The sequence below is a fragment of the Drosophila hydei genome, unplaced genomic scaffold, assembly GCF_003285905.1.
Source record: "Drosophila hydei strain 15085-1641.00,03,60 unplaced genomic scaffold, DhydRS2 tig00000237-arrow-arrow-pilon, whole genome shotgun sequence".
Lineage (NCBI taxonomy): Eukaryota > Metazoa > Arthropoda > Insecta > Diptera > Drosophilidae > Drosophila > Drosophila hydei.
The window spans coordinates 1,567,917-2,048,243 of NW_022045691.1; the positions used below are offsets into that span (position 1 = coordinate 1,567,917).

Sequence of the window (480,327 nt, forward strand, 5' to 3'; positions counted from 1 at the left end):
ATTTAATCTTCGACATTCCTGCCCTCTCTCTCTCGCCCTTTATATTTGTGTCTTTTATTTCACTTTCAATGCGGACGGCAGACGCTTTTCCCGCTTTCATTCAGCTTTTGGTGCTCTTGTTGTCGTTGTTGTTGTTGTTATTTCTATCTGCTATTTTCTTTATGTTGCCATTTTAACAAAAATCACCCTCCGCCCGCCTCTACACTTTCCACTTTCCACTTTCCACTTTTCCAACTGCTGCACCGTCGTCTGTTGCCCCACGTCCCTCGCCCTCGTCATTGTCGTCATCATTTTATTTTATAAACTCCTGCACTTTCTGGTCAACTTGACTGACTTTTAGTTGTGCCTCGAGTGGAGCTCGCCAGCGTTAGATACACTGCAAGAAAAGCTGCTGCTGCTGCTGTTGCTGCAGGTAGCTGTACAATGGCTATGGCTTAGGCAAGTCTCAGCGTTCAATCATCAGTCAGCCGCACAGACAGCAGTCGATCAATCAGTCGTGTTGTATTAGTCCATCAGTCAGTCAGCCAATCAATCAATCAGTTCATCTGAAGCCTCTCATTTCATCAATCAAGCAGTCAAGTTGAAGTTAGTCAGGCCGTCAATCAGTCAATCAATCACACTGAATCAACCAGGCAAACTCAGCTCGTCTCAGTAGTCGTTCAATCAAGTAATCAGGCGATCAATCGCTTAGTTCGTCCATTCAGCACTCAATCAGTCAATAGTCACTCAGTCCATCAGGCAGTCAGTCACGCCATCAATCAGGCAGTCAGTCAGTCAATGTACTACGGAGCAGTCAATCAATCAATGGCTTCTAGATATCATTTCGAATACAAAATCTTAAGCAGCCAAAATGAAACCAATCTTTGTAACAGTGTAAGGCTGGCAAGCACACACACACACACACCTTGTCTTTTCTGTGTGTGTGTGCTAGGTGTGCCTGTTTGTGGTTAGCTGCTGCTGTTGCTACTGCGGCTGCTGCTGCTGCTGCTGCTGTTGCTGGTGTTGGTGTTGGTGTTGCTGCCGTGCACGTCAAGTGTCCTTAAACGGATTAAGGGTGAATGATAGCGGCTTATGTCTTAGGTGTGTCTGGCGTCCTTTTGTGAAATACGCCCCATGCTCGTTCGCCGCTCGCCACTTCCCGCCCCTCCCCACCTGCCTCGTTTAGTTCACCTAATGCCCTCTACTGCTGCTGCTGCTGCTGCTGCTGTTGTTAGTTGGTGCTTTAATGTTTTCACATTTTATTGCGGCTTTGCTGTCCTGTTTTGCTAGCCAGCTCCTGGCGACGGCATTTTGCTGCCTCTTGACTTTTGACTCCTTACAACCGATGGGCGGGAGAGAAAGAGCGAGAAGGAGACATATGAAAATGAGACAGGGAGAGTTAGCGAGAAGTAGGCAAAGATGTTTTAGAACTATACAGATACTACTAGTTCCATTTGTGAGCTACTGGTTCAGAGGTAGAAGAGAGAACATTGCAGTCAGCTCTACTAATATACAGGCAAACTCATAACTGGTTCCTCATTGAACTAGTTCCTTACTTATAAATAGATTGAGTGACTTAACTCGTGAACAAACACGAAACTGATACCAATGAACTAGTTCCATGACGTTGCTAAATAGCTAAGCATTTATTAAGGTTGATGCATCAAATGAAGCTTTTACTATAAACTTGAACTTTATAGTGAACAAAAGAACTAGTTCCGTTTGTATGAAACGGGAAATTCTTAAATTTTAAGCACAAATTTGAACACAAGTCGAAAAGCAAGCAAAGTGTGTGCGTGGTATGTGTAGACAGACAACATGTGGCATAGTCCGCAAGTCGGAAAGCTTCTTCTCCTTTGCTTTCTAACCCGGCGCTGTCTAACCGAAAGACAATTAAAAAGTTGGCGCCCGAAAATTGCCGCAAAATTGGCGGCTTTTCGCGGCGCCAAAAACTCAACTTGTGGCACGTACGGCAACTGCCACTGCAACTGCAACTGCAACAAGAACAACATCTGCTGCTGCTGCCTATGGACAATGACACAAATCAGAAAGTTGAAGGCAATGCAAAGTTTATGCGAGAAGCTCAAGCAAAATGTCGTACAACTTGGCAACGCCCAACCAGCCCCCTCGACAGCTGCTTAATTTTCATGTCTAATTGCGCGGCACAACAACAAATTGAAGTCTGCGCAAGTGGCAGACAGGCAAGCAGTCAGACTTCACTGGCCCGACTGAACAATGCGGCGTATACGTGATTTATTTGTAGCACAAGCACATCAGCTGCCGATGGGGCGCTTGTATAGCTAAGCATAGGCGTGCAACTTGTTGTTGCTCGTGTTGGCTCAGTGTCAATATTTATAAAATATTTGTAAAATACGTGCCAATCCCTCGAAAGTTAAAAATCAATTGCCAAACACGAGATGCGTTACATGAAATTGAACAACCAACCAGAGAGAGAAGGAGGTGGATGATGGGAGGCAGGGGTGCAGGGGCAGAGGCGGACGACGCTTGCGAGTGGACAGCATTTGAAAGCCAATCCGTTTACTTTCATTGACAGTTGTGCGACACATGCCTCACACACACACACCAGCACGGAGTGAGAGCAACACTGCGACCTCCTCCCACTCCAACGGCTAGCGCAGTGGGGCCAGCGCACAGTCAATAAAAACAAGTTGTTGTTGTTGCCCGGAAAATATGTCACCAGCGGGTGAAAAGCACTCAAATTAATAAACTCCATAAAATGTGAGCGCAGACAGTTATGAAACAAGTCCATAGAAAGCGCGCCAATTGCTCGACTAAAAGATACCCAGCTGAAGAAAAAAGTGTGCTAAGAACGGAGCATATAGAGTGGAGCGCTTCAAGCATGGACATGGTCAATTTTAAGAGAGCATCTTTGACCAATCTCATTGTTTAGACGAACGGACGTAAGGACGTATGAAAGGACGGACAGAAATGAGAGCTCATATGCCTCAGATATCATCAGCATTACAGCTGGAAGAGCTCGAGATATTGTAGGGACCTGATTGAGGCTTGACCATAGCTCTCTTCAAGTTCTACAGGGTATCAAAAGCAGTAGCGCAAAACAAAGCCAAAAAATACGAAGCAGGGGAAGAGCGCCAAAAATAAAAGAAAAAAAAAAAAACAAAGTAAAGAAAACAAAAACCGAAAACGAACTTCGAACAAGAGACGTGTCTGTGTGTGTGTGTGTAGCATTAAGTGGCTGGCACCCAACCGCACCGTTCACACATGCCTCGACCCCGCCAGTCGGAACAGCCCCGCCCCCACGGATTACCCCTGTAAATCAATGCGGTAGCTGAAGGCAACACAAAGGGGACTGGGCAGCAGTCAGGAGTCGGCAGGCGACAGTCGACGGTCGGCAGATGGGAAATGGCCGTGACAGCTGCCGGGCGGGCTGCTCTTGGCCTTTCGCACATCAGACACTCTGTCAAACTTTTGTTAGCAACGGTCAAGGGAGACGAGTAGCAAGCACAGGGGTTGGCGGCTCTAGGCCACTTCAAACTCGTAGAGACAAGTGACTCGTGAGGTGTGTGAAACGAATGCCGCATGCACTCAACAGGAGTGGGCAAGGCAGGTGGGAGGGGGGCAATGGTGATGCTCAAGCTGAAGCTGTCAATTGTTTTTACCGTCTGCACTGGACATGGGGCAGCCCTTGTCTCGCATTTAACCAAGTGCCAGTCGAGGCACTGAACGAGGGGCCCATTGACACCCAGACACGGAGAGAGGCGTGAAGCGTCTGCTTTTGTTTGTCAATTTTAACACTCATAAAGAATCGAACAACAATTGGTACTCGGCGCACAGCTTAAGCACCTTCAACAGACTCGTAAAAAGTTGACATTGGGTTAGAGCGTCAAACGCCGCCAAGCTGCAGCTGCGGGCAATGCAACAAGTTGCAACTGCTCGCAATAATTATATAGCAAATTAGCAGAGCTACGTAAATGAACTAAAGCAAAGCAGAAGCAGCTGAGCTTAGCTAAACCAAGAAGAGTGAAGCTGAGCCACAGTCTCTAGAGCCTCACTTGAAGGTGTGAAGGTTTCTAATTTCTCCAGGCCATTGTGCAAAGCCCATATACTCTCTTCTGAAAATGCTGACCCTTCGAGCTGCTCCAAAGTGCTTTACTTCCAACTAAAATAAATTTATCGAACTAAGTTCAATTTCCCTGTTTCCCTGTGCTCATCTCTAGCTTGATTTCCGCCGTAAATTTTATTATGATTTTATTTTTAATTTCTTTACTAATTTTATATAAAATTTGTAGCTCATTTCTTTATTGGCTTTTCATGCTTCTAATTGATTTTCATATATGTTGAGTGCATTAAAGCTAAAAGCCAGTGTTGTGGGCGGGGCAAGTAGTAGCTAAAGAAAAAGTAGCAGCAGCAGCAGCAGCAGCAGACGAAGCTGTGGTTAAGAGCAAAGGAAAAAGCCCAAGCGAAAGCCAAAGCAAAGCGACAAAACTTTTGCCACAGCCAAGAAAATGCAGACAACTTTTGTCATCTGATTCTCAGTTTTGCACTTTTCTGTTTTGGTTCAGCTTTGCTTTGCTTGCTTTTTTCACATTCAGAGGATACCCTGTAAAGGCGCGAAATGGGTCTTCCAGACTTGAAATGAAAATTATAAAATTGTAAATTTGAAATTTGCTTTCGATACGCCGAGACATTACAGGGTATCTCTCGGCAGACACAAATTGTGCTTTAATCTAGGCCAGCTGTTGTTTTGCTTAGTCAAAATAATAAAAATAAAAATTTTCATATTTACCAACTTATGCAGAAAGTGGCAGCCGCTGACTGCCGCCTGCCTGCCGCTTAGGTTGGCTAATGAAATGCAGCTCCTCTCACACCTTGGCACACCTGTCCCCGGGCCAAGGGCCTCGGGCCGCGCCAGCCAAACGTTTAGCATTTGCGAGCCAAAGCCAGCTGCCAAAAGTGGAGACACTTTTTTTTCTCAGTCAAAACTTGGCCCTAAGTAAATGCAAGCCAGACGTGTGCATTACCTGCTGCAACAACAACAACAGCTGTTGATAGACCCGCACAGCTGGCAAATTGTTCGCCTTCTCCCCAGCGCACAGCGAAAACAATTTGTCGCCGACAAACAAATTGAAATGCCAGCCGCTGATTATTTCCCAGTCGCCTACAGAAACTAATCTCTAACTCCCGCCCCGCCGCTCCTCCTCCTGCTGCAGCTCTTGCTAAAGGTCAGCTCAGTAAGGTTCGTTTCTACTTTTGTTAATGAATCGGGCAGGAGTTCGAAATGAAAATTCGAACCTGATTCGAACCCTCAAACTATTTGAAAGTTTAATACAAAACTAACTATGTGGCAACGCTGTTAGCTCTAGATATAACTGCAGCAATCAAAACCAGTGATCAAATATGCTGTACTTTAACTGTCATAAACATAATAAAACATGTTTCTAAGTAACCAGGTGGCAACGCCACTGAGCAACATTTGCTTGCCATCATCAGTGCAGCCATAAATCATAGCCATACAGTTATTTTGATGAGCAAGGAATAGAGAAGTTAGCATTGCAGTGTTGTAGAATTATTTAAATTGCGCAATTGTGCCCAGGTGGCAACACCATTGAGTAAACTCTCAAACCTAACAACTGTGTTTAAAGCTAATATACTTTTATAGACTAGATATTGAGCTAGAAGATTTGAATTTGCTATTTTAGTGTTGTAAAATTTTATAAATTGCCCAACACTAACCAAGTGGCAACACTCACACAGTGTAGTAGCTGATAGAAAAGATTAATAACTGCATTTAAACATATTCATTTCATTTCATTTTCAGTGTTGCTGAACTCCTTTTGTTAAGCTCTAAAACAATATTGAATATTTTTATACTAAGCTGTGATCTACTTACAAAAGCATAATCAATCAATGAGAAACACAAGAAGAAAGCCAATACAAAGTAAAGCTGCTTAGGCGCTTAAAACAATGTGCCAGTGTTGAGAAAGGAGGCAAGGAATAATAACGTATTGTAAAAATATATTTTTTAAATCTATTTATTGTTCAGCTTAAAGGCTTAATAACTTGGACTGTGTGTGTGTGAGTGTGTGTGTGTCCAGTGCTGGTTGTCGTTATTGAAGGTAGCTGACATTGGCATACGGGCGCCACTTAAGCACACGAATTGTTGCACAAAGTGCAAATACAAATAGGCATAGCCAGAGTCTGTCTGAGCGAGAGAGAGAGAGAGAGAAGGAGAAAGGGACAAATGTAAGGCGATGTGTAGCGTTGTGGCAAAAGTTGTTTTCGGTGTGTGCCGCATTTTTGGGGCAACTTGCGAGCAACTTTGCACCAATTAAACTTGTTAAAACGCTCGTTTTCGGTTATCCAAAAGCTGACAACTTCACTACACAAAACTCTAATTACATTTTGTGAATGCACACACACACACACACACACGCATGCCTGGCTGCATGTGTGAGGCAAGCAGCCCTTGGTTGTGCATAATTAAAAGTTATTTTATTGTTGTGCAGCGCAACAACAAGTTTTGTCGCCTCGAAACCAGATGCTGGCGTTGGGCTGGCGAGGGGAGATGCCGGGACGTGAGTGGCGAGCAGGGGCCAGACTCTCATGTGTGGCTACCTAATAAGCCATGACAATGTTATATAACTAGCCACAGATCAAAGTTTGCAAAGTGTTGGATAGAGAACGGAGAAAGTGTTTAACAACTGGATGAACAGAGAAAAGAGGCTAAGAACAGCTTGGGAAAGAGTGAGAGAGAGAGAGAGAATGAAGGAAAGAGGCAATAAGGGAGAGAGAAAGAGAGCAAATGAAAGGGACGAGGCAACAAGAGAGGGGGAGAGAGAGAGAGAGAGAGAGAGAGAAAGAGAGAGAGAAAAAGAAATACACAAAGGGATATATATATAGAGAAAGAGCTTACTCCATGAAACAAAGAGGATAGAGAAAGATAGCGAGAATAGTTAATGAAGAAAGAGATGAGTTATAAACAGTAAGAGAGATAAAGAGAAGTGAGTTAGAAAAAGTGAGGGAGAGAACTATAGATGGGCAAAAATGAGAGAGAGAGAGAGAGAGAGCGATAAAAAAGGGAGAGATAAAAGAGAAAGAGAGCTGAGAGAATTGTAAATTTTTTTTTGATATAAAATTGATTGAATAACGATCGCTTAGACAATTGCCAGACTATCAATATAGATTGCAGTACGTAGTAAATCAATCATAATTGCAAGATTGATCAATCGATGCCTAAAAAGTGAATACTCCAAATAGACGCGCACATTTGATGGGCATTAAGTTATATCGTGACAAGATTATTGGAATGGCAATTGCACGGGCATAAAAAGGCTTTTAGGACTCGGCATGAAGGACCTAAGACCTAATTCCATTTGCTATTTGCCCTTCGAGTTGAGTGAAGCGCTAAAGGCACTTCGATTGGCTTTCATAAAGCTTTTGATTTGCGTTTCGCCGTGTTTTTTCAGCTTTTTCTTCTTCTTCGTCTTCTTTTTTCGGTCTTTAATCTTTAATCTTGGCGCAACTTTTAATTGCCAAAGTTGGCTTGCGGCGAGGCTAATGGCTAATAAACATAAAAAGATGGCCTAAAAGCGATGTACATAAAACGGAAACCAAATTAATATATCCTTGGAGACCAGAGCGACCCACGCAACGCCGAATGGAATGGAATGGAATGGAATGGAGCCATGGATAGAATTTGTTGTTGTGGAAGACAAGTCGAGGCGTGGCTGTTGCTGCGCAATTTTGCGGCAGCAGCTGCTAATTCTGTCAAAATCACACAAAGCAATACATCACACATGCTTCAGCACTCCCACTACTCCACAGTCCCATCAGTCGACTGGACAAATTCATGGCACCACTCGACGATAGATTGCAATGGGCCCAGCTCCCAGCTCCCAGCTCCCAGCTCCCAGTTTCCACTTTCGAATTGCGAGTTGCGTTTTCCCAGTTCCCATTGCAATTGTGTTGTGCATTCACGCATTCATTGTGTGTGTGTGCGTGTGTGTGTGTGTGTGTCTGCCCTCTTAACCCTCCGTGCCGAGTGCCACAGCTGAGATTGTCTCTCCCTCTACCCCTCCCTCTCCCTATACCTCTCTCTCTTTTTCTCTTTCAGTCTGCTTTTGGGCCAAAAATTGCACCGGCATTTGACAGCCACCGCATCCATTCAACGACATTTGCTTTAGCTTCCCTCTATCTCCCTCCCTCTCTCTCCTCCCACTCCCTCTCTCTTTGTTGTTTATTTCTCTTATTTTTTCCTTCTGACAGATAGCGCTGTATTTTGCTGCATAGCCTGACATTGAGATAATGCAAATATGCTTTAAAGCTGCTTCATCCAAAGAATATTTAAGCTATCTGGCAACTATATTCAGCTAAAGAGTTGCCATATCTTTTATATGCAATATAACACACATAGTTAATTTACAAGCTTTAGCTTCCCTAAGGGCATTATACAGACTATAGTCTTATACTAGGCTGACCAAGCCACAGTGAGACGATTTCCGATAACAATAAGTCAGCAGCTGCTTAAGTTATCGATAACATAAAGCTAGTTAAATATCTGTTCAAAGTTGCCATTTGAGCACGTCTTGCGTGTGTCGAAGATGCGAAAACAATTCAAATTTTTAATTAAATCTCATACATGTGCCATGCCATAGAGCTTCAATAAAAAAGCAGAAATAATAGAATATCCCCCCATTGTCTTAGTCCCCCAAGTCCACTCCAGTCCCAAGTCCCACTTACACTCAATTAGTTAACTAAAATTCGCATTCAGAAATGGATCCATTTGACTTTTGTAATGCCTCGCATGCCTGAGAAACTTGAGCTAGCTCGAGTCTGCCTCAAAGTGCTTCAAATACAAACAACAAAACAAACTCGACTACAGTTTGAGTCGCAGTCTGAGGGTTGGGGGCACTCAACTATTTGCTCTGTCATTCAATTAGGAATAGATAATTCCCACAAAAATGCTACAGCTACATGCAATCACAATTAAACAGAGCCAAATGAAATTGTAACGAACGGATGCTCGACTAAAAGCTACCCTGTACGGGGAAATTCACAGCATAAAGATGTAGCTAAGTTCAAAAAACTTTTATTCAATGGCATAAGCCAGTCGCTGCTCTGATGTATATCGAAGAGCTCTTATACAGCTCGCTGTATTGGCTTTTACATCATGATGTAAGTGGTATGACTAGAGCTTAAAGCTGCCTATAAGCCGTGAATACCAATCTCTATTCTAGCAGACGTCTACATTGACTTTCATTCTAGGCATTCATACATTCATACATCATGATGTATAAGCATGATAATGAGTATTTAATGATGCAGCCCATTGAATCAAATGTGAGTTACACATATTGCATTTGCAGTCCGACATGCATACATACATCATGATGTACGCATATTTCAAGCACATGTACATCATGATGTATGCATATTTTAAGAATAAGTACATCATGCTCTACATAGAAATAGAAAAACTCGTGGCGTCTGACCTTTCATGATGGACAAAAGTTGCATTGAGGACTCATTGGCTACCGCTAATATACCTCAATCTGTCAACAATGGTATACAGGGTATCTGCACAGAAAATATGCATAACATTTGTTGCAGTAGCCAAGGAATAACCGAAAGCAGCACATTTTTTGCTGACTTATCGCTTCAACGAGCAGTGTCCAAAAATATAATGAAAAATAAAAAAAAAAAGTCAGAGCATTGCAGTCGGGTGCAACCGACTGCATAATACTCGCTCATGGTGCAGCAACCTTAAACTGTCGAAGGATAGCTAAACAGGCATTGCAGAAAACCAATATACTCTCTTACTGAACTCGTGAGCGAGCATCTAAAGAATGTGAGAGAGCTGACAGAATAGTTGCAACATTGTTGTGGCAAATAAAATAAATCTAGAGTAAATAAAGCTCTTTAGTTAGACGTACGAAATATATGGAAAATTAAGTGAGTAAAAGTTTTAATTGAGAAGTGGACAAAAGGAGGCGGAGCCAAGGATGAGCACGAAATTGGCATTAAACAAGTAGAAGATGCCCTGAACCCAGTCCTATCTACGTTTTTTAATAGTTGCCATAGCTTCTTCTAACAAGCATTAACAAAAAAAAAAAAAATTAAAAATCGACATTATAGCACCAAGATTCGAACCAACATTGCCAACACGCATCAACTCTACCAGATAAATAAATAAATTCTTGATCAGGGCAATTAAATATGTATTCTATATATATATATATATATATATATATATATATATATATATATATATATATATATAAATATATATTCTATAGTAAATATAGGTATAAATATTAATGTATTAATTGTTTCAATTTTTTTTACTTTGTTATCTTTTTCTCTTACTTTTACTGTTATTTTTATTTCTTTTAGACATATTTTTATTTTCATAAATATTTTTTTTGTCATGCAAAAATAAATTATTTGGTAAACATTTGTCGATGTTATTGTTATTGTTATTCAATATTGTATTTAATATATTATTATATAAAATACATTAAAGTATTAAATTTATTTTTATATATTAAATATATTTATATACGTAATACATTTATATATTATTGTTTTTGAAGTACTTTTTAAATATAAATAATTTATATATGCGCATTATTAAAATGTTTTAAAAATGAAAATTAAGAGAAGAGATTCTCTGCCTATGACTATATTACAATAAGGAGGTACATAAAATATACAATAAAATGCAATATCATTAAATATTAAATATAAATATTATTTCTCTTATCAAATATATAATAAAAGTAAGTTTAGTAATTAACAATTTGCAAGGGAACGAGGGAAGAACAAGTATTTGACTCTTAACTTAATGATCATGAAAAAACACATTGCTAATGATCATTACCGCCAATGAACATTATGACGAACTTCATTATTATAAAGACAATTAGTGCTTATTAATAATAATTACAAGTAACTAAAATACTAAATATTATACATTTTTAGCATTTAAACAATTAAATATTTATTAAACATATAGAATACAAGAAAACTTAAATATATATTTATTAAACAAATACAAATTATTTAACTTAACAAATTAACAAAAAGAACTTAAATTTATTCACCACTTGTACTGAACTGCACTGCGACCTGAACTAGTCGAGGTCATAACTCCGCATCCGGCACTTTCCAGCCTGCTGGAAGCGCGCCGTGATTGTGATGATTCCTAAGCCTGGCAAACCCGTGGGAGAAATTGAGTCGTACAGACCAATTAGCCTGTTGCCAGTACTCTCCAAAATATTCGAAAGAATATTTCTGGAACGAGTACTGACACATCTGGGACGCCAGGAGGCCATTCCAAACCATCAGTTTGGCTTCAGGAGACAGCATGGAACACCGGAACAGGTTCACAGAGTTGTGCACCATATCCTTGGAGCCTTTGAAGAAAAGATGTACTGCTCTGCCGTCTTTTTAGACATCAAACAGGCGTTTGATCGAGTTTGGCACCTGGGACTGCTGCAGAAAGTGAGGACCACCCTTCCAGCCCCATTTTTCGCGTTGCTATCCTCATACCTTATTGGAAGAACCTTCCAAGTGTCAAGGGGGCAAGCAGTATCCTTGACTAGACCAATTATGGCTGGAGTACCACAGGGTAGTGTTCTAGGCCCAACACTTTATACTTTATTCACAGGAGATATGCCAACTCCCGAGCCAAATATAGGAAGTACAGATGCAGTACTCATAGCGACCTATGCAGATGACACCGCCATCTTATCACGTCACGTATCTGCGCAAGAAGCTTCAGACTCACTACAAAAATATCTGGACTCTTTCGGACGCTGGGCAAAACGGTGGTGTATCACCATTAATGCACAAAAGTCTGTACATACTACCTTCGCCACTAGAAGAGGAGATTGCCCAAGCGTTGCATTGGGGCCCACTATTCCCAAAGCCTCAAAAGTAAAGTACCTTGGTATCACTCTTGACAGAAGGCTGACTTTTAAAGCGCACATAAGTCAAGTAACCTCAAAATGCAAAAGCAAGCTAAAAACCCTCGACTGGATGCTGAGAGCTTCAAGCAAGTTGTCTTACAGCAGCAAGGCCGCCATCTACAAGGCAATAGTTGTCCCAACCTTCGTATATGGTATCTCTCTATGGGGCTCCTCGGCGAAGACTACAAGGAACAAAATTCAGACCCTGCAGAATAAAGCACTACGCAGATGGACTGGAGCCAGCTGGTTTGTAAGAAACTCAGTCTTACATAGGGATTTAGCAATTCCCACAGTTGCTGAACTCATTGGGCGACACAGTTCAAGATACGCGGACAGACTTGCAGCGCATCCTAACCATCTCGCAAGCAACCTGGCTATAAACAACAATAGGCGAAGACTGAAGAGATTGCATCCTCTAGACAATATAAGAACTAATTAAGATAGTAGCTACAAGTGCAGAATAATTGGCATATCTGCCCTCCCATTAGTTAAGGTTTAGAGCTAAATGCGCTATAGAGTCTAAGACAATAAGCTGCAACAAAATAAAGAAAAAAAAAAAAAAAAAAAAAAAAAAAAAATCCAATTTTAAAGTAAAAAATCAAAAAAAAAAAAAAAAAAAAAAAAAAAGTCGAGGTCATAAACTTGACTGATCGGCCACAGCCGCTGCTGCGCCCTTTTATACCCAAAAGTCACTCGAACTCCGCTCAGCAACTCGAGCAGAGCTGCTGAGCGCTTTCTGAGTGAGTGTTTTCACGCAGTTAGAATTGAGTTAGAATCAGAAGCAGTGACGAACAGGCAGAGCTAGCTCTACACACACAACTTGTCAGTCCGATCGGTAATATATATGCTATATATATATACTTCATTTATATGTGAATCGAATGCATTTTTTCTCTCTGCTGTTGAGCAGATGAATTAGTTTTTTACTCATTTGACATGATATAAAAGACAGAGAAATATATGCAACTATATAGATAGCTACTGATCATGCTGGTCATGCTGATCATGATCATCATGATTCTCTATTTTCAATGGGTTTCTCATCATGATTCTGTCTCAAAATTACCATGCAAAGGTTTTTCAAAGGCGGCTTAGAGCTCTCTCTTCTCTTGTTAAGCTATGCCAAATGGGCAGCTTCTTAAGGGCTGTAAGAACTTGCTAGATCAGCAAAGCAGCTATCGTTAAGAACACAAAATGTTATCGATAAGCAGCAATAATAATTAATTTGATTCAATTAACATGACTTCTGAAGCTTCCAACTTAATGCAATGCTGTTGGGATTATCAAGCATCATATATAATTGTATGTGTCTAGATCTGTAGTTAACTTATCGATATTTATCGATAAGCATGCAAAGTTAATTGAATAAATACACAAATTATATTCAACTGCAACTAAGTTCAGGTTTGGCAACAACATTTCGACTCTGCCGCTGGGACGCTGTGAGTGGGTGTGGCTGTGGGCTGTGGGCCGTCCACTGCCGTCTGCCGGCTGTAGGGGGTGGGGGTGTGGGGCGTTGCGGCCAAGAGAGCTATTAAAAACTAAACGAAACGCAAGTTGTGCCACAAACTGAAGCATGCTGAATGGTCGAGGGGAGCGCTAAAATGTTTCAATTTAAATTAATTATTGTTTGCGCCACAAGTGTCGACGGCTTGTGGAAAGCTGGGGAGGGGGGCAGAGCGGCAGGGGGCGTGGCAACAAAAGCAGCCCAACTTTTAATTATGGTTACAAAGATTTTTAGTCCTTGTCGATGGCGGCGTCGGCAACTGGTTCTCTGTCTCTCAGACTGTGTCGGAGTCTGTGTCTGAGTCCGTGTCCTCTACTTCCTGTTAGCCGACGCCTTATCCCCCGCGCTGCTCTTGCCACGTTACCCCTTCTGGCAAGTTTGACCAACATCGATTAAAACGATGAAAACGCGGAAAATTGCGCCAACTAGGAAAAACTGCAGCGACTGCAAATGAAAATTGCGCGAAAAAACGAAGCGAGAAGTTGCAAAGCAAAAAAAATAGAATTGAAATTAAAGAAAGAGAGAGTGAGAAAGGGAGAGAGAGGCAAAAGTTGAACGTTTTTATAACGTCAGAAAAAGTTGTGGGAAAACGCGATTGCCGCTTAAGATGGGATTGGGATTGTGAAATGAAACAAACAGAGAAGAGCGAGAAAGAGAGAGAGAGAGACAGAGAGGGGGCGAGAAGGGGTAGGTAGTGGAGTGGAAGCAACGTCATGCCGTGGTTTGATTTAGTTTTTCTGTTTGTTTTGTAATATTTCAAGTGTTGTTAAGTCCAGTTTCTCTCTCGCTCTCGCTCTCTCCCTATCTCTGTTTCGCTTGCAACCACACAACACTTGATTTTAAAAAGCTGGCAGCACACGATGAGCAGTGAAAAGGGCGCTGCCATAGCAACCAGCAAACGCACGGGTTGTTGACCAACAAAAGCTGCTTGCAACAGTGCATAAACGCGGTGTCCACAGAAGCAAGTTTGTCAGCGAGCCAGCTGGCTGTATGAATAGTGAGATTATAAGCGAAGTGATGCGAGGTCAGATGAAACTAGTTGAGTTTGTTACCTGCATGAATGGCACAGCTTAAGTTTTCCCCTAACAAGCAATGACTGAATGAGACACGATTAGGCAACAGCCCACATGCCTGTCTCCCTCTTCCCCTCTCTCCATCTCCCCATCTCTCTAAGCTACTCTTTGTTATTCACTCTCTCTCTCTCTCTTTCTTGACTGCCTTCTTTCTCTCATCCTGTTTCCCAGCATCCCACACACTTCCTCTATTTATCCATCTCTCTCTCTCTCTCTCTCTCTCTCTCTCTCTCTCTCTCTCTCTCTCTCTCTCTCTCTCTCTCTCTCTCTCTCTCTCTCTCTCTTCTCTCTCTCTCTCTCTCTCTCTCTCTCTCTCTCTCTCTTACACTCTCTTCTTTCTCTTATCCTACTTCTCAGCTTTCCACACACTTCCTCTATTTATCCCTCTCTCTCCCTATCACTCTCGCTTTTCTCTTTCTTTCACTCTCTGACTCTCACATTACTCTCTCGATTTTCCTCTCTCTCTCTCGCTTAGCATGTCTCACTTTCACTGTTTCTCTTTGCCTCTCTCACACTCGCTCCATCTCTTGCTCCCACCTGTTCTGCTACCTTTCAATACGTTTCTCTCCCATTTCACTCCCATTCTCTCTATATTATTCTCCCTCTCTCTATCGTCTAATTCTCACTCTCGCTTATCATTAACACTCTAATTGAATTTCATTCACTTAGCTCAACTCATTGCTGCCCATTGGGCTGGGACTGACCGCAGCTACTTGATTTACGTGCTGCCTCCTTGTTGCCGTTGCCGTTGCTGTTGCTTTTGCCTTTTATTCGTTAACTGCATTTTTTGTTTTTGTGTGGCAGCCACACCCACATTTGATGATGCCCTGCCCGCATAACGCAAACGCTGCGAAAATTTGTTGGAAATTCAATTTGAGGAAAACTTGAAAATGCCAGCAGCAACGCCTCGCCATCGCACAGTGCGCGCCACAAATCTAAAGTCACCTTGAAGGGAGCCAGCCCAGCCCTCTGTGCCTCTGCTCCTACGCCTTTGCTGCACTCAACTGCTGCTGCTGCTGCTGCTGCTGCTTGAAGCTCATGTTTATCCATGATATTTAATTGGCTGCGCCGCACAGCAAAAGCCACAGCTTGAGCTAGGTGGGAGAGAGAGAGAGCCAGAGAGTGCTAAAGAGAGAGAGGGTAGATGAAAGTTGTGTTTGCCACTTGTTATACTGTAAATTGGCGCTAATTTATCAGCGCAATGACGCCACCTGGCGTCTTAATTAGCGCGCGACTTTAAAGCCAATTGTTGTTGCCTAACGCTTTAATGTGTGTGTGGCAGCTCTGGCATTAGCTCTGCACCTCCGCTTACCAGACGTGACGTGACAATAATACCTAAAAAAAAGTATACACACACACACACACCCGCACACACACACATAAATAGAGAAATTCTGTGCACCGCGGGGCATAACATGTCGCTGCATAAATTTTACGCTCATCACCTGCTGCCAGAGTCGAGTGTGTGGAGAGTGAGTGTGTGACCTTGTTGTTGTTGACATACCCTGTAATTATGAAAGCCTACAAAAGCACATTCATTGGCCAAAATACCAAGCAAGCTAAGCTAATTAAAAGTGTTCGAGGCTCGTCATGTGAGCTGTAAATTATAAGCAAGTGAATATGATCGATATAACTATCGATAACAGCTGCTGCAGCAAAGTTATCGCAAATGGTATCACTCGAGTTTCAGTCTAGATGAGATGTAAAAGTCTCATATATGTTACTACAGTGTGTGCTCTCTATGCAGCTATAGTTACAGGGTATTTGCTAGTCGAGCGATTACAACAAACGCCCTTCAACTTGCTGTTGAGTTACTTATTTAGCATACTTTTCCTTTATTTTTCCTTTTTCTCCTTTTTTTCACATGCATCTATATGGATATGGTGTCACATACTTTTGTGCGGCATGACACGGTCGCTGCCAAAAGCAAGAGTGAGAGAGAGAGAGGGGGCGAGAGCAGGGCAGGGAGAGAGAGAGACGGGTCTGCCTAGTGCCGAGTGCTGAGCCCGTGGCTCGTAAACAAATTGAATTGAAGTCATAAAAGTCGTCGCCAAGACGCGAATGATGCGCATTGCCTACCTTACACACACACACACACACAGAGAGAGACTCTGTGCTGCGTATGCTGCGTGTCAGTGATTGCGACATTTGCACGCTTTGCAAGCAGCCCCAACTCCAGCTTCAGCTTCAGCTTCTGTTCCACAGCTCCTGCTGCTTGTCAGCGCCATTATGTCGCACTTGTTAAATCCGTGCGAGCGAGTGTGCACACACACACACACCCACACACACACACAGTCATGTGAGGCAGCTTCCCTTTTTTTTATGGCTCAATAAAAATACAATACGTTACAATTGAATTGAACTCAATTGAATTTGATTGAAGTTGTAAAGCTCAGACAGCCGCTGTGTAGGTGTAGGTGTGTGTGTGTGTGTGTGTGTGACAGCAACAACAAAATGCAATAATGTATCGCCCAAAGAGGTGTCACCGAATAGCATGGGGCACGTTGCTGCGTATGATAATCATAATGACGTTCGATAATGATCATCTGTAATCATCTTTATCAACTTGATTATGATTGTTGCAACGTTATTGATGACGATGCTGATAAAGTGCTTGCCATAAATACACTTTGAAGACAAAGTGTCGAAGCACCTTTTGAACCGCAAACTTCCTCTACCACAGAACTGATTATCTGCCCATATAATATGTATATATATATATATATCTTTGCCTGTGTAGAAGTAATTGAAGTGCCATGAAAGGCCATATGGATTCACACGTATTCCCACGTATTCATTTCATATTCATATTCGGATTCAATATCAATCAGTGGCATTTATTGCTTCCTCGTTCTCGTTCGTCTTTTTTCCGCGCTTTACAACACTGGCGAAGCGTTTGATGTGTCAGGTTATTTATAAATGAAATTCTATTATGGTACTTAAAGATTAGTGGCTTTATTGGAGCATGCTAAGCTCTAGTGTTGAGTATTATAAATAGTTTAGAGACTGAATACGCAGAGCTTATAGCTGAGATTGGAATAGTACATAGTATAGCGTGCAGTGTAGTAGGCAGAGTAAGAGAAAAATAGTAGTAGTAATTTAGTAGCGTGAAAGGAGCGGTAGTTGAGCAGTACAATAAGATTGAGGTAGCGATTCGTGGTGGAAAAAAATTAGTAGTTACAAAAAATAGTAGTGTAAAGCATTAGTAGTAGTAGCAAAATGGGATTGATAGCAATAAAGTAGTAGCATTTACAAAGTTGTAGTGAACTAGTAGTGCTAGTTAAATAGTTGCAAATATGTAGTATTAAAATAATAGTAGTAATGTAGAAGTAGTTGAGTAGTGGTGGAATAGTAGTAGTAGAATAGTAGTAGCAAAATAGTAGTGGAATTGTAGTAGTAAATTAGTTGTGGAAACGTAGTAGTAAAATAGTAGGGGAAAAGTAGTAGCAAAGTAGTAGTAGAATAGTAGATGTTAAATAGTAGTAGAATAGTAGGTGATAAATAGTAGTAGAAGAGTAGATGATAAATAGTAGTAGAATATTAGGTGATAAATAGTAGTAGATTAGTAGATGTTAAATAGTAGTAGAATAGTAGTAGCAAAATAGTATTGGAATAGTAGTAGTAAATTAGTTGTGGAAATGTAGTAGTAAAATAGTAGGGGAATAGTAGTAGGAAAGTAGTAGTAGAATAGTAGATGTTAAATAGTAGTAGAATAGTAGATGTTAAATAGTAGTAGATTAGTAGATGTTAAATAGTAGTAGAATAGTAGGTGATAAATAGTAGTAGAATATTAGATGTTAAATAGTAGTAGAATAGTAGGTGATAAATAGTAGTAGAATAGTAGGCGATAAATAGTAGTAGAAGAGTAGATTTTAAATAGTAGTAGATTAGTAGATGTTAAATAGTAGTAGAATAGTAGATGTTAAATAGTAGTAGAATAGTAGATGATAAATAGTAGTAGAATAGTATGAGCATAGTCTTCGTTGAATAGAATTAATAAAGTAGTTGTAGAATTATAATACCAAAGTAGTAGTGAAATAGTAGTAGTAAAGTAGTAGTAGTAGAAGTAAAGTCGTACAAGCAAGAAGTAGAAAATTAGTAATGAAAAAGTAGCAAATTATAGTAACAAGGAAGGAACTAAGATAGTAATAGAGAAGTTGCAGTATCTAAACAGTAGCCGAGTGGTGGTGGCAGGAGTAGTAATAAAGTTGTAGTGGCAAGAAAAGTAGTAGACAAGAAGTGGAGGATGAGTACTAGCAGTAAAGTAGTAGTTGGCAGTTAGCAGAAGAAAAGGAACAGTGGAAAGTAGTACTCGCAGCAAAGTACTATTTAAAGTAGTATTAATATAAGTTCTCGAGGCAGTAGGAAGCTAGAGATGAAGTTCGGAGGGAGTAGGAATAAAGAAAGCTATGCAAAAAGAGTTCTACAAGAAAAGTAGTTAAAAACAGTAGTAACAAGAGTAGCAGATTCTAATGCTTGAAATCCAGGCACTAACCAAATGCACGCTCACAGGCATATAGAATATTCAAGAGGAATCTGAATAATAAACAAAGATTCTATAAATATATGAATCGGTGCGTTCGCAATTGTCGTCCCATCGATATCTATTGGCCGCAATTGAGAGGCTTCGCTTAACACCGATTTAGGCCCACAAAAAATCCACTGCTGGCTGCATTTGATTTACGGGACGTGCGACAGAGGCCAACGGGAAAGCCTGTTAATCCCTGAATGCGCCCCCAAGGGGAGCACTGGGGCTGGGCATTTGACCCTTTCATTGCTCGCTCGGTCGCTGGGGGCTTTTCAGTTGCTGTTGTTGTTGCTGTTGCTGGTTGCGTTGACATTTTTTAATTTCCGTTGTAAATGAAAACCACTTCCGGAGTGGTGCGAATTTCACTTGAAATGCAGCCAGCGGCTCAAAGCTTTTAACGGCTTAAACCCAATGATTAGGCGCAAGCGATTGTCGAATCCCACACACAGCTACGTCACGTGACTGCGAACACTGCTGTAATACGGGACTTATCTAAATCTGCATGCAAATTTATATACATATATCCAAATATATATAAGCTGTCAATCAACTAATTGGTTTTCTTTTTGTTTCATATATTTGTAATCTAAAACTAAATCCAAGTAATATTTATATTTGTTATATTATCTTGATGACTTTATGTTGAGAGGGCTAAATTTAGATATGATTGACTAGCTGCGTGATTGAGTGAGTGATTGGCTGACTGGCTGCCTGATTGATTGAGAAACTGTTGTGAATGATTGAAAGACTGATTAACTGACTTACTGAATGACTGCCTGATTGACTGATGAGTGATTGATTAGTTTATTGACTGACTGATTAACCAACTGCTTGACTGACTGATTTAGTGACTGATTAGTTGATTGACTGTTTAACCAACTGATTGATTAATTGATAGACTAACTGATTGATTGATTGATGGCCAGACTCATCTAACTGATTGATAATCTAACTTACTGAATGATTGACTGACTGACTGATTGACTGCCAGACTCAACTGACTGATTGATAATCTAACTTACTGAATGATTGACTGACTGACTGATTGACGGCCAGACTCATCTAACTGTTTGATAACCAAACTTACTGAATGATTGACTGACTGACTGATTGACTGCCAGACGGATCTGACTGATTGATTGATGGTTTAACTGATCTGAATAATTAATTGAGTGACTTACTAACTGATTGAACGACTAGTGGATTGACTGATTGAAATTTGCTGACTTATGTGAAAAATCGACAGACTGACCTTGTGATTGAATGACAGATTGACCGTATGATTGACTGCTAGATGTGTTGATTAACAAACTAATCATATGATTGACTGATTGATTGAAAGACGTCGGTTAACTTCAACGCTAACAGTAGGTTAACAGAAAGTTAAGCTTATTCAAACGAATCTAATCAAAAAGTAATTTTCAGTTATGTAACATGAATTATTATGCAATGCTTATGGGAACTTAAAGATAAGAGAAGAAGAGGTTCCTGATGACGATGTAGGAGAATGTTGATAAGGCTGTTGCTGCTGTTGTTGCTGTTGACTGGCAAATACGCACATCTGTATGTGCATTTGTCTTGGCCCACGCACACAGCTAACATGTCAATTGCAGAGTCACACACACCCACACACACGCACACTCTGGTACGCACTCTTGAGCACGTAGAACGTAGCTGCCGCTGTTCCCTGAAGCTGCGCCACAATATCCAACAGCAACAGCAACAGCAACAGCAAATGTGCTGCGTGCTGGCAGTTGGCTGTTGACAATGCATTTGGGCCCTTACATGTTTAATGATGTATTTACCTATGCCAACTAAACTTGCGCCCAGCAGCAGCGACAGCAGCAAGTACTACTCCGAGATATCCTAGGGGAAAAAACCAAAATAAACTCAATTTGGCAACTTCTAGATGAAATGTGCGAGCCCTGCTTGAGGTCCCAGAGACACGAACATTGCTGCGCCAACTTCATTCATTTGATCTTCTATGCACTAGCTCTATTTGGCCATTCCTTGAGTTTACAGGGTATCATTGTAGTCTTATAGAAAAGTCAGCCATTGACCACTTGGCCCTGGATTCGAATCGGACTCGAGCTGGAACGAATTAAAGCCGGAGTCTGATTGCAAGCGTGCAACTGCCAACACCTTGCGCAAAAGCAGCAAGTGCTTGCCCCCATAAACACCCAACTCCCTGCCACATGCATATACGTACCCTCAAACCAGCCCCGCCCATCAAAACACACGCCCTCTTTTAATCCACTCAATCGCCTTAACCCTTGGCAATCGGCAATTGCAAAACCGAATTCGACTGCATTTGACGTGAATTGTTCGAGGCTTGAAATCTATGATTGCAGCTATAACTGAGCACACACAACACACGCACACACGCACACGCACGCACACACACTCTATATATATACTCTCTGTATAAGCAATTGGCAGATGCATAAATTTTGCAAGCTTCTGCCATGTCCTGTCTCTGGAAAAGCATTATAAAATGCACAGTTCCATGTTCCATTCCCAGCGTTCCGGCTTCAGGTTTGCCAGGTGGCAAGAGCTGCAGCCGCAGCCAAGTGGTGCACATGGCATTTTTGATTGTTTATTGTGTTTATTGTTTATTGAAATTGATTACCATAAAATTAATGTGTGTGGGTGAGAGGGTAGCTGTGTGGGTGTATGATAGTAGAGAGATATAACTAGAGATAGAGATAAGTAGAGATAGATGAATAGAGAGTTTAAAAGAAGGAGCTATTGATAGAGAGATAGAAAGATTTCGAAATGGGAGATAGAAAAATAAAGAGAGAAAGTGAGAGAAAGAAATAGAGGAATTCGAGAGTTAGAGAGATAGAGGAAAAGGAGAAATAGACAGATGGAGTGATAGAGAGATGAAGATAAGGAGCGCGAGAAAGATGGAGATATTGAGAGTTAGAGAGGCAGCGAGATATTGAGAGCTAGAGAGGTGGAAAGAGAATATCTATATTGAGAGACAGGGAGCTTCAGATTTCACTTGATATAGCTCAACATTTCAAGTGCTCACTGTACTTAACCCCAAACAACTTGAAATTGTTTCCCGTTGATTATTGATTTGTTGGTAGACTTTGCGGTGGCGCCTAATGGGCTTGCTTAGCTTTTAAGTCGGAAGATTGGGCAGGTTTTTGTAGCCACAGCTGCTTAACTAGCCCCACTCCAGCCCTTCGTCCAGTCGAGATTCGATTTCTGTGCCTAACTCACGTGCTGACCACAAAATTGATGAGGCAGGCAGTCGCTGGGCCTGGCTGGGCTTCAAGGACTGCAATAAACATTGAAGAGCGTCAAGACATGACAAAGGATATTGGCCAAGGGAGGGTAAGGAGAAGTATGGAAAAATTAGGAGTGAGTCAGAGAGGGTGAGAGGAGCCGGCGGGGGGAGTGAGCCACAGGGAACAGGGGCGAAGCCAATGAGCCATGATGAGAGCAAATCGATTGCTCAACTGCAAAACCACAAAACGAGTTTAAGTTCCAATTCAAACACGGAAAAAAAGACGATACGACATGGAAAGACTACGAAATACCCTGTACTTCACTTCGGAAAGTAACCGACCAAGAGATGCTCCGTGGCGAGTTACGATTATCAATATTTCAGATTGCTTTTAGTTGCGAGTTGCTCTAGTGCATGACTACGAGATACCCTGTAGTCAGCATTAAAAAAAAGCAACCCAAAGTGCAGGCAAATCTTTGCTCCACCTGTTACTCGAAACCATCATACCCACTCGCATTCAATTACAGGATATTCAAGAACTGTAGCTAACTAATGCGAGCAAGTGAATAGCTTTAAATCAAGAGCTGCGACACAGCAAATCAATTTCATAAAAATGCACGATGTCTAGGTACGTAATCTAGTCTAGTTCAGGCTGTATGAGCCGAGGGGGCGGAGCGGGGCGGGGCAGAGCTGCGAAGTCAGCGAGCAAGAAGACATCTCCGGCAGCCATCCATCAAAAGCGTTTTGGCGCCCCAAGCGTTAATCGTTGTCAAAACCTGATAAAGACTGATTGAGTGCTTAATGGCAAAAGCGAAATACAGCACAGCATAGCACACGCACACACACACACACACACACACACACACAAACACAAAGTGAAGCGACTTTATGGTAATCAAATGAAAATGAAAAAAAAACCCAATTTCTGGCCAAAAATGTTTTGACGCAAACGTGGCCCATCGATATATTTAGCATCGATACCAAGCGATACTTACACACACACACACATACACACCTCAACAGCAGTCATTGATGAAGATTGAGCATTTGGCTAAACATTTGAAGTTCTGATTTACTTAGAGCCAAGAAGACTTTGCCTTTAAAGCCAAATATTTTTATTGTCTATAGCCAATGGCTAGCTGGAAAGTGGAAAGAGAGAGAGAGAGAGAGAGGGATGGAGAGAGAGCTGGAGAGTGTGTGTGTGGGTGGGTTTAAGAGGCATACCCTAGAGTTTGCTTTGTTTTTGGCTTTTCAATTGCAGCAGCTGAAATTATTTGCATATGGCTCATGCTCATGTGTGTGTGTGTGTGTGTGTGTGTGTCTGCTGACTGCCTTAAGCGGCTGCAAGTGAAGCGCACAAGCACTTGGCACATGGCACAAGCAAAATTTTTACTTGAAAAGATGCAAAAAATAAAAAGAAGAAAAATTGTGCGAGCGCAAATAAAACGCGCACACACTCCACACACTCTACACACACACACACAGCAACACACAGAAGCTAAAAGAAGAGGCAGCTATGCGCGCTTTAAGCAGCATAAAAATATGTTTTTGCTGCTTGTGTCGCACGGGGCGTATGCGTAACGTGCGCTTAAATATGAAGTGGAACATGTTAGACAAGAATTTCAAGAATTTTTATGTTACTTCTCTCAGTTATAGATACGAATGTTTATAGATATGTGGAGTAGAAAGTGTAGAGTATAACCAAGACTAAAACCCGTGTAGCTAGGGCTTAAACATGCGTCCACTGCACAGGGTATAACAACTCTCATAGAAATTTCTATAACATGCAAGAGTTTATATACCAAATTTCATCTGCTTAGCTGTGCTCGAGGCTGAGTTCACATGGACTCCATAGCTCTCTCTCGCTCTCTCTCCACGCATTTGCCATATTTACAGGGTATATATTATACTAATTATTCAAAACAGTCAGCTTTTGCCTAAAACTGTGCCCAGCTCAGCTCATCTTATTAACACCTGGAATCGTATAAATATGCAGCTCAAGCTGTGGATTCCACTTATGAAACGCTAATCAGCTGATGATATCTATATAGTTATGGGGTCTCCAGCCAATCTTAAGTTAGTTTTCGTTTCACAAATTCCAAACGAGCTTAATGTCTATATTTATGGATTTAACCTTAGGGTGCCCATGCCTAGGGGTACGTCATGCTCGCTATATATATATATATATATATATATATATTGAGATATATACATTTCTCTTATCGTAGTTAAAGGATTCGATTGGCTTTTGCTTTTTAGCTGTGATTTGCGGGGCGGAACTAGTTGCGTGCCACTGGCCCATTAACAAGGCCACAAATTAATTAATTAAAGCGCTTTAAGTGGCCAAAAGGGAAAGGAAAACAAACAGCGAAACGCCGGGCAGCCATAGACAGGCAGCTGGCGGGGCGGCACGGGAAGATCCACTAAGAAATTACGAGAGAGTTCAATGCGTTTCCAATTGAAAGTCATGAAACGAAGCAGAGGGCAGGCACGACTAGCAAATGCCCAGTGAAACGAGCTAAAGAGTCAAGGCTTACTACAGGGTATCTGTAATAGCTGACAACAATTTCTACGCTACAGGGTATTCCATTGCCTCAACTTGACTGGATTCGTTTGAGATATTCGCACATTTGCAGGGTATCTGGCGTTGCAACAACATTTGCCCACTGCTTTATATTAAATGTGGATTGGGCATATCGGAAGAAATGACTCTCTCCCAGTCAGCCTGCCCCCCTGGCTCTTTCTAGCTATATTTTAATTATCAGAAAAGTTTCATATTATTTTTTTATGTCTTTGCCTTTTCGTCTTTCATTTGCTTAAGCCTTTTTTGGCGGCAGCCGCACGCAGGCAGCAACTTTAATCCGAGCCGCAACCCCCTTTGGCAACATTTTGTGCCTTGTCATGTTTTAATGGGCGCTTCAGCAGCGGCGGCCAAAGGGGGCTAACAATAACAACGGCAATAAAATGCTATGAGTCCTGCCATTTATGAGCCCATTACAAACATTTCTTGCTTCTTCTACAACGGCCTCTTCTTTCTCTCCTACTTCATCATCGTCTTCTTCAGCTGCTGCTGCTTCTTCTGCGGCACTCAGGACATTTGCTGCCACTCGCATAAGTCATTAACATTCTAAAAGGTTTTCCTAGTATATGAAATATCATCATCATCGTCATCATCATCATCATCCCATTCATCAGTCTTTGTCTTTAAGGTGCGTTCCACACACATTAGCATAAAATATATTTATCTATATTGGAATCATTTGAGATAGCAACACAAATCTCTGATATCATTTCATTAGTTTCATAAATATTTATTCAATTTATTGTTGCTGTCGTTGTCGTTGTCGTTGTCGCTTTCATCCATAATTTATCAATATTTGTGTTGTGCTTCTCTCGTCTGGCTTCTTCGTCACGCTTCTCTCTGCTGCTGTCGTCCGAAACATTTGCGCTGACAAATTTTCTAATCCAATTGATTTGTGCTGCGGGCCATGTACCTACAGAGCGACCCTCTCAAAGACCCGCCGGCCCCACCTCCCTCGCCCAAAATCCCACCTCCATTTCGTAGTGCCCGCCCGCTCTGCCATAGCTTGTGCGACCGCAATGTGCGTTGTTTATCTTCATGAATTTATCAACCAAGCGCAAGAAAAAACACATCTTCTATACCGTATAGACTGAGCGACTAGCAGATACCCTGTAATTGCATAGTTCAGCAAGAGAGAGTGAGAGAGAGAGTATGCTGCTACTCTTCATACATATTCTGTTAATTTTATACAATATCTTCTGCCACAAGACCTACCTAGGGTATTTGCCCAGCTATGTGAACATTTTTATTTATCTCTGATATATATCTATCTCCATGCAAAATTTGCTTCGCCTAGCTCTGCTAGTTCCTGAGTTACATGAGGTCACATATTAAATTTGATAGAACGACTTATCAACTAACCCTGGCACTAGTGCGATAGACCTTAAGCAGCCCTCGAGAGCAAAGCGCTGAGTTAGCAAATAGTTCAACTCAACGCCCGGGCTACAACAGTCAGCAGCGGTAACCGGATACTCGCAATATGTTGCAAGAGCAGCATTATGCCTGACGCTAGGTCGGCCTGCCGAATAAGACTTTGTAGCTGCATGCCCAAAAATTGTTTATGTTAAGCTTACTCAGAATATTTCATGTTCGCTATATATAGCTCTGATTTGAATAAAGACAGCACAAGACGGATCAACTCGACTTATTATTTCATATATTATCACTGAGCCCAAGGCCAGTGATTGGAATTCATTTGCCAAAGTAATTTTCACTGAAGTGAAACGCAAATGACGCAGCATCTTCAGGAATGAACTATTAATTTATATATAAAAAAACCAGGACCTTTTTTAGCTATCATTTATAACACTCTCCTGTGTCTGACATACCCCATGCTTTCTTTTACAGGGCATACTGAAAGCTCTCAAAAAAAAAGCAGATATAATAATAATAATATTTGTGTTTGCTCTGCTGCTGGATTTTATTTATGTGTGCTGTACGTAGATACATGTATCAATGGATGTTTTGGCTTGTCGCATTAGTAATGCAAAATTTTGTCATGCAGACAGCCCCAGTCTCTCCCTCTCCCTACCCACTCTCTCTCTCTCTCTCTGCTTCTCGCCCCCTTGTGCATTGCATATTTATTGAAGCTGTGTCAGCAGCTCGCATCTCCTGGCTATGTATATCCCATATGCGTATCATTAGCATTAGCCAGACGGACAAAAAGCTGATTGCCATGCGTGCAGTGCATAGTCAGAGCTCAGGGCTACATAGCAATGACTCAGTGAGCTCTAGCAAAAGCTGATTGCTATGCCAACTCTGTGCGATAAACTTGATTATAGAACTCGACATAATCTTCCTGTTTACAAGTGAATTCTAAAAAAAACCTAATTGATAATAGCCTAATTTTAGAATAATGGCAAAAGCATTCAGAAATTAGGGAAACTATCTGGCTATGCGATCAAATACGAGCGCATTAGGCGCATAAATAACATGAAAGTCATTAAAATCACATTTAATAATGTAATCAAATGTGCACCTCGAACCGAGCCGGAGGGGGCGCTGGGCGGTTAGCTAATGCGATAAGGGAGCAGGTTGAGTAAGTTAAAGTTTGAGCTTGGACACATGTGAAATATTCATATGGCAATAGAGAGAGGGAGAGGGAGAGAGAGAGAGAAGTTAGATAGAGTGAGTAATAGGAAAAACTTTAGTTAAAGCCAGACACAAATTACACTGAGCTACACTGAGCGCATTAGGGCATAGCCAGCAATCAAAATGATTAAGCAGCGACAGGCCAATGCCACGCCCCTCAACAGACAGGCCTGCCAAAGAGGTGTAAGCTCAAGTCAATATACGCTAACCCAGCTGATTCTTGCCTACAAAATATTCACAGTGTAGTCCGAGAGTCACTGAAAAGGAACTCAAAGTACTTCAGCCTATGCTTCATATATAGTTAATAGAGCACTCAGCTCTCTCTCTCTCTACCACTCATCCCCTCTCTCTCTCTCTCAGTAATTTGTTGTACTAATTGCATTTGTGTTCAGTTGTCGTTGGCTCTGATTTGATTTGAATTGAATACGAAAATTGGGAAAATTATTATTTATGTTTCAATTAAGTGTGCATGTGTGTGTGTGTGTGTGTGTGTGTGCATGTGTGTGTAATTTGTTAACGTGCACAGGTTTCGTGAACAGCATTATTCAGTTTTAATCTATTAATTAAGCATTCGATTTGAACAACTCCCAACGTGCACCGCAGCTATTCAAACAATTCATTGAGCAAATATTGCGGTGAATTCATTGGGTTAATTTGTTGATTGAAAATCACATGATTTGTCCATAATTCTAGTAAATTATTGTTAATATAGCTGCGATGGAAGTCGATAGCAGAAATTGCTCCATTTGTTCAGCCCAATCAATAAACGCAAACGCAAACACAAACACGAAAACCAATCTACAATTGTTTACAGCTGGATAATAATATATGTACGCTTATTTATGTTGGTTTAAGACACATATTATCTGTAGTCATTTGGTACTGTATGATGTGCTAGAGGACACTCTGTAGGTGCCTCTTCTTAGCTGAGTTGCTGCAGCTACTGAAGTGAGCCAGGCAAAGGGCGGCTCATCTATGACTTTGCAGGGCTCTGGCCTAAATGCTTCAGCTTTAAAGCTCATTTTCTTGATCAATTGAGCCGGCTTAATGATCATTTGAGACTTGACATCAATGCATCAATCTGGCTAAGGCTAAAGAGCTTACAGCTTAATTGACTCTCTCTCTCCCTCTCTCTCTCTTTATAATTATATATATCTATAGAGAGAGAGAGACAGAGGGAGAGAGAGACTTATATACTTCCTCTTCACTTCCTCTCTCACTCTATCGTTGCCTCTTCCTCTCTTACTCAATCTCTCTCTCGTTCTCCTTACCGACCTTACTTCCTTTTCGGCTTAAATATAAATAGCTTTTGTTGGTATAACCCAAGGGAATATTAAGTTTATTTTTAATCAAACAGCACAGTCCCTGAAGCCATGTCCGTTAGGCCTTCCGCTCGTTCTTCCGACTGCCCAGCCCTCGGAATATATGTTCGTTCGCTTGTCCATTCAACATCTGGCAGTCAGTCTGTCGTACATCTGTGCGTCCCTAGGACTGTTGGTCTGTCTCAGCAGACGTCTTGTAGCAATTGGAGTTCAGGGTATCTCCTAGTCGAGCACTCGCACTTGCTTTGTCGCCATGCCGACACTAATAAGTCTTGGAACATTTGCACTCAACTCAAGCTGTTCACCAAGAGTAATTCTTTAACAATTGCTTTAAATTTTCAATTTACCTTACGAGTTATATGCACTCCGGCCGGCTTTTGTACTGCTGTATGCGTAATATCTACAAGCTGCTTAGATCGCTCTTAAATAATGCAATGGCGTTGCCTGGTAACCAGTAATCGGTCTAGCGTAATCATGGGCCAATTGTTCTGGGCATTAAATCGAGCCTTCAATTCGATGTCTGCTAGCAGCCTGGCAGCGTGGCAGCCTGGCAGACAAACAATGTTGTCTCTACTCTAACCCAGCTCTCTCTGTCCCACTCCCGCTCACACACTCTCCGTCTCTTTCAGCAGCAAGTTCATTATTTGCGTTACGTGACCTGCAAGTGCAAGTGCAACTGCAACTGCAACTACAGCTGCAACCTCATAATTGCCGTGTGTGCGCCGCATAAACACTCGCATACTCTGCCACGCCCACAGTTCTTTTGTGGGCTTAACAGAACAAACTTGCCACTGAGCTTAAGTAAATTATAATTGCATTCATTTTAATTCCTTTTCTCTTGCCCATTGATTATTTATCAAATATGGAAAGCTTAGGCCACGTGCTTCACAGACAGAAGCCCATGAACGCGTCATATAGAGCTGCTTGTTATGAAACTGCATACACACACACACACATACACGTAGTGTGGTTAGTATGTTACTAAGCCTGCCAGACGGACAGAAGCTTTAAGATAACGGTGATCTGTCTGCGTGTCTACACAAAAGCTGTTCGATTTGAGAATAATTGAAAGTTGCCAAATAGCTTTGCGGACGCTGATCATACACAAAAGCTGATTGCTATGATGGCAACTGATTGGCAATAAAGAGCACATGTCAGACAAAAGTTAATTGATATGATATATAGTCTTTAAATATTACTTATATCTTTTCAATAGTTGCCAAGTTAAGTACTTGTTCTTAACTATATTCTCTATCCACATTTTAACTCTAGTTACTTGAAGTACTGTTCGTGTCTCGCTTAACTATAAGGGTCCCGACTTGGGGGCTACTTTTGGCATTTGATGTGTTAATCATGCGTAAAATTAATTCGTTCCACAATGTCTCATTAGTCTGCATTAAGTGAAGCGGCCAAGCACGGCCGAGCTGGTCAGGGCCATGGACATCGACACGAACGTGCAGCAGGAAGGAGCGGGGATAAGGAAGTTGGGGTTGGACATTACCCTGGTCACAGATCATATATTATTAACTTAATCCCATGGATGTTCATTTGCCATTGGTCTGCAGCTCATTGGCGGCTCTCGACGCGCTCAAGTGCTTAAAATTAAATAATTAATTAAACTTCCAGGCGGGCCAAGCAGCTACAAAGATACAGAAGCGTAGGGAGACACCGAAACAGAAACAGAGAGGGAGCGAGGGAGGAAGAGTGGGTAGACAGATACAATGTATCTGCATGCAGTAACTGGCTGAATGGCTGGCTGGCTGACTGGCTCTGGGGGCATCACAATGCGAGTCACATCTGCGCTTAGCAGTTCATGAATAACCTATTAACTTTTACTCTTGCCAAGCAGCGGCGGCAGCTAGCTATGGAGGCTACGCAGGCTACGTGTTTCGTATATAGTTCTGGCCTACATCTGCGGTGAGGCAGGAGCACGGGAGCACGGACTAGGGGTGCGTGGTCGACTGGTTTGCCAAAGCAGCTGCTGCGGTTGTTCAATCAAAGTTCAGTCGTGGCTTTATGCTTAACTGTGCGAAATCTGGCAAAGTCTTATGTGCGTATGAGTGTTATAACAGGTAGCCTTGTGTAGATTATCATATTAGCAGGTAGAGAGGAAGGCGTGAAGAGAGTTTGGTATCATAGAGCATCCAAGTAGGAGACGCATACCTATGAGAGACATAGACTCATGCATAGAGTGTCATAGCAGACAGTCTGTAATCACTAAGATGATTTCCTAGGAAAACATATGTATTTGAATGCCAGAGGGAAAGAAAGAGAAACATGCCAGCCTGCAGTATCATAACTGAGTGTCCGAGGACTTAGCTTATGATAGAGAGCGAGAGCAATGAGTGCCATAGCATGTAACCTCTCTTATGAAATAGGTCATATGAGTGCTATAACAATCAGCTTTTTATGTCTCTATTAAATAGATACAGAGATCTGAGTGCCAGATCAGAGAGCTTCTATTTTATAATGTAGTCTTGATTAGGTCTCTGTGCAGAGTGTCATATCAAGTAACCTAGAGTATATCATATATATACGCATACGAATGTCATAGCAGGCACCCTACAGTAAATTGCATAGAGTATCATAGCCACTAGCTTGTGTTCTAAACATGAGTCTTAAATAATTCATGGCGAGCCACATTGATGTGTGTCACGAAGAAGGCAGCTCAGCAGTTGAGATATTCGATTACTCAAGTATCGTTTGTCAGATAAAAGTCCACTCGATAAATGTATTTCTAAGGAATTTATCAAATTATTTCGATACCACGGAAATATCGATTCGTTTCCTGCAGAATTTGTTTTGACACATCATCGATGCTTGAACAGTTTCGGAAAGTGCTATGAGTGCGTTACACACTTATACGCCTACACACACACACATGCGCACACCAATGCTCACTCGCACTTGGCACTTGGCACTTGGCACTTGTCCTTGCCGAAGCTTTTCAACGCACAAAAGTGTGTGAAGTAGCGCACTTTTTACTCGCCGCCTTTTTGGTTGCTGTTCTCAGTGTTGTTGTTGCCGCTGTTGTTGTTGTTGTTGTTGTCACATTAACCCAGTTCTATGAGAGATGATAACACGGAAGTGTCGGCGCTTTCGTCTGCGAGTGCAACGCTGCAAAAACATTTTTGTTGGCCACATAAAAACATGAAAATATATGTAACCAAAATCTCTGCTAAACACACACACACACTCACACTCTAAGCTAGCTATGGGCGAGTAGTGTTTTTATAATGCGCTACCCTAAAGCGGGCCTCAACTTATTTTCATCAAGAAACGCTCGAGGCCTGTTCCAAGCAACCAAAACTGCAAGCGAGTAGCGAGCTCAGTTAACAAGGAGCTTACATCAGAGCTTTAGAGCTTGCATTTGTAGAGTACAACTTCACAGAGCTCAAACCCGAACTGCCTTTAACGAGTAGCGAGTGCTTCACTGATGTTAACTAGATAAAAGCTTCAAGACAACGAGTAACGAGCTTTATGCAAACTTAAACCATCTGAAGCTCCTTTAAAGTAACGAGTATATAACTGAACCTAAAGCTAAAGTAACGAGTGCGCCGCTTCCAAGCTGCTTAAATGTAACGAGTGCTGACAACTAACGAGTACATGCAACTTGATTCAAAGTTAAAGCAACGAGAGCGTCTCTCACATGCTGCTGGAATAGTCTACGTCTATGTCAATGAAAAGTAACGAGTACGTTTGCTCATCGCAAGCTATTCAAGCTCTCGCTCAAAGTAACGAGTACTGTACGGAAATTCTCACTGTGGCCTTCTTGACTAATTGAACGCAACGAGCGCAGCACTTTATAAGCCTCAGATGTACCGAGTAACGAGCTCGACTTGTCAAGGCATATTAATGGGCTACTTCAAAGTAACGAGTGGCACACTTAACAGCGAGTTTGCCACGGCTGCTTACTTGCGGAGAAACTCAGCTAAACAGCATATAACGATTCAATGCAGCGCATTTGAAAGTTTTTGCAACAGTTTAACGAGTGGCAACGGGCACGAGCGAGAAGTTCTGTGTTAGACAGAGAAGTTGCTGTCGAGGAACTATGCAACATTCGGCTGGGCATGACAATTTGCGAGTCTTGCACGTATGCAGCGCATTCCATAGTTCAGTAATCTCGAGTACATTGCATTCCAACTTGTTTAACTTTGCACTTTGGCCTCGCCTGGAGTGGCGAGGCATGGCGCAAAGGTCGTCGTCAACAGCGTGGCCAGTAGCTGCGTTGGTGGGTGGCTGGTGGTGCCTAGCGCTGGCTGCCAGATGAAAGCCGTGCCATATGATGGCACACATAAAGGCCGACGAACAAATCCGGAACAAGTCACAGACCGTTATGGCTAGCTGCGAAAGTGTGGGGCGGGATTAGGACCTTATTTAATTATGTAAGTAGCTGTGCTCCGACGAGTGCTTGTGGCCTTTTAAATTAGCATACGAGTCAAGGATTAAAGCACCAACTGGCCTGGTTCCATAGATAGTAGGATTAGCTATGTAGCTCCTGCTCCCTCTACCTCTCTCTCTCTCTCTCTCTCTCTCTCTGCCCATCTATTTATGTATGTGTGGTAAGGCCGTAAGGCCAAAGGCCACGTTAATAAGAAATCAAATAGCCAATGCCAAATATTCAATAAATTTCACTTTAGCAGTCACGTGCCAGCCAAGTGCGAACACGTACACAGCTCAGTGCAACTGATGCCAAGGCCTGCCGAAACTTGCCTCCACCTCCAGTTGGCAGTTGCGCAGCTGGCAATGGAGACGTTCGACTCGGCGTGTCTACGTGGTGCTCCAGGTGCAAAGGTTCTGAAAAGTGTGCGCCACATCAATTCCTGTCCAGTCCAACTGGGCAACAGACAACATTTCTAGGCACTGGCAGGGCCAACAGCTGAGGGGCACGTAGCACGTGCAACGTCGACGACGAATTCTCGTGGACGATTGAAATTGCTCGTGGCAAGTGGATAAGTGGACATTAATCAAAATAAATATGAGAAACGTGTTGAAATACGAGATACACCCAAACACACACACACACACACACACACGCACAACACTAAGCACAACAGCGCCAAGTGAAAACGATACGAAATGTATTCAAATATGTGGAAACATTAGCTAATGCTATTGATAGCGCAATTAGCTGTTACGGGATATGCTTTGGATGCTTTTTTTGCAGTCTATCTGATCACATTTTCCTTTTGATGGTTCCCTTTAAACTCCTAGGGAAAACATATCTGCTATTAGGGGTCTGAGTTGCTTGTGCCTTGAGGCACCTGGGACACTAGTTACCTATCAACAAATACTATTTTTTGTGCCACATTACATTAGGTAGCTTCAGGTTGTAGCTGCTGCTCCAGTTGCATAGTTCGCGCTCCTTCTTCCTTGGCCTTTCCTCCTTGACTTTTCTTCCTTGGCGCCTCAGTTAGTATCAGATGTGACTTGCCTGCATTGAGAAATAATTGTGCCTCTTCTAGCAGCTTTAGACTTCGGAACAATCCTGCTAATTCCTTACCCCATAGTTCAGTAGGTCTCTATACTAGGTCTCTACTAGATATAACATATGAAAAATTTATTTTTTTTTTCTTTTTCTTGAGAAGCAATTGCTTAGGTTACCTGCCTCTTTTCTTTCATTTGCCTTCAAGACATTCTTAATTCTTTTTTGTCCTTTTCAGCCCATGTAATTTCTTCATTTCTCTTCGATTTATATCTATTGACAGCTAGTTGTTTAGTTATATTTATTCCTTTGTCCAGCCCAATTAGACTTTGCTATAAACTAACCAACTGAAGTAACTTTTTGAGTTTGCTGCAGAGCTGCGTGTCCCTAATAATATGGGCACAAGTCAATGATTCCCATTATACTGCTAATGAAAGCCTGCTGCGGTTAGTTCTTTGAGATATTCCCAGCAATGATACACACTTTCCGTGTCTCCATAGAACTTTCTTAATATCAGGTTCAATAGCTTAGCCAAACTTAGTTCTCCCCTAATGTCTTGTCCAATTAGCTGCTTGCTTCTTGCTTGACAAAACCGGAACCAGTTCGTATTTTTGTTTTTATTTTCGGTTCTCCTCTACTTTGTGGAAAGTTACCTTAAGACGTGTTAAGCAGTTTTTCCAGGTATTTCTCATTGTCTTTCGCCCGCTCCCATTTGCGATTCGATTACGCACGCATCATTTGGTGGCCGCATTAAAATTCAAAGCACATTTCTATAAACTTGCGTAAAACCCAGCCAAAGCGAGCCAAAAAAAATGGGGAATACATGAAATACATCAAAGTTCAGAGCGGTCCAGGGACTTGTCTGGCTTCGTCTTCCCCTGCTGCCCCTCTTTTTTTGTTTTTGTTGCTTGTTGTAAAACTTCTAAACAAATTATGCATGAGAAATTCAATTTGCATTTATTTTGCAATAATTTCATATCGGCTCAAAATATCAACAACAACAACAACAACAACAAACCTCAAACAACAACAACAACAACTTGACATGCAAAAGAAAAACACGCATTCAAAATGTAAATAACCGGAGCTACGACAAAGGTCGCCTCCGGCTAGAGCATTGCAGAGAAGCGAACAGACTGAGCGCAGATGTGGGTGAGATGTGGGTGAGGGTGGGTGAGGCTGGTTGAGAGTGGGGGAAGCTCTGCTCCAATTGTGGCATTGGGTCAGGGCCGCTGCCAGCTGCGCTTCATGCCAACATTCGGGCCAGGCGCACAGCTGGCAACATTTTATTACAAAAAGATTTGCTCTGAGTCTAGTTGGCTCGTGGAGTAAGCTTTCACCTCAGTTGCTCACGCTCCGTCAGCCTTCAGCTTTCTTAGTTCTAAGCGCATTAAGAGAGAGTTAATCAAAGTGCTTAAGCAAAGGCAAAGCTCTGTTAAAAATAGCTTCATTTGATTAAAGCTTTCGAAGAGCTTTTAAGCTATGATTTGCCTACTTCCAGACTTAGATTCTCGTCGGCTTGGCTCCATAAGCTTTAAAGCTTCCTATCTGTAAATCAAACTCTCTTGCTAGTTTTAAGTATGCCTATATATAGAACTTATACTGAGCCTAATGATCGATTAGATTCATCCGCTCAGCCTAAGCTGACCACTTGTCAAAATGAGCCCAATTTCAGGTATACCCCAGGTAAGTAGCGCATTAAGAAAACCCATCTTCCATGGAAACAGCCGATGCCGAAAAGATCTTCGCACAACAACAGCAGCAGCCGCAATGGGAGGCCAAAAAAAAAAAAAAGAAGAAAAAAAACTTTTTCAATATTTTACGAATCAGGTGTTTCCTGTCGAAGTTTCCGCTTAAGGACACGCACACCGAGCTAAGGTATGGGGCCGAGCGTTGAGGACGCCAGGGAAGACACGTTACAATGCCTCGAGGCAGACAGACAGCACGTAAAAATAAAATTTAATGAAATGTAACTGGATATGCCACACACACAGAGAGAGCGGGAGGGAGGGAGGGAGGTAGGTAAGGAAAGCTGCGGAGGCAGCGGTTGGACAGTCAGACAGGTAGAATGTCAAAAAGCCTATTTAGCATATATTTACTGCCAGAAACCAAGACACAAAGGCAGCCCAAGCTGAAGAAGAAACAACTTTTGCCGAAAGTTAAAAAATAGCTGAAAATCCCTTTCGATGCAAACTGTGGCAGCAGAAGGAGCATGGGCGGCGGGCGGACGGGCAGACGGGCGGACGTTCGCTGTCATTGAAAATATTATAAATCATGTGCTACATTAGCCAAGCGACGCTCTGTTGGCTTCTGCAAATTGCCATAAAATTTATAGCACAAACACAAACAGACCAAAGAGACTGAGGCCAACTTCTGACCTGCAGATTAAAAGATATTTTTTTTCCGTTTCAAGAAATTCCCGAATCCTTTTTAAAATTTAAAGTGAAGTAAGACATGAAAGGATGAGCAAAAGCTTGCAGAGGATTTGATAGAGTTCCATAATTTGACTAAGATAACTAGCCACGTTAGATTAACCATCCACGTGATCAGATAACGTCTTAACTGCTCCAGAGAAACAAGAGATCGAGGCTTACGTTCCTCCTTGATAAAATCCCTAATATAGCCGCTTAACACATTCATGTATTTATGTCTTCTACAAATAAACTCTTTTATTGCTATACAATAGGTCTGCTATTTACAGCATGTTTATGAAACTGTCAAACGGATCTTACTCCAAGTGCTTCATGTTAAAGATCTTCAACTCTTATACGAGCATTTGAAAAAACATTTCTTTCAGCTACTTATACCACTCTTATACACTCTTATTGATGATCAACTCTTATGGTCTTATACATCTACTTATACCACTCTTATACACAATAATGAATCGAATGAAGTGACACTTCTTGACTCTTATACTCTTATACATTTCCAGTGAACAGCTTATACAGCTACCAATATCACTCTTATACGTAATAATGAAACAAATCAAGTGACCCTTCTTGACTCTTATACTCTTATACACTTCTAGTGAGCAGCTTCTACAGCTACTTATACCACTCTTATACACAATAATGAAACGAATCAAGTGACACTTCTTGATGATCAACTCTTATACTCTTATACACTGCAACAGCTTCTATAGCTACTATACCACTCTTATACACAATAATGAAACGAATGAAAGTGACACTTCTTGACTCTTATACTCTTATACACTTCTAGTGAACAGCTTATACAGCTACTTATATCACTCTTATACGTAATAATGAAACAATTCAAGTGATCTAGACTCTTATAATCTAATACACTTCTAGTGAGCAGCTTCTACAGCTACTTATACCACTCTTATACACAATAATACAACGAATCAAGTAACACTTCTTGACTCTTATACTCTTTTACTCTTCCAGTGAACAGCTTATACAGCTACTTATATCACTCTTATACGTAATAACGATTTTTAACGATTCTTAACTAAAACATTCTTATACATCGGGTTATAAAGCCACTTAAGACACTCTTATACCATATTGTTAAAATAAGTTTCTTTCTTAACAATCCTCAACTCTTATACTCACTCTACTAATAGGAAACATTCACTTAAACTAACTCTATACTATATAAATGTAATTCTTAAGATATTCCTGTGTTATATTACTCGTATATGTGCATATATATATCTCATAAACTCTTATACTCTCTCAAAATATTCTTTCAACTATAATATTTACAAATACTTCAGAGGGATATATTATATATACTATTATTCAGCGCATATTTTGATAGTTTACCTTTTGGCCTCCCGTGGCTCAGTCTTATATTCAGCTTATACAACACTTATACACGCATATAATTGAATTGCTGCCTGGCTTGGCATTTGGTTCGCTTTTGTGCAGCTGTTGCCGTTGCCGTTGCCGTTTAAGGCCTTGGAGCGAGGCATTTGACGCCGTTTCGTCTACCGCTAGCCCAAAAAATACAAAAAATAGATGAAAGCATGTGACGGTGACCTAGCCGTGGCTGACTGACTACGAGATACCCTGCACTCTGAGCAGCGCTGAATGAAGCTCAGAGAAGGACGAATGGGCGAACGGACGGACATCGTTTAATCGACTGAGCTTGTCATCCTATCCAGGTATATAACCAATATGCCCTTCATGAGCCGGTGCGTCCTCTTCCTCCATTTCCGACTCTCCACTGCCTCACTCCAGCTACAGCTGGTGGCACTTCTTGGGCTCTTGTCACGCCAGGCACGGCACGAAAGCAACTGCAATTCAATTGTTGTTTCCACTAAGCCCTGGCTACCGCCCCTGGCCCTTCTCCTGGCTCCCGCCTGTCCACAGAAAGAAAATGTTTGAACTTCTTTTCCCCGACAGCAATTTGCGGCGGAAAATTGTGATTTGTTGTAGAGCGCGCGCGATTTCCATCAGCTGTCGTCGACATCGTCCTGCTAGTCGTCATCGTCATCGTCATCGTCATCGTCTTCCCCATCCTCATCCTCAGCCTCAACCTCGTCCTTTGGCAGCTTTGCATTTTGTTCAGATACTTATCACACAGTTTGGCAAATGCTGCACAAAGTTTTGCTTAATAGCCTGGAAGTTTTTAATGAAATGGTTTTGCTTTTGCTTCAGCTATTGCCATTCCCTTTGCTAAGTTCAAGCCTTAAAGCATAGCTCAACTAAAACCAAACGAAGCCAAAGCCAGCGCCAACAATGACCCTCATCAAATGGCGACCAACAAATTCCTCACCCATCACACTGCAATCTGCAAAATTCATAAAAAAAGGGAGCGAAAGCAATGAAAAGAAACGCCGAAAAGAAAGGCAAAGAAAAGGTGAAATGTCACACTCGAATTTTTGGTTTATTAAAATAATACAAGTACTTTCCATAATCACAAATGGCACTGCCACAAAAGGTAAGCAGCTGGACATGCCTCACCTGTGCTGCAGCCTGTCCTTTGTCTCACTGACAGCTGTCCTCGTACTCGAACAGAGGCGGGCAACGCGACGTGGCTAGCACGACTGCTTCATACTCGTTCATAGTTCCAGCATATATATATATATATATATATATATATTGAAGCCATAGCTAGAGCAGTCTATAAACAAGTTGTAGAGCTTTGATTCGATTTGCCCGAGATTCTTAGAAGCGAAGCTATCCAAAGGGCTGGCTCTGTCTGCATGCATACAGCATCTGAGCTCTTATCCGACTCGCCACGCCCTCAAAGGAAGGTGAGTTGTTATATGGACACTATATATATTTATCTGCTTTGCTGATAGACTCTCTTTGCAGACTGTAAACGGGCATGGGAAACACAGGAGAAGAGACCCTAAAAAGCAGATTAAATGTTTACTTGGTCAGGGGAAATTAATTTGCTTGCGTATTAAGTTTGATTTTAATAAAGTGTCTCCGGCATTTGGGTGCGGGCGACAGTTACGGTGCGGTCCAGTTCGGTTCGTAAACTTAATAAACTGCCAGCTGTGTGGCTACAGGCTACAGACTCTTCTACTTAATATGTGTAAGTGAGTGTCCAGCATTTGTCATTTGCGCCAAGTACGCAGCATTCTTTTGTTTTGTTGCTGTTTGTGCGAGGCAAACATGACAGGACACATTAATTTACTGTGCTCTCGGCGCTCGGTAATTAAAAGCGAAAGTGTTTGACGCCGCGAAAGCATGCCACGACACAAAAAAGTAGCAGCCAGAGGAGCAAAGGGCCACCCATGCTCATTACTACGCCAAAGCCGACACTGACCCTTTTGAGGCGTCCGGGACATTCAAGTGGCAGCCGCTTATCGTCCATCTGACAACTGAATGCTCTAACTTTACAATGACTTAAGCTAACTTACTGTAATGACAATCATAGATGACTATCTGAGCTGCTCAGGACAGATCGGCGTTGCTCTTAGCTAAGGAGAAGCCCACGAGGACTAGCGCCTGAACAGGAAGTTTCTCAAAAGACTCATAGAACTTCGATCATAGAACTTCTTGTGCCAAACTAAACTCTTTGTATTCTAAGCCTGAGAGATGGAAGCTTCTGGCATTAACCAAACTGGATCTTCCGCAGACCCAGAATAAACTTACATTTGTCTATTTAGATTGCGCTCAACTGGGTAGAGTAGATATCTTAGCTAGGGCCTTCTTAAGAATTTCTCGAGGCGACACAGCAAAGCCAAGCTAAGACTCTTAGCTGATTTCTTTGACAACTTTTTATTTGAGATCATTGAAATTGCTATGAGGCGTAGAAGGCAGCTAATCAAAGAGCTTCAGAAGCATTCGAGCAAAAAGTTTTACGAATAACCAATCAAGAGTCTAGGCAAAGCGATCATATTCAGACACCTTTCACTGGAGTGAAGCAAGCATCACTTGGTCAGAGTCTTTGCATTCCTAACAGAAAGTTGTACTGAATGCCAATTGCCACTAAAGTTAGCATTAAATTGAGGTTGCAAACTGACTTCGACTAGGGGATATGCCCGAGTGGCCGCAATGTGTGAACTAAATAAGAACTAAAGCTTAACAAGGAGCTCGCTTGCTGTTAGATTTATGATGGGCTCATTAATTATGGTCCAGCCCAAATAAAAGATGGCCCTTGTCGCACTCCAAAACATGCAATTAAAATGGGGAAGCTGCCAAGTCGCGACACGCAAATCAACATAAATTGCAAACGCAATGCACGGAGTGAGAGAGCGAGGGAGTGGGAGGTCTTAAGAGCCACTTGCAGCAGCAGCAGCAGCAGCAAAGATATCGCATATGGAGGGCCATAAAACGGTCGAAATGCTGGAAATGGATTGTGGCATTTGGCACGCGCGACAGTCAATGCGCATATAAATTGCAAAAAATCGTTGCCAATTTGCTGGTCGGGCGCATTTTTATGTGGGCCTGGAGAGGCTAAGTGTGAGGATTTTGCCAGTTGGTTGGGAATGAGACTTGGGCTGGAGCTGGGGCGACAAATTCATTAATTCCGGCAGCTCGCAACTCGCAAACGGCAAGTTTTCTAATTAAAACAACAAACAAATGGCCAGAGCCAAGGCACTGACAATAACAATACATATGGAAATCGAGCCGAGGCAGAGACTGCTGCTCTGCCCCCATTTCCAGCTGCTCGGCACATATCTGTGGAGCGGAAACTGTCTGGCAAGATGCTAATTCGGTTAAAAACTTTTGTCGTCAAGTTTCTAGCAACTGGCAACTGGCAACTGGCAACTGGTAACTGGCAACTGGCTTGCTCCCAGTCACTCAACCAGTCAACCATTTCAAATTCTCAGTCTCTGTCTGACACAAACTTCGTTTAGCGTTTGTCCTTGGTCCAGAATCAGCAGCAGCAGCAGCAGCAGCAACAGCTTCTGCTTCTGTTTCTGCATTGTAATGCGTCGCATGCAAATTGAAGCGGCAGCTTCATCATCAACTTCATGTGATATGCATCAGTTTTTGGCCAAAAATTGTTTCTTAAATATGCAATCCGAACTCCTTCACAGCATCATCATTCCTGACCCTGGCCCCATTTAGCCAAAGCCAAATCTTACTGCAGTTTACATGCCACTCAAATGAAAATATTTTACCGTCAATTGTTTCCACCTCTCTCTCCCTCTCTGTCTATCTCTCTCCTTGGCCCTGATTCAAGCTTCTTTAAAATGTTGGTCTCAAGTGCGCTTAGGCCATTGTGTAATGAGATAGACTAAGTCAATTTTCCGAGTGATTGAACAGTTAAGCCTTGTGTCCAAGACTATCTCAAATATGAATTAGTTGTAAGGCCGATTCAATGGAATGTGTCTAAGATAGGCTAAAATACTAATTGAGTTACAATTAGTTATTCGCATGCAGGCTAAGGCTTGAGCTCTTTGAGTTGGATCAGCATTCCGACAGAGACTTGAATGTTAAGATTGGCATTTCTGTAAGTGATGACTTCACTAAGAAATGGATCCTTAAATCCAGTAGGAACTTATCTAAAAATCTGAGCTACACAGTCAGTTGTTACTCACATGAAGCCAGGCTCTAAAAAAGATAACCAAATATAAGATGTGTTTCTCGATTGCCGAACGATAATAGAACGGCGCAATTATCAAGCATCAGAGACTTTTCAATTGCTCTTCTAGAAATTGTTGACAATGTCTAAAAAGATGCTTAGACTTGGCTCTTATACCACAGTCTTATACTTATACTACATAAAAGTAGTTATGACATGGCCTTTGATCACGCCTTTCCATTGACTAACTGCTCCGTACTCTTACACCACACTCTGGTCTAACTCTTATACTCTCACTTATACTACGTTCCTTGAGTCGTCATCTCTAATTTGCCAGATTGTAGTTGATTGCGAATCGTGTCTACACTTAACTCTTATATAACACTGAACTCTTATACTGCAGTCTATTTGCAACATATATTTAATTAATCACGTCAATCAGTTGAATAGGTCTCAAAAACTCAGACGCTTGACTCTTATACTTCGTCTTATACCAAGCTCTTAGACCAATCTCTATAGATTTGCAGATTGCCATTGATTGCAGCTTGTAGTTGCCTAAGAAATTGTATACACCTAACTCTTATAACACACCTAACTCTTATACATCCCCGTATACCAAGCCTTCCGACCTGGCTCTTTGGATTTTCAAATTGCCATTGATTGCTAATCATACACAGCTTGTAGTTGCCTAAGAAATTGTACACATCTAACTCTTATACCACAGCTAACTCTTATACATTCCCGTATACCATGTCCTCGGGCCAACCTCTTTCGATTTGCCAGATTGTGCCTGATTGCTAATGTTAATCAGTTGAATGTAGCTCAATCTATTCTAGGCACCTCTATGCTTGTCACTTTGCCCACTAGATGGCGCTGCACTGGGCGTTTCATACGCGCCTCCAGCTCCAGCTCCAGCTCCATCTCCATCTCCCTCTCCAGCCATTAGCTAAACGACTAAACATTTATTTTGCTAATAATTTATTTATATGCCTGTCAATATACATGTAGAACTGTAAATAGCAGCGCTGCCCCCTCGAGGCGCACAATTTGCTGAAATAAGCAGAAAAAAGCAGCAGACGAAGAAAGCACGAAATCTATATGAGATGCAGAGCATTGAATGAACTAGAAGAAGAGACTGTTTAACGCGACCACAGAGCGAATTGATTTGGTTTATGGACGTCAACGCCGACCGAGACGACGCACGCGATTATTATTATGCACCCTCGTCGCTGGAGCCTTGGAGTCAGTGACTCATATCATTATGGCGCATGTCCTGCGGCGCCACGCGCCTCGCAGGACAGCCAGGCAGCTAGACAGCTAGACAGTTATATGACTATACAACTACCCGACTTCCCATTGAAGCAGCTTCTCAATAACGCTTTGATGCCACTTGGCTCATCTGGCGATGGCGGCTGCTGCTGCTGCTGCTGCTGCTGGTCCTGTCGCGTTCTGGTCCATGTTTGCGCTTGTTTTTTATGTCTAGTGCCACAAACCGCACTCGATTTCCACATGAATGAGCCAAGGTAAAGATATCCTAGCGGAAGACGACAACAAGGCTGGGCTACCTGTTTGCCAGACTCTCCCCACTCCCACTCCCACTCCCACTCCCAGCCCATTCTCATCCTCTCATCATTCAATGCTATCCATTCGCATTCGTTATATATCTTCGATTCTTTTTTTCCAAATATTCCTTGTTGCTGTTGTTGTGTTTGCCTCATTGATTAATGCGTAAATATGCGTTCCATCGCAGCATTCTGTTTGTTGTCCTGCCGCACATCCTTGTTACGTCTGAGCGTGGCCTTAAATATTTTTCAGCTTTACGCTCTCTGGCCTTAAAAATAAACGAAAATGTTTGTTTGTCATCAATAAGTCTTTAATAAACGGCAAGCAGCCAGCAGATTACGACCTTTTGACTTGCAATTGGCAAATAGCTTGAACTGGTTAAGAGCTCAGCCTCAAGTAATGAACTCCAGTTGGGCGTATCAATGACATATGGTAGCTGCCTTCGAGATGACTTAAGCGCCACTAGAGACTAAGACTTGCAGGTGGAACATAAAAGATTCAAGATATTAAGCACAGAGTCTGATCTACCCTTTGACTTATATTTATATGAATGCTTACCTTTACGCTCAAGGCTTTCATGATTCTCACACAGTTCTATTGAGGTCTATCTATCGAGGTCTCTTTAAACTTCTTCTTAATTCTTCCTTTCTCTCTCATTTCACTTCATCCTTCGCTTACTTACCATAATATTTCTCCATCCTCGCTGCTCTTACTCTCCCCTTCTCTCTCTGCTGATTTCTAGATGGCTCTTTCCCTCTCTCTCTCCCTCTTTCATTTCTTCTCGTTGTCCCTCTCTCTGTCTCTCTCCATCTCTGTTAATCTTATTCTTTTCCTCTCTTTCATCCTCTCTTACATTCTCTCTCTCAATCGAATTCCCTTAAAGTACTGCCAAACCTAACCTAGCCTTTGAGAAGCGCATAGCAGAGCTCATATTTGTGTGTTGACAGCTTATTTACTTACATGCGGCCTAACGTAGCGACTCCAGGAGTTGGCAAGCCGCCGTCAGCTTTTGATAATGTCATACAAAATATGTTGATAATTATCTAAATCACGTAACATGTCTGCCTGAGCCCCGCACTCCGCAGCCTGCCCATTGCCAGAGCCCTCCAGCCCTTAACAAAGTTGCCTGTCGTGCTCTACATGCAACGTGTCAGGCAACAAAGTGTTAATACACTCGACACACCTGTAAAAATGTTAACTGTGAAGCAAAGGGGAAAGCAGAGCGTAGAGGCGGGAGCTGGTAAAGGAAAACAGACTGAGAGAGGGGGTGGGAGACGTCAGGTGACGGGGTCATAAGCATGTGCACATGGCAGCGATTACGTAACGCGACAGGTGCCATCAATCATATTTAGGGTAGAGCAGAGCAAACACCCGCATCCTGCGTGCGACCCAAAATGAATTGCACAGATTTGTAAAATGTTACACATTTTGCAGCAAGTGATTAGCTAGTCGCATGAGATAAGAGCAGAGCTAGAGCTAGTAATTATTAAGACATCAGTCCATTGGCATCAAAGCGGATGCAATGGCCCTAGAACGCCAGATAAGTTGAAAAACAATTTCTTATGTGGGATTTGGACATGGCCTGAAATTGAAACGAGCCAGCCCAGGGTGGATGGCTTGAGGAGTGGGTTTAGAGTAGCTGCTGATTGCGCACAGCACGCGCAATCCAGAAACTGCTCCGGTTCCAGTTTCATTCTATCTTGATAGTGCCGCCGGATTAAGCAGCAAAACGCATGAGCTGACTCCCACACAGTATAAGTGGGGGTGTGTGTGTGTGTGTGTGTGTGTGTGTTTGGGTGGGTGCTTCAGTTGTTGGTCGATGCTTAAGGGCAAAGTAACGAAAATAACGCAAAGCTGCAGCTGAAGTACAAGGATTACGAAAGGATTCGTTTCTAACGAGATTGACAACAAACCGCAATGCCAACTCCACAGCCCCACACACACACACACACACACACACACACATTGAGTGTATCTGTGTGTGTCGCTGGGTGTTGCGTTTTTATTTGTATGTTATATGCTTTTGCCCATATTCTAGCCCAAGCGAGTCACATGACTTGCCAATGAGACGGGCAACATGCTGAAAAACCCACTGCAATTCACATGAATATTCATGTGTCGCAAGAGGAAATTGCAATTCTATGAATCCCATTGATGCAACTTAATATCTCGACTTGACTAAGTGAACTTACTCGCTGCTGAGTCTTTTATTTATGGACTTACACTAAGGCTTTAATTGAGTAGCTCACTCATTGAACTAGTTCTGTCCTTGCTAGTCAATTTTGTAGTTTAGTTCATATTAGAACTATTTATTTGAATCAATTGTTGATTTGGTTGCTCAAAACCCCAATTGTGAACTGTTCATTTAGTGGTTCGCTTAGTAGTTCACGACTGGTTCATTTTGTAGTTGTACTCCCAGAGCTCAGTTACTTAACTGACTCATTTTGTGAATTACCAACTATGAAGCTGGTTCATTTAGTAGTTCACTATTGGTTCATTTTGTAGTTCACTATTGATTCATTTTGTAGTTCACTTAATGAATGGACTATCAACTCTATATGTTGCTTTGGTTCACTTACTAGTTCACAACTGGTTCATTTTGTTGTTCATCTAGTGATTCATTTCTTGCATAGCCCTTGTTTAACCTGTCATTTAGTAGTTCCCTTGGTAGTACACTAAGTAGTTCATGCTGAACTAGTTCCGTTTCTATTTCTTAAATATTTGTAAGAGTATTTCCTCATTGTTCAGCTCGCATAACAAATTCCTTTGGTCCATCCAGTGCTCTCCAGCTGCCTGATATGGCTTATGTATGTGTGCACTCACACATGTACTAGACACTCCATATATATGTATATATATATATATATATTTATATATGTATGTAGTGTGTGGTAGTATATTATTTTGCAAACAAAGCAAATTTCACCCCATAAAACTAAAACGTTGGATTTAATTTTGCAAAATAAACATAAAAATCGCCTTTTCCTCTTCTTTGGCCATCTCTATTTCCTCCTGCTCCCGCTCCTGCTTCTACTCCTCCCTTTCTCTCTGTGTTTCTGTGTCTCTTGTGTGCATATTTATCTTAAGCGAATCTTTGGCAAAGCCAAAGCTCTTAACTATATACTCTATATATGTATATATATATAAATCCTTTTTTTTGGGCTTTTACGAGCAGCAGCTGCCCTCACTCCGGCTCACTGTCTCTCTCTGAGATAATGCAAACTAAATGGAAATAAAAAATTGAGTATTTCAAAGCAAATGCGAAATGAACGTAAATTCGAAATTCATTATTCATTTGCCTAAAAGAAAACAGCAACAGCAACAACAGCAAGAGGAAGAGGAAGAGCAGCAAACATATAAACAACAAAATCAAATAGAAAATGCAAATAATACAAATACAACAAAATGCAGGCGACCTACAAGTGGCAAGGGCCGAGGGGCGTGGCAGTCAGAACTTTTGTAGCGTTCAAAACCGTTTTTGAGTTTTCTCATTTGTTGTTGTTTGGGAAAAAAGTTTTCTAATTAACACAACAACTGACAAACGCAAATTGTCAACGTATTCGCACACAGAGTGAAGGAGAGAGAGCGAGCGGGTGGGCGAGAGGGGCAGGGGAGGGGGAGAGAGAGAGAAATATTTGCCAGCTGCAAAATGCTTTGTTAGGCAAAGCGAACAGCAGCAGATGGGAGCCTAGAGTAGTCATGGGTGGAGCGTGGAGCGTGAAGCGGGTTGGAGGGGCAAAGCTCGCGCTGCCCTGCGGCCATTTTTTTGGGGCGTTCGCCATGGGCAAGGCAGTAGTAAAGAGAATGGGGAGAGTGCCAGAAAGGGCCAGAGGGTCAGGGGGTGCTGGCGAGCAGCTCTTGTTGTTAGCAGTTGTTAGATTAGTTTGACTCTTTTCTCTGCTTGTTTTTTTTTTTCTGCTGTTTGCCTGTTGTCAAAATGTAAATGCGCAGCCAAAGCGGGAATGGGCGTGGGCAGCGCGGCGGAGTGTGAGCGCTGAAGTAGAGCTTGCTCGTAAAATTGTCAGTTGATGATGCCCGCCATGGCAGTGGCCGAAAACACACACAAAAAAACCAGAAATAGAGAAAGGATCAAGCAATTGTTTGCATGGAAATTAACTAAAAAATAAAACAAAAAAAATGGGAAAAGCAGAACAATAAGTGATGAAGTAAGTCAAAGTGCATGACGTATAGATACCCTAGAAAGCGAGTGAAAGATAATTTAATTTAAATCTTAATTTATATGATTATGCATAGAGAGAGGAAGGGAGGAGGGAACGAAAGACAGTTAGAGATATGGAGAGATGGAAGATGAGAGGAGAAAGATACAGATAGACTGCGAGAGGGAGAAATGAGGGAGTCTTTGAAAGCGTCACTGCACACCTGCTTACACTCATCAAACAATGATTTAAACACGAGTCTACAAATTAGATAAACATGCGTCAACATAACAGGGTATCAGAGCAACATTCAAACAACCGACAGAGAAGCGAGTGGAGCGCAAAGCACAATATTTCGGTTGTACTAACAAATTACAAGAGCTCTCAATGTGTTTATTTATTTAAGCTTTACCAAATGAAAAGAGAGTATATTGGTTTTGTGCAATTAACAAGCGTGTGTCCTTTCGTCCGCTTGTACGAAGCTAGACTCTTAAAATGTGTACTAAATATATTCATAAAAACAAAACATATTCATATTCGTATTCATATATTCACTACAGAGCTAGACCTATAAGCCATATTGGCAGATCGGCGAATATAGAAAGCCAACAGCGAGCGATTGGAGCTTGTGAGAATCGCATAGAAGAGTCGCATGAAATATGAATGAAATTAATAAAGCGAACAAATTGTATAATGATTGATTGACTGATTGATGGATTCATTTGCACTGAATTGTATTTTTAGAGTCGAGGAGTCGAGGGTCGGCCACGTCCATAAATTGATTGAAGAGTTGTGCTTCACTCAGCTGGAACTTTTGCGCTTTAGCCAATTCAATTTTCAATTTGATAAAATATATCAAAAGTATTCAAGCCGAAAATAATTATTTGCTTAAAGTTTGCAACTGAAAAGCGGAAAAACTGAGAAACATGAAAAACTGAAAAGTTTCTGTTTGATTTTTGCTATGCTCCGCTCTTCGCTGTGGTTCAATCAAATTAATTTGTGCATTTATGCCAAATGGCCAATCAGTAGCCTCAGCTGTGTCTATATCTACCTATCCCTTGCTCAAACCCCAACCCTCCCTCTCTCTCTCTCTCTCTCAGTGCTCTATGTGTATCTGCGTATGAATCATACTTTTGATTATTACGTATACGCCACGTTCGTCGTCGTCGTCGTCGACTTTGTTTTCATCATTCCAAGCGCAAATTGCTGTTGTTATTGTGGCAATTGTGCTCTGACACACACACAGAGAAGTTATTATTATTTTAACAACAATTTTCAACTGTGTTTCGCCGGCGCCAAACGTCGAAGGTCGCGTAATTCAAAAGCAATTTGTCGAAATTAAATTTGATTACATTTATCGCGCCAGCCGCTGGCCCACTCAGCCACCCCATCCCCCACCCTCTCTCGCCCCATTTCGCTTTGCATTTCTGTCTGCGGCGCCAGCAAAAGTTTCGCTTGCGCTCAACTCTTTAATCGCTGGTAATTGCCATAAATTGCCGACTGAGCGCAGGACCAGTCCGTCTGCCTGGCATAGCCAGCCTCTGGCCCCCACACGCCCCAATTCCAATTTCAATTCCAACTGCGTGCCTGATCAATATGAGACGCATTCAACTTTCAAAGTATGCAGCACAAAGCTCGTAGATACCCTGTAAAAATTACACAGGCAGAGCTTCTGACTCCTAGAAAGGACTTCCAAGCAAGTTAGTTGTTGCACCCTCAAGCCCAGCACGCCTCTGCTTTCAATTTCTAGCTCTATTCTGACAGTACAGGGTATCAAAAGTCCTCATCCAAATTGATATCTCCCGCATTGCTGACATTTAAATGATGGAATAATTAAGCGTTTGTATAGATGGCCGAAAAGAAAGCAGCGAGACGAAATTAAACTTCAGCTTTGACACATGCCTGCAACAACAACAACTAAGATTATAAAATTAATGATCTAAGCTGAATATCTAGCTAGGAATCTAGATACTTTTAGCCAGAGGATAGGCAACAATTCCATTTGCAAAGTCAAATTAATTTATATTAAACTATTAAACTTCGCCTTAGTTGCGAATGCTCGACTGGCAGATACCCTGCACGCTGTGTTGTGAGCTATGCAGAAAAGCACAGCCTGACAGACTGACAGACGATCAGACGGACGAGCAGTCAGGCGAACGAACAGTTAGATGGAGGGACGGTCAGATGGAGGAACGATCAGACGAACTAACGGTCTGACGGACAAGCGGTCAGAAGAAGGAACGATCAGATGGACGAACGTTAAGATATAGAAACGGTCGAACGGACGAACGGTCAGATAGGGACGGTTAGACGGACAAAAGGTCAGACGGAGGAACGATCAGATGGAGGAACGATCAGTCGGACGAACGGTCAGATAGGGACGGTTAGTCGGACGAAATGTCAGATGGACGAACGGTCAGACGGACAAACGGTCAGATGAAGGAACAATCAGACGGAGGAACGATCAGACGGACGAACGTTCAGATATAGAAACGGTCGAATGGACGAACGTTCAGATAGGGACGGTTAGACGGACGAAAGGTCAGGAACGGTCAGACAAACGAACGGTCTGACGACCGGTCTGACGAACGAGATCACTGAGATCGGCTTCTCGCCTTGAACAAGAAATATATAGAGATTTTAATGGTGTCCTTTATGCTGTTCATATGGACAAATTGCCAGACAGTTGGAAGGACGGAAAAGACAGAGGAAATTGGCTAGATGAGCTCAGACTCCGCGTCTTGAGCAGGAACATAAATATATGCAGATATTCACAGACAGACAAAGAAAGTGACGGGCGGACGAACGAAAATGGCAAGGCCAGTGACTCAGCTCTGCATTCTCGTCTAAGCATACACCCCTCATAGTCAATGAAGCTAGGGTATTTGCATTTGAATTTGCAAAAAAAAACCAAAGGAATCAAACTTTTATTCATAGCAAATATATATCTACAGCCATGCATAAAGTGCCTATTCGAACTGCAAAGAACTCGAACGAGTTCAGCTAGAGGCTAAGCTAAATATAGGGATTTGCCTCGTCGCTGGCAAATTCTCGCCTGAAGTCCAAGCCGGGCCCAGTCTCAATGCGATTCGGCTGTCGCTCAGCTGTGTGGGGAATGAAATTCAACCTATGGGCGTAACAATTGCCATGGGCGTGGCACTTACCAACTACGTTGTCATCGAACTTCATCAGTTGCCGGATGGCCTGCTTGAGCCCGCGATCGGACTTCGTTGGCTTTGCCTCCTCATCGTCCACATTGATTGTCTTGATGTCGATCTTATGGATGTTGTCTGCATTCCCATCAGAGTCTGTGTAATCACTAACATCGCAATCGCTTCTATATTTATGCCCATCCTCATCCTCATCGTCGTCGTAGTCGTCGTCCTCATTTCCGACAGCGTCTAGCCGCTTGCCATGGCCTGACTTCACGACTGCAAAGGACACTCTATGAAGTAGAACCGATTATTGTAGAGCTCTTGACATACCTCGCAGCTGACTCTGCGCTCGAGTGAAATCTGTCGACTGCTTCGCAGCAGCATTGCCCTGTGCCTTGTCCGCGATTTGAGCTGTTCGTTTGAATTAGAAATAATCGCAGAAGGAACAACAATTCCCAGCTTACCCCGCACGCTAGGCAACAGCATAAACATCGCGCAGATCAACAGCAGGCGGGATAACTTCGGTGCTAAGCCCATTTCTCTTTTATATCGGGTTTATGTGCTTAGCTGAATAAAGAGCTCTGACATGGATTTTGTCAATTCGTAATTTAACAGAAACAGCGAAAGGTAACTAGATTTTTGAAGACGTAACTTGCCTGACAGCCTTACATAGCCCAAATGGCTAGTTAAGTAGGAGCAGGCCAAGTTTCATGGGACATTTGCTTGACTCAAGCTGTTTCCTGAAGCTTTAAGCACTTGCTTAGTTCAATGTATCTAGGCACAACACTTAAAGCCTTTTAACTTTCTGTTAGCAATTTGTTATACCCATATCATTTCAGAAATGTTATTTTAATATTTCTTCAGAATTTTCCTTTGCCCCTTCGATGTGCCTGCGCTTAGCGCGTAGTTGTTATCATTTTGAAGCGTTTGCGCTCTTTGAGCTTTTGGCTTGCCACAATTTTGCCTTATGCGGCTTCCCCATAACCTCAAAGCCACCCAATCTACCCCGCCCTTATCAATGTATGCAAAAGGCATTACGAGTGGGGGGTTTGAGCGGGGCGTAAACGTTCAAATGGACGAAACAAGCTGCTAAAAGTTAAAGTTTTTGTGGCTGCGGTAACAGCAGCAGCAGCAGCTCTTGTTGCAACATAAAGAGCCACACACTACACTCCACACACACACACACACTCACATGCGTAAACGTTTTGGTAGCACGAGTCGAACCTCAAGAGCCAACTAAACAAGCCCCAACCAAATGGCGACTGCCGAGGGGTTGTATAGATGACAGAGATAGGGGCATAGTATGTGTGTGTGTGTGTGTGGGTGTGTAGTGTGTGTGTGTGTGTGTGTGTGTGCCAGTGGCAACAACTTTTGATGCTCAATATTTTTGAAAACCCAACGAAATTGTTGCAACAAATTCACATAACAGTCAATGCACTGAACACGAAATAGCTGAAGCTGAGGCAAGGAGTGCTCGACTTAAAAATACCCTGTAAGCAGCTCAAATGCATTTCCACACATTGTGCTTAGAGTGGAAGCGGGCGAGAGGGCAATCTATCCGTGGAAGAGCTCAACAATGAACTTAAGCTCTTGAAATGAGGAAGAGTTAAGTTGCTTCCGACTTATCATGCTCCCAATAGGCGCGAGTCTGCCTAAACAATTGAATCATTAACTAAATATTAGCTACTAAAAAGGAATCAAATATATATATAGAGAGAGTGAGAGAGAGATAAAAGCAGAGCGAGAGGGAGAGAGACAGAGATCGATTAATAAAGAAATCAGCAACAAGAACGATATAGAGAGGGTTAGGGGGGAGACAAATGAAGAAAGATACAAATAACTAAATATATTAAATTATAAAAAAAGGGTATCTAGCAACGAATATGCCTGCTTAACAATATGCCCTGTTCTATTCTAAACATTTTCAATGGGTAAAGCGCATAAAAATGCCAAAATGAAATGTTTTAAGGTTTGCCAAAAATATTTTCTAACAATTTGCCGAGTGTAATGTGCGAGTGTGCGTGTGTGTGTGTGTGTGTGTGTGTGTGTGTGTATGTGTTAACGGGCATAGGCAAATACCAACTAAATGCCCAGCAGAGCCGCTACTAAAAAAAAAAACCTTCGCCAACAAGCCCCACGCATCTTTATTAAAATGTCAAGCCATAAACGAGGTTGGAGAAGGGGCCGAGGCGAGGGGGCGGGGAGTGGCAATAAAATCCCATCAAACACATTTGTCAGTTGTTATTGTTGTTGTTGTTGCCATTAAATGCAGCACAAAATGGAAACAAAAGCAAAACTGGCAAATGGCAACAGCAGAGCACAGCGTAGAATCCTATGGAGTGGAAGCAGACAGCTAGTGAAAGGAGGTACAGGGTGTGTGTGTGTGTGTGTGTGTGTGTGTGTGTGTGTGTGTGTGTGTGTGTGTGTGTGTGTGTGTGTAATGTGTGTGTAAAATGCTTTTCACCATTTGCCAGTTAAAAACATCTTAAAAGCTACTTTTAACCACAATTATGTAAATATTAACACAAACGTAGCATAAGACAAAAGCACAACACAGAGACGACTCTGCAGGTGTGTGTGTGTGTGTATGTGTGTGTGTGTGGCAAAAACAACAACAAGTTGTGTGTCTCTGACTGTCGACAACACAACCATTTACCATTAGCATGTGTCTAGCGGGTAGCTCTTAGGGGTTCGCCCTGCGGCTAGGGGGTAGTTAGACCAAGTTCGAGGATTCCCATAGAGTTTTCTGCATGTGACAGAATAGAAAAGACGCGGCGGGGCGGGGCGGAGCGCGGCGGAGTTTGAGGCTGATGGCGACAGGTGTTAAAGTTAACGCTGAGACGAGGCGGAAAAGTCGTGAGACGAGACTCACAACGATGCGCAGGTGTCGAAGGCAGGCAGGGGGCCAGGCTGCCGAGACATAATCCCCAAGACGCACACACACGCATACATTGAAGAGAGCAATGTTAATAAGCAGCAGCAGCAGCAGCAGCAGCAGCAGTAGGAGCTGTAGCTGGGGCAGGCTCTGTCTCTCTCCCTCTCGTTCTGTTCCATTATTATTGAAAGCTTTTAGACATGGCAGCAGGTCACGTTCCCGACGTACGTCCGGCTGTCCGACAGTCTGTCCATCAGACAGTCATTCAGTCAGCACCCAAGTCAAATGAGCAAACGAAATGCAAAATGCACAGACAGTTGGCAAGACAGAGGACAGGCAGGATACAGACAGTGGAATACAGACGACAATCCGTTTTCATGGCTGATTTAACAAAGTTGGGAAGATACTGAATGGCATGACGGCAATACAACAGACAGCAGGCGGGCGAGGGGGCGGGGCGAGCGCGGGCAACAGATTCAGGGAAAAGAGCGTTATAGTAAGCTGCCAGCAGATATAGAAAACGAGCGTCAAATGCACTCTCCTCAACAAGGCAAAGCCAGCTTTAGTCAGCCTACAGCTGTAGCCAATGGACTCGAGCTCATGTGCAGTGTAGCCTTAAACTGATAAAATGTGAAATTGACAAAGCTTTCAATGATTTGCTGGTTGCTGGTAAGCCACCGGCTGTGCTGAGTGAAGCTGGAGAGTGAGTCGGGGAGTGGGCGGGGGGACTTAGGCCAGGCTAGTTCATTGATAAAAGGCGAGGCAGGTGTAGAGCGAGGCACGGGCCAGAGCGCACTTGTTGCCAAAAATGAAAATTATTTCCATGCACAAAACTACGAAATAACAAGAAATCACGAAAAATCAGGCAAACTGAAAATGTAACGCGACATTAACATGGGAATCGCGCAGGACGTGGCACATGCAAGGCTGAGTGGAGTGGCACTGGCAGTGGGCGTGGGCGTACACGCTGAGCGTAAACCAAAATCACATTAAGTTCGACGACGTTGCCAATGCGAATATGTGGAACAAACAAGGGAATGCGGATAATGTGGGAGGAGCACATAGAGCAGTGGAAAGCAGAAGGAGACGAAGGTGGAGGTGGCGCAGGTCAATGCAGTCACGGGTCTAAAAATCAAAAATTTGAATTTCGATCACGTCTTCAATTACGTCGAATCGACGTGCATATAAATCAACAGCGAACAGCAGTCCACACACAGGACTGCACAGGAAGGAGGCAACTCGCCTCGGTAGGGGCAGGCACTCAGCCAGCCAGCCAGCCAGCCAGCTAGTCACTCAGTCAGTCAGTCAAATGTGGTTTTCTTATTGTTGTTGCGTTGAGTTTTGTAAATCAAGTGGAAATGCCACAAAAAAAGAAGCGAAAAAAATAAGAAAGAGGAAACCAAATAGAAGCCTCGAACGTCGAGGGATGATACACATATAGGGGGGGGGGCAAACTGGGGGATAGGCGAAATGTCAGCTCGATTTTAGGCAGGGCCATACAGGGGAAAGTGGGCTTGGGACGCACTCATGCAAAGTGCAGTTGACATGCGGAAATTGTAGGTGCGCTGCGAGCTGAACTGAACTGAATTGAATTGAAGTCTTCTTCAATGGGGCGTGGCCACTTGAGGGGCAGAGCGTTAGATGCTGGATGCTGTCGGTCGGGCGAATTGTAAGCACTCGACACCAAATCGTGCGAAAAGCGTAATATGCACGCACACAAATACACACAAACACACACGCACACACATTGACACACGCATGGAAAGTGTGAGCCTCGAGGCGGGTCTCGAGTGCCGCCAGAAGATGCTGCACTCGAGCAATGCGCATTTCGCGTCAACTTTTTAGCTGCAAGTGCGTCGCTAATTGCTGCCACTGTCAAAAGGATAAGCAGTAAATTAGAATCAGAGCCTTTGCTTTAAAGGCAACTACAGCCAAGGTCAAACTTCAGAGGAGTTCTGTGAAGAGAAAGGGTCTTAGGTTGAGTCCGATGGCATAAGCAACAAATAAGAAGAGCTTTAGCTTTAAGGCTACTTCGATTTTCCATTAGTGTATAAGGAGAAAGTCTCCTAGTCTGTGCTCAAGCTCTGCTTAGTCTAGAAGGAGTCCTTGCTTTAAAGTCAACTGCAGCCAAAGTCTGACTTCAGAGGAAGTCTGGGAAGAGAAAGGGTCTTACGTTGAGCTAGCAGCAAATAAGAAAAGCTTTAGCTTTAAAACTAGTTCGATTTTCCTTTAGTGGATAAGGAGAAAGTCTCCTAGTCTGAGCTGCATCGCCAAGCTCTTCTTAGTCTATAAGAGTCCTTGCTTTAAAGTCAACTGCAGCCAAAGTCTGACTTCAAAGGAAGTCTCAGCAGGCAAAGTAAAACCAACTGGGAAACATTTGAACAGACTTAACTTCGATTTTCCGTCAGCAGATAAAGAGAAAGTCTCCTAGTCTAGGCTGTAGTCTGCAACAAGTAACAGCTTTAAGAGCAACTGCAAGCAAGGTCATGCTCAAACTGTAATTTGCAATAAGAGCAACTGTAAGGCTAAGCCATATGCTTGACTCGCAAGTATTCCTGCAGCTGGTCAAGCTTGGACTAACATCCAAGGTTACGCTCAATACCTGCCAAATCTTGAATTTCCCTTTGGGAAAGCTGTGAAAAAGAAAGGAATAAAGACTGCACGCTCGACTAGCCGTTGTTGTTGTTGCTGATGTTTGTCGGGAATTTGATTTGATTTGAAGCAGCTCTCGTCAACGGAGTTGCCACTCCATCTGCCATGTTGTGCATGCATGTCCTGCAACTGTTGTGCCCAGCCCACACTCTCTCTCTCTCTCCATGTTGCCCTTCAGTTGGAATTACGTCTGGCAACTGCTTGAGCTGCTGCTGCGTTGAATTTGCATTGCCCTGCAGCGGGAAACGTGTCTCCCCAAAGCTTCACTCTCTCTCTCTCTCCCTCTTATGTGTGTGCGGAAGATGTCAGTCATTGGCACAAGTGCGCTTTATATGGCCCTGTCATTGTCAATGTGTTTGTACATTTGACATTAGGGCGACTCACGCCTGTTTTGGCACTTGAGCCCAGGGACTGAAATTTCAGCTCAAGCGCTGAAATGCCCTGAGGTTACGGTTTCGACGGTTAATCATTTAGTGGCTGACTAAGAAGAGTTGCTTGATATTAACCCATATCAGTTATCTACTCAAATATTGGCAGTTGATATAAGAGAAATCTGTGCGGAAGTTTTAGTATCTAAAGACCTTGAGAGTTAGTTTGGAACCTAAGGCGAGAGACCTAAAGCCCTCGACTAGATGTCTACAAGACGCACAGTTCTAGTCGAATGTTTTAAGCTTAACTTAGCCATCTGCTTATGCAGCAGAGTCTGAGCTATGAGCAGACAGCAACTACACATAGCTGCGATGCTACTCAGCCTGATTAACCTAATATAAGAGAAATCTGTGCGGAAGTTTTAGTATCTAAAGACCTTGAGAGTTAGTTTGGAACCTAAGGCGAGAGATCTAAAGCCCCCGACTCTTGTCTACAAGACGCACAGTTCTAGTCGAATGTTTTAAGCTTAACTTAGCCATCTGCTTATGCAGCAGAGTCTGAGCTATGAGCAGACAGCAACTACACATAGCTGCGATGCTACTCAGCCTGATTAACCTAATCATAAGACATATTCAAATTGTTGCCCACTTGACTTAAATTTCTCAGGGATTCCACATCACTTTTAGCTCGAGTCACCCTGTTGCAAAAAATAAAAAGAGAAGAAGAAACGGAAGCCCTTGAGCCTCCTACATATGCATTTGGCCTGGCATCCTCCGCCAGTTGCCGCCGCATTGCCTGTATCGCCTTTGACGTCAGCTGACGTCAGTGTGACAGCTTTCTTGTGATGCACTTCACGTGCATTTGACTGCTTAAATAAATTTTGCTCATGGTAATAAATTCACTTAGACTCAAACTACCCGAAAATTGTGAATACAAACGCCCCACAGGCCAGACATGCGAGCGAGCTTCAGTGTGTGTGTGTGTGTGTGTGTGTGTGTGCACAACGAGGACAATGCGAAGATGAAGGCTTTATAGAAGTTTTTGTTTAGACATTCATAAACATAATTGACGTCATAAAAGCAGACAACAACAATGACAACAATGACATAATGTCATGTAAATCTGTGCAGGGCATGTGTGAGCCAGAAGATGCTGCCAGCCACTAGTCTAGCCCCACTCCTCTCCCTCTCCCCTTTCTATCTCTCTCTCTCTCAGTCTGTCTATGGTAAGTGAAAATCATTAGTTGTAAGTTTATACAAAAGCCTGGGCATTTGTTTGAGCTACTTTAAAATAAAATGCCACTCATGTTTTATATGGTATACGCCTGCCGTGCCCACACTCAAAGCCCGTGCCCAGCTCACCCCTACTCAGCTAGCCTGGGCAAGCCATGCAAACGCAAAAAAACCATCATTCGTGGCCCAAAGCGGGCTGCGTTTTTGTATAAATTCTAACAAATTGTCTACACTTCCGAGCAACCACCGCACCAACCTAACCGAGCCCCAGCCCCAGCCGCAGCTACAGCCCCATTCTCACACCCAAACTACATAAATCAAAAAGTGCTTGGCTACAGTTTTCAGTTTTGTGCACTTGCTTTGTGTGTGCTATCTATGTGAAGTCCGGGACCCCGATTCACTTTGCTGCTGCTTCTTCTGCACTTTTTTCTATTTTATGAACTCTCATAGCTCTCTCGCATGGGCTGGAGTGGTGGGGCGGAGAATTCCGGATTCCACATGCCTAGCATGCCGCACTTTTGTGCGCTGTCGAGTCCACAGTTTAACATATTAAAAGTAAAGTAAGCGCCAGGACAAAAGCAGCTCAGCTCAGTCTGGGCATAGCACACGTCTATGCTAGTTCTTATTGTACACAATATTATTGTTGTTGTTGGCCTTGCTGCTGTTGTTGTCCATTCATCACTTGCGCGTTTCTGGAATGTCCTTTATGGCAACAAAAAACGTTCCTAGTCCCAAATATCCTGTTGCATTCCTCAGCGTCACTTCATAATTAGCAAACAGTGAAAATTGATGTAGCAAAGCCTTACGCCTGATAGCCTCATATCCTTTATCGCTCAAGCGTCCTTTTTTAACGATAATGCAGCTGTTTGCACAACACTTCAAAATAAGCGCATTTTTTATAGACGATGTGCGACGGCTGCAGTTAGGGCTGAGTGCCAGCTCGTGACACGAACTCCAGCGATATATTCTAGAAATCTTTTGTTTCAACTCAGCTGCCAATGAGTCTCATATAACTGCTCGCTCAAGTTGTGAATTTGGACCGCTCTTGTCGGTCCAGAGAGAGTCTTAAGTTGAGTTTGAATCTTCTATCGGCTGCAGTCCTTCCTTTTCTTTTTGCTACATGCTAAAGTCCTAGTTCGCTTAGCTTAAGTTTCTGCCAGCTAATTAGAAAAGATTAAGTTTCAGCACACATTTAACAACTGCTTGCATTAGAAGCACATGTTAGACACGCGCTCATCTCTGGCAGCGAGCGCAGCAGCCTTTCGGTCTTATCTCTTAGCCAGCTCGTCGCGTTTATCGTCGCTGTTGTCCTTGCACAAATTATTGAACAGCATTGAAAACATTTGAAGCGTTTCAGCTGAAAGCCAAGTGGCCGGCCCTAAAGACGTGCAGCCAGCGTCAAGGACTAAAAGGCATCGAACGGAACCGGGCACATGGGAACTGAGCAGCGCGCACAGTGCCTTCTTCCTTCGCCTGCTCTTGGCCAAGTGGCAAGGCGAATGCTTTTATGCTTATTAATGGCACTACATGCAATTTATGTGCGGTAGTTAAAATGCAGGCGCAAATTAATGGCAGCTGGCAGAGCAATGCACTCGCCGGCCAGACTGCAGCACCAAGGACTACTTCGACTACCTTTTGTTGTAAGCCCTTTGAGGCTGCATTGCATCGATTTCATTGGCATTGAGAGATGATCGTATCAGTTTCTAGTCGGCGTGTGCATAGCATAGCTCAAACTTCTGAATTTTAAAATAATTAAATATATTTTCCAAAAATTCCAGTTGAGTACTCTGAATACTGGCCATAGTCACACGCTACTTTTCCTTTTTTAAGCCTATTAACTCTGGTTTCTTAACCGATTCGGTTTATTCATTACTTTTCACTGGTTATCTCATAGTCTATGTTTACTCTCTACTCGCTACGTTCAACTATTTACTCTCTTCTCGTTACTCGTCAGTATCTACACGTTACTCTCTACTACTTAACATCAAATCGATACTATCTACTTGTTACTCTAGACTCGTTACTCTCTACTCGCTACTATCAACTATTTATTCTTTACTCGTTACTCGTCACTATTTACTCTTTACTCGCTACTCGTCACTATCTACTCGTTACTCTTGACTCGTTACTCCCTACTCGTTACTATCTATCGCTATTATCTCTTTCTTACTATGTCGTTTCTCTCTACTCGTTACTATCTGCTCGTTCCTCTTGACTCGCTAATACTCTACTCGATACTATCGACTTGTTACTCTTAACAACTTTATCTTTACTCACTACTCATTACTCTCCACTCGCTACTATGTACTCGTTACTCTCTACTCGTTACTATCTACTTGTCACTATCTAGTCGCTACCCTCTACTGCTTCAACTCGGCTCCTTACTAAGTATTCCTTACTCTCTACTCGTTATTATCTACTCGTTACTATCCTCTTGACTTTTTACTCTCTACTCGTTTGTCTCTTCTCCTTACTCTCTACTCGTTACCCTCTACTCGTTACTATCTACTCGTTACTCCCTACTCGTTACTATCTATTCATTCCTCTTGACTCGCTATTATCTACTCGTTACTATCTACTCGTTACTCTCAACGACTTTATTTTTACTCGTTACTCGCTACTATCTACTCGTTACTCTCTACTACTTAATCTCCACTCGTTACTTACTCTCTACACCTTACTCCCCTCTCGTCATCCTCTAGCCATGACCTTCTGTTCGTTACTCTTTACAATATTCAAAGCTATACTTAATTCCATAGATAATATTGATATTTCCTAATTGCAACCTAGGCATTTCTAGTGATATTTTGACCTAACTCTAAAGCTTGCTAAGTGTGCAACGAAAAAGATCTCAGAGTCTGACATGGAAGCGCTTCATTAGCCTTAGCTTAGCTAAATATAATCCTCTTTATACGCACCTGGCAACTGTTTAGACTAAGACTAAAGAGAGTACTTTTCCATATAATGAAAGAGACACTGAAACAGAGAGAGAGCGAGAGAGACTGACTCAGTGGTAGCTAAACTTTTGCACAAAGGCCCAAGTGCAGAAGGCGTCCTTAATACCCCATTGCCCCCGCCTCTGCAGCGCTCTGTATGTGGCCCAAGTGACTGCAACTTTTGACTTTGCGTGATACGTTTGGGGTTTTCTAAGGGTTGGTTCGACGAGACCGGCGTTGGGCGGAGGTTTACTGTTTCGCTCTGCGGCTGTTGCTAGCTACGAGAAAATTTATGGCCAATTCAATAAACGATTTTATTACATGCGCACGTTGTGTTAACAATGTTATTATTATTGGCGCTCAGTTCCGCAAAGCTGTATAGCAAACCTCTGCGCCCAGCCCCCATCCGGCATGGGGGGCCATAGCTACGGGCAATGCGGCAAAGGGTTGATGGGACTTGCTGGCTGGGCCAATTATTATTATGAAAATTAATTTATTTTCTATCGATAATGCAGGCGCCAAAAAGGCAAAGCTCGCACGGCTGCAAGTCCTTATCAACAGCTGCCCAGCTAGCCCACTCCCCCATTCGCCCCATCACGCTCTAACCCCCACTGTCTGCCTGCATTCAGACTTTGGCGTGCATTTCCAAATGCTTTTACTTTGTTTGGAAGCCAAACTGCTGCCATACCCTAGGCTTTATGAGAGGGTGCTAAAGGGTAGGCTAACTGCTGTCTGGCGCGCTAGCTACAAGAACTGCGGACCTGAAAGTTAATATATAGCTTTACTTCTTATATCATATGTTGATCGATATCTTATCGAACGTCGATAACTCGAAGTTTGTTATATGGTTGCACGCGTTGCATCCAATGCAGAACTCATGTGAAGAGGTCCTAAGATAAGGTAGAAATTGTTAATTTTGTTGGGTATTTTCTAGCTTGGCATGCCCGATTCAGGCTCTCTTATTTGTGCTTTTGTTGTTGTTGGCGGAGCCACTGGATGTCAACGCTTTGCGCTTTTGTTTGCCCAACACAACAAAAGGCCAGTAGCGCGCGCACACACACACACACACACACACACACACACACACACACACACACATACACACATGAGTGGGGGCTTAGCTTATTTTCTACGAATGCATTGTGTGTGTGTGCGTGTGTGTGTATGTGTGTGTGCAAATATAAAGCTTAACAGGCGCACTCATGTGCAACGCAACAAGGCAACAAAAGTCTCATTACTTTTACTTGGCAAATAATAAAGCTAACGAAACAACAGCAACAACAGCAACAAGAACAACAACAGCAACAACAACAACAATAACCGTACAATTGTCAATTGACTTTAGCTATGCAACAACGACAACATACACACACATACACACAGCCACACATCTGCACACAGACACAGTCGTCCATACTCAGGTACATAATTGTTCTACCCACTTAGAAACAAGTTGCCTGACTAGCAATATACCCTATCAGAGCAACTGTAGCGGAATTAAAAACGGATAGATAGACGTATGGACGAATGGATGGAAAGACGGACAGACGGACGGACGGACGGATGGATAGATAGATAGATAGATAGATAGATAGATAGATAGATAGATAGATAGATGGATGGATGGATGTATGGATGGATGGATAGATGGATGGATAGATGGATGGATAGATGGATGGATGGATGGATGGATGGATGGATGGACGAATGGACAGATGGACCGATGGATGGACGGATGGATGGACGGATGGACGAACGGATGGACGAACTGATGGATGGATGGATAGATGAATGGATGGACGAATGAATGGATGGACGGACGGATGGACGAATGGACGAACTGATGGATGGATGGATGGTTAGATGGATGGTTAGACGGATGGACAGATAGACGGATGAATGGGTGGATGGATGGATGGATGGATGGATGGATGGATGGATGGATGGACGGATGGAAGGAAGGATAGACGGATGGATTCGTGGATGAATGGATGAATGAATGAATGAATGAATGAATGAATGAATGAATGAATGAATGAATGAATGAATGAATGAATGAATGAATGAATGAATGAATGAATGAATGAATGAATGAATGAATGAATGAATGAATGAATGAATGAATGAATGAATGAATGAATGAATGAATGAATGAATGAATGAATGAATGAATGAATGAATGAATGAATGAATGAATGAATGAATGAATGAATGAATGAATGAATGAATGAATGAATGGATGTACGGATGAATGGAAAGACGGACGAAGTTAGATAAGACGGACGAACTGCCCCGGTCTCTGCTCAATCATTCTCTTTAGCTCATTGGCCAAAGATAAAGGGTAGCTCCTAGTCAATCAATTAGCAGCAGGAGTACCCACTCGCTTTTGCATTGAGATATTGATTGGGGCAACTGAATTTGATGGAGTTGCACAAGCCACTTTCATTTAGAAGCCAGCTTATCTTTTTGCTCAATGTGAAACCAAATAAAACAAAATTTATTAATACTAAGCTCACACAACTACTGCGAATCAATGTTGTAGAAGGACTGAGGAAATTGTACATCCTGCTCCTCAAGCTGCAGAGCCTCTTCTCTCGTCTGGGCGTAGAGCTCCACGACCTGGAATTTGCCCGTGGACCAGCCAATGATTAGGCTTCGCCTTACATTCTCACCGCTGCGCCTCACATTGCCAAAGGCCAAGCAGCTGGGCCAGGCATACAGAGCTTCGGTGCAGCCTATGATCTGCACGGGCTTCAGCTTGATGCTGCAGCCGAGGGGTATGTGCAACAGACAGAGCAGTACGAAGGACTGCCGCGTAAATATGAATGCGACATAGATGTTCAGAGGATCCATGAAGATGGACTGCACTCGGCCACCTTTGCACTCATGCCAATTGCAAAAGAAGCTGGCTAGATCAATGACCTCTTTGCTGCTCCATATCAGAAACTCTTGCTTTAGGGGTCCGATCACCATGGTCGAGGTGGAGCCGAACACCTTGCTAGAGCCCTTAATCACATAGAGCAAGTGATTGCCTTGCGCAGTCCACACGGCCGTCTGCAGAGGCCAGCGCTCGACCAGTTGACTGCTCAACATTTTCATAGAGTTCCGATAGGAGAACAGTATAGACTGTGTCCTCAGAAAATCTAACAGCTGGATCATATCCGATGGATAGCGCATCGCCCAGTAATTGGTGCCCATCACGGGCATACTCAGCTCCTGCAGCACTTGCTTCAGTTCCGGATGCCAGATCTGTATGCGTTGATTGCCCAGCGAGGCGGTGACCAAGAGAATGCCCGTATGCTGCCATTGCAGATCGACAATGATGTCGCCCTCGCGATAGCCCAGCCAGGTCATCGTCTTATAGCCCCCATTCGAGAACTTCCACAGGCAAATGCCGCCTTCGCCTCCGACCGCCGTCTGCCGCCATGTCCAAGGTCGAAAGGCGCCGCAGCTCAAGTGCTGCTGTTTCGGCGATGACAGACAAAGCGGCTTCTCTAGCATATTTTCGTAGATCAACGCCGTATCCATGCTGGTTAGCAACATGCGCTGCATGCTCGACGGATGACAGGTAATAAAACGTATTTTGGCAGTATTCCAGCCGCAAGTCTCGGAAGTTTTCGCCAATTCGTCGATGCTAGGCCGACTTCCTACATAGGGAAAGCGATCCCAGTTGAACAGCCTGTGGAATATCCGATCACACACCGACTTCAGCTTCAGATAACACAAGGTAAAGGACTTCCACCGACTTGACACCCCACACTTAAGACGGACCCATACAGAAATCCTCTCGCGTTCGGCTATCGGCTCAGACGAGGAGTGCAGACATATATTCCTATCACGTGGCATAAATCCTCTGGCATTCCGATACATATTGTTCTCTGCTTTAACTTCAACTTCAACTGAATACCTATAGCAATAAATTATTTTTTTGAAAATTTTCTAGCTCTGCTTTGCAGTACGGAAAGAGCGACACTGAGCACATTTCAGTAGCTACCCAAAATAAAGCCTATCCACGCCTACTTTGTTCAAAATGTTTTTGGCCTAAACAGTAAAAAGCTTGCCATCTTTTACTGGGGGTTTGAGACAACTTCCTTAAGCCAAACGCCTAAACGCCTTAGAGTCTAGCGCAAACCCTTTAAATATCAGAGATATATCTTTACTGGTTCTACCTGGAAATTACTTTATAACTTACACAATTCCAAATTCAATTCACCTATATTAAAAGAGAAAGACATAGATCTATAAATATGTAAAAGCAAGCTATAGACTCTTATAAGGCAAACGAGTCGTGTGGGCAAAGCTTGAATTTGTGCATAGCTACTTATTCAGGTTGCACAATCATTTTGCGCAATCATGCTGGCACTCAATTTAATTGATTTTAAAGCCGCTGTCCGACCAGACAAAATGACAAGAAAAAAATAGGTTGCAAGAGGCTTAGGTTAAGGGGGACTAGTTGGGGTGGGTAAGGTCTTGTCCATAAAACAATTGAGGGGCATATGCAGCCGCAGTCGAAAGAATGCGTAACAGGTTAGAAGCCCAGCAAAGTGAAACCCAAAAAGTCAGCTCTCGAAACTTATGTACAGCAGTTGGGTTTCGGGCTGCCCGTGGTGGGTAGAGGAATAGTGGGGCAGGAGACTTTTGGTTTCTGGCTTTTGGACTGGGTTCGGTTTCAGCTCTGTGAACGGTTCGGTCAGGCGGCTTTTGAGTGTTTTCCACCTGAGCTCAAACTTAAGTGGCGAAACTTGATTAAACTACACCCATTCACCCACACACCCACACACATACAGACACGAAAACTTTGCACAGAGTGTGCGAGAGAGAGCAAGAGAGACGCAGGGAAAGTGAGCTCGGAAGTCCAAGAACTGCGTACAGGGATTTATTTGCGGTTGTGCAGCGAACGACAAAGAGTTGACTTCTCTCAACGTTTTTATGTGATGCACAATAGCCACAGTAGCACAGTTGCAGCTACAATATATTATAAAAAAAACCCTGTAAATATTGCAACTTACTCTAAAAGGTATATAAGCTTAAGCTGCTGTGTAGTAGCTATACCCAGTGCGCTCAGATGCTGATTGAGTCCGACTTGGCTACACCGGTATACCCTACAGATACTTATAAAAAACCGACTTCACATGCTTAAAAGTTGATTTCAAACAGTTCTCCGCATCAATCGCTTTATTTATACAAAATTCATAAGCAGCTTTGTTCGGCTTCACATGAGTTTCGACTGCCAGGGAGAACTGAAAGAAAAATAAAACGGGCTTCAGCTTATTACAGGGTATCTATAGGTCGACTAGCTTACTCAGTAGAACTCCAGTGGCAAGTCCAGCGCGTATTCCTGCTGTTGCTCCACGTGGGGCATGACCGCAGCTGAAGCTGCAGCTGTCACATGCGGCGGCACAGCTGGTGGCAAGTAGGCATTGCCTGGTGGCAGCAGAGCTGCCCAAGCGAACCCGCAGAGAAACAACAATTGTAGCAACATCTTGAGCATCATTTGAGAGCCGAACTAGTTCCCCTTGTGAACTGTGAACTCGTTCCGCTCAGGCAGCTGCTTTTATACCACAAGCGAGCCAACGAAGCCAAGGCTAAATCAAAAGCTCAACTAATTGAAATTGCAAATGAAGCACCAAATATACCCTGTACTTAAATTAATTGCAAACGGTATGCCATGACATGATTTACTAAAATAAGTTCCGATCTTTCGGTACTTAATATTTCTTTATCTTTTCAAAAACTCTTAAACAAATCGATAAATATCGTTCTTGATTAGCTTTAACTTTTTAGAGAGTATCTCCTGATAATAATCAAGAGAATTTTTAAAAAGTCTATTAGGTAGAGTCTTATAAATATATGAAGCATAGCTGCATTTTTAAGCGCACTCATATTTCATTCATTATCGATAAATATCGTTTAGACGAGGTATCTACTAGTGGAGCACTCACGAGTGCACTGACGTTGCTGTGCTCCATTCTAATAATAATTGTATATATTAAGATTCTTGCATATAACAATGATACCCTATAATTTATTAGAGGGTAATACCCGGCTATTGTTTTCTTTGTATTTTTTCATATTTTTCGAATTATATTCTTCGTCTGTTATGTTTTTACAGAGTATGTGCTCAGTCAAGCAACTCTTAAAGCATTTTTTTTGATATGGACTCACTTGATCCAAATGTTGTATTATAGGGTATAGGCTAGTCAGGCACTTACTGCCACTGTCACTAGCTGCTTCTTCGCTTTGATTATTCCCCCACTCACATTTGGCGATCTTATCAAGCCTGCCTAACGATCCCTCAACAGACAGCGCACTTAATTCTTATTCTTGTAAATTTCCCAGTTTTATTTACAGCTTCAGCTCGCTGTGCAGCTCTTATACGACTCAGTGGCTGTTGAGCTGGAGGACAGGACTCGGCCGCTGCGTACGATTCGGATGCTCGGCTGGCGCATGCGCTTGGCTGTCTGCGGCAACCGACGAATTGCAGCGTTTCCCGCCAAAGCCCCGCTGAGTGGCCAGCGGGCGGGCCGGACGGGGGCGAGTTTTGTTTACCTTTGTTATCAGCGCTTATCAGACTCTGCGCTGACATCCTGACGAGCTTCAAGTGTGTGCCCATTGGTGGGAATCTCTGGGAATGCGATGGGTGTGGCTGCCGGGCTGCCAGGCTGCCAGGCCTTCAAGCTAAAGTCAATGTCCCAAACACATCAATTACACGCGCCGAAGTCATTTGAATGACGCGAAATGTTGGCAAACTGCATTCACATCATTCATCATTCAAATGCTGCGCATTCCATTCCATTCCATTCCATCTAATGGCTTACATTAATTTCAGAGACCCGAATGAGTTACAGCCAGCCAACGAATAACGCATTCCGCAGCAGCGCCACACATTGGCTTAGTACTCTGAATCCTAATATAGTTTTCACACAACTATAGCTATGACAAGCTGCATAATACAAGGAAAACCTCTATGAACGTTCTAGTTTTGGCATTCTGGCATCAATAAGTATTTCCTAACTCATTGCTAGCTAGCAAAACATGAAGAGTATAATGTTTTGCAGTAGGCACGGACGAATAGATGCGTCGATCAAGCCCTGCTCGTCTTCTGTTTGTCTGTCCTTCCGTTCAGCCCTCAGTCAGTTTCTCCGTTCTTCCTTGCTTCCATCCATTCGTCCGTCCGACCAACCGTCCATATGAAAAGCTAGAGACTTTAGATTTCAAATATATATATTTAGCTTATGGCTAAGCTGATTAAGACAGGAGAGCTGTGCACACTGCTCAAAATTAGAGTACTCCTATGTATTTTGGTAGGGTCTATCATAGACATGTCTAGAAATCAGTGATTAGCCGCTGCTCGTTAGCCTTGTGCTGGACTCGAAGTAAAAACACATATCGTACATTGTGTGCAACATGATGACAACATTTGTTGCTTGCAACCATGTGAGTGGGGACTTGCCACGTTCCACTTTCTACTTACCACTTGCCAGTTGGCAGTTGCTCGTCATCGACTGCCTGAATCCTTGCCAACTGGTGCCCTGGCACTCGTCTCCCTTTGCTACACTTCCGGCATTTAAGCAAACAAAATATGTAGCAAGCAGTTGCAACAAGCTGCATGCGGCTTCAGCGTTTCGGCTGCGACTAGCATTTGTGTGCCACATGCGCCATGTTGCATGCCGCATGCCCCACATGTGTAGGCGGAAAATGCGGCCATGTAGGCTAATGAGTTCGCTTTATGTCCGACCCGAGCTGTTATTGTTGTTGTTTCTACGCTCACTTCCCCTCATCCTGCTGTTGTTTTGCTCGCCTTCAGCTTCTGCTTCTGCTTCAGCTTGCTCTCCTTGGCTGTTGCGGCTGTTGTTTTGCTGCTGTTGTTGGCTAACGAGGCCGCCACATTCTGTGGCACGACTACCCGCCGCCCTCCAGCACCCATCCGCATGAAAACAAATGCTTGTGGCGGTGTCATAATGGAAATGTAAATGAAAATAAGGCAACGGTATTTGGTATTTGGTGCACAACCCTAGCGTAGGGTTGTCGCTGCCTGACAGCCGGCAGGCAGGCACACACAGACACGCCGAGTCGGAAACGGCACAGGACTTGGCTGAACATTCAATGGGTAAAGTTGTGACATCTTTATTTTAATGAGTTTAGCCAAATGGATCAATTAAACTCGTCTGCGGGCAGCAAATGCTACTGAAAATATTTGAGAATCACATAGAAGGGAGCGACCAGGTATATTTCTGACGGACGGACGGACGGACGGATGAGTTCCTCCAAGACCTAACCAGCCTTTAAGAATGGGCTTTATTCAGAGTAAACCTCATACCTCATACAGCATATACATAAGTATCCATATAGCTAAAGGTAGTTTAAAGCTAGTCAAAGTAGCGCCTTAGCCAGACCACGCGCAGACTGAGCAGCTCCAGCAGAAAGACACTCAGAGCTGTTAGCAGCATAATATAGCAGATAAAGTTGAGGCCGCAGAACATCTCGAGCCTAAGAGCCGACGCTTCGTGCGAGACGTAGGGGGCATGGAACAGGCGCCGCTCGAAATGCCGATTGATGTGCCCGACGATGCCAGCTGATTGCAGTTGCTTGAGCTTGCGATCGAAGGCAAACTTCAGAATCGAATGGCGATGCAGACACATGACCAGCTGATACAAGTAGATGTGCTCCTTGACATGGGTCAAGCGACTGCTCTGCCAATTCTCATAATTGTAGTGGGCCAGGTTGCCCAGCAGAGCGCTGGTCGTCAGACGGGCGCCATCCTCAGCCGCTTGCAGTTCCTCGAAACGTTGCGCGAGGTTCGTCTTGCGCAGCAAGGAGCGCTGTGTCGGAAAATAGTCCACGTAGTCGTGAGTGAGGAACTGATAGCGCTGCTCGAGCAGCTCGCCAATTCGCTCCGGCACAGGCGGATAGTAGGGCAGTCGAAAGGCATCGTAGAGCTTGCCCTGGTAGGCGGCGCGCTGCACCAGCGCCAAGAGCAGCCAGGCGCCCAGATAGCAGCGCACTATGCCCGCACGCGGCAGGGCAGCTGCGTCCAGTGGATTGCCCAGCAGAGTGGTGTGGACACGCAAGCCACTGGCCACCACATCGAAGCGAACGCTTCGCCGACGCCACAACCACTGCAGCAGCAACAGGGCCAAGCAGGAGACGCTCAATGCCAGCCAGACCGTGGCACAGAATGGCTGCACCAGCTGGTTCACTGCGCCCATATGCTGATCCACGCGCACCACAAACACCAGAGCGCTCTGATGGTAGGCGCTGGTCGTCGAGAAGTTTTCGCGTAATACATGTGAGCCGCTCATGGCGCCAATGATCACTGAGGAGTTGTGAGCCGCCAGCTGGTGTAGGCAGTCCTCGGTGCTGCTGTTCAGCGGCAATGCAACTGACTTCTTCTCACACGGCGGCAGGAGGTGCAAACGAAAGTGAAAGATTTTCGCCAGCATCTTGATCAGCTCTCCATCGACACCCGTCAGGCGCCAGGTTTCCATGCGCTGCTTCGGGTCATGCTGATCGCCAACGAACATCACATACGGCGGCAATAGATACCAGCTGATGTTCAATGGACAGCCAAAGAAGGTGCCCAGCTGACGGCCAAAGAGCGGCTCCTGCCTCAGCAGCTTGCCGCGCTCATAGCGATCGAGCAGCATCGGCGTGAAGGAGACATTGCAGCCGGGCGCATACAAGTGAAAGCCATAGAGATGCACCACATCCGCGGCTAGCCAGGCGGGCTGCACCAGCACCACAGCATTCAGCACATGGAAGCTGAGGCAGGTCTTGAAGATGCTGTAGAGAGCCGAGAGTAATGACTTCTCTGTCTCGGCGCGCCAGCTGAGCACGATCAGAAAATTGAACTCGCGATCGAAGAGCGACTTGGCGAAGCTAAAACGCAGCTCGCGAAACGAGTGCGGAGTGTCCACCAGGAACAGAATATGATCGCGCGGCTCCTCGATGGGCTTGGCATGCAGCAGCTGCACAGCCATCTGTTCGCCCAGCTGCTGCAGCAAATAGCCCAAGGCCAAGTTCAGTTCGAGATGCGGCCGCTCCAAACGCGCCATCTTCATAATCCCCATCGAATTATAGCTCGGATTAACGTAATGCCTCAGCACATGCACTGCAGCTCGATCCACTTCCCTGGGCTGATAGCTCTCCGCTGGCTGCAGTGCAGCCAAACAGCAAGGCACCAAAGGCAGACACAGCCACAGCCACAGCCTTAGAGAGTGCAACATTTTTGTGGCACAAGCGAACAACCTCGAGCTGTTGTCCAATCCAAACTGTGCCACGTCGCCGCCAGTTGAATTAATTCCATTAATTGCAATGGAAAAGTAAACCCATTCATTAATTTCAACTAAATGCATTAATTTCAGCGATAAGCCACATCGAAGATAGTGCAAATGCTAAGCGATGTTATAGAAAGGCCAAATATAGAGAGCATAGAGTATAAAAGAAAATATAGAAATTTAAAAAAAGCATCGAAAACATAGAATAACATAGAATATAATATAGAAATATTATAACATAGAATATGAATACATAGAATACACAGAATACATAGAATACATAGAATACATAGAATACATAGAATACATAGAATACATAGAATACATAGAATACATAGAATACATAGAATACATAGAATACATAGAATACATTACATAGAATACATAGAATACATAGAATACATAGAATACATAGAATACATAGAATACATAGAATACATAGAATACATAGAATACATAGAATACATAGAATACATAGAATACATAGAATACATAGAATACATAGAATACATAGAATACATAGAATACATAGAATACATAGCATACATAGAATACATAGCATACATAGAATACATAGAATACATAGAATACATAGAATAGATAGAATAACAGCATAGAATCCAGTTCAGTCATACCAACTGACTAGGTATGGCAACACCACATTGTCACGCAGTCAGGCAACTCTTTTTTATGAGGTAATTGCGCACAGCCGACTTATGACATTTGACTTGGGACTTTCGAGTTCGAGTTTTAAGTTTTGCAAGCTGCTTGCATTTATTTCCATTCCATTTCAGCTCAGTTGCCAGCCGAAGACTCATAATTACCAGCGCAAGTTTCAGACACACACACGCACACCCACACATGTGTGTGTTTTGTATTTGCGGATTTTTCGTCGAGGAGGCCCAAAAAAAAAAAGGGAAAAAAAACTTTTTTGTGACTTTATTTTTTGGCGGCAGCAAAAAACTTTTAATTTAGCAAGTTTTTTGACTTGCGACGACTCTGGCTTTTTCTTTTCTTAGTTTATATATATATACATATATATATATACATTTGTAGTGTATGTGCGTGACAGTTTGGCATCTTATTAAGCAAATAATTGCCCGTGCGGTGCATGTGAGCCGCAGCAGAAGCCTCGTCACTTCAAATATTAGGCAAACGATTGCAATATCCGGTTTCAACTATACTTCCATTGAGAGCGCCAGGATTGTGTTATTGCTTATAGTATATATTATATAGTATGCTAAGTTATTTTTTGGGGCTCGCATATTCAAGTATTGACTGGAGTCAACTACTCGATTATACCAAAGTAGCTCAAAATATTGATTGATTGAGTATTTGCAGCTCCAAGCAGAAGTATCAGCTGCAGACGTGAGTGCAGGAATTAGGTCAATATATATATTATATATCTATGATAATCTTTGGAATATATTCAACTAATTTATAGTAGTCAATCAAGTTGATATAGAAGGCGAGAAGAAGTTTCTCTTCCGCTTCTGCATTGTAGTCTCTGGATTGCAAAGGCTAATCACAAAGCATATCTACCAGATCGTAACACTAACTATTCTTAGATACCTTTCTATAGAGAATATCTTACATAATTCATATAAATGTATCTATATTATATCCTTACCTATATATATATATACATATATTTATATATATTCAGTCATATATATACATATCTATTTATCTTTAGTATAAGTATCTATATGTCTTTAGATCTAGATATGGCTATATTAAAATATATATAATATACATAACGTTTATTAAGACTCTATTTGTATTATATCCTCACTATATCCACACTTTATCTATACCATATATTTGGAAGAACTACATTTTCTGTTGGTTTTATCTGTCTATATCAAATGATATAAAATGAGAAATATTAGAGTGGATCATAGGACATAATACATAAGTCTACATAGACGACTAATTACAACTTTTACAGAGTATTGCCAGTGCGACTTGATGGCATTATTTATTTGAACAATTTCATGTTAACAAAATAAATGTTGCTGTCTGCGCTTTTTGCTCGCCTTTTGTTTATCAAATGCGCACATTAATTACGCAACCACAAACACACACACACACATGGACACACATGTGTGTGCATTCATGCATGTCCAACCAGCAACCGGCCCTCTCGACCCGCCCCCGCCAACCCGCCGACCCGCCAACCCGCCGACCCGCTTCGATAGCTGCAAACATATCGTTTTTGGCTGAGCGCCGCATTTGCATTTATATGCGCATATCCTTTGTGCCCAAAGGATATTACATTTTTCCACTTGAAGCATTTTTCGTGCATTTAATGAAATTTTTAATTTTTATGCAGCTGCAAAATGGGGCGTGGCAGCGCAGCGGGCGCCAGATTGCACTAGCAGCGCAAACGGAGGCAGGCAGAGAGATACAGCAAATGCTCGCTACAATTGCCGCTGTCCAAAGCTCGAGCCAATCCCAAAGCGCAAAGATAAATTTTTATATAAATATATATATAGCATATATATATATATATATATATATATATGAAAAGCATTTCGGCTCTTTGGCTCTGCATGTCCCCTGGCCAAGACCCCTCTTGGTTTTTTTGTTCCCAAGATGCAACTGCAACCGCAACATGGGCAAAGCACAATTAGGGTATACCTTGTAAAACCTCGATTTACAGCTGTTACATTACATTGAGTGACAGCGGCGGACAGAATTAGAACTGCTTCAGAAAAATCCTTAACAGCTGTTAAGTTTAATAGAAGAACTGATGCTTAGCAACTGTTAAATTACATAGAGATACATCTACTTAACAGCTGTCAAGTTTTACATTTACTCAGGCTGTTAGCCACATTATTTATTTAACAGTTACTCAAAAAAAATTTACTAACAGCTACTTAACAGCTGTTAAATTCAACGAATGTATTTAACATTTACTTAACATAACTTGGTTTACATTTACATAAAAATGCTTTAAACAGCCCCTTAACAGCTGTTCAACTGCAGTTAACAGTTACCTAACGGCCGTTAATTCTAGCAACAACCACCCAACATTTGGTTAAAGATTCCACCAAACTGTTGCCAACAGCTACTTAAGGACTGCCAAGAGACAACATTTAGTTAAAATTTTCCACTTTGCTTGGCTCTTCAATGCCGCTTTGGCTACTCGACTGCTAGAGGGTATCATGAGTAGATTGGCCCTCAGGGCTGAGACAGCCTTGTTAAATTTATTTAGCCTCAGCTGAGCTGCATTTGCCTCTTTGAGCTGTGTGCGGCTGGACACCAAGCCCCACAAGGCGAGACAAGGCATTCAACCGAATGTTGCGCTTGCCATGGCTGTTGCTGCGGTCACAGAAGCCGACTTGGATCCTTGACTTGGATGTAAATGAAAGAGAAATTGATCTAAGAGCTGAGTGGAACGAAACGGCAAGCCTATCGATAATCAAAATATATCGATAACACAGCAAAAAAGGACAGGGAGAGAGAGAGGAAGAGCTGATAAACAAATTCCGGTCATAACTTAATCTGAAGAGCATATGCTGATGGGGCTGGAAAACCCAATTAAATTGTATGCCACATGCTTGAGCAGCTGCTAAAGGAAAACAAAAAGATAAAGCATGCCGTACGGGGCAGGCGGTAACGTGGGAACAGGAGGGACCGGAGGAGAGAGAGATATGATATGGCCATAAGTCAACTATCTGGCGCCAACTCCGCTTACCCAAGTTCTGGCCAAAGTTCAAGTTTGTTGGCTGTGCCTTAGTGAAGGAGTGGGCCACGGAAGGTGCGATTCGGCTTCATTTCTGTGCATAAATTAAAAATGACAAGGATATGCGGGCAGGACACGCGGCAGCAATGTGTAACCCAAAGCGCTCGCAACAAGTTGCAAGTTTCTGCCAGCACACACTCGACGCTCTCAGTGTGTGTGTGTGAGCTGAAAGTCAAAACCCCAACCCCAAGCCCAAGCCCGACTCCAGTTGCCAATCCTTTTTGCCTGCAACTTGCCTGAATCCTTTAGGCATTCACCTGGCAGCGTGTTCAGAAAATTTCTACAAATTCAGCGAAAAGTATTTTTCCACCTTGAAAAAAAGTGCCTAACAGAAATGGGGCATGGGCGCTACAGTTTTGGACTTTATGAAGAAGAATGGTGAGGCGGGAGCGGAGGACGTTGCATATTTGGTGGAGAACGAGAGCAAGAAATGATTTATGAATGCAAAAAGTTGTTGGGCCACAACTTTTGCGGAACCAGCGACGCCGCCTACGCCAGCCACGTCTCCTTGTTATACCCTGCAGCCAACGGGAAGGAGGGTATATTTGCGTGTAGCATGAAGAGTCATCATAAACATACAGATATTACCAGTTGAGTCAGATAAAAACTATTGTATATCGATAGATATTTGTATATCGATAAATATCGATAACACGTTGTTGATATCTTCCTAATCGAAATTACATTGAGAAGCTAACCGAGTGTAGCTAGTGACTCTCAACTGCTGGCTTGAAGTTAGATATTAGAGATTGTCATAGATGTCTATCGACATCAAATATCGATAAATATCGATAACACGTTGTTGACATCTTCGTAATCTAAATGAACAAGAAAAGCTACCCGAGTGTATCTACTGCTGGCTTAAAGTTATATATTGGAGATTGTGAAATATCGATAAATATCGATAACACGTTGTTGTCATCTTCGTAATCTAAATAAAATAGAAAAGCTACCCGAGTGTATCTACTGCTGGCTTCAAGTTAGATATTAGAGATTGTCAAGGCTGTCTGTAGGCATCAAATATCGATAAATATCGATAACTCGTTGTTGACATCTTCTTAATCTAAATGAAGTAGAAAAGCCAACCGAGAGTTAGATAATACAGATTGTCATAAGTGTCTATCAGCATAAATTATCGACAAATATCGATAACTTTTGATGCCATCGAAGTGATTTATAGACGAGCTGAGTATAGTTTATCGAACGCTAACATCAGGCTTAAAGGCATAAAGACACAAAAGCATAAAGTCAGATTAGACAGTCTACATTTCGTAACTCTACGATAGGGCATCTTGGAGTCGTGCATACTCGTGTTGAGCTCGCTGCCTTGTTGTTATTATTGTTGTTGTCAGTTGCGACATGGGCAGCTCGTGTTACGCACACACACACACGCACCTATACACACGCGCACACACAGAGAGAGAGGGAGAGAGAAAGAGAGAGAGAGAAGAGCACACACACGAGTAGACGCTTAATGGAATTATAAAAATGTTAACTTCAGCACAAATTCAAACAGTGCCGCACTTCGAGTATGTCTGTGTGTGTGTGCATGGCTGTGTGTGTGTGTATTGGTAACTAACCTTTTTATACGAATTCAGTTATAATTTTGTTTAACATTCAAAGTGGCTTTGTTTGCGGTAGCGAATGGACAGCGTGAGAGAGAGAGAGCGAGAGAGGGCGGTTGCGAGGGACGCAACACTTTTAACTATTCCCATCAACTGTCTAACAACAAAAATATTTGCAGGACTTTTTGCACTGAGTGGGCAAAATAAAAATATAGAAAATTTCAAGAGGCACTAAAAAAGTTAGAGCTTAAGCAAATGAAAATATTCAAAATTAAAATTTAAATAATTAAATTGTTAAAATTTGTGAAGCTTGATTTGATTCGAAGCGAAGAGCTGAGGCTGGCTAAAAGCTAAAAGCCAAATCATACAAAAAAAGCCAATTGTTCAGAACTAGTATTGACATCGTAATTCTCCAGCTCTTTATTATTATTAATTTCATTATCATTATCATTGCCTTTCTGGCTATCATTGACTAGGAGATCCACGCTCTTTCGACAGAGTAACCGAAGAAGCAAAGGCGCTGCACAAGGGTCGATCCTAGGAGCAGATCCCTGTAATACCAAGAACGACGATATACCAAGGCTGTAAATTACTGAAAATACCTGCCCAACTGGATACGCAGATGGCAATCCATCTGCCATCATCATCAATAGAAACATCGCAGAGAGTTTAGCCAGACTTACCCAAGACATGATCTGCTATCGGTGCCTTCTCCTCTCCAGTAAGTGTTCATAGAGATGCAAGTAAATGAGAAGTAAAGTGAACTATGTTTTCAATGAACTAGATAGAGCGACAATAACAGGGTCTACTAATAAACTGAGTCACACAGAGAGGACGAAGACTTCAAATGGTAAAGCACAGTTTCAATCCCACTCTGAGATAGCGAAGCTAATGCAGAGCACGAAGCACGCTCAGTTGGAGCACATAGAAGGGCTCCAGGCGGCAGGCAGCACAAGAGTTGAAAGGATTCCTACTCAGTGGGCAGTCCGACAGACCCGTCGGAGGGACGACCTGATTAGGTAAGTAGTAATAATCAGCATCATTATTAACACTATATTCCTTATCCCCATGAATGCTGTTGCCATTATTGCACCTTAAACTTTGACCCAATGCGCCATTAATCCCTTCGTAATGCTCTCGTCCTTTAGCGACCCGTCCAACTGTTTCTCCTGGGGCAACTTCTCTGTGCATGCTGCAAATAGAAGTCCCTTTAGTATATTATCTCAAAATCCATCAAGTCGAAAGCAATTACATTTGTCAAGCCAGCAGCCAGTCCTTCTAACCCGCTCGCGCTGTCTCTTTCGCTCCTTTGCTTCGCATTTCTGATTGTTTTTTACTCGTATCGCTTGAAAAATTAAAACAAAGCTCAGGCCCAAAATGTCGGCCTCAGTTCGATGCCTGCCGCCGCTGGCTGCAACTGCAGCCAGGGTAGAGAAGGCAGCAGAGCTGCTGCCGAGCCAGCCAATCCAATATACTTTCCAAAGCAAACACAAAACTTGAAGCGCGGCTCCAAATCGCAAGCAGAGCAGCAGCCAATCTAGTGCCAAAGAGCCGCCAAAATGAAAAATGGGCAGTGCAATAAGAATGCGCCGCAACGAGCGTACACAACTCGCTGATACCCTGTAACCTGTGTAACCTCATGCCCTGACTTCCTCTATTTGGTATATAAAGAGTGTGCGCCTTAGTCTAGCAACATGATTCGATGACAAAGCCTATTCAATATTTCCATAACAGAAAGTAATCGATAGCTTGCACAATGTTTGCAAGCAGTGTTATCGGGAATCGTTTATCCTTATCTCACCTCTAATACCAGCCAGCCTGGCCAGCCTATAAAGCTGTCTTCTCATTTACAGGGTATCTAAAATCAGTAATAGAAATGGACCAGAGGCTGCTTCAGCTGCTGCTGCTGCTGATGTGTCTTATCTTGTCTGCATTGGCTGCGACGCTAGCGTCGAGCGGCGAGCGTCGCCGTCGACGTCGACGTCAACGTCAGCGCATCCTGAAGGTTTTTATCTTGGCGTCATGTTGATGTTTGTCGGAAACTTGATTATTTTCGCTGCTTTTTTGCGATGTTTTTTTCCGACGTTATTTTTTTGCCTGCAATTTTGTATACCCTGTACGCAGCGTGCACCAGCAGAGTAACTTAGTTACTTTGTAACTTGGCACAATATTATCGATAACTTGCATAGCTTCTGGACTATTTAGATTTTTTGCAGACTTCGATTTGCACTACTTTGAAGATAGGGCTAAGCATATATATGTATATATAATATGATATATACATATGATATATAAGAATATATTTATCATATGCACACTTAACATTCTTAATCGATAACTGCTTTAGCTCAATTATCGATGAGCACAACAATTAGATTAGACCAAGCTGAAGCCAAGACACTTGCTATGCGCTGGCTCCTCTAGAGAGGCCAGACTGTATCACATGCAGCACGTGTGTGTGGTGTAGGCAGCAGCTCAGCTTAACTGGACATACTTTACAGGGTATATGCTAGTCTGGCACATGACTACTGCTTGTATTTTATATATATAAATTTTTTTGTTAGCTCACATGTGTGTGCGTGTGTAGGTGTGTGTGGCTGTGTGGGTGTGTGTGTGTGGATTGAAGATGTTTGTGCTGCGCCCGCAGCGTACAAGCAGCGGAAGCAGCTAAACAGTAAGAGAGTGAGAGCGAGAGAGAGAGAGGAAGGGAAGACGATGCAAGGGAGCAAAGGGAGCAAAGAGCTGGATTAGCCCACAAATGTGTGTGTGTGTGTGTGTGTGTGTGTGTGTGTGGAAAGGAGTTTTTGCTGCTACAGTGGGCGAGTGTGTGCGGAACTTCAATGTAAATGCAACTTAAAGGCACGGCATTTGCCACAAAACAAAAGGCCTTGTGGCAAGTTGTGCTGCTTGTTCTTAATGCTGTTGCTGCTGCTGCTGCTGCTGCTACTGTTGTTGCTGTTTGACAAACAAGCGCAGAGCGCATAAGTAAAATAAGTTGTAATAAGAGCAGTTAACAACATGAACTAAGCCCGAATAAGCGTACAACACACACACACAAGCAGAGAGGGAGAGCGAAACAAGAGCAAGATGAAATCTTCTAGCACCTGGCCACACACGCACACAGCCACACACACACACACACATAAGTCAAAAGGCATGACAAGCACATGACTTTCGTTAAGGCAATGGGCAAGAGCAAAAGCATAAGCAGGACGCGACAAGGGGAAACAACTAAGAGCAGCCCAGTCGAGTGCAACTGACTGCTTAATACTCGCTCACAGTCCAAAAATATATTTCATAAGCCGCATTTTTCGATGTGCCAAGGCTCAAAAGCTCCAAAGGTATATTTGTAGAGCTAAAACTAAGATATACATGATATTGCTGCAGGCGATTCATAGTAGCTTCCCTACATGAGTATATACTCTAAATATCTAGTCTTCACATTTACAGACTCAGAAGCCAATATACTCGCTTCACCTTAACGAGCGGGCGACGGGGGTAGAGCGGCAGGGGCATCAGCGTTTGCACGTAACTCAACGTAACGTTACGTCGCACAAGGCACTGACAACTCCTTTAAAATGTAGTTACTGTTGTTATTATTCAACCTTAATGAACTTAACAAGCGCCCGCATGGCGCAAGGCGGACATGGAGAGCGACAGTGGAACACCGAAGACATGCCAGCCAGCTGAGCCAGAGCAAGGAGTAAAAGAAACAGAAAACAGAAGCAGCACCTACTGCCAGGACACATGCCAGGCACATGCCAGGCAGGCAGGCAGGCAGGCAGCCAGCTAGTAGTAGGAGCTGCACTTGGACAAGCACAGTCGAAAACAGAGACGGAACGGAAGGACAGGCGGACGGACGGACAGAAAGAAAGACACATACGTTATGCAGTTAAAAAGCTGAGCAGGGCAAGGGTTACGGAGGTAGTCGGTGTGTGCGTGTGTGTGTGTGTGTGGCATGGAGTTACATGTTCATGTCGCAAGAAAATTTTGCGCTCAATGGCGCAGGGTCACGTATATCAAATAAAGCGCCAAAACGTAGCCAAACCGCCAACAAAAATATATAAAAAAAAAGAAACAAACTAAAACAAAATTTACTAAAAGTCAGTTAAAGTGCTCAAGTCAAGCTTAACTGACTGCATCATACTCGCTCACGTTCCAGCTTATCAATAATGCCCCAATCAATAATGAATCAGCTGCTAAATTTGCCTACAACTGTGAAAGATTTGGAATGCTAGAGGCACTTACAGACGGTCGGACGGACAAACGTCTAACAAACGGAATTACGGACAGTCGAGCAGGCTACAGGACGACTACTGAAATTTATTTTTTTTTTTAATTGCTGTTTTTACCTGCAATCTGTCTTATACTTTACAATAAACAAATTTGTTGACAATAATATTACGTAACCGGATGGCCTGGGCTCCAATGAGTTCAATTCATATATTTACCTACTTTACACATTTATCTATTTCTGTGGCGTAGGTCTAGGTCATGTAATCTTTTGAGTCGCCCCTGGTTGCTGGAGTCATCCAGTAGTCTTAGTGCTAGAGCATTGAAATAAACAACAAAAAGGGAAATACGCACCTTTCTCTAAAATACTCGCTGATCACTTTGTGAACGGGTATAAGCTGTAAGATATTATAGCTCAAGATCAATTGAGGATCCTTTCATGTGACGTGTAAATGTTCTTCGAACAACGAACTGTGTTCTAAGGACCAAGCTTTCAGTATTAGTTTAAAGATGCAGCATATCAAATGTCGCATGCTTCTCAAGCTCCCATTCTGTATATCTAGAATCAATTATTCTAGGCGCCATAAAAACATTTAAAGTCATAGCTCGAAGAGAGGCTTAAGAACAGACTGAAAGATAAAGCAGATATAATTCGCTTGCTTTTTCTTTAATATATTATATAGCATATAGTAAGAAGAAGAAGTTACCCCTTAATTCTTAGGCTCGACTAGACCCATAAGAAATTGTTTAAAGACAAAAACATATGCCCAGCTGTCGTCTTTAACTGCTATATAGAATCATATAAAGACTTGGCCAGCTGTGTCTGTGTCTTAAGTCTAGCAAAGTCCCACATTTGTGCCCATCAGCCACAATCTGTTCCCAGTATTTTGCTGAGCGTATAAGAGCTGAGTTGATTGCCGCGCAGAGCGTTGTCCTTCCGCTGCTCGTGCCCATAAAAGGCCGCTACAATCGCACAAATGTCGACAGTCGGCGTTTGGCTGCCGACAAAGTCGGCTAAGCGCTGCTGCTGCCACTTTTTTCACAGCTTCTGGCCTAAACGAAAGCTATAGACTTTCATATAGAAATGAAGCTGATGATACAAATTTGTCTGCAGCTTAAAGCGCGATTGCAGGCAAAGTGGCGCCAGAGGCAAACGGCTATTTATAGCAATCAATCAGTCAATCAATCAGTCAATCAAGCACTTAATTAAGCCATTTGCCAGCAGAAACGTTTTCAATTTATTGATAGTTTTATGTTTGGCTAATTTTAGCTAATTGTAATTCATTAAAATTAGGTTAAGCCGACAACGCGATACAATTATTCGTTAATAGCCATTGAAATATTATTTTGCCATTGTTTTTAGACTTAATTATGAACGTGTTTCAATCAACAGAAACCGAATTGCCCCAATTGATGAACGAAATAAAGTTTTGATTAACATATTGCGGGTGTTCGAGTGCCAATTGCAGCCAAGCTAAACTAAACCAGTTCAAGTGCTCGAGTCGGGAGTGCCCGACTTAGTTGTACCCTGAGCGGCTAGCACAATACTTCAATTCGACACGGCTCTCCTCAACCGACCAGAGACTCGACCAAAAACTAGGAAAAGGGCTAATTCTTATTTCAGTTCTATTTATAGACTGCCCAGAGAAAGACAATGCTTAAAGACTAAGCCACGTCATTCTGCCAGCTCTTATAACATCGACGTTACTCTGAGGATTTCCATAAAACTTTTAGCAAGTAATCTCCATATTCCATTCAATATAAAAAACATTTCCATAATTGCAAAGTATTTTAAATATTGACTGAAATCGAATTTGATATGCCCAAAAAACTGAAGCTTGAACGGAAAGAACGAACATAAGCAAGGACGTCTAGACGGACAGATGGATTCAGCTGTTGCTGCTGATCAAGAATATATATATAATATATATATAAATATATATAATATACTTATGTTTGTTTTTAGAGTCGACCACGCCTTTTGCTGACTGTTACACACATTCGCATCAATCCAATATACCCTGAATTCGCATTTTCAATGGCTTCTGGGTATAAATGGATATATATAAATATATTTCAACAAAAATAGAGAAATATTTCCATGCATCAACTCAAAACGCGAGCAACGTGAAGTTGGCCGCAAGCGATTTTACTGTTATTAAATTTATTTATTGAAAGCGTAAGGGCAAACGCGAGAGCGTGCGGCATGGGGCATGGGGCATGGGGCGTGGGGCAATTGCTGCGTTTTATGTTTAGGTCATCGATATGCAAATTGATTGACAGGCCCACAGCGTATTGGAACAACCGGCAATAGCGCCTTTAGCCCCACTATTCCCAACGTTGTTGCTGCTGCTGCTACTGCAGCAGCTGCGAATGCGAATTCAATCCAAATCAATTCGTTTCAATTCTCGCAGCAGCTGCTGCTGCTGCTGCTGCTGGCGCATTGTATTTTTATGCAGTTTGTTGGCTATTGAATTTGATTTCTATATTCTCTACACACGCACACTCACCTGCACACACGCTCACCTGTGTGGCTCTAAGCTGAACTGTATTTGTGTGAAGCTGAAGCAGTCGCTTTTCCCTGCTGGCTACCCTTTGACTCCTGCTGCTGCTGCTGCCCATTTGACATAATTAATTGTAACACGGAACAATTACGATGCCCCGAATACCCTCTCGCCCTTAGCCTCTCGCACATCCGCTGTAACGTGGGCAGGACAATAAGGATATACATTTTAATTAAAGCACCTCGAGCCAACTAATTACATTCCCAGAACCAAATGTGATGCAGACGCTAACGTCGTGACCCCTCTCCGTCTCTATCTCTGTCTGTGTCTGTGTCTGCGTCTGTGTGTGTGCCACAAAGGATAGCAAAAGCGAACGAGTGACCCATTTGCCTCTATGCGAATGTAGTTTTGTTGTTGTCGCATGCCCTTGAGCAACTTCTTTCATCGGCTACGTATGCGCTCATGTGTGTGGGTGACACGTATGAGTGCAATAAAATTAAATGCCAGAGCTTTGCGTATTTTTAAGCAGCATAGACCAAGAGAGTGGCAAAGCAAAACAATATAAAACTATCGATAGTAATCGATAAATGCTTAAAATACCTAATAACCAACTCATAAGGCATACAGTTGGAAAAGAAACAAGAAGTTATATATTTAATACATGCAAATGGTTATCGAAAGCTCCTTATAATCGATAAATCTGATTTCTTTTATGCAAACATCTTTTTGCATGAATGGCAAGTTTATGAGAGTTTCTAACACGAAACTTTAAATCTCAATTATTTTTTACAATAAAGAAGCTTTAATTTACGTTTATCGATATCGATAACGATTATAGGAATACCCAACCAAGGTGTTCTTGGGTACAGTAGTCTATTTTATTTCATTTAATATAGCGTGAAACATAAAGTGTGACGATGTTCATCATTCACAAGCATGTTTCATTCCAAACGTTTCATAATGAAAGATAATTGCATTTGCATTGAAGTCAATGAATGGGTAACCAATTAATTACTTATATCATTATTGCAAAGAAACAAATTTTGAGGGAAGTTATAAAGTTTCATTCCATGCATTCCACGGCTTGGCATAGCTTGCATTGTATTGTAAAAATAATCGATTACTATTAATATTGTAGATAGTTGTCTAATTTTGTTGCAAACATTAAGGCTAACGTTTGTTTCATTTCACATCGTTCCAAACTAATTTTTATTGCTATTGTTTTCGTTGCGGTTTAGGTGGTCGAAATCGATTTTAGCGTTTATCAATGATGTCAACATCCTTCTAATGTTTCATTCCACATGTTCCACAATCAATCATTATTGCATTTGCATTGTAATCTATAGTAAGATCAAAAACTTAAGTAGGTGTCATAAGTACATGTTAGGGCTTGTTTCATTCCATCTCATTCCATACTTTAGCATTGCAGTCCCCGAGTCGTAATTGAGGGACAACATTGATGTTGTTATTTAAAGTCTACTACGTAAATGGTAAAGTTTCACTTTTGTTTCATTCCACATGTTCCATAAACTGCCATTTCAGCTGGCTGTTAAATATTTAACCCATTAGCCCCCGCAGACATTGCCCACGTTCCATTTTCCAGCTATTTGCTGCCCATTCACAACCAAAGACAAAGACCCAAAATAATTGTCTTTTGTGTGCATTATGTTTATGATAATTGTTGTTGTTCTTCGCGCTGCTGTTGTTGCTATTTGCTTAGCTGTTTTCATTACTAATTGCCGAATGATGGGCGAGAAGCAGAAGACGCGGAAGTAGACGTTGAGGGGAAAGAGGCTGATTCAAGCTTAAGGACAAGCCGCATTCGGTAAATGGAAACCCTTTTTGTTCTCTGGCTGCGGCTCATTTTCAATGTACATTTAATGCCGTTAACATGACACTTGAGGGCACGACCCCTAACGCCTTTAACCCCCTTAAGCCCCAGTTCCCAATCCACAAGCCCCACCGAGCAGGCCTTTGTTGAAAGGCTGCTGTTAAAATGTGTTAAAGCGATTAAATGAAATTGAAATTCTTGGCAGGAAGTTTACTTGATTATCCTGTCGCCAATAATTAAATGTTGTCGCAACAAGTTGCCGCAGCACAAGGACAACAAGCAAGACGCCTCTAGCCGAAAGTGCCCAACTAGTAGATACCCTGAACCGACCAGTCCAACTGCTTTTCCAGCTTGTAACTAAGCACTTTGCCATATAGCAAATTTAACTGAACACTCACTAGACTAGAGAAACCAGAGACTTTCTCTACAACTTGACTTATCCAACTTCTTTCCAGAATCAAATATTAAGTTGGCCTTTCGCCTCCGCCAAGACTCGAAGCCTGACTAAGGAAAACATTTAAAACTGGCAAATTATTTGGATATTTATATATTTTTAACTAAACTAAACTTTTGAATAATTTTCTAAAATTTTGTGCCAATGTTAAATAAACCAAAATTATTTAAGTTATACGAGAAACTAAATGCAAATTTAAGTAACTCTAGCGCGCTCGATATGAGCTGTGTGATGCAGATGGATAAAATTGATAAGCCTTAGCTTAAGCAGATGACACGATGAAGACGTACGAAGATATTTACGGATATAAGTCCGCACGGAGCTACAGACAGACGGGCAGAACTAGCTCAACACAGCTGCTCGCTTATGAGCTCAGCCACGCCCTCGTCTGCCTATTACATACATATGCAGAAAACCAATATGCCCCATTTGCAATGGGCTCTGGATGCCAGAGAGAGAGAGAGAAAGAGTTGCGGCTAGAGCGCGCCTCATAGGCCGCTGCCGTCGCAGCGTTATAAATTGTTCTCATTAAAATATTTTAATTTACTTGCAAGACGCCTACAGCCAGAGGCACGGCGCAGAGGCTCGGGCTTAGACGCTTAAATTAATGCTCAACACATTTTTCGGCAGCAAAGCGAAAGTTTGTTACGTTCTGTCAAGGATTTGACAAAATAATTGGTTCTATCAACAGTAACCGCAAAATGCGGCTGCTCTCTCCCGTTCTCGCTCTCGCCCACGCGCTCTTTGTGAATGTGTACAAATTACCCTGAAAATGTCATCAAGTCAATTTGCAAAATGAGAAAAGTAATCAACCCCGCGCGCCCCAGTGCCAAGTGCCAAGTTGCAAGCGCCAATCCCATTCCCAATCCCAATCCCAACTAAAACGAAGACAAACAAACAAAACGCAGAAAAGTGCTTAAAATTTAAATCACTTCAGAGCGAAAAGCGTCACAATACAAATTCACACACACACACACAATCACAATATATAAATTATATTTTGAGGGTAAATAAAACACTTAACGCCCTTTTAGCGGTTGACACCCTGCCACGCCTCCCCCGCCACACCATTCCCATCCCACGCGCCCCCTTTGCAGCCATCAAGTTGTCCTGAAAAGCAAACTCCGGACACGCTCTGTTAACGGCGCGTCCTCGCGCAAGGATTCGCAGTCAAAATAAAAAAAAACAAGCATTATACAAGCATGCTATGGTCGGCTTGCACGACTTGCACATACCCTGTAGTCAGTGTGCATTTGCAATCAAAGATTACGGTATTTCAGAAAGTAAAAGCTAAAAGCTCTGATTGTTTCTCTACACGTTTCGATAATATTTATTATCGAACTGTTATCGATATGTGGCAATGTCTGTGAACATACTAAACATCAATTTTTCAATATTTCTACAGATATTCAGGGCATCTTAAAGACTTGTTCAGAGCGTAATATACGCAAAGTTCGATAAATTCTGTTATCGAACTACTATCGAAATGCTATCGAATATCAAATATTTCTAAATATATATAAAAGGCTATTACAGAAATTAAATATGTTCCGTTTGGTCACCTTTGTTACTGAACGGTTATGGAACTGTTATCGAACTGATATCGAACCGTTATCGAATTGCTATCGTATTGTTATTATTCTATGGATATTGCATTGGAACATAAAAAGCTATTCAAAAGGGAAACATATGTACTTCTTACTAACTTTTTCTATCGATATGTTATCGAATATCAAATGTTAATAGAAATATTAAATGAATCTTAAAAAGATATTTGGGGAGTAAGTCCTGCTTACTTGACTTACAGCCAATTTGTTAGTGTAGTGCTCGAGTAATACTCTGTAGCAGCTGTAATCGATATTTATCGATTTTATGCAACACAACCAAACCTATCGAAGAACAAACAGAAAAAGAGTATAGGTCTATAAAGTACCTTATGCTGCTAGTGAGTCACGCATTGAGCTGCATATACCCACTTGCGGCGCCAAAAAAGCAAATGAGTAAATGATGAAAACACATTGTCGCAGCGGGCGTCCTTTAAGCCATCATTACCCAAATGGCAAGCGGGTCGCCGTGCCAGGGAAGCGAGATGTGCGAAGTGGGCGAGGTGGCGGGTGCCTGGTGCCTGGTGCCTGGTGCCAGACTAAGACTAAACAAATTTTGTGGCCCTGCCAGCCCAGGCTGATGTCTTCGTCAGCTTTACTTTTTCTCATAACTGTCAGTTGACAGCGCCAGAGTTGCCACGCCGCGCAAAGAAAGTAAAAAAAGCGACGGCGTTGAACAACTTTGTAGCGTTGTTGACGTTTCATCATACCCTGTACAGGGAGGGTAGCTCCACGGCTTTGTAGCTACCAAAAATATATAAATTGTATGCAGGATATCTCTCTGAGAACCAATATTCGTACATAACTGTGCATATACCCTGTAAAATGTGCATTAACAGAGTTCGAGTTATATACTTAACTTTCTTAATATCATATAGACGCTATGAATATTCAAATAATAGCTCTACGCAGCTAGCTACTTCAATACAGGGTATCTGTTAGTCACGCTTGCTTTTTCTCTCTGTCTCCTCTATGCGTTGTCTCCCATTTCGTTGGCTTTTCGGGCTTTTTTTTTTTTTGGCTGCACGATTTGACATTAACCTGTCAGCGTCTGCCTCGCATTATGTTTTATATTTTGTGTTTAGGGGCGTGGCAGCAGCTCCTCCGCCTTCCACTGGCTGGCTGGCTGGCAGCTTGCGTTGATTAAGCGACAGTCTGTGTGGGCTAAGTGCTTAAGCTTAACTCAACATTACCCGAATAAAGCTCACAACTGTACGTATTGCTAGAGATCTATGGGTGGAAGACAGCATTAAGCAAAGGATAATGAAAGTCCATAGCATTTTCATAAAGTTTGGCAGAAAAGAATCAGACTTGGATCTTACACTTTTGCAGTTTCTTCGTCCAATCGGACATCCGTCCGTCCGTTCGCATGGCCTTCCGTCTGTCCATATCCTTTCATCTAGGCGTTCGTTTGTACGTCCCTCCGTTCGTCTGTCCCTTTGTCCATTTGTCCGTCCGTTCGTATGGCTTGTCCATTCTATCATGCAGCCGTTCCTTTGTCCGTCCGTCCGTTCGTATGGCCTTCCGTCTGTCCATGTCCTTTCATCTAGGCATTCGTTTGTCCGTCCCTCCGTTCGTCTGTCCTTTTGTCCATTTGTCCGTTCGTCTGTCCCTTTGTCCGTCCGTTCGTATGGCCTGTTCATTCTATCAAGCAACCGTTCCTTTGTCCGTCCATCCGACCGTCCGTCGGTCCGTCCGTCCGTCTGTCCTTATGTCTATCTATCCGCTCGTTCCGTCCATTTGTCTATGCATCTGTCCATTCAATTATCTCTCAACCCGTAACAAGGCCGATAAAGTTATATCTGTCTCAATTTAAGAGCTAAAATCGCCCAGTTTTGCATGGCGATCAGGGCTAACCTCCTTCACAGATAAACCTATAAACTAAATAATGAGCTCATTGAAGGAAAAATATTGCATTTTTAATAGATGTTACAGTTTTTCAGACCGTGAATGAAACACAATTGAAATGCAGAGAAAACTAATCTAAGGCCAAAGTCTGAGCTCTGTTAAGTTTTCCGGAAAGTAATTTAGTCGAAAGTTTTCTTAGCAGCAGCCAATACATATTTATCGACTAACCGAGCGTATTATAGACAATATATTTGCCAACTGAATTTCTAACTGATATTCGAATTGAATGCCCGACTGAGTTGAGCACTTGATCTAATCCGTTTACATATCCTTTTGTCAGTCGTTGGCTGTTTTTCAGCACAGGCAGCAGCTTTGCCTTGCGGCACTTTTTAGATTTTCCGCTTTTCCGCTTTGACGCCTATTCATGCTGGCATATGAAAATTCAATTGAAGCCGCGTGATTCGATTTGCTCGCTGCATAAAAAAATATATATAAAAAAACAAAAAAAAGCAAAAAAGTGAAACTAAATATAAAATAACATTTAGCCTGCAGAGCTTTTTGAAGCGAAGCGCCAACTGCGCTGATTAGATAAGCAGCAGCCAGCAGGGAGAAGCGAGCAGCGAGTGCAAACAAATAAAAGGAGGAAACACAAAACGTAACTAGTTCAAAAATCGCCTGCAGGGCACAAAATAGAAACATCTAAAAATCAAGGAGGCAAAGGCAAAACAGTGCGAGTAAATAGTCGGGCGTGCTCGACTGGCGGATGCCCTGGTTAAGCTGAGTTGTGTCAAACTAAAGCAAGCTTGAACATCTAAGTCTCCAGCTCCAATGGGTTGCATGCGTATATGCGAACAGACAGACGAACGGACGGTCGGACGGACAGATGTACAGACGGACGGACGGCTAGGCGCACAAGACTAGATCCACGCACTTCATCGGCATGGACTCTGTCACGCCTCCTTCCGCCCGTTACATGCACCTAAGCAATATACCCCGAAATTTCATATGCAATGAGTTCGGGGTATGCAAATCCAATGCAAATGCTGCAGCTAGCGACTGCAACACGACTAAATGCTACCCTGTAAACGCAACAAAATGACTCCTTACGCTAATACCATGCAATATATTATAAGAAATGCCAGAAACACATACCTGTGGGCATATCAAAAACAGATATTGCCCAAGTTGATCGACTAGCAGATACTCTCTAGTCAAGCAAATTGTAATCTATTGCAAACTACATCAAGTTGCCTACAACATGGCAATCAGAGTGATATAGCCTTAATGACTGACTAAATGATATCCTGCTTTTATGCAAAAGTATTGCATACCCTATAATTATGATCAAATATTTTCTTGGATTCACAGCGCATCTGAACAACTGCGAATGCTGCTTCATATTTATAGGGTATGCAGCCAATGCAGTGCGTGGGCGTCAAATGTTATTTGTTCAGAACACAGCTGCCGCCTTGCCCCTACCACGCCCACTACTCCCTTGTTGACTGGTGCAACTTTTGGCTTACAAATTGTTTTTTAGTTGGCAGAACTTTTAATTTGGTTATAGTGTGAAAATGTTTGTTCACCCGCTCGACTCTTCTCACCTCTCGCTCGCTCTCTCTCTCTCTCTCTTTCTTTCCCTGCACCTCCCTGTCTCCTGGGCTTTCTCCAGTTATAACCATATACATCTCCTATTTTTTTCTATTTACAAAAAGTTTGTGGCGCAAATTAATTTGCATTTCACACAGCGAAAGAGATTGAGCAGAGAGAAAGAGAGAGAGAGAGAGAGCGTGAGGCAGGGGAGTAAGGGAAAGGGAGAGAGAGCAAGAGTGAGTCCTGTGCGTGTTGCTCGCTTTTTCAATTAAAACAAGTAAGAACATTACAATCGGGCGTGATCGACTGCTCGATACTCTTTGAAGGCCTAAGTGAAGAAAGAGTTAATCCCAATTTATATAACCCACTCTTAAGCTGAGAAGTAAATGCTTTTTCACTGCTGTGTCATGTCTTCCAGAAGCGCGAATAGAAGCAAATACTATGCCACGCCCTAAATGGTCAGTGATACATGTACTTCAAATTGGCTGTCGAGGCTCATCTGCACGAGTTTCGTTTCGAGGACTCTGACTACGCAGTCACAGCTAGTCAACCAATATACTCCTCTTCAGCTCTTGAGCGAGCATAAAAAAGAGATAGACTCGAGGGTAAAAAAAAGCGGTTTGCGTGCTCAGCCGCAATTAGATGGCAATTAATAAACAACGGCTAGAAAGGGACAGCTTGACCGCTGACTGGGACCAGCAGGAGCGAGGGAGCGCGAGGCTGGCAGAGATAAGGACACGCGCTGTGTGTGTCCTTTGTGCATTAATCAAACAAATCAATTTTCATATTGTGCTCGGCCCGATGAAATCGTAGACCACAAACCACTCGCTTGGCCAATCCAAGCGATTCCCAACGAAACCATAATGGCCCATTCCACGTGCTCCACATCATTCCCGGCCGCATAAATGTAATAAAAAACCATAAAAGCTCACACGTCAAACGCAATTGAATTGTTCTATGCGTACACTGAAAGAAAAACAAGACAGTCTAGGCTGGTCAAATAAGGAATATGGCAAAAGAAATTGCAATAAAGCCAAAATGACTTACTTTGAAGCTCTATCTATGCTCTATGGCAAGACACATGATCGACTCAGCGTGGCTGGCACAGCTGCTAGCCTTAGGCTCAATATGTTCAGTGTTAAGTCAGACTGTAGCGAGTCGAATATTCTGAAACTTCGTCTTCAGACCAATTTGCATCTGAATGTTGTCCACACAAGCCACAGAGCTTACTCAACTCAAGCTCTACAACTGTGCATCGATGTTGGTCAGATTATTTCTATGTAAGCTCGAAAGGTCTTAAGCGCAAGTGGAATATTTCAACAGCTACATGTTATCGATAACTTATGCAATTGCTGACTTAGTGCTATCGAATATAGTATCAACTTGTCAGATTTCATAATAATGTCTGAGCTACAATTGGGCACAGTAAAGCCATACAACTATTCTCCAAGTGTAACCCTTACCTAGGCATGTTGCCCCTCCCCCCTCCCTCTCCTCTCTTCTGCCCACACTTTGGTTATGCTTTTAGTCTAGTGACAGTTTTTCGGCTGGCCAATTATCAGCGCTATTACCAAAACTCGAGCCTCAATTCAATTTGTTTGACGTTTCAAATGGCTTTTATGCAATCGCTCCCTTAGCCCACACCCCCTGCGCCCACTCCACAGCTAAGCCACATGATATGTGAGAACTCACACACATACGCATTCGCTCAAGTTTCTGGTTACTTTGTTTTTGTGTTCTAACCGAAAAAAGAAGAAAACTTTCGCATTGATAAGAGCCACAAAAGGGGGCTAAGCAGAGGGCACACGCTGCGTATGAGTAATGTGCCATTCGAAGCATGTGTGTGAGCGCGTGTGTGTGTGCTCGTTCGACTCGTAATGAAAAGTTTGGCGTAATGAAATAAGCCAAAGTTTTTGCAGCTTTCAATAATAACTGTAAAAGTAACTAGCAAAAGTTTCTCGCTCTGTCTCTCTCTCTCTCTCTCTCTCACTCTCTCTCGCTCTGCTTGTTTCACTTCACAGCTTTTTCTGCTTCTTTACTGTCAATGTGATTATGAAGTGCCCACTGATGTATCCATTTGAGTGCGCTGCGATGTGCCCTTTTTATGGCCTAGACAACAGTAAGTGCTATAAATATACGCACACGCGTTTGCTTGTGTGTGTGTGTGTGTGTGTGTCAAGCAAATTGGCTGTTAAACGTGTCCTTTAAGCTAGTTAACAGCTAGCTACATTTGTTTAGGCATCAACATATTTGGCTAAGATTATATTTAGTATTATTAAACGATATATTAATAATAATAATAATAATAATAATAATAATAATAATAATAATAATAATAATAATAATAATAATAATAATAATAATAATAATAATTATAATAACAATAATAATAATAATAATAATAATAATAATAATAATAATAATAATACATTTCTTAGTATCAGCATATTTTCTAAATTTTCTAAAATTTATATCTATTGCTGCTGTTTCATGCCCACTCATTCCATCCCCTTCTTCAAGTGTTTCTTTGCCATATTCCAAATGGCATTTTGCATTTTGACTCATTGAATTTTTAGCTCTCGCATATGTCTCTATATGTCACTGGCTACTTCTGCATTATTCCACAAGTGTTTCATATTCATATTCATATTCATATTCATATTCCATTTGTTCCAACATTCTCATATATACTTAGAGCCTAATTTGCTGAACATCCCTATTTCCCTTTCCTCTCTCTCTCTCTCTCTCTCTCTCCCTCTCTTTCTCTCTCTCAATCTATCTCTCTATATCTCTTACTTCTTCTCCCTTAGTCCTCTCCAGCTCGCTCTCCCTTTCTCTCCCAGTGTCTACCTCACTCTCTCCCCTTTCTCCCTCTCTCCTCTCTCTCGCTCTCTTCTCTCTGTCTCTATATACCCTCTCTCTTCTCTCTTACCATCGACATATACCTTACTTATGTTTCATATTCCACCCATTCCTAATTTGCCATCTCTCTTCCGCTCTTTACATTTCTATATTTCCTTAAGTCTCTTTGTCATCGCAACTTTCTACGTCTCTGATTGTCTCTACATCTCATCCTCTTTCTTGTTCCACTACAACTTTCCACTTATGTTCCACATCCCATGCATTCCCGCACACGCATCACATTTCACATGATTAATCCTTAAGCACCTTGGCGTCTAAACAATGTCTCACCGCAACATCTCGGCATCCATTGCCGCCCCAACCGCTCGCCCCGTGCCGATTCCGCTGTCTCCAGGGATTCCGTTGGACATGGAACCTGTTTATTTTCGCACGATTTATGCGCAGTTCATTGAGCCGACATCGAAGTACAAACAGGGCCCAAATAACAATTAATCATAATTAAGCCACAAAATGCACACATAATCATTTATTATGATACGCAGAGGGTGAGAGAGAGAGAGAGGGAGTAGGATAAACAGAGAGAGAGAAAGCGACTGACTGGATAATAAATTAAGTCAAGTAGCTGGTGTTAAGCTGCTCCGCTTGGCCAATTGACTATTTGGCCAGAAGCCACGAGCGCACAGACCGCAGGCCAAAAGCCAAACGAGCCCCACAAACTGGCCGCAGGTAGTTACGTTAATCAGGCGTTAAATTAACGCACTCATTAGCACAAATTACAAATTACAAATTACAAATTGAGCTGCGAGCCGAGCCACGGTTCACAGTTCAGAGTTCACAGTTCGCAGTTCGCTCCGCACCTAAGTCAGGTGCTTAACATAAATCACTTAATACTCAAGTGAAGCAATTTAATTGGCTGACCACTGGCCGCTCAGTCCCAATCCGACCCACACCCACACCCCTACCCGTTCCCATTCCCATTCCCATTCCATTCCATTCTCTTACACGGCTTCTAAAAGGTTCGTCGCCTTTGAGTAATTAATTATTTCATTAGGTGAAGCTGTTTGCAGACATTGGCACATTAGCATAATTGAAACTCAAGTACAGGGTATCTAGCAGTCAGGATCTTTTCACTCTACCGTTTTCCACTGAAGCTTTATCATAAAAACTGCAGACTTTTTGAAGAAATTATCTGAAGCATTGACATTAATGCGTCCTAGATTATAGTTTAACTAATTACAGGGTATCTGGAAGTCGTCAACTTTCCAATATAAGATATTTTTGCTTACTTCCTCTATAAAAATCAGCTGAGCAAATGTACTCCAGCATTATAAGATATGCATCTTTTATTATGATAAGTCTACTAATTACAGGGTATCTAGTAGCCGTCAACTTTCCAAAAATAAGAGACTTTCCTTCAGTTTCACTATAAAAATCAACTGAAGCAAATGTACTCCAACATAAACAAATATGCATCTCATATTACTATATAAATCTACTAATTACAGGGTATTTAGTAGTCGTCAACTCTCCAATAAAAGATATTTTTCTTTACTTCCTCTATAAAAATCAGCTGAAGCAAACGTACTCCAGCATAAACAGATATGCATTCGTTATTATGATAAGTCTACTAATTACAGGGTATCTGGAAGTCGTCAACTTTGCAAAAATAAGAGACTTTCCTTCAGTTTCACTATAAAAATCAGCTGAAGCAAATATACGCCAGCATAAACATATATGCATCTCATATTACTATATAAATCTACTGATTACAGGGTATCTAGAAGTCAGGCCTAACTCTCTATAACAAGACATCAACTCTATGCTCTGTAATAAGATAACATAGCGTTTCTATCGTATTTGAAGTCAAAAAATATGCTCTCGTTCGTACTATAGGGTATCCTGAAGTCCAGCATACACTTCAATCCACGGCCTGCTGCTTGTTGTTTCATCTTTTCACAGCTCGTGCGGTGACATTTAATTTAAGTTTTGCAATTTGCATGCGAATTACGAGAACGAATCAGCGAGCCGGGCAAGCGCTGGCCCCCTTAGCAAATCAAATCTATTGCCACGACGAAATATAATAAAAAACAAGTAAGAAGGATGCAGTCGGGCGTGATCGACTGCCTAATACTTGATCACGATCAAAAAACGCACTTCAACTTATGTTTCTAAATGGGAGCTGTGTGTAAGAGTCTATTGATTCCCAACTCCAAGACTCCTTAATAGACAAACGAACAGGCAGACGGACGAAGGGCCTTTGCTCAGAAACCCGATATACTCGCGTGCCATTGTGAGCGAGCATGAAAATAAAGTAAATAAATAAATAAAAGGCAGCGTCGAAAATTTGCCAAGTTTTTAATTGCCAGCAACCGCTGCCAGTGACAACCGGCAGCAGAAAACAAAGTTTTCTGTGTTGGCCTGTGTAATTATTTAGTGAAGCGCAACATTTGCATGTGCCGCATGTTTTGGCCACAACTGTACTAAGCTAAATCGCATCGACATTCGCACTATCGGCATCGTATATATACATATATAAATAAATCGAAGCTGGCCATAAAAAAGCTAGAGCAAGTGTTTCAAGGTCTTGGCTTTAATCGAACTAACCGTAGGACATGGCTGACTTCGACTTCGAACTCAACTTGAATGTCGTGTGGGATCTGAAATACAATGGAGATGAGCGCGTGTCAGCATAGAAAACACGAAATGGGAAGCCAATTGACTGAGACCCTATATCCAGCTGAAATGGGAGTTACCTACTGGTATCAACTATCTATTATTTGGCAAGGTATATGAAAAGTTGCGCAGGCAGCTGACCCTTGAGTACAGGGTGCTTTAAAGTCTGGCAAAATTTTGGTTCAACTATTTGCAGACGCCACGACGATGTGACTCGATCTAGCCATGTTCATACGTTCATCTGTTCGTCTGTCTCTGCGTCCGATCTCTGCTCTTCCGGGTATCTCCTAGTCGAGCACTCTCGTTTGTCTCTTTAGCCAATCGTCACGCGCTCAGCTCAGACGCGCACGCATAGACCAGACCAATTTCTGTGGCAATTCCTAGCCCAATTCCTATGGCTATGCCCCTCCCCTTCCCTCCTCACTGTTGCGGAATAGCCATATTACGAATATCCTTGAAGCGATTGCAATCCCTTTGGCCAATCTCTCAAAGTGCCAGACATGCCGAAAAAAAGGACTAAACAATTTTCTGCGCTGGCAATTTTTATGGCCAAACGATAAGTAAAACGATATTGAATGTGTGTAAGTGTGTGTGCGTGTGTGTGTGTGTGTGTGTGGGTCTCTCTGTCTCTGTCTCTGTCTCAGCGTTTGTTGCGTGGCAGCTCCATTAAATGCTGATAAGCATCGCATTGTCCACGCAGCCAAAAGCAAAAGGCATTTCCTCAACCCCAACTGTCCAGCTGGCACCCCCTGCTTTAAAGGCCATTGCCTGGCTTATTAGCACTTTGTTTTCCATGCCAAAAACTTTGCAGTTTTGGGGGGGCGTGGCGTGGCAGCTTTAAAGGTCAAAATTAGCTGCAGCTGGACGAAAAGTGCGAATTGTGGAAATTTGCCTTTGCCCAAATAAAATGTTGCAAAGCAGCCGCGCGCCCATGTCCTGCTTGAGCATAGGAAATGCTGCGTTAAAAATTATGCTTCACCCCCTCTATATATATGTACCCCCCCCCCCTTAGCCCCAGCAAAGCGTCCTGTTTGGCTCCACAAAAAATATATTCATAGCATTTATAAAAGCCATTTCGAGCAGTCGCGAAGGAGAGGGGAAATTGAAGTCAGGGCCATGCAAAATGCGACCATTAAGCGCTGAGCAATGCGCTACAATCTGTGGCAAAGTGTGGGCCACTTTGATTCATAGACTCATAACATTCTCAGAGTTATAGTAGACCTCGCTGCATTGGTCGATCTACCTTCTATAGCTCTGAGAACCTATAGACTCGCCTTACACTTGCTGAACGTGTAGCGAGTATTATCAATTATTCGGTCTACAGCTATCAGTTTATCTATCTCTCTCTCTCTCTCTCTCTCTCTCTCTGTCTCTATCTCTCTCTCTCTCTCTCTTTCTTTCTCTCTCTTTCTCTGTTTTCTTTTCTGTTTCTGTTTTCTCTGATGAATCTGATTCTTCCTCCTTTCCTTCTTTTATTGCCTCCCTAACTTCTTTATCGTCTCTCTCTAGCTCTCTCTCTCTCTCTCTTTCTCTGCCAGTCCTAAGAGAGAGAGAGAGAGAGAGAGCTATCTCTATTCTGTCTCGCGTTCTTCCTCTTATTTTCTATCTTTCAATTTAACTCACTCTTTAAATCTCTCTCTTTATCTTTCTCTCTTTCTATATCTCTCTCTCTCTCACTCTTCTTCATTGTTCACTCTGCCTCCCGCTCTGCAACTCCATTTTACTCTTCGACTTCGAGTTCATCTGTTATCTCTCACTTTCTCTTCATCTGTCACTTTCTCTCTCCTTTACCTTCCACTTTTTGGTTTAAGCATGGCTTCAGCTCTCAACTGTTCCACTTTGGGGTTAGCCATATACCCTAGAGCACTAGGTGTACGGTGCAGTGGGCAAATTACTTTGACTTTCGCTGCGCTTTTCGACGCTTTTCGACGCTTTTCGCGCTGTCGTTGCGGCCATTTTGTAGCCATTTCGGCCAATTCGACTGCCAAGTGCAAGCGCAAAATGTTTATAATTAAACTTTAATGCGTATTTAATGAGCCCCGAGCTGGGGCCTTGAAAAAATAATGCAACTTTTAAATGTGAATTCACATTCACGCGAATGCGAATGGGAATATGAATATGAAAGCTTTCACAGAGAATTTGCCGCTGTTATGCAATGTTGACAAGGCCAAAACTTTGCGCACCTACAGCGCGACAAGGACATGCATAGAGTGAAAGAGAGAGCGAGAGAGGTAGACTCTGAACTGAAACTCAATCCCCTGATAATATAAATTTAATCGCTCGCTTAATTGTCTTCATGTGAAGCCAAGTAAATGGTGTTAAAAACTTTTGCAAACAAATTGCAACTAGTTGCAAGCAGAACGAACAAAGATGCTGACGCAAGGAGCTCGCTGGGTATCTGAATGTGAATGTGAATCAGAATGGGCATGGGCATGAGCTTGACTATGACGACAAGGAGCTGTGAACAAATTTGTGAACGCAACTCGAGCAGTCGAGCTTTGAGCCACTTCAGAATGCAAGTTGCTGCCACTGATACTACGCAAAAGTTAAGCAGTCCAAAAAGTTTACACACACAGCAAGAGAGAGAGAGAGAGAGAGAGAGAGAGAGAGAGTGAGGTTTCTGGTTATTCAAGTAAAAGTTCCGCTCAAATGAAAATGCTCTTCAAATATTTATGAAAACCCATTTTGAGCAGCAACAAAAAATAAGGAACGTGCGTCATATTAAATGCAACAGTCTGTAATTGCTGGACGCGCTGTGGTTCACACTGGTTCCAATTCCAAGCAAACATTGTTTTAGGTATATTTATTTAGCATAAAATTTGAAGTTTGAGTTAGTTCGCTGGAACTAGTTCACTAGTTCACTAGTTCAAATGTTCAATTGAACTAGTTCGCAAATGAAAGCAAGTTTGTAAGTAAATATTTTGCAGTTTCAATGGATCTGAAAGAAATAATGCAACACTCTGGCTCTGCCATATTATATTACACTGTTCACATGAACTAGTTCCAATAGAATAACTAACAGAAATTCATTTTATTTTTAGTTAATCTAATGATAATGAAAATATATTTATGAATTAAGAACGTTGTTCAATTGAACTAGTTCACTATCGAATATCATATAATATAAAAAAAAATCAATCAACAGCTGTCATATATAATTTTTAGAATATATGTGAACTAGTTCATCCAGTTTGCTTCACTAGTTCTACTACTATGAGCAATTTAAGCCAAATACCTCAACTCAGATAACTGATTTATGCTGATTTTTAATATTGATTGCTGAGCACTTAATGTTTCGCTTGCGAACTAGTTCCTTGTTCTAATTGGAAACAAAGTTCTTTATATAAATTGTTCTACGAACTATATATTTAGAGCTGTAAAAAGCATATACAGCTCAAACTTGGGCGAAAAGTTCGTTTGTGTATTATGGTTCATTTGAGCCTAGTTCCGACGATAAGCGATAAAACGATAAGTTTTAATCTGATTGAGCTATTAGCTGTCTTTGCTCGCCTTGACTCTGTCTATGCAGTGCTAGCCGGCTGCACTAGTTCCGCCTGGAATTGCACTGGGTCTGGGGCTATGGGCACCCTTGCCAGTTGGTGTAAATGTCCAAAGTTTGATTATGCTGCCTCAAAGTAAAGTGAACAAAAAAGGAAGCCCCAAAAACTCAACTGTTAAAAGTTTCTTTTATAGAATATCATTTGTTTTATTGCCAAAAAGCGAGCGAACGAACTTTGCAAATTGCCAGCACACGTGCACACATTGCCACCCTCCACCCCCCCCCCCCTCTCCCGCCTGTGCCTGCTTTTCTCTAGGCGCTTAGCACATTTAAGGACATTATCCAGTTGGTATTTTTTAGTATTTTTTTTTTTTGCATTGTATGCAGCACAGTGGAAATTTTCGTATAAATCAATAAAGTTATTCAACACTCGACTGACACTTGCGACACTTTATGGCGACAATCATTATGGCAGCGCCATGTCGCATCCCCTCCCCTACGCCCAGTCGCTGCCTCTTCCGGCCCCTCTTTAATGCTGGCTCTGTCTGTACACTTGGGCAGGTCATTAAACGCATAATCGATACTAATGAAGCATCGGATTTACTAGCTGTTGGCAATTATTGTGAGAGTGCAGTATCCTAGCCCCTTAGCAGCCACCCCTCACCAGTTCTCACTCCCTCGCCCACTCACTTTAGCTTAGCTTGTTCTCATCGCCATCTAGTCTCCAGCTCCAACTCCATCTCCAGTTCCGTTCTTGCATCCGCTTCATGACATAATAAATTGCCCCTCGGCATTCTAAATATCTGCTCTCATCAATAGAGGGCGTTGGGCTGGGGGCTGGGGAGGGGGCGGCAGGGTGCGCCCATAAACGTTTTATGTGCTATTTTTTTACACTCTCTTAACTCCAAGTTATTTTCGTTGAGCTGCAACTTGCTTAATGAGCCTGGCAACATTTTGCCAGCGCTCTGTTCACTGGAACTAGTTCCAGCTCTATTAGCACATTGTCAGTACATTAACTAGAATATACACATAGCAAAAAAAATACTGCTAAACAACAACCAATTAGAAAACCAAAAGCGGCGCGACTCTTTCTGCTAGCCTTAGCTACCCAACGGCAGAAAAGTACAGGGTATGGCAGCCAGGCTGTTTTCTTTTCATATAGTTAGGTAATTATTTTTTTAGCTTTTATTGAGCTCAAATTTAGTTTGTCAAGCTTCAGCTTCAGCTATTTCAAGTGGAGTCGAAGCACCTGCTTAATTGTCTGGCAACGCTGGCATACAGTTATCCAGATTATCGAGCATTTCTTATATATGTATAATTTAAGCCAGAGTTGTTGTCAACGTGGCTTAGCTCAGTTCACTTAACCCTTAACATAACTGTCTGGCAACGCTGGCACCCAGTTTCCTAGATCATCTAACATTTCCCTACAGAACTTCAGGTTTAGCTTGCCTCAAGCCTCAGCTTGAGTTGTCAAGTCTTGGCTTCAGCTAAGTCGACTACAGTCACAGCCGCTGATTAACTGTCTGGCAACGCTGGCACACAACTTAAGCTTACTTATATATTTTGTGATAAAAAAAAAACAATTTCGCTCGTTATTTTTTTTCTTTTGACAATCGCTTGGCTCAGGCCTCAGTTCGACTAGCTGAAGTACAGTCAGCCGACGACTGTCTGGCAACGCTGTGGCTTACAGTTATTTTATGCATTGCAGCAAATTTGTTTTGGCTGGCGCCATTTATCAGCCGCAAAGGCAAATGCAGCAAGAAGCAGAAGCAGCGCCAGAGAAATTGCAATTCAATTGAGTGGAATAAACTGGCGACTTGCGACGAGTTACGAGCAGCTCACTGATTTCTTCGCCAAAGTTGAATTTATGCTACGGCGGGGTTAGAACTCCGGCCGCCAGCGGCAACACCAACGGCAGCTCCAGCGGCAATCGCTGTGTCTTGCCCAGCAATAAAATAAATGCGCCTTAATCAGATTGCAATTGCAATTGCAATCGCTTGCGATTCCAACTCTCGCTTCATAACACATTGCGAATTATAAGTACCGTAAGATGACACTTCGACACGCCCAACATTTGGCATGTGGGCGTGGCGACGTTCCGAAGTGTCGCATAAAATAAACATTTTCTAAATTGACACTTGCGATTCAAAGCCAAACACTCAATTGCAGTTGAGTTGGCAGAGTTGCCACAGTTTCCAAATTGTTGCCAGCTTAAGCGGCACGTGAGCATGGACGACTGGCTGTTACCCTGTGATCAGTTGCCAACAATTTAATTAAAATATTAAGCATAAATAAGCTGTAGCTGAAAATCGATATTTATCGAAATTAATAGTTATCGAAAGACAGCAGTGCATAGATCTAACTACGAACATTTTGCTAATATTCATGACTATTAAATACTTAAAATCGATATATATCGACATTGTATCGATACACCAACAATATATATGAGAAGCCAACTTTAAGCTTTCTGCTCAAAAATCAATTTGGTCTCTTTATATTCAAGCAAAATCAAAACAAACAATCGATACTTATCGACAGTATTTCATATTATCGAAAGATAAAACAGTTTATTTAAAAAAAGAAAACAGCATTTAAAGTCCGTTTAGAACTTAAAAGATATCAAAGCTGAAAATCGATAATTATCGATTTCGTTAACAGTGCCACATTCATCAAAAAAACTGCACTACCAAAAAACCTTCTTGATCCAATAGTTTTTGCTAACTTCAAATATGTTCTAAGAAAACATGAACTGGAAAACGATACTTATCGATCTGTTTCACAGTGCAATCTGTCCACGAGTAATTGCGTGCTTGCTGTACATACCCGCTTTACAGGCGCACACAGGGTATAACAAGGACAGCGACACCATCATCAACGACAATAACAACAACAACAGCAATGAGGACAACGCTTGCTGTGGTACTGCATTTGCTGTTATCAACTAAAATTCCAAGCATCGACGCACTCACACACACACACACACACACACAGACAGACAGGCAGACAGACAGTCGTTCACACATACTTATTCGATTCGAGCGTTAGCTGCAGCCTGCGTTTTGCTGTCTCTGCTGCTGTCTGCTGTCTGCTCTTCGCCTGCAAATGCTGCTATCGCACACACACACACACACACACAATGACACTAGTCACATACCATTCGGTATCGGGCAGTTCTCAAACTCCGTTCTTAGCCAACTCCATCGACATTTATAAACTGCACACAAAACACTGTCCACTCACAGCTGGGCCGCATGAGTGTGTGGTTCGTTCGATTGGGTGTTGGCCTGTACAGGTCACACAGAATGTCAATTCATTGACAGTGCCACAAGCTTAATTGCTATTCATTTTAGCTCAATAGTTTTCCAGGTTTTCAGTCGGCGCAATTCATTAAATTTAATTTGATAATCCAAATAAATGTAAAATTAACAGTCGTTTAACATAGCAGCCCACTGTTAGGTGCGATGTTAACACGGCAAGCCCTAACATATAGTGTTGGTAAAGCCGCAAATTGTTTACTGCAATGATTCAATTTTTGAGTGTTGAGAAATTAGACAATTTAACTATGTCCAGCGAAAACATTGCTAAATTTTAAAAATGAGATAAAAATCATATTTTAAGTGTTGTATAGGGCAGACACATATAAGAAAAAAGTGCTGTATAGTGTTGAATAACGTTCAGTAGTAATTTGGGGCTTTATTTTAAGTTAAAAGGGGTCGATGAAACAATTTATAGTGTTGTAAAACGAGCGTGCGATATGAGCAGTGCTATTAAATGATAAGCTGACAGTGTTGAAAAACGCAAAAAAATAGGAAACGGCTAGACTGACCTGCCTGCACTTAAATCTAGCTGGCAACTTGATCAATTTATTGCGTTTTACAACACTGATAACTCTTATATATTAAGTTTTCAATCAAATTTACTTGAAACTTAACTAAAGTTGACAACTTTGTGGGTGGTCAGCAAATCCAGATGATGACGCTGATGATGATGATGACAAAATCGTGAGTGCGGCGCAGGCGATAATGAAGCCATGCGAAGAATGGAAGAAGCAGGAGAGCAAGAGCTGCAGTTGCAGCCGCAGCTGCAGCTGGAGACGAAGCGGTAGCTATGGCAGTTGCCGAGGCAGGCATTGCCATGGCCACAATGATGGCCACAGCACACGACCAAATGTTCGCATGTCCGCATGTCCGCATGTCCGGGCCGGGACCGGCCCGGGTCCGGGCGGATCTAAAAGGTCCTGTCTGCCGTTGCCCCATGTCCAGCAGCCTCTGAGTCGCCAGCTACGGACTGTGCCTCATTTTTTGCTGAATTGAAAATGCATTACAAATGGGGCATATTGGTTATCTAGAAACTTTTTTCCTATAATCGATATATATATCGAAAACTGAAGAAACATGAATTGTAATTGTACTAACATGTTCTTATTTCCATACGTTCTCTCAGAAAAGCTGGCGCAACAAATTTCCAACTAACTGAGAGGTGTGAGCTATTTTGCAATAATCGATATATATCGAACACTAGAGAACATAGTCTACATGTAAATTCGCATTATTTTCAGCAGTTCTTATACGAAACTTAGTCTGAAGTAGAAAAGCTTCACCTAGCTCATGGACTAAATAGATTTGCTTGATCACCAGCATACAATCGATATAAATCGAAAGCAAAACGACCTCGTTTTCGTCTATATTCATATTCTTTTAAGAAGTTCTTATAAGAAACTAACTCTGAGGTGGGACAAACTCACCTAGCTTTATCGCTACTATTAGCTGAGCTGATATAATCGATATATATCGAAAACAGGAGATATCGCAATCAACATTTTTCTGATGATAAATATCGATTTAGAAACTCAGCTTAAGTCAAAGAGGTGATCCTTTGATAGATATAAAAAGTTGGTAGTGTCCGCTACAGGGTATCTCCAAGTCGAGCACTTTGAACCAGACTTTTGTTTTTATTGTTGTTGGACTGACTTTGTAAAGTTTTATGTTTTGCTTTTTTTTTCGTTTAGTTATCGTGACACACACAGAGAGAGAGACCGAGAGAGGGAGATGCTTAGACGGGCGAGCTTTGAGAGTGTAAAGCGAAATTCCTAAATGAACGATATAAATTGTTGGCAGCCACAAATAATGAAAACACTTTGCGGTCATTTAGCGCTATTTGAGGCACACACACACACACTGGCACACACACGCATGCTGTTGACAGCTTTATCTGTGTGTGTGTGTGTGTGTGTGCGTGTGTGCTTGTGCCTCGTCTGTGGGTGACATTTTTTCTTGCCCTCAGACGACCCGCTCAAAGTCTATTGCAATTTGAAAATGACATACGAAGTCCATTAAGCGCACTGGATGCAGCAGCAACAACAAAAACTGCAACAACTATAACTGGGCGTGGCAATCACTTCTAATCCCGCCTGATGAGCATTCGCCTCGTTACATCGTTGCGCCGCAATCCCAGAGCTGCGCTTCGACTCGTGACACGAATACGGTTTTTGATTGACTGATTGATTGAACGAGCTAGCCGATATGACTGAGCAGCAATTGAGTAACTAATAGGCTGATTAACTGATTGACTTGCTGCCAAACGATTGACCAATTGAATAGTTGACTTAGTGATTGATTGATGAGAAGATTGATTATCATAATGACTGATTGAAACAACGGTGACTGGTTGACTGACTTGCTGATACTCATATTTGTCTTTAACTTGACTGACTGAATTATTGATTCATTGACAAATTGATTGATCGAATGTCCAGCTTATATTGACTGACTGACTGACTGATTGATTGATTGACTGATTGCCATTAACTGTTTGAATGATTAGCTGATTAGTTCATTAACTGATTGATGTTGAAAAACTGATTGATTGATACAATATGTAATTAGCATTGCCTGACTGACAGACTAACTGAATGATTGATTGACTGTTTTCTCACTGTCTAGCTAGCAATGATTGACTACTGATTGACTGATTGATTGACTTATTGGCTAAATGTCTGGTTTAATTGATTGACTGATTAATTCAGTGATTGATTGACTGATAGACTCTTGTCAGATTGATTGAATGTGCAAGTGATAGTTACTGGCTAGCTGATTGATTGACTGATTGATAGATTTAATTAACATTCCCTGCTTAAATTTCTCCCTAGTTACACGCTTCCATCTCTAAAGCAGTCAGCACCAAAAATTATCTTCATCAACACTCCCACACCCACACACACACACACACATTTGAAATTCCGTTCACATTTGAGACGTTTGTGTTCCATTGGTAATGAACATTGACAACTTTGAAATGCAGAGACAATTGAATCTTAATTTTTCATCACACCACGTTAAAGTCACTGAACAAAAGGCAGAGCTTGGCGAGCCGGGGCAGATGGATGGCCAGATAGATGGCCAAATCCAGCTGGACAGGCGATTGGAGTCCATGAATCAATCGCAAAGACAATAAACATTTATTTATGAAGCAGCTTCACGTCAGAGCGTTGCCACTTCTGCGAGAGGTATATCGATTGGATTGTGCTTACAGCTTTCTTCTATTTATTGTGTCACTGACAACCATTTTGATGTGTCTGTTAATGTTGACAAGCACTTTGGCATGCACTTAAAGTTGATGTCGTCTTTAAGATTGTAAATCAGTTTTTTTCTTTTTAATTTAAGCTGTTGTCATTGCATATCATGTTTGACAGACACATTGACAATCACTTTGACATGCAGCTCATTTTATATATCTATTGTACAATCTAAATTTTGCAAATCAGTTCTTCTTTTTTTATTGAAGTGCGCTTTTACGTGTCTCTTTAAATTGACAAGCACTTTGACATTAACTTAGACCTGCAGTCTGTTCAGCCAAAACTAAAATTTTCAAAGCTGTTTTCAACTTAGTTGTCAAATTTCACTGTTTGTCAAATTTTACTCTTTAAATATGCTCAAATTTTCAAGTCTTCTATTTTACAGGGTATCTCATAGTCGCGCATGTGTTTCTGTCATAAATTGCAGCATTTTTAATTGGCTTTTTCTATACGTAATAACACTCACAAGTCGATCCTGCTACGATTGAGCTCTTTTTCAGAGCAAACTAATAGATATTTCAGAATTGGACAAGCGCACGACTTTAAGATACCCTGCATTCACTTTGAATTGGCGTGGGGCTGGCAGCAACTTAAGGTATTTTCATTAATCTATCGATTTTTATGCCGTATATATAAGAGTTCTCAGGCATCTACTTTACAGTTGCTTAGTTCTGTTGCCAAACTACCCCATTCGTACGCATTGCAATTTTCTACAGGGTATTGTGCACTCAAGTCTAGCATTTGGACTATATATTTCTCGTACAGCTTATAATTTTTACGTTAGCTCTGTGATTCACTTTGATTTATACGCCTTAACTGTGCTGACTTCTATGAACTACTCCTCTTGCTGCTGCTGCTGCTGTTGTTGTTGTTGTTGTTGTTGTTGTTGTAGCTTATACCCTATATCATAATTGTATTTGTCCGTTTTTCTGTCCGTCTGCCTGTCAGTTCGCTTGTTCCATTGTCTTTTGTTTTTGGTTTAGGCTTGGCAGCCTCTTCATCATGTCCAGCAACACGCAAAATAATCATAAATTTCCCCAAAATTTCAGTCAAACAATGGCCGCCAGGTGGCGCCACAGCCCTAATTGGAAGGCAAAGGCCAAAAGTCAAGTCGCCACTTGAATACCCTAACACAAGGTATATCAAATGTTTATAAAAGATTATATATATGCATATATAAAGATATGATATATCGAGTATTTGATTTTGGATAAAATATTTATCTCGCTCAAATTCCCCTTCATATATATATGCATCTTATATATCTTATAAGTCTTTTATAACTTAAATATCTTATAAGTCTAATAAATCAAATCCTCCTTAATATATGTGTATCTTATATATCTTATAAATCTTATATATCATAAATATCTTATATATTATATTATCTTATATATCTTATTTATCTTATATATGTACATATATAACAGCTAGGGCATTTGATGTTCGCCTAGACACCTGCTCAACGCTGTATGCTCTGTCGTAATCCTTGTTGCTGGCGCTTGCCTCTCATCATTGTCTGCCTTGTCGCATTTTACGCCTCGGCGAGGATGCGTGACACAAACAGCAGACGGCTGCTGCTACTTGCCCCATCACTCTATCTCTCTCTCTTTGACTCGCTCTTTCTCCATCTCTCTCTCCTTCTGGCGTTGACAAATAGGCAGTTAGTGCGTCGCAATCTCCGGCTTACATTCATAATGCATTAATTTTTGGCCAAGGCAAAGCGCATGCAAGCGCCAGGCTCAAGTGCAGATCCTTGCACAGCGATTTCCAATGCCTCCATCCCCCTAAGCTCTCCAGCTCTCTCTTTCCCTCAGTGTGTGTGTGTTTTTTTTTCCATTAAATTACACGCAGTCGGAGTCGCAGTTGGACAAGACGTTTGCTGATGCTGCCATAATTGCAATGAGTGTGGGGGCGAGGGGCTGTTTTGAGTAGTGGATCGGGAGTTGGTGGGGGACAGCAGCAGAGTGCTAAAGTGGTAAATATGTCAGCGGCAGTAAGACGATAAATTCTCGTTAAGTAGACGCGCACACGCAGCCTAGAGCTAGGCGTTAGGAAGCACGGGGGGACTGTGGAGCTGAGGGGCCGTTGCGGTTGGATAAGGCAATCGGTTGGCCTAATCTGCTGCGCTTGAATGATGATGTGCCACGCCCATGTACAGCCCTTAATTACAGCGTGTGGCATGAAAGAAGAGGCAGATGTGGGGGCAGGGAGCGGCTGCGACTGGGTGTGCGAAGGTTTGACAAGGAATTGGGCATTGGTAGAAAACACGTGCGCACATGTGCAACTTCCGTTAAAAATCTATTGCTAACTTTCAACAATGCCAGGTCGGGAGTAAACGAGGCGAAGAGTGTTGGTTAGAAGACAAGCGAAGACACGTAGGTGTGTATGTGTGTGTGTGTGTGTAAGTGAGTTAGAGCTTCCTGCAGCTGTCGTAGCAACTTCCGGCTGTTGCAGCGTCAACGCCCGACGTCTGCAACGTCTGCTAAAACACTTATTTGGCTTAAGGCTAAAAACTCAAAGCCAAAAATAGCACCAACAACAACAGAGCAGCAGCAGCAGCAATAATAACGGACAGCGACAGCCATTTTTGACGCACCATCACATTAATACACTTGTAAAACGGTAAACTGCCATGCAAATGGCTGCACACAGCTGTAAACAGGGCGCAGGGATCGTGATTGGTGGAGAAAAAATATTTAGAGCAGATCAACTTCATTGCAGCCAGCCAATGGAAGACGAATGGCAGCCATGCAAAAGCTAACTGTTTTGCAACCGATCTTAATAATCTGGCATAAAAAAGTTTTGCATGTTAGAGTAGCACAAAGAAATAGCCAAATCAGGCAAATTGTTGTTGCTAGAGCAGAGAAGATATATTGAAGCGAACCATTTTATAATTTAGCTTCTTATTCAGTGCTGGCAAATTTGCAAACTTATAGCTAGTTAGTGATCGAATAGCTAAAAAGCGGAACATCACGCTGACGGTGCAAACCTTGTGCGATCTTCGTTAGTGTCAGCCAATGTGGTAAGAGTATTTATGCTGCATACTTTTTGAAGAGTGTGGGTCTATGGGTCTGGCGGTTGCCGTGTATCTGGCTGGCTTCGTGCCGTGGCTGCATTTGGTTCGCCTTTGCTGCTGCTGCTTCAATATTTTTTTTACGTGCATGTGTAATCAACAGACAGATAGTAAGTAAGTATTTATAAGTATGTACGTAAGTAATACGCATACAGAAACGTGAGTGTGAGTGTGTGTGTGAGTGTGAGTGTGTGCTTAAAAAATTGCACAAAGTTTAAGCCAACGCTGGCGTAAGTGTATGTGTGTGTGTCAGTCTCGGCGCTGTTTAACTCAGTCATAGAACTGTTGCTGAAGTCACGTAATTCAAATAACTAAAGTTGGCGTAAATATGCCAAGCATACAACAGCAGCGAACGCACACACACACACACACAGACACATACAAAGGAAGACTAACGCCCTTTCTGCCAAACACAATTGCATAGCTGTTGGTTCCCATTGCTCTTGTTGTTGCTGTCAGTGCTGATGTGAAGGAGTGAACGGGAGGGGTATAGAGCTTAGTGCGCTGTTGGCTTGCTTTAAGCGTGTTAATTTTGTAATTTGTATTAAGCGCTCGTTTTAATTGGCCAATCAGTGACGAGCATAAAGCACTGTAAATGCGCTCAAGTAGTAGCAACGGTAAATCGCAAGCGGCTTAAGCACGCCAGCCAATTAGCCGCTAGGGCAATTAATGTTCTTCAGCATTCAACTGCACTGTACCCACATACACATGCACACACAGCACACAAGATGGCCGCAAACTTAAATCTCGCTCACTCGCTCACACACACATTCAGAATACTATATAAACATGTACTTAAGCAAACTAACATAACTGCCAACTATTTCCCCTTTTCTTTTTATTTATAAAACTGACTGCTTTCGTTTGATTTAATACAATTTGCACTTGTCAAACGTTTTAGTTGTTTGCGCAATCGCTCTTGCTCTCCTACTAGACTCCTTGTTGTTGCTGTTCTTGTCGCACTGTGACATTTACCCAGCTGTCATCACCTTACGGACCGGCGTTGCCACACTCTGCAGACACTTAACATGCTTGACACATTGACAGTTGCTTCTGGTCTCGTTGTTGTAGTTGTTGTTTGCTGCTGCTGATTATGATCTTAGCAACAGCTGCAACTGACTTCCGCTGCTGTCTACTCTCCACCGCCATTTGCCTTATGCATGGTGTGTATTGATTTTGATTTATGTTTTTGTGTATGTTAACTGATATTTATCATGTCAACAGCATTTAATTAATTAGTTAAAAGCGTTTGCTAATTCGCCAATATACACGCTGCCCCATCCCCACTTCACCCACTGCCTGTGACAGCTTAGTGGCAGCTTAACAGTTTCATAGCTTCTTTAGCTAGCTTATGGCTATTTCTAGCTATTTTAAAAGGCAAATAGCTGGAAGCACTTATGCAAATAGCTTTTCATCGCCAAATCGAGCTATGTTAACATACAAATCTGTTTTGATACTCGCTCTTTAGAATTTCTAACGGTATAGCAATTATTGGAGTATGTTTGCCAACTTCTGTGAAGCAGCATCTCACTTAGATTTGCTTAGACAATTTTAATATTTTTTTCATTTTTAATATTATATTAATATTATATTTAATATTACATACACACACATATATATATATTTACATATATATATACTTATACATATATTATTTATGTAATTCTTCATTAATATCATTTAATATAGTTTATAAGTTTAATTTGTCAATTTAAGATGATAGTCCTTATATATCATATTTAGCTATTTAATGGCTAAGTTAAAGTTTTAGTTGTGGCAGCACTTGCAGCACTGCTGCCGGCCAGATTTATATAATCTAATGCATTACCGCCCACTTGAAGGCATGGCACGATGCGCTGCGCGTACTAATGACTTATCTGGCAACGCTGGAGGAAATGATTTTAAAGCTATCTGAGCACAGTTTGGCGGGCACTTAAGCTGCCTCTGCCGCAGGCGCTGCTGTCGCTGGCAGCGCTCTTGATGGCTGCCACAGACGCCATTTTGTAATTAGCCGCATTACAAGCGGCACTTGCTGAGATTTTAGCGGCTACTTTATATGTTAATGAGTTTTCTTGCCTTTGTCTTATCGCCGCTTTAGTTGGACATGAGCCCTGCGCGTGCAATTGAATTTTTACAGCAGCTTAAGCTGCAACCCCCCTCCTCTTTCTCTCTCTCTCTCGCTCTTGGTTTCAGTGCAGAGCCACCATCTTTACTTTAAGTTGCTTAATATGCAATATGAAAGCAAGCGGCCGCATTTTTATTTTGTTTTCCATTTTTTTCGTTTTTATTTTGGCAAAGTTCAAATTGCATTTGGGCAAAAATGTAAAAGCAAAAGAATAACACAGCAACGTAAAGGAAAATGAAAAAACCCATTGACAGACAGGCACAAGCAGCTATAAGGGTAGCAGTGAGGAGGAGAGGGGGCAAAGCAAACAGCAAACAGCAAAGCGCAAACGGCAGCTCGTATGTTCGCCATCTCCCTCTCTCTCACCCTCTCTCTCTCTCACTCTTACATACTCTGCGTTTCTTTCTGTGCATATGCATTTGTATACGTCCATGTGTTTTTGTATGCATGTGGGTGTGTATGCGCGAGCAACATTTTCTTATCTAAACAATATTTGGCGGGCCAACGACAACAACGTTTTTCTCTAGCTGATTGAACAAAGTTTGTTGCCACTCATTGTCGTTGTAGTTTTTGATGTTGTTGTTGCAGTTGTTATTGCTATTGTTTGCTTTTCGACTAGTGCAAAAATTTTGTTTCTGATAAAACTCAGCGGCCAGCAGGAAGGATGCCGGTCTTATTTTTTATTATTATATTTGTATGTGTGTGAGTGTGCTTGTGCACTTTCTGTAGCTGTCCAGTGCTGTAAGCGACATCTGCCGGCATAAATAAGCACTAAAATGATTATAATGCTGTCTAAAAACGATTTTGCATGTGACATACACACACACACACACACACACATACATACACATGCGTATGCTTATGCATCGAATGCATGCAAGCGCAAGCGGCTTACATTTTGAGCAGCACAGTTATCAACAGACAGCGAACGAAATAGGCAAATTTATTCAAATTTGTCCTTTCGAATGATGTTGCTGTTAGACTAATTGCTGCAAAGCCTGTGAGCAGGACTTAAGAAACACAATATAATTTATTAATTTGCAATCGAACAAGAGAAACGGCAAGTTTTTTTGTCAACAAAATTTTAATATTTTATTATTTTGTACCTTTTCTGTTAAACCGAGTTTTAAAGCTAAGCTCCCTTTGTTTACAGTCTTAGCAGCACTGCATGCAACGAACGCCATTAGTCAAAACAGCAGCGCCTCATGTGCATAAGCGACAGAGATAGCAACAGCAATAATACAGCTTGAACGCAAAACTAATTTGCTGACTAGCTGACGCGCAGTTCGCGCGAAAGAGAGAGGGAATAGTAAAAATGCCTGCACTCAATTTAATTTAATTATATATTTACTAAGAACTATTTGTTTATAGGTTGTTTTTCTTTGTTTGCTTGCTTTAAAATAATTTTCATATTTAACATAGTTTTTGCGGCTGTTTTTGGTTTTTTTCCCACAACTGAAAATATTTAATTAAAATAGTTTAATATTTCCTTTTTTTTACAATTTTAACGAAAAATATTAGATGTCAACCGCACTAAAAACTAATTTATAATTTATCAATTATAAACTTAAAGCAGTTTGTATTTAGTTCTTTTTTAAGTATTTATCAAAATATTGTTAAAGCAAATTTTTCTTTAATTTTTTTATTTAACAAAATATTATTTATTTAATTGTTGTTCAATTGGGAAACATTTCTTCATCTTTTCTTTTGTTAAATGCGGCTTTTGGGTAAAAAGTACGAAAGTTGGCATTGGAATTGTATGTGTGTGTGTGTGTGTGTGCATAGGGGGCGTGGCAGCTCATATAATAGCACTCATATGTATATGTATATGTTTATATATATATATATATATATATATATATATATATATATATATATATATATAGATGTGTGTGTGCGAGTGTGTGTTTATGTTTATAATGTATCTTACAACAAAAAGCATTGCTTGTTTACCATTTCTTTCTTTTTTGGTTTTTTTTTTCTTGTTTTATTATAGTTATTTATAATATATATGTTATTATTATTGTGTAGAGACTAATACCAAATACAGCTGATTGTGTGTATTTTACATTTTACATTTAACAACGCCTGCGCCCCTCGCATTTTCTTCTCCCTTTCGCTTTTGCCTTGTTTTTGTTTTTGTTTATATAACAACATTTAATGTTAAAAAAGAATTTGCTTGCTGATTTGTTTGCTATTATTGCCTGCTGCCTTCTTGTTGCATCTTGCATGTTGCATGTAAGTTGTTGTTTTTGTTGTGGCGTTTGTTTGCTTTGGAATTTTGTTACGTTTGCAATTTCACTTGAAAGTCAAATTATCAAAAATGATTACAGAAATTAAAACAAATTGAACAAATCGATATATATATATATATAAATATATATATATATATAAAAATTTACAGTTGCACATATATATATATATATATACACGTATATATATATACATGTACTAATATATGCTTGCTGCAGTTGTATGTGCATGTGTGTGTGTGGGTAGGTGGGTGTGTGTGTGTGTACTTGAATGATGAAAGACTACAATTATGATTTTGTTGATATTTCCGCGTCCGCCTTTTATGTTTTCCGTTTTCTGTCCATAAATTTCTGTTCTCCAAATTGTAGTTGTTTGTTGCCGGTGTTGCTGTTGCTGTTGCTGTAGTTGTTGTTATTGTTGTTGCTGGAGGTGTGTGTGTGTGTATCTAAGTGGGTATGTTTGTTTCTTTGCTGCTTAACCAATTATCAGACCACAGCCGAGCTTAAAGTTATTCTTTACATGATTCATGCGTCCACTGAGCGCAAACGAAAATGGCAAAGGCTGCAGACGCTTCTCTAAAAAGCCCGAAATATGCCAATTTGAATCAATTGAGCCTGCAAACATAAGAGAAGACATATATATATATATAGATTTACAGATATATGGAAATGCCATGATTTTGTGTCTGTCTTCACTTCAAAGTCCGCTTATTAATCTCGTTTGATGGCTACATTAGTCATCAGCCAGGCAGTCAATCGATCAGTCAATCAACCTAGGCAAACGCTACATTGCAGAACAGATAAGCCAACAGATTGGTCTATTGGACAGTAAAAAGTTTGATTTCTATTACAGATTTCACTAAAGCTTGCTTAAATATAACAGTCAGTCAGGCAACTAATGAATTTACTACTAAATACAGTATAAACAGTTTGATTATCAATCAGTCAGCTAATCAGTAATACATTAGTGATCAATCAAACAAACAGTAAGTCAATCAAGCTAGGTTAACAATTCAACAGTCGCGTAATCGACCCGACAGTCAAGTATTAATCAAACAGTCAGTAAATCAATCAGTCTCATCTAATCTGCCAATCATCCAATCACTTGGTCAGTAAATAGCAACTAAGAAAAGTTGGACATCAATCAGCTAGTCAATTAGTCAATGATCTATAGAAGTATAGTCTTATATAGTTAAAGAATTGCGCAAACCTCTGAACACCAAATCCGCCTTGGGCAGATCAATTTGATAAGCTATGGTCGCAACAGACTCCTGCATACGGAGACTGGTTTCCACCTCGACTCCGATTTGAAGCTGTTCGCTAGCCTTCTGATAGTAGCACAAGTGGAGACCACTCGGTCCCAAGGTGCCAGACCAAATTGAGTCACCATTGGAGTAGCGACCCAATGCCGAAACAATGGCTATCTGACGTCCAGGTACATTGGGCCCATATTGATAGGCGACCTCGGCACCAAGGGCCATGCGCTGCGTGACCGATTGTAAATATTGGCCAACAACGACACCCGAATTGGTAAATATGCTAGGATTGCCAAGTGTTATAGAAGCTGTAAAATCATTGCCCCTATAATCTGTGCTCAGCTGTGTGGCCATCATCTTAGACTCTTGAATCTGTAAGCAAGGTATAGCTTAAGCATGAGATTGTTCTATTTACTACATTGAACTTACCTGGGAGGCGAATTTGCAGCGCAAACGCGATGAGAACTGATGTATGACATTAGCATTCAGATTGCCGGATGGATCGATGTCGCCGAGTAGCACGGGGAATGCCTCGGTGGGGCTGTATTGCTTAGTGCCCACATAGGTGGCACCAAAGCGATAGCCACTTGGAACTGTGGTGCTCATGTTGATCGTGTGCGATACCTGAAAGTGATTGCTCAGGCCCTTATTCAGCATGATCTTGGCGCCCTCAAAAGTGATTGCTTGTACATCTGCAATGCAATTGTGGATAAGGTTACTTCGAAAAGTTGCTTCTATTGCAATTCCCAACCATATTGATAGAAGTTACATACACACACACATACATATATATATATATATATAATACATATTTATAATATACATATATGTACATGCACTGATAATACATAATCAGCAGGCATACGCACACATACGCATGCACGCACAAGCACACATACACACATGGACGTTCGACCGACCCCCCCTTTCACATGCTTGTAGGTTATGTCATCAGTGAAACCAATTTCTTTTCTTTTTTTTGTATCAATTTTTGAATGACATTTGCCTACCTTTGCACTTTTTATGCAATTCCTCAACGGTGCCCGGATTCTCCAATTGATTGTCCTTGCCAAAAGCATCGTTCGCGTCGGAAATCGATGGCGCTGATTGCTCTGTGGATGCAATTGCCGATGGTTCCGGCAAACCCAAACTGGCTGCCACACTGTTACTGCGCGCCGTTGCTGCATCGACGCCGGATGAGGCCGCAAGCACGTTACCCATTTTGTATGTTGTCAGTTAAGTTGTTTTTCTGTGTGTGTGTATTATTTTTATTTTTTTGTTTTGTGTGTGGCCGTCGAAATTAAAAGTGGCACGCGCTAATCTGGAGTATCTGTGTGTTAGACACACTACAAAAAAAAAGACTGTTTTTTTTGACAGCAAATTCGATAGGCATGTGTGTATCGATAGCTAAACTGACAGCGATTTGAATACTAAATAAATACATGCTATTCACAGGCATCGTTGTTTAACTTTGAATTGTACACTGGTTACAAGCAGTGTTTTATGAAACATATCGTTTTTATTTATCAAATATATATTCTTATATAAAATACAATGCACAAGTATCGCTCAAGTATCGCCAAATATAAAGTACTCCATGTTGTGCGTTAACAGCTGTGCTGCCACTCTCTGCAGCTGGTCTGTGCAAAATATTGCCAGATTGCGCACATTTAGGCGCCAGTTTTTTTAATTCGAGCAAATTATGAAGAAAATTGCAAATTTTACATTTAATCAATAAAAACGTTTATATTTTCAATTTCAATTTGTATAAGTTAATTAGTAGAGCACAAAACTCTGCTACGTATAAAGCTGAAAAAGTTCTTTGTTTTGTTTGTAATCAGAGAGGAGTTTTGTGGGCGACAATTGGCTGTTTTTTCTTCCATTCGATTTAGTTTTTGGGCTAAAAGGCAAAAACATAATTTTTCTTAAACCATGAATTATCTAATTGGCCGAATTGACGATTATAAAACTATTTGAATTAACTTAAAAACATAACTAAAAAGTAGATGCAATACATATACAGTGTAAAATATGTCTGCATTTTCATATTTTGATTACTGTTTAACTTTTTTTCCTTTTTTTTTTTTTGGTGCGCTATTAAAAACAAGTTAACAAAAATGTTACAGATCGCCATATGACAAAGATAGTTGACATAATACGCGTTCCATTAAAAATTCAAATATAAATGTAAATTAAAAAAAATGTATATATAGTCTATGTGTATGTAAATATATACGTATATGAGTGGAAACTCGAAACAAAAACAAAACAAATTAAGAGTTTAAAGTTGAATCAACAGCAGGACGATTTCTCTGGCTCAGCCATAACTAGATTGAAGTCTAGACTGTTTGGCCGCGCAAAGCCGGATTTGATGCCATCCCAGCCATCTTCGGCCTTGTATTCGCCAGATCGTATGCGGGCATAGACCTCCTGTGTGACCATGCGAAATGCCTCCTCGACATTGGCACCGGTGCGCGCCGACGTCTCCACAAAATGCAACCCATGCTGTTTGGCAAACGTTTGCGCCTCCTCGGTGGTTACTTCGCGATGCCCGCCCGCATTCACCAGATCCAGTTTGCAGCCGACGAGCGCAAAGACGGGACGATGCGGCTCGATGTGACGCTGCGCCTCCATCATCCAGAGCGGTATGTGCTCGAAGCTGGCATGATTCGAGATATCGTAAACGAGCAGCACGCCAACCGAGTTGCGATAATAGGATTTGGTTATGGAACGGAAGCGCTCCTGTCCAGCTGTATCCCACAGCTGCAGTTTGATCTGTGTGCCGTCCTTCATCTCGATGAGGCGTGCAAAGAAGTCAACGCCCACTGTGGGATCCGACAGCTGCGCAAAAGAATTCAAAACAAAAGATTAATGTGGGACAGGCTTCAAGTATGAATTAAAAAAAGAGTCAAATATAATGCGCACAGTCCAAGGTTGCCACACTTTGTTTTTTTTTTTCCTTATTTTTTGCATGCATTATCAGTTACTCACACACACATACACACGTGTAGACAGCGGCTGCGACATAGCATCGTAGTCTTTGTCTTTATTATATTTTTTTTGTTACTAAATTAGCCATTTAATTATGTAATTATTATTTTTGCACACAAACTTGACACACATATGGAACTTAAGATTTAGTCACTTACCTCGGCAAATTTTCCATCTGTAAAGAATTTTAACAGTGAACTTTTGCCCACTGTGCTGTCGCCAATGAGAATTAAACGGAATTGATAATCAAAGATAGGCTCCACCATTGTGTTGATCCACACCCCACTCCTCTACAGTAGTTGAGTGCGTTACAGTTATTTGTTGCTGTTGCTGTTGCTGTTGTTGTCCCCGTTTACCCCTCTCGTTTGTTGATATTTTGCGTTTTAAACGCAAATTCGTTTCACGTCCTTTTTCAGTTAGAGACGCTGTTTCCAAATGCGCCCACAATTGCAGCCGACTAATTACAGTTGTTTTCCTTACGATTTGAACGAGCAATATTCTTTAAATAAACAGCAATTATATTGTTTATTGAATTTAAGTAACTCAGCTGCTCAGTTTTGTTTGTTTTTTTTTCTAACGCACATCAATTGCATGTGTATGTGTGTGTGCGTGGGCTGGTTTCAGGGCTGGCAAACGAGTACAATGCGCAAAGAAGTACTCATATGCAAAGTGGCAGCGCCAAAGAAAATTTAAATCTAGCACCAATTTAAGTTTGGTTCAAATTAGCTTTCGATTCTGTACAATCATGTTAAATGAATATATATGAATTAAAGAACTTAATTTTAAGCCACTGAAACTCACCGCAAGTCAAATTGCTTCTTAACACTGAAAATGAAGTAATAACTAAATGTTTATGATCTATCGATATATGCTCAGTTGTTATAGCTGTCATCACTAACTGTCATATTTGACATTAGTCCGTTTTATTTCGGCTTTATTTTTATATTGTTTTCTTTGGCATTGCACAAATGTACAATAACAGACGGGAACCAATACCGAGCCACATTCGCGCCAATACATTTGACAAAGAACGCGCAACGGCGCATGAAAATTAGGAGCAGCTGTTAACTGTTAACTGTTCCATACGCCCGATCAACGTGTGCGCCTAAGGTTATCGAACAAACTAATATATATATATATATATATATAAATATATATATAACACATAGATGTTAAAATTTGTGGTGCACGACGCCGTTGGCTATGTGCGCAGCAATGTGCGTGAATTCAGTCTCAATGCGCTACGGCTGCTGCCACAGTTGCCACAATTAAGCCCCTACGATGTAAGTATCGATCTGTGGAGTTATCGATCAATATTTTGCCAATTGTTGCTGTTTCGCTTTTAGGTAAATATTACTTTAAAAGAGCACGAGTTCGTTTACAACTTCCCGCTGGACGGCGTCATACGCAGCTATGAAACAAATCAGCTCGGCTCCAATTCTCCCTGCGAAGATTCTCGAACCGAGGCAAGTCTCATGTATCGAAACGGCTTCATCTGCGGGATCTTTGACGGACATGCGGGCGCTGCCTGCGGACAGGTTGTATCGAAGAGGCTCCTGCGTTACATATCTGCTGCCACACTGCCGCGCCAAGTGCTGCGCGAGCAAATGAAACAAAATTGCACCAGCCAATCCTTTCTCAAGTGTCACAACGACAAAGTGGATTTTGTTAGTGAGATTCGGCCCATGTATGAGCAGAGCTTTCAGCGTTATATTAAGCGACTGAGCAGCGAGCCGCCGCGGGATGTGGCTAAAGAGCTGGAACAGGCGTTCGTCCAGCTGGATACCGACTTGTCTGAGGAGGCGCTGAGCACCAACGATGTGCGCACAATGGGCGTTGCGCTGTCTGGTAAGTGACAGACATTGTAAGTGATGTAAGGAAAAGCTGACATTTCGTTGCAGGTGCCGTTGCCTGTTTGGTTCACTTGGAGGGTCTGCAGCTGCATGTGGCTAGCACTGGCGACTGCGGCGCCGTGCTGGGCGTGCTCGATCCAGAGACTAATCAGTGGCATCCCAAGAAGCTCAACATTGAGCACAATGTGGAGAACATGCAGGAGGTGAGCCGGATTCTGGGCGAGCATCCGCGTGAGGAACGTGAAACGGTGATACGCAACGGACGACTGCTCAGCCAGCTGGCGCCATTGCGCGCCTTTGGCGATTTTCGCTACAAATGGCCATTGGAGACGCTGCAGGAGAAGGTGGTGCCCATGTTTGGCGAACAGGTGTTGCCGCCTAATTATTATACGCCACCGTACCTGACCGCCCGGCCCGATGTGCAACAGCACGAGCTGTCCTCGAACGACAAGTTTCTAGTCATTGCCAGCGATGGCCTATGGGACTTTTTAACGCCCAGCGAAGTGGTCAGCCTTGTGGGCGAGCACATCAACTCGAAGAAGATATTGGAGCCGATGCGACTACCGCCTGGCGATGTCAAGCTGCAGCAAATCTCCGAGCAATTGGCGGAGCGCAAGTAAATAATATAGTCATCTTATCTCCACCATTTAAATTTCTCTAATTTCAATTCCTCTTTCCTGTAGAGCGGGTCTGACTCGGAAGCCCATTGATCAGAATGCTGCGACGCATTTGATACGCCATGCGCTGGGCGCCACGGACTATGGCATTGAGCACTCGAAGATCTCGTATTATTTGTCGCTGCCACAGGATGTGGTGCGTCTGTATAGGGACGATATAACCATAACCGTTATCTTCTTCAACTCGGAGCACATTGCCAAGCTCAAGGGCGAGTCGCTAACAACCACTAAACAGCCGCCAGCGGCGTGAGCTACTAATCAGCCAGTCGAAGCTTTAGCTTTAGCTTTACCTTTAGCTGCGCCCCATCCCATTGAGTCATTGGCTTCTATGAATACTGTTAATGTCTCTATTTATATGGCCAGCAGTCGTTATTCTTGTAGCCCTTTAAGTTTGTTTCTCGTTTAAGTTTGGTTTTTTGCCAGCATATATTTTTCAATTCTCTCGCCCAACTAAACATATTGTTGTTGTTGTTGTTGTTATTTGCGCATATGTGCCAGGACCTTCGCCAAGTGCCGGCCTAATGCCAATAAAAATTGCAGAGCTAATAACCCTTAAACGAAATAGTCTTCAATTGCAAAAACTTTTTCTAGTTCAAATATGTAATTTAAATAAATTGTATTGCATAAGTGAATGTGACTGTAGTTATGTTGTAAGAGTGAAAAGTAGTTCGATTCCACAGGTATACAGGGATAATGTGATACGCACACTATACAACTGGAGCTATTTACCCATAGCAGCGTAAGAAACTGTTAAACTGGTTGGCAATCCGACTGATGCGCATAGCAATATCAATTCCGGTATTCATATAGATCATGAATATATGTAGCTTATGCCCTCTAAAATCTTTCCCAATGGCAGTAAAAACCGATTTTCCGCATGTAACTCCTTCGCCGCTTTCGCATATTGAGCTTATGTTAAGTTACAGTGGCGCGTGAGTTATTAACAGTAGCGAGCGCTGTTAAGTCGTGCGTGGGAAATGGAAGTTAGCTTTGAGCGTGAAAGAGATGGAAGGAGAGAGAGACAGAGATGGGGCTGCAATTTGATCGAAAAGGCAGAGGTAAATGAATATCGCGTTGTTTGTTTATATGTTTATAATTTGAATTGTTTTTCTTTTCTTTTTTTGTATTTTTTTTTTCGAGAATCGATTAGTTTATTTTACAATTATATTCATTACACTTGAAGGTCGTACAGGCTAAGTTGTTTATATTTAAATTGTTTTTGGGAAATTTACGTTAAAACACACGATTATACAGATATACATATATGCATATATGCATATATATGTGTATATAGTATGTGGAAGTTAAAGCGAGGCTAAAGCTATAGACAAACACTTACAAAAGAACAAAATAGAAGTTCAACTGGGCTGGGGGCAGGCGAATTTTTGTTTTCATTATTTTTTTTTTTTTGATTTCGCTTTTGTTTTTTGTTTGGCTAGAGAAACTACTAAAAAATTCTAAAACATGCATATATATATTTATATATATATAAAGGTTTGTTTATATATATGAATGTATATGCAGCTAATCCTTGGCATCCTGCTCGGCCACCTCCTGCCTGCTGACGCAGTTGAGGAATTCCATTTGAATGTGCGTAATTTGCGTTTTGCTAAAGTATTGCATTTTCTTTTTGAGAAAATCGAAAAACAAATCGAGCTCGTCGCGCTTGATCAGCGCCTGCGCAAACTGCTGCTGCTCCTCGTCCTTGATCAGCGTACTGCTCGAGGCGGCCACGCTGATGGACGAGGAGCCGCCAACGACGTTATTCTGATTGCCAGCACAGCTGAGAGTCGGCAGCTGCAGTATGGTCGTTGCTCCAGTGTATGGCGTATTTGTTGATGTATTGCACAGTGTGGCAGCTGCTGCTGCCGCCGCGGCTGCTGCAGCAGCTGTAGCTGTTCCTGGTTGTGGCTGCACCGCTGCTGCTCCTCCCGCGGCAGCCGGCAGCGTGGTGCTCACCGTGGTGGCATTCAGCGCCACAGCAGGCGTACTGGATATGGTGACACTGGTGCTCGTCGCCTCGGTAACGTCGACCAGAGCTATTTGCTGGGTGCTGCCTGCTTCGTGGCAGCGTTGGCTGCCCGCTGCTGATGCTGATGTCGATGCCGCTGCCGCCGTGGTCGTCACTAGTGTGAGATTCTTGAGCTTGGTATCGGCTGTGATGACGCTGCCGTTGCCAGCCAGAACGCTATTCGTAGCCGTGGCGCTGCTGACCAAATGATGAGAATGTTGCTGATGTGTATGTGTGTGGGTGTGGGCGTGAGCGTGATGTGTTGTGGCACGCAGTGGCACGGTAACAGTGGTGCGTGTCTCTGGCTCCGTTTCGATATCCTCTATGCAAAACTCATCGGCATCAATGTAATGAAAGCCCTTGCTATCGACCACATCGCTGCTACCATCGACGCCCAATTCGCAATGTGTGCCGCTGGCCTCCTCATACAGGCAGACCTCCTCATAATCGACCTCAGCAGCTGTGGCGCCATCCTCGTCTAGCTCATGCTTAACAATGTCTACCACCTGTCCGTCATGATCGACCACATCGTCATCATCGTCCAGCTCATCATCGACGACGTCTTCGTCGTCGTGGGTGATTTGTGATAATTCAATGCTGGAAATGCTGCCATCGTGCTGCTGCTGGTGATGATGATGATGGTGATGCTGATGATGCTGCTGATGATGATGCTGCTGCTGGTGCTGCTGCTGTTGGTGATGGTGATGCTGATGATGCTGCTGCTGCTGCTGATGATGGTGCTGCTGTGTCATGGCCATCCTGTGCGCATGATGATGATGATGCACCGTATCATCGGCCACGCTCTCCTCATAGGCGGTCATTATGAACGCCTCGGTCTCGTCGCTGACGAGCGTTATCTGTGAGGAGGACAGGGCCGTTGTATCCGAATGCCCATCTTCATCGATAATATCATGCTCAACATCATGGTCATGCTCGACGCCACCAACACCACCATCAACAACACCATCCTCATCTTCGTCGTCATCCTCATCGTCAGGCTGCTTTTTTATTTGCACCAGAGCGGCCAGCGCATCGCGATGCGCCTTCAACTTTGGCTGGTAAACCTTCGATAGGAAATCCAGCTGCTTAGCGTAGCGCCATTTGGATAAACGTCCCTCGATGCATTTGGGCGAACGTCGACGATATTGATGATACGTATCCCTTAGGTTTTTCCACTTGCGCCGCACCTCCTGCACGCTATACTTGTCTGCAAAATTTGTTCAATTAGATATCTGTATACATATATAGTATATGCATATATATATATATATTATATATATAGTTATATATATTTGTGTGTATGTGATCGCAGCCAACTACTACTCACTGCCCATTTGCTGGGATACCTCCTGCCAGCCACTTAATATGTCCGGGCGTCGTCTTTGATTCGGCTGCAGCTTATAATTGTATAGCGCTGGATTCTGTCGCACCAGATTGATAAGTGTGATAATATCATCCGTGGGCGCATTGTCCTTGTGATAACGCTTGCGCTCCGACATGCTGCCTGTGTGTATGTGTGCGCGTACGTGTGCCAACGAGTATGTGTGGGTGTGTGTCACTGTATATGTGTATATGTATATATATATATATATATATATATATATATGTATTAGCTTGTTGCTGCTGTTCCTGTACGATTTAGCCGACAGCTGTGCGCAGGGAAGTCACAGGCAATTGTTATTGTTTACACCTTTTGTGTGTTATTGCGTTTATTATTAAATTTCGGTGTCAGTTTCCTCTCTCTCTGTGTGTTCAATTGCTAAATGGTCTGGCTTGCCAAGACAGTTGGCGTGCTCGTACGTGTGCTCCAGGCCAGCCAAAAAGCACACACAATTTAACATTTAATGCACACACGTCTATGACACGCACTGTTTTGGTAGCCACGAATTGGCCATGTTTAATTACGCAGAAAAAAACAAAAATTTTGGATAGAAATTTTTTTGGGCTACTCAACAGCGTTGCCGTACAGTGTTTGTGTATGCTGGGACCAATAAAAGCGGTTAGCGTTGCCAGAGTGCTTAGCGGAATATTACCAGCACTCATCCCGAAATACTATCGTGAGTATAGCACTTATCGCATCATGAATCTTACGGAACAAATATCGTTGCAGCGGTAATCGATGCATTTCTGTGCCAACTAGTCACCAGCTATGGGCCATCGATAATATATTGTAGCAGCGCTAATCGCTTTGCATTTATGTGCAAGCTCAATTTGTCATCACTAACTAGCTCTTATGCAGTAGCTAGTGACTGCAAGCAGCGTATTATCGCCCGCCTTGAGTAAGAAACATCGCTGCAACGCTAATCGATGCATTTGTGTGCAAACTCAATTTACCACCACTAATTTTATCTCTGCATTTTGCTTTGCCATTTTGGGTGCATACAGTTTTTTCCACAATTTTCATAATTGTTGAGTGAAAATGAGTACGCCCACCAAAAACAATGGCACTGGCTTGGAGGATGTTAATATACCCGGTCAAGCGTTCCTGCGCGAGGCGCTCACTTCTTGCACCGATCCTCTTAAGGCCATCGAAAGTTTTCAGGTTTGTTTACCTCAGATAAAAAAAAGGGCGCGAACTTATATTTTATTGAATATCTATTATTATTGGCAGTTGGAGAATGGCGTACTGTTACCGTCATTGCGTCCTATGCTGCCGCTATTAGATTTGCATGGCGTGCGGCGCTTAGACTTTCACACCTCGCTCATGGAGGAGCTGCGCGATAAGCTGATCGCTCATATTAACGATCTTGGCCAGAAAGAGCCACGCGAACGTGACAAGAAGCTCAAGGAGCTGCTCGTCAAGAGCTTTCCCGTTGTGCGTGTCAAATCGCTGCGACCGGTCGTCATGGCCATCTTGCGCAACACCCAACACATCGATGACAAGTATTTACGAATCTTGGTGCGGGATCGAGAGCTTTATGCAGATACAGACACCGAGGTGAAGCGTCAAATTTGGCGCGACAACCAGTCGTTGTTTGGCGACGAAGTGTCACCGCTGTTGTCGCAGTATATACGCGAGAAGGAGCATATTCTCTTTGATCATACAAATCTCAACAATTTGTTCTTTCAACCCACACCAAAGGTGCGACGGCAGGGCGAGGTGGTCCAGAAGCTGGCCAACATGATCGGCACCAGTGTCAAGCTCTACGATATGGTATTACAGTTTCTGCGCACTCTCTTCTTGCGCACACGCAACGTGCACTATTGTACGCTGCGCGCAGAGCTGCTAATGGCGCTGCACGATCTGGAGGTGCAGGAGATTATCTCGATAGATCCCTGCCACAAGTTCACCTGGTGTCTAGATGCCTGCATCAGAGAGAAGAATGTGGATATTAAACGTTCGCGTGAACTGCAGGGCTTCCTCGACAACATCAAGCGTGGCCAGGAGCAGGTGCTGGGCGATCTATCCATGACTCTGTGCGATCCGTATGCCATTAACTTTTTGGCCACTTCGGTGATTAAGATACTTCAGCATCTGATCAACAACGAGGGCATGCCCAGGGATAATCCGATATTGATTCTATTGCTGCGCATGCTGGCACTCGGTCTCAGTGCTTGGGTGATGATCGATTCGCAGGACTTTAAGGAGCCCAAACTTGACTGCCAGGTGGTGACCAAGTTCCTGCCTGCTCTCATGTCACTCATGGTCGATGATCAGTGTCGCAATCTGCACGGCAAGTTGCCGCCCGATGAGCGCGAATCCGCTTTGACCACCATCGAGCATTCGGGACCGGCCCCAGACGCTGTCGAGGCCTACATTCAGGAGAGCTCGGTCTCAAGCATTCTGGCTATGTATTATACACTTCACTCGGCTCGGATCAAGGACCGAGTGGGCGTGCTTCGCGTGCTGGCCATACTCTCTGTGTGCAAGGACGATCGCGCCTATGAGGATCCCTTTTTGCATTCATTGATCGCGCTGCTAATACCCATGAGCGACGAGTTCGGCACCGAAGACTTTTGCACCACGCTCTTCGATGAATTCATCTTCGCCGGCCTAAACCGCGAGAATGTGACGTCGCGGCACATGTTGAAGCTGCTGTGGTATGTCCACAACAAGCTGCCAGCTGGCCGCTTAGCGACGCTAATGAAGGCCATGCAGCCGACCACGGCGCACAACGAGCACATTCACAAGCTCTACGAATCGCTGCAGGAGCGCATTGGCTCAGTGCTCACAGCGCCGCTGCAGCCGCCGGAGGCAGCTGCCGCTGCAGACGGAGCAGCTGCAGCTGCAACTGCAGTTGGCACTGGCGCTGCTGCAGCAACAACAGCAGCAGCAACTGGCGTAGTCCCAACAGCACAGCCAGGAGTAATAGGTGCAGCAGGAGCTGCTGCTGCAGCAGCAACTGAATTCGATTCGCCCTTGAAGAATATGTCCACTCCTGGGCCGCACTACAGTCCCCAATAGCAGGAGGCATTAGCAGCAGCAGCTGCTGCTGCTGCTGCCTCACCAGCTGCTTCCACTTCATCGTTTGGCTAAATCGATTGGCCTAGTCAGCACTATAAACGTATATCTTAACTCAATCTAACCCAAAACCAAGCAAGATTTTTTTTTATGTGTCTATATACGATAGAAGCTTGTTAGCCAAAGCTCCGTTTTAGTTATATGTGTCTATATAGAAGCTACCATAGAAGTATCTAAACCTTCAGATATTGCTCGCCATATAGCATATACCATATTCATATATATATATATCTTAAGCTCTGTAAATAGCTATAAGCCAACGATTCTGTTTTCATATTTATATAACTATATATATATATATATATATCGATATCTGTATGGATATCAATATATGCAATACTTAACAACTTTTCAATGTCTATAAGATAACCCACCAAATGTCTATTTATATTTAATCAAAAACTGTCCATTTGAAACATATTTGTATCCCTTTACATAATCAACTAATTGTCTATGAAGATAACCCTAACAGTGTCTATATATAGCCGATTTGAAATGTCTAAAAGCTACTGAATGTCTATATATGCCACAAGCTCTACATGTATTTGAATAATCAACTAAATGTCCATAAATACACAGCCAATATACATATTTTTAGCTCTGGACTTGCCAGGAATATATATAAATATGTATTCTATACTAACCATAAGATATAAGAATTCAGTTTATCATTCCTCCTCAATTAACTTATTCAAATCTGTTTGAGATCATAAATGATCTCATCAAATGGTTCCAAAACTCTGCCTGGAAATGTTCATATTTAGTAAGTATACTAAATATACTATATACTAAATATGTGCTAACAACTCTTAAGCATCTAAGTCATTTAAGCTCAAATAAACTTAACTTAAATTAAATTAAATTGATAAACTATAACATATCCTATAATAAATACAAACATAACCTCAAACATAAATATACATATATATATAAATATATATATTATACATATATATACACATATACATTCTGATACTATTTTAATCATACAGCGACAACTTTTAGACATAAAATACTCGACCATAAGATCTCCTATATATGGAACATAACATAACCTCAAATATATTAGAGTGAAACCACTCAAGTTTTTAGATGTTTTACACAATTTTTATGTATCTGATGTCTATATAAGAAACTCTACCTTAACATAAGCTTGAAACACATACTTATATACACACTCTTATATATATATATACGTCTATATATCCGGATATATAGTATATATATGCATTTTGACTACATCTACTTCAATACAATTGAAATTTTTATAAGTGTCTATAAATATATGAATAAATGTACGTGTTGGTGTCTATCTAGCCATATATAGAGCGAATTTTATTTACTGATTGATTGATTGATTGACTGATTGATGATCAACCTGGCAGAAGCACCTTTAGGAATAGCTTTATTGCTGTAAGACTCGCTTGTGCATCATTCTTCATATTCTTTTGATTGATTGATTGACTTACTGATTGATGCAACACTGACTGATGGATGCCGCACAGCTGAAGTTTCAAGCCAACGATGCAAGACAAGGCCTTGGCTAATACTTTGCAGCTTCTTATTGATGGCTTGATTGATTGATTGACTGATTGATGATTAGTATACAGCCCAAGTCGTTAGAGCTAGCAAGCCACTGCTTTGTGATTAGTTGGTTCGACATGAGACGGAATCATATCCCCTTGTTAATGATTGATTGATTGATGACCAGCGTAGAGTCTGAACTATTCCAACTAAAGCTAGCTTTGGGGCTCCAAGAATGAGGCCTAGATTTCTAGGTTCGGTTTCGGCCCACAATCTTGATTGAGAATTTGAGGCAACTCCAGGAACCAGTCTGAAACTGGATCTAGGGAGAATAGAAAGATCAAGTTCAAATGCTTATTAAAATAGAGACTATTATATTCAAGACTTTCGCAAAGAACGCTTACAACTAGTTGACAGTATCTGTGTATGGAATATCAGCGGGCGACCAAAACAAAAATAAAAAAACAATAAAATTGATGTATAAAAAAGAGAACGGTACATCGTAGATGGGATGTTCGCATTGACATCTCAGTTCTTGTCCGTTTCAAGATCGACGATCGTCGGCTCTGGCGTTGAGGACGATGCCGGTTGCGAGGACGATGATGATTCCGTGTCACAGCCATCCGGCTCGACGCTCTTGCGATCCGAGCCAGGACGCACAGGCGGCGTCGGTGGCGGTGGCGGTGACGATGGCTCCGCTGTGAGCAGCTTTTCGATGGCAGCCGCCGCAGCGGCTGCGCCACGGGTGCGTGTACACGGCGACGAGGGTAGCGGATAGGTGAGCGTTGAGGAAGATTGCGGCGCCGGCGCATCGATCACAAAATTCTCCTCGTTCAGCTTGTAAACCTCCAGGTATTCGTTGTAGATGTGCTCCCATTGGGTGTGCGGCTTCAGTGATTCCAGCACGCACTGCATCAGCTCGTGCTTGGGCGCACACTGCGGGCAGAGAAATTGACAGCGAATTAGATTGAATCGATTGAGATGTTTCGAGAGCCTGGCAAGAATTCTCTAAGACAAAAAGATTGAGAAGCTTCGAGTGAGCTAAGCTGCAAGAAAAGGCAGCTTAAGGCCTGGCAAGAGCTAAAAAGCTTAGCTTAAAAGCTCATTAATTAAAGCAACTTTCATCCAAAAGTTAACCAAGTAAAAGCAACATTTGCAAAGCCTAGTCTCGGCTTGATATAAGCAGCTTACTTTAACTTAACTTAAAGCAGCTTTTGTCTTCAAGATCTGCCTAAGCTGCATAAAGCCCGAAGCAGCTTTAAGAACTCAATTAAGTCAAATGCAGAAAAACAATTAGCTTTTACACAACTTGTTTCAGACGAGCGCCAAGGCTTACAAGAGCTTAACCTCTTCTGCAAAACCTTCCCACGACTTAATTTAATCAACTTGTACAGAAACTCAGCTCAGCAAACGATTCTACAAATGTCAACAGCTCGCCTTAAGCTGAGTTTAAAAAGCGTTATCAAAAGCTGCTTTAAGCTGTGCTTTTACTTAATTCAAAAGAAGAATCCGAAATGCTTTGCTCAACTCTATTCAAGCAGCTCAACTCAAGTCAGCTCTTGAAGCAACCATTCCTTATAAAGCTATATACCTGCGTTGCCTCCTGCTCCGTATTGAGCAGGCCATCCAAGAAGAGTCGCAAACGCTTCTCGGTGCCGTAGGTGGCCAGCTGGAAGGTGAGCATGGCGTGCCAATGCTTCAGTTCCTCGATCGCCTCCATGGCCTCGCAGAGCTTTATTTGATTCTCAAGGAACAGCACCTTGGCCGTTTGCTGCCAGCTCTCCGGATCACTAAAGTGTAATTGTGATTAGTTATGGAACAGTTATTAATTCACAAAGCTCACATTTCGACGGGTCCGCGCAGGCTGAGATAGTTCTGTGTGCTGGCCTGCATGCTGAGCAGCGGGAACTTGCGATTCACGTGCTCCAGATCGCGCGGCAGTGAGCCACGGATGCCGTTGAACATGATGGCATCGCCAGTGGCCAACACCAGCCAGGACTTCAGATTCGTGGAATACGAGTAGGAGTTGCCGCTGGGAAACCCAATCAGCGGCATGCCCTGATCCGTAATGGCGAACTGCAGCGCCATGCCATGCTTGGCCAGCAGCTCCAGGCAGTTGGTGGCTAGTCGAATGCGTCGCTTGGGAATGTGCCAGATCCGCAGCAGGCCACACTCGGTGAGCACACCGACCATCTGATTGTCCGGACTGAAGGCGCAGTGCACGGCCGGGCTATTCAATGAGATGGCTGGAAAGATGGGGCAGCCGGTTGGCATGGCCAACAGCCGCATGCTGCCATCGAGCGAGCAGAGCATCACATATTTGCTACACAGATTCACATTGATCACGGGCGAGCCGACATACATCTCCCAGAGCTGTTCACGGCTGAGCTGCGCCGTCACCTTAGCGACCATGCCATAGCCCGTCTTCAGATGCCCGTTCTGCACATGGACGCGATAGTCTTGCGCGGATTTGGTGAATTCACACTTGCTATTCGCTGTAATTTGCATCTTCGGTCCGTGCGTGTTGCTGCTATTCAAATCGCAGAGCAACTGCATCGAATTTCGGCGCGGTGCAATCGCTGCTGTCGCCGCTGGCGCCGGCGGCAACATCAGGCGTCCCACCGGTTCCGGCCGCGTGAACAACGGCTCTGGCATCAGTGGCTCCACGCCGTTGCTGTTCTGATTGGTGCTATTGTTGTTGCTGCAAGTAGAGGACAGAGGACAGAGCCTAGATTAGTTGATAAGCATAAAGCGCTTGATAGAGTGTGCAGAGAATTGGGCTATTGATCGATGGAGTAGCTAGGCTCGTTCGAGTTCTGCACTCTATGCAGAGACTCCTATGCAGTGGCCACGTGTCTCACTCTGTCTACAGGTCAGCCCAATCGCCTGATCCTTGTCAGCTACTCTCATCAGCAATCCCCTCTAGCCGCACTATAATACTAGACGCTGCCCACCTATTGCTATGGTAGACGTTGCTGCTGTTGCCGCCGCTGGAGATGCTGCTGCTGCCCATGCTTGAAATTGGCTCCGAGAGATCGTTGAGCGGTATAAACATGGGCGTAATGCGTCGCTTGCCATCTTTGGTGCGCGTCTCTGTCTGTTTGCTGATGGCACGCGCTGGCGACGCTGCACCCGCTTGGCCCGCCTGCTGGACAGGCAGGCGCCGCTCCATGGCTGCATTGGGCAGGTCATAGGAGGTGAGCTCGGGCAGGCAGCGTGCCTGCTGCTTGATGGCATAGTTGTCCTCGATGCAGCCGCCGTATTTGCGCTTGAAGATGGCCTTCTTTTCCACCTCGGAGACGCGTGTGCCCAACTCCTCCTCGTTGAACTGTAGGCAGGCGATGGTGCCGTCGCCGCTGCAGGCCATCAGCAGACACTGCTGTGGACCCCAGGACATGTCCAGCACGCTGTCATTGAACAGTTCGTGGATGACAATCATGGGACGCTGCAACGCCGTCATCCACACGGACAGTGAGCGATCCCTGGAGCCCACGGCTAGGACGCAGTACTGCATCGCTTTACTGGGACTATCGCCGGCCATGTAGCGCGTGAGTATGGAATTGTGGAAGCGTACGCAGGTCACCGCCTTGCGATGACCCACAAAATCTTTGTCGCATTTCCAGCCTTCGCGTTCGACTATTTGCGCGGTTGGTCCACCCCCGTTCATAGCATGCGCGGAGACCAGATACTGGCCGTCGGGTGACCAGGAGAGGCGCAAGATGTGTGTGGTGCCGCCGCATTCCTGAAACGGCTCCGTAATCGTTGTCCCGCACGACCAGTCCATGGTGCGCCAAATCTTGATGCTGCGATCGTCTGACTGCGAGGCCAAAAAATTGCCCACCGGATCCCAGGCCACGCCCTTAACCAAACCCGTATGCCCTTTCAGTGTTTGCAACATGTTGGGCAGCGCTCGAGCATCCCAGACAATGATGGTGTTGTCTATGCTGCAACTAGCCAAAAAGTAATCATTAGGCGACCAGGCCAAGTCGAGAACGTCGCCATCATGACCGCGCAATGTGTGTATGCACTTCCAAGACTCGTGATTCTGTTGCATGCCACCGGTGCCAAAGACACCACTCGCTCCTTGAGCCTTGCGCCAAATCATGATCAACTTATCATCGGATCCGGAGGCAAGAAGCTGTCCATTTTGCGACCAGCGCACACAATTGACGCATGCCAAGTGCTGATCCATTTGGCAGAGCATGCGGGGCACTGAGGCGTCATTCTCATCCTTTTCGGAGAGCACCGGCTTCAGATTCCAAATGACAACGCGTCCCGAATCATTGCCCTGGCCGCCGGTCGCAAATTTCGTACAATCCTGGTGCACATCCACTGAGAAGATGGGTTTATCTACAAGTAAATAAAAATGTAATTACGTGACTGGCTGCATGAACTGTTCCTTACCATCGTGATGCACCCAACCAGGCTTCACGAGCCTCATTAATGCGGCTGCTGTCACTTGTTTGCAAATAACCGCGGTTCCAATTGCCGCTCGGTATTGTGTTTGCCGGCAAATAGGGATGTGAATAACATAACGACGTATATCGAGTAGATTAATTCAGTGTACAAGCTATTGTTAAATCGATATAGCTGACACGTCAAACATTGATATATTTCTAAAAAGAACTTTCTTTATTTAATTAAAAACTACACACAAAAAAATAATTGCATGCAAAAGGGAACCAAATTTATTTTTCAAGTGCTGATATTAAAAATTTCAAAGTAGGCATATAGATAAACATTTAGTGCCTCTTCGAAATTAAGACGTTTGCGAATTGATCTGGCAATAGTTTACATCGAGTACTTGCATCTGGCGTCTTGCCGCCAAATGTACTTGCTATCGATATTATCGGGTAGTGGTTGGCTATCGATAGAAATATAGTGTGAAATTTTGCGGTGTCCAAGGCAGCGGTATTGTGCTTAAACAAGACATCAATTAGCAAGTGCAAACTGAATGAGTGCAGTGCATAAAATATTCAAAGAACACTTTAACGAAATCAACAATATATTGGCAGCGTTTAAAGCTGTCAATAATAGTGCAAAACGAACACCACGGTAAGGAACAAGCAAACAATGAGTAATTAAGGTACATTTATTCTTATATGAGTGCACGTGTATGCGTGTGTGTGTGTGAGCGTATGGTACGTCTGCAACCCAAACATTCAAAATAAAGCAAACGAAAATGCATTACAGCGAAGGTTAAACATAAAGCGCAAAGATAGAACATATGTACACTTCCATACAAATGCGTGTAAGCATGAATGTTCGTTAGTGTTTGTGTGTGTCTGTTCCAAATGCGTAGATAAAGCTTATACCAATTAGTTGTTGACCTTCGATTTGCTAATCAAACGAAACGGCGGCCGCAAACCCAACAATGAACTCTTTCAATGGCAGCGGCAACTTAACCTCGTTCACAACAATCCACAAATGTGCGGAAATACATACGTATGTAACTGCCTGTGTGTGAACTACGAAAAAGCTGAGCAAAATTTATACATTAACTACCGCTGTCATATCATTTAATACTTGGTTTTTTTTAAATTAGTAAATCTTTTTGCGCGCGCTTTCTCTGTATGCACACACACATATATGTTTAGTGGTTGCCACTTACATACAGACACACGCGCACTTTACGCATACATACATGAACAGAATTCGGTCTATTACTTAACAGGCAATGTGTTGAAGCAAGCAGACTGCTGTTGCTCACTCACTCACTGTGCCAAAATGAGCACACAGCACACAGGTAAGCGAGAGAGCACGCAACCTACTTCCATTTTTGGTGCGCTCTCCTCTCGCAGGCTACGGCAAGCTAATGAATCTTTGCTTGTATGTATATATTTGTGTTTGTCAAGAAACAGTTATTCAAGTCAAAACCGAAATGCCCAAAGTTGCATTTTTTTTAAAGATTTTTACTTTCTATTTTAGTTGTGGTTGTTTTGTTGTTGTTGTTGGGTATTACGCTGGCATTTTATTTATACTGAATGAACACTGACTGTGCGTGTGTTTGTAGTACCGTTATTTCGAATATAGCTCGTAGTTTTTTTTGTCGAAAAGCTTAGCGGCAACCTGTTTCACGCATTACTCTCTGTTACGCTCCTTCTGTTGTTGTTATTGGTATCGTTGCTGTTTTCACATTCTTACGAGAATTCCAATAAGACAGGCTTGTCTTTCACTTTCGGTCGGACGCAATATATATATATATATATATATATATATATGTACGCGTATTTGTAGGAAAGTTGATTTTTTCATGCGTGCCATAGTAAAAACAAGGTCATCGTTAATTATGTGCTATATGTGAGTGTGTATTTGCGACAATAAACTAACAACTGACTTACTATTATGCATATTTCTATTAATAAATTGCGATTTTAGCACTCACCCACGCAATTTTTTTGCAATTTTTGCTCATAATTACTCCCTCCCTCCCCGCTCTATTTCACTATGCACAATCCATTCACTACAAGTACAGTTAATGTTTTATTTTGTTTTGCAATAAAATTTGATTGAAGAGACGGCTAAAATCAACTGACACACATGCATATGCATGTGTATGTACATAAGCAAATTGCCGTTGTCTTAATATGAAAACGTACTAAATTTTGACAAACGCCGTTGCATGCGTATTTGACATTCTTGCATTTGCAAGTAGTTTGCCACTTGCTGCGCAGCATCATTGGCATCTTTGTAAACAAAAAGAAGAAGAAAGAGAAACAAACAAAAACAACAGCAAATCGAGCAAGCGCCATAGCAACCAATAACGGGTGCAGTTGACCTAGATTGTGGCCTTTTTGGAGGCGAATTGTGTTTGTGGCTGGCGTTGCCACTGGCACGTAGCACACAGCAAGGAAACATATACACCTACCTTTTTATTTATTTTTCGATATGTATTTTCGGCTGCGGTTACAGACACTTTCGCCGCAGCATAACAAAACCAGCCTGCCAACAATTTGTTGCACTTTGTTTGGTGATAGTGTTGTAAAGTTTATAAGCAGCAGCTGACGGAGTTGCCACTTCTAAGTACATGGTCACATTAGACGCGCAAAGAAAACTCCAATTAGATGAGCTCAAGGCAGCCATAAAATTTTAAATAACTATATATAACTATATAAAAATGATGTTACCGTTTATTTTCAAACAAATATAATCTCAAAAATATAATTATGTATGCATTTAGTAATCATTTATATTGTACCATTAGATGCTGTACCATCTTTGGTACATTTGTTCTACATGTGCAACTGTGCTTACATCTAGTTTGTCACGTATTACACTCTTGTGGAGGGGGGTTTATAAATATACTAGTAAGCATAAGGTTGCGTGCGTGTGTGTGTGGCGCTTGATTTGAATTGCGCCTTAAAATTATGCATGTATGTATGTACTAATGTAGCAAGAACCGCAAGTACAGCAGCAACAACCAATCAGCGGCGCTTATCAGTTTTTTCTCGCACACGTTTTTGCCTTTTTATCAGTCATTATTGTTGTCGTTCTCATTTGCGTTATTTGTGTTTTACTTGCCACGCAAACAATAACAAACTATATGCAACCACAACATGGAACAACTACAGTAATAAATACACATTCATATATAAATTTCAAAATGTTTTGCCTCTTGTTCTGTGCAGTGTGGCAACGCCGTCTTGTTATGCAAATTGTTGCTCTCACTCGCTCGCACTGTATCTCAATATCTACCGTGTGTGTACTAACATGTATAGAAATATACATGTATATATGTATATATATACTATGTATATATGTACTTTTTCACAACCGGAATTTTTTGCTGTTGCTTTTGCTGCGCGCATTCTCACGTACACAAGCGCGTTTGTTTTGCACTCAGCTGCTGGGACTGCCGCTGTTACTGTTTTGTTATCACTCCATTTGCTTTGTGCTACATATTCTCAGCGCTGTTTCAGTTTCGTACATTTTGCGCTGCACTCGCACACATAGAAGCGCGCGTACGCACACAGATACGCACAGATACAGCGACGAATGTGTACGAAAAAGTGACGACTGAAAAGCGGCGTCGTCGTCAGCGTCAACGTCGGCGTCGACAGCAGCAACATGAACGCAACGCAACGCAGCGCAGCGGTTTTATTTTATTTTATTCATTTTTTTTGTATTTTTGGTTTGTCAGTTTGTCTTTGAGTTTCTTGCGTGCAGACGCGTTTCGTTATTCTCCGTGAATTCAATTTGCACTTTATGCATAAAATATATTCAAAATCATTTGAATATTAACTGAAAGTTAATGTTTCAGTAAGTTGTGAAATAAATAACAATAAAAAAGAAAAATCCAGGAACCAAGTGAATATATGTGAAGCTGAGGTAAATTAAGATTTAACGACTTAATATGGCTTTTTTACGCGACTAAATAGAAAATTTTGCCAAGATCAAAACATGGTTTTTTTTTGACAAACATATGAGTGTATGCGTGTGTGTGTGTGTGAGCGTATGTATGCATGTGCGTATGTGCCTACTTCTGTGTTTGTGTGTGCGCGCGTGGCGTGGGCAGCTGCTGCAGCCGCCACAACAACAATCTAGTCGGCGTCCGGCACTAAATAAAAGATATCTAAGAGAGAAACAAAATTTGTAAACCTGTTTACGCAGTAGGCGCATTTTCACCAAACCAACACGAATAATACACATGTATATACACACACTAACTAGAAGAGAAGGTGGTCAAGTCTACCCTCTCCTTCTATCTCTCGCAGGCTCCATACTCCTCCATATACAACGACAATTGCACTAATTTTTAAACGTTTAAACTTCGCAACGTTTACCAACACATACACAATATACCAACAACAAGCTCGCATTAAACACGATCGCACTCACACATAAGCATACGCATATCTACATATGTGTAAATGTATGCGTAGCACACGCGCCGGTATATACATACATATGTCTGTATATACATGTATCTGTATGTATGTATGTGTGTACGCACTTTCAACTTGAACGCCAATGCTCGAAAATCAGTGTCCCCAAAAATAAAATAAAAAGCATTAAAACGCACGCACACACTCATATACACACAGCCACAATAACAACGCGCACCTGGGATCAAAACGAGCAGCGCTGCTCAAAAGTCACGTCACAAGCGTCGGGGTAAATTTTGTATGTATGTACGTTGTTGCTGTTTTTGTGCGAGAGTGCAACGAGCGCGCGCGCCAATGCAATACGATGTATGTGCGTGTGTATGTATGTATTTAATTTTTGCGCGACGCTTTGTTTACGCGTCCCCAAAGTGCACACATACATGCACAAACGTGCGTACACCTTATGCGATGTTTTGTGCGTGTGTGTGAGCACCTTTGCAAAATATATATCCATATATGTGTGTGTGTGTTTTCAGTCAGCTGCTTTTGTGGCTTGCATTTGCCTGTACACAATTTAGCATTTAATTAGCATTATTATTATATATACATATGTACGTATGAATGTATAATATACCACCTGGTAAATGTTGATAAGATTGACAAAAGTTGAGCGATGTTTTTTCTTGTTTTAAATATTTTTTCTTTTTTACCTTTTGTGCTGTCGCTGAATTAGGAAAGAGGGGGAAAACACAAGTATGGCAACACTGTTGCCAGCTGTTACATTTTCACATATTCTTTTCATTTATATTTACTTGAATGGGTCAGTGCTTATGCGCACGTATTGCTACAATAAAATTGAGTAAAAATAATATATTTATTTTATCTATATTTTCCTTTTCTTTGCATCGAGTTGCTTTTTTACAGCGTTGCCACTTGACGCAATAGACAATAGAAACGGCACGTTTTACAACACTGTCATGCACAGCTGTTCTTTTTCCTTTCTTTCGCCGTTTCTAATTTGAAATTCATTTGTTAATAGTTTCGTTTCTATTGTTTCCATTGCAGCAAACAAACAGCACAAATGCAGCGCAAAACATCGCAACGAAGACGATGGATGATGCCCGAGCTCAAATCAATAAAAACAACAATAAGGGCTGTGCACAAATAGCAATTGAACATATTAAAACCAGTGAAAACCAATAACAAATAACGCACAAACATTTAAGCAACTAAGCAAATAGAACTCGTAGTTTAAAACTGTACAATTAACAATAGTTTACTTTGTGACAAAAAAAAAAGAGCATCCCATCACAAAAAGAAAATCAATTTCTTTAACAACAGCCATCAAGCAACCCAATCTTCACCATGTTCAATTTCCATAAACCACGCGTCTATCGCTCAACGGACGGCTGCTGCATTTGCCGTGCCAAATCGAGCAGCTCCCGCTTTACGGCATCGCGCAAATACGAAAAGGAATCGATGCAATGCTTTAATCTGCATGAACCTCGTAACGGTGAAATCTGCAATGCATGCGTCCTGCTGGTCAAACGCTATAAGAGGCTGCCTGTTGGCAGCAAGCGCCATTGGGGACATGTAAGTGTGACAAGAGAGAGAAATTGTCGTCAAGCCAAAACTTATTCTCTTCCTCTATTTTTCTTCCTTAACAGGTGGTCGATGCTCGCGCCGGTCCCGGCACTAAATCTCTCGCCAAGCAAAAGAAACGAGAGAACGAATGTGAGGCTAAGTCAGGTGGCAGTGGCTCTTTTATACCCGAGAAATTCGCCAAGATATTCAAAAAGAATCGCAAGGGTAAAATAACAGCAGCAGTAGCGCCATCTGCAGCCAGTCAACAGCAGCGCAATGGCAACAGCCATGAAAGTTCACCCCATTCCGAGGAACAGCCGAGCGATTCCAATGAAAGCTATGACGAACATGAGCAGCATCTCCAACAACAACAACAGCTGATCGTCTGCACAGCCGCAACTCCATATCAGACGCGTAAACGCACCGCTGCAGCAGCGCAGCTGGCTACAGCTTCGGTCCTGAAAAAGAGTGTTGCACAACGTCTGCGGCTAACAGGCAGTAAGCGCCGGCGTATGCTGGAACCAAAAAAAAATCGACGCGCCGTCGATAATGTGCCGTTCTTCGAGGAGCACGACCTGCTTCGGCTAGACGTATGCTGCGGCACCGTCTTTCAGAGTCTCAGTCTGGGCGGCGCCTGTTACATAATCGATCCGGAGCTGTACAAGCCCTGCGAGAAACATCGCAGACGCAGGCAACAACAGGATCAAAGGGAACTAGAACAAGTTTCGATGGTGCAGGCGGAACTGGAGTCAAAGCCAGTGAGTCAGAGCATCAGCACTCCGGCATTAAAAAAGCATCATTTGTATTTTAAGCGGCAATCGGAATCATTTCCACAGGGCGAAATACATAGAATAAGTCCAATTCCATTGAATAAGACTGAGCCAGCAACAATAACTGTACAACAACAGCAACATTCCACAGCCAATGTTACGTCATCAGCATTGCACTCGAACATCTTAACTACCGCTGTGGGTGCTGCCTCGCCCTCATCGTTGTCTTCCTCATCCAATTGCTCTACTTCCTCCTCGGTGGCCACCAAATTCAATGACAACTCCTCGGACTCAGGCTTCGATGAACATGTGCTCGACCGCAAATCTGTGAGTCCGCCAACGGTAAGTGCAAAAATAATTCCAAATTATGTTACTAGGAGTGAACGGCATACTTGCCTTAAAACAGACGCAGTAGTAGAATCATTTGCCTGATCATCAATTAAGCTTATATTGTTATCTCGCTTTGATGCAAGCTTAATTTATGTTGTTTGCATTGATATGTGTCCTGCTATTGTCATCTCGCTCCATTACATTGCAGTGATTGGCACAAAAACGTTGAAACTCTGTTACATATAGAACAATTCAAGTTCTTATTTGTGATATTAGTGGGCATAATTAAATTAAAGCTTTAGCTAAGTGTACTTATAGCTGAAAGCAGCTAAACGTCAACGCTGCACTGCAATTAGACTGCATACATGATTGCTGCTTGCTTCTGTGACTGGCACAAGTATTGATAATGCCGTCCTGTTCTAATGCATATGAGCTTGACTTCTGCTTAAGCCAACGTTTGTTTACAATGGCGTTAAAACTGTAGACCTTATATTTATTAAATTCGTTTTTACTTTTGCAGCAGGATGAACAGCAGCTGGAGAAAAAGCCACGCAGCACCAGCAGCAGCGTGCAACGCTTAATACTGGCCAGTGGTCTGCCTATTAGCGGACAGACACAAAACCTGGTGCTGACGGGCAACGAGTTTACCGCTCGCTTCGTTCAACGGCAGCAGGCGCACAAAATAAATGTGCTGACGGCAGCAGCAGTAGCAGCACCAGCAGCAGGAGCAGGAGCAGCACCAGCAACAACAACAACAGGATCTCAAAGTAATGGCAATAAAATGCGTGCAATATATAACAATGCAAACACAATTCAGCATGAAAATGGAGTGACCACAATTTTGCCAGCTTCCTCGCTGGCGGCCACAAACCAAACGGCAGCCATGAATGCTATAGCGCCCAGCACGGTAACCATAACGCCAGCCAAGAAACCAAATGCAACAGCTGCAGTAGCCTTAGCAGCCGCGGCCAATCCCAAGTTTATACTGCTAAAGCCAGCGATTGGCAAATTTGGCGGCAGTAACAGTCAGGCGAATCCGCCGGCAGCTGAGATCAAAATAGCTTAAAGAAGAGCGAGCACTCGTTGGGGCAAGCCGCACGCTAAATGCCCTTGCAGAGAGAGCTATTGCTACAATTTAAAACAATTTGATGCATTCGAAGACAAAATAAGTTTCTGAGAGACTAAAATGCATAGAAATTGATAGAATTAGACATACAGTTGCCACTAGTTATAAAGTGCCGCTGCAAGGGCATCAAAAAGGCTGCCATTATGTTAAATGTATACACAAAAAGAAATGAAATGAAAAGCAAAAACCAATTACATAGCCATGTTAACTGGCTGTTAAAAACAAACCTTGTTGATTTACATGCATATTGTAGCGAGTATTTACTGTAAGTGGTAAGAAAAAGAAACTGGCGCAAACCGTTGTATATACATTATATATACATATTTAGATATAGGACACAATCAATTCGTTTCATACAACATACATTTTACTTTAGCATTTAATCAATTTTTTTTTATCTTAAATATTTTGAACAATTACGTTGTAAGCCCTCTTACTCAATACCAGCAGCTGTTGCTTACACTTACACATATTTAAAAAACAAAACAATTACCTTAATATTTACACTTACATTTAACTTTTACGTTTACATAGCATTTACATTTAGTTTATGTACATGTATACATTTTGCTAGTTTTACATGCACTTGGTTGTGCTCTCTTCATTAAGTTTAACAGGCTTTTGCCTAGCATAGCCATCTCGCTCGCTAGCTCTGCTCAATTTAACAGCGTGCTGTTAGGCGAGCAGCCGCTATGTTAAGTCCGCGTCTGCTGTTCAAAGTTTATATTAAGAAATCAAGCCCGCTCTTAAGTACTTTGAAGTACAATCAACTTATTAAGCAATATAAATAAATATAAAAAATAAAATTAATTTAAGAAACACATGCCACATGCCCAAACGCATGCCACAAATTGTAGCCTTAGTAAATGCGCCTAGAAAACAAAAACAAAAGAAAAAAAAAACATTTTATTGCAACGTTTTGTGTGTTGAGATCCTCTGTGACAAAAGGAAAAGAAAGGAAAAGCAATGTTTTTTTAAGATAAAATTAAAATTAAATAAACATAAAAACCGCAAAAATCGAATAATAATCAAACGTTTGTTTTATTTAATTTATAGCTAAAGCTTGGAAAGTTAAACTAAATTGCTGAAAATCCTATAAATATATGAATTATAATAAAAACATTACAAATAAAAAGCAATTTCACAAAGATATATTTAAAAAAAAAGCTCTGCCGAAACCCGGGATTGAACCGGGGACCTTTAGATCTTCAGTCTAACGCTCTCCCAACTGAGCTATTTCGGCAATGGGCGTTCGGCGCGCCAAACGTAACAACTTGCTTAGTGAGTCATGCGCGGTGAATGACAATGCGGAGTAGTTCAATGACGTAGCTAATTAAAGTGTGTGAGAGAGAAGGATATAATAATAACAACAACAAGAACAAATTCCGTTTGATGAACTGTGAAATAAAGTGAACAAATTTCTGTGGTTTTATTTGTTGTTTTTGTTTTTGCTTAATTTCATTATTATTTTTACGCTTTAGTCATTTATTAGCGCATTTTGGGGATTATACCCGCTAAAAATTCCTTCAGCTAATTGAATTGGTATTAAGCAACGCCTTAAAGGAAAGGATTTTGCATCAAAATATTTCATGTAATCGATGCTTCAATCGATACCGCCATCGATTCGAGCCATTTCATCTGCTGCACCTTCAACAAGGAAGCGATAATTGGCAAACTCTTCAAGGAGCATAAAATATGTGTGTATATAGCTGTGCTGTTATGATAGAATCGTCATCCAGAGTTATGTATGTTATCCGTAGGCAATTATATATGCATGCTTTTTCACATTCATGACTCATGCCTAAATGCAGGTGTTTAAGGCGTTCAACTTAGTGCAGCTGATCAGGAGATAGCCAGAAAGAGAGAGAAAGAGTGGGAGAGCAACTGATTAATTGTGTCAAACAGATATAGAGAGAATAGAATATGAAGATGGAAAAGTTTGAGGTTGATTTGAATCTTTCATCTTCTATCTTCTCTTTTCCATCATCTATCTTCTATCTTCTGTATTCTATTTTCTATCTTCTATCTCTGAATAGACTGAACTTTGGATAGGGTATTCCATATGAAGGTATTTCAGTATAGAAACAGCTCGAGTTTTGCCTTGAAAATCGCTCAACCAAAACATACAACAGCCAAAAGCCACCCACAGCGTCAACGCCCCACCTAGAACCAAACTGGTTCCGATCTTGACGTCACGTAGCGCAACTAAAACTATATATATAAATATATTTGTTTGCTATAAACACGTATATACGTATATATATATATAAATTAGCCTAAGATCAGCTCAAGAAAAACACTCAAAAACCGTCCAACACCTGCAAAAAAAAAAACAATAATAAAAAGAAGTTGAGAAAAGAGAACTTCGATTCGCCTATTCGGAACCAGTTTTCTGTCTTCTGTCTGCGATCTTGAGAGTTCTGTGTGAGTCAGACTCAGAGTTGGAGTTGGAGCTGGAGCTGCAGTAGGGGCTATCAGTGCTGCAATTTAAAATAAGCTCCATCCACTCTAAAACGATGAAGAAGCAGAAGAAAACAATTGTCTGAAAAAACTGGATTTGATTTGCCCTTGCGCTGGGTATTACCAGGACCTAGGCGCTACAGTCGACAGAGTCCATGCGACTCTATGTCTATGTTCTTTTTTTATAATTTAAAGTTACAGTTGTCTCTCCGCCTTAGCGAGAGCTGTGTAAGATGTGTAAAACAATAATATACTAAAATGGAATGTGATTATTTTGTCATAATATCTACAAAAAGCTTTGCTCAAAATTGGATGCAGACATAGTTGCTTAGAAAACTTGAATTGAATAATAACTAAACGTATAAATATAGCTTAGTACAGCAGATACTAAGCTCATGTATCTATTAGCTTATTTATGTTAATTTTTAAATGAATTACATACAAAATATGTAAAAGCAAATTAGCAAAAAATATTAATGGCTGCCGAAACCCGGGATTGAACCGGGGACCTTTAGATCTTCAGTCTAACGCTCTCCCAACTGAGCTATTTCGGCGATGTTGTCAAGAACGAATTAAGCGGTTTGCAGCTGAGCAAATCACTGCATGCGTGTGTGTGTGCATGCAGCAGTTATATTTTTGCAAGCTTATATGTATGCATGCATGTATGAAGCATAATATATGTATGTATGAAGCAAATGTGTATGTATGAGTGGCCACTTCAGCGATAAGGAAAGCAACGTTGTCTAAGAAATATAAGCAATCATTTGTAAGAAATAGAAATATATATATTATATACATATATATTTATATTTATATTTACATATATTAATGACTATACACACATATATTTAGACAATACCTCAAGAGTATGATGTAGATTGCAAGCAGAGCGGCTCACAGCTTAGAGCCATACTTGAGCAAGGGTATTCACAATTCGCCGCATTGTCTTCGCTTGATTCCTTTTTTGGTTCATCTTCTTCTTTTTTTGCCGCTTGTTATTTTTAACGATTTCTACGAAAGTCGAGCAAAGAACTAACTGTGCAGAGAAGGGAGTGGGGGTGGGCGTGGTAGCACGAGATCAGAAACTATACGGAAACCTCAAAAATCACAGCGACATGATAATAATGAACATGCTAATGATCATGATGACGACGCCGATGATGATGATTCAGCAGGAGTTGTTGTTGTTTATCTAAAGCTAAGATGGGGGAATTACGACGAGCAGGTGACGACAATGGCGCGTGGTTTTTACACAATCTACGATACTGAACTGGTTTTTGCCTTTTTCTGTTTAAAGTGTTTTTTGTTTTATTTTGTTTTTAATAAATTTGCAATTTGTTTGCGTTATGAGCAATTGACAAACAGCTAACAAAATGCAGTCCGAACAAAAACAAACAAATTGAGGTGAATTTTAAATATTTTTGTATTAATTTCGCTTGAGAATTAATGTTTTGACGATTTGCACAATTTTGTTGTTAGGTGTTGTTTAAACTTATCTTTGCGATCTTTCGGCTATTAAGAAAATATTGTTATTGATCCTAACACGAGCGTCGCGTCCCGTCAGCTACGGCCACCTGCGCGCATTTGTCACCAGCAAGAATTCATTTTTTTTTTGTTTGTTTTTTCTCTCTTTTCTTGCAGGCGAATGCACGGCAACAATGTTTTTTAACAATGTTTTGGATATTTCGCTGCATAACGACGAAATGGAAGGCAGCCAGGCTAGAGTATAAGAAAGTGCGAAAAGAACAACAATACCAGCAACAGGCGCCAAGCAAAGAGAGAGACACACACTTGCTCTCTTTCGCCGCGCGCTCTTCGCTTCGTAGCGTTTTGTTGCTGCCGCTGAGGCGGCGTTGGCTTGCAAATTTTAAGTTAGCTTTTGTTGTTGTGCTTTTGTTGTATTGTTAGCGACAGCGTCTGCGTCAACGTCAACGTTAACGTCGACGCAAGCGTCAAAGTCAACGTCAACGCTTGGGCTTGGGCGCAATTTTCCTTTTAAAAAACCGATGCCAAACGAAGCCGCGTTTTAGTTCTGTTTGCAAAACGCAGCCAATTGGACGTGGCCAAAGAGCAGGCAACCAGCAGGCAGCAGCAGGCAACAGGCAGCAAGAACGCGGCTACTAAATAAACGGTTCCCTCGTACTTTGAATAATTTCCGTTTTCATCTTTCGCGTGTTCTCTTTTATTTACAAATAAAAAAGAAACTAACTGTATTTGTTAGTTTTTTTGTGCTGTTGTTTTTGCTCTCGTTATCTGCGCGCGACATTGAAGAAAACTTGTGAAAGAATCTGTAAGAAAATTAAAAACAATAATTTCGATTGCGTGTTTCGTTTGTGTTTCAATTGAAAATAATTTAAAAACAATTTATAAACATTTTTTTTGTGTGTCAGTGCCAAGAACTGCAACAACAACTACAACTGCAACATAAACTAGAGCCACATATAAAATGTAAGAATTTATTTATTTATGCAAAATATATAAAAAAAATCATGTTAAAAAATATCTTTAATCGCGCAAAAACACAACATGAATTGAGGTTAGGCACACATTGAAAAGCAAAAAAAAAATAAATAAATAAATAAAAAAGCTCAGCTAGTGAACCGTTAAAAGCTAATTGAAGATCAAACTGCACATCTGCCTAACTAGGCGTAGCTCGAAATTCGAGATGAGAATTGCGCGCTGCTAGACACGAAGATTCCAATTAGAAAATATATTTGCGGCAAATAAAAAACGTTTATAAAAATATATAAATATATTTTTTATTTTGAAAATAATTTCTTTTAGTTGAAAATTGAAAAAAAATAAAATAATTGATCACAGTCAAGTAAAATAAGTAAAATAAAATGAAACATAAAATATAATAAAATTGCTAAATTTATCGAGAACAAGGAAAACATTCAAATGGAGAGAAAAACTAAAAAGCCTAAAAAATGTTTGACTAAAAAAATTATTTACGAAAAACATTCGAATTGAGCAAGTGGAAAATGTGAATTGGAATGAATTAATCCTATTAGATTCCCAATTGGAACAGCGCCAAGTCAATAAGAAAAAGCACTTTATGAACAAACTCAATTTGTTCAATTTGCTTTACAATATTTGCAAAGAAGCAACAAAAGCAAAATTGAATATCAACAAATGAAAAAAAATAGTAAGTGGAGACAAAGATCGAAAGTCAATCAGATGGAAACAAGGCGTTACTAAATAGTTGACAAATTTCAACTAAAATTGACAAGGGTTTGCCTTATCAGCGGAAGCTGCAAAAGACAAGTAGGAAAACAAAGAACAACAAGAAATAATGGAAAGGGTGAAAAATTATTAGAAAAACAAGTTCGATTTTTGCAGGCCTGCGTGATCGACTTGATAATACTCGTTCAGGGAAGCTATAGTGAAACCTGGCAATCGAGGAGCTAGAACTTTTTTTCCATTTGCTACGTCTATGGAGCTTGTCTATACGAGCCTTTTTAAGCCAAATACAAAGTCAAAAGCTTTAATGGCAATATTGTATTGCAATAGGTAGAGTATTGCCCAATTTGAAATGCTCCCAGAAGCCAAAAACTTTATGTCAAAGAAGTATCTACACCAAATTTCCAGTTCGAGTAGCAACGACAAGCGACAGAGATTGCTAAGCAACCAATATACCCCTCATAGTCGCTTCGTGCACGAGCATAAAAAACTTGTCTCAAAAGAATTCAGATAATGTAACTGGGAATCAGCTCAAGTTGCTGCTCTTTCGCCCACACACACACTCTGGAGAGAAATCCTATATGAAGAAAAAAAGCAAATGTAGTGGGCAACAAAGTTGGCTCGTCACGAATTTATCGATACCTCGACACGTGTAGATTTTACAAGCTCGTTGCATAACTGTGACTGCATTTGATTAACAGTCGATTCATAATTTATATATTTAGATATTTGTGTGTGAAATCGCAAGCGAAAGTCAAATTTAATTTTTAAATTGCTAATGAAAAAAGTAGGAAATCGGGCGATAATTGATTCATCGATAACAACAATCGATTGTATAATCTGATTGACTTGAAATATTTTACATAATCAAATGCGTTTGAATAGAATTAATTGCAATAAGACTTAAATTATTTTGCAATCGATATACATAAGAGTCAATCGATATATATAAATTGATATCAAATATTACTGATTACTCACTTAACTATATATATGGCAAACTTTAAGAATTTATCAATAATAAACTTATCAAAAACACAAATACATCGAAATTGTGCATAAATCGATAAATCGATAAATCGATGTTAATGCTACTTAGTGAACTGCTAAATGTGCAAAATGAAATGACAGTCTATCGAATTGTTATCGATAAAGAACAGAAACTATTAACAGATGGAATGTGAATATAATTTAAAAAAAAGAGAGCTGGCAAAATGCATCGATTATATTGAGTTCAATCGTTGAACTGATGATTCAGACTACCATTCAGACTTTATAATTATATACATAATTACGGCAGAAAGGCGTTCTCTATTTAAATGATTGCGATGATTTATTAGAAAGGCAAAGACAATTAGATTAGTTAGATGTAATATCTGGATTATGTGCACTAATTGACCTGACAAATTGTTATGAATAAAAAAGTGACAACAACTGCATTCCACGCGTCTCAGCACAACTCAGCTCGGTTCAGCTCAGTAATTGCGATCCGAGAGATATCAAGTGACATTCGATTAGTCGAACCTTTTACTTTTCCCAGTAGTTAAATATAATGATCCAGCTCATTAGAAAATTGGATGCCTAATTGTTGGTTCGACTCACCCACCAGGTGCTACGATCCGGTTCGGAATTCCTAATTACAATAGCTAACTATAAGTATATAACTATATATATATATACTCTATATATCTCTGCAATTCCTACTTGGCACTTAACGATAATTTATTAAGCCGTTCGCGCAGCTGTTCAGTCTCGATAGGATCTGCACTCTCGGCTCTAAGCTCTAAGCAATCATATCATAATTAAGTGTAATTAATGTCTCTATCGCTTGCCAACTCGCTCCACTTCTCTGTCAATATAATCTATGCGAACTATGCGAACGGGAAACTTGGCTTAGATATTGATTGCCTAATAGACTAGCTATGTTTCCCAGACTTAAGAGTGTTTCTAGTATTTGCATAGTTTTTTTCCACTTCTAATTGAAATAATATTTTGTCTAAGAGCTGAGACTTACAGTTTCTATTTTACAGGGCTTGTCTAGAAATTTGGAAATGCAAATTTAAGATATTTTAAAATTCTTAATTTCCTAATTTCAAGAAAAAAATATTGCAAAAAGAATTCTATAAAAATTTTGTATCTCTGCCGAAACCCGGGATTGAACCGGGGACCTTTAGATCTTCAGTCTAACGCTCTCCCAACTGAGCTATTTCGGCACATGAACGTTGCATTGGGATTATATGTATCTATGACTATACTTATATCTATATATAAATATATGTTTCAGATTTAGGGTATGTAGAAGAAGAGCTCTAATTTGCTTTATGCTTATCACTTAGCTCTATATATATTTATATATTTATATATTTATATATATATGTTTTGACTAAAAACGTACTATTATACAGTATATATGTGTATGCTATATAAGCTATATAAAGCTCCATCAATTGGCATAATGCAAACATGAAAAGAAACTCTCTTTAAACTCGTTCTTTGCAGCACTTCAAGAGCATTCTATATAGAATATATTAATGTATACATATACATATATATATATTTATATAAACTTCTTTGCTTTGCTAGCTCATTAACCGATCTTGCCTTTAGACACACTTTTTTCATAAAATTTGTACAGCTAAGTTATTATAAGCTCTGCTAGCTGTACATTTTTTATATAGATCTTTTTTAAATATTTTATTTCCTCATTTAAATTGCGTTTAAAGATCAGCTCATGATCAAATCGCGATCAGCTTCTATAGATCATTAACTGAACTACATTTAGAGATCTGTGTAAGCTTTGTGATCGCCCTCTATCTCTCTCTCTCTCTCTTGAGTTCAACTGAAAATCAAGTTTAGTGAACTCAGATCATTAACTGATCTTCATTCTGCTCAATACTCATTTATAGAGCATTCAAATGTCCGCTAAATGCAAATTGATCATTTTTCTTGTCTGCCGTTCGCCTTGATTTGCATTTGTGGAACATGCGCAGACGTCGTAATTACCCCGTAATTCGGGTTATATACACATACGAGAGATCGACTCAGTCGCCATCTCGACTCGGTCGACTTGAGATGCGATTAGAACTCAGCAAAATATGCGAATATTATGTATTCAATGATGGGAATGACTAGCGTTTCTTGATTCCAATGTATCATCATTATATTCTTCATATTCCCTGCCCACCTCCCTCTCCCTCTCCCTCTGCCTCTCCCGCCCTTTGTTCTTTTGCCATTTGGCTGGCTTTTCTAACTCAATTCTTAACTAGAAATTTATGCAAATCTCGAGCATTTAAACAATTAAACGCCCTTTAAATAAAATAACCCGTTTATATACATATGCAGCGCTGTCAGTTTGTGTTGCCAACATATTCCACGTGCTCACGACTTCAGCTCTTCAGTTTGGTTCACTCTAAAGTTAGTTAATCTTCAGATCTACAAACTCAGATCTCTCTCTCCCTCCTCTCTTATATATATGTAAAAACTGGAAGCTATTTATCTAGCACTTGCATCTTTTTAAGGCACTTTGATGCCATAATACTCGCTCAGGGTAAGAGCAAACGAGTTGTTCTGGCGTTAGCAGAGCTGGGAGCTGGCAACTGGCAGAGGAATCCCAGTCTTACGGGTCTAACATGTACTTGGAAGACTTCTTGCTCTGAGAAGTAGAGTTATAAAACTTAAGTCCATTTGCCACGCCCCCAAAGTGGCCTATATATTGTCTTAGATATATTAACTGAGAATGTCTAAATCGTCAAGCTCAGCTCTCAAATGCTACGTTTCTAGCTGTAGCCCATTTCATCTTGCCTTCAAGAGGTATTCACCACATTTTACCTCCAATCAATATATTCTTTTTCATAAGAACGTTGAAGATCTTGCGTAGTGCTCGTCGAGTTCCATAATGGGAAATACAAATGGAAATTTGTCATCTGTGAAAACTAGTTTTTAGCTAGCTATATTATAGCTGAGTGGTCAAGACTTGTTTCCAGTTTTATGAATTTGTTTAGCTGAGATTCCTGAAGATTACTAAAGATTCATTTGAAGATCACTTTGAATTGTCGATCACTTTGGACTCAGATCTTTGCACTCTTTCTTCAGTTTATACAACTTAATAGTACACCTATTAATTATATAATTTAACACCTGTACAGATGGGGAGTTGGGATATGCAAATGAATAATGCAAATGTCGTCATATGCCTGTAGCTCTGTGTCTCGATCAGGTACCAGATCGAGTTATGGTTCAAGTGCGGACTTAGCTAAATGCATGCGGCCATGACACATTTGTTTTTTTTCCCTTGGCATCTGTATTTTTTCCGGTTTTATTATTTCGTTACGCAAGAGCCGCGCTTGTCACCAGCTGTTACTGACCATGCACAATACTTAACAGGAGATCAAGTCGCGATCATCTGGTTCTGATCAGATCTGGCTCCAGTTGTCGACGTTCAAAGCACAGCAATAAAATCAGTATGTTATCGATTAGCTAGCGATCAACCAGCTGTCATTGTTGATAGTCGCGCCAAATGATGATCAATTTACGAACTACAAGCGATCAGTTTGTGATCAGCCCTCTGACATGTGATCTAGTCGACTTAAGTCAATTTTCGTTTAAGTTCTACCAGCGATTAGGTAATGCTTAACTCGCTATCTACGTTCAAGTTCTGATCAATTTGTGAAGAAGTGTAGCTCAAGTCTCGATCAATTTGCGATTCTTTCTTACTTTCGCTCAAGTCGCGATCAGCTGTGGATCGGTAGATCGCATTCCGATCAAGTGAAGAACGTATTAACGATCTACTTGCAGTTTGCTTGCGAGCAATTAGCGATCTAGTCTTTATCTAATATCGATCCACTTGCGATCAATTTGTAAGCAGGTCCCACCCTAGACTCGATCAATTTGCAATCTGCTAGCAACGCCCGAGCACACTTATGATTGTTATAGCTACTGTTATAGTTTCTGAGCTGCTTTGCATAAGTCTGTAATTGGCAGTCGATAGCTGGCAGCTGCCAGTTGCCAGTTGCCAGTTGCCAGTTGATAGTTGGATAAAGTGCTCAACCATCAGGTTAGATCGCAGGTGATCAAGGCGATTGCCGCACGCGAAGCTAATTATTGACCGTTGTTTAGCGACTGTTAATTGGAGCTGGGACACCTGCTCATCGTTTTGGTCTGTCGCGCTGATTTAATAAAGATTTATGCGCAGCTGATCAAGACTGGACAAAGCGCCATCTGGCGTGCAAAAAGCCAGCAGTAAATTTCAAAACGTAACGAAATAAATATGAATTTACAATTGTAATTTGTTGCTGCTGCTGTTGCTGCTGCATTTGCATTTGCATGCAACGTTGCCGCATTACTTAAGCATGCCACGCCCCCCTTCACACTACAGTGTAGCCGCCCACCTCTTGATACAATGGCTAAGTAGCCGACGCCGGTTAACCTTGACTGCGGTTACAATCCGAGCAGGGGTTACGTAGGAGCTCCAAAAAGGGGGGCACCAGCTGCAGGGGAAGCTTTGCTCAGAATCAATGTTAAGCTACATTTTTGTAGCCAAGTCAATAAAGCAATGCGCTAAGCTAATCGCCCCGTCTGAGTGACAGTCGTGACAGGCAACAGAAAAAAAAAAAACAAGTAAGACAAGTCTAGTCGGGGTGCCCGACTAGGAGATACCCTGATCCCAGCCGTTTTTTAATATTTAAAAAAAAAAAATAAATAAATAAAAATTAAAATTGACATTACGATACCAAGATTCGAACCCAAACTGTTTACGCAACGTGCATCAACTCTATAACACCGCTGAGCTCCAACCCAGAGATTATTTCTTAACAAGCAGCGCCTCTACCAGCACCGCCACTGCACTGCTTCCCATTTCAATGGGATCAGGGTATACTAAAGGCCTCAATTAACGTCTGAATGGGGCGTGTGCTAGAGGAACTGCTAGACGTTGACCAGATGCGAGAGTGACTCAGCGAAATGTGTGAGATTAATATGAATAATAAATATAGCAAGCGTGATTTCTTATGGGGAAAACCCACTCACAGCCAGTTCCAAATGAAACTAAGAAATTTCGAGCTTGGAAGATCGAGAAAAATGTCATTGATATTAATATATAATTAAGAAGAAGAGGCAGAAAATAAAGAAACAAATGTCTAGACAAAGGAACAAAATAGAGAATATTTTGATAAAAGGAAGAAAATAGAAGAGAACTGAACTAAAAATGTGAGATCTTCAAATACAGAAATCTAGGAGACTTGAAGTTAGCATTTGAGGTAATTAGAGAGAATGTAAAACGTAGCGATTGACAAAATTTAAGAGCAGTGCTCCCGGCACTTCTATCCAGATATATAAACTGAATACTAGAGACGAACATACCGGGAAAATGAGATACAGGAAGCTAGATCCAGAAAGAGTAATCTGAAAAAGATGAGAAGGAAGAGAGAGAGAGTGAGAGAGAAAGTCATAGGGAGACAGAAAGATAGGGGAAGACAGGGAGAAAGAGGAAGACTGAGGAAGATACAGAGAGTTGCATAGAGAAACAGAAAGAGAGAGAGAGACAGAGAGACACAGAGAGATAATGAAAGATAGAAATATAAACAAACAGAGAAAGAGAGAGAGAGAGAGAGAGAGAGAGAGAGAGAGAGAGAGAGAGACAGAGAGATAATGAAAGATAGAAATATAAACAAACAGAGAAAGAGAGAGAGAGAGAGAGAGAGAGAGAGAGAGAGAGGGCGACAGATACACAGAGAGACAAAGAAAGATAGAAATATAAACAGAGAAAGAGAGAGGGAGAGAGAGAGAGAGAGAGAGATTAAGAGTAGTATATATTTATATATTTATTTGAATGCTTTAAGATAGTATTTAAATAAAATGATATATGAAATTATATAGATACGATTTAGATTTCAAGTCAATCCCAGTGAATATGCCATACAGTATTCATAAATTTGTAAGCAACTTATACACTTTCTATGCAAATTGATCACATTTAAGGCTTTGGCTTCATTCAATAACTAAAGCAACTCGCTAGCAACATTTTACAGGGTATTTACCTAAAGTGAAAGTGAATGTTTTGTGCGTTTGCTTTCGCCTTCAGCTTGACTATATGTATGTCTATATCCCTGAGCAGGTTTGGGCTTTCAGAATAGAATGTATTGGGCTCTGATCTATGTCCGTATCGTATCCGTGCACTTGGTCCAATCTTGTCACGAATAGACATTAATCTAAATTTGCCCAGACTCGCAATTTGCGCGCATGACTTGACTTGACTTGAAGCTGTTGTATGTGGCATTGCGTGTGCCTCAACTGTGGGCGAATGTTGACCGGATATACCAGATAGTCGACAGCGAGAACAGCAAAATATCAGACTGCGATATGGCTAAGCTTCGAATAGTCAACAGTTGGAAATATCAAGAACAGCTGTGCTGAGTCCTAGTTTAATCACATTCATGAGTCAAGATGGATGCCAAAATACCTAGACTCTAACTTCTAAGCTATGAAAAGGTACTCAAAATGAAAGTAGTCCATATTAAATGTTGCATTTTGAGCTTAAAAATGCATGTATCGATAATTATCGATTGCATTTTAGTTAACTTTCAATAGCTTTTCAAAATAAAGTAAAGCCTTGAAGCTCGAATTAAAGCTGCCAATGTCAATTTATCGATAAATGCATGCAGTTATCGATCTACAAACAACTTTGATTTATTTTAAGGGCATTTATTGAATAGCACAATGAGTTATCGATCAGTAGTTCCGCTTATTCTTTCATATTCATTTTGTAGTCTTATAAACAGATATTGCTTTTGATTAAACGACAACCACATGCTAGAAATACATATTTATCGATAACCTTTATGACTTATAGAGAAGTAGTTGTGTTGGATCAACTGCCATCGTCATAGACTTACTATAGTTAGTTTACTTTAAAGCAATAAAAAATAATCGATAAATAAAAGAAGAACTTATCAAAGTTAATAATGGGTTGGAATACAGCTTAAACATATTCTGATTACGGTATCTGATCAATCTGCATGAATATGAAGCTGTAGCTCTGTAGGCTTTATTTCGCTCTCACAAAGTGCTTTGAGAACTCTTTCTGCTAGCTATAAACTGCTAAAGCCAAACGATCTCTAAGCTGTTAACGCCTTCTAAAAACTGAAGCTAATAAATTTTGATTAATAATAAATTTGTTATGGCTCGTTATTAGGATTTTTATGCTTGGAGTGTGCTGAACAACAATTACATAGAATATAAAAATAAAACACAAAACAAAACAAAACAAATAATAATATGGTATAAAAACTTACATAAAAATTGCAACATTAATTGAAGTGGAAGCTCATTAAATGCAAATGATATGCCAAGTGGAATATTAAAGTCTAGTTAAGCTAGAGTTAAGCCAAAGCAATTCTAATTACAATTCCAATTGCAAATGGCAATTATTTGCATAGTGCGAAGACACCTCAGATCGATCCACAAGTCAGACTGCTACAGTCGATCAATCTAGGCTATAATAGGCGACATGGGAGGTATATAGAGAGTAATATGCTAAATTTAATAACTCTCTGTTACGTCTTCAAGTTACACCAAAGTCAAAATATCGATTGCTAGCGATAGTAAGGGAATTGAAGAAGTTATCGAAATGAAGAAGAATTTATATTTAGAGTTTCGAGTTTACAGTTTTTGTGCCTTATTGAAGTAGACCAACAATTATGGCTTGATTGGTGAAGTTTATCTACGATATATAAACTTCGGCCAGTTACATACATTTGCTCTTAAACAATATACCCTTGCAGTCCACTTTCAATGGATGCAGGGTATCAACATTGAGCGTTTCTGTGCGGAACAAACTTCCCTTAGCCGCTGTACTAAATCAATATACCCCATTGAAGCGAAGTCTCGTTCAGAAGAATAAATTTAACACTAGCATTTAACATGAACATTAACATTTAACGCTCGAATGCATTTGAAAAGCAAGTTCGCTGCGGCGCATGCACAACTGCACACGTTATGTCTGCTGGGCCGACCTTGGCAAAGAAAGCCAAAGGCGGCGAGTCACGCATGCGCATGCGCAACACACTTATGGCCAGATCTGGAGCTGTGTGGATTGGTGTCGTTCCGTTTTGTGCCTTGACATTGAAAACTAAAAATACACGTAAATTATCAGCGTGTAATGCCACACGCTTTGCCATACCATTTGCATATGCCATCGGGTAATTCAACTTTGTGGCGTCATTTGTCATTAATTGAAATTAGAAACGTCTTGGCTGTCAAAACTCGTGTTAGCTAACAAGCTAAGCCTTATCTAAGTGTCAGTGTAAATTGAAGCCGAAAAGTTATACAAGTAACATCATCAACACCCTAAACTGCACGTCAGCGTAAATTAAAGCCCAAAAGTTATACAAGTAACATCATCAACACCCTAAACTGCATGTTAAAGTAGTTGCTTAATAGATGGAGAAAACTTAAAAGTGAAATGGAAGCACGCACTGAACCAAAAGTATAGACTACTAGCTAAAGTTGTTGTCAACTCTGGCATTATGTACATGTTAAACTTGCAATGAACTTAAGCAAATTGTAAACTAAAATGTTAGTCAGAAAAAAACTTGACAACAACTCAAATGCCTTTCAAAGTAGCTGTTAAATTAACAATGAGGATAAACAGAAAACTTTAAAGGAGGCAAATTTAAGTGCATGCCAAAGTACATGTTAAATTTATACTGAACATGGTGGATGAGTAATCTAAAACTGTAAACTGAAATGTTCGTCAAGAGGCAATAATTAACAACTTAAACTACATGTCAAATTAGCTATTAAATTTACAATGCAAAATATTGAAAACTTAAAATGCTGAAAGCGCAGCAATCTTTTGATTTTAACACTAGGTAATACCCACATGGCATTCGTTAGGGTATACAAACCGCGTTAGGGCTTCTACTCTACAGGCGTTTGTCATGTGACTGAATGAGCGCGCGCGTGGTCGAAGTTAAAAAGAGCTTAGCGTATTTATGAGCTAATCGAAACGGGTATTTCGATATCCAGTTATGTACGAAAGATAGTTAAGGTTTTTGCTTTAAGGTAAAGCCCATTAAAGAGACAAAATGTCAATGGCAATTGCGCTATAGCTGAGCTAACTAGATGCTCGTTACGCGGCGAGGTTACTCAAAATTATGCTCAAAATCTTGGCCAATCGGCTCCGTTGCTCTGCACAGCATCCGCATTCTTAACGCCTTTGTGGAGCTGTATCTGTGTAGCTTTGTCTTAGCATCCGATAGATACACTTAGCATAACTGAGCAGCGCTGATCGTGTCGATGCTCAGATACACTTTGCGATTAGCCTTCGTTTCGTTCTTTTTACCCTTTGTCGACCTTGGCAGCTGTCAAACGGCGGCAGCTAAATGTAAAAGATACTTTTTTCTCGCCTTCTACTTCTTCTTCTTCTACATTTTGTATACGAAAACATGGCAAGCAAATTAGCCAAACGACTTGATTGATTGAAGTCCACAACAAAAGAAAGAGCCGAAAAAGGAGCCGAGAAATGAGCTAGAGTCGGGCGCGTACGACTTGATAATGCTCGCTCATGATGCGATACGATACGAACTTACAGACTTATATAGAAAAGTAATATATTTTGATCGAAAAATTATAGGTCTAGAGGTATCTAAAGCACAGACTTTAAGTGAGACTCTGTAGAGAGGCAAGCAGCAAGACGCATATTAAGCAAAACCAATATACCCCTTTTACTTTGCGAACGAGTAAATTCTTTAGACGTAAATTGTGTGTGTGTGTATGTGTGTGTAGTTGTCCAAGTGTCCAAAACGAGAATTGATTTGGTCAGCATTTGGCAGAGTGCGAAATACTTGAAGGGGCGTTTTGTTTTATTGATGGACTTTACCTTGACATTGAACTATGCGGAGTTTACAAACGATACCCCGTAAAAACATGTAAGCAAGGGGTGTAATAAGGCAAGAGCGGGTTAGTTGCAAACAGTGAATGTGCGCCATGCGAACTTGTATACCCTACACATGCGTATACCCTGTAAAAAAAACAACAAGGAGAAACCATAAAGTTGATAAATGATTTAAGACAGTTGAAAGGAAACTCAAACAACTTCCTAGATTTACAGGGTATTTTTAAGTTGGCATTGGCATGCAAGCCACTTGACATGAAATCTGTTACGTAATTGCTTGTCTTTTGGCTAACAGGGTATCGGCTAGACGAGCACTGCTTCACATTCCTATTAGGTCTTTGTCTAGAGATTAACAAACTTCCGACTCATAAATCATAAACGTCGTAATGCCTTGAAGTAGCAGCCAATCCGAATGCCTCACACGCCTTTCACAATTCTAATCAAACATATGAATATGTATATATATATATAGTATATAGTATATATACAGACCAAGTGCTTTGTGCAGTCAAAAAAAAAAAATGTTCAAAACAGGAAACTTGGCTTTTAATAGAAATTTCTTGGTCTAACTCAAAATGTTTTCGCTGGTTTAGCAAACGTTGACGCCGTAGTTCGTAGTGTCAAAAAGGTGTGCAGATAGGGGCGTGGCAAAAGGATTACATATATATATATATAGTCTTAGTGAGGACAACGAGCTGCGTTAACTTAGCCCTGGTGGCAACTGTTGACACAGACGCAAGTCTCTCGTTCAGCCGTGTCCGGCAGTCCGTCCGTCTTCCCCAACCGTCAAACTTCTTCCGTCTGCCTATCCATTCATCCATCTTGATGAATAGAGACTTGAAATTGAGAATATCCACTCGTTTGAGTATATATAATGCCCACTTGATAACTCAGTATAAACTGCTTTCGGATAAAATATCCAGCTAGTATCGGAAAAATGTCATAAGTACATATCCAGAGGAATATCCTTCTCGACCACTCGCCTTTCTACATAATGTTCACACGGCTAAATGAGAGCCAGTTGGCAGTCGAGCACAGATCTGCTCTACAAATAGAATCTATACACAAAAACTAAGATATTAGTACGCCAAGATCTGTAGCTATAAATATTTCTGGTAATAATAATAAGAACTACTAAATAGTTCATAGCTCTAGCACTTAGCTCTAGGCGAGCTTACAAAGCTAGCCGAAAAAGCTCAAAACAAAGTCTTTGTAAAAGCTTTAAGCTCGCCAAGCTCTGTAAGCTTGAAAGCTTCCGCGCATGCCTATGTCTTAGCTTACTTGCCCCGAAACGCTTGAGTATACGAGCTACATATGGGTCAAACACAGCTCACGTCCTCAGGCCGTCACTTTCACTTCCATTCGAGTATTATTCAAGTCACGCACGATCTGTTTAGCAACATTTTGGGATCAATAAATATCTCGAAACGATCGTTTATCAAGCAGAATATCAAGTCGCAAGGCTTTAATTATAATTTGTTCTGCACGCTTGTCACCGAGACAGATAGACAGACTGTAATTAATTCCACTCGCTTATCATTCGATTGATATGATGTCAAGAACTTAACATGATAAACAAGGGGTATTCAAATTCATTACCTATGCCGCTTATCAAACGCGGGGCTAACGGCACAACTGTGGGAAAATTCAGAAGCTGCCTAGGCCAAGCTGCTGTTCAGATAAGAGAGCGTTAGCAGGCAAACGTTTATTACGGGCGCTGAAGGCTCTACTTGCTGTCAGAGGGATCGATCGATACAGAAACTGAGTCTGAGTGTTATCCCAGTTTATATATTGAAATATTATAGATGAAGTTTGGGTTTCGTTACTGGGTTACTGAAGTCTCTAGATCCTAGAGTGCTTAAGTTTCTGTACTCAACGTTCCTTAAGTCTGTAGGTCTTAGGGTGCTTCAGCACTGAAGGGTTCATCTGCTCTTAGGTCATTTAATTCCTGCTTGCTTAGCTTGTGAGGCGGTTTGGTTTCAAAATCTGAACATTCTCAAGTCCCAAAGTGATATCGACCTTCAGCTCTCATTGCTGAAGTAGGTTTTAGGTTCTCATGTTCTCCAGCGCTCAAATATATATGTCCTTATGTCGTTGGATCCTTGAGTTCCTAAGTCCTTCAAACATTGTCGAAAATGAGAAACCAAATTAATATCTCTTACATCTGCTTTGCTCTGTCCGCAGTTAAAACAGCCAAAGGATGATACCAATTTTGGATAAGCTGAGCGGCTTCTACAGCAGCTATGTGCTGGGCATACTCACTATCGGCTATATCCTAGGCGAACTGGGTCACTATCTGATCGGCGTTACGTCCAAGCAGACGGCCATTGAGCTGGACTATGGAGATCATGCCTGCCAGCAGAATAACAGCATGTTCACCAGACACGAACTGATGACCCAGTGCTCGGACGTTAAGAACGAGAGCAGCTGCTATACACTGGATGTAAATGGAACCGGCTACTGCGAGTGGAACTACAATGGACTGGGCATCGATTACCAGATACTGGCTGGACCCACATTCATATTGATCTTTACCATTGCTGGCGTATTTATGGGCTTTGCGGCTGATAAATACAATCGGGTGAAGATGCTCACAGTTTGCACCGTGATCTTTGGCGTTGCGATTCTGCTGCAGGGCACCGTCAAGGAGTATTGGCATCTGGTGCTGCTTCGCATGGTAATGGCTGCCGGTGAATCTGGCTGTAATCCGTTAGCTACGGGCATTATGTCCGATATCTTTCCGGAGAACAAGCGTGCCTTGGTCATGGCCATTTTCAATTGGGGCATCTATGGCGGCTATGGCATCGCGTTCCCCGTCGGTCGTTACATCACCAAGCTGAACTTCTTTGATATGGGCTGGCGTGTGTGCTATTTGGGTGCCGGAGTGCTGACGATTATCGTGGCCGGACTGACGGGCACAACTCTGCGGGAACCGGAACGCAAATCGATTGGCGAGGGCGATCGGACGACAGCGAGCGGCAAGCCCGTAACCCTCTGGCAGGTCATCAAGAGTCCCGCCATGATTATGCTGATGATAGCCGCCTCCATACGTCACAGCGGTGGCATGACCTTTGCCTATAATGCCGATCTGTATTATAATACCTATTTTCCGGACGTCGATCTCGGCTGGTGGCTCTTCGCCGTCACCATTGGCATTGGCAGCGTGGGCGTTGTTGTTGGTGGCGTCGTCTCCGACAAGATAGTCGCCAAAATGGGCATACGTTCGCGTGCCTTTGTCCTGGCTATTAGCCAATTGATAGCCACGTTGCCCGCCTTTGGTTCGGTCTACTTCGATCCCCTGTGGGCGATGATTACACTCGGTCTGAGCTATTTCTTTGCCGAAATGTGGTTTGGCATCGTGTTCGCAATTGTCGTTGAGATAGTGCCGCTGCGTGTTCGCTCCTCAACCATTGGCGTCTTCCTCTTCGTGATGAACAACATTGGCGGCAATTTGCCCATTCTGGTGGATCCAGTGGCCAAGGTCATCGGCTATCGTGGCTCCATCATGATCTTCTATGCTGGTTTCTATGGCATCAGTAAGTATCTGTTCATCGACTTCATATTCAATTCAAATTTTATCGAATTTCTTTGGCTCATTGGCTACTTTCCTAACATTTCCTTTCTTCCTTTCCCTCCTTCTTACTGTCAACCCCTTTTTGTTCGTTCCTTTATTCACTCATTTCCTGATTTGCTTAAGCATTTTCTATGTCCTTTCTATTTCATCATTATTTTTTTTGTACCTTACATAATTTGCTTTTGCTTTACTTTCCCTTTTCTCTTCTTTTTTATCATCAACTTCCTCTCCTGTTCTCATTATCAAGTGCATTTCCTTTCGCTGTCATCTTTCTTCCTTCTTTTCTTCTGGCCAACAACTTTTCCATCCTTTGCTCTTTTTATTGTACTTCCTTCCTGCCTCAACTCTACCAATTGTATTCCGACTGTCAAAGCTAGCAAGCACTTGAGCAGCGTTGCCACCTAGCATCTCATAGCATATCTGGCAGCACTAAAAACTATACAAAATCAAGTAGACCGAAGATAATCCATGATGGCGTACGTTACTTAAGGGGAAAGCTAACAGCTCAATAAGATCTTAAAAGCTTACAAAGTAAATGTAAACATGAAATTAACTAATTGACAAGAATTGAGAAAAGTAAGACCCATTAAAATAAAAACAGTTTTTCAGCTCTTTCAGTCTAAGATCGATAGTTGTGCAGCTCAATATAGTATAGTTAGATAAGCAGGATGATAAGAAGAGGCCTTCGAGACATAATCACCTAACTCACATGAGTCAAGTGTTATGTCAGCTTTATGGGAAACGCATAACTGAATCAGTCAATACAACGTTTGCCAGACACTGCAGACAGTCGGAAATTAGCGATTTCCTTTGAGTAAATGCCTAACTGATATTATTTGTTCAACTCCCATTAGGTTCGATACTTTTCCTGATCACCTGCTTCCTGCTGGAGGGCAAGGCAAAGCCGAGTCCCATCGAACAGGAGTCACAGAAGACACATCCGGATGCCATCCTGAATGTACGCCATATGCACGGCCATGATAACTCCGTGTTCAGCGTGGATGAGACCCTGCCCTCAAATGGACGTCCCGTCCAGCTGCCGCAGCATCTGCAATTGTCCAATGGCAATGGCTACGAGAAGTCACAATCGACTCAGCCAAGTCGCAATAGCGCCGAGAGCAGCAGACTGTAGTATTATGGAGATTATACCTCCATCTCCTCCTCCTTCTCCGAGACATCAGATTGCAAATCTGAGCAACATTTCAAATGAAACAGAACGAGAAAGAAAACATCTATTTGTGCAAGTGCTTCTTATATATTTTTTTATTATTAATATTATCATTATTATTATTTTAATTATAAAAATTTTTTTTTTTGACGCCTGTAATATAATTGATTTTATAATTTTTGTAAAAAATTAACTTAGTCTTAAGCGAGAGATATATGGTAGAGCCTCTTTATACCTACCTACCTTAATTCATGTGTCTTACCATACGTTCTGCTCTTCCCATTTGTACTTAATTCGATAAGTGAGATTCATATATATGTATTAAACACACTTGTATACATATATATATATATATACATATATATATATATATATTTATGTATATATAAATCACGAATAAACTGTTTTGTTAGTTCTAAAAAGAACTTAATGATGCGATATATGTATATACATATATCAATATATATATATGGGAGGCTCAGTGTTGACCGTTTGTTCTTATTGGATATGATTATATAAGCTTTAAATTTTATTATTTTATACAAAAGCCCATAGAGTTGTAGATAATGTCATATGATCCGCCTATATGTTGTCAGCATAGTAATATATATTTCTTGAAGCACCATAAGGTCAATAATAAAAATTATATGTATAGCAATTCGATCCGTGCATTCCGACTCACATATTATCTGGAAAAGAGTAGCTCAGAAAGACAACCCCGGATCGAGTCTTCTTATTGATCAGCAATTTACATACATATATACATGCTATATGGCTTCGCGCTGTAATATACTTCTTCACAGTTGAAAATAGCCAGACCCAGTAGTGACGGCCGCACACAGACCCACTTGACATCCTCACCCTTCTAGAAGCTGTCGGCAGCGCCTATATTGTCGCACACATTCGCCTACATACATATGTATATCTATGTGCATGGAAAGCATATGTAAAGACACACAAATAGTGCGCACAGACGTGCGTCGTGCGCCGCTTGACAACAGCAAATGAATAGGTTTCACGAACACGCCGAAAACAAAACGAAAAAAAAAACAAAACGCTGACAGTGTTCGGCGACGACGAGTGGTTTCGTTGAGACCATAGCAAAGGAGTAACAAATGGGGAGCGATAACGAACAGCAAGCTCTACTTGCGGCGTATTCGGGACAGAATCGCGGCGAATTGTCCAGTACACAGTACACAAATGAGTTTGTGTGTGTGCAAACCTATTGAATTTGTGTGTGTTAAGTGTATGAAGGTATCGCAACAAGGCAATGTTGCCACGTAGGCATATATTTCTAATACTAATTGATTAATTTTATAAGAAAAAATGAGCCTAGGCCTCTCCACTCTTATGTAGTTAAAATAATTCAACAAGTATATAACTGTGTCTGCTAGACAATATCAATCATTTGACGAACATTCGCCGTGCAACCTTTTCGCTGTTGGCAGCCATGCTCGGTGCGGCGAATCGACTTTTGCCAGTCGAATTTTCGTCACTCGAGCAACGACACTCGAAGTGTAAACCGCAGAAGTATTGAATGCGGCTAAAAAAAAAAAGGAACAAAACAGCTACAATTTTATATCTAAATGTCAACTGGTATTTGAATGTCTACACAAATACGGTGAGTTTATTAGACTTAAGAACAATCATCTCAAAGTATTATTTAAATTAAGCGCACAACGTTCGCTGAGCGAATTTTGTTAACTTGCTTAAAATTTTTAGTAGCGTTCGGTACTACTTTTCTTTCTTTTTCTTTCTGTTCCGCGCACCCATATAACGCGTCTGAATATAAAAGTGTGTTCGTGTATTCGCGTATGTGCGTGCGTTTGTGTATACACATACATGTGTATAGGTATATGTGCTGTACGTGTATATCTGTGTATGTGTGTTATTGTGTAATTATTCTTTGATTATTATTCTTAATTTTGCGTGAATTCAGTGTTCAGTGTTGATCAGTTCATAAATTGTTGAAGATGTTGAAAAAGGAAATCAGTAAAATAAAATTAAGTATAATTTGAAAACTGGTTTACTGATGAAATCCTCAATGAAATGCAGTATTTTTAAGAGATCAGTGTTTGCCTTCTCCTTTGTGCATTGTAAGAACAAAAAAATATACTTCATTTTAATTCCATTCTTCCCCTATTCATCCATTCTATACATAATACTAAACCAAACATTTGGTATTTTTGTATAAAAAGAAAACTAAAGTCACATTGCGATCATTTTACATAATTGCTTTCTTTGTTACTCTGCCAAAAATACTGTAAAAATACCGATATTTGGTATTTCTGTTAGTAGAACTACAGCCACATTATGATCACTCCTTTCCAATTTACTGGGCTGACCCCTACGATCCGAGCTGAAGGTTGCATTGGAACTGGCAAGAATTACCTTCCAGTTCATCCAGTGATCACTCAAAAGCTTTACCTTATCCAAGCCCAATTGCATCGCATATTATCTTGTGGATGCTACTGATGCAGAATAGGTTTCAAATAGGTTTAATACTGAGGAATTGGTTTATCAACTAACTTCCATTACAAATCTATGACACTAAATGCTATATTGGATTACCTAAAAGGAAGATATATATACAGCAAAATGGAGGAAGCATTGAAAGTACACAGAAACTATCAATAAGTTGGAAACTTACAAATCTTGACAAAAATTTGACTTCAAAATGGAAAAACAAACCGGAATTAAAAGATCCCACAAAGACGAAGAGCATATGGTGATATAGAATAAATTGAACTTGTCCATGAAGACTAATCCTACTTTTAAATTCCTATTGAAATCAACTAAAAGTCTAAACAAATAGATCGGATGCTAAAAGAGAGCATACGAAATTCATATAAACAATAAAAAAAAAACGGAAGTTGACTTTGATTAAATAGGTACTATATAGACGTGCGCATTTTGCTTTCGCTGTGTTGCTTACGTAAAGCTCAATTCTTATCAATTCTGAGAATGGAATGATATTTACTTATATATATGAAGCAAGTAAATGAGCTTTACATACAACTTGTACTTTGCTTATACTAAAGAGCAGAAATATTATTCTTCAAATACAAATCCGACATCTAGTAAATTCTATATATATATATATATATATATATATATATATATATATAGGGCATGTAAATACGACTGTTTATATTATAGCTTATCAACTCTCAGCTCTAAATTTATGCTATATAAGCCTGACTCAAGTTTATTTGCTATATGGATAGAAATTTCGGACTAACTCACATCGAGATAAAAAAGAAAAAATGAACGCTGAACAATATTCAAAACTCTTGTTTATACTATATAGCCGAGTAATCGAGTGAGTATTACTGGAGCTACAAAATGGGTATGTATACTAGAGGGTCTTTCAGATTTCGTTAAGACCTCTAGCACATTGTAAGGATAGAATTAATGAAGGTTATTCCAAAATTATTTGATTAACCGGTAAAACGTTTGGGCCTCTCGTTTCTCCGAGGCTATTGATCCTACTTTTATAAATGAGAGCCTAGCTCACAATATTAAGAGCATATATATGACATCTGAATGATTGTGTGACCTAAAGCCTAAGGCTTTAATATTTGAAATGAGCTCATGTATAACATAATGATTTTTATGCAATGTAGACCATGTCCTGTCCGTCCGTACGTTCGTCTCTCCGTCCGTCTCCATCCAACTGTCTATTCCTTTTTTTAAGTGGCTAACTGGTGACTCCTTTTAATTGACAATAATTTATTCACTCCTACTGAGGGGGGTTGAAAATTGGAAGAAAAATAACCATATATTACTGAGCTTTCAAACGTAGTCCCGATTGCGTAACTCAACGCTGCCGACCACTTCCATAATCAGACCGCCAAATTATATGGTTCAAATTATATGGCGTCGAAGCTGCGCAAATATTGATTTTTGAAAACGTATAACGGCAAGTATTGAACAGTGGGACGTGTCCGACTTTCATGTTTATATATCGAAAATGGAGGAGGATTTCTTCAGAAAACTTACATATCACAATTGGTGACACTTCCGTTTTTGGTATTTCCAGTAATTCCTTAAAAAGCATTTCGGAAAATCGATTATTATCGGCATTAAAGAAAATGATTGAAAACAGATATGGCGAAATCGACTCAGTTTCCTTATCTTGATCAAGAATATGATAGGTTTTTAATACCCTGAACTCATTGAGAATGGGAATGGTTAGAAGTCATGGCAGAGCTTATAAATCATATACATACATACATACATATATATATATATATATATATATATATATATATATATATATATATATATATGTATGTATAAACTACAAAAGCAAGATGCTTAAAACTTAAGATGTACATTCCTTATGTCATACACAGTACGAATTTATCATTTTATGTATCGATAGCTAATCCAGTTTCCTCATCGACGAAAATCGATAACTTGATTGGATTTAATAAGCGTAACTTGAATGCCGTATGCCAGTTTACTGTTTTGGATTTTAAATACCGTCACTTCTCCTACGTAAAGTTCGTACATATTTCAAATAATTGAAACATGTGCCTCGACTAATACACACTTTTAAATATCATTGATATTTAAATAAAAAAGAGCTCGTGTCTGTGCGTGTGTGGTGTACACACAATAGCAGATCCACATACGGCTCCGGGTATCTTTTGGTCGGACACTCCCAACTAGAGCAGTCTTAATGACAGCATATTTTATTAAAAACATTTTTTTGTAAGTTAAATATTACTATATTATGGATAAAACCTACATGGTGTGGCACTCGCTAAGACAGAACTTAAATATGTATGCTACTACAAATGCTGAAACACGAACACACACAGACGTGCATATGTACACACATACGTTTACGTTTCTGCATGCGTTATGTGTTCCGGCTAACTGCCCTGCCTAGTTTTAAGCCGAAGCAGTAACAAGATAGAATGCAAAGACAAAGCAAAAGAACGAAAAAAAAAATGGTTTCGCGCATCGAAAATTGAAAAAGATCTTTCTGGTAAGTGGACAAAAATTTTCTACCCTGAGAATTCTAAGCACACACTTACGCAAGCGCATACAGATGCAATCAAATATACAATCAAACAAAGAAAGCGAGACGGGGCCAGAACAGGGTTAGGCAGCGATAAAAGCAATAAGGCAAAAACTAAAATCGAAAAAAAATGCGGCGAATTCAGCTGTCAGCTGCTGTCAACAGGAATAGCGTTGCCAGACGGGCGCAATGCAAAAACAAAAACCATGTAAAATACTTAACTATTTTTATACGTGACCAAAAAAAATTTTTTGTAATAATAAGGCAAGTTTTAATTGAATTATAATTGTTAAATTTACGTTGAGTTATCGTAGATGTAATTGTGTCGTAAATATTTGTTGTTCAACTGGGTGGCAACGCTGAGAAACATAATTGTGCTTACTTCATTTGTGAATCGCATTCACGCGAAGAAGGAGCAACGCATGAAACGCTTAAACAGAGCCGTATGCTATTTTTTATTTCGTTTTGTTATTGGTTTAAATGGTAAAGTTTTGTTTTGAATTTGTGCATTTGTTCTGTTATGTCTCGGTTATGTGTACAGCTTAATAGCTTTGTTTAATTGTTGAAATAGAATACGAGTGTATTAGTTCTCTGTCTAAAAATGTGTGGCGTTACCGCTGAATATGCAAACGCAACTGTAAATTTGTTTTGTTATTGTTGTCTCGTTGACAATGCCGACCACGCTTGTTGTTGGCGTCTGCAGTCTGCAGCCGCATACCGTGCCGTTCTGTGTATTAAAAATAGAATAAAACCGTTTTTTGTTTAAATCGCGCGGCAGATTTGCCGGCTTGACCTGCGCTTGCATCTGTGGGCGCGCATTTGCGAATGTGAAGTGTGTCCATGAGTCTTGCTTGCTTGCTTGTATGTATGTATGTATGTGTGCACATACATCCCTCGTGCTTTACGGCTATCCCCATTGCAGTTGCAATTCCTAGCCCACCCATTGGGATGAAAGCTTTTTGGAAAGCTTCAAATGCAGCTTCTCCATTGCTCTAATTAGATTCTAGACTCCACAGGCAACAGGCAGTAGGCGGCTGGGTTCAACAAGCTTTGCCAATGCGCTTATCCATATATGTATTTATGTATTTGTAATGTACATATGTATACATGTATGTATGACAAATCAAAATCAGTGCTCAGTCATAGTTCAGGTGTCGCGTCTTGTACAACCTTGCTCAACAATAGATCGTCATATCCAGAGCAAAATTTTTGTTATTTTCTTTTTTTTTTTTCAATAAACAATTTTCTAAAAATAAATTGCGCAACACAAAGTTGTGGCTAAGGACCCAATACGATAATCAATTGTGTCGTCTATGCTCGCTCAATTAAAGTGAAACGAGTATATTAGTTTGGTAAAATGTATTTATATCAAGAATTGTTGTAATTGTTGTAATTGTTGTTACTTAATATATAAATTAAAGAGTGTTTCAAATTTGGCTGTGTTTAAATGAAACTAAGCAACTGTTAAAAAAAAACAAACGAAAATGTTTGCCATTTAAAGCTGTGAACAAGTATTGGGCATGTCTGCTAAAACCGTTTGGAAAGAGATGTCTGAAACAAAGTCTGTATACTAAAACTTCATGATTCCAAAAATTATAATAATAATCGATGCTGCGAATTTGAAATTTGAAACCGTTTTCTCTATAGTGAGTTTATTAGATGCTATACACATGATTTATATGATGCTGCGCTATATGTATAAATCCTTTAAATTAAAATTAAATTAATTTTAATTTTATTTAAAATTAAATTAAATTTAATGTTAATTAAAATTAAATTGACTTAAAATTTAATTCATTCTAAATTTAAATTAAATTAAATTCATTTTAAATTAAATTTAATTTAATTTAAATTAAAATTAATGCTAAATAAAAATTAAATTAGAATTAAATATAAAATTTAATTTAATTTAGTTTTAGTTTTAATTTTAAATACATTTTTTGTTTAAACTTTAATTTAACAAATTTTGTGGAATTTTTTGGCTTATTTCTCTTAGATAAATGGCCGAAACAGACGAAGTTGAGGGGGTGGAAAGGGCAAAGGAGGAAACGAGCCTAGCAGCTAATATAGCAAAGGTCGAAAAACTGCGCGGCTGTTCGCGCTTCATCCGGAATGTGGTCAACACCTATGGACGGCAGCTGGCCCAGGAAAAATATCTCAAGCTCAACATGCTCATAGAGCTGCTAGAAAACGAGTAAGTTAAGATTTTCGACCAGGCTACCAGGAAAATTAATCCTAAACCTGTTGAGAATCGTAGGGCACATATTGCAAGCATTTTAAATTATAAATATCTTATAGCTGGCTAATGAAAGTTCCTTGTTTTTTTAGAATACCTGCTGAGGAGTTCTATCATCGTTATCCGTTAAGCAAAATTGAGAGCGTTATTGATAAGCTAAAGGCCAACTTTGGACCCGTACGTACCAATAATCGAACTAAACATTGACATGGAAATCATAGTTGTAAATCAAAAAATTGTTCATTCACAGCTGCTCAGTAACGAAATAATTGTCATTGCTGATTCTTCCGAGACTCCGAGTGAATCGGAGCCAAGCACCTCGAAACTAGCCGAAGAATCTGCCGCCAAGTCCAAATCAGCAAAAGTCGCAGCCGAATCGAATGGTTGCTCGACGCCCAAGTCCAGGACTTTGCGCAAATCGGCTCCAGCTGCGGCAGCCAAGAGCTCAACGAACTTAGAACGTCGCTTTAATCCGTCCCGACCCAGCACACCAGAGCAAACGAGCTCACCGCCGCAGCCGTTGCGCTCGCCAACGACCACAACGTCCTCGGCGAACTTCGAACGTCGGACACGGCCGGCGAGTGTAACAGTTGATCTAACCTTGCAAATTGGCAGCAGGCGGTCAGATTTTATGCGCCGCAGTAATCCGCCAGCGACAGCTTCAACAAAGTCACCCGTTTCCAACGTTTGCAGTCCGAAGTCAGTCGGCTCACCACAAATGGTGTTTGAGCGACGCTCCAAGCCGCCGGTGCCAACGGCCGCGGATACGAGCCACGAGGATAAATCGCTCGAAGAGGCACGCAAAAAGCTGGCCGCCCTACGCGGTGAGCCGCATGCCAATGTGAATACGAATTTGAGTGCTCTGCAGTTGTCCTCCAACTCTAATGACCCGCGCGGACGCAATGCCAGCTATGTAAACAGTCTGGGCAGTCAACATGCTCTTTCCAAATCACCAACGCCAGTGGCGTCCGGCAAACCCAATTGGCCGGCGGCTATCGCTCAGCAGAACATTCCAACCGCAACGCCATTGCTACGCACGCGTGCGCCACTCAATCTAAATACATCGGCTGCAATTGCTGCTGCTGCAACTGCTGCTGCTGCTGCTGCAGCGGCGACCGGCTGCAGCGATGCACTGCATCCGACCGTGCTGGATTACAATGAGACGCGACGCTACAATGCAGCAGAGTTGCGTGACACGCACAATCCGCGTCCCAACAACTGGTGCAACAACAGCAACATTTTGCCATTGTCTAGCCAACAAATTGGATTTCAGCAGCTGGGACCAGTAGCGTCCAATCAACAGTATCCAGGCGCAGTGCGTCACTCTTTGCCTGCATATCCCACAGGCTACGAGGGCACATCGCCACCCATCAACTGGCAGCCGTCTAACATCTATAAAAACAATAGCAATAGCACTAGCAATAACAACTTTAGCTATAACAATAACTGGTCGAAAAATCAGGCTTATAACAAGCCGCCCAACTTTATGTATCGCGGCGCCTATAATCGGGGTCAACGGTTTCCGGCACCTGCGACTCAGGCGAACAACGGCGAGCCGCGCACCTATCGTGAGTATCGAGAGGCGAAGGCAGCAGCCGCTGCCAAAATGCAGGCTGACAAGCAACGCCGCCTGGAAGCGGCCGAGAAGCCACTGGAGCCAGACACGCCGCCAGCGACAGTCGAGAGTGAACGCGTCCGGCTGGACACTTCGTATCGCAATTTGAGCGCAGCTGCCTCCACTAAGATGAGCGATTTTAAGATACCGAAGAAAGTGAGTACGGAGAAGTCAAGCGAATCGAGAGGCCAGAAGCCTGATAGAACTGATAAGTCGGATGAGCGAGATGAGATCCAGGCGACAATTTGTGATGATGAGGAGAACTGGGATGATATTGATGTTGAGCAGGAGCTGAGTACCTCGATAATGCCCAGTGATAGCGGCGAATTGGGTACGAAAGAAAAGTTAAAGAACCCGGATAAGGGTCATAAGTCAGATACGCTGAATAAATCGGAAAAGACAACACAAATGGACGTAACGGATAAGACAAAAAAAAGTGATAAGAGCGAAAATTCTGATAATTCAGCTAAAAATGCTGAAACCGCTAATAATGATAAGTCGGATAAGTCAAAAAGATGTGAAACAATCGATAAAAGCAAAGAAAAGTCGAACAAGCCGGATAAGGCGGATAAAAAGTCGCACAAGGATCATCATGCTAAACGTGACAAGTCCAAAAATCGAGAAAAAAAAACCATAAAGGATAAGACTAAACATGCGAACAAAAATGAGAAAACAGATGCGGATAAGCCGCCAAGCAAAGAAGATAATGAGCCAAAAACAACGGATAGTACGGATAATGTGGAGAATGAACCGCCGACGCAAGAGGAGACAACGGAGAAGGCCAATCACAAAAGTAAAGTGCAAGAAGAGGAGGATGATGAGGATGCGATTATTGATGTGGAAGAGCTGTCCGACATAACGAAACCAAAAATCGAAGAACTTTTGCTGGCAATCGAGGACGAGCGGCCCAAAACGCCGCCCAAGTTGCCCAAGATAAAGGTGGTGCTGAAACCTAATGCACATACCATAACGGTAATACCTGACTGCGATGATGGCGACGACACGATCGAAATGAAATCGAGGCCAGATGCCGAGCCGGAGCTAAAGCGTATCATGAAGCGCCGGAAATCCATGATGCCGTTAGCTAGCAAACCTTTAGTGGATAAATCAAAGCTATTCACGGGCAACAGCTTCGTCTACGAGGACGTCGTGGACCATCAGCGACAGCAGCAGGTGGAGGACATGGATCAAACGGATACAAATGCCACGCTCGGTCGGCGCACCACCAAAAGTCTGGCCAACATGTTCGAGAAGTCAAACGACAATTGCAGCATATCCACGCAAAATATAGTCGCCGGCAAGCGAAGGTCGCGCTTCAATGAGCTAACTTTGAATGAGACGCAGCTAAGTCGAAATGTCTTCAAGATGGGGTCTAGCCAGAATAGCAAATCGAGGGCGAAGCCCAAAGAGAAGGAGCAGGCTTCTGCCATATCCAGCAAAAGGAAAAACTCAAGCACTAACACCACCAAGACCAGCACCAGCACCACCACTGACGCCTCTACCTCCATCTGCACCCCCAATCCTGCCCCAACTCCTACCCCTACCCCTACCCCTACCGCTACCCCTACCAAACGCAAACGTGGCCGTCCGCCTAAGCTAGCGGCTGGTGAGCATGCAAGCGAAGTCTTGAAGCAGGACCAGGAGCAGCTGCAGGAACAGGATCTGGAATTGCCAGCTGCGAAGCGCATCTGCTTGGATGCACTGCCGCCGCCAACACCCATCAAACGCAAAACCAAGCGCAGCGAGTTGGAGAAACTGAACGATGACATTGCGCACATGTATTACGCCGCAGATGTGATCCGTGCAACGGGCAGACGTGCCTGTACGGCACAACAGAAGCAGTCGCTGCTGGAGCGCAGCTCCTCCACTGTGTCCAGCCGACGCAGCAGCTGCAGCCGCAGCAGCTCCAGCTTAGTCAGCCATGCCGAGCTGGCGCCCTACATACGCAATGTGGCACGACGCGGACGTCGCCTTGTGCGCCTCAGCAACGGCGTCGATCGGGCCAGCTTCAAGGCCAAGCAGCAGCAAGCCGAGCAGCTCCCAAAGCAAGCGAAGCTTCGCTGCAAAGTGCGCTTGCCACGCTGTGCCAGGCTGGAGCGCATGCTGGCCGAACAGGCGGCCGCAGTCAGTCCGGCTGCCATCAAAAATACGAATTCGTCCTGGCATGCGATGTCCGCTGCGTTGCAGCGCTGCGTCGTGTGTGGCAAGACAATGCGGTCTCCCCTGCTCCATTACGTGCACCAACACGGCGAGCACTTCGCTGCCCGGCTCCCGCCCGGCGCACTGCAGCAGCTGCGCGCCGGCCTGCACACTAAGCCCACCTATGCTGTCCAACTGTCCGCCCTGCAGTACATGCACAAATGCCTCTTCTGCAACAAACAGCTGCAGATCACCACCAGCAGCTGGGTCGAGCATTACGCCCGGCATACGGGCGAGTACAACTTCAAGTGCTCGCGCTGCAAATTGCCAAAGGAGCGTCTGAATCAAATGGAGTGCCACGTGGCCAAGTGTGGCCTTGGGGCACGGGTTGTGCACAACAATGGCTTTGTCCGCAGGACTCCGGTGACGCTTTTTGTATGCCATCTGTGCGAGTTTGTGCAGATAAATCGACTGAATCTGGAGAAACACTGGCAGCAACATCACGGCCTGACGCAGCAATCGCTGGCGGGGCTGGGCCACGAGCTGGTACTGTATGAGACGACGGGTGTGCCGGTGCACAAGAATAAGGTGCCGGTACGACGGCTGAGCAAGCAGCCCAAGGCGCTGGCCGACAAGCAAAAGAACAAAGCGCTCAAGAGCCAGAAGCGAAAGCCGAACCCGAACCCTAAGCCAAAGTTGAAGCTGAAGCAGCGGAAGCAGAAAGCGCACATTTTGGGCATGCCGCCGCCGACGCTGCCCGAGGAGGATCAACTGCTGGTGATCAATGCCTGCAAGCTGGAGGAGGAGGAAGAGCGACAGCTGCAGGCGGAGCAATTGGCAGCAGAACAGGCAGAGCAGGAAAAGCCACAGCCAAGCCAAGCCAAGCCGCTGGCACAGCTAGAGGAACAGTTGGATATTTTGTCCGTGGCCGGCATGGGCAGCGAGACGTCCGACAATGAAAAGCAGCGCATTGAACAGACGGAGCAGCAGCAGCAGCAGCAGCAGCATCATCATGAAGAGCCAAACGAGGAATGGGTCGATGTCGACTCCAGCAGCAGTGTCGCCAGCAACAGCAGCACGCAGAAGTCTCTCTTTAAGAAATTCCAAAAGTTCTACCACAAATTGAGCCCGGCCAGCAGATCGAGCAGCAAGTCCAACAAGTCGGCGGCCAGCAGCTGCACCGATGGCGACTGTGCTGACATCGATTCCCTAGCGAAGTCGACACGAGCAGCAACCCCACCAGCTACGCAGCCAGTGGTGCCCACAGTGCCCTCGTTGTACAGCGTGGAGAATGTGGCGTATCGTCTCCGTGCGACTCCTACACAGGAGCCGGCTTACTATTGCATGCGTGCGGGCTGTAAATTCCTATTCTCCGACGAGGTGGAGGGTCTGGAGAATCACTTTGCACGCGAGCATCCGCAGGTGCGCTGGAGTGGCAAATGCGCCAGCTGCCCGGAGCAGGCGATGGGGCAGACACAGGAGCTTACGATCAGAGCTGAGCTACAGCATCTGATCAGCTGTCACATGGAGGTGGCCGGAGACAGAACTACGCCACTCGCAGAGCTAGCCATGCCCAAGCTGCGAGTGCGTCGCTTTACGGGCGATCGGCTGGCCGTTGAGCCGGAAGCTGCTTTAGTACCTGCGGAGCTACAGCCGGATGTGGGGCTGCAACCAGAGCTGGAGTTGAGTCGGCAAGCGGAATTGAAGCTTGATCCTTGCTTAGAGTTGCGACTGCAGCCAGAGCCCCAGCCACAGCCCCAGCCACAGCCGCAGTCCCAGTCGCAGTCGGCGACGGAGCCGGACAACATCAATGGCATGCCGAACGCCATGCTGCTCAACTTGGCAGGCGATGAGCCACATGCGCTCAATCAGCTTCAGCGTGTGGAGCCAAGTGAAAGCCTTGCCGCAGCTGTGGTCAATCATCCCTCAGAGCTGGGTCTGGCCATCAATCAGGTGTTCAGCCTGGCCGTCAATGCGCCGGCACAGATCGTCGGTGAGCCGGCCCTGGTCAATGGCAACTTTGTGCTCACCCAGCAGCCAGCGGGCGAGTCGCCCGCCCAGATAAACATATCCATTGATCCGCCACAGCCAGCGACTGTGCAGCGTGGCACACGCCTCGCCATGGATCGGTTCCGTTGCATGGCGGCCAACTGCAATTTCTGCGCGCACACAGTGCTACGCATACAGGAGCACATGCGATTCCATTGCTATAGCTTCAGCAGCAAGGACTATTTGCAGTGCGCCTACTGTGCGCACAATGCCAAGGATGTCAACGACTTTGTCCGCCACGGCGTCATCGAGCATGGCCTCGCCTCACGCTCCGAGCTGAACGAGTCGGATGCCATGTCCGCCGCTACAGGCGCAACGTCAACAGCTCAACGCATTCGCGATTTGTTCAATCAGCGCAAGAATGCAAATGCCACAGTCACAGCCACAGCCACAGCCGCAACCACAGCCACAGCCGCAACCACAGCCACGCCTACGACAACGACTTCACTCGTTTCCGCTGCAACTGTTGCAGCTGCAGCAGCTCAGTCGCCAGCAACATTCTGCTTTACCCGAACAAACGGCAGGCCCACTAACAACATCCTCGACTTCTTCCTTACGACGACCGGCTTTGATGGTAAGTTCAATGAATTTCCTTAGCTTAAGGAACGCTTCCTTTCAATGTCACTTTGTATAGAGACTGCTTGAACAGCTCAAGAGGCAATGCAGCTAAGGTCTAAACGTTAGAGCAGTTAGCTACATCCTCGGACTTCCATATTCAAGCGATTTCTTAGCTAACCTGAGTTGGGGGAGTTCGCTGAACCGGGTACTAAGACCATATCTATTGTGATACAATTGCAGATACCAAGCTCTACGCTTGCCCCTACAAAACGTGCAGCTGCTCGTTGACTGAAGACACGTTTGTCAATCATGTCATCTACCATATGACAAGTGATCCGAATATTGGGCCACTCGTCTGTAAGTTTTGCCGTCAGACTTTCGAGCGTGCGGTCGTCCTGCGTTCCCATTTGCAGCTGGTGCACGCGTGCCACAAATACATTTGCAGCATTTGCCTGGAGACGACGGTGAATCATAGACTGATGCATCAGCATATGCTGAGCCGACACGGCGACAAGTATCGCCTGGTCAATTGCCAGCAACAGCTTTTGGAGCTTCAGGTGCAGCAGCTTCAGGTGCAGCTGCAGCCAGATGCGGCACGATTCCAATGCTGGGTTAGCGTTATAGAGCGGCCCTTTAACAGGTTGCAACTGGATGAGTTCTTGAAGCAGGTGCTTCTCGAGTGTATCCAGCGACATGAGGGCACCAAGATCAGCTTTCGGCCATCGGAGCTGCGGCTGCTGCCACGTCAGGCAACATTCAAACAGATGTTGCAATGTGCCGACTGTCAGTTCCAGTCACGGGAATACAAACAGCTGCACAGCCATCTGTTGGCGCACAAGGAGCAGGCGTTGGGTGTCGCCTGCCTGGAGGAGCAGCCGTTAACAAAGGCAGCGGGCCCAACGGAGGCGGCGGTGGCGACATCGACGGCCACGGCCACGGACACGTCGGAAACGGTCAATGCTGCTGTGACACGCTCTCATAAGGCGCACACACCCCGATGGCAATATGTGCCCAAGGGGAAACGCTTCATCTGCGGCATACCCAACTGCAAAGCCCAGCTGCCGTCGGAGCTGGCGTTGCGTCAACATTTCAGCACAGCGCACAACTACGGCGAGCTCGTCCGCTGTGTCCACTGCCTCAGCGAGGACACGCTCAGCAGCATCGACAAGTTCTTCGAGCATTTATCGTACCACAAGCGTTACATCTTCCAGTGCGGCCTCTGCTCCTCGTTCCATCCCAGGCGCAGCTTCATCGAGCGTCACATACACGAGCGCCACAGCAGCAATGGTGTCGATGTGGTCATACACAGGCGCAGCGAGAACGCCAGCAGCGACGAGACCCGTTGGCTCCAGTCCTGTAAGTATGAAAGCTGTGCCTGCAGCTGCTGTAGCCTTTGGCTTTGCCTTTGCCTTTGTCTGACGCGCATCTCCCACCTATTTCAGCTTTTTGTTTGCGCTCCAATTCGGATGACTTTGTGTGCAATCTGTGCAGCACTGTGCTGGAGAGCCAATCGGCGATGCGGACTCATGTGGAGCGGCAGCACGGACGCAAGCATCAGTATAGCTGTGGCTTTTGCAACATGGGCGCTAAGGACATAACGCCACTGATCATACATCTGCGACGCGATCATCCCAACCAGCGAGTGCAGCCGATTATGAACTATCAGCGCTCCAAGGGCAAGAACAGGCAAACGTTGGGCTTCTATTGCAACATATGCGACAGTGCAGCCAAAAGCTATCAGCGCATCCGCAAGCACTGTGCAACACAGCATCAGATTGGCTTTCAGTTCAGGTGTCCGCACTGCGAGTTCGGCGACACCTTCGAGCGGACGGTGGTCCTGCACATGCGAGAGAAGCATTTGGGTGCAACGGGCCTTGTCACACAGCAGTTCGAGCGGGTGGCCAATGAGTTGCTCGACAGCGACTACTGGAAGATGGCCAATGCACTCGACGCAGCGGACAACACTGCCAGCAGCAGCAGCAACAGCAGCAACAACAACAGCAGCAGCAACAACAACAACAACGATACCCCTTTGACTGAGCCCATGGTCATCGATGAGATTGAATTGTTGTCGTCCGATGAGGAGGAGATCGATGAACCTGTAAGTTGCATCGATAAACCTTGCGCGATCGATAACAACTTTTGTTCTTTGCAGAAAAATTACGAATTCGCGTGCTCGCACTGCACCGAGACATCGAGCAATGTCGTCGAGCTGCGCACCAAGCACTGGGCCAACAAGCACATCCATAAGCATCCGTTCTACTTCAGCGTACAGCCGCAGTTGCGCTGTCCGGTTTGCCGGATCTTTGTGGGCAATGCCAAGTCGCTGCTGGACAATCATCTGCCCAATGAGCACTCGGTGCGGCATCTGGTCGCGTGCGATGTGAATAAGCCGGACGAGTGCGCCTTCTGCCCGCATCGATATACCGAATATTCGAGTCTCGTTCAGCATATGGCGACCGAGGCGCATTTGTCCAACGACCTGAAGTTCCTCGACGACCACGAGCTGGAGCGTCTGCTAAAGCTGGGCGCCACCGATCACGAGCAGCCGGCGATCGAGTATTATCAGTGCAACATTTGCCGCGTGATAATGCCAACGAATGCGGCGATGGCGCAGCACGGACGGGTCGAGCACAGCGATTCGCCGGAGTTATTTTGCTTCCGCTTGCTCACGGAGAAGATCATCTACCACTGTTCGTTCTGCATGTTCGCCTCGACGCGGCAAATGGAAACGCTGCGCCACATGATCGATCACTATAAGAAGTTCAGGTACTGCCACTTCTGTCAGGCCATACAGAACGATGGCTTCGACGAGTACATACAGCACTGCTATACATTCCATCGGGATGTACTGCATCGCTTTCAAGAGGCTCACACGTATACGGATCTCAAGAAGTACCTCATGCAGGTGCTCTATCAGTTCCAGAATGGTCTAATCATTAGCAAGAGCAGCTTGCGGCACACGCGCTTTAGCGGCGACCAGGTCATGTTGAAGCTGTATGCGGAACTCATGCTCAAATCTCAACAGCCGCCCATACCACGACTGGTCATTAGTCAGCTGCACAATCGCAATTCTGCTGTGCTTACGCAGCAGCAGCAGCAGCAGCAGGAGCAGGAGGCGGCAAGAATAACAAAGCGACGCAAAACTTTGAATCCGGATGATCTCAATGCACGTTTGAATGCCAACACCAGCTTCCTGCAGCAGCAGCAACAACAACAGCAACTGCAGCATCTGCAGCATCAATTGCAGCAGCAGCAGCATCAACTGCAGCAGCAGCAGCAGCAGGCGGCGGCAGCGGCAGCGAGAATAACAAAGCGACGCAAAACTCTGAATCCGGATGAGCTAAATGCACGTTTGAATGCCACCACCAGCTTCCTGCAACAGCAACAGCAGCCTATGCAGCAGCCGCAGCTGCTTCATAATCAACATGAACGCGCCTTGCTCATCAATTGGCATACATCGTTTATGGGCGATAGCCTAGCCATGGCCACGCCGCAGCCACAGCCGCAGCCACAGCCGCAGATGCCGTCAGCGAAGCAGCGGATTGCGAAACGTCGCAGCACCTTTGTGGACATCGGGCAGCTGAGCAACAAGCGGAGCTGCCCCACCGATCAGATTTCCTGATCGCAGCGAATCCGGAACCATATCCGAGCTCATCTGCAGTATTTTTCCCAAGCGCAACATGATAATAATTTTTTTTATCCATAATACGTAACTAAACTGTAACTGTAATAAATGTGAAATTGCAATCGCGAGCAACTGTGCCGCCGCAAGCGGCTGACAAACAGTTCAATCATTATGAAACACAATTCGCGAATTACTTTATTTGTCCTGTAACTGGAGGGACCTCTGTGGGTGGCATATACTAAACGAGAGGGAGCCATTAGCTGTCCATAGAGCAGAAGACAGCGCATAATGCGAGAGTTGTTTAACACTCTATGATTGATCTAATGGGCATAGGATGGACTTAAGTATGAGAGGAAGAGAGAGAGAGAGAGAGACAGAGAGAGAGAGAGAGAGTTAGAGAGGTAGAGAGAGAGGTGCTATAAGTGGAATGTTGAATCTAAGGAAATGAAGGATTCATCAATCATACTTAAGAATCTCGCAGTCAGTCACTCAATCAGTCAATCATAGAAAACAACAAAAGCTAAAGCTAAATTCAACTGTCAATCATATGCAACGTTCATCAATCATCAAGTCAATCAATCAATCAGTCAATCAATCACTAGTCATCAATCAATCATCAATCAGACTACAATAAAAAACATATTGAAAACATAGGCAAATATTTCGTATTGAAGCTATGACTTAATCATCAATCAATCAGTCAATCAGTAGGTGAATCCGTCAATCAATCAGTCAGTCACACATAATATATTATAAACATAAGCAAATATGCCTTACTCGTGATACTGTGATTGACGCTAATCAAATGATGGAAGTCAATCAAGCCATCAGTCATCAATCTGTCATGCAGCATTATGCAACAAACAGACCAAAGCAAATATTCTTCATGTTTGAGCTAGCTCTATGCTGTTCATCAATCAAACAGTCAGTCAATCAATCAATCAATCAATCAATCAAGCACATAATATATTCAAAATATAGAACAATTATCTCTTAAAACTAATTCCATGCTTGCTTTCAATCAGTCAATCAATCAATCAATCAATCAATCAATCACTCAATCAACTAATCAATCAATCATATAATCAGCGTCTGATATCTTTGCAGGCGCTTTGATAGCAAATATTCTTCATGTTTGAGCTGGATCTATGCTGTTCATCAATCAAACAGTCAGTCAGTCAATCAATCAATCAATCAATCAAGCACATAATATATTCAAAATATAGAACAATTATCTCTTAAAACTAATTCCATGCTTGCTTTCAATCAGTCAATCAATCAATCAATCAATCAATCAATCAATCAATCAATCACTCAATCAACTAATCAATCAATCATATAATCAGCGTCTGCTATCTTTGCAGGCGCTTTGATAGCAAATATTCTTCATGTTTGAGCTGGATCTATGCTGTTCATCAATCAAACAGTCAGTCAGTCAATCAATCAATCAATCAATCAAGCACATAATATATTCAAAATATAGAACAATTATCTCTTAAAACTAATTCCATGCTTGCTTTCAATCAGTCAATCAATCAATCAATCACTCAATCAATCAATCATATAATCAGCGTCTGCTCTCTTTGCAGGCGCTTTGATACAACAGCTGATAGGTGGGCGTCTCCTTGCCCTGGCTGCGAGCGACGCTGGCGCAGCGCAGGTGATTGAAGTATTCGCAGGGCGTGGCATAGGTGATCAGCTGGTCGTTGCGGCTGGCACAAACGGGGCGATAATAGCGCGGACAACTATACTCGCAGCTGTTCTCATCCAGGCCAATTGCCTCTATGTTGTCACCCTGTGGCTGCTCCTCCAACTCCTGCTCCTCCTGCTCCTGCTCCCCATCGTCTGGATATTCCTTGTACTCCTCCCACGCCACGTCCAGTCCGCTGTTGGGCTGCAAATAGATATCCTCGCTGCCAGCCGTCGCATAATCCACCAGTACCGCGGCCAGCGCTGGGCCTGCCATCAGCGCCATCAGCGCCATCAATAGCCAAGCTGCCATTGGATGCATCTTGAAGTGTACCGTTAGCCGATTGAACTGTGCCTCCAATCTGCGACTGGGTGGCATTTTATAGACAACACTCGCTGGCCGACAGTTGTACAAACAAAGAAGTCCAAAATACCAGGCCGTGGGGTATGCCTGACCAGCAGATACCCTGTCGCAGCATGAGTAAGCGCCTTTAAAGCGAGACTTAGGCAATTTAGATCAAGTGCATTTTGGCCAACTATGCGAAAATATGAGCAGTGGCATATGCACGACTAGCAGATACCCTGCTGCAGCTAGAACTTTAGCTCAAAAATTGAAAATTTGCTATTTGAAACGAACTCAGATTACATCATTTGCAAGCAAAGCATGTTCGAGTAGAGCTCGACTTGTAGATACCCTTTTCTTGAAATCGATTTTTTTCTGTTATAAACAAAAATGATTTTACTCTAATTTCTGTGTGTGCTCTGAGCAGCTGAGTTATGATAAAAAAAGGAAAAGTTTGAATATCGATTTTTATCGATATCGAAGCTAATGATGATTTGCCCAAAGCTTCGCACAGCAACAAAATACCCCACTTGCGCAGTTTTCAATGGGTATGCGAAATAAAAGAAAACTTTTGAGCACAAGTCAAGAATTCTTTTAGCTGTCTTTGTTAGATAAATATTCAAATGTGAATCAAGGTCAGTGCCGCTTGACTGATAGCTGCCGCTGCCGCTGCTGCTTGCTGCTTGCTGCTTGCGTCATTTCAGTTATTCCATTCAATTAATCAAGCCTTGAAGGCAACCCAAAGTGACAATTAAACAGCGGAACTGGACTCGCAGTCGAGCCAGGCGCATGGAATTTGATATACAGACTAGACGAGGCTGCGGTATCCACAGATATAAAGCTAAGCACAATGATTTCACATGGATTTTCACTTAAATTCAATTGATTAATAAATTTGTGTTATTTGAGTGTACATAGAAAACATTTGGGTAAATATATTTCAAGCTTATAGACTTAACAATGCATATAATATTAAGAAAAAAAAAATGCTGTTCCGAATTTCAATTCTCAAATGCTAAAGCTCTAGAAATATATCTCATTGACTAAAATATTTAAATTTTTAATGTTTATCACAATTGTGTTTCATTTCCATTTGTTTTTCGCATAGAAAAAACTCGTATGACAAAGTACAGTTAGGCACGTGTTTCAATTCCATTTGTTTCAATAGCGCAAAGACAACTAGAGGCACTTTCAGTTTTATTCTAAGTTGTTCACAGTTAGAGAAATATGTAAACATTAATGTTTCAATTCCGCTTGTTTCTACAAAGTATTAAATTTAGAACTAGTTTCAATTGCACAACTGCCGTTATACAAGAGCAATATATAAGCTAGTGTTTCAATGCCATTCGTTTCCATAGGCTATTCATTGGACACTTTTAGTTTCATTCTAAGTAGTTTACAGTTAGAGAAATATGTAAACATTAATGTTTCAATTCCGCTTGTTTCTACAAAGTATTAAATTTAGAACTAACTTGTTTCAATTGCACAACTGCCGTTATACAAGAGCAATATATAAGCTAATGTTTCAATGCCATTCGTTTCCATAGGCTATTCATTAAGACAATACTTCAATTTCAATTCTGCCAACTGAAATTCGGAACAGGAACACTAAGTACAAACAGCATATAAAATATAGATTGCGATTAGATTGCTTTTGATAGCGTGTGGAACAATGTGAAACAAGACTGCAACAACAAGACGGTTGATAGTAAGTGGAATATGTGATAATGCTATATGCATATATATATATATAGAAACTGATTGCAGCTCAAATGGAATCCATGTAGCCCTGCTCGAAGGCGTGACGCACTATGCCGAATATCTGGCGATTGGCCTCGTCGCCGGCAATGTCCATCGACAGCTTGTAGAAGGCCGGGCCGTGCATGTCCGTTTCGAAGAGCTTGGAGATCTGTGCGCAATCAGCTTCGCTGCCCAGCAGCCAGGGCATAAAGTGCATGCAGACCATGACGCCATAGAAAGCGTAGCGGGCGAAATGCTGCTCGAAGCGTGAGTAGCTGGAATGGGATTTAGAGACGCAATTAGCCATGAGCTGCTGTCGTCGTTAGCCAACTAGTTGCCCCACCTGTAATCGCTGAGCAGCTGCTTGATTTGCTCCTCCGAGAGCGTGTCATGATTTCGCTGCAAGAGCAGCTCCAAGGTCTGATGCATGCGCTGATGGTAGGAGCGCAAGAGCTTGGCAAAGATTGCAGCTCGATTGTCGGCCGGCGTATTCATGTACAGGAAGAAACTGAGATCGATGGCTGTGGTGCTGTAGCGCAGCTCCTGGAAGTCAATCATGCGTACGCCATCCACCTGCCCCTCGCCGTTCTCATGGAAGAGCACGTTGTTGCGATTGAAGTCGCCGTGCAAAAATGTGCTGAAGTGCGATTCCGGCTGCGTATCATCGCACGCAGCTGTGCGTATGCGCTCCAGCAGCGCCACCGGCTGCTCAAAGTACTTGGAACGCAGTCGTTCAAGGGCTTCGGCGAAACGCTGCTCCTGCGGCTGCAGCAATTGGTCGCGACAGCGATCGTAGAACGCATAGAAGCGGTCGAAAGCGACGCGATAGAGCACAGCATAGATATTGGGGACATTCGCCTCGAAGACAAAGGGAAGCGGCACAATTTGCTGGCGCAATCGCTGCTCCACCAGCGGCTGCAGAATGCGCAAGGCGTAGCCCAGCGCATGGTAAGGTCCCAGCAGCGAGCACATGGCCTCCAGCTGATCCAAGCGCAAGGTAAGACGCGGACCCAGCTCAAAGCCCGCCGGCTGCAAATGTTGCAAGGCCAACACCGACTCGCGCGCCTCGCCCAAATCTGCAAATGACGAAATAATTGTGCTCTAAATTGCGAAATTGGAAGAACAAATAAACTTTGTACCCTTAATCAGGCCAAACTTTGCACAATAAACACGCGGCACAAATTGCTCAACCAATTCCGTATTCAATTTGCTGTCACGCAACAGATTCTCATACGCTGGCAGCAGCTCGGCATAAGCAAAGACTTCGTTGGCGAACTGTGTGTAGCATTTGCCGGACTCACGAAACTCCGGGCTGCCCTTCATGAACTTCACCAAGACCAGCTCCTGGCGAGTGCTGCAGGAGGGAGCGAATTGTCAGTTGTTAACAGCAAATGTGAAGCAAGAGATTGCATTGCACCCACTTTCCGGCGATCTTCATGGTTAGCTCCACCGTGTAGACCGCTGACATGAAGCCATCCAAGCCAGTGGAACACTTTATATTATGATCAATTAGCGTTGCATCGTTGCCAAAGTATTTAAAAATATCATAAACCAGATATTTTTCCATATAATCGAAATGCTGCTGCTGCGTTGACATTTTTGCACTTTCTCCTTTTCGCACTGCGCTGTTCGAGTGGAGTTTATTGGGCTTTTATAGCAGCAGCTTCTCAATTGAGTTTAATTATCTTTAGTACACACGTATATACGATATGTTTACAGCTACAATTAACTGTGATCGTGAATTTTGGTTTATTTTGAATTAAAACTCGTTTTGCAGCAGTGCAACGTATTGTCGTATCGTTATCGATAGTTGAGAGCTGGTGATGGGCGGCGCGCAAAGCAGTTAAGATTTGAAATGCTACTCTGTATGACTAAATTGGAAATAGAAGTAAATATATATATAACATAAGAATATTTATTGCAGTAATTTTTTAATATCTTAACTAGCAAATTATTTGTTACTTATATATAAAAATACTAATTCTTTTCTAGAAAAATAAACATTTTGTATGCGGATGATGCATTTAAAAATACCTATCAATGCTTTCTATTAGTTGTCTTTCAAATATATTGTAAGAGCAAACATAAATTAAAGTTTTGTTTTGTTTTGATGAATTTATTTATTTTAACATTTTCCATTTAACATTGCATGATACTTTTCGTGAGTGACATAAATATACATATATATATATTTATATATATCGACAAGTGCGCGGCATATCGATAGGATGCGTTGCAGTCCTGGCAAGCGCAGTTATTGGCGATTGCCAGCCCTGTTCTTCTGGAGTTATAAAAATAATACAAAAACTGTTCGAAATAAACGAAAATTCCTAAAACATAGTATTGAAAAGTAATGCATTAACATATGCACGCGTTTAATAGTGGATTTCGAATACATGAATGCAATCAGCTATTCAGCATTTAGCGTGAGTGCTGGAGCGTCGGGTGTGTTTTTTTTTGTGGGCGCAGTGTTGACAGCTTATGATTCAAAAAGGCAAGAAAAGACATAATGTGAAAGTGGCAATTAAGCTTCAATTTTAAGCCATGTTTTTGAAACCGCTAAGCAATTACTGCTAAAAGAGGACATGTGTACAGCGTCCAGTTGACAACACTGGTGCAGCCAGTGCCCGGTTGCCAACCAAAACCAAATAATAAAATCAAAACAAGTATACAAGCAATGTGTATATGTGTGAGGCTGTGTATGAGTGAACGTGTGTGTGTGAACGCTTGGAATGGAGCTACAAAGCGAGCAAGCAAATAAACGTGCTGGAAAAACAGAAATACAAGCGTACGCTGACCAACACTGTCGTTGCTCCTCTTGTGTCATTTAATAGCACTGTTTCGCACAGTACATGTGCAGTATTTTTTTTGTATTTTTGCTGGCGCTGGTATTTTTGTATTTTCCATCTCTCTTCATTTTCGTTTTGCTCTTTGGTACGTACAGACGTGTGAGCGCGCGTTTTCCGTCGCCGTCGCTGTCGTCGTGATTTCGTCTTTTCGTGTGTGGCAACAAACATAATTTCCAGCTACATATATAAATCAATTAAAGCAAATTACAGCAATAAGCTTACCGGTAGCTTTTGCTATATTTTCTTTTTTTTTATTATTTTTTTTTTGTCGCTTGCGCATGTTTTAAGCGCTGCAGCAGTGGCAGCAGCAGTAAAAAAGGTTGGTGAAAAAAGCCGTCGCCGTCGTCGTCGTCGGCTCGCACTCGTTATCGGCTGTCGTCGTTGTTGCGCCGTTCCACCGTTATACGAACTGTGCGTGCGTGCGTGTGTGTGTGCATTTATTTTTTGTTATTGTGCTGAGTTTATTTTTTGTTTCTAATATAATTTTTTTAAGTCAACTTAAATATAAAAGTGCATTGTTATAGACGAAGAAAAAGTTATCGAAAATTAATCGTTGTCTCATATTGCGTTGCCTGTTTTTTTATGCTCTTTTTTTGTGCGAGCATTTTTTTTTTTGTACTCCGTCTCCGCTGTTGCGACGCGCTCTTTTGTTAGCCGCAGCGTCGTCAGCGTCGCATTTCGGTGCCTCTGTGTGCGTGCGACAGCGCTTTTTTCCAACTTTTTTTTTACAGTGTGCTAAAGCTATTGTTGAATATATGTTTTAATATATATCTTTCTCTTTCTCTCCCTTTATATGTGTGTGTACATGTTTATTTTCTACATGAAACGTTTTCAGCTGCAAGCAACAACAAACGTATAAAAAAACAAGCAAAATCAAATTTGTATACATACATTCGTATGTATGTGTGTGTATATATGTGTGTGCGTGTATTTTTCTGTGTGTGTAAGCAGCAGTAGAAGCAGCGTCGCCGTTGTCTTTAGCTTCAAGTGAAACATGTTTTTTTCTATGGCGCTGCCGACAGCAATAAACACAAGAACAACATCAGAAACAAAATTGACAACAATTTGTAACAACAACTACAACGACAACAACAATAACAGCAGCAGCAAGCAGTAACAGTCAACATGTAAGTGCTGCCTTTTATTTATGTATGTATGTATATATTGATATGCACATATGCATGAGTATTCATGTGTGTGTGTGTGTGTGCTAGTGTGAGTCGCAGCCAGTCAACAGCATCAAATTTGTTTGGTTATGTTGAACGCGTTACCCGCTGCTGTTGGCGTCAACGTCGCTGCTGGCGTTGCCACCGTGTTACATTTTGCGCGCAGACGGTGGCAGCGCCGCCGCCACCGCCGCCGCAAACATATTGGATTTGCCGGCATTTTCTGCTTGTGCACTTCTGTTTCTGATTGGGAAGGCATGTGGTTTTTGCGGTGCGTCTACATGTGTGTATGTCCACGCCAGGTAGCAACATGCACACATACACATGTGCACAAATGCTGGCAAAAGGCAAACAAGAATTTTAAAAAGCCATTGACGCCGTCGCAGCAGCAGCGCTGCGGGCAGCGCCGTTTGACAGAAAGCATACACATACATATGTACGTGTAGACGACCATGTACAGCTACAACGCGGCGCTCTCACGCTGTTTTTTTTTTGCGATTGCGACGCTCTGTCTGCAGGGCGACGCGAGGAGCGCCTGCTGTTATTTGTTTTATTATTTTTTTTATAAAGTGCATTTTATAAAATTGTTGAATTCGCAAATGCAATATGTTTGCCACGCGCTCGCTCTCTTTAGTTTCTCTCTCTGGCTGCATTTTAATTACAATTTGTTATTTAGCAAAAAAAAAAAAATTCACCAACAAACAACTGAACGAGAGAACAATTGCGAGCGAGAGCGCACATTTTGTTAGGCTCACTTGCGCGCGTTTGTCCGAGCTCTCTCGCGCTGCTCATTTGCACAGTAATTTTCAACAACGCTGCCGGCAACAAAAACAACAACAAGAAGAATGAGCCCTCGCTCAATCCTTTTTACGGGCTAGCCTTTGCTGCTGCTTCTTTCTGGCTGCAACGGACATCATAACAGCTGGACAGGGGCGCATGTAAAGGGCTCCAGCAGCAGCAGCAGCTGTTTCCCAATTGGACCAATTGGAACGATACCTTCAGACAGCAAATATGCATTTGCGTTCCATTTCATTCCATTCCGTTTGGCACATTTGCATCTGCACTTTATTTGCCCTTGTATTTTTGTTTATTTATGCCAATTGCCATTGTTGTTCCTGCTTCTCGTCTGCTTCTTTTTGTTGTTTCTTTCGTGAGAAAACGCTCACGCATTTGCGCTAAATATGCAAACGATACTTTTTCCACATAAACATAAACAAAAGCGCGAAACGCAAATGCAAAAATAAGTCGTATTGTGGCCTCAGGTGTATCAGCGCTGCATTTCCTTCGAAAAAAAAAACCCACAGAGAGAGAGAGAGAGAGAGAGAGAGAGAGAGAGAAAGAGATGAGGGGAGCTCCCTTCGACTGTTCCTTTTATAGTTATGAGCTACTTTCTTCGATAGAAAATGATTTCACATTATATAAATCACAAATGAAATCAAGCATTCCAAAGCATATTTAAGATTAGCTCTTAAAGTTGCTGGTGTATCGATAAGGTTTATTGTGAAAAACATTTTATAATTAGTTATTAGTAGTGCGTTACGCAAAAGCCTATTGATTGCATGCTTTCAAGCATGTTGAAGAAAAAACCTTAAAATGAAACGAAGAGACCTTAAGCATAATGCTAATGATATATATATATATATATATATATATATATATATATATATATATATATATATATATATATATATGTATAAATATATATAACTATCATAAAACTAACAAAATAACTAAACATAAAGCTTATTGAATCTAAATAAAAACATTATTACGTAAAATTTTCACTCATTGAATATACGATAAGGATAACTAGTTCAATTCATTAATGAAAGGAGTTGCACTCACTAATTTAAGCTTAAAGCTCATGAAACTGTAAAATATGAAAAAAAAAAAAGAAAGATATCGCTCGATTAACTATTTAAAATATAGAATAACTTGAACTTGCTCTGGCAAGCTTAAAATAATGTTTAAGTTTAAGCAGAAAGCTCCGCAAATTGAAGTTAACAACAGTATAAAGCTGCTTAAAGCTCAGAGAAAAGGGGACTCGTTAATTAGAACTCTGAACGGAGTTGAAAGCTCGAGTGAAACCTACTTATACCCTGATCCCGGATAACTATTCGCATTTAATTGCTATCGAATAAAAACATTATTGAAATGCAGTAAATATATTATATCTCGAACGTCTTAAGAGCTAGAGCCTCCAAATTTTGTATTTAGTTTTATGTATATTTTATGCAATTTTGATTTTGGTTGGATTTTGGATACCGTCTCTAAATTTCCCCAAATTCTTAAAATTTAAGTTCAGTTGGAACTAGGGACATTATGTGAAGGCGTTTGCATCGCAACCAAGCCAATAAGATATGTAGATCATATGCTGAATTTCATTAAGATCTATTAAGTAAAACGGAAATTGCAGAAGCACATGTCATCAGCGACACGCGCACGCATTTTCCTATGCGTGTGCACACATACATTCAAACGCGTGTATTCTTTTCTATTCGAAGAATCGAAATTGCGATTGAATTATCAGCTGCTACTCAACTTCAAATTTGCAACTCTTGCAAGTGGCGTAGTGGCTGCGTTGGTAGAGGCGACGCTCGCAAGCGGTTAATGCCTGGGTTCGAAACTCGTGGCGATGAGACATTTTTATTGTTTTATTTATTTTTTTTAATTATGAAGTGGCGGTGTTGGTAGAGCTGGTGCACGTTGCCCAAACAATCCGGGCTCGAATCCTGGTCTCGTAAAGTCGTTTTTATTTGTTTTTTTTTTTTTTTAATACTCGATACAAACTACGGCAAATATTAATAAACGCAAATAGGACTGGGATCAGGGTATCTCCTAGTCGGGCACCCCGACTAGAGCTTTTTTTTTACTTGTTTTAATTACAATTTTTACATAGAAAAAGTTGTCTTAACAAAATATAAACAAATAATGCAATGAGATCTTGAATTGAGAAATCATAAATGGGTGCATATAGATATAGATATAGATACATATGCATATATATATATATAGATAGGTAGAGCTTTTAATTTGCTGCTCAGTGTCAATGCTGACGCTGCTGTCGACGAAGACGCAGCAGCCCAGGTCTCAGCGCGCTGTCATCAATTGCTGCAGCATTGGCCGCCTTCTGCTTGGCCTCGACCGCAGCACAGGCCGCTTGGTAGGCAGCCATTTTCACCTGCTGATACTCGTCGCGAGCACAGGTGATATCCTTTTGGATGCGATCGGCTCGCACTTTGGCGGCCATCAGCATTTGCCGCTTCTCATTGTAGTCGGCTTGGGCCTGTTCATTCATCGCATTCACATCGGCCACGTTGCCGCCCATTAGCTGAACGAGTTCGCAGAGCTTATTGCAATGCGCCTCGGCCAATTTGGCAGCAGAATCGGATCTTTGCGCATTCTGTTCGCTACGCTGCAGCGAGTTGCCCAGCTTGGTCAGGAGATTCTGGGCGGTGTGCAGCTCCCGTTCAATATTCTCGAGCTGCGAACGTTTGCCCTCGAGCACAGCTTGAACGGCACGCGACGCTTGGACTGCCTTCTCGGCCAGGTGGATGCGCACCGCTTTGGCCGCACATTCGGCTGCGTTCGATTGGGCGTCATTTGCAGCTGTTGCCACCTGAGCAGCTTTTACTGCTATATTGGCTGCTTCCTGTGGACAATTCTGAGTAGCAAAGTTGCTGCCTGAAGATGACGCTGATGCCGATGCTGGTGATGGCAGCAGCAGGTCATTGTTATCTAATTCGTGCAGTCGACTGCAGCCAAGCGAGGGACTCCAGCTGCAGTTGGGGATAAGCAAAAGAAAAAAAGATTTCCAATGCATCTCCATACAAATCTATATATAAATATATTTACATACGCTTTTCAGTGTTGGCTAATGACACAGATTTCAAATATACATATGTATAATGAGTGTTGGGCATGGATAATACGCTTTTGTACTGTAAGTAAGCAAATCAAACTATCGATTTTTATCGATAATAAGGAATACTGAATATTGATAAACTTGTGCTGCTCGTACTGTACTGGTATGGACGAAGTCTCTGCCTTTGGCTAAGACAGACGTACATATGGCTATATAGATTTATCCATTTGCCTCTAAATGTTGCCCCTTTCCATTTCGGCTTAGAAAGAGACTGATAGTGAGGGAGAGAGAGAGAGAGAGAGAGAGCGAGAGCGAGAAGCATTTCGACGGCATATTCTTTGCCAATTATTATTATTATTATATTATTGTTATTATTGCGCAGCAATTGTTGTGCCAAATCAAATAACTGTGAATGCAAAGAACACAACGACGCAGCAGCTAAAACGTGAGTGCTAGAAAGAGAGGGAGAGTGGGGGAGAGAATGGGCGGTATACAGTTGAATGCTCAATCAGTCAAAACTGCGGCGCCGTATTACACGTGCTGTCGCTTCCGCTGCTAGCTTCGCTGCTGTTATTGGCGGTGGGTGGCGCAGACTGCATAAACTGCGCTTCAAAAAAAAACCCAACACACACACTTCCATAGATAGACGAAAAATAGCCGCGTCATTGTCGTAGGCAATTGAGGAGGAGGTGAAAGTAATTCGTAGAAGCGCAAATTGAAAAAAACGTCATTTCTTTTGTTGTGCTATTTATTCTAATCAGACGCAACGAACGAATTAGCGAGCGCGAGAGAGAGAGGGACAGAGAGTAAGAGCACTGTTAACTGCTGTATGTGTCTGTGTGTGCACTTGCAAATGCGTGTGTAATAAACCGTAATAATAACAATAACAACATCAATAACAATGTGCAGCAATAATAACATAAACAACATTCTTCTTGCAAAGTCGCAATTTCGTAGTGCACAAGCAAGAGAGTGAGAGGGAGGGGTAGAGGTAGAGGTAGAGAGTCAGTCAAAGAGTCGGAAATTGTCTAATTGGAATTTATTCTGGTTGCGCAGGCAGCGCGCAATTGCGACAGCAACAGCGGCGCTTGCATGATCAGACATCTTGTTGTTGTTGCTGTTGCTGTTGGCAATTTCAATGCCATTGTCAAAGCTGCGCGACGGCGTCATTGATGGACGCACGCACACACGCAAGCGCGCGCTATTGGTTTTTTTTTGTGCACACACGCACACGCATGCAAGTATTAACTGTTGCTCTTTTGCTGTTAATAATTGCAATTTATCGATAAATATTTTTAAATAATTATACACGAAACCTTTTCAATATTCGCAGTACATTCAGTCTCCATCTCTGTAATACAGAGGACATTTATAATTGGCATTTTTTTGTCGTCTATGTGTGTGTGTATTAATGCATATTATTTGTGTTATTGCGTTTTAAGCAAAAAATTGCAACTCGATTATTGCGTTGACCTTGTCTCTGTATGTGTGTGTGTATTTGCCAAGCAGTGGCAATGACAGCGACGCTGTCGTCTTCGTCGACTTCGAGGGCAACAGCGACTGCGCCGCTGAATTCGTCGCGGCGAAATCGGTCATTGAACTTTGAACCAAACAAAAGGCGAGAGAGCGTATGTATAATAAACGTTGCGAGAATGTAAATTTTGCCGTTCATATATTTGTGTGTGAGTGTGTCTGTGTGTTTGCATGTGAATGCCAGTGGGCATTCCGTTACGCACTTAACCAAAAAATTAAAAATTAAAAATGAAATGAAAACATTTCACTGTCTGTTTTTAGTCTCGTTCGCTCACTCTTCAAGCCATTTAAGAAAATGCTTTTAAGAGTGCAAAAAAAAAAAGAAATGTATTTTTCTTTTTTTTTGTGGCTAATCAGCAAGCAACTCGCACCGAAAAACGCCTACAAAGTATTTTTGGTGCCGCGCGCACCTATAAGCGAAAAAACAAACGGGAACTCACACACAGACAGACACAAATATTTATTAACTGTTGCGCAAAAGACTTTCTAACATTTAAATATATATAAACTATGTGTATTAAATTATATTATGTCTGTTTTTGTTCAGTATTGCTGATTTGTGTGACCATCAAAAAGGAGGAGAAGCAGAAGCAGACAAAATAAACTGAAGCAGCAATGGCGGCTATTTGGGTCACGCATGACGCGCGCGCGTCTGCGACTAGAGTAGAGCATGCGTCTATCCGCCTAAGAAAAGAAAAACACGGCAATGTAAAAAAGCTAGAAAGAGAGGGAAAGAGAGAAAGATTGTCTGTGGCAGTGGCAGCGCAACCAACAGTGCTGATCAATATAAAAAAAAACAGCCAGAAATAGCCAAGAGCAATAGAGATCTAAAAAGAGTTAGAATAGCTTACGAAATAATCCATATTTGGTTGAACTGCAGTAGTAATGATTTCAACTGGCTCTAAAAACCGCAAATTAATTTATATATGTTTTATGACTTCTATAATTAATTATTGCTATGCTATGTGTGACTTAATTTACAAGTCAAATACATAATTTTTGTTTGGATATATTCAAGTTTTTTCATATAAAAAAGTAGTATGTGCTGGTAAAGCTAGAAAATAGCTAATAGACCAGCACTGATAGCGCCAGGCTACCTTATGTATGTATGTATGCGTGTGTGTGTGTGCAAAGCGAAAGCAGAAGCACGCGCGTTCACTCTCTTTCTTCCCCGCTCTTTCTCATTTACTTTATGTGTTGACGTCAAACGTAGCTGGATCGCTAAAGTTTTCTTTTAGTTACAAAAAAATATGAGGAGAGAGAGAGAGATGGAGAGCGTTGGCTGTAAGCGACCACCCACCAAATGCAGAGTTGCCAGCTGCTCGTGAAATTTAATTGGCGCGTCGTGTGGGATTCTGCGTGGGGGCTGCTGCCATCGCCGCTGCTGCCTTTGATTTTGCTCGTAGACCAAAAATAAATTATGATGCATGCGAAATGTTGTTGCTGCCTGGCTAAAAATAAACACGCACGCACACATACACACGCACATACATATATTGTAATTCCACATATATGTGAGTAGTTAGTTAACTTTTGATCAGAACATTTGTTGCTCTTGATTGTCGGTACATTAGTGACGTCACAAGAATCGGTCACAAGCACAACTCGTGCAATTGATAAGCTGCTGCTGCTGCCTTGACTGACTGACGGCTCGTTTTGATTGATGAACATGCTAGACTACATCTGTATGAATGAGTGCAGCATTCGTTTTTCATGTTTCATGTTGTATAGTGTCAATCAGTGCTGCCAATTACGCTTTTTTAGCGTCACTTTTAGCTGTTTTTAAAATGAAATTGCGAATCAATTAATTTATATTGTATGATTAAATAAATTGTAGCCATTTATATAAAATTCGAATATAAATAAAGTGCTTTTCATTACTTTGGAAGGGGGCAACCTTGTCTGCATGACTACAAATGCCGATTGATTTTTTGTCGCCGTGACGCATAAGCAAAATGTTTTTTGTTTTGTTTTGTTCTCTGTACATATGTATATATAAAAACTTATTTTTTGCACCGTGTGAATCAGAGAAATTAAAAAGAATCATTCATGATGGAACTGGTTTTTGGCTTGCATTGAACTTGTGCCGGCTAACTGTGTGTGAGTGCGCGCGTGAGTAATGATGTTTTTTGCTGCAGCACTTGCAATTATGTGGCAACACTGTTAGTTAAATTTGCATGGCAACAGTTAGCGCAAACAAATGCCAAAATATATATAACAATACCAGCAACAGCAACAATAGGCAGCAGTAAATGGCTAAAAGTTGCGGTCACTTTCACCGTAATTCGCCGCTCTCTATGGTGTTTGGATGTGTGTGAGTTGACTGTTAAACACATTAAAACATTTGCGCACACATTTAATTAAAAAGCGCAAATTTTGCCTGGCAACAGGCGCTTAACAGCTGTCTGCTTATAGCAAAAAGCTTTTAGTCGGCCAGCAGTGCTGCCAAGCTGCGCTTTCTATGAATGCTAATATGTGTCTGTGTGCGTGTTTGAGTGCGCGTGGCGCTCAACTGAACTTGTTCGCCGCTATTAGAACTTACTCTCACACACAGACACATCCACACTTGCATAAATGATGACAGACACACATGCGTCGCGTGTCGTTCGTTCACCTGCTGCGCTTGACAGAGAGAACGGGAGAGAGTAAGTGAGCGTGTATCTGTGTATGTGTGTGTCAATGGAAGTGTGTATATGTGAGTGTGTTCTTGTGAGCAGCGCGTGTTTTTCCTTTATTTGGTTTCTTTTACACATCATTTTTTTTTTATTTTGCGCCGCGCAATTTTTTTCTTTTCTTTTTGCGATACTTATTTGTGTATAACTGTAAACGTGCTGTTTATAAAAAAGTCCAACTAAGCTTTTCTTTATTCTGTTACTCTTTGCAGCTCTCCAAGACGACATCAACAGCAACAATAACAACTATAACAATTGTGTTCAACTTATAAATATATATATATATTATTATATATATATACATATATAAAAAATCGTGCGTGTAATTTTTTTTGTTGTGTTTCGTTAATTCGCTCATGAAATGTTTGTTCCCATGCAAAATGTGTACAGCAGTACTTTGTATTAACAACAACAACTCCAAATACAATTTTAATAATAACAACAAAAACAACAGTTTAGCGACAACAACAATAACTTAGCTACAAAAAAATACAGTTATTTTTTTGCTTGGCATTGGACATTATCTGTCCGGCCTGCTCCCACACGAGTTTGCTCGCCTCGTTCGCTCTCTCTCTCGCGCGCGGCATTCGGTGTTTGTGCAAAAAAAAAAAAAAGATAAAAAGAAGAGTGGGAGAGAGAGTTGTTATTTTTGTTGTGTTTTTTTTCGTTTTGCGTTATTTTGGGCGCTTGCGCGCACACACACACACACTCACAGACAGAAAGAGAGAGAGACACAGACACACGTGCGCGACGGCAGTGTGCGTGTGTGTGCAATGGATTTGCACAGTGAATGCAAATATATGAGCATGTGTGTGCGTGCGTGTGTGAAAATACGTATCTGTGCGTGTGTCTAGATGAAGAAACCAAAAGCAACAATAACCACAACAATTAATTCTTGTGTATATAAATATATATATGTGTGTTTGTGTAACAAAAACAACAACAACAGAAATTTAACAGTCGCAGCATTAACATTAACATACACATAACATCAACATAACATTCAAAGCAAAACCCAACAAAAGACTTAAAAAGTGTGTTCATTACTTTAAACTAAAAATAAAAATAAAAAAACGAAAACGAAAACAAAAACAAAAAATATAGAAATAAAAAAAATATATATATATATTCACATGATTTAACATTATATATATATATATATATATGTATATACATATATATATATGTGTGTGTGCAAAAAGTATTTAAAATTACAAATAAAAATACAAGAATAAAAACAGCCCAAAAAATTATAAATATATATAAATTATATATACACACGATATACATATATATAACGGTAAACGAACAAACACACAACAAAACAAAAATTTAGTAACCAAAATTAACAACGAGAAGTAATTTATTAACTACCGCAACAACGTTAATAATTTATTTAATTTATACAACAAATAAAATAAAAAATTTAAAATAAAATATAAAAATAAATCAACCAAAACGCAAATTATATATGAACAAATAAACGCAATATATTTATATGAATAATTATATGTATGCATATATATATGCCTGTATCTAGGTATATATATATATCTATATATATATATATATATATATATATATCATAAAAATAATTCAGCATAAAAAGCATTAAACCAACAACAAAAGCAAGATGTATAGATTGGAGGATACGAACAGCGGCGCTGTTATGGATAAGAACAAACAGAAATGTAAGTTGAATTAACACTGTTAACTGCTTAACGTTGTTTAACAGTTGTTTAATGTTAAGCAATGAAATGAATTTGCACTGTTAACTACTTAACAGTGATGTTCATTAATAATTAACAGTGTTGTAATGTAAAGCAAAGACTGTGAAATATAAGAGAGCTTGACAGGGAAAATATCTCTTTGTTTAGCGAATGATCACTATGTGGAAATGCTCTAACAGCTCTATAACGCACGAGTACCATAGCAAGCAGCTGCTGCTTATTGCTGTTACCTGTTGCTGTCTCTCTTCAGAACGAAACAAGTGTGCGTGTGCCTATGTGTTGGCTTGACTTATCAGTCAGCTTTTGCTTGCTCATTGAGAGAAGGAGAAGGAGGAGCTAATTTAGCAAGTAGCAGCGCTACGCTTGTTGGACTTTATGGACTTCCCCTCTATTTGTTTAGTGCATGTGGATTCCACGAAAGCGTTTTATCAACGGCGCCTTGCGTCTGCCCTTCAATTTGTCAAGTGTTTATTATGTATTGCAACAAGTTGGCAATGTTTTAGACCAAGTCATACCCTGTAATTAGCCTATGCAATAAATACGTATATAAAAAGGATGATCAGATGGACAGAATACAACTTGGTAGAATAATATTATCTAGGCCTAACTTCGTTTTGTATTTGTGCTAGCATGGAAAACTGAGCCAATCGATATTTATCGATTTTGCGTAATGAATACCATTACGACTTGTGAGCAGTTCATAGACTGATCTTTCCATTCGATATACTCTATAAATAATGCATATATATGACAAACATTGCCTTCAAGGCAAAACACCCCGCCTTCAATACCACTTTTAATGGGTACGGGGTATAGGAAGCGTCGCACAATTGCACCCATTGATGGGTCATTCATGACTCACTTGGCAAACAGCGACCCGACTCAGGGCGACTCTACACTAGACCTGTTTGCTGATAACGTACTTTATATATATATATATATTGCCCGGATTTAGCATCGATGCGAAATATTTGCCCCCCCTACGCACCCCTTTTGATACGTAAACCAACCCCCTGTTCACCAATCAAGAGAAAAATGTCGTTGCGACTATTATTGGCCAAGCCGACGACGACCACATTTCGCTAGAGCTAGCCACAAACGGATCACAGCAGCGATTCCCCCGTCCGTTTCTATAAATAGACGCACACTTGCAACAGCAACAGCAGCATCATCATGAAGCAGATGCCAGGGAGCAGCAGGTCGTACGAGGAGCATCCATTTAGCTCCATAACCCAACAAATTGGCAAGTGATCAACTTTGATTTAATAATAAACGAGACGAGAAATAAAATTCGGGCGAGGCCTTACTGAAGTTGAAATACCCTTTTCAAACATAGGAAACTTCTATGTGGTAGATACGGAAAACAAGAAAGCATCTGCCTCACATATGTTTACAAAAGTTAAATTAAATATCAATTATATTTAACTAATATTAACTAATTGATGTTGAAATGGTATTCAAACACATTCGAACTCTTTGGAAAATTTGATCTGTGCCAGGTCTGTTTAAAAAGTATAGAATTTTGTGATTTTTTGTGAATATCTATTTTATGCCCTTCTCTAATTCTAATCATTATCCTCGCTACACTTCAAAAAATCATTCCTATGAACTTGTTCAGGTTCTACCTCTCTACATCTTTAACTCCGCAATGGTATCGTAGCGTTGTGCTTCCATGGGTCGTTTGACTTCTTCGGGTAGATACAGGGAGGAAGAGTCAAAAGCACTATTCAAAATGAAATGAAATTCAGAATTCGCTCTACTTTTTTAACAGATCTTAAATGAATCCAAATGAAACTTTGTAAGGAAGGAAAATTTGATAAAGAGTCTTTCACTCATCAATTAAATGACTCAATAGATTTGCATAAAAGCATTTGCTTCAATTTGTTCCACCTGCATCAGGGACTCTAAAACTAAAACTAATTAGTTAACATCAGGTCGTTAGGGTATAGTATAGGTATAGGTATATGTATAGGGTATAGTCAATCTGCCTTTCGTGTTTAGTGGCTTCGCTTGCTGCCTCAGGTTAATTTGTGGCATTAATTAAAATTAAATAAAATTTTTGCATTTTATTTACTTTGTTGTATGATAATTTTCCGGTTCTACTCGTTCACAAAGTGAAAGAAGAGTATATTGGCTTTGTGTAATGCTCGTACGTCCTAATTGAAATTGGATAATTTGTAATGCAAATCGCAATATAAATGCATATAATATGTTTACTGGAGGCATGGAGAGTCGGAAAGGATCATATAGAGTTCAGATAACTTTTGTAGTTGAATCGCAGCTAGATCTATACATTGTGAGGGCCGCCCACTAGGGCGTGGCAATATTGATTTTTGATTGAACTAATTTTGGAATGCAAACGAGTATTGAACAGTCGGTCACACCTGACTGCAATGTTCTCGCTTGTTTTTTGTTTTGTTTATCGACTTCCTCATCGATACAGAAACAAAAGAAACTGTGTGAAGGCTGTGTGGGTGGTGTGTGGTGTGTGGCGTGTGTGGTGTGTTGTGTGTTTATGCATCATATGCTATATATATTTATAGATATCTATATCTTTATTCTTGACGATCTCACGTTTGGCCGATAATTGGAATTTAGTTACATTAAAAGACCATAATATAAAAAAACAGCTGAAAAAGTGAGAAAATCTTATCACGGTACAAATTGTTTTAAATATATATATGCAACTATGTATATATATATATATATACGAATGTTGAATGGCATTACGAAAAGGAAAAACAGCTGTTGCCTAATTGAAAATCAGCTGAAAAGCTTGAATTATCCGCATGCCAAGGCGGAGAAGTTCATAAGTACTGCACAAAGTCAGTAAATTAACAAAACTCTAAGCAACTCTAGAGGTGGTAACTCTGAACAGTTGATAAGCTTGTCAACTAAAATGCCACAAAAAAAACACTTACACACGATATTAGAAATGTCTAAAATTGTTAAGCAAAAGTTGGAAAAGATATTTATAGCTTTCGAGCTTTTCGATTAAGTCTGAAAAGAATTGTGAAGGATTTTTTGCAAGTTAAAACTTGATATTTCACAGACAAATAACTAAGTAAAGCCTGCAACTGTGGATATCAGGAATCTGAAGATTAAAAGCTTGCAAATTGAAAGCTCTCCAGTTCGTATATGAAACGTGATTTGTGTCTGAATCGACGACTCTGACATGAGGTAAAGATCTTTTCAGTTAATTTGGACAATAAGCCAAAGAGACGACAGATCGAAAGCTCGTTTGGCGTGCCGTGACTTGAGGCAATCAAAATAGAACGTGTTGAAAAGGGGGAATCAGCAGATGCATTTGATGGGGATTTGGGGATCAGCGTGTTCACTGCGCTCAACAGATACAAATTTTGGCAACGGCACCGAAGGGAAGAAGAAATGCAGCAACAAACGTAATTAAACGTAACGTAACGTAACGTAATGTCGCGACACAAAAAAAAACTGACGACGAAGACGACAAATGTTGCGCTCGACATGATTTTTCTAGCTGTAAAAAAAACATTGACGCAGTTCGCGTTGAAATCTCACGCGACGCAGATCGCGCGAGTAGTCGCCAGCCGAAAAATAACTAAATATACATATATATATATATATATATATATTTATATTATATACTATATATATATATATATATATATTTAGAGAGCTCTTTGTGGTACGAGTGTCGCTTAGAATTTTACGAGCTATGAAAACAGTGCAAACAAATTGTTTAATTGATGGAGCACAAATGCTGTCAATTAAAATTGGAAGAAAAGCTTCTTTCTTCTATTATTAAGTGAAAAAGAGAAGCATCTGATTCTTTACTTTTTTGTTTGAGTGATCTATATATATATATATATATATATAAGTGAATCTCGCGATAAAAGAACTTTTGCATAGCGTGTGAAATACGTTGCGCTATGTGCGAAAAGAACGAAAGAAAGATAAAGAAAGCGAACACAAAAAGACAAGTTGGAATGTTGCAGTCGGATGCTACCGACTGCCTGATACTCGTTCACGTTGCAAAAGCAATGAAAATTAATCAAAGTTTCCCTATTAACGATATTAACTGTATAAGTCTATCTCTATTTCTATCTCACGAGGAGATGCACAAGTCTTAAACTGAGCAAGTTCTTCCGATGCGCCACAATTTGGCCAGCAGGCGTGGATAGATGAGGGGTTCTGCCACGCCCCAAGAGGCGTATTGCTTAGTCGAGTTTTTGAGAGGGGGACCTACGAACGGACAGACGCTACACATAACCGAATATACTCTTCTTTCACTCTGTGAACGTGTATAATAAACAAGGAAGGAAATATTTATATAGCCATTAATATAGACAACATCTCTCTGGCTTTGCTGTCGCTTCTTCCGGACATTGACTCAATCGCGATGTCAACGGCTTTGGTCTACTGGCAGTCAATGAACGCCTCGATGGCTGGCCATGAGCCCGGCCTGATCGGTAGCGCGACGGCAACGGTAACAGCTGCGCCGACAGCTGTTCTCGTCGGCTCCTCTTCATCGTCGTCGGCCTGGCGTCCATCGTGGAGCAGCTGGAGCAATGGGGGCAATGGCAACGGCTATCAACTGCAGCAACAACAGCCTCCGCACTATTTGGCCCAAATCGATTGCCAGCATACGATCAAGAGCTTCGCCTCCAATCCCAGTTCCAAATTCAGTGCAACAATCAACAGCAACAATCACTCGAACCATCATCAGCAACAGCATCAGCATCATTTGTTGTCACAGCGGCCAGCGCAGTTAAGCTGTAAGCACGAAATAGTCCAAGAATTTTGAATTTTGAATTATCTTCCATCATCCCCGATAAGCTTATCACTCAACATATTCTGCATAACAAGAAGTTCGTTTACCCACCTGCACCTGTAGTGTACTCAGCATGCACCTGTGGCATGTTTTTGTTTCGATAGGTTTTGATAGCTATCGATTGTTGAGCTTTGACGGCTTTTCTGAAAACCAGCAAGAGCTTTAAGTGCATTAAATTGCATATCAACTAAAAGCTTGTTTGCTTTGTAAACGTTTCCAACACAACTGAAAGCTTCTTAAAGCTTTCACAAGCCTCAATTGAAAAGTTTCAAGAGTAAATTTAAGTTTTCAGAAAACTAAAACAAAGCTTTTAATAAATTATAGAGTGTTAAGCTAGCAGCTCTTAAAGCTAACAAGTCTCTAGAATTTGATAATTTTTACTAGCTTATTTAATTCGTTCCCGAATCAAAAAGCACATTGCAGCGGTTGCTACTTAAAGCTTTAAGCGGCATATTCGAATGAACTTTACACGTCTCGCTTGGGTACAGTTAGATTTCAGTTCATTTTATAGTTCGAAATAATGTTATCAAGTATTATTAAGTAATATTTCATTCAGCTAACATATTGGACTAGACTATGGAATGTGAATTCATTTGAATGTGCGTTCTCCTACCTCCTGCCTGCTGCTCATCTATTGCCTCGTCGCTTTTGTCTCTTTGTCTGTTCTGCTGCCCATTCACTTGTCGGCAATTGCGAAATGCAATATCAGTTTCAATGCCCCCTTCATCTGCTCCTCCGCCAATTGTGCCCCAACCCCTGTTCACTGAGTACCCTTTTTGTGCTATTTTTGACTCGGAGCAAAACAGAGACGCGAACAACTATATATATATATATATATATATATATATATATGTGCGACGATCTTGGTGTGCATATTGTGTAATATTTCTTATTGGGACTTTTTGGTCTTTTTGTTGTCTAGTTCTAAATTTAGTTGGGGAAAACGTATTTTGGGCGGTCTTTTTGGGCTTTTGGCAGCTGCCTCAGGTGTGTGTGTGTGTGTGTGTGCGGCAGGTGCAACACCTGTGCCCAGGTACAATCGGTCAATGAACTCGTGCGCGCTTTCTCTCTCTATCTCTCTCTCTCTCGCTCCCCTCACTTCCGCAAAATGTAACTTTTTATATTTCTCTATTTTACAGTATCCGCCGGCTATGGTTCCAGTGGTGGCGCCGTGGACACATCGCAGGGTAGTGGGAGCGGCGGAGGGGGCGGCGGCGGTGGCGGTGGCAGACAGCGCCATGCGCCGCTCTACGGACGCTTTGTGGTCGAAGAGGAACTGCCTGCCACGCATCGCGATGTTATGCATCATGTGAGTGCCATTAAGAAATAACTCTTATATTGAACTATTCAACAATACTCTCTCTCTCTCTCTCTCTTTCTACCTCTGCAGCACTCTAGTCCTTCGTCTTCGTCGGAGGTGCGCGCCATGCAGGCACGCATACCCCCGCATTTTCGAGATCCGGCCATTGCACCGTTGCGAAAGCTGAGCGTCGATCTGATAAAGACCTACAAGCACATCAATGAGGTAAGCAAGAGCCACATACCCCCTACCAGAATCCCTCTCTGTATTTCTTTTGGCAAACATGTATTTGGCTACCGATCAGCGCGTGCCTGTCCTTGACCCGGTTAACCTGAAAACACGTCAATAACTCGCAACTGAAATGTTGCCAAATGCCAGCCCTTGTCACTCAACGGCATGTTATTAACAGAATTATACGAAGCGTACAGAGAGTTCTCGCTCTATCTCCCTCTCTTCTATCTTTCGCTTTCAGTTAACCAACAGCTCAATAACATAAGCTGCTGTTCTATTATTAGCTCGTAACTTAACTCGTATATTGCAGTTTCTGATCGCTCGGTAACTGTTAACCTGCAGCATAGTAACAGTTTAATTTCTGCTCTGTGCTTAACAGTTGGCAAGCTCGCTCATACGCATTCTTTTCCTCTTAATATTCTGCTTTTCTGTTCTGCAGCAGACAACAGTTGCACTTTCCGCTCTATGTCGCTGTCATTTACTGTCATTTGCTTATGCAAAGTTTTTAAACGGCGCTCTCGTTTTTCATACCCTGAATCCATTGAAAAAAAGAATTCAGGACAACTAGCTAAATCAAGACAGACATATATTGCAAACAATAAAGACTTGAAGCTTAGAATGCTTGAAATTTCAGCCGTATGCAGGGTATAAACTAGTCGGGCATTGCTGACCCCAGCTGTCCTGGTTTTTTTTACTGTTATGCAAATGGTTGTACGATTAGCGGCTCTGTATTTGTTAAATTGCTTTTCACTTGTAATGTGTAAAAAAATGTGTAAGGAAATGCAAAACTGCTTAAATGAATGCATGGAAAAAGCGTTAGATGTTTGTCAAAGGTGAAAGTTGCGATAAAAAATGTCGATCGTCTGATTAGCTGAAGCCAACAGCAGTTACAATTAATTGGCTGGCAAATTGTTGCACACACACTTAAGCAGAGTGTCAAAGACAAAAGCAGACGTCTACAGCAGAAGCAACAGCAGCAGCAGAGTCAAACGCAAAGTGCCTAAATATATGCACCGTTACTTGTTACATTGTTGCTGCTGTCTTATCAGCTCAAATTCAGTCGCTGGCGCTGACTTTGACGTTGACGTCGCTGCTTTGTATACTATATTAAAGCACAGACAAGACACACACACACACTAGGAGAATGGGAGAGAGAGCGAGAGTGCGCGATTAACTGTGACGTTGCGTCTGCTAGGCACCACAAGCTAAAAACGTCATTGCCAGGCAACAGTAGCAGACGACAACGTGAACAGCAACAGCAGCCGCGGCCGCAGCCACAGTCGACGTTGTCGTCGTTGTCGTCGACGTAGTCTTCAGCATACACCCATTTTTGAGCATTGTTTTCCGCATAGCGCTCCACATGTATATTTCTACAACGCTCGGCTAGCAGCAACAGCACAGCCGCAGCAATTGTGTGCAGTCGTCTTTTAGGCGTTGTTGAATTCCGCGAGCGCCACTCTCATCCTCTCTCAGTGTCTGGCTGTCTGGTTACACCAACGTACAATGCGCTGCAAACAGCGCTCTCGCGACTGGCCCTCGCCCTCGCTCTGTTCAACTTGTTTGCACGTGCAGCGCTCTCGCTCACACCGACGGTCACATGCGGCGTTAGCAACAACTTTTTTTCGCCAAGCAACCAGCTGCATACAAAATTTTTCGCCAAGCCAATGAACAAAGCAAAGAAACGAGCGAGAGGGAGAAGCAGTGGAAAGATGTAAGCGAGTGTAACCACAGTGAGACACGAAAGGAATGGGGGACAAGTTTGTTACTTTAATGTTGTCTTTGCATAGATGTTTGATCCTAATCCAAATTAAAGTATTAATTAATAATCATTAACAACAAAGGTGGATATTCGAAATATCTATATATATATAGACATATAAATACCTATGGCTGGTACAGCTGCATAATAATTAATATTTAGAGCGATACAAACCAGGCATACTGTTGGCTGACAACTACGTTAACAGTAAGCGCAATATTGAGACATCTGTTAATTAACATTTAATTTTAAAAAACTAAAGTAGAAATTTGATTGAAGCTACTGTTAGCTCAAAGCTGCGTTAACATTGAGCGCAATGCTGTCAATTTACAAAGCGCTGTTACAACTATCGATATCAGGCATAATTATTGCCGAACTGTCACTTTATTACCGTTATGCATGTGTTTGAAAAAGAATCGAGACCGAAAGTACCCATTGAAATGTTTGTCAAAATGTCTTCAATGTGAAAGTAAACAATTAAATATACTCGTACAAATCTCCATATAAATATATGTATACATATATTTATAAGTATACATTTTTTTAAATCACCCTTTACCAATAATACAAACATGAAGGTATACTATGCGAAGAAGAAGCGCCGTGCCCAGCAAACGCAGGGCGATGATGATTCGTCGAATAAAAAGGAACGCAAATTATACAATGATGGTTACGACGATGATAATCACGACTATATCATCAAAAATGGCGAGAAGTTTCTGGATCGCTACGAGATTGATTCACTAATTGGTGCGTATAAAATTATAGTATATCAATATATCTTTATATTAGAGTAGAAATAGAAATAGAATAGGAAGAATAATTTTTTTTTTTATTTATAGTTAGCATTACTAGCTAATTTCAGTTTATAATATTTTGTTGGCTATATTTTTTTAATGAAGGACAATCAGTCAATCTATCATTCATTCTGTTTCTTAGCTTAGATATATATATTGCTTATCAGCTTGATCATCAATCAGACAATCAATTATTCAATCAGTCCTTATTCATTTACTTTATTAAAAGTTATTACAATTCATATAGCTTGCTAGGCGCTATATTGCTATCAATCAATCAATCATGCTCACTGATTTTTAATTTGCAGGCAAGGGCAGTTTTGGTCAGGTGGTTAAGGCCTACGATCATGAGGAGCAATGCCACGTGGCAATCAAGATAATTAAGAATAAGAAACCGTTCCTAAATCAGGCACAAATTGAAGTCAAACTGCTCGAGATGATGAATCGTGCGGATGCTGAAAACAAATACTATATCGGTAAGTGAATGCAACTTAAAGCCAAAGGCTCGAAAACTAAACTTTCTCTCTCTCTCTCTCTCTGACGCTCTCTGTTGTCATCTACAGTCAAGCTCAAGCGCCATTTTATGTGGCGCAATCATCTGTGCCTCGTCTTCGAGCTGCTATCGTATAATCTGTACGATCTGTTGAGGAACACGAATTTCCGTGGCGTTTCGCTGAACCTCACGCGCAAATTTGCGCAGCAACTGTGCACGGCTCTTCTGTTCCTGAGCACACCCGAACTGAACATAATACACTGTGATCTGAAGCCCGAGAACATATTGCTATGCAATCCCAAGCGATCGGCCATCAAAATTGTTGACTTTGGCAGCTCCTGTCAGCTGGGACAACGCGTAAGTATCTGAGTATACCCTGTGAACCATGTGCATATGGTGGAAGCTGAGCATATCTGTATTGCTGCTGTATACCCTGTAAATGAGTGGTACATCTAAATCTAAGAATCGTATATAGTGGATATAACTTTCGCTTTTCGTATGTTGATTATATTTGAACTCGCTTAGTGCTTGTATACCCTGTAAATAGTTTGAATCTCTGAATGGGGCAAGTTAGGCAATAAGTCTATGAAAAATCCCAAATATTAAAATTCCATGTATTGTAAGAGATCTTTTACTTACGGTACTTTCTTGAGTGCCCATATACCCTGTAAACACATCGAAACCCCCTGTGTGAAGAGAGTATATTAGAAACTAGATAAAATAGTAGTGAAGTAGTGTCAGACTCGAATCCCTAGCTTACAAATAGTTGAGGTTCGAGTTTCCAGGTTCAATTGAAACTAAGTTTAGAGACTCTTCTCATTGCAACTCTGTCTCCCTCTGTTTTGTAGATCTATCAATACATCCAATCGCGCTTCTATCGATCACCGGAGGTGCTGCTGGGCATTCAATACGATTTGGCAATCGATATGTGGTCGCTCGGCTGCATTCTGGTGGAGATGCATACCGGAGAGCCGCTGTTCTCCGGTTGCAATGAGTTCGATCAGATGAACAAGATTGTCGAGGTGCTGGGCATGCCGCCCAAGTATCTGTTGGATCAGGCGCATAAGACGCGCAAGTTCTTCGATAAGATTGTCACCGATGGCTCCTACGTGCTAAAGAAGACCCTCAATGGACGCAAATATAAGCCGCCCGGTTCCCGCAAGCTACACGATATACTCGGCGTTGAGACGGGCGGCCCGGCGGGTCGGCGTCTGGACGAGCCGGGACATTCCGTGTCCGACTATCTCAAGTTCAAGGATCTGATATTGCGCATGCTTGATTTCGATCCAAAGACACGAGTCACGCCCTACTACGCCTTGCAGCACAACTTCTTTAAGCGCACCACCGACGAGTCGACCAATACGAGCGGCGCGGGCGCCACTGCGAATGCCGGCGCCGGTGGCAGCGGCTCGGGTGGCTCCTCGTCCGCGGGTGGCGGCGGTGCCGGCAGCGGCGGTGGTGCAGGTGGCGGTGGAAGTTTAACTGCAGCGGGCAGTGGCGGCACAGGTCCTGGTGCTGGTGGCACCACTGGCAGTGGACCCAACGCCAGTAGCAGCAGCAGCAGCAGCGTCGTCTCCTCCAGCGCAGCAGCAGCGGCAGCCGCTGCAGCTGCAGCAGCAGCAGCCAGCTCCTCATCTTCGGGTGGCAGCAACAGCATCGGCGGCGCTGCCAATCAACAGCAACAGCAGCAGTCGCTCGTCTCCAGCAGCAACAGCGGCGCCATCGATCCACAATGTCTAGGTAAGTTTTGATCCTCTTCCTCTCCCTTTCTCTCCTTCTGCCAAGCTCTTATTTTGTATAAAATATTTGTTTTTTTTTTATTTGTTGTGCTCCTCTTTCTCTCTCTCTTTTTATAGCTGAAATTTGTCATTTTTTATTATTTGTAAATATCGGAAATCGAAAAGAAAAACCGTATTTATCGATAACGATCAGTAATCGATACAATTGAAGTTAGGTAATTCAAGACATTTGTGTTAAAAGAATGAAATGTCTTGTAAAATCCTATCGATAACTATGCATCGATCGATAATTATCGATAACTATTAAAATATTAAAATGACAGTTGCGCAAATGCTTTTGGTAATCGATAACGATAACTATTTCAATTTCGCTCAATAACCATTTTTTAGTACAATTTCAGTTTATTAAGCCACAAAGGTTTTGTTTTTTGTTGTGTTTTTTCTTTTTGTTAATAATAGTATTCATAATAATATTGTTAACAAAAAATAGTCATAATCAGTAATCAATGTATTTAATTTGTACTGTAAACAGTATTTAATTTAGTATTTATCTAGTATGTATTTGGTACTGTTGACATTTTATGTGTTGAATTTGGCAACTGCACAACACTAACTTATAGTATTATTTCAAACATTGATGCCATTTGCAGAAAATTTGAATTTTTCGATTAAGATTTTCATTTCCTTAGCTGCATGGTTGTATATATATGTAATTATGTGTGGGTGTGTGTGTGTGTGTTAAAAGAAAAAAATCAATTCGATTTGAACAAATTTAAATATGTTTTGTTTTACAAAAAAGAAATATAAAAATTGAAAGAACAAAAATTGTCAAAAAAAAAAACCAAAAAAAAAAATTGATTTAAATTGTAGCTAAAAATGTTAAAATTAAGAATTTATATATATATATATATATATATACATACTATATACATGTGTATATATATGTATATATACATATCGATTATGATTTTTGTTACTACATATATCTGATAAAAAGAAATAAAATATTTAGTTGCATTTATACATATTATTAAGCATATATAATTATTATATATATAAATTGTAAGTGTTCTTTCGTTTTCTTAACGGTAGCACCTTCCCCATTTTCAATCCAAAAAAAACAGTGTTGTCAAACGTAGAAACATTTTTGTTTGTTTTTTTTATTATATTTATTTTGATTATTGTATTAATTTCTACTTGCAAGGCAGAAGCAGGCGGAAGCCAACAAAGAAACTCAACTAATTTATGCCCACAATTATTATGCTCTCTTTTTCTAACAAACAAAAAAAAAAAAAAACAAAAAAACAAAAAAAATTCCAAAAACGATACACTTTCGCGTGCATATTTCGAATACAACAACAAACCACGACACAGACGAGCGCCGATGACCAGCAACAACAACTACAACTACAACTACAGTAACAACAACAGCAGCAGCCGCCGTCGTAACAACACCAACAACAAAAGCAAACGCAAATTAGGCATATAAGTACTCAGGATAACAGTAGATAACGACAGTGCAGCAGCAGCGACAGCGTCAACAGTGCAGCTGCTATGCAACAGTAATATTAACAGCAACTGTTATTCGATACGATATGTTTCGTTCCATTGAACGAAAGCGTTTCCATTGCGCACGTTAAGTAAGGCTAAGGCCATCTTATTGTAAATATCCAGAGGCTCGAGCTCCACCCAAAACACGTTATTTTCCTAATGTGTGGCGCATTAAATAAACTTATTTTTTTCCAAATAAATATTTACACATATATGTATGTGATTACGTATATATACATATATATTTTTTTCGCACCTAGTATACATTAATATAAACAAGGAAAATTTAGACACGCTCCAAAGAATAAGTAAAATGAAAAGGAAAACCCAAATAATAGTAATTAAATTAATGTATATTTTAAACTTGTTTCGTTTAGTTTTGCGTGTGATTTTTTTTAATAAATGTCGCTAACAGTTAAGCATTTATTTGTAAGCAACTAGGGCCATAGTATTGTAAATTTAAGCATTAAAAAAATTAAAAAAAAAAAAAACAATTTAAAATAAAAGTAAAAACTGTTAAAAATATAAGTAACACATAAAACAAGGAATCCTTAACGACTTTCTTAATGACTGCCATACATATATATATATATATATGTACATAATATATATATATATATATATATATATATATAATAACATCATAAGTTTAACAGTACATAACATTTAAAAATTAACAGCGTACAGACATACATACAGAATAGTAAAGAAGTGTGTACATAGGCTATATATATATAACGTGTGTGTATGTGTATGTATTGAGGCAAAATAGGGCGCATAGCTGCTAATAACAAAGCAAAGCAAAAAGAAAGATAAACATTAATTAACAGCTCTTCCCAATGTGAATCACATACACACATACATACACTGTCAACTGTCAGAGGTATATATCCATGTCTTGCTTGCCTACTCTTTTGGTTGTTTACGCTTTTCACTTCACTCACACAAACACACACGCCTACACACACATCCTCGCTCTGTTTGTCCAACTGCACTGCACTGCACTGTACTGCACTTTGTGAACACCTTATACTCATGGGAGCTAATAAGTTTGAGTGAGAGACTTGAAAATTTGCACAGACAAATTCAATACAAATATGGTCAAGCTTTGAGCACAACAGCAACAAAAAATTGAAATTTCGATCTATCATACAACATAAACAGAAGGGTATTACGCCGTCGCACTCTGAAGAATGATGTATTTTCGTCCTTATATGTTGTTCGTAAACAGCTAAGAGAGCATGCTCGACTGAATTTAGATTGTGCTCTCGCTTTCGCTCTCCGTCTCTCGAATGTAGACGCGATCCACATGTTGATTGCAGAAAATGTAACCGTTAAATAAACATGCTTGCTTCTACTTGCTGAGCCAACTGCAGCTATTCCTCTCTACACACACACAAACGCACGCACCCTGACACGCATTCATTGCATACGTAAACAAAACTAATCGTGCTTCAAATCAATTGTAAAAGCAATGTTAAATAACAGATCAGCTAATCTGGTCGATTTAACAGAAGCTTTGTCGCAAGACAGTAAACATACTTGAAAAATTTTTTTTTTACCGAAAAAGATAGAAAATAATATATAAGATAACTCATACAACAAATACCAAATCTAAACACAAATCATAGTTTTTAGGTGTGTAAAAATAGTAAAAAAAAAATTAAAAAAAAAGAAGCAAACGAAATAATTAACATTAGGAATATTATTAATAATTATAAAATATATTTAATGATTTAAAAGGAAATACGAAGAAATCGATAGCATTGCATACAACAGAAACATAAATCAATACTAAAAAAAAATTTAAAAAAAAACTAGCATTTAACAGATACACACACACGCATACGTACATATACGTATATACACACATGTCTACATATATACACACACATACATATATATACATGTGTATGCAAACATATATATGAGAATTGAAATTGAAAACGAAAATAAAAATGAATTCAATAGAAGATAGAGACAGACAGACAGACAGATAGATAGATAGACAGAGACAGAGGCACAGATGGGAGTTGCATATGTATTGTATATGTGTTTGTATAATTCTACAATTTAGCGTTTAGCACCCGAGTAAACAATTCAAGAATTTAACAAATAATTAATAATTAAAACAAAAAAACAGAAAGAGGAAACTTTAAAAAGTTGTGTAAAATACTTAAAGCAAAAGCCGATAAAGAGTGTTTTAAATTTAAGTTAAATTACAATAAACAGACACATACACACAATCATCACACACACATACATAATTTAGTTGAGAAATAATAAAAAAATGGCATAGAGAAAAGGAAAATTAAAAACGAAATCATAAAATTTATATGAAAATTAATTGCAAGCATTTAGATTTAGGCCACGAAAAAAACCCAAAACCAAAAGTATTGAAAACATATTTAGAAAACACGCAAACCAAATTTAATAACCAAAAAATAATAAATAAAATAAAAATTCAATCGCAAATGCAAAGCGATCAGTGGAAATGCCTCAAGATATGCAGCAACATTTTGATGTCAAGCCCATGTTAACTAACGGCAAATGGCTGCAACCAAAATGGCGGCCAGCTGCAGCTATTTTAGTGCTGCGCAAAGAGCAATGCAATAACGAAACAGTATTGCAAAATGAATATGCAAAAAAAAGACAAACAATGTAGGAGATGAAGAAAAGACAGAAACTGGTTGAAAATGAAACGCATTTAGTTTGACAATTTAATGAAGATACAAAGACAACACAAACACACATACACAGGCAACACACACATACACTCTCATGCATTTGTGGCATTTATATATATATATACATATATATATATATAACGTAAAGCTGATGGTTTAAGTTTAATGAGTACGAAATAATTTATGAATGATTACTAAATAATAAGTTAAAAAGAGAGAAACCCAAGAAAACATGAAAACTAAAAGCAAACAACAAAAAATGACAAAAAAAGCGAAAAAAACCCTTCAATAAAAATTTATGATATAATCAACAAAAAAAAAAAACAAAATATGAGAACTTTTGCAGTGTCGCAATATTAACATTGACAGATTTAACATTTATTGAATTATTTAACATTTGCCTTTGCAGGTCTGTTATTGCACCATGCGAACAACAACAGCAACAACAACAACAGCAATGCCAATGCGATGAACTTTTCGGCGCTCAGTCTGCAGCCGCAGCCAGCGACAACAGCGAACAGCAGCAGTAGCCTAAACAACAACATTAACATAAACAACAATAACAGTCTGAATAGCTTAAATCACAGCAGCAGCAGCGTCGGTGTCGGCATTAGCGGCGGTCGCCGCAATATTTATATGAGCAATAGTTATCCGCACGCCATGGACTGTGATCCGCCGCTGGGGCAACAACAAATGCCGCCGCCGCCGTTGCCGCCCGTCTCGGCTGCTACTATGGCAGCGGCAGCACTACGCCTCGGCCAGCCGCCGTTCGGACGCATGCGCAGCAGCGGCGTTGCCATTGCGCCACATCAGAATTTCAGCAGCATTAAGCATAACGGTAATGTAGTACAACCGCCACCACCGCCGACGTCGCTGCTGCTGCCGCCGCTGCCACCACCCGCCGCACATCAACAAATGCAACTGCCGACACAGCCGCAGCCGCATCACAGTTATGCGCCAGCATCGTTGCCGCTCGACTTGATGCATCACTATGGCAACATGTCCGCCGCTGCGTCACATCTGATGATGACAGATTCGAGCGTTATCAGCGCCTCTGCTGCCGGCGGTCCTCCAGCTGGTTCCGGACCGGCCTCATATGGGGTGCTACTCTATCATCCACAGCCGTTAGCGCCACTGCAGCTGCCCATGCCGCTGCCAGCGTCTGCATCGACATCATCATCACTTGCTGCATTGCCAGCGTCGGCAGCGACGTCAGGCAGCGTTAGCTCTGCAGCGGGTGCCAGCAGCGATGCCTCTTCGTCGTCGCCCATGGTGGGCGTATGTGTTCAACAGAATCCTGTAGTTATACATTAGCGTTACCTGCCGTCTATATAAACTATAATTTAACATTTTATATTTTATTTGCTCTTTTTTTTTACACCACACACTCGCACACGCAAACGTCTGTGTAGCCAGCTTTTGTGCTCCCCTTTCTCTCTCTTTTGTGTGTGCGAGTGTTTCCGTTCTCTTAGCTCGCCAGCAGACACTGCTATTTATTGCACATCCATCCAAACACACACACACACACACACACACACACATCATAGCTAGCTGAAATTTACACTCACACACACACACACGCATCGGTTTATTTAAGTCATGCTTTCACCATGAAGCCGTCTCGCTCATACACACACACACACATGCAAACACGCATTGCTCATCGCGTTTACAATTAGCAAGAGTTCTTATTAATTAGAACGTTTTTTTTTTTACCTAGTTTTAAATGCATAAATTTAATGTAACCATAACGAAATAATTTTACTTATACAGAATCAAAAGTAAATTTTATTTAATTTTTAATTTAAATTATGTAATTTTATTTGAAGAGCAATTGCGCAGTAATTTTCAAATGAAAACTAATTTTGCTTGATTTTAAAAGCGAAAACAACAAAAGAAAATATTATTGTATACCACACAAGTTGTACTCCATTTCTTGTGTCCTTAGATTAGCACCTGGGCGCGATAGTGCTTCTGCAGCTTATTGGCCTTAGTGCCCAACTGCATCTGCCACTTGGACTGTACGCGTTTCATTAGATGAATGTCGCGTGCCTTACGCGCCGCTGCTTGCTGCTGCGTCTGCGTCCAGCCCAGTGCTCGATATTCGCTCAGCACGCGATGTAGCTTCCGATCCGACTTCTTGAGCGCAACTGCGCGAGTCGGTTGCAGGCGCTGCTTGTAATAGCGCAGCAGCGACCGATGGCCAATAACAGCGCCAGAGGGCAAAACTAATTGGTACTCATCGCCATCGAGCAGATCGGGCACAACCTCTTCGTCAATGTCCATGCCCGCTTTCTGCAAGATAAATTTGTAAGAGATAGTAAATGAGACACAATAAGCAATAAGGTGCTTCAACGAAATGGGCTTTTTATCGATAGTAAAGGACTGAACGAATGATATCGATGATTCAATACTTACATGATCCGGATAACTAGCGCTGTAATCATAATATTCAGCATATTCGGCCAAGGCGACGCCTTCGTGGAGCATCTGACAGTGTCCTTTGTCGACCATATGTTTTCGGACAGCATCCAGCGAATAGAAAGTCTTGCCACGATCATTGCACCACAGGCAAATGAAGTAATTAGCCACCTTTTCGCCCAGGTAGTAGAGCAGGCCCTCGATATCCGTGCAGTAGTCGGTGTCAGGTATGAAGAATGAATGTGTGATTGACATGTGCTTGAGGTTCTCTACCAGATCCTCGCTCTGATGGGCGCAGAAGAGGCAGTCGCGTTCGGTCAACGGATTCTCAGCTATCTTATCCCATTCATCCGAATCGATCTGAAAATGTCAATTGGAGTTTAATGCCATTCAATTTAATTCTCAGCTGACACTCACCTCTTCCTCTTCAATGTCCTCAAAGTCGTCGTCGTCATCATCATCCACTTGCATTGCCCGCTCTGCGAATGCGAGGCGTCCTTTGCCCGCAGCAGCTGCTGCCAGCGCCGGATGTGGACGCGGCTCCACAATGCTTTTGACACACACATCGGATACACTATCTGTGTCTGTCTGCTGCCGTTCGAGCCGAGCTAGCGCCTCCTTGTGCTTCTTGCTGTTGAGATGATTATCGTGCGCCTTCTGGTTGCCAAACTGTTTGCGACATGCGGTGCAATAGATGCTCATCTGTTGCTCCTCGATGGCCGTTTCTGTGGCGCTGCGGGCGCTCAGCACACGCTGCTGGAACTCCTCTGCTGTAACTGGCGGCAACTGCGCCACGCGCCTCTTTAGATTGTAACGATGCCAATCAGTTTTGTAGTGCTCCCTCTGTATATCCGCGTTGGCGAAGCGCGCATCGCAATTGATACACGTGAAATGTGACATTGTAGGGATCTCTTTTTTTGTTTTTATTTTTTGTGTCTACCTAGATTTTGGAATTTCGCAACGAATCAATGATTGGAAAACAACAAAAGACTCAACACGTTCTTGGTTATCGATAGACCGATTGCACGCTGTGCGTGTGGCGGCTAACGATTCACTTTTGTTGTATACGAGTTAAGGCTGCCTGATATGATACTCTACGGCGTTCTCACTGAATTTCAGGTCAGTGTTGTCTATTAGAACAAATTATTAAATAGTAACTCTTTGTACATTATATAATTTAAAAAAAATATTGATGGCGATAATACATACGTGAACTCACGGTCATCTTAATGTAGTGGACACATGGTACACCACATTGACATTTTGTAAAATGAAAGCAGCTTTAAATGGGGCCTTTACTTAATCAATACTGAATATTTTACTTAAATTATGAGCATTTTAAGCGAGGGCAACTTAATTTTATGAATTTTGTTATCGCAAACTTGATCGATGTGCGATAACATAACGCGTGTATTGAGAACGCAGCATTTGGGCGTGCGCACAGTTGCAATTCGATTCGATAAGAGTGAGTACCATGCAAGCCTTAAAATATTTGCACCGGCTGCCGCAGCCGATTTCCCAGCCTTCCATAAGTTATAATGCAGTAAGTATGCCGTGCCAGCGATATTGGTGAAAAAGCCAAACTAATTATCATGTTCAATTGTCATAGGCGTTCGCGGGCGAGCAGCACAAGCAGCGGACGTGCACCGAACACACAACCGCCAACTTGCCAGCCGTTAGAGGCGCCCAAAATAATTATTATACATCCGGGGTCGCAACATTTGCGTATTGGACGTGCCGCCGACCTCAATCCGTTGACCATTCTGCATGCGGTCGCCTACAGGCGTATACCTCAAGACGGAGATGCGCCGCATCACGATCCATTGCTACCGGCACTGGACAACCTGAACTCCACTCGGCTGCAAGCGGAGTTTGAGGAGCAACGTCTGGCTGTCTCTCGCCTGCTGCAGCATTGCGTGGTCGATGAACAGAATCGTTTGCGTGTCGCTACGCCGCCCCAGCAGCTGGCTCACTTCAATCGCAGCAGCATCGCCGAGCAAGTACCGTCACCTGTGCCGCTTGAAGAGGACAAGAACTGGCATAGCGAAGCGCCTGTGCTCTTCGATGAGCAAATTCTCCGCTTGAGTGCCAGCGACGCCCACAATTATGATATACACTTTCCTATCCAGCGCGGCGAGCTGAATGTGCATGGCGGAAAGGGTGGCTCCCTGCAGGCAACATTGTCGCACCTGGAACACATCTGGTCGCATGCTCTGGAGCAATGTTTGGGTATATCACTTCGAGAGTTGTGCACGCATAGCGCCGTTCTCGTTGTGAACGATGTGTATGTGCGACGGCATCTGCGCGAGGCAATGACCCTGTTGCTGCAGCGAATGGGGTTCCAGCGCTGCTTCCTTGTTCAGGACAGCGTGGCTGCCACCTATGGCGCTGGCATTGGCTATGGCTGTGTGGTGGACATTGGCGCCCAAAAGACTTCGATTGCGTGCATCGAGGATGGCATATCGCAGCTGGATGCACGCGTCCGCATCAGCTACGGCGGCGGTGACATTGACCAGGTGCTGCTCATGCTGTTGCGGAAATGCGGATTTCCCTACCGCGAATGCTGTGTGCAGGAGAGCTATGTGGATGCCCAGCTGTTAGACGAGCTAAAGGAGCGGTTCTGCCATTTGAACGCGAACGTTTGTGGGGCACAGGAGAAGCATTTCACACTTCGTCAACCGCAAGGCCAATGGGTGCGCTACACCCTTCAAGTGGGCGATGAGGCAATCATGGCACCCTTAGCTCTCTTCCATACAGAGCTACTGAACATAACGGGTAAAACAAGGGCTGTGCACACGCAGCAATCGGCGCAGGAGCAGTATGACTGTGAGGATTGCTGCGATGCCGAGTATCTACGAGAGACTGGACGACGCAATGGTGTGCGTGCCGGAGATATGAGCATCATTGGTAACTCTTCTGCGCCCATATTCAACTCGACTAAGCCGCCACAGCTGCCCATCACGGCCGACGATGAGGAGCTGATTGTGGTCGACCAGGATGACACGACAGTCAGCAGCAACAGCAACTCCCAGCAGCAACTGTTGCAGCAACAGATGCCCAAGTCGAGCAATGCGTGGTACTTCAATGCAGGCGGCCAGGTCGTGTCGCTCGATCAGGCTGTCATACGTGCGATTGGACGCTGTGGCAGCTATGAGACGCGGCGCAAAATGTTTGGCGCCATTCTGCTAGTGGGCAGCAGTGCCAAGATGCGCGGATTGGCCGCTTGGCTGGAGCAGCGTATCAGCCAGCAGGTTCCACCCGGCCTTGAAGTCAATGTCTTTAGCAAGGGCATGGATGTGGGCATGGTCGCGTGGAAAGGCGCCGCCATCATGTCGGTACTAGAGAGCGCACGCGAACTGTGGATCACGCAGCGGGAATGGCAACGCTATGGCCTACGCATCCTGCGCGAACGTTCGCCCTTTCTCTGGTGATATCGGATGTGTACAGCTAATTGAAATTGTGTATTTATGCATTTAAGAAATTATATTACTTTTATAAGCGCCAATTGAATTGAGAAATATTTCATAAATTTTAAGAGAACTTGTAAAAAATCAACATGAGCGTTTTATCCAATTAGTGAATTAGCACTTTATATATGATACATATGAATGCATCTCAATATCTGATTGCAGTACTCGTATAGATTAATTATTTACCTATTGACAAATTGATGATGTTCTATATAGCAAATTAAAATTGAACATTTATAAACTTAACAAATAACTGTAATAAGTCCTTTGTTCAATTGCTGATTGCACGTCTGAATGACAGACCTAGCATATTCACGATAACGATAACGATAAGCATCTGCACTAATAGCTAACCCTATCAAAGGACATTGTACTCTCTTTAGTATGGCCAACATTGTTATCGATTTCTTAAGTGCAGCTTACAGCACTGAATGGCAGTTCAAATAAGAATAAGCAAATACGTGTTTTTTATAAAACCAACATCAATTTAATTATGAAATATACACGCATATCAAAGGCGTTTGTAAACAGTTTAGAAAAAAATAACAAAAAAGCAAGCAATGAAACTAGGCCAAATACTTCGGCGCACTGGAGCCCATGTAGTGATAAAGATCACCTAATGTGGATCGGACTAGTTTTGCTTTTATGGTTTCCCGATTGAGCCGTTTGTGTGCCTCGAAGCGATGGCAGCCACCAAAGCTGAAATAATAGTTGCCGCCTTCGCTACCGGTAATCCATAAGATGTCAACTGGCGGCACATCATCCGCGTTAGTTTCCGCCTGCAAAAGAGAAATTTTTACTGCTTTTGCTGGAATCAAGTAAAGCATGTGTTTGTGTGTTACGCACATCAATGGTGGCCATGAGTGATTGAACTTTCATCTCATCTAGGACGGAGGGTATCGGCCGTTTAATAACGCTCATTGGCACATTATGCACCTCCTCAATGCCCGCCGAGTGGACGGAATTGTCCAAGCTAGCCATTCGTTTACTGTTGCCTGGATTGGGTTGGAGACTTGATAACTATTATTGGCAATACGGCCAATGTTGTGAAATGCGAGCAATAACAATTAAACTTGTGCCGGCGTTGCCACCCCCGCGAATAGCTTACCCAGTTTCTGTGTCGCCCACAATTTTTGTCCGCTGGGAGGCGCTGCAATGCGTCTGCTCGGCTGCAATGCGAATTGCTTAATGAAGTTCATGCAGGTGCCAACAGTCAACAAATTGGACGCGATATTCGCTGCTGGAGCGTTTAAACTTGTTTTGTTTTATTTCGTATGAATGTGGTGGTTGTCACACTTTTCTTTTCATTTCTTTTTTCTTGTGGTTTTACTTTATTTTCTGCATAATCAACAATCTTGTTGGCCCCCTGCCCCAAGTGCAATCTGTCGTAAACAAAAGGCAAACGCAAATGCGACTTGATAAAAGTAAATGAAAACGAATTCTAATTGAGAACAATGTTCTAAGACTGGGATTGTTTGCATTATACACATACCCCCCACATATGACTACGTGCGTATGTATGAATGTGTATACACATACATATGTATGTGTGTGCGTATGCCAACGAGCGCGTCAGGCATTTTGATTAGCATCCGTAAACTGAGCATTTGCAATCTCTGCCATACAAATAAACGTTGTTTTTACCAAGCGACTGCCTATCAGTAGATAAAGATGAATATATAAGCAATGCTTGCAAGTGCCTTTAAAATCAAGAATATCTAAAATAAAAATAGCAATTTTTTTCTCCCAATTGCAATTATTCAAAACTTTTGAGCTTTGTTTACAACACTGGTCAGCAGGCTGATCGTAATACAACATTGCCCGCCAAATTCAAATTTAAATTCAAATGAAATGATCTCGAACTTGTCATGAAGATTTTTTAAGGCCAATTTTTTGCACAATAAATGGGCCAAGGAAACAAACTGAAATGCATATATATGTATGTGTATATGGCTACAAGAATATTGAATGGGTTTTACCCGTGACATTGAAACGACTGTTGGTGTGCTTAGTCATGTAGACGGCAAAGACAGCAAAATTAGAATTTTGTCTATAGTGTATCGAATCTGTATCTGTATCAGAAGACAATGTGAACAATCTTCAATTAACCATTACCAGTTGTACGACAAGGCCGCTACAAGCGAATTCTAAGCAATTTCTTGAATATCGCAGACCGTTGATTTTGCTACCTCTTACAAAAGGTAAGTGACGGCGGAAATTAATCAACAGTTATGTTTTGGCATTTGCTGCTATTGCCGCAGGACATTTTCGATACCTAAAAGATATATTTATTTTGTTCGTTTTTTGTTTTGTTTTTCATACACTATGCAAATTAATTTAGTTAAAACGATTGTGTTGATAAGTAGCCTGATAATCGTGCAAATCGATGGCATACAAGGTGATGAAGGATATTTTCGATACCATCAAAGTGAATGTCATCCATTATTGTGGATTCTTTATTTACAGATGCCGATGGCAAACGTATTGTTAGCAATTATGAGCGTATCAAGAAGCTTTATCCACAGCTCTCGTCTAGTGAATCATCGCAATGGCGTTACGCTGACAAGGATCAGAAGCATCCGTGCAAGCGCGACTGTGTCGAGCAACAGCCCATGACCTGCTATTACTATATGGTGGTTCACTACGATGACACTATGACTGCTACATGCAAGCGCTATCTCCAATCCAAATATCGGTTCAAGGTGAATGGCAAGGATTATATCGATAGTTTTAAGCTGGCGGAACTGGAGACGCGTAATAATGATTGCAAATACGCCGACGGTATCGAGTCCCAGATCATGGTTGTCAATGGTCATCTGCCGGGTAATTCCATTGAAGTGTGCTACGGCGACACCATCGTAGCGGACGTTATCAACAGTATGCACGAGACGACGACTATACATTGGCATGGCATCCATCAGCGCTCGACGCCACACATGGACGGTGTACCACACGTCACTCAGTACCCCATTGAAGCCGGCCAGGCGTTCCGCTATCGCTTTGAGGTGGACCATGGCGGCACCAATTGGTGGCACAGCCATACCGAACACCAGCGCGCTTTTGGACTAGCAGGTGCGTTGATTGTGCGTCAACCGCTTAAGCTGAATCCCCATGCCCATCTCTACGACTTTGATGAATCCGAGCATGTGATCATGATACAGGATTGGGTGCATAATTTCGACGAGAGCGTCGCCGAGAATATACTAATTAACGGACGCGGACGCAACTTGAAGAAGAACAGCAAGGTGAAGCCTACGCTTTATGCAACATTTGGAGTTATTCGTGGTGGTCGCTATCGCTTCCGTGTCATTTTTAACGGTAAGTTGTCAAATATAACTTCTAGGTGTTTGGAGATATTTAAAATTAGGAATTGCCAGTTTTTTTTTGTACTACATACATTTTTTTTTTAATTAATAATTTTGATAAAATTCGGCTTTATGAAATGCCTTCGCAATTACTCATAGCAACATTCCACTGTTTCGATCAAAACTTAACGAAACGCGCCGTTACATCCAGTTCAGAGACACGAATATATACACGCCGTTTACAACACTGAAACATGCACGCTTGCTAATCCTAGTGTAGAATTTCAATTAAATAATGATTAAATAATAGTATTTGAAATCTTTAGAAATTACGATAGAATAATATTAATGGTAATATATTTGCAGGCGTGTCAAACTGCCCGATTAGCCTGAGCATCGACAATCACGATCTGGTGGTTATTGCGAGCGATGGCAACGATATTGAGCCTGTCGAGGTGCAGAAAATTATGTTCCATGGCGCTGAACGCTTTGATTTTGTGTTGCACGCCAATCAGGATGTGGCGAACTATTGGCTACGGGTCAAGGGCTATAGCTTCTGTGCCAAGAATCAGCTACATCAGGAGGCGGTGCTGCACTACCAGAACGCCAATACGCAAGCCCTGGACACAAGCACATTAAGCTATGCTTACGATGCGCCTGGCATTATGCTCAATGAGTTAGGTGACGATACGGGTGGCAATAGTGCCGAGAGCATATCGCTGGTAAGCTTGAATGCACAGCATGTGCAGCCAGCGCTTAATCCAAGTCACACTTATTACACGAGCATGAATGCGCTCGAGCTGCGCGGCGAGGGCTTTCGTTTCCAGATGGACGACATCACCTTCAGCATGCCGAAGATGTCGCTACTGCAGACTCGCAATCTGGGCATTGGTCAGTTCTTCTGCAATAGTTCGCAGCAGGCGGCGCTTGGCTTCAATTGCAAGAGCCGTCACTGCAAGTGCTCCAATGTCATCCAAGTGCCGGCCAACAAGAATGTGGAGTTTGTCATTTCTAGCAAATCTAATACGGCACATCCCATCCATCTGCATGGCTACACATTCCGGGTGGTCGGGATGGGTGTGCTCGGCGAGCAGCGCATTGGGCAGATAGAAGAGATCGATCGGCGAACACCACTGCCACGTCGCGGCCGTGGCGCTCCGCTTAAGGATTCTGTACAGGTGCCAGCCTTTGGTTATACCATCATCCACTTTAACACGGATAGTCCGGGCTATTGGATCTTCCATTGCCACATTTCACCGCACTCGGAGAGCGGAATGGCAGCTGTTTTACGCGTTGGCGAGGATGTCGAAATGAAAATGTGTCCCGTTAGCAATTGCGGTCTTTGTAGTTCAGTGGCGTAATAAAACTTAAACCAAACTTTATTAATATAACATTTAATATATCTATCTACCTGTCACAATAAACCGTTACAACGCTAGCCCATGTCGTTAGTCAGTGTTGAACAATCTCACATTATAAGTTCATCTTGCCGTTTGACACGTGCACTAGTTATCGTTTCTCGATAACCACAAAATGTAAACAAACAGCTAATATCTGTCTATAAGCGCATTATGTCTTCCACAAAAAATGGCAACAAAAAAGCAATCGAAACCGATTCAGATGAGGAGGACGAAGCACAAATGCGTTTGTTTTTACAGGCTGCCGATCACACGCTGCTCACTAATGATATGTATAAGACACAATTAGCTACAACTACGACGAGTTCCGTTGAAGCGCCGTCAGTTGCCTTACCCACACCAGATTTGCCTAAAAGTGAGCGCTACCTGGCAGATCAAGATGCAGCACCTGCTAGTGATCTGCAAATCAGTAAAGAAATGCAAACACATCTATGGGGCAAACTAAGCGCGATTATACAAAATCAAATTGAATACTGTGTGAGTGAGCAGCCTGTAAACAGATCACAGGAAAAGGAGAAAGGCTGGGTTAGCCAAGTCAGATTGGTGGCTAATGCCGATTGCTATGTCGTTGACGACATAGAGCTGACAGCGAGCCCACAGAAGAAGCCCAATATAAGGAGACGACTGTTGGAAGGCGACGAGAACCAAGCGATTACAGCTGCTGCTCTGGCTTCCGTTGTCGTCGATGGCGACTCAATACTCAGCGGGCGGGATATGGAAAGCTGGTTACCGCGCAAGCCACGCAAAGATAAACTTTTTGAATACAGAGCCAGTGATGCACTGGGCCACAAGCTGCACGCTATTGAACCCACGAATGAGTTCACCAAACAGCGGCGCAAGAACAACTGGAATGAGGTAAAGATTGGCCAAAGATTTCGCAACAAAAAGACAAAAGTTTAGCTTTGATAAAATTGTTATTGTTATTAAGAAAACCAGAAACTACTTTAGAGCACATTCTGCTGCTATTCTCCAATGAAACAGGAATGGAACCGGCTATATAAATAAATTCAATCAATATTCACAATTCATTTACAATTTAAAATACAAAATGTGATTATTTAATTAACATTGTTAAAAATTAAAAAGTTGTCATACATGAACATTCATAATTCATATATTTTTATTGTTTATTTGTTAACATTTCATATTCCTGAGTTTCCTTTCCTTCGTTTTTCACAACTCTCTTTTTTTAAATAGGTTTTATCTACTATTGTTTCTCAGTTTAGAAATTCTACATATATATATATATATATATATATATATATATATATATATATATTTAAACATATACGGTGTTAAGCTGGCCTAGATGCTAATTATTTTTCATTTAGAAAGATTCTAACTAAATTCAATTATAAACATTTACATGCTGTTTATATCGTTTATCGTTCATATTTTGACTTGTTATTTAAGTATTTTTCTATCTATGAAAACATTGAGTGTAGAAATATATAGGGTATTTAAATTTCGGCACTTTGAGGCTATTCTAATGGATGCTAGTGGAACTTTCCTGCTTCAGCCATGCTGTATGGCACTCTTCTCATCCTAACTGTTCCGATTTAAGCCTATAGCATAATATCTACTGTGACTAAATTGCTGTTTTAGGTATCAAAATTGTTTTGATAATTCGTTGTGCTGGCCATCGTATTGCTGTTGTTGCTCATTTGACCATCGAGCAGGCCGTATAGGGCATTGCTGTTTAGCATCTGTTGTTGGCCGCTGCTCACGTTGCTTAGCGAGATGCTGGAGTTGGTGCTGCCGCCGAGCTCTTGCAGCATTTCGCCAACGATGTTACCCATGCTGTTGCTGCCAGTGGCGCTGCTGCCACCATCATCGCCTGGCTGCATTTCGAGTATGTTAAGAAAATCATGTCCATTGAAATCGTGCTGGTTCTGCTGTTGTTGGAGTTGAAGTTGTTGCTGTTGCTTCTGCATGCTGCTTTGACTCTCCTTCATCAGCTTGTCGTATTCCTGAAGCACGCTGGTGAATTCACCGATCTCGACGCGATTTCGCGATATCACCTTATGCTTGTAGTAGTTGTGGACCTGGGTGAGCGAGGTGCCCGTCATACTAAAGTAGGCCCGCTCGAGCGGCAGCAACTGCAGCATCGTTGACTTCTCCAGCTTATCGTCGATGTCATAGAAGCTGCGATATTCTGTGATAAAGCTGCGCATAAATTCCTCGGCCGCATCCGTCAGTAGCATGATCGCCGTCTCAGAGCAGTCCGTGAAGCCCGCCAGACGGAGCAGGCCGCACATGACTTTTCGCATCGCATGCCTGCACGTGTTGCTGGAGATCTCTGGATATGGTTGCGGATCACCACGTGAATACGCCGTATCCACAGTAGGTATAAACCAAATGGGTTTCTGAAACTTCTGCTCGCTGACCAAATCGGCGGCATTCTCTGGTGGAAAGTCCACTTCGGGTATCATTTGGCAGGGATTGAGCAGATAATTTGAGGTACCCTTCAAACATTATACAACATGATTAACATATGTATATTCAAATATTCTAATTGGCTTACGTTTTTGTTCGAATACGTGTCGATGAGGGATTGCAACACTTCGGTTTGTTTCATAACTTCGATGGTTTGCGTGACCAGTGAACTCTTCAGCTCAATTTTGTCGCTATAGAAAAAGATCTATTATGTTAAGTCACAGGACGGTAGGCTTCGCTGCACTCACTGTTTATCCACTGCCAACAAATCGCCGCGTTGCCGTAACTCATCCAGTTTCGGCTTTTTGGCGGTCGTCGGCACGTATTTGTCCGACGCGAACGTCCCGCACTCCTCCTCAATGGCGCCCCAGTGTTCGGTTTGCATACTATTTACGCTACCTTAGTTTTTAGATTTAGTTTATAAACAATTGCCGCTGTGCTGTCAAACGTCAGAATTGGCAGTTATCGATAGTCAGCTGTGACTGGTCAGTGCGCGTACGTGGCAACGCTTGCTGCATACGTTACAGTTGTTTCAATAATATATATATACAAATTTTATTACCAATTTCTGTTGATTACAATTGACAAGCTTGCATTTTTGTTTTTTTTATAAAGAATGCATGTCCATGTGTAAGTTGAAGGACAACATGATGACAAGTTGATTGCATTTAATCGCTGGCGCCCTTGACAATTGGCAGCGCCGCTATGCGGTCGGCCCGTGGCAAGTGGCAACGCCGTTTAGATGGCAAACAGGGGCAATATGTAATATTGCCTTGTATTATTTGTTTTCTATTTAGACTATTTATTACTTAGATAAATTGTAAGTTGAAACAAGGAACAAACTGAAAACTAAATTCCACAAAGACGCTGACAACGCCTAGGTTTATACGCGCCGGCACACAGCGCCAATATGCATCAACAGCACATGGATCTCCATGCCCCAGTGGACCTAAACAAGGTAAGTGGAACACAGATAATAACTTATCAGCTGAGCTAAACCAATTTGTGTAACTCTTATAGTCCCTGGACGAAATGACGCCGGAGGAGCGAATGCGGTAAGCCGACATACCAACGTTTTCTAATAACTGGATACTCCGATAGCATGGTTCAAGGTACACTCAGCTAAATTTGCATACTTTACGTGGTTTCTTTGTTTTTAGCGCCGAGCACCAGTTAATGGTTGAGAAGCATAAGGGCCACGATGCCATGCACTCGGAAATGGTTATCATATTGTTTATGACATTGGTCATTGCCCAAATCATATTGGTCGAGTGGAAGAAGCGTCACTACAGATCCTATGCATTTGTCACACTGCTGGCCATGTGGCTAATACCGCTTATTATCTCGTGCACGTTCCTCTGGGTACGTTTTATTGTCATTTGGCTTATATTCACGTGCATTACGGCTCTCGTCATGCGTCGGGCCACAACAAAACCAATACAGGGCACAACGCCCAGGTGAGCGAGAGAGAGATAGATAATTTCATTGATTTTTGTACTAACTTCGGTTCCATTGACAGGCTCGTCTATAAATGGTTTTACTTTATCTACAAGCTAAGCTATGGCCTGGGCATCATTGGCTATCTGGTCATAATGGCCGCCTTTCTTGGCATGAACTATATATTTTCACAGCCGCCCCATATCTGGATGGATGTGGGTCTTATGTTCTGTTTCTATGGCCTCTATATTGGCGTACTGGGCCGCGATATATCCGAGATATGTTCAGATAAAATGGCAGCAGCCATTGGTGTAAGTTGACTGATGTGTATTCGAGTGCTTATCTCTCATATGCATATGTATATATTAACTATATAAATTTGTATTGCAGTACTATACGCCTCAGGGCATGCCCACACGACATCTAGATCAGAATGTATGTGCTGTATGTGGCAATCAGTTGCTGGTCTCTGAAAAAGAAGAGGGCGTCATCGAGAACACCTATAAGCTGTCGTGCAATCATGTGTTCCATGAGTTCTGCATACGAGGCTGGTGCATTGTAGGCAAGAAGCAAACGTGTCCTTACTGCAAGGAGAAAGTCGATTTACAGAAAATGTTTCGCAATCCGTAAGCGGCCCTTAATATTTGTATTATATGATTGTACTATATGTTATACCAATTGCAGTTGGGAGAAACCACATGTACTCTATGGCAGGCTGCTGGATTGGATTCGATGGTTGGTCGCATGGCAGCCGCTCATATTCTTCATAGTACAAGGCATCAACTGGATGCTGGGCCTCGAGTAGGCGAGCAAGAGTAACTGTCCAATTGCGTCTAGTCAAGCACATAAATTGCCTAACACACACACTGTGCTTTACACTAACAAACCAACCAACCAACCACAAACAAGACCAACTATTGCAAGAAACCAAAAAAAAAATCCAAAACAATTATAAAAATGAAGTGCACAGCTAAATCCAAGCGAATGAGCAGCATTGGCTGGAGCAGTTCATCTATGGCTTCCTTCAATTCCTTCAAAGCTTGGTTCCACGTCCCCCCTAATTGAATTTTTTGTTGCACATCTTCAGTTTCAGTTCTGTCACGTTAAGGTCCATAGTTGAAGCAGAGACCATGCATCTATCTACATATATATTTCCATTTATTCACTATTTTAAGCTGTATAACGATTAACTGGTATTTTAGATATATATACATATATATATGAGTACATATATAAATATATATGTATATATACTTTGACAGCGTGTATCTATATGAGCATATATATATATGTATATATATATATATATATATATATATCTGTATATATATATATATGTTGTCTGTGGTGTGAATGTTTGTATTACGTCTGCGTATTATGCGTTTTTTGCACTGGATATTGAATTTAATGATCTATATAAACGTAATGAAAACATTGAGTGGATTCTAAGAAAAACAAAATTGTTATTGTCTTTCCTTTGCATTTATGTTAAGCGAACGAAAACAACAACCCCATGAAACTGGTTTTTATTGATTTTATGCGACGACATAAAGCTAGAAAATGAAATGAAGATATATATATAGAATATGTGCTTTGAATACCTTTTTGATACTGACTGCTCTAGGCACATACCCTGTAAAAAGGAAAGGATAGAAAACTACATTTTTCTTCTCTTCAAATTGTATAGCTTCATAGAAGACGAAAATTTAAGCTATATAGAGTCGATATATGTTTATAGATGATTCCTTCATAAATTTTCAATGTAGAAGGCAACAGTTTAAGCTATTTAGACAAAATATATGTATCTATATTTGTCTTTTTTAATCATTATATGAGTAAATATACCCTGTAAAAAGGAATATATTTGCCTCTGCTGCAAATCTTTGAGCCCGGCTTAAGCTTGAGCCAGGCGAAGACGGTATGATGTGTACTTTGATATTTTTCTTTTATAAGAAGCGTTTCAGTTGACATATACCCTGTAAAAATAATATTTTTGGGACCTTTTCAAATATTTTTGCTTTGTATAAGGCTAAAGCCTATGCTATTTAGAGCAGGCTTATGCTTACGCAGTTTTTTCTTATGAGGTATTTGATTACACATATACCCTGTAAAATAAAATCCTTTTTTCTCTTCTTCACTCTATATGTCGGCAGTCATATGCTTATATATTTGTCTTCTATAAGTTATCAATGTAAATTTATATGTAGAGGTTTCACGGGAAATATACCCAGTAATATATCTGTATTTATATTTATTTATATTATATATCTATATAATGGGCTTCTCGTGTACTTTTATGTGAAGGGTTCGAGTAGACTGAGGAAGCACTTAAGATCTCTTGGTTCCTGCCACGAAACCCTTCTGTTTTGGAAACCTTGTTTACTCCCAAGTTGGTTACGCCCCGACCACAACGGCGAATGCCGCCTTCTGCATAAAGTTTAATCAATAAATTATGCGCCAGTACCGCATATATATATAATGCAATGACAAATTGCACGCTTCAGCCAATTATGCGAATCATTTTGCACGAAATGGCAAAGAAGGGCGGAGTTCAGCAGCTTCAGGCGGACATCAGCAGCGATGAGGAGTTCGAAAAGTTTTTGCAGCGACCCGGATTGTTGGGTAAAGCAGAGTTACCAAAGCAGAAAACCAACATAAGTATTCTCCATTTGCAGTGCTCGATATATATTCGGAGTGGTGTGGTCCATGCTTGGGCATGGTGGGAAGTCTGCGTAAGATCAAACTCGAGCTGGGTGGCGATAATTTGCAGCTGGCAATCGTAAGTCGCTTGTAAATTTGAGGTTAAGTTGCAAAGTGAGGTTAGACTCGAAACTAATGTGCTTATCTCGACGAAAATAGTGCAAAGCGGGTTCGATTTCGTATCTGGAGCGGTTTAACAAGAAAAGCGAACCCACCTGGATGTTTGTTGCCGTAAGTACGAATGTCGAAATTATTTTTGTATACCCTGCACCCAATGAAAATTGTAATTTAATTATTCTTATTAAGCTGCATGTAACAAGCAGGGGGGGGGGCGTGACAGACTTTGTATATAGCGTAAATATTCTTGTTCAGCCGAGAGTTCCATAGATTACAACTACAGCTCCACGCTGGTATCTCTAAGGTGTCTGCTAGTCGGATACTCCCTCTCAACTTGCTTGCATCTTTGCTTTATATTCAATTAGAATGGAAAGGCGATTAACATCATGTTTGGCACCGATGTGCCCAAGCTGGTGTCCATGATCACACGAGAGCTGCAGTCGACCATCGCTCGGGAGCCCCATCAAACCTACGAAATAACCGAACTGCAGCCGATCGAGCTCGAACAGTTGCGCATTCGGAACGAGGCGCTCGAGCAGGCGGCCAAAATCGAGCTGGAGGAGTGCCGAAGGAAGCGCATCGAGTACTTGAGATATGTTACGGACATGATTATGGAGAATCTGCCAGATATTGGCATAACGGTATTTGGTCCTCAAGTGAATCGAGATATGTTCAAGAAGCTCTCCGAGCCGGCCGATCCATTGAAGATCCAATGCAAAGACCGCAAAGTCTTCACAATCACCGAGAGCGATTTCAACACTGTTAACTTCGCAGCCGAGAACCCATTGCCTCGGGAAGTTATCCAACACTTGTACGACAAGGAGCTGCTGATGTGCTTCTGGAAGGTGGACGAAACGCTCGGCACTCCGCCCGCCATATTGCAGCAGTATGCCAACGAGCTGACCAAGAACATCGTCAAGCCACCCGATGAGTTCAATGAGGAGGAGACCGTTCTGCCTCCGCTAATAACAGACCTCGAAATAACGGTACAGGTCAAAGTTGAAGGTACGAGCTCCTCTTAGCACTGCTTCCGTACACTCTAGAACTTGAAGAGCTCTCGAACTATGCGCATCAATAACGTTTTGCCTCAGTTGCCGTTCGGCAGCTCCGATGTGCCTGCCTGTGGAGCTAGAGAAGTTCATTTTACACAGAACCCCAAAGCCAGCAGCATCGCACAAAATTTCAAAATGGGTTTAAATTTTCAGCTGAAACGAAGCCGGAAGACCAATCGGAGGAGCAGGAGTTGGAGGATGATTTGCAGTTTAAGACTATACAAATCCCACCGATATGGGTGGCCAGTGATCACAGAACACATGCAGCTCTCATCTACACATATTTCCGCGGACAGACTGCAAGTTTCTTGCCCGCCGACCCAGTCCCAGAAGCTCCCCACATCATCATGACTTTCGATGCGTACAAGAAGAAGGACTTGATCAACTTGGTCAATGCCTGCAGGGAGGATGTGCCACTCTATGGCTTCTTCTCCAGCGATAATCCGGAGGTTGCCGTTTTCATAGCCAACTCCGTGGACAAGTACAACACCAAGCCCTATGTGCCGTATGTGGAAGAACTCTTGCAGCTAATCTACATCGATACAAAATTGTGTTCTTCTGTCTCTTGAAGCACCGATAAAATTGTGTTGAAAGTGAACAAGGGACCGGGTCCGACAATCGCGCTGCTCATGGAATACGGACCGAGCTATGTTAGTCCCAACTCTGTGGTTGGACATAAGGAGGCTGCCAAGTTCTTTCCACCTAGCTACAAATCCGCACTGCAGGAGGAGGCCGAGCTGCATGCGGTCAAAGCCGAGAAGCCTAAAAAACGTAAAAAGGTGTCCAACTATTCCTATACTTGGTCATATATATATATATATGTGTATTATACAACTCTTTCATTCATATTCGTGCAGAACAAGAAGGGCGCCGATGCCGAGGAATCTGAACAGCCGGGTGCCAATGCCCAGGACAATCAACTGGAGGCGGATGAGGCGGCCAAAGTGTCACCCGAGGAGGGCGCCTCCACGACAAGCAGCGGCGAGGACAGCTGCGAAAGTCGCCCAGCGACTGCCGACGGCAATAATCTGCCTGCTGATGGGCCGCAACCCTAGATCACCTTCAATTCTGGACATCTTGCTCTGCGTATACTACATGGCATACAATGCCATGCTCTTGCTGTCTGTCGTCCTGCTGAAACGATGCTAATTTTAACTTAAATTTCACAGTGGTGAATGCATTTATAACATTTTACATTAGCTAATAAAATAACAGTTTAGCTAAGAATCCGATATATCTAATATATATACAGTTATATATAACTTATATAAAAATTAAGTCGATTGCTTCTTGTACTTTGGTATGAGGGGTCGCCTTTGGTAGCTGCCCTCGAGGTATTGCCAGATGCGTTTGCGCGCCTTCAGGGTGCGCGCCTTTTCCTCCTGCTCCTCGTGCAGAATCTGCTGGCAATCGGCAAGCAGGGATTCCAGCGCCAGCTTGTCAGCGGGAGGAGTCTGCTGCTTGCTGTCGCTCTTCGACTTGGCAACTGCTTCGTCGATTTGCTGAAAGTCTATGTCCAGATCGGGTCCCCAGACCGAATCGTTCTCGCATCTCTCTACTGCCTCGTCGATTTCATTTGGGTCGATGTCGGAGCCCCAGTCAAGCTTGTCGTTAGCCACGTTGCCCATGCGGCACGTTTGACGCAGCTTGGCCAAACGGGAAGTGGACTGGACGGTTATTGGCCCAGCTTTCGCTTGCTCCTCGTCCAGCCAGCAGCAGCCCTGAAGCGTCACCTGGGGCATTAGGTAGCCAAAGGCGCTCTTCATGCTGCGCTGATAGTCATCCTTGATATAACCTAGGGACTTCAGATGTTCCGCCAGTGCCTTGAACCACGCAATTGAACGATGCGAGCCCCTGCCAAAGTGCTCATGGCTGCGGCACTCGCTGCTGATGGACTTGCTGCGTGAGCCGCGCAGCGCCAGTATGAGCTTGCCCAGGCCCAACCGACCGTTCAGATCCCGCAGCATGCCCAGCAGCAAACGGGACTCGCTACTCACGTCCAGCGGTGTGTCGTCCACATGAACTGTCGGCTTGGCCTGCATGGCCTTGCGGCAATTGTCGCAGCAATTGGAGCGCCGCTTCAGCGAGGCCAACGTCGCTCGATCATCAAAGTAGTTGAGTATATATTGGCGTCTGCATTGACTGATCTGTGTATACTCTAGCATGGCCTGGGCCAGATGCTGCAGCTCCTCGCTGCGCTGCGCCGTCACGGGTTGGCTGTGCTGCAATCGTCGGTGGATCGCGGCATCTGCCTCGCCGTAGAAGAGCACGCATTTGGCTGGCAGGCCATCTCTGCCGGCACGTCCTATCTCCTGATAGTAGCGCTCCATGTCGCTGGGAGCCCCATAGTGTACAACCAGGCGGACATTGGGCTTGTCAATGCCCATGCCAAAGGCTGTGGTCGCCGCCATAATGTGCACCTCATCGCTGGCAAAGTCCTGCTGATTGCGACGCTTCACCTCGAGCGGCAGCTTGCTGTGATAGCTATGACAGCGTTTGCCCCGGCTGGACAGCTCCTGTGCCATGTGCTCCGTGTCGCGTATCGTATTGCTGTAGATGATAACGGCGCCTGCCGCCTCGGCGGCCCAGTTCAAATATTGCTGCAGATCGGACCACAGATTCGAGCTACGCATACGAACGGTCAGCTCCAGATTAGGTCGATCCAGGTTGCTGCAAAACACCAGAGGCCTGCGCAACTGCAACTGCTCGCAGATATCTAGGCGCACTCGCCGCGTTGCCGTTCCAGTTAGCGCCAGAAGACGTACCTTGGGCACAGCCAAGCGCAGCTGATTGAGCTGGCGGTAAGCTGGACGGAACTCGTGGCCCCACTTGGAGATGCAATGTGCCTCATCGATGGCAATCAGCGCCAGATTGTGGCCCAGATCACGCAGCAATTTGAGGCCATTGCCACGGGTTATGTACTCCGGCGTAGCGTAGACCAATTTAAATTGAAGCGCCAGGACGCGTTCCTTGATAGCTCGATCCTCTTGCGCAGTGCCCAGCAGGCAGGCGCATGGACCGGTCTTGGATCTCTCGTTCAGTGCGTTCACTTGATCCTCCATCAGAGCAATCAGCGGCGATATGACTACAACTACCTTATTTAAGAAAAAGGCGGGAAACTGATAACTCAACGATTTGCCATAGCCGGTGGCTATAACTGCGCACACGTCCCCGCCACGGGGCTGGATTATCAAGGCACGTATTATCTTCCATTGGAGCGGCTTGAACGTATTCAGGCCGAAGTATTGTCGCAGACAGTTGATGTATTTCTTCGGCTTGGGCAGCATAAAATACAATTTTTAAATGTTTAGCCAGGTAAATCTAATTGGAGTGCAACTACAACACCGCGCATTAGAGATGAGCGTTTGGTGAGCACGTGCGGCTAATAAAAAGTGAGCTACCTATCTTTTAAGTTGCCTCTCTAATTCCTACATGTTTGTTACATGTGTTCGTGCACCTGTTACACCATATCAGGGCATATTTATAGTACGATATCGTATACAAAGTGCATTGCTGTAAGCAAGTGCACACTTATCGATAATTCGTCAGTAATAGCGAAGGTACAACACTCAACACTCGCGACATCTGGCGGCAAAAGGAAAATAGATTATTAACTATGTCGATAAGTGATAACGATAGTTGTATGTAAATAAAAGATATGCAAAACGCGACGGTCAGCTGATATTTATGCCATCCCTAGACTCAGTGTAAACAACAAAAACATATACATATATATTCAGTTTTTATTGTTATTAAACAAACAGACAAACAAGCGAAACGATGGCAAAATTAGGTGAAGCTAAAATACCAATAACAGAATTCCTCGACGCATACAGACGCCAACCATGCCTCTACAATTCATTGTTGGACACCTATAAGAATCGTGGGGCCCGCGAAGACGCATACGAAGCGATAATTAGAACATTAAAAATACCGCAATTGACAGTACTTGACATCAAATTGAAAATTAAAAGCGTACGCACCGTTTACACAAAGGAATTACGTATATTAATGCGGGAAAAGGAGCTGGGCCGATGCTATGAACCAAAATTATTTTGGTTCAAGCGCGCAGATGCATTTTTGCGCGCCGTTTCGTTATCGCATTACAAACGCGTAAGTTGTCCTAAAATATTGATATGAATATTATATAAATATACAATCTCTTTGACAGACTAAGAACAAAGATTCAGATGTACCCATCAAAAAGGAAATACCACAGAAATTGCTGCTCAATGCCGCCAGCCAAATAGTTGAAGATGCAGTGCAACAGCAGCAAGATGACCACCATGAGGATGAGCTGGAATCGATTGGCCAAATGGATGATGCATATCATACCGATGTGGATGAGCATGTTAAAACGACTATGAGCACAGGCACTAATACCAATATACTACCAAATGCAAGCAGTCAAACGGATGATCTGCAAAGCGTCTGTTCTTCTACACGTACGCCGCCCAATAAAAGTGAGCTCATCATCGATGACTCCCAGCTTAGTATTATGGAACAGCAGCAACAGCAGCAGCAACTACAACAACAGCAGCAGCACCAACAGCAACAACAACAGCAAACATTGCCTCGTAAGTTAAAGTATATGACTTATGGGCAAAACCATCAACAGCAGCCCCAGAGATTAGCAACGCCTTTTCCATCGCCTTCGCCATCGCAGCACTTGGAATTAGCAACAAATGGAAATCCAAACTTGAGTTTTACTGGCGGCGATGATGATCTATACGCCTTTGGCCAAAGTATTGCATCGCAGTTGAGATCAATAGTCGATCCATACGCACGTTCCGTGGCCAAGCTGCGCATACAGCAAGTTCTCTTTGAGGCAGAGACTGGACAGAGTAGCGAAACAGTCAGTACGACGCATTTGCATAACTTTTAGCACTACAACAATAAGTAGGCCATAAATCATATTTAAATCTGTACATAGACATATATTATACTACTATTTATTGTAATTGCATTTAGGATTGTTATCAATATATTTAACATATATTTTTTATTTTTAAGTATATTTAGTTTCCTATATATTAATAAGCAATTCAAGCCAAATATATTTCAATTAGATTATAAACTATAAGTGCATATTTACATATGGATGGAAAAACATTAAAATTTTTTGTTTGCTCTTGAAATTGAAAACATTTAATTCAAACAGTTTTTTGAACACAATTTTTAATTTTTACTGGTCTGAGTTTTGTTTGCAAAATTTAAAGAAACAAAATAAATACTCGAATTTATGGCTGAATTATTTATTAAAAATATACAAGAGTAGGCTCCGATTTTATTGACTGTAAATCAAAAATAATTTCGGCTAAAACAAATTTGCGCTCGTTGTAGCAAAAGGATTATGTTATTATATCGCATTGTTAATCGATAAGTATTTAAGCATTTCTACCATATTGTGCAGCCCTCAGTTCGCTCAAATACAGTGTTGCATAGTCTAGTCCTTTTTTGGGTGAATGAGCGAACTGAGAAGAACGGAACCAAGTGGGCCACATTCAAATAATTATATAAAAATGTTGTAAGTTTTTTTTTTTTGGCTATTAATTATGTGTCAATTTTATTTTATTTTTACACAATCAAAATTGTAATAACTATATATATTTACTTAAGCTTTAGGTGCCGACTTAAATTAACCATTCTGCTCTATGCCATGCTGACATGTAACGAGAATAGAAATTGCGCATAAATCCAGCAACTAGCACTTGTATCGTTTTTTTTTTTTTTTTGGAAAGAAGTTAACATTTCTATGGGTAAGCACAAAATGCCTAAAAATCACTTATCCGAGTTTACCAAACACGAACAAATTAACATTCACATTCAAAAGAACAACTGCGCTTTGTGAACGAACGAAACTCGTTCGCATTGTAGTAATTCCGACAATTGAACCACAATTGTTCACAAGCTGCCCTAGACGACGATAGTGTTGTTTCTAAAGTATAAGTGTGTAAGTGCGTGCTGAGGGAATTTAACAAACTGAAATTACAATTGTCAAACCAAATAAGAACGTTTTTAGATCGAAAATAAGATAACAATACTAGCAGCAATATGCTGTGGTTTAATGTAAATGTAAGTATCGACTATTCGTTTTCTACTTAAGTGCAGTTACTTACACACATGCTGGCTGCATTGTGTGGCCTGTGGCAATCTCTTTTTTCTTTTTTCTTTTTGTTACACTTTTTTTGCGACTAAACGATTATTTTGATATTTCTTCGGCACTTTTGGTTTTTCTTTTCTTTTTTCACTTCGTGCTACAAAATTTGCCGTCGTGTGTACGATTGTGTGTGTAGTTGGTTTCGGGGAAAAAATGCGCAAAGGACCATTAAATGTATTGAAAATTAAGACTTGAGTTGGTAAAATAATTATGCTGTGCTGACTACTATTGCAAAATGCTGTTTATTATATATACATATGCATAGGCATATATACATATATATTCATATATATATATATATATATAAATATATATATATATATATATATATATATATATATACTTATATGTACCTGTATGTATGTACATTCAGCAGACATGCATATACTTCTGTGTGTTGATGTCCGACCAAAAAAGCATTTGTTGCCATTGCTTAAAATGCAACAACCAAATATTGTTGCCCATAGCTCTCTTGATATGCCATTGGCTTTCATACAGTACACAATCACAAGCAATCTGATACACACACTCGCATACACAATCATATATATATATATATATATATATATATATATATATATTTGTGTGTGTGTGTGTGTGTATGTACATATATTCAAACACAAACACACATCCAAATACACATACATTTGTTGCTACTCTTTTTCGGCGAATTCGCTTTCTGTTGTGGTTGCAGCTGCTGCGGCAGCGACCGCGGCGACGTCTACGACAACGACGACACCTAAGAGTTGCTGCAGTGCTATCGACATCGTAAATTAATAGAAATCATAAACAAGTTGCGGTTTACATAGTAACGCCTGCCACAATACGTCCTCCTTATTGCTTAGCGTATATTTGTCTATAAGTGATGCAGATACTAGTGGCATTCCCACAAATTATAAAATTAGTGCAGGTTAAGAAAAAAATTGTATTCGGTAACTTTTTGGAAGCCGCTATTTATTGATCTCATTAACTGCATAGAACTTCCTTTAAATGTGTCAAAGCTGTAATATAAACACTTGAAATTGGCCACAGGGACACGCACACACTCAAACATATGTACTTACACACATAGCAAGTGGGGCCAGATTTTTGATTGATGAGAGTTTGTATATTGAACAGCTGACGTTTATCGATAACATTTTCTCTGTGCATCGGCAGGTTGGAAAAGCAATTTTTATATTAGAAAGTGCATATTATTAAATAAATATATTTAGAATAATTTCTAAGCAGAGGTATAACCTTAATTGTTATGCGATCGCATGCACATTAATTTTTGAGTTATTTATTTATTTGTTCTTTGTTTTTCTTGTTGAAATTCGCTTTCAATTGCAAGTTGTTTGTGTTATTGTTGCAAGAAAGCAGCAAGCGAATTCAAGACGAATCATCGTTGGCGACGGCGACGACGTCGTCGTTTTCGCGTCGTAGGCCACAGCTGACAACTGACAACGGCGAGAGCGCAGCTAGTTTTCGCATTCATTTCATTTAGACGAACGACTGGTGTTTTTTTTTTTTTTTTTTTTTTTTTTTCATTTTTTAGTGCCAGTAAAAATCGCATTTTGTTTGTGTTTACAGTGCGTGCCTGAAGTGGATTCTTGGGAATTGTAGGGGGTTCTTGCTTTGCTGTTTTTCCTTCTGTCATTTGTTTTTTTATTTTTCATAGTAGCATTACAATTGACCAAATTTACCGAGTTGTGAAAACTGTCTAATTTTAATAATGCATTTTTACTTTTTGCAGTTTATTGAAGACTTTGACGTATAAAATTTGTACAATTCGATGCATAGCAATTAAAGGAGAAACGATATACTGAATTTTGAACGGATTATAATTATAATAAGTTACTAAGATTGAGAAGACAAAAAACGCAGCAACTTGATTGAACCAACAACATTCGCACGGCGGCGTCGGCAGCTAACGCAGCAGCAGGCGTCAGCCATGAAGGTGGATACCGTTAAACTGAAGAAGGGCTCTTCGGAGCTAACTTCAGAATGTCGCGAATTGATTGATGAATTGACCAAACGACGCACGCGTGCCGAATTGCTAGAATTTTTGGATACGGTGCATGTTTGGATTTATGGTAAATGTGAATTATATCATTGGATTGAAATATTGGATCGCTTCGATAAAATACTCGATGAGGCGGCTCGCCATGTTAATGGTAATGAGTTTGTGCTGCAGTGCGATACAACATTCATTGAAGCGGTAAGTCTTTAAAAGTTTTTAAAACTAAATATATATAAATACAAATATCGATATATATGTATATATTGTCCTCATATATCTGTATGCATATGTCGATCGATATTTATTTTAAACCCATCTCTAATTAACTTTATTTTGCAGGATGTAACTCTGCTGCTGCACGTACTCAATTTCACAACACTGCTCATCGAGCATTCATTCTCGCGCCATTTGTACAATTCAATTGAGCATTTGACGCAGCTTTTGTCGTCACAGAATATGGACATAGTGTTGGCCGTGCTCAATTTGCTTTACATGTTCTCTAAGCGAAGCAATTTCATTCCACGCTTACCGCTTGAGAAGAAAGAGTTGCTTATTGTCAAACTTTTCAATATCGCAGAGGTGCGCATAAAAACACAATTGAACAATCTAATTTATCGATAAATATTTACTAATCTGATTTTTTTTATCGACACTTGTAGCGTTGGGGCGATCCAAATTACGGACTATCGTTAAAGGACTGCTGCATTGGTGAGCCAAAGCTGGAGTTCCTTTATCAGCTGTGCATTGACTATGTCGATGAGCATGGCCATGCCGCACAGCTTGAAATACCAGACATGATGGATCTTTGCCAAACAGCGGCAGCACCAGAGGTTATCAAAACAATAGCCGGACAGATCTCAAAGCCCAGTGAGGCCATTAAGGTGCGTTTTAATTGCGATTCGAATTTATCAATATTTGAATTTGATTAATTTTCCCTTTTACAGATGCGCATTGCTCATCGAGTGCGCCTTATTTCTGGCTTCAACAATTATAAGTTGCGTTTGCAATTTGTGCAAGCACGCCTGCAAGCTGTATCCATATTGATATATTCGAATGCGCTTCAGGATAATACGGAAAAAGTGCTCTATCCTGGTTTCGGAGAAGAGTTATGCGAACTCATCGATAAGGAAGATGTGCATTTGGTGGAAATACGAGCCGCTGTGCTGCGCACGCTAACATCAATGCTTCACTTTGATCGAAATCCCAGTGTGCCCAGGTAAGAGATCGAATATCAAATACCAATTGGTTCGATAGCTAGCTAAAATGTGAATCATTTCACCATGTTTTCCAAACCATTTGTCATGCTTTTAATTTTTTTATTTTCAGAGCTGGTTCCCGTTTGATGAAAATAGTGCATTACACGGGTGCTGAGAGACAAGGCGGTACACTGCCTTTGCTTGTGCGCGATTGCATTGACAATTTAACCACACATGGCTTAACAGAACGTTATCCATTGATCTTAGCCACGTCGCTATTCTCGCTGCTTTACCATCTGGCCAGCTATGAGTTGGGCGGTTCGGCACTTGTCAAGAGCGGCATGATGCAATCACTGTTACGAGTCATTAGCTGGCCGGGGGTTGATCTGGAGCACATCACATTTGTGACACGCGCCGTACGTGTTATTGATCTAATTACCAACATCGACATTGCACGTTTCCATCAGAACAACGGTCTCAATGTCTTCATTGATCGTCTCGAGAAGGAGATCAAAAGCTGTTGTCGTGCTTTAGCCGAAATCGGTATCACATTGAAGGAGTCAACGCTGCGCGATGAGCACAGTCTCACAGATAAACTGGACAGCTCTCTCGAGCAGGCCGATGACGATGGTAAGATAAAAATAAATGGTCATTTATTTAATCGCAAAGCGCTAAGTTGATGTAAAAATTTCAGATGCTGCCACGGAGAATGCATCGGTGGCCAGTGGCAGCGCATCACCGCGCCGCGATAATTCGAGCAGCGATGGCAGCGGCAGTGCCAGTGATCATGCCCAGCGTGCCTATCGGGTCTATATGGAACATAGCGGTGGTGATCATCCTCGAGCTACTGGCGCTGGTACACCAGCCAGTTGGCTGGACATTGGATCTCGCGGTTCGGGTATACATGCGCTGAGCAGTCTTGCGGCTGCGGCCAGCAGTAGCAGTGATACAACTGGACGAGACAGACCTGTACAGTATCCAGCGAATAGCTATTATGCTCGACCACTTGCCGAGCGTAAAGCAGAGTTATCTTCACAGCTGCGCAGCAGTTTGCAGCCAAAGAAACCGTCCTGTGTGACACAGCGGGCGGCGTTGTTGAAATCAATGTTGAACTTCTTAAAGAAGAGCATACAGGATCATGCGCACTTTAGCAATATGCGAAACATTATGGAAACAAGCCTGACCCAATCGCTGCGACACATTATCGCCAACGCTGAGTATTATGGACCATCATTGTTTTTGCTGGCCACCGACGTGGTCACCGTTTATGTATTCAATGAGCCATCGTTATTGTCGTCGCTGCAGGATTTGGGCATAACCAGTGTAATGCTGAAGGCGTTACTGCAGAAGGATGTGCCGGCAACACGTGAGGTGCTTGGTTCGCTGCCAAATGTCTTCTCAGCGTTGTGCCTGAATGAGCGTGGACTCTTTGAGTTTCTATCGTATGATCCATTTGATAAGGTATTACGCGTGCTGCTCTCACCTGACTATTTGGTGGCTATGAGAAGGCGTCGCAGCTCGGATCCATTGGGTGACACGGCCACCAATTTGGGCAATGCCATGGATGATCTGATCAAGCATCATCCATATTTGCGTGCCGATGCAACCGAAGCGATTGTTCGTTTGCTCAACGAACTGGTACGCCTCGGCTCGGATCCCAGTTTCATATGCTGGCGCGCCAACAAGGACAACAGCGGTACAAGTGCCGCACACACGGCGGCGCCTTCGACACCATCGCCATCGGCCATGGTAATGGTGGCAGCTGGACCAGTACTGCAAAGTGCTGCTGATAACAACGACAGCAGCGGAGATGATGATGATGATGACGAGGAGATGAGTTCTGCGTCTCAGCAGCAGCAGCAGCAACAGCAACAACAGCAGCAACAAACGCGGGCCAATACACAACAGCCACCAGTTGCTGCAGGCCATCGGCAGCAACAGCAACCACAGCAGCAGCAACAACAACAGCAACAACAGCAGCCACAGCAACAACCACAGCAACAACAATTACAACAGCCACAACAACAACAACCACAGCAACAGCCCGAACGCGAGGCCATTCCACTAATCGATTATATCTTGAATGTAATGAAGTTCATTGAGGCAATCTTCAGCAACAGCCCAAATGGCGATCATTGCCGTGAATTTGTGCAAAAAGATGGCCTGACGCCGATATTACAGCTGTTATCGTTGCCCAATTTGCCAGTTGATTCGCCGGTGTCAACAACTTCGCAAGCTGTGGCCAATGTGTGCAAAGCGATCTTGAGCCAGGCGCAGGAGACGAAAGTGTTGGATGTGGCACTCAAGCAATTGGCCGATATTGTTGCACAATTGAAGCCATTGATCAAGCATTTCACGTTTCCCGGCGGCAGTGTGTTGCTTGCGGAGCTCGTGTGTTGTCAGCGTTTGGAGGATGGTTTCGCCAATGCCGAATACACGCCCATATTGCACAACATGAGCTTTGTCCACGGCTATGTGGTCATGCTGGTGCATCTCTGTCGCAACGCCTCCACTGAAATGCGAACTGTGCTGCTCAAGCGTTGGGGCGCCAACCGTGAGACGGGCGTACAGCTCTTGCAACAACTGGTCCAGTTGTATATATCGCTGGTATGGGAGAGCACAATATTATTGAATTTATGCTCGGATGAGCCCACCCAACATCCGGATCTCATATGGGATGAAATCGCTGCGCAAATGTCCGCAGCTGCCGGCACAGCGGATCCAATGACCGAAGCCGAATTGTCACGTAAATTGGAACGCGCTGCCGAATTCCGTACCAAATATACGCCCGAAGAACAATTCCGGTATATCAAATCGCTGTTGGCGGCCAGTTCGCGTCTGGGCCGTGCCTTGGCTGAATTGCTGGGCACACTGGTTAAGTTATCCGTGGGCTCACCACAGGCGCGTCAACGTCGCATCAATGACCTCATTAGCAACATTAATAAAGTTCCTACGCCGGAGGCACGCGAAATTGCTCGCATTCTCAGCTCCATATTGGTGAATGGATTCAGTCATGAGAGCATTTTGCCTAAGCCGGTGCCCAAGCTGAAGTTAACGTTTCTCATTTGCTCGGTTGGATTTACCGGTCCGATGCTGTTCGATGATAAGCGCAGCGCCTTCCATTTGATGATCTCACAGTTTTGCGCGGAGAATGGCTTGAAGGCATTCTTCGAGATGTTCTATTGGGCCTTGTCGCTCGATAATGTCTCACAGAAGTTTGTCTTCGATCAGTGGGCACCATTGGACGATCTAATGCAAACGCACGAGGATGATAAACGTGATTGTCCAGAGGGCACGGGTGAATTTCTCGATGCCTGGCTGCAATTGCTCGAGAAGATGGTGAACCCACGCGCAATGCTCGACTCGCCATACACGATGAGTCCACGGGTCAACTATATGCCAGACAGTGTGCCGTTCGAGCCGATATTCTATCTGATTCATATCCATCAATTGGCCATGCAGGCATTGCGTCGCATTTGGTGCCGGCGTCCCATACAGAACTATGGCACCAGCATGTTTGAGACGATTCTATTGATACTGAAACATTTGATCAAGTCGCATCAGATGCTGCTCGATCGTTATCATGCGCGCATGAAGGAGATCAAATTTGAGAATCTTTACATACGCAGCACGGACGATGGCCTCAATGCGGATCACATTAAAACGCTGACGGACATGGGCTTTCGACATTATCACATTATCGAAGCACTGCGGAGCAATGCCTCGTTGGAGGAGGCCACCGATTATCTGCTGAACAATCCGGAGGCCAGTGCTTTATCACACTCGGGACAAGGACAAACTGGAGCGGGTGCAAATACGGGTACGGGCACAGGAACTGGCACTGCCACTGGCACGGGAACTGGCACTGGCACTGGCACTGGCACTGGCACTGGGACAGCAACTGGCACTGGATCAACTCAAAGCCTATCGCAGGGCAGTTCGGCATCGAATGCTGCTGTTGCTGGTGATATGGACATTGATATGGAACTACCGGGCAGTGGCGGTGCAAATGCATCCACATCCAGTATGAACACAGATGCCGGCGCCGCAGCCACCGACGGTGGTGCAGCCGCAGCAGGTGGCGCTACGCCATCGCTATTAGTGGTCAAACCCACGGCCAGCAGCACAAGCGGCTATGATTATAGGCAATTGAAATTAATGCCACCTTTGTTGTTCGATCACTTCTGTGATGAGGCCGTATCGCGTGCCTTTGAGTTCATGGAGGCCATACCGGACACGGTGAATAGTGCCGCTGATCTTATAGCCGTGCTCTACAGGCGTCTCAATCAGCTGAATCGACAGGTGTTCGTCACCAATTTCGTGCGCAACATCATACAATGGGTGGACTTCACCCTGCAGCTATTCGAGCCGACAGCAGCTGCAGCCGGAGCGGGAGCAACGCCTGGCAGTAAGCCAGCACCGAAAGTTGGTCGCTTGGAGGAGTGTTTGACTGGAATGACAGCGACACGCCTGTTTGTACGCCTAAAGACGTCCACATTGTTGCTGGAGGAGAACTACAGTGATATGCATCGTCCACTGGTGGAGGCCATAACGGCGCAGGATGCGATGGTGTCCCTTGTTAAGCTGCTCGATTGCATGAGCCAATGGATGCTGGAGCAATCGCAGTTAGTGGACGGGCAAGCGCGTGCTACGGTGCCACGTTGGGTACAAAACCTGGTCGATCTCATTGACGCCATCGATAGCATCAGTCATATATTGCAGCGCAAATCGAATATGCGCGCGGTCAGCAGTGATCTGTGGCGGTGGTATGACGCCTCGACAGGCAAGTGGAATGCCTATTCGGAGGCCAACAATGAGCTAATACGCAGCGCCTATGCCGCTGGCGAACGTTGGCTTCACATCAATATTGGGCGGCAACGTTGCACCGTTAGCTTCAATTGCATGACCCAGGTGAGCGATGCATCTGGCAGCCATCGGCCCGTCTATCCAGCATTGAAGATTTGCGAAGCAATTAGCCATTTGCAAAACCCGATTGCGCCGCAAAAGATTGATAATGTCTTGAATCGTGTGGTGCGCACATCGCCCGACGGCAATGGCACCATACAGACCGATGAGCTCGTACCACTGCGTCAGCTGATCAATTTCAATGAGCCAGCAACAACAGCACCAGCAGCACCACAGCCGCCACCGACGCCGCCAGCGACAGCAGAGCCGCAGCAGCAGCAGCTGGATGGCGAGGAGGAGATGCCAGGAGCAGCTATAGTTGGAACAGCAACAACAGCAGCAGCATTAGCATCCAGTGATGATTTGAGTGGAAATCATTCACCGCCGCCAGCAATGACAACGCGAAGCAAGTCGCGTCAGAAGAGCGCTGCTGCGGCAGCTAAAGCAAAGGCTGCGGCAGCCGCAGCTGCCAGCAACAGTAGCGGCGGCAGCAGCAGCAGCAGTAGCCACAACACCACCAACAGCGGCACGACCATACCGAAGCGTACACAGAAAATTATACTAAACGAGGAGAACGTGGGTCTGAGCAAGTTCGATTGTGGCCGAATTATTGGCAGCATTGTGGCATTGTTGCAGCCAACACAGTTGCTGCACCACGAGACAAAGCTGTCGCTGTTGCGTCTGTGCGCGCGCTTGACCCGCAACTTTGAGAATGCCCAGGTGTTTATACGCTGCGGCGGCGTACGCATGCTGCTCCACTTGCAGCAATCTTGCAGCTTCATGGGCTTTCCCACCTATGCGATAATCATATTGCGACATGTCCTGGAGGCGCCACCAGTGCTGCAGGAGGCCATGGAACGGGTGCTGGGCATGCGCGCCGCTGGCATTGTGCCAGTGGGTCATCGTGATCTTATCTATGTGCTCACCCAGGTCTCGACAGCGGTGTCGCGTGATCCCAAAATCTTTGTGGCCGCCGCCAAGGAGATGCTCAAGGGCGAGTATATGATCAATGCGAATAGCACCAGCAATCTGATAGATGATGGTCGCGTCATGGTCAAGTCGAAGTTTGGCCAGCAGCCAGTAGCAACGACAACGGCCGCTGGCACAGCAGCCGCAACGACAGCGGCAGCGGCGACACAAAAAGAAGCCACGCCCAAGGATGACATTATCGATGATCCAATGGTGCAATCATCCATTGCAGTGCTCAAAGAGCTACTTCTCGCATTGGTGCAGCCCTGTTGTCATTATACCGCCAATGTGACCGAGCAGCAACAGCAAAACTCAGCTGCTGAGCTGCTGTTGCCCGACCAACCGCCAGGCACTACGGGTGGATCAATGGCAAATCCCGATGATGAGGTGAGTGTGGGCAGCAAGTTGTTGTTATTAAGTAAATGGGTCAGGGTAGCTCACAGTCGGGCAGCGCCGACAACAATGCTTCTTCTATACCACTTTTAATTGTCCGATATCGGTTTCGTTGCAGGACACAACGCCCACGGCAAAGAAAACAACTGGCTCAGCTACATCATCGACTGGTGGTGGCTCCACGTCAACAGGTAGCAGTTCGGATAAGTACGAGCCCTGCTGTTGCACCTGGCATATTCCGACCAGTGCGCATAGCCACAATAAGCCAACATTGTCGCGTGCCACACTGCTCAAGCTGTTGGCAGATACGACGCGCGCCTATCAGTCGCTGGTGCCACGGGTCCTGCTCTCGCATGTGTATGCGCCAGCGGACAGTCCGTTGATTGGCAGCGGATCGCAAACCTTTTTGGCCGTGCTGCTCGATCGGTTTCTGCCACTGACCCAGCGACAACATGTGCCCGAGGTGAGCACCATGGCACGCGTATTGCTATGCTCGCTCTCCGATTGCTATCAGCAGATGGGCGTGCAACAGCAGGTGGCCGAGGAGTTGCATGCGGCGGTGGCGCGTGCACTCGCCCAACCGGATTCAGCGGAGAAGCACACACGTCTGCAGGTGCTAATGAGCCTGTTCCCCAACCTGATCGAATCGCCCATGCTGTACGATAAGGTGCACATGCATCGGAATACAATGTATCGTGTGCTGTTGCGTCAGGGCGTCATGACTTACCTGACCAAGGTGGCCCAATATAAGGATCTATCCAATCACAATACGCTGAGCACATTGGGCGCCATCCTACGGCCCATGGAGATTCTGTTGCGCTTCAATGTGGCGACGACAACGCTTGGATCGAAACGGATACTGTTTGGCGGTGCCAGCTCGGGCGCCAATGGCAGCAACAACGGCAACAATAGCAATGCCAATGGCATGGGTGGTGGCAATACAGTTAGTGCGATCATCAATCGTCGTTTGTATCCGCGCCTAGCGGCACGCACCGCTGTCAACGCCGCCGTCGATCGCTCGAATGCGATGGGCGGCGAGCATGTGCTCCGGGATATCATACGGAATGTGCTGTCGGATCGTCGTCATGCGTTTGAGTTCATATTCAACTCGGATGAGATGGCTGTGGACTCGGAGGATTCGGCACCGCAAGCATCGTCCGGCTCTGGTGCTGGCAACAGTGGACCAGGGATCATTGGCAATCATAATGCGGCCGCCATTGATGTTGTCGATGAGCGCAGCAATGGCACAGAAGCCGCTGAACCACCGCCGCCGGCTGCTGCAGCTGGCGGCTCATCGGTGCGTCCGGTGCTCAATTTCGATCAACTCTGGGATGATTTCCTGCAATGCGAGGGTCTATTCTTGGCATCGCGCGGCGGTGGCAGTGGCAGCAGTGGCAACAGCAATGCCCCCGGCAATGCCAATGCCAATGGTGCCATAGGTCCTGGTGGTGCAGCTGCCGGTCAACAGAATGGCAGCAATGCCGCTAACCAAGCACTTGATGGCATCATAGGCACTGGCTCATTGGGCATCAGCTTAGCCGTTGGCAGCATCGGAGACCCACGTTTGCGTGGCAGCAGCAACTCGGATGTCGATGTTGACGGCAGCGGTGGTGCTGCCAGTGGCAATGCCAGCAGCAGCGCTGCCAATGATAATGGCCTAAGCGGCAATGGCGGTGGTAGCGGTGGCGTTGGCGGCGGTGGCAGCGACGGCGCCTCCACATCATCAGATACCGCTGGCGGCAATGGCAACACTGCCAGTGGTGCTGGTAGCGGTGGTGTTGGAAGTGCAAGCAGTGGTGGAGGACGTGGTGGTGGTGGTGGTGGCGGTCCACGCGGTGCTCGGGACATGAATGCATCGTTGTTGGGCGATGTTAGCTCAAGCGATTCCGATTCGGAGGCCTCGACGGAGAATGATGAACGCAATGCTGAGGAGGAGGACGATGACGATGATGATGAGGCCGCCGATGAGGAAGTGGATGAGCATAGTGAAACCGATGTGGACGAGGAGCGTCCGCGTCAATACATTGAAGTATTTGATCATATCTATGAGCCAGAATCATCAGAGACGGCATCAAATGATGCCGATGTCGATGCCGAGGACGATGACGAGGATGAGGATGATGACGATGACGACGATGACGACGAGGATGATGAGGACACACGAGCACGCAATGCCGATGACGCGGCTCTAATCGATGAAGTCCTCGCCCAAGTGAATGGCAGCGGCAATAGTTCGAGCACCTCAGCTGCAGCCAACTCCAATAATCGACCACGTCGCAGCGCCGCCATTGAGCCGAATGGTGGTGGCAGCAGTGCTGCCAACGACAACCGCATGGATGATTCGTCCCGTGATGCCAACGCCTATTTGTATGAACGTCTGGGCGGCGACAGCGGACATGGACATGGACGTAGCCATGGGCACGGCCATGGACATGGACATGGCCATGGACACGGCCATGGGCACTTGATGCCACAGCCACCATCCAATTTCCGTGTGCGCATGAATAGCTCGATTGCCCTGCCCCTGGACATAGATGTGAATGGCGGAGCGTCGTCGTCATCGGCGGCGGCAGCAGCTGCCGCTGGTGTTGGACGGAACAATTCGACTGCCAATTCGGTGGCAGCTGCATTGCGCTCCTCATCCGATTCGTGGATGGCGCCCGATTTTAATTTCATTGGCCGAGGTGGCGGCAGTGGTGGCACGGATGCCGCCAATGCGGGTGACGGCAATGTGAACGGATTTCTGCCGCCCGCCATGGTGCAAATGGAGCGCAATGCCGGCGGTGGTGCCAGTAACAATCAGAATATGAGCAACCTGCTCGACGAACAACCATCGGCAACACAAGCGGCTGCTGCCATCGGCACCGGTAATAGTGGCACCGGCAATGGTAGCGCTGGCGGTGGCTCCAATCCGGCTGCCTCTCATCCCAACAACAATTCCTCCTTGTGCAACAATGGTGTGCGACGTCGTCTCCTCTATCTGGATCAGCAGTACTGTGTGTGCATGCCAACGCATCAGAATCCGACCGAAGAGACGCAAATGGAGATGTTCACACAGGACGGTGAGTAGGACTTTGGGTAAATGCTTCACATTCAATTTACAATTATTGTTGTCACGCTGCAGCTCTTCACTGGTGGCTGGAGGAAGCCAAAGCCTTGGACATGGAAAGCCAAACCGACGCCTGTCTCTATGCGGCACACTTTCTGCTGCCGCATTTGATCAAGGAACTCAAATTGGCTCATCAGCAACGCAAACAGGAGGAGGCTAGTCGTGTGGCTACGGCAGCAGCTGCTGCGGCAGCCTTGGCTGCTGCTTCCTCGTCCTCCAATGCTGCGCCTGCTGCGGCAGCTACCACCCCAGCCGCTGAGCCAGGCGCAGCTGCTAATGCGAGTGCGAATGCCAGCGCAACAAGTGCTGCGGCAACAGCTGTGAACAACGTCAACAGTTGGCTGTCGAATTCGAATTCGACAACAACCAGCAGTAGCAACAGCACTAGCAGTTCCAGTGCAATTGCACCGCCACCACCACCACCTTCAACAGCGGCAACAGGAGCAGCAGCAGCAGCAGCAGCAGCAACGGCAACAGCTCCACCTGCTGCAACCAACAATTTCCGCAGTTCCATACCCAGACTGATTCCATCGATGCAATTCGTGAATGCCGCATCGCTGGCAACGGTGACAACGGCAAACACGCCCTATGGCAGTGGCATTGTTACCGCCAGCAACGCAGTACAGCCAACACTGGCAGCCGCCTTCAATAGCAGCAACAACAACAGCAACGCCAACAGCGGTAGCAACAATGCTGCCTATGCACCAGCAGCACCACCAGCACCAGCACCAGCACCAGCACCAGCAGCGGCAGCTGGTAAGTTTGTTCTATTTGTAATTGTATTTATAAATGAATACTATTATTACTCTTGATAGCTGGCAATGTTGAGCCACGTCGTCCACGACATCGCAACAATGGTGCTCGCCATCAAGCGCTCTATAATATCTACGCAGAAATCGATTTGACCAATGAACAGGATTCAACTGGTAGTGGGGGAGCGGGTAGTCCTCCACGTCAACAACAACAGCAACCACAACAACCGTCATCGCAGCCGCAACAGCAAGCACCACCTCAACTATTTCCCAGTGCGCAGGGCCCGTCGCCGGGTATTGGTGGTGGCAATGGTGCGATACCGCCATCGCATCCGCCACGTCATCCACCAGTGCCGCATCTGCCGTCCAGCGGGCGACCATCACGTACACGAACACGTGCTGAAGTTGCCGAGATCATGGAGTTCCAGGTATTAGCTATTTATAATTATATATATATATATATATTATATTTGTATGTTTGCTTTCCAGATGAACGAGCCACGCCCAGCCACCATGCGGCGTAACAACAACATCATTGCAAATTCATCGCGGACCACCGGCGCTTCGAATGCTCGGTCCAGTCGCGAGATGCCCGTTGCTCGTTTGCAGCGTGTCTCACTATCCGGACGCACCAATTCGGACGATGCAACTGGTTCCAACGATGATCAATGGCGCGATTCGCCTGTGCGCATGGCGAATGCTGATGTCATTTTCCCACTTGATATGGTGCCTGGTACGTTGAATTTCCCCGATCCACCGCCGCCGCCGCCGCCGCTACAACAACAACCACAACAAGAGCAGCAGCAGCAGCAGCAGCAACAGGAATCGCAAGAGCAAGAAGATGTGGAGCAGCAGGAATCAGACTCTGATCAGGATATCGTGCCAGACTTTTCTGGTGTCACAGATCCAACCACCCTGTATGCACCGCCCGCGCCAGCGGTATCCATATCGGAATTGGCCGCTCAGCTTATGGCCAACGATCAGCATGAAGAGGCCCGACAGATGCTGAGCACAGCACCGGAGCCGTATCATCAGCTTAATCGTGCAACTCTCTCCGCTGTGGCTGCAGCTGTTGTAGCTGCCGTTGAAGCAGATCCGTTGCCCGATTTGCCTGACTTGGAACCGCCCGAGTTGGATTTGGAGTTACGTACCCGCAGCGACCCGCCACCCGAAACGGATTCGAGCTCTGGCTTGGACTTTGCAACATCAACAACAGCCGAGGGAGAACCAGCGGCCAATAATGCGGAGGCTGATAGTATAGAAGAAGCTGCGGCTGGTGCTGCCAGTGCAGCTTCTTCAACAGCTTCTTCAACAGCTTCAGCTACAGCTACAGCTACAGCTACAACTGCAACTGCAACTGCAACTGCAACTGCAACTGCAACAACTACAACTACAGCAACTGGAGTTGGTGCTACAGCAAGCGCCGCCGTTGTCACCGACATGAGTCCAGAGGTGCGTGCCGCATTGGGTGATCTAGAGGTGCCCGAGGGTGTGGATCCCTCCTTCCTTGCCGCCTTGCCTAGCGAGATGCGCGAGGAGGTGATACAGGAGCATTTGCGTATGCAGCGCATACGCCAACGCGCCCAGCAGAATGCCATACAGATAGCGCACGATTCGCTGGTCGAAGTGAGCCCAGAATTTTTGGCAGCTTTGCCGCCCAATATACAATCGGAGGTGCTAATGCAGCAGCGTATCGAACAGCAGCGTCAGGCGGCGCAAAGCGCCAATCCCGATGATCCGGTCGATACGGCCGCATTCTTTCAGAATCTGCCCGACAATCTGCGTCAAGCTGTGAGTCGATACATATAGATGTCTGTAATTTTTACTTATATATATATATATATTCAATTTACGCACAGATATTAACAGATATGGAGGAGTCACAGATAGCAAGTTTGCCGCCGGAGCTGGCGGCTGAGGCACAGTTCCTGCGTCGTGACTGGGAGTCACGCAATGGCGCTCGCATGGATGCCCATCCACCCAGTAATGCGCTGTGTAAGTCTTCCAACAAGAATCTTGATAAATTGATCTAATCGGAGTGGTATCTATATAAATGTGACATATATATGTAGAAGGAGGCGTGGTCAACATACCAAGTTTAATTATTCAATATGATAATCAAACCTCATTTTGCCCATCTCGCTTTGCAGCCCGATTCCAGACCACGCTACAGAATCTGGATGAGGCGCGCTGGCACAGCGCCATTTGGTATGATGCCAGCGGAAATGCGCAGCCCCAACATCATCAGCATACGACAATTGTGCATCATCATCATATTGCACCGAGCACGGGGAAGCCTCTCGCACTGCTTATGATGGAGGATGAGAACATATTGCTGGATCCGGATTCGCTGGCCACGTTATTGCTGTTCCTGTTCGTAGAGGATCAGAAGGTGAATAGCGTGCGGTTGCATCGTGTGATACGGAACCTATGCCATCATGAGCCGACACGTGATTGGATCATCAAGGCCCTGATTAGCATTATACAAAAGACAAACGAGGACAATTCCAATTTCGGTGCTGCCAATTCGGGCAGCAAACCCGAATGGCTAAAGCTGCGCGTCGATGCCGCCTTTGGCTACAAGAGCAACATATTCCTAATCAATCGCATGTACGAGGGCAGCGCTCGCAGCATCAGCATCAATCCGCAGGCAGCCCAAATGATTGTGCGCAATTGCCTCGATTTGTTGTTTGTGCTGGCCAAGCATTATCCATTCAGTTTCTTGCCCTACAATCGTGAACCGAAGGCGCGTGCTCGCATGCTCAACGCTGTCTTTGGCATGCCCAATGCGAATCCAATGCCCCGTTTGGATGATGCGGCAAATGCTGCCAATTCAAGTGCGGCCAGTGGTGGTACCGGCGATTTGCGGTCCCGCTATCATCGCTATCAAATGGCTAATCGTCTGCGCGGCATTTTGGATGAACAGCAGCAGCATCAACAACTGCAGCTGCAGTTGCCCAAGGCACAGCCGCTGGATGAGGCGCCATCTACATCGAAAGCTGCTGCCGCCAAGGCAGCTGCCAGCGCCGCTAAACCACCACCATTTAACAACAACAATGATGGTAGTGGCGCCACCGTTGCCTATCAGACCAACGCGCACAGCTTTTGGGATGTGGTGCTGAATATTGATCGGCAGACGCCGCTGCGCTTGGCCAATGTGTCACAGTTTCCATTGACCTCACAGCCGGCCTGGAAGTGGCAGAGCAACAATAGCGAATTCTTATCATTTACCGATTCACCGTTTGGCCAGCTGCTCGAGATGTTGCCGTATAAAGTGATCTGTCGATCGCCGCATTTGACGGATATGCTGGTCAAGTTGTTGGCCTCCCTGAGCGTTGATTTGCCCAAGGAGGAGGAGCAGACGCAGTTGCAGCAGATACAGTTGCAACAACAGCAGCAGCAACAGCAACAGCAACAGCAACAACAACAACAACAACAACAGCAACAGTTGCAGCAACACCAACAACAGGATGAGCAAATGCCCCAACAGGATGAACAAATGTCAACGCAGCAGCACGATGAGCAATTGCCGCCATTGGTGCCACTTAGTCAATTTGCAGAGGAGATGCGCATTGCTTCCATCGCCACCAATGCCAATGCAACACAGGGCGAACAACTACGGCAACTGCCGCAGCTGGTTGCGCATGATGAAAACGATTCAGACGACACTGAGGACGAGCCGGAGGCGGATGCCGATGCGGATGATGATGAAGATGAAGACGTCGATGATGAGGAGGATGATGAAGATGATGATGACGATGTCGATGAGGATGAGGATGATGAGATGCCACTATCTAGCGGTGCAGTAGGCGGCGCTAAAATGCCAAAGCCACCGCCTCCAACACCAGCAACGCCCATTCAATCACATAAGCCACGTCGCAAAATCTATGCCAAGAACTTCTCCCAACTGCAGCTGGTGATCGAGGTGTTGACGCATCAATGCGGCACCACCGAGGGACTGGACAACGTAACGAAACTTATTGTGAATCTCACACAGTGCTCGCAGGCATCGAATGCCATATTCATACAGTACTTGACCGCCGCCATACTGGGCCTGGCCGAGGAGGTGCGTCAAGCTATTCAGACGCTGCTCAATGAGATTAGGGCCTACAACACACTTGGCCAACAGGTGGTGGATAGCAGCAAGCCTGGCACGAGCAGCACTGCCACCAGTAGCAGCACTAGCAACAACAACAACAACATCAACAACAACAAAAGCAGCGCCGTCAGTGGCAGCGGCAGCGGCAGCGGCAGTAATAACAACATTAATAACAATAGCAGCAGCAGTGGTAGCAGCGCCGCTTTGCTATCTAATTTAACCGTCCATGAGGGCACGATGCAGGATCGCTTCACATCCGAATCGGTCATCATATCGGCCCCAAAGAATGCCAAGCCAACCTGTGAACTGCAGTTGCCCTCGATGAAGAAGCTGATGTCGAATTCATCGGCTCAGCCTTATTTCCTGCGCACGTTGAAGATATTTATGCAGGTGCGCGATATGTACGAGGTGCAGAACAGTCAAAACGATGACACCGATGATATCATTGATATTATTGGCGATGCGGGCGCAACTACAACTACTGCTGCGGATAGTCTTGCCGCGGCTACGAGTGGTAGTGGCAGCAGCAGCAGTAGCAGCAGCATGGAAACCGATCAGAAGACATCAAGTGGCAATGGCAATGATGGCATTAACAATGGCTCAAAGAGTCCAGCTGCCAAGCCAACGCTTAGCCAAATTCTATGCCTGGACGTGCTGTGGCACACGTTGAGCGAGTGCCTGGTTGCTTTGGAGGAGTCCAAGGATGAGTTTGCTGTGTTGGTGCTGCAACCGACCGTTGAGGCCTTCTTTCTCATACACGCCTCGCATCGTGTTACACCGAAGAAGCCAGGGCGTGGTGGTGTTGGCAATGCAGCAGCTGCAGCTGCTGGCGGCGGCTCGGGATTGCGCGTTGTGCCGCACCCAGTGGCCGAGCATAGTAGTCCACAATTGGATGATACCAACAGCAGCAGCAACAGCAACAGCAGTCAAGCCCAGACATCAACCAGCTTTGAGGGTGTGTACAGCGTAAATGCAGTTTATATAACAACAATTTATCGATTATTTCTATTCTGTTTTCCCTTACAGATGAATCCCGCATGCAGGATGGCTCCACGTGCGCTGCTGCTGGACAGCAGGTGGCGCTAACCGCACACGAGGCCCAACTGAAACAGGACCGCCAAAAGTTTTTGCAATTCGCTGAGAAGCATCGCACGGTGCTTAATCAAATATTACGCCAGTCGGCGACACATCTATCCGATGGCCCGTTCGCCGTATTGGTCGATCATACGCGCATCCTAGACTTTGATGTCAAGCGTAAATATTTCCAAACCGAGCTGGAGCGACTGGATGAGGGCATACGCCGTGAAGAACATACAGTTAGTGTGCGGCGTATTACCGTCTTTGAGGATTCATTCCGAGTGCTTTATCGTCTGGGTCCCGAGGAATGGAAGAATCGCTTTTACATTGTATTCGAGGGTGAGCGACGACTGCGTGCTTTAAAGCTGGAAACTTAAATTTAATTGTTTTTATTTTGTTTTGTAGATGAGGAGGGCCAGGATGCTGGCGGCTTACTGCGTGAATGGTATGTGATAATATCGCGAGAGATCTTTAATCCCATGTATGCCTTGTTCTGCGTATCGCCGGGCGATCGCGTCACCTATATGATAAACCCATCGAGTCATGCGAACCCCAATCATTTGAGCTACTTTAAGTTTGTCGGTCGCGTCATAGGTACGTAATATGCTCTATCTTTCTCGCTCTCTTTCTTTCAATATGCTAATGTTATCTCTTTTGCTTTTTGGGCGCTTGCAGCCAAGGCCGTGCATGATAATAAGCTGCTGGAGTGCTATTTCACGCGCTCATTCTATAAGCACATTCTGGGCAAACAGGTGAAGCATACGGATATGGAGTCGCAAGATTACGAATTCTATAAGGGGCTGGATTATTTGATGAAAAATGATATATCAACGCTTGGCTATGAGTTAACCTTCTCGACGGAGGTGCAAGAGTTTGGCGTTACACAAATCCGTGATCTCAAGCCAAATGGACGCGACATTGCAGTCACCGAGGAAAATAAGTTTGAATATGTTCAACTCGTTTGCCAGCTGAAGATGAGCGGCTCCATACGTCAGCAGTGAGTAGTGGGAATCTAATTTCAATTAGTTGCGATAAAAGCCAAACCAAACTTGGTCTTTACCTTTACTCTTCGACTCATTGCAGATTGGACGCATTCCTTGAAGGCTTCTATGATATAATTCCAAAGCATTTAATATCCATATTTAACGAACAGGAATTAGAGCTTCTCATATCCGGCCTGCCGGATATTGATATTGAAGATCTAAAGGCAAACACTGAGTACCATAAGTACACATCCAAATCGGCACAGGTGCGCTAATATATAATTATAATATAGATTTATATTTAATAAGCGTGCTATATGCTTTATGTTATAGATTCAATGGTTCTGGCGCGCATTGCGTAGCTTCGATCAAGCGGACCGTGCGAAATTCCTACAGTTTGTCACCGGCACCTCGAAGGTACCGCTGCAAGGCTTCGGTTCCCTGGAGGGCATGAATGGCATACAAAAGTTCCAAATACATCGCGATGATCGTTCCACAGATCGTTTGCCTTGCGCGCACACCTGGTAAGTGTTCCTCAAACTGCATACACTTATCGATCTGTATGTATACTATTACTAATACTCGTCTGCTCTTACAGCTTTAACCAACTGGATCTGCCAATGTATAAGTCGTATGATAAGTTGCGCAGCTGTTTGCTCAAGGCCATACACGAGTGCTCCGAGGGCTTTGGATTTGCCTAAGCTGTGCCGTCCGAGAATACACACACAATAAGAAGAATCTAACTAAATAAACACACTCATACACATATACTCATACACTCATTCACAGACACATTCTCTCACACACGCACACACTCACTCAAATTCAAGAACTCCTACAACAAAAACAAACTGCGAAGAAAACTAATTAGAGAACAGCCACAACAAATGTGCTATAACAACAACAGCGACAACAACAACATATAAATATAGTACATATAGTTATATAGTATATATATATATATAAAAAAAAAAAACATGTTGAATTAATTATTAATTTTCGCGCGTATATTATACACAATACTTATATCTATATATAGTATATATAAATATATGCACACATATATATATTTATATATTTTCATAAATTTTCAAAAAGAATGAGGGCAAGGAATGAGCCGAAGATAAACAGTGAAAAAGAGGAAGCACACAAAGATAAAACGAGAGCGAGAGAGATAAACAAGTATATCAGTCAACATCAATGTATTCACAGCTGTTTTCTTAATTTTATAATTATTTTTTTTTTGCAACCCTATTTTTGAAAGAGTAAAACTAATGCGAAAACAAAAATTTAACTAATATATTTCTATTTTCTTAAGTCGAAGCATGTCCTCAAATGGATCGGTGTGAAACAAAGCAAATGCAAAACATGCACATTACGCTTTGATTCTTGTTTATATATATATATATATATATATATATATATATATATATATATATATATATATATATATATATATATATATATATATATATATATATATATATATATATATATATATATATATATATATATATATATCTATATATATATTATATATATATATATATATATATATATATATATATATATATATAACAAAACAAATAAAAATAAAAATTAAAAAAAAATACAAAAATGAATAAAAACTGCACGAGTAAGAAAAGGAAAGAAGAAAGGCATAGGTATTTGATATAACTATAAGTTTACGTTATGCACTTTATGTTTATCTTATGTTTAAACGATTAACAGAGAGCCTATGAAATGAAAAAGCTCATTGGCAAACTACATATATATATATATACATATATATATCTATACATATAAATGTATATATTAAAATAAATTTCAAAGAGCAGATAATTCGGTTGCAGACGTCTTGGGATTAATTTAAATGGGTAGTGCTGCCCCATCGCTTTAGGAAAAGGGTGCGCTTAACTAAGTGGCAGCACTGCGTAGAATCTTCGAGTTAGCAGAGCAGCTACCTAGGATCAGAAACTTATCGATAAATGAAGACGGTTTACAGAGTATGCAAGAATTAAAAATTTCATGTAAACATTGGCTTAGAGAAATAAAATATAATAATGGATGCGTATATGCGAAATGAGCTGACTGTTGACAGTGAGTTAACGTTAGATCAAGCTGTACACCATTCCACCAAACTGATCGTTTGGCTACTCGATTGTCTGGAACAAATGCAAGTGGAACAGCCAAAGCATCTGGAGCTCAGTCACACGGACATCGAGTGCATGTTTAAGGCGACATTATATTTATTTGAATGTCATGCACAGTATGGTGACAAACTGGTAGAGGCTGTGCTGCTACAATGTATTCAAGCGCATGCGATCATAAGACGCTTCTATAATAACTTAGAAGCAGATCGGACGCAATGCATTCAGGAGCTGTGCGCCAACATTATCAATGGTACACGCAACGGCCATACACATGCGCCACTGTTATATCAAATGCACAAAGCTTATGCAGAACTACAGCCAGCTTGGTCAACAATTAAGGATATGGATTGGTCAGCCATGGCCAGGAATAGAGCTAACAATACGACGTTGAATGCTGCAACAGCTGCCACATCAATTGGACTAAATGTCCATACGCTGCAAATGCGGCAATTGGTTCGACGCATATGTCGCCTAACAACAATGCAGGACATCAAAATAGCGCTTGCACGTTCCATGCAGCTCATCCGGAGCTGTGATCTCTGGCTGCAGCTATTCCGTGAGCCCAAAGAGAGTTTGCTGTACACTCGCTGCTATATGTTGCGTCAAATGATCTGTGATATGCTAAACGAGGGCAAAACAGCGTGCTCGGCCAGCGTTTGTTTTGTCCATCATATTTACGAATTTGTGGCCAGCGGCAATTGCTCCAATCTCTCGAGGCTCTACTGTTGGCTCATGCATGCGCGTTTCGCTACCGCCGTGGGCAGCTATTTACATGACTATTGGCAGCAACAGCAAGTTCTGCAGCTTTTACAGCAGGATGATATACCATGTTCCACAATGGAGCTGCCACTGGATGAGATGATCTACTTGACGCATTTGCTGCTCAAACCAAAATCGCCGTGTCGCAGTCAATTCTATGCGAAGTTGAAGTCGCTGCCGTCGCCAGTCCTCGCACAACTCATGGACTTGCTCAATAAAGTTGCCTACGTTTACAGCTAAATTGCAATTTTATCTCTACTTTCTTTAATTATTTGGCAAATATTCATGTTTATCGCTAATAATTTTTGTAACTTGTTCTCCCTTTTCGGCCAGAATTTCCTCAATGTTTCGCTTGCCATTGAGATCGGTGAACCAATTAAGATTGTCAGCAATTAGATGATGATTTGCACAGCCCTTACAGGTGACAATAACAACACCTTTATTATAGGCCACCTTTGATATGGTCTCCATATTTCGGCTCTGGCACACTTTGCACGTATAGATTAGCTGCATTTTGGTCTGCAGCTCTGCCAGTGGAATACTATTGCTAGCCACGCGATTGTTGTGGTCATCTTGCTAAAGTAGATGTTTATTTATATGTCAGTATAAGGCTCCATTCCATATATTTTAATATTTACATTTTTTGTTTCGAGTTTGTCGCTAAAGCAAGCGCGCTGGAGGCACGTGTATTTGTTATTTGGTAAAGCAGTCACAGCCAGCAAATGGTATTGACGTTGAGCATAATTGTGTGCAGGACATAACAAACGCGTCGCACCTGTTATATGGCATCTACCAGCGTGGGCATACAATTTGTACATTAATTTGAAGGTGCTCATTATGGCTGTTGTGATATAAACAATGAATACGAAATCAGAGCTAATTATATCGATAAGATTAGACATTTGCAAACACTGGATTATGCTTTAATTTAAGGCGCCAACATTTAAAAAGTCTGTGTTGAGTAAATAACATGACAGAGCTAAACAGACATATGTTTAAGAATACGATGCATTTGATTTATATAAATGTGTTATGTCTTATAACATACAGTTGTAACAACAATAAATGCATTTCATATTTAAAAAACAATACCAAATATTATCGATAAAATTATACATTAACAAGAGCTGTACCATAGGCATCGATTTAAAAACGCTGTTACAAAGTCATAAGACTACACACAAAATGAATATCTGACATTAATAATAGGAAATATTTTATTTTACAAGCAAGTTGCATATTTTTAATTGTTCCTTAGCTGGGACGACTAATTGTTTACAATAGTTCTTGCTTACGACCGAGGAATACTGGCTCTGCTAACAGCAGTACTTGTTAAATACTTGTTGCAATTAATCGTTATCAATAGTTATCGCTCGTCACATCACTAATCATTAGTCTTTCTAGAGTTTTCAGCTGACAACGACACACGTCTCGAACAAAGAATTACAAGTCAAACGATTTTAATTATTTTGAAAAGCAAGTCAACAAAAACTAGTCGAAGTTTTAATAAAAATTCAATCCCACTATGGATTTCGGTGCATTGTTGCACTTTGCCAAAAAGAACAACGATGCAGCCACAAAAGAAGAGGTTGGTTTACAAACTGTTTTCGCTTTACAAATAGAAACTTTTCAAATACGGGTAAGATGCATATAGCTAGTGATAATGACAAGCAATGGTAAACAACGTATGGATACGCATGGGTCGAAGGTACAACAACAACTGCGAATTGCTGCAATATGTTTATGTTTAATAAATGCATTTCGATCATACAATTGGGTCAATGATGACAAAAAAAAAACTAGCCTTTCGTGGGTGGTGGGGCAGGCGGTAGGCGTCACCAAAATAAAAAATTCAATCTCAACAAGTGGCTAACAGTGTTGTTTTTTGCTTATGCCATTCAAGCAGGGCAAATACTATAGCACAAAGTATGCACCGCCCAAAAAGGAGAGCAAGGAGAGCAAACAGCTGTCGAGCAACATACAGAAGTTCCTGAAGAAGCGTGAAGCGGAGGAGGCCGAACGCAAGCGACAGGAGCGCGAGAAACTGAACAGTTTGCTGGCGATGCGTGACGAGAAGTCAAAGAACAAGATACGTAAAATGTTAAAAGTAACGAAGTCAGCTAACAAATCGGTACTGGAGGATGCCAAGGACTGTGATAATTCTGCACTGGACGGTGCTGATCAGCCGGAGGGCGATGATTATGGCTACGTGTCGACAGAGGCGAACGCCTTCTATCAGAAATATATTGAGAAGGTGAAGGATGTGCAGGAGGATAAGGGCTTTGCGCCCAGCCGGCCACAATCTCTGCGAGATCTGTCCGGGACCAAGGAGCGTGTCAAGGCGGCGATTACACGCGAGCGTGAGGAAGCCAAAACGCATACGAGGCAACGCATTAGCCATGCGACACCGCGCAGCGACAAGGAGTCGCCGGTGGTGCGTGCCTACAGTACTGGGGACAAAAAGCTCTACGATCCAGAGGCCGAGCGACGAGACGAGGAGCGCAAGAAGCGCGAGGAGGAGCAGAAAAAGGCCAAGGTCAAGCGGCCGCCACAACCGCCGCCCATGGACTTTCAGGCGCTGCTACGTCTGGCTGAAAAGAAACAGCACGAGCCCGTCAATATTGCCATCCCAGAGAAGAAGAAGGAGCCGGAACGGTTGCTCTCTGCGCGCGAGAAACGTGAGCAGGAGGAGCGACAGCGTTGGAAGGAGCAGCGGGCACAACGCGATCGACAACGTGAAACGGAAGCCAAGGCCAAGGAGCAGCGTAAAGAGAATGGCGCCAGCCAAGCAGCTCGCATGGCGCCCAATGGACGAATACCAAAGCTGAACAAAGCGCCCACAGCGACGGCTGTTGCTGCCGCTGCAGCTTCTGCTCCTCCTGCTGCTGCTACTGCTGCCAGTGAATCCAAAGTCAAACATACTAGTGATAGCCTCAAGAGGCCAGCGCCAACAGCGCCCAGCAGCTCCAGCGCCAAAGTCAGCGCAAGTACAAAGACAACAAATGGCAGCAGCAGCAGCAGCAGCAACAACAGTGCCAAGCGACCGCCAGCAGCTGCCGCTGCTGTTGCTGCTACACCTACACCTACTACTGCCAAGAGCAGCGGAACTGTGCAATCTCGTAATCCCTATGCGGCAGCCAATAAGAGTGGAGCGACACGCGAATTTCCGCCAAGAGAGCCATCCAAAACGCGTGCATTTCCACCGGCGGATGTACACCGTACGGCGCAACGTAAGGCAGTCGGCTCAGGAGGAGCCAGTGGAGGCGGAGGAGCTGCGGCGTCGGCACGCCGCCCAGCCTCAACCGCTGGTGCGGGGCGCAAGCCAGTGGAAGCGAGCAACAAAAGTGAGTGCCGCTAGAAGACTTAGAAGCTGTTGTATCATTTATGTATATGTATATATATATATATATATATATATATATATATATATATATATATATCTAGATATATCTATATATATATGCCAATATATTCAGATATATATATATAGATATATATATCTTATTTGATTGTAGTTAATCATAAATCACAAAGCTCGAAATTCATCTTTGATTTGTTAATTTTTGATTTGAGGCTGTGCTTAATTTTAATTACAATTAATTAACTATGTAGTTTATTTATTGTCTTGTTCTTGTTTAACTTTAGTTTAAGCTGGTAAAGTCGGTATAAGTATAACTATAAGCTAAGTCCTTTAACTATGATCTACGTATATATTATTAATATTAATTATATATGCATATATTTTTCTAGGACGCATTTACGATGATGATGATTCGGAATATGACTCCGAATTGGACGACTTCATCGATGATGGCGACTGCAACGAGGATATATCATCGCATATACGCGATATCTTTGGCTATGATAAGCGGCGATATCGCGATCTCGACGAAGACGACGCTCAAATGGAGTCCAGCTTTGCTCAGGTGCAGCGCGAGGAGTTTATTAGTAAGAAATTAGGTAAGTATGAACATAGATATGGGTATGTAGCTCCAGAAAGTCAGATCTAACTTGTCTTCTTCTGCTGCTGCAGGTTTACAGGAAGATCTGGAGGATATGCGTATGGAGGCGTTGCATAAAAAGCGAAAAATGGCCAAAAAACGTTCGTCACGCATCGATGACTAAGAAGAAACGCCTTAAAACTTAACAAGAACTCATGTCTGTGCAGCGGCTGCAACTGTGGAGGAGCCTCCGCATCTTGCCGCCACCCCATCATCTTAGACACGCCTTCGAATGCCCCCGCTCAATTTGGAACTGGTGCTCTGGACTTCCACCTAGGCTTACAATTTATTTTGTGCAGGCGTCGGTTTTTTATTAACTTTCCTTGTTAACTTTTTTAATTTAATTAATTAATTCTTGTTTGTCTTCTTCTTACTTTTTTGTTTTAATACCTTAAATCGGAGCCGTAGCTTAGTGGAAGTAAGACCAAAATTTATATACAAAAAAAAAGAAAAGGAGACTAGAATGTAAATATCAATGTCATATTTTTGCTAAGCCACTCAAATCTATTGTATATTTACAGTCCAATTGAATATCTCAATTTGTTTTTTATACATTTATGAATCCCGTTCAAACATATAAATGTAAACTGTTCCTACATACGAGTTTATATAGACGGTGACATGGAAAGCCTTTTTTGCTACTACAAATGCTGTAAACAGTGTATATATAGTATATAGTCTATATCATATATATGTATGTGATATGTATACATGATCAATGTCAAACAAAACTGCACTTTATTTAAGGCTCTTTAGCTGGATAGGAAACTCATAGACTTTACTAGGACCTTGCTCCATATTAGAGTTCACGGCTAGTAAAGCGAGTATATTGGGTTTTGGGCAATCTGTGCCTGTCTTTTATAGCAACAATTGGGTATATAAAGTTATGCGTCTCCCTCAACATAATCTGCAAATAACTAGAGCCTTATTGAAGTGATTTATATACTCAAGGATAACATATATATAGTCCACATAGCTACGTCCATTGAGGTCTTTATTAATGGGGTAAGACTGTATCAGCTATAACCCCTAGCAACTAAGTTTCTCTTGAACTCTGCCACAAGTTTTTATATATGTATATAGACAATAAGTCTTATTAATCATTTATAGAGCCCAGGGTCACTGTGGATCTTATCAGCTTGTAGAATTATCAGTTTTGTGGCCTATATTGAGGGTGTGGCAAATCCGAAATAAAGATCTATATCGTATCAAATTTTGCATTATATTCATATATCTATAGACTCGAAATCTTCTGTCTATATATCTTGATTTTGCTATATCTTTGGAGGCAATTCTCTTTAGACTCTGTTCCTAGTTAATTTTCTATTTTCTCTCTCTTTCTACCTTTCTCTGGCTCCATCTCTTTCGTTCTCAGGTTCTTTCTCGCCCTCGGCGTGTCTTTGCCTCTCTCTCTCTCTCATTTATACGACTATCATACCCTGTTAAGACCCGCTCTTATCTCACTGCGGATTGTCTTTTCGCTTAAGTTTTCACCTCAACTTGGACAACCCCCCTTGACCTCAGTGAATACATATGTAAAAGTTATAAAATTTCAATTTGAGTCCATAAATACCAAAGGTTATACAATGTATTTCGAAATTGTAGTTAAAAATAGATTTAGTTAATATAAAGCGGTAAACTAACGTAGATACATGATGACACTGCAGTTGTCCGTGTGTATGAGTGTGTGTATATGAGTGTGTGTATATGAGTGTGTATATGGGTGTGTATATGTGTGTGTGTGTATGTGTGTGTGTCTGCTTTATGTTGAGATCTCGGTTCAGTTAGCATTGGAGAGCTCAACGACAACGGCACTGCCAATGCGTCGGTGATCGCACACGGGTTCTGGCTCCGCATCCATATATCCGATGGCCGTCAAAGCGGAATAGGCTTTATTCTTGGCGAGAAAGTGGACTTTGTGACCGAGATTGAGCAAATAATTGATAGTATGATTGGGCACCTCCGGCTCCGAGTCGATCACCATGGGCGCTAACTGGTGATGCAATCGGCCACCATTGACCGCCTCCTGGAGAGGTTCGCGCAGCACAAAATAGTGGAGTATCGCTTGTGCCACTGAGGTGGTTATTTTTGAGCCACCGGCACCGCCCACCACCAGAGCCACATTGCCGGCATCGTCGAGTACGATGCTGGGGCAAGTGGAGGACATTGGACGTTTGCCGGGCTTTATGTAATTGGCCGGACTGGCGGGTATATTGAATGCATTCACGTAGCCCGGCGTCGAGAAGTCATCCATCTCATCGTTTAGTATGATGCCCGTTTGTCGGGACCGTACCTTTGCACCCAAGTGCCCATTGATCGTGCTGGTCACCGAGATGGCATCGCCATTGGGTGCCAGCACCGAGATGTGCGCAGTGCCATGATCTTCCACATTGCTGAAGTTGGCCCCATAGTAGGACATATCTTCGAACGTTCGATCGTCCAAGATGAGCTTGCGAATCTCGGCCGCAAATTTCGGATCGATTAGGTCTTCATAGATCTCCCGCACCGAGGGCTCAAAGTGTATGTCACCCAAATTCGTACGATGACCATAAGCATGCTTAAACGTCTCAATTAACCGATGCCAATACTTGTCTCTGCTGCTCACATACATCGGTTCCATGACGTTCAAGATGAAAGTCAATACCGCACCGCTGCTGGGCAATGGCGACGTAAATAGCTCATGGCCATTGTCGAAGCGTGCGCGTAAAGGCTTCTCCCAGCGTACACTACAGTGAAAAGAAAATACTTATTTATAATACAGTATATTCATAACTGTTTTAGATGCAAATCGAAAATTAAAATGTACGCGCCTATCTGGCAACGTCACTTGAACTTATCGATAAGTTCCTACAAGCAAGTAATGAAAAATTTCCCATTAATATATTGTGCATCATTTTCTATCGATATTTTTTTAAGCGAATCTCTAAATATTGTTGTCTACCGACGCTTATGTAAGATCGAACTCACTCGTAATCCATTAGATCCTGTTCGGTAATAATGCCGCCCATAGCCCTTATATCCTCAGTGAGCATACGACCAATGCGACCGCCACCATAAATGACTTCCGGCCCTTCGATGGCAACAATTTCCAGGGTATTAGCTAGTGTGCGTCGATACATAATCTCGCCCTCCTTGTATGGGTTATTGGTTTCTGGATTGATAAAGATCTCCGACATAGAGATCTCATTGCGTATATGCTCCTCGTGGTTGGCCAAAACACCAGCCAAATAGCGCGAGACTAAAATTCCACGTCGGCACATCTCGATAGTCGGCTCAAAAAGTCGCTCCCAGGGCAGCCTGCCGTATTTCTTGTGCAGTTTCCAGTAGCCATAGATCTCGCTGGGCACACCACTTGAAAGTGCACCAGCGATATTCTCCTGGCCAACGAACATGTCTTCAGTGGCTGCAGCTGGCGCCGTTTCTCGCGCAATCAGCGCCTCCATGTTGCCTGTTTCCTTGGTGTAAATGGTGGCAATGAAGCCACCGCCTACGCCCAGGCTGTGTGGCAGAACTACGCCCTCGCACAGCATTGTGGCAATGGCTGCATCCGCTGCCGAGCCACCCTCATCCAATATATTGCCACCAATCTCGGCACAGCCAACGCCATTGGAGGCTACGGCACCAATGCGCCGTCGCTCCGTCTCATTGCTCAGCCCAAAGATCAGGCCCAACGTGAGACCCGCAATCGTCAGCACCAGAAGTATCCAAACGACGGCATACTGCTTGCAGCAATTCCTGATCGAATGGTGAATCAAGATTTGGGATTGAATTAGAGATTGCACATAAATAACTATTTATATGATATGATACGATGTGATTGATATGTGATATGATGTAATATGATGGGATATGATGAGATATAATGTCATCTGATGTGGGTTGTGGCATATGATATATAAACAAGATGTTTAATATTATGCTCGTTCACGAATTGAGAAGAGAGCATATTCATTCATGTCTGTACACTCTCTCCACTCTATCCAGTGTGGTAAATTAGAGGTCGAAGACATATATAAGCCTTGTTTTATAGAAGTTCTGCAACTATTCACTCTTTACATGGTAGAGCTATAAATGACTTGGGTATATAAAGTTCATTCATTTGCTTTTGTTTTGGATCATAGACGGCTATAATGATGTCGATTTAATTGCTCTTTCACTATACTTCTTTATACGAAACACATACACACACACACAAGTATACAAAATTTTTGTCTCATTTTCACTTACGACATTTTCTGTGTATTTATTTTATGCAATTTTATATTTTATTTTAATTCTTAAAATATCACTTAAAATTTTTTTGAAAAATATGTTTAAAATTGTGCGATTTACGCCAATTCGCTGCTTAGTTTATAATGATAAAATAATGCGAGCAAGGGCCTTTATATAGAGCCCGAAATATATTATTGAAGTCCATTTTCTCCGAAGATAACAACAGTAATTTCGAGACTCTTGAAAAGCAAGAAAGTTGTTGGTAGGCTGACTAACTGAACCGAAATGAAGTTTTCCCGCCGAAGGCGTAAATACTAGATATTTTTATAAAATCCGTGCTATATTGAAAGAAAGAAAGATAGCGAGAGATATATATGTTTATCTCTTTGCCGATAAGGCGTAAGCCCAAAGTTAAGGCCAACTTTGATTTGGTTATTGAAATTATTCGTTAATCGGTTCACGGTTAAATTGTCTGGCAGCATTCCATTAGTATTACAAATCAGCATACATATATATTTTTAGTGAATATCAGGATTCGGCTTTTGATAAGACAGCTGGCGTTCGAAATTAATTAGTTTCTTAGCTATTTGAAGACAAACAAACACAGGTGATAGCATTAACTTTATCTTTGAACGCTGTCTGCGTTTATTTTTAATTTAGTTATTTTCGTTTCAAATTTTAACAAGGTTTTCGTTACAGAAACTAGTTAATTCAGTTTAAATTGAAACCGTTACTACTAAATATGATACAATATTACTTTTCATTTACCAGCACTGTCTGCGTGGGTGGTGGGCCGATCAGTCAACTGCATAGATTATTTGTAATCGATAGTTCCAAACGTGCACCACCAAGAGGGACATTTGAAATTCTAAGTAAAATAAACTTAATAATAATTTAATAAGAAGAGACGATCTCAGATACTTTGAAATACTGAAAATTATTAATGTTACTTTAATATAATAAATATCAAAATGTATTTTGTATTTTTATTATAGTGCATATTTCTTATTTATACTTTTTTATTAAATTCTTACATTTACGCAAAAATTTTCGTAGCAACAAACCTGTGCAAAATAAACCACAATGTTCAATATCAAAGGTAGTTCGATGCTAATCATATTATTTGCCATTGCAAATTTTTGCATTGTCTTAATTTCATTTAAACTTTAAGTTATATTTTCGAAAATATTACAAAATTAAAAACTAATCGATATAATTGTCGTAGCCAGTGCTTAAAAACACATGCCCATTATAGTATCTTAGCGTCGCGCGTACTTATCGATAGATATTCGACACATCGGTGTAATTTTACCATCTCTAATCCAAATGCATACATATGTATATGCAAATGTCTTCTCATCTGCTCGTATGTGTTGTCGGTTGTATGTGTGTGCGAAGTTATTTTTTTTACGAAGCGAAATCTAATTGGAATTAAATAATAAAACGTGAAATGGCATATGAAACAATATAAAAGTTGAACCGCGCGTCGGTCGATCCCAAAAAAGGATCTGCATATGTAAGTGCGATTGCGGAATGGACAGGGGCGCAGTCACATCAACAACAACAACAGCAGGAGCGGCGCTGCCACCAAAATTGCATATGTATGTGTGTGTGCGTGTGTTTGCGTGCGCATGAAAACTGAACAAAATGAATGCGTCTGCGCCTCCAACGTAGCTGATGGAGATGCACAACAACTTTATGGCCTTGGCTAAGACTAAAACTAAAAACAAGAAAGAAAAAAATTATAAATGATGTATCTCCCGTTGCAGTTGCACACAGACACAGCATACAAACGCATAAGAAAGGGCAGCGTAGCAGCAACAACAACTCGCAACCAAACATACACACAAACGCAAACACATGTACAACTACAATTACAAGTGCAGCAGCACAGGCAAAGCATAAGAACAAAACAGAAACCGAAACACAAACACAAAACTGAAACTGAAAACCTTTCAAAAGTCGTGATGCACTCGCTGCTGCTGCTATTGTTGTTGTTGGTTTTGTGTTGTTGTTTTCGGGTTGTTGTTGCCGTTGATGATTCGTTGACTACGGCTACTGTTGTTTTTGTTGTTGATCCAGGATGCAGAGAGAGCGCGCATTTGCTCTCCTGCATGCAGTCACACATATACACACATCCCCATATACACGCAAACATGCATTCGCTCACTCCCTTACTTACATACAACAACACACACACCTTTACAGGCAGGCCAGGGCGACGCAACGCAACGCAACGTAACGTAACGCACAACTGGCGCTTCTTACATAAAAAGCTCAAGCCGTAGTTAAAGCTTTCGCTCTCACCAAAGTAAGCAGCGCAGCAGCAGCAGCCGTAGCAGTTACAGCAATCACCAAGGGGGGAACAGCTGGTGCAGCAGCTGCTGGCCGCCGACGCTGTAAAATGAGCGTTTTCGATGATTTTCAACGCTTGTGGATGCAACGGTTTCCACAAAGCTCCCTATCCGATGATTGGGAGCAGGATGTGCGCGGCAGTCTCGAACGGCATAAACAAAAAATAACAGAGTTAAGTAAAGAGTTGGAACAGGAGACGCTCTACGTCGAGTATTTGGAACGTCTGCTCTCCGATGTTGAGAAATATCGTGAATCTGGCGGTGATCCGACAGCGCTATTCGAATCAGCCACCGGCAATCCGGCGGCATCGCAACAATCACCCAGCAGCAGTGGCGTCGGCGTCGCTGCCAATGGCGCAACTGCAGGCCCAGGCGCTGGCGTGGACAAAGACTACGTAAGTATTTGTAATGCTCTTTAAATATATACAACACATATTTATTTATATATATAAATATATAGATGCATATGTTTTGTTCTTATTATTGTTTATTAATACTATTATTATTTGTATTGTCATTGTTATCAATTTTGTTGTTGTTGTTGTTGTTGTTTGATCTTGCAGTAAGAGTTGCGTCTGCTGATTGCGTTAACCGTTAGCATTCACCAGGCGCACAGCAATTGCCAAATGTGGGCGGACTGGGCACCCTGTGCTCAGCCATTCATTGGCCGTTAGCCTCTTATCAGCCGTTATCAGCTCAGCTAGCGCAGCTGTTGAGCAGCATTGTCGTATTGACTCAGCCATTGACACCAATGAAAGCCCCTGTAATTGTAATATGTTAACTGGTTAGCTAGGCTAGCGCCCAATTGTACAACAGCTTTACACCTATTTGGAACTGCTGAATTGTGAATTGTGGCTTATGGATGGTTTTAGCCAGTTTTATACCAAGTCGGAACTAGTTCTTTTCTATCTCATATAATTGTAATTCTGAGTGATTGGCTATAGAGTTCCTACTGATTCAGCCGTTAACTTCACTTGAACTGGCCTTTGTTCTTGGGTGGAACTAGTTCACTCTGCGGATTGGAATTGTGTTGCGGTTATCTAGGCATCTGCTGCTTTAAATGATATTCAACAGTTTCCGCTGATGACGCTGTCTGTCTCACACTTCGCTCCTGCAGCCCCTCCCCTTTGTGTCTCAGTGTGTGTGTGCGTACCGTACCACTGTACGGACGACTCAGACCGTTCGTGTAACTACGTACGTCGGTTCTACCACTTCGATATCTTTAATTTTGCCCGTTATCTACGCACACACGCTCATCCATTTGTTCTATTCATGTTGTCTGTGTGAATGAGCTTTTTTTTGTATTTCTTTCGGTTTTGCGCGCCGTCGTCGTCGTCGCTGACTTCGACTGATTCTGACACCCGGAGCAGCCGCCGACAACGCCGCGAGTCGCCGCCAGTCGGCAGTAGTCACTAGATTCGGTGAATAACAACACCCAAAAGCGGGCCCAACGTTAAGCGGTCAGTGTTGTATCCATCCATCCATCCAGGTGGTGTATAGACCCATTCCCACACACACGCTCACCACCTGCGCACACACCCGCATACTCCACACTCCGCCCCATAGACCCAGCCGCAATCAACGCCGCCAACGCGGGCTACGCATACGAAGTAACAAAGAACTGAACTGCGTTGAACTGAAGTTCTATGCAATCTGTCTGCATATGCATAATAAAAAGAGTTCAATTTCCCTTGAAACACAGTTTGAAGTGCGAAAATTACGTAAAGAAAATAATTCCAACGGTATAAAGTGCGAGTGTTTTTGGGCCTAAACCGTAATTTTGGGCGTGCGTGTGTGTAGTTTTTTTTATATTATTTTTTAACGTGTTCGTTTGGCTCAAATTTCGTGGTCAACTTCAACGCCAACGTCTGCGTCGCAGTTGCCGTCAGCGTCAGCGTCGTCGTCGTCGTCGTCGTCGTCGTCGTAGTCACCGACGCAATCACCGTAGTCGTTTAGCCTTAAATTTGCAGTTCTTGTTGTTGTTGCAGCCAGCCAGCCGCAGGGCGGAGCTCGGCTATCAATTGCTTCCCCTCGTCTCGTGTCGTGCATCGCGTCGTGCTGCGTTGCTTCGCCTTTGCAATTGCAATTGCGTGGGCTACACACCAACAGCAACAACAATAACAGAAAGCGAGAGAACGTCTGTTTGCGAAAGAGAGTGGAAGAAGCGAAAACAGTGGCGCTGCTGCTGCTGCTGACGGCGCTGCTGTAAGGAGCATGTCTTCCTTCAAAGAGAAGTTCAAATTATGGACCAGAGGGGTGCGTATTCAGCCAGCGTACAAAGCGTATATATATATATATATATATATAAATGTATATATGTTTCAGTGTCAGTGTCTACTGCAACAACAAAGCAAAATGAATTTGTTGTATTTATCACAAGTTAAAATCAATAAACTTATCGCACTCACACAAAAGCACAAATTATGGGACTTGAAATAAAAACAAAACCGATATTTTCTTGAGTGGACTACTAAAAAATACCCTGTAGTGCCAATCATTCCATTTATTTGTGCTATTTTCTTGAGCAGAACAAAGTCACATGAAAATGTATTTCTTTTTTTCACGATTTTTTAACCAATATTTAAGCTTTAAAGCTGCTCTCAAGTTAATTATTAAAACCGTGAGATATACCTAATCTGAAAATATTCGTGGATCATATGAAACAACTTACTCTTTACTCTACATTTTAAATGGTATCAAGTAGCTATGTAACTAAGAACCCGTTAAGAGACTAAAGCAAAAACCGTAAAGTGAAACACTTCAAAACGCACGCACACATATTCATAAGTATGTATGTATGTATGCACACACACACACATATGTGCATATACATATCTGTTTGTTCGCAGCGCCCTTCTTTTACAGTTCTCTTTAGGCCCACAACAACGTCGACGTCCACTACAAATCCAAATCTCTGCGCCATTCTTCGCATTGATAAGCAGCTTGTGTGGTATCAGTAAAAGCGCCTGAACCAAGGCAGCGACTCACTAGACCTTAGTAAAGTGCACTGCAAAAGCGAATCGAAGAAAATGAGGGAGAATGAGACAGAAATAGAGAAAGAGAGAAATACTTGGCTGTAGCATATTTTAGACGGAAAACATCTGTAGCGATTGGTGTTTGATTAAAAACTTTTGATTAGCAAAGGTATTTTTACCTCCCCCCCAAGTAAAATGGCTTAATCAATTTTGTTTTAATGTCGCACATAACAAAAACAAGTCCCACTAGCCATTTGACAAATCGAATTTATTACATTTTTACGTTGGAAATAAATACTTCAAGTTGTGCAATGTTTTTTAATGCAAGTCATGCGAAAAGAAAGAACAATTGTTTTGAATTATCTAGGCTTAACATAAGCCAACGCTGTAGCAAATAGATATCTGTTAAATGCCTGCTAAGCTGCTGTTAAAGTGAAATTACATGCATATAATAACATGCATATATGTTTATGCACGTGTAGATCTATGTATGTATGTAAATACACACACAAGAGAGAAAGAGAGAGAGAGAGCATGACCACTTTTAGCACAAATCTAACGGGATCTGTCTAAAAGAGAAATTAAAATCAATATGTGTATTGATATTTATTTCTTTCTGATATGTTTAGCCGACGATCAACGAATTTAGTTTCAGTTAAGAACAAAAAGAAGAAAATTAAAAATTTTTAAAAGAAATATATAATTAATCAGCAACATTTAAGTGTGTATGTGTGTATGTGGATATTATGCACATTTAACCATTTTGCTCGCCCTAATATTTGTGCATGCATTTGATTATTTCTATGAATCGCTTAAATACATTTTCCCCGGAATAGTTTACAATTTTAAACAACAATTGAATGTGGATGATTGTTTTCGTTGCTTAAGAGCTTGGCGCCGCTAAATATGATTCACATTCACAACGTTTAGTTGAGCTAAGTAAGCGTGTATATACATATATGTGTGTGTTGGATGATTGAAAATATGCTAAATAATTGTATCGACATGGCGCACATGAATACCCCAGGGACAGAGAGCAAGAAAGAGAGAGAGAGGCAGAGAGAGTGCACCCAAAAGCTGAGCTCAGCTCTCAAACATCTCGCATGAGTTTGCTGCCAAGTGCGTGTATCTGTGTTTATGACGCGTGTGTGTACGACCTTCGCCGTCAACTTTTATTGCACGCTTTCTTCTCCGCTTCGCTTGGACACATTCAAACACACACACACACACACAGACAGACGTACAGCTGTTGCCGGCTGCTGCTTGGCCCAGGCCCACCCCCGAAACTCACACACACACACACACACACACACACACACACACACTTACTCAAGCACGTCTCTCTCACAAACACACACACACTTACACTTCAAATAAATAAGCTCAACAAATTCAATTTTTGCTGCCAATTTTCTTTATTTTGGCTTCAAATAAAAAACCAAAATTAAAAAGTTGGTCTCTTTTTAATTTTTTTTCTTGTAGTTTTCACTTTTTTCGTAGCCAAAAAAAGGCGTAAAATATGTACAACATACATACATATGTATGTATGTACATGTCTGCATCAATGTGCTCCGTTACACGCACACGTTCCACGCAAAGTTTGGCTTATTTGTCTGACTTTTTTCTGCTTTTTATTTTTCTTTATCTTTCTTTTTCTGTTTTGTTGTTTGCTTCTGCCACTTGTTGTTGTTGTTGTCGCTTTTAATGGAACCGCTCAACGTGTTAGAGAAATGCGTTACGTGCTCTGCCTGAGCAAATGACCAAGGCGTGGGCGTATTAGAGGGAGAAGGGTAAGGTTGGGGCGTGGTATTCAGTGCTCCGAAAAGCTTTCAGTTTCTGGCGAGTTCTTTGGCATTTTATAGGGGGCTAGAGAGAGAGAGAGAGAATCTTTGAACTCTTGCAATGCGAACTTGATTCAGTTGAACCTGTTGACTTTTGAAGTATATTCAATCTAACTGTTAAATCTTTAAAGAGCAGCCAGCATTTATGGGTGGCAGTAGGGCGTGGCATTAAACTACTTACCTGCAAAGAGCTTGCAGTTTCTGTAGAGTGACAAAGAGAGAGAGAGAGAGAGAGAGGTAGCTGGAGAGGAAGAGGGATCTGTGAACTGCAATTTGATTGAGTTGAGCCTGCTGACATTTGAACCAGTTCAATTAGGCGTTGCTTGAGCACAGTGCAGTCTCGATAACAAGGAAACCTGAAATGTACAGTTCGTTCTCAAGCAGAAAAGTAATTTCAAACTTCATAGATATTGAAATGCTTTTTATCTTTCTTAAAGAACATTCTTAGTAACCTAAGTCTTTTATGCATACGTTATTCACTTCAATATATTAAACACTTTTAACGTCTTATTCACTTTGGACATTCGCTTCAATTAATCTGCACAAAGCCACCTGTTTTGGGCCTTTCCATTCTTTTCATGCTGACTAAGTTAGCTCGCACATCTGTGTTCATTTGGGCTCTCATTAAAAGTTCCGTTGCAACTCATAGGGCGCATCATCCTATCCAAGAAGTACTTAGTTTCGGTTAGCTTGGCTTTAAGAAACTATTTTGATCAGGGCTAAAAGACACAAGTTTTAAGGGTATATGCGACACTTTATATGCCCTATTCGTTTAACTGAAAGGCATATATGTATATTGGCTTATAGATACCCTAGCCCCATGCCCATATGATGATATTGATATCCAGTCTCTGTCTCTATGTGATATACCTTGAAATGCATTCATCAGCTATAAAAATGTATTCACTTTGCAGAAATCTAGTTTGAATCTGCGTGAGGCATCGTTTGCACCGTCGGCTAACAAGGACAAGGACAAGGACAGGCTCTCACTGAGCACCGACAACAAATACACACACATACAGAATGATGGCGGGGGTGGATTGAGCAGCGGAGTGAGCTCGGCGCCGCCAACGGGCAAGCGCAGTCTCACGGAGCACAGCTTCGAGCGCGAGGATAAAAAAGACAGCGGCAATGAGAAGGATGCCAATGGGGCGCTGCAGCAGTGCATCACTGAGCTCGCGGCCTCCATTGGCAGTGGCGCCAACAAAGCCAACGAACAACAAAGGCCCAACGACAGCAACAGCAACAGCAAGCAGCAGCAGCAGCAGCAGCAGCAGCTGAAGCAGGAGACAGCTGGACAGGCGGAGGCGAGTGGGATACATGTGGAACAGCAATCGAAGCCGTTGCGCACTTCGCACTTCGTGACCGTCATCGAGGTGAAGGAGGCCAAGGACAAAGACCACGATGACGCCGCCTCGGCGTTGGGGCTCAATGACAACGCACTGACGCCACCATCCACATTCGGACGCTATCCGGAACGCAGCAAGGCCGCTGGAACGGAGGCCACGGCACCACCATTGTCGCCATCAATGACATCGCCCGCCTTGTCCGCCTCATCGTATACCGCACATCTGGAGGCCAAAAAGAAAATGCCACCCAGGTGAGTTGAGCCGAGAAAGATAGATAGAAAGACAAATGAAGCAAAACCTCGAGGCTCTGTTAAGGGATATAATTTACGGCTTAGGAAATATTTACTAGCATATTGAAGCTAAGCTGCGGCCTCCTCAATGTTGTTTCACTCAATCCCGTATCATTGCAGACCGCCGCCAAAGAACATACGACGCGTCGAGCCGCCCACCATTCCCAGCCAGCAGCAGCAGCAACAGCAGCAGCAGCTGTTGTCGTCGTCGCCAAAGCGTGAGACGCCCTATGCTGGCAGTGCAATGCCGTTGCCGGGCAGCAGTGCTGGCGAGAGTCCGGCCAGTTCGCTGGAGCGGAATATAAAGCCATCGGATATTTTGCGACAGAAGTCATCGGAGAATCTGGAGTCGAAATATGCAGCGAATCGAAAGACAACGCCAGAGCTAAGCAAGCTGGCTAACACGCCTGAGCTGATGGAGGAGCTGGGGCGCAAAATGGTTGGCAAGACGGACAGCCTAGAGCACGGGGCGAAGCGCAGCGATGCCAACAGCAATAGCAACAGCAATGGCGGCAGCTTAGGACGCACTGCGTCCACGCCGGGGCGCGCCCTGACGCCAGCTGGGCGCAGTACAGCGGCTGGTGCTGTCGGCGCTTCGCCAACGGGCAGCCTCAATAAGACAGCCAAACTGGCGGCAGCGGACAGCAGCTCGACGAGCAGCCTGGAGAAGAAGTCGCGCGTCTCACTGCAGGCCAGCGACGCCGAGCTGCCGGCCAATGCACAGCGCAGCGTCGGCTCCAAGGAGTCGCTCGCATCACAAGGCATATCGGAAGCGGTAAAAGTCTAACTCTTTCACAATCTATATATATATATATATTTTCATTTCCTCTTTGTCAGATCAAGAGCTATGAGTCGGTGTCTTCGCTCAGCTCGGACAGCGCTAAGGCGGCTCAGCAGACGGACAATGAGCCCTATTATGACAGCGTGCCGCTGGACAATGGCGATGGGGAGTACGTGTTCATAAAGCCCGGCCGCACCGGTTCCTCGTCTAGTCGCGATGATCTATCCACGCCGGGCAGCACTCTGCCCATGGCCCAGTTGAGCAGTCAGACGAGCGTAACGGATCCCGAATCTCCAGGCCGTACCTCCAACTATGTGAACATTGATTACTTTATGTAAGTGCCAGATCAGAAAAAACCACCCTTCACTAACTTCGATTCTCTTTGCCAGTCAAAGCAATGAGACGCGCTCCAGTTCGTTGGACAGCGATGGCGAGTACGAGGGTCCGCCCATATTGCGCACCATCTCGCATGACGAACAACAGCACAGCACATCCACATCACAGACACCAGGCGCCCTACGCAAGGTTCGTTGGTTCGTTGGTTCGTTGGCTCGTGGTCGGCTCATTTGGCCCAGTTGTTAGGCTAAGGCTAGGCTTAACTGATAAGGTCTAAGATATGCATACAATATACAGCTAACAGCTAATTGCTTTTGGCTAATTGCAATTCAATTGGCAGCCGCCGAATGATGCACACATTTCAGTTGCTATGACTAAGCCAAATCCGAACAACTCGCCCATGCCGTCCACACCTGCGCTGGGCATTAACATACGTTAACTTTGACTAATTGCGACCAAATTGCATGCGTCAGCTGCGTCTTCTCTTCGTTTCGTTGCATTCAGGATCCAAAAGCCAAGCTATTTGACCAGTTCAATTAATTGAGACCTTTTGATCAGTTTGCTCGGATGCTTGAAATCTTTACCTAAGACTATTATTTTCGAAAACTTCGTTTACCAACATAATACGATCAGATATATATTTAAGATCAAGTACTCAGCTCGCATTAGAGTAGAACCAATTCCATTTTGCCGTCTTCTTAGCTTTTCCGAAAGGGTTTTCCTGACCTTATGTAAACTGCGTCTTAGGCAGCTTAAGACTTGAGCTTTTGTAGTCATGTGAATTCGTGTTATCGAATCTGTTGAGGATATAGATCTTTAAAATATTATTATTTTATATTAGATCTTCATATAAGATCTTTAAAATATTATTATTATAGTCCGCGTGCTCATGAATATGTTTTAACCACTTTTATAGCTAAAAATAATATACTTAAAGATGGATCGATCTATAGGATAGAGATTGGTCTTATAGCGCATAATTCTTACAGATTTTATAGACCTTATAGATTGTAAAGTTATCTTAGATCATCTATAAACTTACAGATCTCATTGATCATATTACACTTGTAGGTGCTATTGCTCTTATAGTTTTCTTAGATCTTATAGATCACATAGGTCATACAGATCTTTTAGAACTTGCAAATGTCTTAATAGATCACTTGGATTTAATAGATCTTATAGGTCTAACAGATCTTATAGCTTACCTTGATTTTAGGATTCCTTTATAACTCATAAATCTGAAAGATCTCGTGAGTCTTTTAGATCTTATGGTTCTTTTTGATCTGTTAGATCTTGTGGATGTCATAGATCATATAGTTGCTTGAGAGCTTGCAGATCTCTTAGAACTCACGGATCTTATAGCTTTTAAAGGGCTTATGCAGCTTGTGCATTTTATATAGGTTTTATGTCTTATATATCTGAGATCCCAATGATATTATAAGACTATAAAGTATCATAGGGCATATGCTATAGATCAACTATAAGATCTATAAACATATACTCTTAAGAGTCAAAAACGTATTGTTCCTAAGTTTTCTCAAAGAATGAATGCTCAAGAGTTATGCTATATTTACATATTATTAATATAATAACAATAACCCTAATAATAATAATAATATTAATTTTTTTATATTGTAAGAGTATAACTAATATTTGAATATTTACTAACAACGATTTTCGATTTCTTTTTCTTTTTCTTTCTTCCTTTTTTATCTGCAATCTTTTTTTTTTTTGATTTTTGTTGTTTTTTTTTTATTTTTGTTTTATTTTACTTTCTCTCAACAGAACTTAGTTTCAGCGATACTCGTGAGTACCGGGAAAACCCCCTAATTCAAGCCTTAGCCTCGCCTTTCTGTATATATGTGCATATATATATTTTATATATAGACAAACCTTTGTAAATATTATATATATATAATATATATATATATACCATATATCTATATGTATTTGCTTCCTTTTTTGTTGTTCTTTTGGAATGCGCTTGTTACATCAATGTTCAATGTTTTTCCTTTTGTCGTTGTATTCCTTTATCTTTATGTTTTGTTTATAGTTCCAATACACACACACACACACGCTGACCCATACATATATATCTATATATATCCTTACTCTTTGTGCTATGCAACTTAATGTTTAGCTGCAGATTTTTAGAAATATTTTTGTTTTGATTATTCAAAAAACCTTTTTTAGCGCATTTACAAAATACCTATTTACTATATGAATCATATATCATTCATATGCTAAGAATATTTAAAAACACAAAATATGTCTACGAATTAATAGATATGTTATATATAATCCTTAATCCAATCCAAATGTTGTTGCATAGTGTGTTTGTATTATATATCCTACACTCTCCTCTCTCTCTCTATCTCTTTCTCTTGCTGCCTCTGTCTATGTCATGTATATATAACTTATAAAGTAAACAAAACATTATGTATATATATATATATTTCTATATCTGCCTATATTTATGAAATCTGTTCAAAAAGTATCGCGAAATTTGTGCTCTAGTTTGTGTCCCATGCAATCCTCGAGGCATAATCAATTCTCGCAATCTGCTGCTACTTCCTTGCCTTCATCTGTAGCTTAGCATTGTCCTTCAGTTGTCGATCAGATCAGATCCCCTTTGATACAGATTGCATGGACAAACGCCGCAGATGAGTCAAAGCAAACTTCCACGCACAAGTGGGGCATGCCACAGCCAACATAATGCTAGAAGAAACTCAAGTTGTAAATCGAATAATGCGCGAAACTTTTTGAAGAGACTCAAAACATGTTATATGTATATAATATATATGCGACTCTACTCATACGCCTTTGCTGTACATATATACCCCTCTCTCTCCTCTCTCTCTCTCTCTCTCTCTATATATATATTTATATAAATATATCTGTCTCGTTTGTTCCACTCCACACACATATATCTATAGATACAAGACTAGCTTCTTGTGCATAAATGCTGGTGCAGGGATTATAGCTAAAGCACACATAATGCCCCTCATGCAATCATTTTGTAGATGACAATCACAATTGTAGACTATGGAATTGAGTGATATATACACTAATGAAACTCCATCTATATTTCTCTAGTTATCGGGCAATGCGCGTGGCGCTAAAATACGTTCCATATTAAACTCCATTATACACAGCGAGGCGATCTATGTGGAGTGCCTGAATAAGATGATACAGGTGAGCGTTCAGCCATATATATCGTATACCTAGCGTATAGCTAACCGCCTCTGATTGCAGTATAAGCGAGCTATACACGCCACGCTGAGCACATCGCAGCCTGTGATCAAGAAGGAGGAGGAGAATACGATTTTCTTTAAAATCGAGGAGCTGCACAAAGGGCACACCGACTTCCTGGGCGATCTAAAGACAATTGTGGCACATGAGGGCGGCGATGTGTTGATTGGGGAGCCGTTCAAGCGCTTGGCCGATATGTTCGATCTATATAGCGCATTTCTGCATAACTATGGCCAGGCGATTGATACGGTGAAGAAGTGCAGCGCCAACAATCCGCAATTTAAGAAAATTGTCTCCACGATTGTGGTGAATCTGCAAACGGAACAGTCGCTGACGCTGGAGGATCTGCTGCATAAGCCGGTGGCCAGAGTTCAGATCAATGCGCTCGTCTTCAATGATCTGTTGCGCGAGACGCCGCCAAATCATCCGGACCATCAGCCGCTGCGACAGGCCCAGAAGATCATACAAATGTTCCTCAATCAGTTCAATGTGGTCAATCAGCGCTTGCCCACCGAATCGAATCGCAATCTGCGTCGCATGGTGCGCAACTCGTTCATAGTGGAGCTGGTCGATGGGCATCGCAAGCTGCGACATTTGTTCCTCTTCAACGATGTGATTGCGTGCGCCAAGTATAAGGCATTGGGCCGCGATCGCATCGATTACGAACTCAAATGGTATATTCCGCTCAAGGATGTCAACGTTTACGAGGAGTCCGATACGAGTGCGGACCTCAAGGAATCTAGTCCCGCGAACATATCGCAAGTGAAGCGCAATTTGCGATCGGTGCGCGATCAGCTAACGCTCGAAGCGAACGGCGTGCGCACCGGTGACAAATATCGTCGCAAACTGGCCGATCTGGAGTCGCAGCTGGTGCTGGCCACGCCCAACTTGGTGCTGCGGCTGGGCAATAAGGCCAACAATAAGACAATGACCTTCTTTCTCAGCTCCGATTTCGAGCGCACACAATGGATGGACTCGATAATGTCGCTCAAGGTGAGCCGAGACGAGGACGAGTTCATAGAGCTGAGTCTGGCTTAGATTTGCATGTTGCAGCTGTATCTTAACTCTCTCCCTGTTCCTCTCTTTATTTAACTTTAGCAAAAATGTAATTTGCCTGGAGCCAATACGATCAACTCGTTGGAGGTGACCGCCTTCATTGTGGCCATGCAGAAGGGCATGAAGACTGAAATGGGCTCCTATCTGATGCGCAACACGAACGATGAGAGTCTGCTCGTTGGCGATCTGCACATGGGCGTGCAGGGACTGCAGGGCCTTGAGCAGCCGACGGATCTGTACATATGCATCGAGGTGGACTCGTATGGCCATTACTTCCGCAAGGCAACCACCAAGATGATCTGTCGCAGTCAGACGCCGCTGTGGAACGAGAGTTTCATGCTCGAACTGGAAGGCAGCCAGAATGTGCGTGTGCTGCTCTACGAGGACAAGGAGCGGCCACTGCTTCGTGCCAAATACGTACTCAAGGTGAGCTTAACCAATGCCTTACACATGCCATAGCTAATGGAATGTCCTTTCTGTGTCACAGCTGAGCCGCAGCTGGCTGACGGAGACGACGCAAACGCGCAACCTCAAGCTGAGCGAAACGTTGGAGCTGAGCGCCAGCTTCCGTTTTGTGCCCGGCGAGCAGTGCCGCGGCAATACCAAGCCAGGCGCGCTCTTTGGTGCCAAAATGAGTCAAGTATTAAAGTAAGTTTGACTGCCAAGCAAAGCAGGAGCACCAAGAGAGACAGAGAGAAGGGAGGGAGTGAGATGTTGTTTTTCACGTTCATTTATTTCACTTTTGCAGGCGCGAGAAACGCGACATTCCGTTCATAATCAGTGCCTGCATACGGGAAGTGGAACGACGTGGAATGTTGGAGGTGGGCTGCTATCGTGTCAGTGGCTCTGCCTCCGACTTGGCTAAGCTGAAGAAGGCGTTCGAGTCGGGTAAGTCACTGAATCAATAAACATGGCTAAGCATTTCTAAACGCACATCACTTTTTAGATGCCTACGAGGCAGAACAGCTCCTGCGCGAGGTGGACATCCATTCGGTGACAGGCATACTGAAGACATTCTTGCGAGAGCTGCCGGAGGCCCTATTCTCTGATCTGCTCTATCCACGCTTCTTCGATACATACAGCACATTAACAAACAACAACGAAGCCACACGCATCAATGAGCTGCTCAAGGTATTTGAGGAGCTGCCGCAGGCTAACAAAGCCTCGATCAATCTGATACTGGACCATCTAATCAGGTAAGAGAGAGCCTGAATCACAGCAATCATATGCTATAAACTTTCTGTTACACAGAGTGCACGAGAAGGAGGCGGATAACAAAATGTCGCTACACAATCTGGCAATGGTATTTGGGCCAACATTGCTTCGTCCTGGCCAGACGCAGGTCAAGCAAAAGGATCCTTTGGCAGCGAGCACTGTCGACGTGATGGCCCAGGCGGGAATACTCTATTGCTTTCTCCAGGCGCGCATCAAAAAGGATTAGAAACAAAGAGATAGCACAAGCACACAAATATTTACATATGTATAACTCTATATATGCCCTATGCTTCAAATGCTCACACACCACCACCACCACCAACAACCACAACAACAACAACAACAACACGCACACACACACCCTACACAACCTGGCTGATGATTGTATATAACAGGCGCAAAGCTGGCAAAAGGAATTGCGTTGTTCGTGCTACAGGCGATTTGATAGCTAAAAAACAGTGCTCAATAGCGGGCCAATAACACACACACACACACACAAACAGACACACAAATACACATACTTACAAAATGTATACATGCGTAGACAAGTGTTCAACACTGATCCTGTGCTGGTCCTAGTCCAGACATACTTCCTGCTAACCTAGAAACCCCATCAAGGCTTTTAGCTGCTGCTTTTGCTCGTCTACTCGTTTACATACATACATATATTTATAGTATAAACTATATGCTTTACCTATACATATACAAAAGATAACGTATATATATTTATATACTTATGATATAATATATATATATATATATATATATATATATATATATATATATATTGCCGTGTAGCCCCGCTTATTGCAAGGTTAAAATTGATATTTGAGAGAAGGAAGCAAACAAAAAATGGCAAATATTTTCAATATTACGAGTACACACACACACAGACACATATTTATATAGTATATATATATGTATATATACTATATACTATATATATATATATACTATATATTATACATTACTAATTAGAACTATATTACTAAAAACGCAAACCGATTTCAAAGTAAAAGTAAAAATTGTAACGTTTGCGGCATGATTATAATGATGATGATGATGATGATGATAATGTTGATGATGAGGATGATATATGTATGTGTATGCTTAAAAATATTCTGTTTTTTTTTCGTCTTGTTTTGTATTAATTACTTAGGTTTTTATATAAACAGAAACGTAAAATAAAATATATTCTATTTAGAAATGTTTTTTGCGAATTTGTGGGCGTCTGCAATTAACTATAAACCAATATCGACGATCATACTCGTTCACGCTGTGAAGAGTATATATTGGTTTTCCGCCAACGACATAATTTAAAGTTTTCGAGTCAATCAATTGCTCCAGATATAGGACTATAAACTTTAAAGTCTGTCAAATCTAGAAAATGCTTGATATTGGAATACATTTAACGAACGAGTATTACGCAGTCGATGGCGCCCGACTGGCACCATTCTCGCTTGTCTTTACATCCTCTAAAGTTGCATAATGAAAACTGTTTCGATTCAACTTCAAATTCATATTGCAGTTTTATATAAGTCTATATATTATATATAAATTTAGATATATCTATTTCATTAACAACATCTATATAGGATTTATATATAACTTGGTCATTCATCGTCCTCGTTGTCGTCCGGCTGCTGTGGCATGCTGCTCTCCACATCGAAGAAGGCGCGTCTGCTGCGCTTGGCCTCGACGGCCTCCTGATTGCCCTCGAATTTGGCTGCTGTACGCTTGCGCAGCTCCTCCACATCCTGTTGATCCTCATTGCTGGCCCACTCCAGCACCAGGCGGCGCCCATACAAATGGGTGCTAGCGCTGAGTGCATCGAATGCGCGCTTCGCATCCGCCTTGGTGGTGTAGTCGACAAAGCAAAAGCCACGATGCGCATCCTCGCCGGGCGTCATCTTCTTGGGCAATCGCAGCGAGGTCAGCTCCCCAAACGCTCTGCACAGATTAGTGAGACAATATTAATTTATGGACCATTTGATTGGCTTTCAGCTTAGACACTCACTTGAAGATGTCGCGCACCTCGCGATAATGCGCCTGGAAAGGTATATTCCGTACTAGAATCTTGGTGCCAGTCTGTCTCTTTTGTGCCACCTGGCGACGTCGTGCTCCATCATCTTGGACCCTATAGTATAGAAATTTTAGTAATGGCTTTAGCTACTTGTTTTTGGGATTGCTTACTTGAGAACACGATCACTGCGCTTTAGCTCCACCAGATTGCCATCGATTTTGGTCAGCTGCATGTCTTTTAGAGCCTGGGCGGCAACGGCTGCCCGCTTGAACTGTATGAAGCCATAGCCTAAGGAATTCAACTGTCTGGGATTCTGTGGATCCTTGCGCTTGGCTATCTCGATGGTGTGGACAGTGCCCAAGTGTTGAAAGTGCTCGAGTATCGTTGGTACCACAGTCTTGAAGTTAAGATTACGCAAAAATATGGTCGTATTTGGCTCGGGCTCATCATAGGCATCCTCTGCCACAGGTTCCGCATTGGGACTGGGATCGGGATCCTTCTGCTCCTTTTCCTTCTCCGTCTTCAGCTCCGGCTCTGACGTGGGCTCCGTTTTGGGTATGATAGCCTCGCCGTTTAGTGTCTTGGTAAACGTATGCTCTGGCGCCCATTCCAGATAGAGCGGCACATTTTTGAATTTGCTGAAGGCTAACTTTTTGAATGCTTGTCGCGCCTCCGAGGGCTCACAGTACTCGATGAGTGCGGTGACGCCGCTGGGCGGCAACACGATGCGTCCGATGGGACCAAATTTACTAAAGATCGGCGACAGATCAGCCACCTCGGTGGCAGCGGGCAAATTCTTGACCAATATCACAGTCTTGGAGCGTTTCTGCGTGGGCTCATCGAAGGCGCTGAGCCGTACGCCCTCCTCCTCAAGAAACTTTTTCATTTCGACAACGATTTGAGTTTCCCCGAGTGCCAGTCGAACGGCTGCACTGCTGCCACCTTCGCTGGTGTCTAGAATGCGCTCCTTGCTCGTCTTGAACTGCTTGGCCAGCAGGTCGGCAACGGCATTGGCGCCTAGGAACAACGTATTCCAGCCAATGGGCTTCTGTGCATTCTGCTTCAGCTTCAGTGCTTTCTTCTCCTTAAACGAAAGACCAGCATCATTGTCCTCAACGTCCTCCTGGGCATTGTCCAGCTCCTTGCCGGGCAGCAGATGGAGCAGGCGACCATGGAAGTCGTTGCCATCGAGCGCATTGAAGGCCTTCACTGCATGCTCGGGCATCATGAAAGTCACCGTGCCAAAGCCCTTGATCTGACGCGTCAGCTTATCCACGGGCAGATTGATCTCGACTATTGGCCCGAATGGCTCGAATAGCTTTTGTAGCTCCTCCTCGGTGGTGGTGTAGGCCAAATTGCGAAAGAATATACGACCCGATTCCGATATGTTCTCCTCATGGCTCAAGCTATCCTGTTGTTGCTTCCACTTGGCATTGCCGGTGGCTGCCGAAGTGTTATCCGCATCCAGAGCTTCACCGGACTTTTTCGCCTTAGTCACCTTATTCTTGTCGGTAAAATCGGAAAAGAACACCTGCTTGCCTTTGATGAAACTCTTGTTCTTCATCATGCCCTTGGCCATGTCACGCTCGGTCTTGAAGCCCACATAACAGAAGCCGTGCACGTTGCTGGGCAGGCGCACCGAATACGGTTTAAGAGGCTTGAAAAACTTGATTATGTCTTGCCGTTTGGTTTTATATGGCACATTGTGAATCTTGATGGTGAACAGCTGCAGATCGGATTTATCCTGTTTGGCTTTCGCTTTCGCTTTGGCGTCTTGCTGCGCACTGGGCTTGGGTTGGGTTTTGCCTGCCATCAGAGATTTCATATACTCCATGTCACTAATGGGCTTCTCAGCTAGTTTAACTGCGTCGTCTTCCTCTTCCTGCTCTTGCTCTTGCTCTTCAGCAGCAGCAACATCATCATCATCATCATCATCATCAACTCCCATTTCTGTTAGTTTGTCATTATTGTCTGGCTGGGCGTCGACAGTCTCATCGTCAGACTGAGCCGCAACAATGCCCGCATCGTTGGCCCAAAGCGAACGCGTCTTATCGTGCGCTTGCATAAACTCCTGAAAAGCCGGATCATCTTTGTGCTTGGACAGAATTTCTTCAACTTTGTTTGTCTTCCCTCTCTTCTCGTCGGCTTTTTTCGCTGCCACTGGCTGTGCCGCCTTCAGTTTGTCCAGATTATGTTTGCTATCCTTGGCATATTTACTCCAGGATTGGGGCTTCTCCTCGCTGCCAAGCGCTGCACAGGATTCCACACGCACTCGGCTCGTCTGTATGCAGGTGTTGTTGAAATGTTTAATGGCCGCCTGTGCCTCCGCCTCGCTGCTGTAGCCCACAAAACAGAATTGCCGAAATTTGCCATCGGGCGTGTATTTTAACTGCAGATCTGTGATCGTCCCCTTGGCGCCGAATATATTGCGTATTTTATCCTCACTTATCTATATGCAGACAATCCATTTATTGGTTTAATTGTAGGCTAACACAATTTGCGGTTATTTACTTACCTGCTTGGGCAGTTGTTTGACAATAATACGCGACATTTTTATTATTAATTCAAGCAACAGGCTTGTGAAATTACATCAAATGCATTTTGTTTACGGTTCGCACGTGTTGCAAAGCCTGCCAACTTATTGCAAAATCATTGCCAAAGTCTGGCAACGCTAGAAAGTTAGTGCTGCGAAGCAAGAGTATAAATTGGCGGTTGCTTATGCGACGCTTTACAGCACTGGAAAATTCAAATGCTAATTTAATCTCAAAAGTTTGATAAATGTAAATTCAACTATTAAATAGGCTGAAAGAAAGTTAAAAGTAATTAAACATGGTTTTAAATGCAATAATCTTAATGACAGCCACAGCTTGACATCTAAATTTATTTCCGGCTATAAATAGCACGCATTAACAATTTGTTATCAAATATATTATATATATATACGTGCACATATATATTTATGTGTGAGTGTGTGTGTGTGTTATCATATTAGCTTAGCAAAACAGGTGAGTCCGAGGTTGGGACTTTGGTAGTGTTCACTGTATCGGTTCATGCAGACACCAGCAGCTCAGCCTCATTGAATTTCACAATAACCTTTGGATGGCCATTGCTGATATATACGTATATACACGCATATATGTCAGCTTGTATATTCAAAGAATTCACACCGTGGCGAGCCGAGAGCAATCTTGATAAGAGAAAATGAGAATGTGCTCATCTTGTTTTTTTCTCCCCACTTCAAGTGCGTTCATTAGCGCTATTTGAATAGATAAGCAACGCTGGGGCGCTATAAAGCCAGACGAGCTGCACTCAAAGCGTTTCAGTTAGATCTGTAGATTTGAACGCGAAACAACTATCGAGAAAAACTAGCAAAACATTATTACAATATAGTAATACATTTGGTTTCCGTGATAAGACATCAAACTCTCGAGTTACATAAATACCCAAAGAGTAGTGGAAAAATTTCAAAACAAAATAAATACAACTAGTTGTAAATAAAAATATTTGGTGAAATGGAGGTGCCGCCGCCCCTTGTTCTGAAGCGATCGCTTTTCGTGCCCAGCAAAACGTTGATGGGTCCGGGTCCATCTAATTGTTCGCAGCGCGTCCTGGAGGCCATGAGCAACCCGGTGCTGGGCCATATGCATCCAGAGTGTCTACAGGTGCGTTGACAATAACAACATTTCCATACTACGAAGCTCTCTATGTTGGTGGAACTGATTGTAGTTTCTGATAGTGTAGCAATACGATGTTCTTCTAAGCGCAGTCTGTTAACTTTACACTTTGTTAATTTGTTGTAATTTGCTTGGAACTTGAGCTGTCTGAAGATGTCCTTAGATCTCTACCGCTACACGTTTGCTAGGTTGCTCTGCCTTAGTGCGCGCTAAAATTCAAATAGGCTAACAGAGCACAAACCGGAAGTGTTAATGCACTAGGAAAGCTGTTAGAGTAACAGTAACGTAAAGATAACAGAACTGATATTTGCATCACCTACAGTCCTTTAACATTTCAATTTAGCTGTTAGCTGACTTGTACTTTAACAGAGTATGTTAACTCCGTTATTCATGTTATGTGAACTTCTAGTTAACAGCCAAACATATTTATTATTTAATTCCCACAAATCACTCTATATCCTGTACTCATTGAAAAGTGTTGTATATTGTTTGTGTGCAAATGTATTTTATTTGTAGAATAAACAAGTACAAAACATTATCAAAACTTTTTTATTATTGAAATTAAAGATTTCAAGTTTCACTGGTAAATTTAATATCAACAATATATTTTTGTTAAATAATAATAATAAAATATATAAATACAGTAATAAAACGGTAACATTTGAGTGAATGAGCTTCAGTGGGGGAATACCCTGTATTCTTATGGGCAAGATGGTAGTTTCTCATTAAAACAGGGTATTTGCTAGTTGGTCAGTGTGAATAAAAGTAATATGAACAACATAAGTCACATACCCTATACCCACAAGAGGGTCTATTGAATAATCAATCGACTTTATATTAACATTATAACAGGGTATATACAGTAGTCACTTCATTTAGTATACCACTTGAGAAATTCCATTGGAATAGACGTGGTCCCATGAGAATTCGTCTTTTACTCTGGTACGTCGTTTTTTAAAGCGAGTCTTTTGAACTCTTTGGCACAGATCATGGACGAGGTGAAGGAGGGCATCAAGTACATATTCCAGACACTGAACGACGCCACAATGTGCATCAGTGGAGCGGGCCACAGCGGCATGGAGGCGGCCCTCTGCAACTTGATCGAGGACAACGATGTCGTGCTGCTGGGCATATCGGGCATGTGGGGCCATAGGGCGGCTGATATGGCGCGTCGGTACGGTGCCGATGTGCGCTATGTGGAGGCGAGCTTTGGTCGTGCCCTGACGCTGGAGGAGATTCGTTTCGCCTTCGATACACACAAGCCGCGCGTCTTCTTTGTGGCCCAGGGCGATTCCTCGACGGGCATCCTCCAGCGTCACATCAGCGAAATCGGTGATCTGTGCCGGCAGCACGATTGCTATCTGGTCGTGGATGTGGTTGCCTCGCTGGGTGGCACCCATTTTCTCATGGACGAGTGGAAGGTGGATGTCGCCTACACAGGCTCACAGAAGGCGCTGGGCGGCCCGGCTGGCCTGACGCCCATTTCGTTCAGCAAACGCGCCTTGACCCACATTAAGCAACGCAAGACCAAGCCGAAGGTCTACTATTTCGACGTGCTACTCATTGGCCAGTATTGGGGCTGCTATGGCACGCCACGCATCTACCATCACACCATCTCCTCGACACTGCTCTATGGGCTGCGTGAGGCGTTGGCTCACTTTTGTGCCATGGGCCTGAAGAACGTGGTGCAAAGGCATTTGGAGTGCTCGGTGCGACTGCAGCTGGGCATCGAGGAGCTGGGCCTGGAGATGTTTGTGCAGCATGAGCCAGATCGCCTGCCCACAGTCAATGCAGTGAAAGTTCCCTTCGGCATCGACTGGCGCAAGGTGGCGGACTATGCAATGCGCAAGTGGGTTAACTGAAAATTCCTTTCAAAATATTATAAGCAAATGATCATCTTTCATGGCAGATACAATCTGGAAATTAGCGGCGGCCTGGGTCCCACAGTCGAGCATGTCTTTCGCATTGGTCTGCTGGGCGAGAATGCGACACTGGAAAAGGTGGACATGGTTCTCAGCATTTTGAACGAGGCCATTCAGAGCATCAAGCTGAGAGCAATTAAAACGGAACGTTCCAAAATATGATATTACCAGCTTCAACTAATTCCACTTATACTTGTTTCCCTCTTTTGTTTTTAAATATATCAAACAAATTTACAATTCCTTTTTAAGTTTTAAGTTTGAATTTTAGCGCCTACTTAACGCTAACAGCTGTTAGACTCAAAGTGGCACTGTTAAGCACAGATTTCTGTTGTAGTCGTAAAAATTGCTTGCCGGCTAAGAAATTAATTATGCAAAATTAACTTAAAGCCGCTTTTGTTTATGTTAGCAATCGAAATATAAATGTAATTCAGGTATAACTTAGTTTTCATAGCTAGCAAACTGCTACACAGATCAAATAGTTCAACTCAAGTGGCTGATTGATTTGTAGTTCTTTTCATTTTATGCACAGATATTGAATTTGTTTGCAAACTTGGCCAACTATGCATCTACATTTAAGCCTAAATTTGCTTTTACCAAAATTTTTGAACGTGACTAACAGTTACAGCTTTGCGCTATGTTTAACTCAAAAGTGCACTGTTAATCGAATTTACTGCATACTTGCCAAAATTTTACAACACTCGAAAAAGTTTTGAGCATATTTTTGGCAAATAAAAATATTTAAATTATCTAATTTGGCTTATAAATTTATTGAACGCGAAGTGTTCAGACTTGGCTCGTTCAAGCGGCACTAGCACAGATTTATACACATATTGAGAGAGTAAAAAAAATAGTTAAAAATTGTACACTTAAATGTTTATTTGTTGTTGTTTTTCGTATGGGATCAACTCTACTTGAATCGACGTCCATATGCTATTTAGGCATACAAAATAGTTGCTGCATCTGTTGCGCATCTCTAACTTAACCCTGCTTCTGGGCCAATTCACGAGCCTTGGCACGCTCCAGCTTGGCGATGCGTGCCAAACTCTTGGAGCCCAGAATACCACCGCCCCAATGACGACGGATCTCTTCATGGCGCTCATTGAAGTTGGTCTTAACAGCCTCCAGCACTTTGCCAAAGTTGGCCTTATCGTTATTCTCAACGGTGGTCAGAGCCAATGCGGTGCAGGTCTTGCGGCGCACCAGACGGCCCAAACGCGCCTTGCCCTTCACAATGCAATAGGGCACTCCCATTTTGCGGCACAAGGCGGGCAGGAACAGCACCAACTAAAAAGAGAAAACAATTAGCCAATATTTTCAAAGAACACGTGCTCTAAGGGAAGATGTTTCAGCTGTTTTGGGGCAAACAAACTCAGCTGTCAATTTACCACATATTTTAAATATAAAACACGTTTCAGTTGAAGAAATTCAATTAACATCATAGAATGATCGCCAGTCGTTATAGAGGAAGAGAACAGGGTGCGGGCACTTACCTCTAGGGGATCGACATCATGAGCGATGACAACCAGCTGAGCTTTCTTCTGCTCAATGAGCTTGGTGACAGTGTTGGTGCCGGCCGAGACAAAGCTGGGCTTCTTCTTGGGCTCAACTTCCTTGCCCTTGGCCTTGGCCTCAGCAAGTTTCTTCAAGCGCTGCTTCTTGGCGAGTGGTGATTCTGGACGATATTTCTCCAGCAGCTTGAATAGCTTCACAGCTGTTGTCTTGTCCAGAGTTTGGCTGAACTGATTAATTGGTGGTGGCACCTTCAGACGCTTCTGCAGCACAGCCTTCTGGCGCTGGACGCGAATGTATTTGGGCCAACGCACAAAACGCGACAAATCGCGCTTGGGCTGAACATTTTGGCCTGAAAATTACAAATTTGACACATGAATGAGGAAATTGTGGAATATGATTTTCAATAGCAATCGCTTACCAATGCCAAAGTTCTTAGGACGCTTCTCGAAGAGCTGGTTAACAACTTTCTTGACCACTGGCTTCTTCACAGCCAATGGAGCTGGGGCCACCTTCTTGGTCACTGGCTTCTTCTTTGGCCTGGGCTGTAACATGAAATTAATTCAGTTTTAATATGGAACACACACACACGGCAGCAGCATAATACATATCACATATGCATATTATGTATATTTGGTATGGCACAATAACACAAAACAAAACACAAATAAAAAAAATTGTATAAAAAATATCAGAAATAATTCACGTCGCGCAACATTTGCTAATTGAAATGTTGATATGATTTGGTTGGGTAGCATTGTTTACCTTCTTAACAACCATTTTCGCGCAGTTTTATTCAACGATGTTAACAAAAAAAGCAGATTATTTTGCGGGTCGTTTAAAAAGACCAGCTTTACGTCTGCCCGTCAGAAAGGTAAAGGAATTGCGAGAGCGGCGGAAGTTGCTTGCTTGTCAAAGTTGACATTTGCTAGCGCCAGGGTTGTATTTACATATTGCTTGCACTTACTATCCGCCAGATGGCGTATGCAGAGTTACATGGCAAAGGGTTTCGATAGTGTAGCAGCAGTACTTATTGCAAGAAAATACCAAATACAACAAAACCATGCAGTGCAGTTGAAAATACGTGCACACTGCACAAACTATAATTTATTCTACCTGTTGCATTACCATTTGCGCTTGCGCCCAAATGTTAAAATTACCATATAAATTAATTAAAGATCAGCTAAAATTTCGTTTTTGTTAAAGTGCGGTGCAAGTGGTGCATTTAAATACAATATAGTTAGTAACAAAAGGTACTGATTGACATGGTGCTCTGGTGCACTCCTCCCCTGCCCAGGCAGGGCCACCATTTTTAATTTCTTTGTTTATTTTGTGTTCCATCTTCGTCGCAGTGTCGCAGTGTCAGCAACGATCGCAGCCGAATTTGAATGCATAAACAGAAAACCCAGAAGGTGCACTAAAAGGAAATCAAGAAAATTAACGCAGCTATTATTGATGTTAGCAATAAAAATGGAAATAGACAATGATAGTTACAAAATGAAGTGAGTGAACATATAGACACAAAATGGCCAGCAATGGGGCTGGTGGTGGATGTGGAGCTGCTGCAGGCGGCGTTGGTGGCGGAGCCATCAATCATACTCATGCCGTTTGCGTCTGGGAATTTGAATCGCGCGGTGGCAAATGGCTGCCCTATTCGCCGGCTGTGTCGCAGCACTTGGAGCGTGCGCATGCCAAGAAATTGACGCGTGTAATGCTTAGTGACGCCGATCCTAGCTTGGAGCAATACTATGTGAATGTGCGGACCATGACCCAAGAGTCAGATACCGAATCAGAGGCTGGAGGTCTACTAACAATCGGTGTACGGCGCATGCTCTATGCGCCCAGCAGCCCGGCGGGCAAGGGCACCAAATGGGAGTGGTCTGGAGGCGGCAGTGCGGACAACAATTGCGATTGGCGGCCATACAACATGCATGTGCAGTGCATCATTGAGGATGCGTGGGCCCGCGTAAGTTCTTGGCTATAAAATATATATAAATAAAATAATAACAATGTTTTTTTTTGTAGGGCGAGCAAACATTGGATCTGTGCAACACTAACATCAGCCTGCCATACACCATTAACTTTTGCAATCTAACGCAAATGAGACAGCCAAGTGGACCGTTGCGCAGCATACGACGCACACAGCAGGCGCCGTATCCGCTGGTCAAGCTAACGCCACAGCAGGCGCTGCAACTGAAGGCCAACAACAATGGCCACGACTATGTACAGCAGCAGCAACAACAACAGCAACAGCAGCAGCAGCAGCAGCAAAGGAGCAATAATACACTGCCCAAAATGGGTGCCATGCTGCCGCCCATGCATCGACAGCAGCATCCGTTGCCCACGCATGGACATCATAATCAGCAGCAACATCAGCATCAGCAACATCAACACCAACACCAACACCAACAGCATCAACATCCACAGCATCAGCAGCCACGCAAGCCGCACAAGAAACACAGCGAAATATCCACCACAAATCTGCGCCAGATACTCAACAACCTGAACATCTTTGGCAGCAGCACCAAGCACAGCAGCAACAATAGCAACAGCAACAGCGGCGGCGGCAGCAATCATCTAGCGACAGCAGTTGGCAGCTGCAATTCGAATGTGGCTGGCTCGACGCTGCATTTGATGCAGCATCAGGCGCACTTCTCGCACAGCAGCAAGAGTATGCTGACGTCCTCGATGAATAGTCATCATAGCCGCTGCTCAGAAAGCTCGTTGCAATCGCAGCGCAGCAGCCGTTTGGGCTCGCATCGATCGCGTTCGCGTACGCGTGTCTCTGATACCGATACGAATAGCGTTAAGTCGCATCGGCGCAGGCCGAGCGTTGATACCGTCTCCACGTATCTCAGTCATGAGAGCAAGGAGAGCCTACGGAGCCGTAATTTTGCCATATCTGTGAACGATCTGCTCGACTGTTCGCTGGGCAGCGATGAGGTGTTTGTGCCTTCGTTGCCGCCTTCGTCATTGGGTGAGCGCGCGCCGGTGCCGCCGCCATTGCCCATGCCACATCATCACCATCAGCAGCAGCAGCAACAGCAGCAGCAGCAACAGCAACAGCAGCAACAGCAGCAGCAGCAGCAACAACAGCAACAACAGCAGCAACAGCAGCAGCAACAACAACAGCAGCAATCAATCGCTGGTTCGATTGTGGGCGTGGACCCAGCCAGCGATATGATATCACGCTTCGTCAAGGTCGTTGAGCCGCCGTTATGGCCAAACGCCCAACCCTGCCCCATGTGCATGGAGGAGCTGGTACACTCGGCACAAAATCCTGCCATATCGCTGAGTCGCTGCCAGCATTTGATGCATCTGCAGTGCCTCAATGGCATGATCATAGCGCAGCAGAATGAACTAAATAAGGTAAGACAGGAGACGAAGAGGATGCACTTAAAAGGCGCAAAAGGAAACTTCCAATTGGTCTACACTGTTTAGCTCTAGACTGATCCCTGCACAACTTTGTGCTCTACTGTTAGATCCCAGAGCAGTCCGTATAACGTTGACGAATGGGAATTGCTGTGAAACGTTTACGTAAGCTCAAAGGATGAAAAGCCAAAATGAAGAAACGAAGAAGGACGACCAATGTTTGTTTAACTACAAATCTTAAATATTTATTTAGTGTATAGAAAAGGTCGTGCTGTCTCGCTCTTACTTATGTTCACTCTCTCTCTCTCTCTATCTCTCTCTCTCTTGCGCTTGCAGCAGAACCTGTTCATCGAGTGTCCCGTGTGTGGCATTGTCTACGGCGAGAAGGTGGGCAATCAGCCCATTGGCAGCATGTCCTGGAGCATTATAAGCAAAAATTTGCCTGGCCACGAGGGCCAGAATACCATACAGATTGTCTACGAGTGAGTGGCTTTACTGTTTCAGCTATTATGGCTATAACTATCTCTCTCTCTCTCTCTCTTCCGTTTCGTCCTCGCTTTTAGCATTGCTTCGGGCTTGCAAACCGCTGAGCATCCGCATCCGGGACGCGCTTTCTTTGCCGTTGGATTTCCGCGCATTTGCTATTTGCCCGACTGTCCGCTGGGTCGCAAAGTGTTGCGTTTTCTCAAAATCGCATTCGATCGTCGTTTGCTGTTCTCGATTGGACGTTCGGTGACCACTGGGCGTGAGGATGTGGTCATTTGGAATAGTGTCGATCACAAGACACAGTTCAATATGTTCCCAGATCCCACCTATTTGCAGCGCACCATGCAGCAGCTGGTGCATCTGGGCGTTACGGATTGAATCTAGTTGCCAGCAACTACAACAACAACTACAACAATAACTACAACAACAACAAAAGTACTCTCGCTTCCATGTCCTTTAAAAACTAAAAAGCAAACAACAATCTCAATGTGTGTGCAATTTTTATTTCGTTTTCGTTTTAATTTTGAATATTGTTTAATGTTTTTATATTTTGTTTTTTGTGTTCGAGCTGCTCGAACCCTAAAAAACAGAAACAACAGCCACTGCAACAGCAATTTCCTTTCTAAATATTTTTTTTCTCATTTAATAAGACAAAACTGTTCTTCCATTTGTAGAGATTAAGTTAATATATGCAGACATATGCATTGTATCTGTAAGGCCATAAGCTATTTGACTATTTCACTATTCCAAAACTGTATTGCCACACTAGAAATGTATCCAAGACAGACCTATTAGTATTAGTTAGTATTATATACATATATATTGAGATATATATAGCAATAATTAAGCATTTAAGTGTTAAGCTGTGCCAAAATTCTCAGATGTTAAATGTGACTCAATGTTTTTTTCAATCCCACTTCGAATTTACCGCGTATCTCAGTTCAATTTTAGTAAACAGCCATAGCATAGAAGCACTTGAGAGTATTAGATGGCCCAACTCATATATCTATATAAATTGTAATTGTATCATTTGAAACTTTCTATGCAAATCAATCAAATGTTCATGCACAAATGAATTTTTAATATTTTAGTATTTTAATTTGTTATCTGAATTTATGTAACTGCAGCAAATCATTCAAAATATTCTAAATGTATTCGAAACACTCGTGTGTATTCGTTTGGCTTTCACATATTCATTTGCCACTTTGACACATTTCATTCAATTCATTCGCTTGATAATTTCACTTATGATTTAAGCACTTTATATAACTTTAAAGTATATTTCATTGTGATTCGTGTTTTTGTTTGAATTTTTAGCCCCTTACAATGTTTAGGTCTAAAACCAAAATTTGAATTTGTTCTAAAGTCAATTTGAATATTGCTTTTGTTTTATGTGATTTTGATTTGGAATTTTATGTGTTTTTGGCGCAAACAGTTTATGAACTATTAGTAACTAATATATTATACACACACACACACACACACACACACTTACATACATACATACATATATTCGCACACATTATATAATATATATAGTTTTTTTTTTCAATTGTTGCTTTCATATTGATATCATCTCGACGACATTCTCGAACATACGATGCGATACATATATACTATATATATATACACACAGAACTATATACGTATGTATATATATGGTTATATACCATATATATATGTATATATAATGACAGCTATTGGGCATGCCCGCTTTACAATATAACTAAGTTGTATTTAGCACTGATTAGTTGTTAGTTAAACAGATTGCGTAAATCGCATTCAGCTTAGCATTTAACTATTAGCTAGAAATTAAGCTAAACTGAAAGACAGAACAAAACACACAAATTGATTATATACAAATTTATTCCTTATTGTAAAATTAGATTAAATAAAAATAAAAATAAAAAACAAACAAAAAATGTTCAAAAAAAATTAAGTAATTTTCGATTTATGTAAATGAGGTTTGACAAGATCTGCCATACTCATAAGATATATCAGATGTATATACATATTTTAGATATGTGTGTATAGCTATATCTATATATATGCATATATATATTCTTGATTTATTTGAAACAAGCAATTCAAACAAAGTTTTATATACGAACAACTTTTTTATTGTTAAAGATATCTTGATCAAATTTTGTATTTTTGACTGGAACTTATCTTCTTTTAACTCAGATTACTATATACTATAGCTGGCATAGGAAGAATCGCTCATAGATTCAATTTTTATATGGACAACTTTTCTGAATTTTTTATATCTTTATCAAACTTGCCTCTAATGATTTTTATATTGTTTTTTATGTATAAGTAAATTCTAGAAAATGTCAGCTAACTATATCGTATAGCTGCCATAGGAGCGATTAGTCAAAAATTGAGTTCATGTACAACTTTTTTGTTTGTTAAGTTAAATGAGTGCTTTCTCTTGTTAACTCCATATATCTTAAGTCTTGTCAATATCGGACGAGTATATCATATAGCTGCCATATGAGACTTTGCTCAAAAATGGAGTTTTTATGTGTGAAATTTTGTAGTTTTGCAAATTTCTATATCAATATTTGACAGTTAAGAGTCGTACAATGCACCTAAGTTATTGATAATATCTTGGTAGTATTCGCTTACTATATTATATAGCTGCCTCAGCGTTCTTAAATTGAAAAACTTTTTTAAATTTCATATTCGATGTGAGCTTGAGTAGGTTTTACGCTGCCTTCTTGGCAATTTAGTTGAATCTAAATGTATTAAGCTCTCGAGTAGTTCAGTCTATCATCTATAGAACTGCATCCTTAAACAGGCAGATATAAGTAGATCAAATGGCTTGCAGCAGGAGCTCTGGCCTGAAAGACTTTTAAGAACATCTTAGCTGAAGCAATGCAGTCTGTGCAGCACTTAAATGAAGTCGATTCATATTTATACATAGTTCAGTTGAGGCTACAGTCGACTGCTAGATCTATAGTTAGCTCTGTCTGGTCTCTGATATTTTCGTGTCACGCGCTCATCTCCAATTGGAATGCAAAAGCAGACAAAATTTCACACACAAATGGAATTCAAATCAACTGCATTTTAATTGCGCAATTGTTGCTGCTGCTGTTGCCGTTGGTGCAACTGTTGCTGCTGCTGCTGCTGTTGCTGTTGCTGTTGCTGTTGCTGTCAGCGACAAATTTAGCGCATTCAAGGTTTACATTTAGCGATTTCGCTGTGAATCACTTAAAATAAATTAAAATCAATTTTTGTGCATTTTTCATGCGTGATATATATATTGAGCAATACTATATATATATATATATATATACATGTATGTGTGTGTGTGTGTGTGCGTGCTGCTGCTGGCTGGCATCCTTTTATGGCACTTGTGGCAGCAACATGTGCCTTATTCCTCGACTTCAGCTTCAACTTGGCTGCCTACGCGCTGACATCATCGCAGCGCCACGCCCCCCCCCGCCCCCGCACGCACACAGCCTTCACAAGCTGCGACTTTTAGCCTGCGCAAGGACAGCTAGCAACCTTGGCAGCAGCAGCAGCAGCAGCAACAGTTGCTGCTGTCCGCACTTTCACCGAGCTCAGCCACAGTTGCTGCTGCTTTGAGCTGCATTTGTGCAGTGGCACGCCCACTCAAAGTGTTGCTGTTCTTAGGCCCACTGCCGCAACTGTTGCTGTTGTCTAAGCTGCAACTGCAGCTGCCACGCCCGCTCAAATGGCAGCAGTCTGCAACTGTTGCTGCTGCTGCTGCTGCTGCTGCTGTTCTCCTTGAGCCCATTGCATGTTGCTCAAAATGTTTTCCTAGAATTTTGCAGCATTTCATTCGATTTCATTTGATTGACACTGAATGTTGACGTTGACATTCATCGCACACACACACACACACACACGCTGCCAGTGCCTGCAATTCTGAGTCTCATCCACTGGTTTTCTACATATCCAGTCATGTGGTTTTGGCCAAAAGTGCACAACCCACTGACCATGTGGCTCCACTCGCAGCATTTGCGCTTCGTTTTTTTTTTTTGTTTTTTGTTTATTTCAGTTTTTTTCGGCTTTTTTTTTTTTTTGGTATACCCTGAACCCATTGCAAATGGGTTTTTAGGGTATTCATGCTTTGCTGCACGTGCTTGTCAGTGCGTGGGACATGTCGTTCTATATATATGCTTCTAGTATATTTATATATGTCACTAAGCGATCGGAATAACGAGCTGAATATGCTTCTATCTCTCTCCCTCTCTCATATTCTATATACCCCTTTCCCTTTCTCTCTATCTTTTTCGCTCTGTCCACGCTCTTTCTTTCTGCTCTCCTCTCTTTCCATTTCCTTTACTCCTCTTTCTTTCTTTCTCAATCTAAAGAGAGAGGAGACTCTCTTTTTCTCGCACTTCGATTTGCTTTATTCTCTATCTTTCTTTCTCTTCACTCTTTCTCCGCTCTCTCCACTTTCTTTCCTCTCTTTTCTCGCTCTTTTCTCTCTCTTTCATCTCTCTCTCTATACTCTCTCCTCTCTCTCTCTCTATCTCTCTCGTTCTTTTCGCTCTCTTTCATCTCTCTCTCTCTCCTCTCTCTCTCCTCTATCTCTCTATCTCTCTATCTCTATCTCTCTCTCTCTCTCTCTCCTCTCTCTTCTCTCTCTCCTCTCTCTCTCTCCTCTATCTCTCTATCTCTCTCTCTCTCCTCTCCTCTCCTCTCTCTCTCTCTCTCTCTCTCTCTCTCTCCTTTCTTTCCTTCTCTCTCTCTCCTCTCTCTCTCTCCTCTCTCTGTCTCTCTCTCGCGCTCTCTCTCCTCTCTCTCCTCCTCTCTCTCTCTCCTCTCTCTCCCTCCTCCTCTCTCTCTCTCCTCTCTCTCCTTTCTCTCCTTCTCTCTCTCCTTTCTCTCTCCTCCTTTCTCGCTCCTCTCTCTCTCTCCTTTCTCTCTCCTCTCCTCTCTCCTCTCCTCTCTCTCTCCTTTCTCTCTCCTCTCTCTCTCCTTTCTCTCTCTCCTTCTCTCTCTCCTCTCTCTCTCCTCTCTTTCTCTCTCTCTTCAGTTTATTTACTCCTTTTTATTCTCTCTCTATATTTCTCTATATTTTCTCTCTCTATCTCTCTCTCTCTATATATATTTTCTCTCTCTATCTCTCTCTCTCTCTAGCTAGAAGCTGCCACTCTTAGCAGACTTCGAGGTATCTGCTAGTCGGGCACTCCCGGCTAGAGCACTTTTTTTCGTTTATTTTTCGCGTTTTTTTCTTACGATTTTTTGGCGCTGCCTCGCGTTGCGCTTTGCATTTCGATAAAGCGACGCTGGCGGCAAGGGCGCAGCAGCAGCAGCAGCCTTATCGAAAGATCTCGTTTGAGCTATATGTAACTGAGGCATCTCTTAGAGGTAAGCCGCATATACAATCCTTTGTTTATATGCAAAACCTTTAGGATTGCTGGCATATGTTAGAGCAGAACCATTTTAGATGATTATTCAGTTATATAGTGTGTATAGTCAGGGCTGGACTTAGTTGAATGTGTGACAAAAAATTTGGAAAACAAAAAAAAGTTTACTAATCTCTAAATGATAGAGAGAGAGCTTGTTAGATAAGGAACTATACTCGCCCGATATTGATAAGGTGTTAGACATATATAGAGAAGGCAAGTTTGATCAAGATTTCTTGAATAGCAGAAAAGTTTTCAGAGCAAAGGTTTGGATATAGCAGTTCGATCCAGTTGATATCGTTGCATGTGCAATATAAAGACGCAAGACTGCAGAGTTTCAAGCCGTTAGCTTAAGTAGGAAGTGCTCAAGGTCTGCTTAGCCAGGGATAGCTGTAGCGCTCTGGCAGGGAGCGGGAAGTGAACTGGATCCAGTGGGCCTTGCCTATTTGTTTGTGTGTCCATCCTAACAGCTCTCTGGTCGTCTGTCAGACGTAGAAAATCTAGAAAATCGAGACGAAAATCAATTTTTTAGCTTTTCTCTGGAGATGGATAACGTACGGAAGCTGGTTGGGGAGCGAGACTCAGCCGGCTCGCTGCTGGTGAAGGCGCGGGAATCGCTCAAAATGGCATTCATTCATTTGCCGCCGATACCGGAGGATGAGGCCGAGTCGGTGGCGGCCGAGGAATATTCTGTGGATCAGATCAGTCGCAGCCTGTCGAAGCAGTTCATGGAGCTGCCGCTGGAGGAGGATCCCGACTCGGAGCTGCTGCCGGACGTGGATCTGGCACTGCAGCAGCTCGCCAACGTCGACGACATGGTGGATGACTCTGGCAACAAGGCGGGCCAGCTGGAGTGGCCATCGCCATTGCCATCGGACGGCAGCGCCAGCGACGAGAGCAGCATCAGTTCGACCAACGAGATTATTCCCTCATCGACATCGAGCGGCGATGAGTTTCAATTGGACTCGCATCTTATACACCATCCGTCGCGTCGTCGCCGACGTCGCAGCTCCAATAGCATCTAAGCGGCCGTTCGCCATAGCGACCGACTACTGTAGTCCTCAACCAACTCAATCAACAAACACAACCCCCAAAGAGGGCAAGACGAGGCGACAAAGCGAAGGACGAGACGAGATGGGAAGAGGCAGAGCGGGAAAAAGGCAAAGTAAACTCAGTCTAATCTTGATCTATCTCAGTCTACTCTCAGCTGCTTCGCTTATCCTTCCATCTTTGATTAATCGGTCGATGGATTATGACTCCATATATACCTTATATATGGAGTAACTGTTGTATCTGCCGTTACTTATTCGCAAATAAATACAAAAATCGTTTAAAGTACTTTTTAGAGCAAGAGCAGGATAAATCCTTAGACCGTAGCACGTGCATGCGAGGTGTGTTCAAGCAGTTAAGCTGTTTGGCGCCAAAGTAACTCGAAAGTATTCGACTAGTGAATACCCTATACTCACACAGGTAGGCTAAGGTCAGTTCAAAAATTAACGCATAAATGAAATAATAAAAAATTATTTCTTAGAGCTTCTCTGCTTCTGCAGATGATTCCCAACGTTAAGCTCTATTAAGCCTACATATAGTATCTGCTTCTGTGTCTGACATAACAAAAGTGGAGACAGTTTCAGCTTGTTACGGATTAAGTGAGTCCATAAGACTGCAAAAGCCGTTGCTCTGCTTTCAGAATGAAGTGTTTATTATCGTACTTAACCTATAAGAACTGTTATCAGATATAGAGTATCACAGATAAAAGCAGGCTGTGTGTATAGTGGGGAGTGCACGACTAGCAGATACTATGTACACGTCAGACACAAGCATTTGTCATACGAGAAGTCCTTGTGCAACTGCCTAAAATGCAGTTAAGTTCAATTGCAGCCAATTTGAAGGTTATATCTGAGCTGTGCTTGCTTTTGGTTTTCTGCTTCTTATTCCTTGCACACGGGCACACACGCACGCAAGCACGCACATTTACTCACACACACACACACACACATACATGCGCGCATAGGCGCAGCGCAGGCAGCGACATTTGCGACGAGGCGAACCACATCCGGACTGGGATTGGGGAGTTGAACGCTGCCCACAGCTCATCAGCCTTCGCTGCTGTTGCTGCTGCTGGCGTTGCTGCCGGCGCTTCTGCTGCTGCTGGCGCCTATCTCTCAGCTTGGCTCTGTCGAGCCTAAATGCAGTAACAATTGCACCTAGCACAATCAGTTAAGAGCCTCCGCTCGTGCCAATCGGTTGTGCGCATCTTTAACACACAGTTTACAATTACAACAAACAATAACAGTTCCAACAACAGCAACAACAACTACGAACTTTAAACAGTCTAAATTTGCTTGGCGGACATTTTGTTTTCGTTAAGTTTCATTGCGTGCGTTTTTCTTACATACATACATACATACATACATACATATGTGTATATTTTTTTTCTGTTACAATTTCGCGTGTGCCGGCAACAACAACAAAAACAACAACAAATAACAGTTATTTGCTGCAACCGCAAGTCAATCAAATAGTTTTTGTGTCTTTTCCCTCTCTACACACGTTCTTCCTCTCCAGCCATTCTCCCACTCTGTCTGTCTCGCTCGCGCTCCCAGTCGATCGCGTCTGTTAAGTTCGCGTAATTCAACCCCCTTTCCGTGTATTTTAGAACTAACTAATACAATTACCATATTTACTTAGAGCTTTACTCTAAACTCGTGAGTGTTTGTTTTTTCGTATTTGTTTTTATTTTGTATTTATATAAATTGTTGTTGCTGTTTGTCTTCAACTTGTGTTAGTCTCCAGTTACAAAAGCCGCGACGTTCTCGACGTCTCTGATAAGCAGCAGCAGCAACAGGTGAGCATGCACAAACACATACAAACACACATACGCACATCATAGCATCCACACACACACACACACATTTTCACTGGCAAATTAAGTTCCACAATGTTCTAAGCGTTTTGCGGTTTTCCTGTTGGTTCATTGGCGCCATCTAGCGGCAAAGCAATCATTCAATCAGGCATTTACACATATCGCATTACGCGCAGCTTAATTCTTTTGCTATGCTTGTCTCTTTTGCACTCGTCTGCACTGTGGGCGTTTGCATAAATCAAAATTTCAAAAGCCCAAACAAATTTGAGTGAAAATCAAATCTCAATTCAATTCCAAATTGAATTTCAATACAATTTAATCACATCGCCATATTGTCGCCTCTTTTTACGATCCATCGCCATAAGCGAGGCTCATTCTCGGATTTAACAATTTATGATCGTCCATATTGCCATATCACTTGTCATTTATCGTGTATCGTTAATCGCTCGCAAGCCAGGGCATTGGCCACGCGCCTACCTACGCGATTCTCACACAGACGCACAATCAATTCTATTGATACATCAAATGGAAATTATTGACAAATTAAGCAACATATGTAATTCGTTGAATTATTGGACTCGACAGATGTTCATAAATAAATTTTAAATTTATCTAAATTTGTTGTAATTATGCAAATGGTTTCGAGTTATTTACGATCTATGCCAGTTTGGCCATATAACTTATTTAGCTTATAGCCGAACCAGGGAAAGTACCTCCTTTTTAACCTATTTGAATCAAGTAGTAAAACGGCCAATATGCATATATAGAAGTGTGTAAATGCTGGAACAGTCGAAAAGCATAAATCATATAGAACATATTATAGGCTATATATATAGTGGTAAAACATGGAAAGCCCTTTAAAAAGCACTAAGGCTCAAATATGTGTCAAGATGAAAGATTAAATATAGGAGACAACAGATGAATCATAAGAGATGAAAGATAAATGATAAAAGATGGAAGATAAAAGCTGAAAGAAGAAAGCTGAAAGACAAAAGATAAAAAACGAAAGATGAAAGATAAAAAATAAAAAATGGAAAATGAAAGATAAAAATTAAAAGATAAAAAATAAAAGTTAAAAAATGGAAAATGAAAAACGAAAAATGAAAGTTGAAAGAAGAGAAATGAAAGATAAAAGTTGAAAGATAATAGATAAAAAAATAAAGTAGATAAAGATAAAATATAAATAGTCTATTCATGTTTCATAAATATCTTTATCTTTTATCTCATTCACGTGTATCTTTGTTGTTTATCTTCAATTGTCTTTGGCATTCAAAAAAGTTTTCAATTCGAAGCCAAGATTTTTCGCAGCATTTTCCAGTTGATTTTCGTGTTTTTCATGCACTTGACTCAATTGTCCAGCTGCGGCTGACCCCAACTCTTGGCCAACTGTTTGATTGATTGATAGAATGATTGAGAATCGTCAGCCTATTTGCCCAATTGTGGTTTTGAACTTGTTTGGCTTACTGTCGGATGGCCAACTGCCCCCTCCGCTCCCTCACTGGCCACGCCTACGTAGACCCCGCCGGCCTGCGCCCCTTTCTCCAGTTGGCGCGCTGAGAACGTGCTTTGGATGTCAAATTGACGTTTGACCGAACATCGTGTTGATCTTAACCAAAATTGTGAAACCAAATGTGACGCGCTGGCGGTCGCCGCAGCAACTAAGCACAGCAGCAACAATTGAAGCAACAGCAACAGCAACAACAACAACAATAGCAACAGCAACAGCGCGTTGTCATTTGCCATGTTTCATTTTTAACCATTTACGGGGGAAATGTCACAACTTGTTTTGGGACTTGGGGACTTGGACTTGGTGGGGATCTGGTTCGCCTCGTCGCCAAGCTGGAGTGCAATAAAATAAAAACAAACACACACACACACACACACGCACACACAGCTGTATATATACATATATAAATCATGATAAATTGAAAATAATTTTAATGAATCTATGTACGTACGATTGAAGCTAAAGTATCTAGACTTGAGAAACCGCAGCAGCAGCAGCAGCAGCAGCAGCAGCAAATGAATCAAAATGAAAAATGCATTCGCATTTGTAGGCGCAACAAGTTACAGTAGCCGCAAGCAGCAGTTGATGGACTGGTAGATACCCTGTAGCTCTTATTTTGTTTTTAAATGGGAAATATATGTGCAAATATTTTTATTTTAAGCTTGAACTGAAAACTGCAAACTGATCAACTAGCAGATACCCTATATCTGTTTTTTTTTCTGTTTGTCAGCAATGTATGCATGTGAAGTTGACCGTAATACAAGTGCAAATTGGCTGAAAACTACAACTGATCGACTATCATATACCCTATAAATGCATTTTTTTTGCTTTTATAAGCACTATGTATGAGTCTAAACTATGTATGTGACTATAGTGCTAGAAAATTCGTGCAAGAGCTGCAACTGATCGACCAGCAGATACCCTGTGCTTGACTTTTAGGTTTATTTGTAATAAATATATGTTAGCTGACTTGAAATATATATTTGACTATGAAGCAAGCGAATTTCGGCTACAAAATTTAGCTGATTGACTAGCAGATACCCTGTGTTTAATTTTCATACAGGCTTATGAGCAATATATCTTCTAAAAGCTGAAACTATGTACTTGAGTACAAGCAAAATTTATTAAAAAACAGCAGCTGATGGACTAGCAAATACCCTAGGCTGATGGACTAAAAGATACTCTATATAAACATTGTTTGCTTAATATATCAGAAGATATTAATAAGCAAGAATTGTGCATTTGTGCAGTTGCATAAAACAATGACAGACTACAAGATACCCTAGAATTAGTTATCTAGAATATGTCATATGCCAGCCTCAGCACTTTTATTCATGCATTTCGGATGGCAATAAGTTTTAGTGAACTCATAAAAAAAGTGATCGACTTGCAGATACCCTATGATAGTTTTTCTTTAGTTTGACTCTGATATCTATATGAGAGCTCACAAGGTGTCACCAGGTGTTAATAGCAGATGAAGCAGCATCAAGCTGCAAACACGACGTTGAATCGTATCATACCCTGTTTATACCCTGTACTGGGCATGCAATTGCGAATTGCATCATCAGATGTCCGCCTTCAACAGACATTTTCAGTTTGCTCACATATTTTAATGGTTTTCTCCTTTTGTTTTAGCTTTTTTCGCTTGCCATGGAACTGGAATGCGATTTGGGTGCCATACAAAACGAGGAGTTGCTAAGGAAAATGGTAAGCGATGTGAAAGTAGAAGTATCGAAATCGCACACACACATATATCTGGAGACTTGCATGATATATGTGCATATATTAGGCTGGGGTACATGCATACACACATATATGTGAGTAGATATTTGTATTTAGGTCAGATCTGTTGCGTTGCTCTAACTGCAGCTGATGCCTTCTATGTGATTCTCAGTTCTTTTCTCTTATTGGGGGACCCGCTCAGCTCTCTAGCTGGACTCTAAGCCACCTGTTAGCAAGTTCATTGCCTCTCCATTGCTGTCTCCGTTGGATGCGTCAGTCATTGCCTTTAAAGTGCAGACAGCCAGAGACAGAGTGGAAGAGTTTCGAGAACTAGCTTTGGAGATTCACACACACAGACGAACGGATGACGAGCCCAGACACCAGGCACCCGGTTCAACCTGACCAAATTGGGTCATTTATGGGGTTGGCGTGGCCCGGCTCTCGCCTGATGTGTGGGCCGTCTAAGCCAACTCAGCGGGCCAATTATCGTTAAAAAGTCATTAAAAACTAAGTTTTTTTTCAAGCAAATCAATGGAAAATCGTTGATGACGTCGCCTCCAACATGGCCAAAATGATGTACGAGCAGCGACAATAGCAAAACATCTATATTAATAATAATAACAATAATAAATACGTAAAATCTACAAAAATAGCAGCAGACGTTAATCAGCCCACGCAGCGGCCGGCGTCGACGTCGACGTCGACGTTGACAGCGGCAGCAACAGCGACGACAACGTCTGAGTCGCGTTTTGTAGCTATCTTTTTCTGTCGCTGTGTCCCTCCCTCTCCCTCTTCCCCCCTCTCTCTCTCTTTCACGCTTTTGCTGACTGATAAAGCGACGATGACTCATCGCCACATGAATCAATTTCGTGCAGCATCTGAACTCGCCTGACCGCCACTTCAAGCCACAAATCCAGTTGGCCGCCAGGCTCCTTTGGCACGCATTGCGCTGATGACGCCACAGCTGTTGCTCAGCCGCAGCCTGTGTCGATGCCTGATGCCTGCTGCTCGGTCAGTCAGACAACATTAGCGAGTGGCAAGTTTTTTGTTCCCATACCCTGCAATTCCCATGGCAACTGCCCGCTGGTAGGGTATACTCTAAGGAACACTAAGAGTCCTGTATACTATATAGACATATATGTGTCTTATAGGCTGATCACATAAGTCCTGGAATACTGTCTGAAAGCGAGTGTATCGTGCCAGTCAGCTTAAAATGCAAGCTAAGCTAAGCATCGATAAATATCACATAATCGATAAATATGTATTGTTAATCATTTTGTGAGCCTAATAGCTAAACCAATACAATCGACTTGAAATTATCGATAAATATCAATACTCAAGTTATCGATCAGCTGAAAATTGATGGTCTTTTTTTGAAGTCATACATATATGATGGGCTGAACATATATGATTCATAACATACCTATATCAGTAACACTAATCGATAGATACCGATTTGCAATAGCCATCGCACCTTTTGTTATTTTGCATGTTATTAAGCTATATATTATTCAATCTATATCGATATTTATCGACTTGTCAAGGGTAATGCTTAGTCGCTCATGGAACCGTCTAGAATACTCTTGAGATTTATTTGTTGTTTATTTTTTGAGACATTTGCGCGTTGGCCGCTTTACAATTGCGCCAATCTCTCGGCCATGATTTGAAGCCAGTGCGTCGCGTGGGCCGCGGAGCTGACGCTGACGCTAACTGCATGAAAAATAAATCAGTAAGTCTGAGCCGCAATTGGCACATAGTGACACCCGCTATGGCCATCTGTCTGTTAGCCAGTTAGCCAGCCAAACTGCCTGCAACAGTTGCCACCAGTTCACATGGCACTTGGCCAAATGCAGCAACTGCAACAGCAGCAGCAACAGCAACAAGTGAACAGCAAAGAGAAAAACTTTATTACGTTGCTTTGCTCCATCTATTGGCTATTGCCATATTGTGAATCGTTTATCGTCTATCGGCTGCAAGTCTAGCCACGACGTCTGCGCAGCGTCTGCATGACTAACTTTTTTCTTTTTCTTTTTTGCTTCTCTTATTTTTGTTTTGTCTGCGCGCTATTTAGTCTGAGCTACGCTTTTTTGCCGCGTGGGGGCGTCTTTGAATGGTGAAGCTGGCGCAATTGGCAAAAGCAACCACAACAACAACAGCAATAATAATAATAAAAACACCTACAAAATATATATGTAAATGCCATTCGAGTGATTTATATTATTTTTGTGGATTGTTATATATTGTATATAGTACGACCTATAGTCATACCTCAGCGATTGATTGGTCAACTGTGCACTGGAACACGTTTGCCTTTTTTTACTTTACTTTTTGCCATTTTTGCACGATCGATTAGCCAAATCCCACTGGCAATATAATTATGGAGTTGCCTGTATGTGTATGTAAATTTGTTCTAACAGACATCGCATCATTAGCCAAAAACTGAACTGTAAACAGTTGAAGCAAATGTGTTTTGGGGATACATAGGCCGCACTTGAAATACCCTAGCCATGTATTAAGTTATTTGTTATGATTACCATACCTTGAATACCCTTACTTCCAGCTAATAAATTTTCCATTTAACTGGTAACTTAATATATATTTTCCTCAGTATTTTGTTATAAACACAGGCTGCAGTTATATTTATTACAGCTATAATGATAGCTTAAATCATCAATTATCATTTGTAAGCCAGTACTTCAATATAAACAATGCCAAAATTGTATATACTTACGTGTAGTTCGTAATTTGAAGCTTGAGTAACTTAGAAGTGCAAAAGCTTTACCAGAGTCGAGCTGCAATTAGTCACCATATGGACAAAAAAAATAAAACAATTCTACCTACTCTCCAATGCACCAGCTTTATACGGTAGTCAATGTAGCCCTACAAAATAAATAAACAAAAAAAAAAACCACAGCCGTTACATATTGCTGTAGTTGGTGTTGTTGTTATTGTATTTGGCTGTGCCAGAGCTTTAGCAAAAATTCTGTTGCTGCTGCTCGTCTTGTTCTTGTTGTTGTTGGCTGTATTTGAGCCGATGTTTTTGTTTTGTTTTTCGCTTTTTGTGTGTGTTACTTTACACACATAAAAAGGCAGCGCAGCTGACAGCGGCCGCTGCACTGATAGTGGGGGCAATTCAGACGCAAACGCACACAAGCCAAGACAGCAGCACACGCACCCACATGCACACAGACTATAAGCACGCATAGCACTCGATCGACGACGACGACGACGTCGTCGCTGTCATCTTCGCGGATTGTTGTTGTCGTATTCGGTCATATCTTTGTTGCTGACTGCGCTGCGCTGTCGTCATCGACTGCGCTGCTGCTGGCGCGGCTGCTGTCTAAGCTTCGGCCGGGTTGGCCGTCCACTTTACGCGGCTTTGATTCTGAATGGGCGAACTTCAGTCTGATTTTGGTGCTCGATCGATTGCAACGTGCCGACGCTCGGTTTTAAAAACAACGAAACTCAACCAACAACAAGGAGAAGAAGTAGAAGAAGCAGCAGCAGCAATTGTTTTTTTTTGTTTGTTTGTATATATGTATATGTATATAATATTGTTTTTGTTTTGGAGCAACATTTGATTATTTTTGCCAAACGAGCTTAAAGAACCAAAAGCCAAAAGCACGAAATATTAGCGAACGGCAGAAAGGATTAGTCACACCCATTATTACCCAAGTGTTTATACGTGTGTTTGCCGGTAAAAAAAAGAACTAAAAAATATAAATAACAATACAACGAACCCAACTCAACGAAGCAAAATTCGATATAAAACAGGGTGCAGAAGAGATTTCAGCGACCTTTTTTGGTTTTTTTTCTCTCTTACCTGCCACATATTTTGCGTTTGTCATCCGGAGGAGCCACAGTGATTAGTTCATCTATAGACAGGTAAATTTACTGCACACCCACACACACACATACGCATATATTGGCCAATAACTTTCACACTTTGAGGCAAGCTAAAATTCGAATTTTGTTTTTGCATAACAGTTAGTCAGCAACGGCAGCAGCGCAGCGTCCGTCGCTGCCGGCGTTAGTGTCAGCTATTTTTCATTTTTTTCTTTTGTTTTCTTCTTTTTTTTGTTTGCTTGTAAACAAACAAAAGCTTCTTATCAATAGAGCAGGAGCCCGAAAAGTAGATTAGAAATGCGAATTTACGAATATGAACGATCGTGTCATCATTTTTTTTTACATTTTATCAAGATTACCTATGTATACATACTTATTTATATATACATATATAGCTATTCTAATCTCAAAATGAATCTAATTACAGTGAAACCTGTTTAGCAGTCAACCCCGGGGCAGTTGGCCTCGCTTCGCTTTGATTTTCGATTTGCACTTAATTTGTTTAGCCCGAGGGATAATTTGATATATGTATATAAATATGGCACTTGCTTAATCAATGTAGAAACTTTGTCTTCGTACACCCACTCGGAAATTTTAGAGTGCATTCATTTGTTAAATTCTATTTCTAATTTCCGTCTCAATGTTTCCTTTCATTACTTTGTCGGTTCGTTTGCTTTTGCGGATCAATAGATCTATATTTTTTTGATTACTATTATTATTACTATCGAGCCAATGAGCCAGGTGATCGTGATATTGTAAAACAAATCTGAGGCTTGTCAGCTCTTCATAAATCGAGCGGCTTGTTTGTAGTTTTTATGATCTGAGCTGAACTGAAAACGAGTGTGGAAAACAGCATTGAACTATTTGTATATAGCTCATAATAAAGTATAAACTTAATTGTCAATAAAGTATATATGATACGAGGAGAACTGATCTGTATATTATGTTAATTTCGTTTTTTAACTGTATTAAAAATCATTTTATGAAATTAATTTTACAGATTTTGGTAGTACTTTTTCTTAAATTTAAAGATTTTTTATTTTTTTTTAATATATTATACGATTTTAATATTTAATACGATTTTTTGTTGAATGTTTTTTTGCCCTTTATTTTTATTTTTTCTAAAGTTTCAACTTTGAACTGTACAAAATATCTTTAAATTTGTTTTTAAATATAGATTTTCAATATTTTTCAAAATAGGTGAGCTATTTAAAAATATTTATTAAAATATTTCGAGCGCCTTGAACTGTTTTCCGCAATGTGGGAAACTTTCTATGAGGAGCTGCGCAGCTGGCGCTCAATAACGATAACGATAACAATGACATGTCATCGGCTTGTCAGTTGACAGCTCCATCAATCAACATGGGAAGAAAGAGTAGAAGGAGAAAAAAGAGATCTCCAATTGAAGATTTGCTTTAGACTTTGCATTGCATTTGGAGTATTTTGGGTAAATTGTAGTGTTTAATATGCGTGATGCGATGACGGCCTCGAAATAAAAAAAAAAACGCTCTAAATTTCAAGAACAGACGCCGCATGTGTAATTCACCTGGGCAATGTCAAAGTAGGCCCCTCACCCCCCTCTCTCTCTCTCTAGAAAGAAAGGTGAAAGAGAGAGATACGAAAAAAGCTGAAAATGAAAACAAACTGAACTCAGGTCTGAAATTGACTCGAGCACAAGTCCAAAGCAAATAATGACAAGAAAAAACAAATAGAAAATGTTCTAAAATACACTATTTATACGAACAGATACCCTGTAATATGTCTTGCTCAGTTTTTGTTGTCCTCTATTGTTCGATTCAGTCATTTGTTAGTTTTCGCTTTCCAAACTGGAGACATTTCGAGCATGTCTCACCTTTAAGATACCCTATAAACAGGCTATATGTGTCTGCTAACATATTTTGTTGTCTGTAAACCCTTGCATATTCATATATTCAATTAGTGTTTAGTTTTTGTTATGATTTCTATGTGCGCGCATGAGTCAACGTAGAGATGCCCTGTAAATAGTGCTTAAAGTTTTATTTTGTAGCTCCTTTGTGCTATTTTTGCAGCATTTTCCTATACATACATGATCTAAGAGATACCCCGTAAGCAGCCAATATGACCTTAAGCTTTGGTTTTGTGTATTTCCTATATAACCTTTCTATTATTTAATTATGATTAGTTTGTGCTTCGATAATTTTGCACAGCTATAGACGCGGCAATACCCTGTAAGCAGCCTAAACTTTAGCTGTTGCTTTCTGTAGACCCTTAAATAAATGTTCACGAATTTTTTTATTTACACTTTGAAGGCTTTGACACTTTGAATATATTTATATAGTACATCGAGGTGTATGTATTGGATCTATTGTAAAATTCACAATGAAGCACAGAGATTTAAGCGTATGCAATATATGGACTTTGTATACCCCTTTACTAGCACACTACGTTTACAGGGTATATTTAAAAACATGCGCAGTTTTAAATAGTTTCAATTTCGGTTGCCGCTTCGCAGGTGCTAAAAAGTAAAAAAAAAATTGCAAAAAAAAGTAGAAACGTCAGCGTCGCAGTCGGTGGCGACGCCGCTGCCAGCAGGTTGAGCATGAAAATGACACAATTCGCTCTAAGCGGCGAATTGGCGACAGCTGGCGAATCGCAGCTAGGCAAATCGCGATGCTCGCCTCGCAATTGGTTCTCGCCCACTTGGATATGCATGCAACCGAATTGAATTGAAATGAAATTGAAATGAAATTGAAATTGTTATAAATAACAACTGACGCCAAGAACAAAACAAAAAAAGCAAACACAGAGAGAAACACGATCAATTAAGAGGGCAGTGCAAAACGGTTTCCTCATCGAATTGAACTGATTGTCAATGTCAAATGTCAGCAAATTGCCAAATGTGCGACGCCAGATGGCGTGCTCTGGTGCATGTCGTTGGCAACAGGTGTCGCTGCACTTGCTACTTGGATTTATCCAAGTGCAACTTGGGCGCTGGCTTATCGTTTGACATTCTTGGCTTACGCTTCTGATAACTTGAAAGCTGATTGCGGATTTATCGTATGGGAAATGCGAAATGAGTTCTGGGCCAGTCTTTTCGATTGAGTGGGCAGATAAGTGAGTAAAATTACCAACGATAACAAGCAGCACGAAATATATGTTGACCGATGGCAACATGAAATGCAGCCTGTAAAATGTTTACGAATATAGCAACGAAGGAATAAGCATTAAGAGTGAGATAGGGAGGAAGAGAGAGAGAGAGAGAGAGCTGCACAGAGTTAGCCAATTTTTTTATTTCCCATTCAATTGAAATCCATTCGCTGTCTGCTGCTCCTCCTGCCCCTCTGCTGCATTGCATCCTCTTTCGTTAACGTGAAATCGTTCGCTTCCTTTGCGCTGAGTGCGCGCTGTCTTCTGTTGTGGGTTATATGTTCGTGTCTAGCGGCATTTGACTCAATTAAATTTTAATCAATTTTAATTGCAATAGCAAAAAGATTTTTGTTTTCATTTTCGTTTTCAATTTCTTGTTTTATTTTTGGCAACAACAATTATAGTGCATAGACGAAATACACAAAATATTGGCGACCTCCAAAGCTGACACGACAGCTAACAAAAAATTAAAAAAATTATAATAAAACAAAAAAATAATAATTTATCAGCATTCGCAGCGAACTCGCATCAGCCAAATCTCGCACACGTCACGTCATCGGACGCAGCAGCAGTTGGCGGCTGCGCAGTCGACGTTGCCATCGCCGTCAACAGGTTGCCGCTGGCAGCGACGAGGTACGGTGACGGCGACGGCGACGCGACGGTGACGGCGACGGCGAATTCAACTGGTTATCACAAGCCGCTTTTTAGAAATTACGTCACCTGGCAAATGTCGCTTGACGGCAAAGCGGCGTTTCAAGATGCTGACGTCGCCGTCGCCGTCGGCGTCGACGTCAACATTGACTGAAGCTGAGCCATTGCCACGCGAACAGTTGTTCCTGGGCGAAAAGTTTTCGCCCTGAAAGCTTTTGACGACCTTTTCGCCTTGGTCAGTGCATTTTAGAGTTTCAGTTTTGGCAAAATTGAAACTTAATTTTATTTTATTTATTTATTTTGTTGAGTGAAAGTTGCGATTTCTCTAGCTCCTTTTGGAGCTGGGACCGCAATCAAAGTTCGAATCTCATATTTCTTGATATAGAGTTTTATAAATTAGGCAACAGCTTTGTCGCTTATCATGTCTGCCTGTCAACTTTGACAGTTAGTTTTAACTGCTTCTGACAGTTAGTTTGGTTTATTAGCATTTGATTACAGCTCATCACGAAAGTTCATTTGAAATTTATTTTGTGCATGTCAAAACTAATATGTGCCTGTCAAAATCTAACAACTGCTTTTAACTAAGTGCTAATTAACATGTTCACAGTTAAATTTGATGAATAACTTTGAAACCCATTTTTGTATGCATGCATACAACATTAGCAGTTAGTTTAACTAGCATTTAAATAGTTAAAAGTAGCTATTAATAGGACTTTACGAAGCTTTTTGTCATGGCATTGCCAGCCACCAATTGGTGGGCTCTCAAGCCACTGGAAAGGCTTAACTATTTCTGATACTGATATATATATGTATACTTGGCAGGCAGTTTAACCAAGAGTTAAATTCTTTCTTGAATATTGTTTTTTTTTATATAGTCTATAGATGTTTCAACCGGAAGTCTGGAATTTGAAGTTGTTTTAATACTGATGCATACAGATGCTATAGATATATATATATATATATATATATATATATATATATATATATTTACGTATATACATAAAATATATATATTCATTCAACATTCAAAACACTTAAAATTTATTGGAAACAGATAAAAAAAACTGAAGCAATTAACTCAAAGTTGGGGCTCAAAGACTGAACAATTATGGGAAAAATGCAAAGCAAAATAAATTGTCTTTAGTATATATACAAGTTGTACATATTTAGTGTTATATATGGTATATGGCTTTACGAAGCATTCGAATTGATAATATATTCAAGCTCATTCGTTTTATACATTTTCACTGGAGATAAATGATATGACAACTTTGATTTATGATGTTTATAGTCAGCTGTATATAGCTATATATGGATATATCTATATATATATATACATATATATTTATATATAAGTTTGATTTGAGTAGTTCTTTAATCTACAAAATACTTTTTGCTATAAGCATCTAAATTTAAAACAGTTAACAAAGCATTTGTTATTGTTGCTCTCTATTGTTGTTAATTTTGGCATATTTTCCGCTTTCGATTGTGTTGAGGTGGTTTGGTTTGTTTGGTGGGTGATATCACCGGGCACCACCAACACCACCAGCAGCAGCAGCAAAACCTTTTGCGAGTTTTGTTTGCGAATGTTCGAGCTGAGCAAATCCGTCGATTTTAATTAACGTGCAAACAATAATCATAATAATGACAATGATAATCATAATAATAATGAAAAATGAATAATGAATGAAAATATATATATGGAAATTAGAAATCTGTTGACAAACTGTGAATTTCTGGCGGTTGCACGCATATGCAGTCGACTGCACCACCAAGCAGCCAAAGCAGCACAATTTGTATACCCTGTAGCTAGTGACAAGCGGGGTGCTTGAATGCTGCACCACCTTGAAGCATCACCTATATGAGATAGAATACTTTCAGCTGAACTGAGCTATGTATGTCTTTTTATCATAGATTGTAGAACGATCCTAACTATTCTAACTCAAGAACTACTCAAATAAACATCATAAAATCTGGGCTATAGCTGACTTATTAGATAAATCTTTAAAGAATATATATATATTGATCATATAAATAAGCAATGTTGAGTTATATATAGTCTATAGACTGTAGATCTTATGACTTGAGAACCTTTTAGGAATCAATCAAGCAAATTATTGTTAAATTTCTTAATGTGGGCAAATGAAATGTTGTTACACATAAACTAAACTATATATATATATATATATATTTATATATATCTGTATATGAATGTGAGTCAGTTGGCTTGAAGTCAGGTTTTTATTTTATGTGCGCCAGCTAATTGGCGTTCGAGACGAGGCGTCAAACGCGTCCATAAAAGGCGCAGCTTCGCCTCAATGTGAACGGCGCGTGGGCCACAGCGAGCCGGTTCAATTAGCCCAAGGACGTGTTGCTCTATACTCTACACTCTCTCTCTCTATCTCTCCCTCTTTCTTTCTATATATATATATACTCTATATATGCTCGATTTCTTGCAGTGGCAGCAATCGGAGGATAGCGAACGCAAGAGGCAAATCCGTTCGCATCTTTATAAGCTGCGCGAATTGCGTTTGAGAAATCTTTATAGACACGAACCGGACAATCTAACGTTTGCGATGTCGGAACCGAACGGTAATACTCTATCTGGCTATGCTGGCAAGGATCCGTTGGCCACCAGCCATGGCGATGCGCTGCTCGATCAGAACTTTCAGAGTCTCAAGTCGAAGGAGGTGCGCGATTCGATGAGTCCAACGCATGAGCTCAAATTCCACTCGATGAGTCTCACCCAACCGAATAGCACCGGCTGGGATGTTCAGACCTCGTCGGAGGTGAGCCCCGATGGTCGTGCCTATCGCACCGAAACTCTGGCCAAAACCGATGGTAAGCTAAAGCACACACAATTTTCATGAACTGTCGATCGAGTTATACCCTGTACCCAGTGTAAATTGTTTTGGACTGAGATCTAGGCATATCCGATTCCATAGAGCAGAGAGAGATTGGCATCGATAGCTTTCGATAAATAAAATTCAATAGTCACTGCATATTCGCCTAACTAGCTTGAAAAGATCTAAATATTTGTTATTCTAATTTTCGATAAATATCGATCAATATGGATAGCTATCAAAGCGAAGTCAAAAAAGTCTTAAAAGCTTTATAAAGTTAGCTGTTTTAAAAATTATTAAATGTTAAGATAACATTTATTTTTCGATAATTATCGATAAGTATCGATTATTATGCGGTGTCTATAGAGGAACTTATGCAGTGTTTTTTAAGACTAAGATTTTAAAAAGATCAGCCAAAAGAATTATACTCTTTTTCCGATAATTGTCGATAATTATCGATACACAGCCAACTCTTCTTTGTGCATATGCCATAAATTTTCAGAGACTTAGCAATGCTAAATTTGAAGAATAAAAGAAAAGAAGTTTTAATTACAGGGTATATCGGGCCAATTTAACACTAGCGTATACCTAATATATTTATTAATATATTTATCGATATTCATAGCAAATTCAAGATGTGTATGTAGTTGGGTACAGGGTATCGGCTAGTCGTTAACTCTCGACTTCTAACTTCAATGTGTTTAACTCTGTGTGTAACTCCTACTCTGTTTGTTTGTATGTCTCTGTGCCGTGATCAACCACCCAAATGTCCACTGACACAAAAACTCACCCAACCCACCACGATCCACTCATGCGATAGGTGTTGAGAAGCTGAATGGTGGCGGCATTGCCGAGTTCAAGGGTCGCAACGAGCAGCGCTCGAGCGCCTCGCATCAGGGCGACGATAAGAACTACGTGAAGCAGGCGGCAGAGAGCTCCAATACGCATCTGCAGGAGAAGGTGGTCTTTGGCGATGAGAGCAACGGTGGCCGTACCGAAATGAAAATGAGCTCCACGTCATCCTCGTCGACGTCCAAGTTTGTCTCCTCCTCAACGGTTGAGTATGGCGACGATGAAGTCGCTCAGCCGCGCTATCTGCTGGACAATCAGAGCACAAATCGCCAGCAGCGTGAGCCGATGGAGCCACGGGAGCAGCGCGAAGTGCGCGAGCAGCGCGATCGTGAGGAGCAGCGTGTGCAGGAGCAACGTTTCCAGGAGCATAGACTGCACCAGCAACAGCAGCAGCAACAACAGCAGGAGCTGAAGGAGGAGCGTTTCTCCGAGAGCCGTGAGCAATCGAAGAGCACGCGCAACGTGGAGACACAGCAGCATTATGAGGAGAACAAGCGCTATGTGGATATGGATAAGGCATCGCCGGAATACCAACGACATGTGCAGCACCTGATGTCACAGCCAGGTGAGATCATCTCCAATACGGTTGAGTATCCCAAGCCCAATGTCAAAATGATTACCACGGTCAAGCGGCTGCCCGACGGCACAATTGTCAAGAACAAGCGCTACGAAACCGAGCAGGTGTCCCCCACTGCGGACACAGTACGCCAGGCGCAGATCCAGACCCAGACCCAGACCCAGACCCAGACCCAAACCCATAATCAGTCGCAACTGAACAATCAGCGACGCGTACAGGAGACTCGCGATGTGGTGGACAATGCTGAGCCGCTGGTACGTCGTCCCTCCGAGACGGCCGAGGAGCTTGTCAAACAGGAGAGCTATTCGACTGTAAAGAAATCCAGTCGCCGCTACTCCACTGAGACCACATCGGAGACCGTGCAGGAGTACGACGATCGTGCACCGCAACAGCCCGGCCGTCCGGACGGTCTGCCGTCCGCAAGGTCAACGAAACCGATACAGGAGTTCCCAAACCACCGTCCCAGCACGCCGAATCGTCAGCCTTCGAGCGACTTCTCGACACACGGCTTCCCATCGGTGCGCGGCAACAAGCCCACGCAAGAGTTTCCCGGCCAGCGACCCACAACCGAGGAGTATGTGGTGGTAAAGTCTGAGAAGAGTCGCAACGTTAAGCAGACCAGCAGCACCACCTCGCAGCGCACCGTCGAAACGGAATACGAGCCCAGCTGGGAGCAGCCACAGAGTCCCAGGCGTCCGACCAACGCTGAGGATTTTAGCACACATGGCTTCCCCTCGGTGCGCTCGGATCAACCGGATGCTGAGCTGCCGTCTAGCCCGAGTCGCCGACCGGAGCGCATCATTGAAACGCAGGTGGAGCGCGAGCGTCGTCCGCAGCAGCTGAATGCTAGTCCGCGTCGCACACAGGATTATGGCAGTCAGACAAAGTCACCGACTCGCAAGCCCAACGCTGGCACACGCACACCCACTCGCAGCACCACTGAGACCACGACCACCACCAACACAGTGACGCGTCGCCAGCTGCAGAAGGAGCGCGAGGTGGATGCAGCACATCGTGCATTTGCCGCCTCCTTGCGCAGCAGCTCGCCGGCCGAAAGCGTTGGCTCGACGGGCTCCCATCATCATGGGCATCCGCATACACGTCGTGACAGTGGCCAGACGCCGGAGCCACATCCGCAGCGTCAAACGCCGCGCTGGAGCGTCTCGTCGAGCGGCACCAGTCGACGTGCCGGACGCGAAGGCTCACACGATAGCCATGCGCCGTCCGAGTCGAGTCGCATTAGCTCCACCACAGTCACACGACATGTGGGCGTGCCCAAGACAATTGCCAAGACAACTGTAAACAAGCAGCAGCAGCAGCAGCAGCAAACTGTCGTCAAGACACGCAGTGTGCAGGGCTCTAATGAAACGATTGATCTAACGCCGCAGCGCTTGCCCAAATCTCCGACAACGAAATCAACAACAACGACAACAACAACCACAACAACAACGATTGGCAATAAGCCAGCTGGCACACCAACAAAGCCAGCAACACCAACAACTCCAACAGCTCCAGCAGCTCCAGCAGCTGCAACAACTGTTCCAGCTAGCGAGCCGTCCGCTGTGTCAGGTACGAATTAGACCAACAAAAAAAGAAAAAAAAAAAAAGAATATATATATATATACACACACACAACACACACACACACATACATACATAATATCTATTATTTTCGGAAATATCTATGTATATGAATGTATCCTTCAGATAACCAATCACAGTATACGTATGCTACTACTAAGCCAGCCGATATATTCTCTTTGCCACCTACCAATCCTACAACACCTACTATTAACAACAACAACAACAACAACAACAACGAAACTACAACAACAACAACAACCACAACACTAACAACCAAGAACAACCAGTACAAACCCTCTACCGATGAATTGTTAACAAAAACCAAGCTGAGCTCAAATGAGGCAACAACAACCACAGCAACAACAGCGCCAACAAGCAGCGCCGTGCACGAACCACCCTGTGTGCGTCGCAATTACTACAAGCTGGGCCCAGCCGATACGACAAACGAAACAGCAGAACAAGCGGCCAACATAGCCAAGGCGGTAACAAGTACTGAAACCGTTGGTAAGGCCTAAAAAAAAAAAAAACAAGCAAAGCAAACATTCAAAATCCAAAATCAAAAACCAAAAAAAAAAACGAAAAGAAAACAAACAGCAAAACACACAAAACAACAACAAACAACAAAAACGTGCAACTTTTCTTCTGCTCCAACACATCATTTTAATATAAAACTGTCTTAACTACACACGATAAATATATATATATATATATATCTCTATATACTATATACTATCTATTTTTTTTTTTTGGAACTTTGCTAATAAAAAATTTTTAAAACATAAAAAAACACAAAAAAAAAAACAAAAATTGCGAATGTGCTATGTTCTATGTTCTGGAAATACACACACACACACACACACACACTGCCACAACTACACACACACTTAGCAGTATTTTTGGGTGGGTTAGCCAAACTAACGGTAATACTAAAACTCCTAGACTTCTCTTACTTCTGTTGGGGCTCCCCGAGCATATTAACTACATATAAGATACGCCTGATACGCCTGCCTGACCTAACACGCCTGCTCGCCCGCCTCAATTGCCACGCCTGCCTAATACCGTAGCGCTATTAACCTACTACCACCCACTAGAAAAGTCAGGAAAACTCCAAGTTGATATCTGCTGTAGCTGTTGTTGTAGTCGTCACTAACAACCTCTGTCTCTCTAAAATAACGTAGAGTTTTGCGCACAATATCACCCACGCACACGAACTCAACTGGTCGTTGAGCGTGGCACGTTTTAGCTTGTATGCCTATATGACTCCAAAGAAAAAAAAAACAACCACAAACCCCCCAATTCCCAGCAGCAGCCATGCCAAGCAAGCGAAGCCCCTATGCAGCCAGACCCAGCATCCCGGATGATGATGACGCCGATGACGACGATGATGTGCCAACTGTGGCTAGGCGTAGCTCCAAGTCGCCAGGCAACGAACGACGTCCACTGCAGCGAGAGACCACATTTGAGACGGATGTGGAGCGTGCCTATTCGCCGGAACGCCTCACTCGCATCGACGATCAAATTGTTATCGATGAGAGCAGCTTGGAGGTCAGGCAGCGCCCAATGAAAGGTAGCGATAAGCCCAGGGAGATACCGGCCACGTTTCCGTCGAGGCCCAAAGAATCGCCTCGTCAGAGTCCCGAGAAACAGTTGCCCTCGAAAATGAAGCAGGCGCCGCGCGCCCTTAGCCCCGAGAAGCAACCAGCTACTCGGCCACGTTCGGTTAGTCCCGAAAAGCAGCTGCCCAAAGAACCGCAGCCTCAGAGCTCTGGCACCCAGCTGCCAGCTTCATTACCGTCTAAGCCAACGTCTCGCCCCACTAGCCCCGAAAAGCAAATGCCAAGTGGTGTTCCTGCTGCTAGACCCAAAGACTCGACGCGTTCGAGTCCCGACAATCAATTACCCTCTGCGGTGGCAAGGGACTCGCGTCCCGACCATCAGTTACCAGAAACTGTACATAAGGAGTCTCCTCGTCAGAGTCCAAAGGAAACACCTCGCTTCGGTAGCCCCGAAAAGCCTAAAGGCAATGAGCCCACTGACAAGTCGCGTCAATCTCCTGATAGACAATTGCCCGGCTCAGCTCCACTTAAGCCGCAGCCCAGTAATGGAAAACCGACCCCCGACGTTACGCAGCAACCCACACAGTTCCTAGAGAATGAGTTCTTCCGAAGCACTGTGACCCAACGAGTTACCAATACAACGAAAAATTTAAATGACGAATTTATAACAAACGAACGTCAACACCAACCGCACAAGCCAGAGAGTAAGCCAGCGGAAAACCCTGAGCCAAGGCCCCAAGACAAAGATATGATCGATAGACCTAGCTATAAACCAGCTACGCGGGACTCTCCCGAAAGACCTGATGGGGGCTTCATCTCAAAGAGTCCCGAGCCGGAGGAAGACCAGAAGCCCACCTACCGCAAGAAGGGCCTGACTCGTCGTGAGACCTTTGAAGATCGTTGTCGCAAGATCTTGGGCATGGAAGAGGATGGTGACACGCAGGGCAACTTCGTGCCAAAGCCCGACGTTGATGATGATGATGATGATGGCACAGACGAACAGGAAACAGAAACCGTCGTCAAGAAGACAGAGACTTTTGAGTTCAAGATCGAAGACTGTCCCGATGATGATGATGAAGATGACAAGCCCAGGCGTGTCCCTGAAACATATGTCATACGCCCCCAGCCTGTCATCAAGGTCGAGGAGCCGTTATCAGAGCCCGAGACACTGAATATCACAGAGACTGAGAGAACAGAAACCGTGATTAGCACTGAGAAGAATATCGGCAAGCAGAAACCTAAGCCTGTGGATGTAGACGCACCACGTACGACCGGAGGCCATAAGCCAAAGGATGTGATCGAGCCTGTTGGACAGCCAGACCATAAGAAGCCGCAGAGCTCAAGTCCTAAAGATGATGCTGAGTTCATTGACGTGGAGGAAGAGACTACTACAATAACAACGAAGCGTTCATCGAAGTCTCCCAAAGGTCCACTGCCCAAGGAGGAGGTAGAGACACGTCCAAAGGGTGGCAAACAGCCCAAGGATGAAAAACCACAACGTCCATCATCGACCAGAGTCTCCAAGGACGAGACAGAGCTTATAAACATAGATGAAGAGACAACAACAATCGAGACAAAGCATTCAACCAAGTCTCGCAAAGCGCCTTTGCCTCGCTCAGAGGACGAGGAAGAGCCAAAAGCGAAAGCTGGTAAACAGCCTAAGCCACGTCCTACACCAGGTAGAAGGCCCAAGGATGATGCCGAGTACATAAATGTAGAGCAAGAAACGACTACAGTCACAACTCGTCAAGAGCCTTTGCCTGATACAGAGGACGAGGATGAGCCACGTCCAAGAGTCAAGGACGATGCGGAGTTGATCAATTTCGAAGAAGAAACAACAACTATCACAACGAAGCGTAGTTCAAAGACACCCACTGCCAAGACTCGGTCTCCCACACGTAAAGAGCCCCTGCCTTATCCAGAGGATAACCAGCCGAAGACTAAGGCACCCACAGATGAATTTAAGCCACGTTCGACACCAACTTATTATTCCAAGGACGTTGACTTCATCAAAGTAAGCGATGATACGACCATAATTATGACTAAGCGTCCTGTCAAGTCAACATCGCCCACTCGTCGAGAGTATTCGCCCTATCCAGATGATACACCTGCCACTAAGCAGCCAACGGCTGACAGGAAATCACAGCCCACAGCTGGTAAGACGTATAGGGATGACGGCTCTCCAAGACGACCCAAGGATGACAAAGAGCCGCGCTCTGCGGCCGGCAAACAGCCCAAGCAACCCAAGGATGATGCAGAGTATATAAGTGAAAAGACAACTGTGGTGATAACAAAACGTCCTTCCCAGTCGCCATCACCCACACGCAAGGAGCCTTTGCCACAAACGGAGACAAAGCATTTTGTGACCGAAAAGATTATCGATTGCAATGGCAAAGCTGTCTTGGAGAAGATCAGCAAAGCTCAACGACCCACTGGACCCGCTGCGGGACCCAAGACCAAGAAGCAACCCTACGATAGCGAGCCAGAGGAAGCAAAGCCGAAGCAGCCCGACTCCAGGAAATCCTCGACCACTAAAATCGAAACAGAGCGACGCAATTCGCGCACCACTAAGACCAGCACCACTAGCACCACCAACAAACCGGCCGTGAAGGAAGCCCAGCCCAAGGCTGTCAAGAGTCCACGGAAGGAGTCGCTACCAAGCCGCGAGTCTGCCAAGCGAGACAGCCTGGTGGAGGAAACACGCACCACAACAAGCACAACTATTCGCAAGGATAGAAAGCCCAGTGATGCCAACAGCTCGCCAAGTATTAAGGATCGTTTACGTTCATCGCCACGCAAACAGAAACCCCAAGCGGACGACGTGGACGGAGAGTCCTCCTCGCCGGATACGAGCCCCACGCGTATTCCCAGCGAGCGTCGTCGCTCGAGCAACATTTCAGTGCACACTGAGATCATCATAGATCATGCAGCGCCCAAGACGCCGTCACCCAAAACCGAGCGCAAAGTGACGCCCAAAGTTGTGGCAAGTCCAATACGCAAGCTGCCGGTGACGGAGCGCAAGGAATCGGCGCCAGTGCCGCGCGTTACGCGCCGCGACAAGGACAAGGTGACTCGCTCCACTAGCGAGAACGTGATTAAGGTGGTCAATGGCAAGCCTAAGCCGACGCAGCCGGAGATGAGCAGCCTGAATCCAAGCTCCGCTCAGAGACCTAACAACGATCGTAATCGTCCCAGCAAATGCTTCACCACACGCACCATCAATCTCAGCGAGCAGTTGATCAACAGCGAGGACATGGAGAATGTCATAATCGATATACAGCATGCGAAGAGCTCCAGGGAACCATCGCCGGATCGCATTGTGCCGACTCCGGTGCCTGCTGAGCTGGAGACGGGCAAGCCGCGTTATCCGGATACTGTTCAGGAGCCGGACGATGAGCCGCGCAAGAAACCGATCGTCACCAACATACCCATCTTTGAGGAGGAAGCCAATGCCTATGTGGGCTGCCAGATATCCGAGTTGCGTAATCCGAACGGCATCGAGGCGGACATCCACGACAATCCCACTGTGGAGGCGCCAAAAAGTCTCGACTATACAACCAGCAATCCAAGTAATGGACAGCCTGGCATCGACGTGGACGAATGCCTACTGAGTGTGCACGAGAAGGTGTCAAAGTTCACGCACACCGCCGAGCAGGTGAAACAGCCCAAAACCTCGACTCCCTTTAGCCGGCAGTTCGATGAGCATGCCAAGGTCTCGGCCAGCGATGAATGTTTGCTGAGCATTGATGAGAAGGTTGATCGCTTTCTGAAGACGGCCGAGAACATAACCAAACAGCCATTGACCACGCCCACGCGCGAGATTGAACGCCCCAACTTTGAGGACATCGATGAGGAGCTGCGTCAGGACGACTGCACGTTGAGCGTTTCGCAGAAGGTGCACAAGTTCATTGATACCGCCGAGAAGTTGGCGCCGAGTGCACCACAAAAGTCGCCTCGGCTGGTGGCTAACATCGAGCGTCACATCTCACGCCAGAGCGAGCCGGAACTCGATCAGGAATCGGAGCCGGAGCAGCCCTCAGATGCGGAGCCAGAGGAGCCGTTGGAGTCGAACGATGAGCTATTGCCGATGTCAAAGCATCATACCACAGCCATTGAGCTGAAGCGCCAAAAGGACATTCTCAGTCGTCCCTCTGTCTTCAATCAACGTAAGCCAGCCACGCCCAACGGCAACAGCAAACCACGCGGCACGTCAAGTCCAAGCACAACGCTCATAGCGGAGGAGCGTAGATCGTATCGCAGTCAGAATGCTCCAACCTCGAGTCCGGGCGCACGTTCACCAACACGCAGCACCGCTGCACCACGCAAGCCCTCATTGGAGCAACCACGTGGTAAGCCCAGCGACACAGAGCGTAGCACCACCAGCACCACCAAGCGAAGGGAGCATATAACGCAGCAGCAGTGGGTGATCAGTGATGTGGATGTGGATGTAGAAGAGGTGGGCCCCGCCCCGGCTACCCACAGCACCAGTCCACAGCCGACAACGGCAGGCAGACGCCCAACTACCAGCAGCACCACTAACATAACGAAGCCAACTCCACGCAGTTCCACTACACCCCGCAAACCGTCGTTGGAGTCGCCGCGCAACAAGCCTAACAGCGATTATCCTAAGGAGACAGAGACAGGCACACGTCGCACCACCAGCACCACTAGCACCAGAACCACTACCAAGCGCGGCGAGCAGTGGTTGCATAGCGACCTGGATGTGGATGTCGAAGAATACGAGCCAGTCAGTCCCAAAGCAACATCACCAGGCAGACGCACCACCCCTAACACCAGCACCACCAACATAACGAAGCCAACTCCGCGCAGCTCTACTGCACCACGCAAGCCTTCATTGGAGTCGCCGCGCAACAAGCCGAACAGCGATTATCCCAAGGAAACGGAGACAGGCACACGTCGCACCACCAGCACCACTAGCACCAGAACCACTACCAAACGTGGCGAGCAGTGGTTGCATAGCGACTTGGATGTGGATGTCGAAGAATACGAGCCGATCAGTCCACAGGCAGGATCGCCAAGCAGGCGCACCACCACGACCACGACAAAGACAACCACACGCAACACTGCTGCACCACGCAAGCCCTCGCCTGAGTTGCCGCGCTCCAAGCCAAGCCCTACCAATGATTACACTACAGAGACCGAGACAGATACGCGTTGCACCACCAGCACCACCAAGCGTGGTGAAGAGTGGTTGCCGAGTGATGTGGATGAACTCAACCACAGTCCCAGGCATAGCCACAGTGGCAGTCCACGTCAAATGTCGCCACAACGACGCACCGCCACCACCACCAAGCCCGACAGCACCACCAATTCGAAATCCACCGTAGTTAAAGCGAGCACTGAGCACAGCACCACCAAGCATACAACAACAACAACAAATCGAACACATAGTCCAACTAACCAAGCTCCCCTTGCCAGCTCCCCTGACACTGAACCACACGTTGAACCACTTTTAGACCGCAGCCGTCCCAGCCATCAAACATCGCCCGGACGCACCGTCGCCTCACGTCGCAACATCTTTGAGAAGCATTCCCCCAGCCCCACCAATACCAGCGCTACGGAGCCCAGCGGACGTCGCCCCTCCTACATGGATCACACGAAGAGCTCCCTGGAGCACATTCGTCGCGATTCGCTGGAGATAAATAAGACGCATTACTCCCGTAAGTCCTCAGTGGAGGATGAGACAATGCTCGAGCCGCGCAATCCAAATGCGGCCGTTAAATTTGATGTGCCCAAACGCAGCTCACGGCCCGAGGTGGTGCGCACCAGCAACTCCGAGGAGCTGGAAATTGAGGAGATCTTTGACCTGCAGACGCTGGAGCAGCTGCTGGAGACGGTGAGCAGCTATGAGCTGCGTCGACGTATACGCGCCCAGATACGTTTGATTAAGAAGAACATGATCAATGCGAACGGCAGCAGCAGCACCACCACCACCACAACCACTATAACTACCAAGAGCAGGCAGCCAGAGCAGCTGCTGCCCAGAAGTCAAAGCTCGACGCCCAGTCGCAGCCCAATGCCCGTGCGACGCCTGCCGGAGCAACCACGCGAACGTAGCCAGAGTCCGGAGCTGAAGAGCAACACCACCACCAGCACCACAACCACAAGTCGTCGTACCGAGCAGTTGGACAGTGGCAAGCCACCGGTGAAACCGCGTGAGCGCAGTGCAAGCCCTGCTCAAACGCGTCGTCGCAGCCCGACGGGCAAGTCCACAACCACAACTACAACCACCACGCGCACCACCAAGCAAGGTAAACTCAATCCGAACGAGAAGCCAAGCCCCATTTGGGCAGATCGTAGCAAGGTGCTGCGAGCCTCTGGCTCTGCCTCACCCACGCCACGGAAGGGCTCCAACACGAGCACCACCAGCAGCAGCAGCAGAATGATGCGCAGCAGCAACACCACCAGTAGCAGCACCACCACAACCAGCAGCAGCAGCAAGCGACGTGAGGAGGACTCGATCACGTCCAGCTATGGCGTCGGCCCAACCGATGAGAATGGGCTGCCCCTCTTTGGCATTAGGGCGCTCAAGAAGAAGACACAGCCGCCGATGGAGCCATGTGAGACAAAGCAAGGTAAGCAATTGAGTGGTTCAGTGGTGCCATAACAATACTGAGCCGCTCTCATTCCACAGAAGTCACAGGCTATGTCATCGAGGAGCAGTTCTATTCGGACGACAAGTCGCCGCCACGTCATGAACGCAAGGAGCTCATCTATTCGAGCAATCCCGATGAGTTGGTAACGCTACAGCAGCAGCTGGACACCAGCCAGTCGAATGGACAGACCAAGCTGGAGCGCGAGGTGAAGCTCATCGATATGCAGGGCATGCCCGCAGCCATAGCGGCGCCGGAGGGCAATCGACGGGGCTCGATCAAGGAGCTAAGCGAACGTTTCATACAAAAGGAGTCGTTGCTGGCCGACGAGGAGACCGAGGACAGCGAATCGAATGATGTGTGCAGCGTCATCGAGCTGGAGGCACCACAGATGCGTCAGCATCAAACCAGCAGCACCACACGCACCAGCTCCAGCACACGCTCCTTTCTCAATACCAGCGGCGAGGAGCGAGCTGTGAGCAGCGTCGATGATGTCCTCGAACGCATGCGCAATGCCGACAATGGTGAGTGCTCCAGCAAATGATTTATCTAGTTTCAAATGTCTGACCAGCTCTGCCTCCTCTCCATCTTCACGCAGTGGTGGAACCGGGCGACAGCGCTGAGGACAGCGAGGCACGTGCTCTGCTTAACAAATTCCTTGGCGCGAGCGTCATCATGCAGGGCGTCGAGACCATGTTGCCGGCGGGTCAGCGACAGCAACAGCTGTCGAGGGGCAATATCAACAGCAACAGCAGCCAAGCGGTAAGTGCTCAACCACCACACCCTCTCAATGGGGGCAAGCAATGCTAATCTGTTGCTAGTCTAGACTACAAAATACCCTGTATTTATTTCTTTCTATAAAATGTGGGTAGACGTTTAGCCTCAAGTATGAATGAGGTCAGTGAGCTACCGATCTAGACTAGGAAATACCCTGTATTACACATAGTCTAGGCTATCAAATACCCTGTATACAATTTTTTTACAAAATATATGAAACTTACTTTGTGGCTTTGCGTCAAATGAGAATCAACTCTAGTCTATACTCTAAGATACCCTGTATTGGTTAAGTCTTGCCTATGAAATACCCTATTTACACATTTGGATTATAAAAGTTACTTTAAATGAGGACATAAAGCTAAGCAGCTGATATTCTGTACTATTAAATACCCTGTATTGCTTATAGTGTAGACTTGAAAATACTCTGTATTTATTTTTTTCTATAAAATGCGAGTAAATTACATAGACGTTTAGCCTCAAATATGAATGAGGTCAGTGAGCTGTCAATCTAGACTATCATATATCCTTATTACACATAGTCTAGACTATAAAATACCCTGTATACAATTTTTGTTAACAAGATATATGAAACTTACTTTGAGAATCAACTCTAGTCTAGGCTCTCAGATACCCTATATTGGTTAAGTCTTGCCTATGAAATACCCTATTTGCACTTTTGTTATTTTATAGTTTCGCCTTAAATAAAAATGAGGACATGAAGCTAAGCAGCTGATATGCTGAAATATTAAATAGCCTGGGTCGACTTGAAAATACCCTGTATTTCATATCAATATCAATACCTGTATTTCATTTTTTACAACATTTATGAAACCTACTGCACTTATAAACTGTATCATTGATAGTTTTTTTTTAATATTTAATGCTCTTTAGTTCCAATTAACAGAAAATATGTGCTTAACATTACATCAAATGAGATTTCCACTAGGTAAATAATTTCCATCTAGAGTTCAATGTCCTCTCACTAACACAACTGCCCAACTGAAATTGCTAATTAATCACAGGGTATGCCCAAAAGCTCAGTTGAGCCCTTTTTGATGGACAGCCGCAAAACGAAGAATGAAAAGAAAGAAGAATAAAAGCGAAAAAATAAAATAACCACCAAATGTGCAGGCCCGCGGCCCACGGCCTACGACCCACGGCCCACGTGTGCGATCAGCCATTGTCTATGCGCGCTCGCTCTCGCTCTTCCTCCTGCCGCTCTTCGCTCATTCGCCGTTAGCTTTAGCGCTCAGCGCTATGCGCGCGCGCTCTCACGCTCTGTCGCTCTCTTTCAGCCTCTCTCTTTCTCTCGCTCTGTGTAAGTGTGTGTGTGTGTATTGCTGTTGCTGCCACTCTCTTTTAGTGCCGTGTGCCGCGTGCGTGATGTGATGCGCACTTCTGGCCAGGAACGGGAATCAGCCGTCGCTTTGGCCATTGCCATCAACGCTGCCAGCGTCGCTGCCAACGTCGCCGTCAACAGCTGCCATCGTCATCGTCTGTTGGCCATTTCAGTACAAACTCAGAGGCGGCATCGATCACTTGTGCGACTTGTGTTCCCGATCACAAAAAAAAGCAAAACACCACGACGAGACCAGACGAGACGAGACGACGTGACAGCGAAGCCGACACACATAGACGAGGCGTGAGGAGCGAGGCTAGAGAACACAAAATTCTCAAAGTGCAAAAAAAAACCAAAAAAAAAAAAATCAAATTAATGCAAGCAAATCAATAGTAAAACAAAAAATAAGAGAAGCAGCAAGACGCAACCAAAGAAGGCAACAAAAGACAAGTTTTGTTGTTGTTGTTGTTGTTGTTGTTGTTGTTATTTATGAATCTTCTGCAACTAGCTCTTCCTCTTGCTCAGCAACTCGTTGTGTGCAGTTGAGTTTTTTTTCTGTTTTTTTTCAAACGCCGTTGTTGTTTTTATTACGACTATTATTATTATTATTATTGCTATTGTTGTTGTTGTACTGCGGTGAACGGTTGCAGTCGAAACGCGAGTGTTTAACCAACTTTGGTCAAAGCGGCTAAACGACGAAGAAGCAGCAGCAAAGGCAGCAGCAGTGGCAGCGGCAGCAGCAAACAGCGCGTAAGTGTGAAAGGGTCTGGGGTAGGAGGAAGGAACAAGTGCAGGAGTGAGAGAGACAGAGGATGTCTTAGGCTTAGCGGGATTCATTGGAATTTGCAGCTGTTTAAAAAAATAGAACATTTTTAAAAATATGAAAAAAAATGTTTAAGAAAATATTTAAAACAAATATATAAAAATAACTAGAAAAAAATATTAACAAATTAAATGTAGATACAAATTTAAAAAAAAAATTGAAAACGGAAAATTCTGAAATAGAAAAGTGAGAAAATAAAAGAAAAATTTAAAAAAAAAATGAACGAAAATTTGGAAGCAAAATTTAGTTAACAAGAATATAAAAATAAAAAATTGAAAAAGAGTGAATTTTATTTTTATTTAATTTTCTATATTTTTCTAAGCTTTTTTCATATTTTTTCATTTTTCATTGCTTTTTTAACTATTTTTTTTTTGTATATTTTTCTATTTTTTTTTTTCAATTATTTTTAGTGCGCATAATTTGAGGCAAGAATTTGCTGTCACGACACCTCAAAATGCACCTGAAAAGCAAAATGTGAACGACAAGCGTTGTCTATATTAATAAGCACACACACACACATGAGTGTATATACATAAGTATATATATATAGACAGCTAGAGATACTGCTAGAAAGCCAAAAGCCATGCATTTGCCCAGCCTGACAAAGTGACAAAAAAAAAAAAAATTAAAAAAAGAATAAACACAGAATAAAACAAGACAAACTAAATAAAAATAAAAATAAATAAATAAATTTCAAAGCAAAGGCAGGTGGAGCTGTACGGGGGGTGTGCCGGGGCAAGGGGAAGCTGCATGAATGAGAGCGCAAGCGTACGGAATATTTCGACAAAAATAGCGCAACGATGGCACTATTTATACGGACGGAACGCTGTCTCTTTTGTTGGAGCGCCCAGTGGCCAGATACAGATGCAGATACAGTCAAAGATACAGCTACACAAATTCGAGATAGAGCTAAAGATACACACAGCCACGGCAGATACATAGATACAGCTACAAATGGACTGTGCACATTGCACTGTGCGTGCCGCTGTGGCCTGTTTTTTATTTTCTGTTCAACTTGTGCACCAAATACCATCCGTGCTTTATATGTAGAGTGCACCACGAGCCTAACTGAATGCCTGACGTAGCCACAAAGTATCTGAGAGCAGGAGATAATCTGCAAACTACGCTGAGCATATAGAGATACAAAGTATCTGCAAAGGCAACAGCATACAAGTATCTACAAGCTAGTTGAAAAGTATCTTCTGTACATTAAAAAGATACAAAGTATCTGCAAGTTGTGCTAACCTGTTCTCATATAGATTGCATAAATAAAAGTATCTTAATAGCTGCATGTATCTACAAGTTAGTCAAAATTATATTTTATATGTATAAGATACAAAGTATGTGTATCTACAAAGCATCTTCTAACTACTACTCAATAAGATACAAAGTATCTCAATGTATCTGCACTCTATTTTACATATACCAAATATTATAGATACAAAGTTCTGTAAGCAGTCAAAAAGAGTCTAGAAAATAGAGCAAACTGTTTCAGATACAAATTTCAATAGAAAGATCTGACTGTTATCTAGAAAATATTAAACTCTGAGATGCTTTATCTGATTATCTTATTTAACAAGCTTCAGTTTGCGTTGGCCAAATGCAAAGTATCTTAGTCGACAGATAAAATGTAGTTAAGTGAAAGCATCTCAATCTTATTGGCTGCAAGTCACCTCAAAGTGTTTACAGCTTACTGCAGATACAAAATATCTAAAGATACATATATGTAAGCAACGAAGTATCTACAGCAAAAGTATCTACTTCCAAATAGCAGCAAGCTATAACAGATACATGCATCTAAATGCTGCATACTAAGTATCTATGTGTCATAGTTACAAATAGCTGCAACTTGGCTACAAAGTATCTCAGTCTCCTAATCTAACTAGCTGTGGCAGCTGGCCAGAAAGCCAATCCAAGCGTTGCTCAGTGTTTACAATTTGCCAATTTCTGTGTATCTTTTCTACCAAAAGTGCTTATTAAGCAAATTAGATACACGTATCTAAACGGTGTGCACAAATGTATCTCTTGAATTTAGCAACAAATATCTCAAGCTGATAATTTGGTCTATTATTGATATAAGTATCTACAGAGGATGACGGCAATACCTCATATATAATGAGTACCTATAAGTAGCTGCAAGTTGACAAAAAGTATCTGAATCTTGTATAGAAGTCGTTAGCTGTTAGGTAACCTCAATGTATCTCAGTCTTATCAGTATCTCATATCTATTTGGCGCTTCAAAAGTAGCTCAATCTAAAGAAACACAAATTGTCAGATGCAGATACAATGTATCTCAGTTTTCTAAGTTAATCCAGTAGTATCTCATATCAATTTGGAGCTTTAAATCTCTATGTATCTGATAGATACACTTATCTGCCAGTTGGCTATAATGTATCTGAAGTCTATCCAGCTAGCAATTTCTTTTGTTTTATTAAGAAATGTTAAATGCAATTTGTTTTTATATGATGTTTTGTTGTTTTTGCGCCGTTTTGGTTCATGGTTCGGCTCCGAACCGGTTTTCCTTTAATTGCTTGTGCGAGTCATTCGAGCGCAACATGTTTATAATAATATTTTTTTTTGCAGCTACTGTTTCGCTGTCGTCGCTGGCTTCCTCCAGCCCCATTTCCCCACCATTTCTAGTAAAACAAAAAGAAAAACAAGTAGAAAAAGAAGAAGAAGAAGAAGCAGCAACAGCAGTAGTAGCAGAGGTAATAGTGAGCAAGTGGTTCGTCTATGACTTTGGCTTTGGCTTTGGCTTTGGGCTTTGACTTGACTTTGGCTCTGGCTTCGGCTTTGACTGTGGGAAGCCGGTTTTTCCCGCTTAACTGTTTAGTTAGCAGTCGCAGCCGCCTTTTTCCCAAGCGTGGCAAATCTTTTGCTTTTCTTTACTTCAATTTTTCTTACTTTCCGCCATTTCATAATCGCTGTGCCTCTTCAGCTCTGCCTTTGCGCTCTTCGCATTTTGCATGTCAAAAAAAAAAAAACAAAAAAAAAAAATTTTTTTTCTTTGCTTTTGGACCATGTGTCTAAAAATATGCACCAAATGCCAAATTCACTTCTTATTGTATTTAGTTTTTTTTCGCTGCTACGTTTTTCATGGAAAATTGGAAAATTGAAGGCTTTTGAGTGGGCGTGTGTGTGTGTGTGTGTGCGCCTGCCCAAGGCAAGTTCAGTTTGATATACACTTGCAGAGGGTATTAACAATATGTCACAGAACGCGTAACCCCCAGAGCGGCAGAAAGAGCGAGACAGAAAGCGAGCTCTATATATATACTCTATATATATATGTCTGACTGCTCAGCAACCACAAAAGCAAGTTGACTTGTTTGGTCTGCCTTTTATGTATCTTCGATAGATATTGAAGATTCTAGTCGCACTCATAAAGAGAGCTGAAACTAGATAGATTGATGAAGATATAGATAAGCTTACTGCGACTGTAACATTAACAGTGAGTGACTAACAGTAACAGTGAGTGACTAACAGTAACAGTGACTGACTAACAGTAACAGCTCTGCTAGAAATAGATATACATAGAAATATATCCCTTTATCTATATCTGTTAATTGAAGCTACTGTTACTGTTAGTGTTACAGTCACTGTTAATGTTGCCGTCACTGTTAATGCTACTGCTATTCATATTATTTGCTTAGGTAAATCATAGAACTATAAAATATGCACAAATATCGAAGCTAAGCGACTTCATTAGGCGTCGGAAATCTTTGAAGTTTGCTAAAGCCAATTCGATTGCTGCAAAAATTTTGATTTTCTTTAAGATTTCTAATAAGATAGAATGTGCTTAGCTGATAGAGTGTTAGAGCGTAAAGCTAGAGACTTGGGACTTGAGACTTATTTAACTATGTCCATTGTGGGCGTGGCTAACAGAAGAATTTCAATTACTTTTAGGCTAGTCTTCATCTGTAGATAGAAGATAAGCCGCAGCTTAGCTAGCTTAAGACAAAGTTGTAGAGAGAACATAAAATGAGTGATATGGAATATGTGAAAGTATTCATATAGCAGCTATATAATATATATAGACATGTAACATATGCTTACTTTTGATCAGATATATATATATATATAGTTGTAGATAAATATCTATAGCTCTATTACATCTTATATCTATGAGCTGTTTCTTTCCATAGCCATGCAGCTATTTATTATAATTGTACTTACATATATCTATGGTGTTTCCTCTTTAGATATATTTATATATATTCCAATGAATATATCTATATTTTATATATACTATCTGCAACTTTTTAGCATTGCCTTGGCTCATCATTTAAATGTGTTACATCTCTATTCATAGTTCATCTCTGCTTTGTTTCTGATATTCAATTCATATTTCGATTGAAATTGAAATAGAAATTGAAATTGAAATTGAAATTGAATAGCCAAAGAAATCGCCTTTGGCCTTCCCATTTGCTTGCTCTCACCTTTTGGCTAAATTTAACAGCAATTTCAATTGTTGCCGCTGTTGCTGCTATTTGTTGTTTACTCGGCACTTTGAAAAGCATTAATCATATAGTTGTTGTTGTTGCTGTTGCTGCTGCTGGCGACAGTGTCAAAGCCAATGCAAATAGTTGCCCAATTTGTTGAGCTAGCTGAACAGCAACAACAGCAGCAGCAGCAGCTGCATTCGCTTTGCTCAGTTGAACAGCAGCAGCAGCAACATGCAGCAGCAACAGCAACTCTTTCTCTCCACTTTTTGTTCACTCTTTTTTTAATTGTTTTGTGCCTTTCGGACTGCAATTTCCATTTTGATTTTCATGCTTCGCTGCATGCGATCAAATGCCACGCCCCGTCAACTGCCCCCTGCTTCTTAATGTTGATGGTTGCTGCTGCTGCTGCTGCTGCTAGCAGCAATTTGTTGTGTTACGCTTTGGCGGAATTGCGCCAAATAACTTGGCAAGCCTATTGCCAACAACAACAACAACAACAACAATCAAAGCCACGTCACAGCGGCCAAAATAAATTGCAAATTATTATAAAAAGAATTTTGTGCAGACAAAAAAAAAAAACAACTAAAATTAAATTGAAAAACTAAATGAAAATTTGTTTTATTAAATATAGAAAATACATATTTGTGCCTCAACTGATAAATATATAAATATTTTATATATACATTTTATAATTTATTTATTTATATTTTTCTTTGTCTTCACTTAATGTTTGTTTAATGCTTTTTGCTTTGAAACAAGCAGAAAAAAATGCACTGAGCGAAATGCCAGACAAGTTGTGTTTATTGAAGAAAAAAGCTTGAAGCTATATATATATATATATATATATGTATATCTGTATCTATATATATCTATTTATCTAATTGTTTGGTTCTATGTGAACAAAATGCAGGCGATTCAAATTGAACTGGTTCCATTTTATATTGCGAATTTCTTTACAATTTGATTTGAGATTTCTTCTCAGTTAAAATATATAGCTAATTGCAAGCTACAAGTTGCATATATTACAAGTGAACTAGTTCACTGCCAAACATAGATTTATAAGTTCTTTCTGGACTGTGGGCGAACCAGTTAGTTAGTTCATATGTATATATACATAAATGCATATGAACTAGTTCCGCATCAATATTTATGACTTCCTAATAGCTCAATATTTGTAATTTTGATTATTGAACTAGTTCCAAATGATCTAGACAGATATGTGCACTATTATGAACTAGTTCCGTTATATAAGAATCGATGTACAAAGAGCTAATTAATGATTTTTTATCATTCGATAGAGCCTTTTGAAATTTGTAATTCCATTGAAATCATTTGAAATAGATAAATAGATCAATAGAGAGATAAATAGATACAGATAGATAGCTGATATAGAGATAGATAGAAATATTGATATATAGCTAGATAAATATATAGGCAGGCATAGAGTTAGCTAGATAGATGTATATACAGACAGACAGCTAGAAGGATATTATAGGATATATTGGCACAACATAACTAAATTGATATATCTCAATATATATTTACATAATAACTTCTACTTGATGTTACATCTTGTTTGACCCAATTGTAATACCCTACGCTAGCGTATAGCCCAATAATACACATGTATATATATATATAAATTTAGATATAGTTAAGTAAAACGTTTTTCTTAATGCGTACAATCGAAAATATGAAAACTTCTACCCTTCTCTTTCTCCCACACTCTCTCGCTCTCTCTCTCTCTGACCCGCTCTCTCCCTCTCTCTTTCTGGCCGATTGTGTGTACTGCCCAAATTAATTTCAAGCTAAAAATAGCAACGCGTCTTTCTGCTTTTTTGGTCGGCGTCGCTCTCAACGAATTTCCCCAATTTTCAACTCTCGAAAAAATGTTCTGAAAATTTCTGAAAATATATTCAAAACTGTTGTTGTTGCTGGCGTTGTTATTTTTGAATAATTGTGCTGGCCAAATTTGGTCAAATTTGTTATAAACAAGCGAGCGCAGCATCAAGAGTGTGCCTAAATCCGAGTGATCGACTAGAAGATACGCTGTAAGTGGCAAATTCTCACTCATAGAGAGACTCTGCTGCATAGATAAGTCTCTATATACCCTATATATCATATACCCTATAAATATTATACGCATGATATATATAAAGTGATATATATATATAGTATTTGTGTCTAGCAAAATCGATAAACGTATCCATTCAAATCGATATACCCGCTGCGCTCACAGACTGCTCAATGGGTATCTGGGTATCGAAATGCCTAGACTCGTGCGCTGCTGCTGCGCGTGGGCGTGGCCAAGTTTGTTGTTTCGGAAATCTTGAAAAATACGAAACAAATGAAATTCAATTTTTGAATTATTATTTGATTTTTGATTTTCGCTTTCCAATTTTTTACATTTCTTCTTTGTTTTTTCTTTTCTTATTTTAAATTTCTTTTCGCAAGTCAATTGCGGGCGAACGCTGCGTATACTTAATTAAATTTCCATAATAAATGCATTTGGCCACTCCCTCGCTCTCTCTCTCTCTCTCTCGCTGCCCTACATGATCTAAATGATCTAAAAAAGTTGGATTTCCAATTAGCATAAGAATCGTTTTGGACATTTTGATGGCTCGACTCAGAATGCTTTGCAAATGTCTTCGAAATTAACATGAATAAATAAAAAATACTTTAGCTTAGTTTTTTGGCCCACAGCTCTAAAGAGCTAACAAATTCTGCACAAAAGAGAAGAAAGGTTCTTTGTTAACAACAACAACAAGCAGCACAAGAAGAAGAGCAACAAAGTGCGAACTTTCTTTTAACGCGACCCAGTTCAAGCGTCTGAGCTTTGGATTGTTGCGCCAACTGTGAACTGGGAATTCGGCGATTCGTCTAGGCAGAAGTGAACGTAGTTTTCTTTTTATTACAGCTCTTAAATTCTCATATCTATGCTCTATTTGCATAGCTTAAAGCGGGCGTATTGGCTTTTTGTCACAGCTTGAATTCAGTTTTTGTGTTTTGTTTGTGCAAAGTTTTGCTAAATGAAAGTCGTAGCGGCTCAACGGACGGCCATGCCCAGAGGCAGTGAGCCTTAAAAGAAGGCGTGGCAGTTTGAAAGACCTTGTTTAGCTATTACAGTTTGACAAGCATCTCTGCAGCTCTTTGAATAGCGTATTATGAGCGTGTGCATAGCCGACTCATTTCTTGAGCTTCATTTGACAGCATTTTTGGCGCAATTTAACTCAGTTTGAGAGCCTCATGTCGAGGCCAAGACACGCCCAACGCTGCCCCTCTACAGTTTGAAAGATTTTTCTTAGCTCTTTGCAGTTTGAATAGGGTACTATGCGCCTGGCTATACCCGATTATAGAACTTCATTTGGCAGCATTTTTCACTTGCTTTCGACAGTTTTCAAAGAAATTTTGTATAGGGTATTTGTATAGGGTATTCTGTGTGTGTGCGTGTATACCCGGTGCAGCTTGAGAGCCTTTGATATACTCACTTTACTATCAAAGCGAAGCCATGCCCACTGTCACCACACTCCATAGGCAGAGCATCGTAGACCTTCGCTTAGTTCTTACAGTTTTACAAGCACAGTTTGAACAGCCAACTATACTAAGTATACTAACTGGCTGTACCTGTCCTAAGCTTTTCCGTTACTTTGTTGTTTATCAGCATCAATTCGTTTGCTTTGCCCGTGGCCATGCGGCGTATGCGCAATAATTCGTTGTATGTGACTGTGGCTGCATTACGCATACGCCAGGTATGCTGGCAGCATACATTGTTGACGTTGGCTCGAGCCCATTGGACGGAAGCGAATCAATAGCCATGGCTAAGGACGACAGCAAATTGTGCTTCGATTTCGTTGCTGCCTTATTCGCGATCTCTCTCTCTCTCTCTCTCTCTCTCTTTCTGTCTGTTTCTCTTATCATTCGGTTCGATCAGGGCAAAACTTGTTCTGGTTTTTTGCTAAATATTTGGCTGGCGTTGCCGGCGTATGCGCTCATCGGCTTTATTTAGCCAAATAAACAGCTGGCGTTTCGCTTTTCTCGCCGTCGTCTGTGGGCGTCAGCGAACCAAATTTTCCGGTTGATAAACAAAAAAAAAAACACGAAATGGAAAAGCAGCAAATCAATTGCCTTTGCTCGTTTCAGGTGAAAACAACGCAGCAACAGCGCAGCAGCAGCAGCAGCAGCGGCGGCGGCGGCACACGAAAGACAACAACATCCTCAGCACCAGTTACACGCACAACTTGTGACATCGAGGAAATTTGGGACGAGCAATTACTTAGGCAATTGGTAAGTGCCGTGCCACGAGGCACCTCAAGCTGCGCTTCCTAAATTCCGTTTCTTGCACTCAGCTGGAACAGGCGTCCACGTACGAGGAGCGTCGCAAGATCCGTGCACGTTTACGCGAACTTATGGCGGAACGCGAAGGTAAGTCAAGCGCACGCGCTCTCCCCCGCTCTCTCTCTCTCTCACTCTAACCACAGCAAATGCCAGCACTAACCAAGAGAAGTTTTGGCAAAGCAAAGTAAAGATCAACAAAAATATTTAATTATTAGTTAAGCGGTTTCTCTCTCTCTCTCTCTCTCTCTGTCTCTCTCTCTCTCTCTTTCACTCTCTAACTACCATTCTCTCTCTCTCTCTCTCGTCTATCTAGCGTTCTGATTGCGTTTCTGTATTTGTATCTTGTAGATATGCAAAACAGCGCATACTCGTAGCTAGCCTAAAGTTATTCAATTAGCACAGTTCAGGTATTGCCAATGAATTCGTTTCATTCTGTTGCATCCGTCATCATTCATTCATTCATCAAGTTCTGTGTCTTCTCGTTATTCATTTATTTATAATTTTGTTGCCGTTCTCGTTCTCGTTCTCCTTACTCGTTGTACTCTCTTTCAATACTCGTTTGCTGTTTAACTTGCCGAAGTTTCTCACTCGTTCTATCGCTCAATGTCTACTCGCCAAACCCAAAGCTCGTTGAGCGCTGAGCGCTTACTCGTTGTTCGTTAACGATTATTCGTAACTTCCACTCGCTCAATGCTTACTCGTTCACATGCCAAGCACTTACTCGTTACGAATGGTAAACTTTGTTCAACATTTACTCGTTATATGAGAACTCGTTACTCGCTATGTCCTAGCTTACTCGTTACTCTGCAACGTTCACTCGTTGCAATATTTACGAGTCATGTTTGAACTCGTTCAACGCTCAACGTTGCCACGTTCTATTTGAAGCTTTCAACGTGCGTTTATTCGCTCAACTTGTTCACTCGCTGAAAGCTTACTCGTTGCGCTTTAACTCGTTGAAAGCTCACTCAACATTTACTCGTTGCCCGCTCACTCTCGCTGTCAATTGTCACTCGTCCAAGCACATTTTGCTCGTTGTTTCTTGTTCTTTTGTTACTTTGTCTCGCCAAGGGCCCAGTCTGAGCCTAGAAACCTGCTCCCTCTCTCTCTCTCTCGCTCTCTCTCACTCTCACACGCACTCGTTGCTTTTGTGAACGAGTTGAACAGATGAACGCGACAGAGTTCTGTTATTCAGTTTCGAACGCATTGCTTATTGTGTCCCCGCCGTTTCCGTTACTCGTTGTGTTTTCTGCTCTCTCTTTATGACAAAAATATATACATAAATATCTCTCTCTCTCTCTCTCTTTATCTCTCTCTCTCTCTCTCTTTCACACTCATGCACACATTCTTAATTTTCATGCAAATATTCGTTTCGATCGCGCGCCGGTTCGTAGAGCAAAAAGTTGTTAAGGCAGGCGGAGAAAACTCCGCTGGCAAAGCAGCGGAAGAAGAGAGCAGCGCCAGCGAATATGAGGAGATAATTGAGGAGGTAACTGACGACAGCAGCGACGAGGAGGAGCAGCCACAGCAGCAGAAGCCAGAGAAGGAGAAGGAAAAGGAAAAGGAGAAGGAAAAGGAGAAGGAAAAGGAAAAGGAAAAGCCAACCAAGGAGATTGAACAAAAGTTGGCCAAAGTTGAGCTCAGCAAGCAGCAGCCGTTGGTGCAAGTGGATGGGGCACAGGGTGAGTCCCTGCCAGAGCCACAGAAACAGTTACAGTCACAGTTACAATCACAGTCACAGTCACAGTCACAGTCACAGTCACAGTCCCAGTCAGCAGCTGGAGCAGCTATAGAAACAACAGCAAATAGTCATAGCGTTAGCAGTAGAAAAACGATTAATAATAGCCTTAGCAGTAGCCAGAAGTTAGCAAAGACCAAAGACACGACTCAAGCGAACGATAGGAAAGAGGCAGCTGCTGTGCAGTCCGGGAACATGAAGCGCTTGAGTGTGCCGCCCAAGGAGGATTCGGGCACGGAGAGCGGCGAGGATTTGCGGCTGTTGGCGGCGGGCTTGCGCGATACGCTGCAGCAGCGCAGCAGCAGCAGCGACGCGAATCGCGGCCTGCTCGATGAGGTCACCGATGCGCTCAGCCGGCTCGAGTGTAGCCTGAAGCTGGGCCAGGAGCTGGCCGTCGATGGCAGCCAGCGGCAGGCGCTGCTGGCGCTCATCGCGCGCCTGCAGAGCGGTCTCAGTGCACCCGAAAAGCTGGCCAACGATGCGAGCCACGCTGCCGCGGAGCACACTGACTCGGCGGGCCACGCGGACGCCGAGCAGCAGTCGGGGGGCAGGCAGCGCTTCGCCAAGCGACGCCAACGCAACAATCGCCACACGGTGGGCGTCAGTCGCGAGGAGCTGGCCGACGCACGGCGCTACATGGAGGACATGTTGCTGCTGGAACAGCAGCGACAGCTGCCCCTCAGTCAGCAGCTGCCGCTGGAACGCAACGCCAGCTCGAGCGCCATAGTCGGCGCGCCCAGCACTCAGCTCTACAGACCCAATCAGTTTGTGCCCAAGGCGCAGCTCAGGCCGGGCACTGCCAATCGACGTCCGCTCTCGGGCGATTATGCTGTTAGCTTTGCCAGCTATGCAGCTGCAGAAACAGCTCAGCCGCGCTTCAATGCCAACAACAGCAGCGGCAGCGGCAACGGCAACGGCAGCGGCAACGGCAGCAGCAAGAAGCAGCTGATGAAACGCGCCAATACCATCGACATACCCAAGCTGAAGATGAACTATGATGGCGATAGCGACTCGGAGCTGGAGCAGCAGCAGCTGCAGCAGCAGCAGCAGCAACACCAGCCGGGCCTGAAACGTGCCGTGCAGGTGAGCGTGAAGCGACGTGTGCAGCATGTGGTGCCGCCGTTTGAGCCCAAAACCGAGAACGATCACAAATTCCTCGCCTTCATCAATAAGCAGAGCCACCAGGGCGGCCTGGGCTGGGCGGGCGCACGGTCCGTGTCCAACTGGACGCACAAGTTTGGCAACATCAAGCACACGTTCGAGACGGGCGCAGCGGCAACGGCAACCAAAGGCAAGCCGCCGCAGCCGCCCAATCATCATCATCAGTTGCAGCAGCAGCAACAGCAGCAGCAGCAGCAGCAGCAGCAACAATTGCTGCTGGAACGTCAGCGTCGTCAAGAGCTGGAACGTCAGCTGCGCCTCGAGCAGGAGGCGCGCTACGAGCGTGAACAGCGCGCGCGGCTGGAGCGTGAGTACTATGAGCAGCAGCAGCAGCGGCAGCAGCTCGAGCGACAGCAGCAACTCGAGCGGCAGCGACTGCAGCAGGAGCAGCTGGAGCGACAGCGGCGGCAGGAAATGGAGCTGCGCATGCAGCAGCAAAGGGAGCGTGAACGTGACCGAGAACGTGAGCAACAGCAGGCAGCAGCAGCAGCAGCAGCAGCAGCTCAAGCAGCAACAGTTGCTGCGGACACTCCCCTTAATCAGTTCATACACGCGCCGCAATCTGTGTTTCGACCCATTGATCTAGGTCAGCCGCCAGCTGGCAATATCTACAAGCCCATAGCGCAGAAGCCGAGCAGCTGGCAGCCGACAGCAACAGTTGCTGCTAGCAAGGCAGCACAGCAGCCGCAGCTGCAGCAGCAACACCTGCAGCCACGTCCTAGCTACAGCAATACGCCCTCGCCCGCCTCCACCTCGCCCATTGGACTGCCCTGGCTGGCCAAGCCGCGTGTGGATAACAGCGACTTCAAGCGCAAGGCGCACCACTTTGAGGAGCGTTCGCTGCGCGATCAACTCGAACAGCAGCAGCAGCAACCACCGAGCGTTTTCGTGCAGCGTCACAATTCGCTGCGTTCGAAGGCGCCGCCAGCAACGCTTAGTGAATTCAAGAAGCGACCCTCGCTGCCCAATGCCATGCAGCCAGAGCTGGAGCTGTATGCGAACAGAAATCATGCAGCAGTTGCTGCTGCTGCTACAGCTGCACCGCCGCCTCCGACGAATATCTCCTTTACCTATGCGGACTATGCGCCCGTGCGTCGGACTGCCACAAATCTGGCCAATTATCGCAGTCAGCCGTGCTTGAGCAGCGCCATTGAGCCGCTGACGAATCCGCTGGCTGCACCACTTGTGCTGACCAATGCGAATCCCACCTATTTGCCCACGCGCTTCGATTATGCCAGCCCAGTGGATAGCCCCACCAGCTGCCTGACCGCGCCCGCCATGACCGACAACACGGACGATGATCTCGACTTGGATTCGGATCATAATATGCATGAGTATCGTGCCGAGATCAAGGTGATGCGTAAGCCACGCAGCCAAACGGCTGTCACAGTGGCCGGACGTCGCACCACCCACGTCAGCGACGACGAGGTCTATGGCCGGAATTCGCGCGCAGCCAAATCTTTGCTGCACACAATGAAGCAGCTGGGCGGTGGGCCGGGTCAAGCTCCGAATCAGAGTTACGTTAAGCCAACCAACACACGCGCACCGCTGCCGATGCAACCACTGAGCGCGCCCAGCTCACCCAGCAAGCCGTCGGGCTGCCTGTCGCCCGATGGACGCATGTACCAAGCACCGCTGGTGGAACCACTTTTTCCGCAGCTCAACAGCTACGAGTCGAATCGTCAGCCGCAATATGCCAAGGCAGCACCACCTCCACAGCAGTCCAGCTACATGGGCGAGACACAGACGAGCTATGTGGTTACCTATCCGCTGGAGGACTCAGCGGATGAGCAGGAGTCAAGCGTTAGCTTAAGACGTTCCAGGCGCACCTCCGAGCACTCAACGGCCAGCAGCAATTTATCGCTAACCTCGCCACATACCAGCTGGACAGCAAATCCTATGCATGCACCACCAAATGCACCACCGCCCGTTGATCGCAGCACCAAGCCACAGCTGGCACCAAAGCCGCAGCCGCAGCCGCAGCCGCAGCCACAACCACCGACACCGACGCAGCCACAGGCACAGCCCCAGGCACGTCCGCGCCTGAGCGTGCGCAGTCACACGATCAGCGAGTCGAGCTATCAGAGCAGCAATGTACAGCAGCAACAGTTGCTGCGGGAACAGCAACAGCAACAGCTGCAGCAGCAGCAGCAACAACAATTGCTCGAGCTGCGACGCAAGAGCATGGGCAATGTGCTTGAATACAAGTCCTCGGCGCCCGCTGATACGCCGGATATCGTGAAGTCGTCGCTGCCCAAGGAGAATGCACCACTCTTGAAGAAATTCGGGCCACCACAGCGACATCATTATGTGCCCAATGCATACCAGAGCCCGCAGCTGAACAAGCGCATGAGCAGCAGCACCAGCCACATCAGCAACATGAGCACCACCACCAGCAGCAGCAGCAGCAGCTACATGCCACAGCAGCTGACAACCAGCAAGCCAGTGATTGTGGAAACGCCAGCAACACCGCAGCCGACAGCAACTGTTGCTGCTGCTGCAGAGCCAGCGCCCGAGGATCAAATACCGCGAAATATTGTCTTCAATAATGTGAGCGCGTTCAGTTCGCTCAATCGACGCACTCAGGAGGAGGAAATCCACCAGCAGCAGCAATTCAATGGTGGCTCGCGCTTGAATCGTCTAAGCAAATGTGATTCCTGGCATCAGATATGCCAGCAGCAACAGCAGCTGCAGCAGCTGCCGCCGCAACAGCAACAATTGCCCACGTCGCCAGGCGAGCTGCGACGCACAAAGTCCGGCCATTCGCTGTCCGTGCCGAAGCTCTACGAAGCGGGCATTAACAAGGAGCAGTTGGGTGAAAAGCAGCGAACTGTCGCGGCTTATTTCTCCGGCCAAAAGTCGCCGCAGCTGGAGGAGCTGCGCACCACAGCAGCGACAACAACCACCGTGCAGCGCAAGTCCGCCATCAATCGAACGAAAACAAGCGAAAAACTTTCAGCGGCACGCAAATCGCTCAGCTCACTCAATTCCAGCTCGAATGGTAATGTCTCCACAGCTGGCTTGGGTCTGTCTCTCAATCTGATGCGCGGTGGTGCAGCGGTTTCTGGTGGTGCTGGCGGTTCTATTGGCCTAAGTCGTAGTGCCACAATGCCGCATATAGCGCATCTCAATTTGCTGGATGAAAGCAATGTGGAGGATGCGTTCGAGCAGCTAATGCTGGGCGCTTAGTGCCTACATGTACTCCATGATCGATAAATGTATCGATAATTCGATAACTTGTTTAATTGACACACATACAGAGACACAGACAGCAGCCATTCCAGTTTGAGCCACCCAGCGAGACGCAACTGGACACAACAAACGACACACACACACAGACACACCCACACACACACACACTTACACACAGACAGAGTAAGTCGGACTGTTACTGTACTGATTAACATTTATCGATAACTGTTCAATTTGAGCGTAGACTTAGGCTTTTTGTTTTTTTTTTATGCAACGTACCAGTCCATTTCTAGTCATGTTTCAATTCCATTTCGTTTCCACATTTGCGACGAGTCTGTTGAGTTAGCTGGAGGGACCACATCAGGGGTTTTTCTTTTGCTTCTCATCACACGCACACACACACACACACACATATCAACACCAACACACACCAACACGCACACACACACATAGAGTCAAAGCCCTTAGCCTAGCTGCCCAACAACTGAAAAACAAAATATATCGATCATTTATCGATATCAAATATATATATACGTGAAGCCGCTCTACTACGCCGAAGACAAATTTCAAGCGTTACGATTTGTGAGTGATCAAAAAAAAATACAAACATCAACTGTACAGCGTTGCCACCTTGTTGTTGTTGCTGTTGTTTCTTTTACCAGCGCGTTCCATGTACTACCATACTGCTACATTTCGCCAGCCTAACTGCATATACATAGATATATATATATATATATATATATATATATATATATATATATATATATATCATATATTTATATATATTTTTTTGCCTGCCCCCTTAGCCCTACCCCTAAAGCATACACAACTGTACAAAAGTTAGCTAGAGCTTTAAACGTTTTACTTCCGTTTCATTCCGTTACGTTTCGTTCCGTTGGCTGGTTGGTTATGAAAAAATATACATTTCACACACATACACACATATATACACACAAACACACAAAAAAAATCCCATGTTGTTCCTCCACTCTCTCTCTCTCTCTCACTCACTTAGTCTTTTTTTGTATATATTTTTTATTCCCGTCCACCCACCTTTTTTAGCGTTCTTATTTACCGTTTCATCCATCATAAAAAAATCGACATGTTTTTTGATTAGCTGCCCAGTTAGCTGTGCTGGCTCTTGATATTTTTGTGTTCCATTCCATTTGTTTGTTCGCATGTTGGTTCGTATTTTTGTATTTTGTATATAAAGAGTATTTTGCATGTCGTAGTTATTAAGTTTCTTGAGTTTTGAGAGCGCTGCAAGCAAACAGCACCACCAACAGCAGCCGCAGCACCACCAGCGACTCCACCAACAGACACCAACCACCAAATCGCCAACGGCCACGACTCATTTTCCGTTTCGTTTCGTTTCTATTCTATTTTTTTGTGTATAATTGTTGTTGTTATTTTGGAACGCGCGGCATGGAACAGCCGCTTGTGTGTGTGTTCCTTTGCCATACGTTGCGCTGCAAGATTTCTAATGCCATTTTTTTATATTTTACTCTACTTTTTATAGCCGCTGACTAAAAATTGTAAAAAAAACGAAAATATTTGAAGTTTTTGCTAATTTTCTACGTATTTCGTTTCGTGTATCGCATAAATATTGTTGCCTGCTCTTAGACTAGTCAAGATACAAAAAAAAAAAAAGAAAACAAATTTATTGAAATATGTAAAAAGTATATGAATAATATTATTAAACTATCTAACACTATTTTTTCCCTCTTTAAACAGTTTTTCAATAACTTTTTTTAACTCACCTAATTGCTGTTGATGATTTGTATTTATTGTGTGTGCATGCCAGTTGACTAATTGTTGTAATTATCTCTTCTTTTCTTCTCAATTTGCCTCTCAAACAAACAAACAAACACCTTTCGCCATGCAGCACAACACAAGCAACAAAGCTCAACGACCAGCGAACGCACCGAGACGAAATCAAAAGATGGCGGCGCAATTGTCACCACAACAACAACAAAAGGTAATCGTACTTGTCTATCGATAGCAAAACGTGCGAGAAATGTACTAAATTTGCCCAAAAACTATTCATTTGTCCAATCGCAGTTACCACACGCACTGTGAGCGGCAGCGCTGCCAACAACAAGAACATTTCGCCGCTGGCCAAATTCAAGCAGCTCGATAAGGCTGCCCAGCAGCAGCAGGCTCAAAAGTAAGTAATCAAATTACTTTAATAAAATCAAACACTATATATATAAATAGACAAACTGTAAAAGAAATGCAAGCGATAAGATGTGAAGGCAAATTTATAAAGTCGTTTGCCAGCACCATTTTCGAATGCTAATTTAACAGTTTGTTTGCATTTCTTTTGCACACACACACGCATACATTTTTGGTTCAGGATCACACACTCACACCTACAAACACGTATTCACTCACTCACTAGTTTCGCCTTATATATTTATGCCCATTTTCTGGTGTTGGTTAACGGCATTTAAATGTCACTTGTGTCTAGGTTTACTTTTTTAGGTGAATTGTAAATTGTTGCTAAATACGTGCATATGTATCTATGTGTGCAAATGTATTTATTCTGTCCTGCTCTAGCCTATTGGCCCTGTGCACACAGAACCTTACCACGTTTGTCTCTGTCTCTTTTGATCCCTTTCTGTTTCTCTTTTTCCCACACTGTCTCTCTCTCTCTCTCTTAGTCTGTTACACTACCTTTTGCACCTGTCGTAGCTCCAAGTACACACACAATAAAGTACCGTTAAACACTTAATAACTGAGTAATATTAACAATTTGGTATTTCCCGCTAACCAAAATATCCTATCCAACAAACACACACACACACACGCACACTGACACACATACACTCACGAGCTAAACAATTCGAACACCCCAAAAAAAACCCCACATACAAAAGTACAAAAAAAAAAGTTTAAAAAAAATTATAAATAAATTGTGTGAGTTTCGCTAAAACGTCTGCCCCCTTCTCCAACCTTGACTCATTTGTTCAGATCATCTCCAACAACAAGCACACCCACGACCCCCGGCGGTTCAGCACAACCGTTATTCAAATTTACCGATCCGGCATTAAATGCGCGCGCCGCCACTGTCAAGGATCAACTTCTGCAGTGGTGTCAGCACAAAACGCAGGAATATGAGGTATCCAAAACCTAAAAAAAAAACACAAAAAATAAAATTTAATCAAAAAATACCAATAAGATTAAAATAGCCAAACGCAAACGCAAAGCCTCAGCCATTAAAATAGTTCGATATATTTGTTACCTTTCTTATTTTCTTTTTTTTTTGCATCTTGACTTATTAGATTTTTTTTGTATTTGTATTTGTTATTTACCGCTGTTCGTTTTCATTTAGATATATATTGCAAATAATGTTTAACACAAAATCGCTAATCGCTAAATCAAATAACCTAAAAAATACCAAAAGAAAACCAAAAAGAAAAAAGCTAGATACAAGAAAAGCGCAAATACAAAAACTAAACACTGCTTAAACGCTGGCTGAGCTGCTGTGCGCCACTCATCTATACACATGCATACACACACACAAACACACACACAAACACACACACATACACACATACACAAATACACACAGACAGCTGTAAGCGCCGCCGACTTGGCTAAACGCGGCGAATTTGAAGTGAAAGAGGAAGCAGCGTTCAAAAAGCAGATGTGCAACGCTTGACTCCTTGCCATTAAAGTAACTGTAAACGTTACTTTCGTACACCTGCTTATACTATTATTATTATTTAACTTAATTGTTGCTGTTGTTGTTGTCGTTGCTGCTTTTTGGGGCTGGAGCTTACAACAACTATTTGCTTAATTGCTGCTGCTGCTGCTGCCGATAATAATAATAAAAAAGAAAAACAAAAACGAATAGCTGCTCTGCCTGCCCAAGCTAGAAATGAAATTTTAAAATCGCATACTGATCATAATTGATACTTATTATTCACAGAACGTCCAAATAAGCAACTTTAGCTCGAGCTGGTCCGACGGCTTGGCCTTTTGTGCGCTGATACATCATTTCTTGCCAGATGCATTTGACTACAGTCAACTAACCAAACAAACTCGCAAACACAACTTTGAGCTGGCCTTTAGCGTAGCTGAGTAAGTATGCGTACACTTCTGTTAACGTCTATCGATATATATCGTCTTCTCTGTTAATTTCGTGTGCAGCGAAAAAGCTGGCATTGCGCCTTTGCTGGATGTGGAAGATATGGTTGAGATGAGTCGACCCGATTGGAAATGTGTCTTTGTCTATGTACAGAGCATCTATCGTCGTTTTCGCAACTGCCAGTAAAATCAGCAAACAACAACAGTAGCAGCATCAGCAGCAGCAGCTAAAGGGCAAACCAACTATTCATTAAATTTTAAGCCACAATTTAACCCAAAACAAAAGCAAATGCAAATTTGATTATTGTAAACAACATTTATTTGGCATTTCGCATCCTATATATAATAACAATAATACCGCTATATACCCTATAATATATATATTCATATATAAATATATATATATATATATATATATATATATATATATATATATATATATATATATATATATATATATATATATATTAACACAAATGGCAGGCTCGTCGCATTGAACAGCAGCAAAAGGACATTTGTACGTTTTTTGTGTTTTTTTTTGCTTTTACTTTTTCTTTTTTTTTCATTGAATTTTTTGATTACTATTATTATTATTATTATAATTATTATTATTATTTGTTATTGAAAACTTTAAAACAAAACTTATGCAATAATTGTTGAATTTTTTTTGTCATAATATTAATTATATAAAAAAGAAGAAGATAAATATGATGGATACTAACACCCGCTGAACTATGCAAGCAAACTCGGACTATTTCGAAATTTTTTATTGAATTAATGTTGATGTAAATCCTCTTAAAATACTACGACCCAAACCTTGGGCGCGCGTAGCAACCTTACGAACTATTTACTAACTGGCAACAGCGGCAAGCGATATCAACATAAATATATAATTTATATAAACTGTATCTACAGCTAATATTAACATTGAAGAACAACAAAAAAAGAACAAGAATAAACAAAAAAAAAAAGAACAAAAAAAGAAATTTTAGTAATTTGTGTTTTGTTTTATGCTGGAATGAGTAAAAAACGTAGGCAAACGCACAGCTTGGCAACCCTATACAAATAATGTACTCGATACTTCACTCAGTGTAAGTTCAAAATTTACGAAGTTAACTGACTAATAATGCGATCAAAACTAATAAAATGAGTAATGTTTGGGCTTGTGCTTAACAAATATAGAATTTTGTAAGTTTATGATGGATAAGTGAGGTTAAATTGAACAGCTTTAAATGTTAGTGAGGTAAGAGCAAATAAATGAGCTAGTTCTTACTAAAAAGCATGATTGATTAATGAAGTGAGAGAGATGTACTCAAAAATTAAATGTTTGTGTGATAGATGAGATTATGATCATCACAAATGTAAATAGTTAGGTTATGGTGAGAAGCATGAGATGATCAGTGAGCTGACATTGTAAGGGAAGTATTGTTTTTGAGGTTATGGTGGCCAATATGTGTAATTAGTAACTGAACTTATCAAATTATAGAGATTTAGCGTAGAGCATGCTAAATTATTTAGCTTATGATGAAGAACCTTCCATGCTAGTGGAGTTAAGATCAAAAACCAGCATAATTATTGATCTGATGATGATCAAAAAAATGGTGATATGGCGAAAAACATGGCTTTATAGTAATAAGTGTGTAGAATTATTGAGGTTATGTTGAACATCGCGCCATAAAAGTAAGGTTATGTTGCAGCATACGAGAGCAGAAAGCGAAAAGCAGTAGAAGGTTCCATTGAAAGTATATATATGAAAACCTAATACTTGTATTAACTATGTGTAAATATAGATAATACAAATTTGAGGTTAAGTCATATAAAACTGTACGGTAAACTGAGCTTATGCCAGTTACATGGAAACGTACATGGAGCGGATGAACTATGGAGCTCAGTTGGCTTGCAGGCAGCTGTCAGATTGAATTTATAGCCGAGGCCTATCGAATCGAGGCTCAGATATGCTGTGAAAGTCGAGCGTTAAGTTTTGTGTAAAATGTCCAAACAAAATTACGTGTGAAATTCGTGCATCAAAATTTAGTTCGTTACGCGCACATAAAGTCTTTACATAAACCCACAACAAACACGCTTTCCTAACCCCAGCCAGGGTAACTGCAGAGGGCAGCGGTGTCTGTTGCGCATTCATTGAAGGGGCCAGACACATGGCACAGCAGCACGAGGAGCAGCAGCAGCAGCGGGAGCAGCAGCAGCAGCGGCAGGAGCAGCATCCTCAGCAGCAGCCACCGCTATCGGAGGCGACTGCTTTAACGCTATTGAATAGCGTTGTGGCTGGCGTTGCCACGCCCCCCGTTTTGGACATGCCCGCGATGGGGTCGGGGGCATTGGAAGCTATTGAGACGGGTGGCACTAGTGGCGCTGCCAGCGGGTCAGCCGGGGGCGGTGGAGCTGGTGGGGGAGTCGACGGTGTCGATGGCGGCGGTGGCACTGGTAGTGACGGTGGCGTTGTGGCCACACAACTGGGGGTCGTGCTGCCAACGGGATCGGGACCGGGTCAGGCAAGTCTGGATAGCGTCCATTCGGCAAATGAATTCGGTAATTCATGTCGCATCTGTCGCTGGAATCGGAGCGACATGGAGATCATAAATTGTCCGTGCAAATGCAAGGGCAGTGTGGTAAGTTGAAGGAGACAGAAGAGAGAGAGAGGGGGAGAGAGAGATAGGGGTCGAGCTGAGAGGGAGAGAAAGAAGTGAGGGAGAGAGAGACCTGGAAAGACAGGATGAAAGGTTAAGAGGTAAGATGGGAAGGAAGTGCTAAGTGGGAAGAGGAAAGGGGTAGAAGACTAGGGACAAAATAAGAGATAGATAGGGAAGACGAAAGAAGGAAAGGAGAGAGAGCAGAAGGGAAAGAAAGAGGCAAAAAAGCGAAGAGTGAGTGAAGAGAGAGGTCACGTCCTTTGAAAAATTAGTGATGGAGGAAGAAGAGGGGGAGGGAGAGAGGGAGGGATGGAGGGATTGCTGGAGAGTAATAGAGAGCGGCATAGAAGTAGAATGGGAAAGTGGGGCGGAGTGAAGGAATGCGAGATTTGTTGTGTGCTTTGCCATTTTTTAACTACTCGCCGTCCTTACCGCAACCAGGGCTACATACATCTGAAGTGCTTGAAACGATGGATCATGCATCGTCACGACAATCGGTGCGAGATTTGTAACGCACCCTACAATATAACTGCGGATCGAGCGAGCCTCAAGCAAATGATGCGCGCGTTCTGCTGCGGTCGCTGCTGCGGCATGATTGTGAAGCATGTGCTGTTCAGTGCCTCGCTAATGCCGCTCGCCCATGTCATACTGCAGCAGGTGAGCGAGTGCAGACAATTGCATCTAATTGGACGCCAATTGGTTGTGGATACGATCGAGGCTTATCTGCGATTCTTTACTTGTGTACAGGTGCTGCATTGCATGGATAATTTGAATCAGGGCAGCACTGAGCAGCTAACGGTACAGGAGGTGTTTGTCGCATCCTGTGCGCTGCTCACGTCCAGCGCTCTCTTCTTTCATTTCTTTGAATTTGTGACGACTCGCTTCCTGCTCATACGCAACATTTTGCGCCATTGGTGGATGTTTGGCAGCACCAACGATTTTGGGCTCGTCGAGGTTGAAGACGATTCATTTGACCTGTTCTGAGATAGCCCAACCGCAAGCGGACAACGCGGGCAGGCTATCAGACAAGCAGGCAGGCCAACAGGTAAACGCCTAATATTTGGAATGCACAAATTAAAAAAAATAGATGGAGAGATTGCCTATCAAAAATGCTTAGGCTATTTAAATTAATTCTACTCCCTCAGTTTATTCAAACTATTTAGAAAATACATCTAAATTGTCAAGTTTATTAATAAAACAAGATACTTGCATTACGGCATTCAATTGAAAAAAAAAACCGATCGCAATGTAATCGAAAGTTGTGGCATTCAAAATTCGATTTAAGGTCGACCGTTAGCGCAAATTTGCGCATGTTAACGCACAGAGTTGAGCCTGTGATTATATGGCTGCGTGTGGTGTTAGCAAAATATATCGATAAATTAGCAGTTTTGGTAAGTTGGCGATTGCTGCGGTCGCTGCTGTCATCCCCAAGTCAAATAATAAAGTATTTTTTATATTTTTTTGGCATAAAATCGAAGCATAAAATAAGTTCAATTGAATAGTTGCAAACGGTGCAAGAAGTGCAGCAAGCGGGTAGTAAGACGTGCGAATTTTTGGCACATGTATCGAACACAATTAAATGCACACAATATTGTGTAAGTGCACAAATATTGAAAAACACGAAAACAAATCAAATTCAGCGAGTTTTTTTTGGACTTGCTGCTGCTGTGCGTGTACGTGCGTGTGCGTGTGCGTGTGAGTATGAGTGTGAGCGTATAACAAAGAGCAACTCGTCTCAGCAGCAGCAGTGAAATTGTTCGGAGCTGCTGAGCGCTGGGCAACAACAAAAAGAAAGAAAAGGAAAAACGAAGAACGTCTGAAACGAAAGTGAAGTTAGCGCAAGTGACACTTGCTGTTGTTTTTGTTTGGTAACTGTTATTATTGGTTTTGTTGCTGCCCCCACCGCCGCCGCTGCTCTGTTACTGTTAACATTGCAAGATATTCACAATTACATACTCATATTTTCACTGTCGACGGGCACGTGGGCAAAAGTATAATATGTTTAATTAATTTTTTTATTAAAATTTTTTTGCGCGCTTTCGCATAGGTTCATCCTCTCGCTGCAACCCGCGTTTTTTTTTTTATTTGTTTGTTTGTGTTATGGTATGCTGAAAGCTTTTGTATAACAAAAAATCAAAGTGAGCCACTTAAAAACTGAACAATTAATCAAGCAACCAGTCAAAAAAAAAAAAAAACAGTTTAAAACACGCACAAGAGCAGACATTATATCAACAACAACAAGAAGAGGAAACAGAATCAAGCAAAATGGCTGCACAACAGCAGCTATTGGCTTTGATGTCATCGGCCTCCGGTCACAACAACAACAACAGCCCCGATCCCCTATACGATCTGTCATTGATGGCCGTTGTCAACGGCCTGGACTGCAAAGTAACGACGCTGGAGCGCATCAGTAAGCTGCCAGAGCTGCCGCACAATCTGCTGATCGACGTCTACGAGCTGGTAAGTTCTTTCTGGCTGCGTTACGCTCGTTATCGTTAGCAACTTTAAATGAAAAAGCAAAGCAAAGAAACACGCAGCATTCGCCGAGCCTGCAAACAAGTGAATAACAAAATCAGCTGCGACACACACACATGCGCATACTTGCAATTGTGTGTGCGTGTACACTCATATATACGTATATGCTTTGTGTATGTGTGCGTGCGCCGCTTATCGCAATGTCGTTACGGCATTTTTGCGTTTCTTTTGTTAAGCTGCTTCGCAACAGGACAATTTAGAGTCCCATTCTGTTTTGTTTACATTTAGCAGTATTGCTTGAGCTAGACACACACATAGATGTAACTATGTAGAGTTATTTATACGTTTTTCTGCTGCGGTGCAGCAGGACAACAATTTGCGCATTCTGTTTTGTTTTGATTTACAGTTAGCGGAAGTTGATTTGTTTGAGCTAAACACACAACACACGCACACATGTTAGAAAAGCTCGTGCCAATCGAAAAGCTTTCCACTGTTTATGTTTACGCGTAGAAGCTTCTGGTTAATAAGGCGCACAGCTGGCACGAGTCTGTGTGCATGCGTCTGTGGATGTGTTTATGTGTGCATATGTGTCTGTATGTAAATCATGCCTAAAACCACATGGCAGCAGATATCATTGACATAGCTGTGCGATATGATATCTTTAATAAACTGTTGTTTATACACTGTATCTTAATTTAAACAACATTTGCGGTGCGTTAGGGCATGTAAACTTCGGCATTGCTCACATGCCAAAACACATACACAGACATACGTGAATTTATAAATGAGAAATTGCTTGTCATAAGCGCTCTGCAATTACAATATAAATTATGAGTAGCGACAACAACACTAAGCAGCATTTGATGATGCTGTTGCTGTTGTCTTTTGTTTTTGTTATTGTTGGCTAAAAATAGCGCATTCGCTTTGTCGGTGTGGCCTTTCGCTCAACGTTCATCCTTCCAAGCCAAGGCGCAGCCATTGAACTCGGCTCCAAGATCTTGCCTATTCCACATGGCCATTGGCTGCTGCCGTTGATCATAGGATCTACAGCCAGTGTTGCGTAATACGCGTTTTGCTGCTTTGGTTTCTCATCTCATTGCTTGACCATGACACGCGTGCCTAATTGAAGACGGCCTACTACGTATGTGAGTGTGTGTGTGTGTGTGTGTGTGTAGGTGCTAATTATAATTTGTCTTCTCGGCACCATTCTCTCACTGTTTTACCACACTAGTCGCTGTATCGAAAACACTTTGTTGTTTTGATCAACAGAATACTCCACAAAATCAATATGTTGACACAAATCAAATTCTTGCCTTGTCAAAAATTCTTCGAATTCTATTTCTGCTATATTCTGGGGGCTCTATTACAGTGTATTAAATGTTTGTCAACAAAAGTTTTGGAGTATGATCGTTGTCATGAGTATACTAGTGTTGAGCAGCTTAATATGGAAGTTTTTAGGAGATTGAACTAGATTTGGCTTGATTTTCTTGATTAGTTCAAATGATTTTCACATGAAAATGCAGTGTTTAGCAATGTAAAATGCCAGTAAGCTAAATATTGTGATATTAACAAATATATTCAACAATAGTCCGTTTCGGCATTAGGATTAGAGCTTTGCTTAAGAAAGAGCTTTGAGCTTTAAATGTGATGTGAATGGAATTAATTTAACATCGAAAGCATTAAGCTTTTATTTAATCTATCCTAGGAATTTTACAGATAATTATCATTAAGATAAACTGAAGCTAGATATTTAAGCTTTAGGTAAGCTATGCGCTAAAGCTTACTGAAAGACAGATCCTTGAACTGTTAATAATTGAATATACAACATCGAGAGCTTACTCCGATAACTATTATTTAAGCTACTTTAAAGCTTAAAGCTCGATTCCGAATTTATTTATTTATTTGTTATTTGTCTTGTAGATGTCACAGCGTGCAGAGCTTAAGGACACATTATTGGAGGAGCTATCGAATCTGGATGTATTCCGCCGCCTGGTTCGCTACACATCGGCCCGCTACAAGCTGCTGCGCATTGTGGCAGCATTGATGGCTAGCAACAAGGCGCTGCCGCGTCGCCTCAGCGATGCCTATGTGGGCCGCTACACTCTGCCCCAAATTGGGGCAGATGAGAGTGACCTGGACGATGTTGAGCCGGCGGGAGCTGGAGCTGCAGCTGCAGCTGGAGCCGGAGTCGGAGCTGGAGCCGAAAACACTGCCACAATGGACATAGTGGCCATTGCAGCAAGTTGCCTAAATCACATGACGCCTAAAGATAATCAAGCCGCAACAACAACGGGTGCAGCTGAAGCCTTGCCCATGGACGCACTGCCCGATGAGGATGTATTGGCCATCGATTTGGGTTTGCGCTTGGGCAGCTTTCTGTCCGAGGCTGGCTGGATGCAGGAGAGCATTGCGGTGTTGTCCTGCCTCAATGAAAGACTGAAGCGCATGCAAACGTTCCAGGATGAGCTAATCACGCGTCTCGACTGCCTGCAGCGGTAAGCACAATTGGCAATTTGCAATTGGATCCTCAATTGATTGATTTTCAATGGGTTAATATCTTGCAGCCTGCTCTACGCGGAGTCTTCACATTGCAACTTCAAGCTCGCTCAGAAGACATTCGGCGAACTGATGGAGCTAAACAACGTGCTGACAGACACGGTGCCGACGCCTTTAATTGCAATGGCTTATACGCAAATCTCGTCCATGTACTTTGCCCGCAACGAGTATAACAATAGTCACATGTGGAGCGTGCAGGCCATGCGCCACTTGGAGATGTCAGCGCCCACACGGTAAACATATAGATATATAAGTGTATATATGGAGTAAAACATATGCCAGACTTGTGCTGATTTCATTCAATCAAATTTGTTTTGCAGCGTTGCGATCGATGTGCTGCGGCAAGCGGCCAAGGCCTGCGTGGTGAAGCGCGACTTTGCACGGGCCAATTTACTCATCTGCCAAGCGGTGCGTCGTGCTCGGTAAGTGAAACAAAATCAATCGAAAATCTATATCTATCTCGCTCGCTTTCACAACTCACTCTCTCTCCCTCTCTCTGTCTGTCTGTCTGTCTGTCTCCCTTTCAGTGAACACTTTGGCCCCAACCATCAGAAATATGGCGACGCTCTACTGGATTATGGTTTCTTTTTGCTGAATGTGGATTCGGTATTTCAATCGGTTAACATTTACAAGGAGGCGCTGGCCGTGCGTCGCGGCATCTTCGGCAACATGAACTTCCATGTGGCGATCGCCCATGAGGATCTGTCGTATGCCTACTATGTCCATGAATATAGCACTGGGGACTTCAGCTGCGCCCAGGAGCATGTCGATGAGGCGGTTAACATAATGAAAAATCTAGTGCCTAGCAATCATTTAATGTTGGCCTCCGCCAAGCGTGTGAAGGCGCTGCTGCTGGAGGAGATTGCGTTGGACAAAATTGCCGATGGCATGGATGAGGAGGGTCTACTTCTGCAATCGGAAGAGTTGCACAATTTCGCGTTGCAACTGTCGCTGGAGGTGTTCGGCGAGGTGAACGTACAGACGGCCAAACATTATGGAAACCTGGGGCGGCTCTATCAGACAATGAATCGCTTCGAGGAAGCGGAGCGTATGCATCAAAAGGCCATTAAGATTAAAACTGATCTGCTCGGTCCGTACGACTACGAGGTGGGCCTATCCATTGGCCACCTCGCCTCGCTCTACAATTATCAAATGAAGAAATTCCGCCAGGCTGAGGATTTATATTTGCGCAGCATCGACATAAGTGAGAAAAAACGGTTCCATTCTGCCATCTCCTTCTAATATTTGTTATTCGACAGGCTTGCGTTTGTTTGGACGCACCTATTCCGGGCTGGAGTACGATTATTTGGGTCTGTGCCATGTCTATGAGACATTGCACGAATTCGAGAAGTATTTGCGATATGCTCACATTCTAGAAAACTGGCAGCTGCTGCGCGGTCAGAATATAACGCAGAACGTAAATCAAATTCAAGAAATATCTTCAGATATCGATTCTTAACTAATTTGCTTGCGATCTATTTGCATTTACAGAAGTCAAGCTATCCTGCCATCGAGGTGGACTACACCATTGATCAGGTCAAGACGAAGTTCTTTAGCATGAATGTCAAGCGTGTGCCCACACCGCCAGAGCCCAGCAAGAATTGAGGGTCAAGAGAAGGATTAATAAAACACAAAACAAAGCAAAACAAAAAATGGATCAAAATACGTCTGCAATTGGGTCTTTGTTAGGTATTTGTAATACACAAAAGAAAAAATTAACAAATTTCAGTTTTGATTTGAATGGCAAGAATGTAGAAAGAAAGAGAAGAAGCAGAAGCAGAAGCAGAAGCAGAAATCTGAAACAGACTAGAGAAATTATCTAAATTTGATTTTGTTAACTTTTTGTATTTCGAAACCGAACTCAGGCAATGAAAAAAATGGCCTTGAATTGAGATACCCTATAATTTTGATACACACACACACAAAGACAGACATACACACACCTCGTAATTGGATACATAAACAAAAAACGAAAATATGCATCCAATAATCGTTCATATTTTAATTCTAAATACGAATACATAATGTGATTGCTTAACATATATATATTTATATAAATATATATATATATATATACATATATATATATATATGCTTATATATAAATATATATGTATTGATAACTGATAATCAATGAATATATATGTTGTTCATAAAGTTTTTTTTAGAACCAATCAACTGTTAAAACAAGTTGCAAATGCAAAATTCTGTAGCACAATTTATGAATAAAATTGAGTGCTACGAAGACATACCATATATATATATATATATGAATATATATATAACGATAATGATGTATAAACAAAATAAATGATTAAATAGTTTAATGCATAATGTTTAATTCGATTCGTTGCATCGGATCTTTCGATATATATATCTATATGTAGTGTTGTATGTGAATAATGATATAGATATATATGTATACATATACTTATACATATATATGTATATATATAAATACGTAAATAGTATTTGCATCATTCAATCAAAAACATTCAAATTCCCTCCTCTTCCTCTCTAGCCAACCGCTCACCTGTGCAGGTATATATATGCGGTACGCATTGTAAGCTAGCTCGATGGATTTTTCTCTCTATCTCTCTCTCTCTGATATCCAGATCTTGAACTTATCTGTAATGTCCGTAGGAGCAGTTAGACTTTCACTTAACTGTGTGATTCGTGAAGCGAAACTACATAAATAAGTCCAGTTTATACACAATAAAACTAACGATACCTATGCCTAGTACTAACAGAGATATTTATAATTAACAACTAATATGCCTAAACACTATTGTAGCCTAAAACAATTTGACATTGGCATCGGCATCGGCTCGAACGCCCAATCTCAAAAAAAATCTCAAAATAAAAATGTAAAAAAAAAAAATTAAATATGTTTGACACTTATTAAACTTGTATAGATCTTTAAAGGGAATACGGTAAAATGCTGTAGAAAACTATAGTCCATAGCAATATATATATATATATATATATATATATATATATATATAGATTTGGATTTTGATTTAGATTTGGAAGTGTAAAATTATAGTGTTCTTCAGTATATATTCTGGATGGTTTCGTAGTTATTTGTACTGTTGTGTGAAGTAACGCAATAGACTAAATGAACTTCAAAATGCTCGACTGAGAGATACCCTAGACTTTGCGGTGCACTTCACGAGTCCTGCCTTAGCTCTAGTACCCCAAGCTATAGGTACGATTATAGCTGTAAAAATATTGCCAAGCTGAGTATAGAGTATTCAGTAGTCGAACATTCTGAATTCTTTCTGTTGCATTCAGTTTTATTTAATAATTTTCGCATTTCTCTTTGTGCGTGTTTCGCAAACGTTTCAACCGGAATAGCACTTTTGATTTGTGTTTGTTTGGGGAAAGGAGAGGGCTGGGGCATCTGGTGTGCCTTGCCTTTGTGCTAGACATTTATGTATTTAGTTAGTTATTTAGTTTTGTAAGCAGTTGATTAACATAAATTAACATAAAAACTAGCAGAAATTGATGTCCAACAATATGAAGAACTTCCGGCAGATTATAAAACAGCGCAGCTTTATCTGTTCTTGTTTATTGGCGAAGAACCGACTACAAATGCCGAAGGCAATGCCAACCATACCCGAGGAGGACGAGGGCGTTGTCATCTATGAGCTGATCTATAGGCAGAATCGTGACTTGCCTGAAATGGAAGATGACGACGTGATTATGACCACAAAGGAGGACGATAACTTCGATGACGCCGGCAGCACTTGCTCCAGCATGGACTTTACCCTATCCGTGTCAACAAGCGGCGATGAGTCGCAAATCGAATGGGAAGATTGATGGCTTTCCATTCAACAAATACAGAATCCTCGTTGGTAATGAAAAATCCAAAAAAATTCGAAAAAAAATATCAAAAAAAAAAAAGAATCAAGATACAAATATCAGGAAGCTTTCCCTGTTCTTGAATCGTTATATAACAATAGTTTTAGCTTCAGTTATTTCCAGACCAAGATGAATGGTTGAAGTTCTCCCACAAATTCCATTATCCATCCTCTAGTATTTTTTCAACTCGAACTTTTGTTTTAAGTAACGTCTAATGTCTTTCGAAGTTCATCATTAAAGCCGATTTTAAAAAATTTGAAAAGTATAAATTTTCCAAAATCGTATTTCATTCAACGGCGCTGGAGTTATTCGAAATTGAAGAAAAGACGGATTTCGGAGTCGATTCAATTTTCATTCTGAATTTAATCAAATCTTAAGCCTTGTTTATGTCTTTTTTATCTTAATTTGTTTGCTGCTTTTCAATACATTTAAGTCAGGTGTTTCAAATCGAATTAATATATCTGTGATGATCGGATAAGCGTAGCTTTCAACAAAGGTCTTGTAAATCTTTAATTTATACGTATTTTGTGGTCATTTAGCGGGGATCACAGTCGCCTCTTCGTTTTTGTTGTTGTCTTCACTTTCGGTCAGGTATTTAAAAGCGCCCATTTTTAATTGTCTTCCATTTGGCCCACTGTCACTTTTCTTTGGACGTCGGCAGCGACGCGACGCTACGCGGCATTGCTCAAGTTGGCTTCAAGTGAAATTATGGACGATAAAGCAGCGCGCAAATATTGATGTTGACGTTGACGTCGACGCGGACAGCCATAGACGATCGATCACTAGCATTCGGCTTGCACTGCACCCACACACGCACGCACACGCCCGCGTGCTCGCATACAAATGCAGTTCTGTCAAAAAAAACGTGCAGCACTTGCTGCGTTGACGGCGACGTCAACGGCGACCATTGAAGCGTAGCTTTTGCTTTTGACACATTTCTGATGCCGCACAGTGTCCCACGTTGTATTTGTGTGCATCGAAAATATAAATTTATGAAGCATAGAAGGTATTTTAAATAATAGATAAGTATTTTAAGTAATAGATTTTTGTTATAATAAATTTAAATAAAAATATTTACTTAAGATTATCTGATGTTGCCTGAAAATACTTGCATTTATTTGGCACACCTAACCCAGTGTAGGGCGCCACTGTGCTGTCTGGTCGGCTGCCGCTTAAGCGTCGGCTCAAACAACTTCGGCTGCAGCCCAAACATCATCGGATCAGTTCGGATCGAATCAGTTGCTGTCTTTGCGCGGCGGCGTCCGGTTCTCATAAACTTCGTTGTGCGCATACGATTTGAAGCGTGCGTTGCTTCGTTCCATTTTCGTTTTGTTTCGCGTCTCGATTTTGAATTTTTTCGGCATTTGTTTTTTGTTTTTTTGGTATTTGTTGTTTCTTTTAAAAGTGAAACTGACCGACTAAGAGCAAAACCGCTTGGCAAACGTAATGGCAAATAATTAATTCAAATTGCAACTAGTTCTTGAGTGATTTATTACCGTTTTCCCCCCTTACCTATGGCTTGTTTGCTCGCTTGGTTTGGCCCGGCCGAAAGCTAAGATACAGATGCAGATCCAAGATAAATTGATTGCGGCTTAAATGCTGCTAAAGCTCTTATGGTCCTACACATGGCCTGCACTGTGGCCGAGTTTCACCTTAACTGAAACTGGCACACACCAATACACACACACACACACACACACACACACACACACTTGTCAGCGGCGCATTAAAAGGAGAGACAATTGTCTGGGAATGGGTATGGGATTGCCACAAAGCTGCATTTGTCAACCACATCGCATGTGGCAGCTGCAATAACAACAATATTAAGTCCATCATTATGTTTCATCATTGTTTACCACGAGCCGTGGCAGCAACCAGTTATCGTCATTCAGCTAGTGCAGCATCACTATCATCATCATGATGATGATCATTCTCAATTTCCCAATAGCCCGATTCCCATTCACATGATTAGCGCCTTGATGCGAAGTTTAGCTAGACTATAACAGGCAATACCCTACCTCAATAGCTCTATGGCTATATATTACTTGATTTATATTTCTATATAAATTAATGAAGAGACTCCAAATGAGCTAGAAAGAGAGAGAGAGAGAGAGAGAGAGAGACAGAACCTATATATATACAGCATATCTGTATCTAAATTGTATATCTATATCGTATATAGTATATCGCTTATCGTATATCGTTTATTATATATCTTATATCTATATCTATCAGTCTTAATACCTCCCAAATACTCACTCTGACCCGACGCATAGTGTATTGCCATAAGCAAGTTGAATCTTAACCTCATTTGCTTAACCCGAACTCCCCTCGAACGTGAAGCCTAATTGAAATGTTTAGTGTAAAGGTTAAAAGTTTGCGTGAGTAGCGAGTTTTAATAATGCGTTAAGCTTACGAGAGACTTGGCTTAGTTTTTGGCTCACTTGCTTCGTTTTGAAGGCCAAAGCAATCAAATAAGAGTTAGCAGTGGATAATACGAGCTGAAACTAAGCAATTGAGCTGCAATCGATCGAAACTTTACAACCTAATTGCAGATTGGTTCCATACACAAAATCGTTCCATAGCGCAGTCAAGCATAAAGATTTCCAAATGGGGCTGAAAATACTATTGGCAACAAGCATTTAATTATAAACGACTCGGTAGAGCCATATAGCCGAATGAGCCGTATTTATTCAGTAAGTAACGAGTGCTTAGACGAGTTCCAAAACCGGCGAGAGAGCCACCTGAAGATTCGATGAGTGATTGTAACGAGTAGCGTAGAGTAGAGTAGTAGAGTTAGACTTGAATATTCAATTTCTCTTTTTCATAGTGATCTTAGGCAATGCATGCCTTAGCGAGTAAAGACTCGTTTCATGAAACAACGAGTAGACGAGCTCGTTATCTATCACGCTTACAGCAGCGATTAGCTGGCTTAATGAGCGAGTCAAGTGTAACGAGTAGCCACTCGCTGCTCGCAAGAGCAACGAGTCAAAAGTTTAACGAGTAGAAAATTCTCTTCTGTAAAGTTGTAGATTGAATGAGTAGCTCAACAACGAGTAAAACGACACAGAGACTGAGTGACTGTGAGATTGATGCTGTCTCTCAGTCTCCCAGTCTCCCAGTCTCTCAATCTCAGATTGGCAGACTTAGACTAAGCTTGGGATTGGTACTAAGAGACTGTGAAAATGTGAGCACATTCAGCACAGCATGAAACATCATTACGAACAGCAGCAACTGTTGGCATCGAGCATCGCTTTAATCGCCGATTCGTGCGCGTTTGGCGTGTTGTTGGTTTTTTACTAAATGAAAATCAAAACTGGAGCAAATTAACCAAGATTAAAGCCCACAATTAAGCGTGCGCCCAATGTGAAAGTTAAAGCCGCGAACTTGCAAACCAGTTGCTGGTTGCTGTTGTTGCTGTTGTTGCTGTTGGCGCATCTGCAGCAGCCACTTTTACTGCAACAACAACTTGACAGACAAGCAACAAGTTTAGCGGTTCAACGGCGAAACATCAGCGAATTTCGCCCACGGCCGAGTTTTACTTTTCGCTATTCGCTTAGCTCTCATGCCTCACTGACCTATGTTAATATACCCGCTCGCCAGCTGCCAAAACGAGAGTATATTGGCTCGCCAGAGACTGGAAGTTAAGCACTTGACATGGTGTCCTGAATAGGCATGGCAAATCAGGAGTCTCTATAGCCTTTTACAACTGTTGAGCCCTAATTTAGAAAAGGTTTCTATAGAGACACGCCCATTGGGAATGGATGGATCACCTACAGCTAAGCCCATGAGCTATGTCAGATATATATCTGTATGCATATATCTGCATGCATTTGCTTGTCCTCAGTCAGAGGCGAGGTATTCAACAGTCGCGCATACCCGACTCGAGCCCTCTTTGCCTGTTTTCATTTGCTGTGTTTGCTTCGTTTTTATTGATGGCTTATGCAAAGCTTTGCACTTTTGGAAAAGTTCAAGTTGGCCCCCTAAAAAAAACACTTAGCCAAGTTCAAGTTGGCCAAGTTTCGTTTTGCTACCCTTGAAATTGATTACGAAGAGTGCATGATGTACGGTTCAAGTGACAAGGGACGGACCCATAAAACTTTTGAAAGCATTAGTGGAAATTAAATCTATGTGAACTAGACACTAGTAAGGCTACAGGTCACATAATTGGGATGGGTAAATTATAGATCTTACCTGACTTTTCAAATACTATAGACAGTATATATGAGAAAATAAATATATTCAATGAATATATTCGCTAGTTTCCACTTTAGTATCTGAAAGACACAGACTTCCGTAAGTCTAGATACGGAGCACTTAGCATAGATTGAAGCACGAGGGTAGTCCAATAAATTTCTGAACCTGCCTTGATCTTCTTATACGGATCTAGCCTTCTGTCAGCCTAGATACGCAGCAGTGTGATGTGTACGAGGGTAGCTTCATGCATTTCGTACTTTTAGGCTGCATAGAGCCATGTATATACGAGGGTAGTCCGATTAGTGGCTGATCATATAAAGAACTAGAGATAATATCGGAATTTGAAAAGATCTTACTACATCAATCTATCTAGGCTTCATTAAGAATAGCATAGAGCGGGTAGCTTGATAAATTTCCGAATCCCTATAGATACATTGCTCTTTCAGCTGAAGTGCAGTTAAGTTTTCTTGTGTATGCGAGGGTGGTTTGATCAATTGCTGACATTATATAGATCTGCTTAGAGATTGAGCCTGCTTTAAGCTCAGATCAAAGCATCTTCGATAAATTTCTGATCTATTCATCTTTGAGCTTAAGTACAGTTAAACGAGGATAGCTTAAAGGGTTTCCTCTTTCTTTGTGTAAAAAGTTAGTTTGATGTGTTCACTGATCTTCGTTAAGATCAACTAAAGGGCATCTATTAGTTCATCACATTTTGAAGTTATTCCTCTTGCTCTTCTCGTTCGTTGTCATTTTCGTTTTCAGTTTCCCTATTCCCAAATTTGGTACTGCGATTTGCATAGGCTTTCGGGCTTCAACTTGGATTTGGCTTTTGGGGTTTTGGCCTTAAGGCTTGCTGCCATTGTACTTCACTCATTTCCTGATTGTTGTTGTTTTAATGGGGAGATCGTTCGGCCGTTAGCAGGAAATCGCAGCACGAATCGCTCAACTATGAACTTTTATTGTTTATTCTGAAATGGGTCCGAAACGTGGGTCAAAAAAAACAAAAAAAAAAAACACAAAAAACAAACGAGATTCGCGCGCATCTAATTATGATGTCGAGATCAACAGCTCAACAACTCAGCAGATTAGTTTAGATCGCATCAGCTAGATGGAAAGTTCATCCGGTTAATGGATGAGCTCACAGAGAACTACGGACTCAGACTTTGATTTAATTAGACTGGCTTCAGCTAGACCATAAAACTAGTTCGAGTCAAGCGCTGTCCATGAACTATGATTGAAGCTCTCCGCAGGCGGAGATCGGGAGATCGGGAGATCGGGAGATCGGAGCTCATGTCGACAGCTTCTCAAGAGCACATGTTTCGCTTGTCAAATTTTCTTTTAGAGACTGAAACTCTTAAAGATCTATTTAATTTAGTCTATTGTAGTCTGCGCTTATCTGTGAAGATCTCATAACTTAAGATTAGCTAAGATCGTTTATGACTTTCTAACTTTTAATATGCTGCTCACTTTCTATCTCTCAGTATAGTTCTTTCCCTTTCTCGCTATTTTTCTCTCTGTCTCTCACTCTTTTTCTCTTTGTCTCTCTCTCATTTCTTCGCCCTGTCTCTCTTTCTCTCTCTCTCTCTCTGTTTTCCGATTTCTCCTTTTCTCTTTCCTATTCTCTCCATATCGCTTTTTGTCGCTCTCTCTCGCTTTCTCTCTCTTTACATCTCTCTCTATCTCTCTGTTGTTATTTCTCCTTCACTCTTTCTCTCTGTCTTTTCCTTGCTCCCTCTCTCCCTCCCTGACTGTGGTTCTTCTCCCCCTCCCCCCTCTCTCTATATTATTCTCTCTCTTTCTTATTTCTTTCTCTATCTCTTTTACTCTTCTACCTGCACTCTTTCTCTCTCTCTCTCTCTCTCTCACTTGATTTTTCAGCTTATACTTTTCTCTCTAACTCTCTCTCTTTTCTCACTCTCAGCTTCTCGCTTTCTCCTTTTCTCTCTCACTTATTCCCTCTTTCTGTCTCTTTCTCCTTCACTCTCTCTCTCTTCTTCACTGTCAATCAATCTCTCTATCTCTCTATCTCTCTATCTCTCTATCTCTCTATCTCTCTATCTCTCTATCTCTCTGTCTCTCTATTTCTCTATCTCTCTATTCTCTATCTCTTTATCTCTTTATCTCTTTATCTCTCTATCTCTTTATCTCTTTATCTCTTTATCTCTCTATCTCTCTATCTCTCTATCTCTCTATTCTCTATCTCTTTATCTCTTTATCTCTTTATCTCTTTATCTCTTTATCTCTTTATCTCTCTATCTCTCTATCTCTCTATCTCTCTATCTCTCTATCTCTCTATCTCTCTATTCTCTATCTCTTTATCTCTTTATCTCTTTATCTCTTTATCTCTTTATCTCTTTATCTCTTTATCTCTCTATCTCTCTATCTCTCTATTCTCTATCTCTTTATCTCTTTATCTCTTTATCTCTTTATCTCTTTATCTCTTTATCTCTTTATCTCTTTATCTCTTTATCTCTTTATCTCTTTATCTCTCTATCTCTCTATTCTCTATCTCTCTACCTCTCTATCTCTTTCTCTCTCTCCTCTTTCCTCTCTCCTCTTTCCTCTTTCCTGTTTCCTCTCTCATTCTCTCCTCTTTCTCTCATTCTCATTCTCCTCTTGCATCTTTCCTCTCTCTTTCTCCTCTCTCTTCTACCTCTCTCTCCCCCCCCTCTTAATCTAATTCTCCCCGCCTCCGATAGATCACTCTGAAAATTCCCTCATTTTGTCTTCGTTTTTCAGTCACATCTCGCTTTGGCTTCCATTTAATGTGTCAAGTGTTGAATAACTGCGCTTGACCAACACCTCAAGTGTGTGCGTGTGTGCGTGTGTGTGCGTGTGTGCATGAGCTTTTGTGTGTATGTGTGGGCGTGAACGCGTGAAACAAGTTGCCAATGCCAACTGGCTGCTGTTGAAGATTTGTCAACTTGCATACGCTGGTTCACATTGTTTACATTGAAATCGCGCTAAAAATCATTCAGCAACAGCAGCAGCAGCAACAATGGGAGCCACTTTCACTTCAGTTCAGTTGGCCAGCGCCCGCTGCGCGTCTCCCTCTGCCCTCTCCTGGCTGCTCCCCGCTCGCATCGCTCTTCCCACTTCTCCCACTCTTCCAGTCAGTTGGCCATTGTTCGCTTGCGTAAACTTTCGTGTTGCGGACCTTGGTCAAGGGAGAAAAAACTAACATCATAAAAGCTAAAACAATGCAATATTTTATATACTATATATAAACATGTATATATATATATATATATATATATAAAATCATAAAGGTGTTTCTTTTTGCCTTTATGATTAACATGTTTCGTGCGTGCGGACATTTTCGTTTTTTTTTCAATTACTTTTTTTTTATATATTTGGACAGCTACTCCGCCTTCTTCGCCTTTTCCTTCTACTCGTGCAGCTTTCCTTTACGGAGTGTGCAAAGTTTCACATTTAAGCAGCTGTCCGCAGAGAGCTCAATTAGCCACGTAACACATATGTTGCATTGGGGCAGATGACAGAAGGCGTGCCTCAAGAAAAGTGAATAATCGAATGGAAATTTATAGCCGCGATGCTAATGTGTGTGATGAATGAATCATGGGAATAGAGAAGTGGGAGAGAGGGAGGGAGGGAGGAAGTGAGGGAAGGAGCTAAGAAGAAAGAGAAGGGAATACAGAAAGGAAGAAAACAAAAGTGACAGAAAAGAAGAGAAGCTGAAACAGAGAGAGAGAGAGAGAGAGAGACGAAGAGGAAGAGAAAGAGAGAGGGAGAGGGAGAGAGAGAGAGAGAGAGAGAGAGAGAGAGAGAGAGGGAGCGAAAGGAAAGAGAGACAGGGAAAGAGAAAGAAAGAAACACACAAACACACATAGCGAACGAGTGGGAGAAAGAACGAGAGAAAGAGAAAGAGATATAGATATATTAATAGATATGCAGATATATAGCTATATAGATATATAGATATACAGATATATATATATATAAAGTAGATATATAGCTAAATAGATATAAAGATATATAGACATATAGATATATAGATATATAGCTATATAGATATATAGATATTTTTCCATAACAAATGTGAAGATAGGATAATGAACGTATCTCTCTATAAGTGGAATAGCTCAGCTAATGAGCCAAGATTTGTTTGAAATATAGTATTCCGATTTCAAAAAGTAAATTATATATATTATATATTCAATAAAAATATAACGCCTTTTTGAAATCCAAATCATTTCCTAGAGAAGTCCAATGCGGCTCTTGAGATATGGCCACATAAATATAGCCAAATCAAGTTTTTTAAAATGAAGTTTTAGCCCATATGAAATACCCTGTAAATAATAGAAATATCTGATGTTCGAATATATCTCGAGAGACACAGAAAGAGTGAGAAATAACGAAGCTAAAAGCAACTTCTAGAAGCATTTGAGTCACGCAGCGAGGATTCCCCTCTCTGTCTCGATCATCAGCAAACCAGACTGCAGACTAGAGGGTAACTGTTAGTCGCGCAATCGAGGCCCGACCGCAAGCGGCTGCTAAAATAATGAATGCATTAATCAAGCTCTCGAATGGTGCCATAAAAAATTTAGTCATTCTGTTCATGAGCCAGCCTCAAGGTCATCCAGCAAGCAATCCAAAACTTTATTCATTTTGCTCAGTTCTCTTGACGTCGCTTTGTTTGTAAAGGGTATTCGGCACCTTGAGTCGGTTAAAGTTCTCAGCACTTTGCCATCTATAGACAGAGCAAGCAACAGAGCTAAAGGTATTCCTCAGCTTATTTAGAACTGGCTCGCATTGAGGACTATAAACTATTAATACTAAGCCAGGGCCTACTTCGTACTGCGTCCAGAACGCAAAGGCCTCAGTTGGAGTGCAAGGAATTGCCCAAGGAAATCGCTGCCGGAATGGACTGAAATCGATTATAAGACAATGAAAACTAGAAGCAACAAAAGCCGAAGCATAAATATTTAGTTGCAATACGTGTCGTATACGCAATTATATTTAATATGCAGCATTACGTATACGCAGCATAGGCCCATATATGCATAAGATAGCGCTGTGTATGTGTGAGTGTCTCTAGAGTGTGTGTGTGCGTGTGTGTCCGCCTCACTTATTGAAGAGGCAGCAACACGCAATCGCGGATGGGAAAATATTGCCCAAGTCGCACTAAGACAAGGTAGTCAAAGGAATAGGGCTAAGGGCTAAGGACTCAGGCCTAAGCACTCTATTAGCCAATGCCACGCTAGCACACTTTGAGCGTGTCAGCACACTGGGTAGACACAAGGGCTCGCCTGGTTGACAGCGCGCGCTGTGAATGCGTTCAGCTGTCTGCCGTCTTCTGCTTGGGCCGGGCCTCCGCAACTTTTAAGAAATAAATAAAATATGGTATAATAAACATGGGCGACTGAGGCCACAGCCAAAACAGTTGGAGCCAAGTCCAAGCCAGCGCCAGTCAAGAAGCCAGCCAGCAAGCCTCAAGCAAATTATAGAAAGTTTTTTTCATGAGTTTTGTTTTCGTATTGTGAACGACAGGCGACAGAAATCCATTTGAGGCAGCGCCGCAACCCGGAAGACTATGCCGCTGGCATAGCTGATCAGGCGACGATCTTAACTGGTCAATCAATCGAGCACAGTCCGATATATACACATAGAGAGAAGCTATCAGCTATCTGCTATCAGAATGCGTCAGAACGTCAAGTTGCAGCTGCTTGGCTCGCTGCTGTTCAGCGCGCTGCTGGGCTACCTCGGCTCCTCGGTGGCGCTGGCCAAGCCAACGCTGTCCTTTAGCCTGCCGCATGGCCTGCAGGGATTCCCCTCGTTCCAGTCGTTCACGCAACAGATCATCGAGCAGCGCAGCTTGCGTCAAATGAAAACGTACAGGTGAGTGCATTAATAATCCGCTAACGTTTCGCGTTTCACTAAAAACTAGTCACGTCCTCGGCCATAATTGTAATGCCCGTTTGGGCTGGCCGTGTGCCCATAGGCGTGCCACGCATAAAACTGCCTCTCACTATCGCTCTCTCTCTCTCTCTCCTCTCTTTGTCTCCCTCGTGCAGCGGCAAGCGCGTTAGCAACGATTCGCTGATCATGATATACTATCACGATCTGACCATAGCCGTCACAGAGCTGGGCCCACAGAAGCTGCTGCTTGGCTGCGAGCTAATCGAGATTTAGTAAGTAGAGCTCGCCAGCGAGTAGCTGCACTCGTCGCTTCTACTCTACGCTACTCGTCTCTTGCAGCAACGAGAAGGAGGGCAAAATGCTGCTCGATGGTCTGGCGCAGTACAATCGCCCGCTGGAGATCAAGTTCGATGAAATGCTCAAGCTGATGGACCAGTGCGAACACGTCGACAAGCTCAGCTATGCCACCAGGCTCAAGTACAAGTCCAGCGATGAGGGCTCTGAGCGCAGCAGCGGCAGCGGCGGCGGCGGCGGCAGCAGCAGCAGCGAGTCGAGCGTTGGCGTATCGGGCGGCAATGGCAGTGCCGGTGGCTCAGCGAATCAGGATGGCGTCGCACTCAAGCTGGCGGCGAACATCTTTCCGCGCAGCCCCTTCTCGCTGCTAAGCGGCATCATACCAGGTAAAAGCAGCGAGTAGACCCATCAAACTAACGAGTCGCTGGCCTAACTAACTGGCAAGCCAAGCTGTGCTTTGCCCATATGTCTCGTTAGTTTAACTACTTGATAGAGTTCGTAAGCTCATCAATTCGTTAGTTTAGCTACTCGTTAGTCTTAAAAGAGTCAATTTAGTTACACGTTAGTTAATCGACTCATCGACAACTAGTAACCTTAGCAACTCGTTAGACCCCTCTCTCGTCGGCATAGCAACGCATCAATTTGAATCTCGTCAGCTCATTTACTCGTTAGTTTAGCAACTAGTCAATTTGGCCACTCGTTAGTTTTATTTCTCGTCAACACTTTAGTTACTCGTTAGCTTCGTGTCAGCTTCGCTACTCGTCGCTTAAGCCAAGCTCTCGTCAGCTCGCCAGTTTTGTAGCCCACGAGCTAGGCCGCTCTTTAGTCTAGTGTATCTACTCGCTAAATGGCAGCTCGTCTGTTTTGAGACTCTTTAGCTAAGGAGTTTGTTCTCTCGTTAGTTTTTCAGCAATGTCTCTAACGAGATGCTCGCTCACTCTCCACTTTTTCTTACCTGCTAAACTAAATGAACTAAATCCTCTCGCTCTCTCGTTGCTTCTTCCAGGCACCAAGTGGTGCGGCACAGGCGACATTGCCGAAACGTACAGCGATCTGGGCAGCGAGATGGCAATGGATCGCTGCTGTCGCCAGCACGATCTGTGCCCCATCAAGATACGCGCCTACCAAAACAAATACGAGCTCATGAACGACTCGCTCTACACAAAGTAAGTAGCTGCAGACCTTAGCATTGACACGAACTATATATAGAACTGTCCTCCGTAGATCTCACTGCATTTGCGATGATATGCTGTTCTCGTGCCTGAAGATGACCAATACGTCTGCCTCGCAGCTGATGGGCTCCATTTATTTCAACCTGGTGCAGGTGCCCTGCCTGGATGGACGCAGCAATCAATATAAGTTCCGTGCGGCCAAAGAAGGTTTCTAGGCGGAACTTTCGAAAAAGTTTTTCCTATTTGTTTTTTGTTGATGTTATACCCTGCAGCCGTTGCGAATGTGTATTTGGGGTAGATTTGCTAGTTTTAGTCTGTCCGCTCGTTCGTCCGTCCATCTGCCTGGATTATCGATACATAGATGTTTCGCATAATCGATAACTTCTTACGTTTGTCATTAGAAATCGATCAGAGATTCTTCTCTCACTGCACGCAACGGCATTCAGGGTATTTTCTAGTCGGACCCTGCCGCCTAGACCTCTCTGCTATTTGTTTTCTTCACTAATTGTCTTGTTCGCGGGCTTGTACATACAATTATTTCGGGCGCTACTTCGATTATTTATTAAAACAATAAACACTATTTAGGTATACGAAGGCGCAAGGCCACAAATTTCTTATATAGATATAAAAACTACAAATCGAATTATTTGTTTTTTATTTCAATTTTTGCTTTTGTTTGTTTTTGGTTTAAATATTATATAGAATATATATATAGAGATAGAGAAAGTTATATATATAAATATATATATATATAGTGTATATAGGTTAATCGTTACAATTTGTCTTTAGAGTGTATAGATGAAGAGAAAGAAGAAAAGTGTATCTGGCTTTCTAGACTACATACGTTTCTACATATATATCTTTTGTAACGCTCTTAAAGCTAGGACATAACAAAAAAAAAATTACTTTTTTTTAATAATATTATTAAAAGAATATACTTTCTTTGCTCAGCGACTGGCGCGAGCACGTTCACGCTGCGTAAAGGAGTATATGGGGTATTTTCTTTGTATTATTTTCGCATTTTCTGTAACTGATTTCGAGGCCAAATCCGCAGTGTGAGTTGAGGAAGGCTGACGCCTTAGGCTGACGCTTAGAAAATGCTCACCACGTTGGGTCCCGGCTGCGAATTGGTGGGTGTCGGCTGCGTGGGTCGATCTATGTCCTGGTAGCTGCGCTGCTGGTTGGTGGGGAAAACGGAGCCGGTCTGCAGGCTGCCGCCGCGCGTATTGAACTCGCGATAGAGCAGAGCAACGCTCAGCGGACGCAGTATCAGATTGATGATGGTAAATGCAACGGCCCAGCCATCTGCAAAGAGTAAAACGGAAACAGTTACACATAGCAGTACGCCACAGAGTCGCAAAGTCTAGCCAGACTAGTGCTACTTACTCATGAAGTTGAAACTAATGATTATGTTGACTATATCAAGGAATATGCTTAAGGCATCGATCACAAGCGCCTGGAAGATATAGAAGACATGCATGGCATTATGATTAGGGCAGTGTTCGTTAATGATCGCATTGGCTGATAACTTGCTGCTCGCAGCGCTCATAGGTCAGAGGTCGGCGCGAGAGAGAGAGAGTGACTGGACGCCTTTCCAGTCAAGGTAACTGCATTCACCTTGAACGCTTGAACTTTAGTTGGTCGAAACACGCGCGCACACACACACACGCACACACACATGCCAATTAGCTGGACACGCCTGCTCAAGGTGTGTTTCGGGGTCAAGTCTGCAATTTTACTGAATAATTAAGGCTATGCCTGTTTGCACCTTTGCCGTGTGAGGTCAGGCAATGGCTATTGCTCCTATCGCCAGCTAGAACGAGTATACCTACTCGTTACTCGTTGCATTGCACTCGCTGTGCTGTGCAGCAAGCTAAGAATAAAGGCTGCTCAATGACTCTCATTCAAAAGTTAAATAATGGCTTATACTAGTCTTCAGACAACTCGTTGCTCAACTCGCTACTCGCTACTCGCTACTCGTTACTCGCTAACATCATTATTGAAAGCCTCAATGCTGCTCATTAGATCAAATGTAAATTTTTCCTGCTCTTACTCACTGGCTGTTACAACGACTATCTCTACTCGTTACTTGTTACTCGTTACCTTATACTCGTTCGATTTACCTTGCTGCTGTTCATAATTAGACAAGGCTGTCTTGCGTATCTTACATATTACACTTTTACTGTAATTGCAGTAGCACATCTAGACTATCTATATGATTTACAACATCTGCACTCGTTACATTTCACTCGCTACTTTTCATAGTAACAACATCTGGCCTAAGGCCAATTGATACAATAAGTTCTCAGCCAAATTTCACAAGTCTTTTTTGTAGCCTACTTTAGGGCTGTTTAAAATATAAATATTATATTTAGTATATACGTATATATTTCATCGTAATCTAGCTTATATTAAATAATAAATTCTAATAAATTAGAAATGTAATTGAAGGTTTCGTTCGGATTGCCAAGCAATCCGTGGGGCCCCCTTTAGAGTCGTAAATATGTAATGTTTATTCGGTTTTTTTTATTGGGGTTTCATTATTTTTCTCTTTCAGTATTTTGCGTTTGAGGGCGGGCTTCGGGTCAAAGTTTGCCCTCCGCATAGTTGATTAAATGGCGTGGCTAATGGTTGATGGCCCGGGCCAAAAAGGATCCGCTGCCTAACTAGAGCCCATTTGCAGAGGCAGCGCGATGGCCGCTTTTCGTGTGATTGACCGCAAATGAAATTGTATTTCAAAATACCCTGTACCCTGATGGAGAGCGGGTGTATACGTGCTCAGCACTCAGCTGTTGTTCGAAAATACTCATTTAGCTGAAATATCAATTAGTAATACTCGGGTTATAGCTGTCAAAATTGAGTACAATTGGAACTTTAGGGTATGTGGCAGTCGAGTTTACTCCCCCTCTATAGATTTATGTGTGCTTAGGCCGTGCGTGGCATTGGGCATCGCGTGCGTTACGACATCCTAGCCGCAGGCTAGCCTCAGGGATTACGAGCCTTTCGCCCATTTCGGGCTAATGTCAAAGTTCAAATTGGCTCAGACTTTCGGGCCCGACACGCCAACTGCCTTGCGAGAGCCGCTAACTCTTCCAGTTATCCGATTGGCATCTAAGCAACTATATGTACTCGTATACACACACATATATGGCCGATAAAGCTGTAAGCCTTATAAGCAGCATTGCCTTATTCGGACGTGGGGCGGGGGCGTCTGACCAAACGCGTCTATAATTAGCATAGCTCCACGTGTTGTGCGACCAATGGTGCCGTTAGCTTTCAACTCTTGCTCAACGGTCTATAGCTTAGCATATGCCCCCATGCGCTGAAACTGAAGAACTGCTAAATATTTATAGATTTCCATAGGGGTTTATGCTTCTGAAGTGACTTATCTTAAGCTTAGTGTTAAATTCTGAATCAGAAGCTATACTTGGCGCGGTTTAAAGTAGATGTGATTCATGATCGATCGGTTTTCAATGTCTAAGCATTAATTCCATATAATACTGGGGTACTGAAGATACTTGCTTTTATGGCATTTATTAATTAATTATTTATTTTAGATGCATATATTTTGTCGTACACTCAAATACTGGGAATTTGGTCATAGAAATTTCAAAGAATTTCCAAATAACATTTACATATTTATTTTTGATTTATAATATGAGCTTTTGATGTTCAGCAAATACAAGGAAGTTCGAAAATATACTATTATATTATTGGAATAAATTTGAAAATATTTACTTTGGCTTTTATTATGATTTTCATATATAATCTTAATATTCTAATCGAACGTTCCATTAAAATATAGGAAACCTAAAGAACTTTTGATACATAGAAAACTATAAAATAATTCCTAGAATTATTCGTTTTTTAGACAGCTTCAATTTTTACTGAGTAGTTTTATCTAGAACTTAAGCAACTATTAAACTCTTTTAGACTGGAATTTCAATGCTGTCAGAGCTAAAGATAAACAATAATGAAAGCCTCGTGACAATCTTATCTCAAGCTAAACCAAATTTAGGCTAGAAGATTAGCTGGAGTAAGAACTGAGATCTACGAATGGAGTTACAGTGCCTCACAGAGTACTGCCCGCTGCAGGGGGTCTGTAAACTACTCGACTCTGTGGGCGTTGAGAACATTTTGTATTTATAGTATAGCGCACATTCAATAGCAGCAACGAGTCGAGTTTATATGTTAATTTAATTCTCGGATTTCGTCAGAACCGGTTTTCTCACATAAGCGAAAAAAATGAAGAGAAGCAAAAACAAATGCAATAAATAAAATAAATAAATAGTCGTTAAAGCAAATTGTAAATTAATTGTTGACTGATGAGTCGAGAGAGTGTGTGTGCGAGAGAAAGAGTGAGAGAGAGATGGAGATATCGGCGGGGGGGGCGATACTTTCGCAATTCTTATCAGTCAGCGGCTTTGCATATGCAGGCGCCAACTAACTGATAATGCGCACTGTCTGCGTCAGCTGTGATTGAACTGGGTGGCAACGCCGTTGGACGAAAGGCGAAAGTGAAGAGCTCGAGCAGAGAGCAGAGAAGTGAACTTTGTGTTAAATCTTACCGTTTGCACCGCCTCAATGGAATCCTTGCTGTGTATCGCCCAGAACATAGCAATAATGAAAAGGAAATTGTAAAACTCGTAGGCGCCATGGCCCCAAATGCCGAGCATTGCATTCGATATGAAAACGAAGTGCACAAAGGCAACGACCTGCAAGAAAGAGAGAGAGAGAGAGGAGAAAGAGAAGGAGTGTTAGTTCGTCTATTCAATAAGCGGCTCAAATGAAGCCCCACAGCGAAGTTGCAAATTGCCTGCCACAAAAGTCGAAAACATATCGAATAGCATTTGCGGTTGCGTCGCTGCCGGCTGCATTATGTGCTAATAAGCAGCGCTGCAGCAGGGGGCAGCGACTGAACTCGAAACTGAGCTGCGTTATCTAACACTGGACCGGCGCAGCCCACTAAGTGTGTGAGGCTTAGAAGTTGCTGTTGCTGCTGCTGTTGACTGGCTTCAATAGTTGTCACGCCTCCACACCCACACTTGCCCCCAATATTTACCTTGACGCGCACAAACTGCGAGCCCATGAGTTCATTTAAATCGGTCATCTTGTTGCTTTAGCAAATGCAGCTGCGCAGCCGTCGACACCTGTTGCCAAGCAAGAATACGAAGGAATAGAAGGAGTAGACAACAACCGTTTTGTCGCTGTCGCTCTTGACGGTGCTGTTCGCCTCTTTGTCAGCTGTTCTGTTATTTTGGTACTGTTCCACTTTTCAACTGTTGCTGTTGTTGTCAAATTCTATTTCACTTTTGATTGGTTGAACGCACTTTGCCAAAAAGGCAACACGCAGGCACGCACACTCACGCACAAATACAGCTGCTATAAATACACAATACACGCTCTCACACACACGCACACATGGACAATATGCAATTGTAGCCGCGCACTTGTTGGTCTTCAATCTCTGTTTTTTGCACAATTATTTTTAACGATTGCAGCTAGAATAAAATCACCAGCAGCAGCCGCTTTTGTGTTTTTTTTTGTCGTAGGGCGTAAGCACCAGAATAACAATATCAACAACAATAACACTCAAGTGCAGCGCTTAATCAAATTCAACTGGGAGAATTTCCAAAATTCCAACAACAATAGTACACAGTGTAGCACAAATGTCTGCGGACAGCGGCAACGAATGAAAATTATTGGTTGAGCGAGAATAAAAAAAAATGCTTATGCAGTTTCATTTACTGGTTGATTAACTTTATTTTACTATGTTATGAATAACAATCAAAAAAAAATATTTTGTGCAACACGAATAGAGCGCTCGACCTTATTCAGTTTGCAGCTGAACGTGAACTGTACATGGGGCAGCGCCAATCGACCAACAGATGTGTGAAAAAAATAAATATATATATATATATATATCTATGAGTGAATACAAATAAAAAAAACAGTGCAACACAAACGGACCCCCAGTGACGTCGACGTCGGCGCCGGAGTCAGCGCTGCGGTGGCGTAATCAAAATCAGTGCTGCACAGCGAGCGCAAAACCCAGGGCTACAGAAGTGCAATGTATCGATAGTTGGCTGTGTTGCTAACAAAAACATCGATGTATTTAGCAATTGTTTTCACTTCATTTCGTAGAACAATTTTAGTTTTGTTGTGAAGATAGCAAACAAATCAGTGTTTTATTGCTAAAAATGAAATAATCAATTATGTTGACAGCAAAAAACGAACGCATTTATGCATAAAGTACAAAATAATATCGTGTCGATATATTGCGGCACTTGTAAATTCAAATTTGAGCAAATCTTGCAGTGCTGTGAAATGTCACTTTCAACAAAATGTGATATTTATACAAACACGACACTTTAATTTGAGCAGGTGATTTAAATTTTCCAAAACACACGATCTGGCAACGCTAACCACGGTTATCTAGCCGAACACATTGTAAGTGAGAAAGGGAGAGGGAGAGTGGAATTAGTGATAACACTCGCTGTGAATTGTTGAGCCATTGTGAATAAAGTCAGCGCCATGCTAAACTCTGAAGTGGAGGATCAGCACATCGGCTTCGAAAAGATACCCGTTACTCCGAAACCACCAGCCCTGATCAGTTACAACATGGTGCACAAGCTGGAATGCAAGGAGAAGCGGCAAATAAGCGTGAGCCCAAGTGAACTTTGATCTGCGACCAGGCTTGCCTTTATCTGTATCTCCCTCTCTCTCAATCTCAGCTGCCCACAGCGGCCGCAGATCAAGGCCCATCGGGGAATTCAGCGGGCGCCGGCGATCCGCCTCAGGTGAAATACGAATGGCAATCGCCCAGCATGATGATCGTCTTCGAGGGCGGCGATCTGAACAGCGCCAGGCATCATCTGCTGGCCTCGCTGCACGATCCGTTCGGCAAGAACGCGGTGGCCACGGTGCTCATCCAGGAGAGCGTGCGCGACGAGTTCAACGAGCTGTTGGTTGAGAACATGCACCCGCTGGATCCGCAGGTCTATCAGCATCCAAACTATTTGCGCTCGCGCCAAAAGCTGCTGCAGTTCAAGGCCGAGACGATTGTCGGCGATCCGGAAGTGGTGCCGGATCATGCCACGCCCGTAATTGTATGCGATATATCGCACACTTTCTTTGGCGACGAGCCAACTGGCATCGTCACCATGCACACATTCCGCACGCCCAAGGATGCGACCCAGGTGAACCAGAAGGAGACGATTAAGTACGGCGCGGTGAGCATCTGGAACGAGAAAGTGGCCAGCGCCTACGAGATTTGCGCCCTGCTCAAAAACGAAATCTTCATGCTCAACTGCTTCAACGTCGACCTGACCCCCATCCTCCCCAAGGACGACCTCGGCCCGACCAACGACGTCAAGGTCGAGAAGGGCTATCACTACGAGCGGCTCACTATCAATCAGAAGCGCAAGATCATTGTCTTTGCCGTCGGCACAATCTTCGCCAACTGACATCTAGATACTCCTATACTTCAATATCTGTATATATACTCATATATATATATATATATATATATATATATATATATATATATATATATATATACATATATATATATTTATATGTATATATAAATATATATAAATATATATATATATATATATATATATATATATATATATATATATATATTCCAAATAGTATGTTTTTTTTCTTAAATAAATGTATTTGCATTACATGGCTGAATGGAATTCTTATTAGATAAGTACTTTGCAATGTTTAATGCGCTTCTTATCGGACTAGTTTCTTATTAGAGTTATCCATTGCATTGTTAGACGTGTTTCCTATCAGATAAGTTTCTTATTAGATAAGCAACTGTTAGGCAGGTGCACTATGCGCGTGCACGCTTGCCTGACCAGCAAATACCCTGTAAATCGCTGCCAGTTCATGCACAAAAACACATCTGATCGAGCAGCTGTAAGCAAGCAGGCTCGACTAACACATACTCTATGAATACATTTTCTGACTGACCGACTTATCATTTTGATAATCTATACTTATAATATAGTAAGGCATATTCGACAGCCAGATACGCTGTAGTTATATTTTTACAATTGATATTGCATTAGATTTTCTTGTTGCCGTAGATAAGTATGCGCGACTAACAGATACTCTGTAACTCGTCGCAGCTATATCGCTATAAAGGCATGCTCAACTTACAGATACCCTGTACCACACTTAGACAAACTCACATATGTACTTCTTCCCGCCTAACAGATACCCTGTAGAGAGCAGCTATGCTATATACTCCACTTTTCTAATACTTACTATTAATAATATATAGATTTCATATGGGACGCAAGTCCACCCCACTTTTGTGGCCACATTTTTAATGAGCATCATCTCACACTCTTTTCAGCTCAGGAGGTGTGTATTTGTTTGCGCTACTAGGTCGTTGCCATCAGCCAAAATATTTAATACGAAAATACGTATATAGTTTGGCAAGCCCCAAGCGTTTTATCAGAGCTTTGCCCGATTAACGGTATCTATCTAATTAAATGACTCAATCGAATATAGCAATTACTTATATGCTAATAGCTCGTACAATGCTAAATGGAAGCCATAAGCTGGGTCAACTGTTTTATAACATTCCATCAAGCTTTGTAGCTTAAATACCCTGTATGCATATATATAGCATAAATTCTTTCGACTAATCCGAAAACTGCTGAATTTGTTCAAAACCAGTTTGAAACACAGATTTTTATACATTTTAATGTCAAAGATAAAAAATGAAAAAGTCAAAACATATTTGAGCAAAGCACAAAATATCATCATTTTAACTAGAAGATAAGATACGTTTTTTTATCTATATACATATATTTTTATATAAATATTTATTATGAATTTACACTGATAAATTATTATGACTAGGCACTGTTATTTAAAATATAAAATAAAAAATATTTTATAATATATAATAACACAATTTTTACTTAATCATTAATAAACTCAATAAAATTTACATTGTAGTAGTGCATTCAAAGTTCGATAAGCTTACAACGAAACTTTTCCATTGGCTGCCCCTTCTAATGAATATGCATATGTATGCATTTCGTATTGCGCACTAACAGGCGCATAGATATGCACACACACATCCATACAGCTATTTGTGTGTGTGCGTGTGGGAAGTAAAATTGTATGTAAGCAATAGCTATGTATTAGTTGTTGGCGCTTAACGAAAATCCGTCAAATGCGACTTCGCTGAGAGAGAGAGACAGAGAGAGAGAGTGAGCGGGCGGGCGGGCGAGCTAGCGTGAGAGTGTGAGTAACCATTCACTTATTGGAGTTGCTTATTGTTGCTGCTCTACTTTCCTAAGCCAGCGAGAGAGAGCGCGCGCGCGTACTTAAGCACACAGTACGCAAGAGAGTGCCCGCAACAACAACAGTTACATAGCGTTGTTATTGTGTTTAGATTTAGTTGTTGCTTTTGCTTTTGCTGCCGTTGCTGTTGCTTTTGCTCTTGCTGGTGGCCAAACGGTTCAGTCGCTGCCAGCCGCAGCTGTTGGTGAGTTGTCTTTGGCCCTGTTTGTGTGTTTTTTGTTGTGCTTGCTGGAAAAGAAAAACGGAAAAGAGAAAATGTGCTAACAATTGCACAAAAATTAATAACAAGAACCCAAAGAAAAGAAACAAACATTTGACATTTAAAATTAGCTTTTTGAAACGTCAACAACAACCACCATCACCACCACTACCACCATAACAACAACAAAAATGCCGCCGCATCGCTGGACAGACGAAACGCGCGACGCCTCCTGCTACTATGACAATGTGGTAACAGCAGCAGCTGGCGGCGCCTCCGATGCGGACGACGATGACACCGAAGCGGACGACGAACGTCAGGCGTTCTGCGACGCCGATGGCGATCGCCCGCTCATACGAGGTAACTGCCATGGCCATGGTCATATTGAAATGCCATTGAAAATCTCTTCTTCTTTGATTTGCCAGCTGGCCAGACGGACAACAACAACGAGAACAACCTGCTGCAGTCGCGTCACATCTTTGGGCTGATGGGCTTTCTGGGCTTCGCCGTTGTCTATGCCATGCGCGTGAATCTCTCGGTGGCCATTGTGGCCATGGTGAACCAGACGGCCATTCCGCACAGCAACAGCTCCGTCCTGGACAACGATACGTGTCCGTTGCCGCCAGCTCCCAGGCCGAACGGCTCCTTTTGGCAATCCGTGTCCACGCCCGCTGAGGGCGAATTCGTGTGGGATGAGGCGACGCAGGGCCTGGTGCTGGGCAGCTTCTTCTACGGCTATGTGCTGACCCAGGTGCCCGGCGGTCGCATGGCCGAGCTGGTGGGTGGCAAGCGCATCTACGGCTATGGCGTGCTCATCACAGCGATATTCACGCTGCTAACGCCACTGGCTGCCCACTGGGACTTGCCGCTGCTGGTGCTGGTGCGCATACTGGAGGGCATGGGCGAGGGCGTCACCTATCCCGCAATGCACGCGATGCTCGCCCACTGGATACCGCCGCTGGAGCGCAACAAGTTCGCAGCCGTCGTCTATGCCGGCTCCAACATTGGCACCGTCATCTCAATGCCTCTGACGGGCTGGCTCTGCTCGCAGCAGTTTCTGGGCGGGTGGCCATCGGCATTCTATATCTTTGGGCTGCTGGGTCTGGTGTGGTTCGTCTGCTGGATGTATCTGGTGTATGACAAGCCCAGCGAGCATCCGCGCATCTCGCGCAAGGAGCGCGCCTACATCGAACGCTCGCTGCAGCACGAACAGCAGCAGCAGCAACAGCAACAGCTGCAACAGCAACAGCTGCACCACCACCACCAACAGCTGCTGGATGAGGATGTGCTGGATGACGAACACGAGGAGACAGCAGCCGTTGCGAGCGAGGTGGATGCCATACCCTGGCGTTCACTCCTGGGCAGCGTGCCATTGTGGGCCATTCTCCTGACGCAATGTGGCCAGAGCTGGGCCTTCTACACGCAGCTGACGGAGCTGCCCACCTACATGAGCAACATCCTCCACTTTGACATCCAATCGAATGCCCTGCTCAATGCTGTGCCGTATCTCACCTCCTGGTTCGTGGGCATCGCCTGCTCCGCTCTGGCAGATTGGATGCTCGCGCGTCGCTACATTTCCCTGTTGAACTCCTACAAGCTGTGGAACAGCATTGCCTCGGTGGTGCCGTCGCTGGGCCTGATTGGCATCATCTACGTGGGCTGCGACTGGGTCTGGGTCACCTTCATGCTGGCCGGCGTTGGCTCGTTCGGCGGCGCCGTCTACGCTGGCAACCAGATGAATCACATCGCCCTCAGTCCACGCTATGCCGGCACCATGTACGGCATCACCAACTCGGCGGCGAACATTTGCGGCTTCCTCGCGCCCTACGTGATCGGCCTGATAATCAATCATCGCGAGACTCTCACCCAATGGCACATAGTCTTCTGGCTGGCAGCTGGACTCAATATTGCCGGCAACTTCATCTATCTGATCTTCGCCAGCGCCGATGAGCAAGCCTGGTCACAGGGCCAGGCGCGAACAGCGCGCAGTCGACCCCTGCGCATCTAGCGACGACGCCCAGCACCAAACAGCTGCACAAAGTCGAATCCTTTTAAATTAGTTAGGGCATAAGCATGTGTGATAATTCCGTGCGGAATATTTCCTTAGGTTCCCAAACCAGCGGATGGCGACGACGACACAGTATTTCCTGTAAGTGATCCCAAGCTTATTCTCAGTCTCGACGTTCACTAACTTTCCAGTGGCTCTCAGCTGACTCTACTTATTGGAAGCTTCCAGTTCACTTGCAGGCTTCCAGTCCGACCTCTTCCATACACTTTGCAATGGCTTCCAAATCTCCTGCTGTTTTGCAGTGGCTCAAAGTCATCCAAGCTCTTTCACTTGCCAAAAGCTATGCGTGCTTCCAGCAGCTTTTCTAGCTTTCAGTAACTTCCAATCTCTTCCAGCTACTGTCCATCTTCCGATGCCTCCGTGTCCAATAGTTACGCTTCCAGCAACACTTGTGGCTCTCTCAAAGATCAGCTGCTTTCCAGCCACTTACCCATGGCTCTCAGTTTCCGAAGGTGCTGACGAAGATGCTTCCAGTGTTTACAGAGCTTTCAGTTGCTTCCAGGCTCTGTGCTCCAGTCTTCTTTAGTTGTTAGCTGTTAGTTGTCTTATGTATGTGAAATGTAGCTTCAATTGATCCCTAGCCAAGCTAACAACTTGGCTAGCAACTATGGTTTCTCTCACTCTATCAACTGTTGCAAGTGGGACAGACATCGCTCCTAACAACGGACTGTGTTTTGCTAGATGTTTTTCTTTTATATAGAACAATACATACCTATATATACCTATATATACCTATATATACCTATATATACTATATATACAAATTAGGCACTAGAGTTGACCTAACTACATAGCTTTAGTGAAACGAAACGACATTTTACGAACTATATATACCATATACAGGATGTATTCCGATATAACTATATATATATACTATATACATATGCCTTAGACTTATATATCTATATATTATGTGTACATAACATCGACAGCGGCATTTTTAACGCCACACATCGATGTGAACTATTCAAGAATAAAATCGCACAAGCATATCGTCAATGTGATTGCCACTCGCTGGTTGTGATTGCCTTGTTAAGTTGGCTGCGCCTCGACCAACTGCTGTCAACTTGTTAAGTTGGCTGCGCCTCGACCAACTGCTGTCAACTTAACACTGCTGTTATGGATTCAAAATGGCGGCAAGAATTTTTCCAAATTCACTTAGTTCCAGGCTGGGTAAGTACATATATATATATATATATATATATATATATATATATATATATATATATATATATATATATATATTTTTTTTTTTTTTTTTATTATAAATAAATAATACATGATATAGGGGTATATGGCGGCAAATGAAGTGGGCAAGCTTGCCTTCATTGAGTCAACAAACTAGAGCAAAAAAATAGCTAGAAGAAGGCGTGGCATAAGGTATATATATATATATATATATATATATATATATATATATATATATATATATGATCTTATGATCTCGTAAGTTACAAACGCTAGAGCCTTGAAATTTGATATATATACTTGTGCATACTCATACGCAGCGCAAGATTAGCTTTTATTTATCGATAACTCAATGCATTTGCTCATTATTAATAAATATCGATAATTTGGTTGCGTTCTTTTAAGCGTAGCTCGAATACCGTACGACTAGAGACTTGTGCTTTGGCAAACACAATCATCTGTATGCCCTAAATGTGCTCCAAAAATCTCATCAAGAAAGCCCGTACAGCAGAAAAGTTATTCAGCAACTGAGTTCCCATAGTAAAGCTTCGGCCCAAGCGCAGCTGCTGCGTCAACTGCGCAGTAAGCAGAGCGCGTGCGTGCGTATGTGTGTGTGCGTGTGCGTGTGCGTGTGTTGCTTGCAATGTGTGTGTGAATCGCCGCTTCACAGTGCTAGGGGCATCCCCTATAGCACTCTTGCTTGTGTTAGGCTTATCTGGAATTTGGCGAGCGAAAACTAATTATAGATTCTAAAAACTATTCAAATTATCGGATGTAAGCCCTACTCGTGGCCCATATCTCAGCAGATGTTATAATGTTTTCTACCCAAATAAAAACTTGTTGAATTATTTCGTCTATATTATCTTTATTAAGTATTTTAATAATGCCGCTTGTTCATTTCTTTCATTATCTTGTGATAACTAATTACTGGGTACTGGGGGGTACGGGAGACTCGGGTTTAGGGGCGTTACAATAATGTAGCTCATTTCTCTTTCTGATATGACATTCATATATTACAATAGAAATACAAATATAATTAGTTATATTGTACATTCATGTATATATATATATATATATATATATATATATATACTATGTTCGTACTATCGCGCTTTATATAGTAAAAGCCAGAATAATATTAAAAAAAAAACAATAAACAAGAAAGTAAACATCACACAAAAAACATAACATCTATGGGAAAAAAATTAGACGCCCCTCAATATAAATATACATATACATATATATATATACATATATATATACATACATATATATATATACATATGCAAGTGCTTTCATATATAGATATATAAAAATAAGCTTATACAAAACATGAGCATAATCGGGCTCACGATGATGAGCATGTTCTTGACTTTGACCTCGAGCGCAATTGTCGATCATGATCCTTACCATGACTTAGAAGCATGATCGCGATCGTCATCCAGCTAATGCTATATTGAAGACTAGATATTGATCATGATCAATTGACGTTTGATTGTTGTTTTTGAAACAAGTGCTCGATCGTGATCAAAATCAAAAGTAGTAAGTCATGATCATGATCGACAGCCTTGAACAGGACCTCGATCGTGATCACTTGTGATCAAAAGCACTGGCCTGATCACTAGCAAGCGACGGTGGCAATGACTCAGAGCATGATTAACGAAGAACTTGACCATAGACAGGCGATTGTGATCACGATCAGCTTAAAGCAGTTCAAGCACGATCATGACCTAGTTTGTGATCATGACCGTGAGCTCGTTTGCTCGCGATTAGTTGCCAAGAACATGCTGATGATCGTGAACTAGTGATTGTGTTCTCATGACTACCAGACGCTGCACTTCTCCGCCGGATTCATGGTGGTGCCCACGGCACAGCCGTAGGCATGCGCAAAGTCACGCGAATTCGAAAGCGGCCCCAGAACGCGCACAAAGCCGGGCGAGTGCACCGAAGATCGGATCTTGGTTAACGCATCCTCTGGCCGCATGCTGCCGCACCAGATCTGCGCATAGTTGAGAAAAAAGAGCTGATCGTGCGTCATATTGATCGCCGGCAGCTGCTGCTCGCGTCCGTTCAGCCTCTCCCACTTCTTGTAGGCCTGCAAAATAGCTTGGAATAGAGATCGAGCTCAACTGAGGATCGTCTTAAGCAGGGGCTCACTCGAAATGACTGCTTGAGGCCGCCATTGTCGGCGATATTCTCGCCCTGGGTCATGCGGCCGTCCATGAACATGTCCACCTCGTTGATCTTGTAGCGCGAATACTGATCGATGACGCATTGGGTGCGCTCCCGGAATGCCTCAATTGTGGCATTGTTCCACCACTGCATCATATTGCCCTCCTTATCGAACTGCCGTCCCTTGTCATCGAAGCCATGGGTGATCTCATGGCCGATCACCACGCCGATGCCGCCATAGTTCAAGGACTTCGGAAAATGTTGACTGTAGAACAGGGGCTGCAGAATGCCAGCCGGAAATACTGAAAGATTCGGAGATCATTTGAATTTGAATTTGAATTTGAATTTGACTTGAAGATCGATTCGAATTTGAGTCGCTGTCAGACCTATATCATTCTTGTTGGGATTGTAGAAGGCATTGACCACGGCGGGCTCTGTGGTCCACTTCTCCTTGTCCACCGGCTGGCGCAGCAAGTTGAGCACCTTCTCCGACTCCCATTGCAAAATGCTGAACACATTGTCCAGAAAGTTATCCGAGACGATCGTCAGCTAAGGCCAAAGTTCAAAGAGAGATCAGCTAAGAGCACACAGCCAGCTGCTCCGTATACCTACGTTCACGTACTCCTGCTCCAGCTCGGTGATGTTGGTGAGTATCTCCGGATAGCCGATGCGTTCGTTCATCGAGTCCGCTTTCTCTTTGGCCACGGCGCGCGTCTCGTCGTCCATCCAATGGTTCTCGGCGAGCAGCTCATTGAACGCTGCTCTGATATTGTGTATCATCTCCAGGGCCACCTCCTTGCTGTCCTGGTTGAAATTGTCGCGTATGAACAGAGCGCCAACGGCAACGCCCAGCTTCTTGTTGGTCCACTCGACGCACTGGGACCAGCGCGTCCGCTCCGACTGTATGCCCAGCAGGATCTTACGGAACTCCACGCGCTCGCGCTGATACTCATCGATCATGTGCGTCATCAGCGACATGACCAGGCGCCAGAGCATGTAGTTGTGAACGACTCGCAGATCTGTCTCGCGCATTATCCGGCCCATTTCGGTCAGGTAGACCAGGCCGTAGGTCACCAGCGGCTCATTGGCGTCCAGCTGGATGCCCGCGCCGACAGCCGTTTGCAAATATTCTGTCCAGTTCAGCTCCGGCACCTGCTGCTGCAGCTCTGGCAGCGTCAGCTTGCGATAAATGGCGCTCGTATCGTGACGATCGGCCTCCGCCAGCGACACGTTCACCAGCTCCGTCTCGAACTGGATCACCTGCAGCAGCTCGTCGGCTGCCGTCGCCGGATCAGCGCCCAGCAGCAGCGAGATCTGTGTCATATACTTGTGATATGCCTGGCGATCGTTCTCGCTGCTCGGCTTCAGGTAATAGTCGCGCGAGGGCAGCGCATACTGCAGCTGATCCATCTGGATAATGTTCACCGAGCTGTTCTTATCGTCGGCGCCCACATATAGCTCGATCAGCACCGATTCGCTATAGTTGAAGCGCAGCTGACCCATCACCTGTTCCACGCTCAAGTTCGCTGGCGGCTGCCAGTTGCGCTCGATCACGGGCCAACCGCCCAGAGAGCGCAACACCTGCTTAAGCCGATCAACGCCAATCTTGCGTATCTGAGCTGTGAGTACAAAGAGGCATTACGATTAGATACCCTGGAAAATACAATTAGCATGCGTTGCTCTGACATCTATTCGCACTGCTTGCAGCTATAATAACTTCTACAAGTTATCGATATTTATCGATAGCATTAAAGTTTCAGGAATGTTATTTCAAATTTGTATCTTTTCAGTTATCGACTGTGCCATATTCTCTTAAGATATGTACTTATATTTGATCGATAACGCATTAGCTTGGCAGTTATCGATATCATTTATTTTAGATAAGCTTGAAATTCAAAGTTACATATATTCCACTTCACATATATAAACTTTAAGAGCTAAATAGTACAATCGATAATTATCGATAACGAATATGTTTCACAATTATCGATTAAAACGCTAATGAACTGGTTTATTAAATATGAGCCTATGTTCCATTATATTTGATAATCGATAAGCAACGATAACGAGTAATTTCAAAAGTTATCGATCGATTATCGATTAGTCATTTGTGAATATCGATAATTATCGATTTCAAATTAGTTAATCTATGCGACGAAGTATTTCAACGCTACAAGTCTAACCTGGCTATCGATATTTATCGGTTCGTGTTATTAGATAATAGTTAAGGATAAGTAAAATCTACTCACGCAGATCCATGCAGCTCTTGAAGAAAGCCTTCGCCTTGATCGTAGCCGCATTGTCGTGTTCATCGATCGGTTCCTCCAGGACGCCACGTAAGACCAGCTGCTGCTGGTCGGAGAGCACCTGCATTGTTGATTTCAATCTGAATTCAGAGTCGCCCGGTCAATCGGTTACAGGTGATAACTTACCTCAAAGGTGCTGATCGAGCTGCGATCCTCCGGTATCGGATGCATCTTATTCCATGTGCCGCACGCAAATTGAAAGAAATCTTCACACGGATCGGCCGTTAGGTCCATGGCGGACAGCAGCGAAGCAGCTGCCAAGGCATTCGAAGCAACAACAAAGGCAAAAACAATCGTAAATCAAGCCGAAAGTCTGGGAAATAGTTCAGCTGTGCGGGCTATTGAAATTCCTGGCCATAATTCATGTACGCTTCGATCATAAAACGACGTCGAATGGAGCTAATTGAATGCACAACTTTTTATCTAAGCCCCAATCGGCGCCTGCTAATACCCTGTAGTCGCAGTAAAGGGGGTATGCTGGAGCATGTCATTGACTAAAGAGAGAGAGACAGAGGCAGGGAGAGTGGCAGAACGGGATACTTTGCTGCCTGCCTAGAATGCAAAAAGCTGTATTTACAGGGTATCATGCAAGTCGCTTCGCTCAATTGCTGCACGCTCATTTGCGTGTGACAACAATTAATTTTAGCCTTTGTCCGACTTTGAGCCAAAAACTTTGTTCTGCTGTTCTCGACAAGGGTTTAAGGAGATAAGCCATAAATCAAGCAGAGCCAACATTATTCAAGGAAACATATTGAAAACTTTGTCAGCTTGGCGAGAATAATTAAGAATTTGCTGTGAGCCAGGTGAAAGAGTTGCGCTTTCAACAACTGCTCAACTATTAAATACCCTGTGACACATGCCTCGAGAATTCGTGCTCAAGCTACAGAACAGCGCCTGAAACGGCTGCTGTTGCTCAACTCTGCTTCTAAGTTCCTTCCTTTCCTTTTGGACTGGTTGCCCTTTTAGCTTAAGGCCGTTCTCTTGGCCTGCAACTAGATTTGGGCTATACAATTTTATCGATAGAGACTTGCAAGGCTTCGATAAGGCCAGTTGCCTTTAAGACTTTCATCTTTCATGCTCAATGACATACGAGACTTGGCGCTCGAAATCTATAGAGCTGGCAGTGGCTTAGCCAGATCTCTGCATATTGAAGAGTTGGCTAAAAGGAAAACTGCTAAAATTTAAGCTTACTGCAATTTGACGGTGGGAGCAGGAGCATCGAGCAGGAATTTCGTCTTTGCTGACATGGCGTGCCCTAAGACTTTAGGCCTGCATTTATAAGGCTTAAACGATTTAATGTTGATACCAGAAATGCAGCAATTGAGCCTAGTCTTTTTGTGGCTTTTTACTTTGGCTAGCTGAAAGCCAATATGCCCACTTTGGGCACTTGCTGCACGAGTGCTGCTGCGTGCATGACGCACATTTGCTGGCCAACACGTTCAAGACTGAAGAAGCTTCCTTCATAGCAGTAACTCTATCCCTCCCTCCCTCTCTCTCCTTCAGTGCGCTCTTGGCCTATTTTATCTGTCAGCTAAAAGCTTAAGTTGGCATCAAAATTTTGTGGTTACGCCTGTTGCGTATTGGCCATAAAAACAAATGCATATAATTAATGGCAGAGCGGTAGAGGGGGAGTGCTCTTGCCACATTTGGTGGCAAATGAGCTGTGGCACTGGCGACCAGACGAAGACGAAGCGAATGTGCTGGGGGCTACATTAACTGTTCTAAGACGATTATGCATTTGTTATGCATGCATGCGATGTGGCATGTGGCATGTGGCATGTGGCATGTGGCATGTGGCAAGCGGTATGCCAACGAGCACCAAATGTCACATTCCCAGCAATGGCCCATAAAAAGGTCGTTAAACGTTGCTGTCTTCGACAACTTGTCTGTTGGCGATGCAACCACTCGAACCGCTCGAACTGCCACTCAAAGCACTTGATCCACTTCACTGCGTGCTGCGCCTTCTGTGCCGCCTTCTCATATATATTATCCGCACTTAGCCACAATAATTGCTAATTAATAATTGAGAGACGCATTGAATGGCAGCATTTCAACCGGGAACATCAAGCCCCCACCCCTGCGCTGTCACCTGTTCACTCACCTGTTCGCACGCATTCCTGTGTCATGCAGATGTTGTTGTTGCCTCCATCCAGGTTAAAGCTGCCATCGCCTGTAATTAGAGAACATTCAAGCTAAGTTTACTGCGACCTGACACACACACACACCTGCACACACCTGCACACACCTGCACACACTTAGACACTCACTCGCCTCGATTTAAAAGCCACTCAAGTAAATTAAATTTGAATTTTTCATTTAAAAGGATTTTGCACTGGCAAATTGAAGCAGCAAGTGAAAGCCAAGTGCAAGGGAACGACTGCTGAATACCCTAGGAAAAGTGTCAGTTGATTGAATGATTGATTCACTGACTAAATGCGTGATTGCTGTGGCATGAATAGCTTAAAGTATCGTAAAATTGTGATTTAAGAGGAAAACTAAAAAATGTCGACTAATTGATACCCTATAAAAAGTTTTAATTAACAAAATTGACTCAATTGACTCATAGATATATCAGTAATAGTTTCATAGAGCAATAAATTGAGAAACCTTTCAGCGGACAACTAGTAAATACCCTATAAAAAAGTTATAAATAGACTAAATGATTGATGGACTGATTGATTGATGTTGCATGCAAAAATAGCTGAAAGATAAAAGATGCAATGAACAGCGAATACCTATGCATGACTATCTGACTAATTGATTGATTGATTGAGGCTGCATGCTGTTTGAATGATTGTTCGACTGATTGACGTTGATGTATTTGTTGACATATATCGATAAATCAAACACAATATAATTAAAAACCTAGATAAACAGTGAAACACGCTGTGAAAAACTTATGTGCACTGTTTTGCTATTAGGCTGCATGATTGATTGATTGATGAGCTACTGATTCAGCAGAGGCTCATGAGTAAAAGCTCCAAATATAGCCAAAAGTTGTCTTTGATGCAGCATAATCAATAGAATCGACTAATGAATTAAGTGATTGATTGATTGACTGACTGTTTGATTGATGAGCAATGCACAATCGAATAGCTAAATAGTTTGGGACCTTTATCAAATGTGTCTCGCTGGCCAATGCCACAGCTTGACAAATTCGAAATGGAATTGATTGATTGATTGATTGATGCAACAACAAATTAAAGCCATTGTTGGCCTTTAGCACGGACAGCATATTTTATTGGCTTACTCTTTATATGGAGTTTTAACTCTCTTATTTTGCTAACCTCGATTATTGGTAGCTATACCAATGCTCCCCCCCTCCCCTCTGTCTCTATCTTTGTCTCTTTTGTAGCTGTGTCAACATTTTGATCGATAACTCATTGATGGACACGACACATGTTGCATGCGTCCATTTAATTAATGGCGCAATTATAAAGCCCAACTACTGGACGACCAAATGTCTGGCTCTTTGCTGAATTGTAACACTTGCTGAATAGCTTGGAATTGGGTTTCAGCTTACTCATGATTTGTCCTAGCTGCTGACTAGGACCTTGCTCAATTGTCGTCCTTACTTAGCCTCTGCTAATGTGTGCTTTAGAGGAAACTTTCTGGGAGTGTAGTCCTGACTAACCTTGGCTTACCTAGCTCGTAGCTCGCTTTACCCCTCAGCTATAGCATGTCTTAGCTTCGGGTTTGGTTGCTTTCTACCTCTTTCCTTGAGTGTGCTCTGCCCTCATTCTGAGCTTTTCCTACCTCTCACACACAGCCTTTCTTAGCTGCTTTCACTGTACTCCTCACTCATAGCTCCGAGGCAGCTCTGCTAACGCTCAGCTCAGCTCTAGCCCTCGCCTTGCCTTCTGGCAACGCAAACTTCCGACCTGTAATCAAATTTGTTAAGGCTAATTGATAGCTGTCAACGTCTGGAAACTAGGACTAATCCCAAATTGCGTTACAATTCAGGTTGTATTTACAGTTTGATATATCTATGTATAGACTGTAGAATCCCATAACAATCAATTACTTCCAGCAACAATAAGCACACCTGGAGCCTGGCAAGCGGAGCCTTCGCCTGGCTGCAAAAGGGCAAAACTCTGCGCTCGGCCCAACTGCCATCAAGTATTTATAGAATTACTGTTTATTTTTATCAAAAAAGTATAATAAGTGTGTGTGTGTGTGTGTGGGTGTGGGTGTAGGCGTGAGTTAGGCTTTGATGCTGGTCAAAGTTAAAAAAAAAAATCGAAAAAGATGAATGAAAATTTTTGTTATTTTGGCGCTAAAACGCACGTTTTACAACACACACATACATGTGTGTGTGTGTGTGTGTGTGTGGGCATGTCATTCAATTAGGGCGCACAAGCAGGACACACACACACACACACACAGAGCCAGAAATCGATTACAAGAAATTCATAGGCGAATTGATTGGTTTTTCCAAAATGAAAATACATTGAGCGAGTGTTGCTTAATGCTCTAGATAAAGCGACCGCGCGGCGAGGCGGGGGCACTGCCATGAGTGGGCGGGGTCCATTGGTCTATAGGACACACGGCTGCTCAAGCAATGCCAAGAAATGCGGATCGTATGTAATTTTTTTTAAACAGAAAATGCTTTAGCCACAAATGCCAAGCAAGTTGGTGTCAATGTTGTTGTCGTTGTTGTCGTTGTTGTCGTTGTTGTCGTTGTTGTTGCCTGTTGTTTGACATATTTTGTAATTGAATTTCGAAACGCGCGCGGAAATGAAAGGCGCCTACAGCAAACAGGGCAAAGGCACACAGAGAGAAAGGACAAGGGGGTGGCGGCGTGTAGGGAATGGGGGATGTTAGCTGTGATAGCTGGTTGCTTGGGCTTTGGGTGGTTGGATGGTTGGATGGTTGGGTGGTTGGGTGGCTACTGCTGCTGCTGCTGCTGCTGGTGCTGGTATTTGCAACCACAGCCAAAGCCCCAAACTCCAAATGGCAGCCTGTTGCTGCCTTTTGCCTGTTGCCTGTTGCCTGTTGCTGCGTCCTGTTTAAAGGAAATTGAGTTTTTCATTGCCTTGCAAGGGGCATTTGCCATTTGTGATGAAGCTGGGCGCTGAGAGGCAGATAGCATATATAAATATAGGTATGCATATATCTATATATATATATATATATAAATATGTGAGCTTGGCTCTATGGAAGTCTAGGCAGCAGCCTCTTTCAGCTATGCTTCTACAGCTGTAAAACCTGCTAAAACTCTTTATAAATATGAGAGATTGGCCAAACTCTCTTCAGCCTGGTCGTTCTCTATCGTACACCTGCCTGCCTTATCTTAAGCTCACTATACCTGGCATACTATTTGATAGAGCTAAACTATCTTCTATCTTATATGTGCAGCATTTCATAAGAACTATCAGTAGTATCAGTAGTTCCATATACTAATATATTATATTTTCTGTATAACCTCTGCACCCACTACACCATTCGTTTCGTATATATATACTGTTTCATATATCATTCTATATATCTTAAATATATTTTTATGCTTTCTCTTGGTCACTTCTTAAAAATATCGATCATGTCAGATGTCTTTTATCTATATATTTATATTTATATTTATATTTATATTTATATTTATATTTATATTTATATTTATATTTATATTTATATTTATATTTATTTTTATATTTATATTTATATTTATATTTATATTTAGAGATTTATATTTATATTTATATTTAGAGGGAGATTTATTTATATTTATATTTATATTTAGATTTAGATTTATCTTTATATTTATATTTATATTTATTTTATATTTATTTATATTTAGATTTAGATTTATTTTATATTTATATTTATTTTATTTATATTTATATTTATTTATTTATTTATATTTATTTATTTATATTTATCTTTATTTATATTTATATTTAGATTTATTTCTATTTATATTTATCTTTATTTATATTTATATTTATCTTTCTATTATATTTATATTTATTTTATTTATTTTATTTATATTTTATATTTATTTTCTATTTATATTTATATTTATATTTATATTTATATTTATATTTATTTTTATATTTATATTTATTTTTATATTTATATTTATATTTAATTATATCATATTTATTTATATTTATATTTATATCATATGCCTTATATAAGTATTATATTATAAGCCCCATATCTGCCTGTCTATCATTGCCTTTATCTAGCTTCCATAAGCTATACATCCTATATATAGATTACTGTATATACATATCATGAATACCATATATCATATATATACCCAACATATCGTATACCTATACATACCAACTCTACCAGCCCTATATTTATTTTATATATTTAATATGCTTCTTCTGTCATAGGCCTTATAAAGTCCCTATATCACTTATTTGTCTATCTAACTGTACGCCCTATATATATTATATTTAATATACATCTATGCCTTGTATACCTTATATATCATATGTCCTCTATGTCTTCTATGTAATGGGTCTCAGCCTTATCAATTATATCATATATCAACTCTATCATTCTAGTTACCTTCTCCGATATATATATATAATTATGTCATTTATATATAGAATATATGATCCGTATACCTTTCCCCGATATATCTTCTATATAACAGTATCAGATAACCTATATAGACACGAAGGTATAGCTAGCTCTAGCCAGGATCTGAGTTAGGGTATTCCGACTTCGTCGTATGCCTGCATTACTCTATCTCCCTCTCCCTTTGTCTTGGCGTATTCACATTTAGAGTCTTGTGCCGATTCGGTCGTCGCTCGACGCTGTCAACGGATGCGCCGTTGATTGCCTGGTGACCCAGTTTGGATCGAGGCGAACTGTTCATTTCGTTTTGGCTCACCTGCATCCTGTGGCACGTTGCGCTGATAGAGCTGGCATTGCTGATGGACGCTGGCAAAGTAAATGGCCAAAGCGCCGATGGCTGCGCCCAGCACCGTGAAGGCAATGGCCAGGACCAGCAGACGTCGCCGATGTTGCGCCTCCTTCAGCAGCAGCCAGTCGCTGGCAACAGCTGGAGTCGTAGCTGGAGCTGTAGTTGGGGCTGTTGCTGCAGCTGGAGCTGGCGCATTGCGTTGCAAGGCGCTGCCCACAGCGCCGCTGCCGTCGGGGCTGAGAAAAACCACAGTGGGTAATTTATGTTGTTGCTGCTGCTGCTGTGGTTGCGGCAACTGTTGCTGTGCTGGCAACGGCTGCTGTTGTCCGAGCAGCGGCGAGACCGCAGTTGAGCTGAGCTCCTCGAGCGCGTTCGCCTGCAGATAGCCATTGTTCAGATTGGGCCGCTCGCTGGTTGGCTTTGTGGGCGCTTTGCCAGCGCTGGGCGTGGCCAACATATCGCACAGCCCTGCCCTGCCCTGCCCTGCCTGCCGACTGGCCTCTATCTCACTGTATGCCTTCTATCTGATTTACGATCGCAACTGATAATCGCCGTTTGATGAGCGACTCGTCGCACCTGTCCGCGGCGCGGCCTCTAATCCCGTCAAGGCTCACAGCAGCAGCTGCGATGTCGGCGGCACTAAAAAGAAACCCAAAAGACAGAAACACAAATAGTAACACGAATAGAAGAAGAAGAACAGTGGCACAGAGGAAAACCCCCAGCAAAGCGATTTGCTCACACGTCTCTCCATGCAGAGTGAAATATTCCCCAGCTCTGGCTATCAAATCAAATCAGTTTCGATGAGTAATACATTTTACAGGGTATCTATAGCACAGCAACAAGAAACTACAGCTCTACAGGGTATGTTTTAGTCGTGCATACTTTCAAATGCAACAATTTCCATAGCGAACTGCTGTCTGCCATATTTACAGGGTATCTGTGTTGTATGCCACACGACGTCTATTTACAGGGTATGTGCTGTCAGGTCAGCAGAATATTGGCATGTCATAATCACATTTTTTTCTAGCAAGAATTCCAGGACTTCACTTTTACAGGGTATCTAGCAGTCGGCATACCCAGCTGGTCCACACAAGGGCTCTAAGGTTAGGCTTTTAGCAGATATCTAGCGCCCCATTTTGAAGGCAGCTCTTTAGAGCCGCGCCAGCATAGCTCAGATTTTGAAACATGGAATTGAAACACAAATTATGCAGGAATACCCCTGTTTATCGATCGACGAACGTCGACGAACGATTGCCTCAGATCAATTCGAGTTACAACACGTGAACCATGCCAATTATCTGTGCTAAAAAATATATTAATATAATAATAGTGATTGTGAGCTTTGAACTAGATTATGGGTAAGACGTGGTCAGCTGTACGTCAGTGCAAAACAATCTCTATAAACTCTATACTTAAGTATCATCCATCAAATTTGAATATGACACGCTGACTTCTAAACGACCTTCGCTAGTTTTTTAACCACAAATTTGTTAAATGTGCGTTTTAATGGCTAAAAGTGTTCGAAGTCGTGCTCGACTTTACATACCCTGCTTTACTACATCACTCAGTTCGTGTGCTACTTCTATACTATATACTATATATCTATATATATAGACGCAAGTGTGTAATATATATCTATGCTTTATCGTGGCTTAGCTAGATTATATGTAGAGGCCAAATTATATATCTCGAACTCATGTTGTGCAGATGGAATTCAAGACTCTGCTATATAAATATATATACCTCGACCGATATCGATAACATGTCAATTCCCAAATAACATATTTCTACAGAACATATATACCAAATTTGTTATCTCGTACCCATCGATACTCTTGAGTAAATCGAGTCTTAATATCGATATATATCGAGCTTAAAGAAATCAAATGGAATTATTAAAAATAATTTCTGAGCATATCTTGTTTTAGTCAGCTCATGTCTATTGAGTGCTATCTCACATATACCCTATTTCTTGAGACACAATGAGCATATCAGAACCGGGACTGTATGTGGGACATAGTTTAGAAAATAATATATTTTTTTTATATATTATATATATCTATCTATACATGTTTTATTTAAGTATCATTTCATAATAATAATGGAAAATAATATGTAGCAAGAAATATGTATATATAATTGAAAAAAGATAAATATATAAAAGATATATAGATGGATAAGTTAATAAATATATAGATGAAAGATGTACACATAAAAAGTAGATAAGTCGATACATAGCAGACGTCGCTAGATAAATTGATACAAGACGTGTGATAGATAGATAAATAAATTGTTAGATATATATATATAGATATATATATATATATAAAGAAAGTTAGAGATACAGGTCATTGATATATAGATAGATAATTTGACTGATAGACAAATGGACAGATAAAAGATATATTGATCGACAGATAGATGGACAGACAGCCAGACCGATAAACAGGTAGATAGATAGTTAGTTAGTTATATTGTCCGTTAGATAACTATAAATAGATTTATTGATGGGCAGCTTTTAGGCTTAGGATCAGCTCAACTTTGAAGCTTTTAATGATTTATGGAAATGTCATAAATTACCATAAAAAGTTTTTTTTTAGCAACAATTTGAAGACTTTAACAGCTTCTTAATGCTGACTGAATAAATTCATTTTTTTCTTTTCTTTTCTATTTTTCTACTATTTTTTTCTTGCTCTGGTCAACGCGGCTTATGTGTAATATAATAAAAAACTTTAGAGAGCATTAATATGTTAATGAAACTTGATCCAGATGCTTAGAGACAATAAAGCTAAACTGGATAGATTAGCTCATTGGACAAGATTATAAAAACAACGATTTTTCGCATATGCTCTAATAGCTATATACTCCAGATATATAAATATATATGAATATCTATATATATGTTTGCTAAACAGCTGTTCGATATGCGATCAGGGCCAACACGTTTATATACAATATATATATATATATATATATATATATATTTATATATATGTATACATATATATGTATATAGTATTTACGAGTGTTTAATTGAGATTTGATTTCATGTGAGATTTTTTTTGCAAACTAGTTCTGCGTGGACCGCAGCTGCGCAGCCAAGCCTTAGGCTTTTGGAGGCTGGCAGGCGCGTTAATTTGATCTCGTGATGCTACTCATCTAAATACTATGCACATTATACTAAAAAAAAGCACACACACACTTACAACTTGGTTGGCAACACAATAAAAAAAATTGTGTTACAAAAAAATATAGAAAAAAAATTTAATTAATTTGCATTTTGCATTGTAGAACAAGTTAATTTACATTTGTTTACTTTTTCTTTAGAATACTTTTTATTGCATTTGCAATTGTTTGCTGGGTAGCCAATTGGACAGTTAGAGTTTGTTGTGATTGGCCAGTTGTGCGGTTGGTTTTGAACAACAGTTACATTTGGTTGCGCGCTCTCTCGGCCGCTAGTTCACTTTTTATATGGCTTGCGTGCTGCCAAACCGCGCGAGGCAACTTCTCGTTACGTACTGAACGCTGCGAGCTGTCCTTTGCTTTTAAACAGGCGGCCGCCAGCGGCAGCGACGCCAGCGCACACGGTTCGACGCGCGCTAACGGCAAAAACACACACACACACACACACACACCCACAGGCACACACAATAAGTGAGCACAAAACAAAATGAAAGCCATTTAAGAGCCGGCCGCATGAAAAGCTCCCTATTGCTAACACAAGGAAGTGCAGGCACGGCACACACGCACGCACATACACGCACTCGCGCACGCACACGCATGCAAGCATATACTTCGCGCTTGCTTTGACAAGTCTGTAAACTATTTCGGCACGTTTCACACACACACACGCAGTCTGTAAAACTGTGAGACTGTGAGCCTGTGGCAGCCTGCCTGTCGCTACGAATAGTTGCTCAGAGAACGGGACAAAGGGAACAACAACAAAATGGAATGCGCCATTTATGACGTTCTATCATTCCATCATTTCACACTGGCATTATCGCTGCGTGATCAACGTATCATTTTCATTTTGTTTCTTTTTCGTTTCTTTTTTTTCAACATTTTTCGTGTTGTCCACTGACCAAGCAAAAAGGGCAATAACAAAATTAATTTACCGCCTGCTGGCGATAAGCGATATATGAAAAAAAATAAACACATGTATTTCGGCACAAATTAATCATACTCAAGAACTCGTATTAGTAAATACTTGAAATGTTACGGACCTTTGATTTGAGGTTCTTAAACATTTTTCTGATATGTTTTTTTGATATGCCAAAAAGTTAATTAAAAAATAAAGCTTAGGAAATTTTCTACATAAACAAGCTTAAAGCGATTATCTTAAATAATTAACTCTTTTTTATAGATTTAATCTGGCCGTCAGTGCTGCCAGACTGTTACAGTTTTGAGTCTCGTTAAGGCGACGTTAAATATTTGAAAATTCGTATTGCTTATGTCTGGCAACGCCAGACGGCACAGCTTAGGGAGTTAAAATTAATGACAGCTCGTGTCACGACACGTGGTCGCACGCTCCGCCCTAAACCTGGCTTCTAAGCCAATGACTTAAGATATTGCCACCGTTATCAAAAGACGACAAAGACCACGACGGTGGCGATAAGAGGGGCTTCGTCTAATAACATTAATGCCGTGCATAAACAACTGTCATTTATCGATCAGCGCTTTGCTCAGCGCAGCGCAATTTAAGCTGCTTGACGCCTAACGGCATACGCACAGTCAGCGCTAACAGCCAACAGGTGGCGTGCCACGGCGCACTAAAAGACCGAAAAATTCTTTTGCCATTCCGTGCGAATAACTAACAAATTGTGTATGAAAATAACGTTTATATCTAGCTGGTAGGAGCGGAGGGGTGCGGTGAGGTAGCTGTATGTGGAGGTGGGGCACTAAGTAGCCGTCTGTAACCGTTAGCTAAGCATTACCTTTGATTAGTTTTTGGCGCTATAAACCAGCAGCCCGCGCGGCGGCGCATTTTCCGGCGCCATATGCTAGGCCAAAACGAAAAGAAAAACAGTAAAGCCGAAAAAAAGTCGAGCACAATTAATTCAACAAAAGCTCTTTTTCACAGCATGCAATATTCAATTGTCTATTTTATATTTATTCAATTATTTGGTTTTTATTTTATTAATATTATTTATTTGACAATGTTTATCCGTCACTTTGCGCGACTAAAACCCGACTAAGAACTACAAAATTTCTGCCGCTGCCAAACCAAATGCCGAAAAACCGCCAGGCCACGCCTCCAAGTTATGGCTAGGCTGAAGCTTTTTAACCCTAACCCACAAAAAAAGATAACAATTTGAAAAGCTTTCGCACACTTGTTGAACATCCCGAACTTTACTTAAGAAACTAAATTTGAGTTAGTAACAAATGCAATAATGAAAAAATAACAACAACCAAATTAATTAACGTACATAGGTATAATTACTTAATAAATATAATGTTGTTGGGGTTGTTCGATTAGCTCGATAGAGATCCGGTGTCAAACACATCTGTGGAATGGAAGCTGCAAGAGACAAGAAAAAGAGTACAGTTAGTTTGGTTAGTTAGCTAAACTGACGAATAGTAGCAACGAGCGCTTATAACAAACGAATAATTTACAAGAAATTCAATTTTAAACTCTCATTTAAGATTAATAATCAAATATGTAAATCAGAATAATTTGATTTATAAAAACACTCGTTATTTATGGCTTTGACTACTTCGCTTATGGCTTAAATTGCTTCGTTTTTATACCACTTAGAGATGATTTATGCAACTTACCTCGCTGTAGCCCCACGTACAACACAAAATACTATAAAACGTTCCATCTGCAAAATCGATAAATATTGGTGGAGATTAGTATAACGTATGAGATGTAGTTCGCATAAGCACGGATTGATAATATTACAGGTTTTCAATGCATATTTCCAGATACATAAAGCAAGTCAAGCTATATACGGATAACTGATAAATGTATTACCGATCACACAACAAATCGATATATATCCAAAAACGTGTAACCTATTTTGATATGTTAGCGTTGGTATAATACAGAGGGACACGGAATATCTACATATATACATATCGACAAGCATAACATGCACATACAAATCTATAGGCATATAGCTTAGTAAGCAACAAGCAACATAAATATACGTATTGGTCGGTAACCGATAAGTCGATAGGGTTTTCCCAGGCCTACCATCATGATTAAGTTATTATATTTGCTGGAAAAGCGCACAGTGCGCAGCACCTGCATGAAAAACTTGTGTATCTCGCTGCCGATGCCCGCATGCCAGTGCGGATGTGCGACACGATTCTCATACGTGTTGATGATCAGTGCAAAGCTGCGCAACAACGCAAACATGTCCGCCTCACAGCCATCGACTATCAAACGCATCCAGTCCACGCGCTTGACCAGGTCGAAGGCGAGTGTTATCTGAAATCGGTAATAATTAGCATTGGAATATTTATATATAGGTATATGGATGGGGGTATTACAATATCTCCGTGCAGTCTGGGCAGTTCAAGCCCCGAGATTTTGGCAAAGGTGGCCAGCAGGATGGTCATGGCAATTTGGCGATTAATATCGCTGTCGGCGATGAGCAGGACTAGCGCGCCGTGCATGTCGATAACACGTTGCATGCGCTCCTTGCCGACGCCAATGATCAGCCGATCGCACAAGCTAATGCCAACATACTCAATATATTCGGGCTGCAGCTGCACGGCCAAAGCGCTGACAGCCTGCAGCAGTTGGCAGCGTTTGCCCTGGCAATGTGTGTCCAACTGTTCGTAGCTCTGCATCTCGATTGCCAAGTGATATAGATCCAATAGCTCTTCCAGCTGCACCTCCTCCAAGGCGTCAATGGACCTGAGCAATTGCCTTAAATGCTGAAATGATGCGATGGCATTAGCTAGGAATTTGTTAGGCAGTCAAGACGCACCTGTGCATTGCTCTGGCTGGCAACAATCAACGACGCCGGCAGGATCTGCTTGAGCGTAGAATTTAACAGGAACTGCTCCAGCTGCTGCTGCGTGTAGCCCGTAGCGGTGGGCTCCAACGGCTCTGTTCCTGGCTTAGCCAGTTCCATGCACAAAACCTTCAGCAATTTGTATCGCTCCATTGACTCGTGTTCTATATCCAAGTTATTATTATTATTATTATTATTATTATTATTATTATTATAATTGTTGTTGTTGTTGTTAGTTATCTGATTTGTTTGGCTGCTTTTCACATTTCGTTTGTTCGGCCTTTTGGCCACTTCTTTCTTTTTCTTTGGCAATTTAACTTTTGCCGGTTGAGCTGAGCTCCTTGACGTGCTTGGCTCCTCGTTCTGCTCGGGCGCTGCATTGATTAGCTCGTCCAATGCATTTTTCCTTTTCTCCTTGATTTGGGCTCGAGTTGTGGAACGCAGCGTTTTGGCGGGAAGCGTTGGCTGCTTAACGACAGGTACTGTAAAGTTCAAAAACTTTGTGAACTTTTGTCTAATCTAACAAAATTATGTTTGTACGAACCCATTGTGTTGAGATTTCATTGAATGTAATTCAGCAGTTTAGAAATATAGGCGAAAATCACAACGCCGTTGTTATGATGCGCCATTGAAAACGATCACATTGTATCGAATAATCGAATGTACATGTAGAGCGTTGTCAGACTGCTCACAGGGTGTCAACTGGCTACGCAAGCGTTTGCACATGTGTGCGTGCGTGCCTTTGTTTGTGTGCGTGTGAGCGTGTGCGTCTGTATGTGTTTGTTTGTCTTTGAGCTGAATCAGCATGTCATAGTATATACAATTGTAGCTTCTCTTTTAATAACATATTCATTTGTATTTAGCCCGCTTGGCAAACACGTTCAACGTTTGTGCGTGTGTAGTTTATTTTCCTCATTTACATCAATGTTTTACGTTTTGTAACTAGTTAAGATATAACTTTTAACTCTTATATTTAACTGACAAGTTTTCCTTCCCCAATAAACGAAACGGGAAAAATGCTTCATTTATACATTTGGCTAATACCTTCGCTTCTATTTATAATACCGCAACTGACAACAGCTGATGAGGCTGGCTGCAACTCTTTGGAACGTCATGAAATCGAGCGCCGTCTATCAACCAAGACGCCATACCGAGCCATCGCCAATTACAACGAAACGGCACCGTTATACGATGGTATGCTGTTTTGTTATTGTTTTCAAGATATTAGCTAAAATGAAGAAAAAGCAGAAATGAAAAACAGCTGTTTGCTTACTTCATTGCACACGCTCATTCGATTCATTTTATTTCAAAAGGTTGCCACCCGACGCGAATTTGGGCTATTATACGGCATGGCACGCGCAATCCCAGCAAATCGGTTATATTGCAAGCTAAAGGACGTCTGGTCGAAATACAAACTCAACTCTTGGCCCAATCTGACTCTAATTTATGTGCTGATGAATTTAAGCAACTGCGTCGCTGGAGCTGGGCCCACATCGAGCCGGACGATGAGAAATTACTGGTCGCCGAGGGTGAAGATGAACTAATTGAACTGGCTGAACGCTTTCAGTTGCGTTTTCCCAAACTCTTGCCCGATCTGTATAATCCAGAATGGTATTATATGAAGTATACAGCCACACAACGTACGCTTAAGAGTGCGCAGAGCTTTGCAACTGGATTGTTTGGACGACATCGCATACATGCCATCAGCTATCCAGAGCCTTTGCATCGGGATCCTGTGTTGCGGGTGAGTATTTTTTTTTTTTTTATATTTTGTTTTGTTTTTAAAATAAATATATATCGAATATAAAAGAGAACAAGAGAGAATAGACTCAAAAGTTGATCTTTGCTTGACAGTTGAACAAATGATTAACTTAAATGCTTTTAATTCGAAAAAGTGATCTAAGAAATGAAAATAAAATTTAAGTGAAATCGTCGAAAAGTGTCGGATCTTAAAGAAATAATAAAGAGAAGTAAAGAAAAGTAAAGAAAAATATATATAGTGTGGCCGATCAACAGTATAAATCTTGCAAGCTAATTATTTATTTGCATTATTCAAACTTGGCGCCAAAGAAACCGCGATATGGCATCACTACCGAGGCTGAAATGGTGGAGGGGACCATAAAAATGAATGCGCTCACGCATCCGCAAATACGCGCGCGCACACATACACACCTATATACATATATATATATATGCATATATATATACATTTATATATATATACGAACACATGCACATACAAAGCCAGAAAATCCGTAAATCTAGTTAGTACTGTGACGTTCTGCGCGTGCATATTATTTTTCTGTACGGTTTAACACTTAAAAGCATTGTTTACATTTTGTTTTTTTTTACACAATTGCTTGCAAATGTTGTGGACAAGCAGAGACACCGATGCGATAAGATAAGCGCCCGTAGGCCCATATTATATGCACACTTACAGAACTGATCGAAAAAAAAAGAAAAAAAAAACGACGTTGTCGCTTTTGAGGAAAGTGCGACTGCAAAAAAATTTTGTTTGGGGTTATGTGCACTGGCCGTTGTCGACGTAGTTGTCGTCGTCGTCGTCGTTGTGGTTGTCGTTGTTGTTGTTGTTGTGCATGTCCTGTGCAAATATAAATATAAAGTCTTATGTAGAGCAAAGTAATAGCAACAACAACAACAACAAATAACCATAAGCAGCGAAAGAAGCAGAGGAAGGAGAAGGAAAAGGAATTGCCAAGTGCAACAAGCGCAGCAATAAATCGTAAATATACAAACACGCAGAGAGACAGTTAAATATACATAATATATTATATTATATATATATATATATATACATATATATAGAAAGATGCCGCTGCAGGTGCCAATGTCTGGCAGAGACCGCAGCAGCAGCAGCGGCAGCACAACAACAACAACAACAATCAGCCGCACCAGCAACAGCAACATGAGCAGCGATCCCAAAGGCCTAGACGGGCTGCGTAATATAAAAGAATTAAAAAGTCAGCGCATGCAAGAACAGCAACAGCAACAGCAGCAGCAGCAGCCGCCGTCGCAGCAGCAGCCACAGCAGCCGCCGCCGCCGCAGCAGCAGCAGCAGCAAAAGCAACAGCAACAGCAACAGCAACATCACCCTCTACTCAAAGAATATTTTACATATCTTTATAATGGGGAGCTAAAGGAACGCCGCCAATTGGATGACAGGGAATGCCCATTGAGTTTTACGGCCATGCGTCACGTCGAATCGATTGTGCAATGGCCGCTCGTGGCGCTGCCTTGGCGCATTAGGGAGCGCATGAAAACGGCCAGTGTTGCCTTGGTGCTATGCCTCAACATTGGCGTCGATCCGCCGGATGTGGTCAAAATCCAGCCCTGCTCACGGCTCGAATGTTGGATCGATCCCAGCTCGGTGTCGGCACCAAAGGCCATGGAGCTAATCGGCAGCAATTTGCAAATGCAATACGAACGCTGGCAGCCACGTGCACGATATAAAAAATGCCACGATCCCACCGTGGAGGACGTCAAGAAACTGTGCACCTCGCTGCGGCGCAACGCCAAAGGCGAACGCATACTCTTCCATTACAATGGACACGGTGTACCCAAGCCGACCGCCAATGGCGAAATCTGGGTCTTCAACAAGACATTCACACAGTATATACCGCTGAGCATATTCGAGCTAATCAATTGGATGGCCGCACCCTCGATCTATGTGTATGACTGCTCCAATGCCGGCATCATCATCAACTCGTTTCAGCCCTTTGCCGAGCAGCACGAGCATGAGCTGGAGAAGGCCCTGGCCGCCGGCACGCAGCCGGCTGGCCAGCTGGTCAGCTACAAGAACTGCATACACTTGGCGGCCTGTGCGGCCAATGAGATATTGCCAATGAATGCCCAGCTGCCGGCGGATCTGTTTACCAGCTGCCTAACCACGCCCATCAACATCGCCCTCAAGTGGTACGCGATGCAGGAGAAACTGGGCATGGTGCCGCGCATACAGAGCGAACTGATCGACAAGATACCGGGCAAGGTGAACGATCGCCGCACCATGATGGGCGAACTGAATTGGATATTCACAGCGATAACGGACACGATTGCCTGGAACACGCTGCCACGCGAGCTGTTCCAGCGGCTGTTCCGCCAGGATCTGCTGGTGGCGAGTCTCTTCCGCAATTTCCTGTTGGCTGAGCGCATCCTGCGCAGCCACGACTGCACGCCGGTCTCGCTGCCCGCTCTGCCGCCGTGCCATCGGCACGCCATGTGGAAGGCCTGGGACTTGGTGGTCGACTTGGCACTGCAACAGCTGCCGGATATACTCGAACAGCAGGCGGCCTACCGCCAGTTGCCGTTCTTCGAGCATCAGTTGACCGCGTTCCAGGTGTGGCTCGACAGCGAATCGGAGTCCCGGACGCCGCCCGAGCAGCTGCCGATTGTGCTGCAGGTGCTCTTGTCGCAGGTGCATCGATTGCGTGCCCTGGAGTTGCTGGCACGCTTTCTCGACCTGGGTCCATGGGCCGTCAACCTTGCCCTGGGCGTCGGCATCTTTCCCTATGTGCTGAAATTGCTGCAGAGCTCCACGCGCGAGCTGCGACCGGTGCTGGTCTTCATCTGGGCCAAGATACTCGCCGTCGACCCCAGCTGCCAGGTGGACCTGGTCAAGGAATACAAGTACTTCCTCACCGTGCTGCAGGACAACAGCGTTAGCAAGCAGCATCGCACTCTGTCCGCCTTTGTGCTGGCCTCGATTGTCCACAACTTCCTGCTGGGCCAGACGAGCGCGCTGCAGGGACCCCTGCTCTCCATCTGCCTGGAACAGCTGAACGACAGCAGCTGGCTACTGCGCCAGTGGCTGGCCATATGCCTGGGCATGCTCTGGCAGAATTTTGAGAAGGCCCGTTGGTCGGGCGCCCGCGACTTGGCGCACGAGAAGCTCTATGTGCTGCTCCGCGATCCCATACCGGAGGTGCGAGCCGCTGCCGTGTTCGCCCTGGGCACCTTCATCAGCTCCGTGACCGATCGCAGCGAGGGACAAGCGAACAATATTGATCGCATCATAGCCATCACGCTGCTGGAGACGGTGGGCGAGGATATGTCGCCGCTGGTGCGGCTCGAGCTGGCGGCAGCGCTGCAATGGATGGTGCTGCTCTTCGAGTCGCAGTTCGTCACGGTCTACACGGCGGAGCATATGAACAGCCAGAGCTCGGCTCTGGTTTCGTGCGGCGGTGAGCGCAGCGCCAGCATCACTCATGGCATGCCCAATGCTCCGCCCGCCAGCTATGCCCAGTACACGCACAGCCTGGAGCGGCATGCCCATGTCACCATCAGGCGTGGCGTTAGCTCCAGCTCCATTTCGAACATGGCCAGCTCCAGCTCGATGTCTGGCAATTCCGTGGGCAGCGCCAGCGGCAGTGGCGGCGGCGGCGTCGGCGTCGCTGGCAACTGCAGCAGCAACTCGGGCAGCACGGCGACCACAAATGCGATACCCTTTCAATATATCTTCACCAAGCTCTGGCAGGGCATCTACAATCTGGGCCAGGATCCGTTTCCCACAGTCGCCGCAACAGCCCAGAAGATCATTGCGCACGTGCGCGATACGGCGCTGTGCTTGATCACCGCCAAGGAGGCGACGAATGCCACAGCTGCCGCTGGCATTGGCGGCTCCTCCGGTGGACGAGATCAGCAAAAGCTGAATAGCAGCATCCTGAGCGTCAGCCTGCCGCCCAGTCCCAATACGCGCTGCAATTATCTGAGCGCCAGTGGCGAGTCGCCGCCGGTGGGCGGAGCAGCTGTGGCTGTGGCAGCAGCAGCAGCGGCGGCGGCGGCGGCAGCGGCGGCTTCGTCCGGCAACAATCGCTGGTCGCAGAAGCCGCGTCTCTCCGGCAGCAACGAGGCGCAGCAGCGCAAGCTGCGCACCACCTCGATGAGCGACGAAACCGATGGCGGCGCTCCAACGGGCTCGACAGCTGCCACAGCCGCGAGCTCCGCTGTGCTGGGACTGGCGGCGGGCGCCCATGCGGCCGATGGCAGCAATTCGGCGCGCAGCAGCGGCAGCGAGACGAACCACTATGCCGACGCGAGCAACGCCAAGACGCAGCAGCTGCAGCCGATTGTGCAGACACAGTTCATACCTTGGGCCATTTCGTACTTTACGCGTCCGGGCAAGCAGCGCTACAGCAGCGCAGAGAGCGGCACCGAGGAGGAGGAGGGTCAGCAGCGCTGGCCCGTCGATCGCAATTCGGCGGAGCTGCGCAAACGCGAGTATCGCTATCAGCGCAACGAGCAGATCCGCCGCACGGCGCGCCGCGAGCAGCAGGAGCAGCGCGTCCAGCGACTCGACGCGTTCAGCTTTGTGCGCAAGACGCAGTGCACGCCGTCGCTAGTGAAGCTATTGCCGTATGAGCAGCAGATTGCCGTCGCCTACAAGGAGAAGGTGCTCGTCTATGACTTCGTGCGCAATCTGGTCCATAGCTATGTGACGGAGGCTGTGCCCGATGGCGGCGGCGCTCAGTCCGTGGGCAGCAGCACCAACAGCAGCGGCGCTGTTGTCGGCGGCGGCGGCGGCAGCAACAGCGGCGGCGGCGGCAGCAGCGGCGGCGGCGGCAGTGGACGCAAGATTAGCCGCCTGCCCGCCACCATATTCGCGCGTGTCAGCAGCTTCGAGCTGCTGAATGCCCAGGACGTGGGCCTGATGCTGGTCGCCCACGATGATGGCGTCATACGCGTCTGGCAGTCAACGGGCGGGCCGCAGGAGAACTCGAGCGGTGGCTCCGGCGAGCCGCAAGCAATAACCACATCTTTGATCAGCGCCTGGGATGCGTTCCCTCGCACCGGCTATAACAGCGGCTGCGGCGGCGGTGCCGGCAGCAGCGGCGCCGGCGGCAGCGGCAGCAGTGCCAGCGGCAGCATCAACAGTTCCTATTTGCAGCGATTGCTGAAGACGGATCCGCTGGCAGCGGTCGGCAGCAGCGGCGCTGCCACCACCTGCATCAGCGGCCCCACGGCGGCATCGGGTGCTGCAGTTGCGGTTGCCGCAGCCATGGCCAGCGGCTCGAATAGCCACAGCCATAGCCATAGCCATAGCCATAGCCTGGGCCATAGCCACTATCGCACCTCCACGGACATTGTGACCGCTTGGCAGCAGTATTGCCAGCACCTGGTCGTGGGCTGTGAAGCCTATCGCTTCCTGCGCATTTGGGATGTGGAGCGGGAGCTGCGACTGAACGATCTGCCGCTGGGACGCCGCGAGACAAGCGTGCGCGTTCTCTCGCCGTTCGTGGCCAACAAGCGCTGGGATCTGATCGTGGCCGGCTGCGCGGATGGCAGTGTCCGGCTCTTCGACAAACGCTGTGCACCTCAAGACGCCCGGATTCGTGTCTATCGCGAGCATACGGCGCCCATACTCCATGCCTGCCTACGGGCAAATGATACGTCTCTCGTTACGGGCTGCACGGCGGGCAAGGTGAATGTTCTGGATTTGCGGGCGAGCGGCACGTCCGGCGTCTTCCATCAGTGGGAGGCGGGCAGCGATATTACGGCCATGGCCAGTCACCAGGTGGCGGATGCTATCGCCTGTGGCAACGCCTCGAAGATCTGCATCTACTCGCTCAACGGACGCACCCAGAGCGTGCTGCGCAGCAACGAGGGCTTCATGGGCTCCAAAATTGGACATCCCACATGCCTGTCATTTCATCCGTATAAGGTGCAACTGGCGGTGGGCTTTGTGGACAACACGGTAGCTGTCTACAGCCCCACACCAGGTAAATTGTATAACAAAGTAGCGAGTAACAAGCGACGAGCAGCGAGTAGCGAGTAGCGAGTAGCGAGTGAATGCTATTACTGCTTAGGTCTGGTACTAGGGAAAATTCACTAGCTGTGGATATCAGTGGACGCTGCAATGAGTGCTTACAGCGAGTAGACGCAACGAGTAGACTTAACGAGTAAACTAAATGTGCAGATATTAGCTAAAGCTGCACTGATCAGAGCTAGAGCAAGAGCTTGTAGCCATAGCAAACAGTCACAACGAGTGAGCTTTAGGGTTAGCTGCAACTGCAACGAGTAAACACAGCGAGTAATAGGAAACAGCTTGAACGATCATTTGCTCTATTCTCTCTCGCTCTATCTCTTTCTCTCTCTTTCTCTCTCTCTCTCTCTCTCTCTACAATTTGTACTCACTCGCCGCAATTTGCACTCGTTACAGTTTTATAAACTCTGCAGCCGCTGGAAAACGGACGTCGATAAGAATCCTGAAACAATGTTTTATGCACGTAGCTTCAACGCGGAGCCCGCAATGCAGTCAGCAGTGGCGCATGTGCGTGCCGTTACCAAATTAATGGACTTAACCCCCCAGGATGTCCAGCTAATGTATACCGTGTGCGCCTTCGAGACGGCCTGGCAGCGCCGTCGAGCCCCGTCCGTCTGGTGTCGCTTCTTCGATGTGGCCTCATTGAGCGCCCTGGAATTTGCCGAGGACCTCAAATACTATTGGAACGATGGCTACGGCTATGAATTGACGCATCGCATTGCCTGTCCGGCAATCGCCGACATGTTTGCGGCCATCGAGTGAGTAGCTGCTCCATCGTGAATCGAAGCGAGTTCTCAATTAATTCCGAATTTCCTTGAATTGCAGCACATTGCAGCCGCGCGCCAATGCCACCTTCTACTTTACCCATTCGGGAACGCTGCTCAAGATGCTGGCCCACCTGGGCGTGGCCAAGGACGAACGTCCGCTCACGCACAAGGATTTTGAGATGAAGCGTCTGTGGCGCACAAGTGAAATCGATGCGTTCGCAACCAATCTGGCCTTTGTGCGCTATAAGTGAGTGAGATTAGATAGAGTCGATGGCGGCTATATGCATATAGAGTATATTGATTGAACTTCACTTTCTTGCAACCATCGGCAGCTGCATCGAACGAGAGCCGCAGGTTCTGGCCATGCATCAGGAGCGGGTGATACGTCTGCCTGGCTGTCCGCAGGATGAGGATCTTTGTCCGCTGTCAACGCTGCGTGCCAACTACGCGGATAGCGTCGAGCGCTGTGACTTTGAGGCGCTCTGCCAGGCGGCAAACTGAGCGTATCCAGTGAGACAAAGCATGAGAGGAAGCGAGAGCGAGAGGAGAGCTGGCTGGCATGGAATGGGAATTGGGAATTGAGTTTTTGGATGAACTGCTGCTGCTGCTGCTGCTGCTGCCTGCTGCTGCCTGCCTGCCTGCAAAACTATGTGAAATTAAACATGAAACAAGGGATTCATCGGAATATGTAAACGGAATATTGAATTGATGTCGAGGAACGAACAGAGAGAGAGAGAGAGAGTGAGAGAGAAAACGAGAGAGCGAACGAGCGAGAGCTGTGTTGGAATGATAATGATTTATGGTAGAAGTTAGACGATAAGAAATGCTAAATATCCAAGTGTGTTAAGTCAAAATATGTGTATGTATTTTGTATATGCCTTATAATCAATGTGGACCATCCAATCCAACAGAAAGAAAAACAAACAAAAACAAGCAAATAAGAGAGCGAGCGAGAGAGAGAATGCACAAGCGCGCGAGCAAGGGAGAAGGAAAACGCAATGTGAACGAACAAATCGAAATGAAAAAGAGCTGCGTGAAAAGCTAAAGATTGTTTCTAGCCATGCCGCCAAACCCGAGAAAGTTGTCTATCTATGCATAGACATATATATATATATACATACTATATAGACTATATATAAACTGTACAATCTGTACTGCTAAAAACCTATGCGATTTCATTTGATTTGATTTGCTATTTTTTTTTGTTTTCATTTCTTTTTTGTAACTCTTGTACATAACCCATATTTATATATATATATATTATAGCTCCTCATATATATATATATAATATAACGCGTTTGTAACTATATATAGAAAGCTATGCTATAATGTACTCGTATATAATTCTACTATATGCCTGTAATCATTGTAAACGCCTCTAAAACCCAAAACCCGCGATAAATATCGTTCACTTTATGCATGTGCTTAGACCTAAGTCTATATATATATATAAACACACACACACATATATATATATATATATATTGTAAGTGATATTTGTTTTGTTAACAATTCAGTTTCTCTACCATCAAACTCTATAAAATGTAAATTAGAATTGCTTAAATGGAAAAAAAACTCTGTTAAAAAACCTAACGAAAAGCGAAGTTCAAACTGAAATTGAAATTATTTTTATAAAACAACCAGAGAAATGTGGAAAGTTCAGGCGAACAATCGACAAATATTTGTTATTTCATATTTCAAAAAAAAAAAAAAAAAAAAACAAAAAAAAAAACAAAAAAAATTAATAATTAAACAATTTGTTAATTCATTTAAGTTTAAGTTTTTGCTTTGATATATAAATATTTAATTTTTATAAAAACAAATAATATATATTTTGAAATTAAAACTTTAAACTTTACCAATTTGTGCTAAAGCCAATTTATATATATATACATATATATTCCTATAGAGTTGTCCGATTTTGTGCCTGAAATATATGTTTTTTTTTTAGACTATAGACTATATAGCGCTTCGATATACATGTAATGCATATATTGATAAGCCCAAACCGATGCAACCCAGCTAGCACACCTCAAACAGGGTATTTCGAAAAGTTCTTGACAAATACTAAAGAAAAAACTTGTTAAACATAAAATAATGTTCAGTCAATATTTGATCGATTTCGAACAGCAAACAGGTGTTCGAGCCTTGTCTAGATGTACACAAATATATATATACTATATCGGTTATATAACGGATATATCTATCTATAAAGAAATGCTTTGATATTACTTGAACTATACGAGTTTTTGGGTTTCTCAGAAGACAAAAATAAATTGCAAAAAAAATATAAAAATAAAATAAAAATTGTGACTGTAAATGCAATGATATAACAGATGCATATATGTATCTATCTATATGATATAGAAATTTGTTAGCTGTAATACACACGCGAGATCTGTTCAAGAAGTACTGCAAATTGGAAAATATTGAATCACGAAATGAATATTAATAAAGATAATAAATAAAGTATTCGCGATACTTTCTAAACAGATCTCGAATATATATATATATATAGCTACATTTACTGGGCCTTTAGTCGAGCCCTAACACTTCGCCTAGTAAAGCAAACTTCCCGTGTTTGCACAGCGTGCGATTTGCTAATTGTTAATTTTACTCGATTCGAACATTTCTTAGCGTTAAGTGTTTTCGTTTCGTTTACCCTACGAGCTCTGGGCCCATAGGCTGTGCTGACTAGCTGCTTAGAGTATGCGGCCCTAAAGCCACGTTACGTCTTGGCCAATTAGCATACGTATAATTGTCATATGTATCACATATAAATGGAGAGATTTATATATATTGTATAAATATATTATATAGATGTATATATATATTCCATATGTGCTAAGTTTTCGATTTTTGTTTCGCATATTCGAGTTGAACTTCAATTAACCAAATTAACCCATTTAAGCATTTACAGGTTTGGAATTTTAGGTAGACCTACGGAAGCTTCACGAATTTGTTATAGTAGCTATATAGAGTGGATATATCGAGTCAGATAAAAGTTAGTGATGATATATAGAGAAGATATTGATATATATAGAAGATATATATAAAGGCAAATAAATAGAGTCGACATAAACTTGATATAGATCAGACTTATAGACTCTAAAGAGAAGATATATAGAGTAGACTTATTAAACTAGATATATAGATTAGATATTAGAGAAGATATATACTATAGATATGCATATAATCATATATAAGATCAAGAGTAGCCTCTGGACTCTACACTCTATGAGTCAGCTCAGATTATGCGATTTTCTCTGAAGACATTATATAGAGCTAAAAACAGTAATATAAATCAAATCTAATAAGATCTTAGATATCAACTTTTAGCTATATTTCTGATAATGATATATAATACTTATAGACTATATGATCTGATATATGACAAATATATAGATTTAGATGCATTCTAAATCATCATATATCATATATCAGATCATATATCATATATATGTATCATATATCATACATCAGATTTGAACTTAGATTCAGCTTAATATCTCTTATCATATAGAGATTAATACCTGATTTGGCATTATTTGTAGACAGTCGAAGCTTTCCTTGTGCTACATTTCCACTTGACGTATGCGTGATTTCTCTGGAAGTCAACGTAGAATGAGCTTTTCTTTTGTTATGAATCAGAAAATATTTTTGCCTTTTTAATTTAGTTTGAAAATACATATTTGAGCTCTTGTAGTTGCCAAGTTCTCTTGGCCTCCTTCAGCTGGATTGAAGTTTGATAGCTTTGATGGATAAGAGCTCAGCTAAAGAGCTTTAAATAAAGCTTTGAGAATACGCCTAAGTGAGAATAGCCTAAGAATATATTTTTAGGCAGATATAGATAGGGACTCATGTTATGCTTTAAGCTTAGACTTTGTGCTTTTTAGCTATGTTCACTGGGGTATTAAAAGCTTTTGCTTTGCTCCATGTGCTCTATACATATTATGAGAAATTGTGAGGCTTACGATGCTTTCTTGACACATATTATTATTAAGTTTTCTAGATCAAATATCACAGAATTTGGTTAAGCTAGGGGCCTATGCTAAAAGCTTTCAGATAGTTCACTTTGCAATCTTAAATATTTTATGTGAATAGTCTTAACAACCCTTAAGCTACAGCCTAGGTCCTGCTAAATGCGTTGGCAAAAAGCTTTCAGACATATAGATTTTTGGAGCTTTACAGCTAAAGCACACATTAAACAACCCTTAAGGTTAAGCCTAGCCCAAGCTAAAAGCTTTCACATATTCAGATTCCTTGAGCTTTAGAGCAACTACTTTTGAGCTAAAGCTTTTAGCTACAAAAAGCTAAAGCGAACACTGCTCTAGTCGTCTAAGCTGCGCTTTCGTTTAGGGTATTTTTTGTCAGCGTGCGAGCTGTCTAACTGGCTAACTAGCTAACTGGTTGGCTGGCTCAAAGAACGAGCGGCCGGAGGACTTTGAATTTGTTTGTGTGAGCTTTTTTAGCTTTGTTTAGTTAGTTGTTTACTTTAACAACAAAAATTTAATAACAAATGAATAAATAATAATAATGAGAAGAAAAGCAGCTAAGCACTCGAAATGCCACAAAGCAAGTGCAGTTAAGAAATTTAGCTTTTTTGCTGCTAACATAAGCAGCGGAAGCTGTAGCTTGAAAAAAGCTTACAGGCCACAGCGCAGTCGCAGTTGCAGTCGCTGCTGCTGCAGCTGCTGCTGCCACTGCCGCTGCCCCTGCCCCGGTCACTGTCGCCGGCAACAGGTTCAACCCCTAAAAGTCGTAAAGCTTTTGCTATTTAGCTGATAAAGCTGTCGCCGAGGATGCCAGCAGCGATGCCGACGTCGATGTCGACGTCGCTGCCGGCGCTATTCAGCGTACGGACGTCGGGCGAACAGCATTTGGCCAAAAAACACACACACAGCGCGAAAAGGCAGCAAAAAATAAAAACAAAAATGAAAAAACGGTTTTAGTGCGCTGCTGTCGTCGTTGCGGTTGGCGCGTTGCGTTGAACAACACAAAAATTTTCGGTTTTTTTTCTCATTTGATTTAATTTTTGTTTTCGGCTTCGTGTTAAACAATTAGCTGAAGGAGCTAGCCTCTCCGCGTGTGTGTGTTCCTGGGTGTGTGTGTGTGTGTGTGCGTGTTTGTTTGTGTGAAGCGGCAAATGAACGTCAGCAAAATATGACTTAATTCTTGTGCAGCCTTTTTTAGTCAGGACAACAACCCAAACAAACAAACACGAAAAAAGTCTAACGAAAAGGAAGAGGAAGCCGAAGAAGCAGCAGCAATAGCAGCACCAGCCGTTGAGCGCAAAAAGGAAAACAAAAAAATAACTGTATTAGAAGTTATTTATAGACTAACAAAGCGCGTTTGACTGGCTTCCGCATTTAATTAGCCTTCAAGCACGACGCCCCTGCCCCAGACCCAGTCCCCGTCCCAGCCCCTGTCTCCCGTTCCACAACCATTTCGTACCATGGAACAGCTGTGCTATGTCGTGCTCAGCTGCCTATTGGCCATCGTCTTGCTGTACGGCCTGCTGGAGCTACATTATTTCCTGCGCATGTGTCTCTGCGTGCTGCTGGCGCGCTTCATCAAGCGTCGCTGCCACATCCTGGAGACGACCAGCGTGAACGGTGAGTTTGCAGTGGTCAGAGATAGACAGGGAGAGAGAGGGAGAGGGAGAGAGGGACAACATCTCATTGCTCTTTACTCGTTTTAGGCCTCTGCTTGAGCAACGATGTGGATACGCTGCTTTATCACATGAATAATGCGCGTTATTTTCGGGAGTTGGATTTCGCACGCGTCGATTTCTACGAGCGCACGAAGCTCTACAGCACGATCAGACGCTTGGGCGGCTCAGTGTTTCAGGGCGCGGCGACCATACGCTATCGTCGCTTCATACGACCCTTTCATCGTTTCACCATTGAGTCCAGGGTATAGCGAGAGAGAGAGAGAGAGAGGGAGAGAGAGAGAGTGTCTTGTGCTAATTTCTGATTTTTTGTTGCAGATCATCTACTGGGATGAGCAGTCGCTGTTCATGGAGCATCGGTTTTTGCGTCCCGCCGATCAGTTTGTCCACTGCATCGTCATCTGCCGGCAGCGTGTGATCGATGTGCCCATGGACACGGTGATGGCTGAGCTGCTGGCCAAGACGCCGCTGCAGGCGTCCAGGCATACGCTCAGCTCAACCGCCAGCCTGCAGCCGGCGGGCATGGGCAGTGCCACGCCCATGCCGCAAACAGCCGCCGAAGCGGGCCAGGCCGAGAACGGGCATGTGGCGACGGCAGCGGGCGCCACGGCAGCGACCGCGGCGTACAGCATCAAGGTGAAGCCGCCGCTGCCGCCGGAGCTCTGCAAGTGGATTGAGTACAATGAGATGTCCAGCAAGAACTTACGCAGCGGCTGCTGACCATAGAGTTGACAAGAGGTGCAGCAGGATCAGAAGCAGGCGCAGGAGCAGGAGCAGGAGCAGGAGGCAGCATCCACTCAGTTGACATGGATTTAGACGAACTAGAAATACTCTACGTTCCGCCTAAACAATTGTTATTGTTTTTTTTTCTCTTTGTTTTAAATTAGTTTTTCTATGTAAATGTGTGCGTGTGTGTGCGTGTGTGAACTGTGTGTAAATTGTGAACTGTTTGTTGTGAATGTTGACTCTTTAGCTCTAAGTCGAACTCTGTGTTTGCGTCTATGTCTGTGTTGTGTCCGTGTCCGTCTCCCCAACTGCTTGGCCTGGCCGCAGCAGCTTCGAGTCGAGCACCCACAGCTAATAGCCCACAATTAACTGTTAATATAGGGGGTTCATATAAATGCTACATAGATGCAAGCTAATCCACTTTTGTCGTTTCGCTTGGGCAGTGGGCAGTGGGCAGTGGGCAGTGTTGGAAAACGAGCGAAAGCGGCTGGAAATTGCAGAGTTACCGCTTGTCACTCAGACAAAAACAGTGTTGGTAAGCGCTGTAATGTAGATTTATCAAACTAAATACATTGTAATCTATTGCGCGAAGTATAGTCAATCAGAGAGCTATTATAGACAGTGTTGAGAAAAAACAGTGTTGGAAAATGCCAGCTAGCCACAGCTTATAAGGCTGAATATGCATTGCATTATGGTCTGCTGTCAATCTATTGACTAAGCTAGCAATACAGTGTTGGTAAGTGTTGAAAAATGCTAGGTTGCATAAGCCCGGTTTATATATGCCGATATATAAATTGTAATTGAAGAACTTAACAGGAAATATGACAGGCAAATAACAAAAACACGGTAAAGAATCAGGAAACAGTGTTGAGCACCGCTGCACAGTGACAGTGCATCGACAGCGTGACTGGGATAAGCAGACTGAAGTGCTTCGAGTCTCTTGCCAAAGCAAAGCAAACTAAGTAATTCTAATAGCGGGCGGGGCAACTGTAATTAAGCAAATAGTCGTTGAGTCCAAGTAAAACAGAGAAGAGAACCTGACCAAATACGTTATATTTAGATAATGAGCTAGACTTATTTGCTTGTTTGCCTGACCTTAGACCAATTGTATTTTGTGTATGAGGTAAAAACCGAAATCCGCGTTCTATGAAAGTGCCAAGTGCACACAGCGTTTCCACTGCTCACGGAGCTTTGCTTTGCTTTGATTTGCGACTGTCAACATTGTGAGCAAACGGTAAATACTCAAAGTGCAGTTGCGACATGACGCTTTCAGGCCAAAAGCAGTGCTGAGACGACGATCTGGTCTAAGGTGCTAAATGTTAATGTTAAATCAATTTGGCGTTTTGCATGCGTCATGGTTGAAGTGGAAATTGCTTAGAGTAACGGTAAATGCGCTGAATAGCTGAATCGATTCAATTCAAGTTCAAGTGCGAGCGAGACAATGCCATGACTCAGCACGTTTCAGTTTTGTTGTGTGAAATTGAAAGTGCTTGAACGATACCCTATAAATTGCGTACGAAGCTCGATATCTTATATTGGTTATTTTACTATTTCCTTTGTGTTTTTACATTTATCTTATCTTTGACTTGCTAAACTGATTTAGTTTGATACATTATCTAAATACAGTAGCCACATATATATATAAATATATTGTTTAAAGACTCCGTTTTTTATTCGCTTGGACAGTGTACTTCGATTTGCATTCGATTTTAATTAACAGTTGAACCTGACACACGCTTGTTTAGCATATACAGCTGCGGACTTTAGGCGCTCCCGCTTTAGCACACTTGCACTGATAAAAAATGTTCAGTTCAGCAGCGAATGGTCAAGCTTCTTTGAATTTTTCCTTAGCTAACAGTTAAAGTAAGAACCCTCTCCTCTAGCATGTGCAGGCCCACTTTGAATCATTATACTTCGGTTCCTTCACACTCAAGTTCAAGTTGGTTTGAACATGGTGCGTACTGCTTTAACACATTTATACATAAGTCTCAAGCGCATTTTCTAGCTCACACTCTCACTCTCATTATTGCGCTACCGTTGCGATTGGTCAATGATCTTTCGTTATGCTTTGCAGCTGTTTGTTCAGCATTGAATTAAAAATTCAACACGCTCCTTCGGCGCATTCCCACTTTCAATTTCATCCTTTTCGCTCTCCCGCTTTGTCCATCACACAGCAAAATACTTTTGTTTGAGCTGCTTCAACGCATGCAGGCAATGCAAAGCTTAAGTGTATTCTCTAACTCACACTCTCACTATCATTGATTGGTCAACGATCTTTCGTTTTGCTTTGCTACTGCTTTCGCACTGCTTGTTTGGCATCCAATTAACAGCTTAACTTAGAATGCGCTTCTTCGGTATAATTGAGCCTGCACGGCTCTCCCTCATTTGCATTCTTACTCTCATTGCTGCGCTCTCCAACTGTTGCTCTCCCGCTGCGATTGGTCAACTTTCTTTCGCTAGGGTCTTGCAGCCGCTCCGCCACTTGAGCAACTTTTTGTTTTGATGTCTTCGTATCAGTTTCGTTTGGTCGCTCGACGCCAGCAGTTGTTGATCGCCTGCGCTTGCCATTGCCGCCACAGCGAACGACGCTATCAGGATTATCGACATTATCGCACACTCTGACTATCGCGCGTAAATAGAATTGAGTAAGTAGTCGCTGATCTACGCAGACATATGTATGTATCGAATGTATCGATACCTTTGCATATTCATAACAAGCCAATTAATTTGCGGCTCCGACGCAGCCCGCAGCAGACACAAATCCAAAGTTTAATGTGAAACTTTCGCCTCTAACGAGTTATTTTCGTCTGCTCTTTACTTTCGTGTTCGTATGTAGATCCAAAGACCATGTCGCTGCTGGTGGTGCTGCTCATTTTGTACATCATTTGGGATGTTAACTACTTTATACGCTGCATTTTCACGGTGCTCGCCGGCCGGCTGTTCCAGGGCAAGCGCAAGGTGACGGACACCACAACCATCTACGGCCTGTGCACCTCCCAGGACGTGGACATCTTCCTGCGGCACATGAACAATGCGCGCTATCTGCGCGAACTGGACTTTGCCCGCTTCCATTTCTATGCGCTGACCAATCTCTATGAGCTGGTGCGTCAGCGCGGCGGCGGCGCCGTCCAAGGGGCCAGCAGTGTGCGCTATCGCCGCACCATACCCATCTTCCATCCCTACAAGATCCAGACGAAGCTCGTCTGGTGGGACGACAAGGCCATCTACCTGGAGCAACAGTTCATCACACTGGCCGATGGCTTCGTCCGCGCCGTCGCCCTCTCCAAGCAGTGCATCACCAAGTGCAACGTCAGCGAATTGCTCAAAACTTACCCCGAAGCGGCCAAGCGCCCAGAGATGCCGGCAGATCTTAAGCTCTGGCTGGATGCCATCGAAGTGTCCAGCCAGAAGCTGCGCAAGGATAAATGAGCTCCAATTGGAATGCGCCCATTGGCAGAGTCCAATTGGCATGATCTTCACCCAGCTTTGTTTACGTGTAGTTAAGTCTCTTCGCCGTCTTCCTCTTCCTCTTCTTTCCCATTATTATTTTTTTTTATCACTCTTTAAGCTTAGTTTCTTTTGCTTTCCCCCTTTCTCCATCGGTTCGTTTGCATAAATAAAATGAAATATTTTTGTATGAGGCTAAAAAACGCTTTGTCTTTCATTGTTGTGGGCAACAATGTCGTTACGTAACGTAACCTTACGTAACGTAACGAACGGGCTTAGCTGTTATCTTCAAGCATATTTAATAAATTGATAACTTATTGATTTGTGCTGTTATGGCACAACAAATGGTGTTACGTAGCGTAACTGCGTTAGAATAACGTGACACAATCTTATGTTACGTACCGTAACGTAAGCAAAGTAACGTTTTTAGTTATTATTTGTATTATTTATGTAAAACATTTATAACTTAAATGACATTAATGAAGATACGCTGGAGAACAATAATAGCTTTACGTCACGTAACGTAAAAACGTCACGTAAGTCATTTGTATACATTTAGTCTTCTTTACGGCTTAAAGAATTTTTTAGTTGTGAAGTTATAATTTTTTCTTACGTTATTTTCCTAAGCGCCTCTTACGTTATTTTCACATATCTAATTCAACAATTACGTAACTGCAGAGCGCAGCTTTCTCTTTCATCACTAAGCCAAATTTTGCTGTAATCTTACCAAATATTAGCATAAATTAGTATAATCTTTGATACCCTGTAATTTACGAATGCATCAAAGGGGCTGCTGCACTAGGAAGAAATTGTATATATTTATCATATGATATATTCAGCTGTAGCTTTGTGCATCTGTCATTACAGGGTATCTACAAGCTGACCCCTCTTGACCAAGCGTGTGCAAATTAGTTAGATAATTTATTGCTCTGAGGCATAGGTTATTTTAATACATTTTTAAGTGGCTCCACATAAGTGCTTAAAGCTTTTGTTGCAGCTAAAGGGAATTCACTGAAGACTTATTTGAACGAAGGAGGGAGTTATCGGTGCAGCACTCAATATGCTGCTTACTTAGTATAGGGTATCTTCTGCCTTAGTCAAGGCATCAATCTTTCAGTACCAACTTATTACAGGGTATAAAAAATATATATTTATAATAAGGGTAATAAATACAGGGTATCTACAAGTGTGAAACCATTCACATGCAAGTGCAATACTCTAAATATTTTGATCTTGAGGATATGCATCATTAAAAGTGTATGAATCGGCCAACTGTACTGACTGTTGACTTACAGGGTATATTCTCAATAACATATTTCGATTAGTGAGGCTGAAATGCTAACAATGTAGGCATAGATTCCCAACAATTTCTCGCTTGAACGGCTTGTAGTTGTACAGGGTATCTTAAAGTCGTATACAAATTACAATCATCATATATTAAATAAATGGCATCATATATTAAATATATTTCCAAAAGCAGAATTACAATATTAAGCAGCATAACATATTTCAGCTGCACCAATTGTTAATTTACAGGGTATGTTCTAGTCGTATACATACTAAATGAATTATCATCTTTATTATAAAGTAATTTTGAAAAGAACATAATCATAGAAGTAAGCACACAGCAACAGCAGCTACATTCGCTGTGTTTACAGGGTATTTTTAAGTCGTACACTCATAATAATCAATAAAAACTTGTTTATTGCACAAATTTTAATAAAAAAATCATTGCAAAGGGTATATCAAAATATGGAGAATATTAATTCCATCATTTGTTATTTAATTACAGGGTATGCTTTGATCGTATACTTTTAATTATTGTATTTGATATAGATTTTAAGCAAAATTCAAAAGAACAACACAAAGCTTACATATACTTATGCTCTACATTAGTTTGTTGTTATTTCACAGGGTATCTTTTAGTCGTATAAGCAAGATCAATCAATATGATTTTGTTTAACGAATTTAAGAATTCTTGCAAGCGCATACGCATTCCAAATGCCAGCTGAAAGCTGTTTGATCTTTTACAGGGTATCTAGTGGTCGTATACTTGTATGCCTTTAAGGCTTGTATAAGAGCTAGTTGTTTAAGCAAGTTTCAGTTTCAAACATCATCTCAAAGTATACATATAATGCTCTTTATTAGCTTGTTGTTGTTTTACAGGGTATCTTCTAGTCGTATACACAAGACAAGCAATATAATTTTGTTGATTAAAAAAATGTCAAAGTGTTTACACATTTCCCATAGCAGCTGTCAGTTGTGTGTTGCTTTACAGGGTATCCACTAGTCGCATACAGGCTAACACGCAGCTATGTTTTGTTTATTAAACAAATCTCTTAAATTATATTACGCCACTTGTCTAGCTGCTGCTGCATCGCATTCCCATCCCATTCACAATTTCCATTTCCATTTCCATTTCCATTTCCATTTGTTTTCTAGGCTAATTTATTTGCTCGGCTAACGCGGCGTATGCGCGATTTTATAGCGATTTATGGCGGTTTATGGCATTTAATATATCGAGTAGCTTTTTCAATTTCTACACTCGAAACGTAGAATTGGGTTTTATAGGCCGTTTCTCTGCTCGAAATGTGGATCAAAACGTGACACTGAAAACCTAAGCATAAATCCCATTCATAAGTATGCAGCGAGCGTACCCAGAGAGAGTGAGAGAGAGAGAGAGGGAGAGCTTGCAACATGCTCCATTGTGGCAGCAGCTGCAACAAAATTCGTTGTCTCTCGTGCGTGCCGCTTTGTTGTTGCTTTGTGTCTCGGCATTTTGCGACTATTTTTAACGTCGACGGCGCAGAATTTTCAGTTTACAATTTTCAGTCGATTTTGAACAGTCGCTGCGAGCGCATAGAACGAGCAGCAGCAGCACGCGACGAGGCGGCAGACAAGAGATAAAAAAACTAAATTATAAATAAATAAAAAAGTATAAAAAATATAAAAAATTATATACAAATAAAAAAGTAAATAAAAAAAATTAAATTTTTTATAAGTTTTTGCTGCGCCTGCCTAGCGAATTAGTGTTGTAAAACACCTAAAAAAGTAGTAAAAAAATTTTAAAAAATTTTAAAAAATTTGAAAATATTTAAAAAATATATAAAAAAGTGTTTTTATTTTTTGTGCATTTTTTTTGAGTGTTTTTTTGAACATTTCTGATTATTTTTGAGTGCGAACGAAAATCGAAGCGTTGTAAAAACAAAAAGTATGTGCTGCCAATATACAGACTATATATACACATATATACTATATATATATATATATATATATATAAGAAATCGTGTATATATATATATAGTTAAGCATGCGCTGCTGATGTTTAAGCAGCTCACTTGTTACGCCCTCGTTTCAAGTTTATTTATTGTAAATATTTATTTATTATGCGCGCTCTAGAGACGCCGTGTGGCGTTGCATAGGGTATTATGCACAACAATAACAACAACAATAACAACAACAACAAATAGCAGCTTGCACAGTTTATTGACAGCAGCAGCAGCAACAGTTGCTGCCGCACAAAACCAGATTCCAAACAACTTGAAGTAATTTGCAACTGAAAAGAAATGTAGAAAAACCAAAGGGGGGCGTGTGGGGGTGGCTGTTGTTAGGGTAAGCCAAGAGGCAGGGTTCGCTGGTCGGGGGGGATGCTGTCAGAGCGAAGCTCTCAAAAATAAAACCAACTTCTCGAGCCGGATAGATGGCCATAGATTCAAGCACAGCCAAGAGACGGCGCAAAAAGAGAAAACTTTTTGCTGTAAAGCGCGACACTTTGTACAACAACAGCAACAGCAGCAGCAGCAGCAGCAACATTGACAGCAGCAACAACAACTTTGGCGGCTGGTCAAGCGTCAGTGAAAATGTCTGCAAAATGCTGTCTGCGAGCCAAAACGGCAACTCTTGGCCATGAAAATGAACAGCAACAGCAACAACTCTAATAGCAGCAGCCATAGATTTTGTCTTAGTTTTAGCAACAGCAACAGCAACAGCAACAGCAACAGCAGCTGCTGCCTTAGTAATCACAGCAGCAGCAGCAATTGCTTGAATCTAATTTGTTGCGCTGTCCAAAGGGAAATTTTTTGCCTTGCTACAACATCAGTTGCAGCAGCAGCAACAGCCAGAGCCATGCCAACAGCAACACTTGCAGCATTTGCTTTTAGCTTACTCAGTTTACTATTTGTCAATAGCAGCAACATGCTGAGCAGCAGCAACTCTAGCTTGACTTTTTGCGCTGCCAACAACAAGCGCTTCTGACACTTTCCAAATGGAGACTGAGAGAAGCAACAGAAACAGCAACAGCAACAGTTGCTAGAGAATCAATAGCCTGCTGTGGCTCTAGCCTGACAGCAGCAGCACAAACATTGCTCGTTCCTTAATGCATTAACGCCCAGCTTCCTGTGCCATCTATTATTCGTTTAGCTACAGCCCAGCACAGCAGCAACAGTTGGCAGTTACTACAACAGCAGCAGCTGGACTTGCCTTAACGTATTGTCCTTCAGCTCAATCATGCTGCCTGACAACAGGAATACAAATGACAGCAACATCATTGACAGCAGCAGCATCTACTGCTATGTCTAACTGTCACTCTGCTCTGCCTTTATCTTGACCCAACAGCAGCAGCAATATTTGGCATAACAGCAACAGTAACAGCAGCAGCAGTTGCCCTACGCTGACTCTCCTTCTACTCAGACTCCTTGCCCGCAGCTCCCTCCCTTTCTCCCGCTCTACAGCCACTCTTGCCCACAGCAATGCAGGATACGCCAGCAGCAACTCGAGCAACACGAGCAACACGAGCAACTACAGCTACTCTTTCATGCAGCTTCTGCTTTCTGCCCCTCCCTAGGCTAACCCTTTGACAGCTTTGACAACTTCTAGACCTATGAACTGTGGGCATTTGGGCAACTGGGCAATTTCTGATGTGTGCACATAAATCACTCTCGCACATCCGCACACACACATGGCTGGATGGTGGCTAGTTGAAGTGGGCAGCGGGTGTGGGCGTGGCAGAGCGCACAAGTAAATCGCAAATTTCCAGCGCCAAATGGCATTAAGTCCGTCGCGTTATTGAGTTAAATTGAAAAATAAGCGAGCGACAGTTACAGTTGCTGCTGCTGCTGCTGTTGCTGTTGCGGACAGCAATTGTTCGCACTTGTCGCACAGCTCAACTATGGCCCCCAGGCATGTTGCGCATTATTTGCAACTATTTCATTGAGGCAACATTATTATGATCATCATCATCATCCACATCCACATCATCATTATCATTATTGTCATCATTAGTATAAACCACATCAGGGCTAGGCCCTGCCGCTGCTGCTCTAGTTGCATGCAACACTTTTGCTCAACACTTGTTGCTGCTGCTTCCTTGGCGCGTGCGCACGACTCGCCCTCACCCTCGACCCTCCATCAGCACATTGTTTGCTCTAATGAAAACTGATTGCAGCCATGCCCTTGCCTGTCCGCCTCCATGATGTATGCTGCCTCTGCCTCTAACTCAATTAGCCTTAGGCAGCGGCAGAGATCTCGTGCCCCAATCAGATCCCAAGGAATCATGGGAAGAGCAAGAGCCTCAGCTTCAGCTTCAGCTTCAGCTTCAACTTATAGCTAGCTGTCCCATCCTCAGGCATACCCAAAAGTTGATCTAGTTAGAAATGCTGCCTTGGATTGTGCTAAGATCTTTGCAGCTCTATCTGCAGCAGTTGCTCCCAGTTCTATAACTATATCTGTATCTAAGGCAGTTGTATATGGAGTAAGACTTCTATGCTCTACTATTTAAACCTATTTTTAGCTCTTTCTATACCTTTGACTCTTATAGCTCTACCTCTTATAGCTTTGCCTCTTATATCTCCTATCTCTTAGAGGAAGATACTCTGTCATATACCTCGGCATATGCAAATATTTTCAACCTCGTCGTCTAGCGACGTCTCCTCTTTCTACTCCTGCTCTTCCTCTTCCTTCTTCTTTTTAATCCTCCTCCTCCTCCACTTCCTCCTCCACTTCTTCCTCCACTTCCTCCTCCATTTCCTCCTCCATTTCCTCCTCCATTTCCTCCTCCACTTCCTCCTCCATTTCCTCCTCCACTTCCTTCTCCATTTCCTCCTCCTCCACTTCTTCTTCCACTGCCTCCTCCACTTCCTGCTCCACTTCCTCCTCCTCCTCCACTTCCTCCTCCACTTCCTCCTCCACTTCCTCCTCCATTTCCTCCTCCACTTCCTCCTCCACTTCCTCCTCCACTTCCTGCTCCACTTCCTCCTCCTCCTCCACTTCCTCCTCTATTCAGCCTCTAGATACTTCTACTTATACCTCTAAAGGGTTTCTATATAACTCTCTTCTATCTTCTTCTTGTCTCTTTCTATATCACAATCTGTATACCTCTGCCTAGGCTCATTCCATTCTATATATATCTTATATATAGATCTTCTACGCACCTCAAGCTCGTCCATACCCAAATCTCGTCCTATATTTGCTCAGCTCAAGTTCGCGATTCAGTCTCTACCTCAACTATGTATCCTCCTATACCTCCTCTAACTGCTCCTAAACATATTCCAATTGATTTCTTTACATCTTTTTTGTAGTACCTCCAGTTCGAGCTGAATTTCTATCATCATCATCATCATCATCATCATCATTATATCATCTACACACTTCCTTCTCGTTCTCCTGCTCCTAATAGACACGTTCTAGCTGTACTTCCATGGGGTTTCTAGTTATTTCTCTACGTATATCTATACTTGTCTCTTTCACTCTCATATACTCGAATTTCTTCTGTAGATCGAGTTCGATCTGAATCTACTCTCTACAAGTTTTCTCTATAACTCTCTACTGCTCTACTACTTTCAAGTATGCTTCTCTCTCTCTCTCTCTCTCTCTCTCTCTCTCTCTCTCTCTTGCTCTTCAGATTTGACAATATTTTGGTCTAGACAAGATTTTCATAGGAAACTGTCGCTTGAGCAGAGGAAATTTTCCAGCTATTAAGTCCAACTTATCTCAGAGTCGTTTAGCTCTCGACTTTTGACTGCCTAGTTAAACACACTCAGTTTTCTAGCTTTAATTAGTTGCAAGTCTTCTAGTCTAGCTTCAGTCATAGTCAGTCTGCCCCTCCCTCTCTCTCTCTCTCTCTCTCTCTCTCTGTCTCTGTCTCTCTTGCTCCACTGTAAATCTAGTGTAAGCTAAGCAATTCAATTGTATTTTGGGGTCAACTGTGATTCGACTGACCTACGCTTACATTTAAGGCTAGAAACTAGACGCAGCTGGAGAAAACGGGCAAAGCCAATGGGGCTTTTGCTGCTGATCCAAGTAAGGCCCCCCGCTTACAGTCGTCGCCGTTGGTTGCTGTAATTTGAGCTGTAGAATTTCATAATAATCGCATTTGTTGTTGTTGACAATTTATTAAGCTATATATATCTGCCTGTCTCTGTGTGTGTGTGTGTGTGCCACAGCTGCAATTTTTGTTTTTTTGCGGCTAGCGAATTGCTTAATATATACAAATATATATACATATATACATATATATACATATATATATATATATATATATATATTTATATAATATACATATTCATTTAGCTCCCGCTGGCATTTATTCAGTTACATTGCAAAGGAAATACAATGGAAAAATGAGACGAAAAAAAGTACAAAAATAATTTGTTGAAATTTATAAATTAGAATTTATTTATACAGCAGCATACACACACACATACACACACACATACACACACCATACACACGTCCCTATGTTATCCGAAAAAGCGCGCATTTAATAGATACAAATGTATCTAATGAATGCAGCGCAACGCGCGCTCAAGTCTTTGCGTATGATTTATGCATGCACTCTTTGCCTCTTCCCTCTTCCTCTCTCTCTCTTACCCACTCACTCTCACTCTCTTCCGCTCTCTCTCTCTCGTTAGCTGCTCGCTGGAAGATGGGCAACGCCGGCTACACATGCATCCGTCGCACCTTTTGCTGGCTCAACATCATTTTGTGGGTGAGTTTTATTTGGTTTTTTTTTTGTAACCAGCTGACAACGCGGCCAGGGCCGGATATGCTGCTGCTACAGCAGCAACATCTACAACAACAGCAGCAACATAAGCAACAATGAGCAACAAACATCAAATCGATGTGACGCCGGCTAAAAGTTCTCAGCCTCGTCTGCAGCGGAAACGTCAAAGTTATTCCATTGTCTCTCAACCTCTCTATGTCTCTGCCTCCCCCCACTCTCTCTCTCCCCGTCGCTCTCGCTGAGCAGCGGTCTTTTGTTAGGCAACAGGCAGCTGCTGCAGCTGTAGCCATCAGTTGCAATCGTTTATCGATAATAGCTATGACTTTTCTATAAGCTGTTCTGTTTACGTAGTGGAATAAATGGAATGGAACAGCACAATTTGAGTCGAGCTAAGCATTAGCTATGACTATATGAGCATTTGTCGAATATGTTGGTTATTTGTGCTTGGAACATATTGGAATGGAACACAAAAGTTCAAAGTCAGTCAAATGCTTTGACTCAAAGTTCAATGCAAGTCAGTATCAACTTAGATCAAGCGGATTTAGTTAATTGTTCAATAAAAAAATCAGCGAAACAAGTGGGAAAGGAACAACGTACTGTAGTGCTGTTAATTATTTCACATTCACATTCACTTGATTTTGCGATAACCCATTTACTGAAATTGTGGAGTATATGTGGCTTGAAACATATTGGAATGGAACATAACAGCTACTAAAAAATCCATTAAGAAATTATTATAGATAATTGTTATCAAATTTACAAAGTTGCCAATTAGAAGATATTTCGTACATTTGTAATGGAACAGATTGGAATGGAACACAACAGTTTAAACTTGTTCAGCAACTCTATGGATATGCTGCTTTGATAATTGCCAAAATCAATCAACGGAACGGATTGGAATGGAACAGCGTACTTTCTAATGAAGTAAACTGTTTTTAATTACATTTTTCGGGCTCGTTAACTCTTTCGACTGCAAAACCGATTGCAAGATCGGCGTGGCGTATTATGAAAGACAGATTTCATAAATCTCAATCAAAAGTTCGATTCACCCAAATGCAAATTGAACTCAATTTGTAGAATAGCCGACGAAGTCGAGCAATGTCGGTTATTATCAACTATTAGTTCGGCAGCCTGAGTGCTTGGCTTTGCACTTACCTCACTGGACGTATGACATAATATGGCAAATGTTCATAAATTGCGCTTTGCCAGTTTCGATTGGTATATTTAATGATGGCTCTAAGTCTTGAGTCAAGCGATTAAAACTGATTGCATTGCTATCGATAAGTTACACAAATTGCAGTCAAGTGTGAGTGATAAATCTTGTGTTTACCAGCACTAGCAGCTTTTGTCTGATCTCTCTCTCTCTCTCCACCTGTCTAACATCGCATCATTTGCCCAAATTATTGTTATCGATAAATCTATTTTGCTCTCAGTTATCGTCTTTGGTCTCTCTCTCTCTCTCTCTCTCTTTTTCTCTATATATATAAATATATATATATATATATAATCTCTCTCTTTTTCTCATTCTCTCTTTGCCTGTCAGTTTCTCTCTCCCCTTTTCTCTATCTATATCCATTTCTCTCTCTCTCTCTCTTACCATCTCTGCCTCTCTTGCTATCTCTTTTGCTCCTCTCTCTACTTCGCTCTCTCTCAATATGCACCTGTTCTTCGCCGTTTGTCCCTCTTACACCCACTCACTGACTATCGATTGTTATCGATCAATTGTGCTTGATTCGTTTTCCTTGCAGCTTTGCAGCTGCGCCTTTCTCGGAGCTGGACTGTGGCTGCGCCTGAGCTACGAGGGCTACGCCACGCTGCTGCCACAGCATGCGGGCCTCAGTGCGGACACGATCTTCATGTGCATCGGTGGCATTGGCTTTGTGGTCAGCTTCTTTGGCTGCTGCGGCGCCTGGGTGCAGTCGCGCTGCCTGCTCGTGCTGGTAAGTGAAGCGAGTGCATAGATCAACGAATTAGCTTTGGCCTAATCGGATCTCAACTGCAGTATTTCATGCTGATTGTGATGCTGTTCATGAGCGAGTTCCTCGTCGGCTCCATTGCGTTCCTCTTTCGCGGCGGCCTCGGACGCACCTTGGCCAACGAGCTGCGCTTCGGCATCGAGCGTCATTATAATGCCAGCGATCGGGGCTCGCTGGTGGCGCCATCTGTGGCCGCCATTTGGGACAGTGTGCAGCAGTCGGTGAGTATATCCAATCAGCTGCAGGGATCTGGGCACAGTTTGAGAGCTACTACAGTTTAAGAAACACAAAGCAAAGTTTAAAATGGCTTAAAATTGACTCAGACGCAGACCAAATTTGAGTCTAGTCACAGTTTGAAAGTCATTTGGTTGCTACAGTTTGAGCGGCACGACACTTTGAAGTCACTCTGAGCGACACAGTTTTAGAGTCTCAAAGAAACCAAGACCTCAATTTGCTGCTATTTACAGTTTGACAGCTATTAAAAGACGACAGTTTGAGGGTCACAGCTAGAAAGTCTTAGAATTAGGAGATAGTGAGAGAGGTTTAGCTAAGGCTAATCTTAACGGAAAAGTTGTGAATGTTATATACAATTTTAAGGACACTGAACAGTTTTAGAGTCGCAAAATCGAAGCGAGTGCTTGGTGAAGACAAGAAATAAAGCTAATACGACTTACAGTTTTAAAGTCACTGAAGGGCGTAGTCTTAAGCGTTACAGTTTGACAGCAAGTGGAAATCAATAGTAACGAAATTGAAGAGTTCTTAACGAACCAATTTAAGTTGTAGCTATGCATGCTGAGCGCAGTTTGAAAGTCATAAGTGGCGCACAGTTTTAGAGGCACAAAGGTTTCTAGCTTGAACGAAGTGGCATCCTCTTAATAATGAATTCTGTCTCTCTCTCTCTCTCTCTATTTCTCCCTCTCTCTCTCTCAGTTTGAGTGCTGCGGCGTCTCGTCTTATGAGGATTGGTACGACATTCAGTCGTGGAGCGGCAAGCGCTGGGTGCCCGACTCCTGCTGCCGCCAGCTGTACGATCAGCGCCAACTGCTAACGGAGGGCTCCGGCGATGGACTGGGCGCGATGCGCTTGGACTGCGGACGCTCGGAGAATCCGTCGCTCTGGTGGGACAAGGGCTGCGCCCACTCGCTGCAAAACTGGTTCAACGGGCAGCTGAACGTGGTGGGCGCCATCGGGCTGGGCATTGCCTTCGTGCAGCTGTTCGGGCTGATCACGTCGATGCTGCTGTTCTGCACAGTGAAGCACAAGCGGGCATCCGACACGTACAAGTCCTACTCCCCGTCAATCGATCCGCAAACGCGCACCAGCAGCTGGGAGGATTGAACTCGACTCTAGCTAGCGGCGAGAATTTCTAAAGCGAAGCCTCGACACAGGCCATATTTGCACAATGATTATTTCTATACACACATAGAAGCTATATACTTCCTGCGCCTTCTTCAACAACTTCTTTTGCGAAATGTGCCAAAAATTAATTTAAATATTAGTTTCCGTATGCCTAATTATTATAATTATTAGTGATGCATCATCCGACACCCCAGCTGAGCTCGCAGCTCGTCGAATTAGTATTTCTCCCCTATCCAGTATTCACTGTAAGCGACCAACTGCAGCTCAGCTCTATGAACTATATGCGACTAGCCCTTCGGCACATCCATATTGTGATCGTGCTCATCTAGTTTATATAGCACCACCCCTTATATATATAGATCTATTGGAACAACAACTGCCCACAGCTTTATATATGGAATTTAAATATATATACTTATCGTATGCGTATATATCAAGCACATTCCTAAACAAAATCAATTACAACAAATTCTCTTTAAGCTATAAAATAAATTAAACTATTTATTTAAATAAAAGTTATAAAAAAAATATTAAAATAAAATTTAAAAAATATATAAAATATATTATATAAAAAAAATATGTATTCGTGTCCGTTGCTGCAACTCTGGATGCTTCTTTAGAGACCCACTAGCTTGCCTCCAATGATATCCAGTTGGGCGGTAATTCCCTTTGAAACGCTACGCGCCAGCTCCTTGGGTTTCTGTAAGAGAAAGCGAAGTGTTTCATAAGATGTTCCTTGCTATATGCATATAACACGTCTATATATTCACATCGATCATTCCATGATATTGATATGTTCATAGGTGGATTGAAGCTTAAGTGGGAAGCTGCGAGAGAAGGATCTAAACCGTCGAAGAGGTGCGAGCTCTGGCTTGAAGCTGAATGGAAGGAAGAATCGATGTGGCCGAAGTGGGCCTGGGACAAAAAGGGACGAAAAGAAAGTTGAGCCAAGGCTAAGCGTGGAGAAGCTAAATGAGAAAACTTAAGAGCTTCAGCAGGAGATGGTGAAAGGAAAGCATTATGAGGGAGAAAATGAGGAAGACGGCTTGGACTAGGTATAGGAATGGAAGGGGATAGTTTGGAATGAGAAATAGATATGGGAGAATAGAAAGATGAGGAAGTAAAAGAAAAGGGAAGTGGAGAAGAAATGGGAGTACGCGGAGGAGGCGGAAGAGGAAGCTAAGAGGGAATAGGAAATCGCGAAGGAATAGGAAGAGAAAAGGGAAGGAGAAATAAAAGGCAGAGGAAAGAAAGAGCAAAGGATAAACGAGAAAGGAAAAGGTGCTTGATGCTTAGAAGTAAAGATAAGCATTGGAAAAAGAGCAGTCCGAGTAGAAGGAGAAAGAGGATCGGCATAGCTAAAGGAGTAAGAGAATTAAAGATGAGTAAAGGAAACACGATAGGAAGTCAAAGCTATAGTCAGAGAGAACCAGTGGAAGGGAATATGTAGCAACAAGGGCAGGTAGCATTCCGAGACGCGATCCGCTGAATGTAGCACGCACATTCGGAACCAAAATACTCTACAGACTATGCATTGTTAATATTTGTAACATTTAATTAGGATTTCATTCCTAAAATAAATCAGAATCGTAACAGGAATCGCTAAAAAAATACGAAAAAATGAAGCAGAACAGACGCTGCATGAACGTTAGTTTACGAGGCCTAGAGTACAAATAGCACATAATCAGCAGTCCCATCACAAAGAGCAAGCAGAGTATGGACATCAGCTCGCACATGAACTCGCTTATGTATTGCAAAATTGGCGAGGAAGTCGCTAGGGAGATGGGCACGTGTGCGCTTGTCAGGAGACGAGTCAATTTTCCAAAACGCTTATTGCATTTGCATTGCTTGCGGCGCTTCTTCTTGGCCTTGGCCAGCTCATTGATGCGCTTCATCTGACTCTCCACCATGTTCCGGGCAATTTGGCGAGTGGTAATCGATCCATTTCGACAAACATCGTTTTGGGTTGGCAGCCTCACCCTGGGCATTACTTTGTGTGCACTGACCACAGGCTTCACATTCATCTGTTCCACGGACTGCGCAAATCGAGGAATTAGTTTCGTTACGCCTCGAGGCAGCCGGGTGTAGCCGACTATGCTATACTCGTTCACGCTGCAAATTGGGCAGATCCTAGTGGATCTAAGCAATTTGCGTTAAATCTTATTGACTCCCTTTAGCTGGGAACCTATGGAACTATGAACCAATGAACCAATGGACCAACCCATGGACCAATGGATCAATCTATGGACCAATGGACCTATGGACTAATCTATGGATCTATGGATCTATGGACCTATGGACCAATCTATGGACCAATGTATGGACCAATGGATCAATCTATGGATCTATGGACCTATGGACCAATCTATGGACCAATGTATGGACCAATGGATCAATCTATGGATCTATGGACCAATCTATGGACCAGTGGATCAATCTATGGACCAATGTATCTATGGACCAATGTATCTATGGACCAATGTATCTATGGACCAATGTATCTATGGACCAATGTATCTATGAACCAATGTATCTATGGACTAATGTATCTATGGACCATTGGTCAATCTATGGACCAGCGGGTCCATGGACCTCTGAACCAATGGATCTATGGATCCAATAGATCTATGGATCCAATAGATCTATGGATCCAATAGATCTATGGATCCAATAGATCTATGGACCAATCGATCAATGGACCTGTGGACCAATGGACCTATGGACCAATCTATGGACCAATGGATTTATGAACCTCTGGACCAATGGACCTCTGAACTAATGGACCTCTGAACTAATGGATCTATGGACCAATGTATCTATTGACCAATCTATCTATTGACCAATCTATCTATTGACAAATCTATCTATTGACCAATCTATCTATTGACCAATCTATCTATTGACCAATCTATCTATTGACCAATCTATCTATTGACCAAACTATGGACCAATGGACCTATGTACCTATAGGTCAATGGACCAATCTGTGGACCAATAGATCAATGGACCTATGGACCAATGGACCAATGAAGCAAGATGCAGTCTAAGTATTCTGGACGGATGGACAGACAACTAGTTCGGACGGACAAGGCAATATATGCCCTTTTTTCAGCTGGCGAACGGGCATACCCACTGTACACATTCGCTCACCTTCGCCTTTCTAACTTGGGCGGTCTTTACAGTGTCATCCGGCAGCTTGGTGATGAATCTTTGTGACTTGCTCAGCGTCTCCAACACCTTGTAGTGCCTAGCCGTGCCCAGCACATGATATTCGACTTTATCCTTGGCCATCTCTGCTGTCTGCCCATTTTTGCCAATTTGACGGTTCCATTTCAAATATGGATTACTCGAATCCAAGCGCATATCTCCCTCCTCACTCTGCGCATAGCTTTCAATATCTTCAGAATACATTCGGTAATGATCTATTTGCTAAACTATTTTTTTTTCGGAAAAAAAATTTTGTTTGTTGTGTTGACTGTGAGAGAAAAATATGACTGTGATGCTGTGCCCCGATGCTGGGGCTCATATCGAGCTAGGGCCACTTGAAGGCCTACTTTGATTGAGAAAGTCCGTTCAATGTTTTGATACGAAAAGGGAATACTTCGACTACGTAAGCGTAATACAATTTCCTATAACTATTATTCATTCTCTTAACTTAAGGAATAGTTAAGAGGGTTACAAGTTGCACTCAAAAGAGTTGATTCGGCGCTTACATTGAAGATGCCATTATAAAGCCGATTCATGCCGAGTTGGAGCAGAGTCTCGAAATATGTACGAAAAGATTTGCATATATGATAGATATATGACAATCCATAAATATGTTGGGCTATTTGATAAAGCAATTAAATAGTTTATGGCTTTGGCTACGGCCTTCGGGCGGAACCTTAAGCAAAACCGGAAGGTAGCATGGAGAGGCATGCGAGGGACTGGGGCGAGGCAGCGCTTGTGCAATGCAACGTGTGAATCAAGTAACGCAAGCGCAGACAATTCACACACGAAAAGCGACAGAGATGGAGAGAGAGGGAGGCAGAGAGACAGGTGGGCCAACTTACCTGTATGAAGCTGTTGAGAAGATTGGAGAAGGCCTCATACCCATTGACAATTGAGCGCGATATATTCTCGAACTTGTCGCCGTTGTTGCCATATTTCTCATGCTCGCTGATGCTGTCCACAATGGGCACAGGCTGCAATGAACAAAAGTGATCGCGAGTGATCGAGAGTGATCAGTGATCAGTCACTTACATGCGTTAGATCGGTCAGCTTCTGTTGTGTCTTGTCGTAGGCACTGAGCACCTTTGAGGGCAACGCCTCGTGCTCCAGATTTACAGACTCTGCTGTTTTGGGGGGTGCGGGCAGCAGCGAGATCTGTTGATGTCGTTCACACTTAGCGTATGCTCACTGTACTCTGTACCCTGCACCATTTTGATACGCACCTTAAAGCCCGCCTCGCTGGCTGCCGATCTCTCTGAACTGTCAGCCACATCTTCTGCAAACGCGTCGAGTGCACCAAAATCGGCGGCCGATACTTGTGCATCAATGGGCGTGGCACCGTCCGAGGTGGTGGGCGCCAGGGGCAGGCCCAGCGCCAGCTGCACCACCAGCAACAACAGCAGCGAAAACTTGAGCATTGCGTGAGAGATTGCGAAACGCCGCGCTTACGAAACGAAAGTAAAAGCGCGAAAATGAAATCCGGAATTGCAGGCGAGGGCGGAGTGGGCGGCGTAGGCGCAGTAGGCGGAGCTGCTTTTGCGTACGGTCCGAGCTCGACCAGGTCCAACTATCAACTGACTTAAAGCGTCTGCGCAACGATTTGACTTCTTTTTTTGTATTTTATATGTTTTCTTATGAACACTTGGCCATTGGCAAACACACACTTAGCGCAGCTCGACTCGATGTTACACATATGTCTATATATATATATACGTATACATATGTATGTATATATGTGTAGGTATTTGGTTGGTAAACGTGCAGTTTGCTAGTTGCGACAACTGCTTGGCCGTCGGGCAGCTGCACTTCAAAGGGAAAAGGTGACACCTCATTAAAAATAAAAACTATCATAAAACAGCAGATGGATGAACGGACAGACAGACGGACGGACGGACGGACGGATGGAGAGCTCAATTAAAGCAGCGAAACAGACTGAAACTAAAATTTAGTTAAGGCAATAAAAGAAAAAACAGCATAACACAATTAATATATTTACCAAGGCAATACTAGCTATGGCAATAGTAATGCTAATGAAAGGGAAATTTGAAAAGATATAAAAATGATAATGAGAATGATAATGATAATGATAATGATAATGGTAATGATAATGAGGATGCTTATGATAATGCTTATGATACTGCTAATGACAATGACAATGACAATGACAATGACAATGACAATGACAATGACAATGACAATGACAATGACAATGACAATGACAATGACAATGACAATGACAATGACAATGACAATGACAATGACAATGACAATGACAATGACAATGACAATGACAATGACAATGACAATGACAATGACAATGACAATGACAATGACAATGACAATGACAATGACAATGACAATGACAATGACAATGACAATGACAATGACAATGACAATGACAATGACAATGACAATGACAATGACAATGACAATGACAATGACAATGACAATGACAATGACAATGACAATGACAATGACAATGACAATGACAATGACAATGACAATGACAATGACAATGACAATGACAATGACAATGACAATGACAATGACAATGACAATGACAATGACAATGACAATGACAATGACAATGACAATGACAATGACAATGACAATGACAATGACAATGACAATGACAATGACAATGACAATGACAATGACAATGACAATGACAATGACAATGACAATGACAATGACAATGACAATGACAATGACAATGACAATGACAATGACAATGACAATGACAATGACAATGACAATGACAATGACAATGACAATGACAATGACAATGACAATGACAATGACAATGACAATGACAATGACAATGACAATGACAATGACAATGACAATGACAATGACAATGACAATGACAATGACAATGACAATGACATGACAATGACAATGACAATGACAATGACAATGACAATGACAATGACAATGACAATGACAATGACAATGACAATGACAATGACAATGACAATGACAATGACAATGACAATGACAATGACAATGACAATGACAATGACAATGACAATGACAATAAATTATGATACACAATCATTAGTATCATAATGATGATGATGATAATGATAATGATAATGATAATGATAATCGCAGAACATTATGGATCATTGATATAACATTCAGTATGATTTGTGGAGCTGTTAAATTGTAAATTTTCGTTGCGCTTGTTTGAACAAGGCTTCTCGAGCTGTTGCTGTTGTTGTTGTGCAACATGTTGCATGCAGCGCGATTACAGCGGACTTTGATCAAGTGATTGCTGCGCCAATCTCACGCTCTTAACGAGTCTGTCAAATTATATTTATAGACAGCGAAATGTTGTTTGTTTTCCTGATTTTCCTGGTGTTTTCTTGTCAACTCATTCGTTCATATCAATAGAGTGTATAGTTAGAGTGTATACAAATATTCGTATATTACAAAAATAATTTTTGGGCAGTGTATTCTAGAGTTCGTTGTCTTTTGTCGCATTTCAATATTGATATTGAGCAAATATTCGTCCTAAGGACAATATTTTCAATGTTTCTTTATTCAATAGTTGTTCATTTTTGTAGGGTATACGAAAGTGCGGCTATTGTTGGTGTATGCGATCATTCGTTCAACGAAAAATTGGTGGGTATGTAGAGCATATCGCTGTTGATGTCATCCTCCATCTCGATTTCCTCCTTCATCTGGTCCTCGATCTCGGCGATCACCTCCTCAGTGGAGATGCCATTGGCGCCAAAGTCGTCATTTTCGAGCTTGAAGACGATATCGTTCTCGCGCCTGTCCAGATTGAACGAGTCCTTGAGCGCGTTCAGGCGGCGCTTGTTCTCGGCGAGCAGCTCCTCCTTGTTGGCCTGAATGCCCTCATAGCTGAGCTTGGGCGGCATATACCAAAGCGGCAGCTCGGGCACCACAAATCGGGGCGGCATCAGCAGCCCCTGCGCCGGCTGCTTGATGTCCGCGCTGTCCTTGCTGGACTGCACGCGGTTCGCTGGGGACATGTCGCTGGTCAGCTTCAGAAACACATTGTAGTTCTCGACCCCAATGCTCTGGCGACGCTGCTCCTGCTTTTGATAGAGCTGCTGAATGCGCTGCTGCTGGTGCTGCTGGTGCTGCTGTAGCTGCTGATGCTGCTGCTCCTGCTGATGTTGCTGCTGCTCGCGTCGCTGTCGCTGCAGACTGCGCAGCTGCATAATGTGCTGATGATCGATGCGACGCTGTCGATCGTTGCGCTCCTCCTCGTCGATGCGCTGCTGCAGCGTCTGGCGCTGCTGGCGATGCCGCTGCTGCAGCAGACGCATCTGCTCGACGCCCTGCTGGCGCTGCATGCGCAAACGCTGCTGAAGCAGACGCATCTCCTCGACGCTCTGCTGCTGCAGTCGCTGCTGCTCCTGGCGCAGCTTGCTAATGCAATCCTGACCCAGGCACAGTGTCTCCAGCGTATCATTCAGCGTCTGTTGCTGCTGCTCGTCGCGATTCTGTTGCTGTTGCTGCTGCTGCTGTTGTTGCTGCTGTTGCTGCTGCTGCTGCTGGTGTTGTTGTTGTTGCTGTTGCTGCTGCTGCAACTGCTGCTGCTGCTGCTGCTGTCGTCGCTGATAAGCCGGCGCAAAGTAGTGCGACTGCTCGTAGCGTCGTCGCTGCTGCGCCTGACTGGAATGCTGACCCCTTCTGCCATACATCTTGTTCTTGTGCTCCACATGCACATACAGATGAATGTATTCATCTATAACATACATATATAACATATATATACATATTTTTATTTATATATATATATATATATATGTTCAGGAAGGAGCTATTATCTATAGGTAATCACAGGGTATATATGATACAAGGCAGCTCACCCAGGCTTAGATTTAGCACTTCATCACGCGACGGTACATCAGACATTTCGATTTTCTATCCTTTCTTTTCGGCGTCTCAGAACGTAATTGAATAATTAAAAAAAGTTTTTCTTGCCGAAATTTCTATCTAATTTCTGCGCCTGCTTCAGCTCGTTTAATAATTTGCACTAATCTATAAATATATATATAGAAATCAAGGCCAGCTTAGATAAAACATTGTTTGAATATTCAAAAAATGTTTCGAGTGTTGTAAAAGTATTTAAAAATGGCCACTTCAAAGTTGTCAAATCCAGTGCACAAGCCGATCAAATGGACAGCTGCCATCTCGCTTGCACCTAATGAAAGTCAACGAAGAACCGAAGCAAACGCAGCGAGGCACAATTAGTCGTTATAGTAAGTATTTCTCTTTCTCTTTCACACTCGCCGCTTGCTGCTCTCAAGCCAATTTGCATTTTGTTTTGACCGACTACCGTTATATTGAGTTCAGTATTGCAAGAGATAACACGCGACGTGCGCGTAGAGCATGACGTCACATATGTTATATATGAGTTGTTACAATATTAATTAACTGCAATTATGTTAAATAGTCCATGACTATTTGTGTGTATACACATTAATTTATATTATTAATGGGGAATATTGTTATCAGTACATGAGTTCATTGGTAGTTGCCGCATGCAATCGCTAATGTGACGTCACAGTCGCATGCGCTTTAGTGTGGTACTGTAAGCGAAAGCGACCTCTCTTCAACTCTTATCATTGCTGAGTGCAGTATGTCAAATGTAATTTTAATTATCTCCTAAAAGTATGCAATGCTTGACGCGTTCAACTATGGCGCGAAATTCAAAACGTTGTCAAATATCAGCGCTCATTGAAGTAGCCAGCAATTGTGCTCGTTATTAGCAGAAGTACCCAATCGAGTAGATAAAAAACAAATCAGCGTAGCTACAATAAAGAATATGACAATGTTTTGCCTTTTGGGCTTGTCTAATAATAATGTGAAGAGCTGACGCAAGCAGCTAAATATTTTCACAGCTTATCAAAGAGTCTTTGTTGTCGTTGTTTTTTTTTTTTTTGTCGGTTTGCTTTCGGCTTTTATTACAAATCGTTATTTATATAGTATATAGTACATATATATATATATATATATATATATATATATATATATATAGTTTAAGTATAGTAATTACGTAAATTAATAATAGCAGCTAAGCATTTAATTGTTAAATAACAAATATTCAACAATATATATATAAAAAAAATTTAAAGTATTAAAAAAAAATATTTTTATAAATTCTAGTTTTTTTTTTTGTACTACGTCTGCTTAAAACATATTGCACAAATGTTTTTTTAGATTTTTTTTCTGTTAAGTTAGTTGCCAAATTTAATAGATTTTTCTGGCTGTTGCTGCTGCTGCTGGCGGTTGTTGTTGCTGCCGCTGCTGCTGTTGCTATTGCTGAAGCTGTTGCTGCTGCGATTGCCATTCTTGAGTATGCCATTCGTTTGAGCGCTGCCAGCACTTGTGTTGCGCAGCATCTCACGCTTGCTGCGCTGCTCTCCGCTGTACTCTCCAATGGTCACAGTGCCCAGACGCAGCGTGCGTCGCTGCTGAGTGCCATTTGCTGGCGTTGCTGTGGCTGCATCGTAGTCGGGCTGCGGCATTACTGGCGCACGCATTTGCACGCTGGGACTGCGCACCGGCGACAGAGGCGATGCTGCTGCTGATGCTGTGCTCAGCTGCTTGCTTCGAGCGGTCAGCTGTTGGCCGTTGCCATTGCCGTTGGGTATGCTCAGCTTGAGCTGTGTGGGCGGCTGCGCTATCGACTGCGACGGCGACGGCGACGCTTGCTGCTTCTGCTGTGGATTGGCAAACTGAGGTGGCTACAGAGAGAGAGAGAAAGAGAGGGGGATAGCATGAGTGACTGGCGTACATAGATAAGTTTTGATAAGTTTCGATATAAATAAAGTTGCGAGCGTGGCAGAAAGTAAAATGAAAAAAAAGAAGATATCTAAAATAACTAAGAACGTTGCAGTCGAGCATAATCGACTGCGCAATGCTCGTCTAAATATTAATTATATGTTATATTAGCATTATTTTTTACAAGATTTGGAAAGCTTTCGAGGAGATCCACATTAATATACCTTCGACTTCTTCTTTTGCGCTGCCTGCTTGAATAGCTTCAAGCAATTAAAAGCTGCCAAGTCACCTATTTTTTTTTTATTATAAATTTAAGCGCATTTAAGCTGAATGCAAGCTCGATTTAGTTGGATTTACTTGAGATATAACTCAATTAAAGCCACAAAGCTCCCAGAAAAGCTCAATATAGGCTTAACTGCAGATTATTAAAGCTCTTTGAAACTCAACGCAAGCTAATGAAAGCGCATTTAAAGCTCAATCTAGTGGGAGCGTCTCATAACTAAACGTAAGCTGAGGTCTACTCAGCGAAAAGCTCATTAAAACGTGTGCGACAGGCTATGCGACGCTTTAAGTTTGACTCATGTCTGATGTAGAGCGTAAATTGAAATCGTTTAGAGCGCGATGCAATTAAGCTTTAAGTAACTTTCAGCGCAAATAGGCCAATTCGTTGGCAATTCATTAATCTAAATGCAATTCGCTTACCGGCGGCGGCAATTCCGGCGATCCATTCACGTTGCTGCTGCTGTTGCTGTTGTTGTTGTTGTTGTTGCTGTTGCCATTAAGCAGCAACATGCGATTGCTTCCGTTGTTGGCAATATTATTGCTGCTGCTGTTGCTATTGTTGTTGCTGCTGTTGCTGTTGTTGTTGTTGTTGTTGCGATAGCAGCTATCATCGGGCATAATCGAAGTGCGTTTCAGCGTCTCGCCGCGCTCCTACAAAATATAAAATGAGAAATCCAAAAATGAGAAACGAGAACAAAACAATCAAATTTTAATTAAAATCGATTGATTGACTGATTGATCGATTAATCGATTGATTGACTTTTCTTGTAGTGAGTGCAGCTCTACCTCATAGGTGGACATCATGACCAGAGGACCGCCCATGGAGACGGGTCGCATGGTGGGCATATCGCTGGCACGCCCACCCTCTCTGCTGCCGCCCTCTTTTTTGGCACGTAGCAAACTCATTTGAAAACTCTAGAAGTTCTACTTCAAAATATTTGCCAATGCTGTTTTTCTTCTTCTTGTTGTTGTTGTTCTACCGTTGTTGCAACGTTGTTGACGCTCGCCAATCGCTCGCTTGACTGGAGCGAACAGCTCGAACAGAGCAATAGCAGCGCGTCGCGATTTGCTCACCTGCCGCCGCTGCGCCATGAGATAAGATAACAAAGAGAGAGAGAGAGCGAGCGAGAGGGAGAGAAACACACACCTGCCTTCTATTTGCTGATGGGATGACTCATGGGCAGCGGTGCGGGTGGTGCGGCTGCTCACAGCCAACAGCTATTGTTGCAATTAGATAAAAAATGCTGCCCAAAAAGGGAAAGCCAACTAATTGCTTAACGTAAACTAAGCTTTTAACTTTAAAGAAAAAATCCCAGTGACACAAGGTCAACAAAATAAACACCTCAACAGACGCCGTGTGTGTGTGTGTGTGTGTGTGTGTGTGTGTGTGTGTGTGTGTGTGTGTGTGTGTGTGTGCATATACAATTTATCAAATATTTGACTGATTAGCCTACTGCTTAGCCCTAGCAATATAGCTTGTGCAATTGCAAGTTCGACTGCTGTCGCAGGGCATACACGACTAACATATACCCTGCTTGAACCGCTGCTAATGATGTTTTAGTTTATATATAGATTAAAATAGATAGACGGTATAAGACACAGCTGCAAAAAAAAAAACAAATTATTGGTATGGCAATCGCTAAGGTATACCCAACTAGAGAATACTCTACAATTTCTGGTACTCCATGAGAATTTCTAAGACAAATTGAATGAGTGCAGACTTTAGAACCTGCGATATGTGTTCAATATGACAAAAGTTTGTTATCGATATTAATCGATTTCTTGAAAATTTAAAAACAACGATTTTGTTGAAAGAAACTGTATGTGCATTATAGACAAACTATGTTATTGATTTTGATCAAGTAGCGTATTACCATAAGCGACAACTATATAACAGCAACTATCGATAACTTTTTGTCATTGAAATATTCAATAGGCTTTGCCATATGATCATGAATCGCATGGTTTAGATGAATATCAATACTAAATTAGCTCTTGAAAGTTGCGAGTTTTGTTATCGATTTTAATCGGTTTCATGAAAATTCAAAAGTTATCGATCAGGATTCGATTACGATAAGATAGACGAATAGGTATGGCTAGGCAAACATCCATTAGAGTCTTGAGCATGATCATATGCATATTCCCAATGGTTCAGAAGCTTATAACTTACAAGATCTATAAGGTCTACTCAGTGTAAGCTGTATTATATCTTAATCCCAGCCCAAGTTTATATATATATATACATATATAATCTTATCTGCATTTCTAATCATATTACTTACTCTCTCTCTCTCTGGATATACGTGACCAACAAGTTGTGCATTAAGCTCTATTATCTCTGGATCTAAATTAGCTGCAGCTGCTAAATGAATTATATAGTTTATCTGTCTCTATCTCTCCCTCTCAGAGCAGATACGATTAGCTTGCATAGAATATTTGCATAAATGCATAGACTCGACCCCTTGAAAGGGTATCTATCTATCTATCTATCTAGTGAAACCATCTAGATTAGATCTAGATTATTATTTTTCACTGGAAAAAACTAGACTCTTACTGCGATTAGCTTGAGCAATGTCAATAGGGAAGTACGTCAAGCTTTTATATTGTGCTTCTGCTTCTAAATAAGTGAGCAATATGCGCCTTGATTGTCAGTAGATAGAATCGGATATTTCTATATCTTTTCTATATTTTTTGATTGCTTTTCAAGCTAGAGTCGAGGCAGGCGTATCTCTTGCAGTTGTCTGACTGGAAAGCCAAAATTTGATAAACCAGTTGCGTAAGAACTTATCTATAGATAACCCAAATATTATATAAATACGACATTTGGGGGCGTGGTAAATCAAAACAGTTATCAACAAATCACATTTAGAGCGCTGGAAGCTTCCAGTTGGTTCTATGTTGACCTGCTCTATAGATAGATCCAAATGGGAAATATCCTTTGGAAAATAAGTAGTTAATTACGATTGGCATTTGCGTTACCTGTAGAAAGCTATAGATATATATATGTTCTTTTTTCGTAATCAACTAAATGTCTATGAGTTTGTATTAACTCAAGTCAGCTATCTGGCGTGTACCGCAGCAAGTGTGGGTGTTTGAGTACTTTGCAGGCAAAGAAAGTATATAGAAAGTACAGTGATAGCTCTGCTAAGCGCTCAGCTTTATTGGAATTAGAATACCTTTGGTCAGACTGTACTTTAGTCTCTGCCTCTCTCCCTCGCACTGTCTCATATAGCTTTGATTTTTGCTGAATGTTTCAGCTTAAGTTGTCTATTTTAGTCTAGCTTTACTGTACTCTTAAAGATAATATGTATCTCCATTGGAATACATCAAATTCGTCTTCCAAATTAATTACTTCGTGGCGAATATGGCTAAATCGGCTCAGTTAATTATTCTGATCAGGAATATATATGCATGCTGCAGCTCATATAACCTGTTTAGGCATTCATCAATAGACGAAGCATATTTGGTTCGCTTGCAGATGTTTTTACTGTATTTGAAGTGAAGAGCTTGAGTAATTAAGGAGCTTTCGAGGAAAGACCCAAATGTAGAGCGCAACTGTTTCGCTTCTCTTTCTCTCTCTCTCTCTCTCTCTCTCGCGCTCTTCCTCTGTCTTTGTCTCTATCCCCGTCTCTTTCTTCTATTCTATATGTATCCACCTAAATTTGTCTTAGACACTTGTTGTTGTGCCCTCATTCACTTGACTTCAGTCAAGTGGCTAACAAATGCTTCACATGCCTAACAATCAGCAGCTGCAATAGCAGCAGCAGCAACAACAACAACAACAACAACAACAACAATAACAGCAACTACTTACGCTAACTACAATCAACAATCCACGATCAACAACACCAACAACAACAAGTGCCGTCCGCAGCTCTCTTGACCTTTGCAAGTAGCCATCGTTGCTGCTGGTTTGGCTTTATGTGTTGCAACTAACAGCAGCAACAACAGCACCAGCAGCAACAACAACAACAACAACTATTATTTTGGCCAGCTCACCTTGTGCTCGCTCTCATGGAACCCGTTCCGAAACATGCGCTGATGCGCGCGCTTAAATTCATCCATCAGCGCCGTGTGCTGATCGCCCGTTGCAGTTGCTGCGGCAGCCGCACCACCCGCACCACCCGCACCGCCGCTGGCTGCACCACTCGCCGCATTGCGTTCGCGTTTGTGCGACACTTGTGCAATGCTGCGGCTGCTGCCAGCGCCATTGTGTGGTCGATCTTCAGCTCGCTGATCTCGATCTCTAAGCCGATCGCGATCGCGACTCAATTGGCTGCTCCGCTGCCCCACCACCAGCTGCTGCTGCTGTTGCTTCTGCAAAGAGAGAGTGAAAGAGAGTGAGTAAGCATGCTCGATTAGCTGTTGCGCTGTTAACAGCTGTGCATCAAAAGAGTTTATTTGCCTGAAATACTTTTTTTTTTTTTCTTTAAATTTATCGATCTTATTCAAGCACACGCATAATTTTGTTATCGCATCACAAATGCAGATGAAATCTTTAAACTTCAAATTTTAACAAGTAAATTAATGTTGCTTGCAAAATGTTGAAGATATATCAATGAAATATGCCTTAAGCTATCGATATTTATCGATTATTGTTAAAAAAAATGCAGTTAGAAATCACTTGTCACCTATACATGACAAATTTTAAAGCATTTGTGGCTATTTAAATGTCTTAATCAAGATTAATCGATATTTATCGATTGCTGGAAAAATTTAAAAACAGCGAAAATTTAAAAACAGAGAAAGCGTAAGGACTTCTGTATAACAGAAGAAAACCAAAGCAGATTAAGCATTTTCAGTCAACTCCCATATCGATATTTATCGAATGTGTTATCGAAGCTCTAAATTAAAGCCAAGGCCTAAAGCTGCCGATCCTTAAGTTGAATAAATAGCATTAGCTTAAAATGAAAATGTCTGGCATACTATATGCTCTAAAGACACGTCCCTGATTACAGGGTATATAAAGATCGACATGTTCGATAGTTATCGAAAGACGAGAATAGATCATAAGCTTTATGTTCGAGCGAGTTAAGACTGTGAAAATCTTTGAGATCTAGCAACTCTCTAATCTATATACACTTCACAATTTTTTACAGGGTATACTGCCGTGCATAGTCTCTGCTGCTTTACCTCTTTGCGCTTCTTGAGTTCCTCGGTTATGGCACTGGAGAGACTGCTGCCAGCACTGCTGCTGCTGAGCGCTGCTGCTGCTCCTGCTGCAGCTGGCGGCGGTGGTGCAGGCGCAGCCACCGAGCAGCTGCGTCGCATCGTGGTGCTGCGACTGACTGACAGCTGTTCCAGGGTTTGCTCGTGCTCACGCTGCTGCTGCTGAGCGCCACAGGCATTGGCTACGAAGGTGCTGTTGATGGAGGTGCCATTCTCTGTTAGCTTGATAATTGTCTTGTTTAGCTGTTTGTGCACCTGCACCGCTGCACCACCCGCTGGAGTGGGCTCCTCGCGCACTGCTGTGAGCCGTTTCGATTTGGCATCCGCCCAGCATGGACTCTGGTCGCCAGTGACCGAGCTGGCTGAGCTATTGTAGCCGCTCGATTCGCCGGGAAACAGATCACAGCCGGCGGCGGTGCGCACCACCATATCCAGCTTGCTGGAGCCCTTCATGACGGCGACGGCCTCGCTGAAGAGCACGTCCGAGAAGTCAATGCTGTTCACGCTGAGTATTTGATCGCCCGGCCGCAGACCCGCCTCCCGGGCCACGCTGCGCTCCTTGGTGAACTGCACGAAGATGCCCGGCTTCCACTCGGGCCCCTTGCAAATGCCCAGGCCCAGTTTGGTGCGCGGCGCCACATGCAGCACCACATTGATGTCCCGGCTGGCCGTGCGTCGTTCCGTCGTCGCCTTGAATGAACTCTCCGATGGTGTCCCACTCACACTGGGCAGCTTGACCACGCTCCAGGACAGACGCTCATCCGGCTGGCTGTGAATGTCGAGAAGGAAGAGGTTGTCAATCAAGACCATCTAATCTGATTGTCACTGATGAACTAAGCTTTAAGCTGAGCTCCACTACAGTTCATCGAGATTAATCCGTCGGAATGAATGGAATGATGAAATGGCTTCTCACTTACTCCTTGACTGGCAGCATGCCCACGCCTCGCACTTTGAGTGTGACTCGATCCTGGCTGGCCACCAGCTGGATGAACTCCTTGTGGACCGCATCCTCCAGTCGATAGCCGTTGATGCGCAAGATCTGGTCGCCAATCTGTGGGTTGGCCATGGAGTTAGGGAAAGTCATGTGGAGGTGAGGTGAAGCAAAGTTCGTTCAACTGGGTGGTGCAGTCACGTAATTGGCATAATGTGCGCTGCGTGACTGACCCACATTGTCGGACTGATCCACTTACGCGCAAACCCTTCAGCTGCGCCTCGCCGCCGTGCTCCACGTGCGAGACGAAGAACCCGATGCCATGCTCCTTGCCGCCGCGCACCGCAAAGCCAAATGTGGCGCTGCGTTCCGGCACCATCAGCAGCCGGCGCTGATGTGGCCGTACGAGCCGCACCACACGCAAACGTGTGCTGGCCGGCATGGCGCACCACGACGATGCCGCTGTAGTGGTCAGCGTCATCACATCACTCGAGGCGCTGCTCGTCGTTGAGCCCTGCATGCTGCTGCTGCTGCAATCGGTCGACGCTGACGCCGATGCCGATGCCGATGCCAATGCTGGCGACATCATCATCATCATCTCTGCGGCTGCTATTGCTTGTGCTTCCGCCTCAGGCGCAGCTGCAAAGAGAAAGAGACAGGCAGAGAAAGAGAGAGAGAGTGAGAGTGAGAAAGGTGGCATGAGCACAAGCGTGCGCTGCGTGTCAATTGACAAGTGAAAGAATGTGCTTAAAGTAGAAGCGAGCTTCAATGGAGCTAAACAGCTGACATAAGTCGACGCTCAAGATACCCTGCAAGACTCTGAAAAAGGCAGAGACTGAAAGCGATACAGAGGGAGGGAGATCAGGACAGATAGAGAAAGGAGGGCGGAGAGAGAGGAAACGAGTAATAGAGGTAAGAAGAGAAAGAGAGGAAGAGAGAGAGAGAGAGCGCGAGAGTCAAGCTTATGCCGACCAAATAAAGGTGACACCATTTTCGATAACTATATCAGAGCCCTTGATTGAGTTATCGATAACTTTCTCATTCTCATTAGCCTTCACATGGCTCCTATTGAGTGAACTCTTAGAGGACAACTAATGCCTAAGGCTAACTGATAGAGCTGATCTATAGCAAAAGTGGAAGTCAATATACCCTGCGACAGCTTTAATGGGTATATATCAAGATACATATATAGAAATAAAACTTGAACTTGCAATTGAATTTGGAAATTGGGTCGCACGCATTGAATGAGGCGACGCTCAACGTTTTTGGTGGCTTTCACGCATCACACACACACGCACACACACACACACACACACACACACATCTAGGCAGACAACAACTGTGACAACAACAACTGTAACAACAACTTGTTGTTGCGTTTCGTCTACGCGCTGCATAATTTCACTTTTCTTTCACGTAATTCTACGCTTCACTTGCAGCAAACAAACAGCAATTGCAACAGCAACAGCAACAACAACAACGACAACGACAACAATCAGCAACAACAACAAACCATCGCCAATCGACAGCAAAACAAGTTGAAAATTATGGAAATTTATTATTGAAATTATGCACAAGACAATTTCTGTTGTTGGGTCTCACTTCGCTCAGTTTTTCCTATTCATTTCGAGCTCGCCCGCCTCTGTTCCATTCCCATTCGATCCATCAAAACGTTGGCTTACAACGTATTTATTAACTGTTTATGTGGCTCTATAAATCATTTGTGCTCCGATCTTTACATAATGCCCGAATGGTAGCCTGGGCACTAAAGTTCAAGACATTCGACACCCGAACTCCGAACTGCAGCCGTCTCGAAACGAAAGACTTAGGCAACAAACTCGAATTTCGGGGGCAGTCGACGAGGCGCCACCAAAATCTTTTTTCCATAAATATGTGGCGGTAAATTGTCTTGAGTTGCGTACCTCCCGATCGGCAATAGCAGAGCGAACGATACGTTTTGCGGATTTTGAAATTAGGTTTTTTTTTTTTTTTTTTTTTTTGTTTGAGGACAGAGCTGATGCACAAAATAGAGATTAAGTATTGCGACAATGGCTGGAGTTGGCTTTAAAGTTTTACAATTTCAATTATGAAGTCTGCACAGGGCATAGCCAGAGTCAGCTGCCATGCACATTTGACGTGAGCTTGACAAGAGATTTCACTGGCACCTGCAAATTGTGTCTTGGCTGACAGTTGAATAAGTCAATAATCGATAATCTATCGATAGGTCAGGCGTGAGGTGAGTTTAGTTATTGACAACTGCCATACATATTTGACATGGGCTTGACAAGAGGTTGACCATATGAACAAATGGAATACAATTCGAATCGAGCGCTTGTCAGGCGAAATGCGAAAGTTTCTGATTGGCATCTGTCACGAGCCTGCCATAGCCTGAGCCATCGATAGCTTATCGATAGCTTAATAATGGACTACCCCCAATGTCAAAGTCATCGAAGTGATTGGCGCTGGAAAGCATGGAGAAGGCATGCGCGGCATTCCGCCGCGACTTCGAGCGTCATTCGCCTTTCATCAACAGCATCCGTTTGACTGTCTCTCAATCGTCATTCACATCCGCTGTTGTTGTTGCTGTTGTTGTTGTCGGCATCTTTGTTAGATCCACTGGAGTGTCGAGACTTCGTAGCTCTCTGGGCTAATCACGATCTACCGCAATCACAATCCCAACCGCATTGAACATAATTATAATGATAATCGCTTAGCTTGAGAGCTGCGCAACAAATTATTTGGCAGTTACAATTACGGCTCGAAAAAGACACGAGTAAGAGTAGAAAGTGTTCGACTAGCAGATATCCTCTGCGCTGCATCAATCTAAGGAACAGCTATGCAGCAGGACGAACGAATGAAGAGTTCAACTTGAGCTGCACTCATTCGGAATCTCGTTGACTTCTTCTTCAGCCTGTTAAGCCTATTATACCCTGCTTTACAGTTTTCAATGGGTACAACAACCAGACTTCCTACAGTCCACGCCCACTGCCCACCTCTCACTCACTCTCTCTTTCTCTCTCTCGCTGTCTTTGCAGGCGCTGGACAGGGGAAAGCCAAGCGCAACGAGGCTTGGCTTGGCTTGACGCTGGCCTTTCACCTGTCGCTGACCTCAAGCGGCGTCTGTTTCTTGTTTACTTGGCAATTAGTTCTAAGCACTCGTTACTTCCGGCCACGCCCACTCGTTGACAATTGAAAACAAAACCGAAATTGTAGCAACAACAACGGCACGCAACAGCGCCAGCAACTGCTGCCGCCTTCTTGACCGACGCGTCGCATTGTTTCATGGCTCTTGATTTTAATATACGAAAAATCATGTTGAAATTTCCATAGAAGTCGTTAAAGCACTTTTTGAGGGCATCGTAAAAGTTGCTGTCATCCAGCGCTAAGCGCGGCTAGCAGATCTATCTATATCTATATATATATATATATATATATGTATATTCTTGATCAGTAACAAGAGAATAGTCGATGTAGTGCTTTTTGTTTTATGAATTTATTCATAAGATCTTGCTCATCTTTTATGCTACTATTTACTTATATTTTACTACTATTTTACTCATTTGCTCATTCTACTACTTTTGCTGCTTCTTCTTCTGCTAAGTCCCTAAAATTTTTCTTCTATTCTGTTACTTTTGCTCAATTCTTATTCCATTCTGCTCTTTTACTACTATTTCACAATTATTTTGCTTCTACTACTATTATACAAATATACTACTTTTTTGCTATGCTCCTAGTGCTATCAACTTCCATTCTACTACTATATAGATGTTATTATTCTACTCCTAGCTTACTCTTACTGCTACTCTGCTTATATTCTGCTACTATTACATATTTTTTTCTACTACTTTGCTGTCACACTAGTATTCTACTACTATTAAAATGCTAGCAGCTTTTCTGCTACTTATTTGCAGCTACTACTATTTATTTCATGTAACTTCTATAAGCCTACAGCAATTTAGAGCATTCTAACTTCGTTCTCTTCTCACTTTTCGTTTTTTTTTGTTTGCTTTAAGTAAATAAAAATTAAAAAATTTCATTACAAGCGAATTTGTTGTTGTTTTAGGCTGTTGCGTGTTCTGCTCCTGCTGCTGCTGCTGCTGCTTGTTGTGATTGTTCTGCTTCTTCTGGCTTGTTTTACATCGTGTTCGCTTGTTGCTCTTCGAAATATAAAATAAGAAGATAAAAAACAACAACAACAACAACAACGACGACAACATGAGGCAGTTGTAATTATTTTTGCCGGTTTTTTGTTTTTGTGTAAATCGTGACTTTCTCTCATAATAATATATGTTTGCTGTTGTTGTTGTTGTTGTTGTTGTTGTTTCTGCTGTTGCTTTAACTGTTGCAGCTCTCTCGCATGTCCAGCCTCCAATAAAAACTGCGGCCCAAGTCCAAGCTCTACTTAAACTTTAATTATTTAGCAGCCAACACGTAGCACTCGACTAGTTCTTATTGTTGTTGCTGCTGCTGCTGCTGCTGTTGCTGTTGTTGTGCGTGACAACTCAGATTTTCAGTTTTGTTTTATATATTTCAACATTTCAAAATACGCTCGCACGATTGATAGATCGAATAAAGAAAATTTCACTTGAAATTTAAATGAGCTGCGCGTGCATTATCAGCGAACAGCTCGAGCATAACATTGCCCCACAGCCGCTTAGCAGTTATGAAGTTAACATGACTGAAATGTTAGTTAAAGTTCTCTAGAGGTAGAAACAGTCGCTTCACAACTTGGCCATTAGCTCCAGCTTAACATTTGCTTAACAGCTGCACAGAACAGAACAGAGCTGTTAACTGAATATTTCTGATGTCAGCATTCGTTTGGATGATGATTTGTCTGCGAGCCAATGAATACGTAGTCCTTGTATCTGGTATCTGTATCTGTTATCTGTATCTGGTATCTGTATCTGGTATCTGTATCTGGTATCTGTATCTGGTATCTGTATCTGGTATCTGTATTCCCATTAACATTCCATTTCACACAAAAGCAAAGCCTTTCGTAACAGCTGCTTAACAGTTGCAGAACTGTTAACTATAGAAAACATTTATAAAACAATTAAGTGTTGTTCGAGTCAGAGGAGTCTGCTTCTGGCATGCCACATGCATGTTTCATGTTTCAGCTCACAGCAGCTTCCAGCATATACATAGCTGACCTGCTCAGAATTATGAGTGAATCGAACCTGCAGCTCATCGCGCACTAATGTTTCGTGACACAACAGAACTGTTGAATGTTGCCAAGTCATTTGGCATCTTTTCTCATGCCTCGGCTTGCCATAGTCAATTCTAAAACTGAAGATTTAAAAATTTTCTGTTTTAGCTTCAATTAATTTAACTCTCTCTCTCTCTCTCCCTCTCTCTCTCTGTATGTATATATATGTGCATCTAAGTGAATCAGATATTTTCATATATAGCTACCTAACTGATCTTATCTCAAAGTTTACTAAGTCAACACCTGGAGTTATCATTTCTTATCTGCAAACATTTGTCAAGCTGAAATAATTTTTTCCAATTTGTGGCTGTTGCTCAATTTGCGGCACGTGTGGCATGCAGCTAGCTGGAGGCAACAGTTCGCAGCGGCACAAATGACAAATGTGAAATATTTCACGTCGAAGCGCAATTGGCAATGGCTGCCACTGCCACAGCGTACTCCACTGCCGAGTCAAGGGCCAAGCGAGTTCGTTTCCTAAGTCTTTCGTTTCGAATAACAACGATGAAACAAGTAACAGTTTTTCAAAAGGGGAGTGCGCGTCTGGGCGATACCCTGCATGACTAGTAGATACCCTGCCTGACTTGAAGATACCCTGCCTGCATAGAAGCTGCCTCAAACTCTCAGACAACCACGAAGGTATCTGAAATCTGATGTCTCTAGCTTTCATCAGCTTCTAGCTATGCAGTAAAAGTGCTCAAAGCTGAGAGTTCATGACCGTGCATGATTAGAAGAAACTCTGCTTGACTAGTAGATACCCTGCTTGACTAGTAGATACCCTGCATGAGCAGAAAAAACATGAAGGCCAACAGACGAGCGGGCAGACTGAGGCTAGAGCAGTGCAGCTTCCCACTCTGAGCAAGAATACTTAGTTATACTTTCTGGCATCAGCGACGCCCGCTACTCAGCACACAAGCCAAGATACCCGTTCGGCCAGTCTTCAGTGGAAACTGCCGCCTCGCAGCGCTGACAAAGGCAGCGAGTGCTTTAATTATGCGCATATATGTTTTAATTGCCTCGACAGAAACAAGTAGCTAAAACATATTTACATGCAATTTTATTAGCTTTTATTTTAGCTATTTTAGCTGGCTGTGCTGTCTTTTTTTTTTTAGCTATTATTCAATGCGCATCATTTTAATATTTGATTTTGTGTCGTGAGAGACAAAAGAAATTGCCATAAATAAAAGAGAAATTTCGCGCAATTGTCGAATTACACACGAATAGCTAGATGTGTGTGCCTGTCTGTGTGTGTGTGTGTGTGTGTGTGTGTTTATTTAACTGGGATGCGCACCTGCAGGCTTTTACTTCCGCTGCTGCATGCGGCCAATCAGGCAAGCAAATAAACGCACGACTGGCCAACAACGTGACAAATTGTCGAATTTCCAAGCCCCCCCCCCCCCCTCTCCGTCTCTCCTGTTGCCGCTGCGCCCCCCGCTCCGCCACTCTCCACACCCTTTTTCTTTTCTGGCCCACACACTCTCCTGGCCCGCAGCAGCCGCAAAGCATGTAGCATTTTTCTGGTGAAACTTATTTTATATTTACTTCTCTTTTATTGTTTTTTTTTTTTTTTTTTTTTTTTTTTTTTTTTTTTTTTGCAACTTATCGGCAATGTCAACGTGGGTTATGCCACCGCAGAAAGAGACAGGCGGAGAGACAGACAGGCTAGAGTAGGATGCTGGCTGCAGATGCTGCATTTGGCAAGGAAGCCAACTAGCTGGCTGGCTGCTGCTGCTGCTGCTGCTGCTGCTGCCGGCAGCTCCTTTTGGGTGAAAGCTGTCTGTGACTTTTACCAGATATATATCTATATATATATATATATATATATATATATATATATATATATATATATATATATATATATATATATATACACATAACTGTCTGCGGCAGCGTCTGGCATTGGCAGCTACATGTTGCATGTGCCTCATTTTAATTGCAGAACCATTGGCAGCATCTTGAAAGGATGCGCGCTTTCACCCACGACGCGATGCCGATTGGCCTTATGCAATGTGTGCGCAAACAGCAGCAACTGTTGCTGCTGCTGCTGCTGCTGCTGCTGTCCCATTGCCACATATGAGCGACAGTTGCTGCAACGAGTGAAACGACAGCGGCAACAATTTTTGCGCTTCAAATCATACGACGATCAGCAAGCGCTTGCACAGTTGGGCGGCAGGGGGCGTGGCGCGTCTTGTGAATAGCCAGATATTTGTTACAATGGATTTGCGTGCAAATGCGAATAACAAAAACGTCTTCATTTGGCAGCGACGCGCTGTCTGCAAAGATGCTTAGCTGCCTTGGCTTGATTGCCTCTTGCAATTGCGTCAGCTCAGAGAGCAGGAGAGAGAGAGAGGGAGAGGTGGGTACAGAGGCAGAGTCAAAGTGTTGTGGTGGCTTAGTGGTTAGCCAGCCACCCACTCACTCATTTGTGCAGCTAATACACTCTGCGAAACGACGCTGACTATAAAAGACATGAATTATTGGCAGATACTCTGCAAAATGCTTAAGCGGGTATATTGGTTTTATAGCACAAGCGTGTGAAATGCAGTGAATGACTGCTGTGAGGCCATAAGGGCATATACATAAAGGGTATGTACACATAGGGTATATATCACTCATACGTACGACTGTATCATAGGGTATACACACATAGGGTATACATTGATACATGGGGCATATAGACACAGGGCATACTCACATAGGGTATATACATAAAGGGCATAGTCTGAGCTGACCAAGCAAGATTAATGTTTTTTTCGATAACTCTACGGCAGCAACAGTTGAAGTTATCGATAACACTTGGCTCTTGATATATTCAGCAGCATTTGCCATTTGATTATGAATCATCTCACATTCTAAATAACGTAATCACAAAAATTGTTAACACAATTCATCGAGAAGTCTGTTTTTCGTACAGATGCTTGAAGAGTCTGAGCATGACTGTACTGCCTTGAAAGCAACATTCAGACGTAGATGGTAAGAAGGGACGAATATACGTAGGAAGATTCAGAAATGTTGAAACGACTGAAGTTTAACCTGAAAGCTTTTCATGCTCAAGTCTAAAGGCTACAGACATCCAATTTGTTGCATAGATGCTCGCCTAATATACACACACTTGGAGCATGCTCTTTTTCATACAGCATCCATATAACACACAAATTGAATAAGATATAGGAGCTAGCAAACAGCAGAAGCACAGCAACTGCTAGTCGAGCAAAGCCGCTCAGAGCCAAGCTACTGCTTACCTAAAGAAAAACGCTTAAAGTTGCTCTTAACGAGTGAACACTGTATGCATAGCAATGCTGCCTTTCAGAGAAGAAACCAAATTAATAAAGAAAATTGCTTGCATTTTGTGTTTTCTGTCAGTGTAGGCAAAAGGTAGATGCTGCTGCAGCAGCAGCTGCTGCTGATGCGATGCTATTGAACTTTTGCTATTTTGCCAAGATTCCCACACACCTGCAGCAGCAGCAGCAGCAGCAGCAGCAGCAGCAACAGCCTCCCACTTGCAGCAGCGTGTGAAACGTTCGACGATGTTTTTGAGGCGTGACACGAAACTTTGTTTCAAGTACGTTTAGTTGCCGTTGCTGCTGCTGCTGTTGCGCCCTAATGCGATTGTCAGGGTAAATGACCGAACGAGCGACGCGCAAAAATTGAATTGTTTTGCATAAATTGATGTTTGTTCGTCGCTCGTTGTTGTTGTTTTTTTAATTGAAGTGCGGCAAGTTTGTTGCCTAAGTCATTCGTTTGCCCACGCGCACAGCTGCCGCAGCAACTGACGCGCCGCAACAGCTGGCAAACGCGCAGCTGCCCACAGCGACAACTACAACAACAAACTGTCTGTCCCACAAGCAAAACTGGCTTAACTGGGCGTGGCCTCTGATAAAGTCAGCTGCAAAAATAGATCCACGCTTCTGTCAACTCTCCTGCCGCACTGCATCCTTCTCTTCTGCACAGCGAAAGTTGCAACAAGCTGAACTCGTCTCTCTGCCTCTCTGCGAGTCCCTATCTACCTCTCTCTTACTCTCTCTTGCCTGAGCAGCCCTCATTCTTCTCTCTCTCTCTCTCTCTTTCTCTTTATCTGTTCTGTTTGCATTTGTTAAATTAAAAACAAAAGTTAAAACTGGTTAGAATATGAGATTTGCTAGATTTTTAGAGCCGTTTACACTGAGCGAAATTAGGCATCAAAAGGATTTAGATATATCAACGACTTAAGCTTAAGAGGAAACACAAGCCAAATGGCTAAACTCTCGGCTTTAAAGCTAACTCAGTGTGCCAAATTGGGCCTGAACAGAAGAATACAAAAGCAGCATGACTAGCATATACCCTGTTGGTAAGTTGGTTGAGGTAAAGAGAAGATCTAGACATAATCTGAGGCATTTATAGTCCACATGCCAAATGAGTTGTGTCTAGCTTTGATGCGCTTCAGTTTATGCATCAAAGGCCAATTCAAAAGATCGACTTTTATCGATGAGCTGAGTTATCGATAAATATATTAAGCTGGTTGCATGATAAATATATATTGCATCTATTCGATCTCTAGAGTTTAATATACCCAGCGACACTTTTCATTCGCATCCCACTAGAAGGAACAATTTGACTGATTCCCATGTTTTCCCATGAGCTTGGCCACGTCTTCAGTTGCCTGTTACAAACATTTTCAACCCACCAATATACCCGCTCTCTTTAACGAAACTTTCGCATGGCTAAGCCCAGCCGTACTAACTGCAGTCAGCAGTCAGCACGTTTGCTAGTCGGATACTCCCGACGCGAGCACTCTTACCCATTTGCATGCACTCAGAGATACCCTTGCAAGGCACTCAACAGCAATTGAAATTGTTTGTTTGTCGGCTGCATTTGTTGTTGTTAAGTAAAAACTGGCTCGCTCGTTTGCCCGGCTGCAACAGTTGCTGCTGCGGCTGCTGCTGCTGCTTATCCTACAAATGCCAATCCGCAGCGCCAACCAGTCCCCAACTTCGTCTCTCCGTCCCTGCGTCCGTCCAGACTGTTAGAAATGCCGTCCGAGGCGGCCAACTGGCTGGGCAACTGCAATTGGGATTGGGACTGGGACTGGGACTGGGCCGCTGGGCGTTCAACTGGTTGCTGCTTTATTTCTTTATATATGCATACTCGCTCAGCACGTAAGAAGAGAGTGTATATGGTTCTGCTGCTGCCTTAGCTAGAGCCTTGAAATTGCTTAATAAACTTGGCAAGTTTTTCAGCTGCCATGAGGCAGATCAATCAAGCTTGCATAGTCTCGCCTCACAGAACCTGGAGCGAGTTATTCCACAGCTTCTCTATAGACCTCCACTTGAGGCGTGGCAGTTCCATATAGATCCTTCATTTATGGAACTAGCAAGGGCAAAAGGCAACTTAATGTATGGAACGAGTATTAGGCAGTCGGATATGCCCGTTCAGTAACTGATTTTCGTTTTTGCTGCCTTTTTGCCGGCAGTTTTGAATTACAAAAGGAGCCTTTTCATGGGGCCGCCTGCAACAGCAGCAGCAGCAGCATTTTTTATAATTTCAATTTTGTGTATCTATGAGATATGCCGCACCGTGAATTGGCATTTTGTATTATGCATTTTATACCCTGTATAGCATATTACTATGGGGTAACTTCTTGCTGAATTTGGATTTGTAGTCAAGTCCTGTGCAAAACAGGAAATACCCATAGTTTTTCTGCCTTCTTATGCCAAAAGCTGCTATAACTGTTCCTCCATAACCAATTCGCTTTTCTAACGCCCCAGTCATACATATTCCATATTCCCGTAGCAAAGTTGTCTCACAGTTCCATGTTGAGTCGTCCTTGCGATACGTTTTCTTATATGCTAAGTCATAGTGGCAATTTCTTATAAGAAAATTTGTCCTATTTGCCAATTAAATAGGTCTTTCCCTGCCTAAGTTTAAAGTTCTATTCCAGTAAAATTTTGTTCCTCTTCTTAAGTCAAATGGCATCTATTTACAGGGTATTTTTAAGTGCAGCTCATGCGATCGGGCTGCTTGCTGTGTTTGTTTTATGCATTTTGCAATACTGCGAAATACCGCAATTTCTTGCAGTGTGACCAGAGCATCACAACAGCAACTCCAACGCCTGGTAATTAAAATACAATTAACGCCGCAAATTGATGATGATGATGATTATGTTGATGCTGGTGATCATAATGATGATGCTTATCGTAATGAACGTTGATGTTGATGTTGATGATGACGAGTGGCCAGGAAATGCAATTAACCGATTGGCCCACAAGTCGCCAAACGCCATTCGAAAGTCTTTTGCCTCGCGCTTAACACTGATTGAATGTGTGTGTGTGTGTGTGTGTGTGCAGTTGCATAAGCTTGGCTTCAACTTAGTCAGCCGCTAGCCGTTTCAGGCCAAACGCGCCATCACTCAATCATAATCAATTGGCCGCGCATGGAAAGCGAGCGGCCCCCAGGCCGGGGGCGTGGCGCACGAGAACTTTCTAGTTGCTTGAACCCAATATGGAGCAAATCATTAGACACGATGACAGTGACAAAAAAACCCCAAATATTATTTTGTATTTAATAAAGTTTTATAATTGAAGGCCGCACGCAATGGACGAAAAATTGGTGTCGAGCCGTTAGGCGGCTTAGGTTGCCGCCACAGACGGTCTGGCAACCCTATGGCTTAACAATAGCAAAACGTAAACAAACGAAGGCATCGAATTACAAGTGTTGTAAATCTTGTGTATGTGTATGGGTGTGTGTTTGTGTTTTGGTTTTTCTTTACCTCATTTGTGTGTGGGTCGCTTAGCAGAAGAAGAGAAGCACGCCCAGCAACAACAATAGCCAAGCGCTTCTGCAATTGGAGCGCAGCGAGCGACGCGCGAAATTCTCGAGTTGCAAAATGAAAACAGAAAATAACTTTTGTTGCTGTTGTTGCTGTTGTCGCTTTTGTTGTGTTTCGTATTTGTTTTCGGCTTAATTCTGCTGCTGCTGCTATTGCTGGCCAGTGCACTTTACACTTTTGTGGCTTGGCTCTTCAGGCTTCACTGAGTGCGCAGACACAGGTGCAATTCGCTGCATAGCAACATATATTTGTTTTCGTTTTAATTTTTATTTACAATAAAAAAAAACACATTTTCAGCACATTTCACACAAAGAGCGGTGCACACTGAACTTTGCGTTTCAAAAAACAAACTAAATTTAAATTTTAGCATACGTATGTTATTTGAACAGCCGGCGCGCGTACTTTAAAGCAGCAAAATACAAAAAAAAATGTTATTGGTAAAAATAAAATAAATGCGTCGCTTTGCAACTTGAGCGCACGAAGATCAGCAACAAATTGAACGCTCAACTGAGCAGTGTGACCATGTTGGGCCGTTCGAAAAACGTCAACTCAACTATATCAATAATACTGCACATTCTTCAGTGTAGCGAAATATCGACTAGCATTATTCATTTAGTGTAATATTATTTTGGTATTTTTACTGGAATGCCTGTAAAATTGTTATACGATATCAAATTTATAAATAGTATTAGAGTCAAATAATATGCGTCTATGGTATATCGTTAAAATCGGAGGAGGGATACATATTTATCTTTGATTTATTTATAGATGCCTAGATTGTCGTTCTATACGCACTTACGCAGTTCTTAATATATTATTGGTAAGCATAAAAAGATAATATCAACATTTTGATATTAATCAGTGGAACAAATACAAATTGATTCACTTGAATTTTGAATATATGTTACTTGCCGCGCAATCTGTATTGCTTATGTCTTATCGATAACATCAATACCTTTGCTTATATTAATCGAATATGTATAAGTGTGACAGACCAATACCAAACAGCTGTTAGTTTCCGCTGTTGTGCGACAATTTTTTTTTTTAATATATTTCATAATAATTTTGATTGAACATTTAGTTCGCTAAATTAGCTTTAAGCTGTATTAAATAATTATGCAAACAACACGCAATTTGTGCCATCTGACCCGCTTCATGCTAAGGCGCACAGTTGCAACAACTACTAATGAAACAACGGGCTCTGCTGGCGGCAGCGCCGGCGGCACAGAGCAGACAACACATTTTGGCTACCAGACGGTCAAGGAGAGCGAGAAGGAGCGCAAGGGTAAATAACATATATATATGCACTCAAGGGCGATATTGACTTAGCATCATAATCCATATAGTACACGAGGTGTTTCAGCAGGTGGCCCAGTCTTACGATCTGATGAACGATGCCATGTCCATGGGCATACATCGTGTGTGGAAGGATATTTTCGTTGAGCGCCTGGGACCAGAGCATGGTATGCGTTTGCTGGACATGGCCGGTGGCACAGGCGACATCAGCTTTCGTTACCTGAAATATTTGGCCAATAAGCCAAATCCCAAGCAACGGGAAAGTCATGTAACGGTCTCCGATATCAATCAGCATATGTTGAATGTGGGCGAAGAGCGTGCCCGTCAGCTGGGACTGACCGTTAAGCAGCTGCCCAATGCCAGCATTGATTGGCAGTGTGCCGATGCCGAGAAGTTGCCATTCAAGAGCGATACCTATACTGCCTACACAATTGCCTTTGGCATACGCAACTGCACGCACGTGGACAAGGTGAGTAAATGGACCTATACCTGGACTACATTTAGCTAAGTCACTCTTTTGCATTAGGTGCTCAGCGAGGCTTATCGTGTGCTGCAGCCTGGCGGACGTTTCATGTGCCTGGAATTTAGCCACTTGACCAATGAGACAATGCAATGGCTATACGATCAATACTCTTTCCAAGTGATACCGCCCATGGGTCAACTGTTGGCTGGGCAATGGCACGCGTATCAATACCTAGTGGAGAGCATAAGACGCTTTCCACGCCAGGATCAATTCAAGAGCATGATCGAACAGGCTGGCTTCTCGCATGTATCCTACGAGAATCTAACCTTCGGTGTCGTTAGCATACACTCGGGCTTTAAGCTATAGAAAACTGTTGCGGAATCGCGGAACGTTCAGGCATGCCAAACACGTTTTCCACGCGTTTATTTTATGATTTCCTTAAATAATAATACAAAAATTGTATAAACCTTGTTAACATATTAAAAGTACAAATTTATTGTACGCTCGTCCAGCTTGGGAAAGACCTTGACTAGGTTTTTCCATTTTAGTTGAGCGTGTTTCGTTTCAAATCGTTGATTTTCCAAAAAGTGAAAATGTAAATTGTAATTGAAAGTTCATTTCAGATTCGATAAGTGTGTGTGCGTGTGTGTGTGTGTGATATAATGTCAATTGCCACGCCTTCATTATGAGCTGAGCTCGATCAAATTTAGTGCAAGTGAAATTTATGCGTGTGAATGTTGAATTTTAACTAAAGCTAAGCGAAATACAATAAAATCAAAATCGAATCAAACTAATTAACAGTTTATCGAAGTACTTCAATTGCTATTTGTTTTCTTCTTCTTCCTCGCTTCTCACATTGCTTTGCATTTTAAATTTGCTTTCGCTTCCTCAAACACAGCAAATTGGCAGCACTTTGCTCGGCTTTGATTGGCCCAGTTTCGTTTGTCCGCCGCTGATGGGCTGCACTTTGTGATGTAACCGGGTCATAAAAGGCTTCGGCTCGCCATCAAAATGGCCCAAAAATATTGAGTGAATAATATCGGCTGCCTTTTCAACCCACCAGAAAGTGAAAACAACAACAATAAGAAATGCGGAACATGCTAAATGAAAACAAAAGTTGTTTCGTACGTGCAGAAACGTGCCAGCGGCACAGGTGGCCAGACAGTGGGACAGCACAGGCCGACAGACTTGCCCACCCCCTCATAATAATGTACAGTGGTAATGAAACCGAAAAGGCAGACGAAAAACAAAGGTAAAAAGATATTGCGGATTAGAAGTAGAATGAAGAAAACAACTCAGTAAGATAGCTTACAAACGGAACAGTTGGAAATGAAAGACTTTAAGGCTTCAAACATCTCAAATTTTTCTCTTTTAGTAAAGCAATTCACGACTCTTTACAATTGATCAGTAGTTGAAGAATTTAAGGAAACAGTGGAAATGGAACACATTTTTATGATTGCTTTAAATAGCAGTAATTGAAAATGGAAATGTTATGTAAGCAAAACTAAACGTTCATTGGATCACTGCTTGAGAAACAAGTGGAATGAGAAACAAATAAAAATGAAACAAGAGAGTGTAAATAAATGTATTTTAAATACAGATTTGATTGAAAATATAGCATGAATTTCGATTCAGCGAAACAAATGGAAGTGGAACAGATGCACGTTACATAAAAAATAACAAAACAAAGGCCAAATGCATTTAGTAACCATTTTTTGAATATAGGTGTATTATATATTAGATTATTTAAGTGCAACAAATGGAAATGGAACAGAGACACTTGTTATTAAAACATAAATAGTAACTAGTTTATAATAAATCCTTTATAATATTTTTGTATATATGTACATATGTATATCATCAATTGAAACAAATGGAAATGGAACAGAGACACGTGTTATTCAAAATGAAAAGAAAAAATGCATAATAAATCCTTTTGAATATTTATGTATAAATTTACATATGTAAATCAATCACTTGAAACGAATGGAAATGGAACACTACAGAAAACGAAATGCAAATAAATTCGAATTTTACTGCCAATATAATCATCTCACTAAAAATGGTTGTGTTTTTTGTGTTTGGTGAACATCTGTTGCGTCCCACTGTGCGGCATAGATTGTGGTGCTCGGCTCGGAACGTGGAACGGTATCTGCTTGGCGTTAGCATAATGAGCCCCTGTCCAGCCAGGTGAAATGGTCGCGTAAAAGTCATAAACTGCCCAATTGCCGCTGGCCATGCCGATGAGCAGCGTGTGGTGCGTGGTGCGTGGTGCGTGGTGCGTGGTGCATTTGATGGTACTTGGTATGCAGCTGTGGTGGCTCAGCGGCTCAGCGGCTCGCTGGCTAGCTGTTGGCCATTGCACGTCGACATCCGCTTTATAAATACAACAAACACCAAGGAAGTTCATTTCATTTTCTTGGCAACAATCGACGCGTTGACATAATCCAACGCAAACGCTGATACGGATTACCCCAAGCACAGTGGAACCATTAACAACTCAATATATATATATATATACCCCTATTCATATATATCAACGTGATGAGTGGCCGCTTGAGTGTGATTTGTGCCAGGAGCAAACCTTTGCACCTGTTGCTCTTGCTCTGCGCTGTGCTGGCCAGCGGCAGCGTTGCCCAAGCAGCCTTACGCCTGCGTCATTCCAGCCGCCTGGTCAGCACCACGCCCACCACCGTGGCTACCACCAGCAGCAGCAGCAGCAGCGGCAGCAGCAGCAGCACCAGCAGTTCGACAGCTGAGGCTGATACCACGGAACAGCAGCTCGAGGTGTCGGCATCTGTGGCCGAGGAGCAGTCCTCACAGCCAGCCAAGCACAAGCGTGGCATACTCCATGGCGCATCCGGCCATTGGCCAGGACGTACCTATGCGGCGCAGTATGGCTATAGCCTGCAGTTGCCAGCAGCGGCTACTTTCCTAGCTGCAGCACCAGCTCATCGCCATCATGGCTTCATCAAGTATCCCACTGGCTATCATATCAAGCAATTTGCCAATGCTGCCGCTGGTTTCCTGCCCGCTGCCACATCGGTGACGGCGGTGCCTGCCCTGCCCGCTGTGCCCGCCCTGCCTGCTGTTGGCAGCATTGGCTCTGCTGTGGGTGGCATTGCCCCTGCTGTGGGTGGCATTGCCACTGCTGTTGCAGCTGGACCCTCGTATGTGCTGCGTCCGGGCAATGCTGTTGTCTCCTCCTACAGCGTCAACTATCCGCATCAGCATTTGCATAGACCCTTGAAGCCGATCCACTATCATCATGCCGTCCAGGTAAGCTCACTAGCTTGGCTCTGTAGTTTGTTGATCTAATCGCTCCGAAGCCTTCTTATGTACAGACTGTCGCGCCTGTGCCTGCTGCTCCCGCGTTGCCCATTCAGCCTGTTCAGCCCATACAGCCCATACAACCCGTTCAACCCGTTCAACCCGTTCAGCCCGTTCATCCTGGCATTAGCTTTTCCACGGCTGAGTTTCCAGTAGTGCCGCAGTTTTCAGCTCCAGCTGTGCCCACATTTGCTGTGCAGCCAGCTGTTCCAGCTGTTCCCGCTGTACCCGCTGTTCCAGCTTTTCCCGCTGTTCCAGCTGCTCCTACAACCCCAGAAGTTCCAGTGATACCACAAGCTCCACAAGTTCCACAAGTTCCACAAATTCCACAAGTTCCACAAATTCCACAAATTCCGCAAATACCACAAATTCCAGATATACCGCAGATACCACAATTCCCACAGTTCCCAACGTTCCCACAGTTCGGCGTGCCACAGTTCCCCTTCCCGCAGGTACCACAATTTCCACAGGCGCCTAGCGTACCCGTTGCTCCCGCTGCTCCCACTGTTCCCGCCACTCCAACCGCGCCCGCTGTACCCGCTATTCCCACTGTTCCGGCCATACCAACTGTGCCCGCGTTTCCCGCTGCGCCCGGCATTCCGCCCAACAGCCAATTCTTCCCGGCAAACGTGCAGCCGCCGCTGCCACAGCAGCCGCCCAGCTTCGGTCAGCCGGAGGCGCAGTTCCCGGGTGGCATAGTGCCGCTGCCTGGATCGACGCCGGTGCAGCCGGACACTGGCACCGCCATTGCCTCGCCGCAAATACCCAGCACACCGGAATCGGAACAGCCCGAGCAGCCGCTGCCCTCGCCACAGCCCACACAGCCGCAGCAGCCATGGAGGCCGGTCTTCTATCAGCCACCAGCCACGCCCGGCCGCCCATCCATAACCCTGTTGCCGCCCTACGGCAGCACGCCAGCTGATGGTGAGTCCTAGAGGAATGGTCTCGGTTTTCCTTTTGTTTTTCTACTCAGCGCCTTTCTATGCACTTCTCAGGCTACCTGCCGCCCGTTGGCACGCAATCCGCACAGCTGACGTCCTCCAGCGCCGGCCATGGCGCCCAGGATATCTTTGATCAGCTGAGCAATGCCGAAATCGAACACATCTTCGCCCAGGCGAATCTCGCGCATCACAACCACCAACAGCAGCAGCAGCAGCAGCAGCAGCAGCACAGCTATCAGCACTACTAAACCATCCACCAGCTGTTGGGCTTCATCTTGTCCACAAATTTTCTATAGCACTTTTTTTTGTTTTTTTTTTTTCATCTCTTGCTATCTATGATAATCTTTCCATATATCTATATATATTTAAATTATTATTAAATAAGTTATTTATCAGAAATCAAATTAAGTTTTCATTGCGAGTGGGGCAAACAAGCAGTGGCGTTGCAAGCAGTTTCAAAGCAGTTCAGGGCTAGCAACGCCTCTCTATTCAATTCTCAACAAATTCATGTTCATGTTCTCTGCTCTTCTCCTAAAGTTCAAATATCATCTGCAACACGCTTCTCCCAACTATCATCTCTTTGTGCTATACTCAAAAAAGTCTTGTAGGGTATCTCTTTATCTATCTCCCTCTGCCTCTCTCTCTCTCTCGCTACATCTCTTTGTCTCTCTCGCTCTTCCACTCTCTCTTTCTCTCGCGCTTTATCTCTGCCTCGTAGTCACACTATCTCTATTTCTCTCACTTTCCTTGTCTCCTTCTCTCTCTCTTTCTCTCTTTTTCTCTCACTCTCTGTCTATCCCTCTCTACCCCTCTTTCTCTGTCTCTGGGTCCCTCTCTATCTCTATTTTTCTCGTGCTCCTTGTCTCTTTCTTTCTCTCTGCCTGTCTCTCCCTATCTCTCTCTGCATCTTAGCCTCTTCATATCATTCTCTCCCTATCTCATTTACTTACTAGCTCTTAGTCCAAACTTAAATCTCAATCCTTATCTTCCAGTTGAATTAATTGCCGTTACTTTCTGTTAGCTTTAGCAGCAGCCGTAGTGTTTTCAGTGCAAAGCTTTTTGCCTTGAACTTGAGGAATGCCGCTCGGAGCTTTTTCATTCATAAACGCATCAGCTGTTTGCTCATTGAAGGCTAGATTTCGGCGTCGCTCATCGGGGCATTAGGCAATCGGGGCATCGGGCCATCGGGCCATTGGACCATCGGGCACCGGCAATTGGCATGCCACATGTTGCAAGCGCTCGTGTTGCCTCAGTTCTTACCGTTAGCTTCGCGAGCGCGCTGCCAACGGCTGCGCGCAAATCCCAAACAGTGCGAAGTTTTTTTTCGAGTGCTCAAATACAAAAGTTTGAAATTTCGAAAAATCAAAATAAAATAGTTAAAGTTTTCGATGCTTACGAAAAGTTCGAAATCGTAACTTTGTAACTTCGAGGCTTCGAAAGCACGAAATTCTTGAGTGTTTGTCGAAAATTCGATATCACACACAAATTTCGAAAATCGGAACTTCGAAATTTTGAAAATCTAAACTGAAAACTGAAGAGTTGAGCTGTTTTCCGAAACTTCGATATCGGATTCGAAACATAGGAATTTCGAAAACTTTGCAAACTGATCTCAGTCGAGTTGAAGTGAAAAGTGAATAAACTCGACGCGTGCTGTTTGTTGTTGTTATTGTTTTTTTTTTTTTTTTGTGCATTGTTTTCATAGAGCTGTGCCGATTGTTTATTATCAAATTCAACTCGGAGATAGATATTCGAAACGAAATCGAGTTCCAAGTAGTTGCCGCCGCTGTCATGACGATAATGATGATGCGTAAGTCTTGCACAAATAAACAAATTCGATTCGCACTGTTTATGCATTGGGAACAGATTCGTATTATTCGATTCAATTATTTTATATACTCGCTATGTTGGCAGCATTCGCCGATCAATAAAAACAAAATCTGCCATAGACATTGGCCATGTGGACCTGTTGCAAAAGAAGAAGCAGCAACAGCAACAGCAGCAGCAGCAGCAGCAGCAGCAGCAGCAGCTGGCTTCTAAATAGCTCGATGACTGCGCTCACGTGGTCGAGGCGAGTGGATCGAGGAACAGCTCAGGGGGATACTTGGAGGGCAATAGATAAACGAGTTGCTTGAGAGGGAACTAGAAACAGCTCAACTTAGGTAAAACTGGGGAAAATCGGTGCAAGTTGAATAAATATTGGGAACTTGAAGGAGGGTTGGCCATAGTATTATTTATTTATTATTATTTATTATTATTATTATTATTTATTATTATTTATTTAGGTAAGTGATCAGAGTTGAAAACTGAGAACAGTGTGAAAAATAAATAATAATATAATAAATAATATAAATAATGGGAAATGCGTTTGAATTTAGCTCATTAAATAATGGGAAATGTGATTAAATTTGGCGAATAATTGAATTGGAAATGATTATTAGGTAAGTTATAGATTTTTGTGAAGAGCCAGGAGCACTTAAGTCTTAAATAAAACTGGGTAGAGTGTGCAGTAAATAAAGGGAATATAGAAGAAGGAAGATTAATGGGAATGAAAACGAAGAATGTGATTGAAGAGCTAAAAGCAACTTCATGCAAGCGAAACCTTGAAACAATTTGGAGCACAGATATGGAACCTGATTTAATAATGGGAACTAATAATTAATTAAGGCAGGGAGTTAATGGAATAATTATAAATGGATGTGCGCAATGAGAGTTGTGACTTGAAAAGAGTGTGCTCAATGGGAATCTGATTAAAATCAAGGGGATTTTTGATGGAGTTGAGAATATAATTATATTCTATATTATATATATATTATATTCTATATTATATATTATATATATATTATATTCTATATTATATATTATATATAAATATATTCTCAACTCCATCAAAAATCCCCTTGAAATTAGAAACAAGGGTAAATAGTGAACGACGAACAAAGCAGGATATTTAATAAATTAAATTGAACTCAAAAAATAAAAAAATACATGTTCCATGAAGAGGTGAACTCCATACTAGGAACAGACTATTTGGTCATGAAGCTTATTTTAGAGCTATGCACAATTGTTATATCCACAATTAATCATTTATAAACTTGTTTATCACAAATGCCACAGTCGATTTGTTCATCAAAATTTTGGCGAATTTATTCTCAAGCCAATATCCATCTTCATATTTCAGGCACTTCAAATTTCACAATCAGATTTTTTGGAAATTGTGACCCAATTTTTAGTTTACTACCTGAAAATGTTCATATTTATTTATAATCGCGTTTATTTTGGGAAAACTTTTCATTTAGCAATCTAAAGATTTGCCATAGAGATCTCAAGCATAATTGGGGATCGTATAATTAGTATTATATAAATAGAGTTTGCTTGAAATGAGTGCTTGAAGTGTTTTAGATGAGTATATCTTTATTTCCCAATCGACTTGAAGTGCCCTTGAGATAATCTATAGATCTCTATAAATGACATATGTTTATACAGGGTATTCAAAGTTTGTGGATGGGCTTATGCTTTGCACAATAGAAAGCATGATTAGAACTTGCTTTGCTTTGGTCTACGTGTCTTACAGGGTATTCCTAGCATGTCCAAATGTCACTCAGCAAAGGTGTCGCGGGCACAAACAGTTTCAATTCCTTTGTTCATTGGTTTAAATGAAATTCTCAATTTGCATAATAATTTATGTTGATGAGCAACTGGAACTGGCAGTGCAGAGGGTATTATAGGGTATGGGCTATGTCGTTGAGAGTCGCCATGTTTCGTACTCGAGAACTCTATTTAATTTGTAATAAAATGTCATTAAGCGTAAATGCGAGATGTCGCTTAGATTTATGGTTTGGGCGAGAGTGGAGGTCAAATGAAAGCCTTGAAGTGGCACTGTGTGTGTGTGTGTGTGTGTGTGTGTGTGTGTGTGCGGTTACTGCGACTCCAGCTATCTGGTTGCTTCAGCCTGAGTCCAGTCCATGTCCAATGGCCGAAAGTTGGGTTATTAGCTTATGCAAATTCAACCGCTAGATGGCGCTCTACACACTGCAGACGGCCCACACCTTTGCACTCAGTTAATACGGCAATTGGTTTGGATTAAAAAGCGAAACCCAACAGCTGTTTGATCTTACCAAATGAATGGCGAAACCCCAAAAAAAAGAGGGCGTGACAACTAGGGACGACGAAGCGGATTTTTGCGGTCTTTAGTTGGCCTAAACGTTGCAAAATTTCACCTTTCAACTCGTTCACAAAGTGCAGAGGGTATTTTAGCCTGAGTCTCTGTATACAGAGACCGCTATCTTCTAATAAAGTGTATTATGCGGTCGGTCCCACCCGATTGCAACACTTTGACTCGAAATGAAGCCAAATATTAATTTTCACTTACTTTATGAGGCTTAATTAAATACTTGATCCCAAAGAGCCCTAGCTATAGCAATTACTTTGACTTCTAGTCAAGCTTTATTTTGATTCATTTTATATATAATGGAATGATTCACAGTGAAAATATATTTAAGTCTACTGTAAATGCTTTTTAAGCGCAGAGCTTTAAAATTTTGATGAGCTATAGCATGGGCTGTCAAGTGCTTGCCAACTTTTAACATTTAACTTAATGTGACGTTTAATTTCTATAGAATGTTTTTGAGTTAAGAGAGAGAGAGAGAGAGAGAAAGAGCGACAAAGATAGAGATGATAGAGAGCAACACAGACATCCTTTAAGCTGCGGCTTTTGCCATTGTCCTGTCAAAGTTAACATGCACTTTGAACTACATACAATATTAAGTTAATTTAGGTAATTTATTTATTTATTGATCGACTCAAGGCCAAGCTCTCGACATAAATCCAATTAGCTTTCAGCTACAGCTTCTCAATCGCTTTGCCTTCGACTCCGCCGCTGACTGCTTACATAACCTCAAATATACTTATTCTAGCTTCACAATTTCCGCCCACTCAGTCCAAAAACAAATTTGTTTCTCTATTTATTGAGCCACTTTCCAAAGTTCGCAAACCAACAACAAAAACAATAAATAAATACACAAATCCTTTTTGTGGCTTGGGCGTGAAAAGCGATGTGACAGGAAAAAACAAGTTCGGGCCTAGAGTGTGCTCGACTAGCAGATACCCTGCCTTGCACAGCAGCTAACTTTCAGGCACCCGCTGTAACAAGGCTCTCCTTTGATAGCAGCTGTATGAAATTCGGAAAAAATCATACCTCATTTTACGCCTCGGGATATTCTGATCTGCAAATCAGCCCTAGAAATAAAGTCTATTTATCGATTTTTATCGATAATTGCGCTGAGTTTATATGGACGTCCAGACAGCTTCCTCATGATCAATATATATACCTAGTGCCAGTCAGCCATGCCTTCTTTTGCCCATTATATACTCTGGTTTGGTTGTGCCTACCCACTAGCTTTGCCTACAGGGTATACGCAGAAAAAAAAAAGAGCAAATACAATATTATGAAGGGCTTCTGCGTTTGTTCATAATAATGGACTAGTTGCATGGAGCTATGTTAAGTCAGCTAGCACGTCCATTGGCTGCCACACATGGAAAATGGTCTGAAGTCCGCTTTTCGATTTAAGCTCGTGTCGCCCACGGCTGATGCCGCCACAGAGTGGGGGCGACACAGAGTTGGGATTCCGAGCGGAATGTGCGTATCGGCCGAGTAGTCAGTGGTTTGTAATTTGAATACTGAGCCCATTCAGCGAGCCATCATTATTTATGGGCGGTCTGCTTCGAGATGTGCAGCTAATGACAGAGACCTCCAATAGAGCCCCTCGCTGCCCCGAAGTTGGCGCTAATCGACGCCAAAAGCTAAACCAAATATCAAGTGACAAGTGCCAGAAATAAGCACAGAGAAGTTAGCTGATTAGCGCAATACCCTGTACATATTGAAGTGCGTTGGAAGAGGTTACTGCTTGTTCAGCCATGAGTACCCTGTAGATAGTGACGTGAGTTGGGCGAGGCTTGATGAAACTACTAACTGTATGTACTCGGGCATCAAATGATTGGAGATAATAGCTAAATATCCTGTAAATATAATTGTGAGCCGAGGATGCTTCGACTTGATATCAGGAAGATAGGGTATCCTGTGAGCATTGATGTTTGTTGGGAGAACCTTAAATTATTTTTTAAGTCATGAGTAACCTGTAAAGAGAGAGGTTATACTTGATATTCGTATCTTGAATACCATGTAAAAATGTATGCGACGAGTCTTGGCCTACTATTCATATCGTGAATACCCTGTAAACATTGAAGTTAAACGAGAGAGGCTTTAATTGATATAATGGCAGGAATGCCCTGTAGGTAATGAACTAGTTAAGGAGCTGCTGATTCTTTGAGTCAAGAACACCCTGTAAATAGTAAGGCTGAAAGGGTCTATAGAACTTGCTAACTGTGGAAGCTCGGCTATTCAAGGCGCAAGCATAAGCATGAAATTTGATAAACACTTTTATGTATATCTCCTAGCCGCATTTATGAGCCCAACTAGATTGATGTACGCCTAGGCAAAGGAATTTATAAAAGAATCCATCCATATTCATAAGCCAAGAGCTTGTATACCAAACCAAAAGAAAGTGCCTTGTACCCGAGCATCCATCTATGTCCATCTACCTAGCCAAAGAATGTTGTGCGGGGAACTGAAACTTAGTATAGAGCTTGATGTTACTCCATCAAATAGATGTTATAAAATGTCCATATGAGCTCACAGTTTATAGGGGCTAAAGACTTCAAAATATGGCCTATAGGCTTTAATACACCTGCATCCATTTACCAGCATCCTAATTGAATTGTCGACAGGTGTAATGGCAGGCTGAAAGGTTACGCATCATTAGAAGATGGCGAGGGGCTGCGCCTATTCGCTTCGGGATACCTCTCAATGGCTGCAATTGAGCTAAGTGATGGCATGGAAAGCCATCGACGAATCCCCATTGAGTGATTGTCTCAAAGGAATCGATGCCAAATGTTTATGGACTTGTGGATTATGGACAAAGCAGCTGTCCAAACTGCCAGCCCAAGCACTTAGGCCCAATGATAGGAACGTGTTACCCCAACAGTCCAACAGTTCAACAATCTCCAACTAGTTTCGTATGTTGAAGTCCTTTTTTTTTGCAATCAGCTTTGAGGACTTTACGAATCGAAATAAACATTTATTGCCAGCTTAGAGCCGACCAGCTTAGTGCTTAGCGACAACTTCTGCTGTGGCTTAGCCAGTCTTTTGGGTTATTTGAATTAATGAAGGGCCAGCGAGTGGAACCTGTCCAAGTCGCGTGCTGAAAGTCCTTAGGAAGTTTGTTCTTAATGGATTTCGAACCACGATATGTGAACTGATTGATGCACAGAATTGCTGATTGATTGATTGATTAATTAAGTAATTGATTGACTGATGTTTGATTGGACAGCATATTGGCTAAGATTCTGAGTGCTAGATTGATTGATGAAGTAACTGATTGACTTGATTGACTGAGTGGTGCGTTGATTGATTGACAAATTTACTGATTGACTTACTGACTGACGATTGATTGACTAACTGACCGACTGAAGGACCGGTTGAATTATTAACCAAGATTGACTAGCTGATTAATTCATTGACTGATTGATTGTTTGACATAGTTTGTTAGAAAGACTAGCTGACTGACTGACTGATTCATTGATTGACTGTCTTAAAAATTGATTGATTGAATGTTTGCTGGATTAACTGATTGATTGACCGCTGACTGCTTATAGAACATTGACTGAACTATGCTCGACTGTCTGTTTGATACATTTTAGCAGTAGATAAGCTGACTGAGGATCTGATTGACTGTTTGATCAACTGATTGGCAGAAGCATTAGTAGATTGACTGAGTAATTGATTGACTCTCTTAGTGCTGATGAGTAGATAGACTGACTGATTGAAAGATGCGTCACTAACTGATTAATTACCTTGATTAGTTAGCTGTCTTTCAAATTGATTGATTGATGGACTAGGTAGCTCGTATTTAATGGATGAGCAGCGCAGTGGTTTTCCTTCTGCTAGAGTCGAATGCAAATATTGATAAAGCCCAAGTAAATATTCAAGTGAAGACACGAATTAAATGGAAATTTGACGAAATTTCAAACCCGGAAAAGTCTTGAAATTGACTGAAATTCGATTTGATTGCCGAATATTTAAGGTTTGAACTTCGTGTTGACCCACTGGGATATTGGAAGTGGGTGGGTTTCATGGACACCCGAATGCCAGGCTTGCTTCAAATAATAATTAACATTTGGCTTTGGGGATTTCGGTTGTCTGTCACTGTCAAACTCTGACTTTTAGTCAAACACAAATGAAGAAGCAGAAAAGCAAAAAACAGGCGAATAGGCAACAAAGTGAAGTATTTACACACTGATAGAATGCCGATGGGGGTGCGTGTGTGTGTGTGTGTGCGTGCAGGAACCCAATGAAAAATGTCATGCGTAATTTTTTGATTGAATCGTAAAGGCGACCAAAGTCTCATCTAAAAGGCCACTCAGAAAACCGCTTAATTTAACAGGAAGCGGATACTGATGCGGATGCGGATGCCTATAAGGAAGTGAATGCGATGGCAAATGTGAATAGCGTTGGCATAGAGTTGTGCGTGAGTCGTGCTTATTGGCACGAGTGTGTTCAGCTAAGAGTTAACACGAGATGTTCCCACTTCAATTGAGCTCAAACTATTTCATATCTAACTTAGATGGCTTATCTTAAGCCAGCAGACCATTTTCTGACCATTTGAGCTGGTATCTAATACTTTAAACACGACACGACAGGGCACGACTATCGACAAAACTGAACTACTTATCAAAAGTTTAGGAAGAGAAGAGGCGGCATAGAGTATAGATAAAGCCAATAGAACTATAAGAGATATTAGCTTATCGATATATATCGGCACACATAGGACTCTAATGTAGGGAGAAATCGATTATCTACGATAGCTTATGAGTTATCGATAATCGTTTATTAACTCACTTAGCCTTAAGCTTAAGCTTGATGAGCTTATCAATATGAAATCAAATGGTAAATTCTTAAGGTATTAAAGATTCTGTTACTTATCGACTAGTCGATAAATACAAGAAATATATGACATGAAAATCTATATACTATAAGTCGATAGTTATAAGCTGCTGACAATACCTATCTATAGGAGAAAGCAAATAATAGCTAGAGTATTAATCAGTCTATCGATATCAATTGGTCGAGTATCGATAGGAAAATATAAAAATGTGATGTCTGATCTATATAGTTCATCTGAGACTCAAACGACTTATGACTTCTTGTCGATATATATCGATACTCTCTCTCCCTTTCTCTCTCTCTCTCTCCCTCTCTCTCTTTCTCTCTCTTCGCTGTCGTCCCTTAAGAAATGAGTTACTTCCAGGCCCAATCTATTTGACAACGTGTCCATCTCTAGCACGTAGCGCCTTATCACACATCCTGGCCTGACCTTGCGCCGGGTACAACAAACGGCATTTATATTCATTTGTGCTTTGGTTGTTGCCATTTATTGACTGCCCGGTCCCGCTGACTATGATTAATACACTCGGCATTCTGGCGGCGGTGGCAGCGACGGCTCTTCGAGCGAGCATTGGCTATAGGCGCATGAAGTAATTAAATTTCTCGAACAAACAATGTACATGGGTCTTTAATGGGTTAACAATTAACCCATTGGTATGCGGCAGGCATGGCTATCTGCCTAAGTGCTCCACTTCTCTACCAATGCATACAGCCAAATACATTATATATATAGCCTATATATATATATATATGTTAAGGCATTTAAATATTTGCCTAATTTTGCTTTAGAAATAAAGACTCTTACAGCATTTTCAGCAAATTTTCAGCAGCTTTTTCAGGTGGCGCGGGCGTCTTGTGGGGCGCGCAGGGGTCTGGCAGGAATTGCTTAGCTGCCCCATTTGTGTTTATTATCAGCAGTTCGTGTGTGTTTTGTTTTTAGTTTGTAGTTTGTGTTTACAACAACTTTTGCGCTGGCAATACGAATCGTAGCACTGATTATGCCCGACGACTATGATCTCTGGACAGAGCATATATAGACAGATAGACTCGTGATCCCAGCCACTCCAGCTGAATGACTGAAAAAAACAGACATCGCCAGCAGCATTTTGAATCTAAACAGCAGCGCAGAGTGAATAAAACTTTTGGAATTCCATTTCGATTTGCTTATCTTAAAAACAAATATATATATATATATATATATATATATATATATATATATATATATATATATATATATATATATGAATGTATAGATATAAAGATATATATATATATATATATATATATAGATATATGGATAGATAAATATATATATATAAAGATGCTTGCCTTGCCGTAGGACAAAAACAATGCCCGATTCATTTTTGACTGCTCTGAAAATGCATAAATTATTTAAATTTTCATCAACTTAAGAGTTTTTCACAGCAAAAGCTAAAATCAAACTAATTTGATTTCAATTGGTTTTTCGTTTGCTCTTCATTGTATTCGTAAACGTTTTAGATAATTTACTTTTATTGTGAGTAGATAGAAATCGGAACAAAAAGGGAGTGAGAGAGAGAGAGAGCGAGAGAGAGAGAAACAAAAGATTTTCTTACCTGTCTCTAGGCTCGGATAAGAAGAGGCAAATGAGGGCAGAGAAAGAAGAACAAAGAAAGTAAAAGATGAAGAAGCGAAAATATAGAAAGATTAAGGAACAGAAAATGAGACTAGGCGAAGTCAGTT

The 480,327-nt window shown here is 42.6% G+C and overlaps 55 protein-coding genes and 3 non-coding genes across 101 annotated transcripts; 32 read left to right on the forward strand and 26 right to left on the reverse strand.

The window, feature by feature from the left end:
- Positions 1 to 50,843: 50,843 nt before the first annotated feature.
- On the reverse strand, positions 50,844 to 51,683 carry LOC111593997. The gene is made up of 4 exons (XM_023307089.2): positions 51,492 to 51,683; positions 51,358 to 51,438; positions 51,037 to 51,303; positions 50,844 to 50,976 (listed from the first exon to the last, which is right to left on the reverse strand). The coding sequence occupies exons 1-4, from the start codon at positions 51,562 to 51,564 to the stop codon at positions 50,888 to 50,890; spliced, it is 510 nt and encodes a 169-aa protein (XP_023162857.2). The 5' UTR covers positions 51,565 to 51,683; the 3' UTR covers positions 50,844 to 50,887.
- Positions 51,684 to 63,611: 11,928 nt separating this feature from the next.
- On the reverse strand, positions 63,612 to 64,961 carry LOC111593996 (aladin). Its single transcript, XM_023307088.2, has one exon. The coding sequence runs from the start codon at positions 64,959 to 64,961 to the stop codon at positions 63,612 to 63,614; it is 1,350 nt and encodes a 449-aa protein (XP_023162856.2).
- Positions 64,962 to 69,460: 4,499 nt separating this feature from the next.
- On the reverse strand, positions 69,461 to 71,317 carry LOC111594001. The gene has a single exon (XM_023307096.2). The coding sequence runs from the start codon at positions 71,315 to 71,317 to the stop codon at positions 69,461 to 69,463; it is 1,857 nt and encodes a 618-aa protein (XP_023162864.2).
- A 42,683-nt stretch (positions 71,318 to 114,000) lies between these two features.
- LOC111593987 (mitochondrial import receptor subunit TOM40 homolog 1) lies at positions 114,001 to 116,479 on the reverse strand. The gene is made up of 4 exons (XM_023307077.2): positions 116,079 to 116,479; positions 115,498 to 115,760; positions 115,023 to 115,440; positions 114,001 to 114,427 (listed from the first exon to the last, which is right to left on the reverse strand). Exons 1-4 carry the CDS (start codon positions 116,287 to 116,289, stop codon positions 114,288 to 114,290), a joined length of 1,032 nt encoding a protein of 343 aa, XP_023162845.1. The 5' UTR covers positions 116,290 to 116,479; the 3' UTR covers positions 114,001 to 114,287.
- An 805-nt stretch (positions 116,480 to 117,284) lies between these two features.
- Positions 117,285 to 118,770, reverse strand: LOC111593995 (ras-related protein Rab-39B). The gene is made up of 2 exons (XM_023307087.2): positions 118,218 to 118,770; positions 117,285 to 117,909 (listed from the first exon to the last, which is right to left on the reverse strand). The coding sequence occupies exons 1-2, from the start codon at positions 118,323 to 118,325 to the stop codon at positions 117,361 to 117,363; spliced, it is 657 nt and encodes a 218-aa protein (XP_023162855.1). The 5' UTR covers positions 118,326 to 118,770; the 3' UTR covers positions 117,285 to 117,360.
- A 152-nt stretch (positions 118,771 to 118,922) lies between these two features.
- On the forward strand, positions 118,923 to 121,146 carry LOC111593994 (pyruvate dehydrogenase [acetyl-transferring]-phosphatase 1, mitochondrial). The gene is made up of 4 exons (XM_023307085.2): positions 118,923 to 119,342; positions 119,406 to 119,907; positions 119,961 to 120,528; positions 120,596 to 121,146. The coding sequence occupies exons 1-4, from the start codon at positions 119,229 to 119,231 to the stop codon at positions 120,837 to 120,839; spliced, it is 1,428 nt and encodes a 475-aa protein (XP_023162853.2). The 5' UTR covers positions 118,923 to 119,228; the 3' UTR covers positions 120,840 to 121,146.
- A 914-nt stretch (positions 121,147 to 122,060) lies between these two features.
- Positions 122,061 to 124,158, reverse strand: LOC111593992 (lateral signaling target protein 2 homolog). Its single transcript, XM_030223545.1, has 2 exons — positions 123,928 to 124,158; positions 122,061 to 123,807 (listed from the first exon to the last, which is right to left on the reverse strand). The coding sequence occupies exons 1-2, from the start codon at positions 124,097 to 124,099 to the stop codon at positions 122,114 to 122,116; spliced, it is 1,866 nt and encodes a 621-aa protein (XP_030079405.1). The 5' UTR covers positions 124,100 to 124,158; the 3' UTR covers positions 122,061 to 122,113.
- A 29-nt stretch (positions 124,159 to 124,187) lies between these two features.
- LOC111593990 (negative elongation factor B) lies at positions 124,188 to 127,318 on the forward strand. 2 transcript variants are annotated; one of them, XM_023307082.2, is made up of 3 exons: positions 124,188 to 124,657; positions 124,986 to 125,142; positions 125,212 to 127,318. In XM_023307082.2, exons 2-3 carry the CDS (start codon positions 125,020 to 125,022, stop codon positions 127,003 to 127,005), a joined length of 1,917 nt encoding a protein of 638 aa, XP_023162850.2. In that variant the 5' UTR covers positions 124,188 to 124,657; positions 124,986 to 125,019; the 3' UTR covers positions 127,006 to 127,318. The 2 variants fall into 2 exon arrangements, with proteins under 2 accessions (XP_023162850.2, XP_023162849.2); XM_023307081.2 differs by lacking the exon at positions 124,188 to 124,657 and having other exon boundaries at positions 124,852 to 125,142.
- Positions 127,319 to 129,099: 1,781 nt separating this feature from the next.
- LOC111593985 (protein HIRA homolog) lies at positions 129,100 to 133,207 on the reverse strand. The gene is made up of 5 exons (XM_023307073.2): positions 132,991 to 133,207; positions 131,541 to 132,936; positions 130,430 to 131,287; positions 130,178 to 130,376; positions 129,100 to 129,522 (listed from the first exon to the last, which is right to left on the reverse strand). Exons 1-5 carry the CDS (start codon positions 133,025 to 133,027, stop codon positions 129,115 to 129,117), a joined length of 2,898 nt encoding a protein of 965 aa, XP_023162841.1. The 5' UTR covers positions 133,028 to 133,207; the 3' UTR covers positions 129,100 to 129,114.
- Positions 133,208 to 133,355: 148 nt separating this feature from the next.
- Positions 133,356 to 142,224, forward strand: LOC111593986. 2 transcript variants are annotated; one of them, XM_023307075.2, is made up of 4 exons: positions 133,356 to 133,641; positions 138,477 to 139,004; positions 139,079 to 140,107; positions 140,616 to 142,224. In XM_023307075.2, exons 2-4 carry the CDS (start codon positions 138,777 to 138,779, stop codon positions 141,159 to 141,161), a joined length of 1,803 nt encoding a protein of 600 aa, XP_023162843.2. In that variant the 5' UTR covers positions 133,356 to 133,641; positions 138,477 to 138,776; the 3' UTR covers positions 141,162 to 142,224. The 2 variants fall into 2 exon arrangements, with proteins under 2 accessions (XP_023162843.2, XP_023162844.2); XM_023307076.2 differs by lacking the exon at positions 133,356 to 133,641 and adding an exon at positions 136,730 to 136,914.
- Positions 142,225 to 142,391: 167 nt separating this feature from the next.
- On the reverse strand, positions 142,392 to 142,464 carry Trnaf-gaa. Its single transcript has one exon. It is a non-coding gene; the product is annotated as a tRNA-Phe (tRNA).
- A 1,698-nt stretch (positions 142,465 to 144,162) lies between these two features.
- Positions 144,163 to 144,235, reverse strand: Trnaf-gaa. Its single transcript has one exon. It is a non-coding gene; the product is annotated as a tRNA-Phe (tRNA).
- Positions 144,236 to 145,698: 1,463 nt separating this feature from the next.
- Positions 145,699 to 162,576, forward strand: LOC111593993 (putative metabolite transport protein HI_1104). Its single transcript, XM_023307084.2, has 3 exons — positions 145,699 to 146,129; positions 159,940 to 161,291; positions 162,184 to 162,576. The coding sequence occupies exons 2-3, from the start codon at positions 159,956 to 159,958 to the stop codon at positions 162,459 to 162,461; spliced, it is 1,614 nt and encodes a 537-aa protein (XP_023162852.1). The 5' UTR covers positions 145,699 to 146,129; positions 159,940 to 159,955; the 3' UTR covers positions 162,462 to 162,576.
- On the reverse strand, positions 149,005 to 149,077 carry Trnaf-gaa. The gene has a single exon. It is a non-coding gene; the product is annotated as a tRNA-Phe (tRNA).
- Positions 162,577 to 163,935: 1,359 nt separating the features above from the next.
- LOC111593999 lies at positions 163,936 to 179,936 on the forward strand. 4 transcript variants are annotated; one of them, XM_023307091.2, is made up of 7 exons: positions 163,956 to 164,118; positions 169,526 to 169,723; positions 169,858 to 169,942; positions 170,016 to 176,142; positions 176,367 to 177,482; positions 177,569 to 178,227; positions 178,282 to 179,936. In XM_023307091.2, exons 2-7 carry the CDS (start codon positions 169,530 to 169,532, stop codon positions 179,749 to 179,751), a joined length of 9,651 nt encoding a protein of 3,216 aa, XP_023162859.2. In that variant the 5' UTR covers positions 163,956 to 164,118; positions 169,526 to 169,529; the 3' UTR covers positions 179,752 to 179,936. The 4 variants fall into 4 exon arrangements, with proteins under 4 accessions (XP_023162863.2, XP_023162859.2, XP_023162860.2 ...); XM_023307092.2 differs by lacking the exon at positions 163,956 to 164,118 and adding an exon at positions 167,905 to 167,972; XM_023307093.2 differs by lacking the exon at positions 163,956 to 164,118 and adding an exon at positions 167,956 to 168,012.
- Positions 179,937 to 181,253: 1,317 nt separating this feature from the next.
- LOC111593998 lies at positions 181,254 to 181,823 on the reverse strand. The gene has a single exon (XM_023307090.2). It carries the CDS (start codon positions 181,820 to 181,822, stop codon positions 181,322 to 181,324), a length of 501 nt encoding a protein of 166 aa, XP_023162858.2. The 5' UTR covers position 181,823; the 3' UTR covers positions 181,254 to 181,321.
- Positions 181,824 to 182,757: 934 nt separating this feature from the next.
- Positions 182,758 to 185,308, reverse strand: LOC111593988. Its single transcript, XM_023307079.2, has 4 exons — positions 184,948 to 185,308; positions 184,666 to 184,880; positions 183,870 to 184,602; positions 182,758 to 183,801 (listed from the first exon to the last, which is right to left on the reverse strand). The coding sequence occupies exons 1-4, from the start codon at positions 185,121 to 185,123 to the stop codon at positions 183,555 to 183,557; spliced, it is 1,371 nt and encodes a 456-aa protein (XP_023162847.2). The 5' UTR covers positions 185,124 to 185,308; the 3' UTR covers positions 182,758 to 183,554.
- Positions 185,309 to 190,587: 5,279 nt separating this feature from the next.
- Positions 190,588 to 192,576, reverse strand: LOC111596731. Its single transcript, XM_023311063.2, has 2 exons — positions 192,509 to 192,576; positions 190,588 to 191,320 (listed from the first exon to the last, which is right to left on the reverse strand). The coding sequence occupies exons 1-2, from the start codon at positions 192,574 to 192,576 to the stop codon at positions 190,588 to 190,590; spliced, it is 801 nt and encodes a 266-aa protein (XP_023166831.2).
- A 4,634-nt stretch (positions 192,577 to 197,210) lies between these two features.
- LOC111596720 (serine/threonine-protein kinase minibrain) lies at positions 197,211 to 214,057 on the forward strand. Of its 5 annotated transcripts, none has more exons than XM_023311043.2 (10): positions 200,329 to 200,471; positions 200,528 to 200,742; positions 201,667 to 202,095; positions 203,291 to 203,460; positions 203,542 to 203,676; positions 206,020 to 206,191; positions 206,547 to 206,714; positions 206,802 to 207,088; positions 207,580 to 208,471; positions 213,118 to 214,057. In XM_023311043.2, the coding sequence occupies exons 2-10, from the start codon at positions 200,643 to 200,645 to the stop codon at positions 214,020 to 214,022; spliced, it is 3,258 nt and encodes a 1,085-aa protein (XP_023166811.2). In that variant the 5' UTR covers positions 200,329 to 200,471; positions 200,528 to 200,642; the 3' UTR covers positions 214,023 to 214,057. The 5 variants fall into 5 exon arrangements, with proteins under 5 accessions (XP_023166813.2, XP_023166811.2, XP_023166816.2 ...); XM_023311048.2 differs by lacking the exon at positions 213,118 to 214,057 and adding an exon at positions 209,845 to 209,880 and having other exon boundaries at positions 200,337 to 200,471; XM_023311047.2 differs by lacking the exon at positions 213,118 to 214,057 and adding an exon at positions 209,675 to 209,793 and having other exon boundaries at positions 200,337 to 200,471.
- A 520-nt stretch (positions 214,058 to 214,577) lies between these two features.
- LOC111596734 (zinc finger protein 622) lies at positions 214,578 to 216,420 on the reverse strand. Its single transcript, XM_023311066.2, has 4 exons — positions 216,339 to 216,420; positions 215,547 to 216,259; positions 215,127 to 215,489; positions 214,578 to 215,003 (listed from the first exon to the last, which is right to left on the reverse strand). The coding sequence occupies exons 2-4, from the start codon at positions 216,027 to 216,029 to the stop codon at positions 214,653 to 214,655; spliced, it is 1,197 nt and encodes a 398-aa protein (XP_023166834.2). The 5' UTR covers positions 216,030 to 216,259; positions 216,339 to 216,420; the 3' UTR covers positions 214,578 to 214,652.
- A 72-nt stretch (positions 216,421 to 216,492) lies between these two features.
- On the forward strand, positions 216,493 to 218,663 carry LOC111596733 (actin-related protein 8). Its single transcript, XM_023311065.2, has 2 exons — positions 216,493 to 216,672; positions 216,739 to 218,663. Exons 1-2 carry the CDS (start codon positions 216,668 to 216,670, stop codon positions 218,558 to 218,560), a joined length of 1,827 nt encoding a protein of 608 aa, XP_023166833.2. The 5' UTR covers positions 216,493 to 216,667; the 3' UTR covers positions 218,561 to 218,663.
- A 437-nt stretch (positions 218,664 to 219,100) lies between these two features.
- LOC111596728 (putative sulfiredoxin) lies at positions 219,101 to 220,072 on the reverse strand. Of its 3 annotated transcripts, none has more exons than XM_023311060.2 (3): positions 219,708 to 219,783; positions 219,446 to 219,611; positions 219,101 to 219,378 (listed from the first exon to the last, which is right to left on the reverse strand). In XM_023311060.2, the coding sequence occupies exons 2-3, from the start codon at positions 219,578 to 219,580 to the stop codon at positions 219,166 to 219,168; spliced, it is 348 nt and encodes a 115-aa protein (XP_023166828.1). In that variant the 5' UTR covers positions 219,581 to 219,611; positions 219,708 to 219,783; the 3' UTR covers positions 219,101 to 219,165. The 3 variants fall into 3 exon arrangements, with proteins under 3 accessions (XP_023166828.1, XP_023166825.2, XP_023166827.1); XM_023311057.2 differs by having other exon boundaries at positions 219,104 to 219,378; positions 219,446 to 219,594; positions 219,708 to 220,072; XM_023311059.2 differs by having other exon boundaries at positions 219,105 to 219,378; positions 219,446 to 219,619; positions 219,708 to 219,780.
- An 827-nt stretch (positions 220,073 to 220,899) lies between these two features.
- LOC111596722 (laccase-1) lies at positions 220,900 to 223,359 on the forward strand. The gene is made up of 3 exons (XM_023311051.2): positions 220,900 to 220,997; positions 221,066 to 221,917; positions 222,271 to 223,359. Exons 1-3 carry the CDS (start codon positions 220,925 to 220,927, stop codon positions 223,263 to 223,265), a joined length of 1,920 nt encoding a protein of 639 aa, XP_023166819.1. The 5' UTR covers positions 220,900 to 220,924; the 3' UTR covers positions 223,266 to 223,359.
- A 41-nt stretch (positions 223,360 to 223,400) lies between these two features.
- LOC111596723 lies at positions 223,401 to 224,313 on the forward strand. Its single transcript, XM_023311052.2, has 2 exons — positions 223,401 to 224,177; positions 224,251 to 224,313. The coding sequence occupies exons 1-2, from the start codon at positions 223,476 to 223,478 to the stop codon at positions 224,296 to 224,298; spliced, it is 750 nt and encodes a 249-aa protein (XP_023166820.2). The 5' UTR covers positions 223,401 to 223,475; the 3' UTR covers positions 224,299 to 224,313.
- A 359-nt stretch (positions 224,314 to 224,672) lies between these two features.
- On the reverse strand, positions 224,673 to 226,223 carry LOC111596718. The gene is made up of 3 exons (XM_023311040.2): positions 226,007 to 226,223; positions 225,847 to 225,949; positions 224,673 to 225,787 (listed from the first exon to the last, which is right to left on the reverse strand). The coding sequence occupies exons 1-3, from the start codon at positions 226,141 to 226,143 to the stop codon at positions 224,924 to 224,926; spliced, it is 1,104 nt and encodes a 367-aa protein (XP_023166808.1). The 5' UTR covers positions 226,144 to 226,223; the 3' UTR covers positions 224,673 to 224,923.
- Positions 226,224 to 226,318: 95 nt separating this feature from the next.
- On the forward strand, positions 226,319 to 228,450 carry LOC111596719 (RING finger protein 121). Of its 2 annotated transcripts, XM_023311042.2 has the most exons (7): positions 226,319 to 226,388; positions 226,572 to 226,716; positions 226,779 to 226,813; positions 226,919 to 227,215; positions 227,278 to 227,506; positions 227,586 to 227,821; positions 227,880 to 228,450. In XM_023311042.2, exons 2-7 carry the CDS (start codon positions 226,669 to 226,671, stop codon positions 227,998 to 228,000), a joined length of 966 nt encoding a protein of 321 aa, XP_023166810.1. In that variant the 5' UTR covers positions 226,319 to 226,388; positions 226,572 to 226,668; the 3' UTR covers positions 228,001 to 228,450. The 2 variants fall into 2 exon arrangements, with proteins under 2 accessions (XP_023166810.1, XP_023166809.1); XM_023311041.2 differs by lacking the exon at positions 226,319 to 226,388 and having other exon boundaries at positions 226,470 to 226,716.
- A 1,062-nt stretch (positions 228,451 to 229,512) lies between these two features.
- On the forward strand, positions 229,513 to 231,201 carry LOC111596730 (thioredoxin domain-containing protein 3-like). The gene is made up of 4 exons (XM_023311062.2): positions 229,513 to 229,817; positions 229,871 to 229,974; positions 230,055 to 230,126; positions 230,378 to 231,201. Exons 1-4 carry the CDS (start codon positions 229,679 to 229,681, stop codon positions 231,032 to 231,034), a joined length of 972 nt encoding a protein of 323 aa, XP_023166830.2. The 5' UTR covers positions 229,513 to 229,678; the 3' UTR covers positions 231,035 to 231,201.
- Positions 231,077 to 232,207, forward strand: LOC111596738. The gene is made up of 4 exons (XM_023311069.2): positions 231,077 to 231,091; positions 231,145 to 231,569; positions 231,636 to 231,843; positions 231,922 to 232,207. The coding sequence occupies exons 1-4, from the start codon at positions 231,077 to 231,079 to the stop codon at positions 232,117 to 232,119; spliced, it is 846 nt and encodes a 281-aa protein (XP_023166837.1). The 3' UTR covers positions 232,120 to 232,207.
- A 131-nt stretch (positions 232,208 to 232,338) lies between these two features.
- On the reverse strand, positions 232,339 to 234,351 carry LOC111596737 (Werner syndrome ATP-dependent helicase-like). The gene has a single exon (XM_023311068.2). The coding sequence runs from the start codon at positions 234,349 to 234,351 to the stop codon at positions 232,339 to 232,341; it is 2,013 nt and encodes a 670-aa protein (XP_023166836.1).
- A 345-nt stretch (positions 234,352 to 234,696) lies between these two features.
- On the forward strand, positions 234,697 to 235,993 carry LOC111596729 (PH domain-containing protein DDB_G0275795). Its single transcript, XM_023311061.2, has 2 exons — positions 234,697 to 235,177; positions 235,236 to 235,993. Exons 1-2 carry the CDS (start codon positions 234,845 to 234,847, stop codon positions 235,947 to 235,949), a joined length of 1,047 nt encoding a protein of 348 aa, XP_023166829.2. The 5' UTR covers positions 234,697 to 234,844; the 3' UTR covers positions 235,950 to 235,993.
- Positions 235,994 to 236,981: 988 nt separating this feature from the next.
- LOC111596724 (E3 ubiquitin-protein ligase HUWE1) lies at positions 236,982 to 257,551 on the forward strand. Its single transcript, XM_030223564.1, is given in 23 exon segments — positions 236,982 to 237,139; positions 238,960 to 239,424; positions 239,566 to 239,805; positions 239,886 to 240,107; positions 240,171 to 240,442; positions 240,553 to 241,052; positions 241,117 to 242,346; positions 242,349 to 242,407; positions 242,466 to 246,683; positions 246,808 to 249,751; positions 249,814 to 250,554; positions 250,614 to 250,978; positions 251,040 to 252,341; positions 252,410 to 252,545; positions 252,701 to 254,722; positions 254,772 to 254,818; positions 254,821 to 255,604; positions 255,676 to 256,065; positions 256,132 to 256,320; positions 256,402 to 256,723; positions 256,810 to 256,975; positions 257,043 to 257,233; positions 257,308 to 257,551. Coding segments are annotated over 22 exon segments (16,710 nt in total). The 5' UTR covers positions 236,982 to 237,139; positions 238,960 to 239,157; the 3' UTR covers positions 257,411 to 257,551.
- Positions 257,552 to 258,704: 1,153 nt separating this feature from the next.
- Positions 258,705 to 259,900, forward strand: LOC111596726. Its single transcript, XM_023311055.2, has one exon. The coding sequence runs from the start codon at positions 258,773 to 258,775 to the stop codon at positions 259,859 to 259,861; it is 1,089 nt and encodes a 362-aa protein (XP_023166823.1). The 5' UTR covers positions 258,705 to 258,772; the 3' UTR covers positions 259,862 to 259,900.
- LOC111596727 (mitochondrial protein import protein ZIM17) lies at positions 259,868 to 260,593 on the reverse strand. The gene is made up of 2 exons (XM_023311056.2): positions 260,260 to 260,593; positions 259,868 to 260,197 (listed from the first exon to the last, which is right to left on the reverse strand). Exons 1-2 carry the CDS (start codon positions 260,521 to 260,523, stop codon positions 259,886 to 259,888), a joined length of 576 nt encoding a protein of 191 aa, XP_023166824.2. The 5' UTR covers positions 260,524 to 260,593; the 3' UTR covers positions 259,868 to 259,885.
- A 436-nt stretch (positions 260,594 to 261,029) lies between these two features.
- Positions 261,030 to 264,743, forward strand: LOC111596721 (protein SPT2 homolog). 2 transcript variants are annotated; one of them, XM_023311050.2, is made up of 4 exons: positions 261,030 to 261,209; positions 261,528 to 262,965; positions 263,372 to 263,581; positions 263,655 to 264,743. In XM_023311050.2, exons 1-4 carry the CDS (start codon positions 261,147 to 261,149, stop codon positions 263,744 to 263,746), a joined length of 1,803 nt encoding a protein of 600 aa, XP_023166818.1. In that variant the 5' UTR covers positions 261,030 to 261,146; the 3' UTR covers positions 263,747 to 264,743. The 2 variants fall into 2 exon arrangements, with proteins under 2 accessions (XP_023166818.1, XP_023166817.1); XM_023311049.2 differs by having other exon boundaries at positions 261,525 to 262,965; positions 263,655 to 264,742.
- Positions 264,744 to 265,325: 582 nt separating this feature from the next.
- LOC111596736 (scoloptoxin SSD14) lies at positions 265,326 to 267,167 on the reverse strand. The gene is made up of 2 exons (XM_023311067.2): positions 266,590 to 267,167; positions 265,326 to 266,348 (listed from the first exon to the last, which is right to left on the reverse strand). Exons 1-2 carry the CDS (start codon positions 267,150 to 267,152, stop codon positions 265,403 to 265,405), a joined length of 1,509 nt encoding a protein of 502 aa, XP_023166835.2. The 5' UTR covers positions 267,153 to 267,167; the 3' UTR covers positions 265,326 to 265,402.
- A 1,997-nt stretch (positions 267,168 to 269,164) lies between these two features.
- Positions 269,165 to 283,941, forward strand: LOC111596458 (active breakpoint cluster region-related protein). 4 transcript variants are annotated; one of them, XM_030223541.1, is made up of 14 exons: positions 269,167 to 269,350; positions 270,043 to 270,583; positions 275,919 to 276,604; positions 276,764 to 277,418; positions 277,481 to 277,758; positions 277,814 to 277,949; positions 279,546 to 279,566; positions 280,857 to 280,955; positions 281,016 to 282,005; positions 282,111 to 282,494; positions 282,556 to 282,716; positions 282,817 to 282,956; positions 283,015 to 283,264; positions 283,320 to 283,941. In XM_030223541.1, the coding sequence occupies exons 2-14, from the start codon at positions 270,239 to 270,241 to the stop codon at positions 283,507 to 283,509; spliced, it is 4,335 nt and encodes a 1,444-aa protein (XP_030079401.1). In that variant the 5' UTR covers positions 269,167 to 269,350; positions 270,043 to 270,238; the 3' UTR covers positions 283,510 to 283,941. The 4 variants fall into 4 exon arrangements, with proteins under 4 accessions (XP_030079404.1, XP_030079401.1, XP_030079402.1 ...); XM_030223542.1 differs by lacking the exon at positions 279,546 to 279,566; XM_030223543.1 differs by lacking the exons at positions 269,167 to 269,350; positions 270,043 to 270,583 and adding an exon at positions 271,109 to 272,444.
- A 955-nt stretch (positions 283,942 to 284,896) lies between these two features.
- LOC111596468 (probable RNA-binding protein 19) lies at positions 284,897 to 287,961 on the reverse strand. The gene is made up of 4 exons (XM_023310719.2): positions 287,822 to 287,961; positions 285,477 to 287,755; positions 285,301 to 285,420; positions 284,897 to 285,233 (listed from the first exon to the last, which is right to left on the reverse strand). The coding sequence occupies exons 1-4, from the start codon at positions 287,855 to 287,857 to the stop codon at positions 284,897 to 284,899; spliced, it is 2,772 nt and encodes a 923-aa protein (XP_023166487.2). The 5' UTR covers positions 287,858 to 287,961.
- Positions 287,962 to 288,640: 679 nt separating this feature from the next.
- LOC111596470 (serine--pyruvate aminotransferase, mitochondrial) lies at positions 288,641 to 291,156 on the forward strand. The gene is made up of 3 exons (XM_023310722.2): positions 288,641 to 288,968; positions 289,967 to 290,829; positions 290,890 to 291,156. Exons 1-3 carry the CDS (start codon positions 288,819 to 288,821, stop codon positions 291,062 to 291,064), a joined length of 1,188 nt encoding a protein of 395 aa, XP_023166490.2. The 5' UTR covers positions 288,641 to 288,818; the 3' UTR covers positions 291,065 to 291,156.
- A 597-nt stretch (positions 291,157 to 291,753) lies between these two features.
- Positions 291,754 to 293,293, reverse strand: LOC111596471 (60S ribosomal protein L7a). The gene is made up of 4 exons (XM_023310724.2): positions 293,177 to 293,293; positions 292,833 to 292,956; positions 292,393 to 292,763; positions 291,754 to 292,186 (listed from the first exon to the last, which is right to left on the reverse strand). Exons 1-4 carry the CDS (start codon positions 293,189 to 293,191, stop codon positions 291,881 to 291,883), a joined length of 816 nt encoding a protein of 271 aa, XP_023166492.1. The 5' UTR covers positions 293,192 to 293,293; the 3' UTR covers positions 291,754 to 291,880.
- A 182-nt stretch (positions 293,294 to 293,475) lies between these two features.
- LOC111596469 (protein deltex) lies at positions 293,476 to 296,723 on the forward strand. 2 transcript variants are annotated; one of them, XM_023310720.2, is made up of 5 exons: positions 293,476 to 293,664; positions 293,764 to 294,377; positions 294,437 to 295,780; positions 296,120 to 296,265; positions 296,347 to 296,723. In XM_023310720.2, the coding sequence occupies exons 2-5, from the start codon at positions 293,937 to 293,939 to the stop codon at positions 296,645 to 296,647; spliced, it is 2,232 nt and encodes a 743-aa protein (XP_023166488.2). In that variant the 5' UTR covers positions 293,476 to 293,664; positions 293,764 to 293,936; the 3' UTR covers positions 296,648 to 296,723. The 2 variants fall into 2 exon arrangements, with proteins under 2 accessions (XP_023166488.2, XP_023166489.2); XM_023310721.2 differs by having other exon boundaries at positions 296,123 to 296,265.
- A 7,342-nt stretch (positions 296,724 to 304,065) lies between these two features.
- Positions 304,066 to 351,549, forward strand: LOC111596460 (smoothelin-like protein 1). 19 transcript variants are annotated; one of them, XM_023310691.2, is made up of 16 exons: positions 304,383 to 304,501; positions 307,662 to 307,733; positions 317,831 to 318,212; positions 319,035 to 321,212; positions 321,351 to 321,731; positions 322,531 to 329,379; positions 329,439 to 329,921; positions 329,996 to 330,159; positions 340,919 to 341,062; positions 341,125 to 341,200; positions 342,505 to 342,792; positions 349,087 to 349,179; positions 349,263 to 349,368; positions 350,175 to 350,322; positions 351,136 to 351,287; positions 351,357 to 351,549. In XM_023310691.2, the coding sequence occupies exons 2-16, from the start codon at positions 307,677 to 307,679 to the stop codon at positions 351,478 to 351,480; spliced, it is 11,625 nt and encodes a 3,874-aa protein (XP_023166459.2). In that variant the 5' UTR covers positions 304,383 to 304,501; positions 307,662 to 307,676; the 3' UTR covers positions 351,481 to 351,549. The 19 variants fall into 19 exon arrangements, with proteins under 19 accessions (XP_023166470.2, XP_023166471.2, XP_023166469.2 ...); XM_023310692.2 differs by having other exon boundaries at positions 322,534 to 329,379; XM_023310704.2 differs by having other exon boundaries at positions 304,420 to 304,501; positions 328,261 to 329,379.
- On the forward strand, positions 342,811 to 347,777 carry LOC111596462 (polyglutamine-repeat protein pqn-41-like). Its single transcript, XM_023310713.2, has one exon. It carries the CDS (start codon positions 343,044 to 343,046, stop codon positions 347,196 to 347,198), a length of 4,155 nt encoding a protein of 1,384 aa, XP_023166481.2. The 5' UTR covers positions 342,811 to 343,043; the 3' UTR covers positions 347,199 to 347,777.
- Positions 351,550 to 353,207: 1,658 nt separating the features above from the next.
- On the forward strand, positions 353,208 to 355,174 carry LOC111596464 (E3 ubiquitin-protein ligase MARCH11). Its single transcript, XM_023310716.2, has 3 exons — positions 353,208 to 353,920; positions 354,383 to 354,598; positions 354,689 to 355,174. The coding sequence occupies exons 1-3, from the start codon at positions 353,450 to 353,452 to the stop codon at positions 354,923 to 354,925; spliced, it is 924 nt and encodes a 307-aa protein (XP_023166484.2). The 5' UTR covers positions 353,208 to 353,449; the 3' UTR covers positions 354,926 to 355,174.
- A 160-nt stretch (positions 355,175 to 355,334) lies between these two features.
- Positions 355,335 to 360,942, forward strand: LOC111596463 (amyloid protein-binding protein 2). 2 transcript variants are annotated; one of them, XM_023310714.2, is made up of 8 exons: positions 355,335 to 355,536; positions 355,989 to 356,401; positions 358,337 to 358,911; positions 358,981 to 359,205; positions 359,293 to 359,394; positions 359,500 to 360,176; positions 360,232 to 360,389; positions 360,464 to 360,942. In XM_023310714.2, the coding sequence occupies exons 2-8, from the start codon at positions 356,207 to 356,209 to the stop codon at positions 360,575 to 360,577; spliced, it is 2,046 nt and encodes a 681-aa protein (XP_023166482.2). In that variant the 5' UTR covers positions 355,335 to 355,536; positions 355,989 to 356,206; the 3' UTR covers positions 360,578 to 360,942. The 2 variants fall into 2 exon arrangements, with proteins under 2 accessions (XP_023166482.2, XP_023166483.2); XM_023310715.2 differs by having other exon boundaries at positions 355,356 to 355,385.
- A 3,149-nt stretch (positions 360,943 to 364,091) lies between these two features.
- On the forward strand, positions 364,092 to 374,977 carry LOC111596457. The gene is made up of 6 exons (XM_023310687.2): positions 364,092 to 364,279; positions 372,542 to 372,889; positions 373,066 to 373,182; positions 373,250 to 373,590; positions 374,211 to 374,370; positions 374,429 to 374,977. The coding sequence occupies exons 2-6, from the start codon at positions 372,690 to 372,692 to the stop codon at positions 374,589 to 374,591; spliced, it is 981 nt and encodes a 326-aa protein (XP_023166455.2). The 5' UTR covers positions 364,092 to 364,279; positions 372,542 to 372,689; the 3' UTR covers positions 374,592 to 374,977.
- Positions 374,978 to 375,152: 175 nt separating this feature from the next.
- Positions 375,153 to 380,270, reverse strand: LOC111596466 (type-1 angiotensin II receptor-associated protein). The gene is made up of 4 exons (XM_023310718.2): positions 379,439 to 380,270; positions 378,945 to 379,091; positions 375,763 to 375,832; positions 375,153 to 375,681 (listed from the first exon to the last, which is right to left on the reverse strand). Exons 1-4 carry the CDS (start codon positions 379,484 to 379,486, stop codon positions 375,467 to 375,469), a joined length of 480 nt encoding a protein of 159 aa, XP_023166486.1. The 5' UTR covers positions 379,487 to 380,270; the 3' UTR covers positions 375,153 to 375,466.
- A 444-nt stretch (positions 380,271 to 380,714) lies between these two features.
- On the forward strand, positions 380,715 to 381,876 carry LOC111596465 ((Z)-2-((N-methylformamido)methylene)-5-hydroxybutyrolactone dehydrogenase). The gene is made up of 2 exons (XM_023310717.2): positions 380,715 to 381,039; positions 381,111 to 381,876. Exons 1-2 carry the CDS (start codon positions 380,911 to 380,913, stop codon positions 381,840 to 381,842), a joined length of 861 nt encoding a protein of 286 aa, XP_023166485.1. The 5' UTR covers positions 380,715 to 380,910; the 3' UTR covers positions 381,843 to 381,876.
- A 2,163-nt stretch (positions 381,877 to 384,039) lies between these two features.
- Positions 384,040 to 386,963, forward strand: LOC111596474 (putative inorganic phosphate cotransporter). Its single transcript, XM_023310727.2, has 2 exons — positions 384,040 to 384,271; positions 384,337 to 386,963. The coding sequence occupies exons 1-2, from the start codon at positions 384,103 to 384,105 to the stop codon at positions 385,917 to 385,919; spliced, it is 1,752 nt and encodes a 583-aa protein (XP_023166495.2). The 5' UTR covers positions 384,040 to 384,102; the 3' UTR covers positions 385,920 to 386,963.
- A 1,499-nt stretch (positions 386,964 to 388,462) lies between these two features.
- On the reverse strand, positions 388,463 to 403,567 carry LOC111596483 (neprilysin-1). 4 transcript variants are annotated; one of them, XM_023310741.2, is made up of 10 exons: positions 401,842 to 402,061; positions 401,732 to 401,733; positions 398,493 to 399,164; positions 393,747 to 393,815; positions 391,772 to 391,899; positions 391,589 to 391,706; positions 389,952 to 390,958; positions 389,726 to 389,888; positions 389,325 to 389,641; positions 388,463 to 389,262 (listed from the first exon to the last, which is right to left on the reverse strand). In XM_023310741.2, exons 3-10 carry the CDS (start codon positions 398,980 to 398,982, stop codon positions 388,990 to 388,992), a joined length of 2,565 nt encoding a protein of 854 aa, XP_023166509.2. In that variant the 5' UTR covers positions 398,983 to 399,164; positions 401,732 to 401,733; positions 401,842 to 402,061; the 3' UTR covers positions 388,463 to 388,989. The 4 variants fall into 4 exon arrangements, with proteins under 4 accessions (XP_023166509.2, XP_023166507.2, XP_023166510.2 ...); XM_023310739.2 differs by having other exon boundaries at positions 401,832 to 402,061; XM_023310742.2 differs by lacking the exons at positions 401,732 to 401,733; positions 401,842 to 402,061 and adding an exon at positions 403,460 to 403,567.
- A 281-nt stretch (positions 403,568 to 403,848) lies between these two features.
- Positions 403,849 to 406,187, reverse strand: LOC111596484. The gene is made up of 7 exons (XM_023310745.2): positions 406,035 to 406,187; positions 405,731 to 405,972; positions 405,464 to 405,649; positions 405,021 to 405,410; positions 404,722 to 404,958; positions 404,301 to 404,347; positions 403,849 to 404,043 (listed from the first exon to the last, which is right to left on the reverse strand). The coding sequence occupies exons 1-7, from the start codon at positions 406,036 to 406,038 to the stop codon at positions 403,998 to 404,000; spliced, it is 1,152 nt and encodes a 383-aa protein (XP_023166513.2). The 5' UTR covers positions 406,039 to 406,187; the 3' UTR covers positions 403,849 to 403,997.
- Positions 406,188 to 406,237: 50 nt separating this feature from the next.
- LOC111596480 (regulatory-associated protein of mTOR) lies at positions 406,238 to 415,022 on the forward strand. Of its 2 annotated transcripts, XM_023310737.2 has the most exons (5): positions 406,238 to 406,684; positions 406,804 to 407,234; positions 413,664 to 414,025; positions 414,093 to 414,281; positions 414,367 to 415,022. In XM_023310737.2, exons 1-5 carry the CDS (start codon positions 406,507 to 406,509, stop codon positions 414,533 to 414,535), a joined length of 1,329 nt encoding a protein of 442 aa, XP_023166505.2. In that variant the 5' UTR covers positions 406,238 to 406,506; the 3' UTR covers positions 414,536 to 415,022. The 2 variants fall into 2 exon arrangements, with proteins under 2 accessions (XP_023166505.2, XP_023166506.2); XM_023310738.2 differs by lacking the exons at positions 406,238 to 406,684; positions 406,804 to 407,234; positions 414,093 to 414,281; positions 414,367 to 415,022 and adding an exon at positions 408,558 to 413,223 and having other exon boundaries at positions 413,664 to 413,739.
- Positions 415,023 to 418,824: 3,802 nt separating this feature from the next.
- Positions 418,825 to 420,847, forward strand: LOC111596478 (protein THEM6). Of its 2 annotated transcripts, none has more exons than XM_023310734.2 (4): positions 418,825 to 418,890; positions 419,218 to 419,649; positions 419,736 to 419,950; positions 420,024 to 420,847. In XM_023310734.2, exons 2-4 carry the CDS (start codon positions 419,490 to 419,492, stop codon positions 420,423 to 420,425), a joined length of 777 nt encoding a protein of 258 aa, XP_023166502.1. In that variant the 5' UTR covers positions 418,825 to 418,890; positions 419,218 to 419,489; the 3' UTR covers positions 420,426 to 420,847. The 2 variants fall into 2 exon arrangements, with proteins under 2 accessions (XP_023166502.1, XP_023166503.1); XM_023310735.2 differs by lacking the exon at positions 418,825 to 418,890 and adding an exon at positions 418,980 to 419,136.
- Positions 420,848 to 422,930: 2,083 nt separating this feature from the next.
- Positions 422,931 to 424,018, forward strand: LOC111596479 (protein THEM6). Its single transcript, XM_023310736.2, has 2 exons — positions 422,931 to 423,076; positions 423,268 to 424,018. The coding sequence occupies exon 2, from the start codon at positions 423,279 to 423,281 to the stop codon at positions 423,858 to 423,860; it is 582 nt and encodes a 193-aa protein (XP_023166504.1). The 5' UTR covers positions 422,931 to 423,076; positions 423,268 to 423,278; the 3' UTR covers positions 423,861 to 424,018.
- Positions 424,019 to 427,010: 2,992 nt separating this feature from the next.
- LOC111596475 (tetraspanin-9) lies at positions 427,011 to 435,672 on the forward strand. The gene is made up of 5 exons (XM_023310728.2): positions 427,011 to 427,089; positions 431,786 to 431,862; positions 433,626 to 433,817; positions 433,880 to 434,074; positions 434,784 to 435,672. The coding sequence occupies exons 2-5, from the start codon at positions 431,800 to 431,802 to the stop codon at positions 435,189 to 435,191; spliced, it is 858 nt and encodes a 285-aa protein (XP_023166496.2). The 5' UTR covers positions 427,011 to 427,089; positions 431,786 to 431,799; the 3' UTR covers positions 435,192 to 435,672.
- Positions 435,673 to 435,801: 129 nt separating this feature from the next.
- On the reverse strand, positions 435,802 to 440,079 carry LOC111596476. 3 transcript variants are annotated; one of them, XM_023310730.2, is made up of 4 exons: positions 439,646 to 440,079; positions 439,455 to 439,577; positions 439,265 to 439,396; positions 435,802 to 435,912 (listed from the first exon to the last, which is right to left on the reverse strand). In XM_023310730.2, exons 1-4 carry the CDS (start codon positions 439,838 to 439,840, stop codon positions 435,829 to 435,831), a joined length of 534 nt encoding a protein of 177 aa, XP_023166498.2. In that variant the 5' UTR covers positions 439,841 to 440,079; the 3' UTR covers positions 435,802 to 435,828. The 3 variants fall into 3 exon arrangements, with proteins under 3 accessions (XP_023166498.2, XP_023166500.1, XP_023166497.1); XM_023310732.2 differs by lacking the exons at positions 439,265 to 439,396; positions 439,455 to 439,577; positions 439,646 to 440,079 and adding an exon at positions 438,342 to 438,729; XM_023310729.1 differs by lacking the exons at positions 435,802 to 435,912; positions 439,265 to 439,396; positions 439,455 to 439,577; positions 439,646 to 440,079 and adding exons at positions 436,749 to 437,248; positions 438,363 to 438,728.
- A 1,948-nt stretch (positions 440,080 to 442,027) lies between these two features.
- Positions 442,028 to 464,038, reverse strand: LOC111596472 (myb-like protein AA). The gene is made up of 9 exons (XM_030223583.1): positions 463,950 to 464,038; positions 451,829 to 452,208; positions 451,556 to 451,689; positions 450,603 to 451,407; positions 449,469 to 449,786; positions 445,890 to 446,120; positions 444,681 to 445,150; positions 442,603 to 442,826; positions 442,028 to 442,413 (listed from the first exon to the last, which is right to left on the reverse strand). Exons 2-9 carry the CDS (start codon positions 452,165 to 452,167, stop codon positions 442,028 to 442,030), a joined length of 2,907 nt encoding a protein of 968 aa, XP_030079443.1. The 5' UTR covers positions 452,168 to 452,208; positions 463,950 to 464,038.
- A 521-nt stretch (positions 464,039 to 464,559) lies between these two features.
- Positions 464,560 to 466,114, forward strand: LOC111596477 (2-methoxy-6-polyprenyl-1,4-benzoquinol methylase, mitochondrial). Its single transcript, XM_023310733.2, has 3 exons — positions 464,560 to 464,862; positions 464,924 to 465,342; positions 465,400 to 466,114. Exons 1-3 carry the CDS (start codon positions 464,694 to 464,696, stop codon positions 465,700 to 465,702), a joined length of 891 nt encoding a protein of 296 aa, XP_023166501.2. The 5' UTR covers positions 464,560 to 464,693; the 3' UTR covers positions 465,703 to 466,114.
- Positions 466,115 to 467,863: 1,749 nt separating this feature from the next.
- LOC111596473 (leucine-rich repeat extensin-like protein 5) lies at positions 467,864 to 469,855 on the forward strand. Its single transcript, XM_030223584.1, has 4 exons — positions 467,864 to 468,615; positions 468,666 to 468,998; positions 469,053 to 469,590; positions 469,662 to 469,855. Exons 1-4 carry the CDS (start codon positions 467,881 to 467,883, stop codon positions 469,853 to 469,855), a joined length of 1,800 nt encoding a protein of 599 aa, XP_030079444.1. The 5' UTR covers positions 467,864 to 467,880.
- The last annotated feature ends 10,472 nt before the right edge of the window (positions 469,856 to 480,327 follow it).

Coding starts and splice junctions, on each gene's coding strand:
- LOC111593997 (XM_023307089.2), bottom strand. CDS start 51,564: ATGGGCTTAGCACCGAAGTTATCCCGCCTGCTGTTGATCTGCGCGATG. Junction 51,304..51,357: donor AGCGCAGAGTCAGCTGCGAG/GTATGTCAAGAG, acceptor TGTCCTTTGCAG/TCGTGAAGTCAGGCCATGGC. Junction 50,977..51,036: donor GTTCGATGACAACGTAGTTG/GTAAGTGCCACG, acceptor TTCCCCACACAG/CTGAGCGACAGCCGAATCGC.
- LOC111593996 (XM_023307088.2), bottom strand. CDS start 64,961: ATGTATCGGAATGCCAGAGGATTTATGCCACGTGATAGGAATATATGT.
- LOC111594001 (XM_023307096.2), bottom strand. CDS start 71,317: ATGTTGCACTCTCTAAGGCTGTGGCTGTGGCTGTGTCTGCCTTTGGTG.
- LOC111593987 (XM_023307077.2), bottom strand. CDS start 116,289: ATGGGTAACGTGCTTGCGGCCTCATCCGGCGTCGATGCAGCAACGGCG. Junction 115,761..116,078: donor ATTGCATAAAAAGTGCAAAG/GTAGGCAAATGT, acceptor ATTGCATTGCAG/ATGTACAAGCAATCACTTTT. Junction 115,441..115,497: donor GCTGCAAATTCGCCTCCCAG/GTAAGTTCAATG, acceptor CCTTGCTTACAG/ATTCAAGAGTCTAAGATGAT.
- LOC111593995 (XM_023307087.2), bottom strand. CDS start 118,325: ATGGTGGAGCCTATCTTTGATTATCAATTCCGTTTAATTCTCATTGGC. Junction 117,910..118,217: donor CAGATGGAAAATTTGCCGAG/GTAAGTGACTAA, acceptor TCTTTTGCGCAG/CTGTCGGATCCCACAGTGGG.
- LOC111593994 (XM_023307085.2), top strand. CDS start 119,229: ATGTTAAAATTTGTGGTGCACGACGCCGTTGGCTATGTGCGCAGCAAT. Junction 119,908..119,960: donor AATGGGCGTTGCGCTGTCTG/GTAAGTGACAGA, acceptor ATTTCGTTGCAG/GTGCCGTTGCCTGTTTGGTT. Junction 120,529..120,595: donor GAGCAATTGGCGGAGCGCAA/GTAAATAATATA, acceptor TCTTTCCTGTAG/AGCGGGTCTGACTCGGAAGC.
- LOC111593992 (XM_030223545.1), bottom strand. CDS start 124,099: ATGTCGGAGCGCAAGCGTTATCACAAGGACAATGCGCCCACGGATGAT. Junction 123,808..123,927: donor GGTATCCCAGCAAATGGGCA/GTGAGTAGTAGT, acceptor CAAATTTTGCAG/ACAAGTATAGCGTGCAGGAG.
- LOC111593990 (XM_023307082.2), top strand. CDS start 125,020: ATGAGTACGCCCACCAAAAACAATGGCACTGGCTTGGAGGATGTTAAT. Junction 125,143..125,211: donor AGGCCATCGAAAGTTTTCAG/GTTTGTTTACCT, acceptor TATTATTGGCAG/TTGGAGAATGGCGTACTGTT.
- LOC111593985 (XM_023307073.2), bottom strand. CDS start 133,027: ATGAGGCTCGTGAAGCCTGGTTGGGTGCATCACGATG. Junction 132,937..132,990: donor TGGTTGGGTGCATCACGATG/GTAAGGAACAGT, acceptor ATTTACTTGTAG/ATAAACCCATCTTCTCAGTG. Junction 130,377..130,429: donor CTGCGCGGACCCGTCGAAAT/GTGAGCTTTGTG, acceptor ATTACACTTTAG/TGATCCGGAGAGCTGGCAGC.
- LOC111593986 (XM_023307075.2), top strand. CDS start 138,777: ATGTTCAATTTCCATAAACCACGCGTCTATCGCTCAACGGACGGCTGC. Junction 139,005..139,078: donor GCAAGCGCCATTGGGGACAT/GTAAGTGTGACA, acceptor CTTCCTTAACAG/GTGGTCGATGCTCGCGCCGG. Junction 140,108..140,615: donor AATCTGTGAGTCCGCCAACG/GTAAGTGCAAAA, acceptor TTACTTTTGCAG/CAGGATGAACAGCAGCTGGA.
- LOC111593993 (XM_023307084.2), top strand. CDS start 159,956: ATGATACCAATTTTGGATAAGCTGAGCGGCTTCTACAGCAGCTATGTG. Junction 161,292..162,183: donor TGCTGGTTTCTATGGCATCA/GTAAGTATCTGT, acceptor AACTCCCATTAG/GTTCGATACTTTTCCTGATC.
- LOC111593999 (XM_023307091.2), top strand. CDS start 169,530: ATGGCCGAAACAGACGAAGTTGAGGGGGTGGAAAGGGCAAAGGAGGAA. Junction 177,483..177,568: donor GACCCGTTGGCTCCAGTCCT/GTAAGTATGAAA, acceptor CACCTATTTCAG/CTTTTTGTTTGCGCTCCAAT. Junction 178,228..178,281: donor AGGAGGAGATCGATGAACCT/GTAAGTTGCATC, acceptor TGTTCTTTGCAG/AAAAATTACGAATTCGCGTG.
- LOC111593998 (XM_023307090.2), bottom strand. CDS start 181,822: ATGCCACCCAGTCGCAGATTGGAGGCACAGTTCAATCGGCTAACGGTA.
- LOC111593988 (XM_023307079.2), bottom strand. CDS start 185,123: ATGTCAACGCAGCAGCAGCATTTCGATTATATGGAAAAATATCTGGTT. Junction 184,881..184,947: donor ACCATGAAGATCGCCGGAAA/GTGGGTGCAATG, acceptor TCCCTCCTGCAG/CACTCGCCAGGAGCTGGTCT. Junction 183,802..183,869: donor CAGCTGCTCAGCGATTACAG/GTGGGGCAACTA, acceptor ATCCCATTCCAG/CTACTCACGCTTCGAGCAGC.
- LOC111596731 (XM_023311063.2), bottom strand. CDS start 192,576: ATGACGCCGTCGCGCAGCTTTGACAATGGCATTGAAATTGCCAACAGC. Junction 191,321..192,508: donor AACAGCAACAACAACAAGAT/GTCTGATCATGC, acceptor CCCCAACTGCAG/CTGGAGTCCCTCGCTTGGCT.
- LOC111596720 (XM_023311043.2), top strand. CDS start 200,643: ATGCATTTGATGGGGATTTGGGGATCAGCGTGTTCACTGCGCTCAACA. Junction 206,192..206,546: donor CGAGATTGATTCACTAATTG/GTGCGTATAAAA, acceptor TTTAATTTGCAG/GCAAGGGCAGTTTTGGTCAG. Junction 206,715..206,801: donor TGAAAACAAATACTATATCG/GTAAGTGAATGC, acceptor TGTCATCTACAG/TCAAGCTCAAGCGCCATTTT.
- LOC111596734 (XM_023311066.2), bottom strand. CDS start 216,029: ATGTCACATTTCACGTGTATCAATTGCGATGCGCGCTTCGCCAACGCG. Junction 215,490..215,546: donor AGGACATTGAAGAGGAAGAG/GTGAGTGTCAGC, acceptor TGACATTTTCAG/ATCGATTCGGATGAATGGGA. Junction 215,004..215,126: donor GCGCTAGTTATCCGGATCAT/GTAAGTATTGAA, acceptor TTTATCTTGCAG/AAAGCGGGCATGGACATTGA.
- LOC111596728 (XM_023311057.2), bottom strand. CDS start 219,798: ATGAACTTCATTAAGCAATTCGCATTGCAGCCGAGCAGACGCATTGCA. Junction 219,595..219,707: donor GTGGGCGACACAGAAACTGG/GTAAGCTATTCG, acceptor AACCCAATCCAG/GCAACAGTAAACGAATGGCT. Junction 219,379..219,445: donor CACTCATGGCCACCATTGAT/GTGCGTAACACA, acceptor TCTCTTTTGCAG/GCGGAAACTAACGCGGATGA.
- LOC111596722 (XM_023311051.2), top strand. CDS start 220,925: ATGCAAATTAATTTAGTTAAAACGATTGTGTTGATAAGTAGCCTGATA. Junction 220,998..221,065: donor GCAAATCGATGGCATACAAG/GTGATGAAGGAT, acceptor CTTTATTTACAG/ATGCCGATGGCAAACGTATT. Junction 221,918..222,270: donor CTTCCGTGTCATTTTTAACG/GTAAGTTGTCAA, acceptor ATATATTTGCAG/GCGTGTCAAACTGCCCGATT.
- LOC111596723 (XM_023311052.2), top strand. CDS start 223,476: ATGTCTTCCACAAAAAATGGCAACAAAAAAGCAATCGAAACCGATTCA. Junction 224,178..224,250: donor GCAAGAACAACTGGAATGAG/GTAAAGATTGGC, acceptor ATTGTTATTAAG/AAAACCAGAAACTACTTTAG.
- LOC111596718 (XM_023311040.2), bottom strand. CDS start 226,143: ATGCAAACCGAACACTGGGGCGCCATTGAGGAGGAGTGCGGGACGTTC. Junction 225,950..226,006: donor TTGTTGGCAGTGGATAAACA/GTGAGTGCAGCG, acceptor CTTTTTCTATAG/CGACAAAATTGAGCTGAAGA. Junction 225,788..225,846: donor ACACGTATTCGAACAAAAAC/GTAAGCCAATTA, acceptor TAATGTTTGAAG/GGTACCTCAAATTATCTGCT.
- LOC111596719 (XM_023311042.2), top strand. CDS start 226,669: ATGCATCAACAGCACATGGATCTCCATGCCCCAGTGGACCTAAACAAG. Junction 227,216..227,277: donor ATACAGGGCACAACGCCCAG/GTGAGCGAGAGA, acceptor TTCCATTGACAG/GCTCGTCTATAAATGGTTTT. Junction 227,507..227,585: donor AAATGGCAGCAGCCATTGGT/GTAAGTTGACTG, acceptor TTTGTATTGCAG/TACTATACGCCTCAGGGCAT.
- LOC111596730 (XM_023311062.2), top strand. CDS start 229,679: ATGACAAATTGCACGCTTCAGCCAATTATGCGAATCATTTTGCACGAA. Junction 229,818..229,870: donor GCAGCGACCCGGATTGTTGG/GTAAAGCAGAGT, acceptor CTCCATTTGCAG/TGCTCGATATATATTCGGAG. Junction 229,975..230,054: donor ATAATTTGCAGCTGGCAATC/GTAAGTCGCTTG, acceptor CGACGAAAATAG/TGCAAAGCGGGTTCGATTTC.
- LOC111596738 (XM_023311069.2), top strand. Junction 231,570..231,635: donor AACACCAAGCCCTATGTGCC/GTATGTGGAAGA, acceptor TGTCTCTTGAAG/CACCGATAAAATTGTGTTGA. Junction 231,844..231,921: donor AGCCTAAAAAACGTAAAAAG/GTGTCCAACTAT, acceptor ATATTCGTGCAG/AACAAGAAGGGCGCCGATGC.
- LOC111596737 (XM_023311068.2), bottom strand. CDS start 234,351: ATGCTGCCCAAGCCGAAGAAATACATCAACTGTCTGCGACAATACTTC.
- LOC111596729 (XM_023311061.2), top strand. CDS start 234,845: ATGGCAAAATTAGGTGAAGCTAAAATACCAATAACAGAATTCCTCGAC. Junction 235,178..235,235: donor CGTTATCGCATTACAAACGC/GTAAGTTGTCCT, acceptor TCTCTTTGACAG/ACTAAGAACAAAGATTCAGA.
- LOC111596726 (XM_023311055.2), top strand. CDS start 258,773: ATGGATGCGTATATGCGAAATGAGCTGACTGTTGACAGTGAGTTAACG.
- LOC111596727 (XM_023311056.2), bottom strand. CDS start 260,523: ATGTCTAATCTTATCGATATAATTAGCTCTGATTTCGTATTCATTGTT. Junction 260,198..260,259: donor ACAAACTCGAAACAAAAAAT/GTAAATATTAAA, acceptor CATCTACTTTAG/CAAGATGACCACAACAATCG.
- LOC111596721 (XM_023311049.2), top strand. CDS start 261,147: ATGGATTTCGGTGCATTGTTGCACTTTGCCAAAAAGAACAACGATGCA. Junction 261,210..261,524: donor ATGCAGCCACAAAAGAAGAG/GTTGGTTTACAA, acceptor ATGCCATTCAAG/CAGGGCAAATACTATAGCAC. Junction 262,966..263,371: donor AGTGGAAGCGAGCAACAAAA/GTGAGTGCCGCT, acceptor ATATTTTTCTAG/GACGCATTTACGATGATGAT.
- LOC111596736 (XM_023311067.2), bottom strand. CDS start 267,152: ATGCTGTGCGAGGGCGTAGTTCTGCCACACAGCCTGGGCGTAGGCGGT. Junction 266,349..266,589: donor CAGGATCTAATGGATTACGA/GTGAGTTCGATC, acceptor TTTTCACTGTAG/TGTACGCTGGGAGAAGCCTT.
- LOC111596458 (XM_030223541.1), top strand. CDS start 270,239: ATGAGCGTTTTCGATGATTTTCAACGCTTGTGGATGCAACGGTTTCCA. Junction 276,605..276,763: donor AAAAAGAAAATGCCACCCAG/GTGAGTTGAGCC, acceptor GTATCATTGCAG/ACCGCCGCCAAAGAACATAC. Junction 277,950..279,545: donor CACCAGGCGCCCTACGCAAG/GTTCGTTGGTTC, acceptor TTCTCTCAACAG/AACTTAGTTTCAGCGATACT.
- LOC111596468 (XM_023310719.2), bottom strand. CDS start 287,857: ATGTCGCGTATTATTGTCAAACAACTGCCCAAGCAG. Junction 287,756..287,821: donor TCAAACAACTGCCCAAGCAG/GTAAGTAAATAA, acceptor GTCTGCATATAG/ATAAGTGAGGATAAAATACG. Junction 285,421..285,476: donor CGCAGTGATCGTGTTCTCAA/GTAAGCAATCCC, acceptor TCTATACTATAG/GGTCCAAGATGATGGAGCAC.
- LOC111596470 (XM_023310722.2), top strand. CDS start 288,819: ATGGAGGTGCCGCCGCCCCTTGTTCTGAAGCGATCGCTTTTCGTGCCC. Junction 288,969..289,966: donor TGCATCCAGAGTGTCTACAG/GTGCGTTGACAA, acceptor TCTTTGGCACAG/ATCATGGACGAGGTGAAGGA. Junction 290,830..290,889: donor GCGGACTATGCAATGCGCAA/GTGGGTTAACTG, acceptor CTTTCATGGCAG/ATACAATCTGGAAATTAGCG.
- LOC111596471 (XM_023310724.2), bottom strand. Junction 292,764..292,832: donor TCCTAAGAACTTTGGCATTG/GTAAGCGATTGC, acceptor TGTAATTTTCAG/GCCAAAATGTTCAGCCCAAG. Junction 292,187..292,392: donor ATGATGTCGATCCCCTAGAG/GTAAGTGCCCGC, acceptor TTCTCTTTTTAG/TTGGTGCTGTTCCTGCCCGC.
- LOC111596469 (XM_023310720.2), top strand. CDS start 293,937: ATGGCCAGCAATGGGGCTGGTGGTGGATGTGGAGCTGCTGCAGGCGGC. Junction 294,378..294,436: donor TTGAGGATGCGTGGGCCCGC/GTAAGTTCTTGG, acceptor TTTTTTTTGTAG/GGCGAGCAAACATTGGATCT. Junction 295,781..296,119: donor AGCAGAATGAACTAAATAAG/GTAAGACAGGAG, acceptor TTGCGCTTGCAG/CAGAACCTGTTCATCGAGTG.
- LOC111596460 (XM_023310691.2), top strand. CDS start 307,677: ATGGAACTGGAATGCGATTTGGGTGCCATACAAAACGAGGAGTTGCTA. Junction 307,734..317,830: donor AGGAGTTGCTAAGGAAAATG/GTAAGCGATGTG, acceptor GATTTCTTGCAG/TGGCAGCAATCGGAGGATAG. Junction 329,380..329,438: donor GCCATGTGAGACAAAGCAAG/GTAAGCAATTGA, acceptor CTCATTCCACAG/AAGTCACAGGCTATGTCATC.
- LOC111596462 (XM_023310713.2), top strand. CDS start 343,044: ATGAAGCGCTTGAGTGTGCCGCCCAAGGAGGATTCGGGCACGGAGAGC.
- LOC111596464 (XM_023310716.2), top strand. CDS start 353,450: ATGGCACAGCAGCACGAGGAGCAGCAGCAGCAGCGGGAGCAGCAGCAG. Junction 353,921..354,382: donor GCAAATGCAAGGGCAGTGTG/GTAAGTTGAAGG, acceptor TACCGCAACCAG/GGCTACATACATCTGAAGTG. Junction 354,599..354,688: donor CCCATGTCATACTGCAGCAG/GTGAGCGAGTGC, acceptor ACTTGTGTACAG/GTGCTGCATTGCATGGATAA.
- LOC111596463 (XM_023310714.2), top strand. CDS start 356,207: ATGGCTGCACAACAGCAGCTATTGGCTTTGATGTCATCGGCCTCCGGT. Junction 359,206..359,292: donor GAGATGTCAGCGCCCACACG/GTAAACATATAG, acceptor TTTGTTTTGCAG/CGTTGCGATCGATGTGCTGC. Junction 360,177..360,231: donor TTTGCGCAGCATCGACATAA/GTGAGAAAAAAC, acceptor GTTATTCGACAG/GCTTGCGTTTGTTTGGACGC.
- LOC111596457 (XM_023310687.2), top strand. CDS start 372,690: ATGCGTCAGAACGTCAAGTTGCAGCTGCTTGGCTCGCTGCTGTTCAGC. Junction 373,183..373,249: donor TGCGAGCTAATCGAGATTTA/GTAAGTAGAGCT, acceptor CGTCTCTTGCAG/CAACGAGAAGGAGGGCAAAA. Junction 374,371..374,428: donor AACGACTCGCTCTACACAAA/GTAAGTAGCTGC, acceptor TGTCCTCCGTAG/ATCTCACTGCATTTGCGATG.
- LOC111596466 (XM_023310718.2), bottom strand. CDS start 379,486: ATGACCGATTTAAATGAACTCATGGGCTCGCAGTTTGTGCGCGTCAAG. Junction 379,092..379,438: donor CGCAGTTTGTGCGCGTCAAG/GTAAATATTGGG, acceptor TCTTTCTTGCAG/GTCGTTGCCTTTGTGCACTT. Junction 375,833..378,944: donor CCATTGAGGCGGTGCAAACG/GTAAGATTTAAC, acceptor TATATCTTCCAG/GCGCTTGTGATCGATGCCTT.
- LOC111596465 (XM_023310717.2), top strand. CDS start 380,911: ATGCTAAACTCTGAAGTGGAGGATCAGCACATCGGCTTCGAAAAGATA. Junction 381,040..381,110: donor AGGAGAAGCGGCAAATAAGC/GTGAGCCCAAGT, acceptor TCTCAATCTCAG/CTGCCCACAGCGGCCGCAGA.
- LOC111596474 (XM_023310727.2), top strand. CDS start 384,103: ATGCCGCCGCATCGCTGGACAGACGAAACGCGCGACGCCTCCTGCTAC. Junction 384,272..384,336: donor CGATCGCCCGCTCATACGAG/GTAACTGCCATG, acceptor TTGATTTGCCAG/CTGGCCAGACGGACAACAAC.
- LOC111596483 (XM_023310742.2), bottom strand. CDS start 398,982: ATGTTGGCCACGCCCAGCGCTGGCAAAGCGCCCACAAAGCCAACCAGC. Junction 391,900..393,746: donor ACAGGAATGCGTGCGAACAG/GTGAGTGAACAG, acceptor ATGCCTTGGCAG/CTGCTTCGCTGCTGTCCGCC. Junction 389,889..389,951: donor TGGAGCAGGAGTACGTGAAC/GTAGGTATACGG, acceptor CTTTGGCCTTAG/CTGACGATCGTCTCGGATAA.
- LOC111596484 (XM_023310745.2), bottom strand. Junction 405,411..405,463: donor CCAGCCAGAGCAATGCACAG/GTGCGTCTTGAC, acceptor GCATCATTTCAG/CATTTAAGGCAATTGCTCAG. Junction 404,348..404,721: donor ATAATAACTTAATCATGATG/GTAGGCCTGGGA, acceptor TCGATTTTGCAG/ATGGAACGTTTTATAGTATT.
- LOC111596480 (XM_023310738.2), top strand. CDS start 408,699: ATGCGTCACGTCGAATCGATTGTGCAATGGCCGCTCGTGGCGCTGCCT.
- LOC111596478 (XM_023310734.2), top strand. CDS start 419,490: ATGGAACAGCTGTGCTATGTCGTGCTCAGCTGCCTATTGGCCATCGTC. Junction 419,650..419,735: donor GGAGACGACCAGCGTGAACG/GTGAGTTTGCAG, acceptor TACTCGTTTTAG/GCCTCTGCTTGAGCAACGAT. Junction 419,951..420,023: donor GTTTCACCATTGAGTCCAGG/GTATAGCGAGAG, acceptor TTTTTGTTGCAG/ATCATCTACTGGGATGAGCA.
- LOC111596479 (XM_023310736.2), top strand. CDS start 423,279: ATGTCGCTGCTGGTGGTGCTGCTCATTTTGTACATCATTTGGGATGTT.
- LOC111596475 (XM_023310728.2), top strand. CDS start 431,800: ATGGGCAACGCCGGCTACACATGCATCCGTCGCACCTTTTGCTGGCTC. Junction 433,818..433,879: donor CGCGCTGCCTGCTCGTGCTG/GTAAGTGAAGCG, acceptor TCTCAACTGCAG/TATTTCATGCTGATTGTGAT. Junction 434,075..434,783: donor GGGACAGTGTGCAGCAGTCG/GTGAGTATATCC, acceptor TCTCTCTCTCAG/TTTGAGTGCTGCGGCGTCTC.
- LOC111596476 (XM_023310729.1), bottom strand. CDS start 438,623: ATGTATTCTGAAGATATTGAAAGCTATGCGCAGAGTGAGGAGGGAGAT. Junction 437,249..438,362: donor CCCAAGTTAGAAAGGCGAAG/GTGAGCGAATGT, acceptor CGATTTGCGCAG/TCCGTGGAACAGATGAATGT.
- LOC111596472 (XM_030223583.1), bottom strand. CDS start 452,167: ATGATGATGATGATGTCGCCAGCATTGGCATCGGCATCGGCATCGGCG. Junction 451,690..451,828: donor CGCAGCTGAAGGGTTTGCGC/GTAAGTGGATCA, acceptor GCCAACCCACAG/ATTGGCGACCAGATCTTGCG. Junction 451,408..451,555: donor GGCATGCTGCCAGTCAAGGA/GTAAGTGAGAAG, acceptor CGACATTCACAG/CCAGCCGGATGAGCGTCTGT.
- LOC111596477 (XM_023310733.2), top strand. CDS start 464,694: ATGCAAACAACACGCAATTTGTGCCATCTGACCCGCTTCATGCTAAGG. Junction 464,863..464,923: donor GAGCGAGAAGGAGCGCAAGG/GTAAATAACATA, acceptor TAATCCATATAG/TACACGAGGTGTTTCAGCAG. Junction 465,343..465,399: donor ACTGCACGCACGTGGACAAG/GTGAGTAAATGG, acceptor CTTTTGCATTAG/GTGCTCAGCGAGGCTTATCG.
- LOC111596473 (XM_030223584.1), top strand. CDS start 467,881: ATGAGTGGCCGCTTGAGTGTGATTTGTGCCAGGAGCAAACCTTTGCAC. Junction 468,616..468,665: donor ACTATCATCATGCCGTCCAG/GTAAGCTCACTA, acceptor ATCGCTCCGAAG/CCTTCTTATGTACAGACTGT. Junction 468,999..469,052: donor AAGTTCCACAAATTCCACAA/GTTCCACAAATT, acceptor GATATACCGCAG/ATACCACAATTCCCACAGTT.